The sequence below is a fragment of the Schistocerca gregaria genome, chromosome 4 (assembly GCF_023897955.1).
Source record: "Schistocerca gregaria isolate iqSchGreg1 chromosome 4, iqSchGreg1.2, whole genome shotgun sequence".
Classification (NCBI taxonomy): domain Eukaryota; kingdom Metazoa; phylum Arthropoda; class Insecta; order Orthoptera; family Acrididae; genus Schistocerca; species Schistocerca gregaria.
Window position 1 is genome coordinate 457531204 of NC_064923.1, and position 576716 is coordinate 458107919.

Below are 576716 nucleotides of genomic sequence, written 5' to 3' on the forward strand. Positions count from 1 at the left end.
AAGAAGTTGAGTAAACAAGGCATAAACAGAAATATCTTCCTTTAAGAAAATAACAACTTTCCAGAACAGAAGTGAAAACTACATACAGAAACAGCATTACCCCATTAACACAGTGGTCACCACATCTGCACGCATCTGCACTGCATACTTATCCACATACTGCTAATGTAGTACCACTTGTACATTATCTTCATTATTCAAGGCATTTCGCCAATACCCATAGGAGTTAGAGCCTGGTGTGCATCCACACTGAAGAGTTCATTGGCCATCCTTACTTTAGTTATACATATGTGGTATCTTTTCTTTCAGAAATGTCCAAAAGAACGGACACCACATATATATACAACTCAAGTGAGGATGGCTAATGATCTCTTCAGAACGGATGCACAGCAGGTATGAACTCTTATGGAAATCAGCGAAATGCTGTGAATAATGGGGATATCCACAAGGGGCACTGTGGCAGCAATGTGTAGATAAGTTGAGACGTTGGGAATGACAGGAGACGTGTTAGGGTAGTCCGTGCAGTTACAGTGACTACTCTGTCCGGATGGCTTAGTGGTCTGAACAACTGCCTAGTAAGCAGGAGACCTGCGTTCAAATCCTGGTCCGGTACAAATTTTCAACTTTCTCTACTGGTTTAAATCAATGCACACTTACAGCCAATGTCTATAATTCCTTTCTGTCAGCATTATTAATACTATTATTATTATTATTGTAGGATCCTTTTCCCTGCAGCTCTGCTCCCACACACTTTCAACACATAGGAGTGTATTGAACACATCTCTCCTTTCCTCTCTGTTTGTCCATTTCTTCCTCTCCCCTCCCACTGTCCATCTGCTCTTCCCCCTCTCTGTAGCCATCTCTTCCTCCTCCCAACTCTCTGTCCACCTCATTGTTGCCCTTTCTCTGTCCATCCCATCCCCCACTCTTTGAACACCCGCCTCTCTATAAATCTATCTGGTGTGAACATCTTGCAGATACACCTCAGTTTTGGCATCTGATAAAGCACGGAGCTGTTACCCTCACAATACACACCTATCATGCAGGGCAGCTTGTCAGGGGTAGAAAAAACTTGTTTTGCCTGTATGTCCGCTCCTACAGCAGCTAGAAATTTTTAACCCCAACAATTCTGATCCCCATTTAGCAAGCAGTATGCATACCAGATTTGGCAGAAATTGATATAGTAATTTGGGGTGAGATGCTGGACATACATATGCACAAATGTAGCTTTATATGTGTGCACTAGCTGACAAACCCAGGATTCCATGGGTATTCATTTTGCCAATTTTCTATTAGAAACTAAAACAAAAAATAAACCATGTTTGCAGGGAACGATCCAAAAAAACTTTTTTTCATGTATTTGTGAAAACAACTTTGTAATTAATAAATAGTTATACAAAGAAATAAGAACAGTTTATAAATGTACAAATGCTGTATCCGAATTAAGAAATATGATCACAGACAGTTGGTGTATATTGGATGCAGCAGCTTCGCATTTTTACAAATATTTCTACAGCAATGCCTCTTCGTAGCTCTATAGCTATTAACACTTTGCAATTGAAAGTGGTCAAAAGTACTGCCAGGTATCGAGGATTTCCTTAAATTGACTCGACTATATGAGTGTCTTAATAGTAAGGAATAAATCTATTCAAAATTAATGTGTGATGTGGTAATTTTTAATGTATCTCATTGTTTATGACATCATATCTCTTGATTAAATGATGATGGCGTCACTTGGGTAAAATATTGCGGAGGTAAAATAGTCCCCCATTTGGATCTCCGGGCGGGGACTATTCAAGAGAACATTGTTATCAGAAGAAAGAAAACTGGCATTCTACGGATCAGAGTGTGGAATGTCAGATCCCTTAAACGGGCAGGTAGGTTAGAAAATTTAAAAAGGGAAGTGGATAAGTTAAAGTTAGATATAGTGGGAATTAGTGAAGTTCGGTGGCAGCAGGAACAAGACTTCTGGTCAGGTGAATACAGGGTTGTAAATAGAAAATCAAATAGGGGTAATGCAGGAGTCGGTTTAATAACGAATAAAAAAATAGGAGTGTGGGTAAGCTACTACAAATAGCATAGTGAATGCATTATTGTGGCCAAGATAGACATGAAGCCCATGCCTACTACAGTAGTACAAGTTTATATGTCAACTAGCTCTGCACATTACGAAGTAATTGAAGAAATGTATGATCAAATAAAAGAAATTATTCAGATACTGAAGGGAGACGAAAATTTAATAGTCATGGGTGACTGGAATTCAGTAGTAGCAAAAGGGAGAGAAGGAAACGTAGTAGGTGAATATGGATTGGGGCTACGAAATGAAAGAGGAAGCCGCCTGGTAGAAATTTGCACAGAGCACAACTCAATCATAGCTAACACTTGGTTCAAGAATCATAAAAGAAGGTTGTATACATGGAAGAAGCCTGGAGATACCGACAGGTTTCAGATAGATTACATAATGGTAATACAGAGATTTAGGAACCACGTTTTAAATTGTAAGACATTTCCAGGGGCAGATGTGGACTCTGATCACAATCTACTGGTTATGAACTGTAGATTAAAACTGAAGAAACTGCAAAAAGGTGGGAATTTAAGGAGATGGGACCTGGATAAACTGAAAGAACCAGAGGTTGTACAGAGTTTCAGGGAGAGCATAAGGGAACAATTGACAGGAATGGGGGGAATAAATACAGTAGAAAAGAATGGGTAGCTTTGAGAGATGAAGTAGTGAAGACAGCAGAGGACCTAGTAGGTAAAAAGACGAGGGCTAGTAGAAATCCTTGGGTAACAGAAGAAATACTGAATTTAATTGATGAAAGAAGAAAATATAAAAATGCAGTAAATGAAGCAGGCAAAAAAAAAAAAAAAAAAAAAAATACAAATGTCTCAAAAACAAGATCGACAGGAAGTGCAAAATGGCTAAGCAGGGATGGCTAGAGGTCAAATGTAAGGATGTAGAGGGTTATCTCACTAGGGCTAAGATAGATACTACCTACAGGAAAATTAAAGAGACCTTTGGAAAACAGAGAACCACTTGTATGAATATCAAGAGCTCAGATGGAAATGCAGTTCTAAGCAAAGAAGGGAAAGCAGAAAGGTGTAGGGAGTATATAGAGGGCCTATACAAGGGCAATGTACTAGAGGACAATATTATGGAAATGGAAGAGGATGTAGATGAAGATGAAATGGGAGATACGATACTGCATGAAGAGTTTGACGGAGCACTGAAAGACCTGAGTCGAAACAAGGCCCCGGGAGTAGACAACATTCCATTAGAACTACTGACGGCATTGGGAGAGCCAGTCCTGACAAAACTCTACCATCTGGTGAGCAAGATGTATGAGACAGGCATAATATCCTCAGACTTCATGAAGAATATAATAATTCCAATCCCAAAGAAAGCAGGTGCTGACAGATGTGAAAATTATCGAACAATCAGTTAAATAAGTCACAGCTGCAAAATACTAACGCGTATTCTCTACAGAATGGAAAAACAGGTACTAGCTGACCTTGGGGAAGATCAGTTTGGATTCCGTAGAAATGTTGGAACACGTGAGGCAATACTGACCCTACGACTTATCTTAGAAGCTAGATTAAGGAAAGGCAAACCTACATTTCTAGCATTTGTAGACTTAGAGAAAGCTTTTGAAAATGTTCACTGGAATACTCCCTTTCGATTTCTGAAGGTGGCAGGGGTAAAGTACAGGGAGCGAAAGGCTATTTACAATTTGTACAGAAGCCATATGGCAATTATAAGAGTCAAGGGACACGAAAGGGAAGCAGTGGTTGGGAAGGGAGTGAAACAGGGTTGTAGCCTGTCGCCGATGTTATTCAATCTGTATATTGAGCAAGCAGTGAAGGAAACAAAAGAAAAATTCGGAGTAGGTATTAAAATCCATGGAGAAGAAATAAAAACTTTGAGGTTCGCCGATGACATTGTAATTCTGTCAGAAACAGCAAAGGACTTGGAAGAGCAGTTGAATGGAATGGACAGTGTCTTGAAAGGAGGATATCAACAAAAGGAAAACGAGGATAATGGAATGTAGTCAAATTAAGTCAGGTGATGCTGAGGGAATTAGATTAGGAAATGAGACACTTAAAGTAGTAAAGGAGTTTTGCTATTTGGGGAGCAAAATAACTGATGATGGTCGAAGTAGAGAGGATATCAAATGTAGACTGGCAATGGCAAGGAAAGCGTTTCTGAAGAAGAGAAATTTATTAATATCGAGTATTGATTCAACTGTCAGTAAGTCGTTTTTCTGAAAGTATTTGTATGGAGCGTAGTATTTGTATGGAAGTGAGACATGGACGATAACTAGCTTGGATAAGAAGAGAATAGAAACTTCCAAAATGTGGTGCTACAGAAGAATGCTGAAGATTAGATGGGTAGATCACATAACTAATGAGGAGGTATTGAATAGGATTGGAGAGAAGAGAAGTTTGTGGCACAACTTAACTAGAAGAAGGGATCGGTTGGTAGGACATGTTCTGAGGCATCAAGGGATCACCAATTTAGTATTGGAGGGCAGGGTGGAGGGTAAAAATTGTAGAGGGAGACCAAGAGACGAATACACTAAACAGATTCAGGAGGATGTAGGTTGCAGTAGGTACTGGGAGATGAAGAAGCTTGCGCAGGTTAGAGTAGCATGAAGAGCTGCATCAAACCAGTCTCAGGACTGAAGACCACAACAGCAACAACAACGTCTCTTTAACTATTTGTCGTACAATGATTTGTCTATGTAAGTACATTCAGTGGCAAAATTTATTGTGCAAAATTTATTGTGAATACTGTTAATAGCATAGAAATAATACACGTAAATGTTATGCATGATATGGCAGTTTTTCATACACCTCATTCCTTATGACATCATATCTTCACAGTTATTGTTGCCTGACAGTAAAGGATAAATATACCACATTTGGTTGAAATCGCTCCAGTGGTTTAGGTGATATGGAAAACACACACCTGTTGCAAATAACTTCTTTGGATTTGCAGCAAACCATTCATTCTAAAATTAAATTGCAGCTCAGCTCAGTGCTATGAATCTCAAGTGTGGGTCATATTATGTGTTCCAAAATCAAGACTTTTCATTCTCAGCAAAAATTACAGTTTCTTAAAACTTCTCATTGTTTTGTCAGTCATTCATTCATACTAAGCAGTGAATCCACAACTGACCCCTTTGGATTTCTGTAATTATGACATGCTCATGCAGATTATTCACAGATTCTCCCCAAAGCCTTTTAAAATGAAGTTTACTGCTTGTTAATTAGATATGAAATGTACGTCTCAAGACAACTGTAGTGCACAGTGTAACTAAGCAAGGGCACAGCCTTATGACTCCAAAGATTAGTCTAAATATAACACTTAGTATATTATATTTGGTGAATATGTATATTTTTAATGAAAAGTTCTTTATTATTTTCTTTCATCATTTCTAGTGTAACGAAAAATATGTGGTATACAAGTCCGTAATCATTAATGACATAGTTCATTTTTTTGTACTCGTGTTTTCTTTTGTAAAGAATGTGGATGAACAATTATTAAAACAACAAATAAGTTACACATTGGTTACCTATTTTTTATTCAATTTATTTCTCATTTCAGATGAATTTCTGACAATATTTTCTACAAGTGGAATGCACAGTGAAGTTACAGCCACAGCTGAAGTCACAGACAATCATTACATGTCAGTAACATTCAACACCTGGAAACACCCACAACAAGTTATTCATATCATTCATTATCTCACTTAAAGAATAAGAAAAAAAGAAGCCAATCACATGCAGCTATACAAGTCTGCATGAGTGGTCATCCATCATTTGTGAATAAATACAGTGAATGACTTTTATAGAAAATTACTCTGCCATGCTCTAAATGCACAAGTCATGTTGTTACAATTAATGTTGCCTCTTCAATAGAACACACTATTGTACAACCAGAGTTATGTTATTTTGACTCAAATGTAAAGCTTTAAAGTAGTTACTGCATAATGCTTTTCCCATACTCATTCATGAAATGAATTGTTATGCAAATTACAAGCCAAATTGTTGTCCCTTGCATATAATATCTCAATTGCAAAAAGTGACCCTCAATGTTATATCAGTTTTAAATAACTCTTAAATATCATGTTTATGTACTCACACATTTTACTCAAGATGTGACTATAAGTTATAAATATGTCACATTCATTAATTAAATTTTATATAATAAAATGGGCTACTGTTAGATTTACATTGTGAATTTATTTTGTCTTAACATCGAGTTTTATAGACATCCAGTGTGCCAATAAAAAATGTCGATATAAAATGCTTGCCAACAACACTCTTCATAACATGACCATCTAAAATAAGCTGGTTTTGGTCTTCCTCATTTGGAATAATAGTGCTTTATTAGAAAGAGAGGAAATAAATCTACTTCTAGATATTCTCATTTGTAGTTTATTTTTTTAAATAACAAAACAGAACTGTTGTCAGTAACAAGTGTAGGTGAACGGAAATGAGAGCGCAAGAAATGGCATGAGAGTGTGGAGATTGTAAGGGAGAGAAAGAGGGCAATGGTGAACTCATGTAAGGTGTGATATTAAAAGACAATTGTCCTTTTAAAAGGCACACTTCTCTGTGAGAAACAGAACAAAATGGAAGGTGGTTCACCAGTCTATATTATTTCAGAAATACTTTCTATATTTTGAGTAGTTGGTGCTCTGGAAACCTTTATTGTGTACGTAGGGATGGAAAATCGTGTGCATATCCAAAAAGATGCTCTAGTTGATAAATCTCTTGTGCTTTGATGATGATTAGTAACAACTGAAACTGATAGCAATAATAAAGACCTTGAAAATAGCTAATGGTGGCACTATTTGATTTTCAATAGAGTTACTATAGTTGAGATTACCATCTTTATAACAAAATGATTAACTAACATATACAGCCTTCAAGGACAAATGGGGACCATTAAGCTCTTGATTTGATGCTGTAATAAGTCACTCTATTTCTTCATAAAAATAGCATGTTGTACACGTCCCAGGTCTTCATTCCAACATACCTTACAGGACACATCAAAATTTTGACTGGAGTCATTATCAAAAGTTAGTGAGTTTCTGTTAAATAACTCTCCTCTGCCAGTGCTAATCACTGTTACTGGTGAAACTTACAGGAGTCTAATAGAAACATCTGCACAAAAAATTAAAAAAAGTTGCTACATATTGCTGAATGAACACCTGCACATTTTGTAATGTATGTTACACAAACCTGCATTAAATGGTTTCATCTCTAGCCACTTCCTTTATAACAGAACATAAAATACTAATTCAAAGTCATGCACTTGGACAGCTGCTGTTTCCATAATTGGTATCACTATAGAACAGTTCATCCCATGACATGCTGCTTCTCATACTGGATGTACTTGGATCATCAACTTTCTGAAGTACATCTGTTAAGGCACTGAGTAAAACAGTGACTAGAAACAGAAATTTGACAGGAAAAGATGCTGCATGTGTTTGATTAATTGTTCTTCTGAGAAAGTGAAAATTAATGCCAAACTTTCTATAATAATTACCTGTTTGTGAGAATGGATGAAGTGCATCAATATTGTCCATTCTACAGCTCTTTGCAGACAGCACAGTCTGAGATGATGTTGGGGATGTTCACAAAATCCATTAAAATAACTTGATAATATGAGCAGTGTTGCTAAAATTTAACATCTTACATCAGTTTCTGGTTTTATGAATGTCTATATCCCCAGAGACAAAATGGTTACACTATTCTGTGTCCCTGCTCACATCACCATTCAGCTCATTCAAAACCACAAGAACATTACTCTGACATGTTTTGAAATAAAAATCTTGTATGTTACATATTAATTAAAAAGATTCCTTGACACTGCAGTCCAACAGAATGTTTTTATTCATTTTCTGCTTAAAAATGCACTTCAATCTTTATTTTATTATTGGTCCCTTTTCTTCACACTAATAGACCCTAAATGCATTCGTTAAAATGTGTCTTGATATAATAACTGAATTAAATTTTCTCTTAGAGCCACACAGTTAACTTAGGATCCTTCAGAACAAATGGTTTAGCAACAGAAACAATTTTTACACTTGAAAAAAATTTCAGAAGAATCAACACAGTAGTTCGTACATTCCTGTTTGCATACGGGAAACCTATTTCTATTATTTTAAGAGTGTTCTGGACATTCATCAGCACACATGATTATTCCGTGACAAAAATAAGTGCATCTCTTTTCGAAATATTTTTTCTTGGTGTTAGAAGTGAACCAACTATGTGCACACAGTCTCTAACAATTGGAAACTTTGTAGCTGTTATACAGTTACAGTCACCCATTAAATGCAAGTGTGAGCATTGTAAACAATAATGATTGGCACGAAACTCATCGAAATGTTCTGACAAGATGATGCCACCACTCGACTGATAACCCGAGAAGAATTCATCACTAACATTAGCATTTATCTCTTTACTTATATTTGCCCTACAGACTGCATTGCCATTTAGTCTGATGAAACTGAATAAAATTTAGTTTTTATCATTAATATTTCTGCAGAGGCAACAAAATAAATACAAAGTGAATAGTCAAATAAACATTTCACTACACAGTTCTAACTGTACTTAAATATTTACATTATATACACTCAAAGATGATATGAATTGACAGTGTAAAATAAATAATAATAATTGCTTTGGTAAATAATTATTTGTCCGTGACTAGAGGACAAAAATGTATAAAACCAACTTGCTTGGAAGTTGTGCAACAAAGTGAAACTTTGTGAAAGAATCAATTACTCATTTATCATTAACTGAAACACAATGGATCGATACCTGTATTTCATTCATAACTGATTCCATATATGTGTCTGAAGACTTACTTATCATGATGATATGATATTACTACCGAATAAAACATAAAATACAAATATAATGTCACTGACTTCTTTCTCTGCATTTTCAGTGGCTGTTCTTCAGCTTCAAACAAGATTATAAAAAGACATCACAGTGATGCACTGGGATTTAATAGTAAGTAAAACTACAAATTATAATTACAGCACAGTCACTGCATCAGTTTCTGTACTGTGGATGGTCACCACATGAACTGTGCTGATTTACAGCATCTTGGTCTTAGAAAAAAATTCTAGTATCATGTGCTTTCACGCCTGCTTCACATGGGGCTTGAAGCATGATACTAGCCAGGCAGTGTAGATAAAAAAAGTTACAGTAATAGCAATAACAGCATACATGAAAAGGTTCAATTCTGGTTGGCGGAAACGATTCTTTCGAAGCCATTCAAGGACCTCATCACCAGTTGAAAGATCACCTAGAAGAAATTTTTAAAAAATGAGATTAAATATAAGCTCACATATATATGAAAAAATAGACAAAAGTGCTATGTTTCTATGTATTACTGACATGCAAGAAATGAAAAAATATCACAGTAAATGGAATCAAGATTTTATTCATTTTGCGATTTATATCCCATATTATGCAGCAACAAAAGCAGAAAGGAAGGTGTTATGAAGAAATGATAACAAAAGAAAAATCAGAGTTGAAGTTGGGAATAGGACAGTCTTAACTTTCTGTCCATTCATCTATTTTTCATGCCAGTATTGGTGAATATCTGTAGTTAGTATCTTTTTTGAGGGTAAAAAAGAACTTTCTGTATTTGAATAGATAGTAAAGCAGTTATTTATTAGATTCCAATGCATTAACCACTACACTTTTGTTTGTTTCCATTTGCCCATCTCAGCAAAAGTAGGCCTAATTACACAAATTTCTTTTCTCCTCGGTATCTCTGTGATCTGTTTAATCAAGCTACTTACAAAACGGTATCTTTCAGTACAAGGATGTCCCAATTAATAAATTGCATAGTTACAATTGAAATCCTAGCCTTCCAAATTTTTGTTTTGTGTTGGTTCCTCAAGCTACTGTGCAGCTCTTTCTCATTCCCTTGTCAAATATGAGTACTAACTTCATCTCTAAACTTTAAAAATTGATGAAACAATAAGTTCAGTTATAAATATTCACACCTTTTTCCATTTTATGTGGACAGACTAATTACATGACTCCCCAGTACTGCATTCTCTTTACTCTTTATTGGTCCCAGTTCCTTGAAAAGCAGTGATCACTTGCTATCTTTTTCCATATTCCGTAATTAGACTGCTCCCAAGTCTCAATCACTTTATGAACTATTTTACAATTTGCCTATAAGGCAAATAGTATTCATTATAATTAACACACATCAAGCCATTTGTTTCCTTCTGTTCAACCTCTCATTTGCAGTGTACAAGTGCTGTTCAAAAAGTAAGGTGACTTCAAATTGCGTGGGCAATGGACATTCGATTACCGATCTTTTTCTTTTTTTGTTATGTTGGTACACATGTCCCAAACATATGTTTACAATTTCAAGTGTACAGCATACTTCGTTTTTGACAGATAGAAAGGTTAGATGTGTTTTAGTGTGCTTGGTGATTTTCAATTATTATAAAAAATGGATCAAAGAGTTTGCATCAAATTTTGTTTGAAAAATGGAATCAAGTGCTCTAAAAAAAAAAATTACAAGTGGTACAAGCTCTTCCAAGATGGCCGAGGAGATGCCAACAATGGACCTCGCTCTGGATGCCCCAGCACATCAACAACACATGATAACATTGAAGCTGTGAAGAAAGTAGTTTTGGATAATCATCAAATTACCATAAGAGAAGTTTCTGAGGATGTTGCATGTCAGTCAGCTCATGTCATGCAATTTTTTCAGATATTTTGAGAATGAGAAGAGTGCCAGCGAAATTTGTTCCAAATCTTCTCAATTTTGATCAGAAGAATCATCACATGAGCATCGCTCATAAGCTCTTGAATGACATTAATGATGATCCTGATTAGCTGATAAGGTTCATAACTGGTGACAAAACATGTGTTTGCCGTTATGACATCAAAATCAAAGCCCAGTCAGCCCAATGGAAGCATCCCGGAGAGCCAAGACCGGAAAAAGCATGCCAAGTTCGATCAAATGTCAAAGTTTTAGTTTCGCTCACTGTTTTTCAATTACCATGGCATAGTGCATCATGAATCTTTACGTCAAGGTCATATGGTCAATAAGAGAAGCAATATGTAAAAAAGCTTTTGCAAAATGACAATGCGCATGCTCATTCATCGTTGCTTGTGAGAGTTTTTTTGACCAAAGCAACATGACAATCATGCCTCATCAACCATATTCATCGGATTTGCCCCCTGCAACTTTTTCCTGTTCCCAAAACTGAAGAGGCATATGAAAGAATGAAGATTTTCAACAACTGAAGAAATAAAACTGAATTGCCGGAAGTACTCAAGGTTGTACCAAAAACAGCTTATGAGAAAAGCTTTGAGGTTTGGAAGAAGCATTGGCACAAGTGTGTTGTATCTGAGGGGATTACTTTGAAGGGGACAACATAAATATTGATGAAAAAATAAATATTTTTTTTCATAGAAATATAAAGTCACCGTACTTTTTGAACACACCTCTTATTTCATTTATCTCAAAGACAGTAGTTTTTGTTATCATATGAAGTGTCCCTGATTTTTAGAAAATGCATGTCTGTACTTTTGCATTTGAAGTAACTCTGAGAATTCATTTTCAATTATTCATATATTAAAAAGGCACAGAAAATCAGAGGTTCAAATAATATCCAATGATCTAATAGCAAAAGTTTCTCACCAGGCATGAATATTAGTCAGTTAACGCTGTGCTGTGATTAAAATCACATGAAAAAGTGGACCATGAAAAACTGACAGGAAATCTGCCAAGAACAGTTCTGCAGCAACACAAAAACAAATGCATCATGGAAGAAAAGTCGAAATATTCAGAGATAGCCATGCATGCAATGTTTCAGACTTTGTATCTGACTCTGCAAAAGAAAATGTGAGTTTCTCAGCTTTTGTTAAGCCTGGAGCGAAGTTCAAATACATGATTAGCAGTGTCAAACAAAAATGTACCATTTCTACTAAAAGTGACTGTGTTGTTCTTGTAATGGGATCAAACAATGTTTACTGCAATGAGGCTAGTGCATCTCTCTAAAACTTGGTCATTATCTGGCAGTTACTGTCGACTACAAAAGTTATAGCGTGAATCTGCCTATGAGATCTGATTTAGTAGACTGACCTTGTGTAAATAGTGAAATTCGATGAATGAATGAATGAATGAAACAGTAAAATACTTCTGTTCAATGTTTAAAAACATAAACCTTCTCGATGTCTACAATCACGAAAAAGCTAGTTTCATACTTGCATTGATTTGGTAAGAAGACTTGTGTCTGATACAAACAAGACTGTTGACAAAATCATGCATGAAAACAGCTGCAAAAGCAAACAAGCCACTGCCTTAAGTGGCTACACGTAGGGAAACAAGTGAAAGGGGTCAATTCCAATTGGATTTGGCACAAGTTTAACAACACAGAAGAATTACTCAATACACAGGTGGCAATTCCTTTATCATGTAGACAAATTATTAAAGATGCTTCACCTGATAATGTATGCAGTAGTAACCTCATTATGAATTTTAATATTGCAAATCTGTCTCAAGGAATGATCAGCGAGCTTTATAACACGCAAATTTTGTTACAGAGTATGAAACAGTCAGTAAATGTGATATGTATAAATGAACATCAGTTTAAAACAGAAAATACCAGTCTTCTCAACAAATTTCCCAGCTACAAACTGGCCAGCAGCTTTTGTAGAACTTACAAGTATGGAGGCTCTTGCATATTTGTTCATTCCTCAGTAACGTATGAAATCAGACAGAATTTTAGCCATCTAAATGAAGCAATTACTTTTGAAAGTTATTGTATAGAAGTTAAAGATTATAACATGTTAATCATCAGTATATATCATATCCCTTGGTACAACATAACCTCTGTGGTTTTATATTAATTTGAAACTCTGTTACAAAGATTAAAAACTGAAAAACTGCATAAGAAACTAGCTATATGTGCTGACTTTAACATAGATATAAGAACTGATGACAAATTTGCTTCACATTTGAAGAATCTGATAGCCACAAATGGACTAAATCCAAATTCTGACCAATGCACAATAGTTACAGATGTTTGGTCTGTTATAAAAAGTGAGATTGGCAGTGAAATGGACAGAAAATGTCCTTCTAAACTAATGATAAATTGTAGGACAGTTACAGATCCTAGTGCCATATGAGAATCCGAGAATCCTTCAATAATTTCTTCATAAGTTGTAACAAAATTAGTGACTGCTCACCACCAAGTACAGCCCCCAGTATGGCAGAGAGAAATTTTCACTGTTCATGTCATTACAATCATAATGTCCCTAAAAAATTTAAAATTAGTGATTTGGGATGAAGTTCCACTGGAATAATGAAATCACTACATTATAGTATTGCACATCCACTCTCCCTCATACACAAACAGTCTTTCGGAGAGGGATTTTCCAAGATTGGTTAAAATATGCTGAAATTCTGCCAGTTCATAAAAAGAGCAAACAAAATTAAATGGGAAGCTATAGGCCTACCTCCTTGTTACAAATTCTTTCGAAAATATTTGAAATGGCTGCCTGTAACCAGATAGAAAATTATAATTCATCCCACAATATTATTTGAAGCTATCAGTACAGTTTCAGGAAAGGCTACAGCACAACCCACGAAATAAATGAATTGGTCACAAAAGTTATCAGTTGTCTCAATTACAGCATGTGTGTATCAGGCATCTTTTGCAGTCTTGTCAAAGCCTTCAACACTGTAAATCATGATTGGCTTCTTCAAAAATTGGCTAGCTATGGTTTTCAAGGTAAATCTCTCAGTTGGATGTCATCATAGTTGGCAAACAGAAAACAAAGAGTGCTTGTTAATAACAGTGGCAAGGAATTCATTCCTGGCTGGAAAACATACAATTAGATGTCTCACAAGTCTCAATATTAGGGCCACTACTATTTTTGTATTACATCAATGATATGCCATGCCAGATTGAGTCTGATACCATCCTTTATACACGTTTCAACAGCGATAGTCTACAGTAAACCCAATAAAGACTTAACCCGCAGTATTGAGCACACACTTGGTGAAGTGAGTGTGTGGATCAAGAATTATAATATTAAATTAAACTTTCAAGAACAGAAACTGATCATTTCACCATGAAACAATCAGCACAATGTATAAGTGAAATTACTTATATGGACAAAAGATTGGACTCTATAGCTGTGTCAAATTTCTTAGTGTGTTAATAAATAAAAACATGTTGTGCAGTGAGCATGTAGACAGCATTCTTAGTCAACTGAACAGTCTTGTGTATGTCAAGAATTTCTTATCTAGTATCACTTATTTAGCAGTAAAAAACTGTAGACAGCATTCTTAGTCAACTGAACAGTCTTGTGTATGTCAAGAATTTCTTATCTAGTATCACTTATTTAGCAGTAAAAAACTGTATTTTATGCATATTTTATTTCAGTCGTTAAGTACAGCATCATTTTCTGGGGTCTGAGAAAACTAATTTCTTTAGAGTCTTTAGACTACAAAAAAAAGATCATCTGAGCCATGGTGGGAGCTAAAGAGAATCAACACTGCAAACCTCTATTTGAAAAATTAGATCTAATATCCATCTCTAGCATGTATATATATGAGGTCCATATCTTGTCAAAGAGAAACCCACAACTTTTTGAGGACAACTGCTTCAAGTACCTGTATTAGACTAGATATAAGGCAAGTTACATGATACTTACACACAGGCTCAAACTTGATAAAACAATCTCCACATTAAAAGGGCATGAAATTTCTAAAAAAAATCTATACGGGGAAAAGTGATCCAGATCCAAGAAATACTAAAGGAGACATAAAAAAGTATTTTAAAAGTAAATGCTACCTTAGTGTAGCAGATTTCTTGAATGATGAACATGTAATATAACATCTCTCCAAAAAAGCAGCACCATATATATTATAACCATAGATTTTTTTCAAAAAGTGAGAAGATGGAAAGTATATCTAAAAACAAGGATGATGTAACTTACCAAACGAAAGCATTGGTATGTTGTCAGACACACAAATAAACACAAACACACACACAAAATTCAAGCTTTCGCAACCCACGGTTGCTTCATCAGGAAACAGGGAAGGAGAGGGAAAGACGAAAGGATGTGGGTTTTGAGGGAGAGGGTAAGGAGTCATTCCAATCCCGGAAGTGGAAAGACTTACATTAGGGGGCACACACACACACACACACACACACACACACACACACACACACACATATCCGTCACACATATACAGACACAAGCAGTCATTTGTAAAGGCAAAGAGTTTATGAATTTGAGAGTTTGTAAAGGCAAAGAGTTTGGGCAGAGATGTCAGTCGAAGTGGAAGTACAGAGGCAACGATATTGTTGAATGACAGGTGAGGTATGAGTGGCGGAAACTTGAAATTAGCAGAAGTTGAGGCCTAGTGGGTAACGGGAAGAGAGGATATACTGAAGCGCAAGTTGCCATCTCCGGAGTTCTGATAGGTTGGTCTTAGAGGGAAGTATTCAGATAACCCAGATGGTGTAACACTGTGCCAAGATGTGCTAGCCATGCACCAAGGCATGTTTAACCACAGGGTGATCCTCATTGCCAACAAACACTGTTTGCCTGTGTCCATTCACGTGAATGGACAGTTTGTTGCTGGTCATTCCCACATAGGTAGATTCACAGTGTAGGCAGGTCAGTTGGTAAATCACGTGGGTGCTTTCACACATGGCTCTGCCTTTGATCATGTACACCTTCCGGGTTACAGGACTGGAGTAGGTGGTGGTGGGAGGGTGCATGGGACAGGTTTCACACCAGGGTGGTTACAAGGGAAGGAGCCAGAGGGTAGGGAAGGTGGTCTGGGGATTTCATAGGGGTGAACCAAGAGGTTATGAAGGTTAGGTGGATGGCGGAAAGACACTCTTGGTGGAGTGGGGAGGATTTCATGAAGGATGGATCTCATTTCGGGGCAGGATTTTAGGAAGTCGTATCCCTGCTGGAGAGCCACATTCAAGGTCTGATCCAGTCCCGGGAAGTATTCTGTCACAAGTGGGGCACCTTTGGGTGTTCTTCTGTGGTAGGTTCTGGGTTTGAGGGGATGAGGAAGTGGCTCTGGTTATTTGCTTCTGTACCAGGTCGGAAGGGTAGTTGCGGGATGCGAAAGCTGTTTTCAGGTTGTTGGTGTAATGGTTCAGGGATTCCGGACTGGAGCAGATTCGTTTGCTACAAAGACCTAGGCTGTAGGGAAGGGACTGTTTGATATGGAATGGGTGGCAGCTCATAATGGAGGTACTGTTGCTTGTTGGTGGGTTTGATGTGGACAGATGTGTGAAGCTGGCCATTGGACATATGGAGGTCAACGTCAAGGAAGGTGGCATGGGATATGGAGTAGGACCAGGTGAATATGATGGAATCAAAAGAGTTGAGGTTGGAGAGGAAATTCTGGAGTCCTTCTTGACTGTGAGTCAAGATCGTGAAGATGTCATCAATAAATCTGTACCAGACTTTGGGTTGGCAAGCCTGGGTAACCAAGAAGGCTTCCTGTAAGCGACCCATAAATAGGTTGGCGTACGAGGGGGCCATCCTGGTACCCATGGCTCTTCCCTGTAATTGTTGGAATGTCTGGCCTTCGAAAGTAAAGAAATTTCAAGTTTCCGCCGCTCATACCTCACCTGTCATTCAACAATATCTTTGCCTCTGTACTTCCGCTTTGACTGACATCTCTGCCCAAACTCTTTGCCTTTACAAACTCTTTGCCTTTACAAATGTCTGCTTGTGTCTGTATATGTGAGGATGGATATATATATATATATATATATATATATATATATATATATATATATATATATATATATATATATATATATATATATATATATATATCTGTGTGTGTGTGTGTGTGTGTGTGTGTGTGTATATATATATATATATACCTGTCCTTTTTCCCCCTAAGGTAAGTCTTTCCGCTTCCGGGATTGGAATGACTCCTTACCCTCTCCCTTAAAACCCACATCCTTTCATCTTTCCCTCTCCTTCCCTCTTTACCTGATGAAGCAGCCATGGGTTGCGAAAGCTTGAATTTTGTGTTTGTGTTTGTGTTTATTTGTGTGTCTATGAACATACCAACGCTTTCGTTTGGTAAGTTACATCATCTTCGTTTTTAGATATATTTTTCCTACGTGGAATGTTTCCCTCTATTATATTCATATCATCAATTTGAACGCAACAATTACGTTTGTTATTGTCACTGTTGCATTTCGAAATCTTTTCTGTCACCTTATTTTCTCTTTCTGTTTTTGCAAGTAGTTTCACTTTGTATTCACCTTTCCTTTTTACCGTAATCTACCATACGATTTTATCCTGCCTATATATACTCAATAATACGTAACCCACTTCCAAACCATAACCAAAAAAAAAATTTTCCACTTTCAACACTACCGCTACTATAAAATCCACCGTTTCCAGTTCACAAACAGTTCCTTTCACGTATTAAACAACCATTTCGGCTAGTTCTAACAACTTTCGCTTTATTTCTATTTCCGTTTTTCCCACATCGCTGATCATTTTAGCCGACTCCCATATGTTTTTACGTCATTATTTCTTCGTCAGACAATTGTTAGCCTCGTGTTCATAATCTGCCACCACAAAACCACGCAGTTTTTTCGAAAGTTGCCCAAATTTCTCCACCCTTTATCGTGTTTTGGCGACAACACAACCACCTAACCTTTGTGCACATCGTTGGTTACCAACCCAAATTCACCACAGGATCAACATAGCTCAGCTTTAACCAACACTTTTCTGACTCTTTCCACATCAGGTCTCCAGTTGCTTTCTAGTTCACCTTTATCTCTCCCCATATATTTTTATTTTCATTTTCATTTCAGCTTCATGTTACACTTTCCACCTTCTAATACCATGTCACCCTCACAACATCCCCACAACGACCCCCTTAAATTTTATTTACATTCCCTCCGTAAACATGCCTTCACCCTAGCCAGATTACGCTCCCATATTTTATTTACTCAGGCTCGTCTGACATTTGGCGTTACCCCCAAAGGCCTCACACTTAAAGTTCCCAACTCTGGCTGTAACCCTTCTTTCCATCAGTCCCTATACCAGTTCCAAACTGAACAATCCATAGCCCGCACCCACCTAATCCATCACCTACACATCAACTCAGCCAATGAACCCACCTGTCAACTCCTATCCTTAATAAAAGTCCTCAATCTTTCCTCTCCCACATCTACATCAGTTGTTCAGAGCATCCTCCTACAGGCCAACCGCAAATTAGAACAGCATGCCACCCTCCACCTCAAAAAACTATCTAATCTCCTGGTTTCCCACCTCCGGAAAGGCAACACCCTCCACAACCTTTCCAGCAAACCTCAGCCTCCTCTCATTGCACACAGATCCAGTCTCTCCCATCTACTCAATCTCGCACTTCCAGCTCCACTCCCCCAAAACCTCAAAATTCTAATCAACACAATCTGGAACCACAACACCCTAATGTAGTATTTAAACTTTCCTCCAAACCTCTCTCCCAATCCGAAACCTCTGTCCTATGCAAAGGCCTCACCTTCTGCACTACGTCCAGATTCAACCAAACAGCCGTCGTCAAAGATTTACTGTCCTACACTCGTACTCTCTGCTGGAAATATCACTTTGCCATGAAGAAAAATAATCCTAATCCTACTCCTAATGATCCAACTCCCCAAGACACTATCCAAATTGAACCCTGCCTGGAACAGTTCCGTCCTCTGTCACAGCGGGACCCTCCCTCACCAAACCTTCCAGGAATTTCTCACTTCCAGCCTTGCCTCTCAATCCTTCTTGAAAAACCTTAATCCTACTCCCAACATCAACACTGCTGAAGCCCAGGCTAACCATGATCTGAAGGCTGACCAATCCATCGTCATTCTTCCAGCGGACAAGGATTCCACGACCGTGGTACTTGATCGTCAGGAGTATGTGGCTGAGGGACTGCGTCAGCTTTCAGACAGCACTACATACAAAGTTTGCCAAGGTAATCCCATTCCTGATGTCCAGGCGGAGCTTCAAGGAATCCTCAGAACCTTAGGCCCCCTACAAAACCTTTCACCTGACACCATCAACCTCCTGACCCCACCAACACCCCGCACCCCTACCTTCTACCTACTTCCTAAAATTCACAAACCCAATCATCCCGACAGCCCCATTGTAGCTGGTTGCTAAGCCCCCACAGAACGCATCTCTGCCTACATAGATCAACACCTTCAACCCATTACATGTAGTCTCCCATTCTTCATCAAAGACACCAACCACTTTCTCGAATGCCTGGAATCCTTACCCAATCTGTTACCCCAGGAAACCATCCTTGTAACCATTGATGCCACTTCCTTATACACAAATATTCTGCACATCAACAACCTCGCTGCGATGGAACACTTCCTTTCACGCCGATCACCTGCCACCCTACCTAAAACCTCTTTCCTCATTACCTTAGCCAGCTTCATCCTGACTCACAACTTCTTCACTTTCGAAGGCCAGACATACCAACAATTAAAGGAAACAGCCATGGGTACCAGGATGGCCCCCTCGTATGCCAACCTATTTATGGGTCGCTTAGAGGAAGCCTTCTTGGTTACCCAGGCTTGCCAACCCAAAGTCTGGTACAGATTTATTGATGACATCTTCACGATCAAGAATCACAGTCAAGAAGAACTCCAGAATTTCCTCTCCAACCTCAACTCTTTTGGTTCCATCAGATTCACCTGGTGCTACTCCAAATCCCATGCCGCTTTCCTTGATGTTGACCTCCATCTGTCCAATGGCCAGCTTCACACATCTGTCCACATCAAACCCACCAACAAGCAACAGTACCTCCATTATGACAGCTGCCACTCATTCCATATCAAATGGTCCCTTCCCTACAGCCTAGGTCTTCATGGCAAACGATCTGCCCCAGTCCGGAATCCCTGAACAATTACACCAACAACCTGAAAACAGCTTTCGCATCCCGCAACTACCCTCCTGACCTGGTACAGAAGCAAATAACTAGAGCCACTTCCTCATCCCCTCAAACCCAGAACCTCCCACAGAAGAACCCCAGAAGTGCCCCACTTGTGACAGGATCCTTTCCGGGACTGGATCAGACTGAATGTGGCTCTCCAACAGGGATACAAATTCCTCAAATCCTGCCCTGAAATGAGATCCATCCTTCATGAAATCCTCCCCACTCCACCAAGACTGTCTTTCCGCCGTCCATCTAACCTTCGTAAACTCTTGGTTCACCCCCCATGAAATCCCCAAACCACCTTCCCTCCCCTCTGACTCCTACCCTTGTAACTGCCCCCAGTGTAAAACCTGTCCCATGCACCCTCCCACCACCACCTACCCCAGTCCTGTAACCCAGAAGGTGTACACGATCAGAGGCAGAGCCATGTGTGAAAGCACCTATCTGATTTACCAACTGACCTGCCTACACTGTGATACTTTCTATCTGGGAATGACCAGCAACAAACTGTCCATTCGCATGAATGGACACAGGCAGACAGTGTTTGTTGGTAATGAGGATCACCCTGTGGCTAAACATGCCTTGGTGCATGTCCAGCACATCTTGGCACAGTGTTGCACCATCCGGGTTATCTGAATACTTCCCTCTAATACCAACCTATCAGAACTCCGGAGATGGCAACTTGCGCTTCAGTATATCCTCTCTTCCCGTTACCCACTAGGCCTCAACTTCTGCTAATTTCAAGTTTCCGCCACTCATACCTCACCTGTCATTCAACAACATCTTTGCCTCTATACTTTCGCATTGACTGACATCTCTGCCCAAACTCTTTGCCTTTACAAACTCTCAAACTCTTAAACTCTTTGCCTTTAAAAATGTCTGCTTGTGTCTGTATATGTGCGGATGGATATGTGTGTGTGTGTGTGTGTGTGTGTGTGTGTTGTGTGTGTGTGTGTGTGTGTGTGTGAGAGAGAGAGAGTGTATACCTGTCTTTTTTTCCCCCTAAGGTAAGTCTTTCTGCTCCCGGGATTGGAATGACTCTTACCCTCTCCCTTAAAACCCACATGATTTTGTCTTTCCCTCTCCTTCCCTCTTTCCTGATGAAGCAACTGTGGGTTGTGAAAGCTTGAATTTTGTGTGTGTGTTTGTGTTTATTTGTGTGTCTATCAACATACCAACGCTTTTGTTTGGTAAGTTACATCATCTTTGTTTTTAGATATATTTTTCCTATGTGGAATGTTTCCCTCTTATTATAACCATGTAAAGTAATACATATGTATTGTCACCTTAGATTAGTTTATTAGTCTGTACATTAGTCTTAAAATGGCAAGTCCCCTATGTCACAATTTTTGACTGCACAAGGCATGTTATGTGATAATCAAAATTTGATGTGATTTGATTTTTATGTTTCACAAAGTATCAATGTGCTAATTATTGCACTGAAGATTCATGTTGATAGCCTAGACTTTGTAATATGAATAAATATAACAATGAGTAAACATTTTGTGCAACAAGAATTGCACATACAGTGTAGTTCATGCCATTTTGATGTGCTAGTGCAGACTTTTACACAGCTTCAGATCTCTTTCAGAGCTATTGCAAGATCACCTTGTACTGGTTCTCTATTATTCACAATACATTGACCTGCACATGCCTGTAAAAATGTTAGTAATGTTATTACATCAGAAATCTAATAACACAAAAAAACCTTACATTTACCTCTGTAAATGCTGGGAAACCGTTTACGGAAGTACACAATTGCTGGCAATTTGGTAACACCCCACTTCCGAGCATATCGGGGATCTGCCATCTTCACAAATGTTATATCTAAATTATCAGTTTCACTATCAATGTTCTCCAGTTCTTCCAGAACAGTCATTGACTCTGGCGAATCTTTCTCATCTGTTAAATTCAACAGTTAATTACTAACCAATAATTATTTATATCAAAAGTGTAATAACCACTTTCATTGTGAGTTTTCGTTACATTTGCTATTCCACTGTTCTTACACTGCAGCAGACATTATTAATGATTCATGACTTTAATAACTTGTGGCTACAAATGTCAGAGAACCAACAATAAGATAACAATAAAAAGAATAACTTGGAACTGTCATAGAGAGCAGTATGGTATGTTCATAAATATAATCACTAATGTATTTCTCAAATTGTCTGTCTCAAAGCCTTCTGGTCATTAAACTTAGACAAACTTGTATCTCTTTGTTAAATTTCACTTCTTGTAAGGTTATGGTCACTAAACTCTCCTACTACTGGGAAGTTCATGCCATCTATGGCGCTACTTCTCAGAGGAAACATTAACAGCTGCAACAGAAATCACAATGAAGAGTGGTATTCAGTCACTCAATCATCCATCTTCTTTCATAGATCCTATATTAAAGGAGAACATTCAGCGATGTGGTATCAATCAAGGCATAAATTAATGAAGAGAAACAACTAATAGGAATTATTGTATTTTACAATCTATGAGATGCTATGGACTATAAGATGCACCTTAATTTTTAAGCAATTTTTTTAAATAACATTTTTACCATTTTTACTGGATTGAAAAGCCAGATTAAAAAAATTCTTAGTTTATAAAAGCAAGCTGACCTTTAAAATTCCTGAAAATTATCATCTAAACCTTCTTCTTCTTCCTTTTCCTCCATCATCATTGTTGTCTTCTTCATATACTGTATATAAGATGGTCTTTCTGCCATCAAGGGCATTACTTATGCCGCAGTAACAAACATATTGATTCAATTAAGAATTAACATCAGCAATTTCTACCTAGGTGCAGTGCAAAGTTCATAATACTTGTATGTACATTAACGTCATCTGCCCTCATGCATGTGCCTGTTACCAGTGGATAAGCTTGCATGTTGTAATCAAATCCAGCCTAACTAATAGCTTAACATATTCTACATCTACACCGATACTCTGCAATCCACCTTACAGTGCATGGTGGACACTACCTTTACCACTAGTTTCTTTTCCTCTTTTACTCACAAACAAAACAAGGGAAAAAACTGTCTATGTGCCTTCATATGAGCCCTGATTTCTCACATCTTGCACAATGTATGTGGGAAGCAAGAGAATAATTCTGAACTCAGATTCAAATGCTCATTCTCTAAATTTTCTCAATAGTGTTCCTCGAAAAAAATGTTGTCTTCCCCAAGAAACTCCCAAATGAGTTCCTGAATCATCTTTGTAACACTTGCATGTTGTTCCAATCTACCAGTAACAAATCTAGCAGTCTGCCTCTCAGCTGCTTCAATTTCTTCCTTTAATCCTACCTGGCATGGTTCCCAAACACCTCAGCAGTGTTCAAGAATAGGTTGGACTAGCATCCTATGAGCAGTTTCCTTTATAGGTGAACCACAATTTCCTTGAATTCTCCCAGTAAACCAATGTTGACCATTTACCTTTCCTGCCACAATGCTCACATGGTCATTCCATTTCAGGTTGCATTTCAACAGTACACTCAGATATTTAAATGACATGACTGTGTCAAGCAGGACACAACTAATACTGTTTCCAAACATTATGGGTTTCAAATAGTGCAGTTCATGATATAAGTTCATGGTTGTAGAAAATAAATTAATGCTACATCACAATATGATTCAGTTTTCACAGTTTCTAACAAACTACTTAACAGAACCCAAAGTTTTAATTTCACAGAATGGGCATATGATTAGTGAAACTGAACTCAAATTTCTAGGTGTACAGGTAGATAGTAAACTGTTGTGGGAAGCTCATGTTCAGGATCTTGTACATAGACTTAATGCTGCTATGTTTTATTATGTATCTGAAGTAAGTGATCGTTCGACACATAAATTAGTCTACTTTGCTTATTTTCATTCGCTTATGTCATATGGTATTATATTTTGGGGTAACTCTTTCCATCCTCAAAACAAATTTTTGGCTCAGAAATGGGTAGTTCAGCCAGTAAGTGGTGTAAGTTCGCGAACCTCTTGTCGATCCCTGTTCACTAGTCTGGGTAATCTGACATTGGCCTCTCCATATATATGTTGTTTACTGCTGTCTCTTGTTAACAATATCAGCTTATTCCCAAGAATTAGCAGCTTTCACTCTGTTAATACTAGGTAGAAATCCCGTCTGCATTTGGATCATACATCTGCAGTATACTGCTGCATCCATTTTCAATAAGCTACCACAAAAATTCAAAAATCTTAACAGTAATCCATACACTTTCAAATCAAAATGGAAGAGTTTCCTCATGAGTCACTCCTTCTATTCTGTCATGGAGTTCCTTGAAAAATTAAGCTGATTCCTATGTTATATTGTTGATTGTGTTTACTTTATCTTATGGCTGGACTTTTATTGTGTCCATTAACGTTTTATTTTATCTGTTATTACTTTTTATGTTGTAGTTCCATGTACTGACACATTCGATAACCTTCAAGATTTGGTCCTCAATTTGGTCCTACAGAACACATCTGTGTAAATAAATAAATCACAGCAACCAGAACTTTTATCTAAGTCATCTTGTATCCACCTACAGTCACTCAACTTCAAAACCTTACCATAGTCCACAGCATCATCAGCAAACAACCACAGATTGCTGCCCACCCTGTCCACCAAATCATTTATGTATACAGTGAATAATAGCAGTCCTATCACTCCTGATGATACCTTTGTCTCTGATGAACATTCACTGTCGATGACAATATACTGGGTTCTGTAACTTAAGAAGACTTTGAGCTACTCACATATCTGTGAATCTATTTGACATGCTTGTACCTTCTGTAACAACCTGCAGTGGGGCACTGTGGCAAATGCTCTCTGGAAATCTAGAAATATGGAATCTGCCCATTGCCCTTCATCCACAGTTTGCAGTAGATCATGTGAGAGAAAATGGCAAGCTGAGTTCACATGAGTGATTCCTTCCAAAACCATGCTGATGTGTGGGTATAAGCTTCTCAGTCTCAAGAACATTTTATTATATTCAAACTGAGATTACATTCAAGGATCCTGCAGCAAACCAATGTTAGGAATATTGGTCCGTAATTTTGTGGGTCCATTCTTTTGCCCTTCTTATACACAGGAGTCACCTATACTTTATTCCAGTTGCTTGGAACTTTGTGCTGGGTGAGTGATTCACAATAAATGAAAAATAAGCAAAGGGCCAATGTCATAGAGTACTCTTTGAAAAACCAAACTGGGATTCCATCTGGACCTGGTGACTTATTTGTTTACAACTCATTCTTCTCTATGTATTTGTTTACAACTCCTTCTTCTCTATGCCAGGGATACTTATTATTGTGTTGTCCACGTGGGAGTCTGATGGTCAAATGACAGTATGTCTGTACAATTCTCCTAGATGAACACTTTCTTAAATGTGAAATTTAAAACTTCAGCTTTCGTTTTGCTATGTTCAACTGCCATACAAGATTGGTCAACAAGTGAGTAGATGGAAGTCTTAGACCCACTTAGCTTTCGTTTTGCTATGTTCAACTGCCATACAAGATTGGTCAACAAGTGAGTAGATGGAAGTCTTAGACCCACTTAGCGATTTTACATACGACCAGAATTTTCTCAGGTTCTCTGCCAGACCTTTTGCTAAGGTATGACAGTGGTAGTGGTTGTATGCTTCACACATATGTCTTTTCGCAGACACATGAACCTCTACTAACCTTTGCTTGTCATCATTTGTGCGTTCTCTTTTCAACTGATAGTCAGCATCCTCTGCTTCCTCAGCAGTTTCCGAATCTCGTTATTAAACCACGGTGGGTCTGTTTTGTCCTTAATCCACTTGTTAGGCATGTAATTCTCCAGAACATGATTTACAATCTGCTTAAACTTTGCCCATAAGTCCTCTATGTCCACCTTACTGTAACTTAGACATGTCAGTTCAATGTCTAAGAGAGGTATTAACAACTGCATTTCTGCTCGTTCTAGCAGAAATACTCTCCTAGCTTTCTAAACTGATTTACTGGCTTATGTAACCACAGTACTACAATGACATCCTGATCACTAATCCCCATTTCTATATTGACATTGTTGATAAGGGCTGATCTATTTATAGCTACAAGGTCTAAGATATTTCCAATGTGTGTGAGCTGCCGAGCCAGCTGCTCAAGACAGTGTTCAAAGTACTTTGCAGTGTTCAAAATTACTTTGCATGGCTGCCTGTCTGTATGCGCAGCACCAAATCCATAGACATCCCAGTCTATACTCAGTACATTTAACTCACCTCCAACTAGCACTGATTATCTGGGTATTTATGCACTACTGACTATAGATATTCTTTGAATGACTCTAGAACTGTTGTAGCAGAATCAGTTGGCTGGTAAAAAGATCCAACAATTAAATTGGTTTCACCTAGACCAGTTAAATGTGAGCAGGTAACTATACTGTCACACTCAACTCCAATCTCAATAGAGACAATATTCTTGTCAACTGTAATGAACACTCCCCCACCTATGGCATCCAATTTGTTTTCCCAATACATTATCCATGACTCGCTAAATATCTCAGAGCTATCCACTTTGGGGCTCAGCCAGCTCTTGATCCCAAGAATAATTTGAGTGCAAGAACTTTCCTGGAGGGCAGTAAATTCAGGAATTTTGCTACAAATACTTTGACAACTTACTGGTAAAATTTTAACAGTAAAAATGCCTTTACTCTAAATGTGGTCTGACTTTCCTACCTAAGTATCAACTAGTGACTTTTCATCAGAGTACCTCAAACCACACCCATGTCTAAAAAAAAACCCTATGTGCACTCCATACAGATTCTCCTAACCAAGTGGCTGCTTCCTTTGTGTAATGCACCCCTGACCTAGCAAGGGGAGTCCTACAAATTCCCATCCAATAACACAGGCCCACAAAACTGCAGCCAAGACCTTCACAGAGTCAATGAATCCTTTGGCTGACACCCTCCACTCTACTAGGTTCTAAACCAAAGGACCCCAATGAACTCCGGCAACAATGTTGCAAATTGCATGCATCTTGGATGAGACACCACAGCATACATACCAAGTGCACTTTTGCTTTCTTTCCAGCCCTGAATGCTGTCTGCCTAAGGGGCTCCATAACATGCTTAATGTTGGAGCTGCAGATAACTAGTTAACCCCTCCCTTTGTGTGCCTGCTTGCACCATGCTGAAGGAGCAGCCACCTGTCCACTCAGAGGGTGAATGGGTGAGGCCAGATGACCAGTGTCCACACTGGCTCTCCCTCAAGCGACGTGAATACGTTACCATTCACCAATCACTTTGCTGTGAGGCGAGATCCACAGTGTTGGGTACACTAGAAGGTGCCTCGGTAGCAGAGCCCATGGGTGAAACAAGTATACCTAAATGAAAAGGTGTGACATGCCTTTGTCATACAGTTTTTAAATCGCACAGTCATTGTGAGTCTTTAAGCAGCTTAGAAGCTACATAAAACATACCATTAACCCTCAGTAGCTAAATTGTAATGCACTTGCATGGAAGTATGGTTTAAACACTTCGAGGATTGCGTAAGCATTGTTTTCATTACATTGAATCATATTACATACGACATATTAAAGATTAAAAGCATTTTCACAAATATGATACAGTTCAAAAGTCAAAGAGGAAATATCTTTTTATAAGCGCAAATACTGTAAAACAAAATCTTAAATATGGCTGCAAAACAGTAACTGTATGATTCTGAAGAGATTGAAAACTCAGCCAACCAGTTACAAATACAAGTTTATTATCTCTTGACCATGGTTTTGATATTTGTAAAAATTTCTTCTTCAGAAGTATTGGACTTATTACATCACATGATGACACAATAGATAAGATGAAGCCAAACAGCTCTTGTCATAACAGATATTGATGAAACAAGAATTATTGCAAGCCATGGCTTTAGACAGCGCCAGATTATATATATCATACTTCATTATGACTACCCATTAGTAAATGCCCACAGTTAGATGCTCTTGTCAACATAAAAATGTAATACGCTTCACAGGATAAAATATTTTGTAAGTTACATGTACCTTATTCGCAGCTGGTTGGCTGATTTTTTAATCTCTTTGTAAATACTGTTCCACATCTTGCGTTATATTCTTCAGATCAATAAATATCTTCTACTACACACTTTTGAAAGTAACCTATGGTTAATTCTTGGTATAAGCTAATTCCATCCCAAATTTCTTCCAAATCTGCCCACCCATTTCAGTGTGAAGGAGTTAACAAACAAACATTCACACAAACTGTCACATTTATAATACATAAGCGATAAACAATGGTAAAATTCATGACCTTTTCTTAGTACACCATCACATGAACATTCATGAGATAGGAATAGGTACATAATATTGTGAATGACAATCTGTGTTTGAAGAATTAGAGTGCAACTAATACTACATCTGTTAACTGCATGCCAGAATTGTGTAAGGAAGGTCATTTCAAAATCATGTTTGGCATTTCTATCATCTGACCTAATGGCAGAAGATAAACATGCCACAATAAGACCACGAGACACATTGCTGACACTTGCCTACTTCGTTAGAGTGACACGTCAAATAATCTGATGGTGTGTGTACTGAAGGTCTTACAGTACGCAAACCACAATATGTATCATCAATTCATATGCAAGTAAAATATTAGTGCTACTTGTTTTTAAAAATATCTCATACTTACAGAAGTATACAGCTAGAAACTCATTTTCATCCAGCAGTTTATCTAACATTTTTCGGTTTACTTCTTCAATTTCATTTTTTATTTCAAAAATGTCTTGTGATGTAAGCCACGCAAGAACTTTTTCCTCATCATGCAGGTCCCCTAGAGTAATGATTATCAATAAGCATGAAAAATGACAAGCACAGTAATAATTACACTGATTTTTAAAGTGTCATTAACAACATACCATCATAAAGAAGAGGAATTTTCTTTCTAAAATAGACAAGTGATGGAGAGTTGACAATGTTATACTGTCTGAGTGCTTTTGGGTCATTTATTTTTACCATGTCAATTCCTGCAACAAAAATAATAAGATTCTTTCTACAAATTATCATTAATTACACTATTGTTATCAGTAAAAAACATTTATTACACTAATATATAAAGGTAAAAAAGAATGTCACAGTATCTTATATACTATACAGAAAATTGTGTGTAGCTATTAATAGTAAGACTGACATTTTAAACTTATTGTACTACTTTGACAGACCAGTCTGGTTGGATGTGCATGTTAAAGCACTACTTCCAGGACTGGGAGGTGCATCAGCACAGGAACAAATCTGCATGATGGATTAACAATGAGGGCTGGTGTGTCAGACAATCTGGACGTAGTTTTCAGGCACAGTCCCACATAAGAAATACCAGGCTGGTATCCTACTCCTGTCTTCCTTACATGATTTGCAAACATTTCAGAAACTTTCACTCACTTTCACGTGAATAATACTACACACACACGTATCCCATATCAGAGAGTTACAGGGTGGCAACAGCAAGGACATCCAACCACCCCTTAACCTAACCATGCTAAATCCATTTAATAACCATACCAACACTGTGTTGTGGTTCACAAAGCCACAAGAAAAAGAAGATTGTACATCTTTGAAAAGCATTAAAGTTTCAGACAAGGATCTCTTCTGAGTTGATTTGTTCCACAGATATTTTCCTTTACTATTGCAAATAGTTTTAAAGTAACAAAACAGACAAAAATCTAGAAAGCAATAAATTATTCATTGGATTACTCAAATACTGTGTATGTAGGCAAAATTTTTATGACAGAGAGACAGACCATCTACATCTACACCTACATCCATACTCCGCAAACCACCATACACTGCATGGCAGATGGTACCTTGTACCACTACAAGCCATTTTCTTTCCTGTTCCACTCACAAACGTAGCACAGGAAAAATGACTACATATGTCTCAATATGTTTCTCTTATCTTTGTGTCCAATATATGTAATGTTTGTTGGCAACAGTAGAACCCTCTGCAGTCAGCCTTAAACGCCTTGATGAATGAAACAGGACTGTAACTCATGTTATACAGTACAAGCTGGAAGGTTAGTGTGCACTGCACTGCAGTAACATCACAGATAACAGAAATTGCAGGAATCAGCAACATCATACAGCATTCTTTGAAAACCACATATTAATATAACATCACAAATGTTAGAAACCTGCACTGATGATAAAGATGCTTGTGAAACTTCAAATACTATAATCAGTAAAGGCCTATAAGCGGGTAGCTTCTCAGTGATCAGATATTGTTCACTTAATCACTGCAATTAAATACTGTTAAAATAGTTAAAGTAAACTCTGCTTGATTGTCTACAATCTCTGTTTATTCTGTTATTAATATTGCTGCAGAATTAGGCACTTTGTACCAGTATTAACCAATTTAAAATACTGCCAGAAATGTTGGAAAAACTAGGAGACTTCTCGTTCTCTGTTTTCTGTAGTAGACATTACCCCAACATTAGTACTTTGTACTGACACCCTATCCATTTATGTAGTAAGATAATGCACTGTCAACTATTATATAATATAATACAGTAAATTTAGGATTATACATTATTTTTTTGGAGAGTGCAGATTCTTTGCTTGGTTGTACACTGCAACACAAAAGTTTACAGCAATTTAACACTAGATAATTTGTACAGAAACCAGATGGCAGTAATAAGAGTCGAGGGGCATGAAAGGGAAGCAGTGGTTGGGAAAGGAGTGAGACAGGGTTGTAGCCTCTTCCCAATGTTATTCAATCTGTATATTGAGCAAGCAGTAAAGGAAACAAAAGAAAAATTTGGAGTAGGTATTAAAATTCATGGAGACGAAGTAAAAACTTTGAGGTTCGCCGATGACATTGTAATTCTGTCAGAGACGGCAAAGGACTTAGAAGAGCAGTTGAACGGAATGGACAGTGTCTTGAAAGGAGGATATAAGATGAACATTAACAAAAGCAAAACGAGGATAATGGAATGTAGTCAAATTAAATCGGGTGATGCTGAGGGAATTAGATTAGGAAATGAGACACTTAAAGTAGTAAAGGAGTTTTGCTATTTAGGAAGTAAAATAACTGATGATGGTCGAAGTAGAGAGGATATAAAATGTAGACTGGCAATGGCAAGGAAAGCGTTTCTGAAGAAGAGAAATTTGTTAACATCGAATATAGATTTATGTATCAGGAAGTCGTTTCTGAAAGTATTTGTTTGGAGTGTAGCCATGTATGGAAGTGAAACATGGACGATTACTAGTTTGGACAAGAAGAGAATAGAAGCTTTCGAAATGTGGTGCTACAGAAGAATACTGAAGATAAGGTGGATAGATCACGTAACTAATGAGGAGGTATTGAATAGGATTGGGGAGAAGAGAAGTTTGTGGCACAACTTGACTAGAAGAAGGGATCGGTTGGTAGGACATGTTTTTAGGCATCAAGGGATCACAAATTTAGCATTGGAGGGCAGCGTGGAGGGTAAAAATCATAGAGGGAGACCGAGAGATGAGTACACTAAGCAGATTCAGAAGGATGTAGGTTGCAGTAGGTACTGGGAGATGAAGCAGCTTGCACAGGATAGAGTAGCATGGAGAGCTGCATCAAACCAGTCTCAGGACTGAAGACAACAACAACAACAATGGCCTTAGACTCAGAACTTGGGTCAAGTGGACTGAATATTAGTGAAACAATAAATAAAAATGATAACAGCCAATGACTCACATGTTGCTGATTGATATGGGGAGCATAGAAACAAAATGAGAAAAATTTTGCTAGTTTCTGAGCTGCTGCTCTTTTTCCAATTTTAGTGTACTCTCTCAGACACAGAATCAAACATACTCTCAGATGTATCCACCACAATATGGATACTTGATTCTTTACATACACTACTGGAAATTGAAATAAGAACACCATGAATTCATTGTCCTAGGAAGGGGAAACTTTATTGACACATTCCTGGGGTCAGATACATCACATGATCACACTGACAGAACCACAGGCACATAGACACAGGCAACAGAGCACGCACAATGTCGGCACTAGTACAGTGTATATCCACCTTTCGCAGCAATGCAGGCTGCTATTCTCCCATGGAGACAATCGTAGAGATGCTGGATGTAGTCCTGTGGAATGGCTTGCCATGCCATTTCCACCTGGCGCCTCAGTTGGACCAGCGTTCGTGCTGGACGTGCAGACCGCGTGAGACGACGCTTCATCGAGTCCCAAACATGCTCAATGGGGGACAGATCCAGAGATCTTGCTGGCCAGGGTAGTTGACTTACACCTTCTAGAGCACGTTGGGTGGCACGGGGTACATGCGGACGTGCATTGTCCTGTTGGAATAGCAAGTTCCCTTGCCGGTCTAGGAATGGTAGAATGATGGGTTCGATGATGGTTTGGATGTACCGTGCACTATTCAGTGTCCCCTCGACGATCACCAGAGGTGTGCGGCCAGTGGAGGAGATCACACCCCACACCATGATGCTGGGTGTTGGCCCTGTGTGCCTCGGTCGTATGCAGTCCTGATTGTGGCGCTCACCTGTACGGCGCCAAACACGCATACAACCATCATTGGCACCAAGGCAGAAGCGACTCTCATCGCTGAAGACGACATGTCTCCATTCGTCCCTCCATTCACGCCTGTTGCGACACCACTGGAGGCGGGCTGCACGATGTTGGGGTGTGAGCAGAAGACGGCCTAACAGTGTGCGGGACCGTAGCCCAGCTTCATGGAGATGGTTGCGAATGGTCCTCGCCGATACCCCAGGAGCAACAGTGTCCCTAATTAGCTGGGAAGTGGCGGTGCGGTCCCCTACGGCACTGCGTAGGATCCTACGGTCTTGGCGTGCATCCGTGCATCGCTGCGGTCCGGTCCCAGGTCGACGGGCACATGCACCTTCCGCCGACCACTGGCAACAACATCGATGTACTGTGGAGACCTCACGCCCCACGTGTTGAGCAATTTGGCGGTACGTCCACCCGGCCTCCCACATGCCCACTATACGCCCTCGCTCAAAGTCCGTCAACTGCACATAGGGTTCACGTCCATGCTGTCGTGGCATGCTACCAGTGTTAAAGACTGCGATAGAGCTCCGTATGCCACGGAAAACTGGCTGACACTGACGGCGGCAGTGCACAAATGCTGCGCAGCTAACGCCATTCGACGGCCAACACCGCGGTTCCTGGTGTGTCCGCTGTGCCATGCGTGTGATCATTGCTTGTACAGCCCTCTCGCAGTGTACGGAGCAAGTATGGTGGGTCTGACACACCGGTGTCAATGTGTTCTTTTTTCCATTTCCAGGAGTGTAGTTATTAATGTTAATTGGAATCTGTTATTTTTACTTGCTACAGATGGCATCATTCTTTAAGTACTGCTGGTATAATTATTGACAGCTTTATATTGGCAATAATACCTTACAAATCACTTAAGGGTATCACTAATGTATCTTTAGAAAAATTGGACATGATGTCAGTTGTATTTAGATTGACTGGATGGGTCCATTGCAAGATTGTAATAGGTGGAGATCTGAATGCAGATTTTGATGCAACAACACATAAGCTTCTAACACTATGCAATTAACACTCTATCAACAATAGGACCACAAGAGATCAACCACGTCTTGACAATATTTTTGTCAATTTTAAAGCTACAGAAGAATAGTGTGAAGTAGAAGTGTTTGCATTTTCAGATCATAATTCTGTAACTTTAGATTGCACTAGTATATTCCATCCTGATAAGATTAATATAAATAGGCTTGTCCCTAAACATGTGATCACCACACCTGTTAGTGATGATAAAATTGTCAGGTTTTGAAACTCCCTTGCTGACAGAGACTGGCTTTGCCAATATTATTGAGACACACACTATACACCAATATTTTTGAGACACACATTATACTTTAATAACTGGTCAGCAAACATAATATTTGATATGTATTTAAATAACATTTGATGCAATTTAACGACAGCATTCCATAGACAAATGAGAAATAATTGGCAAAAGTTTTAAAACCAAGGTTCCAAGCATACAAAATCAATGGCATACTAAATGACTTAAAAAACTGAAAAAACAAATAAGTTGTACAACACACAAAACAGTCTGAAGAGTGACTGTATGTTAAATGTAGGAATGAGTTCAAAAAATCCATTTTGCAAGTCAAAAAGGCATGCAAGATCAGTAATATTGAGAATTCCACCAGTAAGTGTAAAGCTCCTTGGGAACTAATAAACAGTGTTGCTATATATGCAAGAAACAAAAAAATTAATACGTGTCCTTAAAAATTCAATGATTGGCTTATTAAGTCAATTAAAGGCTTTATTAAGTCAGTTAAAGAAGAAAGAAATAATATTATGAAACCTGATACCAGTTCACCAGTTATTTTTTTAAAAAAATGTTTGTAAATCATAAATATTGACTGTTTACCTCCTTTGAATCTCATCCAGTTTCATCCTAAGAACTGTAAAGAATTGAAATCATCAGACAATGTAGATACATAGACAAACCTTGCAACATACTACAGATATTCTTGTCACTGTAATATGTCTCTTATCAGTGGTGAAATGTATCATATTTTCACATCTTCTGATTCTAGTTTTGTGTTGTATTTTGTAGCCTTTGAAAATGACGTAAAGTTGAAACTTGTAAGTTTGTCAGAAAAAGAAATGTGTGGTCAAGACATAAGAAAGGGTATTGAAAGTACATCCACATCAGCACATCATCTCACATCATTTTCATGCAAATTGCACTGATACTAAAGAAACTAATAGGTATAGTGTGTACCCCTTAAGGCTCTGCATAAACAAAGGTACATCTAAAGGATATTTTACTGATGATCTGAAACTGTCAAAGGTTAGTTCCAGAATGTAAAATGAGAGATAATGACTCACCAAGTTACAGGCCCATTTCCATAGTCCCAGCTTTTTGTAAAGTATAGGAATATGTAATTTACCAACAGTTATGTGTTTACTTTGCAAATTTGGGAGTAATTAATGGATAACAATACAGTTTTAGGAAAAACTCATCAACATTTGATGTTATAGAATCTGTAGTCAAATAATTACTTCAAGCATTTGAGGATAAAAGCTTTGTTCCAGTCAATTTTTGTGATCTAAGCAAAGACACTGATAGTGTGAGACATACACCACTTGCAGAAGAAATGGCACTCTGTTACATCAGAGATAACAACCATACACTATTAAAATCAGATCTGCAGAGCTGTAAGCAACTTTTCTGTGTTGGCAAAGAAATATCCATTGTAGAACACATTATGGTAGGTGTTTCACAGGGATCTGTACTGGTACCTATCTTGTTCCACATACTGATTAATGATTTGCCATAATTTATTAAGTCCACTACAGAGCTGCATGCAAATGATACCACATTTCTTCACAGTAATAATGACTGCAATAGCCTTAAAACTTGTGTTGTAAAGACAACTACTGAAGCGTTCTATTGGCTTAGAGCAAATGGATTCTTGCTGAATGGAAATGAAACACAGCAGATGGTTTTTAGACTAGAAAACAAGCTTCTGCCATATGATCCAAGTTACGTTACATTTTTGGGGGTATATTTAGATGATAAATTATCTTGGGATCAAATGTACAATATCATATTAGTAAGTTTTCAAGAGTAAGCCATCATAATTCTGTGGCAGTTTAAAAGTCATGCCAATGCAATTTGTGTGGCGGCAGTGAAGGACACTGCTAAGTTTTGCCACACGGTGGTACTGATAGAGCTCACCTCTGGGAGTGTACGCTAGAAAACAGGGCTTTTGGATTCATGCCGAGCTTTGGTGTATATTGTCAGCTGTGCCCATGTGAGGACACTGGTTTGGAGGACACAACATGATAGTGATGAACTGTAGGAGACTAACTCTTGGGTCTTTAATTGCTATATTGTCTGGATACTATTTATGGTTAGCATTTCTCATAAAAGGCCAAATAATTGTTGGTTAATTAATATGTTTTTGTATGTAACCACCAAATTGGCTTATCATTTTAATAATTCTGACTTGTAATGTGACAAGGTATTAACTTGTGTGTTCAATGGTATTTTAACTGGTCTGTTAAAACGGTGACTGGTGGAGCGTTATTTGAATAGCAGAACAACAACTTTAATGATTACATCATGGAACAATTTTGATTAATTTTAAATCGCATTTAAGTCCAAGTTATGTTCCCGGTAATATGTCAAATTAATGTACAGTTGCTCTATTTTATTCATTATTTGTCAACTGATGACTATTAAAGTTAAATATGTTTTACTCAGTGTTATGGAGGTGCACCTTAAATTATTTAAAGTTCAAATGAGTTTTGGCATATGAATCTTGAGCACTCAGCCATGAAATCATTAGTGTTCCTCTTTTATGCTTGCTATTTTTGTGCAGAATAAAATATGTTGATTGGTAATAACCAATCATAGCTCAACATAGCCCTACCATCTATCTGTATCATTGCACAGTGTCATTTATTTTTTAGGAGACTTGTGGATTGTGTACCTCAAATATATAACATCCTATTTTTTTCCCAAAGCATAATAGGATATGGTATTATTTTGTGGAGAAACTCTAGGTGTATGCATAGCTCTTAATACTGCAGAAGAAAGCTATTAGAGTAATTACAGTACTTTGTAAAAAACACACTGTAAACCTTAGCTCTTTGTGGACAAAAAATCATGACTGCAATGAACTTATCACATACTATGTTTTAATTATTATAAAGAAGAAGTTACCAGAAACAAAACACAGAGAAAATGGACATTGTTGCAACACAAGAACCAATATGAGTAACTGATTTTCATGCACCAAATCACAGACTATAAAAATCACTTAACAGCTGTGAACTCATGTAGTGTGCAAATTATTTAATAAGACTTAACAGACTGGACAACACTTACCAGAACAAGCTTTCCAACAGACAGTGCATGACTGATTAGCTGCCCACCCATTCTATGATATTTATGAATTTATCAACTGTGAAATAGTACTGTGGTGTTAATAGCTAGCCTTTTGTTACTGATAAATTATCAGTTGTCTTGCACTATATGTGCTACATTCTCTAGTGCTACAATGGCCTAATGACAACAAAATTATTGTTGTTGTTTTTGTTCTTGTTATTACTGTTACAGTAGGTTCTTGTTAATGTATCAGATATTTTGTTCTAATGGCATACATTGCTGTTTACAAGCTAAACATTTGCCATATAGGATTTCATATTTGTTTGAATAAAGCTCAATAATTTTCAGTTTCTGCATGTTAAATAATATAACAACAGAAATGTCAAGATGGAAACAATAAATAAAACTGTTCAAAGGCAATCACTCACCTGTAGCTAGTTGATGTTTAGTGCATATAAGCATTTAATAACATAAAGACTTTTCTAGTGTAGTGTTGTAGGGTCTTCTAAGCATGTCACACCATCAGTCAACATTTGTGTCAATCAATGACTACATGTTTTCATTGGTGCAGTGTCATGTGTGCTCAGCGACAAATGAATTGTAGGCACTGTATTTTGTATATGTTCTTATGTTCTTAGTATGTTTATTCCTTGATCTATGAATTTTGATGTGATTTATATGTTCCATTTTTACTTTTTCTGTGCTTACTGTTGCTTCTGGTTATGGTAGTAATCACTATCCTGCTGTTCATGAAATATTCTGACATTCAGAAATGATTTTGCTGTTGGTTAAGCATTCCTGATCTTCTAACTGATGCACCAGCAGTGTCCACACTGCCAGTCCATTTGACTGGCTGAATAACTCAATCCTATGGTTCACACAAGTAGAAGCTAGCTTTCACTACACAGGAATTATGGCAGAATCGACAAAATTTGCCCTTGTTATGAGTCGACTTGACCACTGCTATGCCACATAAGTACAAGACATGATTACTGCACCACCTCAGGAGAATTCACAAGGAAGCCTTAAATCAGAAGTAATCCAGAGAGTCACAGCAACACATGAGGAGCAAATCTGGTGGATATTGACACAAGGAGATATATAGGTGACTGCAAGCCATCACAATAAACATGTCACCTGTGGAGCAAGGTGGAAAGTTACTGTTCTTGACAATCTACAACACACACTGTGCAGCAGACAATTGCTGCAGGCCAAAGTGGTTGTGGCATCACAAACAAAAATGTTGGATGTGGTGGCAGAGCTCACCGATCGAATTCAAGAGATCATCACACGCACCCATGTTAGTGCAGTGACAATTCTAGGAGGTAATATGACAGTGGCAGCAATAGTCACAGGCAGAGAGTTCAACTCATTGACAGTAAAAGTGGAGAAGTTATACATGCAGATTGATATGCTGCTGTTACAAGGTGGTGGTTGGAATGGTAGAGGATGTTATTGCCAGATATCCAGAAGCTGATCATAAACCAATGCTGCATTGTCTAACATGGAACAACCCAAGTGCTGATGCAATTGTAAGTTTGGTGAGCAGGCACAGAAATGTACAGCATCTTGTTTGTTCCCAAATGCCAGTGGTAGTCGGTCATAGGTGCACCCGGCTGCCTTATGAAGTCATGTCAGCTGTACGTCAGTGACAGAAATTTCAGCCATAAGTATCTAATAGACACCGGTTTGGACCTGAGCACCTCACATCATACTTCAGTACACTGCTACAACCACCATCTGCATTCTGTTTGTCTGCTGCTAATAACTCTTCAGTCTCCACATATGGGACTCAGCAGATTGAACTGAATTTGGCCCTACGCTGACTGTTGACCTGAGGTTTCACTGTCGCACATGTCATGGAAGCCATTTCATTAGCTGATCTATTGGCACATTACCATATCATACCAGGTGTTTCCAATTCTTAGCTGGACAACAGCATTACTGGGCTGACAGCTGCAGGATTCCACTGAGATACAATTCAGTTGTGTAACATGGAGTATGCTTCCCAACTAAGTCAATTTTGTGTGTTGACTAGACCTCCTGGTAGGATGGTAACTGGTTGTCTTGTGATGCACATACTCACAGAACCTTGCCAGCTGTGTGAACAGATCTGATTCAAACTATTGGCCATGGTCAGTGGTTATCCATAGTCCACTCTACACCATGTTCTAAAGAAAGGAGGAGCTTGGTGTCCATATGGTGATTATCATGCACTGAGTTCCAGAACAATGCCCTATCACTTCTCCATGCCACTGTTGTACAACTGAAATTACGCATTACATGGAGTGACAATTTTCAATGTTTAGGACTGTGCTAAGACTTATACACAGTTCCCTGTGTTGGAGGAATGCATTCTGAAGACAGCAATTATTACTCTGTGTGACTTTTTGATAGCAAACTCATGACTTTTGTGTTATGAAATTCAGCTCAAATCTGGGGGAAGTTTATCATCTCTGTCCTGCAAGTCCTGCCATTCTGCTTCACATATCTTCATAACATACTTGGTTAGCCAACCATCAAGCACCAACACCACTATCACCTCTAAGAAGTATTCAAATATTTGGAACATTATGGTGTGGTGTTGAACATGGCCAAATGCTCATTTGAACAACCTGAAGTTATGTTCTCATGCCACTGATATCAGCTGCAGGCTCTGTATTGTTGACAGGGAAGGTCAAAGCCTTTCTGCAAATGCCAAGACCAACTAAAATTAAACAGTTAAATTGGTTCCTAGAAATAGTAAACTTTTACTGCTGTAATCTATCACATGCAGCAGAACTGTAAGAACCACTCAGTGTGGCACTAAGCGGCCCACATGTTAAGGTAGTACCACAGTACAGTACAGAGGCCATGTGCAAGAGAGCTTTTTGTCTACATGGATTACAAGCCACTGACCTACACTTTCAAGCAAAACAGCAACAACTGCTCTCCTCAGCAGTATAATCATCTTGAGTACATAAGCCAATTTAATATGGACATCTAACAACACATTCCTGGGATTGGAAATGTGGTGGCCGTCTGTCCTTCCTGTGTCAACAATGCTGTGAAAACTATAGATTTTCTGGAACTAGACAAGACCTAACAGAAAGACCAAGAGCTCAAAACTTTCATCAATGACACCACTTCAGGACTGAAGTTAAAACTCGTTGACATTCCCCACAATAATGCCCCATTTTTGGTGATATTTCACAGAGAAAATCACATCCATTCCTATTGAACACATTTCAGTGCTCACAATCTGTGCCATCCTGAGCCTGTTCAACTTTTCAGCTACATTCACATTGTTTTGTGTGGCTTGGGATGGAGAAGCACGTGTCAGAGTTGTAAGGTGATCCATTATGTGCACACACCAGATGGCAGTTTCCCGGACACAACCTTGCATTTTGCACTTATTCACCTAGATGCCGTAGGCCCTCTTCCTCCTTCAGACAGTCAGGAGTATTTGCTCGTCATGATAAATCACTTTACACACTACCTATAAGCCATGGCAATGAAAAACATCACTGCAGAAACTTTAGCTTCAGCATTCATTTCAGTGTGGCTAGCAAGATTCGGCTGTCTACTACACATAACTACTGACTGCAACCAATAGTTTTGCAGGTACATGCACCACAAGACAACCAGCTATCATCATGCCAGCAATGGCATGATTGAGCATTGGCATCATTCACTGAAGGTGGTGTCTGCACTTCCTGTGGTTCTTAAGGGACTGTGAAACATTTATAAACCAGACATCAGCTCTTCAGCTGTGGAGCTGGTCTATGGTGAAACACTGCATCTCCCTGGATTTCCTCCATCAGTTACATGACCACATGGCACTGATACGGTCACTCAAGGCCACCATGCATGGTATGCCGACCACTTATATGAATCACGATGTGCTTGCATGTAACACTCTGGACGGACAGTGTCAAAACACCCTTACACCCCCATTACATTGGCCAATATTTTGCCTTAGGGAAAGGTATGCAGATGCTGGACATTGCTGTAAACGACAAGTCCACAACTGTGTCAATAAACTGTATGAAGCCTGCATACATTTTCTATGAGGGACCACCGACCACTGCTGCATCAAGACACAGCATCACAAAGAACGAACACTATAGTGTCCAATAGACTTGTAACTACACATGCACTTTCCAGTCTGTTTCTGAGATGATGCTCCACTTCCGTGAAGGTGACTGGTGTAGCATCTACTACACGAGTCGTGGTGTCAATCAACATCAGTGCTAACCAGTGACCAGTGACAATACATGTTTACAGTGGTGTAGTGTTGTGTGTGTGGTGACAAAGGAATTATAGCTGTCAAGCAGTTTCCGCATCACACTGTGTTTTGCATATGTTCTTACAATTTCTATGTATTTATTCCTTGACATGTGAATTTTGACATGAATTTGTTTAGTTCTTCTGTATTTACTGTCACTCCTGGTTGGGGTAGTAATGACTATCCTGCTATTCGTGAAGTACTCTTATGGTCAGGAATGATTTTGCTATTGGCTAAGCATTTGTGATAATCTACTCATCTGCATAATGATATGTTTTATGTGCTAGTAAATTCAGTAATTTGCCAATTAAGAATTTTAATCCAGTTCAGTTTTTAGTCTCAGACTAAATGAGTTACCTTAAAGGTCAATCTGCCCAAATTATGCTGAATCCGACGGTCGCATCTGGTCTAACGCCCTTTTTCTAGTTGAGGTGCATGCTCTCACACTCTTTCAGAATTGAGAGAGAGAGAGAGAGACGTGGTGGCGATTGGGGGTGGAGGGGGGGGGCGGTTGTTGGAATGTGAAGGAAAATGATTACAAATGAAAAGTAGCTTAAAAATGTCAGGTGATATCATGGGCAAAGGGCTGGTGGAGACTAAGACCAGTCTTGGGGATTGTGAGAACAGGAAGTGTGCTGAAGGAACAGTTCCCAGTTGTGTGGTGCTGAGAGGGTACAGGGGGGCAACAACGGGAGTGGGTGGGGGGGGGATGGGGGGGGGGGGGGATGGAAAAAATACATGGGTACTAAAGCAGCATTTAAAGTCATTGGTGGTGTGGTGTCTGTCATTTTCCATTTTCAGCAACTGGATAGTCATGTTTTCAGCTGGCCACAGTTTGGCAGTGGCCATTCATCAGGTATAGACAATTACTTAGTTATCATCCTCATACAGAATGGTACATAGTAATTGCAGTACAGCCGGTATAAAATGTGGTTCCATAGGCATAAAGGCATAACTTTCATAACACAGGAAATGCCTGTGACTGTACAGCAGTGGAAGGTGATGCATGGATGTATAGGCCAAGTGTTGCAAATATGTTGTTCATGGGGGAATAACTCACATGTTACAAGACTGGGAGCAGAACTATCATAGGAAGGGACTAGCACATCACATAGGTTAAGTGGATAACAGAATACCACTCTGACTGATGAAGGTGGCACATTGTGTAACATGCCTCTCATTTCAGGGCACAATATAAGAATTTAAAGCCCTAGTGAAGGATGAGGTATAGTTTTCCAAGGCGTTATTGCTATTGGGTGAAAAGAGGAAGACCACAGGATGAGTTGCTTGGAAAATACATTTTTGGCAATGCACTCTACAGGTAAGCTTCACTATTCATAGCCATAGATCCAAATTTGGGTTCTGGTCCAAGACACAGTTTTAATATGTTTGATAAGCCACAATATTATTATGAAATCTAGTAATGACTTAATTGAAAATGGTTCCATACCAAACTGATCTGCTTCACCATCAATCTGCTCCAGAGCTTCAAGAATTTCATCACATTCTGGGCAGTCCTCATCATCTGAAACCAAATTTTGGCAGAAATCACTAAGCAATAAATACCTTGCAAGAGTAATTGCAATTAATAATTAGAGTGAACATCCACCAATGAAAAAATGATGAAGCAATGGACAAGAGATAAATAAAACAATTTAAAGATTACTCAAGTGAAACCTAATTTTCGAAGGTTATGACCCAAAATCAAGACAGGTTAGAACATACAGGTACCACATGAATAGCAGTAGTTGTGAATTCAGGCAGACTGGGTCATAATGATAAATGTCAACCATCAGGCAAGGAGTGACTTCACTGCTCATAAGACATGTTTCAGTATTTTCCATCTCTAGATATCTACAAAAACTCAGACAGAAAAATATTTTATAAAACATAGTAATGAGTGGCTATAGCACTCCACTTTGATTGAAAATGCCTGGCACAAACTATAATATACCTATTAGGAGTGATTGCTGCACTTAGATACAGCATTTCCAGTTGTATATCAACGACACATACACAGATTACTGGCATACTTCTGCAGAATGTGGACCAAGAGGATATTTTGCCACCTGTAGCATTACAACAAGTATAATGGTGTATTTAAATAAAAGAGAAGTTTCAAAAAGCTGTGTAAATCTTAATGTTTTCCCGTATCTCCCTTTCTGACTTGGCATGGAGGAAGAAGAGGGGAGGAGGAAATGTGAAGAAATAGCTATCAAAAACATGTTTGTAATGAGTTAAATAAATAGTAATGCTTAAAAATTTAATGTATTGTTAACTGCAAGAAGTGTAAGTAGTAACTTCAGGTGGAAGACTGAAAATTATTGGGTCAAGAAAACTTGGAAAGAAGTTTAATATATTTATAATTTTGGCAATAATGTTGATAATTTCTAAGTATCACACATAAAACTATCTGGATCCCTCAGAAATCAAAGACACAGTTTTGAGTAATACACGCCCAGTTAAGTGCAGAACTATGCTATTGATAAAAGAGCTTTTCTACAATTAAAATTGGATAATGAAACTGTTTCATCCTTAGTTTATAAGGGAAAGCACCAATGTGGCAATCGAACATCTCAATTCCAAAGATTGAGCAAAAGCCACTTAAATTTTTAGCACCACAAGAAAAAATAAAGTCAGGAATTTGCAGTTTGTGAAGTTCCTCTTATTCTGGACAGCATTTTATTTTCTTAAGTTTACATTTTATTGGGGTGCCCTTAAGTGGCATTAAAGAACACAGCAGTAGCAAGTGAGAAGCTGTTTCCCACACAGGCATCGCTAACAGAGGGACCATATGGTGCAATAGTAAATCATTGGAGAGAGGAGATGTAAGCAAACCATGAAAAAGAATCTTTCCTGGGGACCTATATATACGGAAACCACATACATTCAGGTGTAAAACTGAGACTTTTCTTTAATAAGTATTAGCTATTCGAGTATATCTTTGGCATACTGAATGCTAGGAGGTGCTTAATTGTCATTAAAGCTTTGACACTACAATACCACTATGCAGTAAACCTGTTAAATCTGAAAATAAAATAAAGTTATTCAATTACTGATCACATATAGCAGCTATGAAGTTGTACAAAGTACACATGAGATTTCTGATGCATGTCAGTCTCGCCATTTGGTGATAGGGTGTAATCTGAAGCTTCTCTTGGTAATAATCATTTCAACAATGCTCCCAATTTTTAGTAACTTCTGTGCTGAATTGATACTACTACTTAACAGTAAATTATTTTGTAAAGTTTCCTAATAAATGCACCGGTATGGCATCTCAGGCCTTATTTCAAATAGATTAGCTACCCTCATTCCCAGTTTATATATGCAGGTTGCCTGCTTGCATCTTCCAGCACACCTAATGTGCTATAAGAACTGCTTTAGAGTACAACATCAGTTAGTGATCTAAGGAGAACAGGGAGGAAGAAATCCTAAGAGCTGACTCATTAAGATAATCCAACAAAGGGTTAACTTCCTCTGTATATGTACAGCAGGTTTTCATCTATTTATCATAATTATACTGTTAGCTAATTCTGGAGATTCTACTCTCCTACCATTAATACTTCTAACGTTGGCAGCAGCACCTGTACCATTTACTTCTGCATGCTACCCTACTTTCAGTGATAGCCACAAGGAGCCATAAGGTTCTATCTTGCTATCTCACTTTTGTTCTTATTATCTGTCTCTTTTATCTCCCTACCTCTCCTTATTCCTCACTAATACCTCACCTGCTCCCTTTTTGCCTTAAAATTTTTGTTTGCATTTTTTAATAACAAGAAACAGAGAGAATGTAAAACATTATTTTTCATAATTATTCAAGCAATTGTTGTTAATAAATAGTTTCTTCTTCGTTAGATTCAGCATTAAATATATTATAGTGTTAGCTTACAGAAGAATACAGCCAGAAGATGAGATTCTTCCAGTAATCGTTCTAGCATGCGAACATTAACAGCTTCAATTTCATCAGCTAGTTCTCGGTTGTCATCATCTATCAGCCACTCGAGGACTGACTCTTCATTCTGCAGATCACCTGAAATGAAAATTTCATTTAACAAACTTTCAGAATGAGTTGCAACAATGAATTTGCTCAATTCTGGACCATACAAATTCAGATTTCACATTAATGGTTTTATTAATGATAATAATAAGAAATATCAACAATGTATGAAAACATAGATTCCTACTTACTATAAAGAAGACATGTTAAGCTGGAGACAGGCACAATTAAAAGACACAAAGCTTTTGGTCACAGCCTACATCAGCAAAAGAGAAATACTTACCACTCATACACACAATCAAGCACACCTCATGAGCACAACTGCCAACTCTGGCATCTCAGGACAGAATGAAACTATTACATGGGATGCAAACAGCAACCTGGAGGGGGCGGGAAGGGGAAGGGATAATTGTGTAGGGGTGGAGAGAGAGACACGAATACTGTCTGGTGGAGTGTGCAGGGACTAGAATGTCAACAGGAACACCATCATAAGGTTGTGGGGCAGGGAGGTGGAGAAAAAAGGAGTGAAAAAGGAGAGGAGTGGGGAAAGACGGATGGGTGCACTGACAGAGGGTGGCAAACATAGAGGGTGGGAGACAAGAATGGAGAGGAGATGACACACCAGAGGGGGGAAGCTGCTGGGTGGTTGGTGTTACCATTGGTTGAGTCTGGGAAAATTATGAGAACTGAGAATGTGTTGTAAGGATAACTCCAATCTGCGCAGTTCAGGAAAGCTGGTAGTAGATAGGATGACCAGATGGATTGGGTAGTGAAGCAGGCATTGAAATCAAACATGTTATGTTCAGCTGCCTGTTGTGCCATTAGGCAGTCTACTTTGCTCTTGGCCACAGTTTGGCAGTGGCTGTTCATCCTGGTGGACAGCTGGATGGCAGTCGTACCAACATAAAAATTTTTGCAATGAGTGCAGCAGAGCTGGTAAATGACATACCTGCTTTTGCAGGTGGTCCAGCCCCTGATGGGTAGGATAAATCTGTAACAAGACTGGAATAGGAAGTGCTGGGTGGAGGAATTGGGGAGATCTTGCACCTGAGTCTTCCACAGGGAAATGATTCTTGTGGCAAGGGGTTGGGATTGGAGTGGCATAGGGATTGACTAGGATGTTGTGAAGGTTGGGTGGGCGATGGAACACTACTTTAGGAAGAGTGGGAAGTATGAGGCGTGTTTTTTAAGTAAGGTCCGTTTTGTTGTAGACACTAGTAGATTGCTTGCATACCGCAACGAGCATGCGCGTCGCGTACCGGCATGCCTCGGGAACAACTGCACTCAGTTTCAGCTCTGTAGCTAACCTGTACAGTTCTGTTCAGTGCTTTCAAAATGTTTAAGACTATCAACTTGCCCGCCACATGTGAGGTTTGCTCAGTGATATGGTTTTTGTCAGCAAGGAACCTGTCTGCTGCAGAAATTCATCAACAGATTTGCAAAGTGTGCAGTGGTACTGTTATGAGTGAAAACAAAGTGCGTAAGTGGGTAGGAGAATTCAAAGATGGCCGTGACAACATCCATGATGAGGACCACTCTGGTCACCCTTCTTTGATTACAGATTATTTGGTGGCTTAAGTTGAAGTGAGGATTCGTGAGAACAGGCACTTCACAATAACAGGTCTCTCAAATGAATTTCCTCATGTGTTGAGATCAGTCCTTTACAACATTGTTTCTGAACACATAAAGTTTAGGAAACTGTGCTCCTGTTGGGTCCAACACTCCTAGCAGAGGGCCACAAAAATCAAATAGTTGAGTGTGCGATGGAGTTCTTGACTCATTATCATGAAGAAGGTGATGGCTTCTTGAGTCAGATCGTAACTGAAGATGAAACATGGGTTTCGCATATCACACCCAATTCAAAGCAACAGAGCATGGAATGGAGACACACACACTCTCTTCTGTAAAGATTACGACCAAATAGACTCTGTCCCAGCACAAAATCATGGTGTTGGTGTTTTGGGATAGGCATGGTGTTTTGTTGGTCGACTTCATTCAATGAGGAACCACTATCAATGCAGAAGCATACTGCCAAACCCTGAGAAAGCTATGCAGAGCGATTTAAAACAAAAGAAGTGGCATGCTGACAAAGACAATTGTCCTTCTCCATGGCAATGCAAGACCTCACACCACAAGTCAGACCCATGATTTATTGGACAGATTTGGCTGGGAAGTTTTAGACCACCCACCCTACAGTCCTGATCTTGCGCCGAGCAATTACCATCTGTTCCTCCACCTCAAATGACACTTCAGTGGCAACTGTTACAATGATGACAATGATGTGAAAATGGCAGTGAACTCTTGGTTATTGGACCAGGCAGCAAGTTTTTATGAAGAGGGTATTTTAAAATTGGTTGAGAGATATGATACATGTTCGAACAAACTTGGCAACCATGTCAAAAAATAGAGTGAAGTATGTACTTTCTGAAAATAAATTTACTTTTTTGAAATAACCTTTCACTGTATACTTATGTTCAAATGGACATTACTTAAAAAACATGCCTTGTATCTCGGGTAGGATGTCTCTCATTTAGATGATCAAAGCTCTGGCAAAGCATGTGGTTCAGTTGTTACAGTCCAGGGTGGTACTGGGTGATGAAAGGGACACACCTTTGTGGCTGGTTCTTGGGGTGGTGGGAGCATTGAGGCACAAGGGGAAATGGCATGGGAGACCAGTTTTCAGACTAGGTCTGGGGCATAGTGCCTGTCTGTGAAGGTCTTGGTGAGACTTTCAGCATGTTGAGCAAGGGAGTTCTTGTCACTGCAGATACACAATGCCTGGATGGCCAGGCAGTATGGGATGGAATTTATGGTGTAAAAGGGATGACAGGTGTTGAAATACATTTACTGTTATAGGTGATGGCTTTAATGTGGACAGAGATGAAGATGGAACGATCAGAGTGGAGGAAATCAATGTCCAAGGAAGTGGCATATGTAGTTGAGGAAGACTAGATGAAGGCAATGGGAGGGAAAGTGTTGACGCTGTGAAGGAATGAGGATATGGTGTCTTGGTCCTGAGTCCATATCATGAGGATATCACCAACCAGTCTGAACTACACCAGGGATTTGGGGTTTTAGGAGGCTAGGAAAGTTTACACTGGATGGCCCATAAACAGGATGGCAAAGGAAGGTGCCACAGATTTCTTTGTATACCTTCTCTTCAAGAGAGAAGTAGTTGTGCATTAGATAAAGTTAGTAAGGTGTGTGAGGAAAGAGGTGGTGGCTTTGGAGTCTGAAGGACATTGAGAAAGGTAGTGTTCAGTATCAGTCAGACTACGGGCATGATGAATATTGGTGGGACGAGTGGAGAGTCGGTAAAGGAAGTGGCTGGTGTTTTTGACATGGAACTCTAGATTAAGGCTGATGGGTGGAGGTGTTGGTCTATCATGGCTGAAAATCCTGAGGGAGCACAACAACCAGCCACAATGGGGCATCCGGGGTTGTTGGGCTTGTGGATTTTGGGGAGCAGGTAGAAGGTGGGTATGCAGGGTGTCGTGTCATAGGAGTGAGGAGGGAAAGTGAATTCAGGGCAGTGATTCTTAGAAGGACCTAAGGCTGTAAGCAGGGATTGGAGGTTGTTTTGGACTTCTTGGATGGGATCACTCTGGCAGAATTTGTAGGTGGAGGAGTCAGATAATTGGTGGAGACTTTCTGCCAGGTAGTACTATGATTCATAACAACAGCCTTTTCTGTGGATAGGATGATTAGGTTAGGATTTGTTTTTGAGGTTGTGTATGACTACTCTCTCTTCTACTAAATGAAGGTACCTTGGGAAGGATGGTGAGCTTAAACTGGAAGTAACAAATTCTTAGAAGCTGAACAGTTGGTGGATAGGTAGGAGGGGGGGGGGGGGGGAGGGGGGGGGGAAGGGGGGGGATCGCAGTTAGATGGTGGTAAGAACTGGAAGAGACAGGGTTCAATATTGGAAGTAGGGTGGTTTTGGTTGGAGGGACGGGCAGAAGAGAAGTGATTCCACTGCAGGGATCAGGAGAAGGAGGGTAGGTCTTTGACAAGTCCAGATGGTTAAATTTAGGTGTAGGGCTAAAGGTGAGAGCAGACACCTTTGGAGAGGACTGATACTTCTGTCAAGCTGACAGTCTTTGGTGGAAAGGTTAACAACAGTGTTGCGGGAATGTTTTGGCTCTGGATTAGGTAGAGCCGGTGGGGAGTTTTCAGGAATGTGGCATGTTGAAAAGGTCAGCTAGGCAGGCTTAAGGTGCTATTTGGGGTGGAGAAGGAAGAACACTGTGGGTATGGCATGGGTTGGGTCTAGAATACTGCTGCAGGTGCTGGAGAACTAGGTATTCAATTTCAGACATGTGATGTATGCAGTAGGGATTGAAAAGTTTTAGTATCTGTGGAGGGAGAAGAGGCAGTTGGTGTATCTGTGTCATGGGGATATGTTATTGCAGTCCTAAGTTTTGTGAGGACCAGGGATTGGTGGAATCTGAGTAGGTGTAGGTCATTCTGAAGGAGAGTGGGGTCCAGAAAAAGGAATCATTATGAATAAACAAGGGGGGGGGGGGATTCCATGGTTTAGGCAGCATTTGAGAAATAGGATGAGGGACTGGGTTTCAGCCCGAAAAAGGGATACTTTTCTGAACCGGTGAGAAAGATGGAGAAGGGTCCATAGTGGCAGGAAATGGGAATGATGCAGAAATGGGCACAATAGGTGTCGATTGTTGTGGGAGGAGCAGGAGAAGCAAAAAAATGCATAAAAACGTGTAAAAAACATGTAAAGACACATTAAGATGCTGGATATATAAAAATTAGCAGAAATACATAAAAATACACAAAAATTTGTGAAACCACATAAAAATATGCACAAATACATTAAAAACATACAGAAACATGGGAGAAAAGAACAATGATGTATGGGAGTGTGAGTGTGTTGCAATAAAGGCAGAGTGGGGGCGGTGGATGGTTTAGGCTGCAGATCAAAAGTTCATGTGGCATGGGTAGGTATGGATAATAAAACATTAATGTATGCCAGGGTGAGAGATGAAGTCGGATGAACAGAAATAATATAATTATAACTATCGGAGGAAAGAATCTGGGGTATCAGATACTGCATCAACAATCAGTGAGGTCATGAAGTCTGTGTTGTGAGCAGACGATCATTGATACAGTGTGGCTCAGTAGTAGATGCATTTGGGAAGGCAGAGAATAATGGACATTGAGAAGAGCAATGCTATAGAGAAGAGTAACAAAGGAAAACACCACACCATTGTAGGATGGAAGAAAGGCCGTTCCGCAAAATCAAACACAGGAACTCCAGGTAGGAATATCAGCAATGTAGGAAAAGATAATTGCTACTTACTGTAAAGAAAACAAGCTGCAGACAGGCACAATTAAAAGACAATTGCATAAAGCTTTCAGCCATAGCCTTCAACAGCAAAAGAGAAATGCACCCCATTCATACACACAAGCAAGCACACCTCATACACACATGACTGCCAACTCCAACATCTCGGGTGGGAAAGCAACTATCACGTGGTATGCAGTCTGGAGGGAGCAGGGAAGGGGACCAGGTAGCAGTGTATGGGTGGGAAGAGATTGCTGCTTGCATCCCACATGACAGCTGCTTTCCAGTCCAAGATGCAGGAGCTGGTGGCCACGTGTACACGAGACGTGCTTGCTTGTGTATATGAATGATGTATGGTTCTCTTTTGCTGATGAAGGCTGCAGCCGAAAGCTTTATGTAAGTGTCTTTTAATTGTGCCTGTCTGCAGATTTTCCCCCCCATGAACCATGGACCTTGCCGTTGGTGGGGAGGCTTGCGTGCCTCAGCGATACAGATGGCCGTACCGTAGGTGCAATCACAATGGAGGGGTATCTATTGAGAGGCCAGACAAACTTGTGGTTCCTGAAGAGGGGCAGCAGCCTTTTCAGTAGTTGCAGGGGCAACAGTATGGATGATTGACTGATCTGGCCTTGCAACATTAACCAAAACGGCCTTGCTGTGCTGGTACTGCGAACGGCTGAAAGCAAGGGGAAACTACGGCCGTAATTTTTCCCGAGGTCATGCAGCTTTACTGTATGATTAAATGATGATGACGTCCTCTTGGGTAAAATATTCCGGAGGTAAAATAGTCCCCCATTCGGATCTCCGGGCGGGGACTACTCAGGAGGACGTTGTTATCAGGAGTAAGAAAACTGGCGTTCTACGGATCGGAGCGTGGAATGTCAGATCCCTGAATCGGGCAGGTAGGTTAGAAAATTTAAAAAGGGAAATGGATAGGTTAAAGTTAGATATAGTGGGAATTAGTGAAGTTCGGTGGCAGGAGGAACAAGACTTCTGGTCAGGTGACTACAGGGGTATAAACACAAAATCAAATAGGGGTAATGCACGAGTAGGTTTAATAATGAATAAAAAAAATAGGAGTGCGGGTAAGCTACTACAAACAGCATAGTGAACGCATTATTGTGGCCAAGATAGACACAAAGCCAATGCCTACTACAGTAGTACAGGTTTATATGCCAACTAGCTCTGCAGATGATGAAGAAATTGATGAAATGTATGATGAGATAAAAGAAATTATTCAGGTAGTGAAGGGAGACGAAAATTTAATAGTCATGGGTGACTGGAACTCATCAGTAGGAAAAGGGAGAGAAGGAAACATAGTAGGTGATTATGGATTGGGGCTAAGAAATGAAAGAGGAAGCCGTCTGGCAGAATTTTGCACAGAGCATAACTTAATCATAGCTAACACTTGGTTCAAGAATCATAAAAGAAGGTTGTATACATGGAAGAATCCTGGAGATACTAAAAGGTATCAGAGAGATTATATAATGGTAAGACAGAGATTTAGGAATCAGGTTTTAAATTGTAGGACATTTCCAGGGGCATATGTGGACTCTGACCACAATCTATTGGTTATGACCTGTAGGTTAAAACTGAAGAAACTGCAAAAAAGTGGGAATTTAAGGACATGGGATCTGAATAAGCTGAAAGAACCAGAGGTTGTACAGAGTTTCAAGGAGAGCATAAGGGAACAATTGACAGCAATGGGGGAAAGAAACACAGTAGAAGAAGAATGGGTAGCTCTGAGGGATGAAGTATTGAAGGCAGCAGAGGATAAAGTAGGTAAAAAGACGAGGGCTGCTAGAAATCCTTGGGTAACAGAAGAAATATTGAATTTAATTGATGAAAGGAGAAAATATAAAAATGCAGTAAATGAAGCAGGCAAAAAGGAATACAAACGTCTCAAAAATGAGATCGACAGGAAGTGCAAAATGGCTAAGCAGGGATGGCTAGAGGGCAAATGTAAGGATGTAGAGGCTTATCTCACTAGGGGTAAGATAGATACTGCCTACAGGAAAATTAAAGAGACCTTTGGAGAGAAGAGAACCACGTGTATGAATATCAAGAGCTCAGATGGCAACCCAGTTCTAAGCAAAGAAGGGAAGGCAGAAAGGTGGAAGGAGTATATAGAAGGTTTATACAAGGGCGGTGTACTTGAGGACAATATTATGGAAATGGAAGAGGATGTAGATGAAGACAAAATGGGAGGTAAGATACTGCGTGAAGAGTTTGACAGAGCACTGAAAGACCTGAGTCGAAACAAGGCGCCCGGAGTAGACAACATTCCATTAGAACTACTGACGGCCTTGGGAGAGCCAGTCCTGACAAAACTCTACCAGCTGGTGAGCAAGATGTATGAGACTGGTGAAACACCCTCAGACTTCAAGAAGAATATAATAATTCCAATCCCAAAGAAAGCAGGTGCTGACAGATGTGAAAATTACCGAACTATCAGTTTAATAAGTCACAGCTGCAAAATACTAACACGAATTCTTTACAGACGAATGGAAAAACTGGTAGATGCGGACCTCGGGGAGGATCAGTTTGGATTCCATAGAAATGTTGGAACACGTGAGGCAATACTGACCTTACGACTTATCTTAGAAGAAAGATTAAGAAAAGGCAAACCTACGATTCTACCATTTGTAGACTTAGAGAAAGCTTTTGACAATGTTGACTGGAATACTCTTTTTCAAATTCTAAGGCAGGGGTAAAATACAGGGAGTGAAAGGCTATTTACAATTTGTACAGAAACCAGATGGTGGTCATAAGAGTCGAGGGGCATGAAAGGGAAGCAGTGGTTGGGAAAGGAGTGAGACAGGGCTGTAGCCTCTCCCCGATGTTATTCAATCTGTATATTGAGCAAGCAGTAAAGGAAACAAAAGAAAAATTTGGAGTAAGTATTACAATTCATGGAGAAGAAGTAAAAACTTTGAGGTTCGCTGATGACATTGTAATTCTGTCAGAGACGGCAAAGGACTTGGAAGAGCAGTTGAACGGAATGGACAGTGTCTTGAAAAGAGGATATAAGATGAACATCAACAAAAGCAAAATGAGGATAATGGAATGTAGTCAAATTAAATCGGGTGACGCTGAGGGAATTAGATTAGGAAATGAGACACTTAAAATAGTAAAGGAGTTTTGCTATTTGTGGAGCAAAATAACTAATGATGGTCTAAGTAGGGAGGATATAAAATGTAGACTGGCAATGGCAAGGAAAGCGCTTCTGAAGAAGTGAATTTTGTTAACATCGAGTATGGATTTAAGTGTCAGGAGTCGTTTGTGAGAGTATTTATATGGAGTGTAGCCATGTATGGAAGTGAAACAAGGACGATAACTAGTTTGGACAAGAAGAGAATAGAAGCTTTCGAAATGTGGTGCTACAGAAGAATGCTGAAGATTAGATGGGTAGATCACGTAAGTAATGAGGAGGTATTGAATAGGATTGAGGCATCAAGGGATCACAAATTTAGCATTGGAGGGCAGCGTGGAGGGTAAAAATCGTAGACGGAGACCAAGAGATGAATACACTAAGCAGATTCAGAAGGATGTAGGTTGCAGTAGGTATTGGGAGATGAAGAAGCTTGCACAGGACAGAGTAGCATGGAGAGCTGCATCAAACCAGACTCAGGACTGAAGACAACAACAACAACAACAATGTCTGCTGATTAACATGTCATCGTTGCGGTAAGTAGCACTCTATCTTTCCTACATTGTTGATATTTCTACCTCGAGTTTCCATTGTTTGGTAAGAAGAAGAAAGTAATTTAGAAAATAAAATGTAAGTGAGGTGAGCATGCATATCAGACAAGGGGGGGAATTACTAATGATTATGGTACTGCAGACCAGACCAGAAGCTAACCAGTCACACTCTGTATAGCATATTATGGGACAGAGCCGATTATCATTCTCATTTGGGTCAGGAAAGTTGACTAACATTGATTAATGCCCATTGGGTATCCATGAGCAGTTTCCTGCTGGGTGAGAACACCTTTCTGACAAAGGAATAGTTATGGAATAGGCTTGATCACATTACATTCTTGATGTAACCTGCAATAATTAATGTTTCCTCAACTGACACCTGAGGTATAAAGTCAGGATAAGCAACCAACAAGTGATGCCATTTGCCACTCCCTGATACAAGACCGTTGATGCTGCTGTTCGCACACATTCATTCACTAATGGTCATAATTGAAACCAAAGCAGAATCTGCTGTCATTAGTACCCACAACTTGGTACTATTCATCCCTTCACTTTTTTCTTTAGTTGTCTCACTGGAGGCAGTCTACATGATGATCAATGGTGGACAGAAGTCAAGTGACAGTCTTGTCCAAAGCCCAGCTTCCACCTAACAATTGCTGTCAGTCCTACTTGTCACTCTTTGCTTTTGTGCTGTCTTCCACACAGACACCTATTACTACCAACCTAATGTTGTAATCCAGGCATGTATCTCTGTGTGTATGTTGCTGCCATCTACAATCAAGGAGATGAGCATGTGCACCTACTGTAGACTACAAGCACAAAAATTATACACAGCATATGTCCAGCAATTCTTAGAAAAGACTTGGTTCTTGCAAGCCATCAGCACAATCTAGATGAAATTCAGCTGACCACATGACTTGTCACAGTGGAAAACTAGTACCTTATCTTCCCAAAATGGGGGAGAGTATGTGGATCAAGTCTGAAGAATTTTGAAAAAATATGAACTTATGCCACCAAATGACCAACACCAGAACAGTGCAAAAAAAACTATTTAAATCAGTTTCTTCACATACTGTATGATCCTTACCCTTCAAAAGTAGGCAATCACTAATGTTTTGTGGTAAAGCAACAGAACAGTGAAATATTTGTGTAATATATGTTTGATGTTAGAACAGAATGCAGGAAACACATGCAAAATATGATGTCGGTACATCTCAAACAGTAGTCGTTCACAAGTATATGGATACCATGTAGAGGTGTAAATAAAGAACAAGCACAGCAGATTTCAACTGAAAGGTATAGCATTCACAAATATGTACCATTGCCATTATAACACCTGTTGTATTTCATGGATGTATTTTTCTACTTTAGTAGAAAAATAGAATGTTACACAACCCACTAATTTGAAGGTTTTAGAGATTGTAAACATCATAAAGTAATGAAAAGTATCTTCACATCAGAAGAATGAGACTGATAGGGAGAATACCTTATTATAAAACACTGAAAGACTTGAAGTGTGGAGTAGTATAACTTGCACTACATCAAAATTTTGCTACATATTTTGGATACAAATCCAAGAAGGGTAATATATTAAGCCTGATACATGCAGTAAGGTACATCAATTAATACCATGTTAGAAGAATCCAGGAACCTTATGTGTCACCAAACATGAGTATTTACAGGATGTACACGAAATATCATGGAAAAAATTGATTTTTGAGCAAAAATACAATAAAATGCAAAACTTCTGAGGTAACTAGTGTGAATGGGGCTTCAGTTATAAGCTAAGGGCTGTAACTGGTTTTGACAAATACACATTCCACCCATAAAAGATGGAAACAATGTAAAACAAGAGTGCAAAATTTATATGTGTGACACACCAGTTTACTTGCAAAATTGTGACTACATCTTTGAATGAAAATATAACACCACTGTATGTTCTGTCAAAATGAATATACAAGTTGTAAGCAAATCATAAACATATCAGGAAGAGAATAGAGTGGCATGTGGATGTCTGTCGGTTAATAACTGCAATTTTCAACATGTGTCAGTGTGTGATGGGCTCAGTGTAACACACTGACGGAAGACTATATCTCTGTTTCTGCCTTTCAGTCACATTTAACAGACACAATTACAATATGCAGATATGTTTCAATCATTTTTCAGTTTTATTATGTGCTCATTATATTATGCCTACAACATTACCCTAGCTCCTGTGATAGCTTACTTATTACATATCACTATTTTTCTGATTGTAAAGTATATTTGCAGTATGTTTGGGACTACTAAGATTATTTTAATGCCAGTTTTCATGTATGCAGTGCTGTAGGTGCACTGCTCATTCCAGCTCTTCCTAAAAATTTGGTTCACAAAATTGTCTCTATCATACTGTGCATGTATAAAATATTTATCCTACTTTCACTTTATTCAGATAGTATAGCATACTTTTACTGCTGTATTTACCATAGATATCTTATTTCCTTGACACTGAAAATTTTAAATCTTTACATTCTGCTTATTAGAATGTTACTTTCCTTAATTTTTCTTTTAGTGGGCTCCCCCTGAACAGTCTACACACACATATACAGAAAGGAAATAATTTTATATATGCCAGAACTATAAAACAAACAATTTCTGTTTTATTGCAGGTTTCCATTATCTGTTTAGTGTCAATATTAATTATCATTGCATTCAGTGGAATGTCCAAGTCAATGGACTCGTGGATGCTATCCACTAACCCTCTTATGAGAATGATCTCATTAAATTGAGGGAGAACCCTGAACTCATGTCATTTGACCACAGGTACCTTCCTCCCTATTAGTACAGACTGTAATTTGTAAAATTATTGTTACAATAAATAGAAAACAAACAGTGTATGAGGCATACATCCTTGTGCAGTTACAATATAATCACTGTAGTTTGATCAGTAACAAGTTTACAAAGTTTCAATAGTGCAGACTACCAACAGGGAATTTCAATTCAGATTTCGGAAAATGATGTGATTTGGCCCAACTTATTTCTGAATATGTGAGTTCTTGCTTTATATCTCCTGTAAGCTTGCTAAAACACTTTTGTCCAAGATATACACTCACAACTGCAATTATATGTGACAGGAAAACATGTACAAATATGCTAACACAAGGCAAAATTGAAGATTAATAACTGGTACTGATGTCAAAACAAATAACTTCTCATCAATTATTCCATGTAGCATAGCATTCAGGCTATCACAGTTTGCATGATGGCCATAGTCTTTTCAGACAATAATTCTGTGTATGTGGCAAACCTTTGTCCATTCTTTTCCCCCTTATCTTTGGACCCTATTATCTCTTTCAGTCTGTATCACCCTCATTCTCTTGTATCTTGAAGTGTGCATCTTCGTGCATCTCTGCATCACCCTTCCTTTGTATTTTCCTGTTTCCTCTTTGCTTCTCTCTTCTTCCTCTTTCATGCATTCATTCACCATGTTCCACAGTTACCATAAAAAAGGGGACGCTTCAGGGATTTAGAACGATTCATGTTATATATTACCATAAGACAAAGTAACATCTGTATACTGTATTAACAATAAACTGCCACTAGAGTGCTTAATGCAACTCACGCTTGTGCCATATATATGTAGCTATGTAAATTAATAATGAAACTGCTAACATTATATTTACATGATTGCAATGGCATTTTTCATAGATAATATTTTTTACGTCAATAATATGTACTGATCTCTAATTATTGTATACTACCAACCTGCCCCAGCTTCATATGGGTAGCAATAAGTACCTAGAGCCAGACGACTTATCTGGCACAGCATGAATACATTATATACACAAACCTTCCTTGTGAAACAGTCTGTCTATTAGCAAAACCCCTACAGTATTTATTTTACATTCAGACAGAAAAATAGCTAATCACTGTTCAGCCAATTTGCTCAAATTATTTATAAATTATACACACAAACCTTCCTTATACATTAGTCTATCTACTACAGAAACCATATAAAAATCAATACAGAAGATCCTGCAATTACCCTTCACATACTGACAGATAAACATGGTGGGGGACTTTAATTTAGTAGTATTTTACTCATCATACAGCTTGATAACAAAAACTGTTACTTGTCAATATTATGAAGGGGGTAGATTTCTACTTGCCATATAGTGGAGATACTGAGTCACAGATAGGTGCAACAGAACAGACTGCTATACAAGTAAGCTTGTGGCCAAAAGGCCTTCTTCGGGATCAGACAGCACACACCCATTTTCTACTCCAGAAGAAGGCCTTTTGAACAAACTCTTACTTATTTAGCAGTGTTTATGTTGTGCCTATCTGCAAACCACCGTCCCTACAATATAGTGAGTAGCAATCTATCCTTTTCATAATATCGTCACTCTTCCATCTTGGGTTTTTCAACATTATTACTTGCCTGGTAGTTAACAAAACTTTTCAATGTCTAGATATTCAGATAATTTGTACAAAAGAGTGGCTAATAAGGTATGTTTTTAATTTTCTTTTGAACTGTTAGGAATTCCATATTTCTTGCTTTATGTCAGGTGCGAGCTTGATGAATATCTTACTGCCGGAGTACATAACTTGATTCCGAACCGTGAACAAGGAGGCAAAGTATATTTTCTCTTCTTTTTTTGTCTCTTCTTTCAACTTTTATATTTCTCTCCTCTTTAGTAGTCTGTTTTTCATACTGGCTTTAGCTCTGTTATGATATGCAGGTAGTTTTCAAATGAGTTACAAAAGGGAAATACACACAGCTAATTACTAATGTCACAGAGAGCTCATAAGCAGTTGCTATGCTATCATCAGTGGATGGATGTAGATGTAGTATGATGTTGGTCAGGATGCTAAACATGCATGAGAATGAAAAAACAATAAAACCAAGGCAAAGAAAAGAAAAAAGGAAAAGAGAAATATAAGTTTTCCATACAAGTATGACTTATCATGCATTTAAACTATTTTGAAGACATACCTTCAAAAAGTAAAGGGTTTCCATTTCTGAAATACACCAGTGCTGGAAAAGTTTTTATTGAATATCTCTTGGCTAGTTGTGGATCTAGAATTTTGACCATATGTATGCCAAAGACATCACATTCATCATCTATGTGTTCCAGGCCCTCTATTATCTCATCACAGATGTGACAGTTTGCCTTATCTTCAAATAGAAAACAGTTGATTAATTTAGTAATATTTTAATATAGCAATAACTTTTTAAAGTGTGTCTTTAATTGGATGTGGAAACTCACAAAAATAAACTGCTAAATACTGAGTTTTTTCAACCATTTCTTCCAGCATCACTCTAGTTATAAGTTCAATACGATCTTCAGTCTTCTGCGTAATAAGCCACTGAAGAACTTCTTCTTCCTCTGCTAAATCACCTGAAATATTTCGTTATTATAACATTTTGCAGGATCAAAAACAACAGTTGCTGAAACAGAATGTTTATTACAGTGGATAAATATTCCAAAATTTCGAGATTTCTATCTGCTGCACATACATCTTTTTATCTGTATACAGTTGTCCCACCAGTCTGTAACTTTTTACTATTATCAAGGTAACATCAGTTATTTGAGATAATATGGGTTTGTCTTTACAAAAACATACTAACTGATTTATATTCATATTTAGTGCTCTTAATTTAATTTTTCTGTGTTTAAAATTGCTAGATTAATGTTGACTCTGCAGTGTATTTTTATGCTGCTACAACTGACACTGTCATTTGATTCAGTTTCAAGTAGGGAACATTGAATAACATATGGTACTGCATCAGATCTCAAGGTAACATTTGGTTGTCTGCTGTGTGCAGAGTGATAGACTAAATGTCCAGTGCTTATACAGCAGTTTGAACCTTTGTTTTTTGTACAAGCGCTCATTGTTTAAAACCTACCAGATGTTATTTCTATTATCTTGTTTTATTCTTTGTAGATGATAACTTTATTAGTGTAGCCTCTATGTTATCTACAGAGCAGCTGTCGTTGACTTTTATTTCTGGTTGGTGGGAGCTGCTTGCAATATCTCAGCTAACCCTGACTACTTGGTAAAGTACATTCTTTCAAAGTACTGCATAGTAATAAATGGACAGGGCTCATGCTTACTGTTAGTAGACACAAGGAAAATCTGTCAGTAAACAGCTAGAAGCCACAAAGGCCATCATCAACAGGCTTCAGGCAGCTGCTCTAGGCTGCTCTGAGACACCCGTGAAAAATTGTGGCATTTCTGCTGCCTCTGATCCCCCTAAGTCACTGCCTCTATCAATTTGTGTGAAATGACTGCTTTGTTATCACCCGAGGGTGATTGATGGACAGTGGTGGCTTTGCATATCTCAGAGCATAAGGCAAATGTTGGTACCGGTCGCATGGCTACCTTTTTACACCTTATCAACAGGTATGAGGTACTCCCCACTGTTGATAGCATGTCTGAGACAACATGAAATGCCCTGACTGTTGAGCCTTTGTCCAATTGTCCAAACAAGCACAGAAGACGGGTACATCGGACATCCATTGCTTCAACATCATCCACATAACAGAGCCCATCAGAAAAATAGTACACAGGTCACAAAAAAGACCAATTTGCAATCATGGTTGCCAGGAAATCTTATTTAAGAATTAGAAGAAACTCAATTAGCAGCTCTATTTAAGAGCATTGGGTGCAGTCAGCTGCAAATCATAGCTCGTGTCAGTGTGAATGATACTTAATCCCCGGGTTCTGCCATCATCTTTGGTTCCATAGAAGACTGTCTTATGGTAACCTCCCACAGACATGGGGTGACAGTGTGGCTCATGATTTGTAGCACTGCAGTGAGGACAGAACACAGTTCTCTGGTTCTTAACTGAATGAAGAGCTTAAACAAGAACAAAGAGAATACTGCAATGATTTCAGACACAGATTTCTTACCCTCCACAATCAGTTGAAGAACTGTAACTCCCTTCTCCCTACCTCCCTTAGGCCAGGCAAGCACTAAACTGAGGAAATGACTACTTGGATAGCAGAGTATGTGTACTATGCAAATGCTCTTTTTAGGTTAGAGGAACCCTTCCATAGGCTTGATGAAGAATTACTTGTATATTCTATAATCTAACAAAGATAGATATACTTATGCCATGTTAATCACAGAAGAGAATATTCATCCTTGCAGATCAGTAAGAAGTAATGCTGATGTGGTATTAGTTAACTGCATGAATGTTTCACCTATTGAAGATAATAATTTCCTCTGTAGTACTAGAACGAGAAGCAGGTAGAAACAAGACTTCAAAGTTGACTGAAAATTCAGAGTGCAATTTATATCACAAGGATCAGTTAGGCACCATAGGTAATAGCATATTTATTGCCAGAAAAAACTTGATAACATTTAGTGAGGTTATTGCATGATCTGAATATGAAAAAATCTGGTTCAATCCGAGCATCAAAGACAGCTGAAACATTTATAGACCACCTGCCTCAGTACGTGTAGTGCTGGAATATTTAAGAAAAAAACCTGGAATACATCACAGGTAAATTTAATGATCATGCTATTGTAATATAGGGAGGTTTCAACTCGCCAGCTACTGACTGAGAGATCCACATCAGTAGAACTAGAGCCGTGACAAGGATCTGAGTGAGACTATTCTAAAGGTCTTTACTAAAAATTACTTTTAGTGATTAGTTAGAGAACTAACTTATGGGAGCAACAGGTTAGCAACAACCTAACTCTCATCCTGCCATCCAGATTTAGGTTTTCTGTAATTTACCTGCCATATTCTGTCCAATTTGCACGTTGGGTCATCAAAATCCTCAGCTGGTTGGGGGACCCGGCCATAATGCTCCAGACATTCTCTGTTGGGTAGAGATCTGGTGACTTTGTTCACAAAGGTAGGGTTGGGCAAGAATGAAGACAGGCAGTAGAAACTTTTGCCATGTGTGGTCTTGCATTATTCTGCTGAAATGTAGGCCCCAGATGGCTTGCCATGAAATGCAACAAAGCAGCTTGTACAATGTCATTGACATACTAGTGTGCTGTAAGGGTGCCACGGCCAACAACCAAAGGGGTCCTGCAATAAAAAGAAATGGCACCACAGACCATCACTCCTGGTTGTCAGGCCAATTTCCTTCCACCAGGTGAAAACATGACTTTGCAAACAGTCATAATGTGAAATTTTTCCTGTTTTGACATCAGTGCACTGTTTTCACTTGTCGACAAATGTTGATGTCTTTTGTAAAGTGACTTTTAGTGTAAAGGGTTAAGAAGCTTAACGTTTTCCATACAAAATGCAATGGCTATGGAGAAGAAAGACTGTGCACTGCTGGCAAAGTTGTTTTATCACAACGGCAGCAGTTGCAGCAGTGCATTGCACTACTATCACCAACAGAAATAGTTGCAAAGAGCCCTCATGTCAATAAATGAACAGGAGGATGTCCAACTACTCTTTCAATCAATGCAATGCTGAATAACTGCTTCCACAAAGATGTGGGCCAACATGTTACTGACTTGCTCAATTTGTTAACCTCTTCCTCCTGAACAATTTACCTATTCTTTTTTCTGAAATTGTAATTGTTTGTTTGTCTGTACATGTATATCTTATCTACCAATCCAATTTCGTTCCCATCTGGATAATTCCTACATGATGCATTGTTGACTTTTTTTGTATGTGGGAGAATGCATAGAGAATGACTGAAAGTGGAACAATCCCATACAATAGGAAAACCAGATACCACACTGAGATTCATTAAACAATCTTTAGGAAGTGTATTCCATCATAAAATCCTCATCCAACTGATAATTGAGTACTGCCTATCAGGGTTACAATATAAGATTAACAGAGGAACTGAGAAACAGCCAAAGAAGAGCTGTGCATTTCATCACAGGTTCATTCAGTAAGCTTGAAAGTACCAAGGACATGTTCACTCAACTCCTGTAACAGGTGTTACAAGAGAAGTATTGGCTACCAACAATCTTTCTCCCTGCACACAAATTGTGACTGGAACAGGAAAGGGTGGAAATGACACTGTTACACAAATTACCCTCAGTCACACAACACAAGGTGGCTTGCAATCGATAGGTGTAAATGTAGGTATATATTTACGTCCTTGAAAATTTTGTTAACATCTCTTTCTAAAACCATACTTCATTTGCTATTTTATTGCTATTTTCATATCATCTACAAATAAAACAATCCGGAAATCTTGAGATATATGCTCACTTACACAGATAATTTAATACTGCTAAACTCAGAAGAATACTTATTTATTGACATCATTGAAATTTAGAAGTATGAACAGACATGAAGACTTTTCCGACACTCATGTGACCAGCAGGCTGGTAGGAGGAATCCTTATGCAAGCTGTAATGTCTGTATGTGGTGAAACATTCTGATTATACAATGATGAAAAGACATGAATGGAGCAAGCTCTTAGCTGCGATGTTAATATTATATGTTAAAGAATTTCCCACTTAACTTGTTTTATAAACAAAAAAGATTGTTACAAATCACTCACCCCTCTTGCATTCTACAAGATGTATTCCAAAACTTAAGGTCCAGTAACTAATATTTAACTGATGGTCTACCTGAACGAAGTTTCACACATGCCGCACTGTCTACCGACTCTTTACGAAATTACTGTGGTTGTTTACCAGTTGGTGGGAGCATATCACAATGGTCAAAACAATTGTAGATCCTGCCAGTTGTGAAGTGCACAGTGTGATTAGATTTTTGCAGGCAAAAGGATCTCCAGTTGCTGAAATTCATTGTGAGTTATGCCTAGAATATGGACCTGAAATAATGAGAGACAAACAAGTTTGAAAATGATGCCAAGAATTTTAAAATGGCTGCACAAATTTTCATGATGAACAGTGGAGTGGCAGGCCCAGTATTTGGACCAACAACATTGTTGATCAAGTAAACCAAAATCTCTGATTTGATTCACAATTGATGATCATTGGTCTGACTAATGAATTCCAAACTGTTACTCAAGCCTCAATTTACAGGATTGTTACTGAACAGCTTGGGTATCATATACTGTGTGTGAGGTGGGTTCCAAAAATGCTCACCAATCAGCACAAACAGCAAAGAATGCTTAGTGCAGGACAGATTTTGGAGCACCACAGACAAGATGGAGATGATTTGCTTTTTTAAATTGTTTTGGGAGACGAGACATGGAAATCATGCGTCAATGCAGAATTGAAACAACAGTCAATGCAGTGGTGCTATTCAAGTTTACCCAAACGAAAAATGTTTAAGCAAACTTCACTCTGAACTGAAAAATGATGGCTACTGTATTTTGGCATGTAAAGAGCATTCTTTTGATTGATTTCATGGCCACTGGGTCAACAATTACAGCTGATGTATACTGTGAAATGCTAACCAAATACAGACGTGCGATCCAAAATTGATGCCTCAGGAAACTGTTGTCTGGCAGAATCCTCCTTCACAATAAAGCACACTCTCATGCTGCTGCCAATACCAAGGAGAGGATTCAAGATTTTCATTGCGAACTTTTTGAGTATCCTCTGTACTGTCTCGACCTTGCACCAAGTCTCTATTTCCTCTTCTTCCATTTGAAAAAATGGCTGGGTGGATAACAATTTCAGTATGATGATGAACTCAAGACTGGCATTACCAACTGGTTCAATTTGCAAGTGGTAGACTTCTAGGCAGAGGGGTTAAAGAAGGTGGTGCAGCATTACAGAAATTGTGTACATGTAAATGGCAAATAAGTGCAAAAGTAAAGCAGATGTGCAGTAAAACATTACTGTCAACGAGCTATTATCGTGAAGAAGGACCTTTAGCACTTCAAATAAACCAAGTTATTATATGAAATTATTTATTTATTTGCACTTACTACGAATCATGAACTAAATGAAATTCTGTTGTCTTAAAGTTGTAGCATCAACAAAGGGCAGATCCTGACTAGATGTTTCCTGCCAAATATAAACTGACAATGAGAGAAGAGGTAAAACTTTAATTAATTTCCACCAAAATTCATAAAAACTAGGAGTCCTGAGCCATGATGATGAACATGAGGATTTGGGCACTGTGCTCCAGAACATAGCGACTTCGCTGCAATCTTAGAATTTTAGAGAAAAGACAACATAACTATGAGGAAAGTACAAAGTAAATATCAACTGTAACTCAAAACAGATAGACCGAGTCTTTTTATTTCATGAAATTCAATGCCAGACAAGGTCACGGTCTGCCATCCATATGACACTGGCAAAATACGTACACAAAGTTTGTGATGATTTGGATTTAAGAGGAGTTGAAGATGCAAGTTAATATTACCACGTAATGCATACCCAGATGCTTTTTCAGTAACTTTTGTACAAAAATATAGATGGGTAGTAGATTTGAATGTAATGGTTGACAACAGCTGCATGACAAACATGGAGCATAGTTTAGAGAGAATGATAGAAGATGACATTACTTACAGTAGCAAGAAAATTTTAATTTCAGATGTGGTGAAAGGTATTTTACTTGGTGTATTTAGAATAAGAACATCTTTCTGAGCTTTGAGAAAATAATTTCAGGAATGGCTCATAAAGAAGGTGATATAATTGGAAAGATCAGTGATCTTTTAGGAAAAAAAATGGAGTTAGGGTGTAATGAAGTGGTGAAGATAAATTCAGTTTTGGAAGAGGTTAGCAAAATTAAAGATACTTCTTAAGAAGTTTGCAAAATTAAAGCTATTTTAAAAGACGTTAGTTGAAATAATGACATTTGGAGAAAGTGGACAATATTTCAACAGAGGTTGTATGCAGGTTCAAGAAATGGGTAGAAGAAAAGGGTAAGCAAATGAAAGAAATGTCTGATACGAAATTTAGGTAGTAGAAGACAAAAATGGAGAGTTTGATAAGGCTGCAGAGAAGGACCTTAACCAGAACAAAACAGAAACAGTTCAATATCTAGGAGAATTCATGGATCAGAAGTTTGATGAATATAAAAGAAATCATGATAAACAAGGTCAATAAAACTGAAGTCAAGGTAAATTACATTGTGAATGCGATGGAAATCAGACTGCAAATCATGGGTTCAGGTATAGATCATAAAGCAAGTGCTATACCAAATTCCATTGGAGAAATGAAGACTGACATCTAGCCAATGTGAAGTGAATGAAATTAAATAAAATGCAGAGTGAATAGGACAGTAAAAAAACAACCTAGTTATGTAGAATGTATTTTCAATAGATACACGTCCAGACATTATGCCACAACATACTGGATTTGAATTCATTAGTCTGCTTACATGACTGGAGCTAAAAATTACTACTGTCACTGATATGAGGATCTTTAGAACCAAATGTTACCACATACATAACAAAAGGTAGCATGCTAAAGCATCAACAGTTCATGACATTACTACTGGGAATGAAAGATGTACATTCAGTCATGTTCATAAAATCTTTCCCCCAGAACTGGAGTGCCAGACATAAAATAAAATTTGCAGGAGGATTTATGTAGGGAGATGTTACACTGGAGCTGCTGAAGATGCAGATGGTTATAATAGATATGACGAAATTGAAGAATCTTTTCTACATAAATACTGGTCCAAGGGAATAAAGGACAGATTATGCAAGGAAGTACTGAATATAGAGCCATTTAATCCATCTGAAGGCAGTCTTTGATACTATTTTCAAGAACATTTGGATAAGGCTAAATACTGGGAAAAGGAGATTCTGCAGACTGACATCCAGAAAATTTTAAATCTGGGGCCTCACAGGGACCAGAGAGGAGACTGACAATCAGTGCATTTTTTAAGGTAATGGAAGCCACAGTATTTCCCAGGGACAGGTGATGTATGAGAAAGATATGTTGATTCTGGCAGTTGTTACAATCACCAAGCGAGAGGAAAGAATGATGCGAGAGGCACAGTGCTCAATGGAATGTGACACATCCTGTACTGAAACAGAAATGATGGGAGAGATTTAAACAAAGGAGACCATAGGACAGTAGATGAGAAGACAGAAACACTAAAGGATATGACAGGGGAAATTAGACAGAAAAAAAAAAAAACAGGAAAAACAGAGATTCAAAGCAGAACATGCCATTAGCAATCACACACAGAAAATCAAAGGAGTTATAAAGAGACAAAGAAATGCATAACGATCACATGTGTAAGTGCTGAGCCACAGGGAATTGTGGAGGCACAAGGAAGATCTGTTTCAGTAGGTGCCAGAATGTGGAATTAATTAGAGACACTTTAATCAGGAATCAAATACAAATAATGAGCATCATTTGAGCTAAGCTGCCATAAACAAGTGTAAAGGAGAAAACAAAAAAGCCTACAAAAGACATAATCAGTGGAAGAAGAACACAGAAATTCTGACACTACCAGCAAGTAACATCAAGATTTGGGTGCAGTAGGCAACCACAGACATCCAGTGACGATTCCAGCACAGATCAAAACTGAAATCAGTGAGAAAGTGCTGGAACATATAGAATAGAGTGGTTGATTGTTTAATTGGGATATTAGAGGAAGAATTGATCTTACTGAAGGTAAACTTCAATGCGAATACAGGGAGAAGAAGTGGAAATGAATCTGACTGATACTGATTGCTATGAAAGCAACTGTTGACAAGATGCAGGAATCTGATCACTTAGATGAAGTAAACCAAAAAGAGATTAAATCAATTCTCTTTCTGCATGCAGGCATGTTTCAGGACACACTAGGTGTCACCCAAAAGTATGAATAAAAATTTCTAGTTAAACCACACAAACCATTTGATATGCCAATTAATCCAGTTCCCTCCACCAAGAGAGCTGCTGTAAGTAAGGAAAGATGCCAGATGTTAGAATGGAATGTTACTGAAGAAAGTAAAAGCCCACACAACAATTTGTTGCTAGCAGTGAATAAACTTCAAACATTATTATACTTGTGTTACATGGAAGAGTACTTAACAAGATTTTGACTGAAGTTGAACTAGACCAAAGAACATAGAACAATAAATATAAAAAGCTACAGAATGAAGTACTTGACAAGTAACATTTTACATTCATCATACTGGCACACAGCTTTTAAGAAGGATTCAAGGTTATTACACTGCATTCAGAGTTGTGACGCACAGTTACAAATTTTGAGATCTATCATTTGGTCTGAATTTGTGTGGAGGAATTTTCATTGCTGCATTAGAATGTATTTTATGTTACATTGTAAAGCACATGACTCCAAAGGCTGTCAATTCTATTAAATACCTAGGGATTATAATTATCAAGAACACAAATCGGAACAAGCACATCAAAAATGTGTGAAAATATTTTGTTGATACCCATCTACATGGGCAGAAATGATCATTGTACTAAAAAAATTATGAAAATAAGAAAAAAATCAAATCAGGTCTGACACGGAAAGAGTTAAGTGTTTCGTTCTCCACCATATTGTTCGAGAGTGAAATGATAAAGAAATAGTGTGAAGGTAGGTCGATGAACCCTTTGTCAAGCACTTGAGTGTGAACTGCAGAGTAGACATGTAGATTATAGCAGAACGTACAACTTTGTTAAGGTGATGTGATGCACAGTGTATTTAGGACCAACAAATAATGATCGTCAACAGCTGAATGAAATTTATTTAATGTAGTTTGGAAAGTGGGACACACATTTACGCATGGGGTTTCACTGTATCTGCGTGTTAACTAAATGGCAATGGAGATGGTGTTGCTACAGGATGTAGCGATGCTGTTGGTGGCTTATGTTTGGCTACACTTGCTGTTCTTAATGTTTTCTCCACACAGAGGACCCCTGCCTCAGAGTTGCACCAGCCCACTTGGAAGAAGATGGTTGTGACAATTCATGAAAAAGTCACAGAACAAAAGAAGTTCAAGAACTGTGACTCTGATCATTGTGAATGTGTTTGAAATACATGTGTCAAGTGAGCAGAGAATTGTTAGAAGCTGTTTCTTGAGTATCAAGAGGTGTTACAATATATGTGGTTTACAAAAGAAGAAAATTCGCTCATTTAGTAAATGGGAGAGAAGTGGTCCACTGTCGAGTTTTCAGCACTCAGCAGCACACCGAAAAGGAGAACAACTCAACAATACAAGGCATACATGGTATAGGTGGATGTTGATTTGAAGAGAGAGAAAGAGGGGGAGGGAGAGGGAGAGCAAGAAGGAGGGAGGGACAGGGCGAGAGAAAGAGAGAGAAAGAGAGAGAGAGAGAGAGAGAGAGAGAGAGAGAGAGAGAGAGAGAGAGAGAGAGAGAGAGAGATTTTCAAGTCAAGATGTAAGTAATGAGAAAAGTGTTTAGAAATCAGCAGTGTACCTTCCATCTAACATATTGCTTTACTCAGTGAAACTGTCACAGAGATACCCAGGAAACATTTCAAGCTGTACAAGATGACCTACTGAAAAAAGTTAATGTATATGTGGATGATTTGTTGATGGAAAAGTAGACTTGGGAAGTACATTAAAACTAATTAAGAGACTACTGCAAGCATTTCACAATACTAGAATAACAGTAAATCTCACCAAATCTAAATTTGTATGGAAAGAAGTGAAATATTTAGAATATGTAGTAACACTGGAAGGAATTACTCTGATCCAGTAAAGGTAAGTGCCAGCAGAAAGTTTCTGAGACCACACAACAAGAAACAACTTAGACCATTCCTACGACTCTGAAAATTTTATTGACAGTAAATGAACACCCAATCATTAAACAATGAAGTACTAAGGTTAACAAAGAATAATAATGACAGTTACCAATGAGCTTCTGAAGGAATCAAGAGGAAGTTCAGTAATGCCAGAATGTTGTACCATCCCCTTATGAATCCAGAATTTGAATTTATGATGGATGCTTTCAGAATAGGCTTGGGGTTCTGTCTATTCAAAATTCAAGGAATTAATAGAAAGTCAACCTTCTGTAGAATAGGAGTTGGTAGCTGGGTCTTAGATACCTGTGAATGGGTCTCTTCAGAGACTGAATTCGAAGCAATTGCAATCATATGGGCACTTCACCACTTTCATTATTATCTATACAGACATCACATTAACATCTTTATTGGTGACAAGCCTTTGAGTTTTCTTTTGTGTTGCAAGCTGCTTCACCCATGACTCACTATATGGACACATTTCAAATATTTTGCTTCGAGGAAGAACAAAACATAACTGAACATGTTTTATCACAGTTATCTGCAGGTTAGAACTGAATACCTGTAAATCCTGAACTAACCTGTATATAAAGGTTTTACTGATAAAAATCAAGTGTTGTTGTACTTCTTGGATGTGTGTCACCTTATGTCTGAGTTGCAAGAACAGGATCTACTGACAAGAAGCATGAGAGCGGTTTCGACAGAGGAGTCATGACAAACTGTGTAGACACTATGTCATCAGTTGTGACAATTTTGTTCTACCTGCAGCACGTTAACATTGATCATTGGATGGTATGCATTCTGTGTGAATCACATGAGAAATTGGTTTGGAATCCCCATTACAGTTGGAGGCAGTATGATGCGGTTAAGTGTATGAAAAAGTTAGCTGAGAACTACTGCTTCAACAACATATGAAGGCAAATACAAAACACTTTGAGAAAATGTGTTATTTGCCAGAAAAGTAAAGAACTGAATAAATGTAGAAGAGGTGAATCATATCCGAGTATGAAACTGATGGAAATTGTACTAATTGACAAATGTGTACCTTCACTTAGATCTTCAATATTTTTACAAATGCATGAAGTTGTATGCATTTAAGAAAGCTGTCAGCACATCAGTTACTAGGCACATGCCTGATGACTACTTACTCACTGTGGGCAAACCTGATGCTTTACTGTCATATAATGGAACACAATTTTCCAGTAAAATATGGAACTCTTTCGAATTTAAATGATTTCTGGCTGATACTCATTTAATCAAGAAATGACTCTTGCTGGGCATGCTTTTAAAGAGATGAACCCATTTATGCAAACATATTGTTTGAAAAGTAGGAGCCTATCAACAACTTTTGAAGAAAGTGTGAATCAGCTGCAACAAATGATGAGTGGTTATAGCCACAAGAGCTTATGTTCGGACAACCCACACACAACGAGTGGTCAGGACTAATAACGAAGTAAAAAACAACAAAAGTATCACATGAGGGCAAAATCAGATAAGCACTGATTAACCTTCATGCCAAGGCTGATGAATAAAAAAAGTTTTATGACAAGCGCATCACATAATGGGGGCATTTTTAAGTAAGAGACAAAATTTTAATATGCAATCATCTGAAGTCATCATTGATGAATAAAAAAGTGAAGAAAAGAGAGTATTTGTACACAGGGTTGTACATTATCTTGAGAATAATGAATCCAGGTGCAGACTTACTGTGCTACCAAAATTCTGGGAATATGGAAGAACTGTATTTTCATCATGATCTTAAGAAGTTATGAGCAACCTTATTTCAATGGAAATGTTCTATCATATTTAAAAGGTACATAAACTACTGTCATGGGAATGGCATGCAGAATTATTACATACAGATTAGAATGTTCAAAGGTGTTTACAGTGCTGTTTATAGAAGTGTTAGTGCAACAGTGTGCAAGAATGTATAGAAAGTTAAATTTTCATACGATTTGCTTTCTCCGCCAATGGCCTTGCCACAGTCGTAACACCAGTTCCCATCGGATCACTAAAGTTAAGCACTGCTGGGCTGGGCTAGCACTTTTGATGGGTGACCATCCGGTCTGCAGAGCACTGTTGGCAAGTGGGGTGCATTTAGCCCTTGTGAGGCAAACTGAGGAGCTACTTGATTGAAAAGTAGTAGTTCTGGTCCCATAAACTGACATACAGCCGGGAGAGCAGTGTGCTGACCACATGCCCCTCAATATCCACATCCAGTGACACCTGTTGGCTGAGGATGACATGGCGACTGGTTGGTAGCATTGGGCCTTCCAAGGCCTGTTCAGATGGAGTTTAGTTTGCTTCCTCTACTTCTCACTGAGTGTTTTATGTGACTGGTCAGGTATTTCCAAGATACTGATATATAATATTCTGATCAAGCATTAAGTTATGTTTATATGGACTGAATTACATTGATCACAGAGAGATTTGTTCACTATTTACTGTGTGACATCTGGGATATACCAGGTTGATGTGTGAGTGTTTATGTATTTTGTCATTATGTGCAGATATGTGGATGAAGTGGTTAGGTAGGTCAAATGCTCTATAAATGACACTTTGTGCATTGGTTGATAAGTATTTTAACTACAGGAAATGTTCAGTGATTTTAAGGAGAATTCAGGAGGACAGTACTAATTGATTAGAGATGCTGATGTGAGAGTAATGTCGAGGGAAGTGTCATATGCACGGCATGCGGGTATTGCTTTGTGCACGGAAAAAAAGGAAACATTATTCAGTACTCACCAATGTGCAGACGAGTGAAGAACTGGTGCAGATAGGTAATGACCCATGAGTAAGGAAGTGCAGATGGGCAGTGAGCAAGTGTTTAGTATTCACATGTGATATAGAAGCACGTGAACTCAGCACATACCAACTGACTACTGACAGTTAAGCAACAGTGTGGTTATTTCCAAGCAGACTGCCTGAATTATTGGAGCAAGTAGTTTACAAACGGATAAGAGCAACATTTCATGGTACAGAGAAGACTGTGTCTGGAACTGAAATATAAACAAAGTGACTGACCAATTGAATCACACGAACGAACGAACATCTGCTAGCATGAGTTTCTTAGAAGTAGATACCTTAGGGGTTGCGAAGCAACTCAAATCGCTTGATACGGGCAAGTCTTCAGGTCCAGATTGTATACCGATTAGGTTCCTTTCAGATTACGCTGATACTATAGCTCCCTACTTAGCACTCATATACAACCGCTCGCTCACCGATAGATCTGTACCTACAGATTGGAAAATTGCGCAGGTCGCACCAGTGTTCAAGAAGGGTAGTAGGAGTAATCCATTTAACTACAGACCTATATCATTGACGTCGGTTTGCAGTAGGGTTTTGGAGCATATACTGTATTCAAACATTATGAATCACCTCGAAGGGAACGATCTATTGACACGTAATCAGCATGGCTTCAGAAAACATCGCTCTTGTGCAACGCAGCTAGCTCTTTATTCGCACGAAGTAATGGCCACTATCGACAGGGGATCTCAAGTTGATTCCGTATTTCTAGATTTCTGGAAAGCTTTTGACACCGTTCCTCATAAGCGACTTCTAATCAAGCTGCGGAGCTATGGGGTATCGTCTCAGTTGTGCGACTGGATTCGTGATTTCCTGTCAGGAAGGTCGCAGTTCGTAGTAATAGACGGCAAATCATTGAGTAAAACTGAAGTGATATCAGATGTTCCCCAGGGAAGCGTCCTGGGACCTCTACTGTTCCTGATCTATATAAATGACCTGGGTGACAATCTGAGCAGTTCTCTTAGACTGTTCGCAGATGATGCTGTAATTTATCGTCTAGTAAGGTCATCCGAAGACCAGTATCAGTTGCAAAGCGATTTAGAAAAGATTGCTGTATGGTGTGTCAGGTGGCAGTTGACGCTAAATAATGAAAAGTGTGAGATGATCCACATGAGTTCCAAAAGAAATCCGTTGGAATTCGATTACTCGATAAATAGTACAATTCTCAAGGCTGTCAATTCAACTAAGTACCTGGGTGTTAAAATTACATACAACTTCAGTTGGAAGGACCACATAGATAATATTGTCGGGAATGCGAGCCAAAGGTTGCGTTTCATTGGCAGGACACTTAGAAGATGCAACTAGTCCACTAAAGAGACAGCTTACACTACACTCGTTCGTCCTCTGTTAGAATATTGCTGCGCGGTGTGGGATCCTTACCAGGTGGGATTGATGGAGGACATCGAAAGGGTGCAAAAAAGGGCAGCTCGTTTTGTATTATCACGTTATAGGGGAGAGAGTGTGGCAGATATGATACACAAGTTGGGATGGAAGTCATTACAGCATAGACGTTTTTCGTCGCGGCGAGACCTTTTTACGAAATTTCAGTCACCAATTTCTCTTCCGAATGCGAAAATATTTTGTTGAGCCCAACCTACATAGGTAGGAATGATCATCAAAATAAAATAAGAGAAATCAGAGCTCGAACAGAAAGGTTTAGGTGTTCGTTTTTCCCGCTCGCTCTTCGGGAGTGGAATAGTAGAGAGATAGTATGATAGTGGTTTGATGAACCATCTGCCAAGCACTTAAATGTGAATTGCAGAGTAGTCATGTAGATGTAGATGTAGATGGGAAAGTTGATGCATTAGCAAAACCCCTGAATAAAACATATTACCTGAAGTTACACATACTTACATACATACAAATGATGAACTGTAAATATGCTGTGTAATAGAAAGTTATGTATTTATATTCTTATTAGGCGTATGAAAGTGTGTGTTATGTAGGACAGAGGACAGAAAATGAGACCTGCGCAACCATGCGAATCACAAACCCTTTTCATTACAGAAAACTGTTGCAAATTTATTGCAAAATATTCACACATTTGGGGATTATGTTTCATGATCTGATCAAGTTGCTGCTGATGAAGCCTAAATGGTACAGGAAGTCATGCTGTCTATATTTGTCAGCAAACATCAATGCCAATGCCACAGACCGTACCATCATCATTCCTGCCCACTACTGTCCACTGATGCCATACCAAGATACTGTGCCTGTGGCTTGCTGGACTGATACACTCCCAGTAGTGGTTTTCCCATCTGGCACTTTTCCAGCAGCTAGCAGCTGAATGGGGGAGGAAGAATTTCCAGAGCCAGGTATTCAGTCACCTACCACGGACTTATAAGCAGTGAGTTAGAGGCATTAACAAACAAGAAAGAAAACTTTATTTTATAAGAAAGTGGTACAAAGGCTAGAGTGGAGCAGCCTTCACAGTGATACTAATATCAGATGTTAAAGACTTTCCTACTTAGCTTGTTTTACAAACAAATGAAAAATCTTACAAATCACTCATCCACCTTGCAGTCTAGTGGCAGCAGATGGATGAATCTGAGTGTTCTAGCACTAGGCAACATACTATTATTGTAGAGGCATGTTTAGCACATCAAATAAACCATGTGACTGCATCAAAATTCTATTACTTAATTACAAATACTACAATTCATGAACTAAATGAAATCCTGTAATCCTTAAGTTTTAGCACCAACAAAGGGCAGTTTCTGACCATATGTTTCCTGATAAGAAGAAACCAATGATAACAAGACAAATAGTAAAACTTTAATTAATTTCCACTGGACTTCATGCAAAATAAGAACCCTAAGTGCCCAACAACAAGGAACATGAGGTAGCCTCTTCTTCTTTAGTTTTCTTTATACAAGGTAGTTAATTTTGTGTTAAGTTTTTGTCATTCATGAGTACTTTAAGTTTTCAAACAGAGTTTATTTTAAATTGTTTGAGGTAATAAAATAAACTTTTTAATGTAAATGTTCAAACTGGCATACACAATATAACTATTTTATAAACAAAGTAATGGGTTTAAAACCACAGTATATGATGTTAAAATATTCTTGTATATTGTGGCAGCTATAAAATAATAATAGCTACATTAATAATGTCACAAATTTAATTAATCAAATATGTTCAAACATTTCATCATGTTGGATTTTTATACTGAGATATGAGTCTGTCAATGTAAATAAAATGAAATCACAGTCACCTGTAATACATACCTTCAAAAACATTTGGTATTGCACGCTCAAAATAGACCAAGGAAGGAAAATCTGATACGCCATACTCTTCTGCTACAGTAGCATCCTATAAAAATAAGAAAGGTACATAATAAAAACCACTTAATGAGACACACAAACATTACGAGTACAAAAAAAAAAAATTGTATTCACCAGACCAAACATGACAGCAGAACATTGGTAAAAGAAAATCATTAAATTGTTTGATACATATTTTCACTACATTTCTTTTTTTCCAGATTTGTTAAACTAATAGTATATATCATTTTACATAAGTCGAACTCACACTCTTCAAGAATGCTGTTGTGCTGATGCCATCTCATTTAAGCTCCAGCTATTCAATAACATAATTTCCAGTTTTTTTTATGTGGAAAAGACTTAAACTTAGCATTTATTTTCAAAAATTTTCTATTATTTAATTTTTTAATGTATAATATCAATTGCTAACTAGCATTCACCATTTAAAATCATTAAATTGGAGTGCTCTGTAAGAAACATGTTCTGATCGCACTAGAGAGAAACATTTATGGCAGATTGTAATGAAGAGATCTTGACCATAACATTTCACCCCTATTAACTTGGTTAAATCTCAGTCATATTTAATGTGTGTTTTGAAATATGAGCTTAAGCCACTGACGATGGTGGTTTGATTATTAGCTGTTGGAATGAGTAAGAACACAGCATCCCTGGTCTTCTTTCAGAAAAAGAATCTACGCAGTGTGCTAACACATTCATGATCCCTCTTTCCAAGACTATGAATATAGTGTTCGTATAATATAAATATTTTAAATTATGATACAACATCATATAGAAGCAAGGAGGGTGGCATGTGTATGCTAGGCAGAAACCTCTTTACACTGTAGTAGCTGAAATGTCTCAACACCAAACAAAAGTTGGGACAGCAAGGCGCAGCCCTAAATTGATTTGAAAAGTCACACTTTACATTTTGCTGCTTTGATTATGAGTCAGTGTTCCAGATTGATTTGTTTTCTTTAATATCAGGTGAATATCTCCTTGGACGTGCATAAATGCCCACAGTTAAACTCAAACTTCTCTTCCTGAAGGTATGGAAAAGGTCTTTTCCTTTTTCATATATTTCTATGAATTCAAACATTGCTTGCACAATATATGTTTTGGCCTTCTGCATTAATTACCGTCAATATTTTGTAAAAAATTATATACAATACACACACAGTTAATGTGACAAAGGTAATATATTATGTGTTACTACAGACAGCTGAGATCAAAGATTTAAAATGTAATAAGCTTTTACTATTACAAAAACTACTTCCCTATTTTTGAAATAAAAAAACTGATTGTCAATTTTTGAAAATAACATATGAATCAAACAGTTACATAAAATATGTGGCCCATGACTTCTTTTTGTTATATTTACTTTCAAGTAAACCACTGAGAAACTAGCAAAGAAATAGAAAAGACAATCACAGTAATACAATGCATTTCAGAGTGATTTCTTTCCTTTAATATCCAGTTATTGTGATGATGTGTTGATGAAGTTTTGCTAGTATTTAAAAAAAATCATGACTTGGGAACTACTATATAGATAATTATGGTTTGTTGTAAAACATTTCTCAAAACTTGTTCTCTTTATTGCTGTGTTTTAGATTTGACTTGGAGTGCATCAAAGTGGCAACAGACCAGATGAAGTCACAATGTGTCATCTGATATGTGGAATCCAAATCTATGTCAAGGGTACTGTAAAATTATTGACACCAGGAACCACTGGCAAACAGAAGCATAATGCAATGGTTCCAAAACTTAAAAGAGACAGCCAGTGTCACAGGTCTTCCTCTAAGTGGACATCCCCCTAGGTCAACATATGTTGGTTGAGTGCAAGTTGCATTTCACTGAAGTCAATTTGTGATGCATGAAGCAAGATCAACTCTCCATAAAGTGTTACATAAGTGGTTCCACCTTTTTGTATACAAAGAGCAAATAGTCCAATCATTGGAACCAAATAATCATCCTCTGTGATATGCATTCACATGCCCATGTTGACCTCCATAGATACTTTCAATGACTACCTGAAAAAGTGCCTGTTTTCATATGAAGCAATGTTCCACATTTCTGGAAACGCAAATCACCAGTTTGGCATATTACAATAAACCACGATGCTCTATCTCTATTTTTTGAAATGGTAGTACAACTTTATAGAAACCCTGTATATGCCAAAGTTTTAAAAAGTCCATAACTATTCACAATAAGTAGTAATTACCAACTGTTACTGTAAACCCATTCTCTTTACATTTCAACTGCAACAGCCTCTCTACAAACAGTTTTTTCAGTAATACGTACTAATTACATTCTTGATTCTAATGCAAATTGGGAATTTTCTGTGACTACTGTTCCCGTGATGACTCTCATCTCATAATGTGCTGAGTTAATTACATTATTAATTCTACACAAAGTCTTTCTGCTCTCATTCCATCTTGCATAACATTCCCTTTATGTTACTCCAGTCATGTACTGAAAATGAAATCGAGTTTTTATGGCTGCCAACTTATCTCGAGATTTTTGCAGTGCCTGTGTAATACTGGAATAATCTGATATATCAGTATCAGTGAAATGTTTTCTATGATTGCCATGGGGAATAGCAAACAGAAACTGGTGAAAACCATGTCACTCTCATGTGTGTTCATAGATTTTCCCGGAGAATGAGATGCTTGAAGGTCTCTCAGGCATGCAGCCAGGTAGACTGGCCATTGTAGAATGAATTTTCAATGGCATAATGTGCCATCATCATCAGGTTACTCCTGTTGACAGTCAACAGGAGTAACCTGATGATGATGACACGTTACGTCATCGAAAATTCGTTCTTCAACAACCAGTCTACCCGGCAGCATGCCCGTGAGACCTTCAAGCATGTCACTCTCATTTTCATGTAAGGCAGTGCTCATGTAAGGCAGTGCTCATTTTTGGTAATGTAGTGATCATAGTTTTACAGCACAGTTATGGAACATATTTAGTCAGTATTTTGTGTTTATGCAGTTGTACAAGAATAAGATTTTACTCTACAGAAAAACGTTACATTTAGGATACCACAGTCTTGTAGAACTTTTCTATCTTATAAACATATCTGTTGACCAATAATTTCTATTTATACTTCTGAACGTAATTGTATGATAAGTCTTTCACTGTCATGGGTCATTTACTATACAGTGTTATCTAAATATATTTAAAGTTATACTAAAAACAAAGATTCCAAGACTTACCAAGCGGGAAAGCGCCGGCAGACAGGCACAATGAACAAAACACACAAACACACACACAGAATTACTAGCTTTCACAACCGATGGTTGCTTCTTCAGGAAAGCAGGGAGGAGAGGGAAAGACGAAAGAATGTGGGTTTTAAGGGAGAGGGTAAGGAGTCATTCCAATCCTGGGAGTGGAAAGACTTCCCTTAGGGGGAAAAAAGGACAGGTGTACACTCGCACACACACACAAATCCATCCGCACATTCCCGGGATTGGAATGACTCCTTACCCTCTCCCTTAAAACCCACATCCTTTCGTCTTTCCCTCTCCTTCCTGCTTTCCTGAAGAAGCAACCATCGGTTGCAAAAGCTAGTAATTCTGTGTGTGTGTTTGTGTGCTTTGTTCATTGTGCCTGTCTGCCGACGCTTTCCCGCTTGGTAAGTCTTGGAATCTTTGTTTTTAATATATTTTTCCCACATGGAAGTTTCTTTCTATTTTATTTACATCATCATATATTTAAAGTTATTTTGACACGGACTTAATACAGTGTATTCTAAATGTACATTGTTTCTGTCCATTGTTTGTTAATTGTGGATAGCACATCAGTAAGTTGAAGCCTATGGCTGCTTTTTCATTAAGAAGAGAAAGGCATTAATATAAAATGACAGGTTCTGTTAGTATTTTTAGTTATTTGAATTGTGGCCAGCATGAATCTCTGTCTGTTATAATTATCTTCACTGTTTCTTTTGCTACATGAACATCATTTTCAAACCTGAAGAGTTACTCCACAGCTCAATTATCAGATCTTATTTGCAGCTTTATGTTTAGGACTAGTTGAAATTACTGGATTAGTGTAAAACCATCCAGAAACAGGGAAATAGTTTAGGATACATTTAGTCTTGATACCTTGCATCAAGACATCTCCAACAACATGTGATTTGATGTTTTCTTGGCATATCTATAACTTGCTAAATTCTTAAGCATCCAACAGGATCACTTGTAAGTTCTCCCACTGCTGCAAGGATAGCGATAGGACCACAGGATGCCATGCGAGCAGGAGTCCCCTGGAGTTGGCAATGAGTGTGATTGACAAAATATTGTGGAGAACTTGTAATGTGACCATACAGATGCTTAAGAATTCTACAAATCTCCAACAGTAATTTCAGTTATTTTTATAAATGACAGAAGATTATATTTTAACCCTTTAACTGCTCTGGACATGCTAACGTGTGCACCTTTATACCTGTCCCTGTGTGCTCTGAATGTGTTTACGCTTAGACACTTTCAGAGTACCAGGTAGAAGGACTGGTGGTGCATACACATGTTCAGAACACACAGCGACAGGTACAAAGGTGCACGCATTAACACATCCAGAGCAGTTAAAGGGCTAATGTTCCATTACCACCCAGATCAGTAGAGATGGAAGATAAGCTTGGAGTGGGCACTAATGGGGCAGAAAATTGGAAGTGGCTTTGTTTATAAATTTGTCTTAACATTCACCTGAAGTTATTTAGGTAAATAACATAAATAAATTTCAAATACTGAGGAATTAAATCTCACTCATCCAAAAGAAAAGTCTAATGTTTTAATCACTGCATCATTATGTCAGCTCAGCTCTTTGGAAACTGAATAAAAGGCTGCTGAGAAGCCAATAACAACAAAAATCAAAACACCAAGTTGCCAGAAGATAGTGTGTGTATGTCAAATCATCTAATCAGCCAATATCTTTCAATAATCTATACATTTACTGAGAAACTGTGTTATTCTAGGCGCTACAGTGTGGAAACGCACGATTGCTACGGTTGCAGGTTCGAATCTTGCCATGGGCCTGGGTGTGTGTGATGTCCTTAGGTTAGTTAGATTTAAGTAGTTCTAAGTTCTAGGGGACTGGTGACCTCAGAAGTTAAGTCCCATAATGCTCAGAGCCATTTTTTGTGTTATTCTTGTAAATGATTTGATAAGTCTGAGATCATTACAAAATAGTGTATTTTTGCAAATCACTATCTAAGTATACGAGTGAATATTGTGGTAAATGTGATATATCATTTTAATTGCTTCCATATTCAAATCACATCCCAGAATATTTACCTGAGTTTTAATGAATGTAATACCATGCCGATCACAGTCATCATCAATGTTTTCTAGCTCTTCAAGGATTATTTTACATTGGTCACACTCATCAACACTGTCTGGAAAAATAGATTTACTTAAATATCTGCTTTTGCATCACACAACATGAAATATACATTTTCATATGTAAACTTCAGACTCATTCCAAACAGTATTTTTTACTGCAATAAAATCAGCCAAATGTTTCTCATATATCAAGAGAGACACAAAACTCATGCAATTACATAAAATGGAATTCTGTACAATAGTTGGCATATTTATGATGTCAATCTATTATAAAAGTATAGAGAGAAACATTATAATACAGGCTTATTCAAATAGATGTACCAAATATAACTAACTTTTATTTCATGGAATAAATTGGATATGAATACCTGATATGCAGATGAAAACATAAACTTTAAAGTTGACAAACATATGTTATAAATGAACAATGTGCCCCTTTCTTGTTGGATGGCAAACATATAAGTGGTAGCGAAACTCACTTCACATATGAAGAAACATCTCTTATGTTACTGAGTTCATTACAGCTGTGATACAGTTTTGCAGATTGGTCAGTGTTTTGGTATAGATGGAACATAAGCTACCTCTTTTACAAAGCCCCAGAAGAAAAAGGCACATGACTTTTGGTCAGACTCCAGCAGTCAGAAAGTAAGAGAGAGGTCGTCTTTTCCCATACAGCCTTGCCACTACTGAAAAAGGGAGTTGATTCAAAAAAGCTTTGACATCAAGAGACCAATGGGGCAGAGTTCCATCCTGTTAAAAATGTAATCTTGTGAGTATTTGCTAAGTCGGCGAAAAAACCATTGTTCCAAAATGTCCAGATACATTATTCCACTAAAAGATCCCTCTACAAAAAAGAATGGTCCATAAACGTTGGTTTGGGGTAAAGTACAAAGCACATTTAGCTTCACTGAGTCTTCCTCATGTTGTAATGTTTCCCTGAGGTTTTGAAGACACCATGAGCAAACAATGCTAACAGTTTACTTTACAACAAAAATGAAACAACACTTTGTTGCTAAAAATTATGCATCACAGAAATGTTCAATCCTCCATCTTCCTTACCATGTCACCACAAAATCCAATATGCTTTTCTTTGTCATTTTCAACAAAAGCCTGAACAAGTTGCAAGCAACAGGGCAAATGGCACCTCCGAACTTGCCATAAAGTTGGCTTAGGTATTGCTAGTTCTCTGCTAGCTTTATTGGTGGACTTTTTTGGACTATGAAGAAACATTACATAAATTCATCTCATGTTGTCATGTAACACATGTACTCAGATTGTGAGTTAGTCTTTGCAGAAACATCCAGTTTGTTGGAAGTGCATAAATCAATGGCTTATGTTTGTCCTTGCTGATGTTCAATGCTGTATTAGAGATAAAATACCCTCCGTAATGAAACTGCAACTCACATCTCCCAAACTCAGGAACATAGAAAACTTCATGCTGTATGTTAGCTATCTTACTCACTGGCTTACTGTGGGCATAAGTGCTCTGGCAGTTGTTTATGCGACAATCAATGCTCTAAAGGTGGTAATCAAAACTTTAGATCCCCTCTTTCTCAACAGTATGCACATGATTCACACACAATTTATATTTCATGAAACAGAAGTTAATTAAGTAGGGTTCGTCTTTTTGAATATTACTGTAATATTCAAAGTTTATTACGTTATTCACACAAAACATGAAGAACTCATTAAATGGAATTTTTAAATTGCAGTTCCTCCCAGAGTACTTCCATTTCATGAGTTAAAAATTAAAATGGAATAAATAAATCACTGAAAATCTATAACCATAAATTAAAAATTAAAACTACAACACATATGCTTAGCTAAAACAAAAACATCCTCCTAAGAGCATTCTCTTTCACAAACAGTCTACTGTCTTAGAGGGATCTCATAATCAGTCTTCTTGTTTTTACCAGGCCTACACTTTTACATGCAACTACAAATTAAATATATAAATAAGAAACGGTTCTCAATCTACATAGGAACTGTACAATGAAATTCAGATGCAGCAACCATGGACATATTTTCTACTTTTAACAGTTGCCTAGAGGAGAAATATATAATTTAGCCACTCTACATATTCAGCGACAAATCTTTTAATGGTTTAGAACCAATGATTTAGAAAATATCACATACAATAATATGCTATTTGAACTGACAATGTCCTATCACAACATTCTACGGTTAGAATAATATCATTCACACTGTGTAAGATACGCATCATCACATAAAATCGGTCTAGCTCATGCTTTGACTGGTCTACAAAAATCTGTAAATAGAGATGCCAAAAATTAAACCATCCAATTTCACACACAAGGGCTAAGCCAACATAGTACCCATGCTAAATAATGAGTACTTCAACAAAAAGATAACCACATAAGTGAAATTAATATTAATGTGGAAATGAAATCCAGTCAAAATTATTGTTACTTGCAATGTAGAAAAGAATGAATTGGCAAGGATTATAAGGAAGACCTTTTTTACTCTTACATGGTAAATCTATGTTATATTGTTAAAATTTATACAAGTAATATGAAAAGGAAAGATAATAATCAATAGGATTACAAAGAAAACGGTTGTGGTTATCATTTTGATAGCTATTGCATTTTTGCTAATAGGAGAGCAGTGGGACACAAGATACCATCAGAGGTTGTCTCAGGCCCAGTGTGACTTCCTTCTGCCCCTTCGATACCCCCTTGATGTTCAGCATGATGATTGGTTTCTTTCTTTTGTCGCAGTTTGCGATATAGCTTCGTATTGCAAAGTTCACACAGTGTCTGGTTCCCTAGGACAGTTTCACACAGTAAAGAAGGACAGCAAAACTATTCTGTCAGTTGGATTTTCTGAAATGTTCAACTCAATTTTAAATACAATTTTGTAGGTGCAGACTAAATAACCAATGAAATTATGCAAATATAGTTATATTCTCTATTTCACTGGCTATGAAAATACTTACTTTTGAGTATTTTATGTGCTTTGATTTTAAAACAAAATCTTCCATTTTAAATGTTTCTATTTTCTGATGGAGGCCAGGAAAAAACAGTGGCCCAATTGCTGTAGTGAACATCAGTATAATGCTATGTGTGTCATCCAATATTTAAAGAAAGGATGTGGAATGATATGGAATTTTTTTGTACTTACTGAATTAGGCAGTACATTACAATAACCAGAGCACTAACAACTGCCTAATCACACTTTCAAATCTACTTTTTATTATTCTTGCTTCCAGAGTAGTTTTAGTTACTCAAATGGCTTCTACACTCTCTTTTGTTGTTCACTGACAGGTCTGTCATTTTGTGTGTGTTTCTATATTGGTCACTCAAGTCATGTACTGTTTTCTCTACATCAGTTTATCATAATCACAATCACAACCAATGTAATGGTGTAGTACTGGGAATAAACTGCTAGCACAAAAGTGGCTCCTCCTATTACCACATATAAAAATGTAAGTGTTTTTACTAACCTTGATAACAAATTACTCATTTACATCACTCAAGCCTGAGAAAGGGCTGGGCAGAGGAGTGACTTCTTTAAGGAGAAAAAGAAAATATAACAAAGTAGTAAAGAAAATAAGAAGCTAAAGCTGAGAAAATGGCATCTGACTGCAAAGAAGGAGATAGCATTAATTATCAGAAAGCTTTTTCAGTGTTATTGAAGCTATGGTATCATGTTTACATTTGAACATACTTTAGCCTTGTTTGTATTGAGCTGCAGCTTATTGTTAAATTCAAGAGTTAATTTGTAGTGATCGCATAATGACTTAGTGAGATAAAGATCAATTGGTAGGACCATTATTTTAACACAAGCAAGCATAATATCACTTTTTATTACTTCATGTGCAGAAATAAATATTTATTTATAGTAAAAACTTTGATCAATAATATTTTTGAGTAACTGTTGAAGGTAACTGGATACTCACAGAAGTAGACAGCAAGTGAGTCAGATTCTTTTATAAGTTTCTGAAGTTCTTCCCCTTCAACTGCTTCAATTACTTCTCCTGAAGGGTCTTTTTGTGTGAGTAGCCAATTTAAGAGCTGCTCTTCATTATAAAGATCACCTACAAAGAAAGTGATGTAGTTTACAATGCTAATAATCATAAGACACCTTGTTATGTATGGTAACATTTAAACAAATCACTTCATAATGAATATTTGTAATGGAACTACAGTTGATTACCTTACAATGCAGAGGTATAGGTTGGAATAATGAAAAAGATTAAAATATTATCACATCAAATTAAATGATGGAATTTTACTAAAGATTAACTACATTTTTTCCTGTAAGCTCTGCTGAACACTGACCATGAAGTCAAAACAACAAATATAAATTTGCAATTTAGTGAAGAATGGCTAGAAAGAACTTTGACTGACTTGAGTTTTACAGCAGAGTTACACAAAATGACACCAACAGCTTTTTATTAGACAGCTGAAGACACTGTTCTGTAGTCAAACATTTCAACTGTTCTAACTCACTTAACTTTATTTGTGAAGTTACAATAATAATAATAAAAAATTTAAAAAAAAGAACCTGGAAATATTTGTTCATAAAATATCCTCAGTATATTAGGTGCATTTCTGCAATTTAAATTTAGGTGAAGAGATCCCATGACTTAATCTACACCATAATTATGCCAGTTTTACACTTTTAGTACATCTGTACATACTGGCTACCCTACAGAATGGCAAAAAAATACTTTTTGTGATATGTAACCATTCATGTCATATCATATATTCCATTACTATTTAGTTATTCTGATTCCCATATTCGGAGGAAATGGCTCCAACCTGCACTCATATTTTAGGGAGGTAAAAGCACACTTGCAAGATATCTGCCACAGCAACTGATCTTCTGTAGAAATCTGGGACATAATTCTGACAGTTCGCAGTCACAATGTTCTGAATGTGCCGGCCGCTGTGGCTGAGCTGTTCTAGGTGGTTAAGTCTGTAACTGTGCGACCACTACATTCACAGGTTCGAATCCTGCCTTTGGCATGGATGTGTGTGATGTCCTTAGGTTAGTTAGGTTTATGTAGTTCTAAGTTCTGATGACCTCAGATATTAAGTCCCATAGTGCACCCATATGAACCATTCTTCCAAAAGTACAATTCTTATTAAACTTGCATGCATACTGGTTGTTTGTCACTCGCTCTGCCCCACAATATTTCACAAACTCTTATTACTCCACCATACAGTAGTTTGTATTCAAGGACTAGGCAGTTGCTGCTGGGCAGAGTGAGTGACAAACAACCAGAGCACAAAAATGTTTAAAATCTTTACTCCCAGATCATCATAACTATGTACTATCAGAATTATAGTGCAAATTTGTATACAGGATCGACTTCCGGGGCTAGTATATTGTAACGGCATTTTTTATTTATTTATTTATTTATTTATTTAATTTAAAGTATGAGGTTAAGTTCGTGGTGTTTCTTTGTGAGAAAGACAACTGGTCTGCCTATCACACAATCACTTTCTAGCCACACAAATTAAACTATAAAAAGTCCAGTGTTATCTAAAAAGAAAGGACAGAGCACTAGCTAAATTAATTATGGACAGGGGATTAAATCAAACATGACCTACATGCCTACAATTTAGCGATGATGCAGAAAATTTAAATATAAGGAAAAGGAAATTTGCTACTTACCGCTAATATGACATACTGACTTGCAGACAGAAACAATGAAAAGACTGTTACACATTTAGCTTTTGGCCAAAGCATTTTTTTAGAGAAGAAAACAGTCATGCATTCACACAAGCAAGCACACCTCATGGACACATGACCGCCATCTCTGGCAGAGAGCACCAGAAAGCAGCTTTCAAGTTGAATGAAAATAGCAATCTGGAGTGGGCCAGGTGTGGAAGGGGGAGGTTTAGCAGGGTATGGGTGAAGTGAGAAAACAGCACTGTCCAGTGGAGAGTGCAGGGACTATATGGAGGCATGATCATGATAAGCCTGGCAGGCACAGTATCTGGGGGCTGTGACATGGAGGGGGGGGGGGGTGATAGGGTGAAAAAAGAGATGAGCAGGGGAGGGGAATGATGGATTGGTGTGTTGGCAGAGAGTGGCACAAAATGAGAGTGAGAGGAGATGAGCAGGTAGGAGGTGTAGGGCAAAGGGGGTGGAAACAGTTTGTTGGAGAGTTTGGGGCAGTAGGTTATTGTGGACAGCTGGTAGGTAATCATGTACATGAAAAAAAAAAAGCTGTGCAATGATTGCAGTAGAGTTGGTATGTGCGCTGGCTGCTTTCACAGGTGGCCTAGTCTCTGATGGGGTAGGATAAGCCTTTGACAGGACTGGAATAGGAAGTACTGGGTGGGTGGATTGGGCAGGTCATGCACCTGGGTCTTCCACAGGAATATGATCCTGATGGCAAGAGATTAGGATCGGGAGTGGCACAGGGATGGACTAGACTGTTGTGAAGGTGGAATCGGTGATGGAACACCACTTTAAGAGGGGCGGGCAGTATCTTGGGTACGATGTTCCTCATTTTAGGAAATGATGATAGATAATCAAATCACTGAGAAAAGGTGTGGTTCAATTTTTGCAGTCTGAGGTAGTATTGGGTGATGAATGGGTCATTCATTTGTAGTTGATTCTTGGGGGTGGTAGGAAGATTGGGATGTGTGGGGAAATGGCATGGGAGATATGTTTATGAACTAGTCTGGGGGATTGTGCCTGCCTGTGAAGGCCTTGGTGAAACCTTCAGCATATTGGTTAAGGCAATGTTATCACTGCATATGCACCACCCCAGGTGGCAAGGCCCTATGGGAGGGATTTTTTTGGTGTGGAAGGGATGGTAAAAGACTAAATGCAGCTACTATTATGGGTTGGTGGCTTTAATGTCTACGGAGGTGTAGATAAAGCTATCAGGAAGGAGGAAGTCAAAATCCAGGAAAGTGGTACATATGGTTGAGGAGGAACAGGTGACACAGATGGGAGAGAAAGTGTTAAGGTTGTGAAGGAATGAGAATATGGTGCCTTGACCCTGAGTCCAGATCATGAAGATATCATTAATCAATCTGAACCACATCTGAGGTTTTGGGTTTTGGGAGGCTAGGAAAGTTATCTCTGGATGGCCCGTAAACAGGATGGCATAGGAGAGTACCACTTGGCACCCGTGGTTGTGCCACAGATTTGTCTGTACACTTTTCCATCGAAAGAGAAGAAGCTGTGTGTTAGGATAAAGTTGGTAAGGTGTATAAGGAATGATGTTGAGGGTTTGGAGTCTGAAGGATGGCAGGAAAGGCAGTGTTCAAAGGCCATAGCAACAGATGTGTAAAGGTTTCTGAACGAAACTTCTGCAGCACAACCATAATAATCTTGGCAACATGTAAATACTGAAATAACATCACCTGTGATGGTGTTCCACTGTTTCCATCAGGCAGCGTTTATCAGAAGGTGCTGATGGACATGCTATGTGAAGACTCAGAAAGTGAATTAGATGCCCTTCCTTGCTTACATGGGCTCCACTGGTCACTGTTTTTGTTCCTCCACTGACTATAGAAGTTTTTGAGAGAAAGTACAAATTGCTTCAAGGCAAACTCTGCAAGGCACACTCAGCAACGGAATACAGTGTCTGTCTTCAAGTGTTTTGTGCTTTTTCTCAAACATATAGGAGAATATAAAAACAATTCACATCTCAGTTGCTTTCATATCAAGTCATAACTACCAGGAATCTTGAACATTCACAATGGGACAAAATTAGCAAATCACTTATAATGAAATAAAGTGGTTACTTCACATAGAGTCTCATGCATGAAAATGTCCTCACTCAAGAATTTATAGCAGCTTTGGACACATGTGTAAATGTGTAGGGAATTTAGTGTAGAAGCTGGTCACCTTTAAAAATTGCAGATGGTTACATCACTTATCACCAAGAGCAGCAGCGACCACAATAGCCCATTGAGGCTTTGTTGTCGCAGTAGGAGTCAACTTCTGTACAACATCACCAGCACTGTATGTAACAATATTTCCAGTGTACAATTTCGAGAAGTGTGAAGAACACTCGTAATAATCACTGACTCAGCACACAGAGCATCCACTGGACAATGTTTGGGAAGAAATGGAGGGAGAAACTCTATCACCATCCCTGGATATACCCAAACTGTTTTCAACTGCCTCACCATGCTTGCTCAGTAAGCAGCAGAGGACATGTCACTCATCATCAGTGGGCCACAGGTGGAGATCTCAACAGTAACTTCATGGCCTCTTCTGTGCCTAATATGAGCTGGTTAAAGGGGAAGGATTTAGTATTCATGGAATCAGATAATTGCAATACTCATCTCACATGGTCCATCGTATTGATCATGGGTCAGCATAAGAGACAGCCGCAACAGTGTCATCAGTTTTACTTATTTGTCATCATCTAGCACCACTTTGACTGTTGAGGCAATATTTAATGGATAAAAGTCTGTCAGGCTGTACTCAATACAAAAAACATCTAAGTGAAAAATATGCTCAGATCCCCTTTTTTTATTATTTTACCGGAATATTGACTCAATTCTAGCTGTCTATCCAGGTGGACATCTAGAAATTTTAAACACTGTGTCTTATTAGTGCATGAGCTTTAAAGTCTATTCCTACTTCAGCAAATGACACTTATTTCTTTTAAGCTTTACAATGTATCCAAGGCTGTTTTGGTGGCTTGTAATTTTGATGCCATTCATCGGAGCAAGCAACATCTCACTTGGTATCATGCGAATGAGTACATTCCATTTCAGACATTCTCTGGCCAGAAGAAGCCAGTTTGATAACTAGGAATCAGATCTGGGACATCTGCATGAATTGTCAATGATGACAATCAGTGGATTATAGAGACAGCTTTTTATGAGGTTAAGATTTAAACTTTCATTGTGAACCAGCAGTAGGCTCTCTCAACTATCAATTGAGCTATGTCTTGCACTGTTGAGATTGATGTCTGATTCATTAGCTAGTATGATTAGCAAGCTTTAAAGTTTTTGAGGAGTGAATATGCATAGGGTCATGTTGAACTCCAAAATTTTAGATATTTTCATTTTAAATACAAATATAAATTATTAAGGCACTTTGCTGTTAATATATGATTGCTAATCTCAGAAAAAACACTTATTTTTGCTTCCATATCTAAATGAGGTGAAGATAGTAGCGTCTTAAAACAAGTTGTCAGCTGTCATTGCCCTATGCCCTTCAGTCCCCACTCAGAACTTGAATATGGAAACAACTGAAAGGTACATATCAAGCCAAAGTTTCTTGTATCAGTATTATCCAACATAACATCTACTAACAATGATTCCAGTTCATTCTACACAACTTTATTGTGGCCCTCTCTAGTTGCCTGACAAAACTGTAGATACCTCCTGCTACTGAGTTATACATTTTATTTAAATTTTCGGATGTTATGCTATACATTTAACTGAAATTGAAATTCTTGGGTGTTCAGCCATGTATAGAGACTGGTGTTGCATGTATTTCCAGCAGTAAGGCTTGCTGCCATTTTCAAGTGACTCTAAGGTACTCAGCTGGATATAATCACTGACACTATATGAATTTTTGGCAATGAGACTTGCTGCAACTATATCCAGCAGAACTCCCAAGAAGAATTTCCAAGGAAATCTCTGATCAGATATACAAGGTATACATTGTTGGTACTATTAGGACATGTTGACTGTAATATATGCAACTAAAATACATGACATAAAAATAATTCTGACACATACTTTGTATCACTGTCTTTGTCCTAGAGCAGAGTTCTGCCTATTGGAGCAAAAGTGATTTTCAAGGCGCATCTGGTTAAAAATGCACAACATTAACTACCTCTCCGACAAATTATTTGAATATCTGAATATTGTAATTACAAATCTCTCTTGCTATTATAGCAACACGAATATTGCTACTCACCATATGTAGGAGACGTAGGTCAGCAGACAGGTATATTGGAAGTAGACTCTTGGATATTTTTAAGCTATTGGACAAAGTTCTTCATCAGGCATAGAAACATGCACATGACAAAGGACTTTGTCCAGTAGCTTAGTAATTACAACTTTCAATGTGCCTGTGCTGTTACTGTGCCTCCACTGAGACAATCTCTGCTCCTGCAGACCAATGCCTTCATAAAAGATACCAACCGTTTCCTCCAACGACTCTCCACACTTCCTATTCCTTTATCATATGGTGCCCTGCTCATCACTATTGATGCCACCTCCCTTTACACTAACATTCATAATGCCCATGGCCTTACCACTATTGAACACTACCTTTCCCAACACTCGATGGATTTCATACCTACAACTTCCTTCCTAGTCACCATGACCAACTATATCCTCACCCACAATTAATTCTCCTTTGAAGTCATCACCTACAAACAAATGGGGTACAGTAATGGGCACTTGTATGGCTCCATCCTATATCAACCTAGTCATGGGCTGCCTAGAAGAATCCTTTCTAATCACAGAGAATTCCTAACTCCTTACCTGGTTCATATTCATTGATGACATCGTTGTGATCTGGATTGAGGGTGAAGGCATCCTACCCACATTTCTCCAGAACCTTAACACTTTCTTCCCCAATCACTTCACCTGGTACTCCTCAACTCAACAAGCCACCTTCCTCAATGTTGACTGCCACCTCAAAGATGGCTACATAAGTACATCTGACCATATCAAACCTACCAACCACAGCAATATTTCCACTTTGACAGCTGCCACCCGTTCCATACCAAGAAGTCCTAGCCATGCATGGCTGTCACATATGTAGTGATAAGCAGTCTCTCTTGAAACATACCATGGTCTCACTGAGGACTTCACACACTGTAATTACTCTCTCAATCCTATATAGACCTCACGTGCCTTTTCTCTCCAGTCACCTATACCTCCCAAGGTCCCATCATCTGACCGCAAAGGAGCCTAGCCATGCATGACCACCGCATTTGTAGTGATGAGCAGTCCCTCTTAAAATATACCAGGGGTCTCACGAAGGACTTCACGGATGATAATTACCCTCCCCATCTTGTATAGAAACAGATGTCATGTGCCTTCTCTCTCCAGTCACCTACCACCTCCAAAAGTCTCACTATCCAGCCACAAAGGAGCATTTCCCTCATGACTCAGTACCGCTCTGGACTGGAGAAACTGAATCACAATCTCTACCAGGGTTTCATCTACCTCTGGCTACCTGTGAAACCAGTCACATGATCTACAAATCAAGCTTCAACCACAGTATTCTGTTCTATGTAGGCATAAAGACCAATAAACTGTCTGTTCACAAGTATGTCCACCAACAACCTGTGACCAAGGAACAGCTGGACCACCCAGTTGCTAACACAACATTCTTCATTTTCAATTATTTTTTCACAGCCTGTGTCATCTGCATCTTTCCTACCAACACCAGGTGTTCTGAAGTGAGCAGGTGGAAACTCTCCCTGCAATATACCCTACATTCCTGTGACCATTCTGGTCTCAGCCTTAGTTAGTCATTGACCTTCACCCACCTATCCCCTTCCCTATTCCCACTCCAGCACTACACACCCTTCTATTCCACCAATGCACCCACAATTTTTTATCTGCCCTCTCCCAACATCCTTTGTCTAACCTCCCGACTGCATTTAGCTTCCCTATGCTCTCCCCACCCCATGCCTGTAATCTCCCACAAGCAGCATTTTACTGTCCCCTTGCTATCCATCCCACTTCCCACCCCAACCTCACCCTTACTGCCCACCCAGATTGCTTCTCCCATTATGTGCTGTTGCTTGCAGTCTGGCCCCAACAATCAGTGTTTGAGTTGCAGTTGCATGAATGTGTGTGTGTGTATGTCATCTAATTCAGATGAAGGCCTTTTGGCCAAAAGCTTATTTTTCTAGCAGTATTTTGTTGTTCCTTTCTGTGACTCAACATGGGTTAAATCAAGGTATATTCTAACAGAAAGAAGTACCTACCAAAAGCTACTTCCAAAGACAGCGTCCGCGATTAGTGACCATTAATGATAATCAACTATACTCTACGTATGCTTATAAACTATAATTATACATCTTCTTTTTACTGTTGGCAAAATTTGTTGCAAATTGTTTATTTCTTCAGAAAAGAGATTGTGATTTCTGCCACATTTGGGCAATGAAATAATTTATTAGTGACAAATGAAAATTTGTACAAAGGACAAGATTCGAACACAGGTCCCTTGTCTTCAGACAGTGGCTACACACAATTGCATAGACTACCTAAGCATGCTTCCCTACTCAAGCCAAATTCAAATTTGCTGCTCAATAGCAAAGTAACACCCCCCAGTCTTTTTTCCTCTTTTTGCTTGTTGCATCACTCAAAGTCCTGTATGAGGTTAGGCAAAGAGTACTCTGCACAGAATGGTCATATTAACCTTCAATGTGCTCAGTGGTGTCTCTTTCGAACATGTCCGTGGTGGGAGGTAATACCTGAAATTTGGTGTTCTTGACACTTTTGTCACTGTGGGAATTTCCTCATGATTTCTGAAATGGAATGTCCCTTGCTTCTAGCTCCAACTACCATTCCACATTCAAAGTCTGCTAATTTATGTGGCCTTAATCACATTGGAAACATTTTCACATGAATCACCCGAATGCAAATGACACCTCTGCCAATGTACTGCCCTTTTATACCTTATGTATGTGATACTACCGCTATATGTATATGTGCGTATCACTATCCCAAGACTTCTGTCAAGTGAGTATAATGCAATATTTGGAAAAAAAGTCACTAACATAATAATGGTTGTAATCTTCAAAAAAGAAAGAAAATATTTATTTTTCTCTTAGTGTTGATTGCTAATCCAGGCAGCAGCTAAGTTCAAAATTATTCTGCTTGTTTACATAAGAGCTGAAATAATATTTTGTGCAGCATATATCAGCAGAAGTGTTATAGTTATCACCACTCAGGCAGAAATTTACCTGCATATATTACAGGTTCCTTTGATGTCATCTTAAAGAACACAACACCAGGCAGTGCAAACACGCCATATTCTTTTGCCATCTGCTTGTCATCTATCTTCACAAAATTTATACCTGCTCCATCTGCCTCATCATCAATATGTTCAATTTCTACCAGAACTCGGTCACACTGCTTGCAGTCATTACTGTCTGAAAAAAACTTTGATGTAAAACAATTTCACAAAATGTTACAGGTACAGTATTGTAATCAACATGTAGAACTCTGATGATGTCAGTTACTTTTTTATAACTGCTATTTTACCATCCACACAATTAACTTCATATGAAAATTTGAGATAATTTCTCAGCTTAATGATCCTGCTTTTGAAACGGAGTAATCACAATTCAAGTTCAAATGATATTCATAGAGTTTCCATATATTACCTGTTGAGTGTATGATTGTTGCCATTGGCACCAAATGTATGATACATTGTTAACAAAAGTGAATGAATACATCCATACAAGTACAGCACACATGCATAATTTCAAAAAATAAAAAATGATAAAAAAAAGTGATACATACAAGGAATGAACCAGCAACAGTCTAACAACATGAATTAAAGGTAAAAGTGAAACCTTTATGTATTCTGAACTTGCAAACACACATAAAATATCTCATTATGAAACAGTAGAATTATGTCTGTAGACAGACAGAGAGAAGAAAAAATAATCTGTGTGAAGGAAGATTACACATGACAAAGCAGAGTATGAAAAATGGTTCTGCAGCATAAAGACAATACACATTTCTGCTTGTAATATCGCTAATCATTCATAGCAACTGTTGTTTTACATATACACATTAGCTGAGCTGAACACAGTAAATAATAATTATTTCTATATTAGCAAATTAGCCAAGGTGTAAAAATATATTTTACAAAAGTGGAGGGTTTTAGATACTTTTGAAAGAATTAATGGCCATGGAAGGTTTCCTCATTCTAAGAATTTTCTCCACTGCTGTGATATTACTCTAATTCTACTTCCAGATGATACCACATAGACTGTGATCAGCTTCTAATCTGGTAATGATCTGACCATGCATAATGATTTCCAAATATATTCATTACGCTATTATGCTTTCCTATGACTGAAATTAGATGTGCCAAATTCACACAACTGCACACTGTTCCCAAGACTTCAGGGCATACAAACTGTCAGTGGCATTCCAAGTATTCTCATTCTGTAGTGCGCATATGTCATGTTTTTGTGTTGTCACATTGAAGTTTAGTCCACACACTAATTGTGAAACAAAGAAAATTTTTTAATAAATGACAACTCCATTCATTAAATAAATTTATAGCTGTGGTACCCACAATGCAGAAGATGCATAACTGAAAAGTTTGATATGGAAATTTTTGTCTTCTGAACTGCACATCTCATTTTGTACACTAACTTCATTAAATAGTGCCATAAGTTATTTATAAGGAATGTAAGGAATATGGATACTGGTAGCTAAATCTGAAAGAGTTAACAGTTATTTCTGAGGACTCTTTGAACTCAATTCCTCCACTAATTCAGCATTCAGTCCCAAAACTATTGGTCATCAGTATTAATTTATCTTTTGTTCACCAACATAGTCCATTGTCTAACATGACTGTCATCCATCAGATGCAGGCAATGAATGTGTCTGTGAAATTTGTCATGTTGAGTAGTTTTTTCCAGCAGAATATCCAAACACTGGGACTTCCAGACTTCCCAGCTAATGGAGACAGCTGTTAGTTCATGTAACAATACAGACATACATTAATACTTGTTCCATCGATCATGAGTAGGACATTTTGTAATTATGTGGAATGTGTCACTTTAACATAATTTTTCTTTATTTTTTTTTTAGTTACTGCGGCATATCTAAAAATTCATCTATTGAGTAGAAGGAGTCATCATTCAGAAGTTCCTTTAATTTGTTTTTAAATGTTGGTTGGTTGTCTGTTGAACTTTTAATGCTATTTGGCAAATGACAAAGATTTTTGTGGCAGCAAAAGTCATATTTAACCCAGAATAGTGAAGACCATCCTTTCTTCTAGTGTCGTAGCTATGCACTTCACTGTTATTTTTGAACTGGGATGGGTTATTAATAACAACCTTCACAAGTGAATAAATGTATTGTCAAGGTACTGTGAATATCCCAAGCTCCTTAAATAAATGTCTGCAAGGTCTTCTTGGGTAGGCTCCAGCTATTATTCTGATTACACGCTTTTGAGCAATGAATACTTTTTCTCTTAATGATAAATTACCCCAAAATATGATGCCATATGAAAGCAGTGAATGTAAATAAGCACAGTAGGTTAATATACTGATATGTTTATCACCAAAATTTGCAAAAATCCTAAAAGCATAAGAAGCTGAAACTAACAGTTTCAGCAGATCATCAATATGTTTCTTACAATTCAATTTCTCATCAGTGCACACACCCAGAAATTTCGAATATTCTGCCTTAGCAACAGACTTCTGTTCATAGTCTATATTTATGAATGGTGTTATGCCATTTACTGTACAGAATTGTATATACTGTGTTCTCTCAAAATTTAGTGAGAGTCCATTTGCAAAGAATCACTAATAATTCTCTGAAAGACATTATTTTCAATTATCACAGCTGATTCTTGTTTGTTGGGTGTGATTACTATACTTGTATCACCAGCAACTAGAAATAGCTTTGCATCTGCATGTATATAGAGTGGCAAGTCATTAATATATATATATATTAAGAATAATAGGGGACCCAAGACTGAACCCTGTAGGACACCATACTTGATACCTCCCCAGTTCGAGGACTCTGCTGATTTTTGCAGACTATCTGTACTGTTAATTTCAACATTCTGCATTCTTCCAGTTACATATGAATTAAACCATCTGTGCACTGTCCCATTCATACCAAATACTTAAGTTTATCTAGAAGAATGTTATGATTTACACAATCAAAAGCCTTTGAGAGAACACAAAATATTCCCATGGGTGATGTTTGGTTATTCAATGCATTTAATATTTGACCTGTGGAAGCACATAGAGTATTTTCAGTTGAAAAGCCTTTCTCAAAACCAAATTGGCATTTTGCTAGTACTTCATTTTTACAAACATATGATGCTACTCTTGAACACATTATTTGTTTAAGAATTTTGAATACAGCTGTCTGAAGGGAGACGGAGTAGTAGTTGTTAATCAGACCTATTCCCTTTTTTTATGTAATGATTAAACAATAGTGTATTTCAGTCTATCTGGAAAAATGCCCTGTTTCAATGAGCTGCTACATATGAGGATGAGAATCCTACTTCTCTGTTGGGAACAAGCTTTTAGTACTCTGTTAGAAATGCCATCAATTCCACGTGAGCTTTTACTTTTGAGTGAATTTATTACTTTCCTAATTTCAGTGGGAGAGGTGGATTGCATTTCAATTTCATCAAATTGCTTGCCCTGGTTTCCCTTTTCACAATATTCCAAATTGTTTTAATTTTGAATTAAAACAGTCAATAAATTAACAAACATGATTCCATATGGCACATTTTAAAGTACTACATGTTTTGAAATTAATACTGGCTGCAGTTGTAATGATACTATCCATATACTGTGCTTCACTTCAAATCAATGGAGATTTAACTGTTACAGGTTATACTGTAACAGTCAAATTTCTGATGATTTACACTAAGCAGAACAATTGGACAGTACTGCTACAACTAAAGCTAGCATTAATTTCAAAACATACAGTACTTTAAAATGTGACCCTCTGAACTATATTTGTTAATTTATTCATTGTTACACAAACAAATTAAGACTGTGGAACTTGAAATACTGAGTTTTGGTAAGCAAATTTTCAAAATAGCAGAATGGATGGAAATGTCCCACAATTTCACTCACATTATCTGAAATGAGAGATCTTACTCACAAAAGAATACTGCCACATAGTCAGACGTTTGCCTTATTTTCTGAAACATCTTTCTGTTAACCCTTTCAATGTGATCAGTCAGTTCCATATTTTCAGGATTAGTTAGCCAGTCCAGTACTTCTTCATCATCATCTATGTCACCTGAAAATGTAAAAGAAGCACAAAAATTATAACATAACACAGATTACACTTCATTTAAACTTCAAAAATGTTGTAATGTTGTTGTGAAATCCGAATCATAGAAAAATACATGTTTTCTTAACTTTATACAACTGAGTATTACAAAGTGCACCTTTATAAATTTTATGCCATCAAGTAGATTTAGAAATGAAGCTGACTTTCTTTATGTTTTCTAACCTGCCAGTGAGAAGTAAGTGAGGATTTTGGAAAGTAACCTTAATTTTCTTTTAGTGTGGGGTGCACAAAACAGTCACAGCATATGTACACCATGGGCTTCAGAGAATAAGACTTTCACCAAGCAAATTAATTCAAAACTAAGATAGAGAAAATCAGACAGCCAGCTAATGGACAATACAAAAGACCATTTCATCAATAAGAGGTTTTAAATGAGCCTTGCTCATACTCTGAAATGGCAAGTTACATCACTTGACTGTGTAATCCATAACCCATGAACCCTTAAGGAACTGTGACCCATCAACAAAATGTTGACCTGCTTCTTCCTTCAAAAATGTTTTACAACTAGTCTTATTGGCTCTTTTTTAAAGATATATAAAGTTATTGCTATCTCAAAACCATGTGAGGATCCACAATTATGTACAGCTTCAGATCCTTAACTCCGCCAGGTGTAATTTACAAGCAACTGTAAAACTGATTCCAATCATAATAGCTCTTGAATTTGAACTTCTTAGACCAGGTGAGCAAGCTGGCTTCAGGTATAATAGAGACTGCTGTAATCAGAAACTGGCCTTGACTGTCTTTTCAAAAATTTGATTTGGGAGGAAAACAAAAAATGTGTCCATATTTCTTGATACCTTGGGGCTGCTTATTGCACTATTTGAAGAGGGCTGGGGGGAAGGGTGGGAGGAAGTGTTCTGAAACTCATCGACACCATACCATGTCACATAATATTCACTGAGATAAGAAATATACCCAATAACAGATTCTTTCCAAATTGATACAAAAATGCCACTGAAAATTCCACAAATTTAACAATGGTTTTCCACATAGTTCATTAACATCTCCAGTTATCTTCTACTTGCATATTCATTACATTTCAGAAATTGCATCTCACAAACTCATCTATGTTGACGACATCACCCTCACATACAATACAATATTTCAGTGAGGTGACTCACTGTTTAAAATGCTTCACTAGATGGATGACTACTTCATGAAATATCATCTGCAACCTAGTCCAGATAGAAATAACTTTGTTCCACTTCAGTAATGGAAAGGCAAGCTACAGCCTATGGTCAGGTTCAGGTGTCACACTTTATGCTGTAAACCTACTCCCATGTACCTGGATATGATCTTAGATGTATCCTTTACCCATTAGCACCATTGTCAGAAAGTGGCTGTTAAATTCAAAAGCCACAATCACTTTCTAGACTGTTTTGTTATGTTGCAGAAGGAAAGAAGGAGAAGGCAGAGTGACCAGAACAGTGATCAGGAATGAGATATGGGTTTCCCACAGAGACAAAACAGCAGTCAATGGAGAGAGATCAAAAATTATACAATTTTGCTAAACATTTGTTGTTTACTCATGAAAATATTATTTGCATACTCAGTTCTTGTAGGTATCAAAGTCTGGAATATTATGTCTTGAGTTTGATTTCTGGCAATAGATTGGATATGCAAGAGATGCCTAGTTTTAAGTTTTCCTTAGCGTCCCTAAACCACTTTGAGGTATTAAGATGGTTCTGTTAGAAAAGATAACAGTTAATTTGCAGTCTGCAGTCATACCTAATATACCGGGTGATAAAAAAGTCAATATACATTTGGAAACTTAATAAACCATGGAATAATGTAGATAGAGAGGTAAAAATTGACATACATTCTTGGAATGACATGAGGTTTTATTAGAATAAAAAAAAGGAAAAAAAAGAAAAGAAAAAAAAAACACGAAGTTCACAAAATGTCCGACAGATGGCGCTGGACAGCAAAACTGCTACTGTGACGGGTGAGAGGTACGCTGATATGTTACAGAATCGCATCATCCCGAGCCTGGCTGATAAACACCTGCTGGAATTTACAATGTTTATGCAGGATGGCACTAAACCCCAAACTGCTAGAAGCGTGAAAGAACTCTTGCTCATATTGTTTGGTGATGATCACGTGCTCAGCCGCCACTTTCGTCATGCTTGGTCTCTCAGGTCCGCAGACCTCAATCCGTGCGATTATTGGCTTTGGGCTTACCTGAAGTTGCAAGTGTATCGTGATCAACAGACATCTTTAGGGATGCTGAAAGACAACATCCAACGCCAATGCCCCACCATAACTCTGGACATGCTTTACAGTGCTGTTCACAACATTATTCCTCGACTACAGCTATTGTTCAGGAATGATGGTGGACATAGTGAGCATTTCCTGTGAAGAACGACATCTTTGCTTTGTCTTACTTTGTTATGCTAATTATTGCTATTCTGATCAGATCAAGCGCCATCTGTCGGACATTTTTTGAACTTTTGCATTTTTTTGGTTCTAATAAAACCCCATGTCATTCCAAGCATGTGTGTCAATTTGTACCTCTCTATCTACATTATTCCGTGATATATTCAGTTTTCAAATTTATACTGACTTTTTGATCACCCAGTATATGACCTATTGTTGACATGATTCGCCTCCTCTTCTTCCATCACACACCCTTCATGGAAAATTGGTGTGTGGAAGATGGTGAAGCACCTGGCATACAGCCTAACATAAAATAAAATTAAGCATCAGAAGTGCAGCATTAATATACAATTATTTTAGATGAATATTCTGTCTGCCAAACTTCATTATTACTGCAATCACTGGTATCAGGTATTGAACCCTCCCATGGCAGTCAGGGACACTGACTGCTGATCTGGAGAGACAAAAACACACAGTAAAAGAAATCAGAAAAAGGAAAATAAAATTTTGTAGTTTAAATGTCATACCAGTGCAGTGAGAAAGCATGTGTGAAAATAAGTAGCTTCAACAAGAAACATGGAATCAAGCATATAATAAGGATAAGGAAGTTAGAGATCACATCTCCTGCTGTATTATGAGCCTTCAATGTCTGCAGTTCTTTAACCCTCTATGGACAAGCTCAACGAAGTTGTAACACTTCAGTACATTGTTGTAGCTGTATAGTGAGAAGCATTTTCTCACAATTGTCACACTTCACAGATTTGTTACACTTCAAATTACAATTCCACGAAGTGACGTCACTATGTGACACTTTACTGAACCACTTGAGAAGTTGAATCTTGGAAGTTCTGTATAGCACAGGAACATTTGTGGCATCTGTAGATATTTACTATTACACATCTTAAAAAGTGTAAATTTTGAACTTTTAAACATTATTGTCTGGTATCTACATCTGCATCTACATGGTTACTCTGCAAATCACATTTAAGTGCCTGGCAGAGAGTTCATCGAGCCACCTTCACGATAATTCTCCATTGTTCAAATCTTGAAAAGAGCACACAAACAATGAACACTTACATCTGTCTGTGAGAGCTCTGATTTCTTTTATTTTACTATGATGATTTTTTCTTCCTATGTAGGTTGGCATTAATAAAATATTTTCATATTCGGAGGAGAAAGTTGGTGATTGAAATTTCAACAATATGTATATTTGTTTATCAAATTAAACAGTGATATGTCTAGGACTGCATAACAGCAATATAAAAAGGATAGATTGTTACTCAGTATGTAGAGAAGGCATTGAGTCACAGACAGACAATGAAAAGACTGCTCAACATTTAAGGTTTTTTGGAAAAAGAAAACATACATACAGTCACACAATCGCAAATCACCTACATATGACCACTGCCTCCAGGCACTGGGTCCCTTGCATGTGTATGTGAGTTGTTCTTGTGTGAACACGTGTGTGTTTTTATTTCTAAACAAGAAGTTTCTTCTCTGAAAGCTTAAATGTTTAGCAGTCTTTTTCATTGTGTCTTCCTGCAACTCAATTCCTTGTTTATGTGGTGAGTAGCTATCTATCCTTTTCATATGGCTGTATAACAAATCATTATGGTAAACATTATTTCCAAAATATTGTAGCATATTTTCTTAAAACTTTAAAAAATTGTTGGCTTAGTCATTTGCAAAAAACTGCTGATTTTACAGAAAATCAATATTACAGCATTTTATTGAAAGAAGAGGGTATTCACTCATTTGGTAGACAAAGACAAAGATGACATTGCCTGAGTACTTCCTCTAGTGATGATGATGATTATGTGTCAACAAATAACTGTACAGCATCAGGCAGTTCTGAAGATAATAAAATTTTAGCCTTCATCTGTGCAGTTGTACAGCAGAACTGTTTCCAAACTAGTAGTTTTCAAAAGAAATCAACTGTAGACTTTTTCTGCAATATTCAAAGTCAAGTTGTTTGCCAGGAAAATACAGTACATTGGCTAGTTGTGTCTGAAAAGAGAACTGTATGTAAAATGATGAACTGGAGCGAAGTCAATCAACTGCCTGTGGGAAGTATATGTTCATTTGTGCGCTACTTCTTCTACTACTACTACTACATTAAGAAAAAGGGAAACTGTTGTATGGACTCCTAGAAAGAATAAGAACTATACAGATCAAAAGAACCATATTTTTATGTATTTCCACATTCTAGAAAACTGTATATTAATGAATCATAAGTTAACATTCAATTCACTTGTATCCTTAAATCCCTTATGCTACACTACAAAATATACTACATAAACATTACTCAAGTGTATTTTTTTAGCAAAATATGTTTATTAAGTTTCTTGTTGTTGTTGTTGTCTTCAGTCCTGAGACTGGTTTGATGCAGCTCTCCATGCTACTCTATCCTGTGCAAGCTGCTTCATCTCCCAGTACCTACTGCAACATACATCCTTCTGAATCTGCTTAGTGTACTGATCTCTCGGTCTCCCTCTACGATTTTTACCCTCCACGCTGCCCTCCAATGCTAAATTTGTGATCCCTTGATGCCTAAAAACATGTCCTACCAACCGATCCCTTCTTCTAGTCAAGTTGTGCCACAAACTTCTCTTCTCCCCAATCCTATTCAATACCTCCTCATTAGTTACGTGATCTATCCACCTTATCTTCAGTATTCTTCTGTAGCACCACATTTCGAAAGCTTCTATTCTCTTCTTGTCCAAACTAGTTATTGTCCATGTTTCACTTCCATACATGGCTACACTCCAAACAAATACTTTCAGAAACGACTTCCTGATACATAAATCTATATTCGATGTTAACAAATTTCTCTTCTTCAGAAACGCTTTCCTTGCCATTGCCAGTCTACATTTTATATCCTCTCTACTTCGACCATCATCAGTTATTTTACTTCCTAAATAGCAAAACTCCTTTACTACTTTAAGTGTCTCATTTCCTAATCTAATTCCCTCAGCATCACCCGATTTAATTTGACTACATTCCATTATCCTCGTTTTGCTTTTGTTAATGTTCATCTTATATCCTCCTTTCAAGACACTGTCCATTCCGTTCAACTGCTCTTCCAAGTCCTTTGCCGTCTCTGACAGAATTACAATGTCATCGGCGAACCTCAAAGTTTTTACTTCGTCTCCATGAATTTTAATACCTACTCCAAATTTTTCTTTTGTTTCCTTTACTGCTTGCTCAATATACAGATTGAATAACATCGGGGAGAGGCTACAACCCTGTCTCACTCCTTTCCCAACCACTGCTTCCCTTTCATGCCCCTCGACTCTTATTACTGCCATCTGGTTTCTGTACAAATTATAAATAGCCTTTCGCTCCCTGTATTTTACCCCTGCCACCTTTAGAATTTGAAAAAGAGTATTCCAGTCAACATTGTCAAAAGCTTTCTCTAAGTCTACAAATGCTAAGTTTCTTATGCAGCACAAATTTAGTACTTATAATTCTTGTCATTATTACTGAATAATTTTGTCCACAGAGGGGTCACTTACCATATATATTTTACCCATACTGGTACACACTAATATTCAGGTCACATTCCACTGATCCCACTGTTCAGAAAAACTTATAGTAATATTGAATAAGTCAGCAATAGACTAAAAAGAAACGTAAACGTCATGTGACTAGAGCCTCTTGTTGGGTAGTCTGTTCGCTTGGTGCAAGTCTTTTGATTTGATGCCACTTCAGCGATGTGTGCATCAATGGGCGTGAAATGATGATGATTACGACAACACAACATCCAGTCCCTGAGCAGTGAAAATCTCTGACCCAGCTGGGAATTGAACCCGGGCCCTTAGGTTTGATATTCTGTTGAGCTGACCACTCAGCTACCAGGGGCGGACAGGAATAGACTGATGAATAAAATATATTACAAAAGCTCTCATCAAGTCACACATTTTGTTGCCTTCATTGCTGTTGACATTTCTGAGAAACAACAAAACATTTATCTCCTGCTAAACATTATTATTCAGCCTGACATTGCAGTGGTACATGTCACTATAAAGCATAGAAATGTCTCACTTTCCTTTTACTGATTGATGAAAGATATGCATGTGAAAAACATGGCTTAAATTAGTAGTAGTGTAAAGAGCATCTACTGTGCCTGGGCTTGTGGAATTTATGTGCAGATATGAAGAAGAAAACTGCAGGAAATGTGCAGAAAGTGATGACACATGTGTAATTTGGACTGGCCAGAGAGGGGTCACTTGCGCATTGCAGTCATGCTTTGGGTGTGCTGTGGGCCCCAAAGAAGAAAGGGGGCTAATGACAATGACCGAGCACTAAAGAAAAGTCAATATTGTTATATTAGATTCTATTCCTTTGTATCTTGAGTTAAGTATGAACTTATGGTATCAGTCAAGCATTGACGCATCATGTATGAACATGTTGTCTGGAAAGTTTTGTTAATTATCCGTGGTTGTGACTTGAGAACTTATCTGAATATAGAAGAATTTTGGAAACTGTGTTTTGTGACTTCATAGTGAGTTTTTTAAATTGAGAAGCTTTCTTATAGCCTTCACCCCTCCACAATTGGAAAAGAAGTTAGCGGTCAAATACATGGCACTGCATAGCAGGACCATAACATCAAGAGAAAACATGATGGCGACCAGGAAATTCAGTAAAGAAGGCAACTGTTAGTACAGGAAATGAGAAAAGACTTGTCATCTCACAATAAAGCAATCCGTTAAAATCAAATCACAAAAAGAAAAACACCTCAAAATGTGTTGATCAACTTCTCTATCAAGGCTATTGGTTTCTCATACTATACACATATTGCTCATATTGCTGAAAAAAACTTTTCATTGATTGTTCAATCAGTATGATGTTCAGACAAAACATGCACTTTCTGAGCCCATTTTTATACCATCTGCTTTACATCTACACTCCTGGAAATGGAAAAAAGAACACATTAACACCGGTGTGTCAGACCCACCATACTTGCTCCGGACACTGCGAGAGGGCTGTACAAGCAATGATCACACACACGGCACAGCGGACACGCCAGGAACCGCGGTGTTAGCCGTCGAATGGCGCTAGCTGCGCAGCATTTGTGCACCGCCGCCGTCAGTGTCAGCCAGTTTGCCGTGGCATACGGAGCTCCATCGCAGTCTTTAACACTGGTAGCATGACGCGACAGCGTGGACGTGAACCGTATGTGCAGTTGACGGACTTTGAGCGAGGGCGTATAGTGGGCATGCGGGAGGCCGGGTGGACGTAGCGCCAAATTGCTCAACACGTGGGGCGTGAGGTCTCCACAGTACATCGATGTTGTCGCCAGTGGTCGGCGGAAGGTGCACGTGCCCGTCGACCTGGGACCAGACCGCAGCGACGCACGGATGCACGCCAAGACCGTAGGATGCTACGCAGTGCCGTAGGGGACCGCACCGCCACTTCCCAGCAGATTAGGGACACTGTTGCTCCTGGGGTATCGGCGAGGACCATTCGCAACCGTCTCCATGAAGCTGGGCTGCGGTCCCGCACACCGTTAGGCCGTCTTCCGCTCACGCCCCAACATCGTGCAGCCCGCCTCCAGTGGTGTCGCGACAGGCGTGAATGGAGGGACGAATGGAGACGTGTCGTCTTCAGCGATGAGAGTCGCTTCTGCCTTGGTGCCAATGATGGTCGTATGCGTGTTTGGTGCCGTGCAGGTGAGCGCCACAATCAGGACTGCATACGACCGAGGCACACAGGGCCAACACCCGGCATCATGGTGTGAGGAGCGATCTCCTACACTGGCCGTACACCTCTGGTGATCGTCGAGGGGACACTGAATAGTGCACGGTACATCCAAACCGTCATCGGACCCATCGTTCTACCATTCCTAGACCGGCAAGGGAACTTGCTGTTCCAACAGGACAATGCACGTCCACATGTATCCTGTGCCACCCAACGTGCTCTAGAAGGTGTAAGTCAACTACCCTGGCCAGCAAGATCTCCGGATCGGTCCCCCATTGAGCATGTTTGGGACTGGATGAAGCGTCGTCTCACGCGGTATGCACGTCCAGCACGAACGCTGGTCCAACTGAGGCGCCAGGTGGAAATGGCATGGCAAGCCGTTCCACAGGACTACATCCAGCATCTCTACGATCGTCTCCATGGGAGAATAGCAGCCTGCATTGCTGCGAAAGGTGGATATACACTGTACTAGTGCCGACATTGTGCATGCTCTGTTGCCTGTGTCTATGTGCCTGTGGTTCTGTCAATGTGATCATGTGATGTATCTGACCCCAGGAATGTGTCAATGAAGTTTCCCTTTCCTGGGACAATGAATTCACGGTGTTCTTATTTCAATTTCCAGGAGTTTATATAGGTACTACTGACAGCCTTGGGAGAGCCAGTCCTGACAAAACTCTACCATCTGGTGAGCAAGATGTACGAGACAGGCGAAATACCCTCAGACTTCAAGAAGAATATAATAATTCCAATCCCAAAGAAAGCAGGTGTTGACAGATGTGAAAATTACCGAACTATCAGTTTAATAAGTCACAGCTGCAAAATACTAACACGAATTCTTTACAGACGAATGGAAAAACTAGTAGAAGATGACCTCGGGGAAGATCAGTTTGGATCCCGTAGAAATACTGGAACATGTGAGCCAATACTGACCTTACGAGTTATCTTAGAAGAAAGATTAAGGAAGGGAAAACTTACGTTCTTAGCATTTGATAGACTTAGAGGAACCTTTCGACAATGTTGACTGGGATACTCTCTTTCAAATTCTAAATGTGGCAGAGGTAAAATACAGGGAGCAAAAGGCTATTTGCAATTTGTACAGAAACCAGATGGCAGTTATAAGAGTCGAGGGACATGAAAGGGAAGCAGTGGTTGGGAAGGGAGTGAGACAGGGTTGTAGCCACTCCTCGATGTTATTCAATCTGTATATTGAGCAAGCAGTGAAGGAAACAAAAGAAAAATTCAGAGTAGGTATTAAAATCCAGGGAGAAGAAATAAAAACTTTGAGGTTTGCCGATGACATTGTAATTCTGTCAGAGACAGCAAAGGACTTGGAAGAGCAGTTGAACGGAATGGATAGTGTCTTGAAAGGAGGATATAAGATGAACATCAACAAAAGCAAAACGAGGATAATGGAATGTAGTCGAATTAAGTCAGGTGATGCTGAGGGAATTAGATTAGGAAATGAGACACTTAAAGTAGTAAAGGAGTTTTGCTACTTGGGGAGCAAAATAACTGATGATGGTCGAAGTAGAGAGGATGTAAAATGTAGACTGGCAATGGGAAGGAAAGCGTTTCTGAAGAAGAGAAATTTGTTAATATCTAGTATAGATTTAAATGTCAGGAAGTCATTTCTGAAAGTATTTGTATGGATCATAGCCATGTATTCACAAGAAGAGAATAGAAGCTTTCAAAGTGTGGTGCTACAGAAGAATGCAGATGATTAGATGGGAGATCACATAACTAATGAGGAGGTATTGAATCGGATTGGGGAGAAGAGAAGCTTGTGGCACAACTTGACCATAAGAAGGGATCGGTTGGTAGGACATGTTCTAAGGCATCAAGGGATCACCAATTTCATATTGGAGGGCAGCGTGGAGGGTAAAAATCATAGATGGAGACCAAGACGTGACTACACTAAGCAGATTCAGAAGGATGTAAGTTGCAGTATGTACTGGGAGATGAAGAAGCTTGCACAGGATAGAGTAGCATGGAGAGCTGCATCAAACCAGTCTCAGGACTGAAGACCACAACAACAACAACAACAACAACAACAGGTACTCCCACTGAAAATATTCTTGTAAGGATAATTTTGCCACTGTATGTTCTAGCACTATCAATGGCATGATCTAACCCAGCAAAGTGAAACAGAACTGTGAGACAATTCATGTTATATAGCAGACAATGTGCATACTAGCATAATAAATAATATGTACGAATAGTTACAGACAGGGAGTCTATGCGGGCAATTTGCATAATACACTGTTGTGAAGCATTTTCTGGAATATAGTATTCATAACCATGGTTCCTTCTTCAGTTGCATTTTCTCTGTTTGGAATTCATAGTTGGGAGTTTGCTCTTCACCATACATTCAAATTCTACCATCCATATTCCCCCAGCCTAAGCTAAAGTCTTCTGCAACAGACCTCCAGCATACATTTCTTCAAGATGTGGAGATTAAATTAAAGAAGGGTATTCTGCATACATTATTATATAGTCCATTCAATGTGGAGATTATATTAAAGGAAGGTATTCTGCATGCGTTAGTATATAGTCCATTCTAATTCCTAGAACTGGGCTCAGAAATATATACATACCTTTGAAATAAAAGTAAAGAAATCAAAGAATCACAGGACTGTATCAGCGTTCAAAACTTATTCAGTGGTTTCAGATGTTGTTTCAAGTAAGTCATTCTAGTTGTTAGAGCACTGTTAAGAAATGAACTCTGATGTTCACCTCTAGAATTATCATTTATGACTCATTTACAGTATAGCTAACATTTTGGTGTGGCTGATGTAAGTTATGTCTAGGTGGCAATTAAATGTCCTCAGAGGTTAAAACTTTAGTGTAATATCATTCACTTTCACCTGATGTTCACCTCTAGAATTATCATTTATGACTCATTTACAGTATAGCTAACATTTTGGTGTGGCGGATGTAAGTTATGTCTAGGTGGCAATTAAATGTCCTCAGAGGTTAAAACTTTAGTGTAATATCATTCACTTTGTATCATTTTCTAATGGCAGCTTGTTGTACCTCAGGTTTAGCAGCAATATTTCAATGGTCATAGAGACATAAAACTGGTATGGACTTAAGGGTTGTTTATCAGCTCATTTACCATCACAAATATATTACTGGTGTGGCTGCTCATGCACTCCACTGATGGCGAGTTGATGTGCACTAGTACAAAGAATAATGTATGTGCTCTCCAAGTAGTCTCTGTCCAATTTGCTTACTATATAATCACCAACTTTGTGTTTTGTTCATTTAACTGCAAATGTTTTTATTTATCAAATATTTGTAATTTTGAGGGCAGGACTTGCCTATTTCAACTATGAAGGCCACAATGCTCCAACTTCAGTAATTTTGGTTAATGTATGAAGTGACATAAGACTTGGATGGAGAAAAAACTTACCATCATAGTTTATATACTTTCCCTTGCGGAAGTAGGTTATACCAGGTGGGTTTCGATAACCATATTTCTTCGCCATCAAACGGTCTTTACACTTTACTATTTTGATTCCATATTCAGCAGCTTCATCATCAATTAATTCCATATGGCGCAGAACTCTTGGAGATATTGGGTTGTCCTCAGTATCTGAACTTCCAAAATTCCAGAATAAACACAAAATCACTCTGCTTAATAGACAATAAATTATTGTATACAAGATAGCTGATATTTCCTTCAAAATTTGTTAAATATTGGTAAAAATAAAGATTTTGTCATCCAGCATTTAGTAATTATGCAAATAAAAACCAATGGAGTGTGTAAATATAACAACTCACGGTGTCGTAAAGTGTTTGAGGATCAGGGAGAGAAATGTAGGCACATAAACAACAACACGCAATTTTCTGTGTGTGTGTGTGTGTGTGTGTGTGTGTGAACTTTTCTGATACAGGCCACACTATTACGTGCACACTATTTATATATGCAACAAAAATCTATCAGAAATTTAAGACAACTTACAAAAAATCACTGCAAGGAACTCCTTTGTTTCAATGTACTTGAACAACTTGTCACGGTTCACTTCCTCAATACTTTCATCATTTTTTTGATCTAGCATCCAATCCAGCACATCAGTTTCGTCGAGTAAATTACCTGAACATAGTAACATTTCTGTTTATTTCATAATATACATGAATAAATACCTCTAAGAACAACGTATATTTATCTTTAATCTTTTATTTTGATTTACATGACATCTTAATATTTGTCAGTAAAACATAAGAGTGAGTAACACGTTGATTGAAACCGAAAAAAAGAGTATGTAGACCATAGCACAGATGTAGAAGACATAGTGAATAGCAAAAATGTAAACTATGATAAGTGACAACAGAGGACAGAAAGGTCATCAAACAGTAGTTACTGAAATAGTTTACAACTCAGCAAACTGAGACACTAGCAGCAGTACAGATTTTTTTCTGTTGGTCCAGTATGCAAGTATGCATTACAATTTCCTTCGGAACTAAAGATTTCTGTCTACCCTTGGTCAATTGCAGCATCACATTGTCACTGAATAGGCTGTATAGTCTGTACACTATGATATAAATTTAATAAATCTCTTCAAGATATAATAAAAATATAATTAATTCAAAATTACCATCAGAGCCAAATTCACTCATCTATTATGTTACAACTATGGTTTGTTCATCATATATGTAAATGTGACACTGACGTACATGGTTTTTGTTTAGCAAAAAGAAATAATACACTAGTAGCCCTCTTAAAAAGAGAGTAGCTTGGTTTCTGTACACATGACAGTAAATCCACTATCCATTTCCATCATAAATTAATTTACTCACTTTTTCAAGTCCCTGTGAGTCTATATTCTGTGACTGTGCAATAACTCTTCCCCTTTGCAGTATATTTCTTACTCCTTATTTTCAATTACCTTTTATTCTATATGATTAATTGAACTCAATTCTTTCCTTGCCCATGTACTGCAGCTCTGATATTTTTACTTCAAATACTTTTTTATCTTTGAACATTTTACACACTATGACTTCAAAAGTGTCTGGACACCCCCAAAAACATACGTTTTTCATATTAGGTGCGTTGTGCTGCCACCTACTGCCAGGTAATCCATATCAGCAACCGCAGTAGTCATTAGACATTGTGAGAGAGCAGAATGGACCACTCCGCAGACCTCTCGGATTTAGAACATGGTCAGGTGATTGGGTGTCACTTGTGTCATTTTCCTATAGGCGAGATTTCCATACTCCTAAACATCCCTAGGTTCACTGTTTCCGTTGTGATAGTGAAATGGAAACATGAAGGGACACATACAGCACAAAAGCGTTCAAGCACTGACAATTTAAGAGGGCCGTAATGTATAGTAGGCAGACAACTATCCAGACCATCACTCGGGAATTCCGAACTGCAACAAGAGCCACTGCAAGTATTATGACTATTAGGCGGAGGGTGAGAAAACTTGCATTTCATGGTCAACTGGCTGCTCATAAGCCACACATCATGCCGGTAAATGCCAAACGATGCCTTGCTTGGTGTAAGGAGTGTAAACATTGGATAATTGAACAGTAGAAAAACACTGTGTGGAGTGACAAATCAAAGTACGCAATGTGGTGATCCATTGGCAGGGTGTGGGTATGGCGAATTCCCAGTGAACGTCACCTGCCAGCTTGTGTAGCCTGCACAGGCCTACATTGATGTTTTAAGTGGTCCAAATGTTGAAGGGCAATTCAGGGATGGTGATTGCATCTTTCAACATGATTGAGCATGTGTTCATAAGGCACGGCCTGTGGCGGATTGGTTACATGCAATAATATCCCTGTAATGGACTGGCCTGCACGGAGTCCTAATCTGAATCCTGTATAACACCTTTTGGATGTTTTGGAGTGCTGACTTCATGCCAGGCCTCACTGACCAACATTGATACCTCTCCTCAGTGTAGCACTCCACGAACAATGGGCTGCCATTCCCCAAGAAACCTTCCAGCACCTGATTGAATGTATGGCTGCAAGATTGGAAGTTGTCATCAAGGCCAATACTATATTGAATTCCAGCATTATCAACAGTGGGTGCCACGAACTTGTAAGTCATTTTCAGCAAGGTGTGTGGCTACTTTTGATCACATAGTGTATCTGCAGAGACCATTTATCCTCTCAGAGCCTAATAGAAAAGCCCGAAGCATAATCTGGTTTGTTGTTATTTTTAATGGACATGCATAATTTCTAAACTAATTCATCAACAACATGTCCCTAAACCCTTTCCAGGCAGCACAGATAATAATAATGTGTTGTAACTGAGTAATTTTACACAAGAAACATCAACAGGAATGACTGGAGGAACAAACAAAAACATTTCTTTACCTTTCATGATGAAAGTACACATTTGTGTTGGACATTCTGTGGGTGATAGGAAGTGTACCTGTTGTTGTCATAGTATGTACCATAAACAATTCTTCAAAACTGGGATGCTTGTTGTTGGCAAATCTTTCAAACAATTAGGTATTGCCTCTAATACACAAATAATTAGTCAGTGCCTTTAATGACTCACTCTAGCACATGTATATACTGTTGCTGAGAAATCTCTCCACATTACCATGATGATGCACTGAGTCAGAGTCCTGGAAAGTTATGTACTTAGTTTCTTTTATGTTTTCTTAATAGCACATTTTTTAAACTCCATGCACGTTTTTCTGTGATGTAATCTTGCATTTTTGATAACAGTAAAGCATAGGGTCAGGCAGTCTGTAGCACTGCTGTCGTTACTTCTGAACAGGTAGATAAAAGTTCATAAGGCATCAACCTCCATTGGTAACACATTAGGTGGGCAGCAAGTTGCATATCTAGGCATCTGACTGTGCTACTATAGTAAATTCTTAAGTTAATAATACTAAGATGGGTAGTATGTGTGCATGCTGTATGCAGATGCAGGAGGTGCTGGCCGCAGTTCACAAACAGCTGAATATGCTTTTGGCTATGGTCAGTCATGCTGCTGTCTACAAATATAGTACTGGTGGAAACACTGGTATGTTGCACAGGATCTCAGGTGTCACCTGTCTCACCAAACGGCTCTGCTGCTGAGGAACCTCCAGGTGTTCCCAACGTGGTGGAACTGCCCTCACAACAGGATGATTGGCGGGTGGTAACACATGCATATTGCTTGAGGCAAAGGGCGAATGTGGAGACTGGCCATGTGGTCTTGCTTGTTCGCCCTATGAGTGAACAGGTGGTCTTCAGAAGGGTCTGAGTAGCACACAGGATCAGGAGTTTGCTACCTATCAGGAACACCGATGCTAGGTGCATTATGGAGCCCTTTCGGGAAATAGAATTCATAGGCGGAATGAAAGCCAATGTGCACTCGATATGTCTGACATGGAGCCTCATCTGAGATCTGGTGGTGGCATTGCTTGTGGCTATTGAGTGTGCAGGTTGCATTCATCGGCAAATTGTCACTCACATTGGCCATAATTATGGCTGTTGCTTGGATTCTGAAGTCATTCTCAGTTAATACAGGTAGGGCTGCCAGAGGTGGTGAGCACTCCTGTCATTGCATGCAGGATGCAAGCAGAGCTCACAATTTATGGCATTGTTCTCAGAGTCAATTGGGGTCCTTTGGTTTGGAACTGAGTGGAGGGTGTAAACCAAAGGCTTCATCAATTCTGTGACAGTCTTGGCTGCAGATTTATGGACCTGCATCAGTGTACAATGCCCCTTGATGATCAGGACTGTACTACACAATGGAAGCAGCTACTCACATACCAGACTACTTGTGGTGTGCATATGGGGGTTCTTTTAGTTTAGGCAGTACTTTGAAGTAGTCTGATGAAAACTCGCCAGATGACATGCAGATAGTAAAATCAGACTGCATTCTGCAAAATAACACATTGACTGTCAAAATTTTATCTCTAAGTTGTCGAAGTATTCGTAGCAAATTTCCCAAATTTACAGCCCTCCAGGAAATTTCTCATGCTCAAATTATTCTTGGGAGCCAGAGCTGGCTGCAACAGGAAGTAAAAATCTCTGAGATACTTAGCAGTTCAGGAAATGTATATAAAAAATACACTTAGAGACCATAGGAGGGGGCGTGTTGATTACAGTTGACAAAAAAAGTATTGTCATTAATTAAGTCAAATTTCAAACAATGGAATATACAGCATGGGATAATGACAATATCATGGAAAATATAGACTGCTACGTACCATATAGTCGAGATGCTGGCTCACCGACAAGCACAACATAATGACTGCTAAATAAGTGAGATTTTGCCCAAAAGACCTTCTTCTAAAGTTGACAACACAATAAAACACACACACACACACACACACACTTATATTCATGAAGCATAACTCACACATATGACCACTGTCCCTGGCCAGTAACATTGGATTCAAAGTGGTCATGTGTGTGTAACTTGTGTTTGTGTGAATATGTGTGTGTGTGTGTGTGTGTGTGTGTGTGTGTGTGTGTGTGTGTGTGTGTTGTCTACTTTAAAAGGCCTTTTGACTGAAACCCCAATTGTTTAGCAGTCTTTTTGTTGTGCCTGTCACTCAACATCTCCACTACATGGTGAGTAACATTCTATTCTTTTCATAATGAAGTCAAATTTCAGTGTGAAAGTGGAGTTATTTGATCATGTATAACAGGTCTAGGTGAAATCAAGTTCATTGTTGAATTTTTTACCAGCCACCAAACTCTGCTGTGACAGTTTTAGAGTCACTCATAGATAGTCTACTCTCAGTAGTTAGGAAATACTCAGATCACAAAATATTAGTTAGAAGCAATAGAAACAACAGTAACTTCTTGGGTATAGACTGGAATTTCTACTGATTCACTGCCAGGGGGAACAGACAGATAATCTTTTGTCTGAAAGTCTTGCAGCATGTAGTTACATCCTTTAGGAACAATATTTTCATTTATCCACATAATTTCTATCCCTCTCAATTGCCTTATGCCATCTTGGAACCAGCACCTGTATATCCGCACGGTAAAATTCTGGACCAACCTGTTGGAGCCACTGTTTGGCAGCGTGCACAAGGAAGTCATCATCTTCAAACATTGTTCCACGAAGAGAGAATTTCAGTTTCCCAAAGAGATGATAGTCACATGGAGCCAGGTCACGACTGTAAGGCGTATGGTTCAGTGTTGTCCATCCGAGGTTTGTGATCGCTTCCATGGTTTTTTGATTGACATGTGGCCATGCATTGTCATGCAACAGTAAAATACCCTGCTTTTTCTGATGTGGTCAAACACGACTCAGTCGAGCTTCAAGTTTCTTCAGTGTCGTCACATGTTGTTGTTGTTCTGGTCTTCAGTCCTGAGACTGGTTTGATGCAGCTCTCCATGCTACTCTATCCTGTGCAAGCTTCTTCATCTCCCAGTACCTACTGCAACTTACATCCTTCTGCATCTGCTTAGTGTATTCATCTCTCGGTCTCCCTCTACGGATTTTACCCTCCATGCTGCCCTCCAATACTAAATTGGTGATCCCTTGATGCCTCAGAACATGTCCTACCATCTGATCCCTTCTTCTAGTCAAGTTGTGCCACAAACTCCTCTTCTCCCCAATCCTATTCAATACCTCCTCATTAGTTATGTGATCTACCCATCTAATCTTCAGCATTCTTCTGTAGCACCACATTTTGAAAGCTTCTATTCTCTTCTTGTCCAAACTATTTGTCATCCATGATTCACTTCCATAAATGGCTACACCCCATACAAATACTTTCAGAAATGACTTCCTGACACTTAAATCTATACTCGATGTTAACAAATTTCTCTTCTTCAGAAACGCTTTCCTTCCCATTGCCAGTCTACATTGTACATCCTCTCTACTTTGACCATCATCAGTTATTTTGCTCCCCAAATAGCAAAACTCCTTTACTACTTTAAGTGTCTCATTTCCTAATCTAATTCTCCGAGCATCATCAGACTTAATTCGACTACATTCCATTATCCTCATTTTGCTTTTGTTGGTGTTCATCTTATACCCTCCTTTCAAGACACTATCCATTCCGTTCAACTGCTCTTCCAAGTCCTTTGCTGTCTCTGACTGAATTACGATGTCATCGGCAAACCTCAAAGTTTTTATTTCTTCTCCATGGATTTTAATACCTACTCCAAATTTTTCTTTTGTTTCCTTCACTGCTTGCTCAATATACAGATTGAATAACATCGGGGAGAGGCTACAACCCTGTCTCCCTCCCTTCCCAACAACTGCTTCACTTTCATTTCCCTCGACTCTTATAACTGCCATCCGGTTTCTGTACAAATTGTAAATAGCCTTTCGCTACCTGTATTTTACCTCTGCCACATTTAGAATTTGAAAGAGAGTATTCCAGTAAACATTGTCAAAAGGTTTCTCTAAGTCTACAAATGCTAAGAACGTAGGTTTGCCTTTGCTTAATCTTTCTTCTAAGGTGAGTCGTAAGGTCAGTATTGCCTCACGTGTTCCAGTATTTCTTTTTTCTTTTTTTGGTGATCAGTCTACTGACTGGTTTGATTCGGCCCACCATGAATTCCTTTCCTGTGCTAAACTCTTCATCTCAGAGTATTTCTATGGAATCCAAACTGATCTTCCACTTCTACCAGTTTTTACATTCGTCTGTAAAGAATTTGTGTTATTATTTTGTAGGCATGACTTATTAAACTGATAGTTCCGTAATTTTCACTTTGGTCAACACCTACTTTCTTTGGGATTGGAATTATTATATTCTTCTAGAAGTCTGACGGTATTTCGCCGGTCTCATACATCTTGCTCACCAGATGGTAGAGTTTTGTCAGGACTGGCTCTCCCAAGGCGGTCAGCAGTTCTAATGGAATGTTGTCTACTCCTGGGGCCTTGTTTCGACACAGGTCTTTCAGTGCTCTCTCGAACTCTTCATGCAGTATCATATCTCCCATTTCATCTTCATCTACATCCTCTTCCATTTCCATAATACTGTCCTCAAGTATATCAACCTTGTATAGACCCTCTATATACTCCTTCCACCTTTCTGCTTTCCCTTCTTTGCTTAGAATTGGGTTTCCATCTGAGCTCTTTGTATTCATACAAATGGTTCTTTTTTCTCCAAAGGTCTCTTTAATTTTCCTGTAGGCAGTATCTATCTTACCCCTAGTGAGATACGCCTCTACATCCTTACATTTGCCCTCTAGCCATCCCTGCTTAGCCATTTTGCGCTTCCTGTCAATCTCATTTTTGAGACATTTGTATTCCTTTTTTCCTGCTTGATTTATTGCATTGCATTGCATTGTCGTCATATATGCATCAGAATTTAGGGTGGTTCCACTTGGCATGATGCCTACAAGCAAGAGTCTTTCGGAATTGAAAAACACCGTAGCCATAACTTTTCCAGCAGAAGGTTTGGTTTTGATTTTTTTTTTTTTCTTGGGTGACTGCGTCACTCACTGGAACAGATTACCTAAGTTTGAAAACAAGTGGGATGGATGTATCTACACACTGTAAAACTTTCACACATGCAGAATGAAAACTGTATTTTTACAAAAATAGTGTGCATTTCCTTTGGAGTGGCTCTCATAGATTGTTCAGCATCCCACATGCAATGAAAATATTTTAGACCCTTTAGTATTAACAGGTCTGACTTTATCAACAGCATCATTATAGAGACAGGGATTAGTGACCATAATGTCATTATAGCAACTTTGTTTACTAAAGCCAATAAATCATTCCCAGCTAGGATAGTATTTTTGCTAGAATGAGCAGATAAGCAGTTGTTATCATCATATGTAGGTGCTAAATTTATATTATTTAGTTACAGTGTAATGAATCTTGAGGAATTATGGACAAAGTTTAGACTGATTGTAAATCTTTCTCTGGAGAAGTGTGTGACAAGTTAATGAATTACGGATAGAAAGGACCCACTGTTGTTCAAAAATAAAATTCAGAAAATACCAGGCAAGAAAAGACTGTTGCACTCTCAGCTCAAATGAGAATGTGCAGATGACAACAGGCAACAGTTAATAGAGATCTTGTGCCTGTAAAAAGATCAATGTGGAAAGCATACAACAGCTGTCACCAACATACCTTAGTAAAAGGTATTGCCAAGAAATCAAGTAAATTCTGGTCCTATGTAAAATCACTAAGTGGGTCTAAGGCTTCTATCCAATCACTCATTGACAGTCTGAAGTGGCAATAGAAGACAGCAGCAAAATAAAAGCCAAAGTTTTACATTTCGCATTTAATAAATTATTCATACAGGAGAATCATACAAACAAACCATCATTTGACCATCACACAGGCCCTCATATAGAGAACATAGTAATAAGCATCCCTGCCATAGAGAAACAATTGAAAGAGTTGAAAGCAAATAAATTGCCAGGTCCAGATAGAATCACAATTCAGTTTTACGTAGAGTACTCAACAGCACTGACCCCTTACTTAACTGGCATTTATTACGAATCTCTCACCCAACACAATGATCCAAGTGATTGATGAAAAGTACAGATGACTCCTGTCTATAAAAAGGGTACAAGAATGGACCTGCAAAATTACAGACCAATATTCTTAACATCAGTTTGCTGGAAAATTCTTGAAACACATGGTGGCTTGCAGAGTATGTACTTAGATGTAGAGGTAGACACTGAGAAATCTTTTCCAATTACCACAATGTCTGGATATTTTTCTGTGTCCACAATGAATTTCCTTGACATGGAAAAGCTTCTGTCCACGAATCAACATGGTTTTAGAATTCATTGCTTGTGCAAAACTCAGCTTGCACTCGTTTCACATGATATTCTGTAAACTATGTATGAAGGGCAATACCAGCATAATCCATATTCTTATATTTCTGAAAAGCATTTGACACAGAGACCCATTGCAGACAATTGATGAAGGAACAAGCATTTGTAATAGGTTCCCAGATATGTGAGTGGCTCAAAGACTTCTTAAATGACAGAACCCAGAGCACTGTCTTCCATGGGGAGCATTCATCAAAGACAAGACTATATATTGGAGTGTCCTACTGAAGCGTAATACAACTTCTGTTATTTTCTGTATACATAAATGATAAGGTGAATGGTGAGCAACAATCTGTGGCTGTTTGTTGGTGATGCTGTGGTGTTGGGGAGGTGTCATCATTGAGTTACTGTAGGAGGATACATGATGACTTTGACAAAGTTTCTAGTAGATGTGATGAATGGCAGCTAGCAGTAAATGTAAAAAAATGCAAGTTAATGCAGATGAGTAGAAGAAACAAACCCATAATTTTCAGATACATCATTAGTAGTGTGCTGCTTGACACATTCACATTGCTTAAACATCTAGGAGGATTGTTGCAAAGCAATATAAAACACAATGAGCATGTACGGATTACAATAGGGAAGGCAAATGGTCAATGCCGATTTATTGAGAGAATTGTAGGAAAGTGTGCTTCATATGTAAAGGAGACTGCACATAGGACACAACTGTGAACCATTTCTGAGTACTGCTCAAGTGTTTGGGATCTGCAAATGGTAGCATTAAAGGAATACATCAAAGTAATTCAGAGGTGGGATAATAGATTTGTTACTGGTAAGTTCAAACAGCACACAAGTATTACGAAGACACTTCAAGAACTCAAATGGGAATCCCTGGAGGAAAAGCAATATTCTTTGTGAGGAACATCATTGAGAAAATTTAGAAAACCGACATTTAAAGCTGACAGCAGAACAATTGCACTGTCACTGACATACATTTTGCATAAGGACCACAGACATAAGATATGAGAAATTAAGGCTTGTATGGAGGCATAAAGCCAGTTGTTTTCTCTCACTCCATTTATAAGTAGAACAGGAAAGGAAATTACTAGTAGCGGTACAGCCTACTCTCCACCACACACCACATGGTGGCTTGCAGCGTATGTACCTAGATGTAGAGATAGACACTGAGAAATCTTGTCCACTTACCATGTTGTCTGGATATATTTCCCTGTACACTGATGCAGCTTTTCTACATTACATCCCAGTGTGTTGTCCATGAAAACATGTCACAACTAATGTGAAATCCAAATATTTGTCTATGACTGAAGATTCTATATTTTTACACAAGTGTCTCCATATACAAACACAGCAATCATTTCTTTTTTTTGCCCAGAGTCATGGCTTATGTACAAAGCACTGCATTTAAGAGAATGTAAAGTTGCTGAAGAAACTCTGAGAGATTTTTCTGACTTAAGACAGCCAGTGCTATTTGCCTTCAAAATCCACACCTTATGGTCTGTATTTATGAGCACACTGAGCTCCTACCACGAGAATATTCTATAGACCTCAAGTGGTTATTCCAGTATCAGAAAATTTTGGCCCTCTTAACAAAGCTGGTCTCATAATTTGGTGAAATTTGTGTCCTTTTACACTCCTATAGTTCAATTCTTTTATCTTGGCGGTGCGTGCATGCCCGCCCAAACGCAGGAGATTGCTGTGTCGCCAATTGCACGCGCTAAGAGAAGCAGCACCATAGTAAAATTCACAAACTTATGTTAAGGGGGGAGTGTACAGTTTATGAAGGAAAGCCACCAGGGTCGCATTAACCCTTTCGCTGCTATAGAGACATGCTCCCCGCATTCCACACTGTGCGCGATTTTGTCATCACTCCACTGCTCACCTGTGCAGACACATGGTGCTTTGACTGCTTTGACACACATTATCATTGTTGTTGTTGTGGTCTTCAGTCCTAAGACTGGTTTGATGGAGCTCTCCATGCTACTCTATACTGTGCAAGCATCTTCATCTCCCAGTTCATACTGCAACCTACATCCTTCTGAATCTGCTTAGTGTATTCACCTCTTGGTCTACCTCTACGATTTTTACCCTCCACGCTGCCCTCCAGTAATAAATTGGTGATCCCTTGATGCCTCAGAACATGTCCTACCAACCGATCCCTTCTTCTCGTCAAGTTGTGCCACAAACTTCTCTTCTCCCCAATCCTATTCAATACCTCCTCGTTAGTTATGTGATCTCCCATCTAATCTTCAGCATTCTTCTGTAGCACCACACTTCGAAAGCTTCTATTCTCTTCTTGTCCAAAATATCTATTGTCCATGTTTCACTTCCATACATGGCTACACTCCACACAAATACTTTCAGAAATGACTTCCTGACACTTAAATCTATACTTGACGTTAACAAATTTCTCTTCTTCACAAACGCTTTCCTTGCCATTGCCAGTCTTCATTTTATATCCTCTCTACTTCAACCATCATCAGTTATTTTGCTCCCCAAATAGCAAAACTCCTTTACTACTTTAAGTGTCTCATTTCCTAATCTAATTCCCTCAGCATCACCCGACTTAATTTGACTACATTCCATTATCCTCGTTTTGCTTTTGTTGATGTTCATCTTATACCCTCCTTTCAAGACACTGTCCATTCTGTTCAACTGCTCTTCCAAGTCCTTTGCTGTCTCTGACAGAATTACGATGTCATCGGCAAACCACAAAGTTTTTATTTCTTCTCCCTGGATTTTAATACCTACTCCAAATTTTTCTTTTGTTTCCTTCACTGCTTGCTCAATATACAGATTGAATAACATTGAGGAGTGGCTACAACCCTGTCTCACTCCCTTCCCAACCACTGCTTCCCTTTCATGTCCCTCGACTCTTATAACTACCATCTGGTTTCTGTACAATTGCAAATAGCCTTTTGCTCCCTGTATTTTACCTCTGCCACATTTAGAATTTGAAAGAGAGTATTCCAGTCAACATTGTCAAAAGGTTTCTCTAAGTCTATTAAATGCTAAGAACGTAAGTTTGCCCTTCCTTAATCTTTCTTCTAAGATAACTCGTAAGGTCAGTATTGCCTCACGTGTTCCAGTATTTCTACGGAATCCAAACTGATCTTCCCCGAGGTTGGCTTCTACTAGCTTTTCCATTCGTCTGTAAAGAATTTGTGTTAGTATTTTGCAGCTGTGGCTTATTAGACTGATTGTTCAGTAATTTTCACACTTTATCATACGATTTCACAAAAACTATTTGGCCCAAAATATTTGATTTTTACACATGTTCTTGACTGATACCTTCTCCCCATAAATGACTTAATTTTGTTTCAATGTTCAACGCAGTTAGGTAATGTGCAGCATTAGATGTAGTAAACCATTGCACGAAATTTTGGTGAGTTTGCAGAGGTAAAATTCCACAGCATATACTTTCCATATTGACGATTTTAGTTGCCACTAGAAATTTCAAAAAATTACACTCAAACGAATAAAATTCATGAAGTAAGACACTTTGATATTTTTTTAAATAACGAAAATATTAAGCATCAAACAAGGTTTGAACTTAGAATCTTTTGCTTAGCAACCAAACGCTTTAAGCATTCCGCTAATGCAGCTCGTCACCCAATATACCTCCCGGAGGACTTTATAATATGACACAAAATACCGACAAACACTGTTGGTATGACTATGAATTACTCTTGTTTCATCGAAGTACAATAGGAAATAAACAATTACCGCTGTTCTTTATTGTGAAAGAGTGGTTAGTGAGAATCATACAAACACCTTTTCTTGCTATCGCCTGAATTAAGAGGCTTATTGCTTGTTTGGTTTAATTAATTAATAGAATATGAAGCAATTGGTATAAAGAATGCTTTTTCCAAACTTTCTATAAAAGAAAGTTTGCTATCAAGACATTGCTTTTGTTCAATTTCTTTATTTATGACTGAACATTTCTAAAACTAAAAACACTTGTCCGTGCTCTGCACTGCAGTCGAGCTCTGGCAATGTCATTCTCTGTTCATTGGCTGACTGTGTTTTGTGACGTCAGATGTGCAGAACGAACCTAAACTCGGCCATTGTCGTAAATGACGCGCACTTTAGTACAAACATAAACAAGACACATCAATCAAGGCAAACTCGAGTTTCAACACCAGCAAAAGCAGGCAAGTAATCTTAACAGCCATGAGTCAGCATTATGTGTAGTTGTGAGTGACAAGTGCCACATGTTCAAAATCTCAGTGTAATTGTTTTGAGCAGACTTGTTCATACTCAATCTCATTGTCTATTTTATCCTCAGTGAGGAAATTCATTGTGAGATTCTGAAACTAGAGGATCTCAGGGCAAAAGTAGTCTTAACAGTCTCATCGTCATTCAAAGTATTCACACAATCAGGTATTCCCTGAGATCTCTGGAGTTCCAGTTATTTGATCAATATCACAGAACCACTCATGATCAATGCCATTATCATTTCATATGGCATTATTGTGCACTTCCAGTTGCAATAAAGTCCTCCGCCTCAAATTATTCTTCAATGCTGAACAGATACATCTGTCACAGTCTACCAAAGTGCTTATAGACAGGAGGAAGTATGTATTGCTTTCTCCAGCAGGATACAAGAGCATAATGTTTAACTGAGGTCATGTGGCTATAATTTGTAATCATTGGATAGTTCTATCATACGTAGTAATAGAGACAGTGTGATGATACACAAAACCAGGAAAATCATACTTAGAATGTGTTTCTTACATTGTGTATACAAATGCTGCCAATTCAATTCAAAATCGATACAGGCTCATTTGTATCTCTCAAAAATCTACAGATCTACAGGTGTTAGTGGTGCCAGCACATCACTGATTATTGAGCTATAAATTATCCTATCCCAATAACACAGAAATTCAATATTGAACAAAAAACCACATACTTACTAACAAAATTCTGATTTTGGTAATAAATCATACTATCTGTCAAAATATATTTGATCTACATGTTTATTTAGTATTTAGTTTCATAATCAAAGCTGGTATTAACATAGTGTCTGACATAATCTGTTCCACACTTCATATGGCCTCTTTCACTCATGTGAGGTTTCATCAATAATTAAGAAACCTGCCTTTCATTGAAACAGGTTGTAATTCCTAAATTTTGACATGACTGGATGAGTGTGTCATATTAAATCTGTAGTCACGGTTGTGCAGGGACTGATGCACTAGACACGCATTTAAGAGAGGCGGGTTCAATTCCATTGCTGAGCATCTGGCTTTTGGTTTTCCACAGTTTGCTTTAATTGATTGCCATATGGTTCCTTTCAAAATATCATATCCAGTTTCCTTCACCATTCTCATCATATTTGAGCTGACATTCAACCAGCTGAAGAAGAAGTGCATTAGTTTTAACTATGTGATGGAATGGTCATGACTTTTACCATCTAAAGTGATGTCACTCTTCACTTCTACAGGGATTTTAAGTATGTTATGGGTGATCAAGCATTGAATTGTACACTGTTCCTCTTTGTGAGGAATACTAGCTAAATTAAACAGCAAGAGGTGCTTCTGCTTTTGGATGCAGTTATCGCTCTACTCATCACCAAACTATTTCATGATTTTACGATAATGGGTGCCGACAGACATTAGGACTTAGCCAGTCTAAAAGTCCTTCTATACACAAAACTTAAAGAAATGAGTCTCAAATGCAGCACCAAAAGCAAGCTTCTCCAAGAAAATGTTAAGTATTTTGGTCACATCAGTAATGTGGTTAGAACCAAGCCAATGCAACAACATTCAACTGCACAAAACAAACAACCCAAACTCAAGAATATGAAGGAACTCCAATATTTGTTATCTTTTTTCTTTTGACTGGGTAATTATTACTTAACCACCGACACTGCTTATCAATTTAACCAACTAAAAAAGAAGGGCATTAGTTTTAATTACATGATGGAATGAGACATGGCTTTTACCCTGTAAACTGTAGTCATCTCTATGCTTAGTGGCATACACTCAAAGTAAACAATTAATTCTCTCAACAGATGCCTTGGACTGTGTTGCAGGGGAGTTTTAGATTACTGAAATTCTAATGGGTCCCAGCAACTTATTTCTTTTTCTACTTCAGTCCTAATATAAATACAAGCTGAGGTGACAACCTTAATCATCATTTATGTATGTCGTTTAAAAAAAATTAACTTCTAGCTTGATGGCATACGTTTCACTTGGACATGGATTAGAAACAACTTATCGCTCTTTATAGTCTGCACTGACAATTTTCAGAGAAAACAAAGCACATCCAGTGTTTGACTTTTTCCCTTAACAATGACAATTATGAATTTTTTTCAGGTTTGAGGAATCCTCCCTTAGTGTCAATAATGAACTGCTTGCCAAAATTGTTAGATCGGCCACATTACTATCAGAGAAGTACTTTGTCTTTGCAGAATAGAAAAAGAAAATGTTAATGTGTTATCAGTAAACTGTAGGAGCTTCCATGGTAAGAGCCCTGAATTAACACCACTTATTGAAGATAATTATACCTCCAGGGCATTAGGAACAGAAATGACCACCTGTCAAAAGCCTGAGTTACCACCTTTCGCAGCTAGAATATGTAGAAAACGAATCAGTGAGGTTCTGGAAGGTACTAACAGAAATGTGGATCTATGTCAATGTCAGTGCCATGGCCAGCTGTGTTAGGCTTCTCACCTGAGGATCCATGGCTTGAACAGCTTGACTGAGGGGCTCCCACAGACTCTTGATTGGTTTTAAATCTGGAAAATTCGGTGGCCAGGGGAATATGGTAAATTCATCCCGGTGCTCTACAAACCATGTACACTGTGAGCTGTATGACACATTGCATTTTCCTGTTGGTAGATGCCATCATGGCAAAGAAAAACCAAATTGCATGTAGCAGTGGTTATGGTCCCCAAGAATAGATGCATACTTGTATTGATACAATGTGCCTTACACAATGACAAAATCACCCAGGGAATGCCACGAAAACATTTCCAGACCATAGTCCTCCCTCCTCTGGCCCAGATCTTTCCGACTGTTGCACAGCTGAACATGACAATGGACATCTGTCTGATGAAGCATAAAATGTGATTCATCTGAAAAGGCCACATGTCACCACTCAGTGGATGTCCAGTTGTAGTATTGGCGTGCAAAGTTCAGTCTTTGTCGCCAATGAAAACACAGCAATGTTCACTGAACGGTCATTGAGGAGACACTGTTGGTAGCCCCTTGGTTCATCTGGGCTGTCAGTTGCTCAACAGCTGCAAGTCTATTTGCCCCTACATTTCCCCACAGCCATTGTTCACCCCTGTCGTCTATGGCCCATGGTGCACCACCAGTTTTGGATAGCCCCATTTTTCCATACATGGCATACTATAACCATAAGAGCACATGAACAGTTTACAGACTTAGCCATATCAGAAATGCTTCCACACTAGGCCGAAAGCCTTCGATCATGCCCTTTTGAACATTGGATAAAGCACTTCGTTTCCACATCCCCCCAGACATCCTTTATATACCCTCCACTGCTGGTGCTGCCACCTGCCATCTTGTGAGTAGTTATTGTACGCTGATGTCAAACATAGGTAGTGGTCACATTAATGTGACTGGACTGTATATATCAGAAGGATAGGTTAGGCGCCAATGATGGTGTAGTATTTATTGCTGTAAAGAACTCAATAATAACTAGTGAGGTAATCACAGATTCCGAATGTGAAATAATTTGAGTAAAGCATCTAAAGGGGGTAAAACATAGTAATCAAATTCTATTATAGATCACCTGCCTCAGAAGCAATATTGGCACAGCACTTCAGAGAAAACTTGGATAATATCAGGAGTAAGTATCCTGATCATGCTACAGTAATAAGGGGACACTTCAACTTACCAGCTATAGAATAGGGGAGTCATGTGATTACAGCTGTTGCCAGAGACAGGGATACATGTGAGATTGCTCTGAATGTCTTGTGTAAAAATTACTTTGAGCTGATAGAGAACTGACACATAAGATCAATGTCTTGTTGGGCTTCCTTGTAACTGACAGACCTGAACTTTTTTAATCAGTTAACATAGAGGGCATCAGTGACCATTATGTTGTGATATCGTCAACAGCTATGTGTGTTCCAAGGAAAGTTAAGAAATATAGAAAAAGGGACATGGAACAAATTGCAGAGTATCTGAGTAATCAATATATAATATTGAGCTCTGAGGACAAAGATGTGAAGCACAAATGGATAAAATTCATAAGCATTTTACAATACACCATAGACTAATATCTGCCAAGCAAGATTTTGAGGGACTAGAAAGAATTGCTGGGATTCAATAGTCACATCAGAAAGTTATTATGAAAGCAAGGAGAGCTGCATAACAGATTTAAGTGAAGCCAAAGTCTAGCTGACAAGTAAAAGCTGAACAGCCCAACCTGAACTGAAGTAGAGCAATGCAAGGAGCATTCAGTAAATTTGAAAATAAAATTTTGGCATCTGAGATGACTAAAACTACCATCGTGTCTAGAACTTATGTAAAATCAGCAGATAAATCAAAATAATTGATTTCGTCACTGAGTGATCATACTGTCTCTAAAATGGAAGGTGACAGATAGAAGACCCAAGTACTGAATTCAGTCTTCAAAAATTGTTTCACTGTGGAAGATCATAACACATTCCTCTTTTCAGTCAGCACACAAGTACAAAAATAGCAGATACTGAAATAGATGATTACAGAACAAAAAGTCAACTAAAGTTGCTCATCAGTAGAAAGGCATCTAGACCAGGTGAAATACCTGTGAGATTCTTCATAAATTATGTGGAAGAACTTGCTCCCCTTCTTCTAACAGTTATCTATCATACATTGGTGGAGCTATGAAAGTTACCTATCACTCAAAAATGTCATTCCCATTTTCAAGAAGGTTCACTGAAGAGGTGTACCTAATTATGGGCCAATATTGCTGATGTTATGATCATGGAATATATTTTATGCTAATGCATTATGATAGTTTCGGAGAATAGAAATCCGTTCTATAAAAATCAACATAGATTCTGCAAAGAGAGATCTTGCAAAACTCAGCTTACTCTTTTCCTCCATGAGATCCAGAGTGATGTAGAACAATGTCTAGGTTGGCAACATGTTTCTTGACCTCCAGAAGGCATAAAGTACGGTTAGTCATAATCATTTGGTGAACAAAATGAAAGCTAACTGAATATCAGACCAGATTTGGAATTAAAATAAGAACTTCTGTGCAGACAAATTCAAAACATCATTCTTAACATGCCAAAATTGGCATATGTAAAGGTAACTTTGGGGGTACCCCTAGGGAGTGTTACATGGCAGTTGCTGTTTACAATACAAATAAATGATCAGCTGGATGATGTCAGAAACATTATGCAGATATTTGCAGACAATTCTGTTGTCTTTGGGAAGATTGTAACAACAGAAGACTCCAGGGAGATCTGCAGAGGATTGCCGATTGGTGTGGGGACTGACAAATGACTCTGAACACAAGAAAATGTAACATGCCACACATAAGTAAAGGTGAAACTGTCCAGTTGGCAGCAAATCATTGGAAATAGTAACTACTGTAAACTACCTAGACGTAAGTATCTGGAAATTCACATAAAGCAAATTGTACAAAATGGAAATACAAGACTGAAATTCATAGGGCGAATCTTAAGGAAATGCAGTTCATCCATGAAAGAAGTGTCTTGGAAAACATGTTTGGGCAATTCCTGAGTAATGTTCATCAGTCTGGGACCCTTACCAAGTTCGATTAATAGAAGAGAGAGAAAAAATTCTAATAAAGAGTAATGAATTTCATCACAGGATCATTCAGTAAGCATAGGAGTATTACAGAGATGCTTAACAACCTCTGCTGGCAGAAACATTGAGCATTACAGAGATATATGCTGTTGAAATGTTGAGAGCATACATTCCAATAAGAGTTGAGTAAAATATTATTTCATCCCAAACATGCCTGCTGGAAAATCACAACAGGAATGAGAAGCAAAGATGGTTTTACCAGAATCATCCTTCCACCATACACCACAAGGGGACTTGAGGAGTATGAATGTAGATGTGCAAATGTGTTCAATATCATGAGCCACTTGACTTGCCTAGTGGCATCTGTATTATCATGTCTATCAGTGCTGCATTAGACCCTTTTGGAAGGTAAAACACAGCGATGGTGGACCAAATACCTTTATGGTAACAGTATGCACCACACCACAACAAGACTTCCTTAGCGAGTCTTCATTACAGTTTTAGCTGCCTGTGAGTTAGCACACTCATATGTGATGTGGAATACCCCATAGTTCAGTTCCATTTAGCTTAAGCAGTTCTTTACAAATAATGGTATCAATCATTTGACAACTCCACTTTTCCAGTCTCAATCTAATGAAGAAGCAAAGTGGTTAGTTCACACTTTTAAGAACCAAATGAAGAAAGGAATAGGGGGGCTTCAGCAGATACTGTGCATACCATGCTTCTGATCAACTACAGGACAATGGCAATCAACAGCAAGAATCCTGCCAAAATCCTGCAAGAATGCCAATCTTGTATACTTCTTCGCCTGCTCCACCCAGTACTATGAGGCACTGTACAGATTTAGCCAACACACTACAATTCAGGAGCTCTTATGTGGGCCCAGATGTTTGGGTGCTGAGGCATGAGGAAACTGGCAATTTTCAGTAGATTAGAAATAAAAGCCAACCAGTTGCAAAATACACGTTTATTAACTAAACCTGTATTTTGCAACTGGTTGGCTGTTACTTCCAATCCACTAAAGCTCTTGCATGTACAGTTGCTGAAGTACAGCCATGATCAAAATCTTGAAACTGGTAATCCTAGCCATGGCACACAGTCACTGGATGGAGCACCTGATGTCTGGAGTAGTCAGCTGTACAGACATCAAAACAAATTTTGTCATGAGGAGGTTGACCATCGCAATCTGAGATGTAATATTCATCACTATTGCTAATATTGACATCACCCTACATAGAAGGTTTACCTAGTGGGTTACCCATATGCTCAATCCAATGACGATTAGATAAGATGGTTTCACTGTCATTAGGCCTTGTTTTCCTAAATTCACACTCTGGAACGTCTTGTACCATCAACCATCTGCAGAAGCTTATTAAATAGTTTAAGGCCCACTAGCTCATAGGTTTTGATTGACTTTGATAATCTATGTTATGACATTTGTATGGAGTTATTTTTTCTTATGTTGTGGCTATGATATTATTTCTACATTTTACTTTATGTGGATTATTTTTTTGAATAAGTAACCACTTGGTATGTATACAGATTTATAACAGTCATTGGTGGGAAGTCCCTATGGGACCAAACTGCTGAGGTCAGTGATCCCTGGTCTTAATCTAACTTAAACTAACTTATGCTAAGGACAACACACACGCCCAAGAGAGGACTCAAACCTTCGACGGGGTAGCCACACAAACTGTGGCAGGGCACCTCAGACTGCGCGGCTACCCCACATTGCTATAATATTTATTATTTTACATTCAGAGAACAAGAGTTTGCAATGTGCTTTATGCTTAAGACATGTGATGTCTCTGATTGCTTTCTTCTGTAGAAGTAATATGTTTTGAACATGGCTTGAGTTGTCCATATGACACAATACTTTGAAAAAATGAAAAATTAGATGTTTTAACATAAGCTGCTGGTACAAATTTCATAAATAAATTACTCTGGATAATTTAACACTAATGTATTTTATGTGTTGGTCCCAGGACAGTTTGTCATCTAAGTGTACCCCTAAGAACGTTGTATGACAGGGGTCATTAAAAGGACTTTTGTCCTTTAGACTAAGTGCAGGAAAACCCATTTGATCTGAACCAATATGACACTTGGGCAAGTGTATTCTCAACAGAATCTTTTAACTTATTTAGATCATTGTTATAGTTTAGGAAGGAGGTATCATCTGCAAATAGCACTGTATTGGACCTTATAAAGGAGTGTAGGTACTTGATCATTACCAAAAACAAAAATGGTCCCAACACATATCACTGCGGTACTCCCACCTTAGTTTGTTTCTCGATAGGCCTACACTTTTCTGTGCCAATACACACAACTTGCCTACTGTTTTGGAGATAAGACTTTAGCAGTTTTAGACCATCATCCCTGATGCCATAATAATGGAGTTTCTGTAGAAGTGTGTCATGTCCTACACAGTCAAAGTCTTTACTCAGGTCACAGAAAGTGGCCCGAGCAAATCCCTTCTCCTGAAACACTTTAAGAACATATTTAATTTCAGAGTCTATTGCATCTACTGTTCATGATTTTTTCCTAAATCCATACCGTGCTACATTAAATATGCCAAGTTTTTCAAAATGAGCAGACAACTGATGGTAAATGATATATTCTATTATTTCGGCTATGACTGGAACTATTGATGCTGGTCTGAAACTTGCAGGGTTGTCTTTGTCACCCTTTTTATACACAGGAACTACCCTAGATAATTTCAGCTCCTTTGGGAAGTATCCCTCTGATAAACATTTATTTACACATGAGTCAGTGGATAAACAATGGAATCAATGATTTTCTCCAGCAAATTGCAAGACATGTCATAAATATCAGCACTATCTGATGGCTTAAAGTTCCTTACAATTTTTAATACAGTATTGGTCATAACTTCATAGAAAGTGAGATTATTATTGTAGGTTGTCCTATGATAATTTTTTTCTAAGAGTTTTGGAGGAATTGTATCAGGTTTTCTGATGCCATTGCTTACTTCCTCCACAGATTTAATAAAATAATTATTAAACTCTTGTGGAGTGATACTGATTTTGACCTTATATGATTCTTTGGTAACACCATATATAATATTCCAAGCAGATCTGCATCTATTGTTAAATGTCTCAATGTACTGGGCATTGTGCGACTTTTTCGCTTCAACAACTGCCTTTTTATAATTATTTCTCCATCTTACATACAAAGATTTTGCATTTTCAGACTCAGTATTATTGTATATACCTAACAGCATCATTACATGATCTTCCATATCAGACAGTGTTTCTTTTTTGACATCTTCTTTTTACAACCTCTGTCTGTTTCTTTATATTTTCTAATGGGAATACTATCATTAAATATTTGCAGAAATGAGTTAAAGAAATATTCAAAATTTATCGTAGGTGACTCATTATTTGATAGACAAGCATTACCTTCATTTCTCTGGCAGAACCAATCTCTATCTGCAAGGGTTTTCCTGAACTTGTCATTTTTTACATTGGTCACTGGTCTAGTGATCACCATTTTTGAACTAGCCATATCACCACTAAGACTGGCTGAACTGATACTGTTAGCATATATTAAGGACACTGATTTGTGTTCAGAAAAGGGAAACATTGTTACATAACACTGAGACTGGGCACATTTAAAATTAATAACTGTATTGTCTAAGCAGGCTTGTTCCCTAGTAGGTTTGTAGTTAACACACTGTAGATAGAACCATCATAATATGTTTTTCAAATTGCTAACATTGTGCATATCAGTTGACATGTCAAAATCAGAATTATGATCACCATCTATTATTATGTCATAGTTCATCAATCTGTTCTCAGTCTCTGCACATAAAAGGATGCCCAAATTTTCTAAGAATATACTGCTAACACCTGTGGAAAATACTACTATTAGCATCATACTACTTATTCAGTTCTTCACTTAAATAATTTAGATCGAAGTAACCAATGCTGCAATCGATTGATCTACCAACATAGATTGCTACACCATCTCTCTTGTGAACTCTTCGGCAGTAACTGTTCAATAAACTACAATTTTCGAACATGCAAACTGGAATTTCATCTTCAGGGGCCCAATGTTCACTTAAACACAATAAGTCAAATTTATTCTCTGATGAAAAGTCATTCAATACCAATTCCTTATTTAAAAAATCAATTTTCAGGTCTATATTCTGCTCTCCCTCATTTTTTGGATGCTACTTATTTTTTTATTTCTTTGCTGGTTTATCCACTTTTTCATCTCCATCAAGTCATTTTAGTTTCCCTTGTTTTTTATTAGTTTGCAAACGTCTGTAAACATCCTGTTTAATGTTAAAGACATCAATCAACTTAAGTGCAGTCCATCCTTTCCTAGGCAGTTTTCATTGAGGAATTTATTTGGATCTATGAACACCACTCCAAATGTATCACACTGTTCTTTAATGGCACAGTTTATTTTGCAGACATATTTATCACTAACAGATTTTCTTTTTATTATATCACTGATTATGAGCTGGGAACCTGCATAGAGACTTGTACCAGAACAAATCAAGTTTCTTGCGTCATTGGTGATTTCTTCTTCCCTGCTAATTTTTATCAAATTTGCCCCAAAATGTATTAGCACAACACTATAATTATGCTTAACTTCATTTTCTGCAATATGTTGTTTTGAGTATTCCATATTTTTTAGATGGTTGTTTAGCTGTCACATTCTAATTCCAGGTTGCACATCAATTTTGTGCATTGTGGAACAGGGACATTTTTCAGTAATGAATCACCTATCAATAGAAATTCACTTTCATTTCTTTGTATACTTGAGCTGCTGTCTTTCCTTTTAGTGTAGGCTACAGACTTCCATTTAAATTTATGTACTGAATTTTGGCTTAGTGAGGTTATCAGTAATTCACTGGTCACATCTGATATATTAGACCTAAGGTTTTGATTAGTACTGCTTATAATGCATGTGAGTTTTCATGGTATTTGAAGGTGTACCCCACTATAATGGACCATGTTATGGGAGCAGAGCAGAGAACACTGAAATATGTGCTACAACCACCCAGTGAGCACCATAATCACTAATTATTGGCACTGCTAGGGTCCTACCACTACCAGGGTATCTGCCCATCCAGGCACAATAGAATCTTAGTATGGATTCAGAACTTTTGACTGGGTCACATATAACCACATTGTCTCTCTGCACTGGAATCGCTACAGGGTTGGCAGAATGCAATCCTACATGTAGACAGTTGAAGAGAAACGGCTTATTTTGGCTGAAAAACAAGGCAAAGCTAACACATGTCCAAACATAAAAGTCCAAATTAACACCTGGTATCTGCAACACAAATGGGAAATGACAGTGTTTATTTCAAGACACTCGAGAATGTCTCAATGCAGATCTTGTAAAGCATGCTTCTTGAGACTCTTAGGAAAGTAAACTTGCTTCTGAAGTCACATTTAACCGATTCACTTTGGTGTGAGTAGAAGGGAGTTGTGTAAAACTCAGCACATGCAGTGTATCATTTTAATGACAGGAGAGAGAAAACCATGGGATTGAGATATTTCAGAGATGTCTCAGAAAATAAAATGGAATGTCATATTAGAAAAGGGGGGGGGGGGGGGGGGGATGAATCATCGTTTGAAGTACCATGAAATATTTCAAGGCAGCCAGGCATTGAGTAGCAGGCATAAAGTCTGTAGGTTACTAATACACGTGTGACTAAAAATGACTGAGTGTTATTAATTTCCTGGGACTGTAAGAATTTTAATATGAATCTTGGAGGTAAGACTTTCCGAATGTGTTGCCATAACTATGGTATTTAGATGTTATATTAGTTTTCTTTATATTACCTTTATGAAAATGATTTAACAACAAAAAATTAAATCTTCACGCAAAAGTCTGTTTTAGAAGTGCAACAAGTATTCAGACAATGTTTCCTTTTTAATAATTCCTATGCTAACTTCAATCAACTGTATCTGGAAGCTTAAAAAACTGCCACAAAAACATGTGTAGTATAAATTGATTCACACTAAGTGTCGTCTTAAACAGAAGTATTGTGTTTTATGTGCAGGAACTATTTGGGAGTACAGGCACCTTTCACCATTTCAGCCATAAATATACATGGTTCCACATGAATTCATGTTTATAAGATTTATTCACTTGATTAATCAGAATGCAACTTGACAACCAAAGTAAACAGAGAACAGTCAAAGTGAGTAAACATAACAAGCAAACCTGTTCAGTCAGCAAAAGAATAATATATGTGATCTCAATCGTTGTCTGAATGCAGCACTTCCCACACAGCCACGTACCCATCAACTCACCCTGATAAATGTTACTGGCATCTTTGATGCTTCCTGCAAATCTCTTTTGTTGAATACAGGGTGAATCTGGTGTTGGCTGAATGGTGTCACTGTCCAGCTGACTCAAAGTCAGTGGTCTAGTATCTAAGGGATCTTGTTGTTGAGCAGGTGTATCTGGAGTTAGCAAATATGCTGGTTTTACCCATTCATGTGACACTGTCATTGGCTTGTCATTGCACATTGTTTGAACAACATGTTCCTCATATTTTAGCACCTGAAAGATGCAAAGTGCAGTGGCTGCAACAGCAAGTGTACTGTGTCTGTTCTTAACATCACCTGTGAGCACATTTTAAGTTTCTTGAGAATGAACACTCTTTGTTTTCCATGGCAGGATGCTGGTGAAGTGCACAGCTTAGCAATTTGGAACTTCACCTATTGCAGCGTATATGGCAGCTTTGGTTCTGTTTGCATTAGTTTTGCCAAAAAATGCTCCAACAGCTGGCACCTCATCTCTCCATAAATGATTTCTGTGGTAGATGCTCCAATTTATAGCAAAAAGGGTGTGCAAAGTTCCAGCAAAACCAATGGTAGCACTGTTGTTCAGCTGTTCTCATGGCACAAAAGTATGGCAGTCAATGTTCTATCCCAGCACTCTACCATCCCATTACTAGTGACATAGTAGCTGGTCATATGATGATGCTGGAATGTGCACAATCTAGTCAGTTCAAGAAACATTGTCAACTCAAATAGCCACCCCTGGTCTGTGCTGACATGAGCCGGACATTTGAAATGCGAAATCCATGTTTTTAGGGAGGCCCTTGAAGTTGTCTCTGCTGATATTTCCCTGATTGGGATTGCCTCCTCCCAACATGTATATGTTCCTATAGCTGTAAACATGTAATGATATCCATCTGATGCTGGAGGTGAGGCCACAAGGTCTATGTGAACATGATAGAAATGACTCATTATGTCAGAAAATTCTCCCACTGGCATCATTGTTTTGTAATACTGTGCCATATATATATATATATATATATATATATATATATATATATATATATATAAACACACACACAGAATTACTAGCTTTCGCAACCGATGGTTGCTTCTTCAGGAAGGAGAGGGAAAGACGAAAGGATGTGGGTTTTAAGGGAGAGGGTAAGGAGTCATTCCAATCCCGGGAGCGGAAAGACTTCCCTTAGGGGAAAAAAAAGGACAGGTGTACACTCGCACACACACACACACACATATCCATCCGCACATACACAGACACAAGCAGACATATTTAAAGGCAAAGAGTTAAGGGCAGAGATGTCAGTCGAGGCGGAAGTACAGAGGCAAAGAAGTTGTTGAAAGACAGGTGAGGTATGAGCGGCGGCAACTTGAAATTAGCGGAGGTTGAGGCCTGGCGGATATCGAGAAGAGAGGATATACTGAAGGGCGAGTTCCCATCTCCGGAGTTCGGATAGGTAGGTGTTGGTGGGAAGTATCCAGATAACTCGGACGGTGTAACACTGTGCCAAGATGTGCTGGCCGTGCATCAAGGCATGTTTAGCCACAGGGTGATCCTCATTACCAACAAACACTGTCTGCCTGTGTCCATTCATGCGAATGGACAGTTTGTTGCTGGTCATTCCCACATAGAAAGCATCACAGTGCAGGCAGGTCAGTTGGTAAATCACGTGGGTGCTTTCACATGTGGCTCTCCCTTTGATTGTGTACACCTTCCGGGTTACAGGACTGGAGTAGGTGGTGGTGGGAGGGTGCATAGGACAGGTTTTACACCGGGGGCGGTTGCAAGGGTAGGAGCCAGAGGGTAGGGGAGGTGGTTTGGGGATTTCATAGGGATGAACCAAGAGGTTACGAAGGTTAGGTGGACGGCGGAAAGACACTCTTGGTGGAGTGGGGAGGATTTCATGAAGGATGGATCTCATTTCGGGGCAGGATTTTAGGAAGTCGTATCCCTGCTGGAGAGCCACATTCAAGGTCTGATCCAGTCCTGGGAAGTATTCTGTTACAAGTGGGGCACTTTTGGGGTTCTTCCGTGAGAGGTTCTGGGAAGTATTCTGTTACAAGTGGGGCACTTTTGGGGTTCTTCCCAGAACCTCTCACGGAAGAACCCCAAAAGTGCCCCACTTGTAACAGAATACTTCCCAGGACTGGATCAGACCTTGAATGTGGCTCTCCAGCAGGGATACGACTTCCTAAAATCCTGCCCCGAAATGAGATCCATCCTTCATGAAATCCTCCCCACTCCACCAAGAGTGTCTTTCCGCCGTCCACCTAACCTTCGTAACCTCTTGGTTCATCCCTATGAAATCCCCAAACCACCTCCCCTACCCTCTGGCTCCTACCCTTGCAACCGCCCCCGGTGTAAAACCTGTCCTATGCACCCTCCCACCACCACCTACTCCAGTCCTGTAACCCGGAAGGTGTACACAATCAAAGGGAGAGCCACATGTGAAAGCACCCACGTGATTTACCAACTGACCTGCCTGCACTGTGATGCTTTCTATGTGGGAATGACCAGCAACAAACTGTCCATTCGCATGAATGGACACAGGCAGACAGTGTTTGTTGGTAATGAGGATCACCCTGTGGCTAAACATGCCTTGATGCACGGCCAGCACATCTTGGCACAGTGTTACACCGTCCGAGTTATCTGGATACTTCCCACCAACACCTACCTATCCGAACTCCGGAGATGGGAACTCGCCCTTCAGTATATCCTCTCTTCTCGATATCCGCCAGGCCTCAACCTCCGCTAATTTCAAGTTGCCGCCGCTCATACCTCACCTGTCTTTCAACAACTTCTTTGCCTCTGTACTTCCGCCTCGACTGACATCTCTGCCCTTAACTCTTTGCCTTTAAATATGTCTGCTTGTGTCTGTGTATGTGCGGATGGATATGTGTGTGTGTGTGTGTGCGAGTGTACACCTGTCCTTTTTTTTCCCCTAAGGGAAGTCTTTCCGCTCCCGGGATTGGAATGACTCCTTACCCTCTCCCTTAAAACCCACATCCTTTCGTCTTTCCCTCTCCTTCCTGAAGAAGCAACCATCGGTTGCGAAAGCTAGTAATTCTGTGTGTGTGTTTGTGTGTTTTGTTCATGTGCCTGTCTGCCGGCGCTTTCCCGCTTGGTAAGTCTTGGAATCTTTATTTTTAATATATTTTTCCCATGTGGAAGTTTCTTTCTGTTTTATATATATATATATATATATATATATATATATATATATATATATATATATATATGTGTGTGTGTGTGTGTGTGTGTGTGTGTGTGTGTGTGATCAGTTTAATGGTGGCTTTTGTGCTGAGGTTGAGTGAGAGTGTGAACACTGTCAAAAACTGCCCTCTATTGCGTTTTGGGGATAGAATGGTCTAAGTGAGAGTCTAGATACGTCACACCACATATGGTCCTTTGTGCCCAGCGACCACACTTGTTTGAGTTGAAGAACATCTTGAAAATATTGTTGCAGCAGCTCATCTGTAGCTTGTGCTGCCCTAAGTTAATTTTAATATATTGCAAAATAAATTGCATTGACTCTAAAAAAAATTCAGCCACTATATTTTCTGCCCCTCTTATGTGTCTTACGCTATGTGAGCAAAAGTGTCCAGACAACTGGCTGAAAATGACTTACAAGTTCATGGCGCCCTCCATCGATAATGCTGGAAATCAATTGATGTTGGCCCACCCTTAGCCTTGATGACAGCTTCCACTTCAAACGCATACGTTCAATCAGGTGCTGGAAGGTTTCCTGGAGAATGGCAGACCATTCTTCATGGAGTGCTGCACAGAGGAGAGGTATCAATGTTGGTTGGTGATGCCTGGCACAAAGTCGGCCTTCCAAAACATCATAAAGTTGTTCTATATGATTCAGGTCAGGACCCTGTGCAGACCAGTCCATTACAGGGATGTTATTGTCGTGTAACCACTCTGCCACAGGCCGTGCATTATGAACAGGTGATCAGTTGTGTTGAAAGATGCAATCACCATCCCCAAATTCCTCTTCAACAGTGGGAAGCAAGAAGGTGCTCAAAACATCAATGTAGGCCTGTGAAAGCCCTCTCCATGTAAAACATGACAACACTATAACACCACTGCCTCTGAATTTTACTGTTGACACTACACACATTGGCAGATGATGTTCACTGGGCATTTGCCATACACAAACCCTGACATTGGATCATAACATTGTGTACTTTGATTTGTCACTCCACACAATGTTTTTCCACTGTTCAATTGCCCAATGTTTATGCTCCTTACACCAAGCAAGGAGTCATTTGTCATTTACCAGTGTGCTTTGTGGCTTATGAGCAGCTGCGTGGCCATGAAATCCAAGTTTTCTCAACTCTCGCCTAACTGTCATAGTACTTGCAGTGGATCCTAATGCAGTATGGAATTCCTGTGATGGTCTGGATAGATGTCTGGCTATTATACATTATGACCCTCTACAACTGTCGGCAGTCTCTGTCAGGCAACACACTACGTCGGCCTGTACGCTTTTGTGCTGATGTGTCCCTTCACATTTCCACTTCACTATCACATCAGAAACAATGGATCTAGGGATGTTTATCAGTGCGGAAATCTCGCCTACAGACATATGACACAAGTGACACCCAATCACCTGACTATGTTCGAAATCCATGAGTTTCGTGGAGTGCCCCATTCTGCTCTCTCATGGTGTCTAATGACTACTGAGGTAGCTGATATGGAGTACCTGGCAGTAGGTGACAGCACAATGCACCTAATATGAAAAACCTATGTTTTTGGAGGTGTCTGGGTACTTTTGATCACATAGTGTATTACTGTTGTGAACTGATCAATAAGCACCAGCTGGCAGAAGTGCCAGTGCGAACAAACTTCCTTGATATAGTGAAAAGCAAGTGCGATTGGCTTATGATCTGTGAACACTGTAAATGGTCTAGCTTCAACATAAGGGCAAAAGTGTTACACAGTTTCATTAATGGTCAGTAGCTCTCGACTGTATGCACTCTAATTACTTTGGGCCTTCATCAGCTTTCAGGAGAAAGACCCCAAAGGTTTCCATCAACTCTTGACATATGGATGGAGAGCTACCACATTAGCCTGTTGATGGCATCCACTACTATTGGTAATGGTGCATTATGGATCGGGTGGGATAACAGGACCACTTTTTGCAAACCAGCCCTTGCCTTTTCAAAGGCGTGCTGAATCAGGGGGCATCAATGACAGGGGATGCCTGCCCATAGCACTGTTTCTGCCAGTGAGTCTTTCAGCAGGTAGGCCATCGGTAAATGCTGATGACCCTCATGAATCTTCTTAATTGGTGGTAATCCATAATGTTCTTAATGACCTCCATCTTGTCTTTGAGAGAACAAATACCAGCAACTGAGACCATATGTCCTAGACATGTCATCTGTCTTTGAAGCAGAACACATTTTGCCTCATTTATCACCAGACCAGGATATAAAATGTAGACTGCCAATGGGAAGGAAAGCGTTTCTGAAGAAGAGAAACTTGTTAACATCAGGTATAGATTTAAGTGTCAGGAAGTCATTTCTGAAAGTAATAGTGTGGAGTGTAGCCATGTATGGAAGTCAAACATGGATGATAAATAGTTTAGAGAAGAAGAGAATAGAAGCTTTCGAAATGTGGTGCTACAGAAGAATGCTGAAGATTAGATGGGTAGATCACATAACTAATGAGGAGGTGTTGAATAGGACTGGGGAGAAGAGAAGTTTGTGGCACAACTTGACTAGAAGAAGGGATCGGTTGGTAGGACATGTTCTGAGGCATCAAGGGATCACCAATTTAGTATTGGAGGGCAGCATGGAGGGTAAAAATCGTAGAGGGAGACCAAGAGATGAATACACCAAGCAGATTCAGAAGGATGTAGGTTGCAGTAGGTACTGGGAGATGGAGAAGCTTGCACAGGATAGAGTAGCATGGAGAGCTGCATCAAACCAGTCTCAGGACTGAAGACCACAACAACAACAACAACATCACCAAACCACATTTATATACACTCCTGGAAATTGAAATAAGAACACCGTGAATTCATTGTCCCAGGAAGGGGAAACTTTATTGATACTTTCCTGGGGTCAGATACATCAGATGATCACACTGACAGAACCACAGGCACATATACACAGGCAACAGAGCATGCACAATGTCGGCACTAGTACAGTGTATATCCACCTTTCGCAGCAATGCACGCTGCTATTCTCCCATGGAGACGATCGCAGAGATGCTGGATGTAGTCCTGTGGAACGGCTTGCCATGCCATTTCCACCTGGCGCCTCAGTTGGACCAGCGTTCGTGCTGGACGTGCAGACCGCGTGAGACGACACTTCATCCAGTCCCAAACATGCTCAATGGGGGACAGATCCAGAGATCTTGCTGGCCAGGGTAGTTGACTTACACCTTCTAGAGCACGTTGGGTGGCACGGGATACATGCGGACATGCATTGTCCTGTTGGAACAGCAAGTTCCCTTGCCGGTCTAGGAATGGTAGAACGATGGGTTTGATGACGGTTTGGATGTACCGTGCACTATTCAGTGTCCCCTCGACGATCACCAGAGGTGTACGGCCAGTGTAGGAGATCGCTCCCCACACCATGATGCCGGGTGTTGGCCCTGTGTGCCTCGGTCGTATGCAGTCCTGATTGTGGCGCTCACCTGCACGGCGCCAAACACGCATACGACCATCATTGGCACCAAGGCAGAAGCAACTCTCGTCGCTGAAGACGACACGTATCCATTCGTCCCTCCATTCACGCCTGTCGCGACACCACTGGAGGCGGGCTGCACAATGTTGGGGCGTGAGCGGAAGACGGCCTAACAGTGTGCGGGACCATAGCCCAGTTTCATGGAGACGGTTGCGAATGGTCCTCGCCGATACTCCAGGAGCAACAGTGTCCCTAATTTGCTGGGAAGTGGCTGTGTGGTCCCCTACGGCACTGCGTAGGATCCTACGGTCTTGGCGTGCATCCGTGCATCGCTGCGGTCCGGTCCCAGGTCGACGGGCACGTGCACCTTCCACCGACCACTGGCGACAACATCCATGTACTGTGGAGACCTCACACCCCACATGTTGAGCAATTCGGCGGTACGTCCACCCGGCCTCCCGCATACCCACTATACACCCTCGCTCAAAGTCCGTGAACTGCACATACGGTTCACATCCACGCTGTCGCGGCATGCTACCAGTGTTAAAGACTACGATGGAGCTCCGTATGCCACGGCAAACTGGCTGACACTGACGGCGGCGGTACACAAATGCTGCGCAGCTAGCGCCATTTGACGGCCAACACCGCGGTTCCTGGTGTGTTCGCTGTGCCGTGCATGTGATCATTGCTTGTACAGCCCTCTCGCAGTGTCCGGAGCAAGTATGGTGGGTCTGACACACCGGTGTCAATGTGTTCTTTTTTCCATTTCCAGGAGTGTATATCCTGTTGAATACTGCCTTAAAGTGTTCCTCAACTAATTAAGCTGTCTTTGAAAATATCAAAATATCATTGAGGTAGATGAAGCAGAAATCCATGTCCTTTAGTACTTCATCTACAAACCTCTGCCATGACTGGCCTGCATTCTTTAAAACAAATGGCATTGTTGGTAATCGAAAGACCAGAAGGTGTTATCACTGCAGTCTTAGGAATATCTTCCTCTGTGACTAGAATCCATTGTAAGCCTCATTTTGGTATACCATGCTGAAGATTGTAGCTCTGGGTAAATCACTGACAAAAATCACTTATTTTAGGAATGGGATAGAGGTTAGAGATTGTTCACCCATTTAGAGCTCAGTAAATCCCACAGGGCTACGAGGTGCCGTATTTCTTTTTAACTAAGCATAATTGTGATGCCCATGGGCCCTCAGACCTTTGTGTGATGCCCTCTAGGATCATCTCTACAAATTCTCCATGGCCATTGAGAGATTGGTTGGCCAGGTGTCATCTTAATACACAAACAGGTCTCCCACGCCCTACCTCCACACACACCTGATTCTCACACCCACCCCAAGGCCTGCTTGCTTCACTATATATGTGGATGCAGTTGATCTGTCATGGATAACTGGACTGATTTCGAGTGCTGGGCCTTGGTTACTTCTGATTACATCTCTGACAGTGACTGTGGAAGAAGCAGCAACTCTCTCATCTATACTTTGGCACTCTTGTAGAACTGTGTAGCCTGCTATGCATAGTGCAGGCTGCCAAGGGCATTTGGGAATGTGCAGAGAGATGTGCATCTCATGGCCTGACCACCAGAATGCTTGTGGTACCAACACATTCAGTGAATTTCTCCTCCTTGTAGCATCTGGCCATCAGTTTGATTCCGCCGGCAGATGGATTCCCTCTTCTTTACCTTTCCTTGTGCAGGTCTAGTTATTCATTGCCAGTGCCAACAGTTGCTTCTGAATTGTATCCAACTGGTATTTCAGACTTCAGAGCTGCTTGCTGATGTTCATCTATTGCTCATACTATATAGCTGTAGCTTTCCAGTGTTAATGTTGCTAGCTACCTGCTTCAACATCGAAGTGCTCACCTACTCCACTATAGTATTCACCTTGTCTGCTACAGCAAGCAAAGAATTTACACCTGTCTTCCAACATCACTCCCACCGTTTTCACTTAAGGCAATAATTGCGTTAGACACACACGCTGTAGGGTTTCATTTGAAACTGCTTCTTCTTCCATGATGTTCCTCCAATATTGCCAGAATTCAGATGGCATTCTATTGCTGATACACTTGTTGCATTCATTGGTCCAGTAATTTATGCAGCTGTCTGACCACAGTGCCCTTCAAATGGCAGTACTGCTATTGTGAGGATGGTTTCAAAGCACTGTTCAACTCCATTTCGATGACTCGGGCATCCAAGCTGTTAAACGCCACAGCAAACTTTGTGTAATTGATAGTAACGCTATTCTGTGTAAATGCTTTTTCATTATTTGTGTTTTTATCTTCAGAGTGGAAATCGTGTGACACTCAGTGGGCAAACTGCTGTCGTATTCAACATTTGTTGGTATAAACACACATTGCCTTGTGCTGCAATTCGATTTTGCGGACCCCTTATTTGCTTCTGTCGGTCCTCTTGTACATGTAAAAGCTGTCCTCCTGTCTGGCTTCACTTAACATCATGACACGAAGTCACTTTTTCAGTCTAAACGTTGCTTGGAGTCTCAACTTTTTTTAAAATTTCAGGGTCACCAATTTATAGGCAGTTTCCATTATTTCAGCCACAAATATAGACACATACACAAAATCCAGTTAACAAGATTTATGCACTTGATTACTCAGAATACATATTGACTACTAAAGTAAACAGAGAGCTGTCAAACTAGAACTATGAGTAAACAAAACAAGACCAGTTGGCCAAAGAATAATACAGGCATTCTCAATCACTGTCTGAATTTGGCTCCTCCCACAGGAGCATTTATTTATTGATTCTACCAATTTTATATATCTATGCCAATATTTTTCCCTGCTCTTCTGAACGTTAACTCCATCATATCATTTTTTATTTGCAATATGATTGCTTGTAGTGCAGGATTCTCAACATGTATAAATCAGGAGATTGGAATGTATTTAACCGTTTTGGATTGTTGTGTAAGAAACACATAGCAGAGCTTGGGGCAATTTTTGTACCACTGTTTACAATTTAAACCTAGCTTTTTCGTATTCATGCACATTTGTCTTCTGTATATCAATATGTCATGTTGCACATTATTCTTTCAATGAAATGCGAGTCTTTAATTCCAGGCCAGTTTATTATGCACTAACAAACAAGCACTGTTTGCAATTATTATACATGTCTGGTTTGCAGCTCTGGTTGTGCTATGTATAAAATTAAAAATATATCAGCAAGTTACATAACATGTTCAATACAGAAGAAGTTACACTGTTTAATGAAGAACTGAATAAACTATTTTTTTATATTTTTTACTAAATAAATAACAAAATTGTAACTGTTCTGTTCATCACAGTTCTTCCTTCCAGCTTAGTATTTATGATTTTAAACACAATGTTTAGAACAGGGACAAATCATAGACTAACTCTGTGGAAGAGCATATGCAAGATTATTCAATGAAGAACAATGAAATACATTTCTTTCTGAATACCAATGAAATGGGGTCAGATTCAACATTATTTTTTTCTTATAAGTAAACTGTTACTTCTATATGAGCTTAGAACAGAAGCACAACTGATCTACAAAAAATGTGGTGTTCCTTAAAACTGTGTACCACGACACACAACTGTGATGAGTGCCTGTCGTTTTGCTCACATGACAATAATGTTTGACACAATGGCTAGTCAAGGTTTTGGACTTAACCAAACAGCTTCACAACTAGAAAACAGTTCCTACTACCATGTCCAGTCACTAGAGGGCAGTACAATTAAACATTTCTCAAGATGCTTTAAGAGAGTCTTGATAGGTGAGACAAATTCTCATCCTTAATCTCCATCTGGAAGCCTCAGTGATGGGATCTTCACTGCGCTCTGTGTAACTTACTAGCTTTCCCAAATGGGAAGGAATGTGCTGGCATACAAAGACACTGTTGCCTCATAAAAATAGTTCCAATTGACATAGATTCTCCATGTGTCTAGCAAAAGATGGCAGTACAAGTATGTCATGTGGCAACCAGCACAGTATGCTACCAGTGTCTGCATTAGACAATCTGTCCTCATGAAAACTTGAAAAAATAAGGTGCTGATAAAGTCTAAATTCAGATTATTTCCTTATTCTAAAATTGCTCAGACAGTTAGCAGTGGGATGAATTGTGAATTGTGTTTTATTCATCTCATGACATACATTTGCAATCCATTTGGTTTGCATACGGGAGACATGTCACAAAATTTATAAAACAATTACAACGATTTTTATATTAATAAATAACAGCACTATAATAAATAACAACACTATAAGGATAGTTCTTGGAACATGTAACACATTGTACCCAGCTCAAATTTCCAGTTTGTCCTGCATGAATTCATCCACTGAGTAACAACACTTCAGCGTCAGTACCTCATGTAGCTTTCTTTTAAGTGAACCTAAAGTCATCAACTTGTTCTCTTTTAATTTATTATAAATTTTCAATCCCATGTATTGAGGTCCCTGGCATACTGTCTGAGGCGATGGGTGGGGAGCATAAAATTTTCTTTGTTTCTGGTATCATGTGACTGGACATAATGGTTTCCCTCAAATAATTCATGTCTGATGTACAAAAATATAATAATTTCATATATGTGAAAGGATGACAGAGTTAACATTTTAAGTTTTCTAAATAATGCTCAACATGGTTCTTTGTGATTTGCAGTGCAAATACTTCGTATGATTTTTTTCTGTATTTTTAGTATCCACACTACGTTTGTCGAGTTACCCCAAAAAACAATACCATACCTAATAATGGATTCGAAGTAGTTTGTATATGCTACTTTTCATGTGTCCATGTCAGTTGAAGTTGATAATATTTGCATTGCAAATGCTAAGCTGCTCAGTTTGTTTGCCAGGTATTCAATGTGTGCCTGCCCGCTCAAATTTTAATCTACATTTAAACCTAAGAATTTGACTAAGTCAACTTCTTCTATACCTTGGCTGTTGTGTACAATCTTAATCTGCTCACATTTTGACTGTTTGATTTTGAACTGCATCACGTTTGTCTTAGATATGTTTAGATTCAACTCATTTAGCTGAAACCAAGTTTCTAAGCTACTGAGGGTACTGATCACAGATTTGGGAATTTTTTCCGAGTCCTGATCTTCAACAAAGACAGAAGCATCATCTGCGAACAGAATTGACAGGGAGCTGATATTTAATGGTAAGTCATTAACATAAAAGAGAAATAGGACTGGGTCTAATATGGAGCCTTGTAGAACAACCCGAGATAATTTTTTTCCAGTCAGAAAAATAATATGTGTTGGATAAGTAGAATTTAAGCCATTGTAGGGCACTGCCACTAATCCCATACTTTTCAAATTTGTAAACAAGCAATGTATGGTTTACAGAATCAAATACCTTTGTGAGATCGCAGAAAATTCCTGCCACCTTATTTCTCCTGTCTAATGATGTACTTAAATTTCTCAATAAAATTGTTTACTGCATCAGTGGTGTTTTTCTACTGCTGAAAACCAAATTGATTGTTTAGAATAACAGAATATTTGCAATGAAATGTTGGATTTGTGGAACAACAAGCTTTTCAAATATTTTAGATAGGACTGGGAGAATCGAGATAGGACAATAATTTCCCATGATCTCTCTTGATCCCTTCTTGAAGAGTGGTCTGACTTCAACATATTTCAGTATCTCTGGGAAACAGTCCTCTTCAAAACATTGACTTATTATCTGAGCTAGTGGGTTTGCAATTCTATTGTGTACCACTTTAATAACTTTGGCGGGTATTCCATCCCAACCTGCAGATTTTTTGTTTCTTAATGTTAGAATAGCATTTGCTACATCCTCCACAGAAACTTTTGAGAATTTTGTAAAGTTTTCTGAGTTTTCACCTAGGCCAAAGGGATTTACTTTGTTGTGATAATCTGTTATATCTACATCAGACTTTGCTACATTCATAAAGAATTCATTTAAGTACTCAGGTACTTGAGTTGGATTTACTATAGTATTTCCTTCAATGTCAATTTTTGGAATTTCTTGGTTACAGGCTTTTATATCTAACTCAGATTTAAAGACTGACCACACAGCCTTGTCTTATTTTTACGATTTAAAGTTAGCCTGTTATTTGCCAATTGTTTTGCTGCCTTGAAAACTCTTTTAAATATGGTTTTATAGAGCCTAAAATATTTAATGAAATCAGTATCTTTATTGTATTTTAGTTCTCTGTGCAGTTGCCTTTTCCTTACACTGGAAATTTTTATGCCCTCACACTTTACTGTATTTGTTATTCTACTGCTGCAGAGTCTAGGTGGAAATGTTTCGTTTAAGTCTCCAAGAAAACTATTTAGGAATTTCTCAAAGTTTTCATCACTTGAGTTACAATAATCAAAAGGCCATGTTTATCTCTTAGCTTCTCACTAAATGTTAGCAAGTTTTCTTTGCTCAAGTTCCTGCTCATATGGGTACTCCCATGTGAAATGTTCCTTTCTGTCTGTGGCAGCTCAATGAACAATGCACAATGATCTGAAATACCCAGATCTAGACAAAATTTATGCACATCTTCATGTACATAATTAGTTAGAACATTGTCAATGCATATTGCTGATTGCCCATTTGCTCTGGTAGATTGAAAGAAATTCAATTTGAAACCATATTTCTTTACTAAGTCAGTGAATCTTGAAGCATGGCTACTATCACATGTGATATCAATATTAAAATCAGCAGCTATTACAACTTTTTTCTTTTTTTTCTCTGCAAAGGTCTTCTAGCATAATTTGAAGCTTAGATAAGAATAGTTCTGTATATTGAGATTATTATAACATCCGCTAGTGAGTCCACTATTTCTACACAACAGCTCTCAAACACAAATTCTTCATTTAAATAATTAAAACAGTTTTTGGTCTCATAAATTATATCACTATGTAGAAGTGTCCTCAGTAAACCAGCACTCATTTAAACAAACAACTTTAATATTTGCACATTCTGACAGAATGATTTCCAATTCATCTATTTTGGAGCTTTTGTTGTTAGACACATCAGTGTTTAAGCCATTTATATTCCAGTGGATAACATACCTACTTTGACTATCACTTACAGGCTCTAGCAAATTTCTTGCCAGATAATGGTTTGGTTCTGTCTTTCTTAATGTTACTCAAGTTTTTTTCACCCTCACCACTACTTATAAGTGTCCCTTATTTTTTATGATCTGGCAAGTATCTATGAACATCTTACTGAATATTTTTGAGCCCAACCTATTCAGATGTAGACCATATTTGCCAGGACACTAGAAATTTGCTGGATGTTTTGTGGATGTTTGTAGAAGAATGTCTAAGAGGTCAGTTTATTGAAATACCTTACTACACATTTAGATTGTGCACAAGAGTACCACTAACTTAATAAAGCAGTCCTTCTTTGTCTTGGTTATGAGAGAATGAATTTTTTTTTAAATTTAGTCTGCATCTTGTTCACATTGGTCACATAATACTTGAGCTTGATGATCACATTTTTTCTTTTCTATAGCAAAGAATACAGTCTGGATCTTGTCAAATGTGTTTTTCTGCCTCCATAGGTCAGGAAGACATTATGAAGATGAATAATTATTTTAGTCCTGAAAATAAATAATCTGATCCTTTGCGCAAATGAATAATTTTTTTGGGAAGGTCTGGCAGATCAGAGGTGTAAGTTGAAACATATATAAATGGAACTACTGACTTTATTATTAACAATCTTGCTCTAATATTGTCATTCCTAAAAAAAATCTAAAAAGTATTTTGCTTAATAAAAGTATTTTATCAAACCTATTCTTTAAGAGAAGTAGCTAATAAGTTACAGCTAATGAAATACTTTCAAAGTCCCATTTATTATTTAAATTAATGCTGGTCTCATACATAACTTATGCATATGTTTTTGGTGAACTATATGTGCTAAATAGCTTACAGAACTACAAACTAATCACTTACCTCTCATTCATAAATTTATCTCTCTTCTTCACATCCGACAAGTACTCAGTCAACAGCAGCATCACTAGAAAAGTTACCTTTTCTAATTACTCAGAATATTTTCTCTGGGTATCAAAATTATTACTTACCTAGAACTATTGATAATTCGTTGGCCAGTCTCATACAAACACTGGCATTTACACACATCTCAATAATACAAACAAAATAGAGACTTACATCAATAGCTGTACATACCTTACAGCAAATATTACAGCACAGGCACTGAAAACAATGTTTTATTTGTGTTGAGATCATATGTATTAATTTAATGTCCACATTGTATATTGGAAACCAACAGACCTGGATCATGTATTAGTTACTTCCCTTTCCTTCATTTGCTCTCATCATCTTTGCCCTTTTCTTGTGGACTTAAAGAAGGAACCTGTGGTGTCAAAAGCTCAAAATTCACTGTCTATTACAGAATGCCACTTACTATATTTATTTAACTAATAAATGATAATATAATACCTGAAAAGCCATAAAATTTATCCACAGAAACATACAGCCTTTAATACAATAACTTTTATATTACTTGCACACTGAATGTCAGCAAGATGTTGTATCATTGCAGTGCATATTTGTCATATAGTGTCGAATTCTTTTCCTTGCTATGAACTGTTAGTATTGTGTGTTGTGCAATACTTCATAAGTTTCAGTGACATTTTACAGTTTCTTGGAGTGATACACTGCCTGATCAAAAGTATCCAGATAATTGGATGTCACCAGAGTAACAGAACCATTAGAGAGATTTCAGACCTTCTAAAGCTTCCCATGTCGACTGTTGATGATGTAACTGTGAAGTCAAAATATGAAGGGACAACCACAGCTAAACTATGACCAGGCAGATCTTGTGTACTGATGGGCAGAGACTGTCAGCATTGGCTGTAAATACTCACATGAAATCAGTGGAATAAATCAGACGTGAATTTCAAAATTCTAACAGCAGTCCAGTTAGTACAATTACTCTGTGTAGGAAATTACAAAAAAAAAGGGGCACAATGATCAAGCAGTTCCTCATAAGCCACACATTTCTGTAGTACATGCTGTCACATGAAGCGCAATAAACAGTGATGTCACTTGACAGAGGATGACAGTAGATGTGTGATTTGGACTGATGAATCACACAATAACCTGTGGCAATCTGATCAACGGGTTTGGATATGGTGAATACTCGCAGGACATTACCTGCAATCATGTTTAGTGCCAACAGTGAAGTACAGAGAAGGTGGTGATACCATATGGGCACGGTTAGTGTGTGGTCCCCTTCTAGTGCTTCAGAAAATGCTAAATGAGGAAGGATATGGATATATTTTACAGCATTTTGTACTGCATACAGTAGAGGAACAGTTCAGTGATGATTATGTGTATCAGAATGACAATGCACTGTCATACATTCACAGAGTCACAACCTGAATCCAATGGAACACATTTCGAATGAGTTAGAATGCTGACTTTTCTCTAGACTCCCATGTCCAACACCACTATCATCTCTGGTTTAGGTTCCTGAGGAAGACTTGGCTGCCATCCCTCCACAGACATTCTGACGCCTAACTGAAAGTGTCCCCAGCAACAGTGAAGAGTGGTTACATTTCGTATCAATATCAATGTCCAGATACTTTTGATTGGATACTGTATCTGCTTGGGTACATGAAGGTTTTCACAGTGTGTCAATGCAGTAATATCTTCTCAGATTTCTTCTCATGTCAATTCACACTATGAACTGATGTAGCAATAAACAAGAGAAGATTTTATTAGTTTTATGCTTGTTTGTAGAATATTTATATGTGCAACATATTTCTTTTGTTATATATGTTGAAAAGAACAACAACTAGTTGTGAATACACTAATTTTGACTGGAATACTCTCTTTCAAATTGTAAAGGTGGCAGGGATGAAATACAGGGAGAAAATGCTGTTTACAATTTGTACATATATCAGACAGTGGTTATAAAAGTCATGAAAGGGAGGCAGTGGTTGGGAAGGAAGTGAGACAGGGTTGTAGCCTATCCCCAATGTTATTGAATCTGTATATTGACCAAGCAGTAAAGGAAACAAAATCCATGGAGAAGATATAAAAACTTTGAAGTTAGCTGATAATTCTGGACCCATTGTGTACTCCTTCCTCCTTTCCACTTTCCCTTCTGTACCTACAACTGGTTTTCCATCTGAGCTCTTGATATTCATACATGTGGTTCACTTGACTCCAAAGGTCTCTTTAATTTTCTGTAGGCAGTATCTCTTACTCCTAGTGTTATATGGCTCTACATTGTTACATTTGTCCTCTGTCCATCCCTGCTTAGGCATTTTACACTTCCTGTCAATCTCATTTTTGAGACGTTTGTATTACTTTTCACCTGCTTCATATACTGCATTTTTATATTTTCTCCTTTCATCAATTACATTCAGTACCTCTTCTGTTACCCAAGGATTTCTACAAGCCCTCATCTTTTTACCTACTTGATCCTCTGCTGCCTTCATTATTTCATTACCAAAGATATTTTGTTCATAAAAATGGTTATTTAGAGCTTACCTATTGATTTTTAGTTTTCTTTCCTTGACATGATGTGACAGAGAGCGTAGAACATAAGTGACTCCTTGAAATTAATGTCTTCCCATTTTGCACAAGCTTGGACATAAAGAGTGTTTCCAGAACTGAATCTATAAAACTTATTGCCCCTTTCAAATTTGTATAAAAAATTAATCAGGACAGTTGCTTTACACCCTAATAGAGATGAATTATAATGGCAGAGCAAGTTATTTGAAGTTCATTTGCAACAGTTTCTAATACACCTCCTCCCACGATACCATGCACCCTCCAAACTTCCTTCTGCTAAATCAACTGATTCTTTCAACTTCTACATCTCTTCTTTGATTCTATTCCAGTTACAGCAGGTAAATAGCTGAAGAAACTCAGTTTCATCTAGCAGTGGGCATAACAGATATCTAGTTTCTTCTGTGTAGTATTGTTTGTCGAGTAATACAGCTCATACATACATTCTTTTTTTGTTGAACATAGTTATCTGCACAGAATTATGTTTGAATAGCATGATTTTTTCCATCCTGTAAAAACTGAACTTTCTTTCAAGCCATAATTACTACGAGACTGTTGGTTCCTCCTCTTACTAATACAGGTTTATTAAGCTTTAGATGAGGGATACTGTCTTCAGTCAGAGAAAAATCCATGTCACTTACTCTTACCTTGTTATACAAAATCTCAGTCACATGGCACTTTCATATGACTTACAGAAGGGAATCAAATTGTTATTTATTCATGTAAGTCGACACTGATCTTCACATAACGTGGCATGTAATAATGTTGTTATTTTGTGTAACGCTACTATTAGCCAAAGGAAAAAATGCTCCTCAACTTAAATCATTGTTGTTGAAACAACTATTTAGAGATAGCATTTTCTCTTCTCTTAATGTCTTGTAATATGAGTCCACTGCAATAATGCCCAAATGTCAGCATGTTGCAGATGCCCAAGTGTCAGCATGTTGCAGATGCTTCAAACAGAGACTGCTGTTGCCATCTTAGCAACCATTCGAGGTATGTGCTGTTTACTTGTAGCAGCTCAGACAGCCCCAACCCATTTCAGCCTTTTGCAACACCACTGTAATGTATTGTATGTTAACTGGAGGCCTAGAAATGACGGAGAGGCTCTGTCCCCGCCGCCGCAGCAGCAGTGGTCCACAACCCCACGATGACTACCACAGTCCACTTCACCCCTCCATCGCCCCACACTGAACCACCCTTTCAGAGTTATTGTGCAGTTCGGCCCCCAGTGGACCCCCTCAGGGAACGTCTCACACCAGATGAGTGTAAACCCTATGTTTGCGTGGTAGAGTAATGGTGATGTATGCGTACATGGAGAACTTGTTTGCACAGCAATCACAGACATAGTGTAGTTGAGGCGGAATAAGAGAAACCAGCCCGCATTCGGCGAGGCAAATGGAAAACCGCCTAAAAACCCCCCACAGGCTAAAGGGCTCACCAGACCTCGACACATGTCCACCGGGCAGATTTGTCTTGGGGACCAGGTGCTCCTTCCCAATCCAGAAAGCCATGTGTTAGACCACACGGCTAACTGGGCGATCCTTTGCAACACCATACTACATCATAGAGGCTCACCTGCTATTTCAAGGGATTCGTCGAGGATGCAACTGCAATGTGCAGCCCAAGCTCCATATGTCACTTCATTTTCTGCTCCATTACAATAATATTCTTGTACCCCAGACTATGACTACCTTTGATATCCTACTGGACTTTGTATGATATTAGTGTGTCTAGATTAATTGTACTGTCTGTGATTGTACTTTTGTTGTCAATAAATAAGTATGTAACTGTTTTAGGTTGTTTCCCTGTGTAGTAGTCACTGCACAAATTGTGCCAAAGTAACTCGGTGTCCCTTTCTTTTTTTTTCTTTCCCCCCCCCCCCCCCCCCACCCCAAATTGCATGTTCACAACAGTTGGGAACAAATGGTAACAAACATAGCCATCAGCAAAGATTGATCCAAAGTTACACAGTTCAGAACAAGCACCAAGTATTTCTGGGAGTATCATGGAAAACTTCACTTCAGTGGAAATCGTACTTCAAAGCCTGCTGTAACATCAATAGGAAAGGCAGTCACAGTTACACAGTTAGAAGTTAGGGTTTTTAGGCACCTGCTGAACAGTAGCAGCATCCACAGCTGGCCCATGGACTACCGTTCCTGTTGTATGAGGATTCAGCTGAGGATTGGGAACCATATGAAAAGTGACTCCAGCAGCACTTTGAAGCTTTCCATGAAAAAAAAAAAAGAAAAAAACTGTTACTATAAAAGCATCTCAGATGATGAACTACAACAGTGACAGTCTGGCGGATGAAGCTTTGGCTCAATTTTAAGTCCTTACAGAGCCACACTCATGCCACAGACTTATAGTCTTTTATATAAAATGACCTCGCCAACTGAACCTTTTCAGCTATCGCATGAGGAAATATGCAGTTTATTGACCACATACCATCACTGGCATGCACATGTGATTGCATCTAGGATAGAATTTTATCAATGTAAAAACATCCTAATGAAATATACAGGGCACTGTGGCAGAGCTTCATGGCATTAGTTGAAAGTGCCATTTTGTCATTTTCAAACATACAGAATCATATGTTGACGTAATGGTTCAGGACATCATTGCCCCTTCAGCTACGGAAGACGTTAGACAGCAATCTTTACAGTTTAATCACCCTCACTTGAGCAAATTCTAGCTCTCACATAGGTTTTTGAAGTTTCACATGAACCAAGCCAGCAATTAGAAATATCGGTGGACTTTGCAATTGCTAGCATGCCAGACAGCAGGCACTGGGTGTCACAGACTTTGATGAGACAGAAGTAGCAGCGAAGTGGCCTGCCCGTAAACAGGCCCCAGCCCATGAAGTAGAAAACTGTCTGCACATCATCCACCCCCATCTTGCTCAGCGTGTTTTGAGAAACATTCATGGGGAGACTGCCCCCATCGTTGGGTGCTTGTCACAATGCAATAAGTCGGGAGCATTGAAATAGTGTGTCAAGTCTTACACAATTCATTCTTGGAAGCAGTAAGAACAGCCTATGGATATAAACTTGATAATTGACAGCAGTTCCAGAGTGCACAACTGCACTCCAACCTGGTATGACTGCAAGTACACACTGACACTGGCACTTCCCCTCTCAATACACAAAGGTATTTGAACAGTGGTGCACCTCCTCTGTCTCCAGCAACTTAGCGCTTAGTAAACTACAACAAGCAAACCATTCTTATCAACAGTCAATTTACAACTGACACAAAGTATAAAAGTGTTGTTTCAAAAACAACTTTCTGGTAGCTGATAGTAGCTAAGCAGAAAATTGTTTAGTCATCAAGAAATCACCTGGAAAATTACGACTATACAGTAACTTCAGAATGTCAGTAAATTCACAGACCCAAATCGATTCATATCTGGCATCATACCCACTAACTGATGGGAGATACACTTAGTATTTGGGATTGCCAGTGTTCCCTCCCAGTTTCAAAGACTTATTGAGCAATTAAAACAAAATATCACATACTGTATAAATTATCTTGATGACATCGTGGTAACTGCACTTTTCAACAAGGCACAACTTCGGAATCTGTGTATGCTATTCCACACTCCAAGAAGATTTAAAGTGTAACTTCAAGTAATTTCAGTTTTTTTTCAGCCTTCAACTGAATATTTGGGATATGTAGTTATGCATGACAGGATCAAATGAATTACCACTAATTTGGAAGCCATCACAGCACTAACTTGACTGAATAATTTAAAAGAACTGTAATCATTTCTCAGTAATGTTTCTTACTACAAAAGATCATCCCACATGCTTCAGAGAGTGATAATCCATTGAATCAGCAACGAAAGAAGGATAACCCATTTGCTTGGACACAGAATAGCAAGACTGCATTTCCAACTCTGAAAACTTGCCTCTGCTCAACCCCATGTTTAGCTACATTTCAGTCTCATCAACAGTTGGTAGTTGCAGCCAGTGCCTCAGACCATGGGACAGGGGCCTTATTGGCACATCAGTATTCAGATGAAACTGAGCAGCCAATAGCTTATGCTTCCAAGGCACTGAGGGCTGCTCAAAGGAATTATTCCCAAACTGGAAAAGAAGCTTTATCCGTTATATATGCACTCAACAAATTTCACTGTTTGTGTACAGGGTGAAGTTTTATCTGATAATGGAGCATAAGCCACTCATTTCACTGTTCAGGCCCCCGTCATTGCTTCCTGATAAGATGGATCACAGATTGCACCACTGGGTACTTTTCTTAGGCAGATACATTTATGAAATTCATTGTTGTACCATGGTTACACACAAATGCAGATGCCCTCTACCAGCTGCCAATGGAACCTAATCCATCATATGACAAGGAAGAGATTTTATGTTTCTGTCTTGATGAAGAAGTGCATCTCACAGTTGACACATTTCACATTACTGGTGAGTGCATCCCAGAAGCCATAGGTGCTGACCTCCTCTCGCAGCATGTGCATAGCATGGTTTTGTGGGGGTGGCCAGAGAATATCCACAATGGAAAGTGGATCCCCTTTATCAATAGTTTCTGCTAAAAAAGTGGTTGCTTTTGGTTGATGGTGTCATACTCCTGGCTATGCAGTGGCCATACCCTTCTCATAATGAAACAACATTCTGCAGCTTCTGCATTCCAGTTACTGGGGAGTGTCCAGGACTAAGTCACTGGCTTAATACTATGTGTGCTGGCTGGGAGTCAACAGAAAAATCAATCAGATAGTCTAGTCATGCAACAAATGCACTGACCAGCATGTGGCCCCCCAAGAAGACTTTTTATCCCTGGCTGAAGCCCATGCTCCTGTGGGAAGGGGTCCACTTGGATTTTGTGGGCCCCTTTATTGGAATGAATTGGCTCATTGTGATCAATGCAAGTCCCTGCTTTCCACACATAGTCACCCTCATGTTCACAATGGGGGGAACTATCACAATGACCTCCATTACAGGTCTTCCCCAGATCTTGGTAACAGAAAATGGCCCCCAGTTTCTTTCACATACCTTCAGAAACTTCTGTGTAATAAATGGCTTCTAGCACATTTGGACCCCACCTTTCCACCCACAACCTAATGGTGAAGCTGATTATGTGGTGTGCACCTTTAAATCTCAGATGGTGAAATACAACAGTGACAGTCTGGCGGATGAAGCTTTGACTCAATTTTTAAGTCCTTACAGAGCCACACTCATGAGAGATAAAAAGTACAGTGGAGCTTTTGCATTGCTGCCAGCTATGCATACTGCTTCACCTGCAGCTGACAGCCCACTGCCAGTGCCAGCGCCACTGGTGCCAAACTTCTACACAGACACTACAGCCTGGGCACAAGCATTTGGCCAATCAGGACAGTTGGGTTGTGGTGGTCATGCGGCAGCAACGGGGGCACACGGTGATTATGCTGAAAGGTGGGCACAGACAAGTTGCCTGCCACATCAGTCAGCTCTGCCTACACATCACAGGGCAGTCTCTGCTATTGTCACCTTCAGCCACTCCAGCCATGTCAGTGGATGTTTGCTCTCGTGCCCCTTCTTCCTTGCCTCCAGTCACGCCCTTCCAAATCACCCCTCTCTTCCTTCCCCTGTACTACCCACACCTCCTGACCACAGTGACAATGACGAAAAATGTTCCAGTACTCTGCACAAGATGGCTAACTTGGCTCTGCTAGTGGCAGGTGCTACATTGGCCATCACCCAGAAGCCACGTGCATTCCAGCTGTGTATTTACAGCCATCACTCGGTGCACTGGAGCACCATGCCTCGGGAACCATTACAGGCAGTACCTACACTCCTGGAAATGGAAAAAAGAACACGTTGACACCGGTGTGTCAGACCCACCATACTTGCTCCGGACACTGCGAGAGGGCTGTACAAGCAATGATCACACGCACGGCACAGCGGACACACCAGGAACAGCGGTGTTGGCCGTCGAATGGCACTAGCTGCGCAGCATTTGTGCACCGCCACCGTCAGTGTCAGCCAGTTTGCCGTGGCATACGGAGCTCCATCGCAGTCTTTAACACTGGTAGCATGCCGCGACAGTGTGGACGTGAACCGTATGTGCAGTTGACGGACTTTGAGCGAGGGCGTATAGTGGGCATGCGGGAGGCCGGGTGGACGTACCTCCGAATTGCTCAACACGTGGGGCGTGAGGCCTCTAAATTACATCGATGTTGTCGCCAGTGGTCGGTGGAAGGTGCACGTGCCCGTCGACCTGGGACCGGACCGCAGCGACGCACGGATGCACGCCAAGACCGTAGGATCCTACACAGTGCCGTAGGGGACCGCACCGCCATTTCCCAGCAAATTAGGGACACTGTTGCTCCTGGGGTGTCGGCGAGGACCATTCGCAACCGTCTCCATGAAGCTGGGCTACGGTCCCGCACACCGTTGGGCCGTCTTCCGCTCACGCACCAACATCGTGCAGCCCGCCTCCAATGGTGTCACGACAGGCGTGAATGGAGGGACAAATGGAGACGTGTCATCTTCAGCGATGAGAGTCGCTTCTGCCTTGGTGCCAATGATGGTCGTATGGGTGTTTGGCGCTGTGCAGGTGAGCGCCACAATCAGGACTGCATACGACCGAGGCACACAGGGCCAACACCCGGCATCATGGTGTGGGGAGCGATCTCCTACACTGGCCGTACACCTCTGGTGATCGTCGAGAGGACACTGAATAGTGCACGGTACATCCAAACCGTCATCAAACCCATCGTTCTACCATTCCTAGACCGGCAAGGGAACTTGCTGTTCCAACAGGACAATGCACGTCCGCATGTATCCCGTGCCACCCAACGTGCTCTAGAAGGTGTAAGTCAACTACCCTGGCCAGCAAGATCTCCGGATCTGACCCCCATTGAGCATCCCCCATTGAGCATGTTTGGGACTGGATGAAGCGTTGTCTCACGCGGTCTGCACGTCCAGCACGAACGCTGGTCCAACTGAGGCACCAGGTGGAAATGGCATGGCAAGCCGTTCCACAGGACTACATCCAGCATCTCCACGATCGTCTCCATGGGAGAATAGCAGCCTGCATTGCTGCGAAAGGTGGATATACACTGTACTAGTGCCGACATTGTGCATGCTCTGTTGCCTGTGTCTATGTGCCTGTGGTTCTGTCAGTGTGATCATGTGATGTATCTGATCCCAGGAATGTGTCAATAAAGTTTCCCCTTCCTGGGACAATGAATTCACGGTGTTCTTATTTCAATTTCCAGGAGTGTATATTCCCCCACCCCACAGCACTGTGCAGCGCCCAGGATGTGTAGACAGCATCACCACTACCAGCAACCCAGCTGATACCCTATTTTGAGCTCCCTCCACCCCTCCCCCCCGCCCCCATCCACCTGGGGGCTATCTCCCTCTAGGCCAGTTCTGGCCATACATACCTTAACCAGCAAGTAGGGAGATGGTGGTGGTTACAAGGATGAACTGGATGAACTGTGCCACTGACATAACATTCATAGGGGGACCACCAGCATGTTGAGTCTCACAGTTTTTACAACTGCTGACAAGACATCCTTCTCCCTGGAAGGGAGAGACACAGTAGCAACCACACGTCACTGCATTGCAGACACTATTCAGCATGTCTCCAGTGGTGGTGCCTCAAGCAGAGGCCAATGCTTCCCATCCCAGCCGTCACTCAAAGTACAAGCAGTTTACATGTTGTCACTCAGACAATGCAACACTATTTTCACCTTGCACTGAGATTCCCTTACCATCCCATGGTGCCCATCGTGGAGCCGACTGCCAGGAACAGCATGTACTCACTTCTTACAAGTCTACAACACAGTTGGTGAGCGCCAACGATCAGGGTGTGCGATCCAGCGCCTGTTTGATCTGCAGCTTATGCCATGGCCCAAGCTCCACACTTCACTTCATTACAATCATATTCTTAATACAATTGCCTTGGATCTACAACTGGACTTTGTTTCGGATTACTGTGTTTGGGTTAGTAGTATCGTCTGTGATTATACTTGTCCTGTCAGTAAATAGGGGTTTGACTGTTTAGGGTTTTTCTTCCTGTGTAGTACTCACTACGTTCATAATCGCTATAAATTCTTTAAATGTCATCATTTTTGCTTTCTGCTGTGACTGTTTTTGTTGCAGAATTTCAGCTTACTGCACATTCAAGTATAAGAGTTGATGTCATATTACGGTACACAAATAAGTTAATACAGTCAGTGTCTAATATCAATTGACATCATACAGTCAGTGGCTATTATCAATGACATGAATAGATTTCTGTTTTTGATGACAGTCAGTGACTCTGTTACCATCAACAGTGACACTGTGCTACAGAACATTGTTATTTTTAACCTATTACTATGCCACAATAGGAGCAAATCTTCTGCTTGATTTTTCCCTTTTTTTCCTTTTGTCATCCCCATGCCTTTTTCACTTTCGTCAGGATTACAGAATAGATTTGTTTAGTTTTGGAATCATACACAAAGCCAAACAGTCCAGCTGGTGTAGCAAAAGAGAATAAACTAGTCCTTGCTAAAGATGATTGTATGGTATTTGTATTTGAAGTTTCATATCAAACATGTAACAACATTGTCCTTTGGTGAAACAGGAAAATCCAGAAAATGAGGAAGAGGCTTCAGAGTCATTGGTTTCTTCTGCTGTATTTTTGCTGCTTGCTTGAAACATACTCTTTTTGTGTATCCAGAGTCTGTAAATGGATTTTTATTTCCATGTCTGCACTTATTTTTTCTTCCTTTGGCAACAGCGTTATTTTTTATATTGGTCTACAGCATTGGCACATATTTTTCAGTGCCAATTTTTCAGTGTTCATATACTCAAATCATGACTACACTATACTACAGATAAGTCCCTCTAATCCTGGGGTATGAGTGACCTGCATTTCCTTTTTAACTTTCTCCGATCTACTACCCCTTTCTTGTCCCTGAGAAAACAACTAATAGTTCTGAAAGCTATGATAATATTGTCACTTTTACCTGTAGCTTGTCTCTCAACAGTGCTAAATGTTTTACCTCCTGGAAGTAAGTAATGACGAGAAATTTTGTCTTGTATTTATTAGTTTCCTCAATAGCATTTTGCTTTGATACACTCTAATATTAACTTTGAACATCAACTGAAAGTGAGAAAAAAGTTAGAAAATAGAGACAATGAATGAAATTTTTGTTCTTTGTGGAATTTCATACAAAATAAAAATAAAAGCAGAGCTTGCTAGCTAGACTGATTTTTGCAACGTAATGATGAAGGCAGAAATTATCATTGGTAATGCTAGAACTGAAGTAGTCTTCATCATGCTGCACAACAGATTGCTGAAGCACTCAACTCGCCTCATTAGTCCCTGCTTTATGTTTAGGCATTTGTAGTTTCAGCACCAATTGTCCTACTTACAACTGATGATGCAAGATGGTGAACTCACAACTGATAGAAATGTTCAGAATATCTGCTCAATTTTTCCAACTGTGTTCAATAAATACCTCTTCGATCATTCATGACCTTATTCACAGCCTAGGAAAAACACTTATTATATTTTATTTTGAAATGAAGGTAAAGTTGTTTTTAATCTGTTTGAGGCACCAAAATATATAAGATTGATCCGTAGAAATATATATTCACAATGAGCCTGCCAAAACATATCATAAGCTTTCCATGGCATATTTCTGCAGGTGAAAGGAAAATGTGAAAACCAGATACTGCTCACTGTGAACTGAATACATTCAGCCGGCAAAGTTTGCACATGATTTTACATGTTCCAGCACTGTTCTCAGAAAGATGAATTTGTTTTATGTGGTACCCATTATATGCTATCAGTTCTTTTCATGACAGAGTTATACTGTATTACAAGCTGTCAACAGGAGGCTAAGAATTCATTTTATTTCTTTATTTATTTTCAGTCATAAATACAGAAATACTAAAACACACATAATGATTTAACTTTGGTTATCCTACTGGATACATTTGTGTGACAATCAATCTAACATCATCTCTGCATTGCACAACCCAGAGTATTAAAAAAGGAAGGAAAAAAATCTCAGAGGCAGTGAATGTGTAAGCGGGGTTGCCATGGGGAAGTGAGCTTGGGCCATAATAGTTTATGAGACAAACAAAATAACATTGATACTCACTTCAATGTTAGACTGTTTGCAGAAGATGTGATGGTTACTCAATGAAATTTCAGGATTGCAGCCAGATGATATTGACCTCTTGCCACAATATTTTGGCTCCAACCATTTGTCTATCTTCAAGTGAGTGTTTTGCACTATAGATTATTAATACACATCACTAACTATATACAAAAAATTTGTACTGCTGATGCATGCATACAGGTAGCAGCCACATTAGCACCTTCTGTCAAGTCTAGTGTCCTCTTTGAGTATTGCTCCATCTATGGCACAAAGGCACATGGGTCATGGTGATACTACATGAATGCCCTTTGTTGAACAGTGAGCCCATGAAATTAAAATTCAGATTAAAGAAATTAATTGTTAGTAGATGTGTATTAGCCATAAAATGTTTTCTTTCTGAAGCTTGCAAGAAGTTATTGAGTCCACCACATTATTCAATTGAAAGCTGCCATCAAGATTAATAAAATGTTCTGCCAAACATATTTCCACAAATTCCTTAATAACTGAATCCCATAAGGACCTCATTGGCGTCAAGATTTCTGTGGCAGTAAAATCCACAGAATGCCCTGGGGAGACAGTTATGGCTGACTTATTGGACTGAAAAAGATGAGTGTGACAATCATGTTCAACACACCTTTCACATACTGTGGGTGTTGTCTGCCACACTGGCATGGTATTTTGTAGACTGCAGCCTTCTGCAATCCCAGATTGTCCTTTACCAAACTGAGAAGAGCACAAGTCTTTGCAAGTATTTCTTTAGGATTCTGTCTCATTTCGATGAAATATTGCCAATATGTGGGAGAACACCCTGGACTTGAAAAGCTTCTTTTCTTCTTGATTTTGTGGTGAATGGTCATGTTTCTTCCTCCTCAAAGTTGTGCTGATTTGGAGAATATCCATAATCTTTGAATATAGATTTTAGGTGTTTCAGCTCCTTTGCATGACTTCCTCTGTCGGACTCAACATGTGCCTTGTGCTCCTTTGTTTGAAGGACACCCACAGCTTGTGAAGGGCGGCAAAAATTTGTAAATTTGTGGTAAGATGTTATGGGACCAAACTGCTTAGGTCATCAGTCCCTATGAAGGGTGGCGACACTGGATGCCTGAAAATATGTAAATGAACTTTTGTGATATGGACCAATGGTCAAGAAGGACTGTCATGATTTTTGTGGCACCTGAATTCAAACTATGAGAATATCCAGTTTATGACTAACATAGAGAAGGATGACTGTCTGCTGTTTCTCGATATTATGGTTGCTCAGAAATTGGATGGGTCATTGGGGCATTCCATTTACCTTAATCCCACACATACAGAACTGCATTTTCAGGCATCTAGATGTCACTACCTTTCACAAACTATCTTTCGAATGTCAATACACCAGGCCCCTGTCAAGTCTGATAGAGACAGTCTTGAAAAGAAGTAAGAAATGTAACCACTCGCAAGATCAAGAGGAGAAGGAGCTGTTCAAGTCCAGTGCTTCCTTCCACAGTTCAGTAATATTTCGTTAAAATTAGGCAGATTATTAAGGAAGTATTATGTTAATATAATCTTTCGGTCACCTACAAAGAGTTGTGCTCCTCTCAGTTCGATATAGAATGCTGTGGGATTGTGGAAGTCTGGAGGCTACAGAATATAATGCAAGTGAGTAAAGGCCACATTGGTCAGACCACAGGCACAATATGTGAAAGGTGTATTGATCATGATCGCCGCACTTGCCTTTTGCAGCCCAGTAAGTCAGCCACAGATGAGCCCTGTATCTCCACAGGATGCTCTGTAGATTATTCTCTCACAGAATCCTCGATCCCTTTGAGATTCCTCTGGGATTCAATTATTAAGGAACTATCTTTATTAATCATGATGGCTGCATAAGGTATGGGACCTGGTAACTTCTTTAATGTCATCAGAAATAAACCATTTTAGCCTAATGACACATCTAGTGACAATTAAATGTATTAATTTGACTTCTTAATTTTAGCTCTGTGGGCCCACTTTCTGGCAGAGGGTGTGCATTTAATATCATAATTGCCCTTGCAACTGAGTGTCATGATGGAGCAATATCCAAGAGGGCTCTAAACTCTACAAATGGCGCTCATGCAGCAGCTACTCATGCACATGCATCTCAGCATCAATATCTGGTATAAAGTTAGTGGCATGCACTAGCAATCTCCGGTGTAAAACTCTCATCTGAAGATAGCTGAATTACTGTCAACCAAAATATTGTGGCAGGAGGATGACGTCACCCTGCTGCAATCCAGAGAGTTTATGGTGTACTCATTACACTGGGAAAACTTGAAACATCACAGTCTGATGGCTTATTACATAATAAGAGAATTATAAGACAAACTCTATGAGATGACCTAGATAAAGTAGCAAAGCGGATAAAAAATTGAATGAGCATCAAGATAAGCAAAAGCCAGTTGGTTACTCTTTGCTCCAGAATGTCCTAGTCTACATTTGAGCAAAATTTTAAGGGAGTAATATTCACTGTGTGAACTAAATATCTAGAAATGCTATAGGATAGAAAACTGCATGAATAAATGTAGTCTGCAAGGCAAATAAAGCATTCTACCAATTGAAGTGGCTTTTGAAGGACAGTTCAAATGATGTGGACACAGGAGGCATATTGCATCTTTCTTAGCTCTCATGTTGTTGTTGTTGTAGTCTTCAGTCCTGAGACTGGTTTGATGCAGCTCTCCATGCTACTCTATCCTGTGCAAGCTTCTTCACCTCCCAGTACCTACTGCAACCTACATCCTTCTGAATCTGCTTAGTGTATTCATCTCTTGGTCTCCCTCCACGATTTTTACCCTCCACGCTGCCCTCCAATACTAAAATGGTGATCCCTTGATGCCTCAGAACATGTTCTACCAAACGATCCCTTCTTCTAGCCAAGTTGTGCCACACACTTCTCTTGTCCCCAATCCTATTCAACACCTCCTCATTAGTTATGTGATCTACCCAACTAATTTTCAGAATTCTTCTGTAGCACCACATTTCGAAAGCTTCTATTCTCTTCTTGTCCAAAATATCTATTGTCCATGTTTCACTTCCATACATGGCTACACTCCACACAAATACTTTCAGAAACGACGTCCTGACACTTAAATCTATACTCAATGTTAACAAATTTCTCTTCTTCAGAAACGCTTTCCTTCCCATTGCCAGTCTACATTTTATATCCTCTCTACTTCGACCATCATCAATTATTTTAATCCCCAAATAGCAAAACTCCTTTACTACTTTAAGTGTCTCATTTCCTAATCTAATACCCTCAGCATTGCCTGACTTGATTCAACTACATTCCATTATCCTCGTTTCTTAGCTCTCATAATGCACTTATATGTGGAATCCATATCAATATTAGATTTCAGATCTGCCATTGCATTTGGGACCCAAACAAGTCAAATCTGATTTCAGACGTCAAGGAGATACAAAAAAGAATGCCATGATTTGTCCACAGATATTTTAAATGCTATAGCAGTGCCACTGTAAGGATAAATGACCTAAAAATAGGACTCATTAGAAAGTCAGATAAAAATTCATAGCTTAGAGAATAAATCATGACTCTTGCAAGCTGCAGTGCATGGATGAACATTTAAGTTGAATATAGAGAAATTGTGGAGAAGTTAGACTAGACCACACTACAAGAAGTCATGGTTTTTTTTAACAAAAAAGTCATTTACTATGTAAAACCATAATATGTGTTTTTTTTTTTTCAGATGTATACGGTTGGTCAGAAATTCCTGTAACAAACTTCTAGGATATGTAGAGGGTAGTGGGTGCATAACATTTTGAATAGGAACCCATGTCCAGAAACGTATCGTTTCTATTCTACAACAGTTTCAATGCAGGTGATTATCTCATCCACACCCACGTGAGGAATGTACTTAGGCGTGGCCCAGTACAATTCTTGCAATCCATTTGAAAAGAATACTGACTCGTTCTGTTATTACTTACACATTTGCATTACAACTTACATCTTATGGTTTACATTACTCGACAACAACAAGAACACAGCATCCACAGCACTAGCCCCAATGTACTGATGCATTACAACAGTGGCTCAATGTGGCGACCACCAATGTTGTTACACATATTGTACCTCCAAAGCATGTTCTGGTACACTCTCTCCATCCCACCTGGTGTCTCTTCAGTATCTTGTGCAGTGGCCATAACTCGTCCCAGCAGATCTTCCTCTGTCTCTACAGGTGTCTCATAAATTAGGCTCTTCATACAATTCCACAAGAAGTAGTCCATAGTGGTTAAATCCAGCGATCATGGCAACCACACGGTTCGACCACCACGGCCTATCCATCTTTCACCATACCGACTGTTGAGATGTTTCCAGGCAGCCAATGAAAAGTGAGGAGGTGCTCCATCATGCTGAAACCACATTTCCTGACAGATATTCAATGGCACAGCTTCCAAGAACAGGTCCATTACGTGTGGTAGGAAGACTAAGTATGCGGGACCCATGAGCTTGGATGGAAGGAGGTATGGTCCAATCACATGACCGTCCCAAATACCAGCACACACACACACACACACACACACATAAACACACACACACACACACACACACACACACACACACACACAAATCCAAACCTGTCTTGAAATCTCTGAACAGGCGTGGTATGAGGGGGTTTTGTCTGCCCAGATATGGCTATTTGAGCATTCGGAACACAATTCCTTGTGAACCTAAATTCATCTGTGAAGATAACTCGACGTGGAAACAGGGCGCATCGAAGCAATACTGCAGGAACCATGTGCAGAAGGTGACGCATTGTGGAAAGTCTGTTGGACCCAGAGCATGTACCCTTTGTAAGTGGTACGGATGTAATTGTTACTCATGCAGGACGTCCAAGATGGTATTGTGACTAATAGCCATCGGGAGTGCAGTGTCACTGTGGAGCACCACAGTCCTGCCTCCTCATGGTGAAGGTACCGTTTCTTGTAGCCATTGTGTAACTTGGACAAACAGTTTGTGTGATGGAGTGTGATGGTGTGGAAAACATTCGTGATACAGCTGACTAGCAGCTCTTCCATTACCCCCAACTTCGCCATACACAAGGAGCATTTCTGTATATTCCACAAATGTGTACTGCACCATGTTTCTTCCATCAGTGATGCACAGGTATTGACTTGGTCTCACAGTAAAGCGGACAATAAGTGACATCTGGGGATCATTTGACGTAGTACATGTCATTGTGTCTGTCCTGTTTCATACCAGGACAGGGAACTCTTCAGATATTTCTCTTGCCCTAAGCAGACGTTGACGAGGTACACATCTTAATTGAAACTGTCACAGAAAGGAAATGATATGATTCCAGACATGGGTTCCTATTCAAAATTTTCTGTATTCACTGCCCTCTACATGTCCTAGAAATTTGTAACGGGAATTTCCGACCACCCTGTATAGCCACATGTGCATAAAGTTTTATAACAGTCCAATGTATTAATGATTAACAATCAAGAATAATATTAATTATTATATACATCAAATTTAACAAAGAAAATAACAATGCAGAGAAATTTTTATGAATTTTATTTAATATTTCAACAAAAGTAATCAATATTTGACAAAATAATGTAACTGGATGGATAAAAAAACCTACTCACCAATGATGGCAGAAACACACAAAAGAAAGTTATATTTAGGCAAGCTTCCGGAGCCAGTGGCTCCTTCTTCAGGCAGAAGGGTGGAAGGGGATGGGCCGGCCAGATTGGCCTAGCGGTTCTAGGCGCTACAGTCTGAAACCGTGCGACCGCTATGGTTGCAGGTTTGAATCCTGCCTCAGGCATGGATGTGTGTGATTTCCTTAGCTTAGTTAGGTTTAAGTAGTTCTAAGTTCTAGGGGACTGATGACCTCAGAAGTTAAGTCCCATAGTGCTCAGAGCCATTTGAACCATTTGTAAGGGGAAGGAAGAGGGGTGAAGGAAAAGGAATGGAGAGGTCTAGGAAATGGGGTAGATTTTGGGAAAATCACCCACAACCATGTGTCAGGGGAAACTTACTGGGTGGTATGAGAAGGAAAGACTGGTTGTTGGAGACTACGGTCTTTTCTTCTCATCTGATCTGATTAGTCTCCCCTGACCCATGGTTCTGGGCCACTTTCCCGAAGTCTACCCCTTTTCCTAGACCTCTCCAATCTTTTTCCTTCACCCCTCTTCCTTCCCCTTCAACCCTTATGCCTGAAGAAGGAGTCACTGGCTCTGAAAGCCTTCATAAAAATAACTTTCTTTTGTGTGCGTGTCCTACCATCGCTTTGTGAGTAGGATTTTTTTCTATGCTGTTAAATTATTGAATACTTCAGCACTCAGAAATGCAGATAGCCTACAATTTTGTTTGTGGCTAGTAATTAAAATAAATTTCAAGTATATTGGAAAACCGACAACAGTGCCACAAGATATGAGATTTACTCTGAGCAGATTCTCAATAGTTTGTGCACTCCTGCAACAATAAATACCAGGAGACTTCTAATGTATTTCAACATTATATCAAGCTTTATGTAAGTCTGCATGCACCTGACATTGTGTTGGTCAAGAAGAATCCTTGATACCTCCCATACTTGCAATTTGTGGTACCAGTAGTTCAGAGCTTCCTTAGCAATGTTATGGGGGAATCTAAAAGTATTATTCACTTTCCTCAACAAAACTCTAACAAATTACTACTTACAAATCACAGAATCCATTCATCTTGCATTCTTATTAGAAACAGTATGTATCATCAATGACCAAAATATGTTTAATTTTAAATTCGTCAATCCATTCACGTCCTCTTCTTTTACAAATGTAGCTATCACAATATTTTTACAGTATTTTTCTATGAATTTCTCTATCATATATACATGCATCTGGGAAGGTCTATTAAACAGTTTACAACTATTTCACAAACATTTGTATACTATGCACTTAACTAATATCCTAATAGCAGAAAGAGCAAGTTGACTAATACATGTATAACAGTCTGTGTGCCTTGTGTTTCTGCTCCAGTAGTAATTATATATTAAAGTTAAGAAGGAGGAGTTCAGTTTTAACATATCTAACACTAAATCATTTATGAAACCATGTCAGTTTATCCAACCACAGAAGATATGACTGGTATTCATCTCTCTGTCACATGCACACATTGTAGATGGTGTAGAACTGATTGAATGCAGATATTTATTGAATGAGCAATGACTGAACTCAGGGGTGTAATGGTGGTCCTCAAGCAGTTATCATACCAATGATAGGTGGTAGCAAATGTTAGATTTAAGTACAAGCTCTTTCCACTGTTTTGGAGAACATCTGTCATATTTCATTCCATACTGTCCTGATTGAATCTCTGACTCTTTATAAGAAATCAGTAACTGATATTCCACAAAGAACAATTTCCATTACAATGAGCTTCTCAGCCAAAATTTCTATCACTTTTCTTTCTTTTGATGTCATAATGTGCCTTCATCCAGCAAAAGTTTCCTTCTTGTTATTTTAGCACTTCAAGTATTTAGCACACAATGTAAATGCTGGAGGAGAGTAAGCAAAAATCTACAATCTGATAACATTATGATTGATTCTTCCATGTTTTGATAAGCATATTGAAGATCCTGCAGGATGGCTGCCAGCTCTGCTGCTAGAATCATGATTGCTAGAGAAAGCATACACTTTCCTTTGCTTTTGACAAAATGATCCCATACAGTGCTTCTGCATTCTTCATCACTCATTCTGCATAGGGCATGAGGCTTTTCTATTTAAAAACACAGTTCACTATGATACTGTCAGAGTTTCCATCCATAAAAATGAGGTCCAACTGGACTTTCAGCTGCAAGATTGTGTACTAATAGCTAGCATTAAAGCAATGTAATCACTGGACAAATTCCTGATTGCTGCATTCCTTCAACATGTGTTCTGGGTAGAGATGGTGGTCATGCGTGAGTGGGGTGTGCTTGCTTGTGTGATTGTGTATGTGTATTTTCTTTTCTTTATTCAAGACAGCTTTGGCCAAAAGCTCATGAGTAATAATAGCCTTTTCATTCAGGTACTTGACATTTCATATTTTCATAATATTATTAACTATAATGAACAATACACGACTTATGTGAGCTTTCAAAGGCATTTTCCAAATTCAGCTAACAACTAAAAACATTACCAATAAGCTTCAAATAAAATTACAAGAAAAACTAGTACTTTCAGAGAGCTATTGCTCATCTAGGTATAGCATTCAGCTGCTGTTCATCTGCTACACAATGCTTAATAATTATGGGAGTATGTAATTTACTGATGGAATAATAGTCATTATTTACTGTAAAAAGGTTGCTTAGTCAATTTGCAAAATGTTTCCTACAATGTCAGCAGGTATGGCAGTCCAAGAGTCAAAATATTGCAAAAAAATCATAAGGTACAATTATTAGATGTATCTTTCACATAGTTTTGTATATCTGGAGATACCAGTTGTCAGTCTTGTGTCTATGGGCACCTTTTTAAAAAGATTACAACAGAATTAAGTAAAAGTAACATACAGTAATGTATTTTTTTCTCCGCCAAACTAGGAGGCTCTTATGCCCCCCCCCCCCCCCCCCCCACATCATGTGCGGATGGATATGTGTGTGTGTGTGTGCGAGTGTACACCTGTCCTTTTTTTCCCCTAAGGGAAGTCTTTCCGCTCCCGGGATTGGAATGACTCCTTACCCTCTCCCTTAAAACCCACATCCTTTCATTTTTCCCTCTCCTTCCCTCTTTCCTGACGAAGCAACTGCCGGTTGCGAAAGCTAGTAATTCTGTGTGTGTGTTTGTGTGTTTTGTTCATGTGCCTGTCTGCCGGCGCTTTCCCGCTTGGTAAGTCTTGGAATCTTTGTTTTTAATATAAAATATAGAATACTGTATGTATAATCTTCTTTGAGTAAATGGCATGAATAAGATAAGACTTTTAGTACCTTTTCTATATGGAACACATTGGTGTACTTTACATTAATTTATGTGGGATGAATTGTTTTGCTAAGGAGTGTTACGCTCTATGTGTAAGATTCTGGAATGAATTATGCTTGCTACAAGATGTTCCACTGTACTTCCACTGTAACTTCAACTTATCTGCTTTCCTTTTTAAATTAAGGGATCTAATACACCATACTCCAGCCCATACAATGTGTGTTTTATTTTTCTTTCGTTGCTAAGAACATCCTCCTGAGTAGTCCCCATTTGGAGATCTGACTGGGAGGCTATTTTATATCTACAGTATTTTACCCAATACGATTTTGCTGTAACTAAACCATAAATTAGAGAAGAGCCACAAGAAATGCATTCTTAAATATAAATGCACATGCTAGCCTAGCCTGCAGGCTGCACTGCCTGTTTGGAAACAAATGACACCTCTGCATTGTACACAATATGTTGCAAGTGTCAGCTGTCATCAGAACAGTGTTCAGTGAACCTGCGAGTGCTTTATGTCACAGATAAGGGAATCTGGACATACGTAAATTGTTTGTGTTCATATGGTGAGTGCCTCTGTAACCAAGGTAGCTGAAGGGTTTGATTTTTCAAGAGACACCATGTGGAAGATTTATACTGAATACAGGGAAATGGAAAAACAGCATCCACTACATCACAAGTAGATGGAAGCATGTGTTGAGTAATTGTCATAGCCCATCACTAAAGAGGATTGAGACAAAAAGATTTATACTGCGTACAGGGAAATGGAAAAACAGCATCCGATACATCACAAGGCAGACAGAAGCATGTGTTGAGTAATTGTTACAGCTCAACATTGAAGAGGATTGTGACAAAAAATAAGATAATAACAGCTGCAAAGGTTACTGCAGAACTTTATGTCGTACTTGCAAACCCTGTCAGCATGTGACATTACAAGTATTTGCTAAAATGTGAGATACTCAAAACATTTATTGAAATTATATAAATTACTATTTTATTGTAACACAATGAGATGAACTTGTAAAAGATTATAAATTTGTATGAAAATTGTACTATAAAACTTGGACGGTGGTCAGAAGTAAAGCAGCTACACTGCCTCCAGTGATGGTCATGTGACCGAGTTTATACATAAGCATGCTCAGCAGAGCACATGGTCTTTGGTCGCTGGTCCTTGCCTTGTAGGTTGTCATTTGGGCAGTATGTATGCCACAAATTCAACAAATTTTGGACTGTGATTTTGTGGCCTTAGTGATATGATTAACAAGAGGACTTGCACAGATTATTAGACTTTCAATAATGTGTGATTTAATTAGTTCAATTATATTGTGCTGTAAATAGTCACAATTTAGAGAATATTACTACTAAGAAATCAGGAGTGCTTCTAAAACTATCTGTCAATTTGTATGAGGCCACCTTTAAGAAATTTGTGCTGGTAGAAACATAAATAAAGCTGTTATAATTTAGTGGACATTTTATCATTCACTAATTTGTGTCTCTACCTACACAACGTAACATGAATTCTCCGCATTGTGGAATAATAAGCATTTTATGATGCCAGTATGTAGCCAACCCTTTTGATTGAGCCATGTGATCTGTTAACAACTGCACATTGCCCTTACTCACTGGGATATGCTACACAGAAACTCAACTGTAGTGAATAGCAAGCACCTGTGAGTAACGCCTTAAGAACCAATAACACCACAAAGGGAGCTCCATAAGCAGGGAATTGCAGGATGATGAAAATGCCCACAACAGCAAAATCTGGTGCTGAAGCCATAAAACCTGGACTTTGGTGAAATAGAAGAATGTAATTTTGTCGAATGAATCTTGTTTCGCACTGTTTCCAACTTCTGGGCAAGTTTATGTCCCAAGAGAGAAACATGGTGGGGTTCAGTGATGATCTGGGCAGCCATATTGTAGCATTTCACAGTCCCCATGGTCACTCTGCAAGGACACATTACCGCCAGGGATCATGTGACGATTTTGGCTGATCAGGTCCATCCCATCACAGTACAATATTTGTTTCCTAATGGTGATGCTGTGTTTCAAGATGACAGGACCCCTGTTCCCATAGCTTGCATCATCCAGGACTCGTTTTGTGGGAATGTAGATGAACAGTCACATCTTCCCTGACCACCCAGGTCACTAGATCCCAACGCTATTGAGCCTTTGTGGTTCATTTTGGAGAGAAGGATGTTTGATCACCATCCATTTCCACCATCTTTACATGAACTTACTACTATTTTGCAGGAAGAATGGCAAATGTTCCCTGTACTGGTCCATTCTGGGATGGCTGGAAGCTGTTCCCAATGCCAATTATTTTCCTACACCATATTATGCATGGTAATGTGTTCTGTTTGTGGTGTTTCCACATTTCTGCCTCCCCTCTGTAGGTAGAACATTCAGACCTTCTTACATGAGACATTATATCATTATATAAGATTCTCATAAACAGCTCAAACTCAAATGAAATTTCAGAATGAGTATCCCACTGCATAATCCTTCCTTATAAACAAAATGTAGATGGCATTACTCTTGCTTACTTTATGTGGTTGCACTGAAATGCTAAATCATTTGTAATTGAAACTTTAAGTACACTTCAAGCCAATTAGTTATTTGTTGCATACCAACTTTATGGTGTTGCCTTTTCTATGGACAGTGGTGCACATCAATGCCTTTGCACTAAACCTAGAGACAGTTTATAAAATAAAGCAGGAAAATATGCTACTAAGTTGTCTGTAATTCTACAATTTGACAGGTTATTAAGATGAAGAAGACCAACAGCAAACAAATAACAATTGGCTCACTTATCACATGTCTGCATAAATCATAACACACTATTTGAAACCAAATGTGTGGAAACAACTGGTAATCAGATGGCTAACTAAGAAAATATAATCAATACAGTCTTTACCTAACCAATTTAAATTCAGTATGCTTTGCACTGAAAAACATCTACCACTGAGTTAATCTGTTTCCTCTACAGCAAATGAGAGAATAAACAGAAGCTGTGAAAGGTATTGGACAATACACACAATTAAAATATTTTGTACCAGGAAGAGAAAGTTATGGCCACATCAGAGGGCAGACACAAGTGAAGAGTTAAAACTCTATTACCACAAGTACTGTAAAATCCTTCAGTTCTAATAAAGAAAGAATCTGTAGCACTATGAAATAAGAAACAAGTATATACTAGTCTTCTTAAGTACAAGAGAACCACACTCTAACTACGAAAAACAACCCCATACCGTACCACAGCCTCCTTCACATTTCACTGTTGAGACTGCACATGGCTACAGGTAATGTTCCACAAGCATTTGCCAAACACAAACCCATCCATTGGTTTATCACAAGATGTGATGTGATTCATCACTGCAAATCACACATTTACAGTCACCAACTGTCCAGTGATGTCACTCAATACACCACCTCAAGCATCGCTTAGTACTGACTATGGCTTACAAAGAAATGCTTGATGATTGTCCCCTGTTCTTTCAAGTTCCCTACAAGCAGTCACTGTGGTAACTGGACTGAAGGTAACACTTTGGAACTAACAAGTGATTCCTTCCACTGATGATTTCATGTGATTTTTTACAACCATCCTCTGCAATGCTGGACACCCTCTGTCTGTCAGTATCTGAGACCTGCACAGTCTTAGTTTAGCTGCAGTTTTTCCTTTATATTTCCACTTCACAGTCACACCACCTAAGCAGTCAACTTGGGCAGCTTTAGGAGGGTTGAAATGTCCCTGATGGATTTGTTCCTCATGTGACATACAAAAACTAGTTTACATTCAAAGTCAGTGTGCTCTCTTAACTGACCCATTCTGCTGTTACTACTTCTCTACTAACAACAAAATATTCCCCACCTGCTTTTATACTGGTGGGTCTGATTCCCACAACATCCAGCAACCAGTTGTGCATTACCTAGGGATGCTCAATTAGTTTTGATCAAACAGTGCATAACAAGTTAGATACGTGAAATTGGTCCTCAGAAAATAGCTGTGGCAGAAATAATGATTCACTAAAATCAATAGCCTCCAGTGTCAATCTTCACTGCTTCACAGTGGTAGAAAATATGCACCTACTAAGAAACAACCTGACATGAATGCATTATATTTACTCAAATGGACACAGTTTACATGACAAATGCAATTACTGAGGAGACATTGTTACATCTTTTAAAAAGATTTTTGGCTGTGACTGTTTTTAGTGGAACGCAGATTCAACAGCAGGACTCTTAGCATTATTAGTGTAATAAGTTGATCACTCAAAGTGCATTTCTTGTTATACTTAAAGACACAATGGTGGCAACAAAACGTGAAAATGGAATAAGCAAATCATTTGTAATAATGAAAGGGGCAAAGACAACAAAACATGATTTTGTTGAGGTGTTGACAGGTCTATAGACGCAATACAAGACTTAAACTACTGCTAAGCTTTTGAACAATGTCCTTCACCACAGGCAATTAATACAGAACATGCAAATCATGCATGTATGGTTATTACAGTGCCACAGTCAACTACACTGTACCAGATGAGCTGCAGTTTTGGTGCAATGTAGCCATGTGTGTATATTTGTACATTCTTTCTGTATTAATTAGCTCTGAAGGACAATTATTTGAAAGCTTAACATTTTCAGTCTTGTTTTGTACCTAGTGACACCTCAGTGCTGCAACTATATGATTTGTATTCCAGCACGGACATTCCATTACCATATTCAAGTCACTTCTAATTTAGGCTTATTTTACTCATTCCAAAGTTTAAGAAATATGAGAAAATTACCTACAACATGGAGTACTGACCTTTTTTCAGAAAGAATTTATTAGCTGTCTCTCATTTTACCTTTTGCAAAGGATTCCGCACAGGGAAGCACACACATGTGCCCTCACAAATAAAGCTCTCACAATACTAAACAATGAAAACAATATTGTGTGACCTTATCAGAGTCTTTGACGCGTGGATTACAAAACAAAAATCTGAAAAGTAAAATGTAAGGGTATTAGTGGCATCCCTCTTTTATGGATGGGGTCTTTCCGCCATAACTAAAATAAGATGCTACACTGCGAAAATTCTCCACAGGAATAAAACTAGACTCAGAATGGGGGGAATATAAAATATGTTGTCACTGCAGTTTGTGTTCTCAGTAAGACAAGCTCCTGTATTTGGTTTACATGAATAACATTCAAATTACTGTAAAGGTTATTTAAAAAACTTTTGTGTTTAATGATTATGCAAAATTATAAAAATGTAACAAATAGCAGTGGTACAGAGGATGGTAAGCATGTCAGAGATGAGTAGTATATTTTGTAAACAAGCCAAAAAGAGCAGGAAACTAAATTCATTGTTATATGAATTTCCACTGTGTGAAAGGCATAAGAAATCAAAGAAATTTCAGTTGTTCATTCTCACCTATGGTCCATATGATGAAAATATCCTGATTATATTAGCTCCACTCAAGAAGATCATAGTCGATGGATTCAGGACATTCTCTTCCCAGAGTCACATGGAATAGGCAGCACAAAATGAAGCTTCCTGGTTCTCAGATCTATAGCACTTATTCTTTTTTTCCCCTCAACCTTTCTATGGTAACCCAAGTATGGAGTTCATTAAGATGAGCAGGTTATGATGTAACATGTTTTGCTATTAGTTAGGAACTGATTGATGTGTACCAGTCTGACTACGTATGACAGAAATGTTAAATTTGGTAAATAGGGGAGAATTAGGTATTAGTAATGTGAAACCTGAGTTTCTCCTGATGTACACAATGTTCAAAATATTTACGAGATCACAGCCAAAAATCACAGCAAGTAAGTGCTTTGCAAGTTAATTTAAATCTCAGTTTGCAGAGCCATTCTGCAAAAACAATAAAAAGATGACAGACGTTATCAATAGTCGAAATTACTAAACAACAGGTTATGTAGCATTAACACTGTCCCTCTGTTTTTCGACAAGGAAGTGAGCATGAGTCAATGCAAAGTTAATGTGAAAACCTTCATCTCTATTTACAAAGTCACTTACTAATTTAATCTCAATAGCTTAATTAGTAACACTATCCCAATAACTGGAAGAGCATGCTGTAATCTTCATCTTATCTTATTCCATAGGGTCACCAGTGCCAAGACAATGTTCTACAATAGCTAATTTGCTTGGCAGTTGTAAGCGTGTATGACGCTTCTGTTCAGTGCACTGGTCCTCCATGCTCCTGACAGGGTCTGACGAATATATGACATGCCACACTGCAAGGAATACGATAGACACCTGACTTATGCAAACCAAAATCATCCTTATTGAAACCTAAAAGGGCCCATCGTAGATGGAAATCAGAAAACACATTTCTCAACATATTCCCAAAATCTTGTTGGGGATGCTCCCTGCATAAGGTAGAAAGGCCGTGGGCCTAGGTGTCAACTTGGCACATTATTATCTCTCACCTGGTGCATGGTTGGCCAATAGTCCAGCACACATCTGATCAGTTTATCTCTACATCCATTCTGATGAACTATGACCTCAAGATGGATTAAATCGACTGACAAACTCGCATGGTCTGAAATGATATTGGTTCTGTGAACCACAGTATGAGGTACTCCTGCACACTGAGCCAGATGGAGACAACTATCAGCCTGTAAATACAAGTCATTGTGAGTAGGCTTCCTGTAAACAGCATGTTACAATGTATCATCAACATTCCACCTGACCAGCACATCAAGGAAGTAAAGGCTGCCATTCTTTTCCACCTTCATTGTGGAATGAATATGCAGGTGGATTAAATTCAGGTGTTCTAAATAGCCACTCAAATTCTCACTGCCATGAGACCAAACAACAAATGTACCATCTACATATCTGAAAAAAAAACACACACATTTCAGAGCTGCAGACTCCAAGATACGTTCCTTGAAGTCTTCCATAAACAAATTTGCAATAATACGTGAAAATGGGCTTCCTATCAGAACTCTGTCTGTCTGCTCATGGCAGTGGTCAGTGAATAAAATGTAAGTGAAAGTCAAAACATGTAGAAACGGGATCATTAATTCGACACCAAATGTAACCTCAACTAATCATAACAAATCAGAACATGAGTGAAGAGAGAGAGACCACATCAAAACTTTTAGAATATCGGAGTCATTCAAACACATTCCCTCTAATCAGCATCAGAAACCTGTTATGGTGCTAATGTGATGCTCACACTGACGAACTAGTAAACTCAACAGAGCAGCAAGATGTTTTTATACAGGTTACTTTGAAGCACCAATGTTACCGACAATCTGACGAAAAGGAATCTCTCCTTTGTGGATCTTTGAAGGGCCATGTAACGTAGGGAGAACAGCACAGTAATTAGTAATACTCTTGACAGTCTCTTGTGACAAGGTACTTTTCTTCAGGAGCCTGTTAGTCTTTCTCCCAACACTTTTTGTGGTGTCAGCACTGATCCTGCAATACACTGAATCAGATAGTAAACATTGCATTTTTTAAACATAATTCTGCTTGTCCTGAACAATTGTGGCATAGCCCTTGTCTGCAGGTAAAATAACAAGATCCAGCTCTAACTGAATGTAAAGCAGCCCTCTCTGCAGCTCTTATATTACTCTTGGGTGAGTGTGCCCCAGCCAACACAGATGGAAAAGGTTGGCTGCCTTCCCTCCCTAGATAAGTTGGTCAGGAGGAAGGTTTATGGTATGTTGAGATATGCTGTTTATATTATGCCTACTCACATTGACTTACATCTACAGTTGACAGCTGTCACCATCTGGCTCAGCCTGAAGGGGTACTTTGTACTTTCGTTCACAGGGACCATACCATTTCTGACCATGAGAATTTGCCAGCTGAGTTAACCCACCTCGAGGTCACCTTCCACCAGAATGGATATAGTGAAAGACAGATGTGTGTTGCACTATTGACCAACAGCACACTATGTGAGTGACCATAATACCGAGTTGGCACCTAAGTCTACACCCTTTCTGTCTTAGGCACGGAGCATCTCCAGTAAGACTGGTCATATCTTGTGGAAGTATGATGTGAAATTTGTTTTCCGACCTCCATCTTTTAGGTTTCATTAAAGATGATCTATGTTTGTGTAAGGCAGTTATCTACAGTACTCGCTGCAGTTGTGCCGTATCATATAGTGGTCAGACTATCAGGACTTTTCAGGACCGGTGTACTGAGCGCAAGCATCACACACACTAACAACAGCCAAGCAAATCAGCTACTGCAGAACATTATCTTGGCACAAGTCATCATAAGAAATATAACAACATGAAGATTCTGGCATGTATTTCCCGCTAATGGGACAGTGTTATAAAGAAGCAGTTGAGATTAAATTAGCAAGTAACCTTGTAAATAGCGATGGAGGTATTTGCCTAAATTCAGCATTTTATCCTGCTCTCTTCCTTGTCATAAAACAGAGGGACAGAATTAATGCTAACTCACCTGTAGTTTAGTAATTTTTCACTATTGATAACTTCTGGTGTCAGTCATTTTTGGTTGTGTGGTCATGCTAGTGCTCACAGCATATATGTGTGTGTGTGTGTGTGTGTGGGCGCTTCTCAGAATTGCTCTGCAAACCAAGGCTTTAAATTCACTTGCACAGTGCTTATTTGCTGCAGTTTTGCCTTGAAAATGACAGTGTGGTAACCTGTCGAAATATCGGTGGCTGTCCACAATGTCACCTAGCTGCATTTCCGTAAGTTATATAATTAGGTATTTGTGTATTGTAAGTTGTTCCTGGGCAGCTCTGTTAGTAATTTCATTGTTCACAAAAGAAAAGACTCAATGTCTGAATACTGATCTGCACAAGTTTTAATGTCAAGATATTTCATTACAATTCATATTCCTCTGCAGATTGAATGATTAATTCTGGGAACTACACATAACTTCTGTTTAGCAATTTCTTTGTGATATTCTTTCTCCAAGAGTGTTACATCACTCAGGATAGTTTTAGTGAAGTTTCAAATGTAGGAGAGAGAGGTATTGTAAGCATTGTCATTGCATTGTGTGTACTGCATATAAAGTAAGTTGATACTAGGATTTTCCATGAAAGACAGGGGTATGGATTCAAGTCCCACTCTTGCAAACAGTTTAAATCTATCATGATGTATGTGGACAATGCCAGTATGTATATGGAGAGAGCACAAATGATGACAGCAAGGTATGCGGATGGAATGTACTAGACACAATTCCATACATTCCGAGAAATTGTAGATGTCTCGTAAAAAGGCAATAGGTTGCTAATATTGATCCAGCAAAATATACACTCCTTCAGTGGGGGTTTTCCTGGCAGACAGAACATTTTATCATCTTTTGGGTGTCTATAGTATTATTTCTCCTTCCAATATTAAGGCTGGTAACCTCACAGCCGTCTTCAAGGTGAGTCGCTGGCGGAATTTAAACTACTTGATAATATTATGGAGTAAACACACATTTACTCCTTAATATTTGTCAAGTGGTTTAAATTTTGCCAGTGAGTCACCTTGAAGATGGCTGTAAGGTTGTTGGCCAAAACATTAAAATAAGAAACAACATTATCCTGCATGCACACCGAAAATATTATGGAATATTCGATTGTGCATAAAAATGCACAATGTAGAGTGTGGGAGTATATGATATGTATACAGGTAAGAAGCTACATCAAATCAGGTGTGAGGCCTTTGGAAGGGCCCAAGTATAAAATGAGAGATGATAGGTCAATTTGAATTGTATAGATATGATATTGATGACAGATGATGTAAGTAAATTTGCCAAAGAATAAAATTTCACTGCTTGATCCATGTGACCATCCCTTCTGTTAACACTTATTCTTTGCTCTCTTCTATCTCTAACTTCAGCACTGACCTGCCCATTACTGGTGAATCTCATCTTGAAGAAGACCCTTCAGTAATGTGTAGTGATTTAAGTTAAACACTAGCAATGTGAAGCGGCCACCACAGGATACTTGAATGTATATATATATATGGTTTTCTTCTTTCTCCTTTGTTGATTTACTTAGTCTTTCCCCTTTCATTTAATTTTTTACCTTTCCTGTCATTTCTCATGCAGTTAGTTTCCTCTTCTTTCTGGCTCATTTATGGCATATTTCCACACATCATTGACTTACTACCCTTCCAGCCTCTCCTAAGTTTTCAAATATCATTAGGTTACAGTTACACATTTTTCCTTGACCCTGGATCCTGAGTGACTCTCCTCTATCCTTAAGCCTTACCAACCTCTCTTCTGGCAACAGAAGTATTCTCTAATTCTGACAGACAGCAATTTTTTGTCTTTCTATGTGCTTCTATATGCTGTCTCTTGGTGAGTAGATTTGCTTGTCCACAGTACAAATATTTTCAGTTAATCAATCATCTTTCATAGTTATAATAATAAAAATAAACTGTGATACAAAATCACAATGTATGACACAAAAATAATGTCCATGTAGATTTTTCTTCTTTGTTCACATTTCAGAGTGGGGTTCAATATCTTGCTACAAAAGTCTTCAACCATACCCCATCTGGGATTGAAAACTTCTACACTGTTTCTAAAGATTATCTGCTTATACAGATTCAATGACTGACGATTCTTGTTATCTACATGACAAGTAGCAGTATTAGTTACAGACTGGCCTCTATTTTTAGTAAGTGACTATTACTTTTGATAAACATGAGTGTAACCATATAAAAAATACAGGGTGTTTCAAAAAGGACTCAACAACTTTAAAAAATTCATATAAATTTACTGAAAGAAAACATAGAGTTAGGTTTAGTGTTATTTTGTAAGGAAACACATCAAGTTTCTTTACGTCAAACTAAAGATTTTGTATGTGGCTTCCACTAGTTATCATGCACACATTCAACTGGAAGTCAATCTCTTCCCAAACTCGCTGTAGTGTTGCATGTGTAACTTGCTCAGTGGTAGCATAAATTCTTACTCTAAGCTCAAGTAGAGAAGTAGGCACAGAAGGTACAAACATGATATTCTTGATGAATCCCCATAAAACAAAAACAAAAAACAAAAAAAATCAAGTGGTGTCAGGACTGGGGAATGTGGGGACTATGCAACTGGCACAACACGGCCAATCCATTGACCTGGAAAGCGGTCATGGAGAAAATCTCATATGGCAGTCAGGTAGTGGGGTGGTGTACCATCTTGCATGAAGTAAACATTTTGTTCTTGGTCATCCTCATTGATCTGTGGTATCAAAAATGTTGTAACATATCCAGGTACACTATCCCTTTGCTGGTTCTCTCATGGAAAAAAAAAGGAACCATACACTATGTTCTTGCTCAATGCACAAAAAGCTTTCAGTTTAGGGCTATCATGAACATGTTGCAATGTTTGACGTGGATTTTTACTGCCCCAAATCCCACAGTTATGTGTGTTAACCTTGCCACTTAAGTGATAAGTCGGATCATCAGAAAATATGATTTTGTTCAAGAAATGTTCATCCTCATGTAATCAATTTAACATATTCGCATGGAAGTTCTTGCAAGCAATTTTATCAGTGTCTTTTATTGCTTGTGAAATGATCAATCTGTGCAGTGTCAAATGCAAATGGTTTCTCAACACATGCCAAACAGTCGTATGTGGGATTTGCAGTTCGTGAAATGCATGTCGGGTTGATTTTGTAGGGCTGTAGACAAAACATTGTCTCACTTGCTCAACAACATCGTCAGACATGCTTGGATGACCTGATGATATCCCATGTCTTACCAAGCAACCTGTTACTAAAAAATATTTATGCCACTCATAAACTGTAGGCCTACTAGGAGGATCTTTAGCGTACTTGGTATGGTAATTATGCTGAACTGTTGTCGCTGACTGTGCTTCTTCAAACCGAAACACACAGCTAACGTGGATGGGTCCAGTGAACAAAAAATTTGGAAATTTGTGGTAAGTTCTATGGGACCAAACTGCTGAGGTCATCAGTCCCTAGGCTTACACATCACTTAATCTAACTTAAACTCAGTAAATGTCTAAAGATGGCCCTGTAAGCTGAAAACCGATTAACAATAAAAGTAATATTGTAGAACAAAAGCAAACCAGTGCTTTTCATTTATTAACTTAAACTAACTTATGCTAAGGACAACACACACCCATGCCCAAGGACTTGAACCTCTGACTTGGGGAGCCGTGCAAACCGTGGCAAGTTGCCTGAGACCACACGCACGGCTCCAGTGAAGGCAGCCATCATTAACGCAATTGCCACTAGCACTCCTTTCAGTGCGATTCGGCACTAGTGAACTCCGTGATACAAAACATGATGTATTTCCCTATAAATTAACACTACAATCACCTCTGTAGATACTATTGATTAATTTACATGAATTTTCTAAGTTGTAGAGTCCTTTTTGAAACACACTGTAAGAGGTGAGTAGTATATAACACAGGCTGTGGGTACTGAGTATAACTGACTACTCAGCTATTCAATGTTAAATGTAAACAAGGAATGAAAAAGAGCAGTTTAACAATAGTTAATTATTAATTCATTCCAAAACAGTCGCTTCTCATTGTGTAACTTGATTTACTTCACATTCCTGGAGAATATCTTTCATGATGGGCCCAATCAAATGTGAGGAATAAATGAATAAATAAATAAATAAATTAGAAAATTGTGCTTACGTATTTTGCTTACTTTCATTCTATGTTTTAATGAAGAACTACCTCCTGTAGTAACAGAGTTACTACACTATTTACTCTGCAAAAGCGAACACTGGCACTACTGCAAAAAGAAGATCACTGAGCAACTATGTTTTGCCTTGAAATTCTTACATCTACTTGACAGTAAGTTTAGTGTTTAATTATATTTGTGTACAATATTAAAGTCAGATTTAAAACAAGTGTAATAAACAAAAGCTCTAACACAATTTTCAGAAGTAAATTACAGTATATTTTTTCTTTGGTGTGTGAGTAACTCGACGAACTTTCATGTTCCTCATCACAGGGGGTTTGGTGAATCATGAATGATTGATCAACCATACATGTGAGTGAGTTAGAGTCTGCTTAGGCTTCAAAAACATTAAACAAGGTCCCTAGAAATGTGAAATGTTCTGACTTTTATGCTTGTACTTGTCAAACACAGTATATAACAGGAAGGACATTTTGTGGCCAACACAGCTGATAAGAGCGGGAAAAATATTTGTAAAACACATAAAAGTACAGAAACAAGAAGGGTAAAAGGAAATTAAAAAGGAGGCGTCCAGCTCTGGATTGTATGAGCTAAACAAGCAAATTTGAGCAAGAAGAAGAAGCAAAAGCAATTACCTGAATTGTAGGGCACAGCAAGTAATATACAGGAAAACCTATGAAATTATATCCAAATAGCCAATGAATAAGAGTAACATGTAGAGAATTAAGGAAGTGAGAATTAAAGATTTGTAGTTTACAGTACAGAAACAAGACTTTTTTGTGTTAAAAAAATTAGAATGATATAAAAAGAAAAGAAAGCAGAACTAAAACAGAGAAATATTCCACATTCTGATTATCATAATAAGTATGATGCAGATAGATTTGTAACTGAAAATAATACAAAATTAAAACTATATTAATATTAATTAGTAGTAAAGGAAGAGTATAGAACAAAGTGCAGCACTTACAGTGCAGCTTAAGTATGGCTTTGGTGATATACTCAAACAACCAATTATATCATGAAAATGACTAATTTCTATGCATTATACAGAGGAGACGCTGAGTTGCAGAGAGGCATTATAAAAAGAGAGAGGGAGTGCCACCTGTGAAACAACACGTCATATACCAGCTGTTATGTAAACACTGTTCGGCTTTCTACATTGGCATGACCACTGCCAAGTTGTCAGTTGGGACGAATGGGTGTAGGCAGAGGGTGTATACAGGCAACACACAATATCCTGTGACAGAGCATGCTCTGCAACATGATAGTCATGACCTTGGTGCCCATTTCATCAACGCGCCATCTGGATCCTTCCCCAAACAAAATTTTCTCAGAACTCTGCGGATGGGAACTAGTGCTACAGCATGTCTTTGATTCTTGCCATCCACCTGGCCTTAATTTAGATTAATTTCTTCCATCTCAGCATTTCTTCATGGTAACTGCTCCTTTCTTCACTCCGTTTTAGTTTTTTACATCTTTCATTTTCTGATCTGTCTGTCTTTCACTGTCCCCCTCCCACCTCTGTTACATACAACACACTTTGCTTTTCGCTCTTATTAACTTGTGCCAGATGTTTTAGAAGTAATCTCTGTCTTGCATGTTACTTTATCTTCCACCTTTTGGCTCTCAGTTTTCAAATCACGTCTGATACAGTCCCCAACTATCAATCTTTCCTTCTCATGCCGTCTGGTAAGTTTCCCCTCATCTGGGGTTCTGGGTGACTTTTCTTAACTCTACTCATTTTCCTAAACCTCTCCAGTTCCTTTCCTTTCACCAGTCTTCCTTCCTCTTCCACCCTTCTGCCAGAAGAATGAGCCACTGGCTCTGAAAGCTTGCATATGTAGACCCTTTTTCTATGTGTGTGTTCTGCTCCCACTGCTTGGTGAATAGAGAGTAGATTTTTTTCTGTCCAATTACATTATATTGTCAAAAATTGAGTATTATCGCAACAATAAAAAGACTGCCACACATTTAAGGTTTTGGCCAAATGCCTCCCTCCAAAGTAGAAAATACACGCACATTCATACGAGCACAACTCGCACAACATGAGCATTATATCTGGCTGCTGTGAACAGTTTGCAGATTGCACCTGGGCCTGCTGGAGACAACAGTCTGGCATGGTTGGTGGGGGTAAAGAACAGGCCTGGGTCAGAAAAGGGGAATGTAGCAGGGTACAGCTAATAGGTGCAGTTGACTAGTGGGTGTGCCACAGGGGAGTGTCATAGGACCGTTGCTATTTACAATATACATAAATGACTTGTGGATGACATCGGAAGTTCACTGAGGCTTTTTGCAGATGGTGCTGTGGTGTATCGAGAGGTTGCAACAATGGAAAATTGTACTGAAATGCAGGAGGATCTGCAGCAAATTGATGCATGGTGCAGGGAATGGCAATTGAATCTCAATGTAGACAAGTGTAATGTGCTGTGAATACATAGAAAGATAGATCCCTTATCATTTAGCTACAAAATAGCAGGTCAGCAACTGGAAGCAGTTAATTCCATAAATTATCTGAGAGTATGCATAAGGAGTGATTTAAAATGGAATGATCATATAAAGTTGAATGTCGGTAAAGCAGATGCCAAACTGAGATTCTTGGATGAAGCGTAAGGAAATGCAATCTGAAAGCAAAGGAAATAGGTTACAGTACACTTGTTCGCCCACTGCTTGAATACTGCTCAGCAGTGTTGGATCCGTACCAGATAGGGTTGATAGAAGATATAGAGAAGATCCAACGGAGAGCAGCGCGCTTTGTTAGAGGATCATTTAGTAATCGCGAAAGTGTTACGGAGATGATGGATAAACTCCAGTGGAAGACTCTGCAGGAGAGACGCTCAGTAGCTCGGTACGGGCTTTTGTTAAAGTTTAAAGAACATATCTTCACCAAAGAGTCAAGCAGTATATTGCTCCCTCCTACGTATATCTCGTGAAGGAACCATGAGGATAAAATCAGAGAGATTAGAGCCCACACAGAAGCATACGGACAATCTTCTTTTTCACGAGCAATACGAGACTGGAATAGAAGGGAGAACCAATAGAGCTACTCAAGGTACCCTCCACCACACACTATCAGGTAGCTTGCGGAGTATGTAGATGTAGATGTAGAATAGAATAGTGTGTTGTGCTTGAGTGGGAGCAGGGAAGGGGATAGACATATGGAGGGCAGGGACTAGAAAAAGATGAGGCCAGGGGGTTTATGGAAATGTAGGAAATATTGCAGGGAGAGTTCCCAACTGCACAATTCAAAAAAGCTGGTGTTGGTAGAAAGGATCCAGATGGTGTAGACTGAGCAGCAGTCATTGAAGTGAAGTACATTGTATTAGGCAGCATCTAGGTGGCCCAGCAGTCTCTTGGTCATCTTTTGTCAGTGGCCATTCATGTGGACAGATAGCTTGTTAGTTGTCATGCCCACATAGAAAGCAGCAAATTCTCCAACTACTACTCATTGTGGAATATGGTGCCTGCTATCCTTCCCACCTCTCCAACAAAGGTATTCCACTGCCCCCTGCACCTAAATCTGCTTCCACCCCTTTGCCTCATATCCTTGCAAAGGCCCATATGTATGACCTGACCCAAACATCTTCCAACAATCACTTACTCCTGTCCACTCACAGGCACCTCCTATCTCATCAAAGGCAGAGTTACCTGTGAAAACAGTCATGTCACCTACAGACTAAGCTGCAATCACGGAACTATTTTCTAAGTGGGCATGATGACTAACAAGCACTCTGTCCACATGAATGGCTACATGGCTATCAACAAATCATTGCCAAGAGACAGATGGACCAACCAGCTGCTGAACGTGCTGGCCAACACAACTTGGTTCCAGAATAAAATTTTCACTCTGAAGTGGAGTGTGCACTGGTATAAACACCAGCTTTTCTTAATTGTGCATGCGGAACTCTCCCTGTAATATATCCTACATTCCCCTAACCACCCTGTCACAACATTCACTAGTCCCTGTCCTCCATCTACCTATACCTTCCCCAGACAACTCCAACACACTCAATAGACTTTTTCCTCTCTTTACTGTTTCCCTTCCTCCCACCCATGAACCTCCTGATTGCACCTAGCGACCCTGCCCTGTCAGTACCATGTCGCTGCACATTACCACAAGCAGCATTAAACATTCCCTCATCCCTACCCTGCTATCCTTTCCCTCCCAGCCCAATGCCCTCCTTATCCCCATCACCCACACAAAACTGTTGCCCTCAATCAGGCACAGTTGCAGTCCACAGTACGGCCAAAGCAACTAGAAACAGAGGTCATGTGTGTTCAAGCTGTGCTTGTGTGAACGTGTGTGTGTTTTCTACATCAATAGAAGGCCTTTTCGATTAAAGTTTAAATGTGTAGCACTCTTTTTTGTTCCTGTCTGTGACTCGACATCTCCTCTATATGGGGAGTGACTACCAAGCTTCTTCATAATATTGTTGTTATTCCATCCTGGATTTTCCATTGCTCAATTAAGTACTTGCCCACATAAGACAAAGCAGTATCAATGTTATTTAAATATAAACACTGTTCCCCTGCTATTCTAGTGCAGATATGAAAACAACAAATTACTGAAAAGCCTCACAATTCTGATTCTTAAAATAATTCAACTGAGTACAAAAGATTGTTTTAATGCTGATTTATTCTGAATTAAATGAATCTGTTTGACTAAATCTCTACATATGATAAAGAAAGATCAACCAACAATAAGTAGGACACAATAAGACTCTTTACATTTGTTTGATGAAGCAGGAACCTGTGTTGTAATACATAGGTAACAACAATATCTGCAGTTACTAGGGTAAAATGGTTTGATAGTGAACCATGATATTGTTGTTATATCATGATATGCTTCATGTTAAAGTGTTTCACTCCTCAGATGAATAACACCACATAGTTATGTCTTGCATATGAAAGGATTTTTCTCTTTTTACAGGTGCATACAGTCCCAGAAAAATGTTGTCTAATTCTGACCTTCGAATTGAATTTCCAGTCATTTATAAGGGGATGTACAGTTTAATCTGCACTCTTACTCACGGCACAACTTATCATCATGCATGTATAAAATTCATTGCTAGTATTGAAAGAAATGATAGGTGACAGAACTTATCCTAGTACCATTTGGAAATCGAACATTGAACCTTTGTGTTTGTTGCCTGGCAGATAAATAGTAACAAGCATAAAGCCACATTGTAACATGACTTCAGTGAATGAAATGTGAATTTTTTGGGATAATCTGATGCATAAAAGATTGTGGAATTACAACAGGAACACTTCAGACAAATATGAAGGTTTGCATTCAAAGGTTATGGTCTCAATAGACAGTGTTGCAAAGACCCTCTTAAGTACCAATGCCATGTAAGATAACTGACTGAAATGAGTAGTACTTGCAGCTGATAAGGAATACATAAAATTGTAAGTTCTAAGAGAACAGCCTTCTACTTTGATACTGCAAGATCCCACACATTATTAAACAACCAACAGAAAGTTGATAAAGCTTTGATGGAAGTTTTTACCTCACTTTCCATTTTCATTAAGTGAGAAGAGGTGACCTGAATGTAGCTTATTCTGGTTGCTGTACAATTTTTGAATGGAACAGTCCTTATTGACTGGAAGAGTATCAAAAGAAATTTAGCAGCATTTAGTATCAAATAGATGGGATCTTTTATGAATGTAACATGATGAATTGCATAAAATGCTGGCAAGTTTTTGAAGATAATAATTATCACTGTACAGTTAATTATGATTAACTTCCATTATTAACAAATGGTTTAACGTTTCTCAAAAGACTGAATGATCTTAGTTAATTAATAAATAACAAATGTTATGTGAATACTTGTTTTAGTTGTTAACTTTTAACTTACAGAAACTTTTATTAAGTTGAATTTTCTTACTTGATATACTGTTCCCATAATGTCTATATAAGATATATTACATGATGGGGATGACTGCTGGATAACAAATAAGACTTTTTGGATATAAGGTAATAATTTGTATTATTCCTCAACTGGAACCCTTCTGCACAATCAAGAACACTAAGTCACACTTCTGTGGAGGTGCTAGATTCACATGCAGGCACCCCAACTCCTGGCTGGTTGAAGAAATTTTCACCATGACTATTTAGTCGACAATGAGACATGAAGTGGGGACATCAACTTCTTGATTACTAAACTTCATGTCAATCACCTGGATTAAATTCCTATCTCTCCAGTGTCTCGTGTTGTGAATGCGTGTAATGCTGTTGATAATCTGTTTTTCAGAGGGGACACTGAGCTCAGTAGCTGATTTGTTGGTATGCAAGAGGGGCAGGCTATGTGCTGGCACCATATTTAACCCTCTTCCTTCCCTTTATTTTCATTAACACACATATAATACTATACTGTATAATTATTCATCACTGTCAGCCACACAACTCGAATACACAATAACACTCCATAGATGGCTGGAGAGAGGCAATGGCAAACAACTTCCTTTAAGAATTTGCTGAAGATAGCATATTTGCCTCCAGTATTTATTTCCTGGAAATAGGACTGGCTTTGACTTCAAAATTACCTGAAAAACACTTTCCACAAATATTGAGTTCTTTGCTTATGTCATCATATTGATACGTGTACGTGTGGGTAAAAGTACAGAAAATACAGATATTGTCTACTATTAAAGATAAAAATGAAAATTCTTAATATAAAATTTGAATACAAAGTCAACACATCTGTTTCTATCAGACACCAAGAACTAATTTCAACTCTGAGTACGTCGCTTCTGTTAGAACTTACTGATTACACAAGTACATGTAGAGCAATGTGAAGAAAACTGTATTCTATCCAACCACGGTACACGCAAAATGAGATCTACAGTATAATTCTTTTCAGATTCTATATGGACAAATGATTGACATTTACACAATCTGTCCATTGAAGGAACCTCCAGAAATGGCTCATTCTCATCATTAATTAGTCATTCTTATCAACTTACCAAAAGTAACACAGTTAGAAAATTTGCAGTTACAGAGTAACCTGGAAAATAATGACAATGATATTATATGCCTTCTGGAATAAATATTTTTTTTACAAATTGCATCTGTATAATGCCAAATGGAAAGTCTAAAGTCTGTCCTGAACAAGACTGAGAAGACCTGGAAAACAGATAAAGTAAGGACAAATACTGAAACTAATGATGACATTACATATCCAGTCTTACAGTAGCATGTTACTCACTTTCTGCAAGGACAGATTGATTTTTATATTATTTTTACCAAACTTGTATTATTTGCCATCTTTGGTGACAATGATGATGATGACAGCCATGTAGTATGCATACATTTTCAAAAACACTTGTAAAAGCATTATAAATAAAAATTGCATTGCCAAGTTAAGAGTGATACTAAAACATTTAAATTAGCTTCGGCATTAGAGCATTGTAAATTGTTTAAAAACTACAAAATTGTTAAAAGCTGGACACAAAAGTTAACAGGCAATTTCTTTACTAACTGTTTTACTGTTTCAGAAAATATTAAAGAATTTAAATTTTTATATTATAACGAATAATAACAGGATCACAAATTAAATTATAGTGTCTAGGAATGAAAATCATAATTCTGCAACTGTCCTTCCATGTTGAATTTATTACATTGATGGTATTAGCCATATGACATAAAATTTAAACAGTAGAATTTGAATTGTGCTGTTGTTAAAACTAATAATTGATCGCAGAGAACATTATAGTGTACTATAAGTTGTACTCTACAGAAAAATGACAAACTTAAATTAAAAAATTGAATACTTTGTGTCTCTGCCTAATGTTACAGCAATGTTTGTCTTCCTTTAGTTTTCTCTCAATGCTGTAGCACACCATCTCGGTATCTCTCTGTTTTCCTTTGCTGAGTGTTGTAGACAGAAATGGTTATAGCATTCCTATTCGATGCTTTGTTCACATTTACATTGTACAGTTTTGAGTTTGTTACCTGTATTCCACAGAGAAAGCTTTTGACAAAGTTGACTGGAATGCTCTCTTTAAAATTCTGAAGGTGTCAGGGGTCAAATACAGGGAGCGAAAGACTATTTACAATTTGTACAGAAACCAGATGGCAGTTATAAGAGTCAAGGGGAATAAAAGGGAAGCACTGGTTGAAAAGGTAGTGAGACAGAGTTGTAACCTATCACCGATGTCATTCAATATATTCATTGAACAAGCAGTAAAGGAAGCAACACAAAAATTGGGAGCAGGAATTAAAATCCATAGAGAAGCAATAAAAACTTTGAGGTTTGCCAATGACATTGTCATTCTGCCAGAGACAGCAAAGGACCTGGAAGATCAGTTAAATGGAATGGACAGTGTCTTGAAATGAGGGTATAAGATGAACATCAACAAAAGCAAAACAAATCAAAACGAGGATAATGGAATGTAGTCTTAAGGAAATCAGGTGACGCTGAGAGAATTAGATTAGGAAATGAGACACTTAAAGTAGTAGATGAATTTTTGCTATTTGGGGAGCAAAATAACTGATGATGGTCGAAGCAGGGAGAATATAAAATGTAGACTAGCAATGGCAAGAAAAGCGTTTCTTAAGAAAAGAAATTTGCTAACATCAAGTATAGATTGAAGTGGACATGGACAATAAATAGTTTAGACAAGAAAAGAATAGAAGCTTTCCAAATGTGGTGCTACAGAAGAATGTAAAAGATTAGGTGGATAGATCATGTAACTGAACAGGAGGTACTGAATAGAACTGGGGAGAAGAGAAATTTGCGGCACAACTTGTCTAGAAGAAGGGATCTGTTGGTAGGACATGTTCCAAGGCATCAAGGGATCACCAATTTAGTATTAGAGGGCAGTGTGGAGGGTAAAAATCGTAGAGGGAACCCAAAAGATGTATACACTAAGCAGATTCAGAAGGATGTAGGGTGCAGTAGTTACTTGGAAATGAAGAAGTTTGCACAGGATAGAGTAGCATAGGGAGCTTGCATCAAACCAGTCTCTGGACTGAAGATCACAACAACAACATGTCATATACAGATTAAGTTACAATGAAACAATGGAAAATTGGATATGGAATAACAACAATTTGAAATGTGATAGATCGCTACTCATCACAAAGAGGAGGTGGTGAGTGGCAGATAGCACCTGAAAGGGAACTGTTGAATATTATTGAGAATCAGACAGTCCTATAGCTTCTTCAGATGTAGAAACATGTTCATAAAGGCACAACTCACACATGGCCACAGTCATCTCCAGGTTGCCACACACCACTTCCTCTTTTTGGTGAGTATCAATCCATCATATTCCATATTGTTAAGTAACAAACATGTCTTTAAACCAGCACATCTGTTGTAAATGTAGGTCAATAATTCAATAAAATGTATTTGCTTCATTTGTTAAAAGTGAATACAGATTTTATTCTCTTCCTTCAACTGTAGTGGTTTCATAAGTGAACTCTTTTTTGCCACTGAATGATTTGCATGTGGACTGTATATTAATCATACAAAGAGTCCAAGTTGTTATTAACAGTTTCACACAAGAATAAGCTGTCCTTTATTCAGAAAGGTGTTCAACAAATTTATAAACATATGAATTCATATATGAAGATCTGAAATTCTGCTTCTGTGGTGATTAATACTGTCCCAGTCCCCCCTACTGCATATATAGAAGAAAGATTGTATTTCAAATAACTGTAATCTCATTTTCCAGTTTCTTTATTGCCAGTACTTCATGTAGTTCTGCTTTGGCGCAAGATGCACAAATAGACAAAACCTCTGTGTGTAATGAAAACAGAAACCTTCAACCAAGACAGTGTAAGACTAATCACGAGTGCCTAAGAGATTAGGCCCATCTCTGTGCTGAGTCCCCACTATCAATCCTGCAGCAGCTCCCCATGGTGTGACAGGCATATTGTCTGATCTGCAGTCAACAACTGCTATGGGAATTGGAGACCTAGTACATCACAGTTCACGTGCAGAGTTAGAGCTCGCTACCGGTTTGGATAATTATAGGTTTTCTAGACTTTAAGAGGGACAATACTATTGCATTCATAATATTTTATTCCAACACTGAAGTAATTTGACACTTTACAGAGAAGAATATAAACAGGATGAGTTTTCGACTGTGCTGTAGTTTTCCCCAACTATGCCCTCAATGAATGAATGAAATTTTCATGTATGACTATGACTAATGCTGGGTTGTACACAGTCTTGAGACCAATGGAGCAGATGAGCCCTAACACCATACTGGTCTATTCGAGTACGTAAAGAACATGTAATAGCTGCTTCCAGTCTCTCTGCTAAACTGGATCTTCGAAACTTTTAGTGATACTGAGATAGATAGAATTCAACTACTATTATTATGTGGCAAGTAAAGTGGTAAAAATCTTGTTAACTTATTTCAGTGAGTAAGCAAGTAACATATTTATTAAGTGTTACAATTATGTAATGACAAACAGATTTTTTTAATTCACTTGGCAGTGTGATTCTTTTCACTGCAGGGCACTATACATGATGTGACAGTATTAGAAAATGTACAAGAGCAACAGGAAAGCCTACATATAACATGACATATCTGCCACATTCTGTGCCCTATGATTTTGGAAGATGCAGTGCAGTCTATATCAGTTAATGAAATTTGTTGTTAAGAAATAAAAGAGTATACAGTGATGATGGATAAAATGAAAACAGTCTACACTGAATCCTCCATGAAACTTCATCCATATTGATAAACATAATTAATACAAGACTGTAATAAGGAGTTTTAAAGAAGGTTGAAGATTGAGAGCAGTTGTGTGTGTGATGGTCTCACATCTGCCATCAGAAGAATGCACAAATGTAGAAAGCCTCTATTTTATGTGAGTTTATTCTAACTAACAGTAAATCCTCAGTATCCTTAAAATTCTTATTTCATTCTGATCAGAAAGTTTTCCTTGTATTCTGATTTAAGATTCAATATGAATGTTATTCAGCTGTACTTAAGAGCAGAATGAACAGCCCCATAGATTAAAACTGCCATGTGTATTCATTTACTGACTAGTATAGAATATTTTGTAGAAATAAAATTTTAAAAGATTTGAAAATTGGAAGCTGTAACACAGGAATTTCAAAAGAGATACAAAATGTTTGCTATCTTTTGTAAGATAGTAGTAGTTCACAAAGTTGGACAGTAAATATAATCTGACAAGCAAAATACAAAAAACGTACATATATCATAGCTGCATTAAGACCTCTTCTTACCAACATACGCATTTTTGTAAAGCAGAGAAAATAAGAGAATTATCAATACTGGAAATATGTACAGTAAACCATGGAGTTTTATGATTAATTACATATACTGGGATAATGATATGCAATATGCATTTATGCTGTTTTTGGATTTGTTGACATTTAATACCAGTCTTTTATGGCTTGTGTCACTTTTTTAAATATATGAATTATAATATCTTGATGTAATATGTTCATTTGGAAATAAAACTTTCTCTACCGCATTCTAAAAGCACTGCTTTAAAAAATGAGATATTGTCATACATTGTGTAATTGTCAACTTTTTATAAATGGCAAATTTACATAATTTTCTAATTGACTTTCCTTGCATATAATACAAAAAAATTATCAGAAGTGCCATCACACAACTTTCACACATAAATAATAACTTCATCAAATATAATTCAAAACTTGGTTTACTTTAGATTATACAGATACAGTGTAAAAATTTTATTTTGTTTCCCATGCTTACCACTACCTTTCCTCTTTACAGCATGCACATCTCATGCCTGCTAAGAGGTTTTTATGCTCATTATATGTGGAATACTTACAAACTTTTACTGCATGCATATAAGATTATGTTTTGTAGAACATAAACTATTAACATGCAACTGACTTTCTTGCACTACGACTGGTTTGAAAGGAAATGTTTCAAATGGTAAATGGAAAATTAAGCTATGACTTCCTTTTATGAACTGTATTAAGAGGCATATGAAAGGACAATTGAAAACAAACTCACTCCAATAGCTTTTCTTTTTTTTTTTTTAAAAAAAAAAAAAGACAAAAGGTGATAACTGAGTATTTCTATGTTATGAGTACAATCCTTTGGGAGCCATAAATAAAGGAAAAAAATGAAGAAAAGAACCCTAGAAAAAATGTTGCAAGTTTGTTCATACAACCCAACCCCAGGAATAATTGAGGAATATTACATAACATGGAATGAAAATGTGATATAAATTCATTTATTTGTAAAATTGGTTCTGTCTTAACAGTTAATAGTGATGCATAAATGCAACAGTATAACTCAGTCTTTATTGCAGAAATATCTTAATAATGTCGTTAATTTCTGTGTAGCACATAGCATAAAATACAATAGACTTACAGTGACTCTTACACTGAGGAATAAAATGGCACGAAAAATGATATGGATTGCTTAGAAGCCTACACAGAAAGTCACGGACATTTTTTCCTTGCTTTGTTTCTTAAATAGCTTTTATGTTTCTGCACAGATACAAAAATAAATCTATAACGCTGCAGTTATTGTTGGCTATTTTTTACAGTTTATTTCGTTTTCGAAACCATCAAATGCCTGTATTTTATGAGAACTATTTGAGTTGCGTTACATAGAAAACGCATCCTCATGTCAAAATTCATACAAACTCTTCACTGAAAACTCTTATTTTTCATCGTGGACAATTACTTTCCACCTTAAATATGGTACAGGTCAAAAAAGAAATGCTTAACATTATGAAATAAAATGGTTGAAATAAACAGATATATTAGGAAAATACATTGTATTAAGCTTCTCAATAATCACAGTTTCGTGCTTCGTTACACATGCTGCTATATGCTAAATGATTCTCAATTTACTTTTAATGGCAGTAACATTACAAGTTGCTTAGCTCAAGATTTATGGACATTAACACAAACATTTCAGTGCTACTGTACTTCACTACAACTGGACAAACTAAAAGAATTCTCTTGCCACAGTTAAGAAACATACAAGCAAACACAAAAGACTCTCATACCATACACATCAATGGGAAATACTGGAACTGTTCATGGGTATAGCCCTCAAACAACACATGAAATTATTATTTCAGAGCAGCATTGACTCTGTGACTCTTTTTTTTAAACAGACAATCTCTGACAATAATAGAATTAATTCAGAATATTCATAAAGCTCAGAATTATTCTACTGATTGTGGATTATATCCATGAACCTTGAGCAATGTTATGTAAAATACGCAGCAATGACTCTATAAAAAAATATGCAATGATAGATGAAAATATGCATATCATGTATGATTCCATCTTTTGGGTAACAGCAAAAATTTAATAGACATGGTGATAAAATAACAGAAAAAATTCTTATAGTGATAATAACATACAATGTTCATCTCTATCTTGAATTTAAAGTCCTGGAATATCAAAGAAACAGATGTTTGTCCGCCTTAAAGTCATGTGATTGATACCCCATTATTATACTTGAATACTCAGAGATGTTATGTGTGATGTAGATGATGATGTTCATATAGGAACAAATTGATGAATTAACTCGGGTATTTAATCTCTATATAATTCACAGTTCATAGAGATCATACAATACAAGGCTTTTTGCAATAATTCAGTATAAATAATTATTCAAAACTGGGTATCACTTTTACTTTTCTCCATCAAATTATTCTGTGAATTACTGCTTAAGGCCTTTAAGTTTAAGGAGTCTCACATTGCTTAACATGATGTTTTGCTTAGTATGAATAAACTGCTAATAAATTATAGCTTTTTGGTAATATGAAGTTACTCCTTGATGTTATGTGATGGCCATGTTTCACTATGACCATGATTAATGCTGACCACTTATTAGAACAAGGTCTCTCACAACCATATTTTCATGCACCATCCTACCACCACCAGACATAATTTCCACTTTCATCTATAATTTTTTTCCCTTTTTTTACTTTTTCAGACTTATCTGACAGAGGAATACTTTTGCTTGATGGCTTTGCACTGGCAGCAAAAGGCTTGTCCTTTACATTGGCACCACTTCGATCTTTGCTGGTAGGTTGATTTGTGGGCTTGCTTGTTGGGTTTGTCAACTTGTTGGGAGTAAACTTTTTGTTCACTGGCGTCGGAGTTGCCTTGGCTATCCTCGAGCCTTGCTTGACCTTAGTTGGGCAGCACTGATAGGGCTCATAGGAAGGGTTGGGGACCACGCTTTTCCCTCCAAGTCCAATGTAGAAACAGCCATCGCCTGCAGCAAATTAAGTAAACAATGTGTCAGTGTTTCACTTCCCCATTATTAATCATATTTAAACTTTTTATGACCCCACATTTGCAGTCATGTAATGTTTCACAGTAAAACCATTTTAAACAGAAAGTATTGCACTGCAATAAATGTACTGTCAGTTAATTTTTAATTGCTCTTGCGTAAGTCTCGAAACATTTATTGAGATGTTAGTGAATGCAAAAAAATTCTAGAAAATAACTATGCTGTATTTCCATTGAAATACAGTTTAGAAACATACTGTGACTGCAAAGTAAATGGAGGTGAAATTTAAAAAAAAATATATGACAAAATAGTTAATTTTCATTGACCAATTATGTTTCATTTAACCTGCTGCAGACGTGAACTGTTAGAAATTATAGTGTGACATGCATTTTAAGAGCTGAGTGGAAATGCATGCAGGTTGATTGAAAAAAAAAAAAAAAAAAAAAAAAATTAGTACCACTCCGTTGTGTAGGTAAAAACTTTTTTTCAGTATCATGATTTCTTCAGTGATGTACAGCCCATTTTTATGAAGCACAAAAATAATAAAATGAAAGCACATTCATTGGTTTAGTAGAGAGCATGTGTGCTCAGTGTGACAACAATTCTTGGGAGCAAAATCTTTCTACAACGGCAGTTGTTCTGTGAAGTAAAATTCAAATGAAGAATGTAGCAGCAGAGAACCTCGTTGTATTACTGAGAAACACACAAGTAGTAGTTTCAAAACTGGAATATAATAGAAGTACAAGAAAAATAGGAAAAAAGAGAAAACAAGTCTGCAAATTGTGTCAATACCTCAACTGAACTGAACACAGGGAGTAGAAATGTTCCACAAAGTAAAGTGAGAGAATAAACTTGAAACATTTTTCACTTGCATACTTTGTACATTCCTGATAGACAAGAAAATAGTTTTCCTCCTATATTTACATGTAATGAAACATTAAACATCACATTATTTACCTTTAACAACAATTCTCCTATCATTTACATCACTGTCATCATCATCATCATCATCATCATCATCATCCTCATCATCATCATCCTCATCATCATCATCACCACCATCATTGCCTGTATTAAATTAGTTATAAGCAAAACCATGCATTAGCATAAAGAAAATAGTATATCAGATGATACAGTTTCTAAAAAAATGTTGAAATAAACAGCTTAATTGTTACACATCATGCACCATTCAATATTATTGAGTTTTAGACTGGTGTAATAAATAAAACCTGAAGCATTAAACAATGGTAAAGACATGGAAATTGACCTTTTTCACCAAACAAAACAGTAAACATTAATAGTAACACACAGAAATTACAAAAAAAAGCACTTCATTTCACTGAATCATATGTCAGTTCCTCAGCAGTTAAAGATAAAAAAGAAAATGTAAGATGTAAGAGCAGAAAAGAGATGTTAAATGATTAAATTCAAAATAAGCTATGTTAGTTTGACAGCAAGCAACAGATGGTGGTCTGTTACTTCTCAATATCTATAGGTTGGCTGTCTTTTGACTGAAATCCCTCAAGCCCATAATGCGAGTGAGGTGTCCTCGACCTTACTGTTTTACCATGTCTCCCATTTTTTCATGTTTCATCTACTATGATTCCCAGAAAGATGTTCCCATGCCCTCTCCCTCATCTCCTCTTTTTTTCATGAAGAGGGCAGATAACTTTTCATTTCTGTGTGTCACTATTAACCTGACACTGTTTCATGTTCAATGATTAAGATCATTTAATTTGTCTTCCTTATGAATTTTTAATTTGTGAGCATTGTTGCTTTCTGTTTGATGCAAGCCCAGGAAAAATTAAATACTGATTCCAGAATGCTCACACAAGGCAAAGAAGGGTGAAATTCAGAGAACCTAAAATATTTCATTGATATGAGCTGTTTATTTTCATTCATTACATAAACATATAATTAAAATAGCAGACATACCAAGTAAAATGACTTAACAAAACTCTGACACCACTTCAGTGTTCAATGCTGAAGTCACATTGCAGGTATAAACAATAAATTAAAGTTGGACTGTTTGTGAATGAACATAGAGGAAGACAGGCAGAGTCAACTATTACACCACTGTTATCAAAACTGATACCAGAGTTCTGCTAGGTGAGGAACAATACTTCACATGGCTGACATATAACAGAATTATGTTGATCAATTATAGGCTACAGATACAATTACTCCAGAAATCAAAGACACATATCTTACACCTACATGCACTAGAATAAATCAGTTCATTGCCTGGTTTTCAGAAAAATTGCACACTCTACTGTATGTATAAAAAAAACATTTAGTTTTACCTACCATTGATGTCATTAAAAATCTGTCTCAAACTCATCTACAAAAGGAGAGTTTTGCTGAACACATAATTTTGTCCCTTCTGATACTACATACATCACACTAGCAGTATGTTCTACATAAAGCACATTTTATTGTTTGTATCATCAGACACTAATGTCTTTCAAATATCACTTGAAGTGACACCTCTGATGTGAAATTGTATGAAAGCTGCCTCACTAATTTCCAAATTTAAGAGACATCTTGAGCTTAAGTTTATTTTTCCCCCTGGAGTTTAACCTTCTTTCAGTAATTAAATTAGTACGCACTGACCTGAAAGTGTCCAGACATTTACTTCTAATATTGGTGTATACTCTTATTAGATCTTTTTCCACCTGTGCAGAAAAGTGCAAATCTCACATTTTGCACAATGGTTTAGTGTATTCAATTTTTCTTTATATATATTATGTTCTCATCAACCTTTCAAATTAAGAGCTGAGATACAAAAATAGATTGTGCAATCATTCAATCCAGAAAATATTAGATTACTTGCAAATACCAACAGACTGTTTAAATCCTTCAAAGAAAATGATTCTATGCACATTAAGAAAATATATCAAACTGAGTAAACTTTTAAAAAGTATGTTTTGAAACAGTAATTTTGATTAAGTACTCTTTTACAGCACATGGGATTTCTAAATACTGACATTCATTAATGCCAGTAAATGTGATGTATGGTATTAAGTAAAGACAATGACTCAAATATTTCCATAGGTCACTTAAATGTAACATAGTTTTCAGAATGATGAGTGATTAAGATATCTGATTATACTACTTTTACAAATGAGACATCTTGTCACGTTACTTAATGCTCTGCTTCATTATCACTAAGTGTAGCACCTACTGCATTAGGTTGTGTTAGTTTTTCAAATCATTATCTACAAATATATACATGTATTCCCTGTAAGTTAATGAGAACAGAATAGCCAAAAATGCTATTTCATCAGTAAGTTAAAACCTTAGATGACTAACTTTAGAACAATTCACAACTGTAATACAACTATAAAAAATTGCAACTCTAAATATTTGTGAATGAAATGCATAAAGTGAGTAACACGTTAAAGTAAAAATACAACAAAAACTGTAAACTAAGCAAATTCTCAAAGGAACTCATGTAATATAAAAGGAATATTTCTAATTGTCCTTACTTTTCTGTTCAACTAGCCAATGCAGAACCTTATCTTCATTCTTAAGATTACCTAGAACGAGAAGAAAACTGTTAATATACCAGAATTAATTAATCACTTCATTTTTAAATAAACACAATATTTAATATGTTTAATGGTGGTCATTACACCATCTGTGATTAAGACTTCATTTTTTCTGAATATGGAATCTGTTAATTTTGAGCACAACAACAAAATGATCAGTTCATTTGATGCTGTAGTAAAATATTTTGTGGGGCATAATAAACCATAAAATGTTTTGTGCTTGCATATGTTTGTAGCGGAAATCCAAAAATCCTTGATTTTAATCATTCTGATGTTGTGACTTCTCTCATGCTTGATATTTATCGAAATCACAAAGAAATAATTTTTTAAAGGGACATGCCCTCATTTGACTCTTTTACTGTTTCTTTCAGTGCAACCCAGATTTTGGCCTTTTATGCCACTTTCAAGTATTTTGTTTTATACCTTTAACATATGTTGGAGGACACTTAATATGCTGTCAGGCTCGAAGTTGGCCATAAAATAAGAAAAAAATAAATAACATGCAACAACTACAAATTAAATGCAGAACAATTTCAGTTGGATGAGATATGAAGGAATTTGAAGTCTGATGTGTAGTAAATAACCCAAGCAGAGTCTGAGTTTACAGATATTAATTAAAGCCAAGAACTGGCAAGGAACCATTGTAAATGAATCACAGTGGAAGATGGCACTGAACTGAGAATGCTGTAAGTGACAGCAAAGTGTTTTACAACTAAGTGACCTTAAACTTTAATGTCATGCAATTTTTAGCATAATAAAAATTCTATGCATGTTTTGTCCTGAGGAACATAGGAAAAGATTACTTTTGTAATAGAAAGCAATGACTACAGAGTTTATCTCACTTTGATAAATCACCAGGGAACACTATATGGAGGTTAAAATAATATAGCGCCGATCGAAACACAAAGCACCATGATGTAATTCTTCACCCTGTTTAATACTTTGCCTGGGCATTTAATAAACTGCCAGTTACGCTTAAAGCAAAGAATGAAAAAAAGCTAATTTACATATTTTGATATTTACAAGATACAGGGACATTGTTGCTGTAACACTTTTAGCCGAGTTTTGGAGCTCAGTTGTGTCAGAGTGTCACTTTCACTAAAGTGGAGGCTGCATATGATGACTGTGAGTGTCCATATCATATCTTATAAAATACCAAGTCATTTTTTTACATTTCCAGGGGAAAATATTAAATTAAAATATAATACCTTATCAAAAAGTTCTTGGCATGTTATATATTGCCTAGGCAGTCGAAGCAATGCCTTGGTTTGACAATCTGCCGGAGTCTTATATGGTTCATAACCCAAGTAACTACAACTTATTTTTGTAAAGCTTTGTGTATGAGGCTATAAGGGAAAATTCTATAAAACATGAAATTCAGCACTAGACTCTAATTCTTCCCTGATATAGTTTACAGTTATTTTCTTTATTATTTTTGCTGTGCCCAAAAACCTTTTTCTCTTGATCACAGATTCTGAGTATCTTTTTTTCCCGAACCAACTGCAAACTTTTTCTTTGCCTCTTTTGCTCCTTCTTCTCCTCAGCATTACCAAGTTAACTTCAGGTGAGAAATACACATTCATTGCATTACCCAACAATTGTCTGAATGCCTAAACACATTGACTTTAAGGTTTTCATCAAAAGCAATAATCTGTCACTATTCACACCTGTAATGTATCTGATCAAGGTTTTTTCTCTTAAATCACAGATTATAAGCCTGTCTGTTTATTACACTATTTGTCTAGTGAGTGACAGTAGCTCTATTTTTCTAACACCTTTTCTCTCCTTAACACAGAAACCAAATAGTTTTCTGTCTGTACATCTAAGAACCTTTCCCCATTGTTCCTGTTTCGGTGAATAATAAGTGGGACTATCTAAATTTGTTCAGTCATTAAGGTACTGGATTTTTGTTCAGCACGAGTGAGGTTCAAATATCAACCCCATCATCCAGATATAGATTTTTCATAGTTTCTTGAACCACTTAAAGCAAAAACCTTGACGGAGCTTTTAAAGAGAATAAAAGCTGTTTTCCTTCCCCATAAAACTTCAAGCCTGAGTAAAAATATCCACAAAATGCCTCTCATGAGACTGAAGTATACACAATACACACACACACACACACACACACACACACACACACACACACACACACACACACTACTGAGCTTATAGAAACAAATGTATGATATGTGGGGAACAATTAGAAATAAAAAAGATGATGGAAGAGAATAAATGTGAAAAAGGCCAAGTCAAATCACAGATTCTGTAAATCTTAGATAATTCAGAATGTATGATGATAGAAGGGTGAGCAAAAAGCAGGAACTTGGGAGCATAGTTACTGCACTTTCTTATGTGTCCATCTCATCTTTTTTTAAGCAAAGTTTCTAAGTTTCACCTAACTTTCTAATGGTTACTTACCTTTTCAAAATTATCTTTATTTAAGATAAGAAAATACCCTGAAATTAAGTATCTTTCCTCGCTGTGTAACTTGAATGGTTTTTCAATGTGAGTCTACAATGATCCCTTAGACATCCTATATCATCATTGGTTGTGAAAATTATATTTTATCTATGAAATGTGATTTACAGTAAAATACACAAATTACTTTACTGTGAATAAATGAACATGTTTTCTCACCTTATTACAGCAGCCATCCAGTGTCAAGCCATGAAAAAACTAACATCTTTTAAACAAAAATGAAACTTAAACTTGATTTAATTGGCAGTATGTTACTGACATATAATTTACACAAAAGTGAAATAAATGGCATGTAATAATGAAACTTCTCTTTAAAAGTTACTTTCTATTCCTGAAGCACAAGATTGAATCCCAGAAACACGTAAAAAGATGCTACATAAAAGCAAATGAAGACCATAAAGAATACTGGGAGAAATTTTCAAATATTTAAAGTCTCTGATCAACTACTCATGGTCAGGATTCACAGTCATATTGAATTTTTTAAAGGGTAATATGTCCTTTCAAAAATCTAAAGTCTCACACTAAAGATATCAAAACTACAGTCACTAAAAAGAAATTAATTTACAAAATTAAGAATTATAAATAACAAATAATAATGGATCCACAAGGGCATGTATCTGTATGAGACCAGCATCACATATACCCAAGCAATATTGTTTCCTTAAATTTCAGCACGTTTAAACATATAAATTCCAGTATTACAATGTAGGATTTCTAGCAATGTCGAAAATTTTTACACCGGCACATTTTTCTTCTTTTAACTTGGTTATCAAACTGTAGAATACCATTAAATACATTTCCTGAATGATAAATAAGTTGCTTAATGATCATTTATTTTAAAGAAAACAAATGATGTTCACTCCACTTAGGAGTATCAACGATATAAGGAAAAGACAGAATGTTACAAGCTGTAAAGATAACACATTGATCTGCACGCTAGCACAATGAAAAGACACTTATACATTTGCTTTTGGCCAAAGCCGTCTTCAGAAAAGGAAACACACACATACATTTACACAAGGAAGCATATGTCATGCACACATGAGCACCGTCTCTGGAAACTCCAGTCTGAGTTGACAGAGATGGCAGTAATGTGGGCATTAGTTATGCTCGCTTGTGTGAATTAATGTGTGCAGGTTTCCTTTTCTGTAGAAGGCTTTGGCTGGAACATAATGTGTAAGTGCCTTTTTGTTGTGCCTCTTTGCAACTCAGCATGTTATCTTTACAGTGAGTATCAATCTGTCTTTTCCTTATACTGTTTATTTCAAAGAGATTGAACAGGAGTCAGAAAAAGTTGATATTTCTAAAATATGTACATATTGGAAAAATTGATAATTTCTAATTGTTTAACATGGTAAATTTACAGAGACAAAATTTACTGAAAGTATTATTTCAATCAGCTCAAGACTGAAGCCTTTTCAATAACAATTTCTATCTTTGCTGCAACGACCACCTGCAGTTATTGGATACTACTTTTCCGTTGTCTTTTCATAGGGCAAGACTGACCTGTAAAAGCTTAATGTCGTATAATAAAACCCATCTGATTATTTCACCTGAAGCTGTCATTAGTACAACACCCAAATAATATGGAAGTGGAGAAACTTACCGTTGTACATAATGGGAACACCAGTTTCATAATACACAAGGGCAGGAAAGCTGAAAATTCCAATCTCAGATGCCAACTTTGAATCTTTAGATTTCACAAACTGGATGCCATGTTTGTCAGTATCATCATCTATTGTTTCAAGTTCTTCAAGAATTTCATCACATTTTTCACAGTTGTCATCATCTGTAATTGTGACATATTAATGAAGATAATTTATATATGTGAATATTTTCAGCAAATCATACATTTTCATCACATTACTATATTGTGTGATAATTTCAGATTGTTGGAAGCTTGATTCAAGATACACAAGAAAAAGGCTTCAAGCCACCAACCTATAGTACATTAACCCTTTGAGTACCAGTGGTTTCAGCCCAAATGCCCCCACACCCTCCACACCGCCACACACACACATACATGAAACAATTTACACTGTTGCAAGACAGAGATATCTAGTGGCAAAAGGCCATTTTGATGTGTTTTTTTTATATTGTATATCGATCATATTGAGGAGATAATTGACAGTGAAAATAAGTATTACTTAAGTTATTGTAAACATAAATTTGAATTAGTGCTAGTGGTGTTATGAGTGGTTTTGAAATGTAACTGCTGGAGCAGTGCATGTTTTTGATACAAATTTATTAAATTTTGGGTCCCTTTTTGCTTGTTATTTAGAACTATAATTTGTTTTATACATTATGGATTCATGGATGTTTTGGGATGTGGTGTAGTCTCTTGGAAAAATTTGAAATTGCTTTCAAATATAGCTCACGAAACAATGGGTGGTTGAAAACTGTATGTCCCAGTAGTTCCAAAGTTAAATCATGACTTTAATACAATTGATTGTCTACTTTCTGTCAATTTCTTCTCATATTACTTGCTTACTAAGATAATAAAGATTAATTTTATGAAAAGTTATAAAATTATAGTCCGAAGGAAACACGTTCCTTAAAATAATCAGTTATTTACTTTTTGCAACTTTATTCTTATATTAATTACTTGCTATGATAATACAGGTAAATTTTGAGAAAAATTTCAAAATTATTTTTTTATGTTGCTGGAACTCACATGGTTAATTTTCAAATTTTGACTTATACCACATCCCTGATGGCTTTCCTTCATAATGGTACTTGTACAGTTATGAGATGTAGTCCCCGCTAAATTAAAAATATGAATCAAAGATAATGGACCCTCAAAGTAATGCTACCAGAAATTCCCAGGTAGAATATAAATAATGGATGTATTAAAGCTAATCATCCAACATATACTAGAGTCATTGAAGTCAGTCAGCACTTAGAGAAGAGCTGTTGAGAAAAACACATAAACACCACACCATACGCATAAACAGCTACACTGTCCCAGGTGACTACAGTATCATAGTGCTGCGGTTCAACTCTTGTTAAAGGAAAGACATTGTCTGGAAGATCACCGTTTTCAGTCTTGTTTATATGCTCTTCGTCCATATAATACTTCAATTCATGATGAATAGTTCCCTCACTAACCTCTATGGAAGGTCAGAAACTACTTGCAAATTGCTGAAACACGAAGGGATTGAATCACAGGCAAAAATCTGTGTAAATGGGGAAAAAGTTATTGAATCTATAGTTTGAAGAATATTTCATGCAAGTTCTTTATCAGATGGAGGAAGTATATAGGAAACTTGACTGTTGAATTTTGGCAAATAATAATACAAGCCAGTCCTACCATTAAAGTCATGTTAGCGATAGAAAACGACAGTGACTCTTGTATAAATTGATACAGATGATGAGCAGAGAGACACGGAGGAGAGAATGAACAGAGAGAGAAGGGAAGAATGAGACGGACTGTGATAGCAGGGAGGAGATGGACAAAGAGAGAGAAAAAGTGGATTGAGATGTGTTGTGCAGGTAGTATCAGCATGGGCAGAGAGATGGGAGGGAGGAAGAGGTGATGACATGGAGAGGCAGGGAAAGAAGATGCCTCATTATATGTATCAGAAATGTATATGAGACAGTGAAAATGCTAGCATATAGATAAAATCTTGTGAGTGTATGTGTGTGTATTTCCAGCATCTCCTCTTAAACCATTGGATCAATTTCAACCAAATTTGGTATACTCTCTGCTTGCTACATGAGAATCAGCAACATGGGGTTTAGAGACTCCGGGATGCCATAGGAGCAGAGGTTTATTTTTTTCCCCTGACGTTTAGCTTGCCCTGCACAGCAGGCATGTTTTTGGGTAGTATCAACACATGCCTTGCAGGGTTACACATGCAGATGGTCACAGCTGAGTAGAGGGAGGAAGGAAGAGAAGGATTCTGGGAGAGGGGGGAGGATGAGGTGGACAGATAAAGGGGGGAGGAGATACAAGAGGTGATGGACAGTGAGAGGGGGAAGATGGGATGGACAGAGAGAGGGGGAAGTAGGAGATGAACACAGAGAGGGGGAGCATGAGATGGACAGAGAGAGAGAGTGGAAGAAGAAGAGATGGACAGAGAGGAGGGCAGAGGAGATGGACAGAGAGTGAGGCAAACAGGGGATGGACAGAGGAAAGAGAGGAGGAAGAGATGCAGGAGACAGGTGGAAGGTGTGGTGAGGTACTGAGCAGGTGGAAAAGGAAGAGCAGCAGGAGGAGACGGACAGAGAGAAGGGAAGGAGAATGTGGACAAAGAGAGGAGGGAGGAAGATAGGTCAGACAAATGGGCAGAGGAGATGAACAGAAAGGGGGAAAATATATAGAGAAAATAGAAAGAAACTTCCACATGGGAAAAATATATTGTAAACATAGATTCCAAGACTTACCAAGCGGGAAAGCGCTGGTAGAAAAGGCACAATAAAATTTTGTGTGTGTGTGTTTGTGTGTTATTTTATTGTGTCTGTCTACCGGTGCTTTCCCGCTTGGTAAGTCTTGGAATCTTTGTTTTTAATATATATATATATATATATATATATATATATATATATATATATATATATATATATATATATATAAAACAGAAAGAAACTTCCACATGGAAAAAATATATTAAAAACAAAGATTCTAAGACTTACCAAGCGGGAAAGCGCCGGCAGACAGGCACATGAACAAAACACACAAACACACACACACAGAATTACGAGCTTTCGCAACTGGCAGTTGCTTCGTCAGGAAGGAAGGAAGGAGAGGGAAAAATGAAAGGATGTGGGTTTTAAGGGAGAGGGTAAGGAGTCATTCCAATCCCGGGAGCGGAAAGACTTCCCTTAGGGAAAAAAAGGACAGGTGTACACTCGCACACACACACACACACACACACACACACACATATCCATCCTTTTTTTCCCTAAGGGAAGTCTTTCCGCTCCCGGGATTGGAATGACTCCTTACCCTCTCCCTTAAAACCCACATCCTTTCATTTTTCCCTCTCCTTCCTTCCTGACGAAGCAACTGCCAGTTGCGAAAGCTCGTAATTCTGTGTGTGTGTTTGTGTGTTTTGTTCATGTGCCTGTCTGCCGGCGCTTTCCCGCTTGGTAAGTCTTAGAAATATATATATATATATATATATATATATATATATATATATATATATATATATATATATTCAAGCTTTCACAACCCAAGGTTGCTTCATCAGGAAAGAGGGAAGGAGAGGGAAAGACGAAAGGATGTGTGTTTTAAGGGAGAGGGTAAGGAGTCATTCCAATCATGGGAGCAGAAAGACTTACCTTAGGGGTAAAAAAGGACAGGTATACACTTGCACACACACACATATCCATCCGCACATATACAGACACAGGCAGACATATGTAAAGGCTCTTTGCCTCTCAGAAGTACGCATGTGGGAACTGCCATTACGGCATGATGTTGGTTTTCACCACCCATCTGGCCTCAAGTTATGTTAATTTCTTTGGTCTCAGCATTTCTTTTCAGTAACTACTCCATTACTTGATGTCTATCCCCCTCCCCCTGCCATACCTTATATGTCTACCAAGTATATTGCACTTAGCTTTCCCTGTCTTGATCATTACCATATGATCCACCTCTAAACTCTCAGGTTTTCGGATCTCATCCAGCACAGTTCCCAGCAGTCAGTCTTTCCTTCTCATACCGTCCGATTAAGTCTCTCCTTATACATGGTTCTGGAAAACTTTTATATAACTCTCCCCATTTCCTAAATCTCGTCAGTCATTTCCTACATCAGTCTTTTTCCCCTTCAATCCTTCAGCCAAAACACGAAGCCACTGGGTCCAAATGCTTGCATATTTTCTTAACTTTCGTAAGTGTAACCTCAAGCTGCCGCTTGGTAATTCTTTGTCAGGTATAAAGCAGCATGTATGTCTGGGATCTCCAACCAAACCCCTGCATAAAATTCAACCAAATCTGGCATACAAACAGCAGACTTTACAAGTATCAGCACTGTGGGCTTTATGACCTTATAGTTTCAACAGAGAGATACAGGAGTAAGGAAAGGTTTCTCATGGCCCTTAACATTTAGGCTGCCCTAAGTGACAAATGTGTTGCTTTATTAACCTTCTTTGTATGGCAGCCTAAGCAGGGGGCACGAGGAAATAGCTAAAGGGGGAGGAGGAGCTGGACGTAGAGAGGTGGCCAGGAGATAGATATAGAGAGACTGAAGGAAGAGATGAATAGGGAAAGATTAGATGGGGCAGGAGGAGGTGGACAGAGAAATGGGGGACAGGAGGAAATGGATGGAGAATGAGGGGAAGGAGAGGATGGATAGGGAGGAGGATGTGGAGATGGACAGAGTGAGAGGGAGGAGGATATGCACAGAGGGCAGGGATAGGAGGTGGAGGAGATGTGAAAAGAGAGGGTGACAGAGAAGATGGAAAAATAGAGGGTGGAGGAGGAGAGGAAGAGATAGAGAGAGGGTGGAGGAGGAGATGTGTGCAATAAAAATATGTCGAACACTTACATAGTGAAGCTGCAGAGAAAAGGCTAGTCTCTATCTGTAAATATATAAAGCACAATTTATATTTGTGTGTTTGCCCAGATCTCCTCCCAAACCTGTGGATGGATTTTGACCGAATCTGGCACAGATAATAAGGCTTCACAAGTATCAGGACTGAGGTTTAAATATCTTAGCTCCAACATGAGCGGAGATACGAGCAAAAACTTGCATTTTCCAGCCCCTGGTATACAGATGTATAGGCTGCCCTGCATGGTAGATGCATTGTGTGGGAATAGTATCAGCCTGCCTCACTGCTCTGCTTTGGTATGCATTCAGCACACTGGGGAAAGAAAAGATTTTCCTGCCTCCAATGTGTAGGACACTCTACACAAGGGGCACATTTTGTGGGAGTAGTATAAGTCTGATTTATCCACTTCCATTGCAGGGGTACATATGAACATGGAAATGGCTTAGAAAAGAGATGGGTGGAGGAGATGGGTAGTGGGAAAGAAGAGAATGAGCTGGACAGAGAAAGGGGTGGAGGAAATGAAAAGAGAGGGAGTGGAGGGGAAGGACAGAGAGAGAGGCGGAAACGGTGAGATGGACAGAAAGTGTGGGGAGGAGGAGACAGACAGACAGAGAGACAGACAGAGAGAGAGAGAGAGAGAGAGAGAGAGCGAGAGAGACAGAGAGAGAGAGACAGACAGAGAGAGAGGAGGTGTGTTGTGCGGGTAGCACTGGCATACCTTGAAGGTGCTACACCTGTGGATGGGCACAGCTAATTAGAGAAAGGGAGAGGGATGAGACAGACAGGAAGAGAGGGGAAGAATGAGCTGGACAGAGAAATGAGAGAGAAGGAGATGGACAGAGAGAGAGAGAGAGAGAGAGAGAGAGAGAGAGAGAGAGAGAGAGAGAGAGAGAGAGAGGAGGAAGGGGAGGAGGAGATGGGCAGAGTGTTGGATGAGGTGGTGACAGACAGAGGAAGGGGAGGAGGAGATATACATTGAGTGGAGGTGGATGCAGGGTTAGAGAGGTAGTGGGCAGGTGGAAAAGGAAGAGGTGCAGAGGAATATGGAGAGAGGGAGGGGAGGATGATATGGACAGAGGTAGAAGGGAAGAAAACATGGTCAGGGAGAGGAGTCGAGGAAATGGAGGAATAGAGTGGGAAGGAAGAGATGGAGGTGTAGAGTCGAGGGGATGAGATGGGCAGAGAGATGGGAGGGAGGAAGAGGTGACACAGAGAGGGAGGAAAAGGAGATGTCTGCAATATATGTGTCGAACATGCATGCAAGCCAGTGAAAAGGATAGTATATAGATAAAATAGGATGTGTGTGTGTGTGTTATGTGTGTGTGTGTGTGTGTGTGTGTGTGTGTGTGTGTGTGTGTGTGTGTGTGTCAAGCATCTCCTCCTAAACCACTGTATCAGTTTCAATCACATTTGATACAAACACTGCTTACTATATGAGAATCACTACTGTGATATTTAGAGTCTCCAAGCTCCCGTAGAAGCAGAGATGGGTAAAAAAGGGGTTTCTTTCTGACATGTAGGCTGCTGCTCAGCAGGCATTTTGTGTTGGTGGTATCAACATACCATGTAGGGGTTACATAAGCAAATGGGCACAGCTGAAAAGAGAGAGGGAGGAGGAGATGTACAGTGAGAGAGGAAGGAGGATGAGATCGACAGAGAAAGGGGGAAGGAGATAGACAGAGCGGGGAGGAAGTGGGCAGAGAGAGTGTGGAGGAGTATGAGAAGGACAGAGACATTGGGGGGCACTGGTGATGGACAGAGAGAGGAGTGAGTTGTGGACAGACAGAGACAGGGGGAGGAGGAGATGGACATATAGAGGGGCAGAAGTGGTTGGATGGAGAGAAGTGTGGAAGAGGAGATGCAGGAGGCAGGTGGAAGATGTAGAGTGGCAGTGGGCAGATGAAACAGGAAGAGGGGGAGGAGAAGATGGATAGAGAGAGGGCGAGTAGGATAGGGACAAAGCCGGGAGGAGGAAAAATGGGCAGAGAGGGAGGCAGCAAAATGGACAAAGAGAGGAGGAGCCAGAAAGAATGAGAGAATAGGGAGGAGTGGATCAACAGATAGATGTAGGAGGATGTGGTGGATTGAGAAACAGGGCAGCAGGAGGGAGGAGGACAACGAGATTTGTGCACTGTTCTAGTATGCATCGAACACGTACACAAGTGAAGCTGAAGGGGGAAGGCTAGCACATATTTATTTTCAACAAGTCCTTGGTAGGCATCTGGAGGTATGTGGTACAAGGTGTCGATGCACAAGTCATACAATTCCCCAAACCTACAGGCCAATAGTGTCCTAAATGTGTTCCACTGGTTACAGATCAGGCAGATTTGATGGCCAAGACATCAGTTTGAGTACAATATTTGCGACATGGACAATTACCCTGCTGGAAGATGGCATCGTTGTCACTGAATACATCAAGCATGAACGGATGCAGGTGGTCTGTAATAACGTCCATGTAGTTCACAGTTGTCATGGTGCTTTCGGTTACTACCACAGCTCCATGGAAGCCCAGCTGAACATCCTACTTGGGTTAAGATCGTCACCATTGGCCTACGGTCATCGTGCGGTCATGTTTCGAGCATTCATTTGCTTGTATGGTGGTGTCTCCAGTCACAACCACCACCTCATGTAGCAAGAAATGTGATTCACCTGTCCAGGCAATATGTCTACATTGTTCAGTCTCAATGGCCCCCACAATGACTATTACTGTAATTGACAATGTCATTGGATAAACATGGGAGTACACAGGGGTCATCTGTTGACGAATTCCATGTTCAACAATGTGTGCCGAACAGTGTGCTATGAAATACATGAGCCTGCACCAGCACTGTACCCTGTTAACAGACCTGTCAGAGATCACTGCTTTACAGAGCAGGCAAGTGTCCTAACTCCACTTTCTGTAATTGGTCATGGACATTCAGCATCATATCGCCTATTCATGGTTTCACATTCCTTTAATCACTTTCCATAGATGGACAAGGCAGTAGCATATGAACGGCCAATGAACTTCACTGTTTCTGAGATAAATTATCTATAGTGGTATTTATGTGCACTAAAAACTTTGCTGAACAAATTCTAGCCTGTTCTGTTGAAACAACTTTTTGGAATACCAACTTTTTTCCTGTACCAAATGTCTGAACAGTCTACTATGCATGATCTTATTGAATCCTTTTCAAATACTGACAATAATGAGATGGGTAACTAATCCTTTATTAATGATTTGTCTTCTTTTTTGTGAAGAGGCTTGACAACAGTATGTTTAAGGCATTCTTAGAAAGAATCATGAAAAGTTTCACTATGTAAGTAGCTCTGATTCCATCAGAATTATTGGAAAATTCCTTTTTTAAGAGAGTTGATATAATTGAAAACTTATTTTAAAGGAGCAGGATAAAGTTGAATTCAAAAGTTCCTCATAGAAACTGTTGGCTATCTATTAATGAAGTATTAAAAACTAAATTATCTGCTACTGATAGAAAAAAGTTATAAAAATTTCTGTAGTTTTGGGACTTTCTTCACCAATTCATAACCTATCATTAAAGACATTTCTTTGTCTTTTTGATTAATTTTTTCAAATCTCATGTTTTACGTCATTCTACATCTTCATGCATACTGCACAAGCCACCTTACAGTGTGTAGTGGTGGGTACATCAGATGCCACTATCTTTCTGCCCCTTCACTGTTTCATTCACAAATACAACACTGCCAGTAAACCTCCATATTAGCTCTAATTTCTCTGACTTTATCACTGTGATCATCCTGCAAGACATATGTATGAGGAAGTAATATGTTGCTTGACTTCCGGAATCTACTATTTCGTAATTTAAATACTAATCCTCTTACTGACTCACAATCCCTCCCTTGTAGTATATGCCACTGAAGTCTGTGAAGCATCTCCATAATACTTTCATGTCAACTATATGATCCCACGACAAAATGTGCTGCTCTTTGTTGGATCTTCTGTACTCTTCTATTAATTTAACTTAGTAAGAGTCCCAGACTGATGATAAATATTGAACAATTGATTGAACAAGTGTTTTGTAAGCCATGCTTTCATGGATGAATTTTATTTCGTTTACATTCTTCCAATAAATCTAAGTATTGCATCTGATTACACGACAATTTGTTTTAAATGGTCATTTCAACTTAGGCTGCTCCAGTTGGTTACTCCTAGGTACTTTAGGTACTTGCAGTTTACAATGATTTGTCACCAATAGTGCAACCAAACAGCAGTGGATTCAAAATAGTCGTTATCTTGTTACAGAAACTGTTTTTACGTATATGCATTTTGATGTGCTGATGAATTTCACTTAGAATTTTACATTGCAGAATGTAATGTGATTTAACACTGTCATTAATTGTGTCCCTTGATAATACCTATAGCCTTCGTTAAATGTGTTGTGGCTTAAACATAAAAGCCTCATACAGGCTACTGGGATTAATGAATGTAGTGGCTGTGGCACTTTTGTTGCTGAAGTTCACAACAAAAGATAGACAAATGGGAAGTTAAAGCCTGTTTCCAGTCTAAAATCTGAAATAGCAGGTGCTATTTCTGACAAGCTTCATGACCCCATTTGACAAGTGAATCACTATCTATAGCTTCACATGGGCTTACTTCATGAGGCACTCTGAAGAGGGTAAGAATTTAGCACAGAACATTAACAAATGATCTGGTGACCAGGAATTGTAACTCTGTCATCTCTTCTTCCATTGCTTGCCAAATACTGAAATTTCATCCAGCATTAGGACTCTGGCTGGCACAATGCATCTGGACTCCAGCATTACAATACTACTACTCTTCAATGCATTAGCAACTCTTACTTGAAAGACAGTTCTTACAGCAAAACAGTGTTACTGACAGCCTCATCTGGATCATTCATGACTGGAACAGTTACTGAGAAGTTCTACTATTTTTTAATGATTGTACACCTTCCTGTCGTAATTATGTCATCGGCAAAGACCAAGGCAGCTCCAAGAGGATGACATGTTCTGGAGCAGTTTCTTAGCAACAGTCTATAATTACTCCATGTTATAACAAAATGTGTTCATAATATTATAAAGCAATAATTACTCCATGTTCTAAGTAAATGTGTTAATAATATAAATAGGAAACACTTCCTAATGTTCCGCAAAATTGTAATTGTTTGGTTGCAAACTAGGTTTCAGCTTCTTAAGCCATCTTCAAATGACAACTGAATGTCACAGACACAGATGTATAATCAGTTATCAGCATACTGAATATCCAACAAGATTTCACGCATGCAGTTTGATAGATTTAAATTCTTTCACAGATGTACCACCTATTTGCTGAGTGATTTTAAGCTTAATACTGTAACATAAACAATGACATTCAATCCCACAGCCAGCAAGAAGAATTTTAATATCTCTGGCTCTGTTGCTTTCTCAATGACTATGAACACTAAGTGACTACATACATGTTTCAGTGATATTCTTCACAAACTTAGAAAATGACTGAATCAGAATACCAGCACAATTCTCTTTCATAAAAATTATGAAGTTCAGTCTACTTTATTTAACTGTGATAACTGCTTGCCAGTCAGTTCTCTGAAATAGTCCATAATTTAAAATTAATTTGTGTCTTTCTTGTATAACTCTCAAATATGGAGACTCTAGCAAAATTCAGTAAAGCTGTTTTTAAAAAGAAGCTGTTTTAGCATACATAAGTTTCTTGTATTGAGCTTAATATGGTGAATTGGGTAACAGAAATGCAACATATGCTGGAGGAGGTGGTTCTCATTTGCAGAGTTCTTAGGTATAGGTGTTAGGAACAAACAATCTAAATTCCGCAGCAGACACCTTGTCATGACTATTGTCTTCCTGCACATACACTGCAACTAGGCATTCCGTGTAAGTAGTTACCTTCTGTGTGTCCACTTTTCCTAGATTTCTTTGAAAGTAAAAAAAATTTAAAAAATGGATCCCTACAATTATCTTCTCATCTACAAAACTGACAAGGTAATCACAAAATGAATATGAGGAAAATGAACACAGATTTATAAATAACTATGGTATATAATTATGGAATAATTATGGAACATGATACAACACAAAATCTCACTTCATGTGAAATATAGCTTATTTTCCCTCGACTATCCAAAATAAGTCCTCTTAGAAAAAAAAGATGCCTCCTTCCTCACCAATAATGAGGTCAGGTTAACATGATGCTCTCACATTTTCTTAGGTGAAATGGAGATTAGCACCTGATAAACCAAGCACTATAAACTTCAGTGTTAAAAACTCAACTTATTTATTAGATCAAAAAGAGTTTGTTAATCCAATATAAAAGAGAAATTCTATTTCATACAAAAAAACACGAAACATGGTATCCTATAAGTGGCTTATTTTACCTCAAGAAAAGGAATACATTTTTAAACATCACCAACTAAAACCTAAGTTAGTGAGTAACATTTAAAATTGTGTCTTATAAATCACTGAGACAATCCAATTTCTTAATAAATCAGTAAGGTGAAACCTCCTAAAACTTTCTACATGATAAACAGTTGACAACAATCTACACTCCTGGAAATGGAAAAAAGAACACATTGACACCGGTGTGTCAGACCCACCATACTTGCTCCGGACACTGCGAGAGTGCTGTACAAGCAATGACCACACGCACGGCACAGCGGACACACCAGGAACCGCGGTGTTGGCCGTCGAATGGCGCTAGCTGCGCAGCATTTGTGCACCGCCGCCATCAGTGTCAGCCAGTTTGCCGTGGCATACGGAGCTCCATCGCAGTCTTTAACACTGGTAGCATGCCGCGACAGCGTGGACATGAACCGTATGTGCAGTTGACGGACTTTGAGCGAGGGCGTATAGTGGGCATGCAGGAGGCCGGGTGGACGTACCGCCGAATTGCTCAACACGTGGGGCGTGAGGTCTCCACAGTACATCGATGTTGTCGCCAATGGTCGGCGGAAGGTGCACGTGCCCGTCGACATGGGACCGGACCGCAGCGACACACGGATGCACGCCAAGACCGTAGGATCCTACGCAGTGCCGTAGGGGACCGCACCGCCACTTCCCAGCAAATTAGGGACACTGTTGCTCCTGGGGTATCGGCGAGGACCATTCGCAACCGTCTCCATGAAGCTGGGCTACCATCCCGCACACTGTTAGGCCGTCTTCCGCTCACGACCCAACATCGTGCAGCCCGCCTCCAGTGGTGTCGCGACAGGCGTGAATGGAGGGACGAATGGAGACGTGTCGTCTTCAGCGATGAGAGTCGCTCCTGCCTTGGTGCCAATGATGGTCGTATGCGTGTTTGGCGCCGTGCAGATGAGCGCCACAATCAGGACTGCATACGACCGAGGCACACAGGGCCAACCCCCGGCATCATGGTGTGGGGAGCGATGTCCTACACTGGCCGTACACCACTGGTGATCATCGAGGGGACACTGAATAGTGCACGGTACATCCGTCCTACACTGGCCGTACACCACTGGTGATCATCGAGGGGACACTGAATAGTGCACGGTACATCCAAACCGTCATCGAACCCATCGTTCTACCATTCCTAGACCAGCAAGGGAACTTGCTGTTCCAACAAGACAATGCACGTCCGCATGTATTCCGTGCCACCCAACGTGCTCTAGAAGGTGTAAGTCAACTACCCTGGCCAGCAAGATCTCCGGATCTGTCCCCCATTGAGCATGCTTGGGACTGGATGAAGCGTCGTCTCACGCGGTCTGCACGTCCAGCACGAACGCTGGTCCAACTGAGGCCCCAGGTGGAAATGGCATGGCAAGCCGTTCCACAGGACTACATCCAGCATCTCTACGATCGTCTCCATGGGAGAATAGCAGCTTGCATTGCTGCGAAAGGTGGATATACACTGTACTAGTGCCGACATTGTGCATGCTCTGTTGCCTGTGTCTATGTGCCTGTGGTTCTGTCAGTGTGATCATGTGATGTATCTGACCCCAGGAATGTGTCAATAAAGTTTCCCCTTCCTGGGACAATGAATTCACGGTGTTCTTATTTCAATTTCCAGGAGTGTAGATATGAGGGAAAAAACCATATCCTTTGATACATTAGTACACTAAAGATGCAGAACTGGTTAACAATCTGGTTAATTAGTTAGAATATCAGAGATTCCAAGTATTGCACATACACTGGTTATCTCTGGTACTATCAAAGGAGACATGAGCATGTTGGAAGCAAGCTGTTGAAAGCAGAACAAGTAGTCATTTGACTAGAGTGAATGATTAGGTACCAAAAAATAAAAGTAAAAACTGTTGCACTTACTTAACTAAAAAGGGTGACTAGATTTCCACACTGTACGCTGTGGTGCATTTTCTCTCAGAATACTACAATCAACCATTTTATCTTGAGAAACAGATATTTTATTATTCTTAATTTGTTTTTCCCGCTTTCCACATCAAAATTAACAATATTCTTGTTACTTTAAATTCAGCAAAATCTTCAAACCTTCACCATTTTAGAAAACAAAATGTGCTTATATCCTACTAAACAAAAAAAAGTTTTATATATAATTCAGTATTATGTACTTGCACATTTTATTCCCTAGCATCAACAGACAGCAGTAGATTTATAACAATTTTCTTTTTTCTGCATTTGTAATTCCTCTAAAGCACACAAAAATACAGTAATTTCTGAACATTTTTGCATTCAAAACTTCTGACAAAAACAGGAGGCATCAACTCGATTAATCTATCTGAAATTCCTACACTTCCTGCCCAACCAGAAACAGTCAAGAGTCCCCAAGTGAAATCATGAAAAACCTACAGCTCTGGAAAATACCCTCCATGTGCAGCATTAGTGTAATAATGTGTGTTATCATCTTGGAAAACACCATTGCAATTTGTAGCTCTAATTGGAGATATCTACCCTGCAGTGAAAACACTGTACCAGAGACCAATAACACATTCCTCTATGATCAAAATACATCCAAGCTTAATGAAATAAATGATCATTACATTATGTGAATTCCACCATCAGCCTGCAGTGCAGATGTCTGATGGATCCATAGATACATATGATTAAGGCCAACATGTGGGTCTCCATCCACAAAGTGTGAAGCTCTCACCAAAGATACATTACAGTAATTATTCTAATGCACAGCTTAAATACTTTTATGGATTATGTTCAGAAAGACTCTTTAAGACAGTTATGTAGTTATACATTTGGTTGTGTCATATTTGATGAAAACGTATTTTTGATCTATTGATGAATACCATTTTTCTCTTGTGAACATGTCTGTTACAACTGAAACTGACAGAGAATAAACATACGATTGTACAGCTGATGGTGCAAATACGCTTTTTTCAAAATTCTTTTAATCACTTGTGCCTTTTCTCTCAGTCTCTTGTCTTCCATCTTCATCTCATACAATGTCCTACACATACTCTTCTCATCCATTCTCTTTACATGCACACAGAATTTTAATCTTTTTTTCATCATGACTTATTTCCCTAACACTATCAGAGGATTCAAAAATTCATTCCCATGGCATTTATACCCATATTTTTTATTTATGTTTCATCAGTCTTCTGATTGCTTCGATGTGGGCCACCACGAATTCCTCTCCCGAGCAACCTTTTCATCTCAGAGTAGCAATTGCAACCTATGTGCTCCATTATTTGCTGGGTGTATTCCCATCTCTGTCTTCCTCTACAGTTTTTACCCTCTATAGCTCCCTCTAATACCTGATGTCTTATCAGATGTCCTACCATCCCATCTATCTTCTTGTCAGTGTTCTCCATATATTCCTTTCCTTGCTGATTCTGCGGAGAACCTCCTCATTCCTTACCTTATCAGCCTACTGCATTTTCAACATTCTTTTGTAGTACCACATCTCAAATACTTTCATTCTCTTCTGTTCCATTTTTCTCACAGTCCATGTCTCACTACCATATGATGTTGTGCTCCAAACGTACAGTTCCAGAAATTTCTTCCTCTGATTAAGGCCAATGTTAGATACTAGCAGATTTTTCTTGGCCACAAAAGCCCATTTTGCCAAAGCTAGTCTGCTTTTGATGTCCTCCTTGCTCTATCCATCACGTATTATTTTGCCATTCTGGTAGCAGAATTCCTTAGCTTGGTCTACTTCAAAATCCCTAATTGTGTTGTTAAGTTTCTTGCTGTTCTCATTTCTGTTACTTCTCATTACTTATATCTTTCTTTGATATACTCTCAAACCATATTCTGTACTCATCAGACTGTTCATTCCATTCAACAGATACTGTAATTCTTCTTCACTTTCACTGAGGATTACAATGTCATCAGTGAACTTATCATTGATATCCTTTCATACTGAATAATCTCACTGTTGAATCATTATTTTGTTTCCACATTGTTAATTCAGTGTATAAATTGAACAGTAGGGGTGAAAGAAAACATCCCTGACTTAACCCTTTTTAATCTGAGCACTTTGTTCTTGGCCTTCCAGACTTACCGATCCTCTTGGTTCTTGTACATATTGTATATTATCCATTTTTCCCTATAGCTTCCGCTGCTTTTCTCAGAATTCCAAGCATATTTCATCATTTTACATTGTCAAATGCTTTTTCCATGTCAACAAATCCAATGAATGTGTCTTGATTTTTTTTCATCTTGCTTCAATTATGAAACGCAACATCAGAACAGCCTCCGTGGTGCCTTTATCTTTCCTAACGCCTGGCTGATTGTCATCTAACTAATCCTCGGTTTTCTTTTCCATTATTCTGTAACTTATTCTTGTGAGCAACTTGGATGCATGAGATGTAAGCTGATTATGCAACAATATTCAAACTTGTCTATTCTTGCTATCTTTGGAATAGTGTGTTTTTTTCTGAAAGTGTGGTGATATATTACCAGCCTCATACATTCTACACATCAAAGTGAATAGACATTCTGCTGGCTCCTCCCCCAACGATTTCAGAAATTCTGATGGAATGTTGTCTATGATTTATACCATATTTGATATCAAGCAACACAATGCTCTTTTAAAATCTGATTCTAATACTGGATGCCCTTTCTCTTCCCTGCTGACTTCAGTTTCTTATCCCATCACGTTATCAGACATGTCCTCCCCCTCACAGAGACCTATAATGTACTCTTTCCAGCTATCCACTCTCTCCTCTGCATTTAGCAGTGGAGTTCCCACTGCACTGTTAATTTTACAGCCATTGCTTTAATGTCACCAAAAGGTTGTTTTGATTTCTCTATACACTGAGTCAGTCCTTCCAACAACCATTTCTTTTTCGATTTCTTCACATTTTTCAATCAGCTTCTTCACCTTAGCTTCTCTGCACTTCCTATTTTTTTCAGTCCTAGATGACTTGTGTTTCTGCATTCCTGTGTTTCCCTGAACATATTTGTTCTTCCTTCTTTCATAAATCAACTGAAATATTTCTTCTGCTACCTATGGTTTCTTCAAAGTAACTTGACTAGAAGAAGGGATCGGTTGGTAGGACATGTGTTGAGGCATCAAGGGATTACAAATTTAGCATTGGAGGGCAGCATGGAGGGTAAAAATCGTAGAGGGAGACCGAGAGATGACTACACTAAGTAGATTCAGAAGGATGTAGGTTGCAGTAGTTACTGGGAGATGAAGAAGCTTGCACAGGATAGAGTAGCATGGAGAGCTGCATCAAACCAGTCTCAGGACTGAGGACAACAACAACAACCTTCCTTGTACCTATGTTTTTCTTTCTAATTTTTGCGACTGTCCTTTTCAGAGACGTTCACTCCTTTTCAACTGAACTGTCTACTGAGAGATTCATTATTGCAGTATCTATAGCCTCATAAAACTTCAAGTGTATCTCTTCATTCCTTAATATTTCCATATCCCACTTCTTTGTGCACTGTTTCTTCCTGACTAGTCTCTGAAACTTCGGCCTATTCTTCATCATTACTAAATTGTGATCTAAGCCTATATCTTCTCCTGGGTATGCCTTACAGACCAATATATGATTTCATAATCTCTGCCTGACAATGATTTAATCTAACTGGAATCTAGCTGTATCCGCTGGCCTTTTCCAAGTATACCTCCTCCTCTTGTGGTCCTTGAACAGAGTATTCACTATTCCTAGGTGGAATTTATGCCAGAACTCAATAAATCTTTCTCCTCTCTCATACCTGCAGCCAAGCCCATATTCTCCCATAACACTTTCTTCTACTCCTTCCCACACAATGCATTGCAGTCACCCAGGACTATTACATTTTCATCTTCTTTTACATACTGAATTAGCAGTTCAGTGTCATCATATACTTCTTCTATCTCTTCATCTTCAGCTTGTGAAGTCTGCATGTTCACCCGAACTATTGTTGTCCATGTTGGTTTGTTGCCAATTTTGATGAGAATAACCCTAGCACCGAACTGTTCACAGTAACTCACTCTCTGCATAGCCTTCCTATTCATAATGAATCCTACTCCCGTTACCACTTTCTGCTGTTATTAATATTTCCCTATACTCATCTGACCATAAATTCTCATCTTCTTTCCATTTCACTTACTAATCCTAACTGTATCTACATTCAGACTCAGTGCTTCCCTTTTTAGATTTCCTACCACATTCAAACTTCTGGTATTCCAGGCTCCATTTCGTAGAACGTTAGCCTTTGGTGGTCATTCAATTTATTTCTCATGGTCCCCTCCCCCTTTGCAGTCCCCTCCTGGAGATCCAAATGGGGGTTTAGTCCAGAATCTCTTGCCAATGAAGAGATTATCATGACACTTTCTCAATTACAGGTCACATGTCTTGTGGATACACATTATATATCTTTAATGCAGTGGTTTCCATTGCCTTCTGCATCCTCATGCCACTGGTCGTAGCTGATACTTCTGCCTTTTAGGGATAGTTTCCCCACGCAAAGGGCAACAGAGTGTCCTGAACCTCTGTCTGCTCATCCACCCTCTTTGACAAGGCCATTGGCAGAATGAGAGTGATTTCTTATGCCTGTAGTCTTTGGCTGCCATTGCTGATGATCTTTATTCTAAATTTAAGCAGAGGCAAGGTTTGAATCTGGGACCCAGGGAATTTGATTGCTTGTCAAATATGCTATCCCTTTCTCCCTCTCCTTTTTAAATACATGGTTCTTATTTTTAATATTTTACAAACAGAAAAGAGAAGATGTTTGAAGTTTATTCTACACATTCCACAAGGAGCCAAAATGCCATAAAAGCCAGAAAATTGTAATAAAATAATCAGGTATGTACTCCTGCAATAAATGAAAATAACTGACTTGCAACATTACACAAAATAAAAGAACATCTGAATCTCCACCTCTCCAACAGAGGAGGGCCATTTGGCTTCTCAGATTCCGCAGTCTGTAGGGGTTCATTTGTTTATCCTAGCAAAACTAATTGCACAGTAAAACTTCTAACTGACACACCTCAACTGCTGGGAAGATCCATGAATACTCTTCTTAAGAAATTGGCATAATGTGTCCTGTTTTTCATTTGGAGTGGTACCTTCTCATGTTTTTCACGTAAGTACATCCAAAACTGCAGCTCGTCGACAAACTGCCACTGAGTTCAAGTACAGGAGTCGCACAGAATGCCAGAGAGTGAGCCAGGCTCCCATCGGGTATCACTGCTCCATCATGTAACTGTCATGATATCACATTAAGAGACAACAAATATCTCACACTATTGGTTCCCTGGACAATGGCAGCTCATGGCGGACATAAATGTAGTCTACAAGACATGTTGCAGTGTGAGCAGTTATTGGTGGGATGTTGCCAACTGGAACAAATGGCACATAAGAGCATGCCATTAGTTCGTCAGTCAATGATGATGTTATTGTATGTGTCGGTCAGAGTCATATTTTGAGCACTGGCCCCATGAACTGGACAAAGATTCGAGGTGGACATTTCTAAAGCCACGGGTAGCATCCCACATGTTGAGGGTTAGAGTGGCATAAGAAATCATGATGACCATCCCATGGCTGATAAAATATCAAAAGGCCATCATCAAGCAATCCAATTCCCATTGGCAGTGGAAATATCTGTGCAATATTTGGCAACCACGAGGCAAGACATACATTGTTACATTGCACACACTGTATCATGTTCAGGACTCATAAGGAATTACCTAGCACTCAAATGTGAATCATCTGGAGTGGGTGCCTATAACTCATCATTGTCATCTTCTGTAGATCACAGGTGAATGGACTCCCCAGGCATCTCAACACTTCCACCACTCATAATGAGCCGAGATCTCCATCCTTCCCTGTTCAATGGGTACTATCTCCAATTTTGCCACATTCAGAACAGTACCCGCCACAACTCTATACTGTGCAATCCAATTGAGAGACCTAGTGATCGAATGAGGAACAGCAAGTCATCCGCATATGTCCAACAGATGAAGGTGTTGCCCCTCAACACCATGCCAGTGCAGTAAGTGTCTGCAGCAATCCATTCATTGACAGCTCAATTGCAGCTGTGATGAGGACCATTTATGTTGGGCAGCCTTGTCTTAAAGAACTCATAATGAGAATAGAACCCACATCTTGGCCATTCACTGCCACTCTGGTGATGACACCCCTTAGCAGCCACATGACAAACTTAATGAAAACGGGTGGAAGCACCATGTGGAGCATGATCGATGTTAGGAAGTCATGATTAATCCAGTCAAAGCTTGATGAAAACTGAGAGAGACCAGAGCTGCTCAAGTCAACAGAAAGTGGCCAGTGTGATCACATCTCTAAGGTCACTGAATGCTGACTGTATGTTGCTATGTAGTTCAAGACACATTTGATCTGAGGCAATATTGTATGGCAATACTGTCTTGAGCTATGTCGCCATCAGCCAGGCAAAGATTTTATAATCACCATTAAGCGTGGCAAGCAGTCGGTATTGATATGCACTGTGACCTCCAGCCTTTTTCAGTATCAGGAGAAGGTATCCTTCAATGAAGGCCCACAGCATGTATGTGTCAGGCTGCATGAGCTCATTATGCACTGAAATGTCAAAGAAACTGGCACAATTGCCTAATATTGTGAGGGCCCCCATGAACATGCAGAAGTGCCGCAACATGATGTGGCATGGACTTGACTGATGTCTGAAGTAGTGCTGGAGGGAACCGACACCATAAATCCTGCAGGGCTGTCCACAAATCTGTAAGATTACAAGGGGTTGGAGATCTTTTCTGAATAGCAAATTGCAAGGCATGTTCATGTCTGGGGAGTTCGGTGACCAGCAGAAGTGTTTAAACTCCGAAGAGTATTCCTGGAGCCACTTTGTAAAAATTCTGGACGTGTAGATTGTCACATTGTCCTGCTGGAATTACCCAAGTTTGTCGGAATGCACAATGGACATGAATGGATGCAGGTGAGCAGACAGGATGCTTACGTACATGTCACCTAGATGTGTATCAGGGGTCCCACATCACTCCAACTACACACGTCCAATGCCATTACAGAGCCTCCACCAGCTTGAACAGTCCCCTGCTGACACACAGGGTCCATGGATTCATGAGGTTGTCTTCATACCTGTACATATCCATCCACTTGATACAATTTGAAATGAGACTCTTCCCATCAGGCAACATGTTTCCAGTCATCAACATTCAATGTTGGTGTTGACGGGCCCAGGAGAGGCAAAAAGCTTTTGTGTTTTGCAGTCATCATGGGTACATGAGTGGGCCTTTGGTTCCGAAAGCTCATACTGATGATGTTTCATTGAATGGTTCACATGCAGACACTTGTTGATGGCCCAGCATTGAAATCTGCAGCAATTTGCGGAAGGACTGCATTTCTGTCATGTTGAATGATTCTCTTCAGTCATCGTTGGCCCCATTCTTGCAGGATCTTCTTCTGGCCACAGTGATGTTGGAGATTTGATGTGTTACTGGATTCCTGACATTCACGGTAAACTTGTGGAATGGTCACTGCGTTGGAGATGCTGTGTCCCTTCGCATGTGTACCGACTGTAGCACCACGTTCAAAGTCGCTTAAATATTGATAGCCTGCCATTGCAGCAGCAGTAACCAATCTGACACTTCCCTTATATAGGCATTTCCAAGCACAGCTTGGTACTCTGCCTGTTTACATATCTCTGTATTTGAATATGCATGCCTATACCAGTTTGGCGCTTCAGTGTACATCTTTAGCCGTTGGGGCATCATTCTAGGGGCAAGCCATCCAGTCCTGGAGATTTGTTTGACGCCCTTTTTTAAGTGCTTCCAGTATTTCATCTTACATATTCACTTCCAAGATTACTTCCTCATCCATCTGGTTTAGTCTCATCCGTAGTGGTCTCAAGATCGTCTCCCCCACCATGAGATCTGTCTGGATACCAGTGAATAGCTGATGAAATCTGTCCAAAAATGCTGACGCTATGTCTCCTTAAGACTTCAGAGGCCAACTATCCATGGTATGGAGTGTGTTGATTAACATTTGGTGGAATCATTGTTTTCTGCTTACATATGACGCATTGATTGAGGTTCCCCAGCAATACCATCAAAGCACTGGCCATTAGAGACAGGTCCTCTATCTTGTGTCATGTGAGTGTGGTAATGTGCACTTTAACTCAGTTGACTTCAGCCTGACGCTGAGGAGATGGGGGCTTGCAATTACAGCTCACGAAGAACCATGTAACAATATTCCATACAGTCAAGGTATCACTGCCATTTGTCCCAGGCACACATAATAAAGACGTGACATAAAACTGGCTTTGCACATCTCAGCCACCATTGTGTCACCATTATGTATGGTGGGAGTCGCAGCTCACAAGAGGCACACACATTCTCAATTCACTCGTGACAGCCGTGATCTGACAATAGTGAAACATTTACCTTGCAAGGTCCTCAACTGCATGACACAATCTGTCGTAATAGGTTGATGGTGCACAAGTATGCCAGACGATCAGTAAAAGCTGTGGGCCATATTTCAGCAAAATTGTCACTTCCTGTAGTACACCAGGGACATAAATATGGTCCCTATTTCTGTGGCTCCAATCTTATGTGACACACAGGTACATGTACTGGCATATCACTTGTATTTCCTTGCATGGGAGTTTTGTCCTTCAGAGTAAGGATCCATTTGAAGTCAATGCCTAGTAGAAAGAGGTTGTACCTGCTGGCAAAAAGACAAGCAATACCTGCAGAATAAAACTGTACCCCTTCCTTTCACTGGTCTTTGTCAGAGTGAGCGTAGATGTTGATAATGTGGGTCCCATGAATCGTAACTGTCAGATTCCATGAAGATCCTGGAAAACAGGGTTCCTTTGCCAGTATCCCTTCCCTTATCAAGACTGCCATGCCACTGTTATTGACCAAGTAAGGTAAATTGCATGTGAAATGACCAGGTACCTCAGGGAAAGTACTAAGCTGTACTTATTGCACCAACAGGACATTAATGTCCGATGCATGTAACATATCACGAATGAGTTGCAACTTCACCTTCAAATCAATGTTGTAGATATTGACAATCTCAATTTTATAGGCCTGCAGTTTGGTGTCCATCATATTAGCTCACAGTGCATTAAGGGGTGCATCCGCAGCATGGACCCCCACTATTTCCAAGATAGCATTAGCTTCCTATAGTTGTTCAACATAATCAGCCCCTTGAATGAGTGGGCGCCACCATGACATTCCTGACACTGTGTATTGTGCCACAGTGTTGTCTTCTGGTCATCCAAATAAAGGGTGTCAGGAGCTACAACCTCTTGTCGGGTGGCAGCTGCATTGCAAATGACATCCTCCCAGCATCTGAAAGTGCACAGTCGGCATCATCATGGTGTTGTAGTTCTTGTAATGAATGCTCCAAGGCGTTACAATCATCACTAATGTAAGATGGCAGGAAATGGACATCATGTTGATTGAGTTGACACTTTTTACATCATTTTGATGAACACTGCCTGCGTGTGTGAATGTAAACATCGACTGGTTCATTCTGGTGTGCATCCTCCACATCATTGTGTTCACATCATGCATTCTACATCCACCTCTTGCTCTAGTCTTCCTCCGTAGGTGCTCAAGTGTAATCATAATCAATCAGTGTCTACTTGATTGTTTTCAATGGTATTGCTGCCAGCTTCTGAGCTGGCGCATCGACAGAAGAAGGCTTCCATGTTGGTCTCAGCATGTCCCAAAGTGCCATCATGTATGTCAGCAGAAGAAACTTGGTTGCCTCTATACACAGTTGGTTACCCCTAGGCAGTTGCATTAATCTCCTCTGGAGGCATTCCAACTGAACATAACTTTCACTGCTGCATCTGGAACAGATCCTTGACAGTCTGTTTTATATCATTATGGCTCTGCAGCCCTCAATGAACAAATATGAAGTTAACTGATTTTTCCACACAATTGGTGCCTATCAGACACTGTTAGGTTGTGAACCTCGCCCATTTTTGGACAGTGTGGCTGATCACAGTACCATATTCTTGTACTGCATCTGTTACCATTATTTCTTGTACCTCAAAGGGCAGTTCAAAGGTCCATATGGTATGGATAACTAAATGATCTACTAACACATCTCCTAGATTGTCATCTGAGTGTTGAAATTTTAAATCTCGTTTGACATCTTTCAGTATCTTGTCACATGCTGTATCTATAACCAGCTTGACAATGCTACTTGCAATGGATGTCAATAAGGTCATTGTAATTAATTCACAAGTCTGACAAAAGTGTTCAATTTCATGAATCTTAAGTCTCGCATATTCATCAAAAAACGTGAACTTGAGTGTGGTCTTTATGAGTGAGTGTGCCATAGAGTTCATCTATAAGAAGTTACACACATGAAGCCAGCTGCAGCAAACACAACCTCGACTCTGAGAATGTGCAGCCAGAACATAAACAGTACATCCAAACCACTTCACTGTGAAATAATGACTGTCCCTGGAACATGAGTGCATTATATTACCGTCTGATATTTCCTCTTTTTACAGTGTTTCTTCCTCCAATCAAAAAGGAGCAGAAATAAATGAGCTTTTGTAAGTGTATATGATTGATTTTTCCACAAAGAGTTAACTAGCACTGAACGTACGCACTTAAGAAAATGCAAAAAATAAAGAGCTCTATGACAGTTTGAGTAAAGAAAACAAATAATTATTCCATTCTTCCCCAGTCATACAGTTTCATTTATTTTTGTAATTTTATAACCCATCATGCACCAAATGGCCATGTTAACGCCTTAGTAAATGTGGTAAAATATGATAATGCACATTCACAAGTTTCAGTATGGTGTCGAAGATAAAATTTTGGAGTTTACATGCCACTGTCAGTGAATTATTCAACACAGTTAGACTGTATATATATTAACGCATGCTTTCCAAACGTGACATCTTTTCAGAGAAGTGACTACTGTACTTACAGAAGAAAACAGCAAGATGTTCAACATCATTTATTAACATCTGTAAGGTCTTCCTGTCAACACTTTCTATAACATCCGGTGTTGACTCATGAAGTTCCAGCACCCAATCCAATATGGCTTCCTCATGCATTAGATCACCTAATACATGTCAAAAGAAGAACAAAGTTCAATATTCAACATCTATTATCATTATCTAAAAAGTATGAAAATCAGATAATAAACACGAGCGTTGGAATGTCGATAGACACACAAACAAACACAAACACACACACAAAATTCAAGCTTTCGCAATCAACGGTTGCTTCATCAGGAAAGAGGGAAGGAGAGGGAAAGAAGAAGGGATGTGGGTTTTAAGAGAGAGGGTAAGGAGTCATTCCAATCCCAGGAGTGGAAAGACTTATCTTAGGGGGAAAAAGGACAGGTATATACTCGCCGACACACACATATCCATCCACACATATACAGACACAAGCAGACATATGTAAATGCAAAGAGTTTGGGCAGAGATGTCAGTCGAGGCAGAAGTACAGAGGCAAAGATGTTGTTGAATGACAGGTGAGGTATGAGCGGCGGCAACTTGAAATTAGCGCAGGTTGAGGCCTGGTGGGTAACGGGAAGAGAGGGCAAGTTCCCATCTCTGGAGTTCTGATAGGTTGGTGTTTGTGGGAAGTATCCAGATAACCCGGACGATGTGCCAAGATAAGCTGGCCGTGCACCAAGGCATGTTTAGCCACAGGGTCATCTTCATCACCAACAAACAGTCTGCCTGTGTCCATTCATGCAAATGGACAGTTTGTTGCTGGTCATTCCCACATAGAAAGCTTCACAGTGTAGCCAGGTCAGTTGGTAAATCACGTGGGTGCTTTCACACGTGGCTCTGTCTTTGATTGTGTACACCTTCCGGGTTACAGGACTGGAGTAGGTGGTGGTGGGAGGGTGCCCTGTAACCCGGAAGGTGTACACGATCAAAGGCAGAGCCACATGTGAAAGCACCCCCGTGGTTTACCAACTGACCTGGCTACACTGTGAAGCTTTCTATGTGGGAATGACCAGCAACAGACTGTCCATTCACATGAATGGACACAGGCAGACAGTGTTTGTTGGTAATGAGGATTGCCCTGTGGCTAAACATGCCTTGGTGCATGGCCAGCACATCTTGGCACAGTGTTATGCCGTCCGGGTTATCTGGATACTTCCCACTAACACCAACCTATCAGAAGTCCGGAGATGGGAACTTGCCCTTCAATGTACCCTCTCTTCCCGTTACCCACCAGGCCTCAACCTGCGCTAATTTCAAGTTGCCGCTGCTCATACCTCACCTGTCATTCAACAACATCTTTGCCTCTGTACTTCTGCCTCGACTGACATCTCTGCCAAACTCTTTGCATTTACATATGTCTGCTTGTGTCTGTATATGTGCGGATGGATATGTGTGTGTGTGCGAGTGTATACCTGTCCTTTTTTCCCCCTAAGGTAAGTCTTTCCACTCCCGGGATTGGAATGACTCCTTACCCTCCCCCTTAAAACCCACATCCCTTCTTCTTTCCCTCTACTTCCCTCTTTCCTAATGAAGCAACAGTTGGTTGCGAAAGCTTGAATTTTGTGTGTGCGTTTGTGTTTGTTTGTGTGTCTATCGACATACCAACGCTTTTGTTTGGTAAGTAACATCATCTTTGTTTTTAGATATATTTTTCCCATGTGGAATGTTTCCCTCTATTATATTCAGATAATAAACAAGTAATTATAAAAACAGTAAAAATGATACCTTAAAGAGTACAGTTACTGAAATATAGTGAAGCAGTAAAAAGCCTTGTGTTCAAATTTTACTTGGTTGCACTAAACCCATCAACAAACAATGAAGATAGTATTTTAACAAATAAGGAACAATTTAAAAATCTTTACATATACTTCCACTATCTTCATTTCATTAAGAACATTGCCGATTTTACAAATCTAACATTACAGTTATTCATGCATATATATTTACAGTTTCATGATGATGTAAATAAAATAGAAAGAAACTTCCACATGGGAAAAATATATTAAAAACAATGATTCCAAGACTTACCAAGCGGGAAAGCGCCGGTAGACAGGCACATTGAACATAACACACAAACACACACACAGAATTACTAGCTTTCGCAACCGATGGTTGCTTCTTCAGGAAAGTTGGAAGGAGAGGGAAAGACGAAAGGATGTGGGTTTTAAGGGAGAAGGTAAGGAGTCATTCCAATCCCGGGAGCGGAAAGACTTCCCTTAGGGGGAAAAAAGGACAGGTGTACACTCGCACACACACACATATCCATCCGCACATACACAGACACAAGCAGACATATTTAAAGGCAAAGAGTAAGGGCAGAGATGTCAGTCGAGGCGGAAGTACAGAGGCAAAGAAGTTGTTGAAAGACAGGTGAGGTATGAGCAGCAGCAACTTGAAATTAGCGCAGGTTGACGCCTGGCGGATATCGAGAAGAGAGGATATACTGAAGGGCGAGTTCCCATCTCCGGAATTCAGATAGATTAATGTGCAGCTATATGGATGAGCAGGTTATAGATTTCCACATCTTTCCAAAAAGTAAGCTACAGTGCTCAATATCCATTGTGTTTACATGACTACGGCTACTCGGTGATTTCTCTATATAGCAGATGGCTATCTTTTTTTCAATTTGCGCCACACATTCACCAAAGTGTTTTAATTTGGTCACCAACTCAATTAGATAATATAACAGCATACTGATCTTCCAAACAGAGTTTCGATATATACTCAATGCAATTTCTGCAAAAAGTGAAAGGAAAGAGGAAGCTGATTTTTTCAATATCACATACAAGTTGACAATGGTGATTAATGTTCAATAAGAAACTTAACTGAAGTGTAAATCAACCCTATCAGCTCAACATTTTCAATTTTTACTTCAGTGTTGCAATGCAGTAAATGTAATTACTTTATTAGAAGTGAAAACTAAACTTAAAATACAGCTTCCTCCAGGTCCACTGATTGTTTATCTCTTTTGCAACATTACTGAACATGTAGATAATTATTTGAGTATAAAAGTATATAGCAATGGAATACCTGTATAAATCTGTCTGAATCTGTTGCGGTAAAAAGCAAGACAAGGAAGAGTTGGAAGATCGTATTCTTTCTGTATGCCTTCATCAGACGTTTTTACGAATGAAATATCCTTTTCTTCACATTCATCATCAATGTTTTCCAGTTCACTTATGATTTTTTGACTTTTCTTGTCTCCTTCCTGGTCTACAAAAGAAACATACACTTTAAAATGGTGGAATCATTTTGTACAATGTAAATGCACAATAAAGAAAAACAGTGATTGCACAATATTTATAATAGTCATTGAATGTTAAAAAATTAAAAATAAGTTTTATTTCTTTGTGGTATAAAGCAGAACAGAACAACATTCGTATTATGAAATAAATTTATCACTGCCCAAGCAGACATTTCACTGTGATAGGCGTTATTTTCTGGGTAAATCCACCTGACAGCAAAAGCTGTTATATAGCACAAAAGCTGATTATAGGAAACAGAATCTGCTTTGTCACAAATCTATTGCAAATCTGGATTTATAAAGCCAAAAATTCTTTAATTGTCTTTTTTGTATATTCCGGAGGTAATATTATTCATTACAACAAGATTAGATAGCAAAGCCAATTTATTAATACAGGGATAAATTTCCTGTGATAGTTGTGGATATTTTGTGTATAAAGTTGTTTAGATTGCTTGATATATTTCTTTGTTTATAGTGTTGTATCAGTTACTGGCATCTTCAGATCAAAATTTTGAACCTGTAATACAAAATGCACTGTCAGTTTAAATTCACGTTACGCCTCAGCAGGGCACGACATTACAAAAAAAATAAATAAATAAATAAATAAATAAATAAATAAATAAATAAAAAATAAAAAAAATATATCAATCAATTTAGATGGCTTTATTCAGGATGAAGCCAACTGCTTTTGTAGATGAAAACGTACATTCCTATAATAGAATGAAAAATAGGATCTATATATTCAGCAGATATGTACAAAAGTGAGAAAAAATGGACCTATGGAGAAAGGGAAAAGACTGTATAATAAATTACCATAAGGCATGAAGTAAAAAAAAAAAAGATATACTCATCCCCCCCCCCCCCTCCCCCCCAAGAACCATGGACCTTGCCGTTAGTGGGAAGGCTTATGTGCCTCAGTGATACAGATGGCCATACTGTAGGTGCAACCACAACGGAAGGGTATCTGTTGAGAGGCCAGACAAAAGTGTGGTTCCTGAAGAGGGGCAGCAGCCTTTTCAGTAGTTGCAGGGGCAATAGTCTGGATGATTGACTGATACGGCCTTGTAACACTAACCAAAAAGGCGTTGCTGTGCTGGTTCTGCGAACGGCTGAAACTAAAGTGAAACTACAGCCATAATTTTTCCCGAGGGAATGCAGCTTTACTGTATGGTTAAATGATGATGGTGTCCTCTTGGGTAAAATATTCCGGAGGTAAAATAGTCCCCCATTCGGATCTCTGGGTGGGGACTACTCAGGAGGACTTTGTTATCACGAGAAAGAAAACTGGTGTTCTACGGATTGGAGCATGGAATGTCAGATCCCATAATCGAGTAGGTAAGTTAGAAAATTTAAAAATGGAAATGGATAGGTTAAAGTTAGATATAGTAGGAATTAGTGAAGTTCGCTGGCAGGAAGAACAAGACTTTTGGTCAGGCGAATACAGGGTTATAAATACAAAATGAAATAGGGGTAATGCAGGAGTCAGTTTCATAATGAATAAAAAAATAGGAGTGCGGGTAAGCTACTACAAACAGCATAGTGAATGCTTTATTGTGGCCAAGATAGACACGAAGCCCACGCCTACTACACTAGTACAAGTTTATATGCCAACTAGCTATGCAGATGATGAAGAAATAGATGAAATGTATGATGAGATAAAAGAAATTATTCAGGTAGTGAAGGGAGATGAAAATTTAATAGTCATGGGTGATTGGAATTCGTCAGTAGGAAAAGGGAGAGAAGGAAACATAGTAGGTGAATATGGATTGGGGCTAAGAAATGAAAGAGGAAGCCGTCTGGTAGAATTTTGCACAGAGCACAACTTAATCATAGCTAACACTTGGTTCAAGAATAATAAAAGAAAGTTGTATACATCGAAGAATCCTGGAGATACTAAAAGGTATCAGATAGATTATATAATGGTAAGACAGAGATTTAGGAATCAGGTTTTAAATTGTAGGACATTTCCAGGGGCAGATGTGGACTCTGACCACAATCTATTGGTTATGACCTGTAGGTTAAAACTGAAGAAACTGCAAAAAGGTGGGAATTTAAGGAGATGGGACCTGGATAAACTGACTAATCCAGAGGTTGTACAAAGTTTCAGGGAGAGCACAAGGGAACAATTGACAGGAATGGGGGAAAGAAATACAGTAGAAGAAGAATGGGTAGCTTTGAGAGATGAAGTAGCGAAGGCAGCAGAGGATCAAGTAGGTAAAAGGACAAGGGCTAGTAGAACTCCTTGGGTAACAGAAGAAATATTGAATTTAATTGATGAAAGGAGAAAATATAAAAATGCAGTCAACGAAGCAGGCAAAAAGGAATACAAACATCTCAAAAATGAGATCGACAGGAAGTGCAAAATGGCTAAGCAGGGATGGCTAGAAGGCAAATGTAATGATGTAGAGACTTATCTCAGTACGGATAAGATAGATACTGCCTACAGGAAAATTAAAGAGACGTTTGGAGAAAAGAGAACCACTTGCATGAATATCAAGAGCTCAGATGGAAACCAAGTTCTAAGCAAAGAAGGGAAAGCAGGGAAAGCAGAAAGGGGAAAGGAGTATATTGAGGGTCTATACAAGGGCGATGTACTTGAGGACATTATGGAAATGGAAGAGGATGTAGATGAAGATGAAATGGGAGATACGATACTGTGTGAAGAGTTTGACAGAGCACTGAAAGACCCGACTCAAAACAAGGCCCCGGAAGTAGACAACATTCCATTAGAACTACTGACGGCTTTGGGAGAGCCAGTCCTGACAAAACCCTACCAACTGATGAGCAAAATGTATGAGACAGGCGAAATTCCCTCAGACTTCAAGAAGAATATAATAATTCCAATCCCAAAGGAAGCAGGTGTTGACAGATGTGAAAATTAATGAACTATCAGTTTAATTAGCCATGGCCACAAAATACTAACATGAATTCTTTACAGACAAATGGAAAAACTGGTAGAAGCCGACCTCAGGGAAGATTAGTTTGGATTCTGTAGAAATGTTGGAACACGTGAGGCAATACTGACCCTACAACTTATCTTAGAAGCTGGATTAAGGAAAGGCAAACCTATGTTTCTAGCATTTGTAGACTTAGAGAAAGCTTTTGACAATGTTGACTGGAATACTCTCTTTCAAATTATGAAGGTGGCAGGGGTAAAATACAGGGAGCAAAAGGCTATTTGCAATTTGTACAGAAACCAGATGGCAGTTGTAAGAGTCGAGGGACATGAAAGGGAAGCAGTGGTTGGGAAGGAAGTGAGACAGAGTTGTAGCCTCTCCACGATGTTATTCAATCTGTATATTGAGCAAGCAGTGAAGGAAACAAAAGAGATATTCAGAGTAGGTATTAAAATCCATGGAGAAGAAATAAAAACTTTGAGGTTCGCCAATGACATTGTAATTCTGTCAGAGACAGCAAAGGACTTAATAAGAAGAGCAGTTGAACAGAATGGATAGTGTCTTGAAAGGAGAATATAAGATGAACATCAACAAAAGCAAAATGAGGATAATGGAATGTAGTCGAATTAAGTCGGGTTATGCTGAGGGAATTAGATTAGGAAATGAGACACTTAAAGTAGTAAAGGAGTTTTGCTATTTGGGGAGCAAAATAACTGATGATGGTTGAAGTAGAGAGGATATAAAATGTAGACTGGCAATGGCAAGGAAAGTGTTTCTGAAGTCGAGAAATTTGTTAACGTCGAGTATAGATTTAAGTGTCAGGAAGTCGTTTCTGAAAGTGTTTGTATGGAGCGTAGCCATGTATGGAAGTGAAACATGGACGATAACTAGTTTGCACAAAAGAGGCAAATAGAAGCTTTCGAAATGTGGTGCTACAAAAGAATGCTGACAATTAGATAGGTAGATCATATAACTAATGAGGAGGTATTGAATAGGATTGGGGAGAAGAGAAGTTTGTGGCGCAACTTGACTAGAAGGGATCGGTTGGTAGGACATGTTCTGAGGCATCAAGGGATTACCACTATAGTATTGGAGGGCAGTGTGGAGAGTAAAAATCGTAGAGGGAGACCAAAAGATGAATACACTAAACAGATTCAGAAGGATGTACGTTGCAGTAGGTACTGGGAGATGAAGAAGCTTGCTCAGGATAGAGTAGCATGAAGAGCTACATCAAACCAGTCTCAGAACTGAAGACCACAACAACAACAACAACAACAACAACATATTGATTCCAATATGATCTGCTATAACAATGCTTCTACAACGTAAAGAAATTCCTTGAAACATAAAAATTTGAACTCTAAGGAACTTAAACAGAAACTGAACATAACAAATCAAAATAAAGATATAACTTTCTAAAACATATGCAAACATACATTAAAAATGAAATGACTGTGTGTCACCTGTGTACAAATGTGTTGTTCAACTGTAAGTGATACTGACTGTATGTTGCTGACGAATGTAGTGTAACAATATTATGAAAAGGATAGTTGCTACTCACTATATAGTGGACATGATTATTTGCAGACAGGCACAACGAAAAGACTGACACACACACACACACACACACACACACACACACACACACACACACACACAGGGGCTCCATAAGCCTCATACGGCTAACACAGTCGCAGCACTCCTGCAGAAATTCAAATGGGAGGTTCTCAGCCACCCTCCTTACAGTCCGGACCTCTCTCCCCTTAAAAAGGCTCTGAGGGGCAAACGATTAATCTTGGACAATGACGTCCATTACGTCCAGCTGTACATGCAGAACTGGTTCACATTGCAGCCCCAGGAATTGTATGAGACAGCCATTGATCACTTTGTGTCACAGTGGGACAAGCATCTCAGCAATTATGGTTAATACTTCTAACATACACGTACTTGTCTCTGTAATTATGCACCTGGCTCATTTCGTTTTGAATGCCTCTTACATTGGCTGTCTCCTCTATTGAATAGTTTTAACATATGTTTGCATTATTTCACTGTATTGAAACATTGTCACAACATAGTTTTTACCGTTGTCTGGTAAGGCAAAGTTATGTTCAAAGTTCATGGAATTTGGAAACTTGCATTAAAAAGGCACAATTCACAAGCCAGTATTGAGGAGAAGGCTGCCACATTGTTTTGAAGAAGTCTGAAGAAATATGATACCACACTCCACTGGACCGAACTACCTATTGTTCAGTCACTGCTGAGCAAGAACAACCAAGCACCGCACTATGCGACAGGTCTCCAAGTGGACATTGGCGATGCAATTCAGTGTCTTTAATTATACTTGAGCAATGCAACATCTTTTGTTTCTTCTTGAAACATAATGACGACCACTGACTGTCTCATACACAACACAATTGACTGGTCCCTGGATGATAGTCAAATTAATGCAACCTTTATTCCACCAAACTTCCTTCCTGTCTTGACTGTTGCAATAGATAAATAATTTTAATTTAGCCAATATATTCCAGACCAGAAAGGAACTTGTAGTCAGGTACCAATCACAATCTAGTGTGGTTTCCATCAATAGTGATAAAGGTGTGAAGTCACAAATATGCTGATTTACTAACATAGGACACTCAATAAGACACATTTTCACATTCTAACATTTAATGAAACACATCATTAATATTGACACATCCATCACTTAATATACACATGCGTGTGTACACCTTACACAATAGTGAGCTCACAGTCACTACTGTGGCTTAAACAATACACCTCACAGCCTCTAATGGGCTGTATACTATTACATCAAAAGAATCAGCTATGTGTACTGGGTTCCATAACCCATTCTCATTTTGCTTCTGTGTTCCAATTGTAATTTCACTCTACATACATACTGAGTGGACTTCTGTTCACCCATTGCTTTATCCTGGGATCTGGATTTAAATTTTCTGCACAACTGAAAGAAACTTTTTATGCCACTACTGAAGGATTCTTGTTATCCATTCTGGAACTTAAGTTCTCTATCAGTACACATCATGTCTTATCAGTTCTTTCACATGCTAGCAACACAGATTTACTCGCATCCTTGGATTCGTAAATGGCACAGGAGCAGCAAATCACTAAATTCAGTTCCTGCCCCTATTACCGCATTCCACTAGCACAATATTTGACTTTACATAGCTGTTTCCATTGTGACTTCTGCCCTGCTTGCTATTCTGATACTGAGCATGACTATATATTCTTGTTTCACATGCAAATTATGTAGCAGGATGCATACAGCTAGTCATGTACCTTGGCTTTCTTCCAGTCGATTCTACTGAGGTGAACTGCAGAAGTTATTTTTCTATTGTCATGAACTGTAATTTTGTATAGTACTGTTTTCTATAGCTAAAACTATTATTTTGTATTTGTCTTACGAATTACTAACTCTTGTGACTATTTCAAACAACATTTTTTTGTTGCACTTATTTGTTCATTTGATGTTTTATTGTCACGAGTAATTTTTACAATCTTTCTGATCAGTTGAAATGAACTTAATTACCTTGCTGTTGTGATCATAGAAATTGGTGTCAAAGGACTCACTCCTCAGATATTTATTCTAAATGTTACTATTTATCTATAAAATGCATTAATGTGATGAGAAGTGTCATGACTTGTAACTGTCATTTTACACTTTTGTCAGTACACCCTATTTAGTTTTGCACATCATTCTGGTTAATGCTCAGAAAGATCTAATCAAGTAGAAGATTTGGTTGCTTCCACATATTAATATATTTTCTGTTTGCAACTTTCCTTCAGTCATGTAAAAAGTTACTATGGTATTTAGAGGACATAATTGGTGGTGCTAATGAACTCAAAATAAATTTTACTTACAATGTTTCCATCCTGTCGAAACCATTGTATTTCAAAATTCTGTTCTATAATTTTGATCTGTCTTATTATCAGGTTGGAAACCATTTGGTGCCATCCCAGTGGTTACTTGGATACCTTATAGACATTAGACACTGCATTCCCACATTGTCTTAAAAATCCAACTGCAGTCTGATGAAGTGGTATTTCAGCACCTATTCTACTACAATCACAATGGATCCATTACCTCCTCTAATAACATTAGAAGTGAATCATTCACTTCCTTCCTTTATTTTTAAAAACTGCCCTGCAAACATCTACTCATTATTCTTACATTATGTTCTAATCTTTGCAAGCCATTCATCAGCAAAGCTACCCTGTCAATCAAACCATGGAGCAAGATCACCTGACTTGTGAGACTGATGGCTCTCAGAGCCACAGCAAAAAACAACCCTTTCTTCTAAGCTGTTGCTTAGTTTCTCCGAGATGTGTCTGGGGTTACTGGAGCTACCTTCTCTCATCACTCTGGAAAGCCTCACCATGTAATACCTCCCCCTCCCCCCTTTTTAGAAATGACCAAATAAATTGAAACTGTTTTCCTTTCTGAACATGAGTACCATATATTAATTACAATCCTACATTGCTTTTTCAATCCTGACAACACCTCTCAAAAGGGCATGTGGGGAAGTGTTCTTTCCTGTCTGAAATCAGAACCTATCTTATTGGGCCTGTGGTGGAATTTCTCTATCCTAAAAGATCCATATGTGAATGCCACACATACTCTGTCAGCCTAGCAGCTGCATCCTGCAAGTAGTGTACATAAAAGTGCACACAAATGTTTAATGTTAAAAGAAGTCTGTGATATCTCAGGTTTTGCTGATGCACATGGTTAATGGTGTTCTTCTGGGTGTTCTGCCAAGTTGTTGTTTCTATTTCACACATTACATTTTGACAAGCAACCCAATTCTTCAGTTGCTGCAAGTTTAGATGTTATGCGCACTTGCTGCCTGCAGTCCAACCAAGGACATAGTAGGTGTCGATTACACAGAGCAGAGCACAAATATTGTGCATAAAATTGAAACAACTCAGCTGAGCACCACTAAACAAGAAGGCCAGAATGACAAAATTTGTTCAAAATGATTTAAAAACACTTAAACACTGATCTCAGTGAAATCAACATGCACAAAACTTTCATCAGAACATTATACTCTCTCCTAAATGAAAATACAAAAATAAATAATAATAATAATAATAATAATAATAATAATAATAAGTGTCAGGCATACTTACAGAAAAATACTACAACATTCTGATTATCTTGGAGGATTTTCTCAAGCATACGGGTATTAACTTCTTCAATGCGCCCAGGTATTTCAAGTGTGTCCTCATCAGTAAGCCATGCAAGAACTTCATCTTCATCATCCAGATCACCTACAAAAATAAAATCAAAAATTCTAAGCACACTATTCCAACATCATCCTTATTATGTATCATTTATAACATGCATGTATGAAAACTACAATGTTAAACTTTGCAAAAAGATATGCCCTGATTCAATTAAATGAAAATATTTAAGTATAACCAATATCACATTGAAAACATTTATTTTTTTCTCTTAGCACAATAAACATATTATGCAAATCTCTCTTCAGTTCCAGTGGTGGATATAATGCTCCAAATTTAACAAGCCACTATACAAATAATAGTCCTCTGATGAGAACTTAAGAGTTTCATTTTTTTTGAACCTGTAATCTTCCCTCAAGATTACAGGCAAATTATTTTAGATTTATTCCCTCTGTTGCCAATTCAACAATGTCAAAATAAAAGATAAATAAGAAGACCCTTGCAACTGAAATCAGGAAGAAACTGGACATTATGAGAGATGAAATGTTATGCAAACCTGTGTGACGGTGTTTTTAAATCACTGCCTGTACTTTTTATTGTATCATGTTAGAATCCATCTAAACTTTCATATCCATTTGAACTTCCCACTTCACAAGTCATTAACAGCCGTACGGAAAACCGGTGTAATTTACTACAGTGATAGATAACACTATGAGCAATGTACTTCTCATTGTATACATGATTCAAGTATGAGCATTCAGTTCCCTAATTAGTATGGTTCTGTATATCTTACTCTGACATTAATATAATAGAGAGAAACATTCCACGTGGGAAAAATATATCTAAAAACAAAGATGATGTGACTTACCAAACAAAAGCGCTGGCAGGTCGATAGACACACAAACAAACACAAACATACACACAAAATTCGAGCTTTCGCAATCGGCGGTTGCTTCGTCAGGAAAGAGGGAATGAGAGGGATAGATGAAAGGATGTGGGTTTTAAGGGAGAGGGTAAGGAGTCATTCCAATCCCGGGAGCGGAAAGACTTACCTTAGGGGGAAAAAAGGATAGATAAACACTCGCACACACACACATGTCCATCTGCACATACACAAACACAAGTAGACATTTGTAAAGACCAGCATTAACTACAGATATATAATTAAAAAAGTGTTAAAATACTTCATGTGTGATTGACTAGCATGGAATGAAAGCAAAGGAATATTTCTAGCTTTGAATTTGAATGGAAGAAAAATGAAAAAAATACAGAACGCATACTTCCTACTTGCAACCTACAATTGTCTCTTTAAGGAAGCTGGCGAAAAGGATGACAGCATTTACAAAATGTATTTCTTCCCAGATGATGGCCCACTGTCTGAAGTGTACGATGAACTACTTTTCTAGTGTCAACGGTTGTTATTTTCTCTGCAGAGATAAGTATTCTAGGGGTTCCTTAGAATAAAACTCATGGCATAACTGCCATCTGAAATATGAGGTATACTATTTTAAGCATTTATTTACTTACTTGTCATTTTTTCATAATTTCCACAAGTAGTCTGTACCCTTTATTATAGAGTGCAGTGTAAATTATGTTTACTACAGGATATTAATATAATTGTGCAGATAAAAACTGTTACAACTTTTTCACATTAAAAGCCTTTCTGGTCCAAAAATGTGCATTCAGATGGCTGAGAACAATTACAAAATAGAAATGGATGTACTAAAAATTCACATAAACTTTTAGTTTTATTCTGCACAACAGACAGAGATCATGGTTACATGTATGAAACATTATGGTAACTGTTCCAATTAAGCATTTAAAATGGTATTTACCTTTGTAAATCATAGGGTCCTTATTACGGAAAAAGACAAGGCTAGGGAATGTCTTAATTCCATTTTTCTTTGCAATGCTAAGATCCTCAGTTGTGACAAATATAATACCAGCTTCATCCAGTTCATCATCAATATTTTCCAACTCGTCCAGTATGTTATCACATTCTTCTCCTTCTTCACACTTACCACCTGAAAATAATAATTTGTTCATTTTACACTGGCATTTGTACAACAGCCTAAAATTTACGCATGTCACAAAAATAATAATTTTCAAAATGTCAGTGTAAATGTCTGGTATAACAGACAAAGACATAAAATTCATTCTAGGAAAATGGTATACCTAGGGAGAGATGAAGGCAGAAAGGAGAAAAAAGATTAGATTTGATGCACTGATGGAGGGAAGGGAAAAAAATCAAATCTCGGATTTATGCACAGAGCTAAAATAGGACTACATTAAAAAATGTGCGTTTTTGAGATAAAAAACCACAGTCTTTTACTGCCAAACCAAGACATTTTCTCTTCACCCACACCATCCTTGGGTGTCATCGAAATCTGCTACCTGGGGTAGGAACCAGTGTACGGCAGCTGTTAATGCCTCTCTGTCACAGTAAAAATATTGTGCAGACAGGAGTTTCTATAAGTACAAAAAATAGACAGAAAGTGATGAGGGTAAAGTCAGTACTATAAAATAGAAGGTCAAGCATTTTCCAGTGCTATCTGAACATGTAGTGTACTGAACCATAAATGGGAAGGCATTGTTGAGGATCAGCACAACACCTACTACAATAAGTACCCCACACAAGCTGTTTTGCTTTTCTCAGTTTTCCAGCATCAGGATGTCTGCAGCAAATTGATACTAAATTCTAGCACAGTAAAGTAGTAGTTCCGTTTCTGTATGAGATCATCATTAGTAAGGGATGGCCATACACTACACTTTTTCTTTGACATTAAACAACTTCAGAAAACAGCCTGCACTTACATCACTATTTGTTTCTTCATGGCATTCAAACCAAATACTATAAATCAATCAAACCACATCAAACAGAATTCCAGCCTGAGATGCTAGAGTTGGCAGTCATGTGCACATGAGGTGTGCTTTCTTGTATGTATGAATGGTGTGTGTCTCTTACTGATGAAGGCTGTGGCCGAAAGCTTTATTAAGCATCTTTTAATTGCGCCTGTCTACAACTTAACATGCCTTCTTTACGGTAAGTAGCAATCTGTCTCATCCTGTGTTGTCAAATACTAGAAAAATATGACAATGAATTTCAATTGGAGATACATTATGTCTACTTGGAAACCTCACAACAGATCTAACCTCACAGACTATGGGAGTTTAAATTCATGTCACTATTCACAGTTATAAAAACAATAATATTTCAAACAATCTGGAAGTTAGACATGTCACAGATTGTAGATATGATCTACATTTCATTCACAGGCAGACTAACTCTAAACAGTAAGTGACCTGCCTTTATATAATGGTAGGGAAACTTGCTTTATTTGTAACCATTGTGAAATACTTCTGCGGCCGAGTGCAGTGAACATTGTGTAGGCCTATACACTAGTGTACACACACTTACCATGAAGCTTAGTTCAGCATAAACACTTGACAATACACTTGTTAGTAACTACAAAAACTAAATAGATTTTGTACTTCTTCTGCAGTGTCATCATGATGGTAATATAAAATTAAAAACAACAAATGAAATTTCACTTGACAGTGTTTAAATCTAGTGGATTGAAAATGTACATCCACTAAGAGAATGTGATAAAAATCTAATTGAAATATAAAGAAAATATTTCTTTATATTGTTCCTGAGCTTAAGCATTTTGAGTAAATTTATGCGTATCTTGTGAACTTTAGCTCTTCAATCGTGTTCACCTACTGTACATTAATTTTCCCAAAACTGCTCCTTTTACTTTCTGCACTTCTCTATTTATGTTGTTACTGAGAGACTTGTGCTACTTTAGCCTACTTGATTTTCTATTTTTTATTTCTTTTCAGTCTTTCATTTTACACCAACTGCTGATTTTTTATTCTCTCTTATTTCTATGTTTACATTTTCCAATTGTTCCTTTGTCAATACATTCACTCTGCTCTGCATCACTTGCACTTCCTGTTCCCAATCACATCTATAGATATATTGGTTCTATTCTTGCAATTAGATGACATCTCTTTTTTAAATTACACGCGAAAATATACTTTAAGTTTTTTCAACAGAAAATGGAATTCCTGAAGTTTTATTTTTACTAATGTGTATGATGTATTATACGTTCTCTACTAATCCATAGCTTTCACTTTTATCTTCAAAAATGGTGATGTTCAGAAAGATTATTGGCACTGTTCACCAGTTTTGAATGTAGAAATGAATAACCATGCACAGCTCAAAAATTTATACATGGAGGCACAAGATTATAAGTGGCTCAGTGACCTTGAATAGTTGTCATACTCCATGAACTAAATTTTACAGAAGATACATGAAAGTCAATGTATCCCGTATGAGTGACAGTCATCCACTCAATATTTAATTTATTGCTTTGGGATAGTGTACTCACATAAATAAACCCAGGGTGTACAAGGAAATATCAATAAGTTAAGAAATAAACATACACAGAATATTCAAGAAGCTTATTTTCATTCACATAGCAGTAAGGCTAAAAATTTGAAATAGTTGACTATCAGGGAAACTGCAATGATCCTGACAGACATAAAAGAAATGTCCGCTCATAAAGTGCCATTAGTTAAAAACACTGGAAATGGAAAAGCAGAAAATAAGCTTGCAAGCTTCCATATCATCTACAGGGTACTTCAGAAATTTACAAGTCAATCTGCCAGTTCACTCACTGTATCACTGATAGCAATGGAAATATGTTTACATTTGACAGCTTTCCACAGGTTAGAATTGTATGCTTTGACTGTTTCACTTGTGTAGAGGTAAATATACACTGCATGTTTCACATTCTTAGTGACTTATCTATTAAATGCCCACTTTAACCACATCAGGATATTAATTTTGTGATCTTTATGTAAGGCCCTGGAAACAGTAATCTATGTGAAGATGTACTGTTAAATACAAAGACGAGCCAACACATTATGAACACCTCCTTAATACCATGTTGGTCACCTTCAGAAGACAATACAACAGCAATTCTGCATGGCACTGATTTGGCAAATCCTTGGTAGGTTCCTGGAGGTATGTGGCACCACATGTCTATGCACAGATCACACAAAACCCATAAATTACAGACTGATGGTTTGCGGGAGCAGAACTGGCACCTGATAGTGTGCCAGACAAGCTCCATCACATTTAAATTAAGTGGCCAAGATATCAATGTGAGTTCAATATCATGATCCTAAAACCACTGTAGCCTGGCCTTGTGACAGTGACAGTTTAAACTAGATGCCATTGCTGTTGGGAAGACATCAAACATGAAAGAACACAGGCAGTCCGTAATAAAGTTCACGGCCAGTGAAGACATAAAGCACAATGCGTACAGGTGGTCAGCAATAATGTTCAAGTGGTCCATAGCTGCCACGGTGTCTTTTATTACAATGACAAACCATATGGAAGACTGGGTGAATGTTTGTCACAGCATAATACTGTCCCCACTGGCCTTTGACTGTGGTGTGGTACATGTTTCAAATAGCCTTTCACCTGGATGATGGCCTATTTATGCACAACCACTGACCTGGCCAGGTAACATATTTTCACTGATCCACAGGTCAATCTCGATGGTCCTGTATCCGCTGCAATTGTAGCTGACCATGTCATCAGGTCAACATGGGAATATGTTGGGGTCATTTGCTGAGGAGCGCTGTGTTCAACAATGTGTGCTGAACAACATGGTCCAAAACACTTGTGTCTGCATCAACAGTTCCTCTGTCATAGATCTGCCACAGATAACCACAGATCATGATTTAGGGAGCAGGCAAGCCTTCAATCCCCACATTCTGTAAGGAGGCATGGAATCCAACACCTTATGGTCTGTCATACTTCAATCACTTTTCATAGGTGCCCCATTAGGTGGATGTTGTAGCCTGTTATAAGTAACTGCTCACACAGAACTGACCACACAGGAGTGAGGGCTATGTCTTCAGCACCTCTTATGCATTGTGCAGCATATTGTAGTCATCTTGTTAAAAATGCACTGCATGATAGCTGTGATAACAGATGGCTATGTAGAGTAGGACCAGTTTCACAGTGTATGCATTCCTCCAAGAAGTAAAAATGTCTAACTACAGTCCAGTGGTGTCTGAAAGGTCGGAATAAGTCTTGCAAGTATATGAACTAGAGGGGGATATTTTGGATATTTGCTACCAGTTTTTGACTGAAGATGTTTGAACGAGTTCTTTCATTAAAACAAATGAAGAAATTGTGTATGTTTCTCATTATAGCCAATTTTCTTTTTTGATGTGAGGAATTCGATCCCTCCCTCCCTCCTCACAAAGCTTGTTAGGGTACTTCTTTAGCACTCTGAGCATAATTCTGTTTACAGAGATTTTCCTGGCAACTTAAATGTTCAAACAAATTTCAGGCTTGCAATCGGTCATCATATGTACACAGAAACTAATCTTTGAGCATATTGAGGGATTACATTATTTTCATGTCTTTTACTCAATTTGATTGAGGTAATTGAAGATTAACAAATGTGTGTTGAAAAATACATTCTCTGTAGTTGATGGAATCCACACAAAGCATTTGTCTACATGCAAATGGTAAACTTACTAAAACCAAACTAAAATTTGTGGTGTAATCGAAGCCTGGGACTGAATTATACTAGTCCTCGTTCTCCGGTTTGAGAAGCTGCTGAACAGTCCTGCAAATGTACTGTTGAATTTTGTAATTATAGCCATGCATGTAGAGTGATCTTGCCACTCTGTCTGATTTAAGAAGATGTTGACTCTTGGGAATGATTCTTTTCCAAATTTGACAAAAATTTCATGCAGTTTTGTTTTACATTTCTAATGCAGAAAGTTGTACATTTTATTTTCGAGTAATGCAATCTGTTAAAAAATCCTATGTACTCTTGAGCAAGCTGGCACAGGTCTAGGCTGCACATGGACAAAAAGTATATGACTGCGCTGATTAAGTTACGGAAGGGGGTTAGGGGAGGAGGGGAGGGGGGAGGGAGTGTCCTTCTGGGAATTAATGATGGTTGTTAGCCATATATTAAAGCCATGTTTATGTTGTGCTGGTGAGCAAGATGACAAGTGTCCAGGGAACAAGTGACTGGTTTCTTATGCTGGATGTTGTACGTATCTTTTATGGGGGCAATATGATGCAGTACCAGGAATGACAGAAAAAAGTTAAGATACACAATTTTGGCACTGTTTCGCAAGGGTTCATGTCCATCATCATTGTAGAATGGTGCCCAAACCACTGTGAAATATAGGAAATAGTATAATTTATTCCAAAAAGCATTACAAACAAACAATCGAAAAGAGTGTAGCGATTGTCAAGTCCACAATCTTCCTACTGATGCTCAGCACGATGATGGCAGAATAGTCTTCGCCTGCAATTAATCATAACCACAGACAATTCTATAAATGCATGAGACTTCTGCCATTACTAAAAAAAATGTGTGTTTCATATTCCAGAAGGGGGCAAGTGCAACTAGCCAATCCTTCTCTCATTTCTCTTTCCATAACCAAGTGGTTCAATTCTTATCACTAAGCATTTCAGTTGTCATTATGTCCTACCCTTATCCGATGATGGTAATCCAGTCACTAATAATAATTTAGTTTTCATTTTTGCATCTTTTCACTCATGCATCTATCTCCCCACTTCTTCACCTTCCAATTTAAAGCTGTCATTAACACTTTCGGTTTGTCTCTAATTTGACTGAAATACGGTATCTGTCATGCTACAAGAAGAACGTTGAACAGCTTGTGGTTAACAAAGATGAGAATTGCCAAATGGAAGAACAAAAACATTCTGAGAAGAGAGGGAAGACAAATCAGTGAACTAGGGTCTAATGGAGGATAAAATCGAAAGAGAAAATATGATGCAATGGGTGGATGTAAAATGGTAGCATGAAGTCACTTGTTTCCCCCTCTGTACTTGTACGAATAACTTATAAGCAAATCCAATAACAGTTCAATGCATCAATACACGATATTTTGTGCCATAGACACAAATCTGAAACATCTTTTATATATATGACTATGATCTTGAAATATATTTTCATGGCACGGACATAAACATATTGAATTATTCCCAGAACTTCTCAATACTTCAACTAATATATCACATTTTATGCATGATGGCTGAAAGTTTTCTTAAAACTGAAAGCAAAGATTACTTAAAAATTACAATATAAAAATGCACTTGCAAACACAAAAGGGATCACATTTTTAAAACATAACTTCTACAAATACCTAAATTGTCAGTGGTAAAAAATACTTACTAAAGTAAACTACGACATATTCGTGCTCTTCAATGAGATCAGTCAATATTTCATCAGTAACTTCCTCAATTGTGGCTGTATTCTTTTGCTCAATTAGCCAGGCCAAAACCTCTTCTTCATTCAAGAGATCTCCTGTGTTCATAAAAATAAAAATACATTTTAACATAAACAAACAAGAACATAATCTGCTGCAGATTAAAAAAAAAGCAAACATGATATCCACAGTTAAAAGCTTAAGGAATTGATTATAAATGAGTAATGAAAATATTGATCAATTGAAAACTGCATCAGTGATCCTTAACCATAATGAGACAACAGACGAGAATAGAACTTCTTTGGAAAAACTTTTACATTACTGTTATTTCTGGTCAGGAGTACTCGTACATCGAAAAATTCCAGAAATTTAATTTTACATAATGTAAATGTAAATTACAGTGAAAAGCAATGAACCTGAAATCGAAAAGTTGTTTAGTTGAATAGATAAAAAATCTACTCGCCAAGTGATGGCAGAAAACAACTTAAAAGAGGGTTGTAATTAGTCAAGCTTTCGGAGCCAGTAGCTCCTTCTTCAAGCAGAACGGGTGAAGAGGAAGGTGTTACCACCAGAAAGTGCAATGTTTAGCTTCTGCCTGAAAGAGCCACTGGGTCCAAAAGCTTGACTAATTATGACCCTCTTATATATGTGTGTTCTGCTGCCACTTGGTGAGTAGGTTTTTTATCCATCCAATTAAATTATTTTGTCAAAAATCAATTGTTTTCATTTTTATACAAATGAAGTTGAACACATAATTGGATTCCAGTCTACTATCATAGTGCCACAACCACTTTATGGGCAAATCTGTGAAAATATGTAGAGTAGTGAAGCAGCCACTGTTAGTTGGCAAGTGTGTGGTGTTGTCATTTTGGTTATAGCCACTCATCTGTTGAATTACAGCAAAATGGGTTAGATTCACTTGGTGAAACCTGTCAGCACAACAATAATGTGCAGTTCTTGCAGTACAGGAAATGGGATTTCTCCACTAGTGGATCTCAGTGGTGTCGCAGAGTATGCAATTGGAAACAGCACATTGACATAATACACACGCTGCTATCATTTTTGTACCAGTTTCGCCTGCAGCCTAGCAGTCTACCAAGACATGGAGGCTACATCAGAAGAGGGGATCACATCAAGCCACCAGCAGTAGCCATGAGTGAGTCTCCACTGCAGTCCTGCACTTTGTCATCCTAGCAGACTTTCCACAGTGCTACAGGCATTCCAGGTCCACTCCAGCAACACACTGCCCCAAGGGGCAGTGTTTGCATCCCATGCATGGCAGGCACCTTCTGCCACTGCATGCACTCCGAAAACCACTGGGATACTCTCATCCACCACAGAGTTAGCTATCACAAAATCCCTCAATCATCTCTGTATGCCACTGAGTCAGGTTTTTGTGGTGCGACTCATGTAATGGGGTCACATGCCAGAACTTAGCACAGACATCAGAAGAGTGGGGCACGCATGTTGCAGCCAGCTCGCTGGACAGTGGCTGTCACCTTGTGGACCGACCAGCTTTCTTCATGTGGAATGGGGGCATGGTTGCATCCCCCCATCATAGCAGCATTAATTTATGAGTGGAAAATAAACACTAATTTTGACATCTGCATCTCTCTGGGCCTTCACCAACCTGCTACCCTGCATCAGCCCTCTGCAGCCTCCATCCTAAAATCATAGCCAACATCGAAGCCCTAGGGTTGGCTATAATTGGTGTCAAAAGTGGACTTTCTGGAGAAGGATTCATGCACAGATGGGGCTGTTGATAAAATATCAATATATTGATATTTCCACCGAAAGATATTGATATATATTGGCAATATTTTCCCCCTGATATATCAATATCAAAATGGCAATATCATGTGCCGATATGTTTACTTTATATTACACTTTTTTCACAATTTTCAGTAAATGTTTGAAGTTGTTCTTTCGAAATTGTAGTAGTAGATAATTTTATTGTGCGAAGGAATCTTACTTAATTTTTCAACTTTCATCATGTCCAATTTCTCTTTCTGAGTGGGGGAGAGGGGGGGGGGGGGGGGGGAGGGATTATGGTGGTGTCAATGGAATGACAAGATTTCAGATGTGAATAAATAAAACAGCAGTTGTGTTAAAAAACAATTCTGCAACTAGTGTGCTACTTCTTCACACTGGCACTCGTCAAAAACAGTTGCTGAAAATGATGCAAAAATCTGAATGACAAGACTGGTCTTGTGAGGGGAAATGCTGATGAAATCAGCACTCAGCGTTACCAACAGAAACTGCAACATTCAGCTTCACCACAGAGTTTCTACACTACAACTGCTATGTCACTTGAGTTAGCAGAAATGAAAAGACAGGGAAGTCGACGTGAAGTATTCCAGACAAATCCAATATGTGACGAAACCAAATGGTGGACCCATCAGATATCTTTTGTTGTGCTGCTTACACGCAGTTAGTATTGTTAGCAAAATGGTTATTGCCAAGCATGTATGCGCATCAGTTTCCTTTCAATTTTGCTCTAAAGAGGATAGGCTGGTTGCTAGCTTGTTGATGTACAGAGCATTTAATAATAAATCAATACTTACATATACAGCTAAAAAACTGGCAGTATACTTACAATGTGCAGCCGATATTTTTATTGGCAGGTACGTCAGTATTTTTTCCACCGATATTTCAATACTTTTTTTTTTATACTTCGAGAGCCAATAATGATATTTTTTAAATCATCAATACATTGGATTCCTGATAATTTTAAAAACATCAACAGCCCTAGTGTTAACCAAGAGCACCCATGGGCTGTCAATGATGTAGGAGTATTGTTGGAGTATGAAGACTTGCTTTTTCCTTGAAGTTCACTGCCAGCAATGCCCATTACTCAGCACAAAATTATCACCAATGTACTGGAAACCATATGGAATACATAGGTAGTTACAACCAATTATGGAGGAATTTATCAAGTGTCAGTTGGCTGATGACATAACAGAAGAGAGCAATAGTCCATGAGAAAGGGGGGGGGGGGCAAGGAGTGTTGTCATGTCTATGTCTACAGTTCTAAGAAGAACATATTCTGCTGTGATTACCACTTTCTGAACAGCAAGACAGTGAATACTCAACACCATAGAGAGCATTGATATCTTGGGGCAGCCTTTCAGGTTGAAGAAGGTTCCTGCAGTGTTTCAGAGATTGTTGGATGCGGTACTGAGGGTACTGAAGCCTTGCCAGTGTCTGATCTACCTCGACAGTATAACTTTATTCTCATAAGACATGGAGGAACATAGGCAACAGCTGAGAGAAATATTTAAGAGGCATACCTAATGTTACGTAAGGAAAAGTGTCATTTTTCTTCAGAGGAATTAGGTTACCTGGGGCATGCGATCAGCAAGGATGGGATGACAATGGATCTAAGACTGGTACAGGCAGTACAAGATTTCCCAGTTCTGAAGTCGAGAAAAGAGCTACAATTGTTTTTGGGAATCTAGAACCATGTAGGAGGTTTGTGAGGGGAATTGCTGATGAAGTGTGACTGCTCACACAGCTGTTGAAGAAAGTTGCAAATATTGGATAGACAAAGGAATGTCAGAGCACATTCAAATAGTTGAAGAAAGTTTTAATGTCATGTTGAGATTTAATTATCTGGATTTTCAAAAGGACTTTATACTATCTTGTGCTGCATATAACTATGCTTTGGTGTGTGTTCCGAGTCAAGAGATCAACACCGAGGAGCATCCTGTGACTTATGCATCGAGACAAAGAGCCAGAAAAAACTATTTGATCACAGAGAAAGAAATGCTTAACCTCCTATACTAAGTCATATATTTTTTGGATTACCTTTACGAGTAGAAAATTAAAGTAGTGACTGACCATGGTGTTAAAAGGCAAGTCTAGCAGACCAACAAAATGGGCATTAATGCACAGTGAGTTCGACTACAAAGTGGTGCACAAGCCAAGGAGGAAACACAGAATTGCAGATACTTTGAGCGCAAAGATAATAATAATACATGTACCAGGTCATGGCCTTGCTGATTGGCAACAGCACAGAACACTGACAGTGAATGCAAAGTATACAAGATGCAACTGCAGTCTGGTATGTGAGATGGTCTGTTGTGTACGGTAAATAGGTTAGGGCCATAGATAGAGTTGCCATCTAAGTCGAGGAACAAGTCCTGAGAGAGGCACATGATTGTGTGTCGTCTGGTTATGGAGGGTGCAACAAACAGAAGGTTGTTTGATTGATACTGATGGAAGGGAGATGTGGATAAGTAAGAGGAATTCTGTGCAGAGAGCGGATTTGAACCATAAATGAATACCATTACAAAGACTGCATCGAAACTGTTCAAAATGATTGAGGCATATTTAACTAGACTCCACTAGGTAACTGTTCTGTGTTGACAATATTAAATCAATTTTTGGAAATAATAAATCAATTTTCTAAGTATGTGGAGATGATTGCTATAGCAAACCATCAAGCAGTTACAGTCATACAAGCAATAGTCAACATTTGGTTTCTTAATTTTGGCGTGCCAAAGATGATAATTACAGATCAAGGGACAAATTTTATATGAGACTTGATAAAGATTTTTACATGTGAAGAAACAACAGGGAATCAGTTCACTCCACACACAGTCAAACAGGAAGATGCAATGGGTGCCTTACATGATTGGAAGGACATTTGGGTACTATGTGAACTCACAACACTGTGACTGGGAAACAAATCTCTCATTTGCCATGTCGATGTACAATTCAAAGGTTTACAATACACTAGATTCTCTCTGCACAAGATAGCATGTGGAATAAAAGTGTCATTGCTATTTGATATAATTAAGGGAAGAAGGGGCAAGAACAGTCGGTCTGTGATTTCATGAGAACAGTGACAACAATACGGAAACAGGTACAGAAGGCAGGCAAGAAGGCATTGGAGAAACAAGAGGAATCTGTGAAATGCATGGGAAGCTTATCACATTATAGACTAGGGCAGTAGGTAATGTCATCCAGCTCTTACACATCAGAGGGTAAGACTAATAAATTTGTCAAGGTAGCAAAGACCTTACCATGTGACTGAGCCTACATCACCAGACAATGTTAGGCTACAGTTGCCAATGTGGTTAACAACAGTGCATACTGAATGCTTGCGACTGTTTCAAGGTGCTATGGAGTCAATCCTAAGAATATTAAGAACAGACATGAAAAGGTGCAAAGAAGGAGGAGCAGAGAAGTGGGCATGAGAACGTGGATGGACCTGATTGGAAGATGTCATATGTATTGAAGTCAAGGAAGAGACAAGAGGTATTTTTGTTGAGCTTGTTGGTAATTGTTTTGGGGATTATTTGCAAGGTGTTAGGGTGTAATATCATAAGAAGAAAGCAATAAGTTCTTTTGTTAAAGTAAGGGTTCTGTTAATTTTTTTTTTATGTGAGTGCTAACCAGGGGTAGCAGCTTTGAGGGGAAGGGAAGATAATGGCAGTCATTGTTTTTGGGTTGTTGTGCACCTTGGATGAGGACAGAAGGGATGCTAGTTGCAGCAGCGCAGCACCTCTTCGTTTAGGGTGGAGTGAGGGGAATGCAGAACCAACATCTGGAAGGAAGAAGTTCTTTTTTCTAAGCGAGAGGATGTGGTGGTTACCAGCCATCAATGGACTTCAGAATGAAGTGAGGAAGCTGGTGTAGCTATTTTCTGGGCTTCAGGAACACAATGCAACAAGTAGTGGAGGTGGTACCCACCTTCATTACGTCTGCGGAAGAGGGGTTGTATAGACACTGGAGGGGGGATTTTGAACACTGTGTTTGGAACAAAACATGTCAGAAGCATTCTGGTCCAAGCTACTGGAGATGGCAGTCACGTATGCGTGAGGTGTGTTTGCTTGTATGAATGAATGTATATGGACTGTGGCTGAAAGCTATTGTGAAAGTGTCTTCATTGAGCCTGTATGCAATTTAATGTGTCATCCTTAAGTTAGCAGCAATTTACCTTTTCCTTACAGTGTACATATTGTTTTTGTTGTGTTGATATGAGGAACACAACAATGGATACCATGTGTCAACTTGACGTGCAGAATATTTTTGTGTTCCAAATGTTTTATTGAAACTGGTAAACTGGAATACCATATTCTCACAAAATGCTTATTTTTAATGGTTCATCACCAGCAGGAATTCATCCAAGGTTGCTGAATGATTATGAAGGATCTGCTGCTTCATTTTCAGCCGTTAAGATTTTACTTCTATTGAAAATGACCCATGTGGAAGATATCCCAAAACTGCATCATCACTTAGATGATCAGTAGTTGAAAGTTTATTAAATAGCTGTTGCCATTGACATATCATGAGAAAGAGAATTTGCATTTCATATGAAGAAATGCCTGTCTAAGTTATCTTATGTTCAATTTGCTCAATTATCTATAATGGTTTTTTACAATGTTTTATTTTATTATTACTCTGTACTATAATTTAATTAACTTCAACAGGTAACACGAAAGATTTATGCATCAACTTGTTCATTATATATCATTTTAAATTCACAAAATTTTACCTTCATACAGCGCAGGTATTTTGTCTTCAAAGTACACAAGAGTTGGCAAGTGATCAATGCCATATTCCTTTGCTTCAGCATCATTGTCAATACGCACAATCACAATTCCTTCTCTGTCAAGATCATCATCAATATTCTCCAGTTCATTGAGGATTCTGATATCCTGCTTGTCATCTTTGTCATCTATAAAACAGAGAAGCATACTTGCAAGAGGCTCAACTCCAGCTTATGTTTTCTGACTTACTACAGATGCATGTCTAATTTTGTTAATGTGTAAAATTATAAAAACACCAGCTAAACAAATGTGTATCATTGAGATACCTACAAAACAGAACTGCAAGATATGGCCTTTTCTCAATAAGAATTTCCAACATTTCATCTGTGATTTCAGGAATTTCATGATGCCTTTTTTGGTGCAACAACCATCCAAGAAGTTCCTCTTCACGTGTGAGATCACCTAAAAAAGTAACATACATTAATTTTAGTTACAATATTGTGCTGTTGTCCGCAAATATTTTACTACTAAGTATGAGAAAAGTGTAAGCAACTGTGCTAACTCAGCCATAAAAATTTATATCTATTTTATGCACATAATAGTAAACAATAGTTTGAAGTGACATTTATATCTTGATTATACCAGATACACACTTTTTAAACAGTTCTACATTCATGGGTAGTTTAAACTTTCTTGACGTGTCCTCCTGTCTTCAGACCCATACCACCAGCCACAAATTAAGAAGTCCTTTTGCAATATGACATCCCTGTTGCAATAACAGTTATTAAAAAGCAGAAAAAAATTCTTTCATTGTGTTTTGGTATTTTCCCTTCCTTTCATCAATTTTTTTTCCAAGAGTAGATACATTAACATAAAAGAAGATAAAACTTAGAATGATATATCTTCTGATTATGGAGTTCTCATAACTGGTAGTTTCCTTTATAATGGATCAATAATTGCGGTGGTAGCTGAGAAAAAAGTCGCTAACATCTGGGATCAAATTATCTTGTGCAAGGTAAAGAGACCCTTGCCAAAGGGATTATATTGCTTTGGAAGACATAGGTGCATGACCTGCCCAATCTGACCACTCAGCACTTCCCACTCCACTCTTGTCACAGGTTTTATCATACCCCATCAGAGGCAGTGTCATCTGCGACAGCAGCCACGTCATATAACAAATCGACTGCAATTACTGCACAGCTGTCTACCAGAATGAATGGCCACTACCAAACTGAGGCCAAGAACAAATTGATTAGCCAGTGGCACAATATGCAGCTGAGCAGAACATGTTTAAGTTCAATGGCTGCTTCACAATTAGGGCTATCTGGAGCCTTCCCTCCAGCACCAGTAACCCACTAGCCCAAAGCCCTCTACCAAACAGTTTTCTCCTCCACTGCCCTGTTACCTCCTCCAAATCCATGCCTCCATATCACCTTAACCATATGCCACACCTCAATGGCTCCAGTACCTGCATTTCTCATGTATAGCTTGTGCCCCTGCCACGCCTCCCTCCCACATTCCTAGCTACGGTAGTGAACCTGCTGCCTCCCTCCAAGCTACTAGCTACCCATCCCCATCCCCTCTTCCTACCTCTCACCACTCTTTCCCTTTCCCCACCACACCTGACAAAAACACCTCACTCCACCCTAGTACATGTGCCAAAATGCAATGCCAGCACTGTATGACCAGCTGGCAAAACATACGGTCACAGGTGTGTATGTGTGTGTGCATGTTTATATGCACCAGTCGATAAGTTGGTGCTTCTGCTAATCAGTGAGTGGTCTCCTTTCCTCCTAAATTATTTACAGTCTGCCAGAGCTTACTTTATGAAAGTTTATATTTGAATCTTACTGCAATACAAGTTAAAACTAGTGGTGGTGTGATTTTATAATACTATCATGATAATACCAAAATAAAAATAACAACAGAAGAGACAACTCTCTTTGTTTTATTTGCTGTTAGAGAATGGAAAAGACAAGAAACATTTATTGTTAAATAAAAATTTCTCACCTTCATAAACATGTGGAATTCCCTTTTCAAAAAAGACAATTGTGGGAAGCGTATCTATGCCGTATTCCTTTGCTTCTTCATCATTATCAATTTTCACAAATGCAATATTGTTTTGATCACATTCATCATCAATATTCTCCAACTCTTGCAACACTTTCTGGCTTTTCTTTTGATCCTTATCATCTAAATGATAGGAAAGAAATACACACACAAATAATCAGAAGCAAGAATAAATGGGTCAAAAGTTATAAGAGGATGATGAAGACATAGGTAACAAATTTATAAAGTTAGTGGAGTAATATGGATGATGGGGTATGGTAATAAACATTGTAAAAACATAGTAAAAAAAAGAAAGAAAAAAGAACAGAATTATTACAAATGCTATCTCATATAAGTACTTGACCATCACATTGTCTGTAGATGAAAGGTATATTCAATGTGTACAGAATAAAATAAAGAATTCAGATGTCATAAATAAGCAGCTGCATTTAGTATTATGGAATGACAGAATCTCTGAAGAAGCAAGTGTATAAGATTTTTATGGAAAGCACTAACAAGGGAATGATCCAATAACATATTGAAATGCACTCTGAAATTCTTTATGCAGGAAGAGCACAACAAAAGAAAAGCACTGTCCAAATTTTAGCTGCTACGATGCACTGCAAGCACTTTAAAAAAAAAAATGGTGGAAGTTACATGTTTTTGTCACATGAAGAATGACTTATGACAGCAGTTTGTACAGCCCTTCTTGCTTGGTGCATGATAGGCCATAACAAGAGAGCATAGTGGCACATAAAAGAATAGCTGACCATGCATTGGATAGATATGTATCCAGTAGAGCAGTTCACAATGGGAGGAACCTCCATAAAGTCACTGTAAATAAACTTATAAAGAAACAGAGATTACTGCATAACAGGTATAAAACAATGTGCAGGGCTATAGATACAGAGATGCTGAATGAAAAGCATTTGGTTGTCAAGAGAGCAATGTGTGATGTCTTCAATGACTACTATAGCAGAATATAGTCGAATAACATTTCACAAAAATCCAGAGAAATTCTGGACATACGTAAAGACTGCTAATGGCACCAAAATTAGTGTCCAGTCCCTAGTCAGTGAGACAGTACCTGAAATTGAGTGTAGCAAAGCAAAAGCTTAAATCTGTTTTCAAATGTTCCTTTACAGAGGGAAACCCAGGAGAATTGCCCCAATTTAATCCTCATACCACTGAGAAGATGATTGAAGTAAGTACGTGTCAATGATGTTGAGAAACAGCTAAAATTGTACAAAGCTCTGGGCACCAATGGATTCTATACTGTATTTGCAGCTGAGTTACCCCTCTTCTCACTATAACCTATCGTAGATCTCTCGAACAAAAAGCTGTGCCCATTTCTTGGAGAAAGATCATACTCGTCTATAAGAAGGGTAGTAGAACTGATCCATAAAACTATCATCCAATATCCTTGAAAATGATTTGTTGTAGAGTCTTAGAACATATTCTGAGCTCAAACACAATGAGGTATCTTGAACAGAATGACCTGCTCAATGCCAGCCAGCATGGTTTCAAGAGCATCAATTATGTGAAACCCAACTCGCACTTTTCTCACATGCAATAATGAAACCATTCAATCAATACAACCAGGTAAATGCAGTGTTTCTTGATGGCCGAAAAGCACCTGAATCAGTACCGCACCTACGCTTATTGTCGAAAGTATCATCACATGGGGTATCGAGAAATTTGTGACTGGATTGAGGACTTTTTTGTAGGGAGGACACAGAATGTTATCTTGGGTCTTGGATGGAAAATCACTGTCAGATGCAGAAGTAACTTCAGGTGTGCCCCAGGGAAGTGGGACCCTTGCTGTTCATGTTGTATATTAATGACCTTGAAGACAATATTAAAAGCAAAATCAGGCTTTTTGCAGATGATGAAGTACTATCTCAGAAAAGCTGCATAAATATTCAGCCAGATCAACATGGTGCAGAGATTGGCAACTTGCTCTAAATGTTCAGAAATGTAAAATTCTGCACTTCACAAAACAAATATGTGACTATAATATCAATAAATCACTGCTGGAATTGGCCAAATACCTGGGTGTAACACTTTGTAGGGATATGAAATGGAATGAACACATAGGTTCAATCATGGATAAAGGAGTTGGTAGACTTTGGTTTATTTGCAGAATACTGGGGAAGTGCTAAAGAGATTGCTTACAAATCACTCTTGTGCCCAACCCTAGAATATTGCTCAAGCGTGTGGGACCCATACCAGATAAGAATAACTGCAGATATTGGGCGTATGGAGAGAAGGGCAGCACGAATGATCACAGGTTTGTTTAATCCATGGGAGAGTGTCACAAAAATACTGAAGGAGATGAATGCCAGACTCTTGAAGACAGACGTAAACTATCCTGAGAAAGACTCTTAACGAAGTTTCACGAACTGGCTTTAAGAGATTACTCCAGGGACGTACTACAACTCGCTATGTATCACTCACATGGGGATTTTGAGGATAAGATCAGAATAATTACTGCATGCACATAGGTATTCAAACAATCATTCTTCCCACACTCCATGAGTGAATGAAACAGGAAGAAACCCTAATAAATGGTACAATGGCACATATCCTCTGCAATGCACCTCACTGTGGTTTGCAGAGTACAAATGTAGACGTAGAAGGAGTGCTAATATCCAGAGTGACACATGTGGATTTGAAGCATCAAAACCATACAAAAAATGTCATGTATAATTACTGCTTTGAATGAGAGACAGTTTGTATCAACACCTAAACTGTTGCATATGTAATTCTTACAAAACTGACAAGCAGAGAAACATAAATGAAGTCCGTGTTTGATGTTAGATTACAGATGACCTCCATCAATTGTGACTTTAATTTACAGAAATGATATATTTTCAACACATACATCATTTTATAACATTCCTGTATCATAGTTCTTACAATAATTTTTAAATAATGTATATCTTAGTTAACTATGGAACAGTTCTCTCTTTATTCCCCCTAGTCATACAATAAAGTGGAGTGTCATTAGCATGACGAAAAAAAAAAAATTATTTTCCTTGCATCAGGCACAACTGACAAAAGAAAAATTAAAGTTTTCTGGCATGTCACAGTAATTATCAGTTTTAATTAGGCAGAATTCCAGTGGACTAAGACTGTGCTGGTACTGCGAACGGCTGAAAGCAAGGGGAAATTATAGCTGTAATTTTTCCGAGGACATACAGCTTTACTGTATGATTAAATGATGATGGCGTCCGCTTGGGTAAAATATTCCGGAGGTAAAATAGTCCCCCATTCGGATCTCCAGGTGGGGAATACTCAGGAGGATGTCATTATCAGGAGAAAGAAAACTGGCGTTCTATGGATCGGACCATGGAATGTCAGATCCCTTAACCGGGCAGGTAAGTTAGAAAATTTAAAAAGGGAAATGGATAGGTTAAAGTTAGATATAGTGGGAATTAGTGAAGTTCAGTGGCAGGAGGAGCAAGACTTTTGGTCAGGTGAATACAGGGTTATAAACACAAAATCAAATAGGGGTAATGCAGGAGTAGGTTTAATAAAGAAAAAAAATAGGAGTGTGGGTAAGCTACTACAAACAGTATAGTGAACGCATTATTGTGGCCAAGATAGACACGAAGCCCACGCCTACTACACTAGTACAAGTTTATATGCCAACTAGCTCTGCAGATGATGAAGAAATAGATGAAATGTATGATGAGATAAAAGAAATTATTCAGGTAGTGAAGGGAGACGAAAATTTAATAGTCATGGGTGATTGGAATTCGTCAGTAGGAAAAGGGAGAGAAGGAAACATAGTAGGTGATTATGGATTGGGGCTAAGAAATGAAAGAGGAAGCCGTCTGGTAGAATTTTGCACAGAGCACAACTTAATCATAGCTAACACTTGGTTCAAGAATAATAAAAGAAAGTTGTATACGTGGAAGAACCCTGGAGATACTAAAAGGTATCAGATAGATTATATAATGGTAAGACAGAGATTTAGGAATCAGGTTTTAAATTGTAGGACTTTTCCAGGGGCAGATGTGGACTCTGACCACAATCTATTGGTTATGACCTGTAGGTTAAAACTGAAGAAACTGCAAAAAGGTGGGAATTTAAGGACATGGGATCTGGATAAACTGAAAGAACCAGAGGTTGTACAGAGTTTCAAGGAGAGCATAAGGGAACAATTGACAGGAATGGGGGAAAGAAACACAGTAGAAGAAGAATGGGTAGCTCTGAGGGATGAAGTAGTGGAGGCAGCAGAGGATAAAGTAGGTAAAAAGATGAGGGCTGCTAGAAATCCTTGGGTAACAGAAGAAATATTGAATGTAATTGATGAAAGGAGAAAATATAAAAATGCAGTAAATGAAGCAGGCAAAAAGGAATACAAACGTCTCAAAAACGAGATCGACAGGAAGTGCAAAATGGCTAAGCAGGGATGGCTAGAGGACAAATGTAAGGATGTAGAAGCTTACCTCACTGGGGGTAAGATAGATACTGCCTACAGGAAAGTTAAAGAGACCTTTGGAGAGAAGAGAACCACGTGTATGAATATCAAGAGCTCAGATGGCAACCCAGTTCTATGCAAAGAAGGGAAGGCAAAAAGGTGGAAGGAGTATATAGAAGGTTTATACAAGGCCGATGTACTTGAGGACAATATTATGGAAATGGAAGAGGATGTAGATGAAGACGAAATGGGAGATAAGATACTGCATGAAGAGTTTGACAGACCTGAGTCGAAACAAGGCGCCCGGAGTAGACAACATTCCATTAGAACTACGGACGGCCTTGGGAGAGCCAGTCATGACAAAACTCTACCAGCTGGTGAGCAAGATGTATGAGACAGGCGAAATACCCTCAGACTTCAAGAAGAATATAATAATTCCAATCCCAAAGAAAGCAGGTGCTGACAGATCTGAAAATTACCGAACTATCAGTTTAATAAGTCACAGCTGCAAAATACTTACACGAATTCTGTACAGACGAATGGAAAAACTGGTAGATGCGAACCTCGGGGAGGATCAGTTTGGATTCCGTAGAAATGTTGGAACACGTGAGGGAATACTGACCTTATGACTTATCTTAGAAGAAAGATTAAGAAAAGGCAAACCTACGTTTCTAGCATTTGTAAACTTAGAGAAAGCTTTTGACAATGTTGACTGGAATACTCTCTTTCAAATTCTGAAAGTGGCAGGGGTAAAATACAGGGAGCGAAAGGCTATTTACAATTTGTACAGAAACCAGAGGCAGTTATTAGAGTCGAGGAGCATGAAAGGGAAGCAGTGGTTGGGAAAGGAGTGAGTCAGGGTTGTAGCCTCTCCCCGATGTTATTCAATCTGTATATTGAGCAAGCAGTAAAGGAAACAAAAGAAAAATTTGGAGTAGGTATTAAAATTCTTGGAGAAGAAGTAAAAACTTTGAGGTTCGCCGATGACATTGCAATTCTGTCAGAGACAGCAAAGGACTTGGAAGAGCAGTTGAACGGAATGGACAGTGTCTTGAAAGGAGGATATAAGATGAACATCAACAAAACCAAAATGAGGATAATGGAATGTAGTCAAATTAAATTGGGTGATGGTGAGGGAATTAGATTAGGAAATGAGACACTTAAAGTAGTAAAGGAGTTTTGCTATTTGGGAAGTAAAATAACTGATGATGGTCGAAGTAGAGAGGATATAAAATGTAGTCTGGCAATGGCCAGGAAAGCGTTTCTGAAGAAGAGAAATCTGTTAACATCGAATATAGATTTATGTATCAGGAAGTCGTTTCTGAAAGCATTTGTTTGGAGTGTAGCCATGTATTGAAGTGAAACATGGACGATAACTAGTTTGGACAAGAAGAGAATAGAAGCTTTCAAAATGTGGTGCTACAGAAGAGTGCTGAAGATGAGGTGGATAGATCACGTAACTAATGAGGAGGTATTGAATAGGATTGGGGAGAAGAGAAATTTGTGGCACAACTTGACTACAAGAAGGGATCGGTTAGTAGGACATGTTTTGAGGCATCAAGGGTTCACAAATTTAGCATTGGAGGGCAGCGTGAAGGGTAAAAATCGTAGAGGGAGACCAAGAGATAAATACACTAAGCAGATTCAGAAGGATGTAGGTTGCAATAGGTACTGGGAGATGAAGAAGCTTGCACAGGATAGAGTAGCATGGAGAGCTGTATCAAACCAGTCTCAGGACTGAAGACAACAACAACAACAAGAAGACATGGTCCTGGCCATTGCTCAGCTTATTGTGCTGCATAATGAACATATTTAAAGCAATTCATAAACTGTGCCAATGCAAACTGATAATACACAAGTGATTGAAGTTTAAGAATACTGTTCCCCTAAAACATATCTAATGATACAGAGCAATTGGAAATTACAATGTCCAACAATTTCCTTAAAAATACTTTCCACACACAAAAAATTCTTTATCAAGTGACATGGGTTGTTCCAGATTGAACCTGAATTATATCGACTCTTTTTGTTGCTCTCCTGAAAGGCAGAGATAGCCTTATGTCAGGCAAAGATCGAATAAAAGCAATGAATTGAATTCTGCATCTGCTTACAAACCATTTTGAACAAAATTTTAAAAATATTTTTTCTATTTTTCCTGGTTTTGATGGGTCAATTATAAGATTTTTGTCACTAAACAGTCTTTTTTTAATTTTTGGTCCTAATATACATTGGTGGTCCTGACGACAGATATAAAGCTGCAGAGACAGTATTCCACTCACAATTATCACTCTTGTTGTTATATATGAATGTGTCAAAACAACTAATTTATTGTAAAATAAACTCTTGTCTTTTTTGCCTTGGAATGATATACTATGGTTTGCTCACGGTTCTTTCAAGAAAACTAACTAATTGGTGCTACATACAGCATGTGTGTGGATAATTGTAAGCTTTGCTTTTATGTCAGCTGTGAATTAATGGCATCTTTTCTACACTTTTACCTGAAGTAAACTTTATTGGTTACTAACTTCCTACACTGTATGATTTCTTGAATCGGCTTAATTAGGGTGAAGGAGACTTGAAATCAGCAATGTTCATCTAAATTGGGATTTGAAGGGCCCAGTCTCATAGCTCTCCACTACTAACAGTACATCGCCTCTCATAAGCACTTCTGCATGGTTTATATCTCAAGAAAACATGTCTAAAGAACTGTTGTACATGCTATTAATTCATGTATAGGGGTTTAAGTTGGTTATTAATGGGGTAACGAGTCATTGTGGGCAGCCTGAACAGTAAATCTTTCGGATAGTTTTTCTTCCACAGTTTTGAGAGTTTTATTCTGGTCTCATTTATTACATTGTGTAGGTCTTTCTTCCATCTAAGATGTTAATGATAACACATTATGAAGTGAAACCATTTTTAAGACTGTCAGGAATTTTATATCAAACATTGGAATTTTTATATTAATTCTAAGTATAAGACAAACCTGAATTTTGGATGCAAATTTTTGAAAAAAAAAAGTGCGTCTTACAGTCTGTAAGATATGGTAAGCCATATGGGAAAACCTATACAGAAAATGAAAGAAAAGCTCCACACAATGGAAATGATGTATTAGAGAAGGCATTCTAAAACCACAATAATGAACAGGGGAAGGAATTAAGACAAAAATAAATTATGAAAATGGTTTCAGTATTGGCCCAGTGGACAGAAAGGAAATAATGAGAGCTCCAGAAAGCTTGAAAACACACAGAAATTAGGGCAGGGACACACTAACTGTAGAGGTCATGCAGGAAAGACATACTTTAATGGATAAAAGTGCTTGGAGATTGGTTGCATAGACAGCCAACAATGCTGTAAAATTGCTGCAATGTATATAAAATTTGTTCAGCCATTGCGGCAGTACTGGCAATAAGCTTCCTTGTTCCCTGCTGTAGAAAATACTTGGTGTTCTCCGATAACAGTCCTACTCATTACAAGTGAACAAAAAGTAACAAAAAGCAAGTAAGTGTGAATTAAGAAAGCAAACAATAAAGATATTCATTCTCAATAACAACAGTGTATTCAAACTTTTACACTCACTTAAAACTGTCAACAGGATCAGTAAATATGCAAGTAAAATATGCCAGACATTATTAATTCTAACTGCAATGACACTTGTAGTACACTATTTTTCACAAATAGGATCGGAATGTGTTAAAGAAAACAGTAAATCAGCACTGGCCCTCGCTGTCAGACAACAACAAATTTCACTATTTAAGCAGCAGAAAGCACATTAAACTTGATTCACAATCAATTAAAAATGGAAAAAAAATAGAGAAAGGAGAGAGGAGAGAGAGAGAGAGAGAGAGAGAGAGAGAGAGAGAGAGAGAGAGAGAAAGAGAGAGAGAGAGAGATTGTTTTATTCTGCTGTGACAATGAGTAGGTCTCAGAAGTCAGCACAGTGCAGAATATGAAAAGTATGCCAAATACAAAATGAAAAATGTAGCAATATTTATGAACATTAGACAAACAAAACAAATCATTTAAATTGATTATTACAACATTCCCAGATCAATAAATATCACACTTTCACTGTCTTTTGTCTCTAAGGTTTTCAATATTAATGGTGGATAATAATACTCTTTGGTTTTACAAGTTACTGTATTTATCCAGCTATAAGACAAGGTTCATCCCAAATTGGTCATTCAAAAAATGGGTCAGATGGCTCTGAGCACTATGGACTTAACATCAGAGGTCATCAACCCCTAGACTTAGAACTACTTAAATCTAACTAATCTAAGGAAACCACACACATCCATGCCCAACGCAGGATTCGAACTTGCGACCGTAGCAGCAGCACGGTTCCGGACTGAAGAGCCTAGAACTGCTCGGCCACAATGGCGGGCGGACTGTTTTATATATGCAGATTAAACTCTCAGTGTTGAGGTTAATATTTCTTTACATTGATTAACAGATTATATAGGGGTCATTTCATATTTATAGGTAATGCTTTGGCAACTGAGATCGCTTGCAGATTTATTTTGAAGAATTGAGAAGGTTAGGGTTGGGCAATTGATATTTGGTTTCAAAGAGGCTCAAAATGCCAGAGCACTTGACACAGTATCGACATTGCTCAATCATGTGACATTTGACTCATGTGGTACTATGAACTAGCCACCACAACAGTCTATTGTTGACCTTAAAACTTCTCAATTTTGTGAAATACAGGAGGAAATAGCACTAAATTCTATATCTTACAAACACTTGTTATATTTGAACAGGTTTACAATTAAAGTTCTCATACTTTTATAAATACAATGTACAACCATTTGTGCAGCTTTTTAAGTGAAGGTAACATTGAAAAGTGCATTGTTGTCCTTCAAAAAATATTACTTGATTCTGAACTTAGTACAACATTTTATTTCATTATGAAAGACAGTAAGTAATGAGTTATCCCCTAAGTGGCTTATAAATGAGAAATTTGTTCACTGTTTTCATATTAGAATACAGGATGAAAACATTACCAGTTTTAGAAGATGAAGGTAATATTCAGATTAAACAAGAAGGAAAATTAATCCAGAATGAAATGTCCAAAAACGAAATAAATTTTGACTTCTGAAATTTTTACGGTGTATTTCTTCTTCCAGTAGTTTTTGGGTTTGCACAATATTTGGCCCAGAGATGTCTGGCCATCCTCAGCTGAGTAGACAAAATACTAAGCTGTACTTTGTCTACTCACCCGAGGATGGGCGGACATCTCTGGGTCCAAAACTCGTGGCAGAATGTTGATGGGATCCGGCTGCAAACCCAAAAATTGCTGTAAGAGGAAATAAATTGTATTAAACTGACTGGGATTGTTGTCGCAAGAATAAATTACACCAGCCATCATGGAGATTTTAGTACCTACAGACATCAGTAGATTGCAGGATGAACAAAGGTTCAAGAATTGGACTGAATCATGATTGTGATCTTTTGTTTATGTATTAGTTCTTGTTGTTACATGTAACTTGCACCTTCAAAGATATCGCAGTCCATGTTCACAGTTGCTCCATCACGGCACTATGTAGTGAATTATGTCAAGTTGCCAACCATGGGAATCTATTGGCTTTTTAGGAACATCTACCATGTTTAATCTGCTGTTTGTCTGAATCCAGTGGCATTCGGAATTGAACTAACTTTAAAACTGGACAAATACTCAATAACAATTTTCATTTCTGCAGGAAATGGTAATGGTCTAGATAGGAGTCAATGACATACTTATGTATTTCATGCTGCAATGTTGTCGATGCTCACTGAGATGTCTGATGGGACTGAAAGGTGGTGTGTTAGTTGCTGCTTCTATGCAGCCAATAAGACAGAAGCAGGCAGATGATATGTTTGGAAGCAGGAGACATAACATTTTCATGTCGGTATAGAACCAGAATCTGATATGTATTCAGATAAAAATCAGCTGTGATCTCAGGTCCCACAGTGACTATAACCTTAAAAATTGCAACATATTCTGAAAAAACAGTCAAATGTTTCTGACAACAAAGATATAAATTTCGCAGCTGAGCTATTAGGATGATAACAATGATTAAAAACAGAGTATTAGTCAACAGAGTTAGTAAGCAAAAAGTGTAGAAAAGAAAATGAACCACAAATTAAAATAAACTATTTCTTTGCATTTATTTTATTTCTCCTTGTATTATCAAAATATAGACAATCAATAAATGGCATAAATTTACTAAAGATATAATGTTAACATTTTAGATAGATACTTTATCTCAGCAAAACAGTTATTAATTTTGATTACTCAAGAATATGTTAAAAATAAATTTTTCTCAAGAACCCTCCTGAAAAAAAGTGTGTGTGTGTGTGGGGGGGGGGGGGGGGGTCATTTGTAATCAGGGTTATCTTATGCTCAGGTAAATATGGCAATATCTTCTGACTTGCAGAACTGACACATTCCAGATTGAAGACTCTTTAAGCTGAACTTATTTTTGTATAAAATGATATTTTAAACCTATGTGATTTGCTTGTTTATGATTATCAGAATTCTTGATCAATCGGATGACAGTTTGACAGTCCATATACAAGATGGTGTGTAATTCTTTTAGCTTCATGATATTTTCTATGGGTCATTTAGTCCATACTATTTCTTTCATAGTTTGACAGGAGGAAAGATGATATAAGTCTGTTGTTGACAATGTAACCATCTTCTGCCACTGAGAGTTCCACACTATGGTAGCTTCACTTTATTTAAAAACAAAATCTGTGGTTGTGCTCTGAATGACAGCATCTCCTATGTAGTCTGAGTCACAACAGACAGGCAAATGAATACCACAACCACTTCAATAATATTAACCATGAGCTACTGTTCCCTGTAGATACTTTAAGATCCTCTTCATGGCACTCTAATTAGTCTTTTCTTGCTTCTCAAACTGTTGACAAACTTTGCACCGCAGAGATGACATCAGGTCTAGTTTCCAGTGATAAGGCAAGCTTGTGTCACGTAGACAGTATGGAGAGTGATAAATTTTGAACGGTGTACACTTTTCATTGCCAAAAATCTCAGATATGAGGAATACTCCATCTTCTTTCTCTATTACCGCCTCCGATTGTCACACTTTGTTCAATTTAACCATGTAAATAATATCACAATGTATTGTAATTTCTAACCAAACACCATATACCTTTACACTGCAGTGTCACATCCAACTAGAAAAATGTTTTCAGCCTTGGGATTCCAATTTAGTTGATCCTTCTTTGGGATATGTCTGCAGACCATCTCTCCAAATATCTTTATTTGGCAAAATCAATGACTGATCCAGTGCACAACTTGTGAAGTGGTCTTTCATCAACATACCTATGCTTCTTTTGTTTAAAATTTAAGTTGCCATGTTTATGGGTTCAGCTCGTAATTTTATTGGTAGCCCACCTGCAAGGAGCACAGTTCTTGCAGTTTCTTCCAAGCTGCTATTTTCACATTCAGCTGCAGCATTATGCTGATTACTGTAGGCCATTATCCATGATTTTTAATTATTTTACAAGCCTTTTAATTAATGAATTGTAGGTTATCATTAATTATCACTTTCATTCAATTTGTTTAAAATGTTATGTTTGGGCTGTTATATAATTGTTAAGTGAGACTTACAGATAAATTGAATAATGATGACCAAGTGCTTGAAGACAAATGTTCCAGTACACAATACAAAAACACTGATTAGAAAGATAAAAATGGCTAGTTATATTAGTAACAGGCATTTTACAGTGGAATAGAATATCAGTATAATAATATGTTGCACACACGATATGTCACTTTAAAATATCCATTTAACCACAACAAATCTCACAAATTTACAAGCTCCAGCACTCACTCTCTGCATTTTCAGTAACAGAGAAAATATGTATTTCATGATATTTTTATAATGTACTGTTTCAAGGATATATTACCTAGTAATTTCTATGTAAGCAGTAGTATTAACACTTACAAAACAGGACAGCAACATGGGTCATCTTGCCAATTATCATGTCTAGCATCTCATCTGTTACATCTTCAATCTCATCTGTTTTGATCTGGTGCTCAAGCCAGGATAAAACTTTCTCCTCTTCCTCCAGATTTCCTGGGAAATAAAACATTATTGTGGGATGAATGAAAACACATATATAACTCTAAACTCTAACTGCATCAAATCTTTACTGGTTTTGACCTCTGTCAGTCTCTGGATGCCCATGTAAATGCACACTGATGGAACATTAGTTATAATGAGACAACGTAAGTTTTTCTAAAGCATTTATGCTAGTTATGGGTCTTTCAACAACACCGATTTACAGACTTGAATCTCAGAGATCCGTCACAGCTAAAATAATTTTGATATACAATAATAATGAAAAATTACTGATATGAGAGAAAAGAAGCATAAATATCTTTTAACGCTAAAGGTCTCATATTTGAGCAAAACAGCAAAAAGCACATAAAAAGTGGAAAACTAAGAAGTAACTTATGAAATAATCACATGGAATGTCAGTTGACAGTGACAAGATGGCTGCAGATTAACACTCACGATTTAGTTTTCTAACATTTCTCTAGTTCCATGCCTTGCAAAAACAGTAATTGGGACATTGGTTTGTGAATAATTTGAAAGTATCAGCATTTTTGCAATGTTCTTTTATATTAATCTTTGAAGGATGTCACTTGTCTTTATATCAACTTCTTTGCTTCAGTTCAGTAGTGGTGTTTGCTGTGCTCTGATGGTTTTGAAATATTCTCAGTATTCATCATACAATGTAAGTTTTCACGGCCGGTATTGTCTTCACTTAAAACGTACGGGCTGATAGGCCATGGTCGAAGTATAAAACTCTCTTCTGACATTTTGTCTCCATCTGCGGGAGACATCCTCAGAGGTAAAGCATTAAACTGCAAAGAGAACTCGAGGAAGTGCTGATTATGTATGCATTGCCTTACTTTTGTGGTTCTGAATGTCAATATGGCAGCAGATTAGGGGTGTGGCTTACAAAGTTTTTATGAAGTATGACAGTTGTAGCTGACTTCAACAATACTCTTCAGTAATAGAAGAACAACAGATGGGACAATGGCTGACAAAAGACAAATTGAAGAAATCACTTGTGAAGAAAATTGGGAGAATTGGAGAATCGTAATGAGAATTACTTTAAAGTGTGACAAACTCTTTGATGTTGTAGCTTAGTGATCTGATCAAGCCAGGAGAAAGTGGAGAAAATTATAAAACCAAGCTTTTTAAATGGACCAAGGCTAATACAAAAGTGAGGAAATGGCTAATTCTATCACAACACCAAGCCTTTACTTCACGCTGCGGAATGCAAGACTGTTAAACAGATTTGGGATAGGCTACATAAGATTTATCATGTTCTCTCAGCTGAAAACATTGATCTGCTTAGACACAAATTTCGTAACACTGAGTGGGAAGCATCTGGTGCAATACAAGGCCACCTTGCCAAATTTGATGAAGTGCAAACTCAGGTTTCATTGTTAGACAAGTGGATTGACGATGGTGATCTTTGTACATGATTTTTGCAAACACTGTACCCAAAGAATTCAATTACATTTACATTACATGGCATGATGTACCTACTAAAAGAAGACATGGAATAAGTTATGAAAAAGGTGTCTAATTATGAAGTGAGAATAACAGATCATGATGATTAAAGTGTTGCTACAGCAACTATGTCGCATATGAAGATTAATCAACTGTGACGAAGGTGCCAACAAACTTCATCTGTAGCAGTTACATTAAAGATGTCTCATTATAAAAGGAACAGAGATAGAAAATGCTTTTCATCTGGTTAAGAAGGTCACTTCTCAAAACAGTATAAAACAAAGTTGGTCTGTTTAGGGTGCAAGAGAAAGAGCCATCGATCAAATGACTGTAACAGCACAGAACAAAACAGAAGACTGTGTTATGTTATCAAGTGATCTGATATCAGTGGAAGATTCAGGAAACTGTCAACAGGCAGGTTCTTCGGAAACTGGGAAAAAACTTTTAATGGTGAGACACAACTATTTTTCTACAGTTCTGAATACACTGGACTGTGATGAGCTGTACATTGACAGTGGTGTGACATATCACAAAGCAAACCAACATAACTGGTTCACTACATATGAATCATTTGGAACTCCAAGGAAGATGAAACTTCCTGGCAGATTAAAACTGTGTGCCGGACCGAGACTCGAACTTAGACCTTTGCAAAGGTCCCGAGTTCAAGTTTTGATCCAGCACACAGTTTTAATCTGCCAGGAAGTTTCATATCAGCGCACACTCCACTGCAGAGTGAAAATCTCATTCCAAGGAAAATGAATAGTGCCAAGAATGTTTACAAATTGAAGCATTTGGTACAAGTTGAATTGATCTATATGCATTCAATGGACAGAAATGGATAGAACAATATTTTGAAGATATTTTATTTCTTCATGATGGAGGCCATAACTTATTTTCCATTAACAAAGTTGCAAAAAAAATCAAGTAACCAAAAATTATGGCAAATCATGGGTATTTTTCAAAAATAATACTGCAATTGCTGTTGCTACATGCTGTGGTGAAAATGAACTTTATCGTCTAGTTGTGACTGTTGTTCATCAAGAAAAGTCCTGTGTTGTTGCTAAAACTGATGATACTTTAAGGAGATGTCATGAAAAAATGGGTCATCAAAATTAAATTTTATGTGCACCTGTATCTGAAGAATCACAGCACAGAGATAATGACTGACAGTAGCTTTTGTGAGGGATGTGTCTATGGTACACATCATAGGCTGGCATTTGGTGAAAGAGTGCAGAAGCCCAGTAAACCTGGAGAATTAGTTCATGCAGATGTTTGTGGAGCAGCAGAAGAAAAAGATTTACACAATCATTGATACTTTGCTCCTTTTAGAGTAATGCACCTTTTGGGATACAAAGATGAAATTAAAGAAAATTATTACTGTTTATTAAAGCGATAAAAACTTGAGCTGATGTTACTGTGACAGCGTGACAAACAGACAGTGACAATGAGTTCCATAATAAATATGTACATAAGTTTTCTAACTCAATTGGACTAAAACATTCAATTACTGCGCTATATTCTTCTCAGCAGAATGAAGTTGCTGAGTGGGAAAATACAATCCTTTGTGAGATTGCATGTTCTTGGTTCTGCTCTGCTAAATATTACCAAAATCACTGTGGAGTGATACAATTCTGGCCACAACATACACTCTGAATTGAACTGGTTCCCCAAAAACCGAAGATATCACTCCAATTGATATATTTTTGAAGAAAAAAGATCAATTTGATAATTTGGTGATATTTGAAGTGGAATGCTATGCTTGGATTCCCACACAAAAGCACAGGAAGTCTGATGCCAAATCTTCAAAAGGATATGTGGTTGGTTATGATGAATGTGGATACTGTGTTTACTTTCCTGGGGAAAAAAAGAAGAAGAAAAAGACTGTGTATATATGCAGTCACATAAAGTTCAACTGCAAACAGCTACAGAAACCATTTATTCAAGAGAGCACAAAGGTTGTTGATGTATCTGATGTAGATGAGAATGAAAAGGTTACACACAATTAACATGATAATGCTGAATCTGAAGAGGAGAGACAGTGGGATTGTATGAACAAAGTCTAGCAACAAGTGATGAAAGAATTAGCAACCATTCAAGTGACACTGAGGGACAAGTTGAGAGCAACTTTGAAGCAATAAATGAAGAAATAGGAAGTCACAATTTATGTGAATAGCAAAATTTGAAGAAACTATCATGCTACTGTCAAGATTCAGCCCATCATCTGAGAGTGACACTTTTTTGAGAGACACCAAGGAACTATGAAGAAGCAGTGCAGTTAGAAAATTCCAAGGAATGGAAGAAAGCAATGAAGAAATGAGTGCTCTGGAAAGAAATAAAACATGGGAGTTAGTTTACAAAACTGAAACAAATGAAGGCATTGAAAACTTATGGGCCTTTGCAACAAAATTAAATGCAAACAATGAAATGGTTTGATATATGGATCAGCTAACGGCGAAATGATATCCACAATGTTTTGGAATACATTACTTTGGCACATTTAGTGCTGTTACAAGTTCTGAGGTGATGATAGCCCTGTTCAGTGTTGCAAATTCAACATGATTGGTGTTTAAGGCAACCTGATGTAACAACAGCATTTCTAAATGGTTTTTTAAAAGAAGAAATATACATGTGTCAACCAGAGGGCTTTGATGGTGGTACAGAATATGTATGTAAAGTACTGAAGAGTCTGTATGGTTTAAAGTAGCCTCAAAATGATAGTGTCTTGTTAAATTTCTTATGTAGTTTAGGGGAGAGCTGTTCAGATCCACGTATGTTCTATGGTGAAAACCTGGTACCGTTGTTTTATGTTGGTGACATTTTGATTATGGGTTTTACTGATGCAACAACTATGTTTATTGAATGGTTGGGTGAATGTTTTCAGATCACAATAAATAAGGGTGCATAGTGAAGAGAATTTTAGACAAATACAGTATGATGGATGCAAAACCATTATCTTTACTCATTAAACCTGGGTGGATATTGGGCAAGTCACCTCCTTATAATAATAATACTGAACTCTATTGAGAAATGGCTAGAAGTATGACGTACTTACAAGAAGGTACAGGATCAGATTTATCATATGCCGTTAATGTTGCACCAAGAATTCAAGACTCCTAACACAGCCACATTTTACATTGCTCATGAGAATATTTAGGTATATTAAATCAACAATTACAGATGGAATTCAGTTTGAGAAGAATGAAAACTGTAATACTGAAGCTTACAGTGATGCTGATAACAGTGGGGACAGAAGCACAAGATGATCAAATGGCATCCTATTCACGCTCCATGAAGGCCCAGTAGTGTGTAAAAGTAAATTGCAGTGGAATACGTGGCTGCAAGTCAAGCTTGCAAATCAGTTGTTGGTTAGAGTAACTCCAGAAAGAAACTTTAGTTGCTGATGAGTCCTCAGTTCCTATTTTGCAAGTAGTTCAACAAAGTGCTATCAAATTTATTAATGGATCAGGATTTTATGAATGATCAAAACATATAGAGAGTAAGTCTCATTACATTCATCAACTAGTTAAAGAGAAGAAGGTTAGGGTGAATTACAGGGATGCAAAGCAGACATTATGATGAAAGGGTTACCATTTATAACGTTACAGATGAAGTAGAACCTTGTTGGTATAGTGCCTTTCTTATGATACATATACAGCATTGCAGGAGACTGGAAATACCAGTGTTTTTTCAATGTTCTTATACATTAGTAATCTTTGACAGTTGTCACTTGTCTTTATACAATCTTCTTTGCTTCAGTTCAATAGTGGTGTTTGGCATGCTTGGATGGTTCTGACATATTTTCAGTATTGTACTATTGTGGTTTTAAATAAATGTTTCATTTTAAAATGGCATTTGATGTTTTGTAAATAAATAAAATGACCACATCTAAGTAAGGTTAAATGTTTCTATCTATACACAGGAAAGAAGAAATATAAAGACAAACAAAAATTACATGTTCCACCAGCTTTTTCAATACAAGTTTTCTTAACTTGTTAAAAAGAGAGACTTGACAAGAGTCTTGGAACCCTATTACAGAGAAAAGGGTTGTATGAATTTTGAAAAGTTTCATTTCCTCTGCCTTTTCCCTCTTTTTGTACCTTAAAATGAGACGCTATGTTCCAAATCCTTACGAGAAATATACTTCTGTTTCTGGCAAACTTCTGTTACCAAGTAAAAGGGCACTCGTTCAACAGGGTGATTCATGAAGATATGAAAATATTTTAATATGTTATTCTACAAGTAATACTAAAGAAAAAAGTTCTAATAAATATAGGACTGCAAATGTTTAGTTACTGAGTTATAGCTAATAAAAGATTTTACCTGAAATTTGGCAATATCACTAATATGAAGCCATTGCAAAACTTTGTGAGGTTAAAGTGAAGCACGATTTCCATTTATTTTGTTGTTCTTGATCTGGTGAATCTAATAAAACATGTCCCAGATGTAAATCTGCAGAAGTTTTCCAGAACATCAAGAAAAGCAAAGAAGTAATTTCATATAATTTTTAATTTATTAACTACTTGGCCCAATTTGTTTTTTTTAAATTCCAGACAGTTGCACAAAGTTTTCAACAGAAATTGTAGAGATTTTGATATTGTAAAAATGATGGAAATAATGTTAACTGACACTGTATGAACATGTCACATAATCTGCTTTTATTAATACTATAGCAAACGTGAATTCATGTTAAACCAGAAAAAACAACGCTCAGTGTTAAAGAAGTTGTACAGTGTACATACAGTTTCACAATACATTCACAATAAATGGTCAAAAATGTCGCCACTGAGTTCAATGCATTTAGCTGCAAGTGTATGAACAGATTTTGTTGCTTGTTTCAGATTCACAGGGTTGTTCTTCATCTTAATCTTTGCTTCTCTGGATGTTCTGGAAAACTATTCCAGATACACATCTGAGACATGTTTTATTAGATTCATCAGACCAATAACAACAAAATAAATGTAAATTGTAATTTACTTTAACCTCATACAGTTTTGCAATAGCTTCATATTAGTGAAGTTGCTAAATTTCAGGCAAAATCTTTTATGAGCTGCAACTCCGTAGCCAAACATTTGCAGACCTATGTTTGTATGAAGTTTGTTTTTTTTTGCTTGTAGTACAACATATTAAAATACTTGGACATCTTTGTGAATAACCCTCTATATTTATTTGGATTAGTGTCATACCGATTTTTGTATACTTGACAGACTGATGTTTCCACTTAAAATAAAACTACAGGGACATATGTGCATTAAGAGTGTTTGCAAACAGACATGAATAGATAACAGAGCATATTATGATATGTTAAAATAAAGTACAATTTTTCAATGTTTAGTGCAAAGGAGTTCTATAAACATTTGAGGAGACACATGATAAAAAAAGCAAAAATAAAACATATTCGTGAAAGATTATGGACAGGTTACAACAAATCAATTTACTTAAATGTGATTGTTGTTGCAATGAGAAAAAATATAACTGTTTATTACTTAATGTTTCTAACGTTACTTTATTCCATTTGTGTGTTCTCCCTCCCTCACACACACACATACACACACACACACACACACACACACATACACACACACACACACACACACACACACACACACACACACACACACATACAAACAAGGATGGACAGACAAAGGACATATATACCTTCATAATAAGTTGGAATTCCACCCTCAAAATAGATGAGCGCGGGTATCTTCTCAACCCCATACTCTTTCGCTTCTTCTGGGTCATCAATCTTAACAAACACGATCCCTAGCTGGTCACATTCATCATCTATATTTTCTAATTCATTCAAGGCACGCTGTGATTTTCTATCATTGTTGTCATCTGAGAAAAAATACAAAATCTACTCTCATTCAAATTCTGAAGTGTATCATATAAATACACAATGCAAAAATATAAAATCTCTTTTCACTCAAAGAATCATCTGATTATGATCAGAGAATAACAGCTCTAAGAAGAGAATGCATTGAATGTTTGCATCCTTACAGAAAAGAACTGCTACTGTTTTTCCATCCTTTATGAGCCTGTCAAGCATCTCATCAGTGACGTCCTCTATCTCATCTTTTTCTAACTGATCTACCAGCCATTCTAAGATTTCATCCTCATTTTCAAGATTCCCTGTAACATTTAAAATTATTTTAAAACAGATCTAAAAACATTAAATACATAGAGCAGAATGGCATGCATATGCATATATTTACTAGATACCATCATAAACATTTGGAATTCCCTTCTCAAAGTAAACAATTGCAGGAACGTCATCTATGCCAAATTCTTTAGCAGCTGTATCATCATCAATTTTCACAAACTGTATACCATGTCGATCACAGTCATCATCAATGGTTTCCAGATCTGTTAGAACCTGCATCGATTCCTCATCATCATTGTCATCTGAAACAAGAAATTTAATAAAATGAAATGCTTAAAAGGCAATAAACATAACAAATTACAAAGGTTTTAGAACATTTGATCACATCTTTTTGTATACAGAGTCCATCAGAAAAATGTATACACTCTTTGTCATGTTCTATCGAGATATTGGTATTGTTGTCTGAGTTGAGCTACGAGTGTGTTGTAGTATTGTCTTTGGCTCAACAAATGTTAGTACTTTCATCTCAGTATTGTCCGCCCCTGGTAGCTGAGTGGTCATCGTGAAGGAATGCCATGCCTAACGGCCCAGGTTCGATTCTCAGCTGGGTCGGAGATTTTCTCCACTCAGGGACTGGGTGTTGTGTTGTCCTTATCATCATCATTTCATCCCCATTGACATACAAGTCGCCAACGTGGCATTAACTTGAAAGACCTGCACCAGGCGAATGGTCTACCCGGTGGGAGGCCCTAGACACATTGCATTTTTCCATCTCGGTATTGAGAAAACAAGATAACTGGAGGTTGCTTCACATTAAAGCAATGAAAATGTATAGTGTAACAATTACTAACAAAGAGATAGAGGGGCTGGCCAGTACTTACCTCAGCTCAGTACAGCCGATAGAGACACAAAAAACAACCGAAAATTTAAGCTCCTAGCTTTCGGAATAAATGTTCCTTCATCAGGGAGGAGAGAGGGGAAAGAAAGGGAAGAAGGGAAAGTGGATTTAGTTACTCACAACCCAGGTTATGAAGCAACAGGGAAAGGAAAACAGGGAAGGTAGCAAGGATGGAGGCATGGTTGTCAGAGGGAAGCCAAAGATATTCTACTGCAGGTACTGTGCCAGCTTCAAGCCAAAGAGGATGCATACAGAAGTAAAGAGGTGTATAGTATAAAGATGTAGGATGGAAAGATGCATGAATGGCTAAAGAGGAAAGGGAAAGAGGAGAAGACTGAAAAGTAAATGGGAGTGAGGTTGTTTAACGTAGGTTTAGTCCAGGGGGATGGCGGGATGAAAGGATGTGCTGGAGTGCAAGTTCCCATCTCCGCAGTTCAGAGGGACTGGTGTTGGGTGGGAGAAGCCAAATGGCACGTACAGTGTAGCAGGTTCCTAGGTCCCTAGAATTATGCTGGAGGGCATGCTCCGCTACTGGGTATTGGACATCTCCTAGGCGGACAGTTCGTCTGTGTCCGTTCATGCGCTCAGCCAGTTTAGTTGTTGTCATACCGATGTAAAAGGCTGTGCAGTGCAGGCATGTCAGCTGATAAATGACATGTGTAGTCTCACACGTGGCCCTTCCTTGAATTGTGTATGTTTTCCTAGTAGCGGGGCTGGAGTAGGTGGTTGTGGGGGGATGCATGGGGCAGGTTTTGCAGCGGGGTCGGTTACAGGGGTAGGAACCGCTGGGTAGAGAAGGTAGTCTGGGAATATTGCAGGGTTTAACAAGGATGTTACGGAGGTTAGGGGGACGACGAAAGGCAACTCTGGGTGGTGTGGGGAGAATTTTGTCAAGGGATGATCTCATTTCAGGGGTTGACTTGAGAAAGTCATATCCCTGGCGGAGTAATTTATTGATGTATTCGAGGCCAGGATAATATTGGGTGAATATTATCCTGGCCTCGAATACATCAATAAATTACTCCGCCAGGGATATGACTTTCTCAAGTCAACCCCTGAAATGAGATCATCCCTTGACAAAATTCTCCCCACACCACCCAGAGTTGCCTTTCGTCGTCCCCCTAACCTCCGTAACATCCTTGTTAAACCCTGCAATATTCCCAGACTACCTTCTCTACCCAGCGGTTCCTACCCCTGTAACCGACCCCGCTGCAAAACCTGCCCCATGCATCCCCCCACAACCACCTACTCCAGCCCCGCTACTAGGAAAACATACACAATTCAAGGAAGGGCCACGTGTGAGACTACACATGTCATTTATCAGCTGACATGCCTGCACTGCACAGCCTTTTACATCGGTATGACAACAACTAAACTGGCTGAGCGCATGAACGGACACAGACGAACTGTCCGCCTAGGAGATGTCCAATACCCAGTAGCGGAGCATGCCCTCCAGCATAATTCTAGGGACCTAGGAACCTGCTACACTGTACGTGCCATTTGGCTTCTCCCACCCAACACCAGTCCCTCTGAACTGCGGAGATGGGAACTTGCACTCCAGCACATCCTTTCATCCCGCCATCCCCCTGGACTAAACCTACGTTAAACAACCTCACTCCCATTTACTTTTCAGTCTTCTCCTCTTTCCCTTTCCTCTTTAGCCATTCATGCATCTTTCCATCCTACATCTTTATACTATACACCTCTTTACTTCTGTATGCATCCTCTTTGGCTTGAAGCTGGCACAGTACCTGCAGTAGAATATCTTTGGCTTCCCTCTGACAACCATGCCTCCATCCTTGCTACCTTCCCTGTTTTCCTTTCCCTGTTGCTTCATAACCTGGGTTGTGAGTAACTAAATCCACTTTCCCTTCTTCCCTTTCTTTCCCCTCTCTCCTCCCTGATGAAGGAACATTTATTCCGAAAGCTAGGAGCTTAAATTTTCGGTTGTTTTTTGTGTCTCTATCGGCTGTACTGAGCTGAGGTAAGTACTGGCCAGCCCCTCTATCTCTTTGTTAGTAATTGTTTCACATCTTTATATGAGATTTTCCATTAATTATTTAAAATGTATAGTGTAGTGGTTTTTCAAATTTGATTATGCCATTGAAGTGCAATGTCAGTGGAGGCAGAAGTTTGAAACAGAAACTGCCAACCCACTTAACAATTAAATGCATCGTTGACAAGTTTGAATTGCATGGAACAATTTGTAATATTCACAAAGGAAGATCTGGAAGACTGTGTACAGCAACAAGTCCTGCTTTGTGGCCTCTTGTATTGTAAACATTTGTTAATTCTCCACAGAAGTCTCCAACACAATGTGCACGAGAAGTGGGAGTTAGCAGTACAAATGTACGAAGAATTCTGAAAGCTGCAAAGTGGAAAGTTTACATTCCACGATTACTAGATGCAATTAATGATGACGATCATGATCCCTGTATGCAATTTTGTGAATGGCACCAGCAAATAGTAACTGAAGATGAACAATTTGTGATGAAGGTAGCGTGGAGTGACGAAGAACAATTTAAACTTAATGGAATCATGAATCGGTATAATGTGTATATAGAGCATGGAAAATCCGCATGTTTATGCGGACAAAGCAGTCAATCTACCAGGGATTCATGTGTGGTGTGGACTATCATCTAGGGGCTCAGTACGACCCTTTTTCTTTAATGCTATAGTCACTGTAGAAGTGCACCTGGAAATGTTATGCATGTCAATTTTGCCAGGTATCCATGCACTTTTTGGAGCTGATGAAGAGGTCTTAAACCAACAGGATGGGACCCACCACACTACCACCTAGCCATACAAGCTCTCCTGGATGACAATTTTCCAGGGCACTGGATTGGATGAAGATGGCCCATTGAGTTCCCTCCATGGTCACCAGATGTAACACCTACGGACATTTACTTGTGGGGAACTGTGAAAGATAACATCCATCAACGTAAGCCACACATGCTGGAGGAACTTTGCCAGGAGATTACAGCAACATGTGCAGCTATCTCCCTGTAACATTGACTGATGCAGTTGCAGTGACCACTCATCATTTTGTTATGTGTATAGCTGCCAACGGTGAACATTTTGAACATTTAAAGTAACCATGTGCTAAACTGAAGGTTGTACCACATGTGTGATCAATTAATAAATGTAAAGTAAACACATAAGTAATATTTTTCATTCCTTAAAGTTTTCTGACAGACTCTGCATATTAAAATTTGTATTCTGCAGAACTTATATTTTTCCATCCTGTCAGGAATATCTGTGTTACAATAGTACAACTGTAACCTGATCAACTTAGTGACACAAGATCCAAATTTTGAGTTATTTTATAGCTGAAGATTGTGACCGGGTAATAAATAGAATGAAATGAACTAACATTTATATATTGTGTATCTCCTCACACTGGGGAGCTACATGAGAAAATACCAATCTATTATGCTATAGTTGGCTGAGTTGTTTATCTAGCACATCGAAAAACATCTTTTTGTTATCTGCTTAGTGTCACACTCTTCACATTGTTGTGAGAAGTGGATTCTTAGCATAAATATACCACACATATAACACTACTATATAGAACTTGTTATTTCATTTGTAAAGTGAGTGCTGATGGGATTTATATTTAAACCTGCAACCAGGAGGATCTGCAATGAATTGACACATGGTGCAGGGAATGGCAACTGAATCTCAATGTACACAAGTGTAATGTGCTACGAATACATAGAAAGAAATATCCTTTATCATTTAGCTACAATATAGCAGGTCAGCAACTGGAAGCAATTAATTCCATAAATTATCTGGGAGTAGGTATTAGGAGTGATTTAAAATGGAATGACCATATAAAATTAATCATCGGTAAGACAGATGCCAGACTGAGATTCATTGGAAGAATCCTGAGGAAATGCAGTCCGAAAACAAAGGAAGTAGGTTACAGTACACTTGTTCACCCACTGCTTGAATACTGCTCACCGGTGTGGGATCCGTACCAGATAGGGTTCATATAAGAGATACAGAAGATCCAATGGAGAGCAGTGAGCTTCGTTACAGGATCATTTGGTAATCGCGAAAGCGTTACGGATATGATAGATAAACTCCAGTGGAAGACTGTGCAACAGAGACACTCAGTAGCTCGGTACGGGCTTTTGTTGAAGTTTTGAGAACATACCTTCACCAAGGAGTCAAGCAGTATATTGCTCCCTCCTACATATATATGTCGCGAACATACCATGAGGATAAAATCAGGAAGATTAGAGCCCACATGGAGGCATATCGAGAATCTTTCTTTCCACGAACAATGCAAGACTGGAATAGAAGGGAGAACTGAGACAGGTACTCAAGGTACCCTCCGCCACACACCGTCAGGTGGCTTGCGGAGTATGGATGTAGATGTAGATGTAGATACATGCTTCAGTATGTAGTGAACAGCACTCTATATAATTAGTTTCTTGTCTTTCTCATTATTAACAGGAGGAATTGTGAATCCTAACACACACTAACCCCTCTTTCCCTGGCCGAAGAAAGTAAGGGTGCTGTATCCTGCTACTATAGTCCAATCCACGTATGATGGGGGTTCACGCATGTCAATGCATGGACAGCAATTGCATTGTTGACAATTCCAAGAAACAGTTGTGGTATGTGAACGCACATACTTTTTTCTGCTTGAAGAAAGTGTGTATCCTGCAAATTATATCTCCCACTTACTTACGCAGAATTTATCACTTAACACCACTATCAGCAACGTCAACTCACAATAAATGAAATCTAAATTCACTAAGCAACTTGCTACAATCACCTTTAATGCTTGCATTAGCTATGTCATTCACAGCAAAGTGCTCAAAACATAGTGAATGCTTATTACCAGTCAGAGTATATGTGACATAGGTGCGCAGAACATGCCTAAACTCGACCACCATCATTCGTGACTCCAACTATAGTGCATTTGAATGTGAGTGCAACATGTGTACTTAAATCAATAGCCAACTGTAATCAGTATAGACCAGCCACAAAAGGCCACGTGTGAGAAGCGTGCACACAGCATGGCCTCTGCTACAGGTGACTCACACCTAAACATATGCAGAGCAGTGCTGACCCACTCCCACTGTGTCCTTTCAGTTTTTACTGCTCACATTAGTTGCTCTGTGTGTTATGTATGTTGCACCTTCTGTATGTTTCTTTTGTCTTGTTATGGGTGGAGTCACAAGAGGCTTCTTTCCGTTATTGTTCAGAGGTTTATGAATAAACCCATCTTTGTGTTACTTGGATTGGTTTCATGTATTACTTGATTATTCCATGAATGGTGCTGAGTTTGGAATGGTTTCCGCTGTGTAGTATTTAAGTGCTGTTTCATCAGCCTTAGACAATATGGATGTCGTGCTAGTGGCCCTGATTGTACAGCTTACTTCAGTAGTGACCAATTTATCAGCATTCAATTACCACTGCAAGGCTACTCATGCCATAGGGCACACAAGCTGAATTCTACCGATGCCGAAAGAAAGCAAACCTGTCATACAGGGCTTGGGCAGCTAAACTTCTTAGCCATAAGTGTCAATTCATTACTGATGTATATAATGACTCTTATGCAGACTCTATGGTGCATGACACAATTATCTGGTTAGTTCCGGACAGGGTAGTGAACCAGAAGGCTTTACTCTGTGAAACTGACACCTGCCCCCCCCCCCCCCCCCTTTCCCACAATGCCCCAATAAATGGCAGAGATTTTGCAAATAGCACAATCTTTTGATGTTTCTTGGGTGACCAATCACAAAAGTGGGCAATGCGGCAGTAGTGTTAAAAGACGTGTCAACCAGGGCAACACATATCTTGCATGAGAAACTGGTAATGGCGGTAGTAAACACGCTGGCCCATTGTTGAGGAAAACAAGGTTGGCCCAAGTGGCTGTGACCAGTACAGCAAAAGTGTCATCATTCTCTGTTTCCGTCATGTCTTTTCTGTTCCATCCAGCAAGAAAGTTTTGCATGCCCTAAGCACTGGGTTACTTCTTATGCTTGCCCAAAGAGAGGCCACATTGTCTCTGTGTGTTGTTCACTGATGATTGCTAAGGATATGGACATGGATGTGAACTGTGCAACTCATATGCTTGTGACTTCTCCCAACTTGTTTATCAAGTTATCGTTTTTCGCCAAGTGCTCTGGCTACTGGTCAACACAGGTGCTGCACTGACACGATTGAAAATTCTCAAACCTATGTATGTTTAGTCTCACTGCTGTTGACACCAGTCACGTGGAAGCTGATAAGTTATAACAAACATAACATTGTGCTGCTGGGACAATTAACAGCGTCTACCTCTTGCAAGTCAGTGGTTCGTTTCATTACATTTCTGGTGGCACTGACTCAGTTCTCCATCAGATTGTTCAGTCTGTTCAATAGGGCTGGCCAGATAAACCACCTTTTTTGGCTTCGGGAACCCCTCTCCAATTATTTTTCCTCAAAGTATCACCTCTCTGTTTTGCTGTTGTTCCCAGAAAACCTCTCTCCCAGAGTAGTCATTACCAACACGTCACAGTGCGAGGTTCTACATCTTCTTTACCAGGACCACTAAAGAGTTTCACATATTAAACTAGCTACGAGACTTGTCGTTTGGCGAGAGATTGACAGTGGAATTGTCTATTTTTGTTGCAGCTTATGAGTTGTTTGCTTGATGACAGGCAGCTCCCTAAGCAGCTCCTCACTAGCCATGGAAATGGACTTTACGGGTCCATTCTTGAATTCCTGTTGGTTCTTAGCGGTAGATACATTTCCCTGGTTTCATTACGTTTTCTGTGTACATCAATGTTGGCTGAGGTCACTATTCATACACTTTTGAGAGTTTTGAATAATAGGCTCCACATTTCAATTGTTTTTTTTCCAGTCATGGTATTTGTCATGTTATGGCTCCACCATTCCACCCTCAATCAAATGGCGATTTGGAACTACTAGTGCATATGTCTCAAATGAATAAGTTTGCTGTGGATTCTTTGCTGGACAGTGCTCTTCTCTGTTTTCTGAGATCTATCACTTCACTCACATGCAGGTGTGGAGCCCGGCTGAGTTGCTCCACAGCCAGCAGCCAAACATGCTCCTCCACCTTCTACGGCCTGCACCGCACCTGCTGTGGTCAGGTTCATCCAGCTGCTTTGCACTGTGATTTGTTGCCGACCCTGAGGATATCGCCCACTGCTGTCTGCCACTGGGGACACCGTGTTTGTGACATCAATGTGGGCTAGTGGCATGTCACTTTGATCAGTTGTGCCCTCCTCATCACTAGAAGCTACTGGTTCGCAGGTGGGGTCCCCATCATCGCAGTCCACACCACTGCCCTCTGCCTTGAGCCCATCGTCACCTACTGTGAAGGTGACCGCATCCTATTGGCTGCCTCCTCCATGTGCAACACCCTGGGTTTCCACCTTCCCGGCGCAGGGCGCCAGTGTGTCTCTGGCCACGGGTCCATTGCCACAGCCTGCTGTTCCAGTCAGGCCACCTCCACTATCCCCCTCATCATCACTGCCCCAGCCATCATTGCTGGTGGATCCAGCCCTACCTCCTCCACACCAGGACCTACCTGCTATTGACGACACAGAGAGAGCAATAGCACCGTCCTCCCTGGTGCTGTTGTATGGTGCCACACAGGCCCACGCCCTTGGGTGTGCCCACATCTCCACATGTTCCAGCCTGTGCTCAGGTGACCACCGAGAAAATTGTCCCATCCCCACCATCAGCAGCAGCTGCCGCCACTCTGGATCTAATGGACGTGTCTCTTGTCGAGCCACTGGTGTCTCCTCCGTCGTCTGGGCACCCTCTTCGCAGAGAGAAAGGTATGCTGTAACCTGCTACCAGTGGGTGTTGAAAGTAGTGTTGCCATGTGTGTACTAAACTCAACTGCTAAGAGTGTCAGGACAGGCCAGCCACTTGAGGCCACTGGTAGGAAGGGTGCATACGGCACGATTTCTACCCCACCGTCACTGGTGACTCTCACCTATATGTGCAAGGAACAGTGCTGACACACTTCCACACTGCTCTTTTAGTTTGTACAGTTCACATCAGTTGTTCTGTGCATCACTTATTTTTCACCTTCTGCATGTTTCTTTTCTCTTGTTGCACGTGGAGTCACAAGAGGCTTTTTCCATTATTGTTCAAAGGTTAATGAATGAAGCCATATTTGTGTTACTTGGTTACTACAAAGTGAAAGTTATAATACAACCAACAGAATCGTTCTGGGGTCTGTTATGAACACAAAAAGAAGGAACTTCATTTAAAGCACTCACTGATGTTGACAATCCATCTTGAAAGGTTTGTCAGAAATTTACCATATTTGAAATTTAAGATTTAAGGTCGTGCAGGAATTCAAGCATGCAACAACAGAATCCTATAGGGAAGAAATCATTTGGGATGTTATTAAGTCAGATATAACACATGCAGCCACAGGCATATTAGGAATAAGTAAGTTAGAGACAAGGAAGCCTTGGATGACCCCAACATTATTGGAACAAAGGGACGAATTAAAAGTAAAAAGCCCTGATCAAGTTAAAGCAATAAAAAACAATACAACTACAATGTGCCACTTGGAGAAAAGGGGAAGTGGCTGCAAAAATTTAGCAAAGAAATAGAAGATGACTTTGAATATGGAAAACAGCCTGCAGCTTACTGCATAACATACATGTAAGTAACATATGGAAGGAGTATACCAAAGACCCATATACTAGTACTGAAATTTGAAGTTTAGATGAGTGTACTGAAGATGAAAAACCAATCAAAAGAAGAGTTCTTCTTCACTTTAAATAGGCTGCAATCAAATAAAGCAACAGATACAGAAGAAATTCCTGCAGAACTCCTATAAAACAGTAGTGATCATCGAAACTAAATTATTTGGTGACATATCTGAGTTCTATGAAGAGGCTACAATATCATCTGACATCACAAAAAGTAGAACTATTGCATTACCCAAGAGGGCAAATGTAAAGGACTGTATGAACTATAAAACACTAGCCCTTCTGTCACCTGCATCCAAAACATTACTGCTAATAGTTAAAGAAAGGATTTAAAAGGAAATTAGAGTATAACTTAGCCAATGATCGATCTGGTTTCAGACCAGGCAAAGAAATGAGAGAAGTATTATTAGCATTATATCAATATTGGAGGGAAGATTAGAAGTTAACAGAAAAATATATATAGTGGTTATTGATCTAGAAAAACAATTTGATATGGTTGACTGTAAGTAATTATCCAATGCAGTGCACAAAGTAGGACTTGAATGGAAGGATAGGTGATTAATTCTGAGTTTGTACAAATGTCAGAGTACAGAAATGCATATTAGTGGTAGAGAGAAAGAAGCAAAAATTGGAAAGGAATATGGCGTGGGTGCCCTCTGAGACCTTACTGGGTTCATCAATAGATTGAGGTGGCAAGAACTACAATGAAAGAAATGACTACTGGAATCAATACTTACCGTATAAGATTTTCTGATGACATTGCAATAGTGATAGACACAGAGAAGGAACTAAATAAATTGTTTCCGACCATAAACCAAGAGACAACAAAACTAAAAGTAAAAATATATAGTAAGAAGACAAAATTTGTGGTTGCAGACAATAAAGGAGATGGAGGCATGATTGACATTAAAGTGGTCATGAACAACTCAAAGATGTAATCGAATTTCACTGTCTTCGTAGCACTGTGGAGGAAAATAACAGATGCCTCAAGTAAATTAAGGCAAGAATAACACTGGGAAAGAGTTACTTCCAAAATAAGAAGAACATTCTACTGATCAAACATATCAGCTTCCACAACTTTGTGTGGAACATCTTAACATATGGATGTGGAACCTGAACTTGAGTGGAGTAGGAGAAAGCTTAGCTTACAGCAGTGGAAATGTAGTTCTGGAGGAGAATTACAAGAACTGCCTGGAATGACAGAAAACAAATGAGATGGTTCTACAGGAAACAGGAGAGAAGGAAAAAGCTATTGAAAGTTATAGGCAAACACTAAGCAAACCTTGTTAGACATGCAATCAGACACGATGTTCTGCTACAAAACATTTTCAAATGCAAGACCATAGGGAGGAAATGAGAGAATGACCAAAAACATCCTATGTAAAATATATGATCAGTGAGATGTGATGATTTTTATACAGGAGTTGAAGAGGAATACTGAATAGCGGAAGCTGTGGCTATGGAGACAAGGCTTAGTCCTTTGAAAGAAGAAAATACCAAAACATTTGCAAAACACTTCTGTATGAAAAATGTAGTTCTTCAGCAACACAGCAATATGTCTTTGAATTGGCTCAGTTTCCTATACTCATACATTATAGGGATTAGAGAAATTTGCCTGAAACATAGCTTGCACATGTATGGCTGCAACAGATTTCACCCACTCATTCTACTTCAGATTGCTTTTATGATTGATACTGAATAGTTAGCTGATGTAACTCATTTCATAGATATGTTACTGAAGCAGTGATATAAAAATATGGGCTTCTTTTTCATTTAATGTATATATTCTTTCCATTATTTGAGTTCTTTACATTGAGATTCATTCTCATTCACTACACCAAGAGGAATTTTTTTATATATAATCTTTTATACTTCCCAGCTTCCACGTAATTTACACAAGAACAACAATGCAATTGAATAATCTGAAAGCTATTGACCCAGTTTAATAGATCAATTGTTAAAGCTGTGGAAGTCCATTAATACTTAATTGTTGCAAGTTTGCAGTTTTTTGACATTCTCTTAAAAATTTATTGTCTGGGATAAGATTAGTATTGTATTATATTGCATTGTACTTTATTTCATATTTTCTTTGATCAGTGTGCCATATCTTCAATGTATTAAAAAAAATGCACTCCAGAGAAACTGCTCTACTGCCAACTTTATTTGTAAAAGCCAGCAAATCTCTCAAGATGGAATCCTTGAAGGGAAAGTGCAAAAATTCTCACTATTATCCTGGTAAACCCTTGTTCCATTACTTGTGTACAGCATAGGTTATACAAGTGCTACAGGACAAGGAAAAATAGAATAGGAATAACGAATCATAATGTTAACATACAGTATAAACCAAAAAATCAAAACATACATATAAACATTCTTACATGATACATTTAGTTGATTCATGAACATTTGTAGAAAAATTACTGATTTTGTATATTTAGAAACTCTTGTACATAACAAACGCAGTGCTTTACTAGGGATGTCTTTAATTTATTCTTAAATACTGGCTCTTGAGAAATTATTATTTGTTCTAGTTTGTAATTGTATAACATTACGTCACAGTGGATTACACTTTTCTGTACTGGAGAAACTGAGCTGTCCTTAATTGCATCTTTTAACCCACAACTTATCTTCAGTGCTCTTTTTCCAAAGCGCAATGTTTTTTCAACTTGTTACTCACATGTGTATTTTAGTTCAAGCCATGCTGAATTCACAGGCCCAAAACTTTCTTGGTATTAACATTTTCTATAATTTTTTGTTTTAATGTTGATCATATTGATAAGTTAAAGATGAGACATAAATTTAATTTGTGTTGTTTGTATTGTAATAGGATTTTCTGCTGTCAACTGCAAAATTTGTATGCTAGATGCAGAGAGTAATGTAGTACTTTATTAGAAAATAGTATAGATTTTTTTAGGCTTACATGTCCAATGAGGCCATACACATAGCTCAGAAAGAGTGATGGGCCCAGTGTTGAGCCCTGAGGAACTACAATTTTTACTGGTAACTCGTTTGCAAAGAAAATGCTGTGTCTCATTCCATTATGAACTTTTGACACATAAGGCTGTGCTACCTTCTGTCTACTGTTTTCTCGATATGAACACAACAATCTGTGGCTATGTGTCTTATATGCACTGCATTAAAAAAAAAAAAAAAAAAAAAAAAAAAAAAAAAAAAAAAAAAAAAAAAAAAGCGCGGAACAACTCTTTCGCTTTAAGCATAGATGATAAATCTATAGATTGGTAGCAAACACAATCTTTTTAGGAATGAACACCGACTGTCAATAACATGGAGTGAAAATGCAAATATAAAAAAGATTGTCTTCAGCATGCTATGTTCTTAGGATGTTAGCATCAGTTTCTGATAGCCATAATTCTCTTTGCTAAGATGACTCTTACATTTTATTTCTTGAAATGACATTTTGCTTTGCAAATGAGGTTTTGTACCTATGTATCTAGTGTACCTGAACTGTGTATCCAGTACACACAACACACGTTTTCAGCATACATGATAATATGGTGACTGTTGTTTAGGGTTCTTCAGAAGTAATTCATGCAGTACAAACAGAAAATGAGATAAAATAGTGCCTTGACATATAGCAAAATTTATATGGCATTTGTTATCCTTGATTTTTATTCATTCAATTACTTCTCCGTTCTAGAGAGAGCTTCTGAATGCTGTTGCCTGTTTCCCAAAAGTGTTGCCATATCTCTTATTTTCACAATGTTTTCTTTCAGTAACATCTCATTCTCAAATATGAATGTAGCAGTCTAAAAAATTTCTGTTTGCATCCTAACTGTGCTTTGCCAACAATAACTTACAGACTGGCTGAAGTTCATGCAGCAACCATATCTATTGCCTTCAGTGTACAATAAACATTTATTATTCTTATTAGGAAAATAAATCACACAGAAACAAAGAATTTTACTTTTCACTTACAGAAGAGGACGACCAGGTTATCAATGGAAGATATAAGTGTCTCCAGTGTTTTGGAGGTGACATCCTCAATGACATCTTCTTCATCACCTGTAGATTTATTTTGCACAAGCCATTCCAGCACATCTTCTTCTTTTGTTAGGTCACCTGTATATAGAGAGAGTATATAGAGAGTACAATCTAACTTCTGCACCATTTCAGTGCAGTAATGTGTTCATTGTAAATAAGTATTATAGTAGTTGTATTACATGTTTATTGCCTTATAAATAAGTAAATCAACATTTTTATTTTAAATTCAGTGCATTAGTACTTGTAAAATGACGCTTTCATAGACTGTTTGTTAAAAATTGACGATCATTCCACTTGGGACCTGTGGAATGGTACATTAGCTTTTTTTTTTAGTTGTAAATATTTGTCATGTATTGTTGTTTTTCTGACATGTTCTACATCCTGGAGGACCTTTCACTACGGATCAATTGGAATGAAAGTAAATCTAATCTAATCTGGAGAGTTGACAAGCAACTGAATGTGGGTTTTACATTTTGAAATTTTAGTCAAGATATCACCTAAGTAAAATAAAGGATCAGCCCAGAAAGACAACACACTAAGAAACTGCAAATTAATTTATATGTTGGTATAAGTTATGTAGTGGACTTCCTTACATTTATGGGTGATTTTTATACATAATATGCACCAAAATATTCCTGAGAAAGTTTTTTTCACTGTATGATACAGGTGTTCTTTATTTACTTTGCAGTTTAAGTTTTTATAATGATTCATAAAATATTGTTCTTGTGAAACACAACTAGTCTGTATACACAGGAAGGAATGAGTGCTATTGACAGGGTATTTCAAACTGATTTTGTATTTCTCTATTTCCACAAGTTTTTGACACCATTCTTCACAAGCGACTTCCAAACAAATAGCAAGCCTATGGAGTATTGTCGCAGTTATGTGACTTTCCTGTCAGAAGGGACATAGTTTATAGCAACTGGTAGATAGTCATAGAATAAATCAGAAATGATACCTGGCCTTCCCCAAGGAAGTGTTATAGGCTCTCTGCTGTTTCTAATCTGTATATAAACGATTTCAGAGAGAATCTGAGCAGTCCTCTTTGATTGTTTGCACATGATGATGTCATTTACTCTTTAGTAAAGTCAGCAGGAAGATCAAAACTAAATTTTGTAATGACACAGACACAATATCTGTATGTGCAAAAGTGTCAATAGTCAGTGAGTAAGGAGAAGTGTACGTGTCAGGTCATCAATATGAGCACGAAAAGTATTCCATTATATTTCTGTTACATGATAAGCCACACAAATCTATATGCTGTCAATTCAACCAAATATCTAGGGATAACAGTTACGAACGACTTAAATTGGAACAATCACACAAATAATGTTGTGGGAAGGCAAACCAAAGACTGCATTTTATTGGCATAGGATGCTGTAGGTCTACCAGAGAGACTGTCTGCACTATGCTTGTCTGTCCTCTGCTAGAGTACTGCTGTGTGGTATGGGATCCTCACCAGATAAGATAAAAGAAGAACACTGAAAAAGTCCAAAGAAGGTTAGTTTTGCATTATCATGAAATAGGTGAGAGTTTCATTGATATGATGTGCAAGTTAGGGTGGTAATCATTAAAACAAAGGCGTGTATCATTGCAGCAAGATCTTGTCACAAAATTTCAATCACCAACTTTCTCTTCAGAATATGAAATATCACGTCATTGTCCACATAAATAGGGAGAAATGATCAGTGTAATAAAATATGAGAAATCAGAACTTCCACAGAAAGATTTAAGTGTTTGTTATTTGTGTTCACTGTTCGAGAATGGAACAATGGTAGAGAGACAGCTTGAAGGTGGTTTGATGAACCTTCTGCCAGACATTTAATTGTGAATTGCAGAGTAATGATGTAATGTAATTGAAGGAGTAAATATCTACTTACCAGGCAGTGGCAGGAGACCACACATTTTAAAATATTTAAATTTGCAATCTTATGCAGCCAGTGGTTCTTTCTTCTGGCAGAAGCATTGGAGAGGAAGGAAGAGGGGTGAAGGAAAAGGACTGGTGAGGTTTAGCAAATGAGGAGAGTTTTCTCCCAGAGTCAGGGTTGACTAACCAGATGGGATGAGAAGGAAAAACTGGTTGTTGGAGAGTGCGCTGGATGAGATTTGAAATACTTAAATGTGGAAGATAGTGTAATGCCCAAGACTGAGATTACTGTGAAAAATAGTGCATTGGATCACCACATTGTGTACCATGTTCATCACTCCACACAACATTTTTCCACTGTTCAGTCGTCCCATGTTTATGCTCCTTACACCAAGTTTGGCATTTACCGGCGTGATGTGTGGCATATGAGCACCTCCCGCCTAACTGCCATAGTACCTGCAGTGGATCCTGATACAGTTTGGAACTCCCGTGTGATGATCTGGATAGATGTCTGCCTATTACACATTATGATCCCCTTCAACTGTCGGCAGTCTCTGCCACTCAACAGACAAAGGACGGCGGGTACGCCTTTTGTGCTATATGTCTCCCTTCATGTTTCCACTTCACTATCACATCAGAAACAGTGGACTTAGAGATAATTAGGAGTGTGGAAATCTCACTTAGATTTATGACATAAGTGGCACCCAATCACCTGACCATGTGAGTTCCGCAGAGCGCCCAATGTCTAATGACTACTGAGGTCACTGATATGGAGTACCAGGCAGTAGGTGGCAGCACAATGCACCTAATATGAAAAACGTATGTTTTAGGGGGTGTCCGGATACTTTTTAATCACATAGTGTAGATGCATGTTAAATCTGGCACAAACATAGGTACACTAAGTATCAGTGTGTAGCCACAACCTTTATTTTGCATTCAGATCCATTGGCTTTGCCAAAAAATAGCCAAATGTTCAACTTCAACATAATCTAGAGCTCAGAGGATGCTACAGATCAGTCTCATCACAACTAAAATTTAGGGTGGGGGGGGGGGGGGGGTGGTCCACTGTCACCTATGTGTTGTTGGTGGAAGAAAATTATTAGCTAAGAGACATGATAGTGGAAATGATGTGGCCTAGAAATTTCAGATTTGCTCAGAAAGCAAAGGAACAAGAATAAATAAAACAATAGTTACCGAGAATATGGGTTTGAATACAACTGTGTTTTGCTACTAAAGGCCTTATTGGATGGAAAAAATGTTTATTTTAACACCACAGAACTTTGCTAGGTTTGATCATATTGGAAGAAGTATCCCATTTCCATCATCTGACCTGCATACCTGCTAACAAAGTAATATTAAAAACCAAATAAATAAAAAATAAAAATCTTTTGTTCCCAGCTATCAAGGCAACTGTGCAGATTAGCAGTAGGTGAACACTGGCAATTATACATCAGGTGAAATTAGTATTAATTAATTTTGAAAACATGGTTCCAAACAAAATGCAAATCTTTGATTTTTAGTTTAATGTGTTAACATTTAATGAATGACAACACAAGCTGTATATCATGGATAATACCTGTGTAGTGGCAAATATTCAAGCTAGATATCAACACACAAATAAAGTCTTGAATAACAATAAATGGTTAGTCATTAGTAATATGATGGAAGCTGCCTTAGAAACACTTCCCTGGCACTGAGGTAGAAAAAAGTTCTTAAAACTCATAAAATATGCTAGGTCTACTATACAGGGGATAATGAAATCTGGAATAACGAAAATTATATTTCGTATAACAAGAAAAGAATAAAAATTAAAGGATACCCTATAAATCAGATAAGAAATGTCACCCTGGTATGTTCAAAAATTTACTTCTGAATGTCAGTCGAAACGTACTGATTCAAGCCTTACAGTAAAGTTGAGTTAAGGTAGCATTTTGTCTGTTATGAAGCCACCATGCTGATAGCCCATAGGCAGCATTTATTTATTTATTTGTTTGTTTTAATCCTCTGAATCATACATTGTACAGAAATGCACATCATGATATAGGGCAGGTCATTTGATACATATTAGGCATTTATAAGAAGAGTACAGGTCTATGAATCTATAAAATGATTAGGTTGCATGCTTATATCACATGTGTAATGTACTTAGGTCTTACATTTATTCTGTACCAGAATTTAGCATTTATATGAATAAAACTTACATTCAGTTATGTTATGTAAGGTCATTTGTTTGTGAACCATAACTTGATATTTTTGTTGAGCAGTTCCTTATAGAAGGTTGTTTTCGAGGAATTCCTGTATGCTGTAGAGGCAGTGTTTAATTAGGAGAGACTGTAGTTTTACTTTAAAATCCTTTACTTGTTTAATGTTCTTCACTGCTATTGGGAGATGATTGTATAGTTTTATTCCCATACATTTGACACCTTTACTGTATAGCTTTGCTGAATGGGGATTTACTCGTAGAGAGTTCTTTGACCTTGCATCATGTAGATGCCAGTTTGAGTTTATATCTAAGTTGCTAATATTTTTCTTGGTGAAACATAGTAGGTCCAGTATGTACTGACATTGGAGCGGTAATACGTTCAGATTCTGGAACAGCAGTTTACAAGATTCTTCTGCTGTTTGAATAATATTATTCTAACTACTTATTTCTGGAGTTTAAACAGCCTCACTGCTAATGCACTGTGGCCCCAAAAGATAATTCTGTAGCTTAATAAAGTGGAAAAGATCGTAGTACATTGTGTGAGGGTGCTGGTATTAACAGTATTCCTTATTTGTCTAATCATGAAACATACTTTACTTGATTTGGTGCAGGTTGTATCAATATAACTTTTCCATGTACGTGTCAGTAATGGAAACCCCCCAAAATTGGTTTCCTTTACAGAGTTGATTTAATGATCACTCAGTGGTACTGGTGGGTTTTTATTTTGGACTGTGTGGAAAGTAATACCAGCTGTCTTTTTTTATATTTAGGAGTAGTCTGTTTGAATTAGGCCATGACCTTAGTCGTGCTGTGCTCCTGTATATCGCTTCTAGAAGATGTTCATTTGAGTCGGATATCATAATTGTGTTATCATCAGCAAAGAGGCAGGTTCGGTTATTGTGTAAATTTAATGGGAAGGTCATTTACATAAAGTAAAAATAATAAGGGTCTCAACTCTGAGCATTGGGGAACAGCATGTTCTGTGATTTGGGTAGATGACTGTACAGTATTAGCAATTCCTGGTCGATTGGTAACATTCATTTGGACATATTGGTTTCTGTCTTTGAGGTAGCTACTTAATGTGCGAAAGTTAAAATTTTAAAATATGCCTATATATTTTTTCTCTTTTCCGCTGTAGATTTAGAACAATTTTGCACGACGTTTAACGGCACCAAAAATTTTTAAATCTATCTGCAAGGCCTAAGGCAAGTGACGCACTAGTTAGCAACATTAGATTGCAGTTCTCTCAAGCACAGTAACAGATGTCAACGGAATCCAAGGCACAGTTTTATTAAGAAACAGAAGAGTGAAAAACAAATTCGCACACAAATGCACGCTCTCACTGTCCCTCAACTCCAGATGCTTCGAAGACAATTTGACAAAGAACAGGTGTTTGCGGCTGCTGCAACAATTAGATTCAACGTATATCAAACCTGTCATAACATTATCGATAGCGACAGCGTACGGTTCAGCAATCTGAGTCTCGTATTTTCTATCTAGAAACAAAATAAGTTGTTGTTAAGTCGCGAAATAGGCGGCGGCATCTCGTAATTCTACGATCAATTTACACGACGAGAAAGACATTTCTTTGGAACAGAAGTCCTACCTTGGAACATCCCATTTTCTTCTGTTACAGCACATCCAGAGAAGTTTATCATCTGTTCCACTAATATTAGTCACTTCCAGAACTTTGGAAGGGTTTGAATATCAGTTGTCGTGAGTTTTTCGGATAAAATTACTCCAGAAGGGTTATTACAGTCAGCTACGAAGATTTCGGAGCAAGAGATGGGTTCCATTCATTGTACCAGTATACGTAAGTCATCTATCACACATTTAAATTAATTTACTCTCACGAAATTTGAAAACAAAAAGCTCAAACACTCCAGGGATAAGAAAATACTTGGTTTTAGGTGCCATAAACTAATTCACCCATTGCTGTATGCCACACCTTTAACGCGCTCGGAATTCTTAGGCGAAATTAAGTCAAATTGTTGAAATCAACGCGATGCAGTTAGGATGCATAGAAAATATTTCGTCGAACAGAGCAGAATCATTAAGCGAAATTCAAAACACACTTATTAAATCAGTGGTCCTGGCGGAGGGTTCGGCTCTTTCCCCGGGCATGGGTGTGTGTGTTTGTCCTTAGGATAATTTAGGTTAAGTAGTGTGTAAGCTTAGGGACTGATGACCTTAACAGTTAAGTCCCCTAAGATTTCACACACACTTGAAATATTTTTTTTTTTTAAATCAGTATATTGAAACAGTACAAAGCAGGGGTACATTAACCGTACAGTTAATTTATTTGAACAGTTTCAGCTACTGCATTATTTTTAAGTCGTGATCTGGTTTTAGGTTTGGATGTTGTATTTAAACTCTGAACTTTGCAAGTGCTCGTTGTTCACGTATCGGTAATAGTTTACAATTTACTGGCGCCATCTACAATTACATTGTTATAATATACTGCGTTGCATGAGGAACAAAATGATGTAGAAATTAATTTATCCACAGACTCCTTTATCTTGAAGTGAAGTATGTATCACAAATACCGAACTAATAAGAAAGTTTGGTTAACTTTACACAAATTTTTGGCTTTTGTTATGAATGGTGCCAGCCTCTCGCTGATTCCGCCCTCTCAGTAAACCGGCGCACATCCAAAGACACGTGCACAATGAATTATCGTGTGCAACAATACCAAGTTAAATAATGCTTTATATACTGTATTTGAAATTGTAGCTTTCTTTACTGTTAGGAATAGAGATGAGCAAACTGAAACACCTAACTGTTTCGAAACAAATGAAACAGTACAATGTAATGTTTCGAAACAGTGAAACAGTTTGTGTTTTGTAATAGTATAGGCCTTCACATTATATCATCCTGAGTGTCTACTGTATAAATATTGTCATAAAAACACAAATGAGGTGCGAGACCGCCAATCATATCGCCTGTAGCAGAAAATGCGCTGCTTTCTTGTCATGTGATTTTCATACTTTCCAATTGGCCGAGGTCAGACTAAATATGTTTGACATAACAGATTTTGCCAAACTCGTTTCCCTGTATTCTAGTGCACAATTTTGATAGGTTTTATGAGTGATAATCTGTATGTGCTCTTGAAAAGTCATATCATGATATATAATTTATTGAAATAACATTCTGGGAAGCGAGGCTCTGAATTAACATTTATGAGTGTGCCACCCACACTTTTACTACTCACAGTTAAATTTTCCATTGTTTGTCACACAGAGCACGATGCAAAGTGACTGATGCACACAGATCAAAGAATTACTGTAACAGACTGGAGGATATAGCAGGATGGTTAAGTATGGCAGTTTCTCATCAAACATTCACAAGTTAGCTGGATACATCTCATAGTAAGTACACTTGATAGAATTGTAAAACATTTCAAAGTAACAGAAATGCAGAGATAGGTATGTTTCTTTGCAGTATAAAATCCATGCTAAAATTTAAAACCATTCATACAGTGTAATGCCTTTGTGATACCGGTATCATGGCAGATCTGCCTCTACACCACTTTTAATTCTTGCTAAAGAAGTTTGTTTTAGGTACAGGTACATGGAGTTCCCTCAAGCACCTCACAGCAAGCAGATGTATTACCATTTTATTATAAACTTCCCCAGGAAATCAGAGATGAAGTAATGTTGCTGTTGAAATGCAATTTTTGTCCCAGTATCTGAACGCCAAAAACAAAAGGATCGAAGTACCATTGTTGATTTGCCTGAGAATTATGTATCATACACAAGTATCAAGATGCCTATAGTGTAACAACCAAACACAGCACATTTACAAAAATAAACCCACAAACATATACATATACAATTCAGATAATTTTTCTAAAACACATAAATGAATAAATAACATACCAAAAAAATTTAACTCACTGAATGGTGAGCAAAAACGTGTCTTCTGTGTGCAACAAATTTGAGAAAAATGTTCTTGTAAGGTATCTACATGCACAGCTTAGTGGACCAAACAAAATACAATCAAATATAAATTCAGTGCACTCTGTCCAGAGAAGAACAAAATCAACTGAAATTTTACTGTTTCATTTCTGAGTAAATCTGCTGTACCTATTCTAAGTTGTAGTTTAGAAATATCATTTTTGATACTTTTTCGTTTGAAAGACGGGGTCGTCTGTATGTTATTGTTTGCCCCTGCTTTGAAAATATGCGCTCACATGGAACAGAGGTGGCCATAATACAAAGACGTCGTTTCGTTATTTCAAACAGTGTAGGAAACAAATGATTTTCTTTCGACCACAGCAATGGATCTTGTGATCTATGTATCAGTGGCATCTTCATATATTTATCAAGCTCGACTATACTTGCAGCACGTGGATTGTCTACACCAGGGGTCTCCAAACTACGACCCGCGGTCTGAAATCGGCCCGCGACGGCCGGCAAACCGGCCCGTGTTAGCTGGCCGGCCATCCCCGGTATCCGGCCCGCCAAATATTTGAGGTGGTACCTATACTGCCAACAATTGAGTTTCTAGGCCTATCGCGACCAATACACCGCGACATTGTTGGACACAATCACGCAACAGAACTATCAAATATATGCTCTGGCTCCGCTACTCGCTACAAGACTACATAACTAAACTTATTGTTGCGCCGCTTGAAATAACAATGCGTTGATATTTTCTACCTCTTCGTCTTGCAGTAATAGTGTTGCTAACAATGATTCTGAGATTTCGTTAACTTTGCAGGACGCTTTCGTGAAGAATGCGCAGTGACATACTTTTTGGTCGGTGAAATTCGCCAGAATAAAATACACCAGAATTTCGTTCAGGTACGCCCACCAATCAAAATTATGTAATTAAATAAAAATCTTAGTTCGTTGCAGTGTTAGCTATTCCCAGAATCTTAGATTTTTGCGATTTCATCTTTCCTTTAGCCTTACATTACGGTGATCATGGAGTGCTAGGGTGCTTTAATCCCACAAGGTAGATCATGGCCCTTATGACTTCGTGGAGGAGTCAATGTGGCCCACAGACAAAAAGTTTGGAGATCCCTGGTCTACACTTTGAATCAAGCCACCTACAGCTTGGTCAAAATCTTGCCAAATGTTGCCCCTGCTAGAGGTGGATGTGCTCACCACAACTGGTTTGGCTGGTGGTGGATTTCTCTAGAACACCGAGTGGGTTTCTGTCGTATTGCACAGCACTTGTTAATTATGACATCTTTTGTTTCTTTTAATCGAGGCCCAGTTTTTGGAAAACCATGCTCCCTGAAGCGAGGATCCAATAAAGTTGCTTCACAAGCAATTGCTTTATCTGCAAACGTTTGAACGAGGCGGGTACAGATTCCGTCCTCAAGTTTAGCAATTACTGTATTAGTGGCTTCATTGCTGTGATCTGAGTTTTTCAGTCTCAGACAATGACTTTGTAAACCTTTGCTTAATAAAACAACTTTTGACAAGGTTACATTTCTTTCACTGCTAATTTCTGTTGTGACTTGTTCAAAAGGAGATAGTATTTCACAAGATTTTTCAATAACTGACCAGTCTTCATTGGACAGTTTTGTTTGTAAATCCACACTGAGGATGGCGAGGGTGCTTTCCAAAGGCTCTTTGATTTTCAAAAGCCTTTCAGACATTACATATGTGGAATTCCATCTCGTAGGGCAATCTTGTTTCGGTGTTAAAATAGGGAAGCCCATTTGCTTCTGAATATTCTGTAGTTTCTCAAGTGCTTGAGGACTTCTTTTGAAAAATTTCACTATTTTTCCCTTGTGTCTGTAATTGGTTCAAGGCTTGCTTGCACAATTAAATTCAGTATATGTGCAAAACAAGGTACATGCCACCATTTGCACATCATCACTGCCTTCACAATATTAGGTGCATTATCTGTAGTAAAAGCTACAATTTTATTCGTAATACCCTAAGTTGAAGTCACATTTTGTAATTCACTGGAAATGTTTTCTGCTGTATGCTTGTCATGAAATTTAAAACTAGATAACAAATATGACTTCAGATTGCAGTTTTCATCAATGAAGTGAGCAGTCACTGCAATATAATTCTCATTTTTCACAGATGTTCATCCATCAGTTGTAATGCAGATGTAGGATGCAGCTTGCACTGCAGATCTTACTCACACTAGTGTGCTGTCGAACGCTTGAGAGAATAAATTGTTGGAGAGTGATTTTCTAATGGGAGGTACATAGTTTTCATTTAATAAATAAACACTCTCAACTACATTAAATCGAAGGTATTCTTTAACAACAAGTCTTAAAATCTGTTCGTCTATTTTGGCTGGGTCTTGATGCAAATCCAGTGTCTACCACACCTACCCAGGACTGAAGTGGTGGAAGTTCTGGGTATTTTTTGCACAGATTGTTCATCTTGACGCATAAGCACTGAAATGGCAGATTTCTGAACAGTTTCTGTGGAAACTGAACTGGTTTCATCACTGCCCAGATTCATAAAAACTGATTTCGAACGAGTTCCACTTAAATTAACTGTTGGGTGCTTATGTCGCAAGTGTCTGTTTAAGCAAGAAGTTGAACTACTTTTAAACGACAACATTGCCGAGCACAAGTTACATTTAAGTTTCTCAGGATTTATCTTCATAAAATAATCCCATACCGGGCTTCGTAATGCCATAGCTGAAGACAGAAGAACCAACACGAACGGTACTGAAGGCGGGAACAAAGTGCAGAAACAACGGATACGCTACTGGGATTCCCATATTTCGTTAGTATGGATAAAATATATCCAGCCTGCTAATATCCATGCACACAAAAGAAATCATTGTGGAGAATAGGCACATTGACTATAGACTCACAAATAAAGCCACATAATTCGAATAAATAGCAAAATATAAGAGAAAAAAATTTTGTCCCTCGAGGTGTTACGAATCAGTACCATAAATCCACAATGCTTCCCAGCCATTCCCGTTCACCATTGCATCATCAATGATCCGTCATCACATTGCTTGAAAGTACATCCAATTTACGTATATGTCTAAAAACTGCCACTCTACGACTTTTTTAATTCAAAATGTTGCAGGTTTTCTTGCGTTTTTTCATATGATTACTGTACATGAATAGAGACGTATATGTTATAGGAGATGTGTAATTTAACTGAATGTTTTTCACACTTTCATTATTGTGAATGCGAATAGTGTGCTTTATTTTATTTTTTGTTAGTGTTTATTAAGCATGTATTATGCCATTTCGGAATAGAGCAGTCAATTAGAAACGAACCTTTATTTTCGGAAATCTTAAGCTTCATGCTGTTGGGTGTCAAAAAGATTTCGACACTTTAAAGAGTTTGATGAGGTAGTATATTAAACATATTTCCGTATCTGTGCCGTGCCTGAATCTCGTCCGAGACAAAGCGAAATGAAACATCACTGTTTCGATACAATTAGTCCGTTCCAAGCACAAGTGGACTGAACCAGCGATATTTTGAAACGATGATACAGTTTCTGTGGCTGGCTCGAGATCGAATCTGGTCCCGTTATCCGACACAGAGCGGAATGAAACACCACTGTTTCGAAACAGTGAAACATAGCCGTTTCGAAACACTGAAACGTATCGATACACTTACCGAGACGTGGAAATAATGGCCAGGTCTAGTCAGGAAACATGTAAAAGGAAACACGTTACGCTGGACCTCAAGCAGAAACTCGAAATTTTAGATAAGTTAAATCGAGGTTCTTCGCAGAAAGCCATTGCTGCTGAGTTTCATGTTGGACGAGCAACTATTTATGACATCAAAAAGAAAGAAGATGTTATTCGACAGTACTCAACACAAATGGAGAGTGAGTTGGGGAAAACTGAGGGTTATGCGAAAGAGTTAGAATGAAGAACTGGACGCAGCTGTTTATAGATGGTTCATGCAACAACACAGTAAAGGCCCAATTATAAAGGAAAAAGCAGCTGCATTTAACAAACAACTTGGCGGTAGTAACTTGTTTGCAGCGAGCGAAGGTTGGCTATCAGATTGGAAAAAATGACATGGCATGCGGCAGCTGACAATCACTGGGGAAAGTCGCTCAGCTCACGACAAGGATGCTGATGAGTTTGTAAGTAGGCACGGAAGATAACAGAGGAAGAAGATTTAACTGCTGATGCCTTGTATAATGCTGACGAAACCTAATGGTGACTGGAAAATCCCAACACCCACGTTGTTTTCAACATACTGGCATAAATACTCTATCAGTGCAGTATTGCGCTCAGAAGAAAGCGTGGATGGACAGTCAAATAGTCTCTCGGTGGTTCCATGAAACGTTTGTACCAGCTGCGAGAAAAGAGATAAAGAAGAAAAAGCTTCCATTGAAAGCTATCCTTATAATTGACATCTCTCCCAGTCATCCTTCAGATGTTTCTCTCAAGTGCGATGGTATACATGTACAAGCACTCTTTCTCCCACCCATTGCGACAGCCCTAATTCAGCCCATGGACCAGGGAATTTAGGAATCAATCAAACGTCATTATCGACATTCACTTCTCGTCTCCTTGCTGAACGAAAGTGAAAACGACTCTATCGAGGCTATGCTGAAGGCGCGGAAAGCAATTAACATATGTGATGCTCTTTTCCAAGCATCCGAAGCATGCGATAAACTGGAAAACGCTACCATAATGAAGAGCTGGTGAAAATTATGGCCATCCATTGATGCCGAATTGGATCCAGTAGTGAGTGACAGCGATGAGCCAGTCAATTCGGAATTATCAATTACTTTGTACATTGACATTTTCCCCAACCTTCCAGGCGGAGAAGAAACTGATGATGAAGATGTTACTAAGTGGCTGAATGAGGAAAACTGTGATACGGACCAAACTTTAACAGATGGAGAAATAATGAAAAGGGTGCAAGAAAGTGACGAAGAAGACACAGGCGGAGAGTACACTCAAGGACCAAGTTTCCGTAGAAAATTAATGAATTTTTGGATTTAATAAAGTATATCCTGTATGTTTTAAAATTGTAATTAATAAAGTACAGTACGCTATATCCCATGGGTAAAAAACGAAATAAATGAATAAAATAAATTTCAAACATTCAATAATCCGGCACTTCCACTAATCCTGCACCCATATGTGCTAGGAATGTCCGTATTAGCGAGAGTCTATTGTACTGTCATATGGGTATGCAGCGGTTTCAAGGGCAGCGATGGGGGCTGCGTGGGAGGGAACTGAATCTATGAACCACCCATACTCCCCCCTCCTACCCACTACTGCTTCGATCCTGGCTTCTTACGTGTCCACCCTTGATCACCGCCGCATTCCTGTGCTTTGGGGTTTAAGTCTTAGTATGCTCTTGATTACTGCTACGTTCTTGACCTTTGGGTGTTCAAGAGTGTTTGTTACGAGCAGTGAGCCGTTTTTCGAAGATCTTTGTACTCTCTTCCGTATTCGATCCCATTTGACGCGACATAACTGCCACGTAATCAACGCTAGACTGCAACAGACTTGGATAGATGATCATTAACTGTAATAACTATGCAGTGGAATGACAACAGTTTCAGAAACTGATTTTTAGTGCACTTGACGCAATACGGAAGAGCGCGTCCGATCACATCCGCTACAGGTCTCGGCTTCGACTCCTCTTTCAGAAAACGTAATCAAATGCTTCCACCAGCGATAAAATATCTAGGCTTTAGAATTATTTTTATTTATTTATTTGTTCTTAGGTTTTATGGGCCATCTGAGCCAATGGTAGGCCTACGTGGTCACGAAACGAGTCAGTACATAATTCACGCAATGATGAGAAATAGTTTGAAATAAAAGCTACAAGAGAAGAAAAGATTTGTGTAATATGAGGTCTGTTCAAAAAATTCCGGAATATTCGTAATTTTATGCCAATGGTCCGCCGGAGAGAAATGCGGTTGACGTCCCTGCCCACAATTCTGTTTAATGTGTAACTGCCGGAAGTTTCATTATTGTATGTCTTTTAGTTATTGTTCAGTCTGTATTGAGTAGAACGCTGTGTCGCACATTTTGCTAATTTCGAGATGGCAGAGTTAGAGGAGAAATGCGTGTGCATTGCATTTTGCATGAAACTCAAGAAAACCTTTACATAGACACACTAAATGATGCAGGAAGCCTACGGTGATGAGTGCTTAAGCGGAACTCGGTGTTGCGAATGGCCATACGGTTTAAAAATGGTCGGGCAGAAATTGTAGATGGCCCTCGTTCAGGATGTCTTTTGACGTCTACCGACGACGCTCAATGTCAGGAACGTCAACGAAATTGTGCGTGCAAATCGAAGAGAGACTGCAGTAGAATGTAACATTTTAGTCATAAATTCCTGACACAGCGGCTTGGAATGCATCGCGTTGCCGCCAATTTCGTCCCATGCGTCATGAGTCAAGATCAGAAATATGTTCGCCTCGCAATCTGTAAAGAGCATTTGGATCACGCAAATGAGAACCAAATGTTCTTTAAGAGAATCGTAATTGGTGATGAGACGTGAATCTACGGTTATGGTGTTGAGATCAAGGTTCAGTATTCACAATGGGTCGGAAAAGGTTCTCCAAGACCAAAAAAGGCTCGTCAGGTTAGGTTAAATGTCAAAGCCATGCTGATAGTTTCCTTTGACTTTGGAGGATTAGCTCATCATGAATTCGTGCCACAGGGCGTAATTGTTAATTGATGGTACTGTTGAGACGTTTTGCGACGCCTGCAAGAAAATGTGAGAAGGAAACGTGGCGAGACAGTTCATGGCTCTTGCACCACGATAATGCTCCCGCACGTTCTTCCCCGTTGGTGCGTTACTATTGCACAAAAAACGAAATCAGTGTGCTGCCTTTTTCTCCTTACTCTCCAGATTTTTTATTTCATAAGTTGAATACCCCGTTGAAAGGACAAAAATTTGCGACGGTAGACGTGGTAAAAGAAAACTCACAGACGGAGCTTCACGCGATCCATCAAGAGGTGTACTGTGACTGCTTCCGGAAGTGGAAACACCAAGATTTCTTCGGAGTGGACTGCATTTGGAACGGTGTATCAGTTGTGGAGGAGAGTATTTCGAAGAGATCGAGCAGCCAAAATTTGTGGACACAGTTCCAGAATTTTTTGAACAGATATCGACTACACAATACTATGAACGATTTTTGGTTATTGTAATTCTTTTATAGAATAAACGGAATATGCCATACAAGGAAGTCTCACTCTGTGTTTCTTATGGAAGTATTATCCCAATTTTCGTGTTGAGTATTCACTGAGTGAAGATTGTAGTTCTTTTTGAATAAAGTCCCATGCATAAGTGGGAGAACTTGTCCGTCCCACTTCCCCCATCTGTGATTTGGCGTACAGCATTTTTATTCATTACAGAATTCTCATACATGTCTAGCAACTATTGCCGATGATTCCGCTAAACATCTCGTTTCGCCAGTTGTTAGACCGAGCGAGGTGGCGCAGTGGTTAGCACACTGGACTCACATTCGGGAGGACGACGGTTCAATCCCGTCTCCAGCCATCCTGATTTAGGTTTTCCGTGATTTCCCTAAATCGTTTCAGGCAAATGCCGGGATGGTTCCTCTGAAAGGGCACGGCCAATTTCCTTCCCAATCCTTCCCTAACCCGAGCTTGCGCTCCGTCTCTAATGACCTCGTTGTCGACGAGACGTTAAACACTAAAACACCACCACCACCAATTGTTACATTACATGGCTGATCGTAGTAACACAGTATTATGACTTTAGAATTGCTGTGTAAAATGGCAATTTTAGAGTCCTCCTCCCCACCACAATTCACTCATAGCTCTCTAGATAAATATCGGCGGACGCCAATGGTTCTGTTAACAGAAAGACCAGAATTAGAAGAGTAAGACGCTTGATTAACGTCCTACAAAAGGTTAACGAACTGATCCCGCGGATCGTTCTGATTACCCTTTACTGGACTTAAGAATTTTTTTTGCGAATGCGCGCACTTGACCCAGAATATGGTACAGTATTAATATAATTTCTGTAAGTTATGAGTATGTGAAAAATATAATAAATTGCAATGTGATTCGGAAACCACGTTGAACTGTAATTTCCTCACCAAATGGAGGAAGGAAAAATTCATACCACTTCGAGTAGGACATGTGTCTAATTAGGCAATGTGATTTTCAAACATCTATGCCTTACAGTCACAAAGCTACTGAAGAGAAATAAAGTTGCAGTTGATATATCTAGCTATTCTTTCGAATTCTTTTTCTGTTGCTAAGTAAAATACGCTGACGAAATTAGCCTATTAGTGCAGTGAAACTGTCAGAAAAAAAGCCTGTACCTTGCAAAAGGTGGGGTAGATGACTATTTTTTTAACTCGTTCATATTGTTGGAAAGGTTAGAAAACCAAGTTTTGCCAACAAAATTTCTCTTGGGAAAATTTTATGTAGTCAAAAAACTTAGAAAATTTCGGACTTTTTTCAGTTTTTTCAAAATATCTCAGTTTCATTTGCTCCTATCCCTTTAACGTTTATTTTCTTTTTTAAAGAGCACAAAATTCTCTACAAATTTTATTCTTACCAGTTTTTTCTACTCCCAGTATCTAAGGCACTACAGCGTGTCAAAAAAATACCAATTTTTTTCAAATTTCGGGCAAAGTGGCAAATTACCTAATTTTTGAAAACTGTTATTTCAGTTTCTATTTGTGTGGTATAAACATATTACTCATCATGTTATTCATTGGAATTTACCATCTCACTCTGCTGCAAGGCCAGGACAAACAGCATCATACTCAGAAAGTACGAACACATTCACATCGGACTGCTTGAAGTTTATTTATGTTACGATACGTAATACGATTGCATGCAGGTGCCGTACATTTTCTACAGTAGATTTACGTTAATGATCAGTTATAAGAAAGAGTATGTAGGAATTGTTCTTTAGCGGACAAAAGCGTATTTATTCTTTGGCGGGCGGAGGACGATTATCTCTGGTGATTGTTCACAGCGCGCTGACAGCTATTAGCACACAACAATAAGGATCATACAGTTTGGAGTCGCTTCCATTCAGTATATGTTGTGGTGCTGAAAATGAGTATGTCTGACATGAATTTGTGTTTCATTTGCGAAAAAACTGTGGTGAGTGGTGGACACAATGTGAAAATGAAGCCAGCCGGTGTGGCCGTGCGGTTCTAGGCGCTTCAGTCTGGAACCGCGTGACCGCTACGGTTGCAGGTTCGAATCCTGCCTCGGGCATGGATGTGTGTGATGTTCTTAGGTTAGTTAGGTTTAAGTAGTTCTAAGTTCTAGGGGACTGATGACCATAGATGTTAAGTCCCATAGTGCTCAGAGCCATTTGAACCGTTTGTGAAAAAGAAAGGACTGAGCACACTTATCGATTGTAGTGCTAAACGCAGGGAGTCTGCCCACACTCGTTTTTTGAAAACGCTCAGTTAAGTGATGTTGCATGAAGCATGCTACAAGAAGGACATTAATGAGAGAATGATAGCAGCTAGCCTTCGACATCCTCAGGAACCAACAGGCTTGCTACGCCAGTCGCAGGAAAAAGGTGAAGATCAATTTCAAAGAGAAATGCTTCTTATTTGCAAAAGGGAATTCTGAAGACTTTTTAACCAAACAGTTAAGATTGCCATATGCCAAACGAAATTTTGTTTACAAAGTAATGAAATTGGAAGTGCAATAGACAGTATTAGACCAGGCTAAACGACGTGGTGGTGAATTTGGTCAACAAGTGATAGAGCGAATGCAAAATGTAAATGATTTGGTTGCTGCAGATGGGTGATACCACAAATTTTGCTGCAGAAATTTCTTTCGCCGTGTTTCAGCTACTGGACAGAATCGAGGTTACCGACCTGCAACACAAGTAAATGAAGGCATGGAGGCTATATTTGCCTACCTGGAAACCAATACGGAAGAACGTCAGTTTTCTACGGACGATCTGTTAGAGCAAATACCCACATCACCTCGTCCTGATATTCGAACTGTCAAGGCTCGCCTTTTACAGAAATATGGTGACGATGTGGTGATAGCTGAAACAGCTTCAAGGCCAGGCACAAGAAGAGGCTGACGTTATTGATTGTAACATCTGCCATTTCAAGAACCAAAGATTTTGGAAGTGTTGTCATTGTAGGAGAAGATGTTGACCTGCTTTTACTCATGACCGGTTTGGGGCAAGGCATTGAAAACTTATTTTTCTTAAAGCCAGGAAGAGGAAATGCAGAAGACAAGTGGTTTTCCACTGCATCTTAAAAGTTTGACAGTGAATATACAGGGTGTTTCAAAAATGACCGGTATATTTGAAACGGCAATAAAAACTAAACGAGCAGCGAAAAAATAGAAATACACCGTTTGTTGCAATATGCTTGGGACAACAGTACATTTTCAGGCGGACAAACTTTCGAAATTACAGTAGTTACAATTTTCAACAACAGTTGGCGCTGCAAGACATGTGAAAGATATAGAAAAGAACGCAGTCTGTGGGTGCGCCATTTTGTACGTCGTCTTTCTGCTGTAAGCGTGTGCTGTTCACAACGTGCAAGTGTGCTGTGAACAACATGGTTTATTCCTTAGAACAGAGGATTTTTCTGGTGTTGGAATTCCACCGCCTAGAACACAGTGTTGTTGCAACAAGACGAAGTTTTCAACGGAGGTTTAATGTAAACAAAGGACCGAAAAGCGATACAATAAAGGATCTGTTTCAAAAATTTCAACGGATTGGGAACGTGACGGATGAACGTGCTGGAAAGGTAGGGCGACCGTGTACGGCAACCACAGAGGGCAACACGCAGCTGGTGCAGCAGGTGATCCAACAGCTGCCTCGGGTTTCCGTTCGCCGTGTTGCAGCTGCGGTCCAAATGACGCCAACGTCTACGTATCGTCTCATGCGCCAGAGTGTACACCCGTATCCATACAAAATTCAAACGCGGCAACCCCTCAGCGCCGCTACCATTGCTGCACGAGACACATTCGCTAACGATATAGTGCACAGGATTGATGACTGCGATATGCATGTGGGCAGCATTTGGTTTACTGACGAAGCTTATTTTTACCTGGACGGCTTCGTCAATAAACAGAACTGGCGCATATGGGGAACCGAAAAGCCCCATGTTGCAGTCCCATCGTCCCTGCATCCTCAAAAAGTACTGGTCTGGGCCGCCATTTCTTCCAAAGGAATCATTGGCCCATTTTTCAGATCCGAAACGATTACTGCATCACGCTATCTGGACATTCTTCGTGAATTTGTGGCGGTACAAACTGCCTTAGACGACACTGCGAACACCTCGTGGTTTATGCAAGATGGTGCCCGGCCACATCGCACGGCCGCCGTCTTTAATTTCCTGAATGAATATTTCGATGATCGTGTGATTGCTTTGGGCTATCCGAAACATACAGGAGGCGGCGTGGATTGGCCTCCCTATTCACCAGACATGAACCCCTGTGACTTCTTTCTGTGGGGACACTTGAAAGACCAGGTGTACCGCCAGAATCCAGAAACAATTGAACAGCTGAAGCAGTACATCTCATCTGCATGTGAAGCCATTCCGCCAGACACGTTGTCAAAGGTTTCGGGTAATTTCATTCAGAGACTACGCCATATTATTGCTACGCATGGTGGATATGTGGAAAATATCGTACTATAGAGTTTCCCAGACCGCAGCGCCATTTGTTGTTGAAAATTGTAACTACTGTAATTTCGAAAGTTTGTCCGCCTGAAAATGTACTGTTGTCCCAAGCATATTGCAACAAACGGTGTATTTCTATCGCTGCTCGTTTAGTTTTATTGCCGTTTCAATTATACCGGTCATTTTTGAAACACCCTGTATTCTGTTCACTCACGCCTTTAGCGGATGTGATTCAACATCCGCCTTTTTTGGTCAAGTAAAAATTAAGTGCTGCAATATTGTTGCGAAAAATGAACACCTAACCTCAGCGCTTTGCACGTTCAATAAACCACATGCTACCCGTGAAGAAATAATAACAGCAGGAGAACACGTTACTATCGCATTGTATAGTGGAGGTGTCAGCAGTTCCCACACACTAGACCATTTGCGGTACCAGCTATCCACCAAGTCAGCCACAAAAAGCAAACTGAATCTCGCACGGTTGCCACCTACACAAGATGCTGCACAACATCATTCGTTGCGGACTTACCAACAAGTCCAAAGTTGGATGGGAAACTGGAAACCTGAGAAATGGGGATGGAATCACAGTGACCACAGTCCAATATTCGTTATAATGAGCCAAGATCCAGCACCTGAAGCACTTCTTCACATTGTTTCATGCTCATGCACGCTGAACTGTGGCGGAGCGTGCACCTGCAGAAAAGCGGGCTTGAAATGTTCTTCAATTTGCAAGAAATGTATTGGGGTCAACTGTGAAAACGTGACAAAATTTTTATATGAAGACAGTGAAGAAACTGTTATGGAGGATATTGAGGAAACCGCTGACGAAATCAACGAACTCGCTGACGCTGACTCGCTGTTTAAAGAAGAGGTCAATCTGGGATCAAGTCTATGTACAGACCCTGAATCCGTAACTCAAGATATTTCTGTTGACACTGAGGAACCTGGCCCATCAAAACGTTGGAAGTGATGCTCATACCTGTCTCAAGTGCGGTAAGGTGCGGTATTACAAGTATTACACACGCAGAACTGTCAACATTTTTTAATAACTGACAACGCATTTTAATTGTAATAAAGCTACTTATTTTTAATGTCAACTGTTTGGCCTTTATACACAAGAATAATTACCTACCTAATTAGGTTGCCTATTGCACTAGTTCAGTTTCCGGAGACAATTTATTTTGTGTGTATGTGTGTGTGTGTGTGTGTTTGTGTGTGTGTATGTCTCTTAATGATTTATTTTTATATTTATAGTTTTACAAATACCAGGGCTGAGGTGGCCCATAGTGAACTTCAGGTAGTGATGTAAGAATCACAAAACTTGGGTGCCCAGCAATCCTCATGTTGCATACTCAGAAATTGAATACCTGAAAGTGAGGTGGTAAATTCCAACATATAGCATGATGTATAATGTATTTATACTACACAAACAGAAACTGAAAAAATAGTGTTCAAAACTAAGGTATCTTGCCACTATGCTCAAAATTTGAAAAATTGGTATTTTTTGACGCGCTGTAGCGCCTTAGATACTGGGAGTAGAAAAACAAATTTGTAGAGAATTTTGTGCTCTTTAAAAAAGAAACTAGACGTTAAAGCGATAGGAGTAAATGAAACTGAGATATTTTGAAAAAAACTGAAAAAATCCTACATTTTCGAAGTTTTTTGACTGCAGAAATCTTTCCCAAGAGAAATTTTGTTGGCAAAACTTGGTTTTCTAACCTTTCCAACAATATGCACGAGTTAAAGAATAAAATCTTCTACCCCACCTTTTGCAATATATATGTGCAATTTGACTGGAGTATATTCTGTAACAAATTCCATATACTGCAAACCGGAAGTAAAAAGTGATCTAGCATTTTTGATAGATTTACTAAGCATTTTGCATTATTTGAATAGCCCAAAAATTTATTCGAAGTTGCAGAATTTCTACGTATATTCGACCGTAACTTCGGAATCTCAAGGTCAGTACCCAGTGAAATTAGTTAAAAATTTCCTTGTACGTTATTCGAAGTGTGCAACGGTATTCTGTCTGTCGATCTTGTCGTAAATGACTTCTCGTTCGTATTGTTCAAAATGCTGGTCGCCGACATAGCAGAAGGAACACATTTGAAAGGCAAAAAGAAATAGTAGACTTTAACAATCCCTAGAGACGATGTCATTATATACTGATCTCGATCTCGGGTTGGAGAACGACAGGAAGACAACCGGACGTTTTCTTCTCAATGGAATCGTATGGACATTTATCTTGAGTGATTTAGGGAAAGCGCGAAAAACATAAATCTAGATGGCCGCAAGTCGGTTTCTATCACGGTCCTGCTGAAAGCGAGTATGAGCGATGGACTACTTGGCTCGGTGGCCTTAGTCGAATGCTTTGGCCGAGTACCGAGTGCGACAAGTTCCGATCGAGCATAAATTTATGTTATCGGAAGTGTCCTCTTCTTCGAAACAAATGCGAAGCCATGTAGACAGATTTTTAGGCTTACTATATAAGCTTTTTCTTGTGTTCTAACAGTGGCGGTAAAATATTGACTGTAACCGGAAGCGTTCCTATGCCCAGGTGGACATAATACGTTTGAGGCTCTATGAGATAGGCAACACAGTAATAAAAGCTAATACAAATAATTGTACAGTCATAAGGACGTGACTTACCCTCATAGATGATTGGGATCTGGTTGCGGTAGTAGACCAATGCAGGGAGGCTCCCGAGGTTGTATTCTTCAGCGAGGCTCTCGTCGGCTATCTTGACGAACCCGATGCCCAGCTGGTCGGCTTCGTCGTCGATGTTCTCCAGCTCCAAAAGCGCCTTGGCGCACTTTCTGCACTCGGGCCTGTCTGCGGGTCATTCGGCAGTCTCTCTTAATTCAGCATACCACTCGCTAGCCGCCAGCAGCTCTCATCGTTTTGTTAGTGCTCTCACAATGCTTACTTTTTACCCATTGTTGCGAAGCATTCTTTTTCAACATCACATCAACAACTGTTATATACTCTTTTCTTTTTTTTTAATATCTCGGTTCTTTCATTCAAAGGTGAACAGTAATCAAACTGCTTTTTCTTCCTCTAATGTTTCATCCTAAAATATGAAATTTTTCTACAAAAAACCAACGGAGGAATTTATTAACATAGTAGCTCGTTTCGCGTAATGCTCCTGGATTCTGATGAATGTGTGTGGAAATAGTTCCTAAACACGTAACCTACTCAGCTGAATTGAAATGTTTCCTTCTGAAGGTAAGGCACACGGCAAAGAATCCTCAAGTCACAAGTGGTGTTTCAGGTTTCGTCAAGTTAGTCTGATATATAAAAACCTGCCGTTGCCTGCTTGAGTTTAGGATGGTTGCATCGGACTTTTGTGTTGAAATTATGTCGCCAGTCAATTGCAACATTGCCTACCGAAGTTGCAGAGCGATCATTTGGTAGAACTTCTATTTTTGCCAGAATCAAAGCAGTTCACGCGATCTATTTGTCAAAAATATTGCGCCGGTGCGAGATAGGGATCTTGATTAGAATTGATGTCGAAAATACTGAAATAAGCGATTAAAGGTTGTTTCACGAAACAAATACTTCTTCATATGAATAAATGTGAAGAAGATAAATATTTATGTTGAAACCTGGACAGACAATTCTGTGCTCTCAGTCGGAAATAAGATAGCTTTTCGAATTTACCTCGCATAACAAGAAAAGAGATACGCAAGAGACTTTTAGTAAGCATTATTCTGCGATGAAAGCAGCTGACGACTTAAATAACAACACGGCAACAGCTGCGTGTGGCAACTGTGCCAAAACAATGGAAAACTGCCTCAAAAAGCAAGCACTCCAAAGTGCGTCTAGTATACGCTACTACATCATCAGCTTGGCATCACATGTGTTACACTATGCATCTAACTATCTGAGCCTAACCGCCACTATGTTTTTTCTTAATAAGATATTGCACTTGTACGTAATGTGAAGCCTGAGTAGTTGTGCCATTCAATGATAGTGTATAGGTCGGTATATGCATGTGGACTTGTTGTTCTTTTACTTTGCACACAAAGTGAATCAAATAAGACGTTCTCAAGTAAAATTTTGTTATATGGTATGCCTTAACATATTTAAAAATCAAAGATACAATTTTTTCCGAAAGAACTATATAGAATATGTATGAAAATATAAATATATTGTGATATTTGCATTACAAGTTACTTTCGATAGAAAGTATTTTTTCATAATTATAATAAAGTTTCTGTGTAAGACAGTCATATAGTATTTATTATACTTAATGCTGCTAAGTTTCAATTTTGTTAATTTATCCCGAATATTTTTTTTCTTTCATTTCAAGCACATGATATTTGTGTTTTGATTGTAAGTAACATAAAGAAAGAAGAAAGGCCTGAAAAGCGAAAAATGAAGGCATGTTATTCCACAAAGCATTGAGCATAGATTTTGTAGGTATTAACAGCAGTAAAATAAAAAAAAACGAAATAAAAAGAAGCAGAAAATAAAATAAAGAAGATTCCATGGTATAGTTAAACAGGCGTGTAAAACAAAGGCGATACGCTTTGAGTCTGGAAGCGTGACGTGAAAATCGAGGATGTACTGCCAACCTTTAAAGAGGAATAAAAAGCTGTGGGCAGTAATTTAGTTGACCTGGCTATTGTGACAGCAGAATGCTTCGTAGTATTCCCTACCAATGTAAGTTTGGCTCCATCGACCGTTTGAAATATTCCAGCCACATTACATTAATGTCTTGTATTGAATAGCATTGTAAGCAGTCTTTTGTACATTACATGTGTACATATGTGTGTTTTAGACATAAGAGTCCATGAATTCATTTATGAAAATAAACAATATTCTATTGATTATCTTCTGTCATAATTACCGAAAAGGATGTGATAGGTAAAGAAGTGCTGAATCAAATAAGACGTTCTCAAGTAAAATTTTGTTATATGGTATGCCTTAACATATTTAAGAATCAAAGATACAATTTTTTCCGAAAGAACTATATAGAATATGTATGAAAATATAAATATATTGTGATATTTGCATTACAAGTTGCTTTCGATAGAAAGTATTTTTTCATAATTATAATAAAGTTTCTGTGTAAGACAGCACAATTCATAATCCAGTATTCATTCAAGATACGCATGGCCAATGAAAGCGTAACGAAAAGATACAGTCAGACATTAATTTTGAATTCACCAATATAATTATAGGATTCAGATATGGCATGAAGGACTGTAGAATAGGTCTGATTTTGTTTCGCAAACCTCCAGCTGATTTCTTGGAATGCCCTTGTTTTCTGTCGAGTTTATGGGGAATGTTACTTTCTGAACAAAACAAGAAGCAATCCTTTTTTTTATTATTCTTAATCATTTCTGCCCACAACAGCGACAGGTCGTTAAGTAGTTAGCTGTAAGCCTCCATACAATGACACGTAATACTTACTGGACCCCGTGGTAGGACAAGTCTTCGCGTCAGGACCTATCGGTACAACAGACAGACAAAACATTGAAATTGAACACATTGGGGTCAAACTGAACTTGGAACATCCACAGCAGACACATGCCACTTCAATTACATATAGTTTTCTCGGTAAATGGGATGAAACGTTTGAGCCTACTGCAAACGTACTTTGTCTTATAAGTACAATAACTTTTACAAATCAGAAGTTAATCATATGCCGAAATGAGACTTAGTACCACGTCAGCTGCTTTAGGGTTAATCTAAGAAACAAAAACAGTGTCTGAGTATGTCGTTTGTGGTGTCTAGACAAAGTTGATGCCTGGATCTACCAGGTTTGTTTTCAGTCTGGCGTTTAGGTATTATTTTATTTTACGATCAACCATTTGGCTTTCGAACGACGTAGACCCAGAAGGGCCAAGGCTTATGTTATCACATTTAAAAAGTTTCAGTACATTTTTATAAGTCTGTGTCTGCTGGGATGCCATTTAATACACACAAAAGGAATATCTTCACACAAATACTATACATAAAAACTACACATATATTCGGAAGTAGAGGAAAATATAAAAAAGTATTTCAGTAATAAACACACAATTCTTAATTTGACAATTGGTTTAGTAGTTGTTAAACACAATTTCACGATATATCACAAAACAGAGGCACAACATAGCTTCCAAAATTTCCTGATTTCCAAAAACATATGAAATATATTAGTCAGAGAGGCACTGCACTTCTGTGAAAACTCAGAATCCAATGCCGAATAACGAACCGTTATTGTACTTTAGCTTCATTCTCAGTCGAATTATCGACTACGATTTATGTTTTGTTAGCAGTTTTTGACAGTCATACTTAGAAATATATACAGTTTCATATAGAAAAATATAATTTTTGCACAGCGTATTTCAGCAACCAGAGTACACTAGGTTTTGCATTAGCGATGGTAGTAACTTTGGCGGCTCCCAATGCAAGTGTGAGGCCGCGGAATCATAGTGTTATATACTGACGTTCGCAAGGTTAAAAAAAAAGAAAACTTTTGAACTGTTCAATTATTATTTTTAGTATTTGCCACAGGGCAATAGATAAAGCGGTGGCCGGTCGACATTGCAGTATACTGAAAGCATGATTGTCGAATTAGGCTATTATTCTATTTTTTATTAAACGAATAATGAGGAATTCCAACAAGTGTGGGGCTCTAAAACCAAGTAAATGTTATCTGCAGGATAAGCCTACCGCCTGGCTTCACTACTGACATAATTTTTCTTCTGAGTTGTCTTTTTGTCACTTTTATTAATGGTATGACAACAATGGGATTACTAGAGGGTTTGTGGTCTGTGTGATACAAGGACTTAAATAGGTAGCGTGCTGCGCACAGAACAAAGGAAAATGGGTACTGATTCCAAAATACAGACCTCCAATAGGCAGAATGTAATTTTCTTCTGACGTTCCACAGCAATTCTCTTCCAGTGTCTAACGTAAATCTGCATCATCTGGGTGTACTGACTAGTATCTTACTATAGTTTATAACAAACAAACACCCTTCTTATTTGCAAATTTAAAGAGAAATATTTTTTTGTTATTACTTAAGTTTTATTTCGAGTCACCTCTCGAGTAAACTCTACAGGCACTACATCGTTACAAACTGCAGCACTTTCATTCAGTCACGAATATTTACAAAGGTAACAAAGCTATATTTTTGCTCTGTTTAGTAACAATATTTAATAGAAAATTCAGTAACGTGAGGAACAAACAGGTCCAAAAATCTTATTTTGCCTACGATGAGAACTACTAGGATATATGGCTTAGCCTTCGAGTACTATACACGGTGCAGCATAATTAAGAGCAGAAACTGACATGTGTGAAGTTATGCGACAAATGGAGCGAAAACATTCCAATAAACTCGGGTCCGCAAGTGGACCATTTGCGAGCTAAATGCGAATATTTGGTTATGAGGTGATAGTGACTTCAGTGTAAAATATTGCCCCAGTTGGTAAAAACGTATTTGAAATGTAAACTTTTCGACTAAATCCCCACGCAATTGGGCTCAAATTTCACGGGCACGTTTTGTTGTTCCTGTAAGACGATATCTAGCGAATCGTGATTTAAGATGGATAGTTCCGGGATAATTTGTACCCTGGCCTATAAAATTTCCTGACGTGAGTCCTCTGAATTTTTCCTTCTGAGAAAGATCGAAAGTGACATGTACAGTACACCTACTGATCAGGTTGAAGAACTGGAGCTTGTCAATTTACGAGATTATCCAGGTGTCTTGTCAAGATTTACGAGTAGAATACAGTATTGCACCCAAATCGAGGACGACACATAGAACATCTCCTTTAACGGTGTGCAGTAAATTGTAGCATATAACGTGTTGAATTAGTTTTGCGTTTCGTGTTAAGGTAGGCAGTGAGTGAAAGTCGAGCCCAACTAGATGAGGATTTAATCAAAAAGATTACACTGCAAACATTGTTGTACTATCTAGGACAATAATTTCATACTGAAGTCAGTAGAGAGTCGTAACGACAAAGTACAGTTATGGACATGAAATGTATACACAGTGGCGAGTATGAGCTACGTACCTCCAGCTGTATTAATGGAATGACGACAATGATAATTTGTGCCAGAACAGGAATCAGAAATTACCGCTTTACGCGAGTGGTCGGTTATCTGAGCACAACTCATGGTCAGACTCAAACTTCTATATGTCGTCGTCCATGTAACATACCTATACCCGTACATCCCATTAATGTTATTCCCGCAGAGAGGCGACATTTTATTTGTAGGTCAGAGGCCCGGTATTGATCCATAAATACGAAACTGCAGTGCTTGTGTTTTTAAGAAGTGTTTTGCAGAGTTCCTCTGGACATCCATGCATACATGCCCGAAGGTCTTCTTCACAAGACAGGCACTGATGTTTCGTGATTACAGGTATAAAGCAAACGGTTTCTTTGTGAATTTATATTTATTAGAAAGTTTTCGCTTCTGTTATATATTTTCACTTGTGTCAGTTTTCGCTATTAATTACGCTACATCCTACACAAAAATCTATCTTTGATCTGTAGGTTAATGTACGGTAGCGAACAGAATATATATTATAAAAACTCCCTGCCCCGCATTTTGATTTTAGTAAAACATTTGAGGGGTAGTTCTTCTATGCAGAAAATACTCAGACTCACATACTTACAGAATAATACGGCCACATATTCGGTGTCCTGAACGATTTTTTCGAGTATACGAGCGTTTACTTCCTCGATGCGATCGGGAAGGTCCATGGCTTCCAAGCTCGTAAGGAAGTCCAGAACATTCTCCTCGTCCATCAGGTCCCCTGTTAAAGTAGAATGGAATATTGTATTAGGTGACGGTTTTCACATTTAATATCCATTATTTTGTCAGGTAGCAACACACACGTACATGCAACTACATCCATGCTCATCATTTCTACATTTACATCAGTATTCCACAAGCCAACTAACCTCTGGCACGTGGGTGGAATGATTATCTAAGCCTCTAATTTCTCGAATTTTCTCGCCGTAGTCGTTTCGAGAGATGTATGTGGAAGGAAGTAATATGTTGTCCGATTCTTCCTGGAAAGTACTCTCTCGAAATTTCTACATCTACATTCATACTCCGCAAGCCACCCAACGGTGTGTGGCAAACATGTTCCGTAATTCTGAAAGAGATTGACGTCAGTGGTATAGGCCTATAATTTGTGCATCTGCCCTACGACCCTTCTTGAAAGCGGAAATGACCTGTGCTGTTTTCCAGTCACTAGGTACCGTTCGTTGCTCCAGCGAGCTACGATAAATTGCTACTAGAAGGGGAGCAAGTTCTTTCGCCTAAGTTCCTCTATCGCCGGATGTTTGTTTCACCAGGCTCCGCGACAACCCCTTTGCGTATGATCACAACCTGTGGTCTATGTAGTTACGCGTATTAGCGGAATAGAAAAGTTACAGAAGGCAAAAAGTTCTTCAAGAAACGCAAGAGAGTATTTGTATTTGGTCGAATAGATAGTCACTAAAAACTTACTTAAAAGATGAACTTGGGAAATTCAGCTTAAATCCGGCAAACTCGGAACAACTATGGTTAAATTTCTAAGACCTCATAAGCCGTAGCTTAAATAAATATGTACCAAATAATGTAATTAAAGACGCGAAAGACACGTCATAGCCGGCTTAGGTGGCCGTGCGGTTCTGGGCGCTACAGTCTGGAACCGCGCGACCGCTACGGTCGCAGGTTCGAATCCTGCCGCGGGCAGGTTAGTTGGGTTTAAGTAGTTCTAAGTCCTAGTGGACTGATGACCTCATCAGTTAAGTCCTATAGTGCTCAGAGCCATTTGACACGTCGTAATGTATTGGGAGAAAGCTGCGAAAGCACAGCCTACAACACTCTCCCTAAAAAGAGAATGCAGGAAAGCTGACAGATGAGCGGAGAGATTCATGCATCCTAAATATGGGCTGAACGTGGAACTTACTATCTTTTCCACAATCTGATCACGGCGAAAATATTCGTCAGAAAGTCCTAGGAAATTCTGGTGATGTGTAAAATTAATGAACGAATCCAAATCTTCCGTCCAGTTTGTCGTAAATCACATGGCTCTGAGCACTATGGGACTTAACATCTAAGCTCATCAGTCTCCCATAACTGAGAACTACTTAAACGGAACTAACCTAACGACGACACACACATCCATGCCTGAGACAGGATTCGAACCTGCGACCGCAGCAGTCGCGCGGTTCCAGACTGAAGCGCCTAGAACCGATCAGCCACTCCGGCCGGCTGTCGTAAATCAGTCTAGTGTTGAAACTAAAAACAACAGAAAGAGGCAGAAATATTAAATTGTGCGTTTAAAAATGTATTGCCGCAAGAAGGTTCAAGAAATCACAAATGCGTTACTACGATCGTAAGTAATCGGTAGAGCCCATACGAAAGCACTGGAGCCCACACAACAGCGATTTTGCATCAGTATCAGTGTAAAAAAAGCTGCTATATGATACTGAGTGTTCGCATTTACATGTGCAGGTCCCGGTCACTTTCTGAGAGCAGTATGAGAACTTCTTTACTAACCATCTTATGGTAACATCATAGCTGTTGCTCCAGTTAAATACGTGTTTTTTCTAATGTCGCAGGTCCTGTGGACAGTGATTGTGACTATGACAGCTGTAAAATTAGAAAATGTTACCACCAGCAGAACACATAGTTAACGTGTCAATCAGTTTCATGTACATGAAAATCATCTTAAAATGTATGTCTTTACGTTTAACCGTAGCATTCAAGGACGAATATTGCTTGCCCTTCAATATAAATCAACGGTTAATAGCCTACGACCGAATTATGGCTCCTAATTGTCAGTGGGTGTAAGTTAACTCCACTTAAGCCAAATGTTGATAAATCTGTCATACATATAGATAAGCGAGGTTGGACAGAATGAGATTTTCACTCTGCAGCGGAGTGTGCGCTGATATGAAACTTCCTGGCAGATTAAAACTGTGTGCCCGACCGAGACTCGAACTCGGGACCTTTCTTTCAGGAGTGCTAGTTCTGCAAGGTTCGCAGGAGAGCTTCTGTAATGTTTGGAAGGTAGGAGACGGATACTGGCAGAAGTAAAGCTGTGAGTACCGGGCGTGAGTCGTGCTTCGGTAGCTCAGATGGTAGAGCACTTGCCCGCGGAAAGCAAAGGTCCCGATTTCGAGTCTCGGTCGGACACACAGTTTTAATCTGCCAGGAAGTTTCATATCAGCGCACACTCCGCTGCAGAGTGAAAATCTCATTCTGGAAACATCCCCCAGGCTGTGGCTAAGCCATGTCTCCGCAATATCCTTTCTTTCAGGAGTGCTAGTTCTGCAAGGTTCGCAGGAGAGCTTCTGTAAAGTTTGGAAGGTAGGAGACGGATACTGGCAGAAGTAAAGCTGTGAGTACCGGGCGTGAGTCGTGCTGCGGTAGCTCAGATGGTAGAGCACTTGCCCGCGAAGGCAAAGGTCCCGAGTTCGAGTCTCGGTCGAGGTTGGACAGTTTCATTTTCAAGGTCGGCGACTGGAGCTTATTTATGGAACAAAAGCAAGAAATCTAGGTTTTAGTCCATCTCCTTATTTACGTTTATTAACAGATACAAGCGTGAACGAACAATAATTTTTTTAACTGTATACGGGAAAGACCACAAAAGGCAAACTGAGTTTGGAAAATATGAGTTATTAGAGTCGACAAAAGCTGCGGCTCACAGCAAGGGCAAACTGCGTCGCGACTTTGTAACTCTCCGCCTTACCATTTGGTTCAGACAGTGGATTTTAGAGAGAGAAATAAACACCACGGTGTACACTGCGGTTGATAATCGTCGCACATATTCCTCGGAGGGATAGATACACCGGACACTGCCAAATTCACGTCCCTGTAAGAAATCGTGTTAATTAAATCGATATGCGATGTTACCCACCCACTATCACCTCTCGCTTGCGTGCGGAATCCAAGTTACATGGTTTGCGGCGGCGCATTCTCGTGTCGGTAAATCGCTCACGTTCCAGTCGAACGAGCTGGGCTTTGTCAGGGTAAAGGCATGCAGTCGTCGCTGTGAACCATTCTGCGCTCCCCGCTCCATATCTCCGTGTGGCAGGGAAACTGTCGGGTGCCGTTGAATAGAGGGACCTGAATAGAAATCACCGTGGCGTGTTACTATTGTGTCGTTTACTGCTGGAGAGAACTGATACAAACTGGCTCTGTAATAGCTGCAGCACGTGGCAGTTGACAAAGGGAACGAGTATCGCTTTTAATTCCCGAATGGACTTTTATTTACAATCATCAAGTTGTGGTGGTCTAACGTCCTTCGTACGCCGCAGTGAGTAGCTGTTTAACTCAATTTATCAGTTGTTGTTTCATTCCAGGTGTTTCTGCGCACTGAGTGCTATTCTCGTTACCCGTGTTGTCCCCAGCAACAGTTAATTGTTAGGTGCTGATCACACACTTGGTCGGGAGAATGGCATAAACAGCTTACACATAGATTTACACTTTTTCTACTGAAACAAGTTCTAGTTTCGAACATTACTTATATTTTATTTTTTGTTAATTTAAAACACGTTATGAACAAAAATCTTCTCATTTTGCTAACGCATTTACAACAATCAACATAAAGGAACGGTGTTTCCTTTGCACAATCACCTATTAGAAGCTGCAGAACAACGCAATTAACAGACTGCATAAAACATGACCGTCAGGCTGAGGTAATTACAAGGCCTTTATTGTCAGTTTAGCATAGCAGTCAGTCAGAGAAAAACCAGTAAACCCACGATTCTTTTAAGAATGGAATTCCAATGTACGAAACAGCTTCAAACTTCTGTTACTTTACAAATTATGTAGTGTGTTAATTGTTTGACGTTAAGCGTGTATGTCAGCAAATGTTTGAAACGATTTTTGGAAGTTTGATCCAAGTTGTCTGTTGGAAGTCGCTGAGCCATTATCAAACATTGGATAAGCATAATCAGAGTAAAATACGCATCGTTTTAAGCAAAAGTAAGATTTTCACGCGGCTCAATATTTATGACGTCAATTCTCCTGAACCATGTATCGTACAATGATATAATTTCGCATATACACTCAATGTTATGAGTGGACACTGTTTAAGAAATGTGTTGCGAATACAATTTGTAGTACAGAATAAATAAATTAAAACGTCATGCCTGATGTGGCAGTTTTATTACATGAATGGCGAAAATGTAGTTAGCGGTAAATTGTTTTCCTTTCATCATTTTATAGGGATGTCAGTGAATTAACTGGATGTGTTAAGTGTGGTGTAAGTCACTAAGTGCTCTCAGCCTCAAATACTGGATGAATATAGTCTGGGAATTTGGTCACTGTGACTTATGCTGCTACAAGACATATACACAATTTATAGCTGTCATACTTGTCTTACTGTGTTGAATCTGATTATACCTCTTAATTAGTAGATTACGAAAGCATATTAAATTTTTAAATTTGGTCAATAACGTATATTATTATATCAAGACAAGACGTTGTTACCAAAAGTATCCAAAAGTTGTTGACTGATTTACTTCAGGTTTCTGCACGATTGGTGGAATGAACAAAAGGGGAATAGTCAGCAAAAATCTCGAAAAGTTCGTGATCGATAACATCAAATTTTTACACAATACTCTAACATTCGGACAGGCATAGGACATATATGGAGGGTTTCAGAGGGAACGTTTAGGAAACGATTGACAAGAACAGGGGAAAGGAATACAGTAGAAGAAGAGTGGGTAGCTGTGAGAGTTGAATTAGTGAAGGCAGCAAGTAAAAAGACGAGGGCTAGTAGAAATCCTTGGATAACACAAGAGATATTCAGTTTAATCGATGAAAGGAGAAAATTAAAAAATGCAGTAAATGAAGTAGACAAAAGGGAATACAAACGTCTAAAAATCGAGATCGACAGGAAGTGCAGAATGGCTAACCAGGAAAGGCTAGTGGACAAATGTAAGGATGTAGAAGCATATGTCACTAGGGGTAAGATAGATACTGCCTACAGGAAAATTGAAGAGACCTTTGGAGAAAAGACAATCACCTGTATCAATATCAAGAACTTAGATGGAAAACCAGTCCTAAGCAAAGAAGGGAAAGCAGAAATGTGGAAGGAGTATATAGAGGGTGTATACAAGAGAGATGTACTTTAGGACAATATTATGGAAATGGAAGAGGACGTAGAGGAAGATGAGAAGCGAGACATGACACTGCGTGAAGAATTTGACATAGCATTGGAAGACTTAAGTTAAAACAAGGCACCGGGAGTAGACAACATTTCATTAGAACTGCTGACGGCTTTGGGAGAGCCATCCATGACAAAACTCTCCCATATGGTGAGCAAGATGTAACAGAAAGGTGAAATATTCTCAGGCTTCAAGAAGAATGTAGTAATTTCAATTCCAAAGAAAGCAGGTGCTGACAGGTGTGAAAATTACCGAACTATCAGTTTGATAAGTCACGGTTGAAAAATACTAACACGAATTCTTTACAGACGAATGGAAAATCTGGTAGAAGCCAACCTCGGGGAAGATCAGTTTGGATTCCGTAGAAATGTTGGAACACGTGAGGCAATACCGACCCTACGACGTATCTTAGAAAATAGATTAAGGAAAGGCAAACCCACGTTTCGAGCTTTTGTAGACTTAGAGAAAGCTTTTCACAATGTTGACTGGAATAATCTCTTTCAAATTCTAAGGGTGACAGGGGTAAAATACAGGGAGAAAAGGCTAATTACAATTTGTTAGGAAACCCGATGGCAGTTATGTAAGAGTAGAGGGGCACGAAAGGGAAGCAGTGGTTGAGAAGAGGGTGACACAGGGTTGTAGCGAAAGGGAAGCAGTGGTTGAGAAGAGAGTGAGACAGGGTTGTAGCCTATCTCCGATGTTATTCCGATGACATTGTAATTCTGTCAAAGGCAGCAAAGGACTTGGAAGAGCTGTTGCATGGAATGGGCAGTATCTTGAAAGAAGGATATAAGACGAGCATTACCAAAATCAAAACGAGGATAATGAAATGTAGTCGAATTAAATCAGGTGATGCTGAGGGAATCAGATTAGGAAATGAAACACTTAAAGTAGTAAATTAGTTTTGCTGTTTGGAAAGCAAAATAACTGATTATAGTCGAAGTAGGGAGAACTTAAGATGTACAATGACAAAAAAAGCGTTTCTGAATAAGAGAAATTTGTTGGCATCGAGTATAGATTTGTCAGGATCTCCTTTCTGATAGTATTTGTATGGAGTGTAGCCATGTATGGAAGTGAAACATAGGCGATAACAGTTTTAGACAAGAAGAGGATAGAAGCTTTTGAAATGTGGTGCTACAGAAGAATGCTGAAGATTAGATGGGAAGATCACGTACTGAATAGAATTGGACAGAAGAGAAATGTGTAGTACAACGTGACTGAGAGAAGGGTTCGGTTGGAAGGACACGTTCCGAGGCATCAAGGGATCACCAATTTTGTACTGTAGGGAAGTGTGGGGCGTAAAAACAGTAAGGAGCTTCAGAGGGATGTACGTTGCAGTAGTTACTCCGAGATACTTCCAATTTTCACGCGATAACTGATAGACATTCAGACTGACATAGGCTATTGGTTTTAAACAACAATGTACAAGTTTCTCGTAAAACCGACTGCGGGATAGAGAATGTTGTGCCGTGCTGTGAAAATGTGCGGTTTCGTTTTCTTTCTCATACTTAGTTTTAAATGCGATAGCAGGGAATTTAATACATTAGACAGATTGTTTCTCCGGTATATATTCTTTCTCCTTTTGTATATCAGTATAAACAAAAATTATATATAACACTGCACTGTTTTATTTGCTTCCTCGCAGTCGGTTGTAACAGAAAACAGGAAAATTGTATTTATGGCATATCGGCTTTGGATTAGATACTACTACGGAAATACTGTCATTGAAGCTAGTAAGATCACAGATACAGCAGCTGGTGAGGTCTCTCTCATACCCCCTACACCAATGATCCCAACCGATTACCCCTTCATTTTAACCGACTTCAGTTCTTAGTAAAGGTTTCGTTTGTAGTAACAAGGCTCAGAGAGGATGAAGAGGAAGAAATGGCCAAAGAGAAGGGGAAGGAGGAGAGAGGTAGAGAGAGGGGAGAGAAGGAGATTAGGACGCATATCCAATTTTCATGCATATTTAGCATTGCCGGGTTCGCAAGTTATTTATGTATAGATGAAAATCAAATCTTTGTTGCTCTTGGAATCCGTTAATTAGGCTACCCGTAACTGGTCTGGGTCTGGTATAGTCGCTAATTGTTAGTAATATACAGGGTTGTACACGAAAAATCGGCCGCGAGTACTAGACTGCTCATTGTCGCACGCCAGTTGTTACCTGTTGTTCCGAAGCTGTCGCGACAACGTTTTGTATTGTTAGTATTTGTTTACTACTAATTTTTGGACGTTTGTCTGTTTGTTGTTGCATCTTCTCGTGGCGGGCAACAATTCGGGCGTAAGTAGCGAGTAGTCTGAACTGGGGGCCGGTCTTTCGCGTGCCATCTTGTGGAGTACTTATCCTCAGAATTCTCAGCAAGTCGTTATGTTACACTAACTGATTGACCCATAATCCGTACCAATATACAGTATACGACGTAGTACGTGAAATTAAGAACGTGCCAGGTGGGTTTCTTGTAGGTTATTAGGGGGATTTTGTTGTTATACAGGGTGTCACAAAAAGGTACGGCCAAACTTTCAGGAAACATTCATCAGACACAAAGAAAGAAAATATGTTATATGGACATGTGTCCGGAAACGCCTACTTTCCATGTTAGAGCTCATTTTATTACTTCTCTTCAAATCACATTAATCATGGAATGGAAAAACACAGCAACAGAACGTATCAGCGTTACTTCAATCACTTTGTTACAGGAAATGTTCAAAATGTCCTCCGTTTGCGAGGATACATGCATCCACCGTCCGTCGCATGGAATCCCTGATGCGCTGATGCAGCCCTGGAGAATGGCGTATTGTATCACAGCCGTACACCATACGAGCACGAAGAGTCTCTACATTTGGTACCGGGGTTGCGTAGACAAGAGCTTTCAAATGCCCCCATAAATGAAAGTCAAGAGGGTTGAGATCAGGACAGCGTGGAGGCCATGGAATTGGTCCGCCTCTACCAATCCATCGGTCACCGAATCTGTTGTTGAGAAGCGTACGAACACTTCGACTGAAAAGTGCATGAGCTCCATCGTGCATGAACCACATGTTGTGTCGTACTTGTAAAGGCACATGTTCTAGCAGTACAGGTAGAGTATCCCGCATGAAATCATGGCGGTGAATCGAGGAAGTACAGTACATACTGACGAAACTAAAATGAGCTCTAACATGGAAATTAAGCGTTTCCGGACACATGTCCACATAACATCTTTTCTTTATTTGTGTGTGAGGAATGTTTCCTGCAAGTTTGGCCGTACCTTTTTGTAACACCCTGTATATAGATTCCGAGTAGTGTCGGATCTTCCTGCAAGCATTTACTTTTCTTTGTAATGTTTTGTATTAACTGTTTCATAAGGTAGGCTACTGTTGCTGTGTTACTTAAAGAAAATCTGCGTTGTTTTTTACTGTCCCTATCAGTTTTTGTTTCGAGATTTTACTCTATTGGAAGGGTGACTACGCGGAGTGGCCTCGCGGTTAGAGGCGCCATGTCACTAATCGTGCGTCCCCTCCCGCCGGAGGTTCGAATCCTCCCTCGGGCATGGGTGTGAGTGTTGTCCTTAGCGTTAAGTTAGTGTAAGTAGCGTGTAAGTCTAGGGACCGATGACCTCAGCAGTTTGGTCCCTTGGGAATTCACAGACATTTGAAGAGCGAGTAATAGGAACAGCTGTAAGATACCATTCTTGCTTATGCGTGTGTTGCGCTTATTTCGTATGATGGAAGAAAGAGTTAAGCAAGTTACTAAGAGGAAACAATGTAACGACACCGTCAAGGAATCAACAAGAAGTGATTCGATCTCTGGAAAGAATAGTCGGTGTTCCTGTATCTCCAGAAACTTCCGTCCATGTTGTCACATTTCGCGAATTATGAGCGAAAAAGGCGATGAGAGTCCTTCTACACCAACCTTCTTCCCGTGATACGGCATCCGATGAAGTCTACTCTGTTGATATTGGATCTATACTGAATGAAGAGCGACTCAACTATACTTGTGGCATACAGTAGATATTAATGTAATCACAGTTCTGTATAGGCATGTTGAGAAAATGAAGATCAAAGGCCAAAGGCCAACGTGATGGTGACGACGAGCGCGAGCATGTATTGGGAAGGAAATCGGCCATGTTCTTTTCAAAGAAACCACACCGACATTTGCCACATCCATTTAGGCAAATGATGGTCACCTACGAGCGTCTGTTTGGTTGGATGAGGATTCGAATGTTGTCCCTCACGAACTCGCGCCTACTGTGTTAATCAACGGGGCACATTCCAGGTGATGTTTATATAGGGTGTAAATTTTAAGTTGACAAACCAGAATAACTCGAAAAATAAGATTCACACGAAAAAATTTGTAGAATCCGAAGTCGGTTTTTTTTCGAGCGGGACATCTGCTGGTGCTAAAATAAGCCCGCCACCCCTGCCTCCGGGGGGTGGCGCGGGAAGAACCTTAACATTTCAAATAGGAACTCCCATTTTTTACTGCGGAATCAGATTATACATAAAAAACTACGTACATTTCGTCTTAAACAATTGTTTTGATTCTTTCTAGTTGGCGCTGTAATTCAAGAAAAACTATGTTCTCATTTTTGCGTGGAGAATGGTTACGGCTAAATAAGAAATACTTATTTACGTCGTAAATTTTGATTCGTTAAAACTAAAACTCTCCCTCTCTCTCCAAAGGGTGGGGTTTGAGAGAGAGGAATTAGAGTTTTACAAATGTTGAGAACGAAACAAACAAAACTTATCCGAATCTGCAGAAAAAATTAATTTTTTCTGCATATTCGGATAAGTTCTGCCCCCTCTCATCTGACCTTCTCTTTCTACTTCCTCTCTCTCTCTCTCTCTCTCTCTCTCTCTCTCTCTCTCTCTCTCTCTCTCCCTCTCTCTGCTCTCTGTCCATCTCCAACAGCCCCTTTGTTCTTACCCATCTCCTCCAGCCCTCTCTCTACCTATCCATTCCCTCGTGCCCCCTCTGTCTATCTGTCCGCTCCTCTGTTCATCTCAACCTTTCCCCAGTATTGCTCATCCTCACGTGTAGCCCCATAAAAGCAGCCAATAAGGCAGGACGTTACTACCTCAAAACAACATGCAAGTTGTGCACAGCAACCTACACTTCAGGTCATTTGTTGCCCCTGTTGTGTAGGCTGCCCTGCACAGCAGGCTAACACATTTCCCATACAGTACGCCTGTCGTGTAGGGCTGAAAAACACGTATCTGTCCGTATTTCCTGTTGGAGCTAGGATGTTATAAACCCCACAATGTTGATACTTTTGAAATTTGCTGTTTGTGTGCTAGATTTGGTTGAAATCGATCCAGGGGATTTGTAAGAGATCTGAGACATACATACATGCATACAGATAGGTGTGTGTGTGTGTGTGTGTGTGTGTGTGTGTGTGTGTGTGTGTGTGTGCGTGCGTGCGTGCGTGTCTGTGTGGAGGGCATTCGAACAGTGAACGCTATTATGCTATTAAAGGCACAAAAATATGAATGCAGGTAAAAAAAGAGAGGGAGAGACGAGTATCTAGAGAAAAGGAACAAACACATGCTATTTAGGGACATAAAAACAGTAAAAGAATTATCAGTAATACGTGAAGTTTCACATTTAATAAAAATATAATTAAATGATTGGTATACGGTTCATTAGGACAAAATTAAATGCCTGTTACTTGCTGGAGCCACCATGTGCTGCGGTAATAACTTCTACGTGGCGTGGCATTGAATTAAAAGTATGATGCTTATCTCACAGGACACACCACTTAACCGAGTCTTCAGTTGTACTGCAATCTAGGTAAGTATAATGAGGCTGTCTCTGTATAGTTTAACACGAACCGTGTTTCACTGTTCCCACTGAGAAGACCGTTTGGATGCGAAAAGAAGAAAATGATGAGTAACTTATTTAAGTATAATGCAACGAAAATGTCTTAACTTTGTGAAAGATTATATGAATTTAATTTTTTGAAAAAGCCATTTATGTAGTAAGAGATCCAATGAGAAGTACTGAAGTGTATGTACTGAACCTTGCCAAAATTTGATAGTAATCCATTTGCCATGAAGCATTTGTTGATATTTTCAAATATTTCATTTGGTATTTTTACCTACTCGTGTTATGCATATACCTATACGAGCTGGTCTTTTCTAACAGGAATGTGTAATGCACGAACGAATCACATGACAAGATCACAGACAACTGAAGCAGAGGTCTTATGTCCATTCGTAGAGATTGCATTTCAGCAAATGGAGTTGCGTCACGGAAGAATCAAAAATAGAATTAATGTTAAGTTGGGGACCGTAGCCCAAGCAAAACTGTGCAACAAATAAGAGAGGTTGTTGCTAAAACGAAGAAGAAGAGGAGGAGAAGAAGATACACATTTTATCCCCTATTATCTATTTAGTTGGTTAATAAGGTAGTGTCATGTTTTGGAGATCAAACATTATCTTACTCTGCTTGACGAAAAAACGCGAGAAAGGGGAAGAGAAAACGAAATGAAACTTCACGGGTTGACAGGGAGTGTGATGTTTTTTAGGTGATTAGAAAATCGAGTCAGATTTACGAAGTAGTTGGAACTATGAAACCACCTATCAGTATGAGGTTGCTACCTTACTAGCGTGTAATCATGCACTGATTCGGTTGGGAACGTTAGCATAAAGTCGTTACATCCGCTCCTGAGGGAAATTGAACCACTACTGTTGTAAATGGCCCTTGATATCCTGGATACTGACAGTGGGATGGAGTTGACGTCTGAGCTGGCCCCAAAAATGTTCTATCGGGGACAGATATGGCGATCGTGCTTGCCACTGGAGTACCTCAACATCATGGAGCCTGTTCATATAGACGCTTGCAATGTGTGTTGAAAAACGGGACCATGATACTGTCACATGAGAGGTAAGACAAGAGGACGCAGAATGCCAGTGACATACCCTTGTACCGTCAGAGTTATCTCAAGCAATTGTTACCTATGACCTAAAGTCATACCCCATGACTCCATACACTAGGACGCCACGAGTAACGCCGCTGTGTCTCTGCAAAACATTGGAAGAATGGGACCTCTTCCCAGGTTGCCTCCACACTCGCTGACCATGGTCATCTGGATAGTTCATGCTTCCCGGTCACGGCACCACTCCAGAAGCAGCCATTTATGTTTCGATGTTAACAGTAGCTTTCGCAAGGAACAGTAATGTCCTAATCTCTCTGCTACCCGGCTCTAACCAATGGAGCGGGACTACGCAAAATGTCGAAGGGAGCCCTTTGCTTGTTCTTGGATGACAGGCGCAGATGTGAAGAGGTTACGATTTACTTTATGCACAATACGACTACCTCCTCTTGTGATGATCAGGTGCATTCATCTGCAACATTGACGAAGAGTATGTCTTATCTCGCGTACCCAAGCAGTCCAACATCGGGCCACTGTCACATTCGAATGCCCCACAAATCTGGATATTGCAGGATTCAACCAGCAGGCCAAATGGAGACAGACACTGAAGCCCCTTTCCAACTGTGTCAGGTACCGGAAACGCTGTCTCAAACGAGTACGTGACATCTCAGTGTCCTTCACAGTTATCACTTAACATCTGACGCTTTTATCACAGTTGTATATAATATCAGGCCTGGTAACATCACTACAAAAAATAAAAACGGTCAACGCTAATACACTCTGGCTGCCGTTCTACCTGGCACAGAAAATTGCAACTCTAATAATTAACATACCCGCCAATGGTAGGTACGTGACGAAGTTACATTGACATCCAACCATGTCTTCTGAATGTTTCAAGTTTTTTTTTTTTGTCACGGAGTACGTGATAAACGTTATAATGTAGAATGTGTCAGTTGAAGATACAATTAAAGAAACCTATTTCTATGACCGTTTGTAGGTTTGTAGTTTAAAGCGTCAGTCAATTCGGGAATTTCGTCAGTTCCATGACTGTCTCCTCCGAATCAGACAAACCTGTTACCATTCATACTGACCTTCTGTGTATACGTTCAGTATCACCTCATAGTCCTCTTTGGTATCGGTTCCACACAACTGTGAAAATTTTTATAAGTCGAGATGCACAACTGTTGTGTAAGCAGTCTGCTTTGTAGACTGACTGCATTTTCTCAGTATCCTGCCAATGAATCGAAGTCTGCTACTTGCTTTACTTACAGTTGAGGCTATGAGATCATTCTATTTAATATCCCCTCAAGTTGTTACAAACATATATTTCTATGAGTTGACTGCTTGCAGTTATGATTCATTCATTTTGTAGTCGTAGATTACTTTTTTCAATTTTGTGAGGTGCAAAGTTTCATATTTCTAGTAAACTACCAATCTGTGCACCACTTTAAAATCTTATCAATATCTCCATATGTATTGCATTAAAAACTGTATGTATGTACGTTTCACGTCTCCTCCTAAACCACTGTATTGATTTCAACCAAACGTGATGCACACATTACTTACTATCTGCAAAAAAACCTGTGGTGTAAGAACCACGATCCTCTCAAAGTGGTGGAAGTGAAAAAGAAGCGTAGCTCACGAAGCCCAAATAACCAGACTATATTCATCCATTATTTGAGAATGATAGCACTTAGTGAGGTACAACAAACTTTACACAAAATTTCAAACCTTTACTAGACTTACAGTAATGATACCGGTATGTAATGGTATGATGCACCGGAGCAGCACATTAAAAGTGTTTCAATTGAATTGTTTCTGCATTATTTCGCTTCCCCATGTCCTTGACGTTAATGCTACCAAGTCTGGTCTTCGTACGGTAACTAGTTTCCTTGTTATAACGTGTTAAATAGAGAAATATCCATTGATAGTCATAAAAAGAGCTGCACCCTGAGTGACCTGAGCGATCTACTTCAAACTGGGGGAGAGGTTTGATATGATCACAGCATCAGCTATGCTGCGCACTCGGGGAGCATGGGTGGCTGCGTAATGTGGTGCCCATCTGTTGATGTATGATAAGAGGGCTTCAGACGGCCGTGCCGGTAAGTACGAGAGCGAACAGTATTACTAGAGTATCACCTGAACGTGCACTTTGTTCAGGGGACACGTTCGCCAGCGAGTTGCCCAGTTAGACGAGTTCCAGAGGGGCCGCATCATGAGGCTGCCGGAGGCTGGGTGGTCCTATCGTGTACGGAGAACCACACCGGGCGTAAGGATACCACCATTGCCTGTTGTTGGCGGCAATGGATACAAAAAATATATAAAAAGGCATGCATGAGATGTAGGATCTGGACGCAAGTGCGAACAGGTCCAGCAACAATGATAGGGGCCAGTCAGCTGGCTGTCCTGCCTGCTATGCAACACCTCGTAAATGCCAGTACAATTGGCAGACGGTTGCACGACACGGGGCTCGCCATACGTTAGCCATTACGACGCTTGCCTCTGATACCCCCACAGTGTCGCACCTAACTCATCTGTTATCGGGAACGTCTGACATGGGACCCTGCAGAATGGCAGTAGGCCGTCTTTAATGACGAGTCTTGCTTCTGCCTTCGAGGCGCGGACCAGGTTCGTGTCGAGGCGTACTGGAGAGCACAACGAAGAGCAGTTTGTGGTTTCACGTCACCCCTTGCACAGCCTTGTGTGTTGGTGTGGAGAGCGATATCCCATAGTCTCCATGCAACGTTAATGTCCCTATCGTGCTCGGTTGCAGCTGCGTATTACGTGCAGAAGAACCTGCAACTGGTGGCTCTGCCATTCGTGAACGCCCACGTCTGTACACTATTTCAACAGGACAATATTCGCCTTCATACCGCTGCCACCTTCCGAACGTGCCTTGCAACTGTGGCTGTTCTGCTATGGTGAGCTCCATTACCCGATCTCTCTGCGATCGAGAACGTGTGGGGTGCAGTGGAGCATGTCATTAGGACTTCACGCGCCAATCTGCGTAAACGGCGAGCTTAGGTGCAAGCAGCATGGGCTGTAGTATCACAGAACTACATCCGAAACCTGTACAACTCCATGCTGCGGCTTCTGGACGCTTACATTCATTACCATGGGAACCTGATGCCATACTAACAAACATGATTTGTGCCAATGTAGCGCAGTAACTGTTAGTCCTTCAGAGACGGAAGTTTAATAATTCTGTATGTGTGGTACCATTTATCTCCTTGTCAACAATGATCGCAGCTCCTCTTGTGACGATAAGTGTAAGTGACATGTGCGAACGCGGGCAAAGCCGCGGGTAAAAGGCTCCTCCTAGACCCCTAGATCGATTTCAGTCAAACTTTTACACATATTACATGTGCTGAAACATAATACCTCCGATTTTTTTGGTGAAAATTCTTAAAGCTTTTTAAATAAAACGAACTTTATTAACTTTCTACATCTTTTTTCTTCATGTTCAAATGCTGTATTTGCAGTCCTCTGCCGCAAGAGGTCTCCAAATTGTAGCGTGTAATGTAACTTCGTCGCTGCGCGAGAAACAGCTTGTTGTAAGAGAGTTTCGAATTCGAAGAGTTCGTCCACACATGGAGCACCTTCTCCTTCAACACGGCAATGCCAGACCACCCACGATCGCTGCGACATCTGCAACAGTCCGACGCCTTGGGTTCACTGCTAGTGATCATACTCCATATGGTCCCGACTTAGCTCCATCCGATTTTTATCTGTTTCCAAAACTTGAAGAAAACCTTCGAAGACTTCACTTTGATAGTTATGAAGCGGTGCAAGCAGAGAAGAGGCTGTGGCTCTGTCAACAAAGTCAAACATTCTACAGTGGAGATGTCAACAAACCGATCTTTCGTTGGGATAAATGTGTTCGTCGCCAGTGTGACTAGGTTGAGAAAAAATTATGTAGACAGGAAGAATAAAGATAGTGAATGTTAATAAAGTGTTTTATTTAAAAAGCGTTAAGACCACATAATAAATTCAGAGGCATTACTTTTCAGCATGCTCTCGTACTTACTGTCTAGAAAGAAATACTGTGGAGGAAGAACCAGCAACCTCCTATTGGGATGGGGCTGATAACATAGGGAGAGAGAGAAGGGGAGGAGGAGATGGGCTGACAGACAGGGAGGAGGAGGAGATGGAGACGAATAGGGGGGAGAAGCAAATGGACAGAGAGAGGGGACAGACGAAATTGCACAGAAAAAGGAAAGAGGAAGAGATAACAGAGAGAGGGGTGGAAGAGATAGACATAGAAGGGGAGGAAGAGATGGACAGAGAGAGGCGGAGGAGAAAACGGATAGAGGCCAGAAGAGGAGATGGACTGGGAGAGGAAACGACAGGTGTTTCTTTTAGTGTAGGCGGCCAGTTACAGTTAGAACTCGTTAGTTGGGCGGCAGCTCGCATCTCTGCAGCAGCGCAGCAGAAAACAGTGTTTCGTTTGTGTGTTGAAACGAGCTTCTAATAACTAGAAGCGACTTGTTTTTGTGTACTGTGTGCGTTTTGGTCGAAATTATTAAATTTCCTCTGTGTTTGTGTACGTAGTACCCATAGTTGCGCGTTTTAATAACTGTGTAGTGCATTTCCGCCGTTTTTATCACGACAGGCGTCTTTTTTTGTGTGACCAGGCAGCTACAATAGCAGAACTTGTTAGCTGGGCGGCAGCTCCCATATTGGCAGCAGCAGCGTGCTTGTATCCACAGTTCCGTGCCTCAGTAACTGTCTGGTCTCTAGGACCTCCATTTTTATCGCGGCTGGGGACTGCGATTGCTGCGTTCAGATGCGAGCTGAGCTGACGACTCTTCTATTACAGCTCCAGGCAGTACTGGCTTCGATCATACAGCTTGAGACTTGCCAGTGAGCATCGCTGTGAGGAACCGGACGAGGAGGACGTCCAGCACATCCAGCATTCTCCTGATCTGTCCACTACGGTGACGACATTGAGGGTGGCCCCTCGCCTGTGGTCGAATGGGAGGTCAATATAACATTTACCAGCTAGCGAAAGGGCTTCCTGACGAAGGTCGAAAGGTCTCCTCAGTCCGTTTGACAAACAGAATTCAGGCGCTATCTGTGGCCGATAAAAATGCTCAATCAGATGCAGTCACTTGCCCTGCGTCAGAGAAAGGTTCTAGGCCCACAAGATCAGAGCATTCACAGGTGATGGGATTACTGGTAGTTGGGAGCTCCAATGTTAAGGGCGTAATGGGGCTTCTTAGGGATATAGCTACCAACGTGTGGAAGAAATCCATTGTGCACTGTCTGAGACAGGAGTCATTCCAAATGTGAATTGGTAACTTCTGGAAGTCATGAAGAACATAGGCTGCAGCAAACTGCAATGGGTGGCCCATATCGGTAAAAATGATATGTGTCGCTTTCGGTTGCAAGAAACCCTTACTATTTAGCTGAAGTCGTACAGATTGCCAGTCTTTCTTAAGAAATGAAGGCAGAAATTTCCAAATGTAGCATCGTCGACAATAACCATTGCGAACGTTTGGTACAGAGATGAGTGCAGGGTATCTTAGTAGAGAAGTCCTTTTGAAATCCGAAGTATGATTAAGTACACCATTACTACACTGGTGGGTAACCATCAAGTATATTACGTTCCCAAACATTTTCGAAAATAGTGTATGGAGTAAGACTGCTCCATAGTTATTTACATCTGTGGAATCACCCATCTTACAGAGAGACATAAAAGTGCCTATTTTAATGTGTCTTCCCAAATACCTTGAATTAATTACGTATTACACACTTGTCCGAGAACATTATGGATTACAGGCTCCATCTTTTTACTGTCGTGTTGTAGATATCATTAACTCTGTATGAGCTTTTACTCTGGAGGGTCATGATGGTTTCCTTTATTTCAGGTGAGGATATGAGAGTACTTTTACTCCTTAATTGCTGCACAAGAACCTTTTTATAATGCTTCCACACCCTTTAAAAGAAATGGCGTCATCTCCTATGATTTCTACTCTGTTTCTCATTTAACAGTATTCCACATTGATTTAATTTAATTGTCTGGCAATCAATTTGTAACAATGCGTGAGCACTCCGGGACCTTTTACAACTTTTCTTAAAGTGTTTAATGTAAAGTGTTTTATTTTTGTTTATAAAATGAAAGTACTTAAGGATCCTTTCTTTTTCTGACTATTTTGTAGATATGCATTTTTCGTCCTGAAGATAGTCTGGTACCTTAGTAACGAAACGGTTCCTAGAATTGCGATTAATTTTGTTGGGGGGGGGGGGGGGGGGGCGAGGGGAAAGGGGAGCCAACTGCCTTTAAAATGATGGCAAATTTCATTTAGAAATTTGTTGAATTGAGACTTGCATTAGGCTCATTGTAAACGGTTTCCAAGTGAACATTTTTGAGCTTACTTTAAAACCTTTCATTGTGTTGTTGGTAATCACCTTTATTGTTTCCTCTGAGTATTTAATTTAACAGACTTCACACATTAGTAGAATTCCCAGTTTAATGTTACGTCTCAAATATATCGTTCTTGTTTACAAATACACAATATTTGACTCATGGTGACAACAGTACAGAGATATGAACTTTCCTGGCATCCAGCTGAAATGAAAGTAAATGTTTGTAGAAAAGATATACCTGTCGGGCCTATGATTCCCTTTTCTCTTCATTTGCGAGTTAAAGAATCTTAACACGAATCGGGCCAGTGCGAGCTTTCTACCGCAGCTGCGTAAGATGGTCTGATCATACAGCAGGCCATCTTGCTCGTGGCAAAATACCATTTTCACATCAGTGTCATGGAAGATTCTGATCTTCACGAGATACGATTGACAGTTATGCATTTGCCACTAGGCCAAAATTTTTGAAATATTTGGACACGAAATTCGCTAACACTGACGTTCTTTTCCCTATTGCTGTCCAATCTGTTTGTAAGGATGTGCTGAAATGAGGTCTGGTATATGGTATTCTGCCTTGGGGTGAGTGGCTGCCACGTGCAGATGCTGTGCGGCTGTCTGTGCACGGGAAGCGCACACGCGGGAATCGGTTGTGGAGTGACGCAAGCGGGCGGGATGTAATTACAGCTGACGGCCGCAGCTATTACAGCGGCCAAGGCGCCGCCGACGCTAAATCCGTCCGGACTGGCTTGCCACTGTGCCATGAGTTCCCTTGCGACAATCTGCTCACTTACTCACTGACTGATGGGTAATATGTGGCTCTGTGAATCATGACAGAAACTCTCGCTTTTCACATGGGTAACAACGAAATTGATGTTGCCGTCGTTTTCATGGGCTGCTGACTTCCTAGAGGGCAATCAAAATACACTTCGTCTTTGTCATGTCGGCCTACTTAACTTCAGCATTTAGTTTCAATACGAGCAAACTTTCTGCGGCGACAGGCTCTTCTCTCATAAAACATTGAAAATATCGTGTACTCTTCTATAATTAGCATTGTTTTTCATCTGGATTCCTATGTACTACAAGTATACCATTTTCAGCCACAATGACTGTCCTCAGGGGACGCCAAATTCCTATTCTTGAGAAAAAGTTTTTTTTTTCACAATGCGCATAGCATCCGGCACACGTTGGTCTATCGATAATTCATATGATTTTGAAACGCATCTCAGTTGGGGTTTGAACATTTTGTACACATTCTAAGTTCTTTTCTGGACGAAACGTTAGTTAATTTTTGAATGTGTGCATACTGTACGTGATCTTTCTGCAAGGGAATCCCCGTCGCATCTAGAACTAAAAACTTTCTCACAGACAAAAGGGGACGTGACAATACGAGTTGATTCAAATAAACCCGAACGGGTGCATGCGAATTGCCGTCTGTTTATGTGATTGATTGGGTGTGCGAATGATGAGCGTTGTTATAATTATTGGCGAAATCCATAGATTCAGACTACCAAAGCGGAAATAAACGGCAAGAATAACAGTTAAGAAAGATTACATCTTCTCGAAGCATCCAAGAAAATGAAATTCCGACAAATTTTTTGCCAGAACTCTACACAACTAACTGTCAGTTCTACAGTGCCCGGTTTGCAGCCGCTTAAGTTCTGTTCTCGGAACAGCGCGGAAAAAACATCGTATTAACACCTAATAACGTCTAACCGGACAATAAACGAGTCATAACTGAACCGGTGATTATGGCAGGCGTAGGGAAGTTAATCGGAGAATAAGTTTCGACAATGGCAGAAATAGTTACTGTATTGGTGATGGGAAGATTGTTTGTTAGATCGAGGAAGGAAAAGAAACGGGGAGATCATACAAATTATATGGAAGAATTTGACGATTCCAAATTTATAAAGAAATTTCTTACTACTACTTTTCGATCTCATGCTTAAGGAACTGTAGTATATGAATAAAATGTGAAAACTATTTCTAACATAAAACTTTTTGGTGTAGTGGGCCTAATAGGCATCTGATATTGGCACTTCGTGGATTATATTCTGTCGTGTTATTTGTGTAAATGAGATACATAAAAATGACCATTTGTGCCAAAACAGTCTCGCTTTTTCGGCGTGTGTTACAATTGCTTCAATATTAGAAACAGCTATTTCGCTTTGTCTAGCAGTCAGTGTCAAAATAGACGAAATCAAATCGAGAAACCACATCAGTCTTGGGTACTATTCCTGTTAACAACTTTTTCAGTATCAGTCAACGACTATTTTTGATGTAGCTAAACGTTTGACGAACGTTGATAAGGTAATAGATTCTTTCGCTGAAAGGAAAGCATATCGTGCAAACCTATAGGAAGATTAGAGAGAAGAAAATGCTGAGACCTAAGGATTGAAGAAACGTGTACTGTCTTCCTTGTCTCTTGTCTTTACTTTTATGTTTCCTATATTTAATTCTATATCTGACAAAAGAGACAGTTATTACCTAATAAGCAATAAAGTGTGCAAATTTTCTGAAGAGTTCTTATTCTTCCAGTCACAAATTATCCCACCCAGTATTAATTGCGAGTTTTTTAGAGGGGTATAGGATGTCAAACCGGCCGACGGGAAAGCAGGTGAGGCACTACAGGAAATTTTAATGTCCACTGTCTGAATTCCGCTGAGCGAAATACAGTGACGTGCGATAGAAGAATGCTGTGTGAAGAGGCGTGGCACTGCACTTTGGCACACTTAACACCCAATGGCATATCTTACATTTCCTCTAACATATATGCTTGATATATCAAACTCTTCAGAAAGAGTGCACTACAAAATGAATATATTTTTGAATAATCGAATTTTTTAAATTTTTGACATCGTATCTATCTAGTTTGGAAGGGGGCGGAGGGGGTCGGTGGTGGGGGGCGCCACTATCATGTTTTTGCCCCGGTTCGGAATATCATAGATCAGGGGCTGTACACATGTACGCTATCTGATCAAAGCTATTCGGACACCTATCAGTGGAGAATAATATGGGGTATGTCCAACCTTCGCCTTTACGACGGTGTGAACTCTGTCGTGGACATTTTTCGTGAGGTGTCTGAACGTCTGTGCTGGAATGACAGCATCAGGAACCGAAACAAGGGACGACACTGATGTTGGACGCTAGGGGCTGAAGCAAAGTTGACGTTACAACTCATTCCAAAGGGGCAGGCCAGTCTCTTTCAAGAATGTTATTATTCGCAAAGCATTGGCTCACAGATCTTGCTTTATAACAGGGTGCATTGTCTTGCTGATACGAACAGTTATCGCCTCCGAAATGTTCCTCTAACGTACGCGGTACACGATGCTGTAAAATGTGTTCCTGTGCTTCCGCATTTAACATTTCCTTAAGCACAGTGAGGGAACCATACCCTAGCCACGAGAAACATCCAGCACCGGAATACCGTCTTTGCTTCAATATTGTCAGTACACTTTGTGACAGGTATCGGTCTCCAGGTATTCGCCAAGGTCTAAATCACTCGTTTCTTGTCATCCGCTCTCTAGTAGCGCCGCTTTTTACACCACCTCAAGTGTCGCGTAACATTAATTACTGATATATGTGGCTTACGAGTAGCTGCGCGACCATTGTACTCAACTCTTTTTAACTCCCTACGCAAAGTCAGCTCGACTGTTGGTAGCACTTTGGTAATCACGAATGATTCCTTCCACTGATTTCATGCTATTTTGCACAACCAGCCGCCGCAGTGCTCAACGGTCCCTGTCAGTAAGTGCATTAAGTCTGCCTGATTCACGTTTAACTGTATTTGTTCCTCCTCTTTTTCACTTCACATTCACGTCACCAGACAGCTGAAATGTCCTTGATGGCGCTGTTATTCAGTAGACATCCAACGTGTGAAGTCACTGGGCTCTCCTGAAATATCCATCTGCAGTTACAGTTTCTCCACTGACAAACCAGTAGTCACAGTCTCCTATTACACTGGCACTGGCAGTGACATCTACTGCTCAATTCCGCGTTGCGTAGGAGTGTCCGGATGTTTATGATCAAGACGTTGTAAGGGGTTCTTATGCTAGATGATGCTGGGACCCCTGGTATGATTGAGAGTTTCTGACTTGTTCGAATTCTGTCACTATAGTAAAGATAGGTTTACAGACGTGTAAAGAAACCACTGAAACTTCCTACGTAGTTCGGTGGCAAACAATGGCCATTCGAGGCAATTGCAGTTACAGCTCTGCGTTTTTAGAATAATCACACAACGAAAGTGGTGACAGATCAGACATACCACTCTTTTTTCCGTAATTTTATTCTCCAATAATAAAAATCGGCTGTTCCGTAGCTCGGAATCCAGTTGAGACGGGAATCTAGGGAATCCATATCACTCGTGGAGGGAGTAGTGGCTTCGTGGCCCGGTGTTTGATTCATAACTAATAAAACCTCTTGCCACCTCCATTTGAAGATTTTATTTCCATAAAAACTGATACAGGAGCCATGTCAAAAACTACGCACAGAGGATCGAGCGTAGTGTCCACGGAAGTGAAACACTGCGCTTGTTACCAGAAGATGTAAAATTCGTCAGCGGCAGTCTAAATTTAGACATTCTGTGGTTCCTGAAAAATCAGTGGAAGTGTGTTCGTCGTGATTACGTCGCATACTACGGTGAAAATAATGCTCTTGTATCATTTCTAATGACTTGTAAGTTGATGCCAATCATACGATATAATTAATATAAGGAGAGATGATATATAGAACAACAGTTGCACTAGAAGTGATCATAAGACGGAAGCCCAGCTAATATGTTATCATAGGTTAACCGTAACACGTGCTGAATAAAGAAGGTAATATGAACGAGAAAGATTAGTGGTTAACGTACGGCAGACTTCGAGTTTATTAGAGATTCACTACAAGCTCTTAACTAGACACGTATGGGGAAGAAAGAGGGACGTAGCTTAATCGTACCATCTCAACATTCTCAACAAGAACTTATGGGAAACAGCTAAAATCATAATTCTGTCGGGTGAACGGTGATCTGATTGCAGTCCTCCGGAATAGGAACCGTGTATAAATCACTGCTCCAGCACGCCCGCTAACAGGTCACGTGGACTAAAACGTTGTGAGAAGTGGTAGCCTCGTTTTTATGATTATTTAACAGTCTAGTCCTTCCACATACTGCCGAAAAAAGTAAATCACTTCCTGTTTTGTTACGACAGAATTAAAAACGTTTCTAAACACATCTGTAACACTCAAAAAAAATTTTTTTTCTTAATCGAGGTTACCTCGACAGCGCAAGGAAGATATCTGATGATGTTATCGAATCGGTGCGACATTCTAAAATATAACAAAAAATTTTTAGTTTTGAAAGCTCTGTTCATCGATACTAATTTTTTTAATTTTTACAATTCGGTCTTAGATGTCTTATCCGTCAAAATTTAGATGCAATGTGCTGGTACCGTAAGCGGCAAAGAAGGCATAATCCACCTAACAGTGTTAGATATGTTAGCTCTTAAAGCTCAACAACTGATGTGAGCAGATGGAAGTTATCGTATTGTTCCGTTTGTACGATGCGTTGTGATGCCGAGAAAAAAATTAAGGAGGCCACTAATATAATCACATCAGCTGGCTTGCATTTCCTAGTGCAGAAAAAAACAAGAAGTCCGCCCGATAATTCAAGATGAGAGGAATACACTATTCCAGGGGTTGTCAGCCTACAGATAACGTTTCTCTGATTCTGCGATATCAGTCGAAATTACATCATTATTGACTCCACGAAATTGCGGCAGAAACAGGAGTGAATATAACATAAACAGATTTAAAGTGTTAGATATGATGACGTGTAAACAAGATGTACGAATCACGATCGCTATGGAGCTGTCAAATCTATCAATTAGCATGCATGTTACTTGTAACTATCGGAGTGATTAAAGTTGTTGAGGGAGACTTCTCAAAACTTCGGTCTTCACATTATGAGGGAATGGTTTGTGTCATCCAAGTGCCAAATTCATTATTCATTTGGAGCATACAAACTACTTGCTTGCGTTCTGTTTGAACTACACTATGTCTTACAAATTGGTAATCGATATGACATTTCATAACACGAAATAGATCATCCGGACACTACATGAAGTATAAAGCATATAGCTAGTTATGGAAGTGAGTCGGTTTTCGCAGGTATTGTCGGGTCACCACATAGTAGGCTATTGTAAACCTATGCAATATTTTCTCATGAAGTATAGAGCATATAACTATATATAGACGTGAGTCAGTTTTCTCAAATATCGTCGGGTCACCACGTAGTAGGTTATTGTAAACCTATGCAATATTTGCTAAGTAAGAAAATATGTTGCTAATAAATGAAAAGCACCAGTTCATAAGCAAACTGGTGCTCTTCATTTATTATAATGTTGTTCTACCAAGAACCGACGGAAGATTCTGTTAATAAAATATGTTCCTCCTTGTTGGCCATAGTGTGATGACGGCACACTTGTTTATTTTTAGTTGTGCGCTGTCTTTTTTGTTAGCAAACTTTTAATTTGGTTTTGTCTGCTATAGAGATTGCTCTCGACATTTGAAGCCGACTCTGTTGATATAGCAATAGGGCGAGCTTCGTCACGTTGACAAAATCAATACCAAAAGTAACGAGAGCCAATATTCTCGTTTCCGCCTATTAATGCCAAGTAATTATATTACGTTCGTGAATTAGCCTATTAACGACTGCTCGCGAGAAATCTCTTTACTCTGAAGGTACATGGAACACGGTAAATGTAATTCCTCCAACCTATCCACATAGTTTATTTTGTTTTAGACAAATTTCTCAGACGAAACCACTTTGTTAGTTGTAATATTTATTTTAAGGATGAAGGGCAGAACGACTTTATATTCTTTGCGGACGTCATCATTATGTACGTCGAATTGGCAGAGTAGCAATCGCGAAAAAAGCGTGATACGTTAGGGGAAAAGCGCGAAATGTATGTTGGAAAAGTAGTACGTTTTTTCACTCGTGTTGGAACATGAGCTCTCGGAAATTCTTGTTTAAGACTCTCTGCGATGTACAACGTCGTTCTTGTAATGTCTCCGACAGCAGTTTGTTGAGCTTTTAAGTGACACGCTCATGCTGACTTAGCATATCTTTCACGAATCGAGCTGTTCTTCGTTGAAACTTTTAATCTGTTAATCCAATTTGATAATGGTCACAGACGAACGAACCACATTCGAACAGTGGTCGAACGAGGCTTTCCTATCCAGCTTCCTTCGTGCTCACATTGCGGCTTTTTAAGATTCTTCCAATAAATCTATTCTCGGAACCACCTCCCCAACAGCTAGATTATGTTGTCGTTCCATCTGAAATCTCTCAGCACATAAACTCCTAGATACTCAAATTGCGACAAATTTCAATGAATGATTTGCGACCGAGCAGTCAAACAACTTTTTCGTGACGGGAACACCACCAGATCCAGTGGCGTTTACTCTAAAGATCGGTCTGAATTATTTTGAAGTTTCGCATTCACTCACTTCAATACGCCATTTTCCCATCCGTGCGCACATAGAAACAGCATTGTAATGTAAGTTTCTCCTGAAGGAAACGTTTTCTCTTAACTCTTAGTACTTTTATTTAGGGGGATTCACAGATACGTGTTGTGTCAATGATTCCGTCTGTCATACTCTGTACTTGTCATCTAGAACAACATGGTTTCTGTGCAGTAGCAAATACCATCTAACGCTGACTCGATCGCTGTAGGAGGCGTGTGTGCCATGTGTATGCTATCTGGTTGTCAATAAATAAAGTGCTTCTTCATATTTTTTGTTTTGTTTGAAATGGTTTGCTAATTTGGTTCTTGGATTCAAATAGAGTGTGGTTCTCAAGCCAGTCTGCAGTCATGCGTTTCATACATAACAAATCAGTCATTTCCAGTACAATTATTAGGAACTCTAATAAGTATATTGCATAGCTGGCTGTTAAAATTACAGTACAACGAATGTCAAATTAGCATAATGTGTAATACATGCTTCGATTTGCGGACAATTAGCATTTCAGCGAACCACACAAAGTGCAGGGCGGTTATAATTAAACTTTCACTACTTGAGAGGGCCCCCGTGAAAAACCAGTGTTCGCAGGACAACGAAACTGTATGGGAACATTTATAAGGACATGCGGAAGAGACATAATGAACAAACCAGCGAAAGAAACACATTTTAACTTCCACATGAGAGAGTAACATTGGTCAATTGGGTAGCATGTTTGCGATCCTGGTTACAAGTGTTGCTCTTTGTGACGACCATCTGCAACCACTACAGCCGAAACCACACCAGAGATTTCTCTACTGCTGCCCGAAACATCTCAAGTGGGATGTTGGCTATCTCCCTCGCTGTGCTCATCTTCAACCTCCAATGTATGTTAATGTCCTGTTGATGAACCATCTCCTTAAGGTAATTTCACAGCCAGAAATCACATGGGTTCAAATCTGGCGATCTTGGTGATCACGCAATTTGGTACAATCGGCCATTGTTTCAGTATTCTCCAAATGTGTTACGGAGTGACCGAGTGAAGTCACGAGCAATGTGAGTTGGAGCTCCATCATACACCAAAACAGATGAGTCCAAAGCACCTCTCTCCCGTAGAGCAGGGACCACATGTTGGCGAAGCAGATCACGGTAACGCGTGCCGTTCATGCAGCATGTCCTTGGTCCTTGGAGTCCGCGTTCCTGCTACGTCGCCGTAGCAGTACCGGCGCCTAACGGCAAGTCATGACACTAGCAGTACTAACAATTTAGATCCTGCAACGCACAGACTTAACGTTATTCCTATAAAGCAGCGTTCCCATACAGTAAATACGAGGTGCGACCATAAAGTAATGAGACTGATGTCGAAAAAAAATGTTGCTTACCGTTTTAGTCAAGTTTAGTGTTGTCTCCTTCAAAGTAGTTCCCTTCTGATTGCACACACTTTTTCCAGCGCTTCTGCATTTGATGGTAACATTTCTGGAACTCATCTTCTGTAATATCCTCCAGGACCCTCGCCACAGCTTTTTGGACATCTTGTGTTGTTTTAAAATGGTGTCCCTTGGCAGCCGTTTTGACTCTTGGAAATAGAAAAAAGTCGCACGGAGCGTATCTGGTGAATAAGGTGGCTGTGGTAGTACTGAAATTTGTTTTGAGGTTAAAAATTGTACTGACAGTGCAGTATAGAATGGCGCATTATTGTGATGCAGAATCCAATTATCAGCAATGTTGGCAGGGACACGAAGAAGACGAACCGTTTCTCGATTGATGTTCAGTTTTTCTGCAGTCATTTTCACGGATAATCTTCAGTCAGATTGTACGAGTTCACACACCCTGGCCAAGTTGACATCCGTCCGTGAGGTTGATGGTCGTCCACTGCTGTCTTCATCTTCAACATTCGTTCTTTCTTCACTAAACATTTTATGCCAACGAAAAACTTGAGCTCTTGACATAACCTCCTCCTCAAAAGCCTTCTGAAGCTTACCGTAAGTTGCCGTCGCGTTTTCACTCAATTTAACGCAAAAATAAATGGCATACCATTGTGCAATATTATGCGGTTCCATTTCCGTGATGAGAGACACAAACATGTATTAACTTATTACAGCAGAACTCACGACTGAGCAGTTGCATCGATGTGCTGCTTGGACTAGAAGTAGCTTATAGACCAAGGTCAAAGATATTGTGCCTACACAAGCCTGCGGGGTTGCCACATCTTGCAAAGATTTATTGTCGCGCCTCCTAGCTCTCCGTTTACACTGGCTCAAGTACCGAAAGTTCTTATTACAGTCACTCTGTAGATAGGAGTAATTCTATCTGTATCATGTGTATAAGGAGAGATCACGCAGCGGGTTTCTCATTCGGAAATCACATCTGAATGTTGTTTGTGAGAAGATCTTGTTGTGCCTCGTTTAAGGAGAAACGTCTACCAGCTCGTGTCGGTGTTCGACAGCAGTGGATTGTGGACTAAGGAAATGCAGTTTATCGATCCGTGATATTGCTACTCGCGTTGATCTAGATGCCACGACTATCACTGGAATAGAGGTTCGATGGTAGAACGAACAACGGTAGGAGGTGCTGGAGATTATAAGATGGCCAATAAGTTTTACGTTTGACACTATGGACCTGCTGTCGGGTGTAATGTGGCTGCTTCGTCTGCCTTTGTGCATAGGGTAGTTCAGGAATCGTCCAAATTGCCCTAATTACGAACCCAATCTCTAGTGGTAAACAATATCAGCGATTTTCAGAGTGAAGACCTGTGCACTAATAATCTAGTTCGGACAGCGCAAAGCAGACAGGCTTTGTCTATCCCGCCTGGGCAAATACTAACTCACGGTAGATGTTCAATACCTTTAAGCCTTCCGTCTTTAGATTCCTCAGATGCGGAACAACGATGACCTGGAATATGAGGACCAGGTAACTCATTTAATTTTTGAAAAATGAGGATAGTATGTCTCAATCGGATATTAACAAAAAAACTGACGCAAATGTTTATAGTAAAAACAGTTTTCTCTGAAGAGAAGTTAGGACGATTGTCATTGACTAACTTCATCAACTTAATAAGCTTCTGGGTGATAAAGCAGAAATAGTGCCTAGCTGTGGACGTTGTTTCGCCCATCACTATTGCAAACAAGGAGACACAGAGGAGTGGTGATGGACACCATCTTGGTGCTCAGAACCGTCTGACAGAACGTTGCCAAGGTGGCACCCGTAGTAGGTTTCAGACACGAAGGACTATATGAATACGGGAAGTGATCCGTATAACCCTAATTTGTCGAGTTTTCACAAAATGTTAAACCATCAAGTTGTATTGTTTCCTTTTCTGTGATAATAAAAAGAGCCTTTAGATTTTACCAACGTAGGAAGGCCTTGTGCAGCCCTCTTTTCAGTATTCGATTGACTGAATCCATATGTGATGTGACTAAGGAGAACTTTGGCCTCTCGAACATAGGTCAGTTGCTGTTTCACCATACACCCCATGCTCTTTCCAATGCAGCTAGAGAACGCGACATTACTACACTATCTGCGTAAATACAATCCTTCCATGGTTCCAGGAGCTCTATGAGATCTGTCTTCTTTTAACTGTGTGGAAATTGTCATGTTTGCCAAATTTGTTTGTTAAAATATGCGACGAGGCTTTCCTTTGTTAAGCTGTAACAACATACAGTAATGAATCTTTCCACTAAGAGAAGTTGTGAATACCTCTGCAACCTTCGCATAGTCGCATATGTTGCTGTCCCTCTGTTTGCGGCAACGATAATATATATCCTTGCTAGCTGTGGCGGTCATGCTAGCGTAACGTTCTGCGACTGGTTGGACAGTGGATACAACGTTTGTGCATAGAGTTTCTCGTGCAATTACAGTTGATATTGAGAACCTGAACTGTGCTCCTACTTTTAAGGCACTGTTGTGTTTTGCAAAAGAGTTCATACGGGAAATTGCAATATTGAAAAAATATCGGCGTTTACTTCCCACTAAGCAACATACGCTTATGCGAGGGTTGCAGGGCAGAATGACAGGTCAGTTGCGACAAACAACCTTAAACTACAGCTGAAATGACGCGAGTGTCCTGCATTAAAGAAGCGTAGATTCCCAGATAGTGTAAGACAATGGAAGATTTTTCCCGTGGGGCAGTTAGGGAAGGAACACTATATCATCACTGTACCACAGAAGAAGGAATGTTTGGGGGATTCTTCATAGTCTCGCTGCCTACTGGGTCACTTGGTGGCAAGTACAATTAGCAAACTTTTACGTTACTCTGGGCATATAGCGTGAAATGGAGGTGCTTGCAGGTCTATGGTGAGAGCGAAATGCACCGGTCACTTAGCATTCTCACCAGTGAAGTCGTCCTTATCCGAGAGCGTCTCAGGATTTATAATGAGTCATCTAGATGCAGATGCATTAGTTCTCCAAATGGATCCTGAACCAATGCCCTATTGCCATCCTACCGAAGAGGTTTCCTTTTGTGTTCCTTTTTCTTTTTAGTTAAGTGATGACTTGAGGTACTTCTATGTCATCCCTGGTGACGTAAACATCTTTTCCACTACTGTCTGTTAAGCGGTACGGAATTTGTTAAGATGTGAGTGTAGGCGGAAATCAGAGAGTTAAAGAACCCTGAATAGAGTGTGGATGATTCAAGAACTTGAACTTAAAATGCTGCATTTGTTTTCGTTGCTAATGCACATTTGTGAGCAGGTGCATTGTTTTAATGAAAGACGGATGTTCTCTTTTGCAAAACAGATCTCTTCTCACCTGTGTAATATTTCCCAACTGTTGTTTTACCCCTTTTCAAGCGAATCAGTATAAAGATTACAATTTAAATACATCAATGCACGGTTCTAGGCGCTGCAATCTGGAACCGCGCTGCTGCTACGGTCGCAAGTTCGAATCCTGCCTCGGGCATGGATGTATGTGATGTCCTTAGGTTAGTTAGGTTTAAGTAGTTCTAAGTTCTAGGGGACTGAAGACTTCAGATGCTAAGTCCCATAGTGCTCAGAGCTATTTTTGAACATCAATGCACTGTTCTTAACCTTCCAGCCAAGTAAAACATATTTCGCCTATTTTTCAACAGGGAGAAAGGCTTCCACTAAATGATTTGATTGTTGACGTGATTTGGAATGGTGGATCTACTTTTCTTCCTCAGTAATAAATCGGCGCCAACACTAGTTAAGATTCTCTCTAAATATTGCTACCATCTTTCAAAAAGACAACGATCGTCTTCACATAGCGCGTGTCCCTAATGTGTAGTTGAGGTATTCTCTTGAACAGCAATATTCCTCAATATGTTCCCAATAGCACATGTGTGGGACAAATTCGGATGTCAATTACATCTCATTGCCAATATACAGGATATAGAGTGCCAGTACAACAGTTGTGGGCCAAACTGTACCAGAAGAAAATATAGTTGCTGTATTATATTCCAACGAAACCCGTACACGTACCTATGCTCAACAGATAGTAACTTCCTATTCAAAAGAACTAGTAGAACACTCTTTGTTAATTTAATTTGATTTTATCACTGAGTTAAAAACGCATCTTGAGTGAAATTTCTCTTCATTTCCTCCTTTACTTCTCAGTGTTTAATGTTTTTCATTGTGACTTCCTTTATTTTTATTTTTCGTTTGATTGTAATGTGTGGCTGACAGAACCATTAAATTTACAGCAAGTGGAAAGCGTTAGTATAGTTTCCATTGATTATTGTACGTTACAAATGGTACTACTAAACTTCTGCGAAATAGCCCCGTAAATTTACATCTTAAAATGATTCCAGCATACTTAACACATCTTTTCATCCTTCGAAACAATAAAATCAGTATTCGTCGCCCTTATTGTTCAGAAGCCCTTCGTCCGTAGAATGTTGCAGTCGTTTGAGTTCAGTTTCCACTTGTCCAAATGAAAATCAGAACTACATGGAGAATTCTCAAGAACTTCGACGGTTCTTACAGCTAAATAGCAATTACAAGCTTCTGCCTGATGTACAGAAGCGTTGTCATGGTGAAACAACGAACTGTCGGATTTCTGTATGTGGCTTGAAGTTGTTATTGGTTTTCACAGATCTTCCAAGATAGCTGTTGTTTTGGGTGCGATTTCTCAGTTACGTGTTTTTGAAAGTCACACACACAACATTTCAACGCTCTGCTCCTCTTACAGTGAAGAAAACAACGACCGTTGTCTTCTTGGAAGATGTCGATTTTAGTCCGGTGACTGGCGCGTTGTCTTTAAAAATGATATTTCATCTCGTTTTGCGATTTTATGGGAACGTAACGATGCGGTTCATGTATATGAGTACATATGAGTGCCAACGATAGGTCGTCTCATCCATTGTGAAGGCAAAATCCACAGAATCTTTTGGCAATGCTTGAACCCTCTGAATATGGTGTACTATATTTTGCTAGTATCATGCAAGCATTAGTATCATCTCATCCAAGTCTTCATGCAATGTCAACACTCAAGAGAAATGTGCTACGAAACTTCTGAAGCCCACAGCGATGTCGCCTGGTACTAACCGATAAAAAGCAAGGCCACCCTGTCAGGAATAGCCTGAGATCTGGACTGTAGCCATGTTTAAACTAACACTAAAGATGGTTGTGACTTGTACATCTGTGCAACACTTTCCTAGTGCTCTCTGTATATGGAAACCGTGAGAAACCATGTGGAGCATAATTTGTAACATCTATAGTGAGAGCTGTGGAGTGCTAATATAGCATGAGCTCATGTACGAAACTCGATTGCGTGTTTGCCATATGAAGAAGCGATGATGTAAGTTATAGATCAGAACTAGCAGTAACGATGAACCGAAGAAGATTTTGATCGTAGATTAACGCGAAAGAGCGCAGGAGTGAGGTGGTGGTTGGTATATAGTACCATGGAGAAGCACGGTATGGTTTAATATGCTCCCAGTTATACAAATCTTTGGAGAATTCAAGGTCGAAATCCAGTTTCTTTCGTGTGATTCGAACTGTGCATCTGTCACTTATTTGTCATATGGTCGAGATAGGGAACTGTAAGGCAGTGTAGTGAAGTTTCTTGTTTTGTATTATGTCGCATTTGTATCATATGCTCCTCGACTAATGCCCAGGCAGTGGGAAATGAGTTCCAGTATCGGCGGCAGCCATGTCTGTGGCAGTCCCGTCCTGACTCAGAGCCGAGCCTTATAAATAGCGAGCTGCCTCGTGTGGCCTGGGTCACTGATCCACTGAAGTAACCGCCGCCAGCCTTGTGAAACTTCTGGCAGCGAAAGTTCCCCATTACGACATTAACCGCAACGCGTCATCAGCTCGTACTATTGTATTTTCCCATGATCTACTTGGGCTGCCTTGCCGGTTGAAACCACGACTGTGACATTGAAGATGCCTAATGTTTTAAATAGCCGATTCAAATCTGCTCTTAAATTAAATAATTGTTTTCAGAGGCTTCCTGCAGAGAACACTGGGTGTAATGTTTACTCCGTCGCGTACAAAGACACACTTTTTTAGAAAACTGTCGTCAGTTCTAGAAACAAGAATGTTCTTAGATGGCTTCTCAGATTTTGGTTGGGGCTTCTAACAGTTGCTACGTTCGTTTGATTCATTCTCTTTCTGTTTCTGTCTCTCCGTGCATGTGTGTGTTTGTTCGCATATCTATCCGTGTGACTAATTAATAATCTAGAAACTCTCCTCGATGCGATGCGCATTCGAAGTTAGATATTTAGGTTTCATTTAAGCATTTAACCAAATCTATAAAACTTTTAATCTTGTTATTTTCCAAACTGATAGCATGTAGCCAAAGTAAACGTAGAAACATGTCGAACTACACTCAAAGCCTTTTCGCTAGTCTACTGTATGTAGGGTTCTGCTGCATCATTTTGCCTCTATTGGACTACAAAGTATTACAGCTATACTATCGAAATGTTTCTTGCAGTTGACGCATAGATAATCTTCTGGAACATCCTGCGAATACTCAGATCGGTTCAGGTTGAACCATTTCTCTATAAACTAAATTTACTGTAAATTAAATAAAAAAGCACTGCGCAACGAAATTAGAGGATCGCTTTTTCAAAATCAGGTAGCTATCTCCCATTGCGAAGCACCTGCATTTCACCCGTTCTTTTGTCGCCTTTGCAATGGAGGCCAGAACAGCGACACCCAGCGTTGAAATCACGCATGTTTCTTGCAAGTGACCGAAGGAAACATTTCAGACCCACCGCCGCTCAGAATCGACATGATAATCCCTCAGAAAGCAACGGGCGTCAATAAAACCATCCCTTCCCCTGGGGCGTTGCTTCCCACACATTTTCCCATCGAAAACGACAGTTTGAAGAGCGATGAGCAACAGGACGAAGTTCTGGTCAACGTTTAACACTGCTTCCATCCGTCTGGGCATTTCAACCCTACGCTAAGGACATCGACGGGCTGCAATCCCATCCGACGACATCTGACACTTTTGGTGTGTATTGCGACTGCAATTTTTGCTCTGTTACACAGGGTGGAACCACTAGTGACCGTTCAAACCCATTCGATAAAACTTGAACTGTTTTTCGCTTCCTCCTACGGTGTAATCTTGGGGAGGTGGGGGGGGGGGGGGAGGGGTGTTACACCATCATATACGTAAATAAAACGGCAAATGGCCCTTCTAAGATCCTCAAGTTCGGCAATTCCTTCGGCACCGTTAGTAGTTGTGTGCCTACCTTCAGACACTAGAGCAGCCGCAAGACTAATTTGCAGTCGAGGTTTCCAAAGTCCTCAACAAACGGGCATCGGTGGTACTAAGGGTGTTGCCCAACTGGTTGGTGTTACAGCGACCCTTTGTCGTTTTATTCATGCATATGACAAGGTAACATCCCCTTCAACACCCTTCCCCTCTCATTCCTATGATCACGTAATAGGAGGGGGTGAAACAGAAGCGCTGAAAAAGCATAAAACTCCTTCCCTACTTCGCATCATGAACAAATTTCGTTGAATGGATTTGAACGGTCACCAGTGGTTCCACCCTGTATACCAGAGCAAAAGTTTCCGTCGCACTACACACCAAAGGTGTCAGATGTCGTCGAACGGGAATGCAGCGCGTCGATGTCCTTAGAATAGAGTTGAAATGCCCATAGGGATGGAGGCAGTGTTAAAATTTTGTCAAGATTGTCGTCATGTTGCTCATCGCACTTAAGCTGTCGTTTTCGATGGGAAAATGTGTCGGAATCGAAGCCCCAGGGGAAGGGTGGTTTTATTGACGCCTGTTGCCTCCTGAGGGCTTATCGCGTCGATTCTGAGAGCGGTGTGTCTGAAATGTTTCCTTCGGTCACATGTAAGAAATATGTGTGATTTTAACGCTGGGACTTCTGCTGCCTGATATTTGGATAAAGAGACCCCGACTCTAGAATGGGTCGGAACTCTAACTTCCCGCTCTTCAATTAAGGGCAGAAAATGAAAACCATTTTAAAAGTGCTTTGAATTTCACTTATGTACAAACGGATCTGTGTTGTCCCCCAACAGCTCTGCAGATATCGGAGAAGTCAGTTTAGGATAAGTACGAGGACTGTTCAACAAATTCCGGATCTTCGTCCACAAAATTTTTCTACGCTTATCTTTCTCCTTCGAAATACTCTACTCCCCAACACCGCTTCCAACGCCTTTCCCACTTCCGGAAATCGGTGCGGAGTGGCCGTGCGGTTTCAGGCGCCATGTCATGGATTGCGCGGCCCAGTCCTCCCTCGGGCATGGGTGTGTGTGTTGTTCTTAGCATAAGCTAATTTAAGTTAGTTTAAAGTAGTGTGTAAGTCTAGAGACCGATGACCTTAGCAGTTTGGTCCCTTAGAAATACACACACATTTGAACATTTTTTGAACTTCCGGAAGCAGTCCTCGCACGCCCCTTGCAGGATCGCGCGAAGCGCAATCTGCGAATTTTCTTTTATGTTGTCTATCGGTGCAAATATATGTCCTTTCAGCGGGGTTTTCAACTTTGGAAATAAGTAGAAGTCCACAGGGACCAGGTCTGGAGAGTACGGAGAATGAGGCAGCATAATGATTCCGTTTTTTGTGCAATAGTAACGAACCAACAGGGATGAATGTGCGGATGCTTTATCATGATGCAAGACCATGATTTGTTTCGACATATTTCAGGTCGTTTCCTTCTCACATTTTCTCGCATGCGTCACAACACGTCCCGATAGTGTCATAGATCAACTGTTTGTCCATGTGGTACGAATTCATGATGAACTATTCCTTCAAAGTCAAAGAAAACTATGAATATGGCATTGACATTTGACCTGACCTGACGATTTCTTTCTGGTCTTGGGGAATCTTTCTCGACCCATGTGAAGACTGAGCCTTGGTCTCAACATCATAAACGTAGACCCAAGTCTCATCACCGATTATGATCCTCGTAAGGAAAATGTCGTTCTCATTTGCGCGACCCAAAAGCTCTTCACTATTGCGAGCCGAAGGTCGTTCTGGTCTTTACTCTTGAGCCATGGGACGAACTTGGTGGCAACACGATGCATTCCAAGATGCTGTGTCAGGATTTCATCATATGATCCAACTGAAATGTTATATTGTTTTGCAATCTCTTGGGCAGTCAGTTTTTGATTGGCACATACAATTTAGTTGGCGTTCTTGACATGAGCGGACGTCCTGAACGAGTATCATCTTTAACATCCGTCTGGCCATTTCTAAACAGTGTGAACCAATCGTAACACCGAATACGACTTATGCACTCATCACGAAAGGCTTTCTGCATAACTTGGTGTGTCTCTGTAAAGGTTTTTTTTAAGTTTCCGCAAAATGCAATACAGACGCGTTGCTTCTTTAACTCTGCCATCTCGAAATTCGCAAACTGTGCGACACAACGTTCTGCTCAATACAACACTGAACAATAACTAGCAGATATACTACAATGAAGCCTCCGCCACTTACACATTAGACGTAGGCGTGTGAAGGGATCTAACCGCATTTCGCTCCAATTGGCGCGAAATTACGAATCTTCCGAAAACTTTCGAGCAGACGTCGCATGTGTCGTTGTCCAAAAGCACAGGTCTTCCTTCGCACGACACCAGTTTCATCGTGATTGTACACTGCATAACTCATTTGTTTACCTTTTCTTTGTACCGGCTGGTTATGTACTGTCACATTATAACGGAAAATGAAAACGAATAAGGATAATTATCCTGCCATTAGCGTTCTGGACATTTGTAGCGAATGCTGTTAGTGAAATGCAAAAGAAAGTTATCATTTAATCCAAGAATTGCTAGATACTGATGTTCACGAAGTAGCAGCAACAATTGAAGTGCTGAAAGGCACAGTGTAGGCTGTCAGACAATTGTTGACCTCCAAGGTAAGTGGAACTGCTTTATCTGCGTGTCTACTCAGAACAGATGACTGTCCCCAAGCCAAACGTGCCGAACCCATGAACAGATTCTCATTATAGAAATCAAGAAGACAACACATAGTGGCTCTAGGCCTTTGACAAAGATTCTAAAGTGACTAGACATTAGTCGATGCGTATAGTCCATTTTGGATAAAAATTGCGACTGAATATACAGAATGTTCAGCTATTCTTGCCGATGTCATTTTATGCACTCCACAATACTATATCTGGCCTTCAGAAAGCTCCTTCGAAGTTTTCATATTCTCTCGCTCGCTACGCGCAAAAAGTCTTATTAAAAAAGTAAACAGGATCTTTATGTGGGAAATTTAATAGAGTTAAATTTTGTGCTGGGGTACGATTCCAAGGAGGTCACGGTTTTTGAGTTATTCAAGATAAATGTACAAAAGTGACGTTCAAATGCACATCCACCTAAACGCTCATCGCTTACCAGTCAGGATTTCTAGTATGTTGTTCTTCGCACCCCCTTTGACAACTTACAAGAATTTCCAAGTATATGAACTATTCCCGATATTCGTCCATTTTTTGGTCCCTATTAATTGGACTATTACGTCACCAGCATAAGCAGCTATTTCGTTAACAATATTGATTTAAACTTACCCGAGAGGGTAATAGAAGGACTACTTTTGTAAACATTACATTAAAATTAATTACGTTGACAATATGAGCCAAATTTAACTCTTTCGAGCACTGTTGTTATGTAGTCAGAAGGCCTTACGAATACAACAATGAAATTGTTTGTTTTATGCTGTTAAAATCATACATTTTTTGGGTAAAATTCACACAAACGTCAATTTTATAATTTGTAAGTGCTCTATGAAGCCAGTGGCGTAATAAGGCTAGTCAGTGAAGACCAAAAAAGATCGAATATGGGAAATAATTCGTGCAGTCGTAAATTTTTGTACTGTGGTAGTGTCATGAACAACATACTAGAAATGCTGACCAGTGGAACAATGGGGTTGCGTTTGAAGGTCGTTTTTGTAAGTTTTTCTTGAATAACTCGAAAACTACGGCCTCTAACGAAAACTTACCCAGTACAAAATTTAACTACATTAAATTTTCTACAAAAATGTTCTGTTATTTTTTCTGTAGTAGTAATAGTCTGCGCATAGCGTGCGAAGGAATATGATAATCTCGCTCATGGTTTTTGAAGGCGGGATATAATGTTGAGGGTTGCATAAAACGACATGACCTGGGGCAGCTGTATCACCGATGACGCCCATGAAATGAGCTGAAATATTTACATGGAACTATTGACTTACCTTCGTAGATGATGGGCTCCTTCTCCCTGAAATAAGTGAGTGCGGGGAAGTTCTTAATGCCATACTGCTTGGCGAGTCGCTTGTCGTTTATTTTGACGAAGTCCACGCCGAAGGTGTCCGTGTCGTCATCGATCTTTTCGAGCTCCTCCAGCACCTTATCACACGTCAGGCAGCTCCGTGCGTCTGTAAATAAAAGAAACATCACTATTAAGTGCTATTTTCTCATATAAGCCCCTAAGTCGCAAGAAATGTCTCACCAGTATTGACCATATCAAAGACATGACCATATCATTTCCGGCCTCGGTGACCGAGCGGTTCTAGGCGCTTCAGTCTGGAACGGCGTGACTGATACGGTCGAAGGTTCGAATCCTGCCTCGGGCATGGATGTGTGTGATGTCCTTAGGTTAGTTAGGTTCAAGTAGTTCTAAGTTCTAGGGGACTGATGACCTCAGATGTTAAATCCCATAGTGCTCAGAGCACTATGGCTCAGAGCCATATCAGTGTCAAGTACGTTAATGAAGAGCCACAAGGTCAGTTACTCTCAGAAATTAAAGGTTATACTGCTTGAGTTATGTCTACAATTTTACAACTTTCTTGTACCAGTACAAGTGACTGCTCTTAGCCTTCCAAACTCGATTCAGATCGAATTAACTGGGAAAAATTTGCTGTTGATTTCAATAGTGAACTATGTTACGTTTTCAAATGAGCGATTTCTATGTAGTACGTGACAGGCATGTCAGCGACTCGTCTCGAAGACGGGGAAAGAAGGAAGATAATGGTTTAAGGTCCCACTAACTACGAGGTCATTAAAGACGAAACACAATCTCAGATCGAAAAAAGGATGGAAAACTAGAGTTTAATGTCGCATCGACAAAGACATTATTAGCGAAGGCTCAGCTCAAATAAATTAAGTAATCAACTGTGAACTCTCTATCTGAAGAATTCCGTCATCCGCCTAAAGTAATTAGGAGAAATCAGGGAACATAAATATGGATTATATAACTGAATTCTGAATAAGAGCAATATCTCTAATCAAAACTCCCCTTTAATGCGAAACTTTGTATATCACACAGTTCCTTCATTTTTGTTCCTACATAAGTGGGTGGGTCGCGGTGTTTTAGAACTCGGTTTTGTCGTGGAAATCGATTTTTAAACCGAGTGACAACTAGCCGTGGGTGAGCGATTCAGGTCATAAAACGGTAGAATTCTCTTCACAAATCTTTTTAGGGCTTCCTGATTACCGCCTGTGTAATCGTCCAGTCACAGAACGGTAAGTTAAAATGAAAAGACAATCCTATTATTATGGTTTACTTCAGAGGGTTTTCAAAACTACGGCGAAAAATCTGTTTTCTTATGTGAATTGCAGAGTTCTGAGAACGATTGCACAACAACTAATCCTATCGAAAGGAGATTAGAAATCCATAAATATTTCTTTCTCAAACATCTAATCACAGGCAACTAATATAGCATGAAATCACGAGACAATTCATTATGGTGATAAGTCTGCAGCCCACGAAACAAATAGCTGTATGGCACTTCGCATCATGCTCTTGAAACCAAAAATCAAGAGCAAAAAATGGCTCTGAGCACTATGGGACTTAACTGCTGTGGTCATCAAGGCCCTAGAACGTAGAACTACTTAAACCTAACTAGCCTAAAGACATCACACACATCCATGCGCGAGGCAGGATTCGAACCTGCGACCGTAGCGGTCACGCAGTTCCAGACTGTAGCGCCTAGAATCGCACGGCCACTCCGGCCGGCAAAAATCAAGAGCAATCACGCTATCTGCATCCAGCCATTTTGTACAACAATGAATGAACTTTTTCGCTGTAGCACGTGTCAGTGATGTAAGCCACCTATGGGAGATTCGCGCATATGGTGCATAAAAACAGTTCGATAGTAAAGAGTTAGACGTAGGGACCAATACAACAACGTGCGGATGATGAGCCACCTTCGGCTACTTCGCTTTTAGTGCGTAGAGCCGTCGCTTTGCAGCATTTCACTCGGGAAATCATTACTGAACAACAATGTATAAGACTCTTTACTGATCAGAAAGAGCGAGGTGACGCAGTCGTTAAGTCATTGGATTCACTTTCGGTAGAACCAGGGTTCAAATCCCCGTCCGATTACCTAGATTTAGATCTTTTGTTATTTCCCTAAATCTCCTGTCACCAGTAGGGCTTTTTTGAAAAGCACCTGACCAATTTCTTTTTCAGTTTTATCTTGTCATAGCCTGTGGTAGGTCTCTACTAATCTCATAGTCGACGAGACGTTACATTTTAATCTTCTTTCCCTACCTTATTATTCGGAATCATATCATCTCGGTGGTGTACGGAAGCCAACATCCTACATGACCATAGCTATGCACATCCACTACCGATTCACAAAAACGTTTAGAGGTTATTTTGAACTGATAAGTGGCGCTATATATCGCTAACGACGACGAGACGATAGAAGGTTAGAATTTAACGTCTCATCATACCAAAGTTACCGACGAGGCAGAGAACAAGTGCGGCTTGACAAGAACAGATGAAGACCTCGGGCAGGACCGTTTTGGATGAACCGCACGGACATTTACCTGAAGTGGTGTGGTGAAACCGAGAAAACATAAATCATGATGTTGGGCCGCGTGTTTAAGGTCTGACTGAGCTCTGTTCCTCCCAAAAGCAAGAACATGATGTCAACAGCTAAGTTACTTTATTTCGTCTGATGGAGGCGCACAGCTGATTTTGATACCATTGTATAAGTGATGTTTTGTTGAATGAAGCGGGCCTCAGTTAACGGCTTTTGGTCGAACAATGCCTGTGTCCGTTTGTCTACTGTTATAACTCTCAAAAAGACCTTAATGTTCAGCAATAAACTGTACAACCTATCTACCACGTAACTGAAGCGGATAGTGGCCACCCCATGGGCATGTAGAACTCGACGTTACCTTAATTGATCATCTGTGATGTCACCCAGATCAGTCTTCTGACGAAGGGACTTGGGTCAGCATTATTTCCCAACGTTTACAATATCCTGTAGTCGTCATGCCACTACAATTCACCGCTGTCGTTAGGACGACGTGGTGCGCAAGTCCCTGCTAGCGTCTTGTCTATAATTCAGTAACTTAACATTGCGTACTCTTCAAAAATGGTTCAAATGGCTCTGAGTACTATGGGACATCCATGCCCGAGGCAGGATTCGAACCTGCGACCGCAGCGGTCGCGCGGCTCCAGACTGTAGCGCCTGGAACCGCTCGGCCACCTCGGCCGGCTGTGTACTCTTAATCAGGAGTTCCCTAGTAGAGAGGAATGACTCGTAAGTCAGCCTGCTTCACTTAAAATTCTGTGGTTCAGTTAGGACATTCCAGGGAGAGACACAGCACAATCTGGTTATTTCAATTTCGGCTTCTTTATTTGGATACCGAATGTAACACGCACGCTCCTTGACGTGGAGTTGAAACAGATTCTCAAAGAATCCGCACCACGGACAGACAACCGCTGGTTTGTTGCGCGGGACAACCAGAGTTTCCATTCCCATCTTGGAAAATGTCGGATGGCTCTTTATATCTATACCGATTGACGTGGCGGTGTGGCAAGAGAGTAGACTCGTGTCCTGGAGGTCAACAGTTTATACCCCCGTTCAGCGATCCAACTTTAGTTTTTGTACGATTTCACTAAAGGAGAATGCCGGTATGATTACACTGAAAGGGCACATCAGATTTCCTTTCGCATCCTTTCTGAGCTTGCCTCTGTCTCTAATGATCTCGTTGTCGATGGGACGTTAAACCTAATCTTCCTTCCTTCTTTCTGTACGTCTGTGGGAAAAATATACTGTATGATCTGTTAAAACACTAAGAACAAAAGTAACACAGTTCACAAAACGACAACGTACACGATTTCTCTCCAATCATAAGTTAAATTGACATTGTTGTAACAGAATGAGCATCGGACATGAAAATAGCGTAATTGCTGATTCTTAAGAAATATAGTACATGAAATGGACACAGCCCCATGTTGCTGATAAAGAATAACGCTAGTACGGAATGAGAACTTGCTAGATGTAAAAATCATACCAGTGCAAAAATTTTGAATTTGTGCTCAGCGACAAAACCCGCCGCCCCCCTGGAGAGATTTATGGTAAAATGGAACTCTAAAGTAATGTTTAGAATGAATGGTGGTTTTCTGATGTTCTAACCGGACGCAGCATGGTTCCTTTGAAATGGAGGCTACCGATGTGTTTTATCTACCTTTCCACAGTCTGAGCATGTGCTCCGTCTCTAATGACCTCGTCGTTGATGGGAGGTTAAACCCCAAACTTCCTACGTTCGACTGGCTACACTCGAAGCAGACACTACGCTCAGAGTTTACACTAGAGAGTATTTGCCTCTGCCCACACGCTAGGCGTGAGAGTAAGGAGACATATCTCAGCCAAAGAACTTGGCATCTTTCACTTTGGCACCTTCACCGGGTGCTTGTAGCAAGCTACTACAGTGAAACGTTTACTTAAGGTCACTCAGCGGCTCAGGAGCGTAGCAACTATTCTTACGTTAGCTTCTTTCTAATACTTTCAAACTCTCGATATACTAAAAAGTTTCAGAACGGACTGCAGAGCAATACGCGGTGATTAGTTTTGAAATCGTCTGACCCATTTTCTTTTAATGGAGTATTTTGTATATAACAATCTCGATGGAGCTAATACTCATCAATTCATTATTTCCAGCTTGTAACGCGGCGCCAAATTATGGGACTGGATTGAAAGTAGAGTTATTAGAAAACAAATAATGTGAAGCATTAATGCCAGGATAAGTTCAACGGAATCAATTTTACCTTTTTGTTTGTTTCAGTTACGCAGACTTCAAGGTCATATAAATCATTAACTGTAGACTATTGTTGGATTGATTTATTTAAAATCATGTTAGAGTGCATGGAACTAGCAGTCTTTGAAATTATGGCGTTCATAAAAAAAATCATAGCTCTATAGAATGTGGAAGTTTGTCTTTTGAGTAATTAATATGCAATCTATAGACCTTAGAAACGCAGAATATAAGGTAATTTGAAGGTCTAAAAAACTTTCGGATTGTAGTAGAGAAACTCTAAAATCCTCTGATGTATCAACGGTCTCATTTATTGAATGGTAACTAGTCACTTGTGATAGATTGATAACATGTGATGGTATCTCCCTGTTTGAAGTTGCCTGTGCTTTGGATCACTGATTTCATGAGATGATGAGATCTGTTATATGCACAGCGTTTTACGAGTTTTAGAAAATCATCATTAGAATATCATCAGTTTCTCGCTCTGGGCAACGCGAAGGGCGCTGTCAAATCCACTTTAGTGCATTACCAGTGAACCCACGATTCTTTAAAGAATCAAACCCCCCGCGTATAAATTAGCTTCAGACGTCTGATTATTTTACGAATGAGTTAATATGTTAAATATCTGGCGTTAAGCATGAAAGCGAGGAAAAGTTTAGAAAAGGTTTGAAATTATGCTTGAAGTTTGCTGGAAGTCGCCAAGTGCTCTCATTATGATCACTATTCATTCAGTCTGTGTAATTTGCGCTCCGTTTTAAGAAAAAGCAAATTTTTCGTGCATTCAATGTTTATGACGTCATATCTCCTGAAGTATGTGCCTTACAATGATATAATTTCGCAAGGACATTCAGAGATATATGTAGATACTATCCGCAAAGTGCTTTGCGCATAAAGTGAGTAATAAAGAAGTAGTAATATAAAACGTCATGCCTGATGCTGAAGTTTTACTGCATGAACAAAGAAAATGTAGGAAGCGATAAACATTCCTCCGTTTCAACCTTGTGTGTGTGTGTGTGTGTGTGTGTGGTGTGTGTGTGTGTGAAGTGGGGGGGGGGGGGGGGACGGAACCAGCGGGAAAAGCTTCCATAAAGGTTTGAAATTATGTGTAAAGTTTGTTGGAAGTCGCTAGGAGCTGTCATAGCGTGCCATCAGTTGTGATACCTCAAGGTTGTGACAACATTGTAACTTCTTAAATTTGGTCAATAATTACGCGAAATTTTGAAAATCAAATTTTTGCTTATCCTGGGAGTAGTTAGATACCCATTCTCCAATTGGTGCCGAATTCTAGTTTCGGCGACACTCGTTTAGTTATGTCGATTCTAGACAGTCCAAAGCATATACCATTTGGTATTGCTGGTGTTCCCAATTTTGAGTTATTTATGATGCTTAGTTAGATAGTAGCCAAATAGATAAGGCTCTTTTACTTTTGATTTCAGGCAGCAATCTCTCGATAGCTTCCGATCCCTGCCAGCAGGGACCGATGATCTCTTACCACCACCACCCTGCCAGAATGTGCCTAGGACTGCTGTAAGGTTGTCTCGATAGAGGTACATTTTTAAAATTCTCAGGGGTCTTTGAGGGATCCTTTGCCGTTTTATTCACACTTGTGTCAACCTCACACCCCATGTTACCATGCCACAGGAGGGCGCGAAACAAGGGGGCTGAAAATTCATAAGCACACTTTGCTGCATCGGATCACCTTCAGAATTAGTCGAATGGTTTTCAACGGTTCATAGTGGTTTCGACCTGTACAAGAAAGCGTACAAGATAGCAAAAATTGCGGATGCACTGCACTCCAAATGTTCAATGGGATTCAGCCCCACAGTGTCCACAGAGAAGAGTTGAAACGTCTAAGGGTGTCAGAGGTGTCGATGGTTGACAAGAACCCCCATCGCACTGCGAACTGTTGTTTTCGACGCGTGGGAATTAACGCTTGAAGGAAACTGGTGGTTTCATTGACCACCTCCTGATGTCTTTTGCTGTAGATTTTGAGCGACAGTGTGTCTGAAATATTTTCGTCGGCCATCCATAAGAAAACAGCGTGTTTTCAATGCCAGACGTCGCGGTTCTGACCTTCATCACAGAAGCGTGAAAAAAAAACCGGATGGAATGTAGATAGGAGGAGGGTTGTGACGATGTTCCCATCGTGCGCTACGTCCACGGTGGCGCTGAGTACAATTATGGTGGAATTTGGTACCAATGTGACATTAACCCAGTTTGCACGACATACAAACCTCTAAGATCTGGCTTTTTTTTTCGCATGTGTCGACACATCGCTGTTTGGAACGTCTTCGAGGTCGAGGGTGGCGTTGCAGGATGCCACGTTTTTGCACCATTTCAGAGGAAGGTTGCAGGCACCTTTGAGCCAAATTTAAAACTTCTGTGTCGCAATGGGAGACAATTATGAGGTTTCGAAAAAAGAGATCCTTTAATTTTGTGTGCTGTGAAATTAAAAGAAAAAAGAAATAATTGCATTTACTCTTTGTACAGTATGATTTTCCGTCTTTTGTATTTACGTGAAAACGAGTGTGCGTTCCATAATGGTCCTGAAATGTTTTGTGTAGTTTGGTCACAGAAAGCTTGCCCATTCAATTCGAAGTTTTTCTTGCTGTAAGCGCTAAGTGAATACAATGATATCTACAAGGAAACGTACTTTTCACCAAGTGCGCAGCTTAATGAGCATGTGGTGTACACACAGCAACATTTTAAAGAAAAACGCCGTAGGCTGTGACAGCTATATGGCCATAGGGGTTTCAGGCGTGACAGTGTCTGTATGTGATAAAATGAATGAAAATCATTTTGAGATTTAATTTTTTCATTTCATATTATACCTATTTGTACACACAATGAACTTAATTGCTAAACATTTGTGGAAGGAACGTAGAAGTAATATAAATTAAAAAATTCTAACATTATATTCAAATATTATACAGTGTGACGCATTACCCATTTTAAACAGTACAGTACGAAAGCGTCACGAATTGGTTATTGCTTTCATTTGACTTGGCGTACCAATGTAAACTATGTATACTTCATTTGCCAATTCACGCGCTTGCACTTCGGCTCATCTCACGTGAGGGGCAACTACATTCATGAAACACAGGTTGGTGGATGTATGTAATACCCTATTGTACATCGAAATATTACATTATCATTTATAATTTGCAAGAAATAGCCCAGGATGGACAAAGTGGGCAATTTTTGTGTCATGCTCGTCTTGGAGAGACGGTTTGTTATGCAAGTGGTAGAATGATGAGATCTGCTTGCATACAGGGTAGCATAATAGACAAATTCTATAGACTGAGAGTCTTTAAGTCATTTACATAATTTATCTACGGTCACAGTGAATTCACTCTGCTCTAGACATTGTCTAGTAGCTTAACATAGCAGTGTTGTGTCTTATACTGGCTGAGTAGTGGACGAATAATATACTCGTATTGTATTTTCCTTTTCTTTATTTTTTAAAAATAAGATAAGGACTGTAGAAATTGTAATTTGAGAACTAAAGATGTAATTATATAAAACAGTTATGATTTACAACCAGTTCTTATGGCTACTGTTTTAGGTTGTTAGACCTAAATAATGTACAGGTTATCATACTTCACAGACCACGTCGGTAAAAAATAACCGGTGCATACATTAACGTAATTTCAACAATTTTCTGCATTAAGTCGCTTCATTTCTTTTGCTGCATGCTATGTGGTAACAATATTAGCTCGGTCCAGTGAATCAGAACCGGAAAGAGAAACACTTGAAAACAGTTAATAACAATAATGCAAATTTGGAAGATTTTTTCAGATTAGATTATTTATTGTGTATAAATTAAGAAAGTGATAAAGAAATAATAAAAAGAAACAGAGCCCCAAGTGACTATCGTGAATGAAATGAATCCTACGTCGGGTAAATAACACAGAACCTGAAAACTGTTCTCCGATTGGTTTGTTTCTGTAACTGTAATTGATTTGTATATATGGGAATGATCGGATTCTCAGCAAACAGGACAGGCATTCACACGTTAAAACGCAGCCGCGCTACAGCACATCCGTCCGTGCTGCTCTGTATACACGTCTCCACCACGTACTGAGTGCTGGCTGTCCCAACACTCTCAGCGATACGTCGGAGACAGACACGCGCGCACTCTACAGCTCGCGCGGCCAAACAGCGGGACAGACGAGTTGCGCACGCGCGCCATGTTGTAATCTCGGCCAGCCGGCCATTTTTGGAGATGGTAGCCTGAGCCTGGCCGGGCTGCGCGCGCAGCGAGCTGGCATTGTGTCTGATAACACGAGCCCAGCCAGACCTGGCTGTGGTAAACAGCTGCGACACCTCGGCAGAGGCATGCACGAGTGAGGCAGGCACCGTTTCTAGGTTACTGGGAGAACATTGTGGCTCCTTTGGACGGGCACATCTACTACAGCGTTTTACAAAATAGCAGTGTCACCATCCAATCTACGTTAAAACACATTATAACTTGACAGATGAATTTATAATGTACAAGTGGAGCAAGTGTGCGTAGCGCTTCGTGTAGGCGTATGAGAAATTAGCCAGAGAATTTCTTTGTTCAAAATTACACTATCAAATGCCATTCTGCAGAAAGCCTTTTGGAAGTGAATGGAGTGTGAAACACAAGTTTCCGTTAATAATGCAGGCAATAGGCGCTGACAGGATTCACGATCTTCATCTCCCATTTAGGTTAAAGAAAGAGTTTGAAATTACACCTTCCATTTAGGTTAAAGAAAGAGTATGAAATTACTTAATACCACTAACTTTGATCCCTTTGTGCTGACTCGAGAGTATATAAACCATGAGATCAGAGAAACTTGAAGTGTGCATTCTTCAGTCTTAGACCAAGTTGAAACACAGCACAAGCCCCATATTTTTTGTAGGAATCATGAGTGAGTGTGAAACTGTTTGCTACCGGTATGTTGAACCCTTCATCCCAGCCAGACAATAGTTAATAAAGGGGGTGAAGTTATCATCAAGCTGAAAGTTCGTTTTAACATCAGAATGATTTACTAGGATTGGTACTGTGAGAAGTCGTACGTCATTGCCTTCCTCTGAACGTTGAACTCCATTCAACCTTCCAGGTAAAAGGGTTCCTGTAGTCAACATGGACTGCGGACAGCAGTTGGACTTAGCACTTCCTACTTTTACAATTCATTGTCAGAGATAAAAGTGAAAAATCGTTAGACCAACCTAAATTTGTAGTCTGACGAAAGTCCATTGAGCCACCGAGCAGAGCAGATCATGAGAGACTAACGTATCTAGTGAAGTGATATTGTACTTAAGGATAGATTTCTCGATCAGGAGGAGCTGGAAGTTCCAGAGGCATCATCCGTGACTTCCGTGTAACACCGACTGCAAATGCCGTATAAATTCCGCTAACAGGGACACTATGGCTTCCTTGGCCATTTTCAGTGACCTCGTTAGGGACCATACCATATTCCACAGTAAAAAAGTAAGTAATGAGGATGTTCTTATAAATATCTTTGAAAACTGCAGGATGTATTTTAATGAAGATTAGAGATCGTCTGCCCCAAACAACAGGAAAGAAATAAGTAATGATGATATTCACACAACTTCTTTGAGAATCACAGGATCAGTTATTATGAACATTTTAGATCTTCTGCCAAAACAACAATCCTCAGATGCTTAGATATGCGACAAGCAGCAATTAAAACCGATTCATATCATTTCGCAGCTGTTCTGCAGTGGAAAGCAGGTTAAACGTACACAGAGTTGAATGAAAGAAGTATCCTTTATAATTAAAGCGATAAACATGTCTTAGTCCTTAGAGGGAAGGCATTTGAAGTTACTGATACCTGCACTGCTTGATGCACTGAGAACACAAACGAGAGCGGCGATCTATTGCGGCTGCTCTGTCATTGTTGGAAGAGGAAGACTTTTGTAGCGTTCCACTCTGTTTCAGTCAATGTGTAGGTTTTAGGATTGACTATGAAATGGAAATTTAGGCAGACCCTTTGTAGTTTCAAACCAGACTCGGGAATCAAATTTCAGCAACGACCACAAGGTAGGAAGCCACTGTCATTATAAACTCAGAGGAAATACACACGTTGAGTTCTGATAAACGGAGTCAAAGTTCGCTTACTCTGTTGGAGTATATTCTGAAAGTCTTGGAACGAATAAATACAAAACGCACACATTACTTGAGGAAATGTAAGCGTGCAATAACCGTCAGCATAAAAGTGGGAGACAAAAGCAAACAGCAGGCGGAAAACAGTCGGCTCCTTTTGAAAACAGCCACAAATCACTTGTGAGCGCGACGAGTTCCAGCTGCTCGTGCTCGCTGAAGGAAGTCGCGACATTCATGTTGCTGGCATACGACTTCCGAATAAGATTTAATATTTTCAAGAATAGAAGAAATTTTAAATGTGAACTCGACACCAGGCTAGGCCAGTTAGGAAAATTAGGTACACTAAGAAAAGGATCAGATTATACTCGGTGAAACGACACAGTGTAGAGGTAACTCAATAAAATTCTCAGAAGAAAGATAGAAAAAGGACTTAGGATTGGGAATAAAGTCGTATGTCTGTAGCTGTAATTCGTAGGAAATGAATGTGAGTGAAATATGGCTTGTATCTTATAAGCAATAAGAAATGTAGAATGTTGTTGAAGTCAGGTACATGTAACCTTTTTATTTCCCTTGTTAGGATCTAACCCATATAGAGATCATTGGAAACCAATAACTTTACTAGTGGCCAAGATATCAGCTGGAATATGCTTCAAGAACCGATCTTCGCATTCGCATGAACCGAACTACATAAAACCTGGGTAGAAAAATTTGGATTATTGTCTATGAACGTAGTGGGACAGTACGTTGAACGTTAAGATTTACGACGCCTTTCGGAGTTGCAACTCCATTTGTAAATTGTCTTGTCTTCGCAATACATCTACTCCAATTTTTCATCTGACAGTTGTCGAAATGCGACAGTTGTTATTTTTAATTGCAAGAATAGGACTTCCTGGTAGTTATGTGATGACACCTCTTTCCAAACACAAATTCATTGTTCTAAACAATGCAGCGCCTCTCTTGCTAATTGGTAGACGAAGAACTTGTTCCAGCTCCTTGACTTGTAGGCCTACCTAGAGATTAATTGTATTTTACATTTATAAGCGGAGTATATGGAACCAATTTAGACTATTTGTATTTCTGAATAATGAGACATTTGCTAACTTGTCATCAGGCCACTAGAAATTGAAATTGAACAGTTCTGTAAAGTGCACTAATACACTGGTGTCAAAAACTTAAGGATGAAAGTAACATTCACGTGATATGACACTGTCAAGTAACACAGCTGGATGAAAATTGAACCATACGTAGAAAGAACTGCTGTAGCATGGTGTAGTATAGTATAGAAGAATGTAGAAACTAACTGGATAAAATACGCAATGAGGCGGACAAAAATGACACGTCTGTTCAATACGGACACTGAAGTCACCGCGATTTATGACGGTTCCCTGGACATTACAAACAGCGGGAACGGTTCTTCATACGGTATGTCATCGCCACGAAGACTAATGCATGGTGCGTAATGTGCTCTCATGCTGGCCATAAGGTTGGCGAGTCCTTGTGGTACGGTGTTTGTTTACTTCAACAGTGCGGTTGACAGCTGTTGTATGGTTCTTGCGGCATGTGGACGTGCTGTAGCTCGACTTCATAAAGCATGCCAAACGTGGTCGGCGTGACTTGAGGCGGGATAACGGGCGGGCCAGTCCATTCACTGAACATCCTCTCGTTCCAAGAGCTCCTCCAACATCTGCAGTTCGATGCGGTCGCGCATTGTTGTCTACAAAAATAAAGACAGGGCCGAATACACCCCTGCAAAGACGGGCATGGAGGAGGAGTACAACGCCACAATAACGTTGACCAGTGAGTGTTCCGTGTTCAAAGATTTGGAGATCAAAACTCAACATTTCCCTCTTACCGTAAGACCTGGACCACCAAAACGACCATGTTCGACAGCATTCCTGAGTGTATTACGTACCTTTACATAACTAGAGGTGGGAATACGTAAAACACGCAGGAACACTGTGGGAAATGATCGTTTTTGTTATCCAGGTATTACGCCGTGGTATGGGAGTACTGACCTCGGAATCTTTGAACACGGTACACTCACCGGCTAACGTTAGTGTAACACTCTACTCCTTCACCATTTGCGTCTTTTCAGGGGTGTATTCGACCCAGAGATCATTTTTATGGATGACAATGCATAGCCGCATCGAACTCCGCAGGTGGAGGGGCTTATGGAACGAGAAGATATTCGGCGAATCAACCATCCTGACCTTTCCTCCCATTAAATCCCATCGAACACCTGTGGGATGCGTTGGTGAGGCGTATTGCATCACTTCCACATGCCACCGACGGCCTTCCAGCAGTTGGCAGTCGCGCTGCTGGAGAAATGGAGCGTCCTATCGCGAGAACTCCTTTCCAATCTTTTGGTCAGCGTGGGAGGACGTTCCAAAGTATGCACACCCTATCAAGAACCATGTCCCGCCTTTTTTAATGTCCTGGGGGCCATCATAAATCGAGTTAACTTCAGTGTAATTATTTTCTTGGAATAAAATTGTCATTTCTGTTCGACTCATTGCGTATTTCTTTCAGTCACCTTCTGTATTGTATTGTATTGTATTGTACTGTACTGTACTCTACTGTAGCTGTTCTTTCTACGTATGGGCCAAATTTCATTGAGCTTTGTTACTTGGCAGCTACACATCATGTGAAAGTTGTTACGTCCTTAAGTTTTGCACACTAGTGTATTACCAGTGGGAGTGTGTACGTATCAGTATCACTAGTTTTCATCTGGCCAACCTTATGTCCAGAAAATATAAATATTGTAGTGTTAGAAAGCTATACTTTTAAGCTGCGCCCTGTAACACTGCTGAGTCATGGGAGTGGCAATCAGAATCTCTGCAACAAATTAGTGGCGCTGTGGTTAAGGCTTCCACCGGTGTCCGGTACCATATGAGTCAAAAAGGTTCAAATGTGTGTGCAATCTTATGGGACTCAACTGCTAAGATCATCAGTCCCTAAGCTTACACACTACTTAACTTAAAATATCCTAAGGACAGACACACACACCCATGCCCGAGAGAGGACTCGAACGTCCGCCGGGACCAGCCGCACAGTGCATGACTTTAGTGCCTCAGACCGCTCGGCGAATCCTGCGCGTCACCATATGAGTTCAAAACCCCATTCCAGTATCGTGATTTACATTTTGTGTTATTTGCTTCAGTCATTTCAGACGAATGCTAATGAAATTATTCCATCGGATGACCACTATAATCATTCCAGTTGAAAGTACACCGTAAAAGCGAATGATCGATATTCATTAGTTCGAAACGGGACGTTAGAATACATTTTCAAGGACGTTTTGAGATCTATTGAAATAATGAGACGAGCGAGATTGAGCAATGGGGCGCGATGCTTAAGACACTAGACTCGCATTCGGAAGTATTCCACTTCAGATTTAGGTTTTAAATGGATTCCCTAAATCGCTAGGGCAAATTATGGGTGGTTCCTTTGAAAAGGTCGCGACCGATATTCTTGTGCCCAGTTTGAGCGTGTATTCCCACCCAGACCTAGATAGTGGCGTGATGCACAATGCTAATCTTCCTTTTCTTTCTTTCCTCAGCATATTGCATCAGGGGCTAGCCTGGGTCATGTTTTCGAATGCGAAGATTGCTTGTGCAGTGTAGTGTTGTTTGTTTTGTTATGAATATTTGTATAATACGAAAGAGGAGGGTAGATGAAAACACATAGCTTATTTCTGTTGAAAACCCTGTCATTTCTCTGAATCTCTTAACATGAACGCCGGAGTATTTCATCTGGAAAGGATACGATTTATTCTTTGGTGTCCATGTCCAATCCGGGCATGTTCTCCGTTCCCAAAAATCTCGTTATAGACGAGTTATCCGTAATCTACTGCTTTCTTTCGAATAGCAGCAAGTTGACAGCCAAACGGCTTCCATCAGTGCCACATACCATCAGCCCAAAAAACACTTCGGAGAGATTAGGAATACAACACAGTACCACACACACCGTCTGGCGATCACGAAATGTACTGCATTACTTTTCGGCTCGTTTTTTGGCAAATATCTCTTTCGTCGCCAGAATTCCAACCAGCAGGCATGCGTTAACAGCCTCTGCTAGGAATCGAACAGACTTTTGTCTTATACTAAGACGAATTAAATGTATTCGTGTAAAATCATGTTTCATCTATCCAACTTCTTGATTTCCAGTTTCTGGTTATTACAAGGTGGACTGCGTGTATGATTTACTTATATTTCTCTTAACAGTACACAGTATAACAAACGGTATAAAAAAAAGCTTTTTCTTGAATGTCACTTATATGTACACGACTTCCAACTACTTCGCTGACGCCGATGTAGAAAATCTGGAGCTGTTGGAAACGGTCGCCGAATTGGTTACTTTGAATGAGACCGTCACCGACATCACGTCCCATTCTTTTCTAATCCTAGCTCTTGTTCCATCTATAATGATTTTAAAAAGACTTTAAAATCTAACCTTTCTTTCTTCCTTGCTTCATCGAAAAGTTCGTTTCTGCAAAATAGGCAACGAAACTCAGTTTTTAATTTTTGACTGTGTCGCTAAAAAATTTACGAAGTTTTTATTTCTACCTTTAGGCAATAGCTCCATTCCAAAGTACTCTCTGGCGCAAAAATATCATTAATCAGAATTGCTCTTGTAATCCGTAAATGATTTAAAACGGCACAGAATTGTTGGCTTTCACTTTACGTGAAAACTGAACAGTGACTGTTTAAATCATCGTAGTATATCATGCTAGATTGTTTCAATCATCGTAGTATATCATGCTAGATGTCTTGGACAACCAATAGTATTCTGACAGTAATAGAAAAATGATAGGTCTAAATTCTTTATAATACGTGTAATATACTGTTGTATAAAGAAAGAGAACGTAATTTGTGTAAAGGCTGTAAGTAACATTTAAAATTTTGAGTAGCGCGAATTTTCATGTCAATGACTTCTCGTAAATGAGTCACTAAATGGCTATGAATCTGCAGATGTCACATAATACATTACAGTAGTGCACCTTGACTAAATCTGAATTTAATCTTAAAGTATGACTTATAGTAACATTACAGTAACAAGAAGTGCAGTCGGGCGAAAAATATCTTCAACATACTTGCTGTACAAAATAACGAATGGTCCTAGAATGAACTTCGTCATTTTAATTAAATCCCACTTATTGCAGTATAAGAACATTTAATAACTAATTTATTGATATGTCGCTGTGTGACATTAATTTTGATATTAACGGAATCAAAAAATTTGTTTAACTCATTAGGTGATTAAACATCTGTAAAATTACGAAGAAACAGTCACGATAGACTGACCATGTCTTTGCTCGGTTACTGAAATTTAACGGAAAGTTTACTTCAAGCAATATGTTACTTCACAACAAAAAATGGTTCAAATGGTTCTGAGCACTATGGGACTTAACATCTGTGGTCATCAGTCCCCTAGAACTACTTAAACCCAACTAACCTAAGGACATCACACACATCCATGCCCAAGGCAGGATTCGAACCTGCGACCGTAGCGGTCACGCGGTTCCAGACTGAAGCGTCTAGAACCGCACGGCCACACCGTCCGGCACTTCGCAACAATTACGCTCGTCGCAGTTACCATTCGGAGGAAGTTTCCTTCCCTAAGTTGTAGCACTGATCTACGTGTCATAGGAAATAATCTCAAATACAAACAAATCTTTGTTTTTTTTCTCTAATTAGTTAAAAATATTGCTCGACAAATATAATTGTTTTTCAAGTTTTCAGAGCAATTATATTGCTGAATATTTCTGATATTACAACAGTTAACATTACTAAAGTGACTACCAACTGCAGTTCCTCTCTAGTCACCATGCTCTCGTTCGCTTTCATGTCCCACGCCATTATCAATAAGTCGCAAAAGACTTCGGATTTCAATGGGCGAATTAACGTTCTTTTCTTCCCAGTCATTCATGTATCAACTTTTTCCTTTTGGTATTGTATCTTAACAGTCAAAATCAATAAAATAGGAACAAACGCTTAATCAGTCTTTGACATCTTGGTTTCTTGATATCGCGTTGCCAATTGAAGATACTGACATAACTTCTGATCATTGTGGTGGCTGAGAATGTTGAAGGACTGACAATATAGTATTGTTATTAAATACTGAGCGTATGGACGCCCATTATGTACTGGAGGTGTTAGTAAAGATGCGGATACTACGGCTTGAAAGCGGAGATTTGCGGAAACCACCAACTGGCTCCACGCTAGAGGCGCCATGTCATGGATTGCGTAGCCCCTTACGCCGGAGGGTCGACTCCTCTCTCGGGCATCGGTGTCTGTGTTGTCCTTAGCGTAAGTTAGGTTAAGTAGTGTGTAAGCCTAGGGTCCGTTGACCTCAGCAGTTTGGTCCCTTAGGAATTCATACATACACCACCAACTCCAGGAAGGGTCTCACTCGACCCGAGGGATCGGTCCAAAGGTGGTGTCCATCAAACACGGTTGTCCGCATATCTCTATGTCAGCATTTCTCGAGCATTCCTCCATAACTCATTCAAGCGGCTTTTGTAGAGGATGATAGGGCGGCCGGTCGGCATCATATGGTCCTTTGGGTCTGATCGCGGAGTGGCGTGTTGGTTCACCTTTAGAATGCAATCTAGTGGCTTTTCTATGTGTTATGTATTCGACAAGACCTTAATAGATTTTCAGAAGTATTTTGCATCAGATGTTTACATACAAGTTACACAGGTCACAGAGTTCTCATAAAGAGCGCAAAACACCCAAGATTTGCGAAGTTTTACGAAAGTTCGAAACTAGCGCGAACTTCAATGCGACGTTCTTCTAATATTTCCCCAACAAAACTCTGTCTCGAGGGAGAAAGAGGAGGAGCAGGAGATTAATGTTTAACGTCCCGTCGGCAACGACGTAATTAGAGGTGGGGCAAAAGCTCGGATTTGCGGGTGGAGAAGGAAAGCGGCCGAGCCCTTTTGAAGGAATCATCCAGGCATTTGCCTCAAGCGATTTAGGAAAGTCACAGAAAACCTACATCAGGGTGGCCGGATGCATGCTTGAACCGTCGTCCTTCGTTAGTACTGTGTGCTAACAGCTGCTCTACGCTACACGGTGTGTGTCTGGAAGTGTGACAGAAAACCCAAAGAGACTCTGGTCGTATGTAAATTACACCAGCGTCAAGACACAATCAATAACTTCAAAAATGGCTCTGAGCACTGTGGGACTCAACTGCTGTGGTCATCAGTCCCCTAGAACTTAGCACTACTTAAACCTAACTAACCTAAGGACATCACACACATCCATGCCCGAGGCAGGATTCGAACCTGCGACCGTAGCAGTCGCACGGTTCCGGACTGCGCGCCTAGAACCGCGAGACCACCGCGGCCGGCTTCAATAACTTCACTCGTGATAACAGTGGTAATATTATGGACGACAGTGTGGCTAAACCGGAGTTACTAAACTCAGTTTTGCGAAATTCCTTCACCAAAGAAGATGGAGTAAATGTTGACTGTTGACTGTTAGGTTGGGGGGGTTGGGTTGTTTAGGGAAGGAGACCAGACAGCCAGGTCATCGGTCTCATCGGATTAGGGAAGGAAGTCGGCCGTGCTCTTTCAAAGGAACCATCCCGGCACTTCCCTGGAGCGATTTAGGGAAATCACGGAAAACCTAAATCAGGATGGCCGGACGCGGGATTGAACCGTCGTCCTCTCGAATGCGAGTCCAGTGTGCTAGCCACTGTGCCACCTCGCTCGGTGAATTAAATGTTCCTGAATTCGAATCAAGAACACTGTCAACAAGAGTAACTTAGAAGTAGATATCCTCGGTGTAGGGAAGCAGCTCAAATCACTTAATCAAGGCTAGTCCTCCGGTTTAGATTGTATACCAACCACGTTCCATTTAGAATATGCCGATACAATAGCCCCATACTTAGCAATCACATACAACCGCTCGCTGTACCTAAAGATTGGAAAGTTGCACAAGTCACACCAATATCAAAGAAAGGAAATAGGAGTAATCCGCTGAATTATAGACTCATATCGCTAACGTCGATTTGCAATAGGTTTTTGGAACATATACTGTCTTCAAACATTATGGGTCACCCAAAAGAAAACGATCTATCGACAAACAGCCAACAAGGATTCAGGTAATATCTTTCTTATGGAACTCAGCTAGTTCGTTCTTTTCACGAAGCAATGAGTACTATCGACAGGTTTCCAAAATACTTTTGTCACCGTTCCTCACAACCGAGGCCTATACAAATTGAGTGCCTACGAAGCATTGTCTCAGTAATGCGAATGGATTCATGATCTTCTGTCAGAAAGTTAAGTCCTCGAGTAAAACGGAAGTAACATGTATCGTTCCTCAAGGAAGTGTTATAGGCCCTCTGCTTTCCTGGTCTACTTAAACAATTTAGGTGACAATCTGAGGAGCCCTCTTAGACTGCTTGCAGATGACGCTGTCATTTACCATCTTGTAAAGTCATCAGATGATCAAAACAAATTGCAAAACGATTTAGACAAGATATTTGTTTGGAGCGGAAAGTGACAGTTGACTCTAAATAATGAAAAGTGTGAAGTCATCCACATGAGTAGATCTGCATCTACATCTACATAGATACTCCACAAGCCACCGTACGGTGCGTGGCGGTGGGTGGCCTGTACTACTACTAGTCACTTCCTCTTCTGTTCTGCTTGCAAATAGAGCGAGGGAAAAACGATTGTCTATATGTCTCCGTACGAGCCCTAATTTCTCGAATCTTATCTTCGTTGCCCTTATGCGCAATGTATGTTGGCGATAGCAGAACCGTTTGACACTCAGCTTCAGGTGCCGGTTTTCTAAATTTTCTCAATAGTGTTTCTCGACAAGAGCGTCACCTTTCCTGCAGGGATTCCCATTAGAGTTCCCGAAGCATCTCCGTAACACTTTTTATTGTTCGAACCTACCGGCAACAAATCTATCAGCCCGCCTCTTAATTTCTTCGACGACTTCCTTCAATCCGACCTTATATGGGTCCCTAGCATCGTGCGGTACTCAAGAATAGGTCCGACCAGACTCCTACATGCGTCTCCTTTACAGGTGAACCACTCTTTTCAAAAAATTCTCCCGATAAAACGAAGTCGACCATTCACCTTACTTACCAGAGCTATTACATGCACGTTCCATTTCACTACGAGGAATCCGGTATATTTCGGTTACAGGATAAGAAACATAAATTTATATAAATTCACCTAAACACACAGAGATTAAAATTACGAATAATTTAAATTAGAACGGTCACATAGATGATGTTATGGGGAAAGCAAACCAAATTCTGGTATTTATTGGCAGAACACTAAAAAATGCAACAGGTCTACTAAAGAAGCTGCTTACACTGCGCTTGTCCGCCCTCTTCTGAAGTATTGCTGTGCAGTGTGGGACCTGCATCAGATGGAATTGACGGAGGACACCGAAAAAGTTCAAAGAAGCGTAGCTCGTTTTGTATTATCGCGAAATAGGTGAGATAGTGCCACGGATATGATACGCGAATAAGGATGTCAATGATTAATGTAACGGCGATTTTTGTTGCGGCAGGATCTTCTCATGAAGTTTAAATCACCAACTTTGCCTACAGAGTGTGAGAATATTTTGTTAGCGCCTACCTAGATGGATAGAAATGATAAATCAGAGCTCGCACGTAAAGATTTAAGTGTTCGTTTTTCCCGCGTGCTGTCCGAGGGTGGAACGGTAGAGAAATATCTTAAAGGTGGTTCCATGAACCGTCTGTAGACACTTAATTTTGAATTGCGGAATAATCACGTAGATGTAGATATAAATTACGAGCCGGTTGTTTGTGAGTGCGTAGTTGATGCTCGGAAGCGTTACAGATATGTTCTATTAAGTTCACATTATGCAAATTTGGTGGCCAGGGCAACAACACAAGTTTATTAACATATTCTTCAAACCACTGTACCATGATTGTTGCCTCTCGACATTGACCGTTATCTTTCTGAAATATGCTATCACCATGGAGAAGACATCAAGCGCGAAGGGATGCGGATGGTCCATAAAAATATTCAGATAATGACAACTGCCTTGGTGCCTTCGATTACTACTACGGATTCCATAGAAACATAGGTGAATATACTAATAGCATAATACTGTCCCCAACGGCTTGCGTCCGTGGCGCAGTGCATGTTTCGGACAGTCGTTTCCTTGCACGACAACTTATCCGAACACGACCATTAACTTGATGTTACAAGAAATGTGATTCATCCGACCAGATGATTTGTTTCTATTGTTCCACGTCCAACCTCTTTGTATAGTGTCCACTGCAGTCGTAATCGACTATGTCGTACGGTCCGGAGCCCCATGTTCAACAGTGTACGCTGAACTTTGAGCTGCGAAACACTTTTGCCTGCACCGGAATTGTACTCCTTCGTCAGATCTGCCACAGATCGCTGCCTTCCTGCTTTAGAGAACGGGCAAACCTTCGCCGTCCACGTTCTGTGGCGAGGCGTGGAAATGCAATACTTTGTCGCCTACTCTTGGTTTCGCCGTCCATTAACCACTTTACGTAGATGCTCGCGGCACTAACATGCGAATAGCTGACAAACTTCGCCGTTTCCGAGATGCTCTTTCCCAGGCGCCGGTCTATAACAATCTGCGCTTTATCAAAGTCGCATGTCAGTGGATTTCACCATTTGTGAGTCGTATCGTCCCAAAAAGATTTCTCATTCGCCTCTTCTCCGCTTATATCTTTTCCTTACTGCATCGCGTGTCCGTAACGCCACCAAACATCTTTCAGTCTAGCCATAGGCAGTGATAATATTATAGACTGCTCTGCTTCACATATATGAGTAGCTATAGGCTAGACTCACCTTTTTTTGGCTGGAGCAGTATTGTAACACTAATAAAATATAAAGAAGGTTTATTTCTTCAGTTTCGTTCAAGCTTTCCGGTAGATTTTTCTTTTGTTGTAACTCAGGCACCGTAAAGGGAAATTTTCGTCCATACATTCCTAATTGGGACTCCCGTTACCTCATTCCTGCCTTAATTGTATCTTGCAGAAAAGTTTTTCGAGGTCGACAAACAATCTACCTTGTTCAGTAGGAAACGGACGCGAATAAAAAAAAATAGCTTTGGGCCGAGTGCATCTACGTCAAATACATGAAATGTTACCGTGTGTATTGATTGCAAAGGGATGCGGTTTTGAAAGAATGCAGATGGTAACCTACTAAGGAGTAGGTTGAATTTCGTAGTGTATAGTAATGAGTATGTGAAAAATGGTGTCCGACGAGAAACAGAAAAATTGCAGATTCGGTAGAGGAACAAGGAATTTGAGTTCAGAAACGGATCTATTTCTGTTAGCAATGACACACAGTACAAGTTCATCTCGATTATTGACACAGCGTTTGTACACAACTGCGGGTACGTCGTTGCCCGTTACTGTTCCCGGCGTCTACAATTCCAAGAATGGGGCACATATCTCCCTTTGCGCAGTATATCCGCGACATAAAACGAAAACGATCTGCTGCCACAATGTGCCTGCCAGTGGATGCTGTGGAGTGCTTATTGGAAACAAATGTATTTTTCCTTTCTTCCGGCCATTACGAGTTGCGAGTTTTCATCACTCACACTGTAGATGCTAGAATTGACCGGTTGACTAATATGCTTTACTGAGCTCCATCTCCTGTTAATCTGAGAGCTTCTCGAGTGTATCAGCTAACAGTGATGTTTTATACACTGCAGCTGTTCTATCATTCGCTTGAAAGCGAAGTTCGTCTAGCCAGTGATTTCGCGATGCCGTCTATATGGGATGAATAAATTGATCAGAACTGTTGGAGTAATTTCATAACCTTTTTCTTTGCCACAACCTTATTTTGAAGCTGTGAGTTACTATTTGAAGCTGATTAATAGAGCCTCCTACAAGTACACACCATGAAGGTACTGTATCTGAACAATAAACTGTAAAGCATTTATTGTGCAGTCCAGTGGTGATGAATGTGATGGGAGAGATCAATATGAGGTATGTTCTAGCAGTCACACAATGACCAGATGGAAAGGAGCTTGGAAGTTAATGTTGGAGACTGACGCACAATCAGCTTATCACGAACTGCACGCCATCTCTCCTATCCTTTCTAGTAAAGAACCAGGGTATTTATACATTCTTGACAGCAGCCGCGTTATCGAGATTCGACGATACTGGTCATTATGCTAATTTAGCTGTACGTACATGGGTCGAAAGATACAATGAGAAATAGTAGTTGGTTTTTGGGAGCGCTGTATCAGAGTTTAGAACTGAATAACTTTACTAATTTGCTTCTTAGGCTTCATTTTTATTAGAATGTGTTTAGAAAATTTGATGATGTTTCCGTGTGAAGCTCGTCTTTTGGTAGCATGAAAAGCTCGACGGCACCACTTCCAGAGTGCAGCCGGCGTCCTTTTTGTCAGTTTCTTAGAGGGACACGTCTTTTTGGAACAAAGCCCCCTTGTCGAACCATGGTTAAACAGAATACCCCAAATAGCAATCTGTGACAATTTAATTACCATCTTTGGAGTTATCCGAGATCAGCAACAAAGAAAGGGAGCTTGTTTCATGTGAAATTCTCAGATGTTGTCTGTACAGTGTGCGCGTTTCAAATTCGTTGTCCGTTAGCTAACTTTACCACATAAAAAAACTGTAGTTGTTAATTCTGGAATACGAATGAACACATGTCGTGAAATAGTCACCAACTAGATTTTAGGCAATGAGACCACTAATTACTTGCTGTGGTAACAAGAAATTGTTACAGGTGGCTGAAGAACCTGTAGGGAATGATATAAATGCAGATAATACACTAAGCAACAAGTACTGATATTTACTGTGAAAGAGATGTGCATAACAGCTTAATTATTGGAGAGAGCAGTATAAGAATTGATATATGATAAAGAAGAAGTAAATGTAAGAAATGATAGATGATTAAGAAAAAGGAAATATTACATCAAATTTTGAAAGTGATGCAACTTCATCGGCAGAGCTGCAAACTGCGACATGTATGACAATAATCTTCACATACAGAGCTGAATCATGTAAAGAACTAAACGGTCAGTTCTGTTGGTAGCGATATAGGGAGCAGTGGTTCAACGAAGTAGTCGAAAATTACAAACGAGAGAGAGAGAGAAGACTAACATTGGGAAACACAGAGTAGCGCTTAAAATGAAATGTGTGAATTGAAAGGTGGAAGGATTAAGAAAGCAGAAAAAACTACTTTGAGGTTCATTGAATAATACTCGCCTTTACCAAAATATGCAATTAGAATATTGTCTAAAAACGTGTTCTAGTAACTGCAAAAAAATTGTGCCTGTAAAAATGGCGGAACAACATAAAAAATGCATATTATTGACGAAGAAGCATGTTAAACACAGCTTAACTGTGGTAACAAATGAACGTACGAGAGGGCACATTCCAGAAAGATTCGGACAGTGTATTACTTCCTCCCACATATGTGCCCGGAAATGACCACAAGGAGAAAATGCGAGAATTTAGAGCTAGTACGGATATTTACCGACAGTCATTCCTATCACGTGCCATTCGCAAATGGAAAAGTAAAGGGTGGAGCAGATTGTTATATCAGAAATACTCTTACTCATATTGTAAGATGGGTTGCAGAGTATAGATGCAGATATAGCTCAATAAAACAATGAAACAGCCGTTTACCTCCACTACGTTTGATAATCTTGTGTATGCAGAAGATATTTTAAAGACTAAAAACACTGGAGGCCTGAAGACGTAAAGTAGGTCTATGACAAGCTGGGCAAAAGAGGATGAGAATCTATTGTTAGCATTACAGCTAATGATGAATGTGAATTCAGATGAGTACGGAATTGTGAGACATGATGGCACTAAACCGAAGTTAAATTTTTCCTTTAATGGATTTCGCGGACAAAAATTAAAAGAGACATTGCTGTTTTTCCTTAAGTTATTGGGACGATATTTTGATCTAGCTCGGAGGCATGTTCACATATTGGAATGCGTAGCGCACTGACCGCTTAGGACAAAGATCAACGTTCAAGTCTCAGTCCAACTTCCCCAAACGTGTCGTCCTCTTCTCCTGACTGCAGGATTGTTCTTCCTCATTTGATAGCAGCATATGTGATATTCAGAAGGAGATATCGTACAACAGTGATGTCTGACGTGACCCTCTAGGGTAATAGTTCCCAAGCTAACGGTAATTACCCACTTACGAGTATAATGAAATTTTCTGAAGGGTAAAACACAAGAGAGTTTCACTGTGTCAGTACCAAACTACATTATTTTTAAAACATCGTTGTTATTATTTTTATAATAATAGTAATTATTATTATTATCATAATTTTGTAACATTCTAATATTGGGTAGATAAGTTAGCAGTAATGACATTTCTCGAGTAATATTATTAAAACGTGAGGGTAGAACGTGGTAGAAGTGCTGCTTGTGAAACGTACGTGTAAACATCTTCACATAATCCACCCACTACATATGTACTTTGTTTTGTATCGTGCCACTATGACACTAGCTACGAGACCTACATGTAGCAGATGCCAAGTATCTCATGAAAATTTCTTCTCCCCGTTCTGTGTACCTCCTCCAGTGGACCAGAAATTGCTTCATTACTCAGTCTGAGACAGATAAACGAACTAACTCAAAGCATAACATAACAGTAATTACATAATGTGTAACATAGTTCTGTATACAGAGTTATTAGTGGCAGTGGCCAGACGCGAAGTATTGGCAGCACGAAGTCTTCTGATTTCAGCCATTTCAGAATTAAGGAGTCAAGCAGTCAAGTGATTTTTTAGACAGTACGTATAGCCCGCACATATAAACTTCATTGATTTTAGATGGGGGACAACGTATGGCTGAAGAAAGTATCGCAAGGGAGGCGAATGGCGCAGCGTTCTATTCCGAGGAGTTGTAGGTAGCTCTCACGATCACCGGTAGTTGATTCACAATTTATTTAGCTCACAAACTACAGAAACGCGGCACTTGGAAAAGAAACATTGTCATAAACATTTAAATATGTTGAAGTAGAACTTTGACTATGATAGCAATGAAACAAAAAGGTACCGGAATAAACGTGGAGCGTGACTTACGGTGTGCTCTGACTGATGAAATGAGATGTCGTGTGGCTAGGGCCTCTCGTCGGGTAGACCGTTCGCCTGGTGCAGGTCTTTCAATTTGACGCTACTTCGACGACCTGCGTGTCGATGGGGATGAAATGATGATGATTAGGAATCGAACCCGGGATCCTAGGATTGACAGTCTGTCACGCTGACCACTTTTTTTAAAATCTCATTTTGTTCGTGTTTGTTCGTTTTATCTGCTCGGGGCGGACGTCGCAAGACACCCTTTTAAGTTCGTTGTTGATCTATGAACTCAGTTTTTTATTACAGTGTGCAGCTAACCCCCTGACCGAACACGCTGAGCTACCCTGCCGGCTTGTTCGTTGTATCTGATGGGAGTGGACGTCGTAAGGAACCCTTTTAAGTTAGTTGTTGATCTACTAACTCAGTTTTTTTATTACAGAGGGCAGCGAACTCTCCGATCGAACACGCTGAGCTACCGCGCGGCCCGGGGACCCTAGGATTGGCAGTTTGTCACACTGACCACTCAGCTACCAGGGCCGGACTGTCTGACTGATAACAAACCAGACTTACATAAGGTTCTTAAAAATAAACCATATCAATCGTTTCATTAATTCTTGCTTTAATAAAATACAAACAATATCTGAATATTATTTTTCTTACATTATTTTAAAAATTAAAGTATTAAAGCAAAATTCTTTTTCATTCTAATGTTATAAAGTTTTATTCGACATTAATGTTGCTTATGGTTGGGTGACGGGGAGAGGGAAGGGGGTATTACTAGCTGATATTTGATTGCACTGGGAGGTAATGGTCGCAGAAAGTGTGGGAACCACTGCTCTACGGGAGCATTCCCGCTAAACAGGCTTAATTAGATTAATAAATAATTGAAACTCTGTCTCGAAGTAAATCACACAAAAATATCCATATAGAGGTGAAGGATTAAACTTCTGTCGTATATAAAAGTCTGGTTTTCTGTGACCTCCTCTAGTCACAATCGCCGCCAAGTTAGGTACGCATCTTCGGTACTGCGCGTGTGGAAGAACGCTGAGTCTAGTGAACAAACTCAAGATTATTCACGAGTGAGGTTTTATTTTGAAGAATGGGGCATATTCTCGAAAAAATTTGAAATCCGTCGATTTTCGCCTACTAACTATCTAAGAGACAACAATAACGGAACTACTTTTGTGTAATACTTCAACAAGATGTCGAAGTTTAAAATGGAAAAATACACTGATCAATGAGAACGTTATGACGACCGACCTACTATCGATATAAATCCGTCCAGGCGATAGCACCGTCAAATGGCGAGGAATGATTGCTTGTCAAACACAAGGCGTTTGTAGCGTCAGTGAGCGTGCTGTCCATGTGTAGAATGGGGAAGGCGTTCGATGTATCTGACCGAAGGCAATTGTGATGGCCCGGAGACTCGTTTACGGAAACTTCGACTTGTCGGGCGTTTGAGAAGTGCTGTAGTGAGGATCTTCAACCCTTGACGAAACCAAGGTGAAACCACGTCCAAATGTCGTGGGGTTAGGTCACCACTCATTAAAAAATTCGGACGTCGTAGGCTGGGCAGACTGGCGGCGGCGAACGGTGGCGGAACTAAGGTCAGACTATAATGCTGGGCAGAGCACAAGGGTGTCTGAACACACAGTGCACTGGCCACTCCTAACGATGGTCCTACGCAGCCGGCGACTCATGCGTGTGCCAATGTTAACACCATGACATCGGTAACAGCGAGTGAAATGGGCACGTGACCATTGGGACTGGACGTATGCACAGTGCCAGCGCGTTGTTTGATCTACTGATTCCCGAAACCTTTTTCATAATGCCGATGGGAGGGCGCGAATCCGTCGTCTTCCAGGGGAACAGCTTCTGTACTGCGGGACGGAGATGAACTGGTGGCGGCTCCATTATGCTCTGAGGAACATTCACGTGGACATCGAGTGGAGCTCGTGCACGGCACCATGCCGGCCACGCAGTATCGTATACTGGTAGCAGACCACGTACATCTCCTTCATAACAAGGTCAGGAGCGTGATGGAGTGGTTCGAGGAACACAGTGACGACTTCAGATCGATGTGCTGACCCTCTAGCTCGCCGGATCTGAACCCGATCGAACACATCTGGGTTATGATTGAACGTGGCGTCAGAGCTCATAGGCTCAATTCCCGGAATTTACGGGAATTAGGTGATTTGTGTGTGCAGATTTTGGCAACTCCCTCCAGCGACCTACCAAGAGCTCACTATTTCTATGCCACGAAGCGTCGCCGCTGTTATACCAGATACCACATCTTCCCGCCACACACTGGAGTGCACATTGCAGGGGCAGCATCGAACTAAATCACTGTTTGGTGTCATGCATGGCGGAGACAGCGTCAGTATGGATGTGGACGAATTCGCAGTGGAGCTAGAACATTAAACGGAGGTATAGCCGAGTTCGAATGAAGACTTTACGTTTCCTACTGCTTCATCATTAGTTAAATCTCATTAATAAGACGGCTCGCGTAAGGACTTCACGACGACGTTCAAAATAAATTATTTGGCTTCCGATGTAACTGGAAACTGCAATGAAGCTCGATTAGAATAACGCCTGGCTTACAAAGTGCAGTATAACTGAAGCAGGAAAGTTAGGTGTTGGTTAAATTACACATGACTACTTAGCAAAAAATGTATGCTTATCCGCAGAACATGTTTTCTAAATTTTTGGTTGACTATTTTACTTTAGGTATGCCTAACTATTTCCCTGGCTTCCAAGCCCATTGATCTTCCGTAGCTGTTGTCAGGTGAAGTGGGCTCTCATATTGGACTCCTGTGTCACCAACGAAAGTTCGTGCTTGATACTACATGAATCTTCTATTAGGAAGTATAAGCCGTTGATAGTGGTGGAGTAACCAATGTATTAAGAAAGGCAGGTTACAGTTAAACTTTCCTTCGACAGTTTTGTCATTACAGACAGAGGATGTATTCAAATGGATAACTACTGGGGAAGAAATGGACCGCGGTGTAATTCATTCATGGAAACAACGTTAAAAATAAATATGGGAGGCGGAACAGTGATAGGAACTCCGCTCTTCCCGAATACAAGTCTGGAGCCTTAATAATTGCAACATTCTGTTCATGTGGATCACTGAACTATTTTGTATTTATATGAAGATTTGACGGAACAGTGATACTCACATACCGCTTATGTCTAGGCATTATTCTTTCTAGAACAGTTGATGAAATGTTTGTATATCACAGGAACCCTCTGAGGCTATAGTCTTATAGAAGTGGTCGCTGTGCCAGGCTTTGCCTGGACGGCAATGTGAGAGGAGCATGTGACCAAGGACGCGCTCTTCTGCCCTTTAGCGTAGGCTTCGAAACCAGTACCGTTAATACCACCCATGTAACCTCTTGGTGCTCTCATGTAGCTGAACGTGTACCGCTCCCATTTATTCGCCTAGGTAAAAACAACTATCTAGCCTTTGTTGAGGATAGTGTTCATTTCGCTCATGAGGCAGTCAGACACGTTTATCGATCAGTAGTATAGACTGAGCATCAATAGGCTTTATTACTGAATTTTGTTCACAATACATTAACCTTTCTTCTGATATGACAGTACAACGCGTATGTGTGCATTTCATTCTTGTTTCAACATTCATGTGTTTACCGTACATACTATCATCTCTATGTACACTTCCCAAACTACACGGTGAGATGTTCATAAAAGTTATTATTCGGTTTATAAATAACTTTACATATGTTTGAAATCAGGTCGATTGTGTCTTCTCAAACCAGGAACAACTAGGTGCAAAACATTTCACGACAGAGCTCCATTCCTTTTTCCTCTGTATGGACTGAGCTGTTACATGGTTTTAATCTCTATTGCAAAGTATCTGTTAGTTCACAGAAGTTAGTTTGTTCCATCCCGTTAGCTTATTGTGCAAGCTCAGGAATCGTTCTCCACGAGGTACCGGAGTACTTATAATATCTCTTCCCGGGCAAGACGGTGATTTGACAGTTTGTGCAACTTCTTGTCTGGCTATTGCATAGGCTAGATTCTCTTATGGTGGAATGATGACGCAAAGGAAGGCTAACTGACTAAATTTCTGTCGCTGTCGTAAAATAAACGCTGTGCCTGATAGCAATGAGGGACACAAAGTCAAGTTCGTCAAGGTACCTGCATTACACAGTCGGTTTACAGTACTACGGATATAGTGTTCTTTACATTAAGTGCTAATGTAAAATCTAGCAACCACATTACAGTCCAATACATGTTATTTCCGTAGGGACCATGAAGACCAGACCAATTAAAGCGTGAACATAGCCACGTAAGCAATTATTCTTCCTGCGCTTCATAATCGAACAGAATGGGAGAAACCTTAATACATGTTACAATGGAAAGTACCGTATGCCACCCACTTCACAGTGTTTTGTAGACTATAGATATAGATGTAAATCATCCTCAAAATAGTCTATTGAAATTCACGAATATGTCAACAACTTTAAAAACGACGGAGAAGGCCTAGAAATGAACAGTGTGTGATCGCCGCCGTTTTGTTGTAGTCTTGTTGCGCCATATTAATAAGACAGAAACACAGCAAAGGCTAATAACCCAATAACACGTCAATAAAACCTCCATTCGCTGGCGGAAGCTTTATGGCTCCAGTAGTTCACTAGCTCCTGACACAGCCGACAGTTGGCTCTGTAACGTATTAGTTAAAAACAGGCAATCAATTAAAAATGTTTTCTTGTAGATATCAGTTGCTTTGTACTGTTTCTTGACTACATCTATGAATGAAGTACATTTCTGATTAATGAACAAACATGTCATGGTAAGATCCGGTTTAAGAATAGAGCCGGGAAGTATTTACGCAACGAAAAAGATTAAGACAAATGTTCGTCTGTACACGTTAATGACCTTTATGTCAGTAACCTCCAAACCAGCTGACCACCGTGAATGATAAGGACAGATAAAAGTATTACTTCATTGATGTTAGCCCTATGTGCGATGGTTAAAAGTCATTTTCAATCTTTAGACCCTTATAATTCTCACCTGTTAAAACTGTCAGCCGAGAGAATCAACAACTGAAGGTGCAATACAGTTCGCGTACCATAAAGAAAAATCGAACGAAAATAATACTTAAAGTGGGCAGAGCTACGGAATTATTGTATTTATGGTACCTTTGCGTAAGTAATTTAAATAAACATCGCTCGCATGACACTGCGCATAATTACGATAAGTTAAAGACACTGCTTGTTCTCCTAATAAAAAAGACCTGGCTGAAGTTTCGTAACACGGCTTTCATCTCCGGCCGCGAAATCTAGAAGCATGCCATGGTGAAGGGCGATGACACGGATTCTGCTACTAAATGTGGGTCGCAAGGCTGACGGCTGAGAAATGGCGACAGTATTGGATTATGTGTTTACGCGGAGAGACGCCACTTAGACGCTTCATCGACACACTTATCCTCTGAAAATGTGCTTCTCGTATAGTACTTCAATCTGTTGCTTTCTGAGGGGTATTCGTATCTACAACATTGAACTGAAAGTACTATTTCGTTTCCTTATCTCTAGGTTGCCGTGGTGTCTGCTAACTAACTTGGTGCAAGTGGCTCATACGAGGGTCGGTCAATAAGTAATGCCCCACATTGTTTTAAAAAGCTATTAATATGTATTTTGTGTTTGTTCTGTGCGCCGGTGAAGTTTCCAACAGTTCTGGGCAGATGGTAGAGCCGCAGTGCAGCGTCAAAATGGCGTCTACATACAACTCACGTTACAAGCAGCGTGCTGTTACTGAATTCTTGTGTGCAGAAAAAGAAATTCGTGGTGAACGTCCATTAATGTTTTTGTGCAGTGTCTGGCGATGCTGCAGTTGATAGGATTGGAGTTGAGCGATGGGTGAAGAAAGTTACAGCCGCAGGAAACGCAGAAACAGAGGTCCATAATCAGCCACGCTCGGGACGTCCTGTCACAGCCACTGCACCAGACATGTTGAACCGTGCGGATTCCTTGCATTCGTGTTCGATCGGACAAGAATCCATCCAGCCCTACAATCCAGACCTGGTACTATCGCACTTCCATCTCTTTGGGGCACTTAAAGATTGGCCGGCCTGTGTGACCGAGCGGATCTAGGCGCTTCAGTCTGGAACCGCGCAACCGCTACGGTCGCAGGTTCGAATCCTGCCTCCGGCATGGATGTGCATGATGTCCTTAGGTTAGTTAGGTTTAAGTAGTTCCAAGCTCTAGGTGACTGATGGCCTCAGATGTTAAGTCCTATAGTGCTCAGAGCCATTTGAACCATTTGAACTTACAGATTCTCTAGAGGGAAGACACTTTGAAGATGCAGTGAAAACATGGCTACGCCTACAGGAGAGGAGCTTTTACCAGCAGCAAATACATGCTCTTCCACAATGTTGCATACGTCATAGAAAAATAGGACATGGACAAGACACGTTGATGTATATTACCACCAAATTTTGACTCTTAACAATAAATATGTTCTGAGAAAAAAAGTGCATTACCTCATTAAAGAGAAATCTGTAATCATATTGATAACAATTGCTATTATAAAGCAATCTTGGGCTGACGAAAAATCGATATCTCTTTCCTGTCCCATACTCAAGGCCACAGATATAAGAAGTGAACACACTGTAAACCCACCCAGTAAACTTAACGTTTAAATTTTATATGTGCACTGCTATGTAGAGGCCCTTTGCTTCTCTTTGGCGGTGTCATTTCGCGGATAAGGAAGTCTAGTACACGTAGTATTTTTTTTGCCTAGGAAATGGTGTTGTAGCGTCATCGCTCTGGGGTGCTGGCCACATTTCAGGTGAATGAAGGTTCATAACTTCTTCGCACTGAATGGTGAACCACTCTGTCTCTACTAACAAATAAATAAACTACTGGATACTGCCCCCCCCCTCCCTCCAACGAAAGTCTCTCACTACACAGTCTACAGCAGGCAGAGTAACTTATATCATTTGTCTCGTTGAACTGTCTGCACTGTCCTGTGTCAAGCACATGGCGGTAGAGGCTGTTGTTCGAGTTGGTATATCATGGGAAACAACGAAATACTGTAGAATCTAGTAAAACTCTTGTACAACGTTAGACAGAGGAATTTATTAACTGTACTACATTCTTACTCATTGAAGTTATCTGTATATCGTTCAGGAAGACTACAACGAAGTGGTCACTAGATTATGCTCTATTTGTTATCTTCATATCAATAGCTTCATGTGCTGATTTTCTTAATATTTGTCAAAAATACGACAGATGATTTTAGAGAATGATAAGTTTTAAAATTTACCTTCCTTTCTCGCGCATGTATTGTGGAATGTCACTTGACGTAAAAATCCGCTGCTAATATGAGACTCGTATGTTACTACAAATTAATGCAGCCACGAGGGAGTAATTACATTATGAAGAGAAGATCGTTTACACTTGGCTGCTTGTTGTTTAAGCGACAGAGAATTCAGTAGCACATTGTCGTATTCAGCAGGATATGTCTATAAAATCCTTGTGTTTACGTACGGAATTTATGAAAAGTGTTTAACCGTCTCGAGCAAGTGTTCACAGCTCTGAATCGGCATTCTAGAGAAGTGAGATTCAAGTCATCTTTCGACATCGCTTGATTTTTTTCCCCTTTTCTCAAGATTTTTTAAGGTGATGTTGAGATAGTTCCTACCTAAAAGCTTTAACAAATCCTCGTACATTTTAACTTACTCTTCGTTTCTAACGATATTGTTGGCTGACGGGATGTCAGACTAACTTTCTTTCATTCACCACGTAATTATGTAAAGCGACACGTCGTTAACTGGTATATCACAGCGCGAGCACTGAAAAGGCACAACAAGGCAAGTTTCAGACAGCATGGAGACCATTTATTCACTTCTATTTGACACTCGAGAAATAACAGATAGTTAAGATATGATAGCTCGAGACAATATCCCAATAAATAAAAGACAAATGCGACGACAAGTGGCCCGTAGCAAACTGAAGAGCTACGAGGTATTTCTTCACAAACGGTCATACAAGTTTCAGGACGATCTGCTGATGTTTGGTGGAAAGAGTACTTTCGCATAACATTTTATTGTCTAAATACTTCAAGTTGGGTTAATGCGCAGAAATAAAAAAAGAACCTATCAAAACAAATTTTTGATTAGAGACATGTTAATTTCCCTCCATCCCCTGCCAAACTTTGGCGGGAGCTCGGAAACATCGTATACTTACTTTTACTTGACGTTTACATATATCATTAATTTTCAAACCTCTAAAATCAGTAACACTGAGAAAAATGTTCTGCTAGTAAGACTGAGTGTCAGCTGCAGTTGACTTAGCTGCCACGGAGAGGAAATATTCGTAGTTGAGTCGAAGAATGTGCAGCATTGACTTATAATGTTTGGAGCATTGGAGGATGTGGACGTGTAGAATAGGCAAAATACGTAAAAGCTGCATGGCTCCGTGACAAGCAAAAAGGAATATAAGGGTTCAGAATCCCAGAACATCCCTGTCTTGTTCAGTACCTGCACCTCTAAATGAACTCATTCTTGTTAGTATACCGCAGTGATGCGGTCCTCATCTAGCTTAAAATGAAGGTAAACAGTAGTGAGTATACCAGTTAAGATGAACAGTAGGTGGTACACCAGTTATGATATTCAATAATGTTTTTGCTTTTCTGTACACACCTCACGGCGATGTCTACCTGTATTTTTTACCCATTCAAAGATTAATTCCTTTCGTAAGGATTAACACAAATAATCGTCTTCGTAGACAACTTCTTAGGCTGTTTGTTGTTTCAGACGCCATGGAAACTGCGCGCTGTACCTTGATACCGAGATCCGTTACCCACAGGCCGAACGGCAGCTCACTGTTTTCTACCCTCAAGGCAGTTGACGGATTATAAGTTTGTGCTGTGTAACTACTCTTGTGTCATATCCTACACATAGTACCATCTTTTCCTGTACGTCTAACGCCCTGTCACATGCTAGTTATTTCACCACTTGCATACTTTTTGATGTGTATTAGCAAGAGCAGCACGTGGACATGTGGTGTTGCTAGACCACTACAGTCTACAATGAAACGGACGTATAACTATTATCTGCAAGTGAAGTCAACCGGCTCATACTACTTTTTCCCGGAACCTTTTAGCTATCTACACTGCCAGGAATAATTAGTACTCTTGCAAAGATGACGTTAATTTTGATCCGATGATGGCATATTCCACCTGGGGGATAACAGATGTACTGATAATGGTTTCAACGTCGTCCACCAACAGATAGCGTAGTGGCTTAGCTACCAGAGCGCCTTCTGTGTCTACCCTTTAATAGGGAATGCTCACCACCAGAAGGCTCAGTGTGGTGCAAACGTGTGAAGAAAGCAGGATAACATGCGTCAGAGATGGACTCGTGCTTCCTACATCCAACTGAGCGAGTTTGAAACGAGTCAAATTGTGGCTTTCCAAGTAGTGGGGTAGTAAGTACTTTCGGAGATCTGCCGCACAAGTTAGACGTTCTGCGTCAGTTGTTCAACGATGCTGGTATCAGTTGCATGGTTTTTACATCTTTGGGCGGGTTTAGTGACATCTCTGAACAGCCAAAGGGACTGTGCGTGTTATAAAATATCCACAGTCACTGTCTATCTTCAGGAATTCTGGGAACCGGAGTGATGCAAAACTTTTTCTATGTGTGGATATAAACCCATTCAGCCGATAGCAGCGTCATATGACGAGGAATGATTGCTAATCAGACACACAAACAGTACATGTAGTACCAGTGTGCATGCTGTCAATGTGTAGAACAGGGAAGGAGTTCGCTCTGAGTTTGACCGAGGGCAGATTGTGATGGCCCGGAGGCTCAGCATGACCATTTCGATAACTGCGTGACTTGTCGGGTGTTCGAGGAGTGCTGTAGTTTGTACCTTCAACACGTGACGAAACCAAGGTGAAACCACATCCAGATGTTGTGGTGTTGGGAGGCCACCCCTCATTAGAGTTATCGGACGTCGTAAGCTGGGCAGACTGCTAAAACAGGGCAGGCGGCGAACTGTGGTGGAACTAACATCAGATTTTAATGCGGGGAAGAGTGTAAGTGTGTCTGAATACACAATGCTCCGAATACCCCTAACAATGGGTCTATGTAGTCAACGACCCATGCATGTGCCAATGTTAACACTACAATATCGGCAACTATGAGGGAAATGGTCACTTTACCATCGGAACTGGACGTTGGCGCAGTGACAGAGCGTTGTATCATCTGATGAATCCCGATACCTTCTTCATCATGCCAATGGGAGGGTGTGAATCCATAGTCTTCCAGGGGAACACTCCTGTGCTGCAGGACGCAGGCAAGCTGGCGGTAACTCCTTTGTATTCTGGATAAAATTCCCGGAAGGCATCCATGGATCCAGTGGAGCTCGTGCAAGGCACCTTGACGGCGAAGGAGTGTCGTAGACTGGCTGTAGACGACGTACACCCCTTCATGACGATCATGTTTTCTGACGATGTCATTTTTGAACAAGATAATGCGCCTTGTCACAAGGCGAGGAGTGTGATGGAGCGGTTCGAGGAACATAGTGAGGAGTTCCCATTCATGTGCTGCCTCCCTCCCCCCCCCCCCCCCCCTCCCCGCAACTCGTCAGATCTGAACGTGATCGAACACATGTGGGATATGATTGAGCGTGGCATCAGAGCTCATTTACGGGAATTAGTTGACTTGCGTGATGCCAATCCCCTCCATCGACCTACCAGGGTGTCATTTCTTCCATGCCACGAAGCGTCGTCGTTGTTATCCGTGCCAAAGGTGGACGTACCGGTTATTAGGTAGGTGATCAAAATGTTCTGGCTGATCAGTGCATATCGGGTAAATTACGATGTTGGCAATTTGTAAGAGTTGTTGTTATTATAGGTCTTAAATCAATTTCATGACATATTTTCAGACGAAAGGATTTTGGACATATTTGTCTGCAGTGCAGTTTCTCGGAAGTCACGCTAAAACGAAGTACTAAGTACCGTGGAAGACAGAAAAAGCAAAGCGGGCGACAGACAAAGCTAAGCCACTGGTAGCTTGTACAGATTTGAGAGTGACTGATGAACGACGTCACCCAGAGCGTCGGAGGAATGTGCAAGCCACTCACGTCCCGAGCCAAATGGAAGACAAACGGCTGCCGGTCTCCTCATCCGAGAGCCCACTTGCGGGACGGCGCTTCGCATCCTGTCCCACAGGAGGGGCGTCGCTATGTGTGACGTAAGCGGCCGCTCCACTCAATGTGAGCCCCCACGATTAATGCGGGCGTTCTCCGTATGATTAAACAGCATTCGTGATCAAAGCCGGACACCTCTGACCAGATGCCTGTCTCAATATGAGCTAAGTGTTATTTGCAGTGTACATAATATTATCTTCATAACTGTGGGAGGTTATACAGATTCGTGATCACTCGCTATAATTCTTCCTCTTTGTGTAAGCAGGACAACAACATGAATTTTAAATTAATGTATTATTCGCGTCAGGCGCGACGCATTTCTTCTATGAATGGTAAAGGAAACATCAGAGTATTCAGTAGCAGAGCATACCCAGGATATCTGCTGGAGGGTGGTATTGTGAGGGACGGGGGTGGAGAGCTCGTGTTGGTTTCGCGGTGAATGATGGAGTAGTTTTGAGGCTTCACATAAATGGCTCTGGGTACACTCGCTACTAGTAAATATCTATTACATGTTGTGGCTGAACTGGTACACTTGTTGGCGGGTCGCGACGTATGTTCGTTTTGCGAGACGGTACGGGTGCCCTACCATGTCCCTCGCAGGGTACGACTTTGATTCAATATCTCCGAAATGAAAATCACAGAAATGCGGCTTGCGAATCTCACATATTGGGTCATTCAAAAAGAAAGAGGAGATCTCAAGAATTTATCTGTCAGAAGCAATAAAAGATTGAAACACAACTCCATTCGTGGAACTTACAAAAGGGAATCCAGAACACGAGTAAGCAACGAATGGAAAATCTCTCAGCCAGCTGTATGGTGAGCTATGAAACACCGTCTGCATCCGAAGCCGCACAGAATGCAGTTATTGCAGATATTGTATCCTGACGGCCACTCCAAGAGTTTTGTACTACAATTCTAGAGGATTTAGAAGACGACAATTCTTCTGTGTGATGAATTTTTTTGATTCAGTTAACTTTTCATCTTTCTGGTACAATTAATCGACATGTGGTAGTTATTAATGTGGTAGTTATTCAACACAGAAGAGAGTTAACGCCTTCTGTACCATTTCAGTAAACAAAATTCCTAGACTTTTCTTTATTCCTGTCACAGGAATCTCATATCCAGATATGTTAGAAAACCATCTCTTTAACTTCAAATTGATTCACGTAACTTCATGTTCATGTGAAATGGCACCACACCCCACTTCTACAACAACGTCTGACGGTGTCTGAATAAAACCTTTTCTGAACGTTGCATTGGAAAGGTAGGCTCAGGTCAGCTACTCTGTTGGTGGCCTCCTAGACTTTATCCCTTGCGATTTTTATTTGTGGGCGTATATAAAACATCGTTTTACGCCCTTCTACACCAACTGCTCTTCAAGATCTGTAACATCGATTTGTTAAAGGTCTGAATCCGATAACTACTGGCCAACTGACCGTATAGTATGAGCTACCGTTTTGATGTTGTCGTGTAACACATGGTGCTGACATTAAGTTTTAACCTTGAAATATGAACTTTTCTCTGCCCAGGAACATTGGAAGTGTACTTCTACTCTTTGCAGTTTGTAAGAAATAAATTTTTGAAATCAGATATCTTTTTGTTTTGCATGCGCATCATATGCTTCGTCATAACGGAGTAGAACGTTGGAATCAGTACTCGTATATAAACGGACAAACTAATTTTAGATGCTCCCGTTTGCTAACAATAGAAAGAAAGAATGTTGCTACATAATACACCATTTATAGTCTTCGAGACTTATTGACTTCGTACAGATTTCGAGAACTACTTATGATAGCTCAGCTGGAGGGTTAGTATATAAATAAGTGCAAAGAATTCAGGCTCGATTACTAGCGTGTCCAGCGTCCATTATGATCTCTACCACCTTCATGTCTGGGAATACTTTGTGTTTGTGGAAAAGAAAATAAGTTACGTTGTGGTTCAGACTGCATTACCCACTCTTCACAAAAATTCCTTATCTTGAATTCAGTTAACTAAAATTTCACTTATTCTACCGTAGCTCAAAATAGCAACGCGACTGCACCGTTTGTTAGCAAAATGAGCAAATTCTGGTGAAATACTTTTCCATTGTGCTATCGGTCTTGCAAAGTAGAATAACTAAGACAGAAGTTATATATGAAGGGAGCCCTAACATAGACTGTTCAAGAGAGCGACTCTTCTCATTTCAGGACCCGTTGGCTACGATGCATGTCAAGGGAAAGGACCACAAAAACTAAATTCCAGCTTAATGTATACAGATGTTTGAGAAATCGTATTGGTTTGATTTAGTGATCAGCTACATACAGTTTTCATACACGTTATCATAACTATTTAGGGAATCTCTGTTTAAGTGACGTCTGATCTGTTAATGAATTTCTAAAGACAGTCACGATTCGCCACAAAATTATTTCAAAATCAGTCAACGAACATTAGTGTCAGGTACCTAGTGTTTTATTTTTTATGTTACAGTTGTAGATTATGTTTCTATGATCACTGAACAAGGAGGTATTAGAGGAACTAACTCGCACTTGGAAGTAGCTGAGCGCAAAATCCCATCAAGTCATCCAGTTTTCGGTTTTTTGTTGCTTTTCTAAATCGATGAAAGCTAAATGTTTCGTTCGATTTCGTTCTCTGTTCCTTCTCAGTTCTATCTTGTACTTTTTCGCTGATGACTCGTCGTTGACGAGAAGTTAAGCACTTATCTTCCATCTGTTTTCATTATATGATACACGCGATCAAACTCATTAATAAATCATTGCACTTTGGGTCTGTTTGTACTTTACATTAACTGATGACCTGTAAGTTTTTTATATCCTTTTTTTTTACATTCATGCTGACAGTCTGACGTGAACACTTCGTTCTTAACTGACGATTCTGACGAGGGGTTAGAATTGCGTTTGGAAAATATTGTTTCATGTTTTGAACGTACAAGATTTCGACTACTTTTGTGTGAGAAATCGTTTCGCTTACAACGTATGTTACTTCAGTTCCTCTCAGTTTACAATAAGTTATGCCTCGTGCCTTCCATACATAGCAGATAAGAGTTATAACGTATCTGTCGAACACGATCGATTTCGGAGAGGCAAATGTGCATAATGATGTACATACCAGTACGACATTGCGAATTTCATCATGTCTCCTAACGAGCTCGATGAGTTTAGCAGCTCCGAAATTGATCACTTTTTAACAAATGATGTTGATTAACGCAGCGATCTGAAAAGGAAATTAAACTTTGTCAGTTAAGAGAAATGAATCTTTCGTTGGTATATGTCGCGTTCGTTCATTGGCTGCGGTGATTCTTCAAATGATTGCAGCTATTTTATCCTTTGTCTTTCCTTCCTTTTTTTCCTTCTAGAGGTAGCATTTCTGTCGTGAACTTGCACCATATTTCATCAGATATTCCATAACAGATCGTGCCATTTTCCGTATTAGCGTTTTAGCTTGTGTTGTGTTTCTCAGGTCTTTATTTATGGACATGTCTCGTCGTGTTCTGTTTGAATTACTAGCTTGAAGTGAACTTTGTTCCACAAAGAGTATTATTTTGGCACTTCTCGTTAAACAAAAAAAATTACAAAATACACTGTGCAGATTATTCCGTGCGACAGCGATCTTCTCATGAGTTCTTTAGAACACGGATCATCAATATGTTTTTGACGGCTAAAGCGCAAGTCGTCTCGGAAACCGCAGTATTGTGCGAGGGAGGAGAAGGAGGGGCGTTTGCGACGTCATGTCTAGCCCGTTTCACCTTGCCGCCTATAAATATTTAGAGAATTGTTGTGGGTTGGCGTCGTGCCACACGACAACATCACAGTCGCCGACTACGGGGGCGACTGCGGCTTTACGGCCACCAGAATACAGCGAGCGTCGGCGCCACGCTGCTCGAGTTACACGCTCACGAAAAAGCCGCATGGACCGGCGGCCGTGGGGTATCGGGAATTCAATTTGTTTACTGTACGAGCCTGAGACATGGCTCCATGCAACATAATGCGCAGTTTATCGAGGTACTACATCTTTTGATATAAATTAGATGTACTGTTTGATGTCTCAGTGCAGCGTTGGTCAGTGCCTAAACGAGGTATATTTCATACCTCTAATGTGGGTAAATGATCTGACATATGAGCTCGATAGAATAATATAGTAGGTAAAAAATAGGAAAAAAACGCTGCTCAGTTCTCAGCGAGTTACCTTCTGCTTAACTCAGTTTTGTCTTTAGTCAGACATTAAAATAATCTAAAGAGTGTAAATTATTCTTTAAACATACACTGATGAGCCACAACATTATGATCACTGCCCACTGCGAGGCTGAATACCTCCTGGTGGTGTTGCGGGCATGTGACGCACTAAGGAAAGAATGTAAGCGGAAGAGGGACGAATGTGCAGTCACTACAGCGAAGATACGGGTCGCAAATGCGGAAATCAACTGATATAGGCGGTTCTGAGAAACTGCACATTTTTGTGGCGCTGCGACTGGAAACAAGAACCTTTGAAACGGCGAAGCCGGCCGCCTGTTGGCGTGCTACTGTCGTGAGCATCTATGGAAAGCGGTTGAAGGATGGTGAAATAACGCGTAGGCCGTGTGGGATTGAACGATCATGTCCATCGCAAAACGTAGACGATGGAGGATCCCCCACTGTGTAATGTAGAATAGAGAGTGTCTGTGACAGATCTGATGACAGAGTAAACTGCTGGTGCAGTCACAAGTGTTTCGGAGCACAGCGTTCAAAGGCCACTGTTGAAGATGGAGCTCCACATCACAGGACCCCTACGTGTTCCTGTGTTGGCCCAACGACACCGTCAGTTATGACTAAAATGGGCATGGAACCACTTAGTTTTCACCGTGGTTCGATAGAAACGTGTCGCCTGTCGAATGAATCGCATTTCTTGTTACACCAGGTCGATGATTGTGTCCCTACATGCCGTTATCCATACGAATGGCTGCACGAAACATGCGCCGCGTTACAGATGCAGCCCGGTCAGGGCAGAATTATGCTCTGGGGTACACTGAGCATGGCTTCAATGGGATCTGTGCTGGTAATAGCAGGCAGCATGACACCAGTAAACTACGTGAACAGCAATGCGGACCACGTCTTGCAGCAGGATATTTGTCCGTGTTGCAAGGTCAGAATCGTGCTACTGTAGTTTGAAGGGTATTATGGTGAATTCACAATGACGTCGTGGCCGGCAAATGTGCCTGATCTGTACCCATTGTAACACATATCGGTCGCCAGCTGCGTGCCCGTAAACCACAATCCTGTAATCTGCTAGAATTGATGACCTGTGCGTAGACATATGGTGCCATATATTTCTGTAATCTTGTTAAGGACTTGCAGAGACCATGCCAAGCAGAATCTCTGTTTTACTGTGTTTGAAACGTGCAACAACACGCTATTAAGCAGGTACTCATGAGGTTTTCGCCCGTCGGTGTAAGAAGACCATGTAAAACCGTTATTGACTTGAACCAATGTTTGGTAGCGATAGTAGATCTGGAATTTTATCGCTGGTCAGTCCTAGGATTTTTATCTGTCGCTTTACACTTCTTTCACGTTTGGAAATGTTTGTCAGTGTGAAAAATGCCGAGTTGGCCGTGTTCGGAGTCCCACGTTAAACCTTAGGTCCTTATACAACTGACAGAATAAGGCAGTTCAAAGATAGGAGAAAGGCAAGGGCATACCACCTCCAATTCGATAATGACTATTGAAGCACTTTGGTGTTAAACGAACGTTCGGGTTGATGAGAACATTTTTGTGAAACATTCAGCATGATTCTGCTGGTGGCGACCAGTCTTACACTCTTTATGCCTCGGAAACATTTCAATCAACCACTTGTAAGCGGCCTCTGCAACCTTTAGAAGACGACACGGACCGTAATGGAATTTGAAAAAAATCCTGTAATCGACCCAGGACCGAACTGCGAACCTTTTGTAGATGTTGTGTCCTCCACAAGACGTAGGGACACAGCCATACACAGAGAGGGTGTCAAACAGTCTTCAGAGAGGCGCAACATAGTTATGGAGAGACAGGCATAAGAGGGCACACACAACACTGTGTTATGCTTGCGCTTTAGGTCACACAAATAGTCGTCAAGTGGACATCCATCCCCCAGACGCTTAGATAGGCGGACGCACGGCCGCACTCAAGATAGCGTCAGCCTCAAGACAGCATCGGGACTATCTAGAGTCGCCACCAGGAGAGCCCAGCTTCACATGCTGGAAGTTATGTTTGTCACTGTTCATTCAGAACTACTCTAGTACTCAAAGACTGATCCGTCTAAATGAAAATATTGCAACGCATTGCAACACATTCAATTTACGTAATGTATGAGGGTGTGCTGAAAAGTAATGCCTCCGAATTTTTTAAGAGAAAACACTTAAAACTTTTTATATAAAACAAACGCTGTTAACTTTCTACATTTTTGTTCTTCATGTTTACATATTGATTTCTCAAAATGGTCACCCTGGCGACGAGAACATATCTACCAACGAGAAACCAGTTTGTTGATGCTGTCACTGTAGAATTCTGACGTTGACGGAGCAACAAGGTCACCTTTGCTTGCGCCGCTTCATCACTATAAAAGTGAAGGCCTAGATGATGTTATTCACGTTTTGTAAACTGACGAAAATCCGATGGGGCTAAGTCGGGACTGTGTGGAGGATGATCGATCACTGTGAATCCAAGGCGTCGGATTATTACAGATGTCGTACCCCTCTCATGCCGAAGGAGAGGGAGCTCCACGTGTCAACGAACTCTTTGAATTCGAAACTGGATTATGGCACACTGTTTCTCAGGCACCGACATAGTTAACGTTACACACTACCATGTTACACGTTACTGTTCGGAGACGTCTCGCGGCAGGGGGGTGCAAATATATAAACACGAATAATAAGGGTGTAAAATGTTAATGCTGTTTGTTTCATTTAAAAATCTTCAAGAGCTTTGACATAAAAAAATCGGAGACATAACTTTTCAACACGCCTTCGTATAGTAGCATTTAATAAATTATTGTAATCTACTGTTGATTGTGTTGCAATTATTCTGCAGTAGTTACGCCTCAATCTATTTGACAACTACTTTCGGTGGTAGGGGTTTCTCTCTTTGCCACATTTATATTGTCGACGCTAAGTGTGTCGGGTGAATACAACAGTAGTCTGACACTTACCGGTGAAGCCACCAAGGAAGCAATTTGTCACATCGGGGCACAGAAGCCAATAAATACGGTACTACAAATAGCATAAACGATGATCTTACGTATTCAACTACTACATTTTTATACGAATGACTTGTAGGTTTTTGGTGAGAATCTCTTACTCGTGGATTTGTAATATTGCTAATCAAGGACTAAACATCGCAGACTTGCATTCTGAAACCAAAATTGTGGATATGGGCAGCGCTGTTTGAATAGACTGAAGATACGAAAAACCACAAATAGCCGTAAGAGCTGCTGCTGATGAAAGAAAAATATGAAGCAACCAGTAAAAAAATCTGAAAGTAAAACGTTTTTGTAGGCGTGACTAATAGTTTTACTAGAAGAACTTAATTACGATGTAAGAAGCTATCTTTTTCGCTCGAAAAAGATCCGGATACTATTAAACATAAATTGCTGGTATGAAGCTAGAATGAAAAAATGGATAACATTTTCAGAGTTTATAATCATTTTAAAAGTGATCAAAACAGTTCGCTGGCTGCTGTATGTACCTCCTCTTGGAACAAAAATGCCATAACTGATGAAACTAGTGTGAAAGATAGATGGTACACCGTCAGCTGATACAGATTACATGCAGTGAACATAAAGTTACTTTAGCAAAGGAACTATCTACGAAATATGACCTTTGTTGACAGTAGCAACACTGTTCAGCCTACGTAAGTGAAGGAAGAAACAAGAATATGCCGGATTTAAAAATGACACTGTTTATTTATTTATCCCGTGACCGAAACACTTCATAACACTTGTGCGATTAGACTGACACGTCCTCGAAGCTATTTCTGTATTCTGGTTTGAAAACAATGTGTCAGTTACCTATGCTGACGTATCTCCCAGAATCCCATTGAACTGCTTTTTGAAACTATACGAGAATTGCCAAGGTTAGCTGACTGACACGTAGAGCGCACTGCTCGAAGACAGTGGAAAGTTGGTTTAATCAAGAGGAACCATCATTAAAATTATATATTGTTAGTCTTCTTTGCTTCACTGGACACCAAACTCTCGAAGTGGAAAATTATCGCCATTGTATTCACGGTGCTGTAGATTTGACGAAGCTTCTCCGAGGGAAGTCAGCAAAGAATCAAGAGTTGGGATCTATGTCTAGACAAAACGACTGATTTTTGTTAAAAGACAGAGATTGCACTAAAGAAATGAAATGCCTTGATGACTAAAGTTTTTTAGACGTATTATTTTATGTTTTACTAAACATCTCTATCGTGTTTGACTGCAACGCATATCTTTATGAGATGCTTATTTAATTTTATCACAGCTAGTACACAGATAACACTCGTTTATTCTTAGAAATTCGAGAAGCTTGATACAAGTATTTGTCTATTGCGTATACTTTAGGCTTTAAATAGAAACTAGTTCCTCGAGTATAATATCTAAGGAAGTTGCAATTAGTTATAAATCATATATTAATAACCGCTAAAAAATTAACTACTCATGCTGTGTAAGAAAAATCACTGGGACCTATAAGTTACAGAAAATATTCTCATTCCTGTTCCAACAATATGCATTATTCTGCTGGCCAGTATGTGTATACGTTTCATTACCGACGCATTGACGCACTTTCTTCGATTTAAAAGGCACGGCTCCTTGGACATCATTCTTTTTAGTTAGAGAAACAAAAAAGACTTATGAAAAACTAAGTTTTATAAGTAATATTAGATTACTGAATTAGTCATAAAAGCTTATTGTTTACAAAACCAGAAGGTAAATATATGATTTGCTAAAAACATCACGTTATAATCTAGTACAATGGGAACTCCATAGTCATACTGAGAGGACTGTCAGATCGTTGCTTCATCCTCTGCTTGAAACATCATTAGCCGGCATCATGCCAGTCTTCTGGTCGTTAATGTTGCGAAACCAGAGAGTACTTCGTCTTCAAGTAGCTCCTCGATCGCTCTCGAGTTGCTGAGTAAACCCCGGTCCAATGTCCCCATTAAAGAAATATTCTTGACAGTCTCCGCGCTGCTATGAGACATGCTGACAGTTCTTCTGCTTAAAAGGACATTCTTAAAGTCTACGTCTTTAGTATATGTTTTCAGCCGTAACTGCACGTAATTTCATGTTCGGCACCCAAACATTTTTGTGTGTTTATTTTACTGCCATTTACTAATCATTAAAAATAGAACACATATTAGCAATAAAAGATCAAAAAACAACTAACAACCCATGTAGTATGCCTTCTAATATGTTCACTACTACAGAAACCAAATGTGTCAACATTTTTTAATTAAATGCATGTTTTTGATCTTTAGATTTAGGCTTGAATTACGATGCAGATGTTGTCTGAGCATTAGCGTGTTGCTAATTACGTGCTGCATTTAGTATAGCCCCATGCTGGAAACGATAGGTAGGAAATGTGAAATGTAGTCAGAGATGAGGTGCAATAGACAGAAATATTATGCAAACAGCAGTGATAAGTTTAGTGTCGTAAATTCGCATGTTTTCTTCCACTATGTTTTCATAAGATGGAAGTAAACGCCCAATGACGATGACCAATCATACGTGAAACATGATTGGATATAAAAACCTATCGAAATGATTTCTTACAAGAATGCGGACGAATAAACACAGAACAGACCGCCATTTGACTGTGTATTACTATATTTAGCTTTTGTACTATCCAGACAGTGCAAAAGACTAAATGTAGTAATACACAGCCAAATGGCGGTTTACTCTTTTAAACAGTACTGCATGACTGTGGCTCAACATCATCCGAAACACAGAAGAGTTTTTACTCTCTTCAAAGAGACGGTGTACTCGACTTTCCTCACATCGCGTAACTGTCGTTTACGGTAATGTGAAGGTCATTCTGTGGTAAAATTCGGGTAAAATGAATTGCCAAATCATGCATGGTTGAGTGTCCGTTAGTAGTACGCGCTGCCACTGCAGAATAATACTGAGTAATAAGAATTAGATATTCCACTAACCGTGAAAGTGAAATGATCAAATCGCCGGTGCCCATAATTTAAAATATACAATTTTACCTTACAGGAATAACCAGGCAATTAGAATTCTGACACTAAGATGAACATGCTTCGGTATTTTTATAGAATTATGTATAAAGAACTCTTCCCCTCAGGTTTACGGACTATGAGACAGATCGTGTTAGAAACATTCTCTGTTATCTGTTAACGAAGTGTGCATCACCCCAGTTCCCAGAAGTACTGAAGATAGGAATTGACTGTGGATATTGTATCACAGACACAGTCCCTTTGACTCTTCAGAGATGTAACTAACCCCACACAAAGATGTAAACAACTATGCATGAGCAGCGCCGATAAGACGGAGGGGGTCCGACAGCCGATCAGCTCTAGTCATTCCACCAGGAAGGAGATACACGATTCGTGTTGTCTTTAGTTCAACAATGCCTAGACGGCAAATACCGCGGTTCGATTGCGTCCGCATTGTTACTTTGTGCCAGGAAGGGCTCTCAACAAGGGAAGTGTCCAGCCGCGCTGGATTAGCCGAGCAGTCAAGGGCGCTGCAGCCATGGACTGTGGGACTGGTCCCAGCGGAGGTTCGAATCCTCCCTCGGGCATGGGTGTGTGTGTTTGTCCTTAGGATAATTTAGGTTAAGTAGTGTGTAATCTTAGGTTCAAAATGGTTCAAATGGCTCTGAGCACTATGGGACTCAACTGCTGTGGTTATCAGTCCCCTAGAACTTAGAACTACCTAAACCTAACTAACCTAAGGACATCACACACATCCATGCCCGAGGCAGGATTCGAACCTGCGACCGTAGCAGACGCACGGTTCCGGACTGCGCGCCTAGAACCGCGAGACCACCGCGGCCGGCTGTAATCTTAGGGACTGATGACCTTAGCAGTTAAGTCCTATAAGATTTCACACTTTTTTTTTTAGTGTCCAGTCTGGGAGTGAACCCAAGCGATGTTGTTATGACATGGAGGAGATACAGACAGACAGGAACTGACGATGACGTGCCTCGCTCAGGCGGCCCAAGGGTTACTAGAGCAGTGGATGATCGCTAGCTATGGATTATAGCGCGGTCAGGGTGAACGCCTTAGACACACTGTTCAGTGAGTGCAGCAAGGTGGAGATTCCCTGCTGTTTTGGGGTGGCATTATGTGGGGCCGAGGTACGCCACTGGTGGTCATAGAAATTGCAGTAATGTCTGTTCGATACGTGAATGCCATCCACCGACCGATAGTGCAACCATATCGGCAGCATATTAGCGAGGCATTCGTCTTCATGGACAACAATTCGCGCTCCTATCTTGTAAATGGCTTCCTTCAGGATAGCGACATCGCTCGACTACAGTGGCCAGCATGTTCTCCAGACATGAACCCTATCGAACATGGGTGGGATAGATTGTAAAGGGCTGTTTATGGACGACGTGACCCACCAACCACTTGCGAGGGCTTCTACGCCGCATAACCGTTGAGGAGTGGGACAATCTGGGGCAAGAGTGCCTTGATGAACTTGTGGATAGTATTTCACGACGAATACAGGCATTCATCAACGCAAGAGGACGTGCTACGGGGTATGAGAGGTACGGGCGTGTACAGCATTCTGGACCATCACCTCTGAAGATCTCGGTGTATGGTGGTACAAAATGCAATGTGTGGTTTTCATGAGAAATGAAAAGGGCTGAAATGATGTTTATGTTGATCTTCCAGTTTTATGTACAGGTTCCGGAACTCTGGGAACCGAGGTGATGCAGAACTTTTTGTGATGTGTGTAAAATTGTAATTTCGTGTTATTACTTGTCTGTTTTCTTTCTCATTCTGTTGATATTCTGTATTAATCTTTGACTACAAGATTTTGACAGTAAATCATGCGAAATAATAATTCCGTTTATAAAAATGACATCTTATAGCCAGAGAGTATAAGACCAAAGTTAAAAATACAAAATAAATGGTGAAATATAAAATTAAAAGAAAAAGAGGGACAAAGATAGTCGAAGGAATCTTGAGCAACAAGCCGAAATAATCCCCTGCATTCTTCGGGCTTTTGTCTATATTTTGTTTAATTTAGAATACAATCCCTATGCAAAGATCACACTTAAGGTATTCATCTTTGACGAAACTATCTTAGATTCCGAGGATCTTTCAATATTTAACGTTTTAAAGGAGAAATAAATGGGCTACTGAACACTCTGCATTAACAAATACCGAATTCGTAGAACATTCCAGTTATCTGTGTTAGGAATTTTCCCGTGCAGTGGGGCATTCACAACAGGATATTGCGCCATGTAGTATCCTTATAATCGAACACAGTTTGAAAACAACGTAGGTAACATCAAGTTTTCCGGAAAACGATATAGGGCCGCTCAAGTTCTCAAAAGGTATAAAAAATCTTTTACTCACAATTAATATAACTCAAAAATTGTTTGCTATCGATACTATCGTTAACAGAGTGGTTTTGTATCTTAAATGAATAACTGTGTGATTATCAAGAAAGCTATAAACAAAATTTCACTTCGTCTGGTGAACGGCAGCTTGACGTAAACGAAGTGAAATGCATGACATGAAGTAAGGACAAAAATTCCGTATTACTGGCTTACAGCATTATTGACAAGCGCCTTGACTCTGTAACACCGATCGCCTTTTCGAGGATAACGTTTCGAAGCTTACTATAGCTGAACTATAACTGTATGGTGTAAGAGCGGATGTTTTTGGCAGATACGTAATTGGAAGGAAACAGTGCATCTGCAGACGCGATTGTACACATGTTTATTGTTTGAAGAAAAGGGTGTTAGGAAGGCAGTGGATTATGAGATCTTTAGAGACTGGCTTCATGCTCCGATATGGCAAGGAGAGAGAAGTCAACTGGGTGTGTCCTTTCCAGAAGAACCACGTCGGCATTACCATAAATCGATTTAGGTATTTACTGGAAGCCTTAATATGGATGACCGTATGGAGATTTGAATTCCGTCCTTCTCGAATGGGTGTTCATGAAGTTTTTTTTTCTGATCAAGTGCTCTCAATGGAAGAGATGGAAAAAATGTTTGCAACTAGAATTGTAGCCACGTAGTTAAGGCAGTACAAGTATGCTACAGCGATTGTCGGGGAATACGAATGAAAGAACTCGTGGAAGGATATCGACAGTATTTACGGAATGTCAGACGTAAAGATAATCACTATTCTATCATTCTATCCGCAGATGATAGAGCGACAAGACAAACGATTAATTATTTTACGAAATGACATCCTCCTAGTAGTGTACAGTGGTCTGCGAATTATATGTAGTCTTCAGGCGTTGGGAGTGGTCCCTAGCCCAGCAGTAACCCTCCTCCATAGAACTGGTACTCTCTGTGACGACCTGATCTGTGACAACTGTACCGAGCATTCCACGGTACCCAAGATTAACAACAACTTTAGACTTGCACGATCCATCGCAGATAGCAAATAAATAGCTGCTACTCTTGCTACCACACTATTGCAGAGATTTTTTTTCCCCTTGACGCTTACTTTGGTACTGTTTTCCTCTGCCCGTTAACCTTAGTACGCTTTCGGACCATTTCTACCCCCTCTATGCGCGCATATTAGTTGGTAATCCTACCAAGACGGACGCGTAACATCACCGCCTCACATCCCGTGAACTCTTCGCTTATAACTCATCAAACGGAGGTGACAGTAGAACTTTTGTGATGGTCGCCATGTCGGTGCGGCATTGGAGGGGCTTCACCTTCAGAAAAAGGAAGTTAAAACTGTTCAGATGTCGGCCTTACGAGTGGCGTTACGAACATTTTTTTCTGCTGGTTTTGCACTGTCGGAGCAGAGAGCAGCGCGCCAGTTACCAAGACGGATCCCAGCGGGCAGCGGCGCGGAATCCGCGGCACTGGCCCACCGTCAAGATGTGACATCACGCCGGCTAAAGATACCGGCCGCCGGTCTGGCCGAATTTTCGGCCGGTGCTCCGGCAAGGCCGGCCGCCGCCTCTGTGCTAGCTGCGGAGCTCGACACCTTCACTACGTCGCGGCCTGATGAATGGCGCGGCGCCACCGTCACGCCTCACCTCGCCGTGTTTTAAAATCCTCACCACGTCTACAGCATCCCGTCTCTACTTCCTCAAGGGCCTGATAACTGTTAACTTTTCTGGCATCGAACATTCCTTGTAGTCATTAGGGCTTTCGCTTTAATCAAATCCTAAAGACACTGTGTTGATGCACCAACGAAACAAAGTTATATTTGAATTTTCACCGTCCAGTATCCGAATGTCAATGCACGGTAGTGCGATTGCTGTTTTAGCCTGTGCAATTCGACATTTAAACTCTGGCATCATCTACCGTCCTCAGCTATTCTACCAGCTAGGTACTTAAAGCCAGTGGCTTTCTTCGGATTCTCTTCTTCCAGATATAGGTTTACTGCTATTGGAACTTTATCACATATACGGATTTTAATTTTTCTCTTATTTATTCTCATGTTACGACTTTCTGAAAAAAAAACCTTGTTCAAGCTTTCTGTGGCCTTTTCGAGTGTGTTTTCATATTCGACTATCTCTGTTCGTCTACAAAATCTAAGAGTTTTTATGTTTTCGCCGTATGTAGTCATTCCTTCAACCTATGTATCTTTACATTCGTTTATTGCATCCTCAATGTATATGTCGAAGTACAATGAGGAAAGGCTGCATTCCTGCCGAACACTTATTTACACTTGCAAATTTTACCTCACTGTCTTTTATTTTGACAATTGAGGTCTTGATCCCTGTAAAGCTGCTAGATTATTTTCCTGTCTTGATGAGTCAACTTAATTCGAATTAAGATTTGCGTTAGTTTAGACCAGTCTACATTGTCGAAAGCCTTTTCTGTTCAATAAGCGTACAAACAGCGGTTTACTAATTGGAAGTTTCTAGTCAAACAGTTTTCTTAAATTAATTATTGCTTCTGCGGTTCCTCTACCTGCTCTTTAAATCAGTAATTATCACTCACTTCATCTGTACAATAACTGGGGATCGTTGGGTGCTATTTATCTGTAATGCCTACTATTTTCCAGCTGTACTTAAAGCTATTCATCTGTAATGCCTGCAATTTTCCAGCTGTACCTCAATATATTCATGTTAACGATGAATCTCATGCTTCATATAATAATTTGGATTGTTTATTTACGCATGTTGTTTGGTGGGAAAGAAAGGGTCGTGTTCTAACGTTTAAGTTCGAAGTGTATTGTATGCAGTTACAGAGGATTGGCATAACAATCTAGCCAAATCGAATATTCGAAATAATTCGGCGGAGTTAGTACATTGGCTGAGACATTGGACATTGTTCAGGAAAAGCGACCTTTAAATCCCCATCCGCCAACCGCATTTATGTTTTCCTCGTTTCTCTGAATAACGTAAGGCGAATGTCTGGATGGTTCCTTTGAAAAGGATGCAGTTAATTTCTTTCGCCGACCTTGAACCCTATGTCTAAAGACATTGCCGTTGTCGGTTTGTTGAACTCTTAACTTTCTTCTTCCTGTTTTTCGATATAATTTACAATCTAAAATATATTGTCCCGATTAAGCACGAAATAAGCTATAAATTCATTACATTTCACGTTACTGGATGATCTTTCTGTTAACAGAGAATGAAACGTTTTAAATTAATCGAGTAGGTTGATTGATTTATACAATTAAAAGAGTGCAAATTTAATATAGAGACTGAAGAAGTATTCGAATCTTAGTGTAGTAAAACTGCAATGAGTTCATTTTACAGTATTCGATACAATAAATATTTAACTAACATGTATAAATATGGTAACAACGAAGGTAATGGTTCAGATTAAACGAAAATTAGAGACACTGCCTGACAAAAATGAAGCACCGATAAGAGGAGGAAGAAACGAATGAAACTTCACGGGTTGACAGGCTATGTGAGGTTATTTCAGTGATCAAAAAACTGAGTTAAACTTACAAATAACTGACAGTATGAGCTCATTTATCACTATGACGTCAGGCCCTCTGGTTTGGATGGATCCAGTCATTGTCTTGATAATGGAGTCATAAAACCGCTGTATTCTCTCCTAAGGCAAGCTGGCTCACGACTGTTGTAACTGGTCCTTGATATCCTGGACAATGGCACTGGGACGGAGTAGAACTCTGAGTTGGTCCTACATAGTCTTGTTCTATCGGTGACAGACCTGAGGATTATACTGGCAGTTCGTACTTGCATGTGCCGTGTGTGGACGAGCTTTGTAGTGTTGAAAAATGGCACCACGGTACTGTTGCACAAGGGGTAACACGGGAGGACGTAGACTGTCCATGCCGTACTATTGTGCCATCAGAGTACCCTCAGTCACTGTCAGCCCTCACCTGAAGTCATACCCGGAGGTTCCCCATACGATGAAGCCGGGAGTAACACGACTGCGCCTCCCCAAAACATTGGAAGAATGGATCCACTTGCGACGATGGTTATGGAGGTTGTGCAGAATCGAGATTCGTTGGTCAACGTAGCGCGACGCCGTTCATCAGCAGCCAATGCTTCCCGGTCACGGCACCACTCCAAACGGAGCTGTTTTGTTTTGGTGGCAGCCTACGGATGGGAAGATAATTTCGTAGTCCGGCTGCTGTGGTGTGGGATGACACACAATATTGCTGGGAGCCCATTATTTGTTCTCGGATCAGGCGCAGTTGCCCAGGGGTTACAATGTCTTTGGTGCATAATAAGGAGCTCCTCCTTTGTGGTGATGAGACGTGGTCGACCAGTACGCTTGCCCTCATGTTTCCATAACGTCTAACATCGGGCCAGCGTCACATCCAAAGCGTCATAGATCTGTGGATTGCACATGTCGATCAGTCAGCCAAACGGACGTACACAATGAGGCCTTGTCCCTGATAGTGATCACTCAACATCAGACTCTGTTCAGCCTCTTATAGGGTTCAGGCCTGGTAACAACACCAACTTACAACACTACTGCACTTTGGTGGCCATTGTACAGGTCACAGAGAACTGAAATTCTAATCATTTACGCACCCATCGTTGCTGTGTGGTTAGCGAACGACAATGCCATGTCTTCTGGCTACTAAACCTTTTTTGCGAGGCAGCGTGGAACAGAGTACTAGACTGGTACACTGACACAGCATCGTACTCTCCAGTGTGACTGGTAAGGTCAGTGTTATGCCATGCTCAGTCAATGAAATGCCATGAAAGAGATAGGAAACGCTCAATGTCAGCGTGTGCGTGAGTTTGTACAGTGCATAATTTTCGGTCTACCAGTTTTGTCTTACCGTGACCTTTCGGCTCATACAGGACATGCTGCAATCACAGCGATACTTCTGTAGAACTGGTTGATGGTAAGGAATTGTGCTCAACGACTATCGAATACTAGATCACATAACATGACAAAAGGGCTAAGATATGCTTGGTGCATAATAAGACGCTCCTCTCTTGTGGTGGTGAGATGTGGTCGGCCAGTATGCTTGCCCTCACGTTCCCACGCCGTCTAACATCGGGCCAGCGTCACACACAAAACGTCATAGATCTCGAGAAGAGGCCAAGAGCACCAGAACTGGACGCTGAAATTATACAAATGGGGCATCAGGAATGGTGCCTCATGGTGCGTTTTGGTACACGTTTATAGCGGAGCACATTTACTTCGAACACCTGGTTGACGATGCTTTCCGCTTGCCAATCTAGTGGGGATATTCACGTATGAGAGATATTAGCTTTAAATGAAATTAGGTCTAGGCTCCATCTGCTATCGTCTGTTAACGGATAATGATACAGAAACCTAGTGGCAGATCATGTATATTTGTTTATTCTCCTGTAGTAGCTCAAAGGCGCCCTGTGCCTCCAGTAAGACAATGCACAATGCACCACTCCATCACTCCCAAATATTCTCAAAACTATTTTACGAGCACTGCACAGAAGTGAAGGTACTTTTGTGACCCATGTTCGTGAGTTGTGGCCGGTGAGTATTGTGTATCAAAATGGTCTCCCAACGATTTGGCCGTCTTGTGAAGTCTGTGCCACAGTCTGTTGCCGTCATCACGACGAAACATGTACTACTGCTTCTGGTCGGATGTGGCTAACTCAGTTTTTCGTGAGTATTTTGTATTAATTCTAATGCTGCAACCTGTGTAACGCTCAGTTGTATCATGTTTAATTTGCTTTGAATTTCAAACATAACTGTTTTTGAATAACCGTTTAATTTGCACTTGTCATTCGATCTGCCCAGCTGCTATTAGTCAAAAGTTTCCTGGAAGTATAAAAACAGCTGATGTATTTAAATTAAGTACACATTTCAAAATGATCCTGGTAATTCAGACAACAACTGGAGTTAAATCAAAATAGGAAATACGTTATGTAGTGACAGAATTTCATGCTGACAGTGTACAATGCTATTGTTCCACTCACAAAACGCAACTATGAGAAACAAGTAAACAAACAACAATAACACCTTGCAATAGCTGAGACTCAAGAAGGCAGAACTCTCTGAGATTCGCGACATGGTGAAGTGTCACTCCAACCTTTGTACTGATATGACGATAATGGGTTTCAGGAGACGCTGTTTGTCTGCCATGCAGGTGGAATATATCAACTTCATGAGGCGAGCGGAGGCTGACGTCCGCCGCGCAGATTTACGGCGACATGCCAAGCACTAGGGCAAGGCGCACCTGTGGCTGACGGTATTCTCACTCGCTTTGTTTTGGAAGATGGAATACAATGTGGTAATTGCGAGCTGAGAGAAAGAGAAACGTTTCCTCTTTCTGTTACGATAGCCTTGAATTGCAGTAGATCTTTGTCTTGAGGGGACAGCGCTAGTGTCATGTTACATTTTCATAAGGAAGAGGGTAGATAATAGATTCTATTTAGAAACATTATTTTGACGTGAAAGATGTAATTTTTTAAAATAATTCAGTAGGTAATAAATGAAAAGGTCCAATTTCCTTTTGTTCTACAAAAGCAAACTCGTGCATTTCATTTATTACAATGTTGTTCTACCAAGAACCGACGGAAGATTCAGTTAACATAATTTAGTAGGTTTATATACAGGGCAATAATTATTGAATTGTATGAAATAAAATCATCAGAAATTCTGAACGATTTGCGTTAGGATGTTCAAACTGCATGGTTGGTCACGGGGCAAGATGGAAATTAGTATGGGTATGCATGGTTTGGCTTAGCGACGAAGCTCACATGCATTTTGATGGGCTTCTCAGTAAGCAAAACTGGTGCATGTGGAGGACTGAGAATCCACATTTCGTGATCGCGAAGTCTCTTCACTCTCAACGGGTGTTGTGTGGTGTGCAATGTCCAGCCACGGAATAATCGGTGCTATATTCCTTGGCGACACGATGACTACCGAACTGTACGTCAAGGTTTTGGAAGATGATTTCATCCCCATTAACCAAGTTGACCCTGATTTAGACCAGGTGTGGTTCATCCAAGACGGAGCTCGATCCCATCGAAGCACGAGAGTGTTTGATGTCCTGGAGGAGTACTTTGAGGACTGCATTCTGTCGCTGAGGTACTCAGAGGCCGGTGGCATGGGTCTCGATTAGCTGCCATATACTCCCGATCTGAATACATGTGCCTCCTTTTTGTGGGACTCTGTTAAAGACAAGGTGTAGAGCAATAACCCTAAAACCACTGCTGAGGTGAAAATAGCAATTCAGGAGGACATCGACAGCATCGATGTTCCGACATTTCAGCGGGTCATGCAGAATTTCGCTATTCGTCTGCACCACGTCATCGCCAATGAAGGCAGGCATATTGAACGGGTCATAACCTAAATCCGAATATCTGTAGTGGCATTTACGTGTTGAATAAAATGTGAGCACGCCGTAGTTTGTAACTAGTTTACGGTTTTTTTTTTTTTGACCGTTCTTCGTGGTAGTGAGCTGATGCTGCATCTCCTTTTAGTATTTCTTCCCTTTTTGTTATTTGTATCTGTGTCTATCAGCTAAATAACAGAGATGTAGCAATAATAAACATGTAAATATGTACGCTCCATTACATATTTTATTGTTGCTCCGGCTGTCTACAACGTTTCCCGGTGGTTTTTTTACATGATTGGAAACATCGTGGTTGTGAGATGAATGTATTTCAAGGGCGAGAGATGCTGCTTCCAGTGACTTACGGTCTCGACGAGATCCCTTAAAATCTGTTTTTTCGTAATTTGACCCGCTTCTTTAAAGGCAGAATTGACTGCAGTGTTGAATATGTTACACACATCAACCATATTCGTAGAGATCCGAACACGACTGAGATATGTCAAATGACAGCGGAGAGTAATATGTATGTGCTGATGTTATCGAAGATAATTACTCTATTATCAGGACCTTTAAAACTCAGTTTTCTGTCACAGAACAAGCAGATAATGTTGAAGACACATAAGATTTAATGTAGAGTCAATCAACAATTTAAGCAACAGGAATATGCAATGAATTCGAAATCCATATTACTGGATATTTTGCAGGAAACGATTTCAGAAAGCCAGATGGTATGGCCGAGCGGTTCTAGGCGCTTCAGTCTGGAACCGCGCGACCGCTACGGTCGCAGGTTCAAATCCTGCTTCGGGCGTGGATGTGTGTGGTGTCCTTAGGTTAGTTAGGTTTAAGTAGTTCTAAGTTCTAGGGGACTCAGATGTTAAGTCCCACAGTGCTCAGAGCCATTTGAACAATTTTTGATTACAGAAAATTTGTGCGTATGCCAGCCAAGTGAGACGATTTGGAATTTCTCTAAGCAAAGAGTGTCTCTCAGACACAGGTAGCAACATTGAAAGTATGCTATTGAAGTAAAATTACGAAATGATAACGAATCAGACTGAAAGAGGTTACTCATATTTGAATAATATTTTACTGCAGGAACGATTAGAATTTTCAAAAGTCTTTTGTATGCTTGGTACAGTATATTTACATAGACTCGTAAGTCAGATTCATATGACTAATTTAGTGATATCTAAAGGACTCGTAGGATCCTTAAAATTGCCCATTTGCAAGGGAAACGATAACTATTTGTCGCTACATCAGTCGGCATTCGTTTCAAGTATTTCTTCCCAGTTTTCTCTGTACCTTCGAAATGTACCGAAAACAATGAGGTGTTTCTTTGTATAAATATATTTCATGCCCTTTTGAAGATGGCCACTTGCTAAAAAGCGTCAAAAAATTAAAAAAATCACTGTCGTCTTGATGAATATATAATTAAATTATGTACGTAAGTGGAACTATGACCACTATATTAAGTGGAACTATGACCACTGCATCTCATGTGGAATTCATGTCCGCCTCCGTAGCGCAGCGGTAGCGTTACCGCCTACCACGCAAGGGGACCCGGGATCGATTCCTGGCAGGGGACTGGGTGTTGTGTGTCCTTCATCATCATTTTCAACATCATTGACACGCAAGTCGCCGAAGTGCCGTCAACTAAAAAAACATGCAATACGGCCGCCGAACTCCGAAGGGGATATCCCGGTCAAAAATGCCATACGATCATTTCGTTTCATGTGGCATTCATGCAATATGTTTCCATAACTGACTATAAGTAACAGTATCGTTAGTACATTTGCTAGTGCATTTAACGATTGAGAGGGCATTTTCTCTCTCTCGAGTGCCAAAAAGTGAAAAGATCACTCGTGATGTACCAAGAGAAACATAGAGCAACGGAAGAAAACAGACAAGAGTATCTAATCCGTGATGGGAATCATTTGGAAGAGGAATAACAAAGTAAATAATGAAACGTACAAATAAAATTGATACAGTAATCTGTGATGAGTGAAAATACGTGCTTGCTTTAGTTGCACTCAAGGGAAACCAGACAATACGTTTATTAGAGAAATTGTGGTGCACGCTCTTGAGAAGGAGAATGAAGAAACCATTGTACTGCGACCACCAAGGAGGTCTGATTTAGAGATCTTCACATGCGCCCGTTTGAATCGGAACTACGTTCATGTTAGGGTTAGAGGGTCGCTCCGTCACGAAAGAGTACTGCTGCACAGCACGCTGTCGTAGACGTGGCTTGTGGAGCAGGTGTCCGCGCAGGCGCTGCGGGCTGGAGAGCGGCTCCTGCGGTCCTCAGTCAGGCGGGCAATTAGTACGGCTCATTACCGGAGGACACGACGCCGTGGCTCCGGGCAGGGGCCGCCGCTGGTTAAGGCTGCGCCTTCGGGCTCTTTGGAGCCGCTTATTAACACTTCACACGCTGCCGAAGACTATGCGAGGACTGTGCTAGGAGCTACAGAAAACATACCAACTAATAATATCGATATCGTTCTTCCAGGGATGCTTCCTGTCTACCAATATGCCATGAAGATAATGCCTGGTAACTACAGAAATTTCGCGAGGTGGCACAAATGCCTGCCATTTTCATATAGACGATATACTGCCTCATCTTACTACTTTGAATGTGGCGGATCCCTTGAGAACGTCAACTACCATCATGTACAGTGCCATCAGTGAAATACAGAGGAGGTGATATTACGAGCTGGGGTGTTTTTCGTGGTTAGGGAGAATTCTCCTTATTGCGCTTAAGAAAACGCTAAATTCAGAAGTGTATGAACACATTTTACGGCATCATGTATTACTTATAATCGAGGAACAGTTCGAAGAGAATGCTTATGTCAGTCTGACAGTGCACCCCGTCATAAAGTAGCATCTGTGAGGCAGTGGTTTGTGGACAATACGATTCTTGAAATGGGCTCGCCTTTCCATAGGCCCGACAGAAACACAACGGAACAGCTATTGGATGAATTAGAACTCGACTTCGCTACTGACCCAAGCGTTCCGCATCACTACCTTTACTTTTTTCGGATGTTGAGGAATAAGGGGCGCCATTGCACGACTATCATTCAGTGCAGCAGAGTTCAAGCCGTTATAGAGCCAACGGTCGACAGACCCTAGATTAATGTCTACCAATAGGTACCCCATATATTTTTGATCGGACAGTGTATGTGTTTATATTCGGATGTGTCTTTCCGGGAGCAACACAGATCGCGCATGCGAATAGCCGTTGCCGTGACACTGGCTTCGTTCACGAACGTCATACGCAGATTTATTTTGATTTATTCTACCGACTGGGCAAAATTATTGAAATACATTTTAGGAAGACACCTTTAAAAGAGAAGTGACCAAGACTTTTAAATGTTTTATTTATATTTTATTGCTTATTTTGAGTCTTCTAGAGTAATTCTGACGATAAAGGCTTGTTTCTTCGAGACGCGTCTGTTATAGTGGTTTTGCATTACGGAAGGCGGTTGGCCCCTACATTTTAACATTGAGTTTAATATTCATGATCTGATATCCATCCTAGACAAAAACAAATAGCAGGCTAAGTTTGAATGGATGTTATTCTATACAGTTTGTTAATATCTTACTAGTAACGATCCTATTGGAGTTGGAAGGCCCATTCTGCATCAATCAAACTTGATGTTTTCACATTTACACAATAATTCTAGGTGTGAAGCTTCGTTAATTGTCATTAAAAATCATGGCAACGCTCGGGATACACCATTGTTCAAATAATTAAATAAGATCTGAATTACGAGATAAACTCTTCAGCTCAATTCTGGAACCATCATCGTAACACGATAGCTGGTGTTTGACTTTATTCTTTGTTTTTTGTTTTTACTAATTCATTACCCAGTGAGCTGGCGCACTGGTTAAGGTGCAGTGGCTAATGTTTTCGTTCGGTCATAAGAAATGGCGTTTTTCACAGTTATCCTACTTCAGTTAAAGTGATGCCGGAATGGTTCCTTTGAGAACTGTACGCGGGAATTTCTGTCTAAACGTCTGAGCTGTAATAATGACGGTGATGATCTCGACAGTGGTGGAACTTTAAGTCTTAATCTCTTTGCGTGCGCATGTGTGTTTCTGTGTGGAGAACTTATCCACTAAACAACGGGACATGAAACGTACTCATCATGGGTACAGTTATTTGATTGTTTAGCAGATTAGTAACACTGGTTTTATCTTAAGACATTGTCACGGCTTAATAGCTGATGACGTGAAATGAACAAATTTACCTGAAAAATACACTCCTGGAAATGGAAAAAAGAACACATTGACACCGGTGTGTCAGACCCACCATACTTGCTCCGGACACCGCGAGAGGGCTGTACAAGCAATGATCACACGCACGGCACAGCGGACACACCAGGAACCGCGGTGTTGGCCGTCGAATGGCACTAGCTGCGCAGCATTTGTGCACCGCCGCCGTCAGTGTCAGCCAGTTTGCCGTGGCATACGGAGCTCCATCGCAGTCTTTAACACTGATAGCATGCCGCGAAAGCGTGGACGTGAACCGTATGTGCAGTTGACGGACTTTGAGCGAGGGCGTATAGTGGGCATGCGGGAGGCCGGGTGGACGTACCGCCCAATTGCTCAACACGTGGGGCGTGAGGTCTCCACAGTACATCGATGTTGTCGCCAGTGGTCGGCGGAAGGTGCACGTGCCCGTCGACCTGGGACCGGACCGCAGCGACGCACGGATGCACGCCAAGACCGTAGGATCCTACGCAGTGCCGTAGGGAACCGTACCGCCACTTCCCAGCAAATTAGGGACACTGTTGCTCCTGGGGTATCGGCGAGGACCATTCGCAACCGTCTCCATGAAGCTGGGCTACGGTCCCGCACACCGTTAGGCCATCTTCCGCTCACGCCCCAACATCGTGCAGCCCGCCTCCAGTGGTGTCGCGACAGGCGTGAATGGAGGGACGAATGGAGACGTGTCGTCTTCAGCGATGAGAGTCGCTTCTGCCTTGGTGCCAATGATGGTCGTATGCGTGTTTGGCGCCGTGCAGGTGAGCGCCACAATCAGGACTGCATACGACCGAGGCACACAGGGCCAACACCCGGCATCATGGTGTGGGGAGCGATCTCCTACACTAGCCGTACACCTCTGGTGATCGTCGAGGGGACACTGAATAGTGCACGGTACATCCAAACCGTCATCGAACCCATCGTTCTACCATTCCTAGACCGGCAAGGGAACTTGCTGTTCCAACAGGACAATGCACGTCCGCATGTATGCCGTGCCACCCAACGTGCTCTAGAAGGTGTAAGTCAACTACCCTGGCCAGCAAGATCTCCGGATCTGTCCCCCATTGAGCATGTTTGGGACTGGATGAAGCGTCGTCTCACGCGGTCTGCACGTCCAGCACGAACGCTGGTCCAACTGAGGCGCCAGGTGGAAATGGCATGGCAAGCCGTTCCACAGGACTACATCCAGCATCTCTACGATCGTCTCCATGGGAGAATAGCAGCCTGCATTGCTGCGAAAGGTGGATATACACTGTACTAGTGCCGACATTGTGCATGCTCTGTTGCCTGTGTCTATGTGCCTGTGGTTCTGTCAGTGTGATCATGTGATGTATCTGACCCCAGGAATGTGTCAATAAAGTTTCCCCTTCGTGGGACAATGAATTCACGGTGTTCTTATTTCAATTTCCAGGAGTGTATTATTCGTTCTTTACATCATTGTATTTGTTATTTGAACATAAGGGGCAAATTTATAAACAGAGCTGGGTATGAATCACTTAAAATCGTGACCTAAACTGTGCTTTTCCTGCAATATTGTAAAACAAGATCACAAGTTTTATCGTTGCGATGCAGTATCATCTTTCTGATAATGAACAGTTGTTGGTGAAGTGATGGAGGACTACAAAATTACCCTTTCAGTTGTACTTGTGAGTCTGATGCAATATCTTGTCAAGTTTCGTCTTTGGAATTATTGTTTGTTAAATGTTTCAGCCACATTGAAACTTTTCAATTTATAATTCATGTATTTTCTGTTGTAATAATTTTCTTATTGGATGATTTAAAAGTAGCTATTCTTAGATAAGGTGACAAGGAGAAACTTCACATTTTCCTCTTTGGATCACACTACCGGTGCTAGATTTGTAGCTAGTAAACCCCCAGCTGTAGGAAAAGTCGATAAGTCACCATATGCGTCGTCTGTCGTTACGCAGGTAACTGGTTTAGAATCCTTGTCGTGGTAAAATTTACATCACCAGAATTCGGCGGATAAGTAGAACAACAGCTCGTAGCTTCTCTCCATAGCTTCTGAAGTACGCCCCCACAAGGCAGCAACCGGCAAAGCAAAGCCAGTGAGAGCTTTTCCGTGGCTATTCCGGTCTTCCCAGCGGCTGAATCAGCCAGCACTTGCATCAGGCACGCGCGTCATTGCCCACGCCCTCACCACTGCTGCGCGAAGACGCCTGTCAGTCGCGTGCGTACTCCTCAGGTACTTTCTAAAACTGTGATGAAGTTTGCCTGGAATGACTATTTTTGGAATGCCGGGGATAGGGATGAAAGCAGTAGTATGCTGACAGTTCATGTAACTTGTACGTATAATATATCTATAAACTGTAGGTGTTGTTAACAGTGGACGTTTGACAAATACAACGTTTAAGTTTTTCAAATGATTGTTGTCATGTCCGTTTATTTGTTTTTCTGCACTTGACATACTAAAGAGATTGCAAGGATGTTACTAAAATTGTCACAGCCGTATTCACTAATTGATTTTCAATCACATATCCAGTGGTGTCCCAGAACACACAGAGCCTTCACTTTATTGCATTCAATCAATAGCAACAGCCCGAGCTTGTGCAGTGGTTAATTCACTGTACTCCTTTTCTGAAGGGGAGGTATTTTCAGTCCAGCATTAAAGATTTAAATGTTCAGACATTTTCTAAAAATATCTTAAGCAAATACCGAAACGGTGTGCTTACCGCGTCGACGGTATATCTATTTCCATATGAGCCAGTACTACTTCAGTTTAAGTGATACGCTTAACACCGATCTTATTGTATTATGATGGGCTGGAACAATAGATTGTACTATACGTATTTTTTATGCACTAATGAATTATATCTGTGCGAACATCAACATTTAAAATGCAACTCTCGTACGAAAAGTAAGGATGGAATGGCTAGAATAGATAACATAGGTTGTTATTCAATAATTTCTTACGGAAACAGAACATACTAATTCTGTTCATTATTTTACTTAGTCACCATTACGAACCAAGCACTTTTGGTACGGTACAGCAAGTTATTTTAAATCCGTTCCTTAGAACTCCACCGTCTGAGATTTCATTCAAAGCAGAGAGGAAATTTCCAACTCTTCACTATGAAGAAAGCGCCATGAAACAACTCATGTCTTCAAATGTAGTCTAGAGATTATAAATCAAGGGGTTCAATATCAAGATTGTAACTCGAATGGTACCGAGTGGCGTTTTTCTGTTTCTAAAGTCCTTAGCATACATCTAAGACGTAGATGATATTCACGACTCCATAAAACTCATTCCAATTCACCCAGTTTCGTCGCAGTACGCAGTTGCCATGATTTACGTTGCGGATTATGTTCATTGAAACTTTTTAAACTTCGTAGAATCTGCTTGACAGTTATGTATCGTCCGCTTTTTGGAATCAATATAGACATTAAGAAACCTAAGTTTTAATACCATGGCTTCGTGGCCATAGTTCATTCGTGGCTAAGTTTGTATTCGTGTGCGTCTTGCTATGCAAAGGAAAATTGATCATGCTCAATATTATTGAGATACTCCTTGTACTGTATATTAATGTAATGTAGATGGAGACATATGAGCCTGCATCTCGTGGTGGTGCGGTAGCGTTCTCGCTTCCCGCGCCCGGGTTCCGGGGTTCGATGCCCGGCGGGGTCAGGGATTTTCTCTGCCTAGTATTGGCTGGTTGTTGTGTGTTGTCCTTAGGTTAGTTAGGTTTAAGTAGTTCTAAGTTCTAGGAGACTGATGGCCATAGATGTTAAGTCACATAGTGCTCAGAGCTATTTGAACCATTTTGAGCGACATATGACGTTCTCCGTTTTTCAAACAAGCAAATGTCAACTAAAGCTATTTATGAAGTGCGTATAGTTTACGTTGATTTATTTCCTTTTGATAGTATGAGTGATTTCTTTAGCATGATTCTTACAATACTTTTATCAGAATTTGCCGTTTTCATGGGCTACGAAACAATATCCTTGCGTTGTGGAAATTCGTTTGTTTGAAGGACTGATCGTTACTGAACGTAATTTGCTTACGTTCCAGGCATACATTTTAAATAGTTTTATCTCGGCATCTGGGTATTGTTGAGGGACTTATTTTCATCGAACCAGACTGGTTATTGTAATCTACAGATATTTTCTTTCTAATTTAACATATGACACTGGATTTCTTTTTCAGTATATTGAATAATTTTATGTTGGCATTTTATCTTCAAATAACACATCCAGGAAAATTTCAAGACTTTTTCAGTATTCAAGCCATACTGATCTGACGCTCATGTTCGTTCTCAACGAGTTGGCCTTTCTGCGTTTCACTCTCTTGATGATAATTATTTCGTTATTTGCGACAAATTGATAATTTTGAGTGCTACGCTGGGGTTTGTGCTTCAGGAACATTTCTTGGAAGTGATCCTCGCTGGACGTCTGCCTAATCGCGCGGATGCTTCTTAGTTAAAAGTTATGAAGAACGTGATGCACGTTTAGGTGCTGTTCGTGAGGACCATACTTAGAAGTGTTCACGCATTGCGATGCCCGTTTAATTGCTGATTGCGACCGTCATACACCATTTCGTACATTCCAAAAAGCGTTGGAACTATTTGCGATTTGTATACCGGTAACAGAGCCCTTGTGGTTGAAAACGATACAGACGCTGCATGAGTCGAAATAGTTTTTTTTTCTTTTTTTTGTATACAGAAATTTCGACGACTGCAGACCGAGCAAAATCTCAATACTCGCCAAAATACTGTTTGACTTTGTAACTGCGCGACAAGTTATCGAGTCCACGTTGGTGGGAATGCACAGCGGTGTGTATTTCGAGATTATTAAAACAAATATTTAGCAATATTCAAAACGTCATCGTCTTCCATATTAACAAAGGAGTCGATCACACCGAACATAAAAGTAAACAGAGTAGCGTGAAGGAGTCTAGATTAGGAAATGACTAGCAGTGGTGCAGGTTACCGTCCGCCAAGCACCGTACAGTGGCCTGAGGAGAACGTGTGTAGATGTAGATGAATGCCAAACATCAGCACCAGAACGCAACACTAAATAACGCCCGGTCGTATCTCCACACGTAGTAGGTGCGGCGCTCACATCAGGAATGTCCAAGTTTAGTTTTCATTACAAAGTTGTTGAAGTTTCCGTGGCCACTTGTTGACATCTGTCTGCTGTCTCTCATCTGGGAATCTTCAGACGCCGTTTACATAATGATCATTAAACAAAGATCGACTGGAGATCCTGACAGAAAAGCCAGCAGGCAGTATGTCAATTCTTGTTACTTTTCCTAAATCACTACCTGTGAATTGTGGAATGAAATTAACAGGAGTTATCTGTGAGATCATTTGATCTCAGTCAGTAAGAAAGTACTCTAATATGTCTATTATTAAATTATTTACAATAAAGCAGAGCCCTTCGTCTGTGTTCTCCTATTTTTATGGAATGGATTTGACTTGACATGGTTATGAAAGAATGGAAAGCGTTTATAGCGTGATGTGTTTCCGTTGTGCGAGTTCATCGTAACGCTGCCTGGTGAAGTTTGCTTACTCTGGCCACAGCTTTTATGTTTTGCGGGGCTAAATATTTAATGAATGTCATAAATATGCGGTCGTGTGGAGCGCTTTTCGAGTAAACAAGGGGAATACTGGTTGGCGCAAGGTGATGTGTTGGTAAGTGGGGATGGGAGGAGAGAAGGCGGAGGCGGAGACTGGAGACGTGGAAGAGGAACATCACATACACTGATGAATATTTCAATATCAGTAACATGATGAAACGCTCTAAGCTGACAAGGCAACACTCTACATGCGGAAAATGATGTTATTCAAAGTTTGTTGATTGGTTCCATTGTTAGATAATTAGCGTTATAGTTGTTGTAAATAAGTATTTATCATATCCTCGAGAAATGTAGGAACAGCAGTCTCATCACAAAGTTGTATTGCATTATCTGTTACTGATGTTATATGGCTACAAATACCGGTTGTTCAGAAAGTAACTATGCAGTGCTTCGTTGTGGTGTGCTAAATAGTGTGTATGAGTGTGTGTGAAATATTATGGGACTTAATTGCTTAGGTCATCAGTCCCTAAACTTACGCACTACTTAACTTAAATTATCCTAATGATAAACACACACACACCAATGCCCGAGGGAGGACTCGAACCTCCGCCAGGACTAGCCGCACAGTCCATGACTGCAGCGCCATCAGACCGCTCGGCTAATCCCTCGTGGCGCTAAGTAGTGACTACCAATTATTAATACAACATTTTCCATTGTTTAATATATTTGAATCATATTTGACCAGATATTTTTTCTCAGTTGCCTTGTAATTTTGCTTTCTACGACAGTGCATAGATTGCGCCGTGTCTTTTGTTACATCTTTATTGACTTTTAACATAGATTTTGTGCTAGTCTCGAATTTCTTACGACGGGATACGCTTTTAGTAAGTTTCGTCGTAGTATTGCTTTTAATGTCGAGTTTGTTCTTCTTTGACTCTAGAATATTTCGCAGTTCTTGAACACATGTAATGCTTCAGGCGAAAATTAATTGCCATTAGAGAGTTTCTAGTCCGGTCGTTATGTCGTCTTTCTCCGTAAATTGTAATTATTCTCCAAAAATCTGTAACAGATACAGTACCTAAAAAAAAGTATCTGGACCCCTATTAGTGGGCGTTAATGTGGTGTATGTCCACCCTCACCTTAACGACGGCTTGAACTCTGCGGGGGACACTTAATGACGTGTCTGAATATCTGTGGAGGAACAGCACTCCAGTCTTTCTCAAGAGCCGAAACCGGAGAAGTTAGTGATGTTGGACGCAGGGGTCTATCCGGCCGGAGTGACCGAGCGGTTCTAGGCGCTACAGTCTGGAACCGCGCGACCGATACGGTCGCAGGTTCGAATCCTGCCTCGGGCATCGCTGTGTGTGATGTCCTTTCGTTGGGTGGTGATTAGTGTTTAACGTCCCGTCGACAACGAGGTCATTAGAGACGGAGCGCAAGCTCGGGTTAGGGAAGGATTGGGAAGGAAATCGGCCGTGCCCTTTCAAATGCACCATCCCGGCATTTGCCTGAAACGATTTAGGGAAATCACGGAAAACCTAAATCAGGATGGCCGGAGACGGGATTGAACCGTCGTCCTCCCGAATGCAAGTCCAGTGTGCTAACCACTGCGCCACCTCGCTCGTTCATCCTTTCGTTAGTTAGGTTTAAGTAGTTCTTAGTTCTAGGGGGCTGATGACATCAGATTTTAAGTCCCATAGTGCTCAGAGCCATTTTGCAGGGGTCTGAGTTAAGTCGACGTTATAACCCGTCACCGATATGTTGAGGTTGGCAGTCTAGGCTAGCCAGTCCATTTCAGGAACGTCACTGTCCACAAACCATTGCCTCACAGATGTTGCTTTGTGACAGAGTGCACTGTCGTGCTGATACAGGCATCGTCTTCCATACGGCCTTCGATCGAATTCGGTACACAGTGATGTGAAATGTGTTCAGACCCTTCCGCATTGAGCATTTTTTTCCCCAGTGCATTAAGAAGACCACAACATAACCACGAAAAACAACCCCATATCATAAGACCACCACCTACGTACAGTACACATGATGGCAGGTGATGGTCTCTGTGCATTCACCAAACCCAAACCCTTCCATCGGATTGTCACACGCTATAGCTTGATTCATCGCTCCAGATCACATGTTTCCAGTCGTCCACTATCCAGTCGCGTCGCTCATTACACCACCTCAAGTGCCGCTCGGCATTCAAGACGGAAACTTGTGGCTGCTCGACCATTGTATCCCCATTCTTTCTAACTTCCTACGGGCTGCTGGTAACACTTTCGAACCAACGAGTGATTCTTTCCACTGATTTCATGCGATTTTTACTACTATCTCCTCGCAATGCTCGACGGTTCCTGTCCATCAGTATATGAGGTCTGTCATGTCTTGGTTTAGCTATTTCGCTTTTTCGCTTCACAGTCGCATCATCAACAGGCGAGCTGCGAGCTTTAGAAGGGTCAAAATGTCCCTGATGGATATGTTACTCAGGTGACAGCCAATAGCCAGACCATTTTCGGAGTCACTAAGATCTCCTGACCAATCCATTCTGGTGTTGCTGCTTCTCTAATGGGAACGCAGTACTCTCCACCTCCTAAACTGGCGGGCCCGCTTCACGTGACATCTAGTGGTCAATTCCGCGTTACACAGGGGCGTCTGGATACTTTTGATCAGATAGTTTATTTCCGTATTTGTATGTTGTATGTCGAACAAACTATTTCACCCTTTCAGTGTACTATTGATGACCAGTACACCATAATGGTATATTGTTTGTCTGTTTGAAATATTACTGCGCTAATTGGCTACTGAATATAGTAACATGCCCAGAATATAAGGAATAGCTATTCTCTCCTATGGCAGTAAATACAAATAGATATACCCGTCGTTATGCTCCAGTATTTGTCTTCAGATGCTTGTTAGATATGTAGTATATGGATATTTAGTCCATAACCTTTGAGTTGACTTGGTATCACTGTTATAATGAATAGGCTATACACTGTCAGTAAAACAGACACTAATATATACGGTATACGCACGATTTCCAGCCAAAGATGTAGTAAAACGCATGTCTCAGCTGAATACCACGTCGCGACACTACAAGTAGAAACGAAACGCATTTTCTGAAAGTATTTAATTCAAAGCAAGGATGTGACATTTGATACAGAACATTAACGACACTACCGATGGAGGTGAAACAAGAAATGTGATCGTGACAGCACAAAAAAGTTGGAGGATCTTATGAGCAGAATGACAGTAACATTAATTACATAATATGTCTACTTATTAAGACGCCTTTCACTTATCTCAATATACATTTTATACAAGCTTTCCATTGTCAGGACGACTGCAAGGGAAGCAGTAGCGTGAAGTGACTGACAACGCAAACTCGGATAATTTTCAGTTATCTGAGAGATAATGCGACGGACATGTCTCTAAACTGAATCACGCAATATGAATGTCAGTTAAGAGGGGGTCGTATCGTTTTTGCTCACAGGTGCGCCATACCGAGCGGTGCGGCCAGCCGAGGACCAGTCGCCGCTGGCCAATGACAGTAGGGCGCAACAGCTGCGATCAATGGCGACTTCATCACAGCTGAAAACAAGCGAGCCGCTATTAAAGAGACAGTTCACAGGGCCGCTACCTCTGTACTTGCCAGTGAAATATTGCCATTGTGGGGTGCCTCGCGTCTCCTTTCGCTACTCCCAGTGCTTTGATGTGCCTTCTTCTAAGCGGTGCTATACCGGTGTGCCGAAATTCTGTATCGCACGGCGTGCACTGAAACTGCTGAAACAAGGAACTTGTTTTGCTGAGTTCTAGTTGACAGTATATACTGCTGAGTTAGCTGCATATGCAGTGTGGATCGGGCTGATAGCTTTCAAACTGGCTTTGGATTTTTTATTTGATTTATGATCTTCAGTTCCGTACGCGCGGCTCTCAAGCACGTTTATTATGAAAACCGTATTTACTTCTGTACGTTGAGAAACATACCAGTGATCTAAATGCATCTCCATACGAAATTTGTCAACGAAACGCTAAACTCCTACAGTGAAATCATAACAATGCAGTCGAGATATATTCGACGATGACAATGTGAAAATAATTATTATTTCTGCATTTGGAATTTTTATTGGTATTCACATCAAGAGTGCACATTCTATTTAAGGAAAGCAGCAATTCTTCCAAGTGTGTCCAGTCTGATTTACTATCATTAAAAGAGTTCATGTGATTTTGAGTAAAGAGTCACCTCATCATTAGTACAGATTTATTCTGAAACGGAACTGTAACTGTGAATTACGAAAGACTTAAAAATGGAGCGAGGCCGAAGCGAATTCTGATGCAAGATGAGATGACCTAGCGGTAAATAGTGGCTGCAGAAACAGGAGGAGCCAGATTCGAATTGTGCCCCCATTCTCCTACAACAGTCCAGAAAAGTATTGAAAACATATTTCCGTCAAAACGCTGTGTATTTCCTTCACGTGTACTTGTAAAAGTGAGCCAATATCGACAGATTATAATTAGATAAAAAAAGACATGACGATGTAGAAGAGATCGGAAAGGGATATTTCTCAAGTGGAGTCTCACATGGGGAAAAGATATTAGCAGTGGTCAAATCTCTATCCAGCCATTCTGAATTAGGTTTCCAGCGATTCTCGTAAAGCACTGGAGGCTACTGACCGTCGTATCTTAAATAAAGTCAAGCCGACTCCGTTTCAGTTGAACAGTTCTTCCGTCACTGATGACGTCAACGTCAACGGAACAGTGTTCTAACCCCTTTTTTCTTCACTGTCGCGTTTAATCGTACAGCGAATCTTTATTTACAAATGGTATATTCTTATTAACTGCGTCTGCCAAAGTTACGTGTGATTCACTCAGCACTAATAAACATGCATCTCTAAGAACATAATATGAATAATCTCTTAAACAACTATCTTTTATTTTTATTCAGTAGCTTAATGGGATTATACAGTAACGAATCACTGCCCTTGGCACAATGTTACATTCATTTCTTTATATTTTGAAGCGCGTGTTACTTTGCAAAAGTAAATGAGATATGTCTTTGTGCGTCAGTCTTCGGTAATTATGAAGTTGCTTGTGGCAGTAGTAATTAGTAAAAGATAGCCTCTTTTGCGGTGAGAGGCAGTTTGTCATGCGGACGATCTCCATGAAGTAAGGAAGATTATGGTTCACCGAGCTTAAGCTTTTTCGAGGATATCATTCCGACATTCATCTTAATGGTGGTAAGGAAATCTGAAAACCCAAAACTGTATGGCTAGGCTTGTCATTTGATCCCATTCCATCTACTGCGTAGCAAGAGCATTAACCACTGCTCAAACTCGCTATGTACGAACTGACCCGAAATCATCAATTTTCAGAATTTCAAAGTTCACTAGAACTATGCCAGTCATTAAAAACATCCCGTTTACTGAAGTAGTTACAGCACGCACGCACACACACCACACACACACACACACACACACACACACACACACACACACACACATGTACGTTCACTGAACTCTGGTACGAGCACTGGAAATGTTGTACTGCGAGATTTACATGCACTTCCACAATGCGTATGCACTCACCAGGCAGTCAAGCACCGGTCTCTGTTAATCCCTTGTGGACTTGTCAAATATTTAACACAAATTCGCCAAACAGCCGTGCAAATTGAGAAGTTCTTTTATTTTCGCTACCAGTTTCGGCAAATCATTATGCCATATTCAGGCCCCATATGCACCTCTAAAAAATAATCGATGTTGGCATTGCTTCCTTCGAAGACTTGACTGCAACTGAAGTCTTCCAAGGAAGCACTTGAGAATTCACGACATGCAGAAACATATGGTCCCAATACGCCAATATCGATTACTTTTTAGAGGTGCATATGGAGCTTGAAGATGCCAAAATGTATTGCCGAAACTGCTAGCGAAAATAAAAATAAAAGAATTTCTAAATTTGCATGGCTGTTTGGTGAATCTTTTTGTTACATAAATCAAGCAACAGTGTACTTTTTAGTTTACACCAGTCAGAATGAGGCTGAACTCAACAGCATTTAGAATGGATAAACAGCACTGTCACGTGACGTCAGAGAATTCGCTGAAACGCCAATCTGTTCTACACGTTTGTGTAAAACCAGAACTGTAGCTGTGACGGTGCATCACCTACCATTCGAATGTAGTACGTTTAGTTAAATTTTGATGTGTAATAAATTAGGAAAGTGGTACTACCTCATCCTATCTTGACAATTTTAAATAGTGGCGAAGCACAAATAGCTTATGACCCATAGAAGAAATCAGCTAGTGTTTCTCCTGAATAGTCAGCACCGGAGTCATACTGGAGAGAAATTAAAGTCCGTATCAAAAGAGCGCAGACACGTGCGTGCGATAATCGACGGCTCGGCAGTCAACTGGCGAAGCTGCTGTAATCGTGCCAGAAATGCGTCAGCTGCCGGAGGAGCAGAGTTTAATAATATAACTAGGTCGGGAGGAACAGGAGCTCAGGCTTCTCTGCTCTGCTGGTCGGGGAAAATTCGGACGACCGAAGCGCAGTCTTCTGTAGTGTAGGTTGTAAAAGACGCTACCAAAGTGTAGTTACCCAACTTTTTCGAAGGATCTCGGAATCATACGCTGTGGTAATGTAATCGTAGTATTTGATTTTAAATTTTAGCTACTCTATATTGTAGCAAATGAAATGTGAGAGAGTTACACTCCTGGAAATGGAAAAAAGAACACATTGACACCGGTGTGTCAGACCCACCATACTTGCTCCGGACACTGCGAGAGGGCTGTACAAGCAATGATCACACGCACGGCACAGCGGACACACCAGGAAACGCGGTGTTGGCCGTCGAATGGCGCTAGCTGCACAGCATTTGTGCACCGCCGCCGTCAGTGTCAGCCAGTTTGCCGTGGCATACGGAGCTCCATCGCAGTCTTTAACACTGGTAGCATGCCGCGACAGCGTGGACGTGAACCGTATGTGCAGTTGACGGACTTTGAGCGAGGACGTATAGTGGGCATGCGGGAGGCCGGGTGGACGTACCGCCGAATTGCTCAACACGTAGGGCGTGAGGTCTCCACAGTACATCGATGTTGTCGCCAGTGGTCGGCGGAAGGTGCACGTGCCCGTCGACCTGGGACCGGACCGCAGCGACGCACGGATGCACGCCAAGACCGTAGGATCCTACGCAGTGCCGTAGGGAACCGTACCGCCACTTCCCAGCAAATTAGGGACACTGTTGCTCCTGGGGTATCGGCGAGGACCATTCGCAACCGTCTCCATGAAGCTGGGCTACGGTCCCGCACACCGTTAGGCCATCTTCCGCTCACGCCCCAACATCGTGCAGTCCGCCTCCAGGGGTGTCGCTACAGGCGTGAATGGAGGGACGAATGGAGACGTGTCGTCTTCAGCGATGAGAGTCGCTTCTGCCTTGGTGCCAATGATGGTCGTATGCGTGTTTGGCGCCGTGCAGGTGAGCTCCACAATCAGGAGTGCATACGACCGAGGCACACAGGGCCAACACCCGGCATCATGGTGTGGGGAGCGATCTACTACACAGGCCGTACACCTCTGGTGATCGTCGAGGGGACACTGAATAGTGCACGGTACATCCAAACCGTCATCGAACCCATCGTTCTACCATTCCTAGACCGGCAAGGGAACTTGCTGTTCCAACAGGACAATGCACGTCCGCATGTATGCCGTGCCACCCAACGTGCTCTAGAAGGTGTAAGTCAACTACCCTGGCCAGCAAGATCTCCGGATCTGTCCCCCTTTGAGCATGTTTGGGACTGGATGAAGCGTCGTCTCACGCGGTCTGCACGTCCAGCACGAACGCTGGTCCAGATGAGGCGCCAGGTGGAAATGGCATGGCAAGCCGTTCCACAGGACTACATCCAGCATCTCTACGATCGTCTCCATGGGAGAATAGCAGCCTGCATTGCTGTGAAAGGTGGATATACACTGTACTAGTGCCGACATTGTGCATGCTCTGTTGCCTGTGTCTATGTGCCTGAGGTTCTGTCAGTGTGATCATGTGATGTATCTGACCCCAGGAATGTGTCAATAAAGTTTCCCCTTCCTGGGACAATGAATTCACGGTGTTCTTATTTCAATTTCCAGGAGTGTATCTTTTAGAACTTTCTAATTGGAAATTAATGAACATTAATTCAGCTTTGAGGCAATTGATATAACAGATCGGTCGTTTTTTATCGTGCGCTTATCAGCATTACTCGACCTACGCGCGGAAAATGGTTATAACACGACTATGAACAGAACGGTTCTGTTTGTGTGCTACACCGGCATAGTTTCAACAAAAAGGGATTCGAAGCCGCTGTATCTTGAATTTTGTGTATGACATGTCAGAACAGCAGAACACATTATTTCAGACGATCTGTAGCAGATAATTTTGTATAAACGTTAGAATAATGCGAAATTTATTACCATAACCGTATTTATGAGCTGAGCCAGAAGAAATCTAATGTGTCACTTATTTCATCAGATCACTATCAATTATCATTAGTTACCTGAATTATGTGCGTGCATTTGAAATTCTTCCTTGGGACTCGAACTTTGCTTGTCTTCCATACAAACGAATATATCTAAAGTATTTCAAGAAATTTTTAAGCCTTTTTCAAAAAAAAGAAAATGGCTCTGAGCACTATGGGACTCAACTGCTGTGGTCATTAGTCCCCTAGAACTTAGAACTATTTAAACCTAACTAACCTAAGGACATCACACACATCCATGCCCGAGGCAGGATTCGTATCTGCGACCGTAGCAGTCGCACGGTTCCAGACTGCGCGCTTAGAACCGCGAGACCACCGTGGCCGGCAAAGCCTTTTTCAGACGGACGAATTTTTTACTGGAGTGAGGTTAGTGATATCAGCAAAAATTGCATTAATCATGACTTTGTTCTAGGGTTCTTGATAGTAATGTCATTATCTGTTATACGAATAATGTCAAGCCATGTGGTCAAATGGTAAAGCACGTGTTTGGAAACCCAACACTCACTAGATTCACTCCCGATTGGATCACGGCATACTTCACTCTGCCTTTAACCTAGTCTTAACCGCTCTATGATGAGAAGATTCGTCATGGACGAATGGTGGCTCGTATTCCCTTTTAAGCCGCAGATCCCCCGAGGGATCCCTGGGGTAGGTTAGGGACAATAAGGGCAAACAAGTCGCGAAAGAGGATGCCAGTTGGAAGATTTGAACCAGACAGTTGAACCACACTGAAATATTACTATGTAACTAACAAAAAAGTAGTAATAATCGTATTTATTTTGGAATTATTTCAGAGAATTAGTGACTGTTATAGTGACTAGAATAATGATCTTGTGTGCACCGTTCGTCTTATTATGCCATCTGAATAATGAATAATATTCTGTATTCTTAAATGTCTCCATAAACATGCTAATTTCCTGTTACAATCCTGGAAGAAAGTGCATTTGATGAATCCGTCGACTCTCCAGTATATTTCTAAACTATAAGTTTCTTGTTGTCACCATAAATTACTCTAACATCCCGGAATCCTTTTATGTTGAGATGTGTGTTGTCTCCTGCGTCAGGTGCCTTCTGGCGAAAACTTTGTAAAATAACTTCTACCGTCATTTGCTTTAGACATCTGTATTTGTGCATGTTAAGACGATGACCGCATATGTTCCCATCATCCCTCGCACCTTCCCGCTTTCACGCGTACATGTTGGTTACTTTACCGTCCTAGGTCCGTATAATACTACTGTAAAATATTCACACTATTTTCAGATCCTGTTCCTGTGTCATAAAGTATGTGCCATATCTTCTCTTTTTATCTCCTTATTTCTTATTAACTTTTTTTCGTTATGCTAAGCCATGACCCTACATCACAGCTTTAGTAATTTAGTAGGCCATCCGAAGTACTGCGATAATCACATCATCGTGTTATGAAGCCTTCTGCAATGCCACTAAAGTATCCTGCACAGTTTCTTTCTTACTAAAAATTACTTACAACGTATTTTGTGATGAAGTAGTTGTACATTTGTCGTTATGTGTGTTACCGACAGTCGCAGCAGACAGAGATACCATGTGGCCATCTTTTACGAACTGACGGAAATTTCATTTTCAATCGATATTGGGCTAAAGTAGCTTTGGGGAGGTACTGGTTGCGCCATTATCATTTTTACTTGATCCAGGCGTTATTTCTCGAATTGAAGTTTGAAACGTGTGAGCCTGGCCTCAAAGAGAACTGCCTTAGAAAATGCAAACATTCAGTTCATCACACATATATAAGACTTTATTGGTTCGGCATTGCGAGGATCCTTACCCTGTTTTCGCAGATAGCCAACTGCATAATTCGTCTGCTTCCAGTAACATCCTGATTTCGATGCTACGTCTCCACCGTAAATATACAAAACAGTTATACTTATTGATTGACAAGTAAAATAGTTGAAGGAAAATTTCATTTTTAGAAAAACTGGAGGAGAATGGCGAAAATACAATGGTTAGAGAGTGAAAACACTCGGGAGGCGTCAAAAAATGTTAACCGAAAACTGCCTCATGGTGGGTCATTTGGCAAAGCGTACTGAACTCTACTGGCAGCGGTTACAAATGGTGGAGTTACGTAACTAACTGCATTCCAGTAGCTCACCCAAAATGCTTCATGCCGTTGTGCGAGTTTATGTTTGTTCTCAACAAAATGCCACTTACGTAGGGAAGACAAACATGGCGATTATGTGTTTTTGATTCTGACTCACTAAGAAACTACAGAAATGTCTGCAGCTGCTTCCAAAGGGAGGTTCCTTTGTGTTGATGAAAGCTACAAAAATTGATTTTGAAATACCTTTCATATGCACGGTGTAAATACATCGCTGGGAGGCGTACACCACTAATTTCAAAAGGTCTAGCGATTCTTAACGCCAGTGAATCCTTGAACGGTTCCATTAAAGCTTCTACAATACGTTTTAATGTGATTCACATAATTTTAAGGTGCCGTTACATTGCAGGAAACCATTCCAGGATTATGACATCTAAAATGTGAATTTGAGGAGGAGGGCACGTTTCTCTTTTCCTCTGCTAGCGCTGAGAGGTAAAATATCGAATCAGAGAGAATAAATAACTAAAACACGCTTCACTGACCGCCCTTCTGCTGTCTGCAATGGTTTTTAATTGTGATAACCGCTCTTCTCACAAGCGGTAATTATTTGATATTGTATTCCACGTGTAATACTAATACCTACAGTCAAATAAAAATGCACAACGATTACTATATCAACGTTGTTGCTATTTATAGATATCAAGTAAAGAATTCAACACGGTACAAAAATGAATCTGAGCACTATAGGACTTAACTTCTAAGGTCGTCAGTCCCCTAACCTCAGGACATCACACACATCCATGCCCTAGGCACGATTCGAACCTGCGACCGTAGCGGACGCCCGGTTCCAGACTGTAGCGCCTAGAACCGCTCGGCCACCCCGGCCGGCTCAACACGGTTCACTAAAAATTATTTGCTTAACAAATATACGTATTAGAATGTATTTAGCTCCTACGTTCAGTGACTACGCTCTTACATCTCGAGAATGAATTCACGGAACTAAAACGTATTTAGGGGATTATAAAATTAAGCAAGTATTCACCACTCCGAATCCCCTTGTGCTCGGAAGGAAGATTAGAGTTTAACATCGTACTGGCGACGAAGCCATGACAGATAGAAAGCACGTTCGGATAGGGAATAGAGAGGGAAGGACATCGCGTATCATTTTCAAAGGCATCATGCTGATGCTCTCTTTTACAGATTAAGAGGAACTACGGAAAACTAAATAACGATGACCGAAGGGGATATTTGACTCTGCTCTACCCGAATGCGAGACCAGTGTCTCAAATGCAGCGCCATCTCGCTAGGTATACCTACTGGTCCTCCACTGTGACGAACTAGAATACGAAAAAACCGATTCAGCCCAAGTTGGGGACACAAATTATGTGTGATAAAGAAAACATATGAGGAGCGATACGTAAATGGTACTTCCAGATTCATGGAATATCCATTACGTTTTTAATTTATGTATGAGTTGCTGTTGTACATACGATCTCTACCCTGCACGCCGTGTTTCACAGTTGTTATTATTCCTTCTTTCTCCAAAACCCATCATCACATAGGACTACTTACCTACTTAAAAATAAGGAAAGTAATTCAAGGGAATAAAGTGTTGTAGAGAAGGAGGAAAGATAGGGGGAAGGAGACAATCAGGTTGAAAAATGCATGTTACGTAGAGCTACAAACAAACCTTCAGAGCGATTAGCAGTAACGTTAAAAATGTAAGGAAGTTGGTAAGATCATGTTTGGTGTTTGTACTAACTTTTATAAATCTGTTATTGTTTTATCGCTGTCCCTGACTTCATATCCGCAGCGTTGCAGCGTCAAAGGCACTTGGCGTTGGGCACGAAAAACGCGGTCCCCTTTCATTCTGTCAGATGTTCACACTGATCTTCATGTTTCTGGCACGTAGGGTGTCAGGCCTTCTTTGTCCAGCACTGTAGACTTTTTTGACGTGACATACGGTCTTCCTTTCGTCTGCTAGAGTTCGCGTTACACAGGTGTTGCTGGTACTAATTAGGAAATAGAGGGTCGAGACTTTTGGTATATCCTTGGAACGTTGTGCTGTCCGTGCCAAGTTCTGGCATCAGTCATCGTTTCTTTACACTGTCTCCTCTGATGCGGGCTCTACACTGAATCTGTACTGTTAGACATTACCGAGGTTCATGTTCTCTTCCCCTCTGAATACCAAGATATTTTTGTAGCGCTCTCCTGGAATATGTGTCTGACAGTCTTTTCAGAACAGCATATGCTTCTCTGCCATGTTAATATCATACAAACTACTGTCTGTCTCTGCATCAACCGACAGCCGTTGGTTGAGGCACACTGTTGCCACATTTTAGGGTGTTCCACTTTCTCCATAAATGTGTAAGTTGTTGCATCTTACTTTAAATCTATGGAGATAGTTTGGGGAGGCCTTTGTCCCGACAACATGTGGATAAACGTTACTCGCAAGATGTTATATTTTCTTCATACTTACAGAATTTGAAGGTCAGTGCCCGGACATAAATTTCCTAAAATAGTACGACATAATTTTCAACGTCACCTTAAGATTTCCGCGCGCTCTTAAGCACAAAGCATTTCCAGTAACGCATCAGAGACGCCGGTAGTTGAGTGGATAGTATGTAAGTCTTGTAATTGTTGCACCACAGCTTTCGTCGCGTGGCGGTGGAAAACCCGTGGCTGGGCCAGTAGAAAAATGTCGCCACGGGCTGATGCAAGAAACCTTAGCGAAGGGAAGAAAGCGGAAACTAGCAGCACATATTTTCGCAAGAAGCTACAGGCAGACTCTGCGAGCATAGCAAGAATAGCTGCTGCGATGGTAACTCCGCTGACATAACAGAAGCACAGAAGCGGACTGTTGCCGTCGCGATTTAGGTTTCACTTCCAACCCTACGCCGGGGTGCATCCTTGTTCTACGCGACAAGAACTCATGACTTGCCAATAACGCGGTGGACCGAGGTGGCATAAATACAGAGCGTTTCAGCTATGCAGTGTCTGTCACTGCCTGCAGCCAGCTATTGGAGGTACTCCGCGCCTGCCGTCGACCTGAAATGGGGGAGCCAGTAGCTACGACTAGACGCCGTCTTCGCTAACTGCAAAACTGCCGGCTCAGTCTAGGCTTGATATCGCTGGGAGTCGAACCAGCAGGGCGGTGGGGGTGGGGGGAGGGCACCTATTGAACAACTTCTACCAACTTTAGTGTGCCAACGTGGGGATGTCGTGGGCCTAACCAGCTGCAAGCTTGTGCGGGTATCTGCTGATGCTGCTGGCTTGTCTTTGGTGGGAACATTCTACTACTGCAGGCTTTCTCTGCAGGCCACTGCTGTTGAACGCCACGCTGGGATGCTAGTTTCAACTCTGCGTGCTGGAGTGCTTTCCGCACTGAGTCGCGCAGCCACTCCAGCCAATGTGACCGACCCGACCGGCAAGATCAGACGAATAAGGTGAGTGCAGAGTGACTTCCCAAGCCAACTCCTGTATAGTGTTTTTTGTCAGTCTAGCAGAATTCAGGAGGGCGTTATCGTGAAGTTCATTACTTCACGCTGTCTTGTTGTCGTTGTTCTAGGAGTGCGTCTACAAGACCTCTCAGTTGTTGACAATAAACGTCAGCAGTGATGGTTACACTTTGGAGAAGCAATTTATAGTACGCCGACCTGTCGCTGTTCCACCAAATGTGTAACATTATCTTTTGTGGATGCGCGCAGGTGTTTCAAGGAGAGTTCCTGCGTTGTTTGGGTTCAGTTATTTCTGCCTTTTCACTGTGTTCGCATAAAGACACCATTCCTCTTCACAGTAACGGCGCAGGATAGGAATGGTCGGTGTTATCCATTGAGCCAATTGATAACGAGTAAGCAGAGATGCACGTAAATGACCAGTCCCCGATTTCTGTGATTTGCTTAGAGCACGCAGTAGCCACACACCAGATTTTTGCACCTTCCCCATTGCATGGAAATGTCGCACGAAGGCGGAATGATCACAGTTCATTACATCTGCCAGTTCTCGAGTACACTGCTGTCGATCACTCTAGATTAATGCATTTAAACGATCTTCATGTACCTCGAAGGTCTTCCTGAACGTCGCGAGTCACTAACGTCAAGATGATGTTCCTCAAAACGCGAGAACCATTTTCTTGTTTTGGTGTGTCCAATGGAATAATCCACATGCAGGACGCAAATTTTTCTGGGTGCCTCTGCTGCTGTCACCACTCTATTGAACTCAAACAGAAGAGTACGTCTTAAAAGTTCCACTTTCTCCACTTGGCTCTCCATTTTCTAGCATTTACAGCTCCACTATCTCGAAACTACAAAATGACAGTATGTGAAATAGAATAGCGACAGTGAGCTACAAATAAAAAATTACACTCGATAAAGTTAAATAGCAACAGTGAACTACAAATAACAAATGACGGTCGATAAATAAACCTATAGCAACCTGAATACCAACATGCAAAACAAAACCCCTAGGAACTGCCGGCCGAAGTGATCGTGGGGTTCTAGGAGCTATAGTCTGGAACCGAGCGACCGCTATGGTTGCAGGTTCGAATCCTGCCTCGGGCATAGATGTGTGTGATGTCCTTAGGTTAGTTAGGTTTAATTAGTTCTAAGTTCTAGACGACTGATGACCTCAGAAGTTGAGTCGCATGGTGCTCAGAGCCATTTGAACTAGGAACTGATGCACCAAACTAATAAATGTAAAACTTAAATAAAAGTAAAAAAGATGGTACTAGCCAAATCGAACAAGGATTTCGGGATTGCAAAACTTACACGCTCTGCAATCAGCTGCTGGCGATGGAAAGGTTTTGTACTTAACAGCAGTCGTATATCTTCAAATTTTCGGTACCGATATTTTCGACCTTTTTTTTATTGTAGCACTGTGTCGTACTGCTTTAGGTCATTGGTATCCGGGCAGTGATATTCAAATTCTTTTGAGTATAAAGAAAATCGAAGAGGACCGGTCAGTAACGTCTCTTTGTCAGTAGCGAATACGTACGATTTGCGACAATTTTGGTAGTAAAACTGCAAGAAAAGGACGCGTAAATCTGACTGCGTATAGGAGACGCGGCCAAATTCCGCGGTCTCCAGTGTGTGGAGCGGGGGGCGCGGGGCGCATCACAGCACGAGAGCGCCGTCAGTCACAGCTGCCGCCACTTCCGCCGGAACCAAGCCGAGGGCAGCCGGACTGCGCCGAGGGCGGATCGATGGCGCCCGCTGCCAAAGGGCGCCGCGATTTTCCGCGCCACCCACCCAACCACCTGTCGACCGCCAGCCTGGGCAGCTCTTCCACCAGGATTACTCACCTCACAAACATTACTCACGTTGGCAGTTGCTGTCGTGTGCTGTGCGCTTCTGGTCTACCTTTCCATCATTGGTTAGCTTTCGACAGAGTCTGCTGTCGTCGCTGAAACTATGCTATGATTAGACACATTCAGTTGTACTTTCATGAATTTGCCATAGCACTCGAGACGAATATCAAGGTGGTTCTTCGACGAGGCCACAATTTATTTCTTCCATTCTCTTTTACAACTTGAGCGAATGCTCTGCCTTTAGTGATGCCGAGTACGAAGAAGGTAAATCAAGGGCTTTTATTTTTCATCTGTGCTTCTTCATGTTTTTAAATGGCGAAATTTACACTTTTTTGGGGGCTGAAGGTGACAGATACTTGCTCATGCTGGATCTGTAATTACTTTCTTTCTTCTTTCTGGTGCCCTTATTATGGCACGCCGACCGATGTGGCCAAGCGGTTCTAGGCGCTTCAGTCTGGAACCGCGCGGCCTCGGGCATGGATGTGTGTGATGTCCTTAGGTTAGTTAGGTTTAAGTAGTTCTAAGTTCTAGGGGATTGATGACCTCAGATGTTAAGTCCCATAGTGCTCAGAGCCATTTGAATCATTTTATTATGACACGTCATACTCTTAACGCAGGATGGTAGAGAAAATGACTGCGTATACGTTAAATGGAGCTACAAAATAACGTCACATGGGCGCTGAAATAATTTGAAAGTAAGTAATACCTCGGCAACGGCCTTGCCGCAGTGGATACACCGGTTCCCGTCAGATCACCGAAGTTAAGCGCTGTCGGGCGTGGCCGGCACTTGGATGGGTGACCATCCAGCCGTCATGCGCTGTTGCCATTTTTCGGGGTGCACTCAGCCTCGTGATGCCAATTGAGGAACTACTCGACCGAATAGTAGCGGCTCCGCTCAAAGAAAACCATCATAACGACCGGGAGAGCGGTGTGCTGACCACACGCCCCTCCTATCCGCATCCTCAGATCCTCAGATGAAGATGAAACGGCGGTTGGATGGTCCCGATGGGCCAATTGCGGCCTGAAGACAGGGTGCGGAGTCCAAGTAATACCTCGGCTTGGAGATGATTGGGGGAGAGGGAGAGTGTTATAACTTGTTTATAGATGCATCTCGAAACTGGCGTGAAGTCACGTAACGAAACCATGGAAAGGCTGGATAAGTATGAACAATTGAATTATGGATACGTACGTAGTAGGAAATAGCATTTCCTTTCATATTGATGATAAAGATGGCGATGCGTTCTGTACGGATTTTACGAGAGCGCTGTCCTGAAAATGACTGCTAATCCACAGCTCACGACTCCCCGTCTTCCATTTTGTCTACAGGACTGTTGTCAGATGGCCAGGGGTGACCCATAACTATCCTATACTGTACGGACACCGTTATGGGGCGATGGGAAGGTGCGTTGTTTTACTGAAAGTACAGGTTTCATGTGGGCTGTCGTATGTGGTAGGCAAATAAATGGATGGATAGGGCAGTAAGCTCCTGTATTATCACTACCAGTGATATACGATGACGTATCATTGACTCCATTTCATCCCATGTAAAAATTCTTCAGACGAGAACACCAGCCTGAAAAGAAAAAAAGGCAAATGGGGCTGTCTGATCTATATGATATTCGACTTGTTCATATCCAGACATTTGAGGTGTACCAGCATGTATCACGGCTTTTTTCCATTCCTTGAGCGCCTGGTGGCGTTGTTCTTGCACTCATTATGATCTTTAGGGACCGATGACCTAAGTAGTCTGGTCCCTTTAACCCCCACAAACCAACCAACCATTATGATCTTTATTTTCTGGGACAAACGGTAATAATAACTGCACGTTTCTCAATGGCAGGTTGTAAGTCTTTTAATTGGACGCCACTCTGGCAACTGGCGTGTTCCTCAGTTATCCAACCGGAGAATCTGGACCTGCAGTGTAATGTGGAGTGTGAACCACATGTCGTTCCTGGCGACTGCTCACATCGTTGACAGGTGAAGTTTAAACGCATTTCCAGACATGCGCTTTAACATTAGACCAAAAGACTGGACTGTGACGTACAGTGAACAGAGATACACGTGTATCCCTTAGGACGTTATTTTTGATGGTTATTATTGCATTGCTTGGATCTGACGAGTGCTGTGCTTCTCTCCGTTGTTACAATCTGCGATCGTCGACTCTCACCTCACACATTTATATCCGCAGCAAATGAAGCTGGCGGCTTAGGTTTGAACTCGACTCAACATTACGTCCTTAACGTGGTGTCGCTTATGGCTTAACGGCGATTCTTGCACATACTGCGTTGATGTTGGGGTCTTCAGACTGGTTTGATGCAGCTCTCCACGCTACTCTATCCCGTGCAAGCGTCATTATCTCGGTATAGCTACTGCAACTTACATCTATTTGAACCTGCTACCAAACAAGCTATCACTTGATGCCTCAGTATGTGTCTTATGGACCGATCCCTTCTTCTAGTCACGTTGTGCATTAAATTACCTTTTTCCACAATTTAGTTCAGTATTTCCTCATTATATACTCGATCTACCCATTCTGTCTTCAGTATTCTTTTGCGATACCACATTTAAAAAGCTTATTTTCTTTTGTTTTCGGTGCTTCTCATCGTACACGTTTCATTTCTGTACAATGCCACTTCAGACAAATCCCTTCAGAACTGATTTGCTGAAACTTGCATTTACATTCTGTGTTAACGGTTTCCTGTTTTTCGTAAGTGTGTATTTACTACTCCCTGTCTACATTTTACATTCTCTCTACTTGGACCGTCAGCAGTTATTTTGCAGCTCAAATACCACAACTCATTTACTTCTTTCAGCGTCTCATTTTCTATTCTAATACCCTCAGCATCACCTGATTTAATTCGGCTACCTTCCGTTAAACTTGTTTCACTTTTGTTTATGTTCACCAATATAATCAATCTCTTAATCACATAATAATCAGCAATCATGGTAAAATGAAAATTTATGTATCGATACACGCTTGCGTGTGTCCCAAATACAGTGCATATTATTCAAAGCAGGTATAGCCCAATGTGACTTCAGTGTGATAGGTATGTTAATGTATTGATAAACAAATGATAAGCAGAAGAAAAAATCGAACTGGAATAGTATTATAGTAGCATATAAGTGAATTATTGATCAGGTAAGAGTGACTTTTTATTTTACAATATAGGCCCATTTTTATCTCCACGGTGAATTGAATTTAGCTGTATGGATATTAGGCTGTTGTCTACGGCGTGTTTCTGTGCCTAACGTTTCGTCTGCTGATGTAGCAGACATCCTCAGAGGCTATAATCACTTCGTTCGTTGATTTTCGAACTTAAACAAGCTCAGTAAGCCGAACTCGCCTTGACCACGGCCTAAAGATGAGATGAAACGAGAATGTAAGGATTGAGTTAGGGAAAGCGAGTGGTCGATTTCAGTTTATTGAGAGAATTCTAGGAAAGTGTGGATTATCTGCAAGGGAGAGCGCACATAGGACGCTAGCGCGACCTATTCTTAAGCATGCTTGAGTGTTTTGGGTCCAGGGTTACCTTTACCAGGTCGGGTTAATGGAAGACATCGAAGCAGTTTAGAGGAGGGCTGCTAGATGTGTTACTGGTAGGTTCGAACAACATGAAAGTGTTATGGACATGCTTCGGGAATTCAAATGAGAATTCGTGGATGACGACATTCTTTTGGAGGAAATTTAGAGAACCAGCAGTTGAAGCTGATTGCAGAACGATTCTACTGCCTCTAATATACTTAGGGACCACGAAGACAACGTACGAGAAATTAGGGCTCTATTTGCAAGTGGAAAAGAAAAGGAAATGACTAGTGGTGGTACGGGATACCATCCACCAGGCGCCGTACGGTAGACCGCGGAACCTGTATCTGGATGTATATGTAGGGGAATGCCCATAAGACTAAATTTATCAAGGACGACTTTCGTTGCCAGAACTGCATATTCATATCGGAAATCGTGGAAGGACCGATTAGCCAAAGGAAGTTGTGGCGAGAAGGCTGGCACCTGAGGCTCAGCCGACCACGGTGTCCCAGGGAGGGAGCAGGGCGGAGTAGAGAGAGGGCGGCAGGCAGGCTGGGCATTATTTTGGGCGTCGCGCTGGGAGGGCGCCCAGCCGCCAAAATAAGAGCGGCCCGCGCCGCTAAAAGCGGCCGCGGGGCCTGGCACGCCCCCGCCGCCGCCTCGCAAAGTTCAAGGCGCAGGCACCGCGTTCGCTTCCCGGACAGTGCACTGCCGTGCCGGTTCGCTCGCACGCACCTCATGTCCATGTTTTAAGCGAGAACCGAACAGTCCTGAAAGGTTACCTCTCGTTTCAACGATGTTAGTATTTTATTTCCCATACCTTGACTACAATCCACAATTTTCACTTCGTGATCCCAGCTCACGTGTCCTTGTACGATTTACTCCAAATAAAATGTCGTACAAAGAAGTCTGTTTGGTATCTGCATCTATATACTCGTATAAATATAACGAGGTAAAAAGGAACTCATAGGATTCAGATGGCGGCAGCATCGTGTACACAACGTATAACATTGACTGATCTGTCATTTGTACTCAGGTGATCCATGTGAAAAATTTGCCGAGTTGCGTGGTACATTCCATTCCGGAAATCATTAGGGAATTCAATATTCCGATATTCACGGTGTCAAGAACGTGCCGAGAATACCACATTCCGGGCATTACTTCTCATCATTTACGACGTAATGGCGGATGGCCTTCACTTAACGGCCGGGAGCAGTGACGTTTGCATGGAGTTGTCAGTGCTAACAGAGAACCAACTCTGCGTGAAATAACCGCAGAAATCAATGTTGGTCTTACGACGAACGTATCCATTAGGACAGTGCGGCGAAGTTTGGCGTTAATGGGCTATGGCAGCAGACGACTGACGCGGGTGCTTTTGCTAACAGCACGGCATCGCCTGCAGTCCCCCTCCTGGGCTCGTGACCAAATCGGTTAGATCGAAAACTGGAAAACTGTGGCCTGGTCAGACGGGTCCCATGACCTGGTCGTGTGGGTCTTGATTTTAGTTGGTAGTAGGTGATGGTTGAGTTCGAGTGGCCGCGCGGAGTGGCCTTAGGTTAGGGGCGCCACGTCACGAATCGCGCGGACTCTCCCTTGGGAGGTTCGAATCTTCCCTCGGGCATGGATGCGCGTGTAGTCCTTAGCGTTTAAGTTAGTTTAAGATAGGTTAAGTAGTGTCTAAGTCTAGCGACCGATGACCTCAGTAGTTTGGTCCCTTAGGAATTCACACACATTTGAACATTTGGTTCGAGTGCGGCGCAAATCCCACGAAGCCATGGACCCAAATTGTCAACAAGGCGCTGTGCAGGTGGTGCTGGCTTAATAATAGTGTGGGCTGTGTTTACATGGAATGCACTGGGTCCTCTGGATGTTCTGCTACTTGGAGACCGTTTGCAGCCATTCATGGACTGTACATCACTTTCCCAACCAACGTTGGAATTTTTGTGAATGACAATGGACCTTCTCGCTGGGCCATAATTCTTCTAGATTGGTTTGAAGAACATTCTGGACAGTTCGAGCGAATGATTTGGCCAACCAGATCGACCGACATGAATACCATCGAACATTTATAGGACACAATCGTGAGGTCACTCCGTACCCAAAATTCAGCACCGGCAACAATTCTGCAAATATGAACGGCCATAGAGGCAGTACGGCTCCATATTTCGGCAGGGGACTTCCGACTACTTGTTGAGTCCACTCCCCGTAGATCTGCTATACTACGTCGTGGAAAAGGAGGTCCGACACGATATTAGGAGTTATCTCATAACTTCTGTCACCTCAGAGTATGCATACTCGAAATCATTGTGCAGTGCACGTCAGAGCGTACATTGTGCTGATATTATCGATTTTCTGCCTTATTCCTTCGTGTATCGAGTGAAGGTAAAATGTACTATACGTACGTCTCTGTACGTGTCCTATTGTCTCTTATCTTATTCACATGCTCCCTACTCGAGATACGCGACAGCGACAGTGTAATACAGGTTCCCTTACTTTACCCAACCGTGTTTTGCTACGTCGCATTTCTTCAAAGGATTCCCCTTTTAGTTCTCCGAGAATTTACGTTATACTTCCTGTTAGGCCTGTAGCAGCGTTTGTTTGATGTGCTACCGCGTCTACTTGATAAGGACTCCCAAAATTGGAACAATAGTCTATAATTGGCTGCACTAGCATGTAGTATGCGATTTCCTTTACAGATGAATTGTGTTTTCTCAAAGCCCTTCCATCAAATCTGACTTTTCCATTCCTATTCCCTAATACCGCTTTTAGGTGGTCTTGCCATTTCTTATCGTCTCTTAGTATTACTTCTAAAAAATTGTACGTTGTGACGTCCTCAAGATGTTCACCACTGATCTAGTAATCAGGAACTATACTTTTCCTCCTATCTATAGGCATTGTCTTCCGTTTATCCACATATAAAGAGAGACGTTATTCATTACACCAAGTAGTAATTCATGAACATATTTGAGCAAAATAATTAGGATCGTCCACCGACGACACTTTTCTGTACACATCAGCTTCGACAGCGAATTTGATAAATCGTTTACGCGTACTGAAAACATAAGAGGTTTCAACACGGTTCCTTAGGGCACATCCGATGCTGCTTTTGCATAACGTAAATTACTTGTTTCTGTTACTTAAATATTCCTCTAGCCAGTCAAATACTTGCGAAGTTACTCTGTGTGATCGTATTTTGGTTAATGGTAGAAGATGTGCTACAGTGTCGAGCGCCTTTGAGAATTTTAGGAAGATCGGATGTACTTGATTACTTGCATTAATTGTTGGCAAGATGTGCAAGCTGTTTTTCACACAAGTGGTTTTTCCTGAAGACACCAAAAAATCAACGCTCTGTAATCAGTGAAATTAGTTTTTTGATAAGTTGCGATACCTCAGTTTTTAGCATCATCGGACTGCAAATTAATACTGCTGCTATTGCAGCAGAGAATTGGTGATATGTAAAACATGGTGAAGTAGAAAGCTTTTCATTATGAAAATATGACATACAAATTATCTACGAGCTACCTTCAGTGTTAGCTGTGGCTTTTCAGATGTTAGAAGCAACCTTCTGACAGTGCATGGCATCTATTATTCAACATTTGCACTTATGTATCACGTGCGTTTCTGAGTCACGGCAGATTATACGTGGACGTTATTTTTACACTTAATTAAAAACTTCATAAGGAACTTGTATACTTTCACCGCAGATGCTAGAGGCCTGAAAGCAAACGATGCTTATGACCTATTATTGTTGTTACGGTTTCCTCTTGCTAAAGGTGTACGAATTTGCGATCATTATCGACCGTACATTAATAATTAAACTTTTATAGAAAAGAAATTACATAAATAATAAACCAATCAAAATAACATGATAGCCTAGTAGTACAACATAAATATATTAAAACGATAAGTGGGCAAAAACTGTCCAAAATTGTGCAAAGATATGTATATATAATTTTTTTTTTCAAAAGCCTGGCTAACAAAGCCGTTTTGGACACACACGCTAGCTGTTCCTTAACAACGCCTTTCAAAGGAGTCTGGAAGATATGTCACCCGCTTCAGAGATCAGAGAGGTGAGACACTTCGGAAAACTTTTAACGGTGTTTAGAGGAAACATTCTGCGTTCGGAGCTGTATATCAGAGAGATTTGGTTACATTTTTCAACACTGTGTGGTTCTCGTTGGTGAGAATTAGTGATGGTTCCCACTTCGCTTCACTCATTACATAGCTGTGGAAAATAGTAAAAGAAGAGAATGGAAGCTTTTGAGGTTGGTGTTACAGAGGGCTACTAAAAATTAAGAGGCTATACTGATAAGCCAAAGCATTATGACCACTGCCAACCGCGACTTTGGATGCCGCATTGTGGCGTTGCAGGCACGTGAGGCGGTAGCAAAGGTATGTAAGCGGAGCAGACATGAACGGGGTATCACCCTAGCGAGGATTTGGAGAAATACATTGAGGTTAATGACTTTGACAAAGGGCAGATTATTGTTATGCAGAGCCAGAGAACGAATGTCTCGGAAACGGCGAGGCTGCTCGAATGTTTACGTGCTACGGGAAAAGGTAGGACAGTGAAATTACCACTAGGCGCTAAATAGTTGGACTTTTTACAGAACGTTGTGTTCGGAGGCCTGTCTGCTCTGTAAAGTAGGATAGATGGTGATAGCCGACCGGGGTGGCAGAGCGGTTCTAGGCGCTACAATCTGGAACTGCACGACCGCTACGGTCGCAGGTTCGAATCCTGCCTCGGGCATGGATGTGTGTGACGTCAGGTTAGATAGGTTTAAGTAGTTCTAAGTTCTAGGGGACTGATGACAAAAATGGTTCAAATGGCTCTGAGTACTATGGGACAACTTCTGGGGTCATCAGTCCCCTAGAACTTAGAACTACTTAAACCTAACGACATCACGCACATCCATGCCCGAAGCAGGATTCGAACCTGCAACCGTAGCGGTCGCGCCGTTCCAGACTGTAGCACTTAGAACCGGTCGGCCACCCCGGCCGGCGGGACTGATGACCTCAAAAGTTAAGTCCCATAGTGCTCAGAGCCATTTGAACCATAGATGGTGATATTTGGCATCTCTGCCGAAAGAGCACAATGCTGGTGAATGCTCAAGTGTTTCGGAGCGCACCGTTCTACATACATTGATGAACATGGAGCTGCACAGCAGACTGTCCCTACGTGTTCACATGTTGATTCAATGACATCATCAATTACAATTGCAAAGGACAAAGGACCACCGGGATTCGACCGGCTCTTCGGGGAATAACATATTTGCTACACTAGGTTGATGGCCTTCACCACAAACGCCGTCATCGAGGCGGACGGTGGCTCGAAACCTGCAGTGCGTCTCGACGCAGGCTGGTGGGAGCTTGGTATCTTCCACGACGGCGATGTCATCTTTCAGCAGTATAATTGTCCGTGTCTCTGAGCCAGAACCGTGCCATACTAGTCTCACAGAGGACTCACGTTGACATCTCGGTGACCAAATTAGCCTTCTGTGCATCCTGTGGAATCCTAGGTCGCTATCGTGTGCCACATACCTCCACGAACCTACCAACAAATTGTTGGATCTATGATTTGCAGAGTCTGTGAAGTATTTCGTTCCAAAAACAGACAAAGAAGCTGTTAAGTAGGTGGGCGTAATGTTTTGGCTCATCAGTATATAAGATTAGAACATAGAAGGTCCTCCGCAGAATAGGTGTGTAACGAATATAAGGAAGACTCTTGACTAGAGAAAAAGTACAGGGTGTTAGGACATGAGTTAAAGTACCAGGCCATAATTTCTATGTTATTAAAGGAAGCCATAGAGAGCATAAACTGTACAGGAAGGCAGAGACAGGTGTATATCAAACAAATTATCGAGGACGTTGGGTACTTCTCTGATAAGAAGAGGATGGCACTAGAGAGTAAGTCGTGGCAGGCCGTTTCAAACCAGTCAGAAGGCCGGTGAAAAAAGAACAAAAACCTCTAAATAGGACAACTCTGATTAACAATACGGACCGAATATACAAAATACTGCTTAGATCACAAGCGAATAACCACCTTCATGCCAACGACAATCGATATTTGCGGTACTTGAATTATAATTGTTAATGGTCATTAGATTGTGTTGCGTTCCGAATCATAATTTTTTTTTTTTTTGGTAAGTCCCTCAGTAGCTAATAAGCAGAAGCCTCGCTGCCTTTCAGCGCTATAACCTAGGTAAACCACTACAGTCAGTCGCATGGATGAGATATCTAGGAGAGAACTTCAAAACACAACAGCAGCTGACGCAACTACATGACTTTTGTACAAGCGAAGTCAGTACCATACTACATCTACAATTACATTTCTATTTCTCAAATTGCTAGTGTGGGCGGAGGGAACTACCACCAGTTCCCCCAATTCCTGTTTCATTCGCCAAGGGTGAGCGACTGTGTCTCCCTATTTCTTTTATTTTATCATAATGATCGTTTCACAGGATATATGCGGAAGGGAACCACATGTTACTTGATTCTTCTCGAAACTGCAATCAGTAAAGACCTCTAGATGATGCACAACTTTTCTCTTGTAGCGTCTGTCACTGTGATTGGATGAGCATTTCGTGTTGCTATCTCTCTAACTAAACATTCTGATGCTACTCTTGTGGAGGTCATCTCTTTCTTTGTCACCCGCTAATCCTTCCTAGTAAGGTTCCCACATTGCTGAGATTGTACAAAACATTCGGTCATAGATCTTTGGCAGTGTAAACAGGCCCATGGGTCAATGTGTAGACGCTTTACATATTCACTAGTCTCAATACAGTGTTAACTGAACGGCATCGGCGAAGATGTGTAAGGGAGTCCTACTGTTCTATCTTACTCGTTTCAGTAGAGCAATCTCCCTCATTCCCAGCCACCACAACACAGTCTCGTCGATTGTGATACAGAATCATTTCAAGTGGTCCGAACAGTCACATTGTTTAAGAGACTATCTGCTTGCAATGTAAGTGCCAGCAAAACGACCACTACTTCATAGTTTGTGATTTTTGTGTGTCATAGGTTGTAGCTATATTAATTGATTTGCATTACTGTCGTGCATCACTGAAACATCAGCCCTATACTAATATCTGCTGTTTCTTTTTGACCACGCTCATCAAGCAAGGACTATAACAGTAAAGTTGAGGGAATTATGACACATTCAGTCTGTCAGTACTTCAGAGTCATAACTGTTAATCGGATAAGAGGTGACGAAGATGACATAGTTAAGGAAAGGTATTTATATACGCTGTATGGTTTCTTATCTTTAGAGCGGGGTATGGGCAAGGTAAGTTTTTAATCCTACGAATGTCACAGAAACAAATCAGACGATGTTATATAGGAATAAAATGAGGAAGTATGGCTATTAGACTGCTTGAGGTGAAAAGCAAACCATCTATAAGGGCGGGAGGAAACGAAATTAAACCTCACAGTTTTGGAGGGTATATGATGATATTTTAATGATTATAACATTGAATCAAATTTACGAAGAACTTAGCAGTGTGAGGCCTCTTATCAGTATGGCGTTCTTGTGTTTCATTGCCTATGAAATATGCGCCTGTGCAGATAGAGATAATCGTTGTTTAAGGTTCAGATATCTTGAACGCAGTCATCGCTTTTTGATCACCTCTCTGCCAAACACACACATACAAGCATACATTCTCTCTCTCTCTTTGTCTCTCTCTCTCTCTCTCTCTCTCTCTCTCTCTCTCTCTCTCTCTCCAGAATACATGAAAATACAGCGGAAAATGCGCTAGGGTCAAAAGATCGAGGCGAGCGTGTTTGCCTAAAAATAAACCCAATGGGCTCGTTAATGATTGTTACAATTCATGAAAAAACATCTTCAGCGAGGTGTACAGATAGGTGAAAAACATGCAGACGGGCGGACAGTCTAAAGTGGAAGCTTTCTCCCTTGTTTAGTTTTAGCGTACCAAGCTCTCTATTCAGTAAACTGAAGCGTTAACTGTAACAATGAAGCAAATATTTTAGTGGTTTTACTGCTAACGGAACTTTCTGCTGTTGAAAATACAAGGTAAGGAGATTTCGCTATGTGGTTATGTTACGAGCCAATCTCAGTAATTAATCAACCGAATGTGTAAGGGTTATTCAAACATACACTCTGATCAAGAGACTATACCTGAGATAAAAATTCGTTTTTGTCAGATGCTTGCAGTGATAATCATACAGATTTTTAATCACTTTACCTTAATTGGGACCAGGATGCAGTAAAGATTAGTCTACGTAAGCTGTGCGTTATGTTTGCAGAATGATGGGAAAGATTTGACCAACTTTCTTATGGGGCTGAAAATACTCTTGTTCTTTATTTCGCAACGAACTAGCTAGAGAGGATGAGTTATGAAACTGAGGAGGATGTCGACAGCAGAATGATGGTTATGCTAACGTGAACAGGGGCAGGTCATAAATACGAACTGTGACGAAAGACGTTACTGAATGTGACGACACGGAGCGTCGATGACAGCTTCAGGTCCAACTGTGAGCAGGCTACAGTCAACCCAATTCCAGATTTACGTCCAAGATTTCACGGCAAGATGGTTTGCTGTCGCATTCTGCTTCTGACGCAAAACAACACGTGAAATGTTATTTACTGCGCATTTAGTCTTAAGGTGACGCAACAGCAGAACTTTTGACCGATTTTACAGTCTCCTGTTTCAGAGATACTTCTTAAAAGTCGTAGCTATGGAATGTTACGGGGGACATGTTCCCTCTAATTTTTTCACTGCAGCTCGATTTTGATGATAAATGTAAACGCAGACCTTCTTAAATCAGTGTCAGGGACGTTTTGAGCACGCTATTGGAATTAAAATGCTAGTGTTCGTCAAGTAAAATTATAAAACCGGTTACTTCGTTATTTTCATTTTTAACTTCTTGTAAGGACTCAAATTTGTATAGAACGCTCATTGTATCACTTATAGTTTAACACCACTGATCAAGACCTACTTTGTGTGAGAGTATAAACATACAACACGAATAATAGCTATGCATCTTTATCAAACATCATGACCTGCATCCATATTTAAAGGGTGTGTTGATTGTACTGCAGTAACCACCTTCGCAAGAAAAAGGTTAATCTACTGCTTCCGTTTGAATGCACACAGACATTGAATATTTTGGACGACATTATATCCATAAGGTATAAATAACATGTATAGGACTGCAAACGTTTGAAATAATCGAAAATACCATATAAGTAAACTAAAACAAGCCAGTAGGATTTTCATCGTTCACCAAATGGCTTTTTAATTTATTAGGCACATGTCACGCGGACTTGCACCATTTGAGGGCGCGTAACTGAATAAAGCTTTAACTTAACTCCAACATCCCGTAATTTACAAAGAAAAGTTTCAATATGGAACACACACTTTAGAAAGGATAAATAACTCAAATCTTATCGTACACAGGGATCGGGGAGGCCACGAAATGTTGAAATCTGATAGGTTATTCTAGGTTTACCCATTGGACTATTTAAAGTACGTTATGTACCAATTTGTGTGTCATTCAACACATGAGTATCTTTTGAGAGCAGCAGCAGCCAAAGACACTACAATATGTCGCCGATCTCCATCAGTTGTTATACTCTATTGTTTGTCATAAATAACCGAGATTCGTAACCGAGGTCGCTAATGTACGATAATGCGATTGCGCTCGATCTGGAGGTATTAATTTCATTACTGGCGGGGGAAGAAATTTCCATGTCCCTCTATGTGCTTAAATGGATTAAATTCTGAATCTCTGCGCAGTTTGTAATTGGATTCAGATGTGTATTTATGAGAAATACCTGTCGGGTGGTGATGACAATTTCGGCATCCCTCTTGATGCTTTTCAAAAGGGGTAGTCTATATAAACAACCGCTTTTTCTCTCCCTTCTGTTAATTGCATATTCGTCCATAACACAAACAGGACATCGCAGTCCACAAGAACTTATCACAGTAATTCAGACGATATAGATTCACACATGACACTTCATTGACACATCGGAGGTCGGGATGGAAGTCATCTCTCGAACTATCACCTTCCAAAGAAACCAGTGCAGAATTCCCATCTTGACCCCGGCAGTGTGATCTGCGTGTGTGTTTAGCTTTGACTTGTCACATACAGAAATTAATCTAAAATTTACATTATCTGGTGACACTTTAAAAGCTTTTATTTTTTAACTTTTATAATATAAATATGAATTACTGTAACAAAAGTATCTTGCTGCTATTTTATTTTAATATTTTCATTCATTTTATATGAATAATGCCCATTGAGTTTAACGTAAATGATGTGAAAATGTTTCATTTATTTATTCTTCTTTCCAGTTATTCTTGAATTTGTAAATAGAAATTTAATATACTAGAATATCCTACATTTTAAATCAGCTATAGTACCATACGCAGTCGAATAACATATTGGCTGTGAAGTCTTCTGATTTAATTTTTGTATTTAAAAAACGTGACAGTGCTTCGTCCATGGTGACGTCGTATAGTTTCCCAATGTCATTACACTGTCACGTCGCCTCTCTTTATTTGCCTGAACATCTCTACCACATCAGTCATAAGGGCGTTATTGTCAATAGGATTTAGATACTGACACAATAGAAGACAAAGAGAATGTGAGAATGAAATGACTGGAAACCAACTCAGGTCAATGGCGGGATTGAATCTGCAGCACCGGTGATCTTCTCATTCCAAATACCGTGCGTAACCCTCTCTGCCTGTGTCCTTGACGTCCCGTCATTTTTACTTTCTTCACATCGACATTTTTAATAACAAGAAGTTGCTGAATGGTCATTAAAGTTTATGGTAAGTATTAATTTACGTTACGTGCATCACTTTTTATTGCTAACGAAGACACCGAGCATAAAGGGGAAAGTTTAAGAGACTGAATTTTTGCAGTGAAATCACAAATGAGCACCAGACCCTCCCGATTCATGTTTCATGTGTTCTAATCTTGACGTAAAACGTTTGATCGAAACGCCATATCCGATTCCTTTCTCAGTTCTCTCCTACAGAGGCAGTACTACATCCATGCCTGAAACCATTAAGCTTGAAATGCCATCTACAACTATAATAACATGTATTTATTTGTATGTATTCACAATTAATTATGGTTACTGTCGTTCCTTCAACGTTTCTATTGTTCTCTCAGCTAGCAATTTGAAAAAAAAAAAGAAGGCGTAGAGGAGACAGCCTTGTTGGACACCGCTTGTTTTCATTATTACATTAGTGTCGCGATTGATGTATGATTCGAATGTTATTTACAGTGTTGAGGTGACACAAAAAGAGATTGTCTTTTTTAGTTTTACAGTGCAAGTTTTGTGCAATATAAGTCACTAAAGCGTATTAACTCGAGTTGTCATTAGTGGGTTGTCAGCTTGTGTTCTTTGAAATATCATTAAAACATTCGAATTCAAAACTGTCACCTGGCTCAGTCACAGAAATATACAGGGTATTAAAAGATATAATATTGCATACTTTGAAAGGTGGCAGTATGGACAAAAAAAGTTTCCAGTAAACTTGGGCTCCAAAATGCATACTTTAAGAACTAAGAGCATTTGTTCTTCTTCACTACCGTTAAAAACCTCTCTTCTTCTGCAAGCTCTTTATTATTACGAACAGCCTAAAGAATACAGTAAACAAATGAGGACACATTCCTCTGTGGTTGAGCATGGGTACAGAATGCAGTAACCATCTGTTAGTGTTGCTACTGTAAACTGTATTCACGGGTAAGTGCAGCGCACACATTAGCTCTAATGAAATCATTTGTGTTGTGGCAAATTCTGAAATGCTTTTACATTCAACTTTTATCTTTGCATGTACCAGAATAATGGAGCCTGTTATTCCACACGGGAAATGGCGGAAGATGCTTCCATTTGCCAGACCATGATAAAATATCATGTCTACCATTTCCCATGCTGTACCCGGGGACAATAACATAGGAATATGCCTCGTTTGTTCACTGAATTCTGTAGGTTGTTCGTAATAACAAAGAGCTAACAGTAGAAGATATGCGTTACACAGAAAATATGGGAAAGTGCTCATAACTCTTAACGTATGCATTTTAGAGCCCATGTTTACCAGACATTTTTTCCCTCCATACTACCACCTCAAAACCATTGGAATATTTTTTTATCACCCTGTATATTACATTATTGTGAACTATGTTGATGACCAAACGCTACTGTTGAATGCCTCTCACAGTTACTTAATGGTGGAAGAATATGTCAACTGAATGAACTTGAGTTTACACATTATGTACGCACTTGAGAAAAATCTTGGACCAGTGAACTAGCGGCCGGCTGGTCCCGGCGGAGATTCGAGTCCTCCCTCGGGCATGGGTGTGTGTGTGTTTGTCCTTAAGATAATTTAGGTTAAGTAGTGTGTAAGCTTAGAGACTGATGACCTTAGCAGTTAAGTCCCATAAAATACCACACACATTTGAACTAGCGGCTGATGAATTTACTGCAAAGTTACAGGCTGACCATGCATCACTTCATTGATAAACAGACAGTAAGATATTTAAAACAGAAGAGAAAACTGCCGGTTTGAGTAACCGAACGTACTTATTTACTACGAAGTAAAATATTTGTGATTTAAGACGTCGGTAAACAGCCACTTACAGAACAATTCAAAGCGTGGAAAATGAAGTAGAGTACAATAGCTTGTGATTTATTGATCATTACCTGTCGCTTGACTGCTGCTTGATGGTTCATAACAAACTTTGCATTCATTTGGAAAACTTGAAGATACGTGCTGACACGTGTATGATACTTAACGCGTGCTTTAGAGTGACGCAGAGTTAAAGTCTGTAACGTACAGAACTGTATCCACTCCTATTAACCTGTTCCATTCTTCCGGCTGGGACAAAGAAGGGAAGGTGAGGTGGAAAGGTCGCAAGCCTAACTATATCAATTTCGTCATTGCCATTGGAAAAAATATCTCTTTGAACTCCTTGTAACCTAGTGACCTATGTCATCTATTCCACATATTAGCAAGAACAGGTCAATAAGTACCCATACTTGTTCGGAGTAATCTGTTGCCAGTAACTATGACGCGAAGTAAAGCACTGAACTTGTGTGTGAATTATCTGTAGAGCAGGATTTCTCAGGCTATGTTCCGCGGGAACTGGATACGTGCTTATCGAAAAACTACTCATAACATGGCGTTTTTTTCGACATTTTAACGATACTAATTATTTTTTAATTTTTTAAGGTTTCTGTATTTTTAGTTATAATTTAAAATCGAAGTAATCAATAAAAAACGTTTTTCTCATTTTTTGAAATTTTATTAACCTTCAATGTAAACAATGTGTTCCATCAAAACACTAGGATTCTCAAACCGTTCGTCAGTGGAAAAGCTCGGGAACCCCTGCTCTAGAGTGAGAGGTATACATGCCAATACCTAGTGCTAATATCTTTTAGAGGACGACGGTTCAATCCCGCGCCCGGCCATCCTGATTTAGGTTTTCCGTGATTTCCCTAAATCACTCCTGGCAAATGCCGGGGTGGTTCCTCTGAAAGGGCACAGCCGACTTCCTTCCCCATCCTTCCCTAATCCGATGAGACCGATGACCACGCTGTCTGGTCTTCTTCTACAAACAACCAGCTACCAACTATTATCTTTTATTAAAGTCTGGGACTAGCACGGAAGATTTTGGGGTTCTGAGACAGTAAGCGTAATTTGTGGTTCGTACTGTTGCTTGTGAGAGGAACGTATCTGACTGGCATCGAAGTCGTTCAGATTATCAATTATGGCTTAATGTACAAGGTGATAATTATTGAACTGTATGAATAAAACGTAAATTAGTCAGAAACTACGGCGTGTACACGCTTTATTCAACATGTAAACGTCACTACAGATATTCGGATTTAGGTTATGACATGTTCGATACGCCTGTCATTTTATTGGCGATGACGTGGCGCAGACGATTAGCAAAATTCTGCATGACCCCCTGAAGTATCGGAATATCGATGTTGTCGATGACCGCCTCAGTGGCTGTCTTCAACTCAGTAATGGTTTTGAGGTTATTGCTTGTCTTTTATATAGCCCGCAAAAAGAGTCGCATGTGTTCATATGCGGAGAATATGGCGGCCAGTGGAGGGTCATTCCAGTGTCCTCTGGGTACCCCAGAACCAGAATCAGGGCATCAGACACCCTCCTGCTTCGATGGTGTCGAGCTCCGTCTTGCATGAAGCACATCATGTCGAAATCAGGTTTACTTTGCATAATGGGGATAAAATCATCTTCCAACATCTTCACGTACTGTTCGGTAGTCACCGTGCCATCAAGGAATATCGCACAGATTATTCCGTGACTGGACGTGACACACCACACAGTCATCCGTGGAGGGTGAAGAGACTTCTCGATAGCGAAATGCGGATTCTCCGTCCCATAAATGCGCCTATCTTGCTTATTGACGCACCTGCCCAAATGCAACTGAGCTTTGTCGCTAAACCAAATCATACATGCGCATACTAATTCCTATCAAGCCCCGCGGCCAACCGTGCACTTTGAACGTCTTAACGCAAACGGTTCAGAAGTTATGACGATTTTATTTCATATAATTCAATAATTGTCACCCTGTATGAAACATCTTTAGTCCCAAACGCAAAAGATCAACCCAAATAATGACGAGCTTGTAGACTGAAGGTTTCTATCTACAGGTCTGTAAATTATCCGTATACCAGCAAGCACTGCCGTTGTTGTTCTTTTGTAACTTACATTTACAACAAAAGTGTATTATTATTAATTGTTGTGCAAGTATTTGTGTAAAAAAAACTGTGTTTGAGTTTCTCGCTTTCTTTCGAAGTTGTGTGGGTGATACTTTACTAGATTAATTGTTAGATTAATAAGTTGGCTGTCTCTTTTGGCATATTTAAATTCGAGAGTACTAGCAGACTAATGTCATGCCGTAAAGGAAATAATGTCATATACACAGGAAAGATGCCACAGAAAATTTATTTGTTTTTAATGAGTTAGTTGTATATAGTTAAGCAGCGTTAGAAACCATTTATTATTTTTTGCATTTCTCTACGTGGAATGAAAGATCGCAGCAATAGAGGCGTTGCATTTTCTTCCTGAAGAGAAATGGTTGGGCCCATACGTTACCGTACTGTCGTTTTCTTCGAGACATGTTCTTATGCTTTCTTCAACGTAGAGATGTCGATCTCTTGTCCAATCTTCGTGAATCTCGGCAAGTACTCTGTTTCAACGATGTTCAAAGAAACAAAACATGCATTCCTAAACATGCCTGTCATCTATTCGATCTTCATGATTGATGCTGCATTATAATTGGAAGTGACCAGCGTTGGCATTTATTACTTGAAAAGATGGGAATCTGCTGTTTGATTACTAAGAAAATCATAGCAAACTCATACTGTCACAAGCATTAATGAACTTCGAAATTTGCTGCACATATAAATTATCATCATACTGCATATACACTCTATGCGGTGCAAATATCAACTGGGCGCTATGAAAGAAGTAACATTAATCGCTTACTACACAATTGGTAAGGGAACTTGCATTTTTTTCTTTTTCAACAGTCTTGCGCTAACACTTCGACACTGCAGAAACCTGCCTCTGTTGTCACACCTGCCACTCGCCTCCGAGTGAACCAAGCAGAGCTGCAGTGATGTTGAGATATAGCGGCCGCCTTGTCCTTCCTCAGGAGCCGGCAAATAATCAAGCGATTCTAACGGCGGACGACCGTATCTGCGTGCCAGCCTTTGTTTGTGTGCAAGAAACCAGAAAAACATCTATTTTATCACTTGTTATTTTTAGTGGTAGTAGGAGGAGGAGATCGCTAAACCCTGGTAGAAGAGGCCATTCTTCTTTGGACGTACAGACGGTGGATATTACAACACCGCTTGGAGGTCCGTGCGATGACACGATGACAGAACGGTTTATTGGGAAAGATTTCAGTGCGTCTCGTTTTCTGCGTCGACGCGATCTTTTCAGCACATATTTGTAGAATTTGTAACCTATGACGTCCAACAAAGATAAATGGTGAAGGTTCTTGATATGGTTATTGATAGTACTTCATGGAGATTTGACATGATTTACAAAATGATGTAGCATTTTTCTATGTACGTGCATAACTCGGGGAACTTTTTCAAATTCCGCATTGCTAGCTTGCGCCCGACAACGGTATCCACATAGTATCTGAGCGCACAGAGATGGACACTTGAAGAGGACACTCAGTTGTCCAGTTTTAAAAGCTCTCATTACTTGTGAATTTCGGTATCAGTTGCGCACTGTTCATAACTTGGTTAGTGCTAATATAATTGCTGAAGAAATTAAACTTTCCAGAACCAGAAACAGTTGATTACTGAGCGATTCTGCAGCTTCTCACCTGCCGTCTCGTATAGATGGGTTAATACAATCACGAATGTATTCAACCTATTGTATGTGAATGACACACAGGAAATGGAAGTAATTAATCTGGCAAAAACTATTCTGCTCCAAGCACTGAACATATTTTGCAGGACCTAAAATCTCTACAACTTACCAGTTAGCTGTTTTACGCAGTCTCCTGAGCATTGGTACGGGGTAGTCGTTTAAAATGTGTTGGAGCCCGCTGAACTGGAAACGGAATACGAGTGTCGTAGAAATTAGGTCAGTACCTCCACCCCTCGAAAATTTTCTGCGTCCAGTTTCATAATGACAAATAACCACATAGCATCTTGGTTGAATTTATTGAATTGACACATGTCAGAAGCAGGCACACCTGTGTTGAAGTGTAATTTTTATGTAACCTACAGGTTACTGCGGTCCTTGGAAATATGGAACTCATCTGAAAGTGAAGAGAGAACAAACACTGTCAGTTGTCTGTGCACTGACCATTCTGATGACAGTGACTGACTTCGGATGAGGTACTGCAATTTATAAAGAGAAAGTCAGATTTTTGCGACTGATGCTTCTTTTCGCGAATATTATCAAAATATGTCTTTTATCGAATAATGTGAGATACAACATATTGGCAATTATAAACAGAGAGATTTTGTACTTGGCGATTAAAAGTATTTTTTATGGTAGATTTGAGAAAGAGCTCTCTTGCTGGGAGTATTACTGGAGTACTGGGAGGAGTGATTGACGACGTTATGTACATATTCACTAAGTGGTAAAGGCTAATTATAAATAATATTCGAAAACCGCATTCGGCTCGTAGCAAGTTTGGATTGTTACGGATTCAATTCAAAACTGGATTATAGCGATCGCCCATTCTTTTTTTCACATAGTAGATTTGCACATGTGCATTTCTACTCCGCAAGTAACAATATAGTGTGTGACGTAAGGTACATAATTTACTAACACCACTTTCCCCAATTCGTCTCACCGTTGGCACCCAGGAAGAACGATCGTCGGTACCCCTTCGTATGATGTCAGATTTGTCAGATTTTTCAGTCGTGGTCGTCGTTAAGGTAGATGCATGATGGAAAACATAAAGTGTAAGTTGACTCGTACTGAAAGGTAATCTATCATAATTTAAGGTTCCCAGCGAAGCACAGTGCGTCTCTTGTGGCACCTGCCAATAGAGATCGTCAGTCGCTTTCTGCAGCACCTTTGAACTGATATCCCGTATATTGATTTTTATTAATCTAATATGAAAATTAGCCGGTAGAGGCGGAATAATCTGAAATTTCATTGAATTTTAAGTCGCAGGACTTTGCCAGTAGTTACTTTATGCAAAAAGAGAACATGTGTGTCTCTTAATCCTCAAGATTTTTGCTCATTTTGCATGTTTATTTATTAGCTATTATCGCTAGCTCTATAGCAAAGTATTAACCACGGTATTGGCTTTATTACCACCGTTATTTCGATTGGTACTATATTCGGGGTAACATAACATTACTCAAGAATGAATCACTACCACTTTCTACCCTGCCTATCTACTCTTTCTAGCAATCACCCAGACATCCCTTACAATTTCATCGAATATTGTGACACATATTTTACAGTTCACATGCTATTTTTCAGGGAACGTACCCAGCAACTTGTAGCATTATTAACACATGGAACTTAAGCCGCACCTTTGGCAATATGTTCTCACGATGCGGTCAGTGAAATTGAGTCTGCCACGGACACCTCTGAATATTTTTTATTGGAATTACGATCCAGCAGGCAGCAGACGTCTGCCTGAGAAATGGATGGCGTGACTTGGGCTGTTTCTCGACGCAAGGAACGGCGAAAGCGCAGCGACTGTTCGAAATGCCAGTCGGTACTCGAGACCCACGGCTACGCTTTTAGCGGGATGGGGCGGCGCAGGCGCAGGCGAGGAATAAATATAGCTTGCGAGCGGTTGCCTTCCCGGTCGGCGGCGGCGCTGAATTACCGCACGCCCGTGCCCGTGCCCGTCCGTCTCCGCACAGCACCGCGGTTAATTAACGCGTCGCCGCACCTGCCCGCCGTATATTTAGAAATTGCCGCTGCACTTTTCAAGCGGCCATTCACTTCGCACTGAGATTCCGACGGCGCGCACCGTCTCCAGTCTGTGAATCTGCGGGACGAAAGCCTGGCCTGGTCTAAACTCAGTTTTTGGCAGTGCACGCGGAGAGTTTCTTGAGCTGCTTCCAAGCGAGTGCCGCCCTTGTAACCCAACACCACAGACTATTTCATGACGTCTCCCTAACGGGCGCTGAATGACACGATCGCTACACGAGATTCTGTCTGGTACAGCGATTCCGATGGCGTCTCCTGCAATCCTGTCACTTCATCAAAATGTTTCCAGCATCCTATTCGATACGCAAAGAAAATCCCTACGACAAAGCGATGTTTTCCGTTTTCTGGCACGTGCTCAGAATCACCGGACTATTCAGATTAAAGAAGATTATAAAAGATTTCACGAATGTTTTCAGAAACGGGTAAAACAATGAAGATACTTTCTAAATCTGTCGGTTACATCATATCCATCCGTCTTATAACAGGAACCTACTTTGGGATCCGCTGTTGCTTCTTGGTACTCTAAAAAATATTACATTCCAGAATATTAGTTTCCCACTATTTGTGAGTGATTGAAGTCTTGCGTTTAGCTTAACTTTAGCCATCCATGTCTTTCATATAGCACTTAGCGTGAATTATTCACAACACGTTGTGTGGTATTTCGAATTTCTGTTGTTACTACCGGTGTGGAATACTGCTGGAGTAGATTACCATGACCATTGTACATTGCGATGCACTAACATACGCAATGGGGAACGAAAATCACCCATGACTTCTCAACGCCGTAGTAGCGGACTTGGAGATGGCTAAGGTTGACCCCTTTGTGGCGATAAACAGCGGTCCATACGCGATATGGCGTTTGAAAATGCTTGTAGATAGTGAAACTGTCAGAGGCTTACGTGTTGTTTGTAACAACGTATGAAATATTTGTAGTGTTATACATATTTCAATTCTCTCTTTTATGCACTTCTCACTAACTCCATCCGACAAACCGCAGTAAATGCTGAGTAACGTAACGAAAGCACAAGATGGTGTTTTACTCCCACTCACTAGATAACTATCACTGAGTGCTGAAAACCCTAATGCAAGTTACGTCTTAAACGATGAGGGGTACCAAATGAAGATGCTTCTGTGGCGGACCCCGATCGTACCTACATGCACCACTGTAGTCACGTACAGCGACCTGTTGCTTGTCTCTCTATTGGGTTCATTGGTCGCGGCTTATTCACCATCACTGTACGTTAGTTATCGGTCTATCAGAGGAATAACACTAACAAATGATGGTATCGATCCTCATCTGCGGGAGTAGCCTCAGTTAGGTAAACGGGAATCGACATCGGCGCAGAGTATTCCGTTACTTCTCATTCGGCGTCTCATTACCGTGTTGGACGGCTTCTGTAAAGGCGAGAGGCACGTAACACAGAGACACATGAAAAAAGTAGCGAGCAGGGCGCAGGTGGCACTTACACCAGAACACTGCCACAAAGTCCTTCTCGTTGAGGATGCGCTCAAGCTGCTTGGCCGTGACCTCCTCGATGACGGCGGCCGCTTCAGCGTCCTTGCTGGGCGCGGATGCCTTCTTAGCGGCGCGGGCGCCGGGGAACGCCGCGGCCGCCAGAAGGGCGAGCAGTAGCAGCCGCACGCTGCCGCCTGCCATGGCTGATGGCTGCTCCTCGCACTGAGCCCCGCTCTGCTGTGTGCGCGCAGCCCTCCCTCGAGAGCGGCTCTGGCGCAGCTCGGCGGCGGCGCGCTGCACCCGCCGAGCCAGGGGCGCCACCGGCGGCGCCGAGCTTAGGACCGTCCGCGCGGGGGCGCGCCGCCTCCCCCAGCCACCGGCCCGCCGCGCTCCAGACCGCTGGCGTGCTCCACACGTTCCACGGAGTGGACACGGCACGAGAGGGTATCTCCAGAAAAAACATCTCAGGAAGGTTACAAAACTGAAACTGCACACAACTGGAAATGTCCGAGACTTGTTTGGCAGGCATGAGAATGAAATAAGACCACTGGCCTTGATATTCGCCAAACGGAAATCCAGTAAAGAAATTGTGGCCTGTGTTAGGGAAGAAAGCTATCAGTCTCCTCTGGCATCTCACAAAGAATTAAAGTAGATCATTTGTTAGCTTCTAACCCTTGATGTGGCTTCCGTGCATGCTCTCAGAGAAGTAATTTCTTATCTCCAGAAAATTTCTCCTACCAGCAAGGCCGCGAGATCCGTGGACTTCTCGTAATACTGCAGGTGTTCGTGTCTAAACTTGCTACACGAATGTACTGGGACAGGGAAGAAACAGTTAACAGAATTTTAACATAAATTATATACCAGCGGGAAAATACTCTTATCGAAGAACAAAAAATGCGAATATATTCCTGATTATTTAAAAGACTCTGACTGAAAAGAGATATTTACATATTAAGTTTATATACTTGCTTAATATACATATGATTTACCCGTGATTGCGGTCGTTCGATTCGCAATTTCATCAGCTTTTAGGGTCTGTAATCACAATTTAGTTGTGTTGATCTATCACATCTCTTTTTTTGTGGGAGCTGGATATAATGGTTGACTTGGCCTCGCCGGCGTGAGTGTCATCACTCTGGAAAAATCCATGATGTACAAGTTCACCATTCAGGATCTACACATGTACTAATCCCCAGGAGTATTCATGCTGATTTGGATACCAAAGGTGGCTCTACATAAAATTCGTTAAATGTTAGTATTTGAGCCGTGGTAAAAAATTGCTGTTTTGAAAAGCGCGTTGCAGCGCGTAGTGTGAAGCAGTCGCCCTCAGTTTCTGACGGTGGCTGTGGCGATCGCAGCTTTGGTGTCTCCCTCTGGTGGGAAAGGGGAAAGGTTGCCTGTTCACGTGCATTTAAGGGGCGCTTTGAGCTCGCCAGCCGGTCAATCTGGGTCAGTCTCTCGTCCCCTCGTCCCCTGCTTGCTAGTCTGTCTCTCGTCCGCATTTGTTAGGCAGTTAGTGTCTGTCTGCCGTTCAGATCAACCTTTAAAGCCGGCAAAATGAGTCTTTCCACTCCGCCAGTAAGAGAACTCAGCGAGTGGTCGGCCGGTCGGGGCTTATTTCCTGCACCTGAGTCTGCGCGTTAGACCGCCAGTCTGCTCGAGTTTGCTCAGGCAATGGTCGTTGGCGGTTCGATCGATCGGTTGGTCGGTCGCGCACTGAGACACAAGATGACTTGTCCGTCTTGAGCGTCGGTGTATGTGAGGTCGCCACGTGAATCCAGTGGGACGCGGCGTACAGCGAGGGGTAGTGACCTCGCGGTCGACACGAGAGCAACAGGAGTCAACCCACGACATCAGTCTGGCCGGTGCGAGCTGCGACGCCGTGAGTCGGGAGATCGGCGCGCCTTCCTGCGTCCGTTGAAGCGGATGGCAGCGGACGGTTCGGGAGAGCGATTTGGGGGTGCTGCGCCGGATCTTCTCGAGAAATCGCAGTTTATTGTAAGTTAAGTGATTGGTGATATGTTGTTTGATTTACTCTTGTTAAATTCTACATGTTTTCTTGGTGAGGTCACCAGCCGTTTTGCTTTGGGCTCGTCTCACCATTCTTCTCCGTTTGCCCACCCGCGGGAAGGTGGTTGTTTATAAATCGGGTGGTCCGTTATTCCCTTGTGGATTAGGGGCGGGTTAGAGCAACCTGCGGTTCGGGTTGTTCGGTAATCTCCCTATCAATCTACTGTACATTGGCAGCTGCCTCTGTCATTTTTGTATCGGATTTGGTGTGTTAACGAATTTATTGCTTGGAGTGTAACGGCCTAATACCTGAAATATGCTTTGATCTTTGGAAACTTTGAGATTATTGCCTATGATCTTGAGAGGCAGTATCTGTGTACTGTAGAGCATCTTAACTATTGTTTGGCCAACCTTGTAGAATTTTATATAAGATTGCATTTCATGGGCTTCTATTTAAATGATCATTTTAGTATATAAAGTTGCCGCCCTTTCAGCGTAACACTTTCTTAGAAGTTAAAAAAGTTGCACCTGCGGTGGCAAGGTTAATATATTAATTCTTAGTGTTTTGTACCATTTCCATCTCTCCTACGGGGGTGCATAGTTTGTGTGCTTGTGTAAATTGTTAAAGCTCTTAGTTTAAAGATATCTGGTGTGTTGCAGAGTTGCACTAGTGTAGTCTTTCAGAGGCTGTTGTGCGCGATCGTAACCAAGGCCATGTCAAAAGGGAGCCGCAAGGTAGTCTGCCCGAAAGCTCATACAGTCAAAACTTGTTTCTTCCTGCCTCTGAATAAATTGCAACTTTGATTTGCTTTCTGATTATAATTTTAAATCTGTTTCTTAAAAAAAAATGCTTTTAGGCGCTATTAAAGTGAATGAAATGGCTCTGAGACTATGGGGCTTAACATCTGAGGTCATCAGTCCCCTAGAACTTAGAACTACTTAAACCTAACTAACCTAAGGACGTCACACACGTCCTTGCCCGATGCAGGATTCGAACCTGCGACCGTAGCGGTCGCGCGGTTCCAGACTGAAGCGCCTAGAACTGCTCGGCCAAACTGGCCGGCAAAGTGAATAAAATTCCCATTTGTTAAAAGGAATTTGGTTGTGATTTTATCAGTTAGTACCTGACAACTACTTAAATGCTTACATAGTGTGATTAAATGTTCTTGATGAATCGCTAGCAAATAAAATAAATTCTTAAGAATATTCTTTGAAAATAAATGTTGGTACAGTATTATTTTGGTCAGTCTTTACACTGTTTGGGTATGATGGTGCATACTATCTGTGCTCTATGGATTTAAGTCCTGCAGAATACCCTCTTGTTCCACACGTGGTTATGCACTGTAAGTCATAAGAATGATAGACGCACTTTCCAAAGATTTGGAGGTCAGGATGACAACCACCTCGGGCATTGAAACAAGGATCACCTGTCTGGGTGCAATATGCACGACCAATTTCAGAAATCAGTGCTATGAGTCTGTTGGAAAACGGAACATTAGGACATCAGCTACCCCGTCACTGTGGAAGATGATATTAATTGTTGAGGACACCACCGTTGGATAGCTGTTTGGAAACGCTTTTCCAATTTCCACATGTTAAGATGTCTTCCACATTTTCGTCAATAAGAAACACTGTCTCTGTCTTTTGACATTTTGAAAAAAACGGGAATTATGCCGTATGTTTGCGTCGTTCTCTCGCGATATTTCGATGGCTTAACTCGCTGACTTCTTCAATAGCTACCCGAGAATGATCCTTGGGCGGATCGAATCCAGAATTTATGCCTGTAAGGTGCTGGGCGCTCCCTAGTCGGTCCGCGCCACATTGAGTGTTCCCCCTGCGGTCCACACCCTCTTCGGCCGCTCTCTGGGGTCTGACGCTGACGCTAAAATGACGGGCCTTGTCCTTGGCCCGAGTCTTAGGAGTTTAAGCTTTACTAGCTATTCCTCCTCTATTCCTCGCTGGTTGGGCCTCTGGTTATCTGTAAAAGAAAGAATTATCTACCAGATGTCTCTGGCGGCTTCTTATTCTTCTTGTGGTTCCCTAGCTGTCCAAACACGGTTTTGTTCAGACGAGATGTGTCCACTGGCGGCGTGTTCTGTTTGATGTACAGGACGGCTTGTTCCGTCATGTACTTCCAGTCGTCGTCGGTGAAGATCGGATAGCAGTTTATCAACTCCAGATCCGCACGGCGGACGAGTCCCCTCCCTTTGATCTTCTGGTTTAGGGGTTCACACCCCCAGTGGAACGAATAGGGTTTGTGGGGGAGGGGAGGGATATCGGTTACCGTGAAGGGATATGGATTACCATGGTGGCGATAGCTGCCGTCGCGTAGGGAGTCTGCAATCTTCCTAAGTACCTCCCTCATCCAGTTATTGTTGGAGAGGGGCAGGTACTCAAATTACGGCTCGTCTTCTTCTCCCTCGGTCTCCATGGGCGTCTCATCTGCCGTTTGCATGTCTGCAGAGGCAGAAGCGGCCGTTTCCAAGGGGGCCGTCTTTTTGCTGTCGGCGGGTATCCCCGACTCCGTGACCACTTCCCTAGCAACCTGCATTGCCGCATTTGCCAGGGAGAGGGTCGTCTGCATTTCCGCGTCTACCCCCATACTTGTGGGGGTCGGCGTCACTTCAGGTGTCGTGCGAGATGAGAGGTACAGGGCTACCCTCAGTTGTGTCACCTCGCGACGCATCTCGTCGAGTTCCGCCTTCAGCGCCGCCCTCTCCTCCGCCATGGCGGATTTGAGCGCGGCGATGGCGTCATGGCTGGCTTTCAACGACGTTTCGCGGATCACGCCCTCGTCGTCTATGTTGTGGTGCGGCCCGCTTCCCCTGCTTGTGTAGGAGGCCGGGATGTCCACCTTCTCCTCTTGGGCCACCTCTTCATGTGTGGTGACCCCTTTCTGCCGCTTCCATGACTTCAGGTAGCCACAGCTGCGCGAATTTGCTGCGTGCGCGCCGCTGCAATTTACGCACGTGGCCGCGGTACCTCTTGGTTTGTCGCAGTTGCGTGTATCGTGCAGTTTCCCGCACTTCACGCACGTCACTGCACTGTCGCAGGTCCTGGCTGTGTGTCCCATCTTCTTACACTTATAGCACTGTAATTGTACCACGGGCTTCCACATCTTCTTCTTGTTGCCGCTACCGTTGCTCCTGACTGCCTTTAGCAGGAACTCGACGGCGGCAGCAATCTTGCCACTTCCGCCTTTCCGACGTCTGGACATGGCATTGGGCTAGTGGCGTGCGCGAGCGACGGTAACGAAGTGAGCCACAGCGAGCCGAGCAGCAGAGTGCCGTGTGCTCTCCGGGGTCGCGGTCGTCACCTGTAGTGCCTGGTACTCTGTATCCTGACTGTTTCCTTGGTCTCCACTTGTCCACACCGTTTCGAGTGTTTCGTTCGCGGTCTGCGCCCGCCAGGCCCAGTTCGCATGGTCCCCTCTGGTCGCTGGTGTTCCGACCACAGTCCGCGCCCGGCTCTGCCGTCCTCAGAGCTCGCGATCGTCATCTGTAGTGTCTGGTGCTCTGTGTCCTGGCTGTTTCCTTGGTCTCCACTTCTTTTTCTTACTGGGCGCTTCGTAACTGGCCCGGCCGCGTCGAGTGTTTCGTTCGCGGTCCGCGCCCGTCAGGCCCGGCTCCCATGGTACCCTCTGAACGCTGGTGTTCCGACCACCGTCCGTGGCCGCTGCAGCCGTCCTCTGGGGTCGTGGTCGTCATCTGAGATCTGTCAAAACCAATCTATAATGTCTGATGTTCTGTCTCATTGCTGTTTTCTCGGTTCCTCTTTATGGGCGCTCTGTAATCGGTCTGCGCCATGTCGATTGCTACGTCCCTGGTCCGCACCCACTACGCGCGGCTCCAATGGTTCCATCTGATTGCTGGTGTTCCGACCGTCGTCCGCGCCCGATTTGGCCGTCCTCTGGGGTCATGGTCTTCATCTCAGGAGTGTCAGGACAAATCTGTAGTGTCTAGTGCTGTCTCTCATGCCTGTTTTCTCGGTCCCCACTCCTGTTTCTTGCGAAATGTCGGTGTGTTTTGCGTTGAGTTTTCAGAAGTTCAAGAGCTGGATTCCAGGCCGTGCTAAGCTGGTATCCAGTGTCACAGTTGATGAGATTCTCCATGATCTTGATCTTGATGGACTCCTTTATGACACTGTCCCAATATCTAGGGGTTTGTGTGACAATCTTGGTGTCATTATAGTTCATAAAGTGACCGAGCTCTAAACAGTGTTCTGCTATGGATGACTTGGTTGCCTGTCTCATTCTGGTATGCCTCAGGTATTCTTTACACCTGATGTCTAAAGTCCTAGTGGTCTGGCTGATGTATGACATCCCACACTCAAATGGTATGTTGTAAATACCTGGCTTCCATAACCCCAGGTCATCCTTTACATTGTCCAACATTGTTGCAATCTTAGCGGGTGGGCAAAATTACTGTCTCTGTCTTTCATTTCATCCATCATGTGTGATGTAGGAGCAACTTAGTTTACACCATGCAGTGTTCACCTTCTGCGAGAGTCGATGGACTGAAACATGTTGTCAGTTTAGTACCTGGCACAGACCTCAGAGTCATGGTGGGAAAACAAAATGTATGACTATGTTCACAGCTGTAGCCATACACTGCTTCAATGTGTTACAGCAAAAACACTGTATCAAACTGCTTATGAAACAACAATACTACTGTGATTGGTAGTTTGTGGGATATAGTCTTCCTCCAGTACAGGTGACAAAACTTTACATAGGTACGTGGAAGCGACTTCAGTCCTTGGCCGCCTGTTCCATTGGACCAATACGTGAATATTTAATGGGATCACAACATATGGGCGATGTCAACATGCAGACGGTATTTGTTTCCAATACATCGGAGGAGATAAGACACAATGAAATCTTATTGAGTTCTCTACCAGCTGACGTTAGCGAAGTTTTTGGTTATTATTTTCTTTTCATTGTCTTGTACTCTTATCTGGTGTTTGGCTATTATTTTCTTTTCATTGTCTTGTCTTTTATCTGGTTTTTACCACCGCAAGAATTGTTGTGCTTCTTGTTGTTCTTGCGTTTGGAAATTAGTGCACACCAAGAAGGTGTTTTAGTTATAACAAAGTGTGTTGAAACGTCATCGTTAGTTCTTTGCTGCCGACCGCAGGACACTACACTATACACCTACATATGATAATTACTTTACTTGTAGGGAATGGTATCCTGCTGGAAAGCAATTTTACTGTGTTTAATATTCCGATGCATCACAAGATGTGCGTGGAAAGTGATGAATGTCTAGCAGTAAAGGAAGGACAGATTTGTGGGGAATTTTGATTTCAATGCATTAATGATAATAGCAGACCGTAACGGTAGATAGGTTCACCTTATAAACAGCTTCACAATATAGCAATGCAAGCGTATAACTGGATCTACTATAATGTACAAACAGGGCAGGTAATACAGCTGTATCATCATTGATACATATAACGCCCTCTGATCGTTTTCCCTAAGCAATTCCTCACATGTTTTTTATTGCACTATCGATTGCAATATTTATTACAGTTCACATACTCATATCAGCGATGTCTTTCCAACCCTTTTGTCTGCGGAAGAGCTGTTGATTATCACGTAGTGCCGGTTGTCTGTGTATTACAACACTTATTTGATAATCTTGGCAGGATGCAGCACTTTCCAGAAGTGCTAATTCAAAATACCTGCAGTATGTTCACGAAACTGATTGGCTGGAGGACTTATATGTCAAATAATTTGCAAGAGCTGAGGAGAATCGAGACACCTAGCCAATGTGAGTGTGGAAATACCGTAATTTTTTTTTCGGACACTATACACATATAAACGGTAATTGCAATGCTTGTCTGAATTGTCTATGTGTTGTAGTGTAAAGTTATTGAGGTCAGTGTTCCGACATTTGTAAAGAAAATGAAGTGGGTGCTGCCATTTCCGTTCGTAAGGAAGTGTCGGTTTGATGCTTAAATTTGTGACTTCAGTGCACTGATAGCCGAAAGGGGCATGAACGATTTTGTGTGTAAAATTATGTCCAGTCATAAGGAGGATATAGGTTTATGTGGGAAATTGATATTTCCGGAGTCACAGTCATTTCCGATACTTCGCTCTTTGAATGTCACCAGATGGGTGCTGCAATTATACTATTTAATTTTAACTACACTGATTAATATGTGGCTGGTTTTTTACGACGAGTCTGATTGGCATTTGGCAGCAAGGCGGAGGTAGCCAGTGTCTGTAACGAATAGGCACGCCTGGCTTAAGGGGCGAGCCACCACTTAGCGTCCCGAAACAGACAGGTGGGGAGCAAGTGTGCAGATGATCTAACTGTGTTGCCCTCTGGGTGGGTGAATAGGAAACTAGTACTTAGTATGTGCCGGGCAGCCCCTTTTGATCGCGCGTGTTACGAGTAATCACCGATTTTTATGTGGAAATTTGAAAATTTTGAGATGACAATTGCCTCCTCTGGACAACTACTCTCCCCACCCCTTCTCGGTCACAGTTGGAGTCCCTGTGGCCTCTGAGCATCTGGTAAAAACCAGCGTGTGGATGGTAGGAGAAGTGTGTGCAAAGGTGACTGGCAAAAGTGGCCTATAGAAGTTTCCGTGATCTCTGACATCTAATCATAACACCTTCTGTAGAATGGATCATGATTAAAGTGTATGTGTTTACAAAGTGCCCTGTCCATGTGCCGACGGCTGCTGTGTGTGTGTGTCATAAACTGCTTCTCAATAAATCCCAGTGGAATCTGTCTTGCAGCAGAAAGATGGAGTAGTATTCCTTTAAATAAATGTGGAGTTGTTGTTGTTGCTATCATATCACACGGTAGGCTGTTTCCCCTCGTTCTTCTTCCTTATGTAGCAGAGAGAACGAACTTCGGCATTTTATAGTGATTTAAAAAATACACTTAGCAGTCCTGTAGGTGCCGGGAATTGCACAAACATGACAGCATAAATTCCCTCGGAAATTTGAAATTACAATTATAATTTTATGCAGCACCACTTCAAATAGCGATGTCAAATTACTGATCGATGAATTTATTGTTTCCAATACTTTGACTGCGAGCACACTCCGGTCAAACTTCTACTCTATCTCCTGCAATTCGTTTAAGGATATAGCGCAACGGAGCTGAAACTTGAAATTCTGACTACCATTTTGAGCTACCTCCAATGGGTTTCCCGCCAAACGACCTAACTGTTCCAGTATCCAACAATAGGAGGAAAGAAAACTCCAGAAGGGGGAAGAGTAGGGCGTGGAAACTCTGCGACTGCTGGATCGAATCCTGGATAGCCCCAGAGCTTATCTGCCAAATATAGTATCCTAGTATCCACCAACAGGAAGCAAGGAAAACCTGTCCCACACAGAGGATATATATTTAATCAATTAATCAGTCAATTTGATATGGTGGAGATAGTGCTAATGGACTATTTCCAAAACATCCACAGCTGGGCGGGCGTTTAACAGGTATCCCCTAGCATCTTCAGGACAAAGGAGGGGTTAGTGTGGTTTCCAGTGGCATGCAACTTTTAAAAAGGCAGCTAAAAAGTGCCTGTTATGCAATACATTTTATACGTTGAAGGATTACATAGCTAAAACAGAGTAGGTGTTTGAAAAAAAAAGTTGTACAAATAAATAATAATTATTATGATTACAAAATATCCAACATTCCACATAACGCCTTCACTTTGTTTTTTTCCTTTTTTTTCCTTTCTAGAAACACTTATCCCCAAGCTATGCATAGCACAATACTAACACCTATTCCTCTTTCTGAGCTCAACATCTCACTCATTATGAAGGGATGCTGACTCAGTTTTTCAGAATAGCAACTGGGAAGTTCCTGTACAGAAATTGGCCCAGAAATCACCATTGTGTGTGTGTGTGTGTGTGTGTGTGTGTGTGTGTGTGTGTGTGTGTGTGTGTGTGTGTGTGTGTGTGTGTGTAGTGAGTGAAGTGTTATGAAATAATGTGTGTTTTGTGTGTACACTGACTGATTGTGAGATGTGAGTGAACAATGTGGCATTACACTATTTAATAAGTTATTTGTAAAAAAAAAGTGTTGTATACCAGTAGTAAATCTAATGATTGTCTCCAACTAGAAGTCTGTAAATATATGTGTATACGAATTAGCTAATTTTAAATTGATCTAATTTTGTAAATACTTTAACATGTCTTCTATCCTTGTTAAATAGAGATCTATGGATGAAAAAGCTGCTGCTGCTGCTGCTGCTGCTACTACTACTACTACTACTACTACTACTAGATACTTACTGTTCTGGAAATAACCACGAGAGAGTTAGAGAGAGGGGGGGGGGGGGTTAACCGTATCAAAGAGTTGTCTTCACCTGTTGCTTTGTCTGCCAGAAAGCAACGGGAGTGTGTAGTGGGGAGGGGGATTGGAGGAAGGAGGTGTGGGGAGGTTGCTTCTTCGATTGTCCTCTGCTGCTGGTATTGTGTACTAACTCAGTTAGTATGTGAACAGCAGGGTGAGCACATAGAGCAACTGCTTCCACTGACCCGGTGTGGAAGGTGTGTCTTAGGTAGCAAATCAGGAGGTGAATCTGATTCCAAATTTCAAAGGGAGCTGACATCCAGTATCACACTTTCCTCCACGCTCAAGCGGCACCTCCCAGTTCAGTGTTCGGGACTCAGAGGATTGCTGGCGGTCTGGCACTTGTGGTGCGGCATGCGCGATCAGAAGTTTTTTTTGCTGGATATGGCTTGTGGTGGTGGATGAGGCTGCTTGTGTAATCATGTGCTGGTGCATATAAGACCTCAGACATAACGACAATTTTTTCCACAAACTGTAGTATTCCATACAGTCAGTCAATTTGATGAGGTATTTTCCACCAAATATGCAAACGATCAATCAAAAGTGCATCAGTATTTCCGAAGAACTGATGGGTTGTAGGATCATTGCAGTACGGTTTTTGACCAAGCTGCACCTGTGTCCACCAATAGGATGTGAGGTGACGTCATAAGAGTTGAGGTACTGCAACTGAGTTATTTCCCACCAGGGAGGAGCCTTGTCTCCTGCGAACAGGTTTAATAAAAAATATGCAGCAAAATATTATTGGCACTGATTTATATCTACATGTGCATCTACATTGATACTCTGCAAATTACATTTAAGTGCCTGGAAGAGGGTTCATCGAACCACCTTCACAATTATCTATTATTCCAATCTCGTGTAGCGCTCAGGAAGAACGAACACCTATATCTATCCGTACGAGCTCTGATTTCCCTTATGTTATCATGGTGATCGTTTCTCCCCATGTAGCTCGATGTATAAAAAAATTTTCGCATTCGGAGAGGAGGGTTGGTGATTGGCATTTCGTGAGAAGTTCCGCAGCAACGAAAAACGCCTTTGTTTTAATTATGTCCACCGCAAATCCTGTATCATTTCAGTGACACTCTCTCCCCTATTTCGCAATAATACAGAACGTGCTGGCCTTCTTTGAACTTTTTCGATGTACTCCGTCAATCCTATCTGGTAAGGATCCCACACCGCGCAGCAGTATTCTAAAAGAAGACGGACAAGCGTAGTGTAGGGAGTCTCCTTAGTAGATCCGGTACATTTTCCAAGTGTCCTGACAATAAAACGTAGTCTTTGGTTAGCCCTCCCTACAACATTTTCAATGTGTTCCTTGCAACTTAGGTTGTTCGTAATTGTAATACCTAGGTATTTAGTTGAATTTAAGGCCTTTAGAGTTGACTGATTTATTGTGTAACCAAAGTTTAACGGATTACTTTAGCACTTATCTGGTTGACCTCATACATTTCGTTATTTAGGGTCAGTTTCCAATTTTCGAACCATACAGATATATTTTCTAAATCGTTTTGCAGTTTGTTATGATCTTCTGATAACTTTATTAGTCGATAAACGACAGCGTCATTTGCAAACAACCTAGGAGGGCTGCTCAGATTGTCTCCTAAATCGTTTGTATAAACTACTGGCCATTAAAATTGCTACACCACGAAGATGACGTGCTACAGACGCGAAATTTAACCGACAGGAAGAAGATGCTGTGATATGCAAATGATTAGCTTTTCAGAGCTTTCACACAATGTGCTGACATGAGGAAAATTTCCAACCGATTTCTCATACACAAACAGCAGTTGATCGGCGTTGCCTGGGGAAACGTTGATGCGATGCCTCATGTAAGGAAGAGAAATGCGTACCATCACGTTCCGACTTTGATAAAGGTCGGATTGTAGCCTATCGCGATTGCGGTTGATCGTATCGCGACATTGTTGCTCGCGTTGGTCGAGTTCCAGAATATGGAATCGGTGGTTTCAGCAGGGTAAAACGGAACGCCGTGCTGGATCCCAATGCCCTCGTATCACTAGCAGCCGAGATGACAGGCATCTTATCCGCATGGCTGTGACGGATCGTGCAGCCATGTCTCGATCCCTGAGTCAACAGGTGGGGACGTTTGCAAGACAACAATCTGCACGAACAGTTCGACGACGTTTGCAGCAGCATGGACTATCACTCGGAGACCATGGCTGCGGTTACCCATGACGCTGCATCACGGACAGGAGAGTATGCGATAGTGTACTCAACGACGAACCTGGGTGCACGAATGGCAAAACTTTTTTTTTCAGATGAATCCAGGTTCTGTTTACAGCATCATAATGGTCGCATCCGTGTTTGGCAACATCGCGGTGAACGCCCATTGGAAGCGTGTATTCGTGATCGCCATACTGGCGTATCACCCGGCGTGATGGTGTGGGATGCCATTGGTTACACGTCTCGGTCACCTCTTGTTCGCATTGACGTCACTTTGAACAGTGGACGTTACATTTCAGATGTGTTACGACCCGTTGCTCTACCCTTCATTCGATTTCTGTGAAACCCTATATTTCAGCAGGATAATGCACGACCGCATGTTGCAGATCCTGTACGGGCCTTTTTGGATACAGAAAACGTTCGAGTGCTGCCCTGGCTAGCACATTCTCCAGATCTCTCACCAATTGAAAACGTCTGATCAATGGTGGCCGAGCAACTGGCTCGTCACAATACGCCAGTTACTACTCTTGATGAACTGTGGTATCGTGTTCAAGCTGCATGTGCAGCAGTACCTGTACACGCCATCCAAGCTCTGTTTGACTCAATGCCCAGGCGTATTAAGGCCGTTATTAGGGCCAGAGGTGGTTGTTCTGGGTACTGATTTCTCAGGATCTATGCACCAAAATCGCGTGAAAATGTACTCACAAGTCAGTTCTAGAATAATATATTTGTCGAATGATACCTGTTTATCATCTGCTTTTCTTCTTGGTGTAGCAATTTTAATGGCCAGTAGTGTAGATAAGGAACAGCAAAGGTCCTATAACACTTCCTTAGTGAACGCTAGAAATCAGTTCTGTTTTACTTGATTACTTTCCGTTAATTGTTACGAACTGTGACCTGTTTGACAGGAAATCACGAATCCATTCACATTACTGAGACGATATTCCATAAGCACGCAATTTCACTACAATCCGCTTGTGTGGTACAGTGCCAAAAGCCTTCCGGAAATCCAGACATACGGAATCAATCTAAAATCGCTTGTTGATAGCACTCAACACATCATGCGAGTAAAGAACTAGGTGTGTTTCACAAGAACGATGTTTTCTAAATCCGTGTTGACTGTGTGTCAATAGACCGTTTTCTTCAAGGTAATTAATAATGTTCGGACACTATGTATGTTCTAAAATCGTGCTGCATATCAACGTTAAAGATAAGGGCCTGTAATTTACTGGATTGTTCCTACTACCTTTCTTGAATATTGGTGTGACCTGTGCAACTTCCAGTCTTTGGGAACGGATCTTGGGGATTTGGCGCCTGTTTTAATTTAGCAAGTTTGTTTCGTTGTTTCTGCAACAGTGTTCTGACCTGTTTTGTGTACCAAGGAGGATCAGCTCCGTCGTTTGCTAATTTATTTGGTATAAATCTCTCAGTTGCTGCCGATACTATTTTTTTTTGAATTCAAGCCACATCTGGTCTACACTTCTATCGTTAATTTGGAAGTATTCGAGATTTTCTCTCAGGAAGGCGTTAAGTGAATTTTTATCTGATTTTTTGAATAGGCATATTTTTCGTTCATTTTTGTAGGATTTGGGGGTTATGATATTCAATATCGCTACGACAACCCTGTGTTCACTAATCCCTGTATCCGTTTTGCTGCTCGTTGTTAACTCAGTATTATTTGTTGCGATGAGGTAAGTGTGTTTTCACAACCGTTTAGTATTCGCGTTTGCTCATGAACTAACTGCTCGAAATAATTTTCAGAGAATGCGTTTACCACAGTTTGGGATGATGTTGTGTGGGTGTCTCTGGAATTAAACATGTATTTTCGCCTACATATTGAGGATAAATTAAAGTCATCACCAACTATTATCGTATCAGTCAGGTACATGTTTAAAATGAAGTTTACTTTGAACCTTTCAAAAAATCACCTCTGCCCATAATAACTCGCAGGAACTATCTACTTCAATTACGCGACAAGATAAACTACTTCTAACAGAAACAAACACACCACCGCTAATCGTGTTTAGCCTATCCTTTCGGAACACCATTAGGCGTTTCGCAAAAATTTCGGCTGGGCTTATCTCTGGCTCTAGCCAGCTTTCAGTGCATATAACGGTTTGAGAACCATTGGTTTGTACTAGCACTTGCAGCTTTGGTACTTTCCCAACGCAGCTAAGACAATTCACAACTGTTGTACCGATGGTTCATGTACCTAAGTTCTTCCTGTGTTTGGCGTGCACCCTTTGTGACTGAAGCCCTTTTCGTGTTTTTCCGAGACCTTCTAACCTAAAAGAGCGCGCAGTACACGCCACGCAGCCCGTACTACGCGTGTAGCCGCCTCCTGCGTATAGTGGACTCTTGAGCTATTCAGCGGAACCTGAAACCCAATGGCCCTTTGGCGCAAGTCAAGCAATCTGCAGCCTACATGGTCGCAGAACCGTCAGAACCGTTTTGTGATCCAAAGTGCTATACAACACTTGTACCGATATGAGCCTCTACCTGCAGTTGGCTGCACCCTGTGCTCTTCATGGCATCTGGGAGGACCCATACCACCACTGACATGACACCATTCAGAGTGCACATTGGCTTTCTTACCCTACTTAGTAGCTATGTCCCTAAGGGACCCCACAACGCACCTAACGTTTGAGCTTCCAAGTATCAATAATCCCACCCTCTGTAATTGTCCAGATCTTGCAGGCTGAAATGTTGCCTCTGACACAGGACAGGCGATGTCATTTTGCTGAGTGACAGTGCCAGCTACAGACAGCACTTGGAACTTGTTTGTTAGAGTAACCAGGGAGGCCTTACGTGCAGCTTAGTGGGAAGTCTTTCGTCAACTACTATGCCCCCGAGCGACCTCCCACGCGAACACAAGTGAGGAGTCATCCTCAGTGTATGCAGTAACTGGGATGGCCACCAGTGAAAGCAGTTGGAGGACGTGGACGTGTTGGATGTCCGATGGATCTTCACAGCCGGCCCACGATGGTGGTGCCCATCCACTGCAACCTCAAGCTGTGTAACCGAAGCCATCACAGCCTGGAGCTGAGAACGAAGTGTCACTAACTCGGCTTACTTCCACATACAACAGTCACAGTCCTCATCCATACTAAAGACTGTGGAAAACGAAACTACCCAGATAAACAAAGTATTGGCACATGCTATGGAACTATACCGTAGACACTGACAAAAACGCAGGAACTGTGTGTAATAAATTAGTTTAATATGCAGAGATTCAAAAACCTAACTAACGAAGCACTCAGACGAAACTAGATAATTCTCCCCAATTAGGAACTTGTAATATGTCAAAAATCGGTTTACTTTCCGATGCAAACGAAAACCCGAGAACTGCGGCTATTAGATATTAAATTAACATGCAGAAGCTCGAGAAACTAAACTATTAAAGCACAAAGATGATGTTATAAAATTCTCTCCTGGTTAGGAATTCATAAAAGTCATAAAATCGTTTATTCCCTGTTGCTGCATCTTTCTCGGACGGCTGCTGCTGCTGCTTGACTGGCTGACTAAAGCCAACAAGTGGTCTCGAGCTTTCATAACAAAAACAAACGACCATCGACTCGCGCTACGGAACTCTACTGTAGTCTCTTACGAAAAGGCAGAAACTGTGTCTAATAAATTAGATTAAGACGCAGAGATTCAAAAACCTAACTACTGAAGCACTAAGATCAAACAAAATAATTCGTCTCTGATTAGTAACTTGTAATGCGTCACAAAATCGTTTTACTTTCCGACGCAGACGAAAACGCGAGAACTGTGGCTATTAGATATTATATTAACACGAAAAAACTCAAGAAATTAAACTATTAAAGCACAAAGATGATGTTATAAAATTCGTTCCTGGTTAGGAACTAGTGAAAGTCACAAAATCGGTTACTTTCCTGTTGCTGAGTCTGTGTCGGTCTTGGCCCGGTGTTTCTGATTTAAATTTCGTGTTGTGAGATCCTTCCTCTCACCCACAGATTGAGGAATGGGTGGGAAGCCGTATGTGGAAGGGGAAGAGAAGAGTTGGAGATTCACAGGAGGGCAAAAAGTGGCTCAGAACTGAATAAGTTCCCATTTTTCCAAAGAGGTGTGGGTGGGGTAAGAGGAGGGAGAGGGAATGGCGTGGGGGATTTCCCAGAAAGGCTGATTATTCCCAGTGAGTTGAAATCAATCCTCAGGTGATCCTAAACCATTTAGCAGAAAAATAGGTTTACGAGGAGGTATAAGGGTGGTGGTGGTTTAGTTTGTCAAGTAAATTAATTAGCATATCAGTTAGATATCAAAGTGTGCCATGTCCCGGTGAACCCTACTCCTGTCACACTCACACTGGTATTGAATTACGAAAAAAATTTGTGGTCGTTTTGTTTCAGTTCGTCAATAAATGTCACAGCATGTATTTAAGAACATGTAACTTTTTATTCAATCAACGGAGCGCATAATGGAAGCCTTATTCATTAAATTTTGTAACTTATGTATTGTCCTATGAGGCAGAGATACTTTTTGAACACCCTGCATTTCATCTTATTCGGACGCCTTTTTTGGTTTGTTTGAGGTGTGGGGGAAACGTCTTGGTCTGTTATGCTGTCGCTGCCATCAAGAACAATCTGTTGAATATTATGAAAGAGAGAGCCCAAGTAGTCTCAAGTTACTCGGTTGAAGATCCAGCTTGGTAATAAAGGATGTATTGTACCTTAACAGAATCTTTTTTGTTTCCTTGAAACTTTATGTTGACATTGTTGAGCATGTGAAACGTATGCGTGAGACAGGAAATGTTGTAGGATCGTATTTTCTTCCGTTATAAAAGCTCAGAATATTTGTTGAAACTTCCTTTCGATAACTATTTTAGGTGTGAACGTGAGTAGTTATTTCGTCGGTTTTTTAACAGAGGTTATGGAGAGAAGACTTTCGTTGAAAGAATGTTATGTCATCCCGCTAGCCAGCGATTTGGAACTTGAAACAATCACTCATCAACTCTCCTCCTGCCCTTTTCTACTCGATACCAAAACGTAGGCAGGTGCTGCGATATTGCACATGAAGTATAATGTCACTGTATGTTCCGTAATAATGATATAGGCTCGGCTCTCATTAACTCCTAATACATTATGTTTCTATGGGGAATTAACCACTTCGTGATGAAGTTAGATCTCCCCATATCTTGGCGATTATAGAAAACGCACTTGAGCTGAAGCTATTCTCAAATTCCGTTTTGTCGGGGAGCTAGAAAGTCTCACAAGGAAGATTTCAGCGTCAGGCTTCCAATTACATCTCATATTATGTTAACTGAAGGGCTAACTTTCGCCCCTTGTGGGTTCTACCTTCACTTTATTTTTACAATCACAGTTGAAGGCTGTCGTGTGAAGGTGCTTTGAGAAGGCGAATTCTTGTGATTGTTGTCTTCTCTGTCCTCTCACAGTTTGGCTGTAGACCATGACTGTACTTACAAAATCCACGTGTCAGTGTACAGGACATAGCACCCATACGGGGCGTGGTTGTTACTCCGTTGGGAGGAGCTAACCGTTTATGGTTCACGCATCTCAGATCGCCATATTGTAAAGGAATGCATTTTATATTCTGACGAAAGGGTAGCGTTACACTAACAGGGGTATCGGCCCTCTATTTTGAGAGATGACGAGATGAGTGTAGTCGGAGAACTTCCTTATCAAACAAGATATTGAAGACTATTACGTATTTAATGGAACAGTATAGTACTGTCACGTCGTAACCCCAATGAAGTCCAAATCCTAAACCAGGGTCATCAGTCAAGTACGACACTTAGCAGTGAAAGCACATGTATTACGGATGCCAGCGTACATATAGAACAGACCTGCCTCCTAGATGTATGGTGTTGCTATTTATATGGACATCGAATATTTCAGAATATGCAAACATTACAATCACGAGAAAAATCGAGAACCTTACAGAAAAGATAAATACTAAGTAACAAATACTTGCTGGAGATCGGATTTGGACTGACGACTTGTAGCACGCTTCCCAGCGGCTGTAACCGATAGGTCTTCACATGCTCGCGCCATTGCTCCCTTTCCAAACAGACAACGACCTGCTGTTGCAGAAGTTCTCTGTATGGCAGCGGTAGACTGTCCTCCAGTTCGGATCGTGTTGTCACAGCGAAGGTAGCTCGTCACGTTGAATCTTCGCTATGACCAAGCGAAACTTTAGTTTTCTTGAAAGAGGAGACTCCATCATCGATGTGGGATCAGGATAGATATAGGGCTTCATACGGAGTACATGGGCGACGTCTCTTGATGAATGCGACTTCGTATGAGACGTCCGAAAAGCGACGAAGGATACGATACGGCCCAAAGTAGCTCTTTAGTAACTTTTCCCATAGTCTCATTTATCACTCAAGCGGAAAAATCGATACCAAGTCTTCCGGGGTGTATCTCACTGACTGGGTGCTGGCCTCATGGCGAGTGCTCTGGATCTTCCTTCTTTTTGTCTTTGGCTTCCAGGTGCTGTTTAAGAGCTAGCTGTCTTGGTGATGAGATATTTCACGTAGTCATACTGAATATCGTCCGCTGAGACGGGTGCAGTGTACCAATTGTCGTTTCAGACCGCGAGGTCTTCAGTTACAATCTATTTCGTGTCACTTTGTGTTATGTCTATTGATTATCGTCTTCAGAGAAAGAGAAGCCCCTGATTAGAGTAGCACCCTGGCAGCTTGGCCATTGATGATGAGATTTCCCGACGTGTTGATAACCGTCGTACATGGAGGATATGCCTTTGTGGCAACTTTACCTCCGTAGGTGGTCGCCTCGCTTAGTTTTCCTGATTCCTGCGACTAGACGAGCGGCTGTCTCTGTACAGCGACGAACAATGGATATGTCGTAGTGGGGAGCGACCTAGAGCAGGTTATGACGATATGCTCGTCCCGAAAGTCTGCAGTTGACTGGTGTGAATAAGACTGTTGTAATGATTGATGTCTTGCAACATATTAGTGACTGAACACTCGTCTTCTTTCTCTGCACTAACATACAACATGTCCAAGTATCCACAGTGGAAACGTACAGGTGTGTTGTCCTCCGTCCTCTAATGTTAGTGGGGCATTATGCTTGGCAGAGGAGTTGGTTATATATGTAATTGTTGGATGCTGGGTTCCCGTTTTGACGGCTACAGTGTAAGTCCGAATTGGATGAGTCCATTCTTCATGGTTCGATCAACTGGTGGCAGAGAGACGCGCAAAAGTTCGATACAAAGATTCTTGAACATTTTCTCCCATCTCTTGACATATGGTGTCCACATTCATAGCTGCTACCTTTTGTGTAAATGGTTCAACATTTCTGGTTGCCACATAAAATGATGCATCTCTTCTTTTATTATTTGATATGTGAGAGACGTAAGTGGAACGTTATTTCCTTTTGAACTGCATATTCCTTAACCTTACTATAAATGGAGTGGAAGGACTTGACCCATACAGTGACCATTTCATTTCAACATATTTATTTGTGTCATAGATAAATCATTAAGAGAATTACAATCACAAATCAGATAACAATTTCTTTAAGAAACGCCACTCAGGCAAACTTTACAAACTGCTTGTTATAAAACCAGAAATGAATTAATCTCTTTGAAAACATTTAAAAACCTGCCACAAAGAGAAATTTTACGAACTGCTTGTTATATGAAACCACAAGCGAATTAATCTCTTTGCAAACATTAAATAAACTGCCACTCGGGCCAAGTAAATCATTTAAAATAAACTTTACATCAAATAACCAGGCAATCAATTATTATTACCACATAGATTGAAAAGAATCCCCCCCCCCCCGGGCGAGATATTACCAAACAACTTTACAAGGTTATAGACAGTTTTATTAGTAATAACCCAATTATTTCCCCATCAAAATTGACATACGCCACTAAGGTTGAATTGCACCGCAATTTTAAAAAGCTGTTTCAATTAAGACGCATTCTTCTAGAAATCCCTCAAAATTATTAAGACAAATATTTAAAACATTTAACCCGAGCAACCTTGCAGAGCCACCACAAGCTTGTACAATAACAGAGACCTGAGATTGTGAGGCCACGGCTTGGCTACGAACAGAGGAGGCGACTGAGTACTTCTTCGAATTAAGATGTGGACTCCGTTTGTACTTCCACCCCGTTCAGAACGCCGAAATCGGAACCAAACGGCACACGCGAGCTCAGGCGAAGTCCACCGCCCGTACGCCCGCTAGTAATTTAAAAGGGGAGGCTCTGCACTTCGGTTGCCCACTGCTTCCGAGTGAAACATAAATCAGAAGCGACAACAGGGAACCAAACAAACCTTACTTCACCTTAATACTCAAACTTATACAGAAAACTACTTCGATAAAATTGACAATACTAAAACTAATTTCACCTCTTTAAGCAGAACCACGTACACTAATTATGCAAACGGAACTGGCTCATTAAAACCCAAGCATCACATGGAGCACGTTATGTGGGTCTGTAACGTACCACACGGCAATCTTTAGGCACAGGATATAGATCGCTCAGTAAGGCTGCGTACACGTATCATTTTTTTTTATACTTTCCAGCTGAAGTAAGAACAATAGTATTAAGGAGCGAAGTACAAACTTAATAAGAGGCATGAAATATCACATCACAGTCATTGCAACACTTTGATGGCTCAAGAGCAGTCATCATTATATTTCACTAATCGTTGGTAGGACTTGAATTATTTAACTTGATGCCATCTGCTGGTTCGATGTGGCGAAGACGCCAGACGTTGCTTGGTCCGATAGTAACAGCGTGTTCCTTCACGGAAGCGAACACATGCATAGCCTGACGAGGTTGCCAAGAAGCCACAGAGCCGGCCCGCTGTTACTGGCCCAATGCGATCATGCGCCAACTGCCGCCCGTACTCAGGCACACCGTGCTCGCTTGTCGTCTCTCCAACGTCTCGCTAATACGCGCACTTCCGCGTGCCGTGCCCAACGTTGTTCTCCCCCTTCCACTCGGTGCTGCCCGCTATATCCTGAGTCGGCCCAGGCTCCAAAGACAAACTTCTGTCAGAAGGAATCGATTGTGTCTAAGCCAAAGATATCCCTGGCGCCAGTCCCGCCACGGCTCAGTAAAATCTTCATGGTTTTGCACAATTTCCATGGGGACCACATTTCGAATGGGTCATACCTCTTTTATTCTATTTATCTTTCTTTTTCTTCCTTGTTCTGTTTGCTCCACTCACTGGCACCGCTTTATGAATTCCTTTGTAAAACCTTTACCACAAGAGCTTAGTAGACTACGTTGCGTCTGATACCCCTTTCATTGAGTGTGAGGTTATGTTGGCTTCTGTCATATTCTGATTCACAATGTGACGTAAAATAGTGTCAGTAGGAGGGCTGACTGCATTCGACCTGTGCCAGGGTTGGCATTGTATACAGAGGTTGGCAGTACTTCTGCCTCCTGGTGTCGTCATATCGGTGCTGAATTGAAATGATCGTATGGCATTGATGGCCGGAAGTCATTCCATAGAGTTGTAGTCTTTTCAGTTGATGCCATAGTGGACAACTTGCATGTCAATGATGATGAAATGATGAGGAGAACATCACAATACCCGCTCCCCGAGCCGAGAAAATTTCCGACCTGGCTGGGAATCGAACCTGGTCCCGCTACATGGCAGTCAGACGCGCTGACCACTCAACTAAGAGGGTATACATATTGCTTGGTGAGGCAGGTTGCTTATCAGAGAGTGACAAGAAAGAAGGGGGGTCAGTTGCGGAGCGGTGACCAGGAAGTTCTGGTTGTTGATGCCGTGAGGTTAGAATCGAAGTCCGCAGCGGGTCGGACGGATGATATGTTGACGTGTGCGTTGCCAGTGTGTGTTGTGGCGGCCCACAAGTCCAGCGGATCATAAGAAGGAAGACTGGGAATGTTGACGATATGAAAGAAGCTATGTTCTTCCCACATTCCACGTTAATGGTACTGATATTTGTGACATTCTGCGAGGAAAAATAGTGAGCTATAGCTAGTTCACAGGAGAACGTTTGCATTGTATGAAGTTCTGTTAGCGTTGCTTGTGGGAGGCAGTATTTACTAATTACTTTTGGAAATCATGTTATCTCTCTGTTCAGTAATGCGTATGAAGCTGCTGATGATTGTTATTATTGAAACTAGAAGAAGAACAGAACTCCTTTGATACTAACCTTTGTCATTTCTGAGTATAAATACTGCCTGTTCCTGGTCACTGTTAATTATGCATTTGAGGAGTGGCCATGCGGTTAGAGGCGCCATGTCACGCATTGCGCGGCCGCTCCCGCCGGAGGTTCAAGTCATCCGTCGGAGTTAGTTGTGTGCGTTGTTCTTAGCAAATGTTAGTTTACGTAGTGTGTAAGTCTAGGGCAGGTGTGTGAAAACCTTTTAAAGAGCAAAAAGTCTATGAATTGTCAGAAAACTTTGGGAGTCGAGATATTGTCTCGAAATGTCTTGGTCATAAAAATATTTAATTTTGCCCAAAGATTGCTGGAATGACTTACGTGACAGAGTTAGATAACTCAAATTCTAATGAGTGTGGTACTGATTCTGTAACGTTACCTACTGTAATAAAACAGCCGAGGATCGTTTCATCTCTAATGACGCGTTTCCTAGTATTTGCAACATCGTGGTCTTGATTTACACCAGGACTGATGACCTTAAAGAACAGTGTTCTCTAGTGATCTCCTGTGGTATTAATTTTGCCTAGTCAAACGACTGTATTGCATAGATAGAGGACCCGCCAGACAGCTGCGTTATGTGGAGCGCACACTAATAAGGCGAAACTCATTTCAGGTTGTTTGGATGTTTTTGGGTATGATAGTACATCCATTAAAACAATTACATTCTGATACAACATTGAGGTTCATCGACGATAAGTGTTTTCAGCCATTAATCAGCCTAGGTATATGCTATATTCTAATATTTTTTGTGTTAGTTCTGTTTCCACTTCCTTTGCAAAGTCAGCACCAAGCGGGTTTAGGGGAAAAACACTGTATGCAACCGTAATAAGCAGTTATTATTATTGATAGAAGATGTAGTAAAATTACTACTAACAGATCAGTATCGATCTGTTCATCTATAGCAGTAAAAAAAGAAGGAACACATAATATCAACTTCAGACACGAAAAGAAAACAAATTACATGCATGTATAGAAAAAATTCGTGCGTTCGCCCTCATGTAATGAGGAATCCCATTATCTGATCATCGAAAAGGGGTGAGGTTATGCTTGGTTTCTAGCTGTCACCGTCTGACAAAGGAGCGCTCTTAGCAGCGTGTTCGTCAATAGCTTGTGCATAGCGCTGCATGATGATTTGACTGAAATGAAATGCAGCTGTTCCGCGCGTTGATTTATATACAGGCATAGTGTGCTCGTGAGTGTAGGTACCCGTGCAACGAGAGATAAGAGACGTCCGCGTTCATTCGAATCTAATGTAGCACTGGCGTTCGTGCTTTTCGTGGGAGTGAGAGGCACACATGTTGCCTCTTCTGCACGTACCACTACGTACGCGCCTTTTGTGACAGCGGGAGTTAGCTGTAACTCACGTACTTACGGAGATCCAACACTGCTATGTGAATATTCATGGTACTTGTAATGCAAGGCCTCTGTATGTGGTGTGTACGAGGCATCGCGATAACGTTCTAACGTAATCTAACCAAGATCGTGTTGCGTGTCTGTCCCTGTCAGTTTCTGTTAGGATAACGTTTCCTGCTTAACGAATCGTCTGCTCGCAAGGATCCCTTGGTGCTTCATCTTCTTCTTATGAGGAGCCCAGCGGAATACGTAAGTTAAATACTCACCTAAAGCCTGTAAGTGGGGAGGTGGAAAATAGGAAGTGAAGAAATAAATACAGCATTTTAAGAAACAATTTATTTATTAATAAGCCAACTGAATAATGGTTTTACATCTTCTGAAGCGTTCATAAACCAATGTTATCCCTAGCCCTTCTTTTTCAACTGCTTGAGCCAGGACATTCTTGTGTTTCCAGATTCTGGATAGATGTATATTTATAAATTCCTTGAAATCAGGAAATCTTCTCACAGCCTTTGACCTAAACACGGCTGTCTCTATGATAATACACTCGGAGCAACGACACCATATCTTCATATGCCATCCCTTCAACGTCCCAGCGATTTGCATGGTAAAATCGAGTCAACCACACAGCCGTTTTTCGAGTTTTAGCACACTGTACTGAGCTAAACGACTTGGGTGACGCAGGAGTTGTGGACATCCTCGTTAATATTTGCCCGGCGTCGGAGAAAGCGAGGAATATCACATATTCAAACGCAAATCGTACCTACTTGTAAAACCTTTGTTTGTCTGCAGCTATCTTTGTTCCTTGAGACATCGTTGCATAATGTGTTGTATGTTGAAACTTCCTGGCAGATTAAAACTGTGTGCCCGACCGAGACTCGAACTCGGGACCTTTGCCTTTCGCGGGCAAGTGCTCTACCATCTGAGCTACCGAAGCACGACTCACGCCCGGTACTCACAGCTTTACTTCTGCTAGTATCCGTCTCCTACCTTCCAAACTTTACAGAAGCTCTCCTGCGAAACATGCAGAACTAGCACTCCTGAAAGAAAGGATATTGCGGCGACATGGCTTAGCCACAGCCTGGGGGATGTTTCCAGAATGAGATTTTCACTCTGCAGCGGAGTGTGCGCTGATATGAAACTTCCTGGCAGATTAAAACTGTGTGCCTGACCGAGACTCGAACATCGGGACCTTTGCCTTTCGCGGGCAAGTGCTCTACCATCTGAGCTACCGAAGCACGACTCACGCCCAGTACTCACAGCTTTACTTCTGCCAGTATCCGTCTCCTACCTTCCAAACTTTACAGAAGCTCTCCTGCGAAACATGCAGAACTAGCACTCCTGAAAGAAAGGATATTGCGGAGACATGGCTTAGCCACAGCCTGGGGGATGTTTCCAGAATGAGATTTTCACTCTGCAGCGGAGAGCTTCTGTAAAGTTTGGAAGGTAGGAGACGGATACTGGCAGAAGTGAAGCTGTGAGTACTGGGCGTGAGTCGTGCTTCGGTAGCTCAGATGGTAGAGCACTTGCCCTCATGTTTCTGGTGCGGTCGATTTCAACACCATGTCTTTTTTCTTGAAACAGAAGAGTGAATGCGTTACTTGTAAGGCGCGATGTTACTGATTGCAGCACAGCTTTCTTAGGTGTAAATACCACCACCAAATATAGGAAGGTCTTGTTTGTAAGTGTCAGTCCATCTTGAGGCTGAATAATAATTCGTACCTCGTCATTATAATTAAATGTTGCGGAGGCAAACGGTTTGTGGGAAAAATATTCCAGGCTAATGATAAGCTTGTCGTATTGAACTGGAGTCATTACTTCGATTGACGTCATTGCAAGGTTTCAGTCCTTTTAAGATACTCTTAATCCTCGCGTGTTGTTGCGTTCTGCTTTTATTACAAAGTGGTATTCTGACGATTAGGCGAGCCGTATTTATACTTAATATCCATAATTTTGCTTCAGATGAAGACGTACTATAATTTCCTCACTGTGAAAATTGATTAGATTCGTGTCCTGATCCTACAATATTCAGTTCAATTTGTTCTAATGTCTGAACAGTCACAGGGAGGTATGTCGGATTGCTGGAAATCTCTGAAATTTTGCAAGCACGACCCACTGTAGGCAAGACTGGGTATATAGTATCGTCTAATCTGTCGTTAAGGTACGAATTCGTCACGGTATTACACACTACAGGAATTATAGTGACTGGCAGTATGTCCATTGGCTGATTCGACTCTTAAATTTTATCAGTATTATGCCTCAGCAGACGTCCCCCTGAGAAACCTAGTAGTACTCCTATTGAACCTTTGTGAGTAAAGCCTATTATGTCTTCTGATGTTTTTATCTCTTATTTAAACGTATTAACGTTTACATGTATCTCTAATACTTTCACAAATCATTTTATGTATGTATTTAAGTCGCCAATGACACAACAGCCAGGAGGTAGTACCACAGCTTCCCCACTCCGTAAACTCAGTTTATTATTTAGCTCAGTGGCATTAGCTATACTGTTGTATATTCCCAGACCGATCAGTGTTATCGTTCCCTCCCCCCTGCTTAGATCTATTGGCGGAAAGTAATTCATTTTTAATTCAGACGAACTTTCTTTTAGAGTTAGACTGTATGACATCGCATCTCGACCTCGAACGATGCGGTGACTGCATATTTCTTGTTTTTATGCAATTATCAGGAGAAACATTAGGCAGAAATGTCTGCCGTGGTAGAACTGACTTCTTGGTAGGTCGGAAGTTGTACAGCATCTTGTTCCCATCGGTGAAGTAACGGCACGGTTCTCAGGTGGCCTTAAATCGCCGAATGAATCAAAGTAGTATATGATGTTCCAATTTTTTTAACATACGCAGCCCAGTGAGTTCCATATTCTCCATGACATCTAAACTGACAATTCCACATTGTTTGTATTTCCACATTACCTCGGGAATATATCCCGCATAAACAAGCCTCAAAATCATGGAAATCACAGGATTTTGAGTTTTCTGACAAGTTTAAGCAGATATATATTTGTAAGTATATATATCTCCGGTAGTATCGCTATGGTTTGTTTATAGCCCAAGCCCTCTCCTGTGTAGTTTTAAATATAGGCCGTTACCGATAATGATGGCTTTCACGGCCACGTTATGCCTTTGAGCTTCTTTTAAGTGGTTCTCAGCGTTTCGAGCATTTTTTACTGCTTATGTTATGCCAGCGGCTCCCCCAGCTAACGAAACAGTGGATATAGCTCAGCAAATGCAGAGATAAGAAAAGGACTAAGTCCACCAGATGTCTTCGGTACTAGTAGGACCCTAGGCGTTTTAACACATCTTTATCTTTCTCTTTTTTGCCTCAAAGCCCTTTTCGCTGCTGTCAGCGCTGCTTTGATGCGATATTTTAAACATTCCGTAGGATTTTTTTTCTGCTTTAGTGTGCGACGAGCTGCATTCACTATTTGCTTAAAGCTTATTCTAACACAAAATTTGGTACACATTACTTTATCGACCACGATGTTGCAAATAAATTATCCTATACACTGAGGTGACAAAAGTCATGGGATACCTCCTTATGTCGTGTCTGACCTCCTTTTGTGTGCGTAGTGCAGCAACACGACGTGGCATGGACTCAACAAGTCGCTGGAAGTCCCCTACAGACATACTGAGCTAAGCTTCCTCTGCAGCCGTCCGTAACTGCAGAAGTGTTGGCAGCGCAGTATTTTGTGTACAAACTGACCTCTCGATTATGTCCCATACCGTTCGATGGGCTTCGTGTCGGGCGATTTGAGTAGCCAAATCACTCGCTCGAATTGTCCAGATCGTTTTTCACAGCAATCAGGAACAGTTGTGGCCCAGTGACATGGCCCACTGTTATCCACAATAATTTCATCGTTGTTTGGCTGCGCTCTTCAAGTAGCCGAACATAACAATTTCCATTCGGTTATCGGTTCTGATTGACCAGTGGAGTCCATTCCATGGAAACACAGCCCACAGTATTATGGAGCCACCACTAACTTGCACAGTACCTTGACAACTTGGGTCCAGGGCTTCGTGGGGTCTTCGCCACACTCAAACCTCATCAGCTCTTACCAACTGAAATCAGGACTCATCTGACTAGGCCGCGGTTTTCCTGTTTTCTAGGATCCAACCGAAATGGTCACGGGCGCAGGAGAGGCGCTGCAGGTGTTGTCGTCCTATTCGCAAAGACAGTCACGTCGGTCGTCTGCTGTCATGGTCCATTAACGCCGAATTTCGCCGAACTGTCCTGAAAGATACGTTCGTCGTTCGTCCGTCATTGACTTCTGCAGTTATTTCACGCAGTGTTGTTTGTCTGTTAACAATGACAACCCTACGCAAACGCTGCTTGTGTCTGCGTTGTCCGTGGTGAGGTGTAATCCCTGAAATTCGGTATTCTCGGTACACTCTTGACACTGTGGATCTCGGAATACTGAGTTTCCTTACGATTTCAGAAATAGAATGTTCCATGCGTCTGGCTACAACTAACATACCGCGTGCAAAGTCTGTTAATTCCAGTTGTGCGGCCATAATCATGTCAGAAACCTTTTCACTTGAACCACCTGTGTACAGATGACAGCTCCATCAATGCACTGCCTTTTGTACCTTGTGTACGTGGGCACTGCTGCCGTCTGTATATGCGTATATCTTTATCCTATGATTTTCGACACCTCAGTGTACAAATATACTTTCTTTGATGTATTTATCTTTTCATATCAGCTGTATTTGCTCTTCAATGCGACGAACTGCCTTTGTAGCATTAAGTTCTACGCATACGGTGCCTAGGATATTAATTCCCTTATTGCGAAGAGCTAGGCGCTGTTTCAATTTCGTTCCAGATCCACAAAAATTGTAGCCAGGAATATGGAGTTCGAATGGTAGATTCCCGAGAATACCGCTCCTTCCTTTGTTGATACGTTTCCTAGCGTTCATGTCACGCTACTGTATGTTTCGAGGTTTGTGTGTCATATTATGTAGAGAGCTCGCCGAACTGATGTCCTTTGACGAGAAGGAGAGCCATTTCACCATTGCCCAGTTCTCTCGACACCTTGTGACTCGCTCTACGACTAACACGTTCGATTCAGAGCTTTTCTGTAATTCCTCTGTGTAAAAACTCCCTGTGATTTCTTCACAATCACTATCTTTTAAGATGAGTGTTTCCGGGTTTGAGTGCTGCACCTTGGAAACTGTAAATATCTCTGTTGACCATTTCGGAAGGTAAGACTTCTCAAACGCAATTTTGTATTTCGAAGTAATATGGAACTTCTGCTTCCGTTAACCACCATCGTGATGTGGTTGTGGGATGGACGTGGATGGAGAGGGGAAAGGAGAGAGGCGACCTGATGAAGAGTGGGATAGGTGGGGAAGGGCTAAAGTTGGTAGGAGGGATAAATAAAGGGTCAGATCTCGTTGTCTGGGAGAGGGAGTTGTTTGAAGCTGCGTTGAAACAGCATGTGGAGTTTGTGCGTGTGTAGTTATGGATGGATGTACTTGTAAGGGCGCAGGAGAATACCAGGATTGGTGATCAGACGGGAGACAATTGGTTTTTCAATGCAGTCTGTGGTCGTATAGGAGATGCGGAGATGTTCCAGGTGGGTGAGGAGTGGTGAGAACTTGATAAGATGGTAGAGGATCGATATGGGCGAAGGTACACCGATGCGGAACGCAAGGCAGGGTACATGGCGTTCGAGGATTTGGAGTGACTTATACAACTTTGGTGGGGAGGAGATCTATCCAAAATTTACATAGCAGATGATGGGTCGAATCAGTAGTTTGTAAGAGTGGAGAATAAAGGTGGGGTGTACTCCCCAAGTTTGGCCTGTCAGAAGTTTTAATACTTTTAGTTTACTGTGGACTTTCTGTTGATTGGTCAGTAGGTGAGATTTCCACATTAGTTGCTGTTCGAGGGTTAGTCCAAGATATTTTATTGTGTTAGTTAACTGGATAGGATAGTCATAAACGGTAATGAAGAAGTCATGGAGGCGGAAGGTGTTGGAGGTTGGTCCTATAATTATTGGATGGATTTTGGTAGGGGTCATCTTGAGGAGTCATTGGTTACTTCAGGACGTAAACTGACTGAGATAGATTCAGAGGGATCTTTGGGATTTCAGGAGTGTAGGTAAGAGGACGAGGAAAGCAGTGTCGTGAGCATAATGAAAGAGGTGGACTTTAGTGGATGGTTTGGGCATATCAGCAGTGGAGAGGAAATGAAGGAGAGGAGAGAGGACAGAGCCTTCAGCAGGATGGAAATATGGGAACTGGTATTGTGACAAAGGAGGGCTAGTACATATGCATCTACGTGATTACTCTGATATTCACAATAAAGTGCCTGGCAGAGGGTTCAATGAACACCTTCAAGCTGTCTCTCTACCGTTCCACTCTCGAACGGCGCGCGGGAAAAGCGAGTACTTAAATTTTTCTGGCCGACCCCGATTTCTCTTGTTTTATAGTGATGATCATTTCTCCCTATTTAGGTGGGTGCCAACAGAGTGTTTTCGCAATCGGAGGAGAAAACTGGTGATTGAAATTTCATGAGAAGATTCCATCGCAACGAAAAACGCCTTTGTTTTAATGATTGCCACTCCAATTCACGTATCATGTCTGTGGCACTATCTCCCCAGTTTCGCGATAATAGATAGGAAGGATGCAACAACACGGATATAGTTGACTGGAAGAGGGTAGGTCTGGAATGTCATACATGGACGTAGGCTTTTCTAGGTCGAGGGAGACAAAAATAGCAGATTTACAGGAGTTGAGATGGTGGAATAGAAGATGGGTGTGGTACAGGAGCTGGTCGTCAGAGGAGAAATTGGGACAGAGAGGAGGTAGTGTTTGTTCAGGTGTTGATGGATGCATCAGAAGAGGATGTATTCGAAGACCTTGCTAAATACCAAGATGAGGCAGATAGGACAGCAGGAGGAGGTAGCAGTCGGATGTTTGTGTGGTTTGAGGAAAAGTAGGGTTCTGGATGTTTTCCATTGTTGACGATGGTGGTGTAAAAGGGCTGCAAGGGTGACTAGGAAAGAGAGGATGCATTCTTTAAGGTTTCGATAAGTAATGAGGCCGTGACTCGGGGAATTGTTGCGTTTTATGTGGAGTACTTATTATGTCGTGTGCTGTAATTGTTGTATTTCGTTCTGTTTGTCTTATGTTGTCCAAGTAATGGAAGCTGGGATCCAGGGGTGGGACAGCGGTACTTGTACGTTCGTGTATGGTAGGGAAATCTGAGTAATCAAAATGGGCATCAGGGATGGAGAAGATGTCAAGGAGATAGGATGGAAAATGGTTAGCTTTGCTCAAGTTGTCAAGTAAGGGATGACTATTGTGGAGAAGTGGGAAGTGAGGTATGGATAAGTACCAGTGACTCAATGGAATGGTTTCCAGTACTTGGAAGGGTTAATTGTGTGTGTGTGTGGGGGGGGGGGGGGTGTAGTGTTGAATTTGGTGCCAGTCCCGGCGTTTATCGCTTTTAATAAATTCGTGATATGTCTCTGTATTTTCCGGTGTCGCGTGAGTGCATCCCGGTCACAAGACTGCAACAAAGAGCGGTACATGCGACGGGATTCTCGGATGTCTTTGGTGGTGGTGGTGGGGGGGGGGGAGGGGTGGGGGGGGGGAGGTATGGCGTAAGGATGGATGGTCTTGGAATTAGTGTGGATGGATATAGCGCCTGACAAGTTCTGCTGAATGGAAGACGTGGCGTGAGGAATTTCGTCAGGCTGCCTGTCTTATATGTACCTTGTCTTCGTTTCACCTAGTATAGAGTGCATTATATATTTACTTTTACTTTTTATGTTGAGCGTATAACTCTCTTGTTGACAGTTTTTATAATACTTGTCATTGGTAATCTTATTAATTGACAGGTAAGGTTTTTTAACATTCTTTTCTTGGAACGGCGTATCGCAAGGTTCGAAAATTTTAAGAAAAGGTCATTCAGTTTTCTGATACAGCTGATACAGTCTTTCTTTAATACGTCACTACCGGTGTGCAACCTGCCAGAATTCTGCTGTGCTTGAAAACTGTATCGGCCACATGGATTTTGCTACATCATCACCAGGATATTTGAGGAAAAGCTAGCCGTTTCTCAACTGTCACCAATTGACGGGATTCTCCTCCTGTAGCAATCATACAGTTATCAGTGACGATAAATTACCAATATTGAGGCAGTACACAGTGGAACAGTGAAGACATTCACCTTACCCACATCGGTTGTAGTACTGGCGATGCTACTGGAATAAGACTTGCAGATTGTCGGACATCGTCTACGTCTTTGAATTTGTCACCAATCAAAAAATACTTATAATCACCAAATAAATTTTCTTCTTGCATAACTTGACTTTCGAATACATTATTTATGTAACAATTGCAAAGATGAACCGTATTTCAGAGCCATCTCTTGATACATCTGCTTCTTTCATACTCCACCCGCATTCTTTCTGAAGAATGAGGTGTCCTTCGCACCAGGACGACAATGACGTCGCACCACCACTTTTAAGAACTGTTAATTTTCTAGATATTAGACTACCTTCTGTCGATAGTTCCAAACGAGACCCTTGCAGAGTACATTGACGTAACGCAAGCACCACAACAGTACATTACAGCTCTGTTGTCTTTCTATTTTAGCACATTTCTCAGTACTGCAACATCAACGAACTTATATCACTGTTGTTCTCTTTTGAAGAGCTTCCATATGTCGTTAAAAAAAGGATGTACTTTTCCATTAAAACCATGTTTTCTTTAACATTTTACTTGATTCAATAATTAATATGTTTAATCTAAGGTCTACTGGTCGAGGTCGCATCTGTAGATTCTCGAATACCACAGCTCCTGTCGATATGTTGATGCTTATCTTGTTCTGTTTTGCCAGGGCTGTAGATCCACAGCTTCATCTGACGTCGTCAGATGCTACTGAGAATTCAGTAACAAACAAAATTTGACATAATGTTTATTTATTATGATTCAGCGCAAAATAAAAATATCACTCTACTTTAGTACGGCCGTCATTAATGTTGCACCATACTAATCACCAAAATCGAAAATGTAGACCGTCATCTGGAGCTGTCGATGCCGACTGCTGAAAGACAGTGAAAAGAATCTGCCAATACTTCTCACTTTAAGCTGAGTCAGCTTGTTTTACTATGATGGCTTGTGCCGTCTTTCGCAAGGCGAACGGAGCCCTTCATCAGAATTATCACATGTCTTATGAATAAAATTATCAAGCGTATAGTTTCAAATGACACTGAAAGCTAGTTTTCCGTATGATTCAGTGAATCGAAATAGAATTCAGGGGCCCTCACAAGTTATCGATTCTCTTTGCATGTGTATGTGGTTATAATATTTACACTGAAGCGGATTGACGTGGGATAGAGGGCTAAAAAGATACGAAAAACGAATATCGCCACAACAATGTTAAAATAAAAATCAGATTAAATGTGGTTGATACACTGCCGGAAAAAATGCAACACCTTCAAGGACAAGGTCATTCTATTGAGAAGTGATGCGACCGGTATTTCGTCAATGTAGGAGTATATGATAAATTCACACCAAATGGAGCACACATGTCACAATAAAGAATGTCCGAATAGTCGCATCAGTACACAGTGTGCTCCACCACTGGCAGAAATTCAGGCCTGTATTCTCACATGTGAATGATTGTTGCCCAATGACGTCCTGTGATAGCGTGTCCCAAGCATCATGCTTGCAGGCTTTGGAGAACAAGTAAGTTCCCGCTTCATCATATTCCCATACATTTTTAATTGGTGAGAGATCTGGTGATCTTGCTGCGTCGATCTTGACTTGTGGCTGTACTACATGGACGTCCAGAACCAGGTCGACACGTGTGAGAATGTCTCACAGACCACAGCTGAAAGTAGGGACACACCACTTATACGAGGTGCATTCAAGTTCTATGGCATCCGATTTTTTTTCTCCGGACTGGAAAGATATAGAAACATGCGCATTGTTTTAAAACGAGGCCGCTTTCATTGTCAATACGTCCCAGAGATGGCAGCACCGTACGGCAGATGGAATTTTACCGCCAGCGGCGAGAATGAGAACTGTTTTAAATACTTAAAATGGCAACGTTTTCCTTACTTGAAAAGCGTGCAGTAATTCGTTTTCTGAATTTGTGTGGTGTGAAACCAATTGAAATTCATCAACAGTTGAAGGAGACATGTGGTGATGGAGTTATGGATGTGTCGAAAGTGCGTTCGTGGGTGCGACAGTTTAATGAAAGCAGAACATCGTGTGAGAACAAACTGAAACAACTTCGGGCTCGCACAAGCCAGTCTGACGACATGATCGAGAAAGTGGAAAGAATTGTTTTGGGGGATCGCTGAATGACTGTTGAACAGATCGCCTCCAGAGTTGGCATTTCTGTGGGTTCTGTGCACACAATCCTGCATGATGACCTGAAAATGCAAAAAGTGTCATCCAGGTGGGTGGCACGAATGCTGACGAACGACCACATGGCTGCCCGTGTGGCATGTTGCCAAGCAATGTTGACACGCAACAACAGCATGAATGGGACTTTCTTTTCATCGGTTGTGACAATGGATGAGACGTGGATGCCATTTTTCAATCCAGAAACAAAGCGCCAGTCAGCTCAATGGAAGCACACAGATTCACTGCCACCAAAAAAAATTTCGGGTAACCGCCAGTGCTGAAAAAATGATGGTGTCCATGTTCTGGGACAGTGAGGGCATAATCCTTACCCATTGCGTTCCAAAGGGCACTACGGTAACAGGTGCATCCTACGAAAATGTTTTGAAGAACAAATTCCTTCCTGCACTGCAACAAAAACATCCGGGAAGGGCTGTGCGTGTGCTGTTTCACCAAGACAACGCACCCGCACATCGAGCTAACGCTACGCAACAGTTTCTCCTTGATAACAACTTTGAAGTGATTCCTCATGCTCCCTACTCACCTGACCTGGTTCCTAGTGACTTTTAGCTTTTTCCAACAATGAAAGACACTCTCTGTGGCCGCACATTCCTCAGCCGTGCTGCTATTGCCTCAGCGATTTTCCAGTTGTCAAAACAGACTCCTCAAGAAGTCTTCGCCGCTGCCATGGAATCATGGCGTCAGCGTGGTGAAAAATGTGTACGTCTGCAGGGCGATTGCGTCGAGAAGTAACGCCAGTTTCATCGATTTCGGGTGAGTAGTTAATTAGAAAAAAGATCGGAGGCCTTAGAACTTGAACGCACCTCGTACTCTGTGCCCAACGTGCGCAGCAGTCCGTCAATATGGCCATCCAATTTCTTACAAACCCACAATGTGACTCCGTTCAAATGTCTGAAGCTGTGAAACAGGAGTGCATACTCGTCGGTGAGGCATGATTGTATCCAAAAATGAATGTTGCAAACATTCTTCACCTCTTAACTCATCACTGCCTGCAGATTCAAAACAAAATGTGTACAGACAGTTCGCCTGAGCGCCATCTGATCGCCTATGAAAGTGACAAATGGGTCACTATCTCTACAACCCTTCAGTATGCATACTCATGTTTCACTGAACACAGTCCTTGAGGGAGCTGCACTTTTTTCCGGCAGCGTATGCACAAATATAGTATTTGGTTCATACATTACAAATCTGCGTTTGGATTTTGCCAAGGCAATTGTGTAAGTTATCGGTGCAGTGTATTGATGTTTAAATTAAGTAGTATTCACTGAAACGTTGCTTTTAGTTTTTACATCGATATATTTCGGCCTTATACGCAACTGTGACACCCTTGTTGTTTAGGAATGTTTTTTAAACAAAGTGATGTGCATATGAAAAGAGACGGATAATTTTAGGCAATTTTTTGTTGTAGCCGATGGTGTCCGTTATTTTACAACAGTGTTAACATCCACTGCGGGGAAATTTAGGTTATGGTGAACAGTGCATAACGTCTAAAACAATCGATTAGAGCTTGTAGTCAGTGTTTAATTTGCAAAAAGAACCGATAATTCCATAGAATTACATGAGAAACCACATTAAAAATAACAACCGGTTCGCGAGATAAATGGAAAGATAGGCCAGTCATTGCTCGCCCTGGAGTAATTTCTTGGTTCCGGGACGTCAACAGTGTTTTCGAAATCTTTCAGGATTTTATTTAGTTTTATGGCCAGTTAACGACCTGGACTGTCTTACTCACTTCTCTGTCGATTTGCAGGAAGTGGATGCTTAAAACATTTTTATATTAATTTCAACTGAATATATGAGGCCTTTAAGAAATTTTGTAATATTTCTTTGTTACCTAAAGAAGTAATTGTATTTTTATATGATTATCAGTTGTCATACATGCTGCGCCATTCCATGTCGCTAACTTGGCAACTATGACTTTAAAAGTTGTGAGTTGCCGCTTTTAGCAGGCAGTGATATGGTGTCGTGTCTGGAAAACGAAATAATATTCACAGTGTCTAAAACCCATCAACGAAGAGTAGACTACGAAATTTAACAAAATCGTTAACACTTCTAAGAGATTTCACGACATTTCCAGTCCGACACAATGAGTAATAATGACACCTTGTACAGGCAAGTAGGATATATTCGCGGTAGAAAAGATAACGAAGTTTAACAAAATCGTAAATAGTTCTAAGACATTTCGAGTAGCATACGAGTAATAATTACACTTTGCTAGCACAGGCAAGTCGGGCATATTCACGGTAGCCTTTTGGAGGAGCCACCAAGAAACCCCACGGGTGTACACAATCAGCGTAATTTCTGCGATGAGTAGCAGGTAAAGGGTGTGAATTGAGTGGGTCTGATTGTGCTACTTATGCTTGTATACATGCTAAAGAGTGAAAGCTTCTTCGTAGTGCTGTAACCTCTACATCCTGCTCCTGATTTTCGTCTCCCTCAACGTCTCCACCAATGTCACGTACAGATCGCCTTGCTGGCAGCTCAATCATAACACGTGTTAGTAGTGGGAGGACAGCCAGCGCCTGTCTTACTCTATTCAGCGGATGTTACACAGGAGCAACAAGATTACACAACTTTCACTGCTTGCGAAAACGATGCTATTTATGTCCCAGGGTCCAGTGTTCAGAGGTTCCAAGTGTTTTGGACGCGTTTGTCAGCAGTGACAATACATTGTAGTCGTTGGAGATATAACGGTACACACAGTCTCATGTAACAAAGTTTAAAAGAGTTTGCATCTTGTATGGTTTTCATATCAGCGCTGGTTACATGTCTCACTGATACCAATGTGCCTTAAACGTGAGTTCCGTTCACGAGAATGTTAGGTATAGAATTCTGAATAAAAAGCAAATCAAGGAAAACGAGAATACAAGAGACATTAAAATATAAAACCGCGAGAGACTTAAAAGAGAATCTCAGAAGAACATTTCTTGACGTTGTAATGATTTTTATTGTTGACAATATTTAACGTTTCACTCAAGGCGCACATGTCTGATGCAAATAAAAAATCAAGGATGTGGTATACTAAGAATTAATCACAGGTGCAGCTGGTATCATAACTGTTTGGTATCATAGTTGAACTATATGTTTTGCGGTTACATTGTATAATATTACTACGTGCTGTTACATTTACAGTATGTCTTTAAAATTACTAAAATTTGTCGCTACTAAATTTCACCTGCTCAGTTAGCTTAGACTAAGTTATCTGTGCACCGTTCAATCTTTCGACCAACTTTGTTGTATGGGAGTGAAAGCTGGGTGGATTCAGGTTACCTTATCAACAAGGTTGAGGTTACGGATATGAAGGTAGCTAGAATGATTGCAGGTACTAGTAGATGGGAACAATGGCAGGAAGGTGTCCACAATGAGGAAATCAAAGAAAAACTGGGAATGAACTCTATAGATGTTGTAGTCAGGGCGAACAGGCTTAGGTGGTGGGGTCATGTTACACACATGGGAGAAGCAAGGTTACCCAAGAGACTCATGGGTTCAGCAATAGAGGGTAGGAGGAGTCGGGGAAGACCAAGGAGAAGGTACCTGGATTCGGTTTAGAATGATTTTGAAGTAATAGATTTAACATCAGAAGAGGCACTAATGTTAGCACTGAATAGGGGAACATGGAGGAATTTTATAAGGGGGCTATTCTCCAGACTGAACGCTGAAAGGCATAATCAGTCTTAAATGATGATGATGATGAGTTAGCTTAGATTATGTGCTTTTATTTTTATGGATGTTGCCTCTATTTGTTCCATCTGATCTAAGGTCTTACTATTTGGGTAACTGTATAACCCTGTCTGATAGTTTCGTACGACATTAAAAATGTGAAATATCCAGCATGTGTGCTGTGCAGTGGCTAACTTTTGAAGTGATTTAATCTGTAGGCATTCATACGCTCCTGAAGCTGGATCTTGAGGCTTCTGCCTATTTTTCGTACGTGGTGTGTGGAACAACTGCAGCACGCTATTTGATATACTACACGGGTGTCGAATGTTGAATTGTCTGTTTTTACGTTGTAGTCTAATGAGTGTTCCGTCTTATTATTTGTGAAGAATGAGATTATTGAGAAATGTCGGGTTGGAAGAAGAGGGATTTGTTTTGGAGGAAACAGAATAGCACGTGTACGCTTTACAGAAGCTTATTATGTGGAATGTTAGATAAAGAGCTCAGGAAAAGACTAGCTGAGTGTTGTGCCTGGAATGCGCGTACGTGAAACGTGAGAAATGAGTAGGAAAGAAGGCTGCAAGCATTTGAGATGTGGGTGTGGAGGAAGATGGAAAGGATTAGTTGGCTAGAGAGGGTGATTAATGAAAGGGTGCTCAAAGGAATAGGGGAGAGAGAAAGAATATTAGAAGCTGTAAGAAGATTAGAAGCTGGCTTGACGATATGCTGCGACTGGACTGTTTGGTGGTGAATGCATTGGAAGGACTGACATGTGGAAGAAGAATGGAAGGAAGGGGAGGATACGAGATAATGGATGACGGTAAAGAAAGTGTAAGCTAAGTGAATATGAAGAGAGTAGCAGCAGCCAGAAGGACATGATGAACATCCATAATAATAATAGTAAATGAGATTGTTATATCGGCTTTTTCAAACATGTTATCGATTTTCTTGCTGAAATAGGACGTAGATATGTGGAGCTATCTACATAGGGATAAGTCAAAACGTTATGACCACCTTTTATAGCGTGTTGATTCATCTTAGGAACGCAGTGCAGCAGCTGTTCAGCGTGGCCGGAATTGGTAAGGCTTTGGCAGGTTTGTGGAGGTATGTAGCACCAGATATCTACACAAAAGTAACACAATTCCCGTAAATTACTGGTCGTTGATTAGTAGTCACGGAGCTGTCATCCGATAGCTTCTCAGATATGTATCATTGGGTTCTTTCAGATGAGGTGAATTTAGTAGTCAAGACGTCAACACGAATTCACTACTTACTCTCCAAACTACTGTAGCACGATTTGGTCTTGTGACACGGACATTAATTCCGATGGAAGACGCCATCTCAGTCAGGAAAGACATTCAGCATTCAGCGATGCAATTAGTCCGCAATAATTTTCACATAGTCGACAGCTGTAATGGTGCATTTGATTACCACCACAGATCTCATGGAAGCACATATGGATGTTCCCCATAACATAATAAACCCCACTGGCCTGTGTCGAGGCAACCGATCACCTGGAAGACGGCGTATACGGATACGACCATCGTCCTGGTGTAACAAGAAATGACATTCATCCGACCAGGAGACACGTCTTCACTGATCCATTGTCCACTCTCCATGATCCCATGTCCTGGGTTAGCATGGCAACGCGGAGAGGTTGTCTGCTACGGAGCCCTCTGTTCAACAAAGTGCGCTGAACGATGTGTTGCGAAACACTTTTCCCTGCAGCAGCAGTGTACTCTTGCTTTACAGAGTGGGCACGCTTCACCGTCCTGCAACCACTTTTCATAGATGCTGACGACAGTAGCACACGAACAGCAGCCTAACTTCGTTCCCAGGCGCCGGATCACAACGATCGGCTTTTGTAAAAGTCGCGTATGTCAATCGATTTCCCCATTTGCGGCCCGTGTCGTAAGTGGAATGATTCCCAATTTGTCTCTGCTCCGTTTATAAACTTTCCTTAGCGTTTTAATTGTCTGCAACCCCATCACGTGGTGTTCAGTCTCACAGTGGGCACTGGTCATAACGTTTAGACTCATCAGTCAATTTTCCCTTCATTATCTGTCTACCAGTTTGTTTTTTATCGCTGCCGTTCTTACGTATGTGTGTGGATAAATTGTCAGTTACTTTGGATATGTAGCCACTGCTAATTGTTATGTTAATATCTGTACCTCTTACTTGTCTAAGAATATTTTGTTTTAATTTAATGAATGTTCCCTGCGTAGCACTGCCGTATATACTGAAAACTCGTGTCCAGTGGCATTAAATGATGCACTGTCTATTGTTATGTCAATTCAAGTGTTTTTTGTATGCGATGAACTTACGTTTTAGTGGATGTTGATGATTCTTATATCAAGAATATTTTGTACTTGTGTGGAAAGAGTTGAACAGAGCAAGTAGCTAGCTCATCAAGTTCCAAAGTAATGTCATCATAGAGTAGCAGTGTGTCATCAACGTACGTACGGAAACACATGGTTTTTTTTCCTTAAAGCTTACTGTTTTATAACAACAAATTATGTGAGCAACAAATCAGCCAGTAGGTTTGAAGTACTATAGTGCATAGGAAGTCCTCCTCCCTGTTGGTAAATCTTATTCATTGAGTTGACATTTCACAGTCAAACTGCGTCGCATCCATATGGGAATATTGCTCAAACTGACTTGCGCTTTTAGTGCAGAGCTTGTTGAAGTACTTCTGGTCTCGTCAGGAATTTGCCCCATAGATTTAAGGGTACATGAACGGTATCTAGGAGCTTGTGATTGCTTGTGCGGATACTATCCAGTAGGAGTGCAAAACTTTACCCATCGGGCTATTACTGCCAAGAAACAATTATAGGAATGTATGTTTGCCGAATGACAGTGTGGCTGGGATGCGGGAAGTGCAGCGCGGCTGGTGCATGGCTTTGTCCCAAGCATCGGTGAAGGACTGCAACTAAATTGTATAAGCCCCTTGAAAACGATGAAACTTTTTTTGACAGACTGTGTATTTATGTAGAACTTACCATACTGGAACACAGGCGGGTAGCTGTTGAGTAGGAGGCACAACTGAATATATTTTATTTGAATGTAATCAATGAACTGCATTTAGATAACAAGTGGACGTAAGATGTGATAGTATATATTCCGTTATAAGGAAAAAGTGGTAACGGCTGCAGAGAATAAAACATCCAAACTTAAAACTGGATGAATATCAAAATACCAGAAAACTTGAGCACGGAAGTGAAGTCAGTAACGACCAAAACACTTTATTAGGCATTGCATATTAATTAGCGGATACGAGGAAAGGTACAGTGAAGGACTCTCTGACGGAGAGGACGTCACTGGTGACTTGATAGAATAAGAAACTGGAGTCGATCCCAGCGAAAGACTTGTGATATACAATACTTACAAAAAAAAAAAAATTACAATATTTACGAAACCCAAGAGGGAGCAACAAGATTGGAAGACCGAGAACTAAGTGCCCGGATTAAAAAGCGTGTATGATAGGGATGGAGTCTTTCGCCGCTACTGTTCATTCTACAGGGTGGTCCACCTGAAGTTTCGGATGAAATCATTTCGAAACCTATACATCGGGTAAAAATAGTGGGTAAAACAAGTTTGTAAACTCAAAGGGGGACTACACGTGACCCCCGGCCCCGCCCACTTGGGTGGGGGCGGCAACTTTTAAATCTTAAATGGAAACCCCATTTTTTATTGCAGCTTCGGATTCTGAATAAAGAAGTAATCAAGTTTTGTCTGAAACATTTTTTTAAACCATTGATAGATGGCGCTGAAATCGAGAACAAATGAAAATTGGGAGGAATTCCTATTTATTTAGAATGATCCGAGAAGGGTATATCAAATCGATACAAAATGTGCACCAATTCTTTCATTACACCAAATTGACCTATTTTTTACAATTTTTGATGTAGGGAGGCGAAATGGTATTAAAATCTTTTTAGGGAACTCTTCACAATTGCATTACTCTCCCGACTGTGGCGCTACCGTGGCCAGACTGCTAACTATGGCTCAGTATAAAGGTCGGCGCAATGCGATCAGACGTCACTTCTACCCCTCTGCGTGGAAACACGCGGAGGTCGTGGCCATCCTGAAATATGGCAAGGAACCACGCCAGGCATCGAGCTACCGACCCATCAGCCTACTCCCGTCCCTCTCGAAAGTTTTCGAGAGGCTGTACGCGAGAAGACTGATGCGACACGTCACCCAGGAGGGCATCATCCCGGACGAGCAGTTCGGATTCCGAGAAGAGCATGCCACTTCCCACCAGCTGTTGCGTGTGGTAGAACCCGCCATTAGGGCACTGGAGACAAGGGAATTCCTTGGCGCAGTGTTCCTCGACGTCTCCCGAGCGTTTGACTCGGTGTGGCAAGACTGTCTCGAGTTCAAACTCTTTGAACAAGGGATACCGACGTCTCACATGACGTTGCTGCGGTCGTACCTGTCCGAACGAACCTTCCACGTGAGGGCTGACGACGGTACGTCCACAGACCGGCAGATACGTGCAGGGGTGCCGCAGGGGTCGGTTCTCGGCCCCTCGCTGTTCTCCCTGTACACTGCAGACGCGCCGAAAGTGGCAGGAGTCGAACTGGCGCTGTATGCTGATGATACAGCCCTGTTCACGCGCAGCATGAATGCCCAGGTGCTGAGAAACCGGCTCCAACGCGGGTGCGACGCCTTGGGCTCATGGGCAACAAAGTGGCGGTTGAAATTCAACGCCACAAAGAGCCAGGCAGTCGTCTTCACTCAAAGACTTCTGCCGCCAGGGCTTACGCCGCTCGAAATCCTGGGAGAACCCATCCCATGGAGTGGGACGGCGAAATACCTAGGGGTTACCCTAGACCGCAGGCTCACCTGGAAGCATCACATCCGTGATGTAAAAGGGAGAGCAATTGGACGCTTCCGCGCCCTGTATCCACTGCTAAACCCGCAGTCGACATTGCCACCGCAACACGGCATCACGCTTTACCTAACATTGGTTCGCCCACTGTTAGAGTATGCGGCCGTGGTCTGGGGGAAAGCCGCAGATGCTCACATTGTGACTCTGCAACGGATACAGAACCGCGCCCTGAAGACTGCTATGCATCTTCCGAGGCGCTTTCCGACGCGCCAACTCCACGAGGACACCGGTATCCTGCCTCTTCGAGAAAGGTTCCGCGCCATCGCCAGGAAGTTCTACGAGAGGATGGAACACTCCCGCAACCGGCTCATCCGTGGACTGGGCCAACAACCACATCACAGTCCAACCACGCGTTGGCCTGACCTGCTGAGGGATTAAGTTTTTTTTTTTTTTACTAATCGCTCAACAGAGTGTATCTTTCTCCTTTTCAGGGAAAACCAGACAGGACCATTCGACTAGACTGTTAATTAATATTTCTCCCCCCCTACAGGAACTGCAGGAACGACATATGTATGTCTATACTGCATCACCTCGAGCCAAGGACAGGCTCGTCATTCCAGCGTCAGCGTCAGCGTCATCAGACGTCACTTCGCTTTCAGATTGTGAACCGTAAACATCAACTGACGAAAGTTAATTATTCTTTAGCGGAACATGGCTCACTGTCCTCCTACAGAAGTTGTTGATATGATGTTAATTTTAGGTTAAATGCCATAACAATTACGATGCAGCTGCACAAATGTATGCGGATCGTTTCCGAAACAGACGACATCCAAGCGAAAACATTATTCGAAATTGCAGTCAACGAGATCAAAATGGATACATGCACCGTCCACCTCGTCATCGCGAATACAATGAAAATGACGCTCGTACCCTTACCTTTGTCACCTGTGTTTAAGTGGATCCCGAAATTAGTAGTCGTGCGATTCAGAGACAAACTGGAATACCGAAATCAACTGTTTTGAGGATTTTGAAGCCACATAAATATCATGTGTATCATATAACACTGATACAGGCATTAACTCTGAAAGATACGCAAATACGCGTGCAATTCTGCCAGTGGGCCTTGGAAATGATAAGAGGTGACATTGATTTTTTTAGATACGTTATGTTCACCGATGAAGCCACACACTAAAAAAATTACTTGATAGGACCGTATTTTTTGACCGAAATATTACTGGGGAATCTTATTTACAACTTTCCGCTATGATTTGTTGGACCTAATGAAATACGTTGATTTAGAAACTAGGCAACGAATGTGGTTCCAACAGGACTGAGCAGCTCCCCATTATGCTAAAAATGTGCGGAACGTTGTAAATTTACGGTACCCTGGTCGGTGGATAGGGCGCGGCGGACCAATTCGGTGGCCTCCACGTCCACCAGACCTAACATGTGCAGATTTTATCTTGTGGGCTTATTTTGAAAAAAATATTGTTTATGAAAGACAGCCCACAATCCGAAACGATATGGAGCAACGCATTCGAAGAGCGTGTGCAGCCATACCACGGGTTGTGCTGCTCAAAACTGTGGATAACTTTCGCAGACGGTTGACTTTATGCATTGAAGCAAATGGGGATAATTTTGAACAATTTCTTCGTGGCAAATTTCATTAATTACACACCCCAAATTGTGAGAGGCAAGAGGACTCACATTAATGAAACACCCCAACATGTGAAAGGCAAGGGGACTCACACTAATGAAGCTCCCCATGGGAACATCATTCTACTACGTCCATGTCGTTGTTCCTGGGTAACGCTGAAAATAGGATACAGGACTTTTGTACAAAAATAGCTTAATCTGGGGTAACGAAAGAATTGGTGTACATTATTTATCGATGCGTCTTTCTCTGTAAAGCTGCATGCCCTCGGGAAAAATTACGGCTGTAGTTTCGCCTTGCTTTCAGCCGTTCGCAGTACCAAAACAGCAAGGCCGTTTTGGTTAGTGTTACAGGGCCAAATCAGTCAATCATCCAGACTGTTGCCCCTACAACTACTGAAAAGGCTGATGCCCCTCTTCAGAAACCACGCGTTTGTCTGGCCTCTCAATAGATACCCCTCCGTTGTGGTTGCACCTACGGTACGGCTATCTGTATCGTTGAGGCAAGCAAGCCTCCCCACCAACGGCAAGGTCCATGGTTCTCGGATAATTCTAAATAAATTAGAGTTCTTCTCCAATTTTACTTTCTTCTCGATTTCAGCACCATCTGTCAATGGTCTAAAAAAATGCTTCAGACAAAACTTGATTACTTTTTTATTAGGGAATCAGAATCTGCAATAAGAAACGGGTGCTTCCATTTAAGATTTAAAAGTTGCCCCCGCCCCACCCAATGAGCTTACGAACTTGTCTTACCCACTACATTTACCCGATGTATTGTTTTCGAAATAAATCTCATCCGAAACTTTAGATGGACCACCCTGTATACATCAAAGAAGCAATGACGGAAATAAAAGAAAGATTCAAGAGTAACATTAAAATTCAGAGCGAAAGTATAACAGTAATAATGTTTTCTGATAGTTTTTCCCTCAGCAAAAGTGAAGAAGAATCATAGGATCTGTTGAATGGAATCAACGGTCTAATGAGTACAGCATATGAATTGAGAATAAACTGGAGAAAACAAAAAGAATGAGATGTAGGAAAATGGGAATAGCGAGAAATTTAACATCAAATGTGGTGCTCACAAAGTATACGAAGTTAAGGAATTTTGCTACCTCTGAAGCAAAATAACCCACAACGGAAAAAACAAGGGGAACATAAAAAACAGATTAGCACCGACAAAAAGGACATTCCTGGCCAAGAGAAGTCTGCTAACATCAAACATAGGCCTCAATTTGAGGAAGAAATTTCTGAGAATGTACGTTTCAAGCATAGGACTGTAAGGTAGTAAATCATGAACAGTGGGATAAGCGAACAGAAGACAATTGAAGGGTTTGTGATTTGGTGGTAAAGAAGAAAGGTGAAAATCAGGGGCACTGAAAAGATAAAGAATAGGGATGTTTCCACAGAACTGGCGAAGAAAGAAAACTATGGACAACACTGACAAGAAGAAGGGATGAAAGGACATTGTAGAGGCATCAGTGAATAACCTCCATGGTACTGGGGTGAGGATTGGCTGTAGAGTGTAAAAACTGTGTGGGAAGACGGAAACTGGAATAGAATACACCCAGCAAATATTTCAGGAAGCAGTGTGCAATCGCTACTCTAAAATGAAGAAGTTTGCGCAGGAGAGATATTCGTAGTGAGCCACATCAAACCAGTCAGAAGATGGAGAATTCTTTCGGGGTTTTGACAAGATCAAGATCATGACGTGATTGGTCCAACGATGCGAATTGTCAAAACTGACAAGAGTCTACGGAAGAACAATTATAAAAGTACTGATAGAAGACAATTATTTTTGTGAGTACAACTGAGATGGCGGGGTCGGACGTCCGATACCACGTTGTCGTAAGACATTCCAAGAGAAACGGTTCCTGATGAACTGGTGGGGATGTGATGTTGGATGCTGGTACAGTGCCGCGCTGCGGTTGTGGAGCCACCAGATTGATAAGACGAAAATTCAGTTCGTGACTCTATGATGATCTCATTTTCAGATAAAGAAAACAATTACATATTAGAAAGACTCCGAGTAGTCTGGATTATACAGGTTGACTCAAAATGGAATGCAAAAATTTGGAATGATATAGAAATCTGTTGAGATAACTTCACAGAATCGACAGATGTGTTATTTTGTAGCAGATAACCTCAAGTTTGATTTACTACCAGCAAGACTGTGCATCGCCTCAGTTTATCTGGGGAGTTCGAGGTTTCCTGGATAATCGCTTCCCAGGTCAGTGGACTTGCCGCGAAGGAACACTCGCATGGCTCCGCCGATCCCCAGACTTGACGCTACTGGATTTGTACCAAACAATGTAGCCGACCCGAAAAATCGAATCTCGGCTGCCGTTGTACAAGTTATGCCTGCTTTGTTGCAACGAGTGTGGGGTGAAATTAATTACCGGAAAAATGTTTGCCACATCGCTGATGGTAGTCACATAGAACCAAAATAACATTTGGCACTCGTATGTGAAACTTGGGATTGTTTCCAACAAAATAAGACTTCATTCCGAAGTTGTAAAATCCTTTTTCTGCTCACCCTGCATAACATGGGTCAGAGTACATCAGAACTAGAATCATCTGTAGTAACATAGCGTGTAGTTATAGTACATGTTCATACATTGTTTTTCTTGAATATTTGACAATAGTTTCCTAGGCCTATAACTATGGTGAAATTGACTTTACATTCAGAAACTGGTAAACAAAAGCATTGACTATCGCGTAAAATTTTTTATTGAAACTCTGTCTTTGGCAGTAACATTATAAGCAAACTGGAGCCAAAATGTATCTCTAATTTATTCTTAATTATTTTAGTAAGCGATCAAAGATGATTAATAATGATGTTAACTTTCATTTGCTTTAAAACTGAAAAATATAGCTACAGCCCACAGTCAGCTTCGAAACAATTCTTTTGGTATATTGAATGACCGTGAAAAGAAATGAAGTTTCCTTTCTGCGGTTTGTGCTCAGGAATGTTGTCGGACTTCATGAAAGTAAAGAACTGCAAGTTCTGATGAATGTAAGAAGAAAATGGCGTCTGAAATAATAGGAAACCAGACGGAAAGCTTTTACCGCTAATAGTTAACTTTTTTTCTTATCGCCAGTGAACAATTTATTTATTTCTTTAAATGACGTAGTCTTAATGCAAGAAGTATTTTTAAACTTTTTAATGCTTATTTGATTATATTGGGAAATAAGACTCACATTAAATAATACAATTCAGCGACAATAGGCATCGATCACCCAACACAGAAGAAGTGTCTCTTTTTGCAATGAAGCATCGTTTATATTATTAAATAATTAAATATTTTTTTTACAAACGATAATGTTAAGGGTCACAAAGTTCACATATCACTGGGTTTCATAGGCGAAGAACTACCTGCAAATAAAAATTATTTCAAGTACGTATATTTAACGTCGTCACTACATATCTGTCGACCAAGAATAGCTCCAGTGCTGATGATTTAGCTAAATACAAGGAATACTGTAAAATATTAAAAAAGTAATTCAGACATTTAAACAAATGCAGTACGAGATGAAGATAGCAACGTCAGGGAACAAAATAAAAACAATATGGGATATAGTGAAAGAGGAGACTGGTAGAACCAGAAAGGAGCAGGAGCAAATAGCATTAAGGGTAGATGACACATTAGCAACCGATGGGCATACTGTGACAAATCTATTTAACAAGTACTTTATATTCGTTAGTGGTGGAATGGGATTGTCAGGATCAGTAAATAATACCCTTGAATATCTGAAACTAGCCTTTACAAATAGCTTCAGCTACGCGAATATGTCACTCACTTCACCAAAAGAAATATCTTCCATAATAAAAGCATTCTAGTGGTTATGATGAAATATCAACAAAGTTAATTAAGGCACTTTCTTGTGAGTTTAGTACAATTCTAAGTTACTTGTGTAACCAATCAATTTTAACTGGGACATTTCCTGACTGGCTAAAACATGCAGATGTTAAGCCTCTATTCAAGAAAGGGGATAAAGAGATACCATCAAACTACAGACCGATTTCACTTTTGCCAGCACTCTCAAAATTATTAGAAAAAGTAATGTACAGGCAGCTTCTCAACCATCTGACCACAAATAACATGTTATCAAGTACACCGTTTGGATTTCTGGAGGGTTCTGATATCGAGAAGGCTATTTACACCTACAGTGAAAATGTACTTAATTCATTAAATAACAAATTACAAGCAGCAGGTATTTTCTGTTATTTGATTGTGTGAACCACAACATCCTTTTAAATAAATTACAATTCTATGGTGTCCTGGACAGCCCTGCAAAATGGTTCCAGTCATACCTCGCTAATAGGAAACAAAGGGTGTCGGTACAAGGGACTAGTGAATTAAGTCATCAGTCATCATCACAATGGGAAGAAATTACATGTGGTGTCCTACAAGGATCCACTTTAGGGCCATTGCTTTTTCTTGTGTACATTAATGATCTCTTATCAGTTACATTGCCAGAAGCAGAGTTCGTTTTGTTTGCAGATGACACGAGTATTGCAATAAATAGTATGTCGAGTGTAGTTCTAGAAAGATCTGCTAATGATATTTTCATGGGTATTAATATATGGTTTAAAGCCAACTCACTGACATTAAACTTCTAAATGACTCACTCACCCAGCATGTGCATAAAGTACGAAGAAGAGCAGATAGAAGTGGTTGATAGTCTTGAATTCCTGGGATTACAACTTGATAATAAATTCAGTTGGGAGGATCACACCACAGAACTGCAGAAACGCCTTAACAAATCTGTATTTGCAATTCGAGTGTTAGCAGACATAGGCGGCATAAAAATGTAAAAGCTTGCATACTTTGCCTTCTTTCATTCAATAATATCATATGGTATAATATTTTGGGGTAACTCTTCAAGTCAAACAAAAGTTTTCAGAGTTCAAAAGCGTGTAATACGTATTATTTGTGGAATAAATTCATGGACGTCCTGTAGAAACCTCTTCAAAGAACTGGGTATACTAACTACTACTGCCTCTCAGTATATTTACTCCTTAATGAAATTTGTCATAAATAATATATCTCTTTTTCCAAAAAACAGCTTAGTTCATACATACAATACCAGGAACAAAAATGATCTGCACAAGGACTTAAAAGCACTTACTTTAGTTCCAAAAGGGGTCCAATACTCAGCAACGCTCGTCTTCAATAATTTGCCAGCAAACATAAAAAAATTAGTTACAAATAAAGATCAGTTTAAAAGAAGCCTGAAAGACCTAGTAGTGGCCAACTCCTTCTACTTCATTGACGAATTTTTTAATAGAAACAAACGATGTATTGTATATACTCATACTATTAGTATTGTTAATTCAGCTTAAAAAATGATGTATTGTATATACTCATACTATTAGTATTGTTATTTCAGCTTAAAAAATGATGTATTGTATATACTCATGCTATTAGTATTGTTATTTCAGCTTTAAAAAAAAGTGACATGTTCCACATCCACGAGGATCTCCTCAGTACGGATCTATGGATCGAAAAACTAATCTAATCTAATCTAATCTAACCTTGCTGTTTGACGCGTCGCCGAGCCTGATAGTGACATCGCAGAGCATTGCGCTTTTATACCATCACTGATGATTGTTGCAGGCACCTGGGAGCCCAATTCCGAACTTCCGCGTCGCAATGGCAGCAAATGTCCATTTCCTCCCATACCTCTGTCCTCTCGTATTCGCCCCTTTCTCTGTCACAGTCTTGTTTATTGGTACTGTAAATTCAGCTTTCGTAGTAGTATTACAACTTTCCAGTTTGCTAAAAAAGTTTCACTATGATATCTTTTTACGTACAGGGTGATCAAAAATACAGTATAAATTTGAGAACTGAATCAATCACGGAATAATGTAGATAGAGAGGTACAAATTGACACTCATGCTTGGAATGACATGGGGTTTTATTAGAACCAAAAAAATGCAAAAGTTCAAAAAATGTCCGACAGATGGCGCTTCATCTGAACAGAATAGCAATAATTAGCATAACAAAGTAAGACAAAGCAAAGATGATGTTTTTTATAGGAAATGCTCAATATGTCCACCATCATTCGTCAACAATAGCTGCAGTCGAGGAATAATGTTGTGAACAGCACTGTAAAGCATGTCCGGAGTTATGGTGAGGCATTGGCGTCGGATGTTGTCTTTCAGCATCCCTAGAGATGTCGGTCGATAACGATACACTTGCGATTTCAGGTAACCCCAAAGCCAATAATCGCACGGACTGAAGTCTGGGGACCTGGGAGGCCCATCATGACGAAAGTGGCGGCTGAGCACACGATCATCACCAAACGACGCGCGCAAGAGATCTTTCACGCGTCCAGCAATACTTTTTTGTGGTTCTAATAAAACCCCATGTTATTCCAAGAATGTGTGTCAATTTTTACCTCTCTATCTACATTATTTCGTGGTTTATTAAGTTTTCAAATTTATACTAACTTTTTGATGACCCGTAGAGGCAGTGTGTTCCACACGTTTTTTAAAAAATAACAGGTAACAATTTGAAGGAAAACAGTCGAGGTTTTCTTTAAATTTTGGGTAACAATGTTTCCTTCTTTATACACACATCAAAAAAAGTTTTGCATCACCCCGGTAAGAACTCCTGAAGATAGACGTTGACCGTGGGTATTGTATCACAAACACAGTCTCTTTGACTGTTCTGAGTTGTCACTAAACCCGCCCAAAGACGTAAAGAACCACGCATGAGCAGCGCCTATTAGACGGAGGGGGTCCGACAGCCGATCAGTTCCAGTCAGTCCACCAGAAAGGAGGTGTTGTCTGTAGTTCAACCATACCTAGACGGTCAATACCGCGCTTCGATCGCGTCCGCATTGTTACTTTGTGCCAGAAGGGCTCTCAGAACAAGGTAAGTTTCCAGGCGTCTCGGAGTAAACCAAAGCTATGTTGTTTGGACATGGAGGAAGTACAGAGAGATAGGAACTGTCGATGGCATGCCTCGCTAAGGCGGCCCAAGGGCTACTACTGCTGTGGATGACCGCTATCTTTGGATTATGGGTCGGAGGAACCCTGGCAGCAACTCCACCATGTTGAATAATGGTTTTCGTGCATCCACAGGACGTCGTGTTACTACTCAAACTGTGCACAATAGGCTGCACGATGCGCAACTTCACTCCCAACGTCCATGGCGAGGTCCACCTTTGCAACCATGACACCATGCAGCGCGGTACAGATGGGCCCAACAACATGCCGAATGGACGGCTGAGGATTGGCATCAGCCGCGCACAGTGGCCTCGCGGTTTCAGGCGCCATGTCTCGAATTGCACGGCCCGTACCGCCGGATGTTCGAATCCTCCCTCGGGCACGGGTGTGTGTAATGTGTGTGTGTTGTTTCTAGCGAAAGTTAGTTTAGTTAGTTTAAGTAGTGTGTAATACTAGGGACCAACGACCTCTGCAGTTTGGTCCCTTTGGAACTCACACACACATTTGACTGGCATCACGTTCTTTTCACCGATGAGTGTCGCATATGCCGTCAACCAGAGAATCGTCAGAGACGTGTTTGGAGGCAACCCTCTCAACTTGAACACCTTAGACACACTCTCCAGCGATTGCAGCAAGATGGAGGTTCCCTGAAGTTTTGAGGCGACATTATATAGGGCCTTCGTACGCTGCTGGTGGTCGTGGAAGGGGCCATAACGGCTATCGATACGTGAATGCCATCCTCCGACCGATAGTGCAACCATATCGGCAGCATATTGGCGATGCATTCGTCTTCATGGACGACAATTCGCCCCACCTCCTCCCCCATCGTGCACATCTTGTGAATGACTTGCTTCAGGGTAACGACATCGCTCAACTAAAGTAGTCACCATGATCTCCAGACATGTACCCTATTATCGAACATGCCTGGGATAGTTTGAAAAGGACTGTTCACGGACGACGTGACCCACCAACCACTCTGAGGGATCTACGCCAAATCGCCGTTGAGGGGTGGGACAATCTGGAACAACAGTGCCTTAATGAACTTGTGGATAGTATGCCACGACGAATACAGGCATACGTGAATGCGAGAGGACGTGCTACTGGGTATTACAGGCACCGGTGTGTACAGCATTCTGGACCACCACCTCTGAAGGTCTCGCTGTATTGTGGTACAACATGCAATGTGTGGTTTGCATGAGCAATAATAAGGGCGGAAATGATGTTTATGTTGGTCCCTATTCGAGTTTTCTCTGCAGGTTCCGGAACCCTCGGAACCGAGGTAATGAGAAACTTTTATGGTGTGTGTACAGTGACGGAAATAACCGCAACATCAAGAAGGAGATGTGCAATATAAAAGAAAGTTGGTAGACGTGTTGGTTTATCTGAAAAATGATGTCTATTCAAATTTCCCTCCAGTTGAATAAGAGTGGTACTAGTAGAGCCGCTGTGAGGATGAAAATCAGGTTTGCTTTAAAGACACGCTGTAACGGTCGTGAGCGTTAGTTACCTTGGAGTGTGGACGTGTTGAGTTGACGTTAGTCAAGAACACCTTAAGGCAACAGAAACAACATTATCAGCACCTAAATGAGTTTGAACTAGATCGTGCAATAGGGCTACGAGAAACTGGATGTTCCTTGTAAGATATTGCTGAAAGACTTGGCAGTCATGTAGCCATTGTACATTGTTTTTAGCAGCGGCCGACACGACAATGTACGGCCGAGAGAAGACAGGACGACGACGTGGTACTACTGTGAGGGAAGACCATGGTATTCGACACATGACTCTGGCGCATCGTACTGCACCTGCAGCAGCAATTTGAGCAGCAGTTGGCACCACAGCCACACAGTGAACTGATACAAATCGGGTACTTCAGAGACAGCTCGAGCCAGACTCCCTGTAGCGTGAATTCCGCGAGTGATGGCCGTGTGATGAGTAGTAGGAGACCAGTTGATCAGTTGAGGGTCTGCAGCCAATGTCTATGCGTGCTACACACACTGGACCTACACCTGAGTTATGATCTGGAGTGCGTTTTGGTATGACAGCAGAAGCATTCTCGTGGTTATACCATGCAAATTTGTATGTCAGTCTCGTAATCCGATCTGTTGTGATGCAATTCATGAACAACATTCCAGGGAGTACTTTCCAACCGGACAGGGATCACCCATATAGAACTGTTGTAGCCCAACAAGCTCTGCAGGGTGTCGACAGTTTACCTTGGACTGCTCGATCAGCAGATCCGTCTTCAGTAGAGTAAATAGGGGACGCCATCGGACGAAAACTCCAGCATCATCCACAACCAGCACTAACCGTCCCTGTATTGACCGACCAAGTGCAACAGGTACTGAACCGCATCCCACAAACTACGTCAGTAACCTGTAAAACACAGTGCATGCACGTCTGCCTGCTTGCATTCAGCATTCTGGTGATTCACATCATGATCCAGCATTTCAAATTTGCAATGGCTTATCTCGCGCTTACGTTAACCTGTGATCTTGCAATGTTAATCACTTAAATGTTCCTTCTGAGATATTGCAGAAAGACGTGGAAGGAAAGTAGATACTATATATGACTGTTGGCAGCTGTGGTCATGGAAATGTACGGTCGCAAGAGCTGTTTTTCCGAAATTTGATTACTCTAGATTTTATTTATTTATTTATTTATTTTTGGTGTTGCGATTTTCTTCGGTCATCGTATTTGTCCACGAGGAGATTTTATGTAGTAGTGCTGGGATAAAATCACTTATTACACTGACCTAATATCGAACACAAACATCGAGAATGTTGTCTTTGCATAACTGCGCAGTAGGAGTTACATGTCGAAAGCCATGGAGGTCTGTGCATTTACCTGAAATATACCACTTCGGTAACGGACTTCACCCCGCCCCACTACATCTTATCCCCGGATGGTTAATGTACGCAACGATCTCCTGCCAAATCAAATAATAGTCCCTCTCAGCGTAATGAATAAGATCTAATGCGTCATGGGAATGGTTTACAATTGACATGCAACTAACTGCACGAGTTACCAAGCGCACCACACTGCAAAATGGGGTATATAGATACCTCTCAATGCTGATTCCAAGTGTACCCACATACTACTTTAATTAACCCTTTTGGTAGCTTCAGCAGAGTTGGAGCGTAGCTGGACCGATGACTGCATGACAACAAATATCCTTCATCGGGATGCGTTTTAGAATTACCGGTCGCCAGACTATATTGAAAAACTGTACAGTCCATAAACAACAGGTGGACTGACATATAATCACATGTCTCCCTTCAGTTTGATCTACCAAATCTATCTATGGACGTCTACTTCAGTTTGACCTGAATATGTCGCGTCATATCATAGAATCATTTTGCCTGTTTCACTGTCTTCCCTGACTCTCATAGCACCGAAGATCATGTTACTACGAAACATTCAAGGCGGAGGTGAAGAGTAGCACAATTATTTCATGTGTCAATTCTGTGCAACGAAATACTTATCTTCGATGTCAACTGTTCAGTAGTATTCTTCAGTTGTACCTTAATTTACGATATTCAGAAAAAAATTAGTTTATCTGCAGGTTGAACAGATGTTTGTGTCTAAGAGCATTGCGGCTTGTCAGACATAGTGACAAAAACGATGTACAAAGAATAAGTAGTGATCCAACTTCTGCACAATAGTGACAAATTCCTGTGAGAAATGTCTCAAGAAGGACCTGTCGGAGAGATGCAGAGTCGTACAAGAATACAAAAATTATATTTGTGCATTTGAATGGAGTACTAAAGTAGGTAAAAATATTTCTAATAGTGTTCAAGAGAGATTCATCTGTTGTACTCATGAAAGTGTGAGACGTGACAATATGCAATATGTTATGTTGTCTCCTCCCTTAATTGAGACTAGTATATCAAATCTGCCTTATTCCTGACGAGATTAGTTAAGTAAGGGGTGGACCTACTAACAAAATAGAACAATCACACAGAACTGACGTTTGCGAATCTAATGCAGTTTTGTCACGGCTACAGAAGCGAACACTCGCGACAGGTTACGGACAATTGGCTCTAATACGACGAAACCCATTTATAACAATCACTTGATAACAACTGTGCGGTTGAGAACGAATGAGACTCAAAAAATCTATTAATATTTGCATACTATTACAGTTACTGGTAAAATTTTAAAACTTTACTCCTATGAAACACATGATATTTTTCATTTTGATGTGGTTCTTTAATAAATATTCCAAGGTTTGATGCGTTGTTGTCGTAGTGATATACTTTCTCTCATTACTTACGATCATGTGTACGAAGCTCATTCTGATTTCTTGATGACATTTGTTTGAATTCTCGAGTGGCTCGCCAGTAGGAGCAAAAGACTGAGCACCTGTTCACTCTGCAACCCGCATTACTGAGCTACCACGCAAACAGCGGAACAAGTAGGCGCCCGCGGTAATCGCGTTCATGTATGTTTCTTCTCGATTACTACATACGACTGTTTGTGGAACATACAATTCCATGAACGCGGCGTGAAACATACGAGATGTTTTTACCAGTGTAATACATATAATGAGTGGAATTACCGACTGAAAACGGGAGCTTTGGGTGAGAACCACTTTCTGTACGGTCACGTTATACTGATAAATGAGTTATAGAAACAACCGAATGGATTGCATCTGTATCTGCACTTGTGCATGTAAGCCACGTTTCGCTTTGGGGAAGAAACCACTGTGAAAAATACTTTCATACTCCCCCTGTTCTGTTCCATATGCGAATGAATAGAGAAATCAATTGTCGGTAAGAGCCTGTGAGTCCCGAAGTTCTCTGATTTTACCGTCACGACCATTTCATTGTGTATGTAATATGTTGATCGATTCTTGTTGGGATATGTGTTATGGAAATTGTAATAATAAACCTAACCGTGACGCACAGCGTTTATCTTATAGCACCTGCAACTGGAAATGGATGAGAATTCTGTAACGTCCTCCCTATAACTAAATTAACGAAATGCACGGCGCTTATTTGAATCTCTAGTAATCCAGCCTGTAACCGTGCAGACTGGCGGAAATTAGTCAGTATCTGCAAATGAGCCTCTTCTGTGACAAAATATATTTCCTTATCGTTCATTTATGCATCTCAGTATGGCTTCTGCTTTTCCTATACTTGTTAGTTATATGTGGTATTTCCACCATAATTCGTTACTGATAGCTGCACCTAGGTATTTTACTGCTGTCATTGATTCCAGTGAATCATCGTCATTATTGTAGTCGAGGTTTCCGACTGTTTACGCGGAATGTGTCAGTCGCACTCTTGATATTCAGAAAGTGGGACTATAGAAGAAATTATAGAGGGACGAATTAAACTAGTTAAAAGATTCGATTTTCTTGCGCGGCAGCTACTGGCCTAACATCTGACGTCAATCCGGCGCAAAACTTCCTGCAGTGACCACTACAATTTTTTGTCGTTGCTGCATTGGTCCAAAACTTTCGGGACAAAATTATTCATATGGTAGAGGATCCTAAAGCGATATTTTAACATAAGGAATCAATAACTGAAATTAATATTTCAGCCGACATGTGACTTATAACAACGAATACGTATGAGTCACACGTTTGTAACTGGCGTGTGTTTGATAAGAGACAACTGCTTCCTGTATCGACGTTGATGGTGGTAACTTGAAAAGTAATACACTGGTGACTGCGATTTGTTCACGGAATAATTGGTCACTCTTGACAGCTCATGACTGGTTGTGGGAAACGGAACGTCGATTATTACAAGAAGTTTAAGATGTCAATGGAATGTACAAATTAAAGTTTCACAGAAAGCAGCATCCTAACTGAATGAGAAACAGGGTCGTTCAGGCCACATGGAGCCGGCCAAGTACTCTACAAAGATCTGTTCGCACAAATTTGAGAAGATGGTGGCGGACCGTGTGGATAGATTCTTCATCTTCTCCCATCAACCTGCCTGTCAAGTGCGCGCTTCCAATAATTCGGTGTGCAGAAAGTGTAGAAACAATAGAACCAAATTATTTCGGACATAGAGTCCAGTTCTGTCAATAAATTGCGTTGTGACACACACATTGTGACCAGCAGACATCACTGTGGTTACCTGCTACGAGGCAGTTGTTCTTACATAACGTTAGTTGTTCACTATCCAGTCACATTAATGTGACCACCCATTAAAAGCCGGAATAACCAACATTTTCAGCTCGGACCGCTGCGAAACATGCAGGAAGAGAATCAATGAGATCCTGGAAAGTACCGATGTGAAGCCACGCCGACTGCAGTGCCGTGGCCAGCTGCGCTAGGTTTCGCGCTTTAGGATCCATGTTGAGTACAGACAGATCCGATTTGCCCCACAGATTCTCGAATGGGTTTAAATTCGAAGAGTCTGATGGCCAGGGGTGTTCTGTAAACGCACGTACATTGCAGCTGTGTGACACGTTGCATTGTCCTGCTGATAGATGCTATCGTGCGCATGAAAAAGGAACTGAATCTAGGGGTTAACATGGTCGCCAAGGATACACACATAATTGTGCTGCCATTGCGCTTTCCAGAATAAGGAGATCAACCAAGGAATACCACGAAAACATTGCTCAGATCATAACGCTCCTCCTCCGGCCTGCCCCCTTTCGGATATTGTTGCACGGTGTTTATTTTCAGACATTTCCTACCGTACACATCAATGACCATCGGTCCGATGGAGCATGAAACGTGGTTCATCTGAAAAGGCTGTATGTAGCCACACAGTGAACGTCCAGTTGTGGTTTTTGGTGTCCAAATTGGACACTCCGTCGCCGATGAACAGCAGTTGGCATAGGTACGAGGGTTGTCCAGAAAGTACCGATCGATCACGAAATGGAAACCACTGGGAAAATCCGGTAAAGCGTTGCACAGATGTGTTGGGCAGTCTCTCTAATGTGCCCGTTGATCGTGTCGCATCGCTCTTTTCAGTTTTGAGTGAACAGAAAGCACGTAAAAATGCGTAAGCAATAATGTCTCCCGCCAAGTATGAGGGCCGGGTTAGAGATTTCGCCTGTGTCATGCAGCCCACATAACACAACTGTGTAGCAGTTCCTTCTTCATGCCAATTCTAGGCTACACACTGCAGGGGCAATGAAGACGGTCCTGCAGCGTTTCCGATGAGAAGTGTTTAATCACCCACAATACGATCCGTAATTGGCTCCCCCTGAGTCTCATCTCTGCTCACAAGAACCGCTGGCTATAAGGACAAAATTTTTCCACAGGTAACGAGCTGCAGACCAGTGCAGATAAATGGCCGAAAGCACAGGCGGTTGCTTTCTATGACGAGGATATTGGAAAGTTGTTACAATACTTCGACAACACTCGAAGTACGAGCGGCGACTATGTAGAGAAGTATGTGGAGGGTGTACCTGACTGTTTCAAATAAAACGTTTCTGGTTTTTACTGTGGTTTCCATTTCGCGACCGATCGGAACTTACTTTCTGGACAACCCTCGTACATGAACGGGCCGCCGGCCTTAGAGGCCCATATGCAGCAACGTTCGCTCAGTCGTTGTTGGGGGCATATTGTTGGAGGCGCTTTGGTTCATCTGTTGCTCAACAGTTGCACATCAATTCGCCTGTACTCATCTCCGCAGCTGTCGTTCTGCCTGTCACCTATGGCCAGTGGTGCAGCACAGTTAGCTCGGCGCCTTTTTCGGATAGTGCCATTTTGCCTTGCGTGGTATACTTTAACCTCGGCGGCACGCGAACAGTTCACAAACTTAGCCGGTTTGGAAATGCTTCCACTCTTGGCACGAAATCCAATGATCATGCCCTTTTGCACGTCAGATAAATCGTTCCGTGTCCGCATTACAACAATGACTGCAGTGTTCCCCTCCGACACGCTTCATATATCCTCGACTGCCAGTGTTTGCCATCTGCCATCTGCGAGTGGTTACTGCACGTTGACGTCGAACACAGGCAGTAGTACACTAATGTGACTGGAATCAGGATCTTCTAGTATCTGTACAAGTTTCTCCGTAAAAATCTGGGCAACCTACAACAGCAGAGTCGTCCGTAACCAGCCTTCTGAAGCTCGCTCTCTAATCAGCCGCATCGTGCACATATATAGGGTGTTACAAAAAGGTACGGCCACACCTTCAGGAAACATTCCTCACACACAAATAAAGAAAAGATGTTATGTGGACATGTGTCCAGAAACGCTTAATTTCCATGTTGGAGATCATTTTAGTTTCGTCAGTATGTACTGTATTTCCTCGATTCACCGCCAGTTGGCCCAATTGAAGGAAGGTAATGTTGACTTCGGTGCTTGTGTTGACATGCGACTCATTGCTCTACAGTACTAGCATTGTTGGTGATGTCTTGATTGGGCCCCATGTTCTTCCACCTACGCTCAATGGAGCACGTTATCATGATTTCATACGGGATAATCTACCTGTGCTGCTAGAACATGTGCCTATACAAGTACGACACAACATGTGGTTCATGCACGATGGAGCTCCTGCACATTTCAATCGAAGTGTTCGTACCCTTCTCAACGACAGATTCGGTGACCGATGGATTGGTAGAGGCGGACCAATTCCATGGCCCCCACGCTCTCGTGACCTCAACTCTCTTGACTTTCATTTATGGAGGCATTTGAAAGCTCTTGTCTACGCAACCCCGGTACCAAATGTAGAGACTATTCGTGCTCGTATTGTGGACGGCTGTGATACAATACGCCATTCTCCAGGGCTGCATCAGCGCATCAGGGATTCCATGAGACGGAGGGTGGATGCATGTATCCTCGCTAATGGAGGACATTTTGAACATTTCCTGTAACAAAGTGTTTGAAGACACGCTGTTATGTTCTGTTGCTGTGTGTTTCCATTCCATGATTAATGTGATTTGAAGAGAAGTAATAAAATGAACTTTAACATGGAAAGTAAGCGTTTCCGCACACATGTTCACATAACATATTTTCTTTCTTTGTGTGTGAGGAATGTTTCCTGAAAGTTTGGCCGTACCTTTTTGTAACACCCTATATATTAGCATGTTGAGAATATTGCCTTATTACACATCTGACGACTTCTTTCGGGTCGGAGCGGCAGAACGGCGTACCAAGTCCCTTTCTGACAAAAATCGGCCCAGGAAACTGGTACGATAGTTCGTAAGGTCGTATGTTGTCCACTAAAAGCGAAGCAAAATCGTTAAGTGCCGGCTATTAACATCGCTAGAGGAAACTATTCTTTGCCGATGCCGAAAAACAACATGATGGGTATTCACAGAGGGTGGGGTTACTAGCAGCTGGGAGTTCCAACGGTAGGCGTGCAATGGGGCCCTTAGTGATATGACTGCGAAGGAGGGTAAGGAATCGAGCGTGCACTATGTGTGCGTACCGGGAGGAGTTATTCCTGATGTGAAACGGGTGCTTAGGGACACCATGAAGGGGACGGGTTGCAGCCAACTGCAGGATGTGGCTCATGTTGGCACTAACGATGTGTACCGCTTTGGATCGGAAGAGATTCTGGTTTTAGGCGGCTAGCTCAAGTTGTGAAGACTGCCAGCCTTGCTTACAATATGTAGTATAGTCGACAGTATTCCTTTGGTACAAAGCAGAGTGGAGGGTGTGAATCAGAGGCTTAGACGCTCTTGTGACCGCGTTTGTTGCAGATTCCTTGACTCGTGCCATAGGTTGGTGGGTTTCCGGGTTCCGCTAAATAGATTAGGGGTCCACACGGGACACAGGTAGCGGGGCTGCGTGGAGGAGATTGGGCGGTTTTTCAGGTTACAGGGTCTCGGGAACGTACAAAAAGGGATTAAGTTTCAAAGGGTGCAGAACGAACACAGGAAGAGGGCAGACATAGGAACACTCAATATTGCACTTGTAAACTGTCGTAGCAATCTTGGAAAAGAGCCAGAGCTCCGAGCGCTAAAAGAGAGCAATGATTCTCAAATCGTTATAAGTACGGAAAGCTGGATAAAGCCGGAAATAAGTTCAGCCGAAATTTGTAGAAAAGACCTAACCTTGTTCCGAAAGGATAGATTAAATACAGTTAGTGGTGGAGTTTTTATTGCTGTCAGTGTGAAATTGAAGTATATAGCTCGTGTGGGTTAATATGGGTAAAGGCTATACTTGGCAACATGAATAAATTAATAATTGATTCCGATTCAGATGATCCGTTTGCTGAACAGTGCAAAGGAAACTTCAGTGTCATCTCAAATAGGTACCCCATTCATACATTTATAGTTGGTGGTGATATCAATCTACCCTCGATAAGTTGGCGAAAATACATGTTTAAAATCCGTGCTAGTGATAAAACATCGCCCGAAATCGTACTGGATGCCATCTCAGAAGATTATTTTGAGCAAATAGTTCAGGAGTCCTTCGAAGTAAAAATGATTGTGAAAACATGTAGATCTTTTAACAACAAATAATCTTGACCAAATAAGGGCTATCGTGACAAATACACTCCTGGAAATTGAAATAAGAACACCGTGAATTCATTGTCCCAGGAAGGGGAAACTTTATTGACACATTCCTGGGGTCAGATACATCACATGATCACACTGACAGAACCACAGGCACATAGACACAGGCAACAGAGCATGCACAATGTCGGCACTAGTACAGTGTATATCCACCTTTCGCAGCAATGCAGGCTGATATTCTCCCATGGAGACGATCGTAGAGATGCTGGATGTAGTCCTGTGGAACGGCTTGCCATGCCATTTCCACCTGGCGCCTCAGTTGGACCAGCGTTCGTGCTGGACGTGCAGACTGCGTGAGACGACGCTTCATCCAGTCCCAAGCATGCTCAATGGGGGACAGATCCGGAGATCTTGCTGGCCAGGGTAGTTGACTTACACCTTCTAGAGCACGTTGGGTGGCACGGGATACATGCGGACGTGCATTGTCCTGTTGGAACAGCAAGTTCCCTTGCCGGTCTAGGAATGGTAGAACGATGGGTTCGATGACGGTTTGAATGTACAGTGCACTATTCAGTGTCCCCTCGACGATCACCAGAGGTGTACGGCCAGTGTAGGAGATCGCTCTGCACACCATGATGCCGGGTGTTGGCCCTGTGTGCCTCGGTCGTATGCAGTCCTGATTGTGGCGCACACCTGCACGGTGCCAAACTCCCATATGACCATCATTGGCACCAAGGCAGAAGCGACTCTCATCGCTGAAGATGACACGTCTCCATTCGTCCCTCCATTCACGCCTGTCGCGACACCACTGGAGGCGGGCTGCACGATGTTGGGGCGTGAGCGGAAGACGGCCTAACGGTGTGGGGGACCGTAGCCCAGCTTCATGGAGACGGTTTCGAATGGTCCTCGCCTATACCCCAGGAGCAACAGTGTCCCTAATTTGCTGGGAAGTGGCGGTGCGGTCCCCTACGGCACTACGTAGGATCCTACGGTCTTGGCGTGCATCCGTGCGTCGCTGCGGTCCGGTCCCAGGTCGACGGGCACGTGCACCTTCCTCCGACCACTGGCGACAACATCGATGTACTGTGGAGACCTCACGCTCCACGTGTTGAGTAATTCGGCTGTACGTCCACCCGGCCTCCCGCATGACCACTATACGCCCTCGCTCAAAGTCCGTCAACTGCACATACGGTTCACGTCCACGCTGTCGCGGCATGCTACCAGTGTTAAAGACTGCGATGGAGCTCCGTAAGCCACGGCAAACTGGCTGACACTGACGGCGGCGGTGCACAAATGCTGCGCAGCTAGCGCCATTCGACGACCAACACCGCGGTTCCTGGTGTGTCCGCTGTGCCGTGCGTGTGATCATTGCTTGTACAGCCCTCTCGCAGTGTTCGGAGCAAGTATGGTGGGTCTGACACACCGGTGTCAATGTGTTCTGTTTTCCATTTCCAGGAGTGTATAAGGATTAGTGACCAGAGGGTTGTTGTAGCTAGACTGCATACTGTAACGTCCAAACACACTAAAAATTACGCTCTATACATGTTTTTAAGAAAGCAGATAAAATTCCGCTTTACATATTTCTAAGAGATAGTCTCCACTCCTTCCAATCTGACTGTGTAAACATAGACCAGATGTGGTTTAAATTCAAAGAAGTGGTATCGACGGCGACTGAGAGATATGCACCAAATAAATTAATAAGAGATGGTACTGCTTCCCCATGCTACACAAAAAGGTCAGAATATTATTGCAGAAGCAACGAAAGAAACCATGCCAAATTTAAAATAGTGTATAATCTCCAAGAATGGCGAAGCTTTACATAGGATCGAAATTTAGCGCGAACTTCAATGCTTTTAATAGTTTCCACAACGGAACTCTGTGTCGAAATCTGATAGAAAACCCAAAGAGATTCTGGTCATATGTAAGGTACACCAGTGGCGAGACGCAATCAGTACCTTCACTGCACGATAACAATGGTGATGTTACAAATGACAGCGCTAAACACGGTTTTCCGAAATTCCTTCACAAAAGAAGACAAAGTAAATATTCAAGAATTCGAATCGATAGCAACTGCCAACCTGAGTAACTTAGAAGCAGATATCCTTGAATGCGCACCCAGAGACTGGAAAGTTGCACAAGTCACACCATTACCACAGAAAGGAAAAGCCAGCACAGATTCAGAAAATATCGTTCTTGTGAGACACAACTAGCTTTTTATTCTCATGAAGTAATGAGCGTTATCGACGGGGAACATCGAACTATATCCATATTTTTAGATTTCCAGAGGGCTTCTGACACGGTTCCTCACAAACGACTTCTAACCAAACTGCGTGCCTACGGAGTGTCGTCTCAGTTGTGTGACTGGATTCGTGATTCCTTGTCACTGACGACAAGTCACTGAGTAAAACAGAAGTAATAACAGGCGTTCCCCGAGGAGGTGTTATAGGATCTCTGTGATTCCTGATCTACATAAACGATTTAGGACACAATCTGAGCAGTCCTCTTAGATTGTTTTTGCAGATGATGCTGTCGTTTACCGTCGTGTAACGTCATCAGACGATCAAAACGAATTTAAAAAAATTATGACTAGATATCTGTATGGTGCAAAACGTAGCAATTGACTATAAATAATGAAAGTAAGAAATCATCCACATGAGCACTAAAAAGAATGTGCTAAATTTCAGTTACAGATAAATCACAAAATCTGAAGGTCGTGATCTCAGCTACATAATTAGGGATTGCAGTTACGAACAACTGAAATTGGAACGTTCTCACAAATAATGTTGTGGGGAAAGCAAACCAAAGACTGTGATTTATCGGCAGAACGCTTAGAAAATGTAACAGGTCTGCTTAAGAGACTTCCTACACTACGCTTGTCCGTCCTCTTCGGGAGTATTGTTGTGCGATGTGGGAACCGCATCAGATAGAATTGACCGAGGACATCGAAAAAGTTCAAAGAAAGACAGCTCGTTTTGCATTATCGCAAGATAGGGAAGAGAGCCCCATGGATATGATACACGAATTGGAGTGGCAGTCATTAAAATGAAGGCTTTTCTCGCTGCAGCAGGACCTTCTCATGTAATTTCAATCGTCAACTTTCTCCTCAGAGTATGAAAATATTTTGTTCGCGCCCAGCTACTTGGGGTAGCAATGATCGTTATAATAAAATTAGTGAAATTGGAGCTCATACGGAAAGATTCAAGTGTTCGTTTTCCCCGCGCAGTATTCGAGAGTGGAACGGTACAGAAGTAGCTTAAAGACAGGCACTTAATTGTGAATTGCAGAGTAACCATGTAGAGGTGGACGTCATCGTCAAAAATAGGTCTTTTCGCTGTAGAAATACAGTAACATCAGACTAGTGAATGTCTGTACGCCGTAAAATGATGTGATGTGCCGCGCGGGATTAGACGAGCAGTCTAGGGCGCTGCAGAACATGGACTGTGCGGCTGGTCCCGGCAGAGGTTCGAGTCCTCCCTCGGGCATGGGTGTGTGTTTCTGTCCTTAGGATAATTTAGGTTAAGTAGTGTGTAAGCTTAGGGACTGATTACCTTAGCAGTTAAGTCCCATAATATTTCACACACACTCGTAAAATGATGTAAATTACGCGAAATATTACCACTGTTTGCATTATTCAGGTAAATCGTTACGAATCGATGTTCTTGCACACTGTTTACAACTTTTTCAGCTTCACCGGTCTTAGTTTACATGTAATCACGTGCAAGAATATCGATGAGTAACGATTTAGTGAATGACGCTAACAGTGGTAATGTTTAATGTAATTTACATTATTTTACGGCTTACAGAAATTCGCATACGTCTGATGTTACTGTATTTCTTCAGCGAAAAGACCCATTTTCGAAGATGACATACGTACATGTCGGAGGATTTTAAAGGCTCACATGTGTTGAAGCAAAATATTTTGCAGAAAAACTTGAAAATGCCCCAAAGGCTGAAATTGCAATAATTAAATAATTTCTACACTGAACGGCGAATATGATGTCCTTTAAAAAACAAAAATACTGTGCGAACTGTTGAAAAAAGGTTTAACAGTGATTCACTTGTAAGATACCGATGTCTTTTCAGGCCGGCTGTAAAAGAAGGAAACAAGAGTTAAGCAAGTGGATAATGTTTTTTCTACCATATTTGTTATTGATATTCCTTACGAGTTATATCATGTGTTTTCTTGGGTTGTGTGTGTGGCGGGGGGGGGGGGGGGGGGGGGGTGTAGGGGAGGGGGGTGAAATATACATTAGCGGATTCGTTGTATAAGAGACGGTCAAACATTTGGCAAATGTTCAAGATTTGCTGTCTCAAAATTAATTAAACTAATTTTTGAATATTTACGATATACGCAGGTTTGACAGTCTAACCCCTTCACGAAGAAAGCTTCAGCTGAAATGGATGACAGCAATATGCCCTTACGATATCCATCGCCAGACAATATAATTCATCGTTCATCAGGTCACCAAAAATTTGCAGATAACAAGGTGAAATATTTGAACTGTAGATCAGATAACTTTTCAGGAGATATTGGCTAATGCTAAACTTGTTGTGCGTCATATGACTGAAAAAATTCTTCAATGAAGGAAAAAACGTAGCTTGATCACTCGAGTACGAACTGTATAATATGATTCAACGAGATTAGGCTTAAACTATTCCATGCTGCAGAATATGTTCTCGTGTAGAGAACAGGAGTAGAATCGTTAGCGTACAATACAACATTAGAAACATGACGAAGATATGACAATAGTAGGAGCAGACATATTGCACAAAGAATGGGGTGGCAACAGGTAATACGCTGTGTACTATTCATGTAAGCTGCCTACAAGCTTCCCGCCGAGGAGCTGCGTTTTCAAAGATGATAACACCTCATCCATATGGCTTTTAAGTATCCAAGACCGATTGGATGAGCATGATAGACTTCGAAATTGCTGAATGTAAATACTGTCTAGCCACCGCGGTCTGTGTTGGAACAGCTCTTAGGGACTGCTGCTTTCCTGCATCATAAGGTTTGACATAAATTTTTTGATTGTGTAAAATCTCTTTTATCAGCATTCATGATTTAGATAGAAAAGTATTAAGTTTTCCTGCCACATTTCGCCGACGTTCAACCGGCCTCTGTGACTGAGCGGTTCTAGGCGCTTCAGTCTGGGACCGCGCTGCTGCTACGGTCGCAGGTTCGAATCCTGCCTCGGGCATGGATGTGTGTGATGTCCATAGATTAGTTAGGTTTAAGTAGTTCTAAGTCTAGGGGCCTTATGACCTCAGATATTAAGTCCCATGGTGCTCAGAGTCATTTGAACCATTTTGAACGCCGACGTTCGGTTTTTTTATCCAATCCCCGTAAATTAACAGTTTCCCGTCACGGACAATAAATGACGGAATGCCTAAGTAATACTGACAGCCGCACTAATTTCTTAATCTAAGTATCCATCTCGGCATTCTCAAGCATCTAAGATTCAATAAGAATCTCCATGTAAGCGCTTCTACAAAACCACTCTATCACTCTGTATTGACTTGTGTGTGTTGCCTCAACCATCGACCCTGCAAAAAAAAGACCTTAGACCGTTGGGACAAAGCCAGTTCTGAAGGCGCAATCTTCTTCCTTGAAGTAAAATAGCTATCAAAATTTGAAACATATACACACTGCAATAGATGCGCTCTTGAAAACAGTGCATTGCAAGAAAAAATGACAAAAAACGTTAATGCCTCAACAAAATCCTCAAAGTTTTACAAAATGTCATGGGCCTCACGATCCAGAAGTATACAAAATACTTTTACGGCCAAGGTATTGCTACAGAGGGCAAACAATGGGAATTATGGTGACACTGGTTCAAATGGCTCTGAGCACTATGGGACTTAACACCTGAGGTCATCAGTCCCCTAGACTTAGAACTACTTAAAGCTAACTAACCTAAGGACATCACACACATCCGTGCCCGAGGCAGGACTCGAACCTGAGACCGTAGCAGTCTTGCAGTTCCGGACTGAATCGCCTAGAACCGCACGGCCACCGCGGCCGGCTTATGGTGACACTGGAAGGAACTTAAGATCTGTTTACGCACTGAGGAGGCAGCTGTATGAGATGTTTTCGAAAGTGACTGTCGAGTTATAGTTGACGATACAGTTACTTGACTAGGACAAATGGCGTCTGGGACAGCATTAGAAATTAATCTGCATTAAATTTAAATTAAAATTTCGGATTACGGTTCCGTAAAGAGGACGCCCTGCACTTGAGCATGGCACCAGATGGAGCCGTTGTCAAGTGGAACTGACCAGAAAAAGCGGAAGAGCATCATTATGTCACCAACAGCAACAATGTATTTACTGCTGTTATATGATAAATACAGGCTAAATTACTTACGGATGGTCGTTCACAAATTGCTACAGTTTATGTTATATGAGGCTAAATTTGTACGCGACAGAAAACATCAAACTGTTGTACAACTTAATGCTAATCTCCTCCTTGTTTTCGCCATTTTTGCTGTGTGTGGAGGGCATATAAAAACTCTATCAGTACAAATTAAAATTGTACGTACTATTAAGTCTTTGTTCACTTACATTACGTTTTTCTCCAGTTTTTTATTAGTACGTAGAGTTTATATAAACTTATTTATGTTCTGTTTCAGCATTTTGGAGAACTATGGCAGCAAGCTGTGCTGTATGATTTTTACTGTATGCGGATTCTAATTTACACTAAGACTAGACTAATAATGTACCTATATGTCCCTAACTGGCGAAAGATTTTGTTGTTTTTAACATATTAAGTTTCATTGGCATTATCTTTAAATGTGACGTGCCATTGTTCAAGAAATAGTATCCTGAATAAAAGACGGACGCTGGGCTTTGTACTACCGCTTTATCTTCACGATAAAAATGTGACATTGCAAAAGAAATTTCCATCGTCATTGGAAGATGGATTCATGTCCTAAGTACGAATAGCTTACTGTTAAATAAACTGGTCATTCGACGAAACTGTAGCTAATTGCAGTAATTTTTTATTGTTATATGAATATTTACCAGTTCATAATGCAGAAAATAATTATGTTTTCATTTTAAAGTTAATAATATATCGGGATACATCTGTTAGCGTGAAAGGCTGAGAAGTATAACTGAAGCGTTCTTTTAATTGAAATTACCAGCTGTGTTCGTTTACACCATATTCAACATTACAATTACATCTACCTGAGAGGTGGACGAACTTTATTATTTGCCTGGTATTAAATATATTTTTAAAGAAAAATTATTTTACAGAAAGTTGTTTGTAAAATCTAATGGTGATACATAGATTTCCCATGAAAAGTTCAGTTTATTATAAGAAGGCTGACTAATCCGTCGTACAGTAAGTACGGTAACATTTGTAGAACGAATCTAAGTAAGTACCAATGAAGGAATAACTTTAACATTATCAATATCTGTCCTGTATAACAGTTTTTTGTTTATTGTTCAACACTTAATTACTTGCAACATTGAAAAAAAACCAACGAAATTTCAAGCAAATGGGAGGAGTGAAAATTTGTAATACATCGATATGTTCGTGCACAGCATTTATACAATTACCTTAATGGACTCGATAGCTCATAAAAATATTTTAATTCTTAATCTATGAACAATGTCTGATTCATTGAATTGCTTCTTCCGAACTGCGTTAAAATTATGTAACAGAATTTCGCGATCTTGTGTACATATGAGGTTGTTTAAAGTTTTTGTAAACGCAATACTTCCTCATGTCATCCTTTATAAATACACATAAGTAGTTACAACTTAAACAGTTACACTTGTTCGTGCCAAATGCTGGAATGCAAGAAGTTAAAGGCGACATCGTCTCTGCCAGTGTGTGCAGCACATTCGTGACGTACCGCGTCTTGTCTAATGCACTAGATGAAGATAAACGTCTGCCATCACCCTACAAGTGTTCGGCTGTCCTGCTGGTTGCCAAAACACCTACGCTGAGACGGGTGCAGAGCGATACGAAGGCTGGCGCGCCCGCCCAAATGGGAGCCACGCCTGCTGAAGAATTCCTTTGCGTGTCACACGGAATGCCTGATGAGGCTGGCACGCTCCACATCCCCTTTGGTAACTGTGTAACGGCTGCTCCACGTCAATTACATATGCAGATGACATAACTCTTATTCACTGCGAAAAGGAGACGTTCGTGGACAAGTGAGTAGGATATTTGGTAAATTTCGTTCCCCTTTTGCACCGGAAACTTGCGTGTTATGAGTTATTTTGCATCCTGATTATCGCGGTAATAGCTCTAGCATGGGTCTCTCTGTGAAAGGACTCAACACAAAAGGGGCGTAGGTTCGTGTATACGGACTAACCTCAAGCCGGCCGGTGTGGCCGTGCGGTTCGCGGCGCTTCAGTTTGGAACCGCGTGACCGCTAAGGTCGCAGGTTCGAATCCTGCCTCGGGCATGGATGTGTGTGATTTCCTTAGGTTAGTTAAGTTTAAGTAGTTCTAAGTTCTAGGGGACTGATGACCACCGATGTTAAGTCCCATTGTGCTCAGAGCCATTTGAACCATTTTGAACTAACTTCAAACCGAAATTCTTAAGCACGTCAAATCGCACCGACGAAAGACAGGATGAATTCTGTCCATTGAAATAAGTGTACAGGATCAGAAGTATTTAACTTGTATCGTCTATAAGCCGTCAAGAACCACCTCAGTGACTTACTTTAAGTTGGAATTACATTCCGTTCAGTGTCAATACGAACACGTTATCGTAATGGGAGACGTAAACATAACCTTGTTGAGAGACGCTCCCTCCTAAAAAAATCCTAAGAGGACTGTTTAGTTGCAACAACGTTCTTCTATTACACACCATATGGCGTATAGTTGCACTTTTACATACGTAGTTGCAACGAAATAGATTGACAGAGTAAGAGGTATAGGTCAAATTTTGGCTCCAGGCTGCTCGGCGCTTGATATAATAATACTCATGATCTTGTCCGTGCACCGCTCAAAGCTCAGATCTAGTCATGTACCTCGCAGGAACATGAAACATATAAATCGCATCGCTTTAACGACTTTTAGGTCATATAATCAGAGAGCGCACAAATGACGGTAAAATAAATGAACTTACAAATAATCTCACTTTCTAAGAAACCCCCCTCCATTGTGGCTGAATTGCTTGAAATAGTGAACAATAGGGATGCTGCTCATAGACGTTTTAAGCCAAATCCGAAACCCGAACGTTACGAAGAAAACAGAAATCTGCAAAATACGGTAAAGCAAATCAGGCACGCTCGTTCCTTCTTTTTTGCAACGATATGACACCCGCGACTCTATGGAAGAATCTCCGTGGTTACGATTTTGGAAACGCAAAATCGAAAACTGTTTTTCAGGTGTCAGCTGACGAACTGAATAAATTTTTCTCTACACCATTCAATACACATGCGGCAAACCGTTATCGCATAACTAACCATGACACTTTGCACCTAAATCATGCAGCAGCGAATACAAAAAGAAAACAAATAGTGAGAATCTCTTCAGAAGCAATAGACAACGACGGTATTGGCATAACCGTGATCAATAATGTTGCCTAGTACTTAATACCTGTCTTGAGAAACGTATTTAATTTTTGTTACGTGAATAGAATATATCCTACCCCATGGAAAAGAAACTTTGTCCGACGTAAGATCGAAAACCCACAGTCGCCTTGCAATTCCCGACCTCTCCTTATTACCTGCTTTTCCAGAGCCTTGGAATATACTGGGTGATCAAAAAGGCAGTATAAATTTGAAAACTGAATAAATCACGGAATAATGTAGATAGAGAGGTACAAATTGACACACATGCTTGGAATGACGTGGGGTTTTATTAGTACCAAAAAAATGCAAAAGTTCAAAAAATATCCGACAGATGGCGCTTCATCTGATCAGAACAGCAATAATTAGCATAACAAAGTAAAACAAAGCAAAGATGATGTTCTTTACAGGAAGTGCTCAATATGTCCACCATCATTCCTCAACGACAGCTGTAGTCGAGGAATAATGTTGTGAACAGCACTGTAAAGCATGTCTGGAGTTATGGTGAGGCATTGGCGTCGGATGTTGTCTTTCAGCATCCCTAGAGATGTCGGTCGATCACGATACACTTGCGACTTCAGGTAACCCCAAAGCCAATGATCGCACGGACTGAGGTCAGGGGACCTGGGAGGCCAAGCATGACGAAAGTGGCGGCTGAGCACACGGTCATCACCAAACGACGCGCGCAAGAGATCTTTCACGCGTCCAGCAATACTTTTTTTTTGTTGTAATAAAACCCCATGTCATTCCAAGCATGTGCGTCAATTTGTACCTCTCTATCTACATTATTTCGTGGTTTATTAAGTTATCAAATTTATACTGACTTTTTGATCACCCGGGATTATTCAGGATGAAATTACTGATATTTGTGTGACTTCAATGACAAATTCTGTTTCCTTCCTTTACAATTTCGCACTAAAATTCTATACCTGTTGATGTAGATATACCTCGCTTTATACGTATGCTTTACATATTATTTCCCTTCCTACACCTTTTCTGCTGGTTTCTGATCATAGTCTCTTATTTCCAATGTAATATCTTTCCTAAAGATTTTGCAGCGTAAGTGGTATTCAGTACGTACCTCACTACTGTTCGTACGTTTATTATTGTTCCTAGCTGATATAAATATCATCTAAAAATGCTGCTATAACGTTGACGCCATCGTATTTGTATTTATTAATAATGTTATGCCTAAACCTGCGTTTCCTAAATAAAACTTCTAAGTGTGTTGTAATTTCTAAAGATAACTTTGTGATGCTTACCTGAGCCTAAATTACTGACATTGGAAGCCAAAATAAATTAAAAACTAATGATGCCATTCTTTTCTTATTACAACTCCTGTACAAAGTTGGCAGCAGATAGTGCAATTATTCTTGTCCATAGATAGATCTAAATACAATACGTTCTTAACGATTCAGACAGTTAACGAGTTCTGCAAATTAATATCAGGAACAATTTTGTTGTTCATCCATTCACTCAACAGTGATTGTGCAAGAACCGTGAGAGTAACGAAAACAGTTTTTATCTCACGTACTACTGGTCCCAGTCTGCGAGCATTCTGTTTATAGGATTGTTTCACTCAGTTCTCCGTACAGTTCTGCGTCTCTTAGTTAGTTAAGTTCCTGTTACATAAGGATAATGACTGCTTGCTGAGATCGTCACCGAAACATGTAGTGGCATCGCAAGAGCGCTATTACAACTGAAACAGCGCGAGACAGGGATGCATACGGAAGGTTTGGCTTCATGTCTATTTGATTTCGCAGTGGTGGTGTCTACAGTAGTTGATTATGATTTTGGAGTGTACGAATGGCATTAAGAATGTTCCTCCAATTTGTAAAATTGTAAACACTTCCAAAATCGTACGTCGAAGTAAAAATGATGAGATTCCTATGCTGCTCGCCATCAAAATGCAACAACATCAAACTGGAACCCAATAAACTTCATATTAGCATACTAAAAATGTTCAACGTTTCAGAGAAACCGCACAAAGGGTGTAGAAGTTATGCCATCTATAAGGAACAGTCAAAAGAAAACTATACAGATGTAAAAAAAAGTAAGTATACTGTTTATTATTTCAAAAGTAACCGCTATAGCTGTTAATACATTCATCCTACTGTGAGACAAGCGGGCATTGCTCTCACTGAAAAATACTTGCTGTTGCCTTTGAAACCATGTCTGTACCCAGATGCACACCTCTTCGTCCGACAGCCACGAATGTCTTTCTTCAGATCTCCAAAAACGTGGAATTCTCCGGAGGAGAGATCGGGACTGTATGGATGATGACTGTATGGGAAGCGAAACTTCTCAGCGCACTGTAAATAACTTTAGGAGCATGTGAGCAAGCACTATCCTGCAACAGAATAAGGCCATCTGTCAACATTTCTGGCCGTCTGGACTTGATGATTGGCTTCAATTTTTGCAGTGTACTCGCATCGGTGTGTTTTAATTGTGGCCTCTTGTTCCAGAAAGTCAGTGAACAGCGAGCCCTTGCAGTAATCGAGAAACATCATCAGGAGCTGGTATGCCCGTTGTTTCAACTATGCAGCAGAAGCTTCGCTGGGAAACACTTACACGTCCCCTGTACAGTCTCTATCTCTCCTCATGAGATTTCCATATTTTTGTGCCCTCAAGAAGGACATTTGTGAACGTCGGTTTACTTCGGAGGGAGAGAGCACGTTTGTACACAACCTTGGTTCCGTAGGCAAGAGAAAACATTTTTTCATGAAGGCATTGACTGACTTGTACCATAGTGGTATAAATGTGTTAACTGTTACGGCGATTACTTTTGAAATAATAAACAGTTTACTAACTTTTTTCCATCTATCTAGTTTTCATTAGACTGCTCTGGAGGGCCATACTAAGAGCAATGCAGAATCTCAGTGGTCCTACGCGGCTAGACAAGAGACACATAATTTCGCTTGGCCTTGCAGGATCGTATAGCCACGTCAAAAATGGTCTGCTTTGCAGCAAGACAAGTATCCACGTGGACACTGTGACCGCATGTGAAGGACGACGGGCTGTCAGCACGACGACCATTGTTGCAGGAGAGAGAGACGCGCCGATAAAGATGCGCCCATTGACAATACTGGATTATACAGGAGTGGCACCATATCGTCTTTTCGGACGACTCTCGGATCTGCCTACAGCGTCACAATGTGGAGGCTCCGAGGAGAATGAACGTTACCATGTTGCGTCGTGTTCTCGTATGTGGTGCCATTGTGTAGACAACTTTATAACGTCTTGTTCGCATGACGGTTTATTTGGACTGCAGCCGTTATATGTCTGACATTAAGGCCAGTCGTCTCTGTGACGTTAACTTTCAACAAGATAACGCAACACCGCATATTGCCCGTGCTGCCTTGACCTACCTCGATCAGAAAGAGAGAGAGTTCGACTGTTGCACTGGCCTGTACGTTTTCAAGGTCTCTCACTCACTGAAAACAACAGATCATAGGCTCGAGTTGATGCGCAATCGTGCTACAGACGTTGTTTCTGGCCACCTTTGTGTACTATACAGGGTGAGGTCTTTTTCGCAAAGTATGCCAGGTCGTCGCGATATTCCATTTAGGAACGAAGGAAGATAGATGCCAGGATGGAGGTCTCCAGAAAAATTCAAGGCCTGGACCGGACGGGACGCATCATCACACCTGATGTGTGGTGGGTCCTACTAGAAGTTTGTAAGGTCGGTGTCCGTTCAAGACGATTACAAGGGAAACGGCGGTAGAAATAGGTTTGTCCGAACTGAGAAGAATCTCATGCTCGTCCAGGAAGCGATGAGAGCCACGTGCAGACTTTCTCTAGAAACTAACATTTCTCAGTTGCTAGAATTTTGCACCATGATTTAGGAATGAAGCCATACCACTATACCACTTGCAGATTATACAGCAGCTCACAAACGCGGACAAGGAAGCCCGTGTGAGTGCTGCAAAAATTATCTTGGAATGGTGCACATGGTGCCTGACATTTTGTTCATGTTTTTTGACGAAGCAACATTTTACATCAGCGGTTGTTGAACAACTACAACTGTAGCTCATGGGCTACCGAGCTCCCTCTGGAAGTTCGCGTGCACTTGCGGGATTCCCCCATGGTGAACATTCGGTGTGCAGTGGGCAAATCTGGAGTGATGAGATCCTTCTTTCTTGAAGAAAAGACCGCCAGAGGAGAGCATTACCTTTCCACGCGCCACTAACCATTCTCCAACGAGGGTACATGTAGCATGACGGGGTCCCTGCCCGTTAAAGTCAGATGGCTGAGGATTTTCTTAACGACTCGTTCGGTAAAAGTTGAACTGGGGAGGTGGTCCTCTCCCATGGCCAGAATGTTCAACCGACGTGACGCCTTGTGATTTATGGCTGTGGGGCATGGTCAAGGGTCGTGTCTATGCCAGAAAACCTAGCAATTTGGACGATCTGAAGAACCGGATCACTGAGGCCGTTGCTTCTCTCCCTTCCCAGATGGCAACAATCAACAACGGTCAAGCTCTATAAGTGCATTGAGCGGGATGGGTGCCAAATTGAGCCCTGTTACCAAATCCCTGCCTTGATCGACCAACAATTTAATGTTAATATCTCTTTGTCTCTCCCTGTATTTAGTACAATGTGTGTTGGTTCACAGTTCCTCTTTGAGCTAGGAGCATAGTGTAAAGGGTTTTGGTTTAGCCTGGACCAATGACCATTTGTATAACCGTTGGAACATTTGTCTTACTGTAGCTATGTTGCAGTATATTAAGCAAGTTTTGAGCGACAAACCGGAGCTGGCACCCAGGCAAATTGTGCGGATCGATTAATTCATATTTGCAAAAGATTTGAATTGGGCTGGAATTAATGGCCATCTAATCGCCTCATTTGTATATGCACCATTTGGATACTACTTGCGAAAACAGTCACCATTGTTCGGATTTTAGAAGCAAAAACTGTCACCTTTAAATAGCTCCGGACTGCAGCGAGACCTGATGATTCACATTTGGTCCACCGGTGTGCCGTACCTTGGTCTAAGATAAGTTTTAACTGTTTGAAAAAAATCTTGCTGCTATTGGATATTACGTGCAAAAAAGACGTTTTTCTGGGAGGTTTCTAGTGCGCGCCGCTTGTGTACTTCAAACTTGTCCAAACTTTGCACCAAGAAGGAAAAATGCATAAAGTCAAAACTGAATTTTTTTATCCAGCAGTCTTTATCCGTTGTTCATATACGATGTTGTAAAGTCAAACTAAATGTAGTAGCTACTTAAAATTCGTTCTTATGTGAATGGAATATGCAGGAATATTTTATAGGAATCACATAAATAAAAAATGCTTTCTTACTATAAAGCTGAAAACTCTCTTTCAGAAATCTGGCTTAATTCGACCTTTACGTGCAAAAACACAAGCGCAACTTTTATGTATCAAACTTTTGCTAATTGATTCCAATTTGGCGAGAAGGTAGATCATGTAATTAATGGTCGCCCTGTTGTTTTGTGAAAGCTTTATAATGTGTTCTTCCTACCATATTGTATACGAACAGTAAGTAAAGCACCGTTATTTGCTACAGGTATTGAAACGTTCGTAAGCAATTTCTGAACTGAGACGCGTTGGGTAACCTCTCATTACATACAAAATGTAGATGCATTACTACTACCTATTTTGTATGGCTGCGCTGAGATGCCAATTAAATACGTACACAAACATGTAGTATATTTCATGATAATTTGAGGTTAGTTCTATGACACCTTCATCTTGTTTCGATTTTAATGGCCAGAAGTGTATATGAAGATGTGAAGACGACAATAAATGTGAAAACATTGTTATAGTCTTTGCATAATCGATAGATCATTCTAAGTGGGATTTTCTTTGTCTTTTTTTTTTTTTTTAATGCCACCGCAACACCATATATCACTCAGCTGGGAGAGTTAATGCTATTTAACGAAAATTTTCGTTTCAGAGACTGAAGTTTAATCTCAGCTGCTCATGGTTCTCCAAAACTACGAGACTGTACCGTGCTTGTGAGTGTGGCCGTTTGACGTGGCGTATAGCCCCAGGACATTGGGGGTGACCAGAATTCAGTATTACTTAATCGATGTGGCTGCCCCGGAGAGATGCGAAGGAGGATGCAGGACAGAAAGATACATTGCGTCCCAGTAACAAGGAATGTTCGTCGCCATTCCCAGCAGGATGTCGGCAATTACTCTCTCACAATTCTTGTGAGTGATCTCACCCGAAAACTGTCTAGATTTCCTTTCCACTACACCAGCGAAACCGCAGTTCCCTGGAATGCAAGTATCGTACATTCTGCAGAGATATCCAAGGGTGTTTACAATACTGATTAACCTGACAACTGAAAAAATTACGTTTCATAATGTGTACAACAGTAGGGAGAACGTGCAGGTATTCGTAGTCTAGAGACTAGAATTTTTTGTAACGTTTTAATTTTGATCACAGTATGTTTTATTTTTGATATCTTTTTTTTTATACCATGGTGACAGTTGCATAGTTCTCATAATGCTAAGCATTTTCTATATTGACACTCTTTTACAACTTGAAATTATATTTCCCTTTGTCAGCCATTGCATCTTTGATACTGCATTAGCGCAGTCTACGGTTCACATTGCGAAATAACTGTTAACTGTGGTGATAAATTTATCTGCAAATGTATTAAATTTATAACTAACGTTTAAGAAAAGAGTTTTACTAGATTACGTTGTGTGATCATGAACTAATGTATCAATTTTTCTTGGCTATTTAATTGTCGTGGTCAGCGAATCCGTCCGTACAGATTATTGTTTGCTCTCTTCTGTCTGACATGTAACACAAAAGAGTTCCAAGTATTTCTAGAAACGTGGAAAATTTTGAGAGGAATTCTAAAAATACGGTTATTAAAAGTGTGTTTTTAGGCTGTGTCTCTTAACGTTCACATGCTTCTACATGATAGCTTGCAGTATTTTCATCTTGTCACGTACAACTCCTGCTCTCTACATATTGCCTCTGCAAGGGTAAGATGTTAGTTTATAATGTTCTGTACTTTAATGTTACGTTTCAATGGTATTCAGAAATGGTATGAATTTTTTCAGTTCCTAATTCGATGTAGTAGACTTTCATTTCTAATCTTCTGATTTTGACGTTTTCGTTGTGACCTAACTATAATTGTTTTAATCTCTATTGACACTCTCAGTTGCATGAAGAGGTTAACCTAAGATTAAGGTCTCTCTGATACCATTACGTACAAGATTTTGCGATATCTGGTTGCCGTCTGCCTCATCGTCTCACAAAAATCCTGAGTACCTTTTTCCCTTGTATTCGTAATAGACTGTGCATTTTCTACCACCACCTTGACAACAAAAGTATGGACAGAAATAAAATGTACTCGTATTAGTAGAAGGGTAAAATGCCTAGAGCGTTTCTAGCAAATTAAATAGAGTATTCAAAACGAAGCTCCCAATATATCTGACAGAATAAGTTTACAGTCCGTGTATTTTACCAGTTTAGATTTGTCAGTAATATATATACTTTTAACGCTCAAACTATTCAGATCTGAGTGTTTCTTAGTGCGGAATAGAAAGATGAATATTGGGAATCTCTAGGACAGACAGCGGAAAAAATAGATCAGGAAACAGACTGAAGTGGAATACGTAATTATGAATGAAGTGAAAAATAAAATGAAGATCGACGGGAAATGTGGCCAGACGAATGTATGACCAAGATAGTTCTTGGTTGGATAAGAAAAGACCTAGACAACTCTCTAATTGAAAGTGGGTAACTGAAAGCTGACATTAAAAATCATGCAGAAGCAGAATGGACGTGTTCGCTGAACACCGTTACGCATGTAAGAGTCTACAGTCGACCCTATCCAGCAGTGTTGTTACACCTGCGAGATCCACATAACGACCGGCCGGAGTAGCCGCGCGGTTCTAGGCGCTACAGTCTGAAACAGATCGACCGCTACGGTCGCAGGTTCGAATCCTGCCTCGGGCATGGATGTGTGTGATGTCCTTAGGTTAGGTAGGTTTAATTAGTTCTAAGTTCTAGGCGACTGATGACCTCAGAAGTTAAGTTGCATAGTACTCAGAGCCATTTGAACCATTTTATCCATAACGCATGAAAAGATAACGAAGGTAGAAATCTTGCTATAGCTTTATTGTCGCTGCAGTGAGAGACTAAGTACTATTGTAAGAGCAAATGTTAAAAACTGTGACAAATTGTAAAATACTTCCTACAATGTAAGACAAGTTATTTTTCAAAACTCTCTACTGTATTCTAAAAGCGTAGTACAGTATAAACATCAGAGCATAAATCTATGATGAATAATGCAAGTAAACGTTGTTTTTATTACCAGAATAAAGAGTCTTTTACTGAAATTTACAGAACTGTCTATTGCGCTCCGGGTACAGAATTACTTCAGCATAGCTGTAAATAGTAGCGTTCAACAAAACACGTAATATTATATTAGTAGCCCTAAGACCAAAACGGAAACGAATTAAACATGCGCTTAGCGTCACAGTTCTATAGCCACAGGGAATCTGTTGGCTGAAGCAGCGACTTCGTGAAGATCTAGTAATATATATTGGTCTATAAAAACCGACTTGTTCTCGTTCATTACATTCGCGTTTATACTGAGAGGATAAAAAGATAAACTTACGAACTTGCAAATCAAGGTTATAAGTGACGGAACAGTACACTAAGGTGACGAAATTCACGGGATTGCGACCGGCACATCTTTCATATGGCAGTAGTATCGCGTACACAAGATACACTCCTGGAAATTGAAATAAGAACACCGTGAATTCATTGTCCCAGAAAGGGGAAACTTTATTGACACATTCATGGGGTCAGATACATCACATGATCACACTGACAGAACCACAGGCACATAGACACAGGCAACAGAGCATGCACAATGTCGGCACTTGTACAGTGTATATCCACCTTTCGCAGCAATGCAGGCTGCTATTCTCCCATGGAGACGATCGTAGAGATGCTGGATGTAGTCCTGTGGAACGGCTTGCCATGCCATTTCCACCTGGCGCCTCAGTTGGACCAGCGTTCGTGCTGGACGTGCAGACCGCGTGAGACGACGCTTCATCCAGTCCCAAACATGCTCAATGGGGGACAGATCCGGAGATCTTGCTGGCCAGGGTAGTTGACTTACACCTTCTAGAGCACGTTGGGTGGCACGGGATACATGCGGACGTGCATTGTCCTGTTGGAACAGCAAGTTCCCTTGCCGGTCTAGGAATGGTAGAACGATGGGTTCGATGACGGTTTGGATGTACCGTGCACTATTCAGTGTCCCCTCGACGATTACCGGGGGGTACGGCCAGTGTAGGAGATCGCTCCCCACACCATGATGCCGGGTGTTGGCCCTGTGTGCCTCGGTCGTATGCAGTCCTGATTGTGGCGCTCACCTGCACCGCACCAAACACGCATACGACCATCATTGGCACCAAGGCAGAAGCGACTCTCATCGCTGAAGACGACACGTCTCCATTCGTCCCTCCATGCACGCCTGTCGCGACACCACTGGAGGCGGGCTGCACGATGTTGGGGCGTGAGCGGAAGACGGCCTAACGGTGTGCGGGACCGTAGCCCAGCTTCATGGAGACGGTTGCGAATGGTCCTCGCCGATACCCCAGGAGCAACAGTGTCCCTAATTTGCTGGGAAGTGGCGGTGCGGTCCCCTACGGCACTGCGTAGGATCCTACTGTCTTGGCGTCCATCCGTGCGTCACTGCGGTCCGGTCCCAGGTCGACGGGCACGTGCACCTTCCGCCGACCACTGGCAACAACATCGATGTACTGTGGAGACCTCACGCCCCACGTGTTGAGCAATTCGGCGGTTCGTCCACCCGGCCTCCCGCATGCCCACTATACGCCCTCGCTCAAAGTCCGTCAACTGCACATACGGTTCACGTCCACGCTGTCGCGGCATGCTACCAGTGTTAAAGACTGCGATGGAGCTCCGTATGCCACGGCAAACTGGCTGACACTGACGGCGGCGGTGCACAAATGCTGCGCAGCTAGCGCCATTTGACGGCCAACACCGCGGTTCCTGGTGTGTCCGCTGTGCCGTGCGTGTGATCATTGCTTGTACAGCCCTGTCGCAGTGTCCGGAGCAAGTATGGTGGGTCTGACACACCGGTGTCAATGTGTTCTTTTTTCCATTTCCAGGAGTGTATAAAGGGACTTTGCATTGGTGGAGCAGTCATTTCTAGTTGGTTGATTTATGTGAAAAGATTTCCGACACGATTGTGGCTGCACGACGGGAATTAAATACTTTGAATGCGCAATGGTAGTTGGAGCTAGACGCATGGGACAGTCAGTTTCCGAAATTGTTAGGGAATTCAATATTCGGAGGTCACGGTGTCAAGAGTGTGCCAAGGATATCGCATTTCAGGCATTACTTCCACCAAGGACGACGCAGTGGCGTATGACCTTTACTTAACGACCGCGAGCAGCGGCGTTTTGCGTAGAATTGTCAGTGCTAACAGACAAGCTACAATACATGAAATAATCGCAGAAATCCCTGCGAGACTTACAACGAACGTATCCATTAGGCCAGTGCGGCGAAATCTGGCGTTAATGGGCTATGGCAGCAGACGGTCGTTGCGAGTGCCTTTGCTAACAGCACGACATCGCCTCCAACACGTCTCCTGGGTTCGTGACCATATCGGTTGGACCCTAGATAACTGGAAAACTGTCGCCCGGTCAGATGAGTCACGATTTCGATTGGTGAGAGCTGATGACAGGGTTCGGGTCTGGCACAGACCCCACGAAGTCATGGACCCAATGTACCAACAAGGCATTGTGCAAGCTGTCTCCATAATGCTGTGGGCTGTGTTTACATGGAATGGACTGGGTCCTCTAATCCATCTGAATCGACCATTGACTGAGAATGGTTATGTTCGGCTACTTGAAGACCGTTTTCAGCCATTCATGGACTACATGTTTCCAAACAACGATGGAACTCTTATGGATGACAATGCGCCATGTCACCAGACAACAACTATTCGCGATTGGTCTGAAAAACATTCTGACAATGTGATTTGACCACCCAGATCGCGCTTTGTGCAGAAAATCCTGTACCGACAACACTGTCGCGATTATGGACTACTATAAAGGCAACATGGTTCCATATTTCTAAAGGTGACTTCCAACGACTTGCTATGTCTATGTCCATGTAACGTCGAGTTACTGCCCTACGCCGGAAAAAGGACGTCCGACACGATGTTAGGAATATCCTATGACTTTTGTCACCTCCGTGGAAATCATGTGGGAGAAGATGGAGAAATGGGTAGAGTGTGATCCATCACGATCATCGGGGAATTTGTGTCCGTACTACTGCGCAGTCGCACTCAATATCCATGCCACAACCGGTGTACTTGTAAATATTCTAAGCGACTGTCTTCGTAATTAGCACAACAGCTGTTTCGATGTAAAACACTGTAACAATGAGTAGCTACTATGTTCATAAGAAAGGACTCACGTGCAGTATCAGCTCCGTCGCATGGGACGTGAGGCAAATGTATCGTCCAGTAGCATATTACTATTTAACAGTATGTGGCACTGGTACTATTGAACTGTAATAGAGTTTGCTAAATTTTCATCACAAAACTTGAATTAAAAAGCTATAGTTTTACTGAACATGTATTATTATCGGACAAAGGGAGATGTTACTACACTTTTTAGAGTTACCTGTTGACCTATCATATCTTAATATCCTAGCCTTGCTTATGTCTCAATAAAATTTGGAAATAGTTCCCCACGTATATCCAATAGCATCAACATAACTCTTTCAACTCCACCAAAACGTGGCAGGTGTCTTTATTATGGGGTAGACAAGAGCAGTTTCCCTCCTCTAGTCACGATACTTGACTCAACTCAATAAGTAAGATCGCTAACTTTCGCCAGGTTGGTGGCACTTATCCAAGAAGTAATCACTCATGTCAGGAATTAAAGTGGTGAAGAATTTATGTCATCTTGTGGCATGGGTATGGCAGGTAGAGGCACACAGTTAACAGTCATTCAGAGTATTGTGACTGTTCTTTGTTAAGTTAACTCTTCGTTGAGTCTGTTGGAGTGAAGGTACGTGACACTGTTTATTATGGTCTGTGCTTTCGATGGTTATTTTCAGTTTCTCAGTTCAGCAACATGCTGCGAGCTATTCGAAAAATAACGATTAGCATCTCGTGAGGGGCCGCATCAGACCAGCCAGAAAACTGATCACTTAAAACACCTTTATGTTTCTGCCGTTTTTTCTTCTCTCTATTTGTCTCTTCACCTCTTCACTATCCTCCCTCTTATGGCGACTAACATAAAGATACACTATATTCTTAATTAAGTGATTAGTGAGAAAATGCCGAATGGGTGCGAATAAATAATATGTTGCAGTTGTAGATGGTTGTATTTCTCCTGGACTTGCGAATCTCCAACTTCACACGGTGTTTACGCACACTCAAGCTAGTGGACAACTCTCACATTACATTATATGTCTCGCAATATTGCACGCCTCATATTTTGACAAGTTGCAGTCCATTTGTATACCAGAACAAAGTAAAAGTAAAGAAATTGATAAAAAATGAAATCGAAATTTCTTAATTACCCCTTGGCTCATGTCTCAAAAGGCTCATACAGACCTAATTTTTAGAGCTGTCTCACTACACATCGTTTTGCAAAATGCACGATGGAGCAATGAAACATCAAAAATTAAATAATTTTAATTCATAACAGTTCTAGAACAATTCGTCCTTGGGTCTTATTTCACAATGATGTATTGTCTGGATCAGGAAGAGGTGAAGAAGGAAAGAAAGAAAGCGCGCATCGGATGTTCGAGGAGTGGAGACTATCCAGCACTGAGACGAAATGTTTACAACGCTCTCTTCGCAAGGCTCGCTTCCTGTCCTCTGGTTCTCCTCATCATATGCGTTAAACAGTCAACAAGGAAGACTAATGACCAGTATCCGGACGTCACTAATCCTCCTCTACAATCCCAACAAGGGCCAAAGGTCACAAAATAATACTGACTAAATTGATGTCGGTAAAAACAAGTCATCAGACGTAACAAAAAGAAAGTATGCTCCGAACAACAATCAGAGGAATTCCAGCTCCCAAAATGAGACGATTAGAAAGTTCCGTTACGTTTTTGCGTCCTCCAAGTGAATGGTCTTTACTTGATAATTGCTCTACAGTCTTCAAAATAAGTGTTATCAGTGAAATTCTGTCTAAGCAGTTTTAAAAATCCAGTTGCAGTTTTTTTTATTGTTGCCGCCTTTTCGTAATATTTTTCGAGACATGCATGAGCTGTTGTTCGTGGCCTTCATATGTATCACATGTTCATTTTATGATTAGATCAATAAGCCTAGATTGGGTCTTCTTTTCATTTCTCTACTTTCAATATCCTATATTGAAACGGCATCGAAGTTACGCAGGCATTCCCAAAAAAAAGAAAATCTTTTGGAAATATACCGTTTCAATTACAAAACATAATTTAGCACATGTGTATTGTCAATCGTCAACTAATATATGGACCACTTTTACAACTAAGTGAACAGTCCGTAGGTCAGTCTCGCTAACTACAATGTATGTGCTGGTCGACACGAATTTTACTGGCTAGAAAACTACCGGAATCCGGAAACAGTTTCAGTTGGTTGAAATGATTTATTAATCACCAACACCAGATTTCATGTAGAACATCAATCTTCATTAGATGGCATGAGATATTACAATTTCACAACTGTCACGATAAGTTCATCAAACAGGCTATGAAATAGCCATTGCACTTATCATTCTGAAAGATTGCCAGAGAAACTACTTTATGGCATATACCGTCCTGTACAATAGAATGGCGTTTCACAAGGATGAAGCATAAGACTTCGTTAACAGTCGTTCATATACACTGAGGTGACAAATATCATGGAATAGCGGTATGTATTTATGCAGATGGTGGTGGTGTCACGTACGCAATGTATGAAAGGACAGTGGTTTGCTGGCGCTGTCATTTGTACTCAATGTATACATGTTGAAAGGTTCCTGGCGGGATTATGGTCGCACGACGGGAATTAGCAGGCTTTGAACGCGGAATGGTAATTGGAGATAGACACAGGGGGCATTCAATTTCGGAAATCGTTAGGGAATTCAATATTCAAAGATCCACAGTGTCAGTATTGTGCCGAGAATGTCACATTTCAGGCATTACCTTTCACCAAGGACAACACAGTGGCCGATAGCGTTCACCTGACGACCGAGAGCAGTGGCGTTTGCGTAGAGTCGTCAGTGCGAACAGACAGGCAACACTGTGTGAAATAAATAAAGATATGGAACGAGCGACAAACGTATCCGTTAGGACAGTGCTGCGAAATTTGTCGTTAATGGGCCATGACAGTTCTTCTCCTGGGCTCTTGACTATATCGGTTGAACCCTAGACGACTGGAAAACCGCGGTGTTGTCGGATAAGTCCAACTTTCAGTTGGTATGGGGTGATGGTAGGGTTCAAGTGTGGCACCGTCTCCACGAAGCCATGGACCCAAGTTGTCAATAATGCACTATGCAAGCGGCTGGTGGCTCCATAATCGTGTGGACTGTGTTTATATGGAATGGACTGGGTCCCGTGGTCCACAGATCAGTGAGAGGAAATTGTTGTGTTCGGCTACTTGGAAACTTATTTGAAGCTATTTGTGTTACAGAGGATAATGCGTTAGTCACCGTAGCGTAATTGTTCACGATTGGTTTGAAGAACATTCTGGACAGTTCGAGCGAATGATTTGGCAACGCACACTACTCGACATGAATCCCGTCCAACATCTATGGGACATAACACTGGTTACACTTTCTCTATTATGGACCTCTATAGAGAGAGGATGGATCTGCAGGGGATATCCAACGTCTTCTTGAGTCCGTGCCAAGTCGTGTTGCTGCACTACGCCGGACAAAAGGAGGTCCGACACCGTATTAGGAGCTTTGCGATGACTTTTGTCACCTCAGTGTACACTTGGCTGATTCATTTTATAGTATCTACACCTGAAAACACGCCATGTGAAAATCAGGGAAGTACGTTGAAATGAGTCACGGTAGATCTGTCGCCTAGGAACATCATAAAATGAATTGCTATCAATGAATGAACAGCAAAATGTAGGTCTTATAAATTACTAACTGGTGATAAACATAAAATATAACTAAGATGTGAGTTTTTTTCCTTTTTATTGTAACAATCACGAGATTTTAACAAATTCAGTGCAGACTTACCGAATTTTAGAAAAGAAATTTCAGTTTTGTCCTACAAAATGGAAACTGAAATGAATGCGTATTCTATTGGAGAAGATCATTTGCAGTTTTATATTTTCATGCTTGAACGTGTGACTGTACTAAGTACTCGAAAGACACGTTAACGTTGTTAGGGTTTTTCTGAGACCACAATATGTTTCTTGAATACTGCATGATTTTTGCTGTTGCTTCGGTTAAGTTGTAACTTGTTCTACGTTTGAACAGAGTAGCTGCAGTTAGTTACTACATCATCTAGAAGTATTGCCAATACACAAGATCAATTGAAGTTGCAAGTTATAATGCATTAGTGGAAAATTGTAGTTACTGAGATAAGACGATTTAACAATTTTGAATTATCATATATATATATCTATGTACACTAAGGAACAAGTTTGAAAACATCTTAAGAAATTTAAGGTCATTTGAGATGTAAGCGAAATTCATTAGTTGTCTCCATATGCCATTTAGATTCTATGAATGAGACCAAACCCAAAAACTTACACCTAAAAACCTAGCAGACTATATCATACTATCATCAACTGTCCCTCTGGACCCTCCTCCTGCCTCCTGTAGCTGTTCCTTTCCATGCTGCTCTCACACAGCACCACTTTTTTTACCTCACCGTTGCTCTTCACATAATTGTATCGTGACTCACTCCTTGTACCTCTCCTCCTCTCCCCCTTTCTCTTTCTCTCTCTCCTCCCTCCCTTCCACAATACCTGTCCACATACCGCTTCATTTTCCTCTAACTTTACCTTTCGATTCCCCTGTCCCTGTATCTGACCCTCCTCCTCTCTCTGAACCTGTCTTCTCACCTTCCCTGTGATCAGATATATCTCCCCCTCTCCCTGAACCTTCTACTTGCTCCTTTCCCTAACCCTCTTTTCTGGTACCTATTCCCCGCCTCCCACCTGTGGCATATGTCCTATTCGTTGTACGTTCATCTCTTCGACAATCTCTCTCCCTCTGGATCTACTTAACCATCACTTTTTCGTTACTCTTGCTCCTTTCCAATTTTTGTATATTTCTGATGCCCCACCCCCCTCTCTCTGCCTGTCCATATCTCTGAAATTGCAGTGACTCTGAAGTCGCCAACACCCTTTCTCTCTTTCCGTCACTCTACACTTGTCGTTCTTGCTAACTCTCCTTTTATATTTGTGTTTCTCCCCGCACCCGTCCTACTCTGTGTCTTTTGCCACACATGCCTCTCTCCTTCTCCCTGTAGCTGTCCCTGCACATCACCCTCTGTGTTTCCCCCTTCCCCTCTCTGTTCTCTCATCTGTATCTGTCTTTCCTACTATATCTTCCTGTGTCCCTGTACTTCGGTATTTTTTCCCTTGTTCCTCTCTATTTCTCTGTTCCTATCTGTCCTACAATACATATTCCTCTCTCTATATATACTATTCCTCACCCTTTTTCTGATCCTCTCACAATATGCTCCCTCCCTTCTCTGCACCTGAATTTTCATCTCTCTTTCTCTCTCTGCACCTGTTCCTCTCCCTCTTCCTCTCTACCTACATCTGTGGTACTTTACATGTAGCAGTGGAAGAAAGACTCTAAGTTCTTTGCTGGGACTGGTTTGACATGTCTCTAATTTCCAGCGAATTGATTCAAAATAAATTCTAGACACCAGAGGTAAACAAAATTCTGATAATGTTGCCACTAATGGTAACTGGATACGTTGACAAATGAAAAGAAGGCTGGAATTTGCTGCACAAAGAAGATAATAATAGCATTAATTTTGAAAATGACAACATGGTCCAAGTAGTCTACTTGGACCATGTTTTCAATCTCAAAACACTTTGTGGCTGTGGAGCCCCACAAAAATAAAATTTTGAAATCACATTAGTGCTAATTGTGTCAACAACGAATTTTGTGTGGTCAAAACACGGCCAAAACAGCAGAAGGGGTGATAATAATTATTTGGAAATGATATAAGAGGGTCCTGTGTGAATGGAAGATTTTCATGTTGCAGTTAATTAGCTTGGCGGCTTACTGTCCGCCACTCATAATTGGGTGTTGTGAATTTAATTTAAAAAATCTGTGTGATACATATTCCTTTCCAATGTTTTAATAAATTAGTTATTTTGCAAAAGAACATTAGTCATATCTATATAATTAAATTTGGATTAAGATTAAAACTTTTCAGTACATATCGTTGTAATTTTTACCAATCAACTACACTCACATAGTATTACTTTATGTGACAGTGAAGCTCGCGACGCCGAGTCAATTCGGCCATTAGTATTAGTAAATGGTTCAAATGGCTCTGAGCACTGTGGGACGTAACTTCTGAGGTCATCAGTCCCCTAGAACTTAGAACTACTTAAACCTAACTAACCTAAGGACATCACACACATCTATGCGAGAGGCAGGATTCGAACCTGCGACCGTAGCGGTCGCGCGGTTCCAGACTGAAGCGCCAAGTATTAGCATCCAGAAGGAATGCGACATATTAAAGTAAGGTACAGGATGATCAGTAGACAATGATATTTAATTTATATTTTTATTTTTCTTGCAACAATCCTCTTGAAAGCCAACAATCGAGACACAGTAGAGAAATTTTAAAAGAGTGGGACAGATTAGTATAAGAAATAGACGAGAATCAGAACCCAGTTTTAAGACTCATGAAGTTCACGTTGCTGCGCTCGAAAGAAGCGAAGGAAGTAAAATCGGTATAGATGTGGAATAGCCTGAAAGCAAGTTTGTTGAGTATCAGATATCAAGAATGAAGTTTCTCCGGGAATGTACTTCACAGTTTTTATATGCTTGCAGAGATAGTTTTAACTTATAATTAGTAATAATGGAGCCACCAACGAAAAAATGGTTCAGATGGCTCTGAGCCCTATGGGACTTAACTTCAGGTCATCAGTCCCCTAGAACTTAGAACTACTTAAACCTAACTAACCTAAGGACATCACACACATCCATGCTCGAGGCAGGATTCGAACCTGCGACCGTAGCGATCGCGCGGTTCCAGACTGTAGTGCCTAGAACCGCTCGGCCACCTCGGCCGGCCAGCCACCAACGCTGTGCGAACGACTAACAAAATAAAAAATGGAAAAATACAATAATCCACCTCGTCTGCAAGTGAAGGCTCATTGGATTTATCCGTAGAGTATGGTGCAGGTGGATCCTGCCTAGTATACGTGATGTAGTTACATATTGTTCATTATCACCTCGATAAAAAGTTGCATAATGAATTTTTGTGTATTTCCAGGTACATGTCTGCAATCGTGTTAAGCCTACCGCTGCCGCACACTGGCGCCCCTTTAGGAACGCAAAATAAAATGGCTCGGACCAGTGGTAAACTGCAGTTTTTTGCGACAGTTTGTCTGCGGCGGCAGCTGTGTCAGAAAAATTCATAGGGCTAAGTCATCTTGTTTGGCCTGACAAAGAAGCAATATTGCTCCTGCGGCCGGAGACGAATTACCACACAATACTCCACTTATCAGTCGTTTGCGCTCGTTTGTTATGGCGCCTCTAGTGGCGGACTACGGTACTTTAGGAATGTCAGTTATCGTTGAAACCAACTGGTTTTTGGTTATATCGTTTTTTTTAGTGCCAGTTTAACTGGATCGCTAAAACTGATCAAACTAATCTATTTCAGATATAACCGATTTTCGGCATTTTATTCAGTTATTTTCTGTAATAAACGTAGAAATCTAACAAAGATTGAAAAATTTTAAGTCTTTTACTTTCTAAGATACATAATATCAAAATATGAAATTAAATAGGCAAGTAAAAGAAAGTTAGTCCGTCCACTGTTAATTGCTTTTGTCGAAGAGTGATAATTGGTCGACTACAACCAAAAATCATAAATATTCTCCCATAGATTCTAATTTTTTAAAATTGTTCTAGAAAATCATGTTGTAATGGGGGATTATACCACTATTCGGGAATTATGAATAGTCAGCGCTGAAGGGTGAAAACTGAGGTTGAAGAACTATTTTTAGTGTTAATTTGTCCGTTTTCAAGGGCTACAAGGAGAGCCATATTATGTAGACCAAGACAGCAGACCAGCTGTTTTATTATAACTATAAATGAACTGTTACGTTTTCTCCATACATTATGCCACAAGTTTGTTGTGGCTTCTTTTAAAGCGAATGGAGTATTGTACTTCCTTGATACCGCACTTTGTAAATTACTTCCAGACTAGGGATGGTGCCGTTCTGTTATACAACTGACGTCGACAGTGAGGAAATACCAAATAGACCTGGTGTGGCAAGTCTTGCGTATTGCTTGTACGTGTGTACCACCTAATAGGTCACGCCACATGGTATCACATTATTATCTCAGCAATGCTGTACCATTTCTTACGCCGTGTGTTTGGTGCTCGTTTCTGGCATTGTTATTAAAATAGCGCTGTTGGCTTTACCCATTTTCTATAAAAACGCATTTTTTCAAAGCAATGCAAATTATACGACCGAAAATTACTCGTTCTTTAAAAAAGATTATTTATAAACGAAAAATTTTAGCACTGGTGCTATGTCTAATTGATATTTCAGTCTTTCATATGGTTATAAGTAAAAAATAAAGACACCTGTTATAATAAAGGCGAAACAAATACCGAAAAGTGACGATTATTCAGTACTAAAATACCGGTATCGGTTTTAACCCATCAGTTTACGTTCTGAGGCACTGGGATTTCAAAGCTGATTGAGGCTGCAGACATTTACCATTTCGAGGTGGCAGTTAAAAGTGTATCACTGCTTATTATAAATCATTGCGGACTAAGGAACCGATACCTATGTGACAAAGATCATGCCTATTTTTTCGCTAGAATGGATAAATATCTTTGGTTCCTATTTTAAAAGACTGCGGATTTGTGCGAGATCACAGACGATCTGACTACGCTAAGAGATCGTTTTAAACAGACAGTTTATAAAAGAAAAGGGTATACCTAGCCTACTGCCGCTTTTATCTTGCTGTGAAGCTGTAACTGAGCGACTGGTGGGTTACCGGGGAGCGCGACCGCCTCCGGCAACGACAACGAGCAACGCCTGCAAGAAGAAACGGCACTGGCTGTCCACGTGATGGCTGCTCGCGTAACTGGCGAAGCAGGTTCCCGGGTCATTGACGGCAGGCTGCCGGCGTCCACGCGGCATTCCAAAGGCTCCACTTGCTTTACATAACGCCTAGCAGGAAACTTGATGTCGGAAATCCTGGCTTCTGCGGCCAGCCAATCAGAGCTCTCCGCTGGACCGATTCCTTCCCGGCGCAGCTGCTGCTGTTTCTCGTGGACGTCATCCCTCAAGACGGTGAAGGTCAACCGGTCTGCGATCTGCCACTATCTTCCAGCAGACTTGTCACTTTGCAATAGTTCTTTCCACCAGAACTGTCTATCATCTTGTGAATCTTGCAGATCTGTTATACGAAAATGACTCACTATTGTAATCTGATTAGAAGCAGCACGACTTATTTCACTCTGTTAGTGTCGATTAAATTGATCAGCCATTAACAACCTTATTCCTAAATAGAAATACGTGTCTCGTATCCGAATATTAACATACCTAGTTCTATACCGTCAGTTATCAACGAGGTACATACACTGAGGTAACAAGAGGGGGCTACCTCATAATATCGTGTCGAACCTACTTTTGCCTGCTGCAGTGCAGCAACTCGACATGAAATGGATTAAACAAATCGATTGAAGTCCCCTGCAGAAATTTTGAGCCGTGCTGCCTCTATACCCGTTTCATAATCGTGAAAGCGTTGCCGGTGCAGGATTATGTCCTGGATTATGTCCTATAAACGTTCGATGGGAATTATATCGGGCGGTGTGGGTGTCCAAACCATTTGCTCGAATTGTCCAGAATGTTCTTCAAAGCAGTCGCAAACAACTGTGGTCCGGTAACATGTTCATCGTAATCCATTAATTTGAGAGCTTGAAGTATAAGAATGACCGCAAATGGTCTCGAAGTAGCCGAACATCCAAAAGACCCCGCCCATTCCATATAAACACAGCCTACACCATGACGGATCGACTATTTAGCTTGCACAGTGTCTTGCCGACGACTTGGGTTCATGGATTCGTGAGGTAGGCGGCACACTCGTAACCTACCATCAGCCCTTACCAACTGAAAACTGGACGTCTCTGACAACGCCACGGTTTTTCAGTCGTATGCTGCCATAACCCATTAACGCCAGATTTCGCCGCACTGTCCAAATTGATGCGTTCGTCGTACGTCCCACTTTCATTTCGGCAGTTATTTCACGCAGTGTTGCCTGTCTGTTAGCCCTGACAACTCTACGCAAACACTGCTGCTCTCCGTCGCTAAGCGAAGGCCGTCGGCCACTGCGTTGTCCTTGGTGAAAGGTAATGCCTGAAATGTGCTATTCTGGGCGCATTTTTGACGCTGTGGATCTCTGAATATTGAATTCCGTAAAGATTTCCGAAATGGAGTCCCCCATGCGTCTAGCTCCAAGTACCTTTCCGTGTTCAAAGTCTATTAATTCTCGTCTTGCACCATTATATCGTCGGAATCCTTTTCACCACCAATGCACTGTACCTTGTGTAGGCGATATTACCGCCATCTGTATATGTGCATATACATTGTCACTTCACTGAAGTGCTTCTCGTTCTATGATGAACGTAAAAGTACCGCATGTCAAATGATTAAAATAAACGACTAAAGATCACTTCTGCTAAAAAATTCTCAATTCTTTTGTGGTAGACTATATTCTGTTTAGTTCATGAAAGAAGACAGTATATCTCCAATAGACTGTAAGAAATGAACGTCTCTCTACCACAGGAGACGGCATGTTTCGGCTGTACACAAATATGTCACGGTAAAATAGCTCATTGAAGACGAATCTAAATCGTATGCACGAAGGGTTCATTCCCGAAGAGACAACAATGAGTTTTCTGAAGGAAGAACGAAGCCTGAATGTAAGCCTTTAAATGATGGAAAATAAATAGTAGCGCAGTAACATCCAAATGAATCTGGATATGCCGCGCGGGATTAGCCGAGCGGTCTGAGGCGCTGCAGTCATGGACTATGCGCCTGATCCAGGCTGAGATTCGAGTCCTCCCTCTGGTATGGGTCTGTGTGTTCGTCGTTAGGATAATTTAGGTTAAGTAGTGTGTAAGCTTAGGGACTGATGACCTTAGCAATTAAGTCCCATAATATTTCACACACATTTGAACATTTATTTGAATCTGGATATACAGGGGTTGTTCGAGAATATAGAAACACCGCAAGAAATGCGTGCATGAACATAAATGTTAGCCAAGTCTGCACGTTACGCTGTTGTATCTGATCACGAACGACAGCTGTATAGTCCCAAATACGTTACACGTGCCACATGTGGTCAGAACAGTTTTCTGTGTAGTTGTGGTGGATTATGTCCGACGTAAGTGAATTCTAACATGGACAAATTTTTGGTGCTCGTACGGTGGGGGCTTCCGTAACCAAGATAGTGAAAGTGATAGGTGTTTCAGCAGGCACCGTGTCGAAGGTTATGCCATATGCAGGGGTAGCGGAAAAACGTCACCCGCTAAATCACAACGCAGATGGAAGTGTGTGTTGAGTGATCGTGACGAACGGACATTGAAGAGGATTCTGACTAAAACTAAGAGGACGACAGCCTAAAAAGTCACTGCAAAACTGAATGTCGCACTCGCGAACGCTTTCAGCACTAGAACAACTGGGAAGGGAGCTCCACAAGCAGGGAATTGCGGGACTACTCAGCAGTGATGCAAATGCCCTTAACAGGAAAAGGTGGTTCTGAAGGCATAAAACCTGGACTATGTAGCTGGTCAGTTGAGTGTAGTTTCTCACTGTTTTCAACTACTGGACGAATTTAAGTCCCAGGAGTGAAACATGGCGGGGTAGCGGCGATAATTTTGGCAGCCATATTGTGGTGTTCCAGGGATTCCATAGGTACTCTGCAAGGTTACATTACTGGCAAGGATTAGACGACCATTTTGGTTGATCAGGTCCGTCTCGTGGTACAATGTTTCTACCCCAGCGGTGATACTGTGTACCAGGACTGATTTTGCGTGCATGAAGGTTAATTTTCGCATCTGCCCTGGCCACCACAGTCGCCAGATCTCAATATATTGAGCCTTTGTGGTCTCCTTTGGAGAGAATCTGATCACAACGTACCTGAACTTTCCACTATTTTGCAGGAACAATTTTATAGGGTTCACTTGAAAACGATACATATTTATCCATTCCGACAGAACTGAAATTTGTTTTGAATGCCAACGGTGTTCCTACAAAGTAACAGGCGAGGTATTTTGTTCTGCTTGTGTTGTTTCCTTATTTTGTCCACCGCCGTGTATGTTTAGCTACTGATAGGAATGAATCAAAGGAAGAGTGACCTGTATCGCATCTGAAAGTGAGGACATACTTTCGGTGAAATAGTCTGACATAATGACCCGGATAAATTAAAAGGAGTAAGAAAAAATCGGTAAATATCAGGTGGCTCTAATGTGCAGTGCCGTTACTCATGGAGGTCCAGTGTAGGCTGTAATTAACGTATAACAACGAAACTAGTGCGTCAGTGCGGAATGGATTTATGCTGGAAAAATTAGTTCCAATTTTGGCCACCAGGTACAAATCTGGCGCTGTACAGAATGTCATCGAATTCTCCGGTGCTCATAATGAACATATTGTGTAAGTGGTGGTTATTAGTAAACATCAGCCTTATGCGTTTCTCACTTGTTTGTCCTTGTCCGCCCACATCCCATTTCTAATCCATCACACTTGTAAACATTGCTATACATCTTTCTTGCATTCACAGTGCCAGATATCCACCTGAAGGCCAAAACTGAGCTAATCTTTTTTTTTTTTCATTGTAAATCGATTTCGCATCAATGCATTAAAATATCTATCAAATTTCGCTGCCATATGATATTTACAGTCCACACTGGACCTATGTGAGTAGATGCACATTAATTATAACCGGCCAGTAGCTTTCTCTAGAACAGTAAACAAAGGTAAATAGTACATAAACATTCTGCAGGAATTAATTACCATTGCCACAGGCAGCTAGCAGGTCCTGTTGTGGCTCGTGTAGGAAGGACAAACGTCTACAAGCATGTGTAGGAATTCGACAGCAGCGGGGTAGTGGACTTTGGAGAATACAGTTTTGCGTCTCTCGATGTTGCAGCTCGCGTTGGTCAGAATTCTACTATGGTCAGTGAATGTGAAATTGACACATTTAGGAGGCCACCGTAGAATCTCAGTGGTCCTACGCGACTAGCGTTCGAGAGGACAGAAGCATTGTTTGCTCTGTCTTACAGGTCTATACAGTCAGGTCATGCGCGTTGAGCCAGGAGGTGGATTTTTTCACGGAAAGAAAACTATCGTCACGGACAGTGCAGCGCTGTCTGGAGCACCATGAGCTGGCAACAGAGTTAGCTGCGCCAACGGTGTTGCGTCTAACAACAACACTGCACGCAGTAGTGGCACAATGGCGACTTCTCTGACGGGGCTAGGTTATGTGTACAGCATCACAGTGGTAGTATCCGTCCGTGGAAGCTCGGAGAAGAACGAAGGTCGACTGCATTGTCGTCGAGATGGTATGTCGTGCCGTTGTGTATGTAACATTTTTTGCATAGCCAGTAATTTGGACAGCAGTCGTTATATTTCTGACGTGCTAAGATAAAGCAAGATTATATGTCGTCTATAGTGTCGTGACTTAGCTCGATGCAGATGTTACCAGAATGTTGGTCTGGCCAGCCTGGTCTCCATATCTCTCGCCCACTGAAAATATCAGGTCATGGATAGATGAGAGAGCGGCACACCTCCGCTCAGCAACTCACTAATTAAACTCATCATCACCATGGCGGACCGCTTGAATTGATCGCTTCCGAAAAGGCGCATTTCAACTTGTAATTAGCGTTTCAACAAATGGTAACTCATGGACCCACAGATGTTACCGCATTACCGCATTTTAGCGCGTGCAAGTACTTCAGTTTGCGCGCACAACTTCTCTATTGGCTAACTTCAGTGATAATTAACTCGGAAACGGCGCAATGTGACCATTTTTTTTTCTTGGCAATAAGTTCTCAAAACAACCTGTCCCGCTGGAAGCTTTTCACACTGTTTCTCATCATGCAAGAAAACAAAGAAATCTACTTATTTCCTCGTCGTTTTGGTCAGCTGTAGAACACATACTTATTGCAAGGCAAATTCTTTTTATTCACCATTATTTTTAGGTTTCATTTGCTTGATGTAACGTGTAGTTTTTTAATATAACCTTTGATGATTTTTTAAAATTGTATTGTAACAAAATCTACGTAAAACTAGGAATTTTTGCACTTCTTTCAAAAATCAAACAGGACATTTAGGAACGCTCTTATTTTTCCTTGTGCGACCTTCTAGTCTCGTTTCTATGTGCAAAAAAAGAATTATTAGTGATTTCGATTCAGTAGTAAAAGGGGAAGCGATGCCTCTCCCTTTGAAAAATAGTAGAATGTTATTAAATCATATTTAATTTTTATCTCAAAAATATTGTTCAGAATTACCTCTTTAGCAAAAAAGTTCATTACGTTCAACTTAATTATAAAAATTGTATTGCTGCATTAAATTTAATAATATAACCTATAAAGCTACTATCTACTAAGCGTGTGAGGCAAATATGACGTGAAAATGACATTTTCTTTTAAGGATACATATTCTTCGATAAGGTGTCCTTTTCCCCTGGAAAAATTGAGATACTTAGAATGAGGGACAATAACCATATATGATATTTCACTTTTTTTAATCCACACGCGTGGCATCATTATCGACAACCTGATGTACACATACTAACTTCTGAAAGAATTATGAAATCCAAATACGGAGCCTCGGTTTATGAAGCGGCACAGAATCATGCTTGGACATACATAACGATAAGCGAAATATACATAGAACACATTGCGATCTGTTCGTGTAGTCGCAATTCATATTCATCAAGAAACATTTACTTTCTCAATACGTAAATGGTTTTCGCCATCTATCTTGTATGGCTCCCTTTGGAGCATGGAAATGTACTTCATGAGATGGTTATCCGAGAAGAGAATTCGCAGTTCATTCAAAAACTATCAACACAATTGTCTCACATATCTCATGCCTGCAAGGTAAATACCAGAGTTCTTTTTCCAAATAGTTTTCAATCAAAACACACCCAACTGTAACAGTGCTCATATTTTATGTCGTTTCGACGGAAACTAATTATTTAGCATAAAAGCCATTGACCGCCCATTTCCGTAGCAATTTAAACGACCGAAATATGAGTAAACGTATCAGCATTGAACTAGTAGAGAATTTTTATTTTCTTTTATTTTCAATTACATTTGAGTGTAAAACTTGTCTTTCAAGTACTGTAATCTACTGATTTGTTCATTTTCATATTCGTTTCACTCTCGTCTCTTAATGGCTGCCTGCGCCTGCTCAGAATTTATCTTTCTCGAACAACTGATTACTTTTCCATGCATTTTCCTTTGCGCCCTTTTCAGTCGCTGACTGATAAAAACTGGTCATCTTTATCGATTGTAAAGATCTTCGACACAACGACGTGTGCTATTTCGTCAAGGTTTTCAAAACAGTATTGTTTCTTTTCATCCGTTAATTTACGACGATCTCCGAGCATATTTATGTAGTTGTCGCTGTTGCCAATACAAACCTAATTTTATTATTCAGTTCCTCAGCTTCTGTGTTTGAGTTGTTAATTTTCCAAGTAAGTCTTCACTTTCCAGACAGTATGACAATTTGATTTATAGTTTATTTATACACTCGAAAACTGTAAAAGAAATCTATTATTGTTGGTTTGATAGACGATAGTTTACTTCCAGTTATTGCATTCTTGTAATGCCCACACAAAAATGCCCACACAAGTATATATAATTTTCTGTAAACGAACTCAAAACCACGTAATTCTACTTGCTACGACTACGAGCTTCCCTCGAAAGTGAATGGTGAGTGAAGTTGTCCGCGACGGGGTATAAACAGGTTCCATAATTCGTACTTCCGTTTAGCTTGTACAGGGCTCTCTCTGCCTGGCTTGCGGTCACTGGCCTGTCACGTCACCCATCTAATGTGATGCGTTCTGAGAACACATTCAGCTATTGAAATTTAAGCGAACTACCTGGCAACATTACGTAATCAGTGAATTTAAAATGCAGATCTAATACTTGTGCATACCTGTTTCAAAATATCACACAGTTAGATAAAAAAAGAACGGTGAACTAGTAAAAATGAACGGTTCCCAAAAAGTGAACGGTTTCCAAAAAAAGAACGATCACCAGTGGACCACTTTGCAAAGATGAACGAGTTCGCTTATCTCTATTTAAAACTGTCACATAGAATTTTGTGTCAAGAGTTTGATGTGAGGTACGTATTCCCCGATGAATCATGTCGTTGTAGACGCAAAAGGGGTCAACTTTGTCTTCGTCATGGACTCTTGCAGAGAGGAAGTGTGAAAATCGTTAAGCGCCGTTCCGTTAGCTGAAACTTGGACTCCAAATTAAGTTTATAGCACCAGATCCCACACTGATCTCCGTAATGGTACTACGAAGGGGGATGTGTCCACGAGTAGAAGATTCAAAAGCCAACGAAAGTGTAATGTTCCACGAAGCAGAGCATGGATGTCAGACGTCCGAATGTATCAGAGAAGCTACAAAAGATAAAATGAAAATGTAAAAGTTGGATATAGATGTAATCGAGAATTCATAGAAAAGTGGAAACATGAAACACGATAGTATTAACAACATCAGAAAGTGGTATAAAGAGAGTAGAATTCTTTACGAACAGGAGGTAGGGTAAAAAGGGAGTTATTGTGAGTAGTTCAACAATACAATTTTCCCCATTAGAAAAAAAATAAATTCAACGCCGTCAGTTACAATTCAAGCAAACACGCCGATTACACAAGCAAAAGCTAGAGTATGTAAGGAAATTCCACTAATAAGTTCCGCAAAGGATAATGAAAATCTAATAAACATGGGGGCTCGGATCACTTTCGAGGAAGGAATGGACGACAGAGATATGGGAGAATCCGGGGTCAGGAACAAGAATGAGGGAGCAGAAAGACTTAGCACAGAAAATTGATTCACTAGTAGTCCATATTGCCTAAAATATTTTGTTATTTATAACGACGTTTTAGCTACTGTCGTCATCAGATAAAATTATAAACTTGTAAAACGAAGTCCAGAGTCAGTTTCAAAAAAGCCAATGTCTAAGTTATACCGAAGCTCAAGTTTACGACCTGCGCGGGCATAGATGTTATTGCAGCTGACACTGCACTTTCTTTTGCAAGTTCAAAGTTTTGATCTTATGATGGCAGTAGCCGAAATGTCGTTATAAATAAAGAAACACTTTAAGGGATATAGTCGATATTATTGGAAAGAAATAAAGAGAAAATCTCCTTGAATTCTGCAATCAAGTTCAGCTAGTAAGAGCAAACACGCTGTTCAAATACCACAAGAGGAGATGGTGTAATTGAAGAAGACCAGCCGACACAGGAAGATACCAGCCTGGTTGCATCATGGTGAGACAGAGGTCTTGAAATCAGATAGTGGATTGTAAAGGCGTACCCAGAGTCTGGCCGCGCGAGATAGCCGCGTGGTCTTAGGCAGCTTGCCACGATTGGTGCGGCTCCCCCCGTCGGAGTTTCGAGTCCTCCCGCGGGTTATATTACGTAGTGTGTAAGCCTAGGGACGGATGACCTCAGCAGTTTGGTCCTGTAGGAACTTACCACCACCCAGACTCTGATTTAATTTAATTCTGAAGAAGAGCAGGTTGTGGTTTAAGAAAAGTGTAAGGAAGAATCAACATGCAAGGAAGTGTGTACGACAGCAATGGTGAATAATGATGTGCGATTGAAGTTATCTTAGACTGTAGGTATTGTGATAGTAAGTAGCACATTAGGTAGCTCAATTGAAGAGGAATGAACACCTCTGCAAACAGAAGTTGGACAGACCAATACAGATACAAGAAAAGTGACTGGAAAGAAACTATAGTTAATAGAAGAAGTGCTTGAATTGATGGACTAGAGAAGAAAATAAAAAGTCCTCGAAAAGAAAGAAATAGGTCACTTAAAAATGAAATAATCAGGAAGTGCACGTATAATATTAAGGATTCTCAGTTATTGCATAGAGACCAGCAAAAAAGGAGCGAGAATCATATGTAAAACAAATAAGGAGTTAGCAAGAGAAATAAATTACATACACTCCTAAAAAATTAGCATCCCAAATGAGCTTTAAATATATCGGTCTAGCATGTTTTTAAAAATAAACTTATCATTCTTTGCGTGGTTTCTATGACATTTGTTACTTTCTGTTGTTATTATAACAGGCATTTTCCTTCCCACGTAACGATTTTGCACTTGTCGAATGATCTTCACATCCTTACGTTGCATTCGATTTTCCAATAAGCGAATAGTTTTATTTAATCTAATTATTTTACATCAAAAATACGTCTGTGTTGACAGTTCGGAGGTTTGTGGCTACGTTTTTCTGGCTCTGGTGTAGCAACAAACGTAGAATTGTGTTTTTTTCTTCTGTTTCGGAAACGAGTTTTAACGCTTTTGAAATTTTGTTACCAAGTCTGTGTGGCAGTTTTGCCTCCATCGACAGTAGTGTGGCTTATTTGGTACCTTAAATAATGTGACAACTACGTTCCACAACAGTTCTTATTGTCATCAGAAACTGATATGGTTCAAAATGTAGTAGACAAAGCTCTACGTTATTATGTAGATATACGACATCTTTCTGCGAAAGATATCTTCTACTATTTAGTAACCATTTCTTGCTACTAAAAAGAAACATTAATCTTGAGTAAACAAGTTACAAGAAAATCGCATCCACACAGTGCTGCAATATAATACTTCGTACATCTCAGGGTCCTTAGGAAACCTAAAGAATGACAAATGTGAAGTCTTCTTTTTGTTATTGATGTAATTTATGCTGCTTCATAGGCTCCCGCTTGTGGAATTTATTCTACAAATCAATACAAACGGAACTCCTCTTGTTTATCAGATCCAGTATTCAATGGTGTAGCTTACTGGCCGCGTGGCGCCCTGCTGCCGCAGAGTATAACAAAAATCTGTGGGAGTGCTGCAGCTGTACGTATGTGTTTGACAAACGTTTGAAATTCCACGAATTCATGTCATGGGAAGTCATGGGAAGGTACTTGATGTGATGCGGTCGTCGGCTCTTGAAGCCTATCCTGTGCGTTTGTCTGGGTACAGTTATGGTAGAAATGGACTGCTGAAGCCGCACATTCAAATCGGTGGCTATCTGAGTCATAGAAGACCGTCGATCACTCCGTAGGGCACTGCCAAGGCGACGTGACGTCCTTTGTCAAACGTTTGGGATCGTACTCTACAACGTTTAAGAGTATAGAAACATCGTGTCTGCCATACTGAAGATTCGCGCTGGACGATATTGACCTCGGAAACGCGAATTCTTATGCGCAAATCTCATCCCAGTTATCATCCCACGTTCAAAATCAGATATCGTGTGTATGCTCGCGTTAATTGCCCCGTCTAGCCACGACATTCGGGCGTCATACACGGCACGTTTTCTAATGGGCGACCCTTACGGTGATTTTCCGTCATTCATTTCAAACTTAACCAGTCCGCCTCGGTAGCTAAGAGATCAGCGTGACAGATTGCTAACCTGAAAGGCTCTGGGTTCGATTCCCGGCCCGGTCGGAGATTTTCTCTGCTGGGCGTTGGGAATATGCTGGAGATGGATGGTACAGCAAAAAGATAATGGATTAAGATCTTATCAGTTTGGGAAATTACAGAAGAGTGTATATTTCGCCTGCTGAACTTTTTAGAAGTTTTAGGGCTTTTTGATGGGTGGTTAGTAAATGAGTCCGATAGATTAGTTTGCGATCGGGAATCTGTATGAGAGATATGAATGAATAAAGTGGAATAAATCTTTGTGGCTGGTGAGGCAGATTCGAATAGGTGAAATCTGAAAGTGGTGAACCCTCTGGTTGTTAGATGATGTTTGTGGGGTTGGTTTTCAGACTGGCAGATATGACAGTATCTGCAGCGCACTGCAGCAGGCGGACGGATAATTCTGATTTAGGTAGAGATATATAAAAGAAATACAGGAGTGAGGCTAGAACTGACTTTTGAGGAATTTCCATGGATGGATGTAAGATGCAGGATCGAATGTGGTTAAGAATGACATAAGAGGACGGATACTAGATGAAGTAAGGTTACAACGGAGGCCCAGAGCGATTTTACATTTAGTGCAGTACAGAAGAGACTGTATTCCTGCTTATGCGTTCAGTACGATATTTTCCAACATTTTAAATGGGCACCACAACTGTGTAGCTGTTTTCACGGAAGGGTCTAAACAGGGTGACTCCGTTGGCTGCTCTGCTGTTTTCTCTGATCGTCTGTTTAAACTTCGGTTGCCTCCAGTCTTCACTGTCTTAGATGCCGAATTATCCGCGATCTTGAGGGCGCTCGAGCAGATGAGATGTGCCAAAGCTGCTAAATTTCTCGTCCGTTCCGACTCCCCTGAATGGCCTTCAGTCTCTGCAAAGCACTTGTCCAACCTATAAGGTAGTCCAGAATATCCAGGACGTCATTCTCCACTTGCAAAGGCTGAGGAAGGAGGTATCTTTCAGCTGGGTATAGCGGGGAAGGAAAGGGCGGATGTGGCAAACAATGATGTGTGCCGTTATCCTTACTTAGTTCAATGTGCCATCCACCTGCATGCTATCACCTCGCTGTAGAGGTACAGAGTCATGCGTCGATGGAAAGAAGCGTGGCTAGAGGTAGTAGACAATTAGCTGTATTAGTGAAATCCATAACGCAGCCGTAGCGTACCTCCTTAACCACGCAGACTGGATGAGATCCTCCTTACTCGTCTTCACCTGCGCCACAATCCTAAGATGCATGGCTTCTTGCTCCGGCGATAGGACACTCTAGTGTCTGTTTTGAAAGTCTCTTCGGGTTTGCTGCCGGATCCTAAAATCAACTTGACTTGATACTTAGGCGATCCAACTGTTTCTGCTGATGAGTCCCGCTGAGGACTGACGCAAGATTGCAATTCGACGTCCTATACAGGCCACCGCTCAGTACACGGCGCATGCGCCGCCCATCACGGTTTCTGCCTTCCAAAACAGGGAGGTGGCGCCGCCCTTAGTGAAACACCGCTGGCAACGATATATAGCAATCAACACCGCACCGAAGAACGTTCAGTTTTGATGCGAGATAATACAGGATTCCTCGTTTTGCTAAGAGGAAACCCATTGTCTCCGTTGATTAAATTATCAGCCAATCTAATATCAATCGCCTCTTTATAGACACTATTCCAAAAACCGGAAATGTTGGAAATCACAACAGTTTCCTAAAATTTCATTTTGTGACCCTCATTTAGGCAGGGTTCGGCTACGGCCGATTTTTCCGGCTGTTGTAGCCTCGTGTGACGGCGATGTTCCACACACCTGTCATGCAGTGTGCGAATAGAACGGCCAACGTAAGCTTTCCCACATTGACACGGGATTTTGTACTCCCCGGGTTTCCTAAGTCCCAAATCATCCTTCACAGAGCCGAGCAGAGCCCTAATCTTAGAACGTGGACGGAACACACTCTTAATGTTAAAATTCATTAAAATTCGTCCAATCTTAAACGATAAGCCTCCAGCATAAGGAAGAAAGGCCACAGATCTATGATCCTCTTCGTACACCTCCGGAGAATGTCCAAATTCCATAGCGCGACGAATCTGTTTCTCGGTGTATCCATTTTCCTTCGAATCAGTCATCAAATGCTCAAGTTCTTGGGTTAAGCTGTCTGCGTCGGAAATGGCATATGCTCTCCGTACCAAAGTCCTAAGGACGCCACTACGTTGGTGCGGTGGATGACAACTCTTAGGGTGCAGATACCAATCTGTGTGTGTCGGCTTTCGGTGAACACTGTGTCCCAAAGTTCCATCTGTTTTTTTATAAACCATTACGTCTAAAAATGGAAGCATCCCATCATTTTCAACCTCCATAGTAAATTTGATACGGGGATGAAGACAGTTGAAGTTGTCCAAAAATCTGTTAAGAATATCACGTCCATGCGACCAGACGAAGAAGGTGTTCCGTCCACGTTCTAAGATTAGGGCTCTGCTCGGCTCTGTGAAGGATGATTTGGGACTTAGGAAACCCGGGGAGTACAAAATCCCGTGTCAATGTGGGAAAGCTTACGTTGGCCGTTCTATTCGCACACTGCATGACAGGTGTGTGGAACATCGCCGTCACACGAGGCTACAACAGCCGGAAAAATCGGCCGTAGCCGAACCCTGCCTAAAGGAGGGTCACAAAATGAAATTTGAGGAAACTGTTGTGATTGCCTACATTTCCGGTTTTTGGAATAGTGTCTATAAAGAGGCGATTGATATTAAGTTGGCTGATAATTTAATCAACAGAGACAATGGGTTTCCTCTTAGCAAAACGAGGAATTCTGTATTATCTCGCATCAAAACTGAACGTTCTTCGGTGCGGCGTTGATTGCTATATATCGTTGCCAGCAGTGTTTCACTAAGGGCGGCGCCACCTCCCTGTTTTGGAAGACAGAAACCGTCTTATTTTCAGACCAGAAGGCAGCGGCAGATTTGCCGACGGATCTGCCCCCTATTTTAAATGACGTTCAAAAGAATGTGATTCTAGGGTTTTTTGATACGAGGAATTTGTTTCCTACAATTTTAGGGGGATGTTCTTAATGCATTAACAGGGTGACTGACTCCCCCATGTTTTTCGCAACTGGTCAGCCATTCACATTTCCCTGAGCTGTTATTTTAGTTCCTCTGACGTTTTCTTTACGTTTTAATGCCATGTTTTCCACTTTTCATCCTTGCTCCGTTGCCTTAAGGCGTGTGAGATGGGGTGACTGTGTGTATAAAGCGAGTGAATAGGAGTGACTGTCATTTTGTAGTTTTACTCCTCACGGTGTGACAACATTTTTACCCACATTCATTTCTTTTAATATTTGTAAGGGCGTTGGTAACCTTGTCGTTGAGCGCCTGAAAGCTCTAAACACAAAAACATAATTGACTGAGCGTGTGTATGTTTGTAACCTGAATGTGGCAACGTACGAGAAAAGAATCTTATTAGCGGAACCGTCTACGCAACCTTTCATGCAGCATGAAGTAGCTGCAACCTAGTACCACGCATTGCTAGTGATTGCACGTTTCATAATCACTTATGTCAAAGATAAATTGCCATGTTATGTAAGTGAGTTACATAAAACTAGGCCAGGCTAGAAAGTTTAAAAGAGAATGTTTACTTCTCCTGTCGTCGACTGCAGAACTGAAGTGGACGTTATCGGAACATAACATACGGAAAATATGCTGGGTTTTGAATAAAAGACAGTATGTTCAATAAGACGAATGTAGCGAGACGCCGTGTATCTACGTAACAGGAATACGAAGGGAAAATAGTAAATATATGACAAGACATGAAGACTTGAATTACCCTTTATTCTGTAAGCTGATGTACCGTACTTAAGCTAAGCTGTCTCACCATAATCAGTCCGAGGGAGTACCCAAAAGAAACCGAACTCATTTGTTAAAATTTATTTATTCACATTTTAAGCACAAATCTTCAATCTCGTTCAAAGTATTTTCCACTTGCACTAATACTCTTGTTTAATCTCTTCTTCCATTTTTCAAAACATTGTTTATATTCATCTTTTGTGGTGCTTGACAGCGCGTCCTTCGTGTTTCTATTAACCTCAGCAACATCAGCAGAACGCTTTCGTTTCATGTCTCTTTTCATTCTAGGAACAAAAAATGTCGCACCGGGCAAGGTCGCGTGATTATCGAGGGCGAGGGACAGGAGTCATACATTTTTTGGTCAAGAACTGTCATACAGACAGTGCCGTGCGGGCAGGGGGCATTGGCATGATGGAAAAACCAGCCATCCGACTGCCACAAATCAGGCCGTTTCGGCAGCACACTGTTGCGCAATCTTTTCAAAACTTCCAATCTGAAAGTGAGGTTAACTGTCTGATCCTGCGAAACAAACTCCTCTCACATCGTAAAAAAATCAGCTTTGTATTAATGGTTGATTTCACCTGACAAGCTTTCTTGAGGCGAGGCGAACTTCATCTTTCAGTGGCTTGATTGTTACTTTCATTCAGGTCATGAGTAAGCACGAAGTTTCGTCAATAGTGATAATTTTTTGGAAAAAAAGAAAGAAAAAAAGGTTGAATCATTTCTCTCAAAGCACCGCTTGCTTTCAGGCGATCCGATTTTTGTTCAGCAGTCAGCAGTTGTGGCTCGAATTTGGCAGCCATCCTTTATTTTCCCGTCTTCTGTCACAATTTGGTGCACTGAACTCTAAGCCATTCCCGACAGCTCCAAAATTTCTTCAGTGATCCGACGTCGATCTTCGTTGATGACTGCACGAATGTTTTCAACATCTTCATGTATTCGCGCCATGGATAGACGACCATTACGAGGTTTGTCATCAACTGATATTTCACCATTTTTGAAAAGGAAAACCACTCAGCCGCTTGAATTTTCCTCATAGCATCGTCCTTGTACGCCGTTTTTAACATTTCAAGAGTTTCTGTACCACTTTTTTTCCGAGCAAAAAGCATGACTTCACTGTCGCCTGCTATTCACGAAAAATAGCCATTGCAAATACGACAATCACACAAAACTGTTAAAATAAAATAGTTGCTATAAACGAATATATCATCAATTTTAATGGTGTATGTCAATTTTTTTATGAATTCTTGATGAAAAAATGAAAACACTTTAATATTTAACTTCGTTTTTAATGAAACTTTAGTGATGCTTTAAAATACAAAACAACTGAGACATACTGAGACCCAATTAACAAGTCGGTTGCTAACTGTATAATTCTCCGTAACTCCGGTGTGCTTATGCACTCGAATATATATAACATTATATATATAACAACCAAAATTTGCGTAAATGTTGTTCAATTTACAGTTCTGATAAATTTGCAACTACGAAAGTTCACAATCGCACTACTGCGTATATATTGACATATAAAAACAAATGGATTGCTCAAAAAAGTAAATAATATCATAAATTTATAATGTGGTCATTAGGTTTTGGTTAATAAATTAATTACTTTATTTTAAGTCTATTATAACACTATGTGAGTTCGCCAGATATATATAACTTCATCACTTCTTTCTTGTTCTTCCAATATTATTTTTCTTGGTTCTTGTATTCACCTGTAGCATACACTACTTTTAGAAAATTATGCACTATTACACATTGTCGAACGCTTTTTCTAGATCGACAGATCCTATAAACGTGTCTTGCTTCCGTTATCAACCCCAATGTCATTATTGCCTCTCTGGTGCCTTCACCTTTCCGAAAGCCAAATTGATCATCGTATAGCAGATGCTCAAATTTCTTTTTCATTTTTCTGTGATCATCCTTATTAGAACCTTGGACGGACGAGATTTTAAGGTGATTGTGTGATGATTCTCGCACTAATCTGCACTTCCTGTCTTCGGATTATGGAAGACACTTTACCGAAAGTCAGATGGTGCTATGCAGACTCATAGATTCTATGAAATTCCAAAGGAAAGCTATCTGTGTCTTCTGCCTTGTTTGATCGGAGGTCTTTCCAAGCTCTATTAAACGGTGAATCCAAAACTATATCACGTATGTGTGTCATACCGACTGCCATTTATTCTTTTACCACGTCATCAGGCAGGTCTTCCCCTTCGTAGAGTCGTTCATCATAGTCTTTTTAGCTATCTGTTCTCGCTTCTATCTTTAACAGTGGAATTCCTCTTGCACTCCTAATTTGGCGCCTACTTTTAGTTTCAATGGAGGTTGTTTTGCCTTCCAACAAACATTTCTTTTTCGATTGCTTCGCATTTTTACTCCAGGTATTTCGTCTGGACTTCACTACATTTCATTTTTATTTCATTTCTAAGTGACTTGTATTACTAGATTCCTGTCTTTTACTGAAAATCTTTGTAATACTTTCTTTCGTCTAACAGTTGAAGTATTTCCTCTGTTATCCAAGGTTACTTCGCAAGTATATTTGTCTGTCCGACTTTGTGACTGCCAGTTTTACAGGAGTCCATTCCTCTTCAACTGAATTGCGTATTGCGGTATTCATTATCGTAGTATCTACAGCCATAGAGATCTTCGAGAGCACTTTATCATTCCATTGTAATTCAGTGTCCGACTTCTTTCACACTGATTCTTCTGGAAGATTTTCTTAAACTTTAGACTCGTGCGCCTTACGATCCGACATAAGATTTTTGAATATCTGTGTGACTACGATGTGATCTCCAGGCCTTTACCAAATGTAAATTCCCTTCTCATTTTTGAGCAGCGTCTTCGCTGTTATTAGCTGAGATTTATTGCAGACCCCAGTTAATGTTTCTATTCCCTCATTCCTGCTACCGAGCCCATATTATCCTGTAAATATTCCTTCTCTTCTTTCCCCAACTAAAGCATTCCAATCACCCATGATTATTAGACTTTCATCTCCCTTTACATGCTGTTGCACTTTCAATATCCTTATTACGTTTTCTATCGCTTCATCTTCTACTTGTGACATCAGCAAGAATACCTGAACAATTGCTGTTAGCTTTGGTCTGCTATCGATTCTAATGAGAATAATCCTATCTATAACGACACTGGCCTAGGCCGAAGTCGAGCTGCCTTATAACGATCCACTTAGGGCAATAGGTTGACCCCGTGCTGCGCCACGGCGCCCATTGGACGTCGCTGTCCGCCTGTTGGTCAGTGCCCTCAGGTTACTGCAACCAGGACGCTTTAGCATGTGGCATACTTGACTTCTGTAGCCACGACAGCACAGTTAAACCGTTTTGGTAAGGAGAAATACTAGCCGTTCGGCCACACTAGGCACATGTTAAGCAGCGAGTCATCAAGTCGCCAATTGTCGTAATGTCGGCCTCCGCCTTGAGCTCGCCGTTGCCTCTGCTGTCATCCTGACAAGGGCCGTCCGTCTAGCGCATCCAGCCGCCGCCTGATGGGCCGTGTGTTGACCTGAGATCCTCCTAGCCACCGAGCTACTAGAAGCTCTCCAGCGCCAGTCGCCACCAGACAGCCGCCGATACAGTGTTTGCTCCGTGGACGTCACCGCCCGTCACATGCCAAAGCCTGACGGCCGTGTCACCCTCCGCATCAATCGACCACGGCCAGGATCGTTCATTGCGCAAGTCGCGCCACACCAAAGCCGTGCTAAGCTTAGCAGTGGACAGATTCCTGTACCAACGCTTCAGGCTCACGAGATCCTTCGGTTGAGGTGCTGGTCCTGAGTTGTACTACTAAATTGGCTGTAACGAAGGTATTATGAAGTGTCCGAGCAGCTTTTGAATCGCCCCGACACACCATCCTCCACCCAACCAAACCCACACCTTTTACATAGCGCTTGAACTGTTCACAGTAAAGCACTCTCTAACATGGGGAATCCTAATTCCGTTACACTTCTTCCTGCTGCTTTTGATATCACCTTTGCCTGGTCAGATGTCCTTATCTTGTTTCTATTTCACTTCATGAACTCCTCTATACCTAGACTTAACCTTTGCATTTCCATTTTCAGATTTTTCTGTCTTCTCAGTCACTCTCACAAGGAACCCCTTGATTGGGAATTCGGAAAAGGCCAGTAAAGTGTACGGCACTCTACGTCCATGTAGTCTGTCACCCAACTACAACATTGGCTGCTGATGGCAACAGGGGTTGCACTGGAGAATCCCAATTGTGAGCACAGCATGAGGCTAAGGAGCGTAGTTGCCACAGTGCTACAGTGTTAGTGAAATCGATACAAAGCAGAGTAATGGCAACGATGAACAAAGCAAACTTTACGTTATATCTACAACAACAGTTACCGAAATTAAAATTACGTGAGAAAAGAATCCAAGGAATTTCGCAGAGTAAGAAAGAAGTGGTAGATGAAATATTAGCGTTTCTGCAAGATGAGTCAGATGAATGTTTGGTGTCGTATTCGCTCGACAGAGCGGACAATGTACATGAGGACCACAAGGAAGCCGCTATGTCCTTAACAACTGAACGTGATATTGAAACAGGTGCCAAGTCACGTAGTTCATCACCCTTGTCCGACAGGGAGCCATAAATCCCCTTTTCAGCGAAACATAGTGAAGGACAATCATTGTCCAAGGAGCTGGTACTAAACATAATTAGTACATAGAAGATCACCCGCAGCATAGTAAAAAACAGTTATGAAAATATTTCAAATTAGTCAGCGGCAATATGACCGTGTAGACCACAAGAAAAACATCGGATATTCAAGGGAGGACAAGGCGCACTGTGTTTTCGCGTTTCAAGGGTGCTCGATACATCAAATTGCATGCGACATAGGTTTTAAGGGAATCAGTGGATGATTGCATAACTTCCAACAGTGCTACAGAATTGGAAGAAGTAAGATAAAGAAATTTCAAACAAAGTGTCAACTTGACGATGCACAGCAAACTGTGGAATTGGCCCGAAATTTTATACATGAGATAACCTAACTTATCCCATCGTTCAGTAAGGAATTTCAACTCTGACCACTCGGGATTTGTAGAGGAAATGCATATGAAAGGAAGCCTGGATATTAGAGATACCGAGAGAGTCCTATCAAGTTTAGCTAACGCATTCGTATACACTTATGCCGGACTGTTAATATGGATGGTAAATTGGCTGGAAAGTTATTTATTGTGCTGCGAGAAGTTGGAGGTGCTCTGCCCCTTTCGATTCTTTAAAGTTTGCGTGATATTGCAAGGACTGTAGGTAATATTTACGTCACAGCTATTAAGAGTGGTGAAAAGGGCGTGAGAGAATTGCAACTATGGTATGAGCACTGATTTTGGCCGATAGCTGTTAAAAATAATGTGCTTTTACTTGAGTCCAGGTCTGCGTATAAAATTCATACTCCTGTAGAGCAAACTATCCTTCCTGAAAAGTGTGGTGAAATTGCAATTCGTACCACCTGGAACCACAGGACAATTTCAGCCTCTGGATGTCCATTTTTTCTGTGCCCGTAAAACATATTATCGCACTATTTGCAGATACTCCGGCTTAAAGGATAGCCAGTTTCACATGAGGTCCATGACAGTTTCACTTTCGGTTGCATGTCATCACATTCCATCAGTTCTCATCACCCCGCTGTACCAATATGATCCAGTATGCATTCTTTAAGAGTGGGTACCTAGCTGAATGTCCTGCACGATATGTAACTCCCAATGAATTCAATTACTATCTTGATGGTGCGAACCTTTGTGATCACTGTGGCACGCCATTTCTCATTCGCTGTTCATGATGTTTTGAAAGTTTCTTGGATGTCAGCGATTTCCATTTTGTTAATTGTAACCCATACATCCTACAGAAGGTTGATCTCTGCACCTCCAGTACACTCATTTTGTGTCGCCCTCCTTATTCATATGGTGAGTTACTAACATCTAATATTTTTGCCGTCATAACTATTAACACAACACTTTTGTTGCAGATGCTGGCAGGTGTAAATACTACCGAACCAACATATTGATACGAATTATTTACAGAAGAATGGAAAAAATGGTGGAAACCCACCATAGTAAAGATAAGTTTTGATTCCGGAGAAGTCTAGGAAAGC

The 576716-nt window shown here is 40.3% G+C and overlaps 1 protein-coding gene, 1 long non-coding RNA gene and 1 pseudogene across 3 annotated transcripts; 2 read left to right on the plus strand and 1 right to left on the minus strand.

Moving 5' to 3' along the window:
• Positions 1-5572: 5572 nt before the first annotated feature.
• LOC126267267 (uncharacterized) lies at positions 5573-464835 on the minus strand. Of its 2 annotated transcripts, XM_049972333.1 has the most exons (35): positions 464551-464835; positions 358473-358655; positions 319670-319810; positions 316471-316506; positions 313702-313884; positions 291389-291532; positions 277975-278157; positions 277753-277884; positions 277408-277590; positions 270169-270300; positions 257752-257934; positions 256072-256203; positions 255747-255929; positions 249211-249342; positions 242800-242988; positions 240911-241051; positions 232655-232837; positions 229585-229722; positions 205413-205595; positions 110090-110221; positions 109538-109720; positions 97855-97995; positions 93942-94130; positions 84972-85109; positions 83694-83837; positions 81005-81105; positions 75684-75768; positions 59347-59478; positions 59073-59255; positions 44983-45123; positions 42544-42618; positions 28850-28957; positions 28624-28764; positions 21710-21892; positions 5573-9328 (listed from the first exon to the last, which is right to left on the minus strand). In XM_049972333.1, exons 1-35 carry the CDS (start codon positions 464738-464740, stop codon positions 9162-9164), a joined length of 5214 nt encoding a protein of 1737 aa, XP_049828290.1. In that variant the 5' UTR covers positions 464741-464835; the 3' UTR covers positions 5573-9161. The 2 variants fall into 2 exon arrangements, with proteins under 2 accessions (XP_049828290.1, XP_049828291.1); XM_049972334.1 differs by lacking the exon at positions 83694-83837.
• On the plus strand, positions 8958-77682 carry LOC126267268 (uncharacterized). The gene is made up of 3 exons (XR_007548975.1): positions 8958-9030; positions 75149-75298; positions 77327-77682. It is a non-coding gene; the product is annotated as an uncharacterized LOC126267268 (long non-coding RNA).
• LOC126268327 (5S ribosomal RNA) lies at positions 441833-441949 on the plus strand (annotated as a pseudogene).
• Positions 464836-576716: the final 111881 nt, after the last annotated feature.

Bases quoted from the DNA above. Each gene is read 5' to 3' on its own strand.
- LOC126267267 (XM_049972333.1), bottom strand. From the start codon at position 464,740: ATGGCAGGCGGCAGCGTGCGGCTGCTACTGCTCGCCCTTCTGGCGGCC. The intron at 75,769-81,004 runs GTAAATATTCTG...TTATTTTTATAG, and splicing joins TTACATTCATTAAAACTCAG to GATGCTACTGTAGCAGAAGA. The intron at 9,329-21,709 runs GTAAATGTAAGG...AATTTCTTCTAG, and splicing joins GTTTCCCAGCATTTACAGAG to GTGATCTTTCAACTGGTGAT.